General features: G+C 38.7%; 6 protein-coding genes, 1 long non-coding RNA gene and 3 pseudogenes across 23 annotated transcripts; 6 read left to right on the top strand and 4 right to left on the bottom strand.

The window, feature by feature from the left end:
* Window positions 1–150108: 150108 nt before the first annotated feature.
* NAB1 (NGFI-A binding protein 1) lies at window positions 150109–192576 on the bottom strand. Of its 2 annotated transcripts, none has more exons than XM_019740737.3 (8): window positions 192241–192576; window positions 182963–183800; window positions 172801–172934; window positions 170153–170204; window positions 158783–158872; window positions 156959–157118; window positions 154187–154303; window positions 150109–152642 (listed from the first exon to the last, which is right to left on the bottom strand). In XM_019740737.3, exons 2-8 carry the CDS (start codon window positions 183779–183781, stop codon window positions 152554–152556), a joined length of 1461 nt encoding a protein of 486 aa, XP_019596296.2. In that variant the 5' UTR covers window positions 183782–183800; window positions 192241–192576; the 3' UTR covers window positions 150109–152553. The 2 variants fall into 2 exon arrangements, with proteins under 2 accessions (XP_019596296.2, XP_019596294.2); XM_019740735.3 differs by having other exon boundaries at window positions 156959–157121; window positions 192241–192575.
* On the top strand, window positions 191786–404033 carry NEMP2 (nuclear envelope integral membrane protein 2). Of its 10 annotated transcripts, none has more exons than XM_088793799.1 (13): window positions 191786–192232; window positions 206392–206488; window positions 233659–233749; window positions 261509–261656; window positions 273056–273193; window positions 294658–294773; window positions 298923–299145; window positions 299268–299340; window positions 300422–300515; window positions 301308–301422; window positions 303555–303780; window positions 306892–307068; window positions 308066–310375. In XM_088793799.1, exons 6-13 carry the CDS (start codon window positions 294684–294686, stop codon window positions 308232–308234), a joined length of 1167 nt encoding a protein of 388 aa, XP_088649925.1. In that variant the 5' UTR covers window positions 191786–192232; window positions 206392–206488; window positions 233659–233749; window positions 261509–261656; window positions 273056–273193; window positions 294658–294683; the 3' UTR covers window positions 308235–310375. The 10 variants fall into 10 exon arrangements, 6 of the variants coding, with proteins under 6 accessions (XP_088649925.1, XP_074195465.2, XP_074195471.2 ...); XM_074339364.2 differs by having other exon boundaries at window positions 261487–261656; XM_074339370.2 differs by lacking the exon at window positions 273056–273193 and having other exon boundaries at window positions 261487–261656.
* On the top strand, window positions 228056–229138 carry LOC109452042 (elongation factor 1-alpha 1 pseudogene; annotated as a pseudogene).
* On the bottom strand, window positions 315400–377017 carry MFSD6 (major facilitator superfamily domain containing 6). 2 transcript variants are annotated; one of them, XM_019740720.3, is made up of 8 exons: window positions 376525–377017; window positions 356684–358290; window positions 334127–334224; window positions 321924–322085; window positions 320908–321006; window positions 319407–319687; window positions 317591–317615; window positions 315400–317429 (listed from the first exon to the last, which is right to left on the bottom strand). In XM_019740720.3, exons 2-8 carry the CDS (start codon window positions 358237–358239, stop codon window positions 317419–317421), a joined length of 2232 nt encoding a protein of 743 aa, XP_019596279.3. In that variant the 5' UTR covers window positions 358240–358290; window positions 376525–377017; the 3' UTR covers window positions 315400–317418. The 2 variants fall into 2 exon arrangements, with proteins under 2 accessions (XP_019596279.3, XP_019596276.3); XM_019740717.3 differs by lacking the exon at window positions 317591–317615 and having other exon boundaries at window positions 376525–377015.
* On the bottom strand, window positions 399498–409130 carry INPP1 (inositol polyphosphate-1-phosphatase). Its single transcript, XM_088793801.1, has 5 exons — window positions 408927–409130; window positions 406527–406587; window positions 403966–404166; window positions 401839–402013; window positions 399498–400276 (listed from the first exon to the last, which is right to left on the bottom strand). The coding sequence occupies exons 1-5, from the start codon at window positions 409128–409130 to the stop codon at window positions 399709–399711; spliced, it is 1209 nt and encodes a 402-aa protein (XP_088649927.1). The 3' UTR covers window positions 399498–399708.
* A 13-nt stretch (window positions 409131–409143) lies between these two features.
* Window positions 409144–434862, top strand: LOC109452055 (uncharacterized). Its single transcript, XR_016019576.1, has 3 exons — window positions 409144–409313; window positions 411642–411786; window positions 433865–434862. It is a non-coding gene; the product is annotated as an uncharacterized LOC109452055 (long non-coding RNA).
* Window positions 434863–434885: 23 nt separating this feature from the next.
* LOC109452041 (josephin-1 pseudogene) lies at window positions 434886–454395 on the top strand (annotated as a pseudogene). The gene is made up of 2 exons (XR_016019575.1): window positions 434886–445708; window positions 454353–454395. The product of XR_016019575.1 is annotated as a josephin-1 pseudogene (transcript).
* HIBCH (3-hydroxyisobutyryl-CoA hydrolase) lies at window positions 447747–523453 on the top strand. 3 transcript variants are annotated; one of them, XM_019740711.3, is made up of 14 exons: window positions 447749–447940; window positions 454353–454395; window positions 463770–463910; window positions 465600–465684; window positions 469042–469122; window positions 472303–472355; window positions 489489–489567; window positions 496594–496739; window positions 498733–498819; window positions 502952–503010; window positions 503709–503790; window positions 515723–515842; window positions 519931–519964; window positions 522827–523453. In XM_019740711.3, exons 1-14 carry the CDS (start codon window positions 447915–447917, stop codon window positions 522940–522942), a joined length of 1152 nt encoding a protein of 383 aa, XP_019596270.1. In that variant the 5' UTR covers window positions 447749–447914; the 3' UTR covers window positions 522943–523453. The 3 variants fall into 3 exon arrangements, with proteins under 3 accessions (XP_074195499.2, XP_019596270.1, XP_088649928.1); XM_074339398.2 differs by lacking the exons at window positions 519931–519964; window positions 522827–523453 and adding an exon at window positions 516722–517358 and having other exon boundaries at window positions 447747–447940; XM_088793802.1 differs by lacking the exon at window positions 454353–454395.
* An 872-nt stretch (window positions 523454–524325) lies between these two features.
* On the bottom strand, window positions 524326–549177 carry AKAP19 (A-kinase anchoring protein 19). Of its 2 annotated transcripts, none has more exons than XM_074339415.2 (2): window positions 548313–549177; window positions 524326–528410 (listed from the first exon to the last, which is right to left on the bottom strand). In XM_074339415.2, exon 2 carries the CDS (start codon window positions 528237–528239, stop codon window positions 527958–527960), a length of 282 nt encoding a protein of 93 aa, XP_074195516.1. In that variant the 5' UTR covers window positions 528240–528410; window positions 548313–549177; the 3' UTR covers window positions 524326–527957. The 2 variants fall into 2 exon arrangements, with proteins under 2 accessions (XP_074195516.1, XP_019596274.1); XM_019740715.3 differs by lacking the exon at window positions 548313–549177 and adding an exon at window positions 548030–548169.
* Window positions 547787–558188, top strand: LOC148754881 (proteasome subunit alpha type-1 pseudogene; annotated as a pseudogene). The gene is made up of 3 exons (XR_016019574.1): window positions 547787–548054; window positions 550110–550503; window positions 550816–558188. The product of XR_016019574.1 is annotated as a proteasome subunit alpha type-1 pseudogene (transcript).
* Window positions 558189–576716: the final 18528 nt, after the last annotated feature.

Raw genomic sequence — 576716 nt, 5'->3', positions numbered from 1 at the left:
TTGAGCCAACGTCCAGGAGGAAAAGAGAAAGAAAATGCCTCCATCAAACACCATGTCTTTGTATCCTGGCCTCTTCCTACTTTCTAACTCCTTTTTTTTTTTTTCACACTGTCCATTGCATTTAATCATACACAGATGATTCTGGAGCAACACTAATCTTTATGCAGAAGGCTTTGAGAAGGAGAAAGTGCAGGGGCCGCTAAGTACGAACAGAAGAGATCAATGACAGGTACTGCCTCCAGGCGCTATCTCTCCTGAGCTTTCTGCAGAAATGTCCCTGTTACCCGTAGCTTTGTGCCAGCTTCTAGTCTGTGTCACATGTGTCTCTGAATCATTTACCAATTGGCTACGTCAACTGCTTTACTTTCCTGAGTTGTGCTTTTGCATAGGTCTGTGAAAGGAAGTACTAATATCCTTTTCTGTTTGGATTCTAGATTTGGTCCCATTTGTTTTTTACTTATAACAGGACATATTTTGTAGCCCGCCATCTCTTCCAACAACTTAGGAACCTTTTAGTAGGAAACCCTGTCTTCCCTCCCTTCTTTCCATGAATATTTATGAATGTCCTTAAGTGTCATGCATTTATGCCATCCCTTCTTCATTCTCTGGCCTTGGTAGTTGGCCTAGATAGACAGTCTCTCTCCTGCATTTTTGGGTCCACTTTGAGTCTTCCTTCCTACCTGGCTTTGATTTTTCTTTAAGGTTCCTCTTCCAGCCTGGTCTCACATCCTCCTTTAGACTATTCCTGTTTAGAAACACCCCCTATGGAAGGCAGCTAGCTCATAGGGAAATTCTTGGAGAGATTTCCATGTCTGTGTTTAAATGTATACTTAACACTTAACAGCCAGAGTCCCTCTGAAGTATAAGAACACAGTGGCATCTGCTTTGTCAGGGGCCTTTGTACTTTAAGTTTCCTCAGAATTTCTATCATTCTATTAGTTGAGGTCGCTGCATAGTCAGGTATTTTTCTCCAGGATTCTGTTCTGTGTCTCATCCACTGAAGAAGATAAACAGAATAGGGACAGTCATGGTGTCAGTGATCTAGTTTTATACTCCAGTTTGTTTGCATTCTCCCCTATTCCGCACTGCAACTTTCTGTGGCAATTTTCCCCCTCCACATTAAAAACAGATTTCTGGAAACTTTAATAGAAATCCTCTATGTATGATAGTAATGAATTTGAGAAATCATCTTTCAGGCGTATAGCTTTAAGTTGTATCATTACAGAGTTGGAGGCTTTGGCCACCTATCCCCTGTAAAGAAATTTTATACTGAAGTATCCTTGTCTCCTAAATGCACACCACTGAAAATCTGTTTGCTCCACCCATAAGTGAGCCCTGCCCTGTCCTGACGTTCCAAACCCTTCCCTTCAGTTTCTAATGCTGGTCTTACTTCTCAGGGCATGTTGCTCCTCTGTTGCTTTTTCCAGAAACTATCCACTTTAGTCCTAATCTTGTGAAACAAAGCCAACTGTGCCCATAAGGTGAGAATGGGAACAGACCATGTAGACTCTAAAGTGTGGTTTTATTTAATTAGCAAAGCATAACTCCAAAAAGTGCCAAAGTTTCTATGCATACATTGTCTATATTTTAGCATAAGCCTTCGTCTTGCAGGATCGTCAGTGTGGGGACAGAGTCCCAGAGAGCAGTTTCCAGGCTCTTGGCCTCATGTGGAAAGGTGATGGTTTGGTTATTAGATGGCCATCAGCTATAATCAGACAGCCATCCGCTGTGGCTGGGTGGCCATCAGCTGTTACTGGTTAGCCATTAGCCACAAATATAACTGCGATGGCTGCACTAGGGGGTTGGTTGTTTGGTTGGTTGGCAGAGAAGCAGATGGCAGATTGCGGATTGTTTGGCTCCTGCTTCCTGTGTCTCCAACCCAGCCGCCAACGAGAAATAGTGGTATGACTCTCCTACCTATGGCTCCGTGGGTGTTCCTTTTTGGCCTCACCATGTCCTGCATTCTTATGTGGGGAGCAGGAGCTGAGACCCCGCATGACAGTCCCTGCATGACACATCGTGCAGTGAGCAGGGTTCTAGCCAGGTAGGAATGATGTCTGACTCTGGGCAGGAGGACACGTGGCCCCCACACAGGGTGTGGTGCCCGGTGGCCACTGTTCTCATGAGTTGGACCCCCTTGGAGGGGTGGGAAGATGTGGATGGTTCTCCAACCAGCATAGGCCAGAGAAAGCGAAGGTTGTTGTGGCCCTGTGGGCTGGGAAGTGCTTGCTGAGGCCCTCACCCCCAGGTTGGGGAGGACTTGGAGCCCTCGCCCTGCAAAGGGGGCACACACTGTGAGGCCAACGCACAGCCCTGGCGAATGATTGTGGACTATGGGGAATTGCCGTCCATCCATGATTTGATGGACCATTTGACTGTTGGCTTGGGAATGTACCACCATGCAGTGGAACCGGTGGATGTTTGCTTCCTGTGCCTTGCCTGGCCACCAGCGAGACTGTGGTGCAGGAAGACCCCTTGTTGGGGTGCAGGCAAATGTTTGCTTCCTGTGTCTCGACTAGCCATCATCGAGAATATGTAAGCACCTTGGCTGTGCACCACTATTGTTCCAGCACAGTGCCCTGAGAACCCTGGCTGTGACCAGAAAGACTGGCAGTACTCTGAGAACCCTGGCTGTGTCCAGAGAGTAGGTGGACACCCCTTTGGACATTACTTGAACTGGACTGAAACTTTTTCTCCTGAGCTGGGTTCCTGACACAGGGCCCCTTGTGGAAGACACTTGTTGCATAGATTGTGAGGCGAGACCCTGGAGGGGTGGAGTGTGGGGACAGAGCCCCAGAGAGCAGTTTCCAGGCTCTTGGCCTCACGTGGAAAGGTGCTGGTTCAGTTGTTAGGTGGCCATCAGCTGTTACCAGTTAGCCATTAGCCACTAATATAGCTGCCGTGGCTACACTGGGAGGTTGGTTGGTGGATTGGTTGGCAGAGAAGCAGACTGCAGATTGCAGATCGTGTGTCTCCTGTCTCCTGTGTCTCCAACCCAGCCACCAGCGAAAATATAGTGGTATGACTCCCCTATCTATGGCTCCATGGGTGTTCCTTTTTGGCCTCACCATATCCTGCATTCTGGTGCGGGGAGCGGGAGCTGAGACCCTGCATGACAGTCAGTTAGGGAGAAAATGATGCCGAGAAATCGCTCCATACTGAGCCTAAGTTCCACGGATTCAGATGTATTATATATAATCCAAAAAAGTGCAGAATCCTAGAATCCCAGAGGAAGGGACTTGGGAAATCTGGCCACTCCCCATTTGTTTCTTAATCTTCTCTAGATTCCTCAGAACTGACCATCTGGCCACAGTTTAAAGAAGATAATTTTTAAAAGAATATTGAGACTAATTCTAAAATCTTCATCATTATTTCTCGAAGAACGCTCTGCATACAGCCTGCATCAGCATTGGATGGATGCGGCTGAAGGGGTGTGGGGCTCTCCCCAGGAAGGACAGAATCATAGGGCCTGGGGGTGCATCCCAGGAATGCTGCCTCCCAGGTGTTTCTTATGCATACTAACGTCTAAGACCCTGTATTCTATCAGGGATCGCCCAAGGTAGATTACCAAGGCTGGAGAAGGCTGTTTTGGGCCTTGAGTGGTGCAATCTGTGCCTGCAGGCATTTTCGTAGGAATGTGGTAAAACAGCTGCTATGAACCTACCCCTAACATTTTTTTCCACATCACACTGAGTGGCCAAGAGAGTTATGAAGCTGACAGAGACATAAGTTTCTACTTCCCTATGAAGATGAGGAAAGGAGCCATTCCCTGGACCAGGGAGAGGGAGACCTAGCAGAATGTAGTGATACTGCACTTGGTACTGATAAAATCGTGTTTCAGGCCCTCCGGTAGTACACTTATGCAACCACACAAAGGGAAAAAGGTTGAACATTAATGACAATCTGGAGAAACTGATTTATTAGGAAGCATAAGTAGATGATTCTAAGCTATGTGGAACATACCATAATCAGTTTATTCAAAGATAAAAATATAAATAAAGGTGGAAAGTGGACCAGAACACAGGAAATTGAAAAGGAAAACAGTGAATGGAATTTAGACACAATTCAAGCTATAATAAAATGAGCCTTAATAATAATTTAACCATTTAAACCAAAATAAACAGCATATTTTTAGAATGAGGAGGACTGTGGCGTCTCTCCCTTTGGAGGAGGCTCACGTTGAGCTTTCCAGAAAACCACAGAACCTCTGAGCTCAGTATACAAGAGTGGGCTGTGTTGAAAATGCAGGAGCCAGAAATGACACATACCAAGCAGATGACTGAAAACTGACCAAAAAACTGAGGGAGAACAGAGAAATCCATTCTTCTTTCTCCTAAAGAGGAAAAAGTATCAAACCCTCTCTCTTAACCTCCTCTTCTCTCCCTCCCCCAAGAAACAGCATTAGACCAGGAATCAGAACATCTAAATTCTAATGCTGGCTCTGTTACTACCTGTATTATTTTAACCAGCAAACTTAATATTCCTGACTCTCAATTTCTTTACCTTTGTATAATGGGGTGTCTTGGCTGAGGCTGAACTTTAAGATTTGTGAACGTTTTTTGGTGTTTTTGGTCTTCACGTGTAAATACTCATTTATCTTTAAACTGTCTCTCTGTTTAAAAAAAAAAAAAAAGAAGCCCAGAATGGGTTCTTTCAGTTACACAAATATAAGGCAAGTACAGAGTATTAAGCATTCTGGTTTAGTAAGGGCAATGGCTGACTGTGTAGCTTTGGGCTAGATTTCCAAGTCCCCTGTGTTGAGTGCATGTGTATGTATGTTTACTTATATTTCAGTAGTAGGGAAAGAAAACATTTTTCTTGGATGTATTATATATAAGCAGAAGAGGGACACCACAGAGAACTGCTGCTGTTCTTGTTGAGACAAGTTTTTGCTTACAGGTAATAAAGAGGGGAATAAATTCTATTGTGAGAGACATGGGTGCTAACAGTGGGGTCTCTGAGGCCAATTGACTGCAGAGAGGGGCTTTTCCCACCTTCTGAGGCTCTGCTGGATAAAGGCAGAATCATGGACTGGTTAACAGTCCTTAGCAGTGGTGGGGGCAGGTTCCTTAAGGAAGCTTTAGCTGCATTGGATATTGGCAAGAGGGAACCCACGTAGGAGAGGAAGAACTTGTTTTTTTTCCTACATGTGAGGAACCGCTTCGGTGACTCTCAGAAATCACAGAGAGATTTTCAGGTCTGTGGGAGTGGTGTACAAGGTAGAACTGTTATACAGGAATTGTATTGGGGATGTTTGAGGTAAGCTAAGCATTGTATAGTTTCAGCAGCTCTACTCAACATACGCTGGCTAGCCCACTGTGCAGAGCTGCCTGAAGAGAACTAGCTCCTGGGGACAGGATTGTTTGACACCCAGGTGTAATGGTTTGCTCACCTTATGTAATTTGCTTGCCTCTGGGAATCCAGAGAGCCAACATATAAATCCTGTCCTTCTCCTTTCATCATATGATTAGCAACATCTCTAAATTCTGGTAATTACTCCTTCCTCTTTAAATGTTACTAGTTGCTGCCTTGTTTCTTCTTCTATTATAGCCCATTTAATAGTGAATAGAATGACTTGTACAAGTAGGCAGAGAGTCATAGAAGTCTCTAACCCTATCTCCTAGCACAGTGCCTCACTCACACCCCTCAGTAAAAAGACCCAGGTCTTAGAGACCTGGATTTGTATCTTGGTGTCATGTTATCCTGAACAAACTACTAACCTCTCTAAGATCCAGCTTCTTTATCTGAAAATGTTGACAATAATGCCTATGCCATGAGGTTGATTTAATAATTAACTGAAATAATGGTCATCATGTGCCTGGCACACAATAAATGCATAATGATGAAAGTTATTATTAGTAATAAGAGTTTGTTAAATTGAGTGGTTCAGTGGGAGAATCACCCAGGGCTGTGGCCATCACAGTAGAAGAAAGGAATGAATGTTTTTGAACTCATCCCCTGCTTCGAGGGCTTTCTGCAGGCTAGATACTGTGTCACTAGAGCGACATCATCATGGCCCCTGGCTCCCTGAAACTCACAGTAGAATGACTTTATTTTCCTAAATTGTCATCTGACCAACCAACCCATGGACCATTAGGGAAGAAGAAGAATTGCCTTTTATATCAACGTAACCAACAATTTAACCACCTATATCCCACCAAATCAGCATCATGGTGTACCAAATGTTCAATATTTAAAATCGAAGTCCATCTTAACCCTTACTCTGGGAATAAAAATTAATATTGCAAGAACATGTTCGTATTCTCAAAAGCCATGTCCCTACCTTCCATCCTCTAAAAGCTACCAATAGATACATTTTACTTTTAAATAAATTGTTTTAACATTTATTTTCCATATAATTTTCTTGTTAATCATGTTCTTTGAGCATTATTTAATAAAACAGCACTGTTGCCATTCATGAGCCTTCCACACATATATCTTATCTAAAAGGAAACAAAAGGACTTTACTCCCCCAATGAAACTCTTTATGGACCCTGAAACTTTGATTTACCATAAACCGGCAATGCATATGGCTATGATGCTATGTCAGTCTTATCCTTACCCATATCTTTAAACAATTTAAAGGTAGGATTGTGAAAAATTAAAGAAATTAATAGAAATTGACTATTTAAAAGCATGTCAAGCAAGCGATTTTTAAAAAATTAATATTTTGGTATGTTACTGTGGCATTTGAGGCATGGTGCTTCCATTCTCATTTTTCTTTACTTACTGAGTTTTTAAAAATCATCTTTGGAATGAGACCAAATGTGTCTCCAACTGTAGTTAGATGAAATTCTGAATTTATGTTATCCCCGAAAAGGAATAGTTTTTTTCCTGGGATGATGCTGCAATGTTAGAAAGATCAGTGTCAAACCACCAAATTATTTCTCACTAAGCCACCATCCAAAGAAAGGCTTTACTTTCAGAAAAGTTTCACATCCTTTTTGTCTGAATTTCTGACTCATGGTAAGATAGTTAACTGGAATTAGATTGAGGGTGTTGAGGGGAAAAGTTCATGTCTGACTTTTCCCACTTATACACTGTGTTCTTGAATGGAGATATGGTCACGAGGTCTAATGCCACTCAACCTCTTTTATGGGGTGGCTGGTGGGGTGTGTTGTGCCTCCCATAGAGAAGGTTCTAATTGGCTGTAAAAGGGTTGGCTAATAGTCATCACCTGAGTTATTCCATACATTTAGAAATATGTAGGAAGAATGTTGGTTGTCACAGTGACTGGACAGGTGGGACAATGGGGGAGATGCTGTTGGAAGTTAGTGGGTTGAGACCAGGGATGCTAAAATTCCTGCCATGTATAATACCATTCTATATAACGAAGAATTATGTTGCCCAAAATGCCACTTAAACTCCTTTCGTGAGAAATGTATTTCCCCGCAATAGAAATTATGGGAAACTGGGCTTGGCTTGGCTGATTGAAACAGACGAGCCTAAAAGGTGTGGATGAAACTGCCAGTTCCTCATGGATTTTTGCAAGCATGCTGTTAGGAACTCTTCCAGGCAGTGCAAGACTTAGCCTATTTCTTTCCTCCCCAACTCTCAGGACAAGGAAACAACATTGACAGCCCCTCAAATGATTTGTTTGAGGGACACCACAAGTCATCATACATGTGGGAATCCCCACTATTAGAGTCATTCCTATGCATTAAGACACTGTCTCTAAAAAGACAGTAACACGTACATATGTTGCTCAAAGGGATAAAACTGATACTAAGGTATGATTAGCTAGCTGTTGGCAACTAGTCCCTAAGGAAATAGATTATAAGCAAGTAATTTTGATATGGACATAGTAAAAGAAGGAATTTGAAGGGGGAGAATTTCTATAGGTGAGCTATGAAGGACTCTTTGACAGACCAAGAGAGGCTAATGGGTGCTTCAAAGAGAGATCAAAACAGGAGAAGGTAACTACACAACTTTGTCCATATTCTACCTATATTGCTGCTGCTATAAGCTTTCTGAAAAGAAATATTTCAGTTCCAAAATAGCTTTATCCTTTTGAAGGCAGAAATAGTCTTTTCTCTGCTTAATTCCACAATGAACTTTTCACAATGAACACTTAATGAATTTTGACACTTAAGGAATCAAAAATACTATGTCTTAGCTAGGTATGCCAAAAAGTCGTAAAATGTTAGGTTCAATAAAATACATGTACACACAATGTTTTGTTTTGTGTTTCAGGTTCACAGTACAATTTTTATGAACATGAGCACACCAGCTGTTTTCTTTTAGCATGTGGAATGCTTGCAGGTGTTTTAGAGGAAATTGAAACCAGATAAAAATGAAGTGGACTTTAAACTCCACATCAGTGTTCTGTTTTGAAAAGATTAGGCCACTTTCTCTTATTTTATGTAGCACCACAAATTTTAATATTTGAAGCTATAAATGAAAATAATCTTGTTCAAATAATAAATGACCGCATTTTACACTGGAACTTGGTGTTTTTCTCAAGTAATACAACAATAATAATAATAAGATGATTCTTAAAATGTTATACCATAATACAAAGGTAAACAAGTCATTAGTATTTCGTTTCATTTAACATATTACATCTCATATGTTCCAAAATTTACTCTTAAAATAGACGATGAACATAAGCTCTATGTTAAAAAAAATCTATTGCTTTAGGTTATTTTAAGCTCAAGATGTACCGGAGATGCCAAAAAAATGTATACACATGACTTATGCTCATCTTTTGTTATTGGTATATATTGAGTATTACAATTTTAATGCAGTTTTTTTTTCCTTTCTTAAAATGTGTGTACTTTTTTTGGCACCCTCTGTATACCATGTTTCCCCGAAAATAAGACCTAGCCAGATAATCAACTCTAATGCGTCTTTTGGAGCAAAAATTAATATAAGACCCGGTCTTATATTATATAAAACCCGGTCTTATAGTAAAATAAGACCGGGTCTTATATTAATTTTTGCTCCAAAAGATGCATTAGAGCTGATTGTCCGGGTAGGTCTTATTTTCGGGGAAACACAGTATCTGAAAGTCTTGAAACCATACTCTTCAATTCTGTAAATGTGAGAAAATTGTTAAGAAGATCCTTGATTGAATGCAGAATATCAGCACCACCAGCTGTCATTCTCCCTAACATTTTCAGTTTTTTAAGACACACCTTTGGATAAAGGGTACAGATAGTCTATGCAGTATCTTTCTGTGAATTAGAAAAAGTACCCGTTTTTAGGGGTAAAATCCCTCCTCTCCACTCCTCCAGAGCATAAGATTTGACAAGGGAAATTGGATCTGGTTTTCACTTCCTCTGACTGCTCCATCAAGCATCTGTATGACAGTCAGACTAAAAATCTGTCTGTGGCAGCCCTATTCATATTTCGTTGTCTGAGACTTATCTCCTGTAATGTCCATCTGCATTTTCTGTTAATCTTTATATTTACCTACATTCTTTGTTGATCCCTTAGCATTCTTTTTCTGCCCCCTTTTTATTCCTTCCTATACTCACCCTCACCCCATCCTGTTTCTTTAGGGAGAGACTCCCTTACAACCAGAGGAGACTGATGGCAATTGATGGCAAGAAACATGGTATTTCACCCATGGATTCCCAGCACCTGGCATGAAGGGAAACTCTGCTCATGTTTGATGAATTAATGAATACATTTTAGAATTGTATGAGATTATATCACTAGTTAAGCAATCCATGTTCACATCATTTGATTAGTGGCAAATCCCTCAGCTTTTGTTTATCTAAGAATGTCTTATTTCTCCTTCACTTTTGAAAGACATTTTTACCAGCTATAGGATTCTTGGTTGACAAGTGACCTCCAAAGTTTCTGATGAGAAATCTTCTGGTAATCTGATTGAGGATCCTTTATAGGTAATAAGTCACTTCTCTCTTGCTACTTTTATGATTCTCTCTGTTTTGGCTTTTTACAGTTTGATTATCATGTGTCTCAGTGTGTGTCTCTTTGAGTTCATCCTACTTGGGTTTCGTTGAGCTTCTTGGATGTTTATGTTCATGTCTTTCATCAAATTTTGGAATTATTTTTTCAAATGTTTTCTTTGCTCCTTTCTCTCTTTTCTGCTTCTGGGACTCCCACTACCTATATGTTGGTGTGCTTGATAGAATCCCACAGGTCCCTTACTCTCTGTTCTCTTTTCTTGAATCTTTTTTCTTACGTTCCTTAGGCTTGATAATTTGCATTGTCCTATCTCCAAGTTTGGTGATTCTGTCTTCTGCCTATTCAAATCTGCCTTTGAAACTCTCTAGTGAATTTTTATTTTTGTGATTTCACTTTTAAGCTCCAGAATTTCTTTTTGGTTTCTTTTTAGATTTCCTATCTCTTAACTGATATTTTTTTCATACATCATTTTCTTGACTTTCTCCACATCTTCCTTTAGTTCTTTGAGAATCTTTAAGACAGCTGTTTTAAAGTCTTTGTCTAGTAGATTCACTATCTGGACAGTTTCTGTTGGTTTATTTATTTATTCTTTTGAATGGGCCATACTTTTCTGTTTCTTAGTATGCCTTGTGATTTTTTTGTTGGAAACTGGACATTTAAATCTAATAATTTGGTTTGCTATTTTTGTTATTGGTTTGGTTTTTTGATTATTGTAAACTGTCTCTGTGCTGAGAATCAGGCTGAGGTTTAAACTTAAGGTTTCAGGTCTTTTCTGAGACTGTGCCTTTGCCTGAGTATGTGTGGTGACTTTCTAATTTTCCCTGAATGTCCTAGTCTTTAATATATGTCTAGTCTTTAATATATGTTTCCCAAAGGGGGAAAACAGAAAAATGAAGGGGGAAAAACAGGAAAATGAAGGGGGAAAACAAGGTGCAAGCCATTTAAATTCCTGGAAGTCCCTTCAGCCTGAGGGGGAGGGGCTTGTAACAATTGGGGAAGGTGTAACAACAGTGGTGCTGCCTCTTCTGTGATCATGAAATAGCAATCAGAGAACAGGTCCTCCGTATTTGAAGGACAGGGTTCTCTTTTTCCCCACCCTGGCTCTGGAAAGCTGCATGCAAACTGCTCCAGGAACATGTACATAGCTATCTGCCACTTATTGGGAAGGTTTGGGGATGGGTAGTTGCTATGTGCTAAGAGCTGAACTTGTCCAAAAATAACCACAATTTACTCTCCATGCCTTTAATAGACTCCAGAGTTCCAAATAGTTAAATCAGGCAGATTTGAGTGCAATTGTTATCTACATGGGGAGACAGATTCCTGGTGTTTCCTAATTTGTCATCTTTTCCAACGACTCACTATTGCCTAAAAGTCTTCTTCACTATACAGATCTTGTTCATCTGCATCCTAATTACTAAACCTTTAGGATAAGAAAAAATAGCCATCTTAGAAAAATAGCCTCTGAGGCTATTGTAATACATTGTATTATACCGCGTTCTATATGTCATTGTATGTATTTGATTTTTTACAATAACATGGGAGAAATAGTAAAGGCAAACAGTGTTATCCCCATCATATAGTCAACAAAATTGAGCCTCAGGATATAAATAGTAATGGATATACAATGAGTGATAGAATAATAACTCAAACCAAGCTTTTCTCACTCAAAGCTAGATCTCTACCTACCACTCCAAACTACCTCTGTGGAGCAACAGTAATTTCTCTATGAAACCAGAAAGTTTGACCCTAAACAATGAGGACAGTCTAGGAGTCTGGAAAGAGATATCACTGCCAAAGACATCCTTGACCTTGGAGTCCATCACTTGCTCTCTCTGCCTGTTCTGATTGTGCGTGAACTCACCGAAGAGTGCAGAGAAGGCAAATAGGAAGAGGATGCTGTATTTCTTATTCCCTCCAGCAGTTTCTTTCACATGCTGGAGAGAGAATGAAACAGGTAAGAAGTTGGGAGACGGCATCTATTCGAGCTCCTTCTGGAAGCTGTATAGTTCTTGCTTTTACCTGCAACTAAGAGAAAGACCAGATGCCAAAGTGGTTTAAAGTAATAAAATGTATAGCCTTTCTAGGAGGGTCTTGATTCTTTCAGACTGTGTATTTAGAGTGAATATCCAAATTTCTATTTCAGTCAGAGATTAAGAACAAAGTTAGAATAAGCTAATTTAAAGTAGTTAAGGGGGCTGGCCTGGTGGCTCAGGTGGTTAGAGCTCCATGCTCCTAACTCCGAAGGCTGCCTGTTCGATTGCCAAATGGGCCAGTGGGCTCTCAACCACAAGGTTGCCAGTTCGATTCCTCAACTCCCGAAAGGGATGGTGGGCAGCACCCTCTGCAACTAAGATTGAACACGGCACCTTGAGCTGAGCTGCCGCTGAGCTCCCAGATGGCTCAGTTGGTTGGAGTGCATCCTCTCAACCACAAGGTTGCCGGTTCAACTCCCGCAAGGGATGGTGGGCTGTGCCCCCTGCAACTAGCAACGGCAACTGGACCTGGAGCTGAGCTGCGCCCTCCACAACTAAGACTGAAAGAACAACAACTTGAAACTGAACAGCACCCTCCACAACTAAGATTGAAAGGACAACTTGACTTGGAAAAAAGGCTTGGAAGTACACACTGTTCCCCAATAAAGTCCTGTAAAAAAAAAAACAAGTTTAAAGTAGATAAGTAGTGAAAAATACATCCAATTATACCTAAAATTTGGTCATTTATAAACATGTTGATTTCCGTATTAATGTTGTTATTGTATTCCTGATGTGCATTTTCTAATAACAAAATTAAAATTTTACTTAAAGAAGTCTAGAAGGTTAATGCATATAATCTTTGTTATAATCATACTTCCTACCTTAGCCTGAGTGTTTGGATGAGGAGTTCAGAAACTCAAACATCAGAGACCAGGTGGTAACCTGTAGCAGGTTGGGTGTAAGCACGTGTGCATATATTACATGAATGATGGAGTGCTGCAGACAGCCCAGCTCTCCAAGTGGGGCAGTCGGATTCAGCTATACCAATTGATGATCTTGAGGAAACAGAGCCAATAATTGCTAGAGCTTCTGATTTTTTTAAGAAAAACTGAAAATCTATATTTTTATATGAACACTTCTGATTACTAAATGTTAACTTAAATTTAAAATGAACAAGCTAACAAACCATTTGAACCAAACAAAATATGGCTGCTGGCCACCAATTTATTATCTCTGGTTCTGACTAAGTGATAAAATATTTATTGCTCCCTGGTGGGAGCTTTCCTCAATTCTAGCTTTAATTTTAGAGGGGTGAGGTGACTGCAAATTTCAGTGTTTGGCTCATTTGTGTGAGGAGCATGGTCCTGCTGGGTGGACACATTGCCCACTTCCAATATCCGTGCCAGTGCTTCCTTATATTGGCACAAATGGCTAAAGTGAAAATCAGCTGAAATGAGGGTTGGTGATTCAAATGCTGAAAAGAAATATTCATTAACACAGATATTTGTATGATAATCAGTATACTATGGAATTATTTCTTAAGCATATATTATCAAATATTCAGGGTTTGTGCTGGGCACAGCTAATGAAACGAGTGCCAAAAACATTGGGTAATTGTCTTGAGCCCTCGTGGCTGCAGGATTGAGCATCTGGACTGTGACTCACTCAGGCAGTTGGCCAATTTCCCAGCTGGTGCTAAAAATGGCTGAAGTACAGTTTTCTCATCTGTAAAATATGGGGATAATAATACTATCCGTCTCATAGGGCTGTAAAAAAACTCAATGTCTTCAACATACTTTTTTGGGAGGGTGGGGTGGAAAATCTTATATATGAAGGCAGTGAGCCCAACCTACTGCCACTCTTGGTCTGCAAGGTAGGCAGGTAAGACAGGCTCAACTTCTGTGTACACCCTCTGTCTAGACTGGGTGTGGCTCTGTTGGGACTTCCTCATTCTTTCCTCCAAGGTTGATTTCTTTTTACCTAATGCTGCCATATAAAAACGTTTGGAGCAGAAATTGGGAGAGTAAATGTGATTTGGGCTGGTTTCCACTTCCACCTCAAGGTCAACCATGTATTTAGAGCACATGGAAGATGTGTCTGCTTGAAAGAAGCTTGAATACTAATTTGTCATGGAAAATTACAGGAGCCCATCAGAAAAGAATTATTATCAAGTGCCACCTTTCACAGGGGAGCTGAAAATACCTTCCTCTAGACTTTGCTTGCTTTTTTTTTTTTGAATTGGGTGACTGAAGCAATAGAATAGTCCTTAAGGTTGCAAACAAATAAATTAAAATGAATTACTGGGCCCAGGAGTTTTTTAAGAAACAAATATAATCCAAAAATATTACTGTAATTAAAAAAAAATATTATATTCACTTTTATGTCTTTTATATTTAAATGTGAGAGTGTATTGAAGAAAAACAAGGCACTGCTAAAAATTAAAATCTACCCACTTCTGTTATGAGAGCTATTAATATGAATACATTAAAACAAGAAAGTGTTTTACTCCAAATACAACATACAGTATAGAATATTAGTACCAAGTACGAAATGAGTATACACAGTGTGAATGATTTTGTAAATAAATATTAATATTACAGCACATATATTAAAAGGATTCAGCAGAAAAAATGCTAAGATTTGTGGAGTTCCTCTTCTCGAGCTATCTTTAAATACTGTTCACTTTGAAAATTGCTCGCATTGGTTTTTAGTCTTGCTTTCTATTGAAATCATTTAAGTGATGGTTAGACTTTGTGTCTTCATTACATAAAAATGAAATTTTGAAGGTGACTTTTTAGTGCAGGGAATAGGATTAAACAGGAAGTTATGCAAGGATTGAAAAACGTTTATCAGGGAGACAGAGAAATCAGATGGAATCTGAGATGATCTAAAACCAATCAATCATTTAAAAAGATACATACAATTAAAGATACATAAATATTTATATAGCTATAGAGCTGTCATGAAATCTTTTCTTGTGACAAAATGCTTTTTCTACCCTAAAATAATACCGTAAGCAATAGAGCAGGGCAATGGTTTTTCAAATAAATGTGGTATTTTGATAATATAAAGTGGGAAATGAGAAAAGTATTTGATCTTATGCAGAAACTCCAAAGTCATGATTAAGAAATATGGAACAGAGTAGAGCAAGTTAAACTATTAGAGAGAACAGATGGAAGCTTCCCCCCTGAGATAATCCTGAGCAGAATCCTCAGTACCTTCCTGGAAATTTTTTAATCCATTTATCATCTCATTTTTTTTTTGAAGAAGGAAGTACTTATGAAATGAGTTTGTATGAGACTGGCTGCAATTCAACTTTTGCAGAAACAAGCTGCTTATCTAATTCCTGTCTTAAGGGCATTTATTTTTATTAGTCGAAACCATACCAGATAGCCAATGCCTCATCTTCTTAATGGGGGAAAAAACTGATCATCTCCTGAAGACTTTTAATTATGTATCAAGTGAATACATATTGTATTACAAAATGTATACACACAAATGCAATAGAGAGAAAATACATGGAGAAAGATATACATACACAACCTTATAGAAACAAAAAGGAAAATTTATCAGCACATTCATAATTAAGATCTAAGTAGTTCTCTGAGAAGAAGAATAAATTTTGCCTTCAAAATCTTCTCTTAATGACAATTATATATGAAAATGTTGACTGAAGGTAAATTCCTGCTATAGACTGCCGTCTGAATTTTGGTTTTGAAATTCAATCACCCTATCCTTCAGTGAAAAGAAGAATGACCTTTTTAGTTCAAACATATTGGAAGACTCGAATAGCAGAACTATAAATAGGTTTGTACCTTCCAGAAGCCCATTCTTTCAGAGGGTCATGACTGACACCCTGGAGACCTTTACCCTTTGAATGGTGTTGGATTATTTGTCCTGTAAGCATTTTCTAGCTTATCCTTGAACAGTCATCTGCCACTTCTCTTCCCACTCATCCATCTTCCTGCAGTTTATACTGCACTTGGCATTTTCCTAATTGGAAGTTTCGTGTCATATGCCACTTTGGATATTTCATACACATGCTCACCTCTGAATCATTTACCAAATGGTTTCATAAGAATGCCTTAGAGCCAATCCCTGGTGTATCATGTTTAGATCTCTTCATCTAGGTGGAATGGACTGTTAAAGAGGAAGTTTCAGCTGAGATCCTATGGTATCAGATACCTAAAGGAATTGTGAATTTATGAATTTTAGAGTTACAATCCTCTTAGAACACTTACCCACATCATCTCAAGTCAAGAGTGAATTTTAAAGTGAACCAGCAAAGTGAACTCTTCGTATTTATTGGCAAGAAGAAAAGCCAAGTTTCTACAGAGAAACAGGAAGGACCAGACCCACTGAATAAATATAAGTGGGCAATGGAAGATCTGAGTGCATTCCACAAGTTTGTGCTTGTTCAGTACTGATTATACATACAAGTGCCCATTAACCCTCATCCTCTTGTTTAGTGCTTTTAGAGCAGTTCTTTATCCACAAAATATTTTCCATGATGATTTTTTCTTTTTTAGTGTTTTCAGAATAGAATCTTATCAAAGGCTTGTAAAAACCGTACATTTATTGATGTGCTCTCATTAAGATATTTAATTTTGCTCTCAAAGAAGTCTAATACATTATTTATATAAGATTTCCCCCTTATTGAAATTAAACATATTTTTCTATCAATAAGTCAAGTTTGTTCAATGATCTTACACACCATGGTAAATTTTGTCATTAAATCTTAGATAGAGGTGAGACTGGGTTATTCCCCCCACCTTTTTTAAATCAATAAAAGACAGAATGATAAGCTAAGAAAGAGAAGTCAGAGAGGTAGAGGTCTCCGAGAAGCCAGTGGCAGAGAAATTTTAAAGAAACAAGGTCAATAGAATCAAATGATGCTGAGACACCAAGAAGGATAAAAACAGAAATTATTGTGATTCAGGGAGTCAGGAATGACCTTTTCTGAATGTCTTTGAATGGAATGATGAGATGAGATACAAAAAGCAAGAAGGCTGAGGAGCAAATGAAGAGTGAAGAAGTGAGAATAAAGATGTATAGTGCTTTTTCAAGAAGTTTGGCACTGAAGGACAGAGTGAAGAGAAAATTTTGTGTTTGTTCAGTCAGGAGACTTAAGCCTACGTGGAGGCTGAGGAAAACAAGCCATAGAAAGAATAGGTGTAAAGGTGTGAGTGTGTAAAGGGGTTGACTGGACCCTGGAAGGGGAGAGGAAGAAGCATCTCTGAAAAGAGAATGTTTCCCAAACAGGAGAGAACTTTCAAACATAGAGTTAAATCTGAAGTGGAGAAGACGGAAGTTGAAAAAGTTCACAACTCTTGGTCTCAGTTTTCTTTGTGATATAGGTGGTTTGTCTGCTAAGCGGGTGTGTGAGTAGAAGAAGGCTGTGTCTGTTACAAGGGAGAGTAGAAGCTGGAATTCCCAAGAGGATGCCTTTTTCTAATTCTTCCAAAGGCGCTATAAGGACTAGCTACATACAGCCTTTGGTAAGAGCTTTAATAACAGTGGTGAAATTTTGGAAAAATACCTGTTTCTAAGGCATTATCCTCCAAATGATTGGTGAATTAGTTGTAGAAAATCTAAGCATTATCACAATTTGATCTAATCATTCTAACTTGATTCTTGGGAAGAAAATTTGTGCTTAGAAATCCTCTGATAATCCCTAAAGAAAGACATCAATTAAATTTGTGCTTAGTATACTTTAACTGGACTCTATCATTTAGCGATTTTAAAGAGTCTCTTAATATTGGTCACTCAAGATACTTGAGTGTTTTTCTTTAGTTGATACATTTAAAACCCATGCTTCTATAGTATCTGTGTAAGGCAAACTTTCCACTTTTTGAAGGTTGCCTTTTCTATACTAGCCTCTTTTGTACTGCCAGTTGGGCACTCAGGCTTTTTTTTTTTTTTTTTTTTTTTTATTCCTAAAGAACCTGATATTTTTATCCTTGATTTAACTTTTTATTGTAGTCTAGGGTTCTTTCAATGACCCATTGTTTTATTTTTTTGTTTGTTTTAACTTTTTTTTTTATATAAACAATGCCCATATTTTGTTGGTTTTTCTTGAAGTCAATAACTCTGTATGGAAAAATTGGTATTTTCCTTTATTCACCAGGATGTTGAATCAGCCGAGATTTGTCTGGTAGCTTGAGATAGCCAGTAGGGGTGTAATAGGGTAGGGCACTTTTCTCTGTGCTCACTTCTGATCTACCCTCATCTCACAAAAGGCAAAGCGAAAACAGGCTAAAAGTATAAATGGAAAGGGGACTTTGGGCTTGATAGCCTAGTGTAAGGTCCTTAATTCTAAATTTCGGATTACTCTGACAACTGCTCTCATCTTCCTTGCTTTAATGATGAATGTTTATTAACTCATTTTTTTTTTTTTTAAGGTGAGTCTGTTTGTGTTGAGGGCCTATGGAGAAGAGAGGTGGGGTGAAGAAAGAGTTGCTGATAATCTGAACTGCTGATCCAGTTCAGAGTATGTGTATGTTCTTATATACATGTATGTAATATATAAAAGGATTGTAGAAGGTATGTTATTCTAGGTCTTTTGAGAAGTAGACAAGATGAGATTAGATGGGAAAAAAAAACTTGTTAAGGGAAAGTCCTAGAAAGGAAACACAGAGATTGGAAAGGCCGATAAAGCCACCAGACCATGATGCACATCTGACTACTGATAAATGAGAAAGGGAAGGAAGAGAAGTGGGTAGAAACACCTTAGACTGCAATGCAGTTCTCAGAAAGTTAGGCAAGGCTGTCAGGAGCCCTTGAGCAAAAGTTATCTTCAGGGGAGTTCTGCGTCCTTCTGGGGATGGACCTGCCTCACTCAGTCATTGCCTGGGAGCAGCACGTGAGAAGTGTGGCATTAGCACAAATGCAGTGACTTTAGAGCACAAGTAGCTAGGGCTGTCAGTCAATCATGCTTCCCAAGGTTAGAAATATAAGAAGCAAATATTTATGGATGTTGCCGTCCGCTCCACTCACCACACAGATCCACTTTTCCACATACATTTAGGGAGCAACAACTCCATGATTACCATGGACCTATCTTCCTAGGGAGAAGCAAAGGAGAGGGAGGTTAGTGAGATGAACTACAGACCCTACAGCTGCAGTAGATTCCCAGAATGGCAACTGGAACTCACCCTCTTGTTTCTCTGGATAGTGGTATTGCCTGAGGCGCTGTGAGCAGGAAAGGCAGAGAAATCTAGAATAGCTGTCCTAACCCATGAGGATGAACCATTGGCCCTTTCAGGCTAAAAGAGGCCCAATGTAGTCAACATTAACTATCAAGTGGCCAGCTGGCTTCTGAGAAGTAAATAGTGCCTTATTGGTGGCTCAGCATTGGTCTCTGTTGCTGACAGGCTGGACATTCAGAGACAACTGTAGTAAATTCAGCCTCTATATGTAATAGGCCATGCTGTGGGGCCCATATATATCTTTCATATGTGCCACCATGGCTACTTCATTCATGTACTCATTGTGAAGTTGTGGAATGACGACAAAGATTGCCTAGCATCAACTAGCTAATCATTTTATCTACTTAGTTGTTGAGTACTTCTTTCATGGTGGATGCTATTTGATGGGCCTCAATGTACAATACAAAAAACCTTCCCACTTCATGTCCCCTCCCACATGTTCACCCACATTCCTCTATCCCATATTCTCTTATTTCTAATCTTTGAATGCTTTTATTCTCTGATCTCTGATCAGATGGCTAGATCATTGGCCACTACCTATGAACTTGTATGTAGTCTCACCTTGGGTAACTTCTCATTCTACATAAAGTAGATTCCAGGTGAACTGCTCATGTCTCTGCCCCCTGGAAAGATTTTTCCTCTCCACTGTCTTTCAGAGCCACCCCTAATATGGCTGAAATACAGTCTGTTTTTGGCTTGCTTTCATGTATCAAGCCAACCCAATCTTAAGCAAGGTCAGACTTTTTCCTTTCAGCTGGTCAGACAGAATGCTCCATAATGCTATGGTGCTGGGGAAGGGGCATGGTGCCTTTGTGCTGGGTAACAAAGGGTCTAGACTACCTAATCGTGGCCTTCTTTCTTATCCCAGGGTCCCACACTGTGAAACTCCCTTTGGAGCCTGTCATAAACACCATCCTGCATCTTTTCCCACCACTGTCACCTCTAGTATTATAGGGTTTGCCAGGTCATATGGCCCAAGCAGCACGCTGCTTCCAGCACAGCCTAGACTTGAATCATGTCACCAGAGCAATGTTCTCAGGTGTTGAATACGTTGCCTACAGAACACAAAGAGGCCTATAAGGCACTGTGCTTTCCTTTTTGTCGTAAGATATGAAAAAGTCAGCATTTTTTCTTTGACTTTAGAAGGAATCTCCCAGCATGTCCCTGACCACTGGACCCCTAAAAAATTCACTGAACTGGCAGGTCCTGACTCTTCATAGAGTTTATCTTTCACCCTCTGGAGCACATGTTTTACCAAGTCCTCCAATATACTAGCCACCTCTTCCTCTTGTGTCTACTCATTATGATGTCACTGATATAGTGAATCAGTGTGATGTTCTGTAGGTTGTGCAGGATTCAGATCTTTTTGAGCAAAATTATGGCAGAGGTTTGGCTCAAATAAGCCCTTATACAAATTCTTTACAAGTTTAGATGTTTTTTTGCCTTGACATGAGTAACCTTGAGAATCTGAAAAAGCAAGGAAACATATCCTACCTAGGGATTACAGAAAAGAATGCAGTTGTGCTTTCAAATCTTTATTTTAGCCTATTGAAACAGTGTCAGACTTTTGACCTACAAAACTAAGATAATAAAGTTTTGTTATTTTAAAAAACAGTATGGCAGAGGCTAATAGTGCTAACATAGCCCTGAGACAAAATTGAAAATCAATGTGATTGTCTGTCTCCCATGAATACAAATCCTTTCAGATCTTTTCTAAGTGGAATGAAAAAGAATACATTGTCCAAATCAATGGCTGCATACCAGGTACCTGAAAGCTTGCTAATCTGCTTAGCACAATATCATATCTGACATAGTAACTAAGATCAGTTTATTATTATTATTATTATTATTATTATTATTATTATTATTACTATGTAACAGGACTTTATTGGGGAACAGTGTGTACTTCTAGGACTTTTTCCCAAGTTAAATTGTTGTCCTTTCAATCTTAGTTGTAGAGGGCGCAGCTCAGCTCCAGGTCCAGTTGCCGTTACTAGTTGCAGGGGGCACAGCCCACCATCCCTTGTGGGAGTCGAGGAATTGAACTGGCAACCTTTGTGGTTGAGAGGATGCGATCCAACCAACTGTGCCATCCAGGAGGCAGCTCAGCTCAAGGTGCCGTGTTCAATCTTAGTTACAGGGGGCGGAGCCCACCATGCCTTGTGGGACTCGAGGAATTGAACTGGCAACCTTGTGGTTGAGAGCCCACTGGCCCATGTGGGAATCGAACCGGCAGCCTTCGGAGTTAGGAGCACGGAGCTCCAACTGCCTGAGCCACCGGGCCAGCCCAGATCAGTTTATTATTTGATTAAGTTTATAATAGTCCATAGTAATTCTTTAGGATCCATCTGGTTTCTGCAGGGGCCACATTGGTGAGTTAAACAGAAATGGAGGAATCACCACTACTGCATCAATTAGGTCTTTAATGGCAGCAACAATTTCCACTTATTTTTATGGGATATGACATCATTTTTTATTTACTATCTAGGTTGGGGACTGGGGGCAGTTTCAGAGGTTTCCACTTAAACTTTTCCACTATGATAGCTTTTACTCCCAGCCCAAGTACCCAATGTGGGGGTTAGTCCACCTGTCAAGCCAGTCCAATGATACTCTCAGGAACTGGTTGAATGACCACTGGGTGGATCCCTGGATCCAGTGGGCCAGCTAGAGCCAAATGTTGGCCGACTCATTTATTACCTGGCCGTTAGGCCCCTACACTAACGGGGCCTTGATGATGCTTTGGGTCTCTGGATAGAAATGTCAACTATGTTTTTGTCTAAGAGTCCTAAAATTGTTGGTTATTTGTAGGCATCATTGTTTCCCTTTCTCACCCGATAAATTTCACATGTCTGCACCATTGTACTTGCCGCAGCATTCCCTTCACCAGGATATTTTTCCAGGACACCAAGAATGAAATCTTTAGTAATTTTGAACCACTGTACCACTTCATGTCAGGGACTATTCATATCTCACCTGCTAACCAGGAAGATAGTCTCTTCATTCCCCAAGTGGCGAGTGAACCAATCCCAAACTCTCATTTTATCGCCCTTTTTTCTCAGCCTATCCTAAGTATCACTTGTGTTAATCTGGGTCCTCCATGATTCAGATGCCAAGATGAGATTAGAGGAACAAGAGCTTTATTAGGGGCATTGCTTGTGAAGGGGGGGGGGAAAGGCAGGAGAAGGGTAGGGAATGAAGGGAAGGAGAGCCATCAGACTGCAATGCAGATCTGATCCTGGGTCTATGGGAGAAAAGAAGAAAGTTGGGGAAAGCATGTTAGACTTCACTTTAGTTCTAAGAAAGTCTGGCAAGGTCACTGGGAAATCCTGGAGTCAAAGATCTCTATCAGAAGATACCTATTAGGAACAGGCGTGCCTGAGCGTCCCTGGCTTGTTGTCTTTGCCTGGAAGCAGTCCATAGGAAGCATGACTTTAGCTCAGATGCAATGATGGATTTCAGCATACATTAGCCAGGGGTGCCCCCAGTCAGGGGTATGAGAGGCATATTTTCATGGCTACCACAGAGTAGAACAATTAGAGGATAGTGAGGAAGAGGAAAAATTCTCTGTGCAGGAAAAAGCAAAGAGATAATGGATACAGAAGAAAAGATGATGATCTCTAGTGAAACAAATTATGTTCTCTTCTCCTTTGGTTTACCTATGAGAAGTTCATTAACGTGGAGGTATTAGTAAAGCTAGTAAAGCAGCAAGAGTCTATCACATGTATGGAAACCCAGCAAATGTAGATATTTGCACAAATCCCTGACAGAAAAGAAGATGGAGGCAGAGAGAGCAGCTCTGCTGATTCAACTCAGAGGGGATTTCCCACCCATCACCAGGGTTTGGTTTGTGTTCTAGAATCTAGACAGTGAGTGAACAACGTATCCCAGAAAGTCGGTGCTCTGCTGAAATTGAGTCCCAAGATATTTCTGGAAATTTTGGTGTCCACGAAGAGGGAAAACTGCCAACTTGAAATGAGAAGAGTGTTTCTGTGTTCCTAAATGTGGAATTTATGATTTAGTTTAGAGCAAATCCTTTCTGCCTAAATTGCTCTCCACTCCTGACCACCTCTCTGAATGTTCGCCCAGGATGACACAAAAGCATCACTCAAGAATAGTTACCAGAAATAATGAAATCTAAATAACATCTTCCTAAAAGATACAATCTGTAGAAATGCATCGCCATCCTCAATGAAGACAAATTTTCATTATTTTGATAGTGTAACTCCTCAATGTTTCAAATGTCTAATTTCCAAATTGGTTGCTTAATCTTGCATAAAATGTTTAATACAGTGAAATAGTGATTTCAGACGTACAACAGAGTCACCCAGCGGGATAAAATGAAACATGGAAATTTGTATATAATTATTAAAAAACGTATGGGAAATACAGTGAGCAAGTATTTTTGATCAGGCCCTTGCCCAAATCTTGGGAAAAAATATATATTCCAAGAGGCTTTCGTCTCAAAAATACAGAACTGTTTAACAGTGAGGAGCTGGGATAGTCTTTCCTTATTTTCTCCCTCCCTCTCTTATGTTTGCTTCCTTTATTTTTTCTTTTGCTCTTAACACAGAGGAAAGAATTTCCAGACACCATTAAAAACAACCAGTATTACATTCTTGAAGAGTAGGTTCAAAAGAACAGCTGTTAATAATTTATGGTTGCCTTATTGAATTCTCCTTCAGTATAGTTGTGAGACGATACATTTCTGTGTCATTAAAGTATTAACATCTATCTTTAGATTCACTGAGAATGGGCAGGGAGAGAGTCTCAGGAAGAGACATAAAAAAAAGTTGTCAACCATTGTCATCCATTTCTCAAAAAGCATACTGGGGAGATATGACTTGATTCTAAATTCCTGTCACATTCTTTTTTTTTTTTTTTTTTTTTTTTTTTTTTTTTTTTTTAATACAAGATGATTAGCTGCTTTGACAAATATACTCCTCCCCAATTAAAAACAGCTGCTGTAAAAATCATTAGAATCAGACAAAAACCTGAAGTACTGTGTATCCTGTTTATTTTAATAAAATATGAAATATGAAGCTATTTCTTAAGGATCTCAAGCTCCTGAAGGATGAAACTTCCATTTTAAATGGAAGGCTTAGCGTAGGTTAGCTTTGCAAATGGTTTCCATTTACTCCACCTTTTGAGTAAGCCACTGAAAATCTCTAGCAGAATGCATGTGTGGGAAGAATAATACATTAGAAACCAAAGTCACAGTCAGTCATTAATGATTTAGCTCAGACTGGCCAGGCAGTTTTGCCAGAAAGAATGGAGGTGGTGCCATGGACACCAGGAAGAGTTAAGAGAGAATAAGCCCGGAGAATGGAATGCTGGAATGCCCTGGGCTGTCACAGATGGGGAGTAGGGCTTGGCAAACAAGAGAAATTAAGAGGCAGTAAGGAAATTAGAGAAAATGGGAGATAATGGAAGGCGCTGTAAAAAGAGGATAGAGATAAATGTTAAATTTTGTCTACTTCATTTCCCTCAGGCTGGTGCTAGATATGAGAGCCAAAATTACCTCCCAGGGCATAGGGATGAAGTGATTCTGCTTACCGCGGAGGGGGAAGAGACCTCATGACAGCAGTTTGAGCATCCTTCTTTAGCACACATCTCTAGGCTAATCTTCATGCCTGATCTTTGTAGTGCTTTCCTAGCAGCAGTGCTGTGCCCCTTTGTACTCTATTCTTGACCATTGATTTAAAACTTCCAGGACCTTCTAAGCATCACTTTCTAGTCAGATTGTCACAAAATGGCACTGATATGTATAATCCGAAATTGTGGTTCATCCACTCTTTCCTCTGATGATTACATTCTCCCTTCCCTATTCTTCCTTCTTCCTCCTGTCAGTCAAATGGCATCCTTTGTACCTCCTGACTTGTCTTCTTTCTCATCAATACTAATTAAGCTTTCAGGTGGAGACTTCTCAGAGCCAAATCTCATTGCAGTAACTTTTCCCTTTCCCTTTACTGTTGTAGTCAATACTTTTAGTCATCTGTAGCAAACGGATCCCCTCAGGGGGAGAGATGGGGAACATAAAAAATTTAAAGCTAAAAAAATACTATTCTAGGTATACAAATACTGGTGTCAGTCACCAAAGACTCCATTCTCATCCCCAAGATGTGATATGATTAAAAGAACTCTTAATAGAAATAAGAACCCCCAGTAATTAATTCATTGATTTATTTACTCACCAAATATTTGTTGAGCTATTTCTATAGGAAATACTCTCTTAGGTGCTTGTAATACAAAGATAAGGCATGCTCCTTGCCCTGGTGGAGGTTATCATCTAGTAAGGGAACCAGATATGTAAACACAAAATTGCATATACAATGATAAGTGAATATTGGAAGTATGTACAAAGCGTTTTTTGTTGTTTTTTTTTTTTGGTTCAATAGAAGTAGTCAGACTTTTCTACACTGGGCAAGAAAAGGCTTTCCTGAGGAGGAGAGTTTGAGCTGAGTGGTGAGAAATAATGGAATTCAAAATAAAGAGGGAGGGAGGCAGGAGAAATGACTCTAGTAAAATTTGCCTTGAGTGTGGAATTCAAGGGGAGGATTAGTAGAACATTTTAGCAGTAGTGGCAGCAGAGCTAAAAATGAGAATGGATAAATATCAGACATGTCGCGGAGGAAGAATGACAGGTAGAGTTCAGTAATGTGGAAGGGGGCGAAGATGCCCCCCAGGTCTCTAAGTGTGGGAAGAGCCTTAGGTATTATGTAATCCCACCGTTGACCTAATGCAGGAGTCTTGACCACAGCATTCCCAAATGGTGGCCCACTAGCTTCTGTTGGGACCTTTCCACGGGCGGGAGCTCTCTGCCTCACTAGGCAGCAGCCCGATCCTTCAGGACAGCTTGGATTTTAGAGAGAGCGTCTTTACATTGACCTGAAATCTGTCTGCCCTTATGTTCCACCCATTGGTCTTAATTCTGCAAAGACTAGCTCTGTTTTTCTAGGTCTAGGTCTGAGTCCTTTAGATTCTTAGAAACATCAATTTTGTGTCTCTTAGGCTTCTCCACTCTCCTTGCCTCAAAACATTCCAAGGCTTCAGGAAAATCCAGACAAAATCTCTATCCGTCATACTACTGATGTGTAATAGGCAGCTTTTCACATTTCTCCAGAGATTGGACTTGGTGTCACAAATGTTTAGTGCCATGACATTGAAATATGAAACTCTCTAACTGAAACTCTTAGCATATCAACCTCATGAGCAACACAATGAAAGAACAGGAAGACAAAAAAAAAAAAAAAAATGTTGGAGGATGAATAGTTTATCTCCTTAAAATATCATTCACCAAAGGATTGTACCCTCATCCTGTCATTTGAAGTAACTGTCTTGTTTTATTACTACAGAAGAAAACAAGATATGACTTGATTCAAATAAAGTCAACATTTATACTAAGACAATAAAATAATATTAGAGTGGAAAGTAATGTTTAAGATGAACTAAGTCCTTTATTTTATAGACTAGACAACATAAGACTAATTTGATTATGACAAGTAGTAAAATTACTATTTGCTAAAGGCCTTAAAAGAATAGTTGATGGGTAATTAGACTTCCTATAGTGCCAGATTAATACCACACAGATTATTTTCTAATCACAAAGGAAAATTTCATCGTACAATGGATGTATCCAGTAGTCATCACATTAAAAGAATAGTTATGTTTCTCATCTCTAATGATGGTTCATACAGATAATATCTTCTGATGGGTTTCAACATGGAATACCTAACATCGCCTACGATGTAATCTGGGTGAAATGTCTAATTAGAATACACGAAGTTCAACAAATGGTGCTGGGACACCCGGATATTCACATACAAAAGAATGGATTTGGATCCTTTCCTCAAACATCTATAAAATTAATTCAAAGTGGGCCAAAGACCTAATAAAGGCACTAAAATGGTAAAACTCTTAGAAGGCAGCATAGGTGTACAACTTTGTGACTTCGGGTTAGTCAATGGTTTCTTAAATATGACACTAGAAGCACAAGCAACAAAAGAAAAGAAAATAACTTGAGCTTCATTGAAATTAAAACCTTTTTTGTATCAATGATCAAGAAACTAAAAAAGAACCTACAGAATGAGAGAAAATGTTTTTTTGGGTTTCTTTTGGCATTCTGATTTTTATTCGCTTATTAAAATATAGTTTCACAGGTTTTTTCCTTCCTGTATATATTTTTTTCTTTTTCACCTTTTTTTTTTAGTATTATTAGTTTCATGTGTACAAAGCAATATAATAGTTAGACATTTACACCCCTCACAAAGTGATAACCACTCCCCCCCATCTACTACCCCTCTGACTTTGTATATAGCTGTTACAATACCATTGACTATCTTCCCTATGCTGTACTCCACCTCCCGTGGATATATGTATATATATACATATATCCCAAAAAATGTATGCACATTTTAAGAAAGGAAAAAAACTGTATTTAAAATTGTTTTTTTAATTAATTTTTGTATTAACATCTCTGTTACAATTCCATTGACTCTGTTCCCTATGCTGTACTCCATATCCCATGACTATATATTTATATACTAAATTATAGTTGTCATACAATATTATTCAGCTTCAGCTTCAGGTGTACAGTGCAGTGGTCAGCCACTTCTGATTACGGTGAACTAATGCTTGAGCAACGTTGACCAAAGTGTCCACTTGTATACATTTTTTTGGCACCCCCAGTATATTGCAATTTTGTTGGATACAGGAGAGAATGAGCTCTACAGAGCTTATACCAGTGTGGGACAGATTGGAGGGTCTGAGACTTACCTTCACTGGATAATATCAATATTATGAATCTTTTTCATTTTTGCCAGTCTGAAAAGCTTTAAAATATCATTCTTCATTCTTGTTTTAATTAGAATTTTTTTTAAAAATTTAGTGAACATTTCACTTTTGTTAATTCTTCTATAATTTGTCTGTTCATATATTTTATCTATTTAAATTGAGGTGTTCAATTCTTAATTGATTTCCAAGAGCTATTTATACATTAACTACTAACAGATATATGCCAATATTTAATATATAAATATCTCCCCATAATTTTCTTGCTAAGGGTAGGGTCTCTCTAAGAAACATTTACTCCCCCTGAACAGACCTCATTTAGACCATCCTCACCAATTGAATAGTGCCCATATATGCCTAAATTTCTGCTGGGATCTCTGCTGGATAACTATATAATAGGATATGTCAATTAAATGGAAAGTAGTGTTAGAAATTACAGCTGTGGTCTAATGGAAAGATACAACATTCAAAATACGCAGACTGTGAGATGTAAGGTAAGAGCATAATCAGTTTAGAAGTCTGGCACACGTATATCGAAATGAATAGGCTGGAATTTTGTAGGAGAATCCTTGGGTGAGGTTTTCAAAACGAAAAAACCATGTACAGTCTGCCTGTCTCCCTGCCCCTCCAACCTTTCTTTGATCTCAGCTTAGCTCTTTCCCCATAGTGGTTCTTAAATTGGCTTGCTTTGGAATCACCTGGGAAACTTTAAAATTTTATCATTCCTGAGTCCTACTCTGGAGGTTCTGAAGCAATTCGTTTGTGATCAGGACTTTTCTAAAGCTCCCCATATGACTCTCATGTGCAGCCAGGGACTCAACACCATCACTGCTGTAGGAGTAAATTAAGCTTAGACTGGAGAACTACAATGACTAATAGTTAAGAGCACACTAACTGCTTCTTACCTTACTCTTCAATTAAAAAAACTGGGTTCCTTCCTTATTCCCAACACAAAGTACCCCACCTTTATTTTTAACAGAATTCTGCCTCCTTGTGCCTACTGCTCCTACATAATAGCGGTTTCCTGTCTGGATTTTCACAAATTACCTATCCTTAAATTGTCTTTGCTGTGCTCCACGCATATATGTTTTGGGACTACTCTGATGCTGAACCCTACTTTGGGTTGCTTCCTCTATTTTTAATGAAATGTATTGGGGTGACATTGGTTAGTCAATTTAATATGTTTCAAGTGTACAACTCTATGATACATCATCTATATATTGCATTGGGAGTTCACCACCCAAAGTCAATTCTGCCTCCGTCATATATTTGATCCCTCTTTACCCTCTTCTACTACCTCCTTCACCTTACCCTTTAGTAACCTGCACGTTTGTCTAACTGTTGTCTATGTCTACGAGTTTTTGTTTGTCTTGTTCGTTTGTTGCTTTCAGTTTTATTTGCACTGTACTCTGCAGATCGTATTCTACCTGCCCAGAGAGTATTCATTTGTTTGCAGCTGCATTCTTTCCTGTGGCACCTGACCCATCCCTGGGGACATGCCCCACTCCAGACCTTAGCCAGGCCCCAAATGTGCAGGTTACTTTTCTCTGCTTGATGATGTTATTTTTATAAGATTTGTAGTTAATGTTGTCAGAGGAGTATAGGAGAAACTGCTGAGGCCAATGAAGGTTATGAAAGGTGCCTCTTTAAAAGCAAATTAAGGAGTGGAACTTCCAGAATGGTCAAATAAGGAGCTTGGCAAACCTCCCCAGCAAAACAACTATATAACTGGTGAAAATTATTATTTTTTAATTATCTAGTATCTTTGGAAATTGTCCTAAGGGCATATAGAAAATGGAGAAACATTTATTTAAGAAAACCTGTTAAAATCTTGGTATGAACAGTGAGAGTCTGTGGCATTTGATTCATGACCTGCTCCCTCCTCTGCCCCAGCTCCATATTATGGAAACTTTATTCTGAGTGATGTTCACCTGAATGGTGGGGACAAAAGTATGGCAGCTCCTTCTCCCCACAGCTCTCAGTCTAGGGCTGTTGTTTCACCCCAGCAGAGGCAAGCCACTAGCTTTACTCATACCCTGTGCCCTATGTTGTGGAAGCTCTATTTTGAACAGGAGCAGCTGAAAGGACTGAGGCTTGCTTCCTTCACCCAGTCCCTACCATCTTTCCCGAAAATAAGACCTAGCTGGACAGTCAGCTCTAATGTGTCTTTTGGAGCAAAAATTAATATAAGATCTGGTCTTATTTTACTATAATATAAGACCGGGTCTTATATAAAATTATATCATATAAGACCGGGTATAATATAATATAGTATATTATTTTCAGGAAAACACAGTAGTAACAGCAGAAGCTTTGCCCCAGGCTTGGCAAGGATCCTTGATTACCTGTGTTGAGCTCACTCATAGAGCAGAAGTCCACCATTGGGATGGGCAAGCCGAGAAGACCAGGTGTTACCATCCTCCCCTCCCAGCATCCATACATATTGTGGAATAAGCAGGATACTGTCCCTCCTGTGCAGGGGTTCAGAGATTCTGTTCAGGCGGAGGGAGAGGCAGGCCATAAGGACAAAGAACTCCATGCCTCTGCCTGAGGGGGCTGACTTTATTTGGAACAGTGTGTGGAAATTCCTTGTTTAAGGGTGTTGTCCACAACAATGAAGATTTTGATGGAGAACAATTGAGAGGGTGCTGTTAGCTCCATGACACAGGTATCAACAAGCAAAATGCCAGAGCAGCTAGATATTATATTTAACAGAGAGAACCAAAAAAAGAGATAGCCGAAAAGAGCTGTTTTGGGATTATAGTCAATCTCTGAGATCAAAAAGGCTGTGCAAATGTTCTAAACTGCACCCATTCAGGAGAAATCGGAGCAGGATGCAGAACAGAAATAAAAGCATTCCCTAACCACACAGAGATCCACCAACAAAGGGCAGAAGCATCACTGGTACAAAGGACCTAAACACAACCTCTGTACAAACACTGGAAAATAAACTGCTGTGACTCCGGGGCAACTCTTATGAAGCTGGAATTGAAAATAAAATCATATCCCTGGCAGTCTGGAAGACTGTGCCTACCCAAGGTGATACCCTTTCAAGAGTGACATGAAAGGGAACTTCTAAGGTACTAGTCCCTGGCTAAATTTAGGTGAAATATGTAAACTCCCTAAACTATAATAGCCTTCAAGCCACACAAACATCCAATAAATATAAGAGGTGAAAATCTAACTGGCTAAAAGTGTGTAAGCACAACATTTAAACAATAAATGATTTGTGCTGATTCAGGAATGACTTCTAGATATCCAGGGTAAAAAGCAAGGATAAAAATATGGAGATAAATCTGATCAGGGATATCAGAGATTGCACACTGCAGGGAAAATAGACTTCACAGAGGTAGTTAAATCAAGTCATCGAACAAGTAAACTAATGACCAAGCGAAAAACTAAAACAACATCAATCCCTAGGGTCAAGGGGAGATCAATATCCAGAGTTGTTATAATATATTATCTAAAATGTCCGGATTTTAACCAAACACACAAAAAGATGAGGCATGCAAAGAAATAGGAATGTGATCAATACACAGGAACAAAAGTTTGCAAAAGAAACTGCCTATGAAGGGGCCCAGATTTTGGACTTAGCGAAGACTTCAAAGCAGCTATTATAAATATATTCAAGAACTAAAGGAAACCATGCTTAATTTACTAAAGGAAGCTATGATGACAATGTCTCATCAAATAGATAATATAAAAGATGAAAATTATGAAAAAGAACCAAATAGAAATTCTGGAGTTGAAAAGTACAGTAACTGAAAAGTCATTACCAGTAAATGGTCATTTGAATCCACAGGATCAAAAAGGTTGATATACTCCAACAGACCCTATAAATGTTAAATTTATACTTGCTCTCATTTATTCTCTTAGTTTCTTTAAAAGACATAAGATTATATAAATTAATAATTGTGATAATGTATTATTGGGTTTATAACATATATAGACATAATAACTAGAGCACAGATAGCACAAAAAAGGGGTAGGGCATGAAGCTATATAGGAGTAATGATAATAAGTATTTTCATACTTCACTAGAATATGGTTAGTACAAATCTGAAGTAGATTTTGTTAAAAGATATGTTGTATGCTCTGGAATAACCATTAAGAAAGTAATGCAAAAATATAGTTTTTAAAAACCATTAAAGGAATTAAAGTGCTGCATTATAAAAATATCTACTTACTACAAAAGAAGACAGTAAGGAGGAATAGAGGAACAGAAAGACATGAGAAATAGAGAAAATAAAAAGCAAAATGGAAGATTTAAATGTAAACATATCTAACATAAAATATAAGCATATAGATGTGAATGTGAAGAGATTAACTGTGAATGGATTAAACAATCCAATTAAAAGACAGAGATTGTTAGACCGAATAAAGAAACAAGATTGAACTATATTCTGTCTATAGAAGTCGTATATTTATATCTATAAGTAGGTTGAAAGATAGAAAAAGATACACTATACAAACTACAACCATAAGAGAGCTGGGGTGGCTATTCTAATATCAGAAAAAACTAGGCTTTACTTTAGTTCAGGCCTACAAGTTCACAAAGTTAACCCCTCACTCTCACAAGACTGCCCCCACTTTAGACACCAGCCCCAAAAGGCATCTCCAGGCTACCCACACTTCTGTCCATCTGACTACAAATTTGGGGGTTGCTGTAACTCCCACTCAGATTCAGCAATTTGTTAGAACAACTAACAGGAATCAGAACACTGCTATAGTTACAATTACACTTTTATTATAAAGGATATAACTCAGGAACAGACATATGGAAAAGGTGTCTTGGACGAAGTATGGGGGTGGGGACGCAGAGCTTCAGGCCTTTTCCAGGAGCAGCGCCTGCCCAGCACATGAACGTGTTCACCAATCCAGAAACTCTCCAAACCTCACTACTCAAGTATTTTCATTAAGGCTTTATTATGTAGGCATGATTGATGAAATCATCGGCCATATGATTGAACTCAATCTCTAGGTCCCCACCCCTCTTCAGTGCTTGTGGGGTGGGGCTGAAAATTCCTCTAATTATGGGTGTGGCCAGCTCCTTCCTTGAAACTATCTGAGGGTCCACTATGGGTCACCTTGTTATCATAAACTCAGGTATGTTTATGAATAACAAAAGACACTCCTATCACTCAGGAAATTCCTAGAGTTTTTTAGCTCTGTATCAGGAACCAGGGGCAAAGACCGAATATATATAGTTTTATATACTACAGGTGAGGAATCCATTAAAAGACTGTTAGAATTAATAGACAAGTTTAGTAGAGTTGCAGCATACAAGATTAATATTCAAAAATCAATTGATTTTTCTATATAGTAGCAATAAGCAATCTGAAAATGAAATTAAGAAAACAACTTCATTTACAAAAACAACAGAAACAATAAAATGTTTATAAATTTAACAAAATTAAGTGCAAGGCATTTGTACACTGAAAACCGCAAAACTGAAAAAACGTAAAGATCAGAATAAATGTAGACATTGCATTTGGATTGTAAACTTTATTATTGTTAAAATGATACTACTCTTTAAATTATTTACAGATTCAATGCAGTTCCTATTAAAATCCCAGCTACATTTTGTGCAGAAATTTACAGGCCGATTCTAAAGTTTATATAGAAATTCAAGAGACCCAGAATAGCCAGAGCAATTTTGAGAAAGAAGATCAAAGTTAGAGGCTATGCTGCAAAGCTGCAGTAATCAAGAAAGTGTGGCATAAAGATAGAAATATAGATCGTTGGAATAGAAGTGAGAGTACAGAAATTGACCCATATGTAATGGTCAATTCATTTTTGACAAGTGTGCCAAGACAATTCATTGGGGGAAAGAATAGTCTTTTCAACAAATGGTGCTGAGACAACTGGATATCCACAAGTATAAGAAAGAAACTGGAATCCTACATCATACCATATAAAAAAATTAACTCAAAGTGGACCAGAGTCCTAAGATTAAGTGCTAAACTACAGATGGATATAACAAAAAAAGGGGACAATAAGTGCTGGTGAGAACGCAGAACAATTGGATCCCTCCTACATTGCTGATGGGAATGTGAAATTCAGTCTTTAGAAATAGTTTGGCAGTTGTTAAACATATAGTTGCCGTATGACTTGGCAGTCCCACTCTTGGGTACATACCTAAGCGAATTGAAAACAAGTGTTTAAAAAAATACTTGTACTTCATAGCAGTATTATTCAAAATAACCAAAAGGTAGAAATAACCTACATATTCATCAAATAATGGGTAGACAAAATGTGCTATATCCATATAATGGAATGTTATTCAGCAGTAGAAATGAAATATTGATACACGCTACAATATAGATAAACCTTGACAACATTATGCTAAGTGAAAGAAGCCAGTTTCAAAAAGCCATATATTGTATGATTCCACTTATATGACATGCCCAGAATAGGCAAATCTATAGAAACAGGAAGTAGATTAGCGATCTCCTAGGACATAGAATGGGTGGTAGAGTTGGAATAGGTTGGGGAGGAATAGGATGTGACTTAATGGATATGGAGCTTCCTTTTGAGATGTTGAAAATGTTGTAAACTTACATATTGTGATTATTACACAACTTTGTGGATACACTAAAAACCACTGACTTGTATACTTTGCATGGTTGAATTTTATGATATGTGAATTATATTTCAACAAAGATATTTTTTAAAAAGACACCCTGATCCTGAGCTACTGACCCGAGCCCTCCCCCAAATCCTGATCTACAGAAACTAAAAGAGAGTATAAAATGATGTTGATTTAAAAGAAGAAAAGAAAGCTAATTAGAAAACTCCCAAGATACACTAGTTATGGAAGGTCAGAATTATGTAGCTAAATGTGTGGCAGTGTCAGTCTGTTAAAACAGAACATTATTGTCTTGCTTTGGTGTTTTGAGAAATGCTGTGTGTTAGCAAAACAAACCATTTGTGCTTTAAGCAGGTTTTGTGGAAAGCAATTCTTTAGTTCTGGAGCCCCTCAGAAATGCATTATCCAGTCTGAGGCACTGTGAGCCCGTCCTTTGGCTTCTGTGGACCTCCTTGTCCTGTGTATGAAGAGGAGTCATCCTAGATAACTCCCAAGGCCTCCTCTCATCAAAATATCTGTGACTAACATCTTGTGTCCTATCGATCACTCTGAGAAATGAGGCAGCCGCAGGAGAGCTGGGGGCATTAGAATCACCTGGGGGAACATATTAGAAATGGAGATGCTAGGTCCCACCCTCAGAAATCCTATTTGCATGGGCGAGCCCTAGGAATCGATATTTTACGGCATGCCAAGCAATTGAGAAATTAGCCGCCCCAAGAAATCAGGGGCTCTCTTTCCCTCCTGTGACTGATGAGCTAAGATAGTCACCTCAGTTGCCATATTTTATCTCTTTCTCCAAATCTTGGACTAAATCTCTTTCTTTATATATTCCTTTTAAAGTTAGTTAATACCACCATTAAATTGCTTCTCTTTATTTGCCAAATACATAGAATGCAAGGTTGGGGTATTAAAAGATGCTGCTAATTCCACTTAAGCCAGTGGGCACTACTAATCAAGAAATAGCTGCAATTTTATGTTTCACCTTTGAATGGGAGTAACGGGAGATCAGGCAGGTGATATGCCACATAGGTCTGTTATATGACACTGCAGTTCTGCTCCTTCTGTACAGAAATTTGATCCTGGGGGAACGCAGCACTTTGAACAGAGATATCACAGAAAGAGTTAAAGGGAAGTAGGGAGAAATACCAGCTATACCTTCTAGTGGTCGAAATAGCTTTCAGGCCTTTGTTCAGATGTCAGAAAAAGGCATAAACCTTACCAAGAGCCACTTATGTACCTTCAAATGAGATTCAGTTTCAGCTGAATCGTTCCTCACATTCCAAGAGAAGGGATTCACGTTCTTAGTGTTTACCTTTATACCCTTAACAATAACTCATGGTGTTTACTGTGTTCCAGCCAGTGTTCCAAGAGCTTTAGGTACATTAACTTGATTAATCATTAGTACATGTGATAGGCAATTATTATCTCTAGTTTAAGGAAATTGAGGAAACTGAGTAGGAAGGCTAAGTTACAAAGATTAGAAAACTGGAAGATTGGAGAGCAGGATGTGAATCCAGACAGCAAGGCTCCAGAGTCCTTGAGGCATAAGCACTACATTTCAGTCTTGTTCACTAGAGCTAACTATGGAACAGAATACAGTGTGTTCCCCGTTCCTGGATTAGCAAAATCTTTAACCACAGTGGACACTACTGTGCAAATTTGTCTTTAAGAAAAGAGCATAAGGTTTAACTGGTAAAATGCAATGCTTAGTTTGAGCTATTAACTGAAACATTGTTATCTGCAAAATAAAGGGATAACTAAAGTTCTATTAGAAGTGAGCAACTTTAAAGAACTGCTTATAGTTAAACATTATTTTCATCATTGTGTGTCAGTAAACTACTCTTGGTTACGTATTGATTTTTAGCAGAATGCGTGTAACACCAACCTGAACACTTCCAGACAAGACTTGGTATTATTTGTGTTTTTAACTTAGGCATTCTGATATATGTATGTACTGGTGTCTTGTTTTGGTTTTAATTTGCATTTCCCTAATGACTAGTGGTGTTAAGCATCTTTTTTATGTATTTACTTTCCATTTGAATATATTTTTTTTGTGTGTGAAATCTGTTCATTTCTTTAGTCCATTTTTAATTGGGTTGCTTGCCTTATTAAGCTATGAATTCTTTGCATATCCTGAATAAAAATCCTGTATCAGGTATATATTTTGCAAATATTTTTTCCCAGTAGAGATGCAATTCTTTGGTAGGAAATATATAAGTTCGGGGGAGACAAACTGTCCTAAATCCAGGCAGTTGAGTGACTCAGGTCAACATGCCAGCAATGATAGTACTGAATAATGAACCTCAGTCAGAGGCGGAAGTTCTGGCCCCGCCACGGTTCTTTTAGATACTTCTGCTTAGGGAAGAACCACTTGCAGTGCATATACAGCCCACTGTGCATAGGCTGGGTGACTCTGTCTAAAAGGAAATAAATTATATGGAAAGGAAGGCAGTGTCCATTCCGGCCACCAGCAGCGAATAGAATATCCATTGGCTACAGGGCATCTGGGGAGCAAGGAGGGAGAAAGTAAGTCAAGAGAAAGGGGATTAGGAAGAAACTAACAGGAGCTTGGGGCAAATGGGAATGATGGCTGCAGTATCCATGAAGCAGGTTAACATTCAGAGAGCAAGTTCTAAAAAGAGGAAAGCAAATTCAGACCCATTCCAGGTAAACATTGGTAGTCCAAAGAAACGTTAAGTTCAATGTTGATGGGATAGTAAGACGGGGGTACATATTCAGAAGTCTAAAGCAGAGAGGGTAGAAGATTTATGCAATACAGGATTATTTCTAGGAAATCTGTGGGGAAATGGGGCAGAAAGGAAGACCCAGCCCCGTGGCGCTAAAATACTGCTAGAAATAAGAAATGGAAGAAGCATCAGTCAGGTGACTCAGAAAAGAAAAGGGCCCTTTCTTGGGTATCTGTGACCTTGAGAAAGTCTGAGAAAAGAGAGGACCCCGGCAGAAGATGCCAACGAGGTGGCTTAACCTTTCCATGGTGGTATTAGGGTGGGTGAGGAAGGCTACTTCTGAATAAAGTCACTGCCTAGCACGACTATTTTCAAACCCCACTGGTTTTTGGAATTAAAGAGCATTATTAATATGCAAATTTACTGGGGTTTTTTTGTTTGTTTGTTTTAACTCCAGGAGAGGGAGTGCTGCAGACAAATTGATTGTCTATTAGAAACATTGGGAATGAGGCCACAGTTTGGGGCAGGAACTGAGAGGCAGGTTGGGACAAAGGAGTAAACCCATTAGGGCTTGCTGGGCAAACCAGTCTTCTGTTATGACACTGGGGAAGGATGAGCCCTTAGGGGTCGTGACTGTGACTAGCATTCATATGTTACCTGTTGCCTGGATTCCTTTTTCAGAAATGTTTTAATAGGAAACTTAGTTTACGTAAACAGTGCCTTAGTCAGTATCCTTCTCTGCAGTGTCTTAGCGCTGACTTTGTACTTATGGAAGTCAGCCAGTTCTCGTGGGTGGATCATTAAGCTAGAATTCTTTTCTTGGCACACCAGTAACTGTCAAGAGGAATGACCCCAGGGGTAAGGCTGTGCTGTCGCCACTTAAAGGACTGGCTTTCAATAACGAAACAAATAATCCCGTCTGGTTTCTACCTGCTTAAAGGGAATGTTATGAGGACTCTACCAATAATATCTATGGAGGACTTTGAGCTCCTCCAATAAAAATGTGGTGTAACAATAACCGAAGGAATTCTGGTGGACCAGCATTGTCATATCTGTATATCAGAATTTATGTCTACATTCAGCTGTTTTTTTCAATTTGGCTTGTGTCCAGAGGCAAGTGTAAACATAGAGAGCAAATGCTCAGTACCGCATATTTAATTTAATCTCACCTTTTAAAACAGGAGCATGGAGTAGATTTTTATCAAAGATCAGGGACCTGAACTATAGGCGTCCTTCACAACGAGAAATAAAGCTAAAGGTGAGTCCTGTGTGACAAATATTCTAATGAGAATATACATAATTTGAATTATTGATATGATGCATCTTCAGTGAAGTGATTGTCAGTCAGCATTATTTAAGCGTGATTTCCATGCTACTACCAGTTCTACAGGTTTTACATAATTATAAAGGGCACAGCATTTTCATGAAACATTGTGAGGTGTGATTTTGGTTCTGACAGTTTATTCTTGACACTAGTATTTAATTCAGAGAATGAGACCAAGGCACTAACATGGGGATGCTTGTGAATTTTGAATGAGAAAGATCATTTAGATTTTAGGTCTATGTGTGTGTATTTTCTCTAAATTTTAAACATGTGGTGGTTATGTAAAAGGGACTTCTAACAGAGGAAAGAATGAAAGTGGGCTGAACATTTCAAACAAAGTTTAGTGTGAAACCAGCAGTATATTCAGGGAACAAAGTTGTGGAGGGGAAAGGTGAACAAGAAAACCAGGAAGCAGTAAAAATAATGATGGGGGTCAGGTGGTAACAGTGAAAATCAAGAAACTTGAATCTAATGGAAAAAACCTCGCTAGCTATAAAAGGGGCATTTGAAATAGGAAATGATGTGAGAGAAGATAATTTTAGTATAAAGGAGGTAGCAGCTATAAGTGTGAAGGGAAAGGATTAAATGTGTCCCAGAACTAAGAGAGAAATACTTTTTTGGGGGGTAGGTGAAGAATGATGAGAAAAACCTAGTTGAGTATTAGATGGTTATATCAAAAAAGAATCTACCTAGAGTATTATGTCCATTTTGGATACCGTACCTTCATGTAAGTATTGATGAACTAGATGACATTCAAGACGCTGGGGTGGTGAGAAATGGCAGCTCTCAGACATCTGTAGGTCTGCCATAAGGAAGAAGGATCACACTTGGCTCTACATTGTTCAAAAGAAAGTGATAGACCCAAGGAAAGTTAGAGGGAGGCAGATTTTGCTTAATATAATGTTCTAACAATTAGACATGCCCCTATTGTATTATTTTCCCATCTTTGCAAATATATCCAAGCAGAGAATATTCAATCACTCAACTAACTAATGAAATGGTTTATTTTACCTTTTGAGATCCTTTCTGACTGGAGGAACATGTGACTCATAGACAGTGCCCTCAAGTCCCCACAGCCATGGTGCTGCACCCTGATTTTTTACCTGGGGGCTGCTCTCCCAGCACCCTCACTTGCCGGGAGGAAAGGAAGCCAGCCATGCTTATTATGACCATCCTTTTGCCACAGTCCATTGGTGGGTGCATTCAGTGTCAGCTACTGCTTTTTACTTCTCCTTCCATGTTATTAATTCTGGGTCACCAAACAAAGTTTCCGAAGGCCTTTTCTCCTTTTGTTAATCATAACATGCCGTCAGTCAGGATCCAAGCAGAAAACAGACAAGCAGTCAAACTGAGTAATTTGAAAAGAGTTTAATAAAGGAACTGTTTACAAAGGTATGCCCAGTGTTTACAGAAACCAGTAAGGGATAATGCAGTCTCCCAGGACTTGCATTAGGGGTAGCCATCACCACCCCAGGCCTGAAGACAGAGGGGATAGAGCTGTTTTCAGACCCTGGAGAAGGTTGTTAAATGGAGATCACTGCCTGAAAGGAGAGCTGGCAACCCACGTACAGCATGAGAGCCAGGGGAAGAAATAACGCAACTTCGCAGTTCTGCGGGTGCCTCTCACTGCCAGACCCAGCTGTGAGCTGGGCCATGAAGGGAGCCAGCTGACATCTATATGTGCCAGCCTCCTGGGGCACAGGGCAGATAGGAGCTGAGGAGAGAGTGAGTCTGGAGGGGCTGGTGGAAGAAAACAAAGACGGTAAATTCCTCCCTAAGGTACAGCTGGTGCTTAGGGCAATGTCTTTTGGGGGAGCTCAGGGCCTCAACCCTCTGCTAACCACACTGAGCTCATACCTGCCAGGATCACAGCTCTCTGCCCGGGTTTTCCCGAGGGTCAGTGTTTAGTCCCCTCTTCCTTCAAGGAAAAGACACAGTAATTTTATAGAAAGGAGGGCATGACAAAGTTCTTCATTTTTGTGTCAGGTATTAGAGTTTCCCCACCTTGGAGCCGATGAGAAACATCCACACAGAAAGGCAGTTTTACTGTGATGTAATCGAAGCCTAAACTTGTGGGGGCCCTTACTTGCTTGGGTCTCTGTGAGCATTGGGAGTTGCTGGGGGCTACAGAACATTCTAAGTGGGGAGAGAAGTCCCACTGCATGTCTATGTAAGCATTTCTGGTAAATTGCCTCAAGATGTGTCAGAAGAAATGGGATTTGGACTTGCAAGGCTCCAGTAATTTGTCATGAATCCTTTTTTTAAATCCCTAATAAATATTCTTTTTTTTTTTACCTAAATTTGTATTTGTAATTTATGTTCTTTTCCCTAAAAAGGATCAACCAAATAATATAAACTTTAGCCCCCACAAAACCTGGATCCACCCTACCTATGTGGAATTTTAATTATGCTCAAACTAGGTGAGTAGTCGGTTTATGATGTAGGAGTGTGGATGCTTTGGTATGGAGAGTCAAATGGACTTTGGATGGCAGCACATGGAAAGTTCATGCATGAGAGAGAATAAACACATGAGCAGATGTTACCTGTAGGTAAAAAAATGGCTTGTATCTATTAACAAACAAGCACGGAGGAATCGGTTTTCCCTTTGTCACCTCTGGCTGCTGCTCCATCTCTCTTCTTCACATCAGGGTTCCTTGAACACATAGTTTATGTGAGACTGATCTACCTCTTAACCACATTTCGGACTTTGACTCTCTCTGATCAGTGTTGCTGCCTTTCCCCTGAACCCCTCCCGTCCTTAGAAGCTGCCACCCTCAACTTGGACATCAATAGCAACTTCATGGACAATTCAAAGGGCAATTTCCAATGTTGTCATTGTGACCTCTGACCTGATGCTTCACCGATCCACCAGTTCTCCCTCCTGCTGTGACTAGCACGACTTCCTCAAAAGCTTGGCTGTTGCGACCTGCACAACACAAGCCGTGGGAAGGCGAGGGAGGTGGCGAGGGTTAAACTATAATAAAGAGACAGAGACTCAAATACAGTTAAATCACAGAGGACCAAGGGACTTGCAGCCTCAAGGGACTGGAGCCCCGAGTCGGGTCGTCATGGGTATTTATTGATTTCTTACAATAAGCATCGCATGATTAGAGGCAGGGTCCGCGAAACTCTCACACCACACCATAATAAAAATTCTTCCAATTCCCAGATATTTGTCCCAAAGCAACCGATGCACATTGTCCCCAGGCGACTAAGGTGGGTGTGTACAACCCCCTGGGGGAGCAAATCTCACAAGGTAAAACCATCCCATGAGCTCAGCAGGAAGAGCGATATCTTATCGCTCTAATAGGTCCTTTGCATAGCAGAGTGCAGGACAATTGGGGCATGCATCAGCAGCTTCCCATAATGGTGAGGAGGAGGGGTATGGCTACCTCCTGACTTTTATTGTGTTTACTCATGGGGGTCCCAATGGGGTCCCGTCTGGCTTAAGTCGTTCCTCCCATGAGGAAACTTACTCGTCTTTGACTGCAGACCCTGCTTACAAGGACCAAATAGGGAGACGTAGGAAATATGAACTCAACCCCAAAGAGGGACAGTCCCGCAGAGTCTTCTTTCCCTAAGGAAAGATTGGAGGGGACAGACGGCTAGGCCGCTGTGTGACCACACTTGGCCACGAAACTCGGGCTTCTATGGGGTCATTTGCTTTGGGATTCTGTTTTACCACTTTCCCAGGCCTATAGGAGTTCCTTAGTTGTTTCTCTTCTGGGTCTAATCTAGGAATCAGTGCCCTTCCATTAGATTAGGTCCTGCTCTTACTTGATAACACACATTTCTCTTCGGTCTTTTCTCCTCAGCAGCTTTCATTTTGCTGACCTCTTTTACTGCTGCTTTCTGCTTTCTCCCTCTAACCCATCTCTCTGCTCAGTCTATGCCACGGAATCTTCTTCTATCGGAAGTATTGGAACAAGCTGTTGGTCAGGCTGTCCTCTCTAGATCTAACTTTCTTTACTCACTGCTCAGAGTGACTGTAAACATGGGCATCTAAAACCACTCACCTGCCATGCCACTCTGCTCCTTCAGACTCTGGCGGCCTTTTCCAGCTCCATGAAGCACAGCCAAACTGTTTTCCGGGAGTCACAACCCTTCCTCATGTAAGATTCACTTGCTCAAAAATGCTTTTGTCCAATTCCGTCCCTGCTTTTTCGAAAGCTGTATGATGCATCTATAGCTGCTCCTTTGTGTCCCTTACTAGGTGCCATACATACTCCATGCTCTGCATTTAATTTGACCTTGATTAACATATAGTAACCATATGAAGTGGTTCCTCATCCCCATTTCATGGATGAGGAAATCGAGCCTTAGAGAAGGCGAATAAATTGTCCAAGGTTCTGGACTTGATCGAGGTATCAGTAGTGTTTTAACCCAGGTGTCTCTGATCTCAGAGTCCATGCTCTCAAGCACTGTGCCAGTGTTTCTCAGAGTAGGGGCATCTGGGTCATGTCGGGTGCCTGTTTAGAGTGCAGGTTCCTGGGTCCCGCCCATATCTACTTAAATGAAGAAAAGGAATCAGATATATGAAGATCTAGAAAAGAAATACTCTTGGCAGAGAGAACAGCAACTGCTAAGATGGGAATAAGCGAGGATCAGAATGAAGGCCAGTATGGCTGGAGCACAGTGAGACCGGACAGGGTGAGGGAGCCAGATGAGCAGAATCCAGAGGCTTTGGATGTTTCACTTAGATAGACGGAAGCTCTAGGACAGTTGTAAGCACATGGATGATAAGCCCTACCTTACATGTTAACAGACGGCTGCTGCCCACTAAAGTGTTGTAGAGCTGTGGAGTTGTTGCAGGGAAGCAGATGTCCAGCCAGGACCTCTCTGCATTGAGACATGCCATGGAGGAATTCTTGCCATTGGAATGTGACCCGGAGTGATTTGTGCATCACTCTTGGGCAAACATATCAAAATAATAGATGTGCCTGCTTCATTCTCTCTTCCCCCGTCTCCCAGATAGATGGATGTTGACTTCATGTATTGAAGATAACTGAGCTTTGCCCTGTCCCAGCCTGACACTGACTAAATAAACCCTATAAGGGTTTTTTCAGTTCCTGTAAGGGACTATTAGGTGAGCAAGAAATCAAATTCAGATTACTCAGCTTTGGGGATGTCCTTGTTACAGTAGCTACTGTTGCCTTAAATGATGTAAGTCACATGACTTATGCTTTGCCAAGATCACTTTGCTGCTGTGTGGAGAACAGCCTGGAGGGGGTACGGGGTAGCAGCAGCGATGGGAACGGGGAGACCAGTCAGATAATTCTAATAGGACTGATGGTGGCTTAGATTAGTTTGTTGGGACAGCAGTGATATGAAGTGGGGATACTAGATACACTTTGGTGTTTTTGCTTCTGTTTTTGTTTTTTCCAAATCCTGTACTAGAGGATGGGGCGGAGGGATATAGAGATGAATAAGACACATTTGTTCCCCTTGAGGCACTCACAATGGGAGGAAGGAGGAGGAGGGGGTTACTTGATATGTAAGAGGGTAACTGCAGTTCAGTGAGGCAGATCCCATGATTGAGGTCAACATACGGTACCCTGGAAGCACAGTGACACTGAACTGCAAACTTGGTCTGCATTCTGAAGGATGAGGAGGCATTATCTAGGTGAAAAAGGGTGAATAGTCACCTTGGAGATGGCAGTTTATGCAAGGCACAGAAACTTGAAAACAGCGTATCTGGCTGAAAAATTGCAAGCAGTGCAATAGAGAGGCAGGTAGCCTAATGATTGTGCTTTGGTATCAGATTCTGCCTCCTCTGCTTGTTAGCTGCATGCACGGAACTGAATTGTTTGGTTCCTCATCCATAAGCCCCACCGTATGGGACTGTTAGGCTGTCACAGGCTCAGTGCAGTAGCGAGCACATAGCCATACCCAGCTGGTTTGGTGATGAGGATGAAGGTAAGGATGGTGGTGGCTGGGACGAGGTGCACGTAACGCAGGGAGGTAAGAGGCTGGGGAGGTAGCCAGGGCCAAAGGGTGAACCTGCGTTCCATGCTGAAAATCTTGCATTTTTATCTCAAAAGCCGAAGGAAGAATTTCAAGAAGGCGAGTGACCTCATTAAATATATGTTTTAGAAAGTTCCCCCTGAAGGTTTATACCCCATGAAAGATATACTGTGGAAGAATTTTCCCTGAAACCAGCAAGATGGACGGATTAGATGTTGGGTGTGATAGGAGAGAGAAACCAAGGGACTGCAAGGTTTACAGCTTCAACTCGCTAGAAAAAACAGCAAGACCATTGCTGAGACGGAGACCAGAACTCTCAAAATCCACTCTTCCTTGAGTTCTCCCTATCTGCTCAATGTGCCCTGAATGATCTCCTAGCTGTGGCCCTTAGATCGCATTAATCATCCCCTGTGGCCTTATCCATATGCTACAGACTCCAAGTGTACTTCCCAGGTTGACGCTCAAAGAAGAACTTGGCCTACCCTGTCTCAGCCTGAGCAACTGACCACTTAGTAAAATGAAACTTGTAACATGAAAAATGGCAATTTTAACCTCAAATGGATTTAAGTTGCTGTTCTCATTTTTAAAAGTACAGATAGAGAAGGATTGGTCTCTCATGACTGCAATTAGGAAATACAGGTAATGGTGTTAATTACCGAGTTTATATCTGTTCTGGGCTGACCTTGATTTAGGGTTTGGTTATGACATAGTTTACGACCATATTGCTTCCTTTCCTCTCTGAGTCCTCTGATGTGGGTCCACTCAGTGTCACTGTGCCTCCAGGGCAGGTTCTGTCTGTTTACTTAGTTCTGCACTGGACTTCACTTACCATAGTACCTCTGACAGAGCTAATAATTAGGACCTTTGAAAGATAGTTCCCTGAGAAAGAGGAACAAGGTACAGAAAGAGGTCATATGGATAAAAGAGAGATATGAGAGTAGATGTGAAAGAAGGGGGGAAAAAGATAAGATAATTGAGTATTTATTTTTCAGGTGACCAAAGAATCAGAATATATATCAAGGTCTTAGTTTAAGACTCTTACTTTATTCTTCTAGGCGCTCAGGAGGGAAGTGTTAGATAAGGTTGGTCCTTATCCTGAAAGGATTTTTCAGTCCAATCAGGGAGACCCAGTACAAATGGAACAATGATTCAAAATGCTCTCCAACAGGACTAGACAGCACTGTGACTGTTGTAGGGGTTCAAGATGAAGCTGCTCTCTCAGGCTGGAGTGGTCCGTCGATAATGGTTCTCACCACTGGTCTCAGCAGTGGTGGCTGTTTCTTTTACAACATGATCATGGGAGGAGCCCTCGTGTCTACCTGGGGTCAGTAAAAGAGAATCCTCAAAAAGGGCAGGGACCTGGATCTGGACTCAAAGACGGGCTTTGCATATGAATGTGCATTACAGTTTGGGGAAGTCCTACACTTTGTTTGGCCTTCACTTTCACCTGAGCTGTCTGTATTAGCACTTGGTCCTCTGTGGCCATCACTGTCATCCTTAAGCATGCACAAGTGGAACTAAGCCAAGTCCTCAGCTGTGAGACAGTTTTTTCCTTCAGTTTTTTATCTCTTCAATCTTAGGGGAGAAGGGGACTGAGGGTGAAGGGAGAAGGTACAGAAAAGGAAGCTTGTTACATATCCTTTGGAGAGCTATTTATTCCTGCTGATCTGTTACCTCCTACTCTCCCACCCATGCCTTGTCTCCTTCCTTCACACATACGCGTACTCTATAATTCTCCAGCTATTTCCAGCCTGCGAGTTGGATATGAATGGCTTCTAAAACCAACTGAGTGAGAGAAGTGAGCTGTAGTGATGACTCTGTAAAGACTTCTGTTTATTCATTCATTCATGGTGTCTAACCCAAAGATGAAGAGGATTCGGCCCTTGTCCTCAAGCATCTTAGTTTAAGATGCTCACTAACTTAAGTGTGAGAACAAAGTACTACGTATGCAGCAAGGAGGGACCAATTAGTCTTGTGTGTGTGTGTGTGTGTGTGTGTGTGTGTGTGTGTGTATGTGTGTTGTATACAAGCAGACTGTGACAAAAGGCATTTTTCACAGAGGACATGATATCAGAGGACTCTAGAAAAATGAATAAGATTTCATCATGCAGAGAAGAGCAAGGCAGAGAAGAAAGCCAGGAAACAACATGTGAAAGGCATTATATTCTGTTTAAATCTAGGAATTCTGTCCTTAGGATATTCTTGACTAAATAAATCAGTATATGTCATCATACTGTAATATAATGCTATTTACCAATAGCAGTAATGGCCCATATTTTAACCATGAATTCTCTCATTGGTGTCATTAGTTACATGAGCTGGAAAGTTTAACATATCCTGTCATAAAATTATTTGTAATGTAAGGCAGGGTTTATACTTTGTTTTATCTCTTTTAGTAGTTTTTCTTTTTTTTTTTTTTTGACCTGTAGTTTGACATGTGCTGCTTACTAGGTATAATGTAGTTGATTTGCTACAAGTGAAAAGTTGGAACATAATTGGTAAATTGATGGTAAATAATGTGCACAAAACTCGGATAAAACCATTTAGCCTCTCACTAGATGGCATAGGAAGAACCTAGACTAGCATAATTCTCATGCTAGGCTTAATAAAAATAACTTTCTATTTCTATGGTTGCAGGCAAGATTCTGAGCATTTTCTCTTAAAAAGCAAGCACTCTAAAAATAATATCTCTGTAATTATACGTCTTCTTTAACAATGATTTATTTTAGCAGACAACAAAATTCATAGTGGTTTAAAATTCACAGTAAAAAGGAGAATATGGAGAAAATTTGTCAAACTCTTTTAAAAATAGATTGAGACCATTCCTTTTTCATCATACTATTTGTTTCACGCATTCTTAATTTTCTAGGCTAACATTTTTCCAAATGGGTTCTTGGGGAACCCAAGTCAGGGGTTTATCTGGGTTACAGGAATCTCACAGATTCCTGACTTGGGAAAGAAAAGAAACGTTAATAATTCTGTATTATTATGACCCTGGAAGACAAGGCACTGTCATGTACCACCTACAGATTTTACAGAACAATCAAAAGTGAAGCAAATTGTTTTTACTGATTAGGAATAAGAGGGTACTATTATGTGACCTGTGTAAGCAAATTCATTTCACTTTAAGAACACTGGTCATTATGGCTCAAGGTACAAAGATATCCTACTAACACTATTCTCTAACACTTAGCCATTAATGACAGAACCTGTCTAATCTCTATACAATTATTCAAAACATCAAGTCCTAATTAATTTCCTCTTCATGTAAACCTTGCCAAAGCCCTAGCCTAACTCTATTATGAGAATGTTGATGGAATGTGATTTTTGACAAGCTGCCATAAGTGAATGGTGTGGAGCCAGAACTGTATTCTGAAAATGCAGCTAGTCTTTTCTGGCACAGCAGGACTCAAACTTCCCAAAACTCTAGCCTTGAGTTACCTGGAGAAGAGCGACATTGGAGCGACACCCAATGCTTGGAATGACAGCTTGATCATAAATACAAAACCAAGTAAATATGGCTTTCAGTTAAACCCCAATCTTTGGTGTAACTGGTAGTATAACATCACAAGGATTTTGTTCCACACGTGTTTATTGAATGCCTTCTTTGTGCCACACTCTGTGCTGGACCTTGAGTTAGCTTAAACAATCTGACTCTATAATGTTGGGACAGCAGGTAAGGAGACAGGAATAGTATCACCTTTAATAATGGTCTTTTACTGCATCAAGGGCTTCATAAGTCACTGTAGTTTGCAACACTAGGATCGAAAGGACACTTATATTGAACCACAGTGCCCCCTGGTAATCATAACTGATATTCTACTTAACCCATGAGAGTTCTCAGTGAATGTGGAAGTAACTCTTAATTCTATTCCAATAATCACAGCAAGCTGAAGCAGAAAAACCAATTCCTGCTGAATCTTGGGTCAATGTTCCCACTGCAGGATTTTGTCCAGGTTGTGTAACCCTTGGATGCCTCCATCAGAATCTCCTGAAGTACTTGTTTTAATGTCCCCCAAGATGTAGGTTCCACAGTAAGTCCAACATCATGCTGAGTCCTACTGTAGCTCACTGAATCACATCTTTGAGTTGCTTAACCAGGAGGCCACAGCATAAAACATGAGTGGACCTATTCCCAAGCACATGAGACCTCCGTGGGCATTCCACAAATCACGAGGGAGATTGGGGGCCTGAAGATGTGAGCACCTAAGCATATCTGGGGTCCAAAGACATTACAGTTTGGGCCTTGATGTTAATGCAGTCTCATTTTCTGTTGCTTATCTTAGGTAAGGACCAGCTTACAAATGTCCCCTTCTAGTTCGAACAGCAAGGAATTAATTGACTAAGGCACTGAGTACAATTCTACCTAAATAATTTATTTATAAGAAGTTATTTAGCTGGAATGCTTCATTCTATCATTAAGTTTTAATACCAGCCAAAAATGATGTGACTCTTCCAGTGCCTGGTCTTCCCTAATTCATTAAAGCATATGTTAAAGAAAAAAACCTTTGTGACCAAAAGCTTTTCTGAAAGAAAAGGTTCATGCTAGCCAGAAAAGGGTCCTGGGACATGCAGTATAAACCACCAGCAGCAGGGCTAGATGGGAAATACAAACATGTCCGCTGTCCTGGAGCTGATGGGGCTCTTTTAAAGATGTAAGTTGTTGTGAAAGAATTTACTTTGTCTACAGATACGAGGTAAGGGGAGGGGGGCTTGGAAAAGGTGAAGTGGGGGCAATTATAGGAAGGGTACATAGTCCGTAAGGGAGACATTTTTACTACTTTTTGATTGGTTTTGGGCAACAGTCCGGGAAGTTCCTGCGTGAGCAGGATGTGGTGGTGTCTGGCTATTTCTTTGTAGATAGCGGCCTGGAAGTTGATGCAAAGTTCCAACGCACATTCAGGAATGTGAGCAGTTTGTTGTTAGTTTCAGCCCTTAGCTCTATTAACTGATTAACCTTTTACCTCATCTCCCACCCTCCAGACTACTGTACTTTAATTTAGGACATATCAGAATTTTTCTGTTGTCACATAGAACTATCAGAACTCAAAATGCAGAGAAGCACCCACGTGAAGTCCCCACATGTCCTGGTAAATATTGTTTCAAAGCAGAGTTAAATTTGGGGGAACTTGTGTAGAAAGAAGGTCAGAATGTGATTTTTTTTTTCTTTCCATTTTGTGGGTCTATGTAGACACGTAAGTGTGTATCTGTGTGTGTATAAAAGACATAGGTTCTACAATAGGTCCAATATTGTGCTGGAAATTTAAACGTTTTTCTCCCTAATTTTCACAACAGTTCTGCTGGGTAGGAATTATTGTATTACTCCGTCATACAGAGTAAGAACATGAAGCTTAAGTAACTTGCCCCAGGTCACATAGCAAGGAAAGTCAAAAGGCAAAGGAATATTTTGAACCTCCAAAGTTTGTATTTCCATTATACCATACTTCTAAAGAAACACGGAAGGAAATTACTACGTAGAAGAAAGATATTAAGTACTAAAACTTCCATGACAATTTTTTCCTTTGCAATATCAGAATCATCCAGCAGGCTGTACCCCTGAATCAGTTTTCTAGTTGAAACCCCAAGTCATTAAACAATGATTTTCTTGGTGCCTCAGTTGGTTTTTTGACATGTTATTTAAATGAAATATATGACAATAATTTACAACTTGCAATATGTATAACTGAAAGTCAAAAGAAAGTCTTTTTTTATACCTTGTTTTCCATCCTTAACTGATTTTTTTAGATTAAAACAGAACCCTATTAAAATGAACTGTTTGTGAAAATTACTGATGCTTCCACAGCTACGCTCTTTTATTACAGGCTGCCCCACAGATGTAACCCGATATGCAGAAGTGTGATTAGTTTATCAGCACATCTCCAAATGTGCCAAGGCACAGTTATTATATTTTAGAATGACCTGAGACAGTGGTTCTCAAAGTGTGGCCCCCAAGCAGCTGTATCAACATTGCCTGGGATCTTGTTAGATACATTCTCAGGCCCCAGTCTACACCTACTGAATCAAAAACTGCGGGAATAGAGTCTAGAACACTGTTTTCACAAGCCCTCAGGGTGATTTTGATACACAATAAAGTCTGAGTACCACTGACCTAGGATAATTATTAAAAAATTAGATTTCTTATCCTCCCCAGAATAAATAAGAATCTCTGGGGTCTTGGAATTTACACATTTTATAAATATCCCAGTGATTTTTAGACACAGAAAAGTTTGGGAACCATACTGGTTCATGTAGTATAAATTGAGGGGACAAGGAAGGATTCTTCCCTTAACATTACTCTCCACTTCTAGATCAAAAGTCAGTTCATTTTGTAAATTAAGCAAAGATTCTTCATCAATTGTTAAGTTCATTAAGTCATCAATATTTTAGAATCAATTTATTTTATTAAGTAGGTAGTTCACCTTCATGGGAGAACTTGGAAAGTGGAGAATTAAAAGGGAAGAGTATTACAAGGAGAGACGATAAAAGTCTAATTTTGAATGCTTTGCCTTATGGTCACCTGAGATCTGATTTGCAGATACCCAGATACCTCACACCATTCGTTAGTTTCAGTTATGTTTAAAAAAAAAAAAGGCACAGAGAGAGAAGGCAAAGCAGGAATTTGCCTATCACAGGATATCGCAGGATAGTTAACAAGATTATGTGCTCTCTTGAGGGTGGTTACGCCTTGAAGGGGTATTACTTCTGACATTTCAAAGGTTTGCTAACTTAGGTGCACAGGATCAATGAACAGGGCTTGCTTAGAAACCTTTCACTAGAGAAGTTATAGGTCTAGGGCATGACTACCCACCATAACCTATCCAATGAGAAATTTACGATCAGATCACCCTTTAATTTACTTTCCATAGAACCCCTTTTTCATCCACAGTAATAATCCAGCAATACTCATATTCTATAAGTAGTCTTGTACGGTGTTGTTTATTTGATATGTATGTGTGTGTTCGTGTAAGTAGAACCTATATATTCAAGGTTATAAAAATAAAATCTGAGACATATATGAAAATTAATCTTATGTCTTTATAGTACCACTTAAAATTTTTTCAAAGAGTATATATCCAGCCAATTGACCAGACTAGGTTCCATATGACTTCCTTTTGCTTCAAAATAGCTACAGATAGAAAATGGATGATCCTCGAAAACAGTATAAGTGAAAGAAGCTAGATACAAAAAGACACATATTGTATGGTTCCGTTTATGTGAAATATTCAGAATTGGCAAATCCATAAAGATAGAAAGTAGATTAGTTGTTATCAAGGGCTGGGGGAGAGGGTAATGTGCAGTGACTACTTAATGAGCAGGGGGATTACTTTTTAGGGGGGAAAATGTTCTGGAAATAGATTGTGGTGATGGTTACACAACATTGTGAATGTGCTAAACACCACTGAATTGTCCACTTTAAAATGGCAAATTTCCTCTTATGTGCATTTTACCACAACAAAAACAAATATACATAAAATAAAATAGAATAAAATAAAATCTCCCTCAAAGGATGAAGATTGATAGTACCATGCTATAGAAAAGAATGTACCACTGGGTTTGAAGGGAATTCTAAAAGGTACACCCCAAAATGTAATGACAGTACATTTGGGGGGCGGGGATTGTCAGGTTACAATATTGAAAGCCAGCTCTCACTTAGATGGATGCTTTGGCTTGCCCAAAAATAAAAAATAAAAAAATAAAAATAAAAAGGTAAACAAAGCCAAAGATCACTTATAGTCTCCCAACAAGCAGCTCCAGTGCTGTGTACATAATTGTGATTGACACATTCATAATCAAGCCAATCAGAGTCCCAAGAGGTCAGCTCAGAGGTCAGGGCTTCCTCAGTAGCAGTCCCCTGCTGGTTTCTCACATATTGCCACAAAAAGAAATGGAGTGGGATTCATGGCCTACCTCTACCCTGACCCCCTACCACCAAACCCCTAGGACAAATATGGGTCTCTCCTATGAAGTAACATAAGAATGGAGATTTCTCTTATACAGGCATTAATTTAATGAGTATCAGTGTCTATGTGACTATATGTAAAGGCTGTTCTCTTTAATTTATTCTTTAGGAGAACTCAGAAATATTTACAGCTCAATAGAAAAGGGCACATTTTGTGCCCCTCAATTCTATTTCCCCTCAATTTGTGACCTTTTCTATTTCCCCTCCCACTGTCTAGAAATCAAATTGCCCTCCTAAAAGTTCATTGTATCCTAGTAGATTTACATTAAAAAAACACAACATCTTTGTGTCTGAAAGCTTCAACTGGAAAACTGTAGAACGTTGTGAACTGCTTTGAAATGAGACAAAATGGTGTCTTCTGTGCCTTCTGAAAAAGGGCTGCTCTTTGTGTAGGTGCTTTTGTGAAATTCTGTGTCACCCACGCTGCCCATTACAATGCTCACAACATTCACGTATCTGATCCAGAGAAAATGTAGCTGGCGCTGTATTTATTCCTGTTACTTCCTATCTTGAAGGGAAATGCCAGTGCTTCCTGTAATTCGGAGTGGTAAACATCAGCTGAGAGATGCCTTTATTTAGGGAATTTATCACCAAATGAATTTCTAAAGACCAATATTAAGAAAGTGAAAGCATTGTTTACAAAGTATAGCATTGGTGCAAATAGACATGTCCAATAATTAATTTCTTATGTATCCATGAACAATATCATCTCTATTGTGGTTTCCTATATTTTTATATGATACATAGATTATTCCACTTTGTATGTCTACAAGTTGTGTGCATTCATAAATCAGATCTTTGTGCTGTTAAGGAAACATAACATAGGCTGAGGATTGATACATTGCTGACGTTACTGAACTAAACGGGGTTCACTTGCCTGCGCAAATCAAAGCCAAACGAGATGCAAACAGGGGTTTGCAGCAAAGAAAGTAAAGGTTTATTATTTAAGGAAATGGTGCCAAACCTGGTGACACAGGCAAGCTAGTGCTCAAAAACCTGGCTCCATGATGGCTTCTAGGGGACAGGTTTTATAGGCGAAAAGTCATTAGTCATGGTAGCTAAGGAAGTTGGGGTCATGGGCTCTACTGATTGGTCAGCGAGGGGAGGAGGCAGCTGCTCATTGCCTCAGGTCCTGATTTCAGCCTTGGAGCCATTCTCTCTGGTTTCCAGGGGATGTGGCCAGTGGGGTCGGTCTGCCGTCCTGGATCTGGAGCTGAAACACAACTGAAGTCAACAGACCTGAGGCTTTGTTTCTAAGAGTGATGTTGACCAAAATCTGATGTCCTAAGGGCTTCACGATTAAGGGTGTGGTGGTACAAAGGTAGAAGGCTAAGGAAAGGAAAGAAGCAAGTGAGTCATGTGCTGTTAGACTACACAAGGCCAGTTTGAGTCAAGGAGAAAGAAAAGAGAAAGTCATTTTAAAGACGTGAAGTTTTTACATATTTATATTAATAAAATCAATTAAAAAGTAAAAAAACCGCCCAAGGGTTAAGATGTTTGCCCTATATTAGTGACTATCATTTTGATGTGAAACCTACTTTAATGAATACCTGACAAAGAAACCTTTTAAAGAAATGATTATCTTTGACATGAATATATTCAGTTACTGTTTATACAATGAAATCTTAACTAGTTGATAAAAAATGGCACAATATTTCGATGAGTATAGAAAACATTACATAAGGAAACTGTAAAGGCCGCCTGAAGAGTTAATCACTAATTCTGTTATCTGAGTTGGTGCTTCACTGATGATTTTCTCTGAGAAAAGTGCATTTTATGGCATTATGGGTACAATCTGTATATTTTAATTAAACTCAAAGTCTTATTAATAGTGTATGTAAATTACAGAAATTACCAAAAGAAGAAAGCTTTATGTTTGCATTCTGCTCTCAGACACAAGACAAGATAATTATAATTTATGACCCAATGACTATATTTTATGTCTTAAGATTGAAAAATAAGGGACAAAATGGAAAGTACTTCAGTGTGAGTGTAATGGTACTTAAAAATATGACCTCACTGCATTTTTCATCTTTAGATGGCATGTTAAAGCAAAGGTAAATAACTATTTTATTATACAGTGGTCTAATTGTGTTCAGAGATGGGGAATGGAAAATATAAATGGTTGTAAAATATAGGCCATAATGACAGGTTATTTATTATTTGCCTGAAGAAAAGAAGCCTAAGTTGAAAATTTGTGAGTCTTCACAATTAAACAAAAGTAAACAATCTATTAATTGTTCTCCATTTCTACTAAAGACACTAGCTTAAATTAAATTGGTTAAATAAAGAACATTCTTAACAGTGTGGCTAAGAATAACAAAAGGAAATATGAAATACTTCTCTTTGGAGACTTTGAACAAAGACATGCATCTATAGGTAAAGATTTCTCTGGTGGCTGAGATATAAATTATATGCTTCTTGATCATGTGATTCTGTGAAAACCTATTCTCTAAACTAATGCAAAACTAATGCAATACTGTGATGTCTTTTGTGTTTAATGTAAATTAAATGCTTTTTAAACTTGAACTTCACTGATTTAGGCAGATGCCACTGGTCATTAGTGAAACCCAAATGAGGACTGTACATTCTCAGTGTCTTGTAGTTAATTGTAGAGTGGGGTGTGAGGGAGAAGTTGGGAAATGTGAACAAAAGGATTGAAAAATGGATAAGATCGTTGAATGAAATTATGACTGCAATTAGAATCATTCGGGAGAACTTTAAGAAAAATACCAATGCCTGAGCCCCACTGGGCTGGAGTGGAGCCTTTGCATAGGTTTGAGAACCACTAGTTTAGGACTTTTAATTGTGGACAAAAAAGGACAGAAATTAACCTCACAGAATAATCTGATCATAAATTCTTAACTGGGCAGGTCGCAGTGGGTAGTCAAGTCCCAGGCATATAACTTCTTTAGTAAAAAGTTTATCTTTGCGGAAGGGAAGCTCTGTCCTTGTTTCTGTGCATCTAGGATAATACACCTTTGAAATGCCTCTTTTCAGACCCCTCCTTTCAAAGCCTGACAACAGTTTCAGACCCCTCTTTCTAATGCGTGGCCACCCTCAAGACAACACATAATCTTAACTATACTGCAATTTGATCCCTGCCTTGCTTTCTCCCAGTCTCAGGTAATCTTCCTGACATTTCCTGAATTCCAAATGCGTAAAAGAAGCTACAAACTGTCATTTTTTTGGAAGCAGTTTTCCCTGTTGAGATCTTGCTTCTAGGCATATCCTCTGTTTGGCTCAAATAAATGCTTACAAAAATTTTCTACAGGTTTGGACATTCTTATGTCAGCAAGAGTATGATAGTTAAAAAAAAAAGAAATCTCTAGGGTGGCCGGTTAGCTCAGTTGGTTAGAGCATGGTGCTAATAACAGCAAGGTTGCTGGTTTGATCCCCCGCAAGGGTCACTGTGAGTTGTGCCCTCCTTAAAAAAATGAATAAATAAGTAAAAAATCTCTATACCAACTATTGTTTCAGGGTATTTTTTGAACATAAGATGCAAATAAATTTTATTACCTTCCCATCTACCCATGGACCCGTGAATGATGTGTATATGAATCAGAACAGGAGCAACCTAGCCTTGGCCCCGCCATTGGTGAGGTGTGGGATCCCGGGCAAGTTACGTTATCACTCTGGGCTTCAATTTCCTCTTCATAAAGAGAGAGAACTACATGGCTTTCACGTCCCTGCTGGTTTCCTGATTCTTTGGCAATATGTGATGAGTGTTCAGCCTTTTACGGGAATCTATGCTGAAAACATATTTTCCAAATTGAAAGTTACAGTAATAGCCTTACAATGAAGACCAAGGCATCTGACTATTAATAATTCTATGTCAGTGTCTTTCTCATAGCTAGTTTTAAATGAGACTATTGACTTAGTTCAACTCCATCAGGTTGAACACAATATTGTGAAAGACATTATGCAAGTATAATTCAGCAAATAGTTTTTGAACAGCTAACATGTTCCCGGCACTGTGCTAGACACTAATAGCGAAAAGATAAACATGCAATCATCAATACGCTAATGATTTTGTAGAAAAGACAACATGAATTTTCAGAATGGAATCCAAGTTCCCTTAGACTGTAAAAGACACTTGCTTTTCTATTAATACGACCGAAAACAATGGCAATAGCCCTCAAGAAGAATTGGGAAATCTGTTATTTTGCTAGATTTGCTTCCTGAATAATTTCTATAAATTTCCAAGCAGCACTTCCATGTTCCACAGTCTGTCCAAATGGTCACTGATAATTCATTGACAGCCGTCCTGATCTAGATGGTGTCGTTTCATATCCCATAATTCATTTCTTGATGTCCTTTAAATGTTGTTCCATGCTGCTGCTGCTGCTCTAATTTTTGCTTCATATTAGAGGTGTGCACATAGCACTCCCTTCATTCCCTATGCAGAGCCAAGACCACTCTAACACTTCACATTAACTGAAGGCTTAGGGATAATCCAAGCACAATGCAGAAAGGAGCTCATAACTAAGCTGCCACTAAAAGTGACTTGCTACTCTTAGTATCTTCCATGAATATTAAATATAAATAGATTGATATTAGGTGTCAGAGACCGTTCTATGTCACAGGCATCTTCCCACTGTGGACTTTTTACACTTACCTGTCCTTTGTCTGTAACTCGGAAGAAGTCTATCCACTCCCAGTTCATTCCCAGGCTGTCCTCATCTCTCTCCCTAGGATGATTGACAGAGAAAACATTCAATTCCTTCACCCTTACCCATCAGGTACTCTTTAGCCTCAGAGGAACAGACAAGGCAATGGCAACAGTTTAAAAGACATACTTCAATCGCTTCTCGACCTTTTGGCTAAGATCAAGTGTAAAAGACATACTTCAAAGTTTGGATAATTCAATTAAAAAACACAAACACAAAACATGGATAGGTTGTCAACAGTTCAGCCAGAGTAAAGCTGTTCCATGGCCAATCCAGGTCTTTACTCCAGCACAATGTTAAGGGAAGGCCAGACCTGGCTCCTGATATGGACTGTTCTAAATCAGTTCATGAGAAAATTCTTGTATAAAAGATATACATATTTGGGCGGGGGGGGCATGGGAGGAATTTTAAGGGGTAAGACTAAAACCACATTTAGGAAAAAAAATAATATGATCTGCCTGTCTCTGCAAGGGCATATTAATGCTGAAGATAGCTAAATGTACATTAATCAGTGGCACATTTAACATTTCTGTCTGAACTACTAGCTTTCAGAATATGATGACTTAACATTTTTCTCCTAGAACAATAGGTGATTATTATGTTTATAAGAGTATTCTGGTGATTTTCTTAAAGAAAAAGAATCTGTTCCAAAGGTGAATTAATGTTTCCACAACCAACACATTTTAAATGATATCTTTCTAGTTAAGAAAAAAACAAACTTCAGTTCATTTGATACCCTACTATAGGGGTGAGAAAGTCTCCCATCCAGACTGGGGGCTGGTGGGAGTGAGGACAGAGAATCCATCTAGGATGGGAAATGGCGGAGGAGAGTGCTGAATGTTGGGTAGGAGCCAAATGAACTGGGGCAGGGAGGTTAGAAGAAAATGATCCAGACAGACAGAGCAGCACTTGTGAAATGTTAGAGACCAGAGAGACGGAGGGTACCTTCAAGAGGAGGTGACATGCCTTATACATTAGGTGTCAGAGGGATAGTGGATGGGGGAGGGGGGATCACACAGTGTGAGGGATATAAATGATAAACGTCTAAGTTTGTGTTGTGCACCTGAAACTAATAAAAAAAATGTTTGGAGATCATCCACTTAAAACATGTAAAAAAAAAAAGAGGAGGTGACATTTTGGTTGGGCAGTTTCAACATTTGTACCTATTTCATGACTCAAAAACAACAACAACAATAAACAAACAAACCATTAAACTTTGATTTTTAAAAATCACTAGGTAATTTGTAAACCAGACTCTCACTTCCTCTCTTTTTTTTTTTTAAAAAAAAAGATGGAGGAAGCAGCAGGGAGGGGATGGTTAGGTTGAAAGTACAATGAATTGTTATAGATTATATCAAAGACTACATAGTTTGTAGACTATCTCAAAATGGGCATAAAGCATCCTATTGCCTAAAGATTTCTCATGAAAGCTTCTCTGTACCTAATATTGTTCCTGTAGATATTCTATATCTAAATGAATAAATGAATGATTATGGGGAGGTTATGAAAGATTTTAATGCAATTCCTCAAATAAGTGTCTCATTTCTAATGCTCCTATACCCAAGTGAGAGATTGAACTACATAGGATCTCATTTAGTCATCTTAACAACCTCCTGAAGTATATCATATAATTTTCATTTTGTAGATGTAAAAACCCAAGTTCATGGTGAATGATCCAAGGTCACAGATTAGAAATGAAAAAAAAAAAAGGGTTTTGAATCCAGATCTATTACTGCTACTTCAATTCCTTTGTTTCTTTATTCAATAAATATCCACTGAAGTACATCTGCAATTTCCCCTATTGAAATCTCAGTCTAAATGTGCCATTGTTGAAACACTGAGCCACATGCGGACAGTTACTTATAAATAGGCCCTATTGTTGACGAGAGACATTTTATGAACGAAATTAAATGTTTCCAATATTTGTCAGAAATTAAGAATTGTTTGGGGATTCTGGTTGATTGATTGTATACTACGTCAAATTGTTCTATCCTGAGATATAAGGAAAAGTTGATTGCCTTTAGTGGCCTCAACCATTGAAAAGGTTATGATGCCTCCCCATCCCCAACCTCTGATATGTATTTCAAAAAACTTTTTTAAATCTGATTTATAAAATCAGTGCCATATAGTTCACTGATGTCTACTTTTCCCTCTAATGATTGCTTATATGCTGTTTTTGTCTTTTTGTGTTTTGTGGTACATACTTAAGTTTGCTCTTTGTTCTTTGCTTAATCAACCTGGGGTATCAGATGTCCACTTGTATATTTTCTTTGGCATTCTGCCCTATTGTTCATTTGTTGATTAATTTGGACACCAGGGATCAGTTGATGAAGGTTATAAATCTTTTCTCAAGTAGAGAGAGATTATGGTTTCCTGGGCTTTAAAGGGCGTAAAATAAACTATAGAAGGTTTCTTACTTTTACTCCAGGTGAGTGGAATGGTTGATATGATGTGGTTTGTAACTCATTGTGCCACTAGTGTGCCATAGAAATCCTGTTCAAAAATTGTAGTCTGTGGTATTTTGACATATAGGAAACTTTGACACTTTTGAAGATAAAAATATTTAAAGAGGTTCTTGCTGTCCCCAATGAGCTAGAAATTAACATTTTTGAAATAATGTTCTTGCCATTTTGAAACTTAATCCTTCATTAATTATTTTAAATCAGTGGTGAGAACTATGTAATCTTATAATTGTAACCTACCAATAAAGCTCTCTACTCTTTTTAAAGAAGTATATTACAATTTGAAATGTATAATTAATTAGCAATTACCTAGAAATACTCTTGTATAGATAAAGACACATAAATCTTGAGTTACAAATTAAGTCTTGTGTTTAAGTTTCTTTTCTTTCTTGGGAGTAAGGGGAAATCAGAACACAGAAATATTTTTAAACATTAGAGTCATATATTTCAGAGGCAAGAAATACAGATATTTTCCTGATACTAAGTAGTGCAACATTTGATTTGGAATACTCTGAACTCTGTGGATATACTCTTTGAAGGTAGCATCCAATTTTTTTTAACATCTTTTGATTTTCTTTATCAAAAATTCCAATGATAAGGAAGTCATTTAACTTTTGCCTATCTCAGTTTCTTCAGCTATAAAATAGAATTCAGAGAGAGAGAGACAGAGAGAGAGAGAGAGAGAGAGAGAGAGAGAGAGAGAGAGACAGAGACAGAGACAGAGACAGAGACAGAGATATTTCATGGTTAAATCTTGAGCTCTGGAGTCAGACAGGTGTGGGCTAGTGTCCTGGCTCTGCTGTTTTCTAACTAGATGACCATGGGTAAGTCACTTCACTAAACTTCAGTTTATTTATAGGATAATAAGGATAATAATAGTACCTACTTCTAGGGCTCCTTTAACGGTAAAACGAGAAACGTAGTTAGTTGAGTATAGCATAGTGCTACGTAGTACCATGGACTTTATGTATTTATATATTCAATAAATTAAATAATTTTATTATCATTTTATTAAAAGCATTTTATTGGGCTAGTTATTCTAATTAAAACCATTGATCAAAAGTGAGATTCAAGTGAGATCTGTACCTTCCTCCACAGTATCAGAGGTAATAGCCTCCCTTCTCAGATTCCCCAGCACTTTACTCATAGACTAGCATCTGACTTCTATAGTCAGAAATGACTATAGCTAGCTGGAAATGTCTGAACCTGTCTTTCAGTTGGATTACAAAATCTGGACTGTAGGGATCATATATTCTGAATTGAATTTTAATCACATCCCCAGCTGTGATTACACTGTCTGCATATAGTTAATTATCAGCAAAGATAAAATGTCAGTCAACAGTTCATTCCTCCAACTTAGATGTGCCACTGAGTTGTACAATAGAACAACTGGGAGGGAACTTCTACCTGACCTGTTTCCAGTCAGGCGCTCAACCATCCTAAATGAATGCTAGTGAGGGTCCTCTATGGAGCTGCAGGTACTTCAGAGTGAGAGCCTTTGAGGGGCAGGAAGAGAACTTGGGCTTTGCTGGTCCAAGCAAGGAGAAGGGTAGCTGAGAGTCCTGGTGTTAACATGGTTGCTGCAGACCCATGTCTCTTCAGAATTGGTCATCAGACCACACTTCGCCCTGGTCACTGTCTGCTCTTTACAAAGGGTACCTGTGATGGGATTATGAAGCCTGAGATTCTACTGCTGCTAATAAATCTGCCTCTTTCGTAAACACACGTGCACACGCACACACAACCACATATATCCACATGCACAGTCCCCATTCGGTGTGAATCCTGAGCTGAATTATAATTGGGTTCTTTGTAACTCCGTGTGAAACTCCATGGACATAAAATTAGAAAAGCCCATCATGCAGTGTGTTTGTTGTAGTGCTTAGGTATATTCACTTTGGAAGTGGGTGGTATTTTACATGGCTTTTTTGTATTACTTGAGGATAACGATTACTTCAGATCTTTTTGATGATTTCTCTATAGTGTTCTGGAGAGAAATTTTAGTCATAAGTTATTTAAAGATCTGATCACAATTCTGTCAATTCATTTCAATTCACCAAATCTCTTTTGACTGTCTATTACATATAAAGCACTGAACTAGGCAATATTAGAGATTCACAGATGAATAATGGGGCACGGTCCCAGGTCTCCATGGAGGGCATAATTGAACATCACTACCATTGTCAAGTGTATGTTTTAATGATTCCATCATACACAGTATGTTCTATGGGGTATAAAACTGGTAAAACAAATAGCAAAATCTCCTCAAATTCTCTTTTGAAAAGAGAAAGTACGTGCATAAATAGTAATATGCTGGTTCCCAAGACTTACTCTTGACAAGCAATAAAAACATCAATAAACATGAAATACCTTCAATTAAGAATTATAGTGAAGCCTAATCTATCCAGTATTATCAAAGAATGAAAACGTTTATGTATTTTAATTTTTCTCATAATGGAAACTTATATTCTTTTTAAAACTCCAAAGCATTTTAAAAATTAACCAATTTGAAGTATGTCTTTCTAAATATATGATCTATTTCCCCTGCCTTCTAAAATTATGTATCCCAAACCAAATTTAATATTTTCTTAATAAGACTGGAATATGATTGTGAGCATCAAATAGTATGCTGTATTGTAAATAGGGAACTTTTCAGTAATACTGAGGTGTGCAGTTTTTTCCATACTGTAACTGGACCCAGACTGTATTTTACGTTCATCTATTTATTATAAGTATTTTCTTTTAATCTGTTCTCTTAGTGGTTTAACGGTCTGAGTCAGTTACTATTGCTGTATAATAAGTCACCCCGAATTTAGTGTCATAAAAAAAAATCATTTTATTATGCTCTCAGATTCTGTGGATCAGGAATTCAGAAAGGGCATATGGGAAGAGCTCATCCCTGCCTCTGTGATGTCTGGCCCCTCAGCTGGGAAGAGTCAGGTGATTGGGAGTGACGTTAATAGCTGGAGTTTGGAGTAGCTGGAACTGGAGGGTTTAGTTCCATGATGATGTCTCATTCAGCTCTCTGGCACCTGGGCTGGAACAGCTAAAGACTGGGCTCAGCTGGGACTATTGACCAGAACACCTACACATGGCCTCTTTACAGCATGGTGACTGGCTTCTGAGAGGAAAAGCCCCAAAGAGGAGCTTCCAAAGGGTAAGTGTTCCAAGAGAAACAGGTAGAAGCTTCATGGCCTTTTCTTGTGGCCTCAGAAATCATACAGTACTCTTCGATTAGTAACAAGCAAATCGTAAGGTCAGCCCCAGATTCAAGGATACGAGACTCCACTTCTTGATGGGGCAGTGGGAAGGCTACAATGCAGGAGAGCACAAGGGATGCAAGAGATTGTTGCAACCATCTTTGGAAAATACAACCTGTCAGCTCTTACTTCCTACTGCTATCGACGTCTTTCCCCCGTTGACTTTTCACACACTAAAGGTACAAATTCAGTGCTAAAATAGCAAAACAAATAAACTAGCTTTCAAATTGAATGTGCAGCCAGAATATACAGTCATTTGGGGGAGGGATAAGGGTTCTCTTACGAATGAGGTGACTGAGTTTTAATACACTGTTCTGATAGTAGCCACTCTCGCTTCCCTGAGGCTTTTTCTCACTGTTTTCCAAATACTACAGGTAGCTGGATGTTGTGGGCTGAATTGTGTCCTCCCAAAATTCCTGTGTTGGAGCCTTAACTCCCAATGTGACTGTGTTTGAAGATGGGCCTTGAAGGACGTAATTAAAGTTAAATGCGACTAGAGGGTAAGGGGGGAGGGAAGTGGTAGATGAGGGTGAAGGGGATTAAATATATGGTGATGGAAGGAGAACTGACTCTGGGTGGTGAATACACAATGGGATATATATATATGATGTAATACAGGACTGTACACCTGAAATCTATGTAACTTTACTAACAATTGTTACCCCAATAAACTTTAATTAAAAAAAAAAAAGAAAAAAAGTTAAATGCAAACATAAGGGCGGGATCCTAATCTAATCAGACTGATGACCTTATAAGAAAAGGAAGAGACACCAACACCAGGGTCACACGCACAGAGGAAAGGCCACGAGAGGACAGGACACATTGAGAAGATGGCCGTCTGCAAGCCAGGGAAAAATGCCTTGGGAGAAACCAAACCTACCGACACTTTGATGTTGGACTTCCAGCCTCCAAAACTGTGAGAAAATAAGTTTTCTTGTTTATGCCACCCAGTCTGTGGTATTTTGTATGGCCACTCTAGAAGACTAATACACTGGATACCCGACTTCTCAGACGATATGGTCTTAGTCCTACTGCTCCAACTATTATTCTCATCTATGTTCTCTTTACCCAGACATTAAACATGTTCCTATGCCATTGCTTATGCTGTGCCTTCTATCCAAAGGGTTCTTTCCTTTTTGTCTGCACCTATTAACTCATCCCTCAAGACTCAGCTCAGATGTCATCTTCTCTGTTTTACTGAAACAAGCACCCAGGCAGAATTAATCACTCCATCCCTGTGCACATTCCTTGATTTTATCATTTTTAATATCAAATGATAACTAGCCATCTCTGAGTCCCTATTATTCTACTTGCTATTGAATAAAGTGTTTGAGGGGAGGGACTATATCCTGGTTCCCCCAGTTTCTGGTAAAGTGCATCACACTAGCAGGTATTCAATACATGCTTGTTGATTTAGTATATTACACTAGAAACCCATAAAATTTAAGACATAGAAGACATCTTGATACTGATCTAATACAGACTATCATTTTACAAGTAAAGAAAATGCAGTCTGAAAAGGTTGTTTCAGATATATATTCCAAAGGAAATCACCACCTCACTTCTAGTTAATACAAAAAAGCATTCATAATTTTAGGGGATGATTGAACACTTGAAGGCATGAGTTCATAGAGCTGAGAAGGTGAATGTGTTCCAGATAGGGTGGGGCATTTGAGAAAGTTTAGAGACAGAGGTGTGTGGGGAGGAAGAAACTTTTCCTCTACCCTTCTAGGATCTTCCAGCTGGTCTATAATTAAAATAGACATAAGACAGATTAACAAAAGAAAATGACCAAATTTAATTACATACATATGTATGTACATGAGAGAGTCAGAGATCCTACATACATTAGAGGTTCAGGGACAGAAAGGGAAGATAAGTTAGGTATATGACTATATGAGATCCTGAGCCAAAGATGAGGTACCTTGGGGCTTCAGAGGAGAAGAAGGTGATTCACAGGATGAAAAGAACAGATGTTCAGTAATTAGAAGTTTGCCCTGCCCTATAGCTAGGTCATAAAAAGTTATTTCTGGTGATATCTCATGTGGCAAGGCCCACAATTTAACTTCTTTAAGGGAGAGGTGAAAGTTTGTTTTGAGCCTAGAAGGTCTTAATTGCCTTCAGTTCCCAATAATTCACATGCCAAAGTGACACATGTTGGGGAGGCCTGTTCTGAACCCCTTCAGGTGGGTGACTGAATAAAGTGAGTAGCAAGCTGATGTGTGCACCTTAAAAATGTGTTACTGTGATTTGGAAGTTCTGTTCAAAAATCTTTGAAGAAACTATACGTTGCATTTTATTATTTTTATTATCTATATTTCCCAATTTTCCCTGCCTAGTTTTTGATGCATGTGTTGTTAGAAACAAAAGTCAGAGCTTTATTTAAATTTAGATTCCTTCATTTTCTGAATTAAGCACTGAAAACTGTACTGCATGTATAATTTGGTAACTATAGATAAGTTAAAATAATAAAAGTACATTTCCCCTTATCTTAGTATTCTCACCCAAACATTGAGTAAGAGCAAAGATATAAGCACCACCTTACAGTTCATTTTCCCTGACAAACTTCCAAAGATAGGTGGGGCTTTCACCCCTCATCCATCTTCCTCAGAAATACTTTCCATTCAGTCCATAGGAGAAAAATGCCAAGGGTTGTAAGAGTATGATAACTCTCTTGTCTCCTAAAACATATTGACAGTTTGGTCTCCGGAACATAATATGTGAAAGGACCCATTTGCCTCCTTATTTTTGAATGGTCTTTGTGTCTAAAGAGACAAAAAATAAAATAAAATAACAAAACAGCAGAAAAGGCAAAAAAGTAGTCTAAAATTCCATGTTTTTATTATAAAGATAATGCCCATAACATTATTAATACATAAATGACAACACCAGAGATTGTTGTGAGACTTTAGTCAGATGATATAGTAAAGAGCTTAGTTTAATGCCTGGCTCTTCCTATGTGAGTGCTCACAAAGTTGTAAAATGTTAGCTTAAACTTTGTAAGAAGGTCTATGTAGCAACATCAATTTCCAGATGTGTAAACTTGGGACATTTACTTACCTTTATGACCCTTGGCTTTCTTATTTGTCATATGGGAATAATGATGCCTTTTTATGGTGTTGTGAAGATATGGTGAAATGATAAACTGGAAGGGCACTTCACAAAGATAGGTTTCCTTTTGTCTAGTGGAAATACTTAGGTTCTACTCCTTTATTTTTAAAAATATTTTTTATTAAATATATAGTTAGCATACAATATTATATTAGTTTCAGGTGTACACAATAGTTGTTCAACATTTATATACCTAAAGAAGTGACCACCGTGGTAACTCCAGCAACCATCTGACACCATGCCACACTATCACAGTGTTATTGACAGTGTTTTAAAGTCTATTTTGTCTGGTATAAGTATTGCTACTCCAGTTTTTTGTTTTCTTTTTCCATTTCCATTTTCATGAAATACCTTTTTCCATCCCTTTACTTTCAGTCTCTGTATGTGTTTTAATCTGAAGTGAGTCTTTTGTAGGCAGCATATGTAAGGGTTTTGTTTTCTTATCCATTCAGCCACCTTATGTTTTTGATTGGAACATTTAATCCACTTACATTGAAAGCAATTGTTGATAGATATATATAGTTATTACCATTTTATGATTCTTATTTTTTATCTTTTTTTTCCCCATCTTAAAGAAGTCCCTACAACATTCCTTATAATACTGGTTTGTTGGTAATGAACTCCTTTAGATTTTCTTGTCTGGGAAGCTCTTTATCTGTCCTTCAATTTTAAATGATAGCCTTACTGGGTAGAGTAATCTTGGCTTTAGGACCTTGCTTTTCACCACTTTGAATATTTTGGGCCAACGCTTTCTGGCCTGCAAAGTTTCTGTTGAGAAATCAGCTGACAATTTTATGGGAGCTCCCTTGTAAATAACTAACTGCTTTACTCTTGCTGCTTTTAGGATTCTCTTTGTCTTTAACCTTTGCCATTTTAATTATAATGTGCCTTGGTTTGGGTCTGTTTGGGTTCATATTTTTGGGGGCTCTCTGCACTTCCTGGGCTTGTGTGTTTATTTCCTTCACCAGGTTAGGAAAGTTTTTAGTCACTGTTTCTTCAAATGGATTCTCAATCCTTTGCTTTCCCTTCTCCTTCTTGTACCCCTATGATATGAATGTTGTTATGCTTGATGTTGTCCCAGGGGTCTCTTAAACTATCCTCATGTTTTTTAATTCTTTTTTTTTAATTAAAGTTTATTGGGATGACAATGGTTAGTAAAGTTACATAGGTTTCAGGTGTACAATTCTGTAATACATCATCTATATATCACATTGTGTCTTCAGCTCCCAGAGTCAGTTCTCCTTCCATCACCATATATTTGATCCCATTTACCCTCATCTACCACCCCCCTTACTTACCCTCTGGTAACCACTAAACTATTGTCTGTGTCTATGAGTTTTTGTTTCTTTACTTGTTTATCTTGTTCCTTTGTTGTTTTCATATCCCACATATCAGTGAAATCATATGGATTATTTTTTCTTTTTTCTGTTCCAATTGGGTGGTTTCTACTACCTTGTTTTCCAAATCACTGATTAGATCCTCTGCTTCATCTAGTCTGCTGATGTTTCCTTCTAGTGCATTCTACATTTCAGTTATTGTATTCTTCATTTGTGACTGGTTCTTTTTTATGGTTGCTATGTCCTTGCTTATGCTTGCTATCTCTTTGTTGAAGTTCTCACTAAGTTCCTTAGCATTCTTATAACCATTGTTTTGAACTCTGTATCTGGTAGGCTGCTTGGCTCCATTTTATTTAGTTCTTTTTCTGGAATTTTCTCCTCTTCTTTCATTTGGGATGTATTTCTTTGTTTCCTTATTTTGGCTGCCTCTCTGTGTTTGTTTCTATGTATAAGGTAGGGCTGCAATGTCTCCAGTCTTGCCTGGTCACCTTATGCATTATTGGTCCTGGGCCCAGTGGCACAGTCTCCCTGGTGACCTGCTCCGAGTGCTCCAGGAGTGTCCCTTGTGTGGGTTGTGTATGCCCTCCTGTTATCATTGAGCCTTGATTACTGTTGGCACGTCAGTGGGTGATATTAACCCTCAGGCTGACTGGCAATGGGGTTTGGCCACAACCACAGCTTATGTGCTATTGTGTGGGAAGCTCACTGCATGGAGCAGGATTTGCCCCTGCAGGCTCTGGTGCATGTTGAAACTGCCCTTTTTGTGTGCTACTTGTGGGGCTAATTGAGTGGTGCTCTGCTGTGGTTTGAAGCCCACCTCCAAGTATGTTGGTTTGGGGACCTCTTGGGAAGGGCTCCAGTGTAGGCCCAGGTCAGCCACTGCCTGTGACTGTCTGAGGAGTACCTGGTAGGAGCTACAAAGTGATCCATGGTTGGTCGCTGCCTGTCCTGTACCTGGAGGCATGTGGGAGAGGCCTCACTGTGAACCAAGGACGTCTGCCACCAGTACAGGGTCTGGGGTAGATTTGCAAAATGCCTGGACACTCCAAGGCCTGCTGCCACCTGCTGGTCCCTGTAAGGTTCAGCCGCTATGCAAGTTGGGTGAGGCAGGGTCTCAGTGAGTCAGCAGGGTGGAGCAGTGGAACTCACCAGACCAATCAGATTCAGATTTGGCCTGTGGGGTCAGGCTCAACACAGGAAAGATGGCGCCCAACTGCTGGCTGCAAGGGAGGATGGCCCAACACAGAAAAAATGGGGACTGTCCCTCCAGTTCTCACCCCGCATTACACAGCTCAGTCTCTCTTCATATGTCTCCAGCACCCCCTGATTCACCATCCTTCTGCTGGAGCCCAAGGTGAGTGCCTGCGCGGGCCCTTTAAGAGGATGTCTGGGTTTCTTGCAACCTTCTGTCCTACCCAGATGGTCAGAATCCCCACTATTTATCACAGCCAGAAGTTGTGGGGGCTCCTCTTCTTGGCACCAGTACTCGGGGCTAGAAAGCCTGGTGTGTGGGGCTGGGGTCCCTCTCTCCTTCATGGGGAACCTCTGTGGCTGAGATATCTCTCCCGATTTTCAAATGCCAAATGTGGGTGTGGGACCAGCCCGTTTTGCATCTCTGCTTCTCCTACCAGTCTCGATGTGACTTCTTTATATCCTTAGCTATAAAATTTCTATTCAAGTAGACATAAGATGGTTCTCTAGGTTGATTGTTCTATAATTTAGTTGTAATTTTGTTATGTTCATGGGATGAGGCAAGCACAGCATTTATCTACTCTGCCATCTTGGATTTCCTCTCTACTCTTTTTTTTTTTTTTTTTTTTTTTTACTAATTTTCTAATGACTTTGGGCAAGTCACACTGGCCTTTGAAGCTCATATAAAGCCTTTTTCTCATATAAAGTGAGGAGTTGGAACAAGTGTATCTCTTTTAACTATAAACTTCTTAATAAAAGGAGACCCCAATGGGTCCATCGGTGATCATTTGAACTTGGCTTTCTCTTTTCTCCCTTTGTTTGTTGGGGTCACTGAGAGACCTGTATTAGGGAACCTTGTGAGATAATGAATAGTGATTTCTTCTGTACATGTCCAGAAATTTATCTTCATACATGGATACCTTTTCAAAATTTTGAGGTTACTTTAAGTAAATAATGCAGAAATTAAATGTTTAATTGTGTCTTCATGGCCTGGGCTGGGATTAGGATAATGTTTCTATTAGTTGGTCAGAGCTGTGATACCTTCAGGTATCAAATCCTAGCGCTCCCAGCCTCCCACATTTTGTAGGAGCCATTTGGTCAGCATTTATGCCTAAGAAAAAATGGAGACTTGAAAGTTAACAATTGAAAGAACTTAACTTTAGCATTAAAAAAAAAAAAAAAATCAGTGAGAGTAGAATGTTGAAAGTAGGTATGTCAAACTGTAGGTTGACTATTTAAATTGCCCAGGCCTGGGATTTTCTTTGTCCCTGCCAAGGTAAAAACTTTCAAAAATGACTTTATTTTTTGTACATTAAAGTGATAAATTTCCAGTTTCTCCAATCCTTCTTTACCCTAAAGTACACAAGAATTAATGAACAGCTGATGAACACAGATTCTATGGTGTGTTAAGCATGAGCTGTCTTCAGTGATGGGAAGAAAATTCCCTGAGAGTTGCAGTTTTCTAGACTATAAAGGGGACATAATATAGAATGAAGAAAAAAGCTGTAGAAAAGCAAGAATGTTCCTCTAAAAAGAGTGCTGAAGTGAAAAAGGAAACGACAGTGGGAAAGGATGTGGGCGGAAGATGATTCAGACAGCGGGGGCTGGGGTGCGTACTGTGGGCTGGCCTGCCTAAGTGTGAAGTAGGTGGGCAGTTATGACTAGCATTGAATGGGAGATAATTAAGAGCAAGTTGGTACCAGTAACTGCCAGGGAAGGGAAGAGAATATGTCCAGAAAAAGCAGTTCTTTATTTCAATGCTGAATTAGAACACCTAGGAGAATTTCATTTTGAAATAAAAAATATATATATTTGCTGTAAACAATGCAGATGATTGTGAAATTTTACATGCTTTCTTCTAATGTGGTGGTGACAAGCAGTTTCAAAATGGTGTAATTGTGCTGCACACTCTTTCTTGGAAAGAAACGTATTTTAAAATATCAGTTGTTCCATAAGGAAAAAGTGTTGCTGTTCAAAGTCATGCATGACAGAAGTTATTAAGTTTCAATATGGGATCAGCTACAAATATAAATTTCTGAATGTTTTCAAGAGAAAAGACTGAAAATGCACAGCTTCTCTTGTCCTTTAAATAGCTTTCTGGATTGAAAAGCATTATAATTAAACTGCACCAAGCGTCACTGTAGAGAAGCTTCTAAATTATGGGTCTGAGTGGGGGCAAGAAATGCTATTTGATTGCTTGACAATCAAAACCAGAAGATGTTCAGATATGCACAAACCAGACTTATTGTAATTACATCAGAAGGAGAAGTGGGAGGAATAGGTGTAGCCTTGAATTCAATAATCACTTGTTTATCTCTCTTTCAAAAACATTTTTTTTAAGAAAAATTATTCATAAATCCTCGGAAATGCTTATTCACAGAGTAGTTTTGTATAAAAAAAGATGTATTAGCAAGTAATCAGTGTCTCCAAGAAATAGGTTGTGAAAAATGGCCATGGATGTCCTCAAAATACTCTCAAAATTTAGAAACTGGTACATCTAACTTTCCCACAAGTACTTTACTTCAAACATAATGTCAGAAGGAATATTCATAAGGGTTTGGCAATCTACTCATCACACTAGTTTGCACTCCGTTTTATCCAGCTCTTTGGTCTCCTGAAGTTCTTTCTTTCTCTTAGAGAGGAAGGAGTAAGTAGGAGATGCTATCAGGAGACTGTTCAGACAATTCGGAACCTTTCTTGCCTTTTTTATTATTTAAGTTAGTTGGTATACAACATGCCCAAAAGATACCTCTTAGAAAGAAGGTGAGAATTTAATACCACACCAGCACTCTTAACAAAGCATTTGATTTGCCTGAGGTAGTATATACTAGAACAAATGTGAAATACTTGACTGGGAAATGGAAATGCCTGAAAATTGTCAAGCTGAATTTAAGACAGAACACATTTTTCATGATCCTTTCTCAAATGAAAAACTAAGACTATAAATTATACCAATAATACATGTATTATATCTATAAACAAAATCACCCGGTGTTGTGCAGTCTTCTGCATTGACCCTTTCTATAACATTAAACTAAAAATGGTTCTAGTTTCCATCTTACATAATGAGGATGGTCCAGCATCATCTTCCAACCCCCAGATTTATTCTCCTGGGCATTTTTTCATTCCAGATTCTCATTACTGGCCTTGTAACTAACAATTTTTATTTTGGCAGAAATAAGTGAGTGAAATTTGGGATATATTTAAGAAAAATTAAACAGTTTAAGAATTGGGTTAAATGCTTCTTTCCAAAGAGGAAGATTTCTGAGATATCACCTCACCCCAGTTAGAATGGCTATCATCAACAAGACAAATAGTAACAAGTGTTGGAGAGGCTGTGGAGAAAAAGGTGTATGTTCCCACCAACGTTCACTGTTGGTGGGAATGCAGATTGGTGCAGCTGCTATGGAAGGCAGTGTGGAGGTTACTCAAAAAATTACGAATAGAATTACCATATGACCGAGCAATCCCTCTCCTGGGTATCTACCCAAAAAACCTGAAAACATTTATCCATAAAGACATGTGTGCTCCAATGTTCATTGCAGCTTTATTTACGGTGGCCAAGACATGGAAACAACCAAAGTGTCCTTCGATAGATGACTGGATAAAGAAGTTATGGTACCACAGGGGCAAAGCAGGTGCTGGAGTTTCAAGAACTCTTATAGCAAATAAATGTTATGCTGGCACTGCAAGACAGAGTAGCACACACTGAACTGGTACGAGTGGAAGGATGTGGGTCAAGGTCTCAGGAGTATCTGTTATGCTAGCTAAAAACTTACAAAGCTCTTATAGAAATGAAACTGCAATTTGATGACCTAGGACTAAATCAATCCAGATATGTATTTATTAGTTGTTCAGTGTTTGTTTTTTAAATTGAACTTGAATGACCATAGGTACTGCCATACTCTCTCTAGTTTGCTTCAGGCCCCATGACTGTCTACTAGCAAGTTTCACGCATGTACATGACTCATTATTCTTTGGTAATTGCCACTCCTGGAGGAAATTTAAATCTGAGATGATGGGAAAGTCTGGATAATCTTGACGGTTACTCCCAACCGGAAAACTATGATGCTATGGCCAGATGATTCCTAAGACCCCTGTTAGCAATAAAATCCTATGATTTAATTATATGCTGTCTTTTTAATTATCTTTGCAAGTTCCTTGAGAGCAGTAGTATAGCCCTGTAAATGCTCTTGATTGATTACAATGCAATTATGCATTTCTAAATGCTAATAAATAGAACAATATTCATGTATAAATTCACAGTAGTACTATTCTTGTTTGTACTGTGCAAGTGTAGCTTGAGCCAATATATCAGAATAGATGATAGAGAGAAACTGGTATTCAGTAGGTTTGATTCAGGGTCTACAGCCATACTCCAGAGAATTTATTAAGACAAGCATGAACACTGTGCTCACCCACTTAGCCTTAGATCACAAGGAAAAATGACCTTGGCAGACAATGTTAAAGCTTTTAAAAATTGGCCTTGCATCAAGGTAAGTGCAAGAAGCCAGATACACAAGGCTGTATACTGTATGATTCCATTTATATGACATTCTGGGAAAGGCAAAACTATAGGGACAGAAATTAAGTCAATAGTTGTGTGTGGGGGGGGCGGGGCAGGGGGAAGTCAGCTACAAAGGGGCAGGAGAGACCTTTGTGGGGTGATGAAAATGTCCTGTGTCTTCCTTGTGGTGTAGTTACACTACTGTACCCATTTGTCAAATCTCATGAAACTGTATACTGAAAGAGGGTGAATTTTACTGTATTATTTATTAAACCTTTAAGGTATTGTTTATTAAAGCTGACATTTTTAAGAATTAGAAAAAAAGAAAAAATACAAAACTCTAAGCTTTGGGCAAGCTCATTACCAGCTGCCATGAAGGAAGCTTCCCCAACATCCTGGGAAAACCAGGTGGGTTGGATAGGATGTCCTTTGAGATAAAAAGAATGTGTAGTTCCTGCTGTCCCTAAGCTACCTCTTGCTTTTTTAGCATTCCAAACATTCTTGCTCCTCAAATGTGATAAAACAGCTCAATGAACGAAATAAGGTTTGTTTTGTTGTTGCCCTCAACTTCCTGCAACACAGTATCTGCCTTAGTCTTTTCAACTGCAGTGTTTTTCTCTGAGGCCGACTTCAAAATTCACATTTTATTATTTTGTCATATTTGTTTCTTTACTTATCTAAAAGGGATTTACAGGGGCTTTCTAATTTCCAGGCGAAATCCGAAGCTATAAGAATCCTAAGTCAAGAGGAGAGCTGACATGGTTTGACAGCGCCTGAAGGCCTCAATATTCTACTTCAAAGGCTGAAGGGCTTGTCTCCTCTGTCAGATCTGTTTCTTTTTTTGAATTCCCCGTGCACAGCACATTCCTGAAGGATTTTGACCTAGATTCTCCAATGGGTGAGCCAGTCTCTGGATGTGGTTACATCTGGGGCAGCTGCCAAAGGCACTAATGGGGAAGCAGGCAGAAGGACAGAATGGCCGGTGCCATTTGCATTTCCGTAGGTGACAAGGCAGAGCGCTCATGCTGCTCCAATGGGGGTGGGAGATGTGGGGTGAGTATAAGAACCTGGGGCTGGCACCAGATACTTCATGTCTCTGTCTCCCTGTAGCAGCTGGCACATTCCCGGGCCTCATAGTAGGTGCTTTGGTGGTTGACTGATTGATCACTACTCTCTGTGTCAGGCCTCCCCCCTCTACTGCTCCTGAGTGACTGGTACTCACTCCTCATAATTCTGTCGCACATCCGAAACCTCGGGATTCAGCCCTTCCCTCCGGCCAGCCCTAAAGTCTGCATTAGGTGTCCCTTCTTTGAGCTTCCCTAAGACCTTCTGCTTTTATCTATCACAACCTAACCACTCTGTATTTTAATTGTATCCTGATTTCCCTGCCTTTCTCCCCTCGCATTCCCCACGGCCCCTCTTCCAACACTAGGCTATGAGCCTATTGAGGGCAAAGGCATTTTTATTTCTGGGTTTTTGATTTTTTTTTTTTTCTATCTGGAACATTATAGATTCCTTATAAATGTTTGCCAATGAATAAATAAGAATTTGCTCATGCTACTTTTGGAAGTCTGATTTATCAGTTAGAAATGATTTCAACTGCAAGTAAAAAAAAAGCTGGCTAACTTATATTGCCTTGTATAAATAGACGTTTCTTTTTCTGATGTAAAAAAGTGTTTGGAGAAAAGCAACTGCTTGACCTATGTTTAGAGGTTGTGGGGGCAGAGCCCCAGAAAGTAGTTTACAGGCTCTCGGCCTCACGTGGAGGGGTGCTGGCTCGGGTAGTAGATGGCCATCAGCTGTGGCTGATTGGCCGTCAGCTGTAGCCATTGAGCCATTGGCCATTAATATAACTGCTGCGGCTACGAAGGAGAGCCGAGGAGAGTGGAGGAGAGTGGAGGAGAGTGGAGGAGAGTCGTCGAGAGTCGTCGGTCGGTTGCAGACAAAACGGACAGCAGGTCGCACGTCCAGTGAACCCAGCCTCCAGTGAGACCGTAGTGGTATGACTCCCCTACCTATGGCTCCGTGGGTGTTCCTTTTTGGCCTCACCATATCCTGCATTCTTGTGTGGGGAGCAGGACCAGAGACCCCGCAGGCCTCCCCGCCCAACAGAGGTGCACAAGGTCAGAGCCAGGTGTTCTGGGATTTGGTCGACCTTTCCTTTGTGATCACAAGATGGTTTTTTAAAGTGCCCAGCTTTTGAAATTAGGTGGAAAGGTTGTATTTATTTTCTATGGCTGTGTAACAAATTGTCACAAATACTGCAACTTAAAACAACACAAATTTATTATCTCACAGTTTCTATGGGTCAAAAGTCTGGTCACTAGTTAACTGAATTCTCTGCTTAAGGCATCACTAGGCTGCAATCAACATATTGGCTGGGGCTGCATGTCATCTGAGGCTCAGGGTTCCTCTTTCAAGCTCGCTGACTGTTGGCAGAATTCAGTTGCTAAGGCTGAGGCCCTCAGCTCCTACAGGCTGCTCCACGGCAGTTCACTACATAGCCGCTTGCTAAGAGGCCAACAGGAAATTGGCTCGCTTTTGAAAGGCTCACCTGATTATGCCAGGCCCACCCACAATAATCTCCCTTTTGACTGACTCAAACTCAATTGATTAGCAACCCAATCTCGGGGGTGATATGTTATGGTTCCACCCATACTCAAAAAGAGGGGGTTATACGGGGCATGTACACACCAGGAGGCCAGCTGAAAAGTCTGCCTATCATAGCAGTGATGCCAGCTGATCCTGTCTCTTTCATCTGAAAAGCAAATGGCTTTCCAGAATTCCCCTTAATAGAGATCTACTTACATCTCGTTGGCCAGAACTAGATCACACAGCCACTGCTCGCTGCAAGGAAGCCTGGTAAAAGGATATCTAGCTTTTCCATCTTCTATAGAGAAGGAAAGGAAGGAAGCAGGGAATGGGTGTTGGATTAGTCTATCAACAAACTATGCCACCCTGTCATATCCCCTAGAAACCTTAACTATAGAATGTTAGACCTGGAAGCGTACTGAAGATCAGGTAGTACAGCTTTTCTATTTTCTAGATAATGAAGCTGTGGTCTGGAGAACTTGTGACTTTCTTGAAGTCACGTATTATTTCCGTTAAAGCACGGAACAAAATTTAGTAACCATAGCATATTCAGCTTTTTCAGGAGTTTAGTTTATCAAACCTCTAGAAAAAGAAGTGTTATATACATTAGCTAATGGTGGAATAATCTGTTTTGAAGTTGATCGCTGATCTACTTTTGTAGCATCTACCGTAAAACTGGTTTCTACATTCTAACAATGTGGGGAGCAAGTAGCTTGGACAGGAGAGATGGCTGGTAAAGCATAAGAACAGTGGGCACGTCTGCATGAGTTCAGAGAAAGAAGACATACTTCTGGCTCAGGGAGTCTGGGAACACCTCAGAAAGGGCTGCGATGTAAGACAGGCCTTCTAGAGCAGATAGGAGGAGGTTACAGCACGGGGAGGTCAGAGGGGGATATTCCACATAGAGGGAAACTTAGAAATAGGAATAGATAGGTTAAACGACAAAGTGCACAAGAACAGAGACCAACTCAGTTTGACCAGACTAGTTTCAGAGAAATATCGTAAGGGGCTGATTTATGAGTCTAGAAAAGAGATAGCACTGACTGGAACTCAGAAGGTGACAATGGGAGTGAACAGGATGACAGTAGGGATGGAAGGGAAGTTGTGTGTGTGGGTTGGACAAGACGTTTCACTGAGTCCATGAGTACGAGTGTAGGAAGTGGGTCTTACTCATCTCTTATCCCTGGTCCCATGGCCAGCGACTGCACATACTCAGTAAGCACTTTGAGTTGAATTTATGAATGATTTGGAACAGAAGATAAGGGAAAGCATGATATCAAGGACCATTCAAGGCTGGGTTGTGGTTTGGGAGGAGGTACAGAATGGAAAAGAGAGTGTGGAATTCAGTTTCAGTTATGTTGAGCTCTAGGTGCCTCAATGTAGGGTGATGTTTAGCAGGTCACACAGGACAGGCACCCACATACCAGATGGGCCCAGAGATGTGTATTTGCAACTTGCATCTGTGAGGACAGACAAAGAAGGAGTGGAGAACTTTGGAGGAATACCTCCATTTAAGAGGGAGGAAGACAAACCCAAACAAGAAAATGAATAGCTGTAGAATTGACTGGAGAAAAAAGATTGTGGATCCAAAAAGACAGGGGATAAGAGTACCTAAAAGATGGTAGTGAGCAGTTTCTGAGCAAGCAACTTTCAGATAGAATGGGGGAGAAATAGATTGCAAGAGTGAGGCTGGTGGAGAGCTGACAGCTAATATTAATATAATGCACGTGGAGAAGTTTAATAATAAAGGGAATATCAGAGGTGACAGAATCAAGGGAAGGTGGTTTGTTTTATTTGCTTTTTAGAATGAGGGTAATAGGCATAGCTTCTGTCTGGGGGAATGAGTCAGAGGAAAAGGGGAGAGTGAATGTAAAAGATCCTGCTGAGAGGGGAGGCCATAGCATGCAGGTGTGCTGGAGGATGGATTCAGACAGGAGGAGGTGCCTGTTGTCTTCTGAAGAAAGAGAAAGAAAAGAGAGCAAGAAGGAAAGAAAGGCTTTCTCCATTGCCCTTTTTGTCATGAACTGGCTTTGGGGAGCCTTGGGCTACCAAGGTACCTCCCTGAATCTTTGTTTCCTTATCTATAAAGTCGAGTCATTGGCATAGGTGGGCACTAGAGGATAGTAAACTCTGTAATCTTTTTGCTCCAAACATTTTACTTGGGACTCCCTCCCATACCTTGCTGTACTCAACCCATCAATTGCCAATAATGGTGATAATAGCAATAACAGACACCATTTATTGCATGCCTCAAAGGTCATAGCCCATAAGATGAACCCCGAAAAGCTAATGATGGAGAAATCATTTGAATGTATATACTGTATATGCCATCCTTCAGGGTACATTCAAATTATTTTTCTACCACGTAACTTTTCCACCATCATGAAGCTTTGAGATATATATATATATATATATATATATATATATATATATATATATATGATGTCTTAGTATGTATTATCTAAAATCTTATAGGTACTGCAGCATAATAGGTATTCTATTTTTTCTATTTCCTTCCTGAGTTCAGTCAACTCCCATTTTATTTCTTCCTGTTTTTTTTTTTGTCTGTTTCTGTACTTGGTTTTGAATTTGTGATTCAAGGTGTTTTTCATATTCCCAAATGCTTGTTTGAGGATATGTAATTCAGTTTGGAGAGTTGTGTTACAGTTTTCTTCCACTTTGCCATTATTTGGGGGAGGAATTTTTATCAGTTGAATTGGCATTTTTATTTTTACGTTAGTAAGTTTGCTTAAATGGAGACTGATCCGCATTTCTGTGGAGGTTTGGGGTAGTTGCAAGATTCCTAGTTCAAGAGCGCCCTCTCCTGTCAGTGTAGCAAAGTATAATTTCTTTCTTTTTTTTAATTAAATTTTATTTATTTATTATTTTTTTATGGAAGAGGAATGATAGGAGAGGGGATTGGGTTTCCTTCCATCTTAGAAGGAGAAGGAGTGTGGCAGGTTCCTAAATATGCCCCTCAAGTTCTTTCCACCCTGCCCTTCATGATTTCTGGCGGAATCCTCTGCATTCCTATTGACCCTTTTCACCCGGAAGCTTTATCTTTCCAAAACAGCCTCCTTGCACCCTGCACACCTGGTTAAGTTCCTTCCCTGCAGTACATGCTACAATCTACCAGTGTGCTTTTGCAGTATCTTCAAACTTAGGGTGGACTTCTTCTTTCTGATGTGGTTTTAGATCAATCTTAAGTTCACTGCTAGGCACCTTTTCTATACTCTGCACAGTTTTTCCCAAACGTACTGTTTTCCTGAGAGGCTTGCCTCAGGAGTGTGGGAGGCTGCTTGCTGGGGTTTAGTTTTTCTATGTACAGTTAATTTGAAATTTGGACATTCTCTGTTTTCCAGTTATGCTGAAGACATGGGTTTTATGTAGTTTTATTTGATCTGTTGTTGTTTTTTGGGGGAGGATGTGTTGGGAGATTCAGGTTTATGCCATCACCATTATCTAGACTGCCTAGAATCCCTCCATGATGTTTACTCTATATCTAAGTTGTCAGAAGATACAAAGGAGTCCATTGACTCAAATTATCGCATCTCGCTCTTGAAGCTCCTGTATCAGTTAAGAATTAAATTGAGATACTGGTTAAGGAGACCCCCCAAACCAGTGGCTTATAAACAAATTAGGGGGTTTTCATATGTAACAAGAAGTAGGTGGTAGTGGTCAATGGTTCAGCTGCACAGTGACATCCGTGTTGATGTCTCTGTGACATCTTAACCTTTCCCTCATGGTTACCATAGTTACACAAGGGCTGCTTCACCTCCAGCATTGTATCTAGAATCTGGCAAGGAAGAAGGGCAGAGTGCAAAGGGCAAAAGGCATTTTGTCAGCTGTCAACTCCATCTTAAAGATTTTTCCCGAAAGCCCCATCCAAAGCTTTTGCTCACTCTCAGTTGTCCAGAGCTGGGTTAATGACAACCTCTAGCTACAAGGGCAAATGAGAAATGTGGTTTTTGTTCATTTGTATTCTTGTTTTGTTTTTCCTAAGCACATTATCACCCACAGTGAAATTGAGGAGTTAAGGAAAGGGGAGAAATGGATATTGAGTAGGCAACTAGCAATTCTGCCCTACAGCTCCCAAATTCCAGAGTCAGAGCTGCTGATCTAGCTCTATTGACTCAGAGACAATTCCCAGAGCTGTGACTACTGACTATCTTGGGGAGAAACCTGTATCAGGAGAGAATGACAGAGGGACTGACCAGCTATGGAAAAGAACCAAAATAAAGCAATACTAAACATTGTCCTGGGCTGATTGACAATTGTCTCTCCCCCTACCTCAGGAGGAAGCCAAAAAGTCAATAAGCATTAAAAAAAAAAAAAAAGAAAAAACAACAGCCCACAATAAGGAACACCCCAATTTGTAAACAAGGAGACACCGTTCTCTTCTCTTCACTCCATTCTTCATATAAATGGAAGTAATTCTATTATGAAATACGTTCTCTAGGTGGTGAAGTCTAGTGGAGGGTCATCTGCTCTTAGCATGGAAAGATCTAATGGGTTAAATTCATTTCCAAAATGACACTCAGCCATCTCATGTAACACACACACACACACAAATACTCTCACACACTCATAACAGACTTTTATATATAATGCCCTCAGGGATACATATCTCTAGATAATCGTTAACTCGACTATGTGTCCATTTCAATTAGCTCATTTGCTGAAATATGTGCACTATTCTTTGGTCTTAAGTCTAAGCTATTTTGTAGCAATTCCTTATCACTCATTTCAGAGAATAGGGAACCAGACACCCAAAAATCTTATACCCAAAGACAAGCATCCAACTTTATAAACACATCCATTTATTTACTCCAGCAGACAGAATCTTGGCATACAATGTTTACATTTTGATCCACAGAAAACTCTCAGGAGATGTGAACTTATGGTTCTACCACTAGCTAACTGTGCTATTTGGAGCAATTCACTTAGCCCCTCTGAACACCATTCCTCATCTTTAGAAGAATGGGATTGTTATGAGTGTTTCCTCTAAGTTCTAAGATCCTATGATTTTGGAGATTCCTATGTTCAGTTAGCATTTGTTCAATGTCTGCTGTGTGCTAGGAACTATTCTATGCTCTGTGGACACATTATTATAATGGGGAAATAATTACATTGGGGAAATATATATAATGGGGAGTAAATATAATGGGGAAATAAATAATAATTATAATGGGGAAAGATTTCAAGTCACATAAAAGGAGAGACTAAATAAAATCCCTATAAATAAATTTAACCAAAAAGGTAAAAGATACAGACACAAAACTACAAACATTGCTTAAAGAAATTAAAGACCTGACTGGATAGAAACACATCGTGTGTTCATAGGTAGCAAGACAGCATCGTTGTTATGGCAATAGTACCCAAAGCAATCTATAGGTTCAACACAATCTCTATCAAAACTCTAACAGGACTTTTTGCAGAAATAGAAAAGCCAATCTCCAAATTCATATGGCATTACAAGGGGTCCTGAATAGCCAAAGGGATCTTAAAAAGAAGAACAAGCGTCAGAGGAGTTGCATTTCCTGATTTCAAAACTTACTACAAAGTGACAGTAATCAAAACAGTGTGGTACTGGAATAAAGCTAGACATGTGGACAAATGGGATAGAATTGAAAGTTCAGAAATAAATGCATACATCTATGGTCAATTGTTTTTGACAAGGGTGCCAAGTCCATTTAATGGGAAAAGAGCAGTCTCTTTAACAAATAGTGCTGGGCCAACTGGATTTCCACATGCAAAAGAAGGACATTGAACTCCTACATCACACAGTAGACAAAAACTAACTCAAAATGGGTCCGAGCTAAAACTATAAAATTCTTAGAAGAAAAATATAGGGATAAATCTTCATAACCATGGATTTAGCAATGGATTCTTAGATATGACAAATTTTACTCTTTTCTTTTACCTGTTACTTTCTGACCTCTGGTTATTAGAGAACAAGCTGTACATTCATTACCTTTATAATTGCACTGGCCTCTCCCACTGCTCCAACACTAGTCTAGGGTACTTCTCAGGTGAAATTGATGAACTTCTTTGTCTTCTTTCTGCCCAATACAGCGAACCCTCCTCACACATTGTCTGAGTTCAGGGTGGAAAAGTGCCATGCCCACTGGCAGCCAGCTGGGGACGATGGTTGAAGAGGGAAGCCCCAGACTGACTAAGGTCTTTGTACTGAAGATCAAGATGTGGAAGTGAGTCAGGAGAAGTGATCAGCATGTAGAGCCTGCGTGCAGAGGGACAGCCAGTGACAAGGAGGCAATATCTCCAAGAGGAGCAGTGATGTTGAGGCAGGAGCACAAGGCTTCCCCCAGACCACACCTTCTATGTTGGTCCTGGTGTCTTTATGTGGCAAAACCTGTACCCTAGCCAGACAGTTACTTATGACAGTACTTAGCTAGAGCCGATCTGGGGAATCCTAAAGGAGGCAAGAGGGTTCTGCCACTAGTCTCTTTTCTGGGCCTTTCACATCAGCACTGGCACTTTATTTCCTTACCCCTCAGAAACTAATTTCCTCCTACCCTCTATTAAAATCCTGAACTGACTATGAGAGTTAATATCGTATCCTTTTCTCTTAGTAAGAGAATTCTCAAGTTACTGCTAATCAGTAAAATCAGAGTGAGTTACATATGATTATCGGTTACATATTTGCTCTTTTTCAACCTGCTTTGGAAAACCAAAAAGCAGCCTAGGCTAGTATAGGGTGTTATAATTTAGCAAAAAAAGTTATATCTTGGGGTGTTTTGTTTTTTTCTGAGTTTTAGAATAGTTTTCTGACGACAATATACTTATTGACTAAAAGTTGGTCTTTTGATAAACAAGATTTTGATATTTGATTGTAGGTAATATCTTTTTAAAAGTACACTACTTTGAATTAAGTGAGTATTATGGCTATAATTTTAACAGGTATTAATAAAATTTGGAATGTGTGTTTGTGTGTGTAAGTGATAGAGATGCATGATTTTGCTGAGTGAAGTCTACAGTTCATAAAATCACTATTAATACTGAAAGCAATTAAAAATGTTTTCATCATTCAGCTGTTATAAATCCATATTACAAGTTATTTGAACTATAAAGGATATTGATTCTTAGATAAAATTATCATCTTCTGGCTCTTCACTTACTTGGAATTCAGTTGTTCCGGAAAAATTACCTATCTTTGAAAATAATTTAACTTTTGTAAGCTTGGATGCATGGATAACTCCAAAATGAATAGTGAACTGAAAAAGCTGAAACCTCTTCTGATACCATGTTTCCCCAAAAATAAGACCTAGCCAGACAATCAGCTTTAATGCGTCTTTTGGAGCAAAAATTAATATAAGACCAGGTATAATATAATATCCGGTATAATATAATATAACATAATATAATATAATACTGGGTCTTATATTAATTTTTGCTCCAAAAGATGCATTAGAGCTGATTGTCTGGCTAAGTCTTATTTTCAGGGAAACAGTATAATATAAGACCAGGTCTTATTTTACTATAAGACCTGGTTTTATATAATATAATATAATATAATATAATATAATATAATATAATATAATATAATATAATATCGGGTCATATATTAATTTTTGCTCCATAAGATGCATTAGAGCTAATTGTCTGGCTAGGTCTTATTTTTGGGGAAACACAGCAGTAGCTTGACTTAACTTTGGAGGAAATTAACTAAGAGAAATATCAGAAATATGTGCCCCCTTTTAGGTATAATACAAGCTAGAGAAAATATTCTTGACTTGGACCATCAGAGAAAGGATTCTGAGTGTCTTTGCATGTGATTTGCTTATAATTCACATGCCTACACAAAATATCACAAGCCAGCTGCCTCTGCAGGTTTCCTACTCAAAGAAAAGAAAGCAGACCATTGTCAGAGTGAGGGAGGTGAGGAATGAAGAGCAGCAGCTATGATGAACTCCCCGATTTGCTTAAGCCTGGCACTGAGACAAGGTTCTACCAAGAACTTGGCTCCCTCACCCCTTCCCCACTCACCGCCCCTCACCCTGGTGGCTGGGACTCCTCCAGGTGCTCAGGCAAGGGGGCTATCTGGAAGATAAAGCTAGTGTGGGTAATCAGCTGGTATTTTGTTTTGTTGTCTTTTTCTTTTTTTTCTTTTTTTTAAGATGCCTATGGATTAAAACTCTGTTTTTGTTTTAAATATTAGGGGCTTTCATTTTTTGCTTTAAAATAAAAAAAATAAATTTCTTTTTTAGAAAAATATCACTTTTTTATAAAGAAAAATTAGAAAACATACATAAGCAAAATTTATGCGTGTATATTCTATATATATATATAATATCAGTTTACAAACCTTCTATGTCTAGAATATTCCCATTTTGATTTTGATTTTATATATAGATATATACACATATATATGTATATATATATGTATATATACATAATCAGCTTTTGAAAAATCAAAAGGGAATATTCTAGGCATAGAGATTTGTAAATTGATGTATTTTAAGGAATATTGTTTGATATTACTAAATAGACATCTATGGCATCATTCATGGCCACATGGTATTTTATTAGAAGTAGCATTCTTAATTTACCTTCAGTTGCTGTACATTTATGGTATGAAAGTGTTTCATCATTATTAGCAATACTATGATAAATATACTTGTACATGCATGTGTTTATTTTACCTGTTTGTTCTCCAGGATAAAATTCTAGAAGTAGAATTGTTGACTGTACTTTTTTAAAGGTTTTTTATTCATATAGAGAAATTTCCCTTCAGTAAGATTATATCCATTGACATTACAACCAGCTAAGGCCATTATGTTTATTTTTGTATATTCTCAAAAAAGTGGTGTATTAACATTCTTAAAAACTGGTTTTGAAAGAAAATAAAATTAAGAACTTACAGAGAAGCAACATATAAGTATATATGAAGGAAATAAGAACATGGCAATAGAAAAAACGTTATTTTCCCCAGACACATTTAACTCTGATCAGATTCCTTAGTTTTTCTTCTGTTTTATTTACTTATTTTGGTCATGGGAGGGACATTGTGGGAGAGACAGTCACCAAACCTATTTCTTTTCCTCCTGTGCACACAGCCAGACTACATTTCCAGGGCAACCTGAAGTTAAGTGTGATCATTAGTTCTAGCCAATAGAACGTAGGCAGAAATGATACATGCCCTTTCCAAGCCTGGCCCCCATTTTGTCTTCCTTTGTCTGTCTGCCTGATGTGGAACATGGCAGAGTCTCAGAAAGGAGGGGATCAGGTCCCTGCGTCACCTCATGGAAGGTCACTTGTCAGACACACTCACGCTGAACTGTCACACATGCAATTAAATTCTGTCTTAATCCTCTGTGATTATACAAAAACTATAAAATTTAGATAAACAAAAGAAAAAATTAGCCAGAATTCTAAAGACCAGAAATAACTGTTGCAGAAATTAGTCCACCCTGACAAATCCAGGCATGTTGCTGCTTTTAGTCAACCCAAATTGGAATTAGTGGTGAAAAATGAGGGATGGGTATTATTTTCTCTTTCATAATCATCTTCCTCCTTCTTGAATACATTTTGTGGAAAATAATAAGCTATTATATAAACAGTAATTATCTTATGTACAAAAAAACTGTGATTATGTGTAAGTTATATTCTTCTCTACATACATCTCATACTCAAATATCCATGCCAAAGGAGTAGAAAATTGACATAAGTAAATAACATCACTTACTTGATTTTGAATGATGTCAGCCTGTGGTCAGAATTGCACACTTAGGTTTAAAGGAGAGATAGTTCTAACCAATCGTTCCATTTGTTGCTCGAATTCCACAGCTCCTTTGAAGTTAGGAAGATCATATGATTAGCTGTGGCCAATGAAACGTGAGCTTCTGCACTGGTGTTCCTTTTTTTTTTTTAATTAAAATTTATTGGGGTGACAGTTGTTAGTAAAATTACATAGGTTTCAAGTGTACAATTCTGTAATACATCATCTATATATCACATTGTGTGCTCACCACCCAGAGTCAGTTCTCCTTCCATCACCATATATTTGATCCCCTTTACCCTCATCTACCACTCCCCTCCCCGCTTACCCTCTGGTAACCACTAAACTATTGTCTGTGTCTATGAGTTTTTGTTTCTTCATTTGTTTGTCTTGTTTCTTTGTGTTCCTTTTCGGCAGAGGTAGTGAAAAGCCCATCTGAGATTCTCCTGTCTCCCCTTCCCTGCTACAGGGACCAAGGAGCTGGTGCAGCCACAAGATGGCAGAGACTCCATCATCCTGGTCCTTGAGTGAGCCTGCCTCCCTATCTGTCTGTAATGGACATGCAGCATGAGCAAGAATGAAACCTCTCTTGTGTTAAGTCTCTGGGATTTCAGAATAATTGGATAACTGCAGCATAAGCCTGTCTTTTCCTGACTCATACAAAGCTCACACATTCTCTGTATCTTGTTTACCTTCCACATCAACAACTTCAAACCTCACAAGGCTGAAAGCCATTTTTAATCATCCTGACTGGTTTTATGGAATTTGACTTCCCAGCTATTAAGGAAATGTGAGGTAAAGAATCAGGGCTTTAAAGTAGGGAGCGGTAAGAGCTCCTTTCTTGTGAGTGCAAGAGTGATCTTACACACACACACACACGCAAAAGGCAAATGTAGTTAAAAAAAAATTTCCCAGGCCCAAAGTAGCTTATGTGAAATAAATTCATATTATGCTTACAATATGTGAGAACCCATAATGGCATATAGACATAAAAGGTAGTAATGACGAGGAGTGAGTGCCAAAGAATGAGTCGGGTCTCTTGCCCTGCTAGGCAAGTACATTGTGTCGCTTATTCTCTACCAGTTAATAATGAAAAGTGATGTATGACAAAGAGTGGAGAATTAGTTTGCTAAAGAGGCAGTATAAAATGAAGCACAGATCCTTTGCTCCTTTAGTGTCTAGTGGCTTTAAACGAATTCCTAAATCAACAATGATACTTTTCTGTTGTATCTGAATTTTTAAATAATGAGCATGTATTATTTTTATAATTAGAAAAAGATATTTCTATTTTGAGAAAAAAATCACTATTGGCAAATGAAAAATTAATAACTGTTTCCTCCTTCGACACATATGTACTAGCACCTGGCACAAACAGTGCTTATCAGTTTCCTAAACTGTTAAATTTAAGGGCTGACTTCCTTGAGGGCAGATGCTGGCTGTAATTCTAGAAGCAAGCACAGCAGGGAGGCACATCAGAGAGCCTCAAATATGTGACCCGCTTATTGAATGACTCAATCTACCCTGTGCATACTGATCCATCATGTTTTTCATTCAAGGAATATTTGCTTTATTTAGTTTCAAGTGCTATTCCTAGTACCTTTGCTGGCTCTAGACGTGCCCAGGGAGAAGGGATGCACTCACGGGCTTGCCAATACCAGTGAGAATCTGAATTTCCTGTTAAATGGAGTTTCTATGCACAGTTTTCACCTCACCAGCATCATTACTCCCCCAGATAAAACCAGACAAGCAATTATATCACCAATTTCCTATCTTTTTATATCTTTGTATTGTCCAATTACTGCATGTAGGTAACTATATCAGAAATCATCTTGTTTTAACTGTAGATAAAATTCTTCTTATCCTATTACCCATTTTAGTTCCTCTTTCCTTGGCAAGTTACTTGCTATTATTTCTTGATCTGAGAACAGCTGAAGGTCATTTTCTAGATAAGAAATGTAGCCAGTTTATCTCAATTTTCGCATTTGAAAAAAACTTTTGACAATCAGGAATGTAGGATAGAGTTTAATTTGTCATAATTACCAAATTTCAAGTAAGTAGTAAATGAAAATTGCCTGGTATTGTGTAAAGAAGGGGTAATTTAAATTCTTTGTGGGAAGCAATTGGTATTTTAAATAAGCCTGTCTGTAGACATTGTTTAGCTAAAACTATTTTAAAGGGTGCCCTGAAGCTCTGTGCCTTTAAATTTATTTTACTATTATAGTCATTTTACTAGCGATGGAACTGCAGCCATCTAGCTCTGGCTGTCTCTTTCTGACACCCACAGATGTATCCACCCACACACTCACCCACGCAAACCTACACTCTGACTCACATTCAGAACATTGTCAAAAATTCCCCACTCCCTATCTAACTAAAGTGTTCCTTTCAAACACATGCTACTTGTTTGATCTATTTCCATGTATCTGTGAGTCAGCTGAGTCTTGTCTGATCTACCCAGTAGACTAGAGCCTACATGTATGTTTTTTAATATGGATTTGGCAACTTGATACATATTCAAGCATATTGCAGTCATAAAAGCCTGGCACGCTATTTTTCACTCACAATGCTTCTGACACTCGATGTGTGGGTTTTTTCCTTACATCAACCAATTTTCCAACATTCCAGACACCAACTGAGTGTCATACAATTCCATTCTGACACCAACTACCATAGTTAGCATAGACCCCATAGGTTAAGGGTTCATTCCCACAAGACTACCTCCACTTCAGATGAAAATTGCAAGTCCCAAGCCACCCTTACTTCTGACTGACAGACTCTAAATTGGGGGTTCCTATGACCCTCCTTCTCAGGTTCCATAATTTGTTAGAACGGCTCACAGAACTCAGAAAGAGTTTACTTGCTATTACCACTTCATTACAAAGGACGTGACTCAAGAACAGCCAAATGGAACAGATGCGTTGGACAAAGTATAGGGTGCGGGGCATAGAACTTCTGTGCCCTCTCCAGGTATGCCATTCTTCCAACCTCTATGTGTTCACCAACCTGGAAGCTCTCTGACCCTCATCGGTTAGTGGTTTTAAGAAGATTCTATAATACATGGGCATGATTGATTAAATTATTGACCATGGTGATTAACTCGATCTCCAGCCCCTCTTCCTTCCCTGGAGGTCATAGGGGAGAGGGTGAAAATTCTAACCCTCTAATCACAATGTGGGTTCCTCCGGCAACCATTTCTCATCCTGAAGCTATCTAGGGGTCCACCAAGAGTCACCTCAATAACATATACAACTAAGGTAGGGTTGAAAGGTGCTACTTATGAATAACAAGAAATTTGAAGGGTTTTAGAAGTTCTGTGTCAGGAACCAGGGGCAAAGATCAAATATATGTTTATCACACTTGGGAACATTTACTATAAATGAATCCCTGGTTATCCAAATGTTGGCAATTATTTCTAATTTAAAATAGTATTCTAAAACGGGCAAGATGTCCAGAGCTAGCATTTCAATTATCCTGAAGAATGCGAATAACTTCAGTATCACATACATCTACCTGGACCACCACTGAGCAATTTTATGAGGGCATTTTTATATAACTCTTGTATCCAGTGATAGAAGATACCCTAGTATCTGAAACATAGCTGGGATCCAGATAGAGAGGATAAGACTGAAACCTCCAAATAAATATGCTAAAGCTTTTCCTTTTTGTTTGTTGGTACATTGCTCAAAGGAGTGACCCTTGCACAGTCACTCTTTGCTCATTTAATTTTATTTTACATTGCCCAGTAACAAGTTTGTTTATGTGACCAATCAGCTGATTAGGAGCATCAAGTTAAAATAACAAATTCAAAAGAAACGCTGCTAAAGAGGCAGAATTCTGACCATCTCATACCGAAGCAGACAGCAGAAAATTTGTCAGAAGTAAATTAAAAGTCTGAGGACATTTAGTGTAGGAATAAACTATCCAATATACTCCAGGACTACTTGAAGATATCATTGCTTTGTGGACAGGGAATAATTGAGTTTTATAATGATGATAATGAATCATTAACAGAAAGCTCAATTTGGCTCTGTTTGAGAGGTCAGATGTGCGTAACCCATTTATTTATGTAGAAATAGTTTCAGGTAAATTGTTAAAAATAATAAAAATAATGCATGTCAGTTATTTAAAAATTCATTCTTTATAGAATAGCATAAAAGAAGAAGTAAAAGCTTCCACTTACCTGATCCTCCCCCTTCCATCATGCTTCACAGAGATCCTTTCATTTTCTAGGGTTATTTTTTGTAGTTTTTGTTTTTAACATTTTGGTACTTAATAAGGGAAGCCCCCCAAATCCAGGAAATTCATTTATCTAGAGAACCCATTTTCTCATGATCTTGGCTAAAGGAAGCAGGGCTCTATCTATAACCACAGCCCCCATGCACTCATCTGGTCAGAATGTTTTTGCTACAGAAACAGATAACAGCAGCCCCAAATGTGGAGATCAAAGATGACATTATCTCTCCGTGATACTAGCTTTTGTATTCACATTTCTTTATAGCCATGTCCTAAGTACTTCCCATTGGTTTTTGGATACCAGACAAAATTCTGAAAGAATGTTGCTGCTTAGTTCGATAATGAATTCAATCACGGATGCGAGAATGATTCGATGTCCTTTTTAAAATATGCCAACAAACCAAAGAACAGGAAAATAGGGCGCACAGAAAAAAGAGCAGGCAGCGTGGCTGAGCAGGAGGGCTGGACCTTGACTTGATCACCTTCTGATCCCCTGATTCCTTTTCAAATTGGGAGAAAATGGAAAAACATCAACCATCCACCACTAACAGCACCTTATTTTTAGCGGCAGCTTCTAACAGGAACTGGCTTCCCATAGGCCCTAAATCAGTCTGAGTCTGGCTCTAGGTTCTCAAAGGAGGGCCTGATACACTTAAGCAGGAACCCGATGTATGCCAAAAATATCTGTCAGAATAAAAACAACCATTTTTATTTGCTTGAAGGGTAAAGAAGGGTGTTTAAAACAATAGTAACATGAAGGTACAGAATTTAAATATATGCTTAACCTTTTGAGGTACAAGTTTGCTCAGTAAGAAACAAAGTTCCATTTTTAACCACTCTTTTCTTGTGACACCTATTTGTGTAGATTGCAATTGAGCAATCTATAGGAAACTAAGTTTCCACAAGTAGCACATGAATTTTTTGATGCATTCAAAATACAGATTGGGCTGAGGTTATCACAACAGAGTCATATTTCAAAATATGAAGTACTGTGAGTCAGGATAGTTCTACCAATTATAGCAACCCCATTTCTGAAAGACCGGCCTCCATGGTAGCAAAGCAATGTTTTATCAAAATGGTATTATTGGGAATGGGAGGAGATATTTTAACCCCTCCTCCCAAGAGTTCCACATGCTTTTTAAAAATGTTTATAAATATTTGCTTTGGTACCATTTTAGGCGGGAGTTTTCATACAAACATTTGGCTTCCAATGAGTCATCCCCAGTTCTGGTTCAAACCCAAAACCTTCCTGCTTGGCTATCAGTGAATGTTGGGTTCAGTAACTGCCTTATTTTTATAACAGGCTTGAATGAAGACGGAAAAGGTGGTGGAGGGAGAAAGACATATTCAGATAAATGTAAGAAACCCTTGTTTTCTTACAGGAGTTTGACAAATATGTACCAGTACCCTAGCTACCATTTAAGCTTAGCTTAATGCCAGATTGTGATGGATTTGTGTTTGGCCTTTTAAAAAACAACACCTGGATAGTTGTACCAGATGATATTACTTTTTTTTTTTAAGTCATCAGGTGTGATACTACTTAAGAACATCCCAGAATTCAGATTACTAATATGAAATTTTACTTTTACTGTTGTGATTACAACTTTTGGATACTAAAACCATCAACAAAAGCAACTGGAACAGTTTCCCCCATATAAAATTGAAGAGAATGAGGGCCCTTATCTAAGATTTTGATTAAGACTTTCCTGAGCTAGAATCACAAAATTTCTTTATGAAAATAAGGAAACAACAGTTATAAAGCATATGAACTAGCAATGAATCCCTCTGTATTTCCATTACCAAAGGGCAAAATTTGGAGTGGAAGTGGGATAGTATGTATCTTGGGGGGACGATGTCAATACGGAAAAAAGAAACCAAAATTGCTGTGCATAATAATGTGGATTACAGATTTTTAAAAAGAGAAATAAGTACCTTGCAAATTATGCAGTAGATAAAATGTACTATTTATTCCTTTTTATTGGATTCGAGGGAGGCTTGCAAACTTAGGGTCCTTATATCTGGAATTGAACTCTATGTACTCAGTCATACTTTGCATATTAATATTAAGTGCTTAGAAATGATCTTTGTTCTCTCTTACCTCCCAAAAACACTCTCCAGTTTTATTGAAATATATGCTTCTCTCTGTTTACATTTCATTCTTCCAAATTTTTATATGGACTGAGACATAAAAACTATATCATTCTCTTCTTAACTTTAAGAAAAATGGTCCTATTCATACATTGATGAATGGCAACTGTCACTTAGCCTTAGTGTGAAAGAGACAATAAGGAGTGATAAGGACAGTGATAAAATAAAAAAGCATATGCCCCATCTGAATTGTGTATCTGCTTCTAAACAGCAGTAAAAAATGGCAACAGCCATATCTTTCATTCTATTCAAGAGAAAACTTGAAAGTATTTAAATATTTCATGACTAATTTAATACTTTAATAACAAACAATTCCATTTTAGGAGGCCCAAAACACCAATAATTACCACTGGAAAATGTGGAAGATTAAATATGTGTACTTCAACCCACATTGCAGGGGAGAGAGAGATAGGAAATGCTGAGAACCTTAGAGAGGTGGTTCTCGTGGTCTGCCTTCTACCTCGCAGCCCACCATGAACACATATCCTGTTCCATGGGACATTTGAGGTACCAATGGTCATTTCAGGTGCCCTTGTAGAAACCTTTCCCTAATTTGCTCCGGAGTATTCATACTTGAATTCATATTTGCTAGGAGAGATGGAAATTCTTAGGGGCACTTATAACAATAACATATAACTAAGTAACAAACTTATATTGAGAGTCCAGCTTTATTTATTCTTTCACTGAATATTTCCTGAATGCCTGCTGTGTGCCAGAACTATAAAATTTCTGTAATGTGTTAGGCACTGTATAATCATTAGAAAGAAATCAGTTTTTAAAAAAAGACAATCTGGCAAATTGGACAGAGGAAGAGAGAGCTTGTCAAGGAAGGCCAACTTGAAAGCTATTGCAGCAACTCAGGAGTTATATAGTGAGGGTGGCAGCTGGGAAGAGCAACTACAAATAGAGAAAAAGGAGCTCTCAGAGAGGTGGGGGAGGAAGCCAAATTGCAGGAGATGAAGAAGGGGATGAACTGGTTGCCTCTGTGTGGTAGGTTGTACCAACAACCACAACTATGGATGGATAGCTATGTGATCAGGCAAATATAGTAAAATATTAGTTGAAGAAAGTAAGTGGTGGGTATGGCAGTGTTCACAGTACAATGATTTAAAATTTTTGGTATTTACACAGTAAAGTGGCAAGAAGAAATGGCCAAAAACTATACCCCTTCTTCTGTTTGTGCCTTTGCAATATGATTTTACACATTCTCCCATCAAAAAGTGGACTCTTTTCCACCCTGTGAGTCCGGGTTAGCCATGCAACTTGATTTGGCGAATGGGACTTGAGCATATGTGACATATGCAGATACTTGAAAAGTACTTGGGCATTGGGACTTACCATTTTGCTGATCTTGGGAACCCTGCAACTACCGTCATATAAATGATCTTGGGATAGCCTGTTGGATGATAATAGAAACATGGCCCAGTTACCCCATCACTCCAGCCAACCTCCAAACCACCACCAGACATGTTCGTGGGACCATTGACTGATCACGGATTCATGACTAAACCTTGCTGAGAGCAGAACTGCCCAGCTGAGCCCATCTCAAAATGGCCACCCACAGAATTGTGAGCAAATAGTTGACTGCTGGTTTAAGCCACTGAGTTTTGAGGAAATTTGTTATACGGCAAAAGCCGACAGACACATTCTACTTAGTATCCCTTTGACTCCATTCCGAGGGAGCTCTATGCTGAGCACCTCCTGTCTCTCTCTGGCTAGCTCTGCACACTTTTAGAGAGAGGTCAGTGGTATCTAAGGGGTAAGGAGAGGATGCTATGGGATGGGGACAGTGTGACATGAGGAGAGGATGACATGGCAGAGCCAGTGTGACATGAAGGCCAGAGTGTGACATGGGGGAGGGCTCAGTGTGCTAAATGAGGGGGTCTGTAGTTCATAGAGGAGGGAGTTTATTTTTAAGTTGGGGGCTGGTAAATGTCACACAGAGAGGTGGAGTTCAGCCACATTAAGTGAGGACGGGTGAGTAAGCCTAAGGGAACCAGGGGGCCAAATTATTACTGGAGACAGTGGATTAAGGCAGACAGGATTGGCCAGTTGAAATTTCTCTTTGCTAATAAAGAAGAGCATAGCTCTTGGCTTATAGTGCGTCCGTCTGGGGATCAGGCATCTCACGATGGGGACGTTTCCCAGGCTACAGCGGGAGGTCAGGCACTCTAGAGTGATAGGGTCTGGCTGGCTGTCCTCCCTCTGATGCCATCCTCCCTTAGTTGTGAGCACCTTGCTCCCTAGAATCTTCCCCCATCCCTTGTAGTTTCTCCGTTTGCAAAGCTTCCAGTTGATCGGTCTGGTTAGTAGTTCACTCCCTTCCCAGGTCTTCTCACTGGAAGACGGTATGGAAACAGCAGATATGAACCACTTCTTTCTAGTCTTCACCTTTCTGACAGTGAATGGTGAGTGCACGTTCCTATCTTGGCTTAACATTATGAAAAGGTCATATTGGAGGAAAGTGTAGGAAATGTGTCTAGATAAGAGGGGTGGAGAGATCATCAGTTAGAGAGAAAAGAACCCCAATGATTGGCAGTTTCCTAGAACACTGAGATATCTAGAGCCCACTGATTTTCCTCTGCCTCTCTGGGTGCAAGAGAAGATTTGGACTAAGATAATGAGACTTGACACCGTGGGTGATGGGTGTTGGCAAAAGAATCTGATTTTGCTGTATAGCTAGGAAGGAAGCTTGAAGACAAAAGAATCAAAAGGAAGGAGGGGAATGAGTAGGAAGAAGAACACAAATACAGAGAGGACTCTGAGGGGAAATTAACAGAAGGATCCTGAAATGGTTCAATAATACCTTAAATATCAATAGCACATTAACCATTTCAAAGCACTTCCACATAAAATGTCTTAGATGTCCTTCTGCTGGAACGTCTGTCCCTGTCTCTAAGATTCTGCCCTCTTTCCTCCTATCTGGCAGCAGTAACAACAACAATCAGAATACCAACACCAGCACACGCAAAATTAGTCCAGCAAGTCAATCAAAAGACCATCGGAATGTCACCAACCTTTTTGATTTTCCTTAACTCAGAATATGAGCCTTGTTTGGGGACCCTGATCCACAAACAGTGGGCTCTCACTGCAGCCCACTGCTTCTTACCGTGAGTGATGGGGGTCTTGGAAGGAGAGGTTTTCCCCTTTAATCACTGGGATTGCTCAGGGGTGACTGAGGATCAGCCCTGAAGAGACTTCAGGGGACTCTCAAACCTGAGAAGTGGTTGGATGGAAGCAGGAAATATATCTTGGTGGTTATGAGTTAGATTCCTGAGTGGGACGTGTAGCCAGAGGGAATGGGGAAGTTGAGGAACAGGGGATAAACCAGTAGGGAATAAAGGCCTACGTACAATGTGGTACAAATCAAAGAATTATGGAACTGCGATGGAAGTTGTTCATTTTCCAGACAAGGAGACAGAGGTCTTGATGTTATGGAACTTGTGTAAAATCACAAAACAAGTTTAAGGAGAGAAAAGATACAAGACGAACAATAAATTAATATCTCCTTCCTCTACTAATCTTTCATGGCCTATTCCAGATTTCTTGAGATAGACATGGCTGCTTCAAAAGAGGAGATTTTCCAAAACAAGATGGGGAACTTAAGGCCCATGTTTACTATCCAACACCCAAATTTCACCCGGGATTCTGCTGAGCATGATCTCATGCTCATCAAGCTGAAGCATCCCCTGAAGCTCAATAATCAGGTGAAGCTGGTGGCTCTGCCCAATACTATGGATGACAGAAGAGGGGACATGTGCACTGTCTCTGGCTGGGGCTGGGCATGGAAGAATTCCAGTGAGTGACCCTCAACACAGACCTTTAGTGCTTCCTGAGCACCCAGTCCATCAGGAGTATCACATAACTTTTATTATAGATTCTGAGATCTGGAAGGGGCCTGAGAACTTATGTATCTTAACCTCTAATTTTATTCATGTGGAAATTGAGGCTCAAATTGTTGACGTGCCTTACCTGGGGGTAACATAGCTACATATGGCTGGAGGCCTCTGGAATCCAGGGTTCTTGCCTCATTCATTACCCAAATGAGGGTGAAAGAGGGTTTGGGTGAGGAAGTGGTTGGAGGGCAATCTCACTGGTGGCTCATTCATTAGAAACTTCCAGACAACATTCACAAATAAAAGCATGTAGGAGCAAGCCCAAGGTATTCAGTTTATAATACTGGAACCGGATCTTGTTATTCTCATTTCGTGATCTTTTTTCTTCTTCTCTGGTTTCTTTTTATTTGGGCTTTTTCTTTCATTGAATGACGAAGAGGTTACTAACAGAAAAGAGGGAGGGAAGGAGAGATGAAAGGGAGATGGATATGTGAAGGATCAAAGCAAAACAACATCTCTCTCGGTCTGTGTGTGTGTTCTCTCTGTCTGTGCGTGCACGCGCATGCTCAGACACAGGTCCTGATACCCAGATAAACCAGACTGTATTTTGGTTCCCTAATGAATACTGCCAAGAGTCTCCTGCAAGGCAAATTCCTGTTAAAATCACAGAGAACATGTTCTGTGCAGGATCATCTCTGGAGAGCGCACACACGTGTAAGGTATCTCTTTTCCCTCTGCCCCTCTTAAGTTTTGCCTGGGACACTGTTTTGGGGTCCACATATCTCCCTTCACCCAATCCAGTTTCCTATCTCTACGTCCAAGAACAAATCAAGGTTAATGAGGTCCGGGGAAGTAATAAGTGTTCTCCTTCCAATCATGAGTGAACTTAGATGTCAGGGTGGAAACATCTCAGGATGTTCTCATTTCTTTATAGCTTCCTCTGATGTGGCCTCGGTGAGTGGTGGCCAAGATGGCTGCCACACATCTCTCCCAGCCCTTATCACCTACATCTTTCTATTCTGGGCCCCTCAGGTAGGGACTTGATATTAAATCATCTTTGTTTTGGCTACTCTGTCTGACTCATCTCTCCTTTTCTAACAGGAAATGGCTGCTGCCCCACTCTTGTGCCAAAATCAGCTCCAAGGGATCCTATCCTGGTCAGAGGGGTGTATTCTGAGAGGTGATATTGGCTACTACACCAAGGTTTCCCACTATACAGACTGGATTCTCCAAGTCATCCACACCAACTGAGCTATCTTTATTCCCTGTTCCAGCAGCCTCAGAACTTGGTCTACCTTGTTCTAACTTGACCCTTCCTTTCCTTGTAACCTCAGAACAAGATGGGAATAGAGTCTTGGCTATAAGAAGTTTTCTGTTCCTTCTGTTCTCTTGACTTCTCTTATCCTCTGTCTGCCCCAGCTTGAATGATCATCAAAGGATTTGAGCTGGGGAATGTTCTCATAAATGGAATAACTTCTCACCACTCCCTTCCTCTCTTCCAGCTTCCTACTTGCCTGTGTGGTTTCCTCAGACTTTTCTAGAGCTGTTCTCTTCCCATCACTCTCCAGAGGATACATGGCCTCAGGAATGTGACAATGAAATTGTGAGCACTTCTGTGATGATTCCTTTTGTCTGATATCCCTTAGTGCTTAGTCAGGCTCCAGCCTGTGCCCTCTCACCCCATCACATCTAATAAGGCTGCAGTAAATTCTGGGGTGTTAAATAGGCTCCTAGCAATATCATTGTTAGAAGTGGAGGCTACAAATTTATGACAGCAGGAACCATAAGGGTTTCAAAAAGGGTTAGGAGATGAAGCAGAAGGGGGAATGAAGAGAGGAGTTAAATGGGTCAGACCACTGACAGGAAAAGAGGGATGATCTTCTGAGAACTCCTTAATGCTAAGCACAGAAAAATCTAAGATAGATGGCTGGAAAGAGAACACTAGAAAGACAACAAGGAAATACTGAAACCTAGGCAAGTATAATTGTGGTTCTGTGTGTGTGTGTGTCAATGTGCATATGCACATATGTGTGCATAGAAGGGAGGGGGTTTTGCACAGAGTGATCTCACTGAACCAACCAAAATTACTCCCATACCAATCGCCAGTTCAGCTGATTTTCTTCAAATCCTGCTTTCACCTGCTCTTATCCGACCTTTATAATTTTTTTTAAAAAACAGAATGTGTCCTATATTTTATTATAACATTTTGTTTAAAATTATTTAAGGCAAGAAGTTACCAAAAAATATTAGAGAGTTTCTGTATACCCAATATTGCCCCAATGATAATGTCTTCTACAACCATAGTGAAATGTCAAAACCAGGAAATTCACAGTGGTGCAATGCTGTTCACTCAGATACAGCACTTATGTAGATTTCACCAGTCTTTCTTTACATACACTCTTTTTAGAGGGTGAAATTTGAAATCTTATCACATGTGTGGATTCCTGTAACTGTCACTACATTCAAAATCCAGAACTGTTCCATCACCAGAAAGAAACTCCTTTGTGTTACATTTTAGTAATCACTCTCTCCAAACCCTAACTCCCTTGCAACCACTGATCTATTATTCATCACTATAATTTTGTCACTTCAGGAATGTTATATAATAGACAACCCATATAATTCCACTGCTCTTTTTTTCATTCATGATGTTTCAAATGCCTTTTCATTATCATTTTCTTTTTGTCTGAAGAAGTTCAGTTAGTCATTCTTTTAGAGCAGATCTTAGTGTTTCTTCACCTTCTTTCCTAAAGGATGATTTTTACTGGATCAAGAATTCTGGATTGACAATGCTTTTCTTTCAGAACTTGGAAAATATTTTCCTCTTCAAGTTTCTGAGGAGAAATCTGCTGTCATTTGAATAATTGTTTTCCAGTTGATAATTCATTGTTTCTCTCTAGCTGTGGCTGTTTTCAAAAGTTTTTCTTTGTCTTTCATTTTCATACGTTTGATTATGTGTCTGGGTGTGAAATCTGTTCTGTTTGGAGTATACTCAGCTTCTCAAATTTACAGGTTTATGTCTTTCACCAAATTTGAAGAGCTTAACCCATTGTTTCTTCAAATAGTTTTCAGCTCAGTGTTCTTTTTATTCTTCTGATACTTTGATAACATGAATGTTAGATCTTCCGCTACTATTCCACACGTCCCTGGGGATCCATTAATTTTTTAAAAATCTGTTTTCTTTCTGTTATTCATATTGATAATTTCTATTGCTCTGTCTTTAAGTTCACTGGCTCTTCTGGCATCCCCCTTTTGCTACTGAGCCCATCGTTTTATGTTTTTTATTTTCTGTATTTCTTTCATATCTTGGGGGCTTTGCTGGCCAGGGGGAGACTTCCACTCCCATAGCTAACTAGTTCCTAGAGATAGTAAATGACTCCCCAACCATGTGCTTTTCATGTGCAAACCAATCAATCTAGAGCCAACACCCCCAACCAGCTCCTTTATCTAACTTTCACACACTAAGCCAATATTTCCCTTCCCCTAAATCACCCCAGAACCAGGTATGGGACAACTAGAGACCAACACTATAGCCCAGCGCCTGGTGAAACTATTCAAACTATGCACCCCTAAGCTTGCTCAAACTTGCCTCCCTGCCTTGCCCATTCCTTCTTTCAGAAACCACAATACAGGTTTGTGTCCGTGCTGTCTCCTCACTCCACCTGCCTCTTGACTGACCCTGGTACTTCCTCATGGAGTGCCCACGGCGTGGCTGCCCCTTCACACACTCTGTTCAATGGCATTGACCTCTCAGTGTCCTCTCTCAGTCACCTCTATAAATTAAACCCCGAGTCCAGTCAAAACACAGCTAATGAGTTTTTAATTTCAGTTCCTATGTTTTTTACTTCTAAAATTTCCATTTGGCTCTTGTTTATCTTCTATAAATCTTTGGTAAGATGTTCCATTTTTTTTATTCGATTGGAGAGTATTTGTAATTGCTTATTGGAGCATTTTTATAATAGCTCCTTTAAAATCCCTGTCTCATAATTCCAACATCTGCGTTGTCTTGGTGTTGGCATCTGTTGATTGTTTTTTCTCACTTGAGTTGAAATTTTCATGATACGGTGAGTAATTTTGGATTATATCCTGGACATTTGGATATTATAAAACTCTCCTTCCTATTTAGATCTCCTAAATCAGCATGTAGTTAACCTGTTTGTGTTCAGAATGTATATCCTAGCCCACTTTTGTCAGCAGTGGTTCAAATGTCAATTTAGTTTATAAAACCACTATAGTGCTGTTCTGTAGGGGGTTGTGGTAGACAGAATAATGGCCCCCACCCCAGGTGTCTATATCCTACTCCTCAGAACCTATGAATATATTACCTTACATGGTAAAAGACACTTTGTAAATGTGATTAAGGATCTTGATATGGGAAGAGTATCCTGAATTATCCAGGTGGCCCAATGTAATCACAAGTGTCTTTATAAGAGGAAGGCAAAAGGCTCAAAAAAGAGAGGAGATGTGATCACAGAAATAGAAGTTAGAATGATGTGCTTTAAAGATGAAGGAAGGGACATGAGCCAAGGCATGCAGGCAGCCTTTAGAAGCTAGAAAAGGCAAGGAAACGGGTTCTTCCCAGAGCCTTCAGAAAGAATACAGCTTTGTGGACATCTTGATTTTAGTCCCACAAAACCCACGTTGGCCTTCTGATCTCCAGAACTATAAAGTAATAAATCTGTGTTGTTTTAAGCCACTAAGTTTATGGCCATTTGTTACAACAGCAGCAGGTAACTAATGTAGGGGTGGAAGTCAGAGTTCCGCCCAGCAGCTCCACTACTGCAGCACCACTGGGGTGAGGGAGCGCATGGCTTTTTCACAGTGTTTGTCTTGAGAGCAAATGACCAATAAGTTAGTGGCTTAAACAGCCCAAATTTATATCTCTAGTTTACCTGAGCCAAGAGTCCCCATAGCTCAGGGCCTGATAAGGCTAAAATCAAGATGTGGGCTGGCTACTTCCCCACCTGGTGGTTCAACTAGGGAAAGATCCACTTCCAACTCCTTAATATTGTTGGCAGAATTCATTTCCTTGCAGTTTTAAGACTGAGATTCTTGTGCCTCGCTAGCTGTCATCTGGCAACCACACTTAGTTCCTAGAGGTCATTCTCAGGTCCTTGCCGTGAGGACCCCTCCATCTCAGCAACAGAAAATCTCCCTTATGTCGAACCCTCTCATGCTTTGAATCTCTCTGACTTTCCCTTGTACTACCAGCTGGAGAAAAAATTTCACTTTTAAAGGGCTCGTGTGATTAGGCCAGGACCACTTGGATAAATAATTTCCTTATCTTCAGGTCAACCATGCCATATAATATAGCCTGATCATAGCGGTAATGCCTGTCAAATTCACAGTTCCAGGTAAGGGCATGTACATCAGTGGCAGGAAATTTTGGGAGATATCTTAGAATCTCGCTACTGCATACAATTAAAAGGTTTCTGCTTTGCTGGACTGCCCCTTCCCCAGCCGTTTGGCTAGAGAAAGCAGGATTTTCTTGGGGCTTTTTAAAATGTCTCTGCCCACAGTGTTTCCAGGTTGCAAACTTTTCTAGCACATAGGCCTGGATCTACAGTATCCCCCCTCCCCACTCCCATCCATAGTTTCACTTTCTGTAGTTTCAGTTACCTGCAGTCAACCACAGTCCAAAATATTAAATGGAAAATTTCAGAAATAAACAATTCCTAAGTTTTAAATTGCGTATCATTCTGAGTACCATGACAAAATCTCATGCATTCTCGCCTTATCCTACCAGAGTCATGAATCACCCCGTGTCTAGCGTATCCAAGCTGCATATGCGACCCGCCCCGTAGTCACTTAGTAACTGTCTAGGTTATCAGATTGACGTGATGGTGTCACAGTGTTCAAGTAACCCTTATTTTATTGTTATAATTCTATTTTCTTATCAGTTGTCAATCTCTTACTGTGCCTAATTTATAAATTAAACTTGATCATAGGTATGTATGTGTAGGAAAAAGCATGGTATTCTCATATATGAACTGATGTGCTGTGTATACAAGGTCTGACAATTACATTCACGAACTTGTTGCAATGATATTGCTAACCTTTTTTTAATATCAGAGGGATGATTCATTATGAATTTGTACCAACTGGACAAACAGTTAACCGAGTTTACTATTTGGAAGTGCTGAAAAGGCTGCATGAAAAAGTTAGACACTGAACTTTTCACCAACAATTCATGGCTCTTGCATCACAACAATGCACCAGCTCACACAGCACTGTCTGTGAGGGAGTTTTTAGCCAGTAAACAAATAACTGTATTGGAACACCCTCCCTACTCACCCGATCTAGCCCCCAATGACTTTCTTCTTTACCCGAAGATAAAGGAAATATTGAAAGGAAGACATTTTGATGACATTTAGGACATCAAGGGTAATACGATGACAGCTCTGATGGCCATTTCAGAAAGAGTTCCAAAATTGCTTTGAAGGGTGGACTATGTGCTGTCATTGGAGTATAGCTTCCTGAGCGGAGTACATCAAAGGTGGCTGTAGTGATATTCAGCAATGATATATGTAGCACTTTTTCTAGGACGAGTTCACAAACTTAATTGTCAAGCCTCATATATGTTAGTACATACATATATAACCAAGTAAATATACATATGGGGGTTCCAAAAAAATGTATACACGTGCCTTGTATTAACCTTTTCTTATCAGTATATATTGAGTATTACAATTTTAACACAGTTTTTTCCTTTCTTAAAATGTGTATTCCTGTATTTGGCACCCTCTGTATATTGGTGGTGCACACTCAAAAATGTTTTATAGGATTGGTGACAATACCGTATGTCTAAAATTAGACTGTCCCAGGCTTTCTGGGATATCTAATTGCCATTGATTTAGGACAACTCCCTTCAACATGGAACAGACTTAAGTATATTCATCAATTAAGATTCTTTTATCTATTTTTAGTTGAAAATATAATTCTTAGTTCAAATAATTCTTCCTACATTCCTTAGAACTTTCATATGGAGAAATGATTGAATGTGAGTGACTCATTCCTAGAAAAGCAACCATTTAAGAGTAAAATTCAATAAATAAAGTCCAAGTTCATGATTCTGACATAATAAAATTGGGTGAGCTGAGTTAAAAGAGATAGGTGCTTTCTAGAATGCATGTGTTGAGTCAGTCTGCTAAGCACCAAGTCCCATTATTCTAACTTCCATATTTCACTTTAACATAGGGCGGCGCATTTACGTATAACACTCTGAAACTGTGCTCCACAGTCCTTTCCACATAGTCTTTCCTTGCTTTTTTCACTGGCAGTTACACTATAAGAAAACTGGTGCCCACTACTTCAGTTTCTCTGACCTCCACATGGCTGCATGTGACAGGTCACTAATTGGTCTCCTAGCTCCATCCTCCTCCTCATTTTTTTTTTTTTTTTTTGGTAATGGCCCCCCTGAGTTTGAGCTGGCACCTGACAGCCTTGCTAGAGGCTATCTTCCTCAACATTCCCTGCAGGTTGTTGTAGCCACAGGACTAAGTTTTGCCTGAAGGGGTGGGCATGACATCTGTATCACATTCTTGTACAAAGGAAGCTGTTTACCCTTTATGTCTTTTTCCTGCTTCCTGTGGGCTGGAATGCAGTTGTGATGGTGGTCATGCACACGAGGAAAGCAAGGGAAATGTGGAAAAATAGGACAGAAGGAAGCTGCATGATCTATAGGAACAGGGCTGCCTTCCTACCAAAAACTGCCCACAAGCTCCAAACTGCTTTGTGAGAGAGAAATGAACATGTATTTTGTTTGAGCCATTATATACCGGGGATGCCAAAAAAAAATCTATATAACATCTCTTAAAATGTGTATACATTTTTTGGCACCATTTATACTGAGGTCTTTTTGTGATAGCAGCTTATCCTATAACCTAACTAATATACCCACATCTGTTTATTCAGCACGCATTAAATTTCTATATGCATTAAGTTCTGTCCAAGGTTCTAGAGTTTAAAAAAAAAAATGAATCCGATATACTTTATATTCTAAAGAGCTCCCAACCTAGAAAGGAAAATTTGACTCAAAGGGAAATGGGAAGATAATCGATTTATTAACCACCTGTTTTTTCACATGCATTGGTTTACTAATCCTCACCGAAAAAATTGAGTTGCAAGTGATATAATTGTTATTGTAAAGCCAAGGAAATTGATGCAGTGGCATATCTGCCTTATAAGTGGTGGATTCACTATGCATTTTTATCATCATCTTTGATCTAAGACTACTTGTTAATTGGTCCTGACAGAGCCAGTAAAACTATAACTCCAAGGCCACGATTGAGATTCCCCCTATAATAGGCATATGTGGTTTGTATTCCAGAATTCCATTCATCCCATCTTCCAGCAACAGCTCCCAATTTTCACATTGAGTTTTTACTCTTTCCTCATTCTCCTCCCACTTCAGTCCAAGTCCTTGAACAAGATTACACCTCTGTCATCCCTCAAAGGTGAAACATGCTCCTTAGGCCTAAGGTAGTCATTGCATCACATTTCCTTAGCTCGGGTGATTGGCTCAGGGATGAGCGTGAGACTCGTCAGTAACACTGAGTTCCTGGGGAAGCCAACTTGCTCTTGCTTGTTGGTCTTGAACCTGAAAGGATGGAAGGACTGAAACACTGTAGTGGGGAACCTGATACTGAAGCCACGTAGAAAACAAGAGATAACGGATGGAGAGCAACTAAGCTCTAGTGAATTGTTTAGCCTGAATCCAGCTATGCTTGAGGCCTGGAACCTACACTTGGGCTTTTCAGTTATGGGAGAAAATACATTTCCTTTTAAGCCAGATTGGGTCAGGTTTTCTACCACTTGTAATAGAAAGAATCCCACTTATTCCCTAGAGTCTTAGCCTGGGCTAAAGGCAAGCTATTTCTACGCATTAGTGGAAAGAGAGTGCGTCTTTCTATCCTGTTGTTCATAATTTTATTGCTTGCCAGAACCTCCAAGATGCTTGATAAACAAAAATCTGTTATGTAAAATACAAAATGTGTTGTCAGCAACAGTAGTTTTCAGTCAGTCAGTGGCCACTGCTTTCAGAGAGACTTCATAACATCTATTTTACTTGGTAATTTTGGATTTGCCACAGTTTCTGGCTTATGTATTTTTAGCAGTAGCATTGATGTTTTTTCATATTTGTGTACTTCAAAAATCTGATACTTGATCTAACTGAATCCTCAATCTAAATATAGTGCACAATCAGGACTTCAGGCTCCAAGGCAAAACGCTAATAAATTTAAGTCTTCCTGTACCATCAGAAAAAAATTGAATTATTTTTTTAGGACTTCAAGAACTAATTTAATAGTGCTGTTTTAAACCCTTTTCTCAGGAAATCATCAATTTACTGTATTTGTTCAGATATACTGTTTTCAAAAATGGATTGGATTAAACTCTGAATCACATCTTCCCTTTATAGTCTCATGAACTTGGTCTGGACAAGCTGGCTCTATTTTCATTGATTCCATTGAAAGTTATTTTTCTTCTGAAATAAATTAATACTGTTTATTTCATTGAAAGCTTTTCCCACAGACTTTGTGTAGAACACCCATTTCTATGCCCTGCATCTGTGCTCCCTGTACACCCTGACTTACATTTCTCCTTCACATTATCTCCCGTAGTGATGAAAGAGGGGGAACAAATGTGTCAGAACTCTGTGAGAGGGGCAGGTGAGTGATGTGAACATGGGGCAGGTGTGTTAGACTGCGTCTGTTGGTGTGTGGGAGCAAGGGATCAAAGAGCAAGGATGTGTGTTAGAATTCATGGCTGCTCAAAACTGTGCATAACAGCATTCTTTTTTATGTCAGTTTTCAATTAAAACTCTGATTTTCAGTTTTTGAGTCTGTGTGTGTGCACTATTACAGATCTCAAATTAACATAAAGGAGATCTCTAATGGAACCCGTGAAATTTTAGGAAAGGGCTACATAGACCTTGATGAAAAGAGTCACTTGTCTCCTTTAAAATTTAATCTGACATTTCACAACTCTGTATTACCTACCACTCTCTAATATGTTTATATTCAAATTACTTATATCTCTTTTTTTCATATATTGCTACTAGAAAATGTTTTTAACACTGTGACACAGAAACACACCAACATACTCCTATTCTTCTAACGGTTTGTTTTTTTAGAAAAAATTTTTATTTTATAACTGAAAGTTTGTACTTTTTAATTCTCTTCCCCTTTTCTGCCCACCCGCCTGACACCCCCCCTCTGGCAACCATCAGTTTCTTCTCTGTATCTATGAGTTTGTTTCTGTTTCATTTTGTTTTGTTTTTTCAGATTTCACATGTAAGAAAAATCACAGTATCTGTCTTTCTCTGTCCAACTTATTTGACTTAACAATGTCCTGTAGGTCCATCCATGTTGTTACAAATGACAAGATTTCATTCTTTTTTATGGTTGAGTAATAGTCCATTGTTTATATGTACCACTTGTTCTTTATTCATTCATCTATCAATGGATTCCTAGGTTGCTGCAATGAACATAGTGGTACATATGTCTTTTTGAATTATTGTTTTCATTTTCTTTGGGAGAACATCCAAAAGTGAAATTGTTGGGTCACACAGTAGTCATATTTTTAATTTTTTGAGGAATCTCTATACTGTTTCATATGGCTGCACCAATTTACAAATCCACCAACAGTGCAAAAAGGTTCCCTTTTCTCCACATCCTCACCGAGACTTATTTGTCTTTTTTGATAACAGCCATACTGATAGGTGGGAGGTGATATCTCATTGTGGTTTTGATTTGCATTTCTCTGATGATTAATGATGTTGAGCATCTTTTCGTGTGTCTATTGCCATCTGTATGTCTTCTTTGGAGAAATATGTATTCAGGTCCTCTGCCCATTTTTAAATTGGATTGTTTGGGGTTTTTCGATGTTGAGTTGTATAAGTTCTTTATGTACAATACTTTGGATATTAACCCCTTATCAGAGGTATCATCTGCAAATATCTTCTCCCCTTCAGTAGGTTGCCTTTACATCTTGTTGATGGTTTCCTTTGCTGTGCAAAATCTTTACAGTTTGATGTTGTCACATTTGTTTGTTTTTGCTTGTGTTGGCCCTGCCCAAGGAGACATATCCAAAACGATATTGCTGAGACCAATGTCAAAGAGTTTGCTGCCTATATTTTCTTCAACAAGTTTTATGGTTTCAGGTTTTACATCAAAGTAATCTATTTTGAGCTTATGTTTGTATATGGTATAAGAAAGTGGGCTAGTTTCTTTTCTTTTTTTTTTTTTTTTGCATGTATATATCCAGTTTTTCCCACCACCACTTATTGAAGAAACTGTCATTTCCCCATTGTATATTCATGCCTCCTCTGTTGTAGATTATTTGATCATGTTAATGTGGGTTTAGTTCTGGGCTCTCTGTTCAGTTCCATTGATCTATATGCCTGTTTTTGTTCCAGTACCGTACTGTTTTGGTTATGGTAACTTTGTAGTAAAGTTTGAAATCAGGGAGCATAATATCTCTAGCTTTGTTCTTCTTACTCAAGATTTCTTTGGCTATTCAGGGTCTTCTATGGTTCCATATAAATTTTAGGATTATTTGTTGTAGTTTTGTGAAAACTGCCATTAGTATTTTGATAGGGATTGCACTGAATCAGTAGATTGCTTTGGGTGATATGCACATTTTAATGATATTAATTCTTCTAATACATGAGCACAGTATATCCTTCCATTTATTTGTGTCTTCTTCAGTTTCTTTCATCAACGTCTTACAGTTTTCAGAGTACATGTCTTTTTTCTCCTTGGTTAAGTTTACTCCTCAGTGTTTTACTTTTTTTGATGCAGTTATAAATGGGATTGTTTTCTTAATTTCTCTTTTGACAATTTGTTATATGTGTATAGAAATGCAACAGATTTCTGAATATTAATTTTGTATCATGCAACATTATTGAATTAATTTATTAAACATTATTATTGAATTTATTAAAGTACATGATACCACACAATCAAAGAGTTAATAAAGAAATTAAGGAGGAAATTGAAAAATATCTTGACATGTGAACATGGAAACGATGATCCAAAATCTTTGGAAAATAGCAAAAACAGTTCTAAGAGGGATATTCATAGCAATATAGGCCTATCTCAAGAAACAAGTAAAATCTCAAGTAAACAGTCTAAACTTTACACCTAAAGGAACTAGAAACAGAAGAACAAATAAAGCCCAAAGTGAGTGGAAGGAAGGAAATAATAAAGATCAGAGCAGAAATAAATGAATCAGAGACTCAAAAACAATAGAAAAGAAATGAAAAGATCAATGAACTAAGAGCTGGTTCTTTGAAAAGATAAATGAAATAGTTAAACCTTTATCCATGCTCGTCAGAAAAAGAGAGAGGGCCCAAATAAATGAAAACAGAAATGAAAGAACTGACAACCAACACCACACATATACAAAGGATTATAAGAGAATATTATGAACAATTGTATACCAACAAATTGGACAACCTAGAAGAAATGGATAAATTCCTAGAAACATACAATCTTTCAAGACTGAATCAGGAAGAAGCAGCAAATCTGAACAGACTGATTACTAGAAAGAAAATTGAATCAGTAATGATTAAACTCACAACAAATAAAAATCCAACACCAGACAGCCTGACAGGTGAATTCTACCAAGCATTCAAAGAAGAATTAATACCTATCCTGCTCAAACTTTCCCAAAAATTTGAAGAGGAGGGAAAGCTTCCAAACTCCTTCTATGAGGCCAGGATTACCCTGATACCAAAACCAAAGATACTACCAAAAAATAAATAAATAAAAATTACAGGTCAATTCCAGGAATGCAAGGATCATTCATATCTGTCTACCACATAGACAAAATGAAGGATAAAAATTATATGATATTCTCAATAGATGCAAAAAAAGCATTCCAACATTTATTTATGATAAAAAAAAAAACTCTCAGCAAAGTGAGTATAAAAGGAACATACTTCAACATAATAAAGGCCGTGTATGACAAACCCACAGCTAAAATCATACTCAATGGTAAAAAGCTGAAAGCTTACAAACTGAAAGCTGAAAGATTACAAACAAGACAAGGATGCCCCCTCCACTCTGATTCAACAGAGTATTGCAAGTTCTAACCACAGCTATCATACAAGAAAAAGAAAGAAAAAGCATCCAAACTGGAAAGGAAGAAGTAAAATTGTCATTATTTGCAGATGACATGATAATATATAGAAAACCCTAAAAATCCCACGAAAAAACTATCTGAACTAATTAATGAATTCAGTAACAGGCTTTTAAACCTGAATTTTGATGCTATAATTTTTGGAAAGACACTGATCTCATAAATAATACTAAAGTGTATTTTTACTGTGTTTTTTTTGCTTTGTTTTGTTTTGTATGTGTGTATATGTGTGTGTGTGTGTGTGTGTGTGTGTGTGTGTGTTTTCACAAAAAATGCAATGCCTCAAGGGGACTTGTCTAAGAATCAATATTCTTGGATTCTACTTCTAGCCCTGACACTAACTTGGCACATAATCTTGAGCAAATAATTTCGTGATCCAAGACTCAGACTTTTTATCTAAACTGAGGTGGTTTCATTAGATAATCTCTGAGGTCCTTGACTTTAAAAGAGATGTGATTTATAAATCACAAATATTACCTTTGTAATTAATGGGAAAGAATATGAAGTACTTTTGAAGCCTTGCCCAATTATTTAATATTAGTTGTGGATAACAGATTCATTCATAAAAATGCTTGCAGTTATCCATAAATCTTACCCTTCTTGTCTCAATTGCAGATAGCCTTAGAGTACAAAGGATACTAAATAATTAGGATGCAATAGGCTTTGCAAAGGAAAAGTACTTTGTTTTGGTCACTGCTAAATCCCCAGTTCCCAGAACAATGCCTGACATATGGAGGGACTTAAAATTTGCTAAATGAATAACCAAGAAAGTGCCAAGATGGAGGGACTTATAAAATCCAATGGGAAAACAGAGTGAAGACTTTGCTGGAAGGATAAAAATTGAGCTAAGCCTATAGGGGTGAGTTCGAGTTTGCCAAGCAGAGGAGGAAAAAACATTCCAGGCAGAGCCAAGTGTGTTATGGCAGAAACTGAGTTGTCTTCAATATTTATCCTTCCCCCTTCCCCAGGAACAACTTTCCTAGGCCCACGACCACTGAAATAAAGATTGTATTTCCCACCTTCCTTGTGGCTTAGTCAACTGACTAGATTTTAGCCTAGTGGGTTAGATATTCCCTTGATGCAGTGTCCTTAAATGGAGGAGGGCGAGCTCTTCTTCATTTCCTTCCTCTTTCCCAACTGCTGGACTTCAGAGATGACGGATTATGGTGATGGATGACGGATTAAATAGTTTAGCCAGTCTGAACTACTTTCCCCAGAATTCCCTTTTCTGTATGTTTACATTTAGAGCTGGCCACTAGAGATTCGTGTGGGAGATCTAGGGAGCTTCAGCCACTTTGTAGCCCTCACACCTTGTCACTCATCTGAGGATTCACCTCGGTGATGGAGGCAGCCGCTGCTCCATGTTCCCCTGGGCTCTCCTTCAGCATCTGACTCCTGGGCCAGTTGTGGGTGTTATTCTCTGTGATGATAAAGCATGGCTTCCGCAGGATACTCGCACCATCAAGGGTAGAGGCAATAAGAATTGGCATGGATTTCAGTTTGTTCTCATGGGGCTCAAACCTCATGCCTGTGAGTTTGGGCTTATTCTTGATCTCCAGAATCCCTTCCAGACTCTGCCTCCGAGTGGACTTCAAGCTCCACGTTTGGATGTGAAGACAATAACCTTACAGAGACTGCTCCCACAATCACCAGCTCCCATAATTCAGGAAGATCAAATACTGTGTATATGCATGCATACATATTCCATCCCAGTGGTTCTTATTCTCTGATAAAACCCTGTGCTGAGAGTGGAGTGCTGCCACAACAAATACCTAAAAATGTGGGAGTGACTTTGGAACCAAGCAGTGGGTGGAAGCTAGAAAGATTTTGAGAAGCTTGTTAGAGAAAACCTCAATTTTTTCTAACAGACTGTTAGTAGAAATCTGAACTTTGAGGATGGTGTTGGTAAAGACTCAAAAGAAAGTAAGGAACACTGAAGGAGGAAGATTCTTGTTATGTAGTGGCAGAATTCTTAGCAACTGTTGTCTTCAGTTATGTGGCGAGCACAGAATATGCCTAATGAACTTGATGATCTAGCTGAGAAGCTTTCCACGCAGTATTGAAGGTGCAGCCTGCTTATAGCAAGATGTGAAAGGAAAGAGATAAATTAAGAAGACTGATAAACTGATGATTTTGAAAATTCTCTGTTTCTTCAGACAGCAAAAGTTGATAAAATTAAATGGTTGTGGGTAGAGTTCAAATCCAGGGCACTGCCAAGAGAAAAAGTCTAAAGACCAAGAGTGTGACTGTAAAACCTCTTGTTAAGATTTTCAAAGATCAAAAGTGGTTCCTCAAAGTTCTATTCAATCATATAGTGATAACCCTTTAAGAAGATTGAGAATGTCTCACTGACCCTCTTAATCAAACACTAGGGCCCTGAGAGGCTTAAGAACAGGTCCCTCAGCAGTCTCTGCAGGGGCACAGGTAAAGGAAGGATTTTGCAGATGTGGCTTTTATCTAATGGAAGGAACTGCAGTGAGATTCACTAGAGACTTACAAAGTTTTTGAGAGAGTTTTGTCTGCTAAAACAGTGCCGGCGTAGACTGAAAGGGACAAAACAATACAAAATTGTGTTATTTTGATAGTACAATATCGGATGGTATGTTCCCCAAAATATCCAGAACTAATGATTATTTAAAAAAATAACCATAAAAGTAACTATAAAGATCAAAACCTACAAAACCCAAATCTACTTGATTAATTTTAACTTAATTTTTTCAAAGGGAATTAACAGTAGTTGCTATAACAACTAAGTTGTCCAATAGAAAACAGCTGTACAATATAAAACCTTTTATATGCAAATAATAGTCACTCAAGTCCCAAATCTTTCTACAACCCTTACCCCCACCTCCTGAGTTTCCTAAAATGGTTCAGGGAAGCCTTGAATTGGGAGTTAGAAGAGGGTTCCAGGCCTGGAGACATCAACCCTGTGACTTTGGGCAAAGCTCTGTACTTTTCTTATCCTCAGTTTGCCCATTTGTAAAATGACAGTGATTCTTGATTAGCATTCCCAGTCCAGAAGCTGTTGCAGTCACAATGTCCAGGGCTTCATGCATCAAACATTTAATAGTCAATAGATCAGCGTTTGGGATAAGGAAAAAGTTTATTTATCGAAAAATGGTGCCATAATGATAAGATGGGAGATTTCTAGTTTTCTCAAATCCATCTTAAGAGAGCCCAGAATTCAGGCTTCTTTTGTATCAAGGGAAGGGAGAAGAAGAGCTGGAAATCTCCAGATCTGTATGCCCAGTGCCCCACCAGAAGTTACTGTCTCACGCAGAACTCCTCCAGTTAATTAGCATCTATATAGAAATGCAGGCTGGAATTAAGGTGGAGTCAGGGAAAGAAGCTTTTCACCTGGTTACAGTACCACCTACCTTTGCAGTATAGCTTGAAATATAATTTCAAGATGAAAAATTATAAAGCTGCCTGTAGTGAGCTGCTTCATAAATATGCCCATATATCAACATTTTAGTGGCTATAAAAACAGCGTCACTCCATTATTGACGTTTGTTAATTCAATGAATTGGGTAATGTAAGTTCTAAGATTTTCCATTTTTTCATGAGACCTAAAAAAACTATTTTCCATTTGGAAAGGGGAAAACTGAAAGCTATAAACACTTTGTATTCCTTGAATTGGCAAATAAATATTGCTTACCTCTGGATGGACTCTCTCTCTCAGTGATGCATTTGAGTTCTAACGTTGTGTGGCTCTATCCCAACTTTGGCCTTGAACTTGGGTTATGTTTCCTCATAGTGTCATGCTTCAGGAACTATTCTTGCCCCACTTAAACAGTCACCTTACACTTAAATAACTTTCGGTGTCTCCTGTATTTACCGTAGGAGTCAAAATGTACCTGGACATCCTGACCACCTAGTGGCTGGTTCGGGTTATTACAGTTGAACTAAATTGGCAAACTCATGAATCCAAGCTGACAGTTAAGGAGTTCAAGGATGGATAGGGCCATCAGTAGTGAGCCAACCCCTCTTCCCTCCTCTATCTTTCACTACCCAGCTCACATAAGCACACATACTACATAAAATGCAAAAAATATACCCTTAATTCATAGATCCATCATGCAAATTACCATTGGCCTTTGGGAATTTTTAACCTTTTTAAAGAAGGCTTTGGTCAGGTAGTCATATAATAGTAACTGCTGGCTTTCTGAAGTAGTGTCAGATAGATTAAGACAGATATAAATACAAAGAGGGTGTACAGTATGCACATTTAATTTATGGAAATTTAGCTGAGAGAGAGAGAGAGAGAGAGAGAGAGAGAGAGAGAGAGAAACACTTTACACTGTGAGATGGATTCTGCTCTCCATTCTATTCCGTATGCTTAGGAACTGAGTGAATGACACAAGAAGTGGCTTTCATGCCATCCTTACAGTGAGATCCTTGTCTTCATGTTCGTCAGATGGTTTCCAGAGCTCTAGCCGTCAAGTCTGCACACTTTTCAGCCAGGAGCAAGGGAAACGGCAAAGAGAAAAAATGCACGTACCAACTTTGCCCTTCTCCCCACAAAGGTACTCTCCTAAATGTCCCTCCCAACCACTCTGCTGGCTTCTCATTGCCTAGAACTGGATCATATCACTCTACTTACATGGGAAGTCAAAGGGTTTTACCTGGTTTTGTTGTTGTTGTTGTTTTATGCTGGGAACATTGCTACCACAATAAAATCAAGTTTCTGGGAGCAAGAAAGAATAGAGGAAGGAATAGTGAATAAAAAGCAATCTCTATCATGCACCACTTTTGTTTATTCTCAGAGCTAACTACAGCTTAGTCATTCCTATATTTGCTTTTGACCCATGAGCAATAAGGAAAAAAAGAACTGTATTCTTTTTCTCACTTTCGTAATATACAAAAATGAATAGAATGTAATAAACAATAGGAGCAGTTAAATAAATCATAGTCCATCCATACAATGGAATATTATGTAGCCATAAAAATCTGGTGAAATACATTTAATGACATATAAAATATTCACTTTATATTAAGTGAAAAAAATAAGCTTTCAAATATAATCTTATTTTAAAAACATGTATTACAAAGTGTTTTATTCACACACACACATACATACAAAAAAAAATTACTGGAAATCTTGACAGCTGTTATCTTTAGGAGGTAGGATAATAGGAGATTTTACTTTTCTTTTTTGGACTCTTCTGTATTTTCCAGTGTTTTAATAATAAACTTATTGCTTTTGTTTTGAGTAAACAAGTGCCTTAAACTGTATTTTTAAATTATTAGTTCTCGTTAAATAAGAGAATATTATAAAATAAAACCTGGCTATCTTTTTTTGCAGCAAACCAATATGAACTTTCAAGGTATTTTTTTAAGAATGTATTTGTTTGCTTATTTGTCACCAAATCTATTGCAAGGCATTTATATTTATGAATTATCAAACACAGCCCTTAATCTATGAATGAAAAAGAGGAATCATGTTATGAGAGTTACTGCTGGTTTCCTTCCTAACTTTCAAAATTGGCATCGTTTAAATGATCTCATTATTTATGCAATTAGTAAGCTCCTGGTATACTGTGAAAGGCTATCAAATGCTTTATTAATTTCAGTCTACCCATTGAAGAAAACTGATTGTATTAATTATCTGTCACTGAGAAACAGAGTAGCCCCCAATTTAGCAACTTAAAGAAACAAACATCATGTCACAATTTGTCTAATCAGGAATCTGGGTCCTCTAGTTCAGGCTTTCTTACAAAACCACAATGAAGTTGTCAGAGAGGGCGGCATTCATGTCTAGTTTCAACTGGGGAAGATCCACTTCCAAACTCACTCACATTATTGTTGGCAGGATCTGGTTCCTCCAGGCTGTTAGGCTAAGGGCCTCAGTTCTAATCTGGCTGTTGACTGGAGACCTCTCTCAGTTTCTTGCCATGAAGGCTCCCCCAAGGGCCATTCATAGTATAGCAACTGGCTTCAGTTAGAGTGAGCAAGTCAGAGACCAAGAAATGGAAGAAAGAGACAAGCCAGTGTGTCTTGGCAGTTGCCTAATCTTGGCAGTGACGTACCATCACTGTTTGCCATAGTCTGTTCACCAGAAGCAGATCACTAGGCCCAATCCACACACACGGGCATGAATGCCAGGAGGAAGGATGGTTGGGAGCCATCTTAAAGCTCAATCACACTAACCAAAGGATAGTCTTCCAGCATTCTTATTGCAAAGCTGCGATGCAAAGTTCTGCTACAAAGATGTAGAAATCTGTTCAGAGTTTTTATCAAAGTATGCTCTCTACATCAGAGATAAGTGTAGGCTTTTACAAAACAATGAAAGGTGTTCTAAGCAGAACTAGACTCAAATAAACTTTTGAAACCTACAGCAGGCAAACCCATGAGCTTCTTCCTGGTCTTGAGGGTAGGGCTGCCCAACTTGCGTGCTGCACGTAGAAGTTATTGTATTCTAGATACTGACGCCTTAGTGGAGTGTGAGGTGCCAGTGTACCTTGAGATTCCTGCAGATGGCAAGCAGAATAAAGTTCTTTACCCCCATCCTGCCAGGATGCAAGGATCACAGCCAGAGAGTGCTCTACCCCCTCGCACCTCCTTCGGCAGGCCATTTTGAGCACGCCAACACAGACACTACATGAACGAGGAGGCTATGGTCCTGCTGGGGAGGTAAGGGAGAGGGGAGGGGGCATGTGCTCTGGGTGTGCCAGGAGCAAAGAGAGTATGATTGGGGAGCTTGGCTGGGGGCTTCTGACCAGTGTAGCTCCCAATCCAGTGTTAGCCCTAAATCTCTATTTTCACATTTATTCCACGCTCCCATCTATTTGCAACTGATATGTCCAAGCTAGCTGGAGAGTAACCACACTGATGATGCAGGTATGGTAGGAACACAAAATGGATTTGAAAATTTTTGATAGAATTAAAAAAACCATTCATATTATCACAAGAAATGTCAACATTATATTTGTCAATGAAGCAAAGGAAGAGCTGTTAGTCTTTATGTTTTCAACAGCAATGAATATATTATATTATGTTAGATAACACTGTGTCTTATAGTAAAATAAGACCGGGTCTTATATTAATTTTTGCTCCAAAAGACTTATTAGAGCTGATTGTCTGGCTAGGTCTTATTTTCGGGGAAACACGGTACCTGCACAACTTGAGGTACACTTGCTTGTGTGCACCCAAGCTTCGCCGTGTGAGCACACCACAACCCAGCAGTCTCAGACTGCACCCTTAAGGTGTGCAGCTGCTTTGTAATGCACTGGAGTGATGGTTAAAAAGTGTGGCAGGCTTTTCTCCACTTCCTATCTGTCTTACCTCCCCTGGAGTCATGTGAGAATGGAATGGGATACAAGGCAAAAGCTTATGCTTTGAGAACCCTGGGTAGACATAGAACATACCAGCATGGCTGAGGAGAAGAACGCAATTCATTATGTATCCTTTCTGCCCCATTTATTTTGATCTTCATTGAAATGAAATTTCCCCAGGGAAATGTGCATTTTGCTTTAAACCCCAAACTGTCCATTCCTAGTAGTGGGCTGGTGATTGGATTTGAAACATTATACTCAGAGCCAGAGTGTGAACTACAACCTATCTTTGCTGCTGTTGTGTGTGGGGTGTGTGGGATGCGTGTGAAATGGCAATTAATGGTGTGCAGCTTGCCTTTTGGAGTCATTGTGGTATCTGTATGTTTTCATGACTTTCAGTGTAGTGATTTCCAGTAAGCTCGTTTGCAGAAGTGGAGTCCGTTTATAAACACAAAGGTCTCAAATAATGTTCATTTTAATGCAACCACATTAAAGTTATGTGGGAGAAGTGTTCCAGAACACCAGCCCCCAAATTTATAGTACAAGAGCAATTTTCTGTCTTTCTGGGCTCTCAAGTTCAAAGATCTTATTTAATCCAAAGTTGTATAAATGTTCTTTTGAAATATGCTTTCTTTCTGTGCCTCGCCCTGTGCCACGTTGTCGCGTTAAGGTTTGATGCTAATATATATTTGACCATATTTCCTGGAAACCTCTTCTATATTTATTTTTATGCCACCCCTTTACATATTTCTTGTACTCCTATTATTTTCTGTTTGGATTGCTGAATAGTCTGTTGTGACAGCAGAAGTGAGCTCAGAGCTACATATATTTAAAGTCACTGCCACTTAATTTCTGCATTATCAAGCTGGATCTGTCATTACCAGGGGAATAACATTTTGCCTCAACCTGCTTCTAGCCCAGTACAGACTCTGAAAAGTCTTCCTAATCATAGAGCCTATCAGAAGTTGTGGTTTGAACAGAAACAACAACACTGACAACAACAGAGGTCTTCAGGGCCTGTCTGAATATGCTGCCCTCTTTAATAAAAATAAGACTGATTCCCTTTGGGCCATCTCTGGCTGCAGACGGCAGCTAAACCACCAGGAGCTTGCACTGTTCATGAAATTCACCTTTCCCTTGAGAAAGATGATCTTTTTGCTCTCTGACCACACACAAAGAAGTTCATGTTTCCTACCGTTGTTCACACCACACTTTGACTCAAGGGAGGGTGGTCACAGAGGGGAAACTAAGCACACAGTCCTGGAAGTGGGAAACAGGGGTCTCTAGAAAGAAGCACACACACCTCAGTGTAAGGGGGCTCCCTGGGGCATGACATGAAAATAGCAGAATGTACTACATCATTTTTCATCTCATCCTTTGAGCTTAATATGTATGTATATGTTCTATGATGTACAGAAAAGGTCAGTATCATGTACATGTATATAATATATAAATGAACACACATAAAGTTGAAGATAGACGTTCACATTTGTTGGAGGGTACATAGTCTGGAACATTTGGAGACCACTGGTCCAGAGCACAGTTTATAAACTATGGATGGTTCTTTAACCCATAAATAATAAAAACTCTTGCTCAAGAATTTCCTCTTGGTCTTGTTTAGCCAAATGTATGGATCCAGCTTAAAGGAGAAAGGAGGGGAGTCTTATTATTATCTTCAGAGATACATATCAAAGGGAGATCAGAGACACAGTAATCTAGTTTTGCTGTAGGAGGGCAGAGGATAAGACTTTAAGTCTTGAGAAGGCAGATTGGGAAGGTTTTTTGAAGAATGAAGTTTGGCATTAAAAATGGTGATAGACTCTTGATAAGAGAAGATGGGTAAAGGACCTTGTAGGGAGGAATGAATAGCATAAACAAAGGAAAAGGGCGGCAAAAATAAGGCTTATTCAGTGAGCAGTGTGAGGTTCCATGTGGCTGAAAGGTGTAGTACAGTGAGCAGGAGAGAATAATGCCGGCATCATGGTTTAGGCCAGGTCATGGGTGCCTTGGATGCCTTAGTAGGAAGTTTAACATTATTCTGAAATCAGTGAGAAAAACTGAAGTCGTTTTGGCTTGGTTGATTTGGTTTTAAAGCTATACACTCACTTCCTGCAAGATTTACATGAGGAAGATTAACTTGGCAGCATTGACTTGTGACTGGGAAGAGAACAATTAGGGAACTGATGCCATTGTGCAGATCTAAAGTACGGTGGCCTAAATTACAGCCATGATGGTGGTGAGAATATAGAGGACACATTTAGGAGACACTATAGAGATATATTTGGAAGGACTATCAGACAGTTGGATGGGAGAGTTTTGATTTTGAGATTATAAAATTAGGGGACTAAAAGAAAGGTGGTACAATGAACTGAAATAGAGCTGCATGCGAGGAAGAGTGGGTCTCTGGTCAGCATGGGGGCGGGGTGGTGCGGCATGACTTAGGTCAGATTTTCTGAGATGATGGAGATTTGCATGCAAGACGTTTGGTGATTAGGAGAAATAACGGGACTCAGCCTATAGTTGTATTCACAGATATAATTTATTACAGCAATAGAATATTTTAAAAATCAGCAAAGGGGAAAATGTGCATAGGATGAAATCCAGAGGAAATCAGATACACACATCTGTGAGTCTTGTCCCAGTGGAGTCACACAGGACTTGTGTGGTGACGTGTGTGAAATGTTGTCAACCACAGAATCTCCTTAGACACTCAGTGTCCAGGGTTTTTATTAGAGGCTGGCCACATAAGTATCCTGGGCCTTCCATGTACCCAAATTCCGGACTCCCAGAAGGAAAGAAGGTATTTAGCATAAACCACATTATTTTTACAGTTTAGGCACCATGAGCTGCTCTTACTGGTTTTAGGAATGGTATAAACCCCCACTGAAACCCACATTCCCAGACACCAGTCAAAGGCCAAACTTGTCATTGTAAAACGTATTTCAAAGGATAGCAGTCTCGGGCTCTGATGTTCTTTTCTGCAAAGATTGAACGTCACCTATGTAGAAGGAAGGGAAACAGGACCAGGCAGAAGGTAAAGTTGAACCATGAAGCTGTTGCAACAAAGACCTCAGTCAATAGCACAGAGAGCTCCGGAGCTGGATACCCTGCAAAGATGTCCTAAATGGAGCCCGGGGTGCTAGACCTCCCTACCCCCCAATGACTGGCATTCTGAGATCCCTTCTGCTGAGAGTAATTACTAAGGAAGGAAGGGAGGCATCGAGCCCTCCATAGGCAGCCGCCCAGAAAGCTGAGTTGTTGAGTGCTTCAGTCTTGTGATTGGCACGCCCCAGCCTCCACCTCAGGGGACATGATGAATGTTGGTTGTATAAATGGCACCATTACTTCTCTGCTAATGGGATGCAACCACTTTGAAGATGTTGGAATTCTAATAACAGAAATTCAAGTTCCAGGGCATCTAAATTTAAGCAATAAGCATGTATAGGTATATAAGACATGCTACAAGAGTACATAGGATATATAGGACAGAACATTTCTAGAGCATCTTGGCACCCAAGGGCCCTCAGCACAGCCCTGACTTTTGCCCAGAAGACCTTTACTGTTATGGGGAACTTTACTGCTCAACCAGTGACCCTGTCTAAATCTCACTATTACCAACCCCACCAGGCACGTAGAGGAGTTCTGCACTGGAATGTTTTGCCCAGGACCAAGGAATCTGCCCCAGTAGCAGAAAAATTTTTTAATGTTAATCTTATCCATTAAATGAGAAAGTGGCCAGTTTCCAAATAATTACACTCAATGATTTTCAGAAATTATTTTGCTTGACATCTTTCAGATTTCTTTACAAATATTAGGTCTTGTGAGCTCATATAAACTTCAGCAGGCCATGTTACAATTCTTATAATTGAGGAAACTGAGGCTTCAAGGTTACAGGATGAGCCCAGAGTTCTGCTACCAGCAAGGAACAGATGCAGACCTGAGATCTGATGAGTTTGATCTCTGGCATTCTTTCCACTACCCCACACATGTTGCCTCTGCCTCATCGCCAAATTCCTTTCCTGGAAGATGGAACCAGAGCTCTGGATGTGCTTCAGGGAGACTGGAAAATTATTTTTAGTGTTAAAAGATTAACATTAAAAAAAGTATATTTTGTTTTATTTGGGGCTGAAGTGCCTGAATCACTAGTACATGAGAGACTAACAGATACAAACTTAGTGAACAAGGAGATCGTGGAGGTTTGCAAAGATCAATTCCTGCTTTGGGAATTCAAATATTCTGCTGTATGAGAGAGATTCTGTTGGTTTTGGAAATACCATGAATCATTTCCTGAGAGAGCAAAATAATGGAAGCTTTTCATCCCAAGTTTCTAAGAAGTGTTGTCTAAAGGCAGAAGACACTCAGGAACAGCAGGCCATGTGTAGAGGCCTTTGCTGAGCCCCGGTCAGGCTTGGATCCTTCCCCTTAAACACTGGGCAACCATTTGAGAAGTGCCTCCTCACTGGCAGGGGCTTCTTTCTCTCAAGTGGTCATGCGGTTAAGGGAGAAGATTCGTGGCTCTTCGTTCTCGTGGGTTACATTGGTCAGGAATGCATTCCTTTGATGGTCAATGAGAGTCATCAGAGCCTGGAGATACAACTTTCAAAATGTTAGCGAGGGTCTTTTTGCTAGGGAATTTCCAGTGAAGGCAACATGCTTGTCGTCTCTCTCATCCTTAACCCCGCCAGAAACTCAGAAGTGCAAGATTCGCCTTGCATCTGTGAGATGTAAGTGCAATAGATGCTTGTCAGCACCAGTAGTCAGAAAGCAGTCAGCATTTCCATTCTAAACCTCTCATGTTCCCCCTCAGTCTTCAGCCCTTTGTAAATCAACCATAAAAACTCACCACAAGTTGAAACTTGAGACCATTTTTTTTTTAAAGGCTGGGAACGTTTTTCTCAAATGATAGAGTTGAGATCAATGTGACCTTTTCCAGTGAGCGGCAGGGAAGGAGTGTGGCTGTAAGACACACAGCACAATAAAGGGTTCTGTCTCCAAGACTAAAATAGGGTAGGGATTGTGTCCCTTAGGGACCTGCTTTTTGAGTTTCACCCGGAAGATATAGAAAATTACGGGGATTCTGTAGTGCCCAGAACAATCTTTACCCCAGAAGCCCTGGAGCTGTGTAGAAGCAAGTAGTAGTTGACAAAGACAGTCTTCAATTTAGTTGTTAAAGAATCTCCAATTTCTGTCACATTGCTTTAGCTGATGGTCAAAATCAGCCTTCTCAGTTTGACTCAAATGATCTATTTGTATTTATACGCTATCTTCTTTTGGGGGAGAAGGCGAAGTCCAAGCTATAATGATTACATTTGGCAGTGAACCCTTTTAAACAAGTTTCTTAGACATTGTTGGGATCTTTGTTGCTTTTGTGAACAAAAGAACAGCACAGTGTAATAGGGACTTGTGTGGCAAGAAGTCATGACCTCCACAAGCTCAGTTGTTCTAAGGTAAAACCGTACGAAAGTGCTCACATGTGCTCTGTTTACATAACCGAATTCAGATGTGTCTTTTTATATTGGTAGTTGTTACCTGTGCCTCACACACTAGGAAGGTGTCCAAGGGGAGGATGTATGGGATTGCTGGAAGTTTCTCAAGATTTCTACAAACATCAAAGATGCCTCTAGTGGCTGATAGGGCTTTCAGAGCCTTCTAGCCAAGCTGCTTGCCTATATCCTTAAAGTCAGGTAGACCGTCTGTTTCTTACAAGGACACATAATATATGAGCTTGATTAGTTTCATGCAAACCAATGAACTGGACCTGTATGTTTTCATTGCACCTGGTTATGGAGTGTTAGAGTCACAAATATACACTCTGTCCACACATCACAAAACCAAAATGTTCAATTGGGTACTATTACAAAAATCACAGGCTTTCATCATAACACCCTGACAGTATATTTGTGAAAGCTGAGTGAAATAGCAACTTTTAATTAGGCAATCAGCTTTTGTGTAATGATATTAAGCAATTTACAAACGCATTCATTTCAAGAAAGCCAGGTCATGAATAGACTTAGAAATGATTAGAATGGTAAGGAATCTACTTAGCCTCAAGTGTTGAACTCTAATGACCTTCACCACCTGTTCATCTCGGCCAGTACTCCCAGGGTGACCCATGCATCTTCTCATCATCTGGAAGTACTCACCCTCAGAAATCTTAGATTCCAAAATCTGCTCTTGGAAAACAACCTTCAAACATTTCCACTGTTTCTACAGCTCTTCCCCGCCCCCCCACTTGGCTCATGGTCTCCCATGATACCTGCAGCCTCATTGGCGCTCCTTGCCTTGCTCTTTGTACCCCATGCTGACATGCTCAGCGTCTCCTCACTCCCATCCCCCAAAGCTACGTGTGCCTTGACTGGGTGACTTTGCCCACGCTGTCATTCAACTACTGAACAAATATTTATTGAATTACTCCTCTGTGAGAATCCCTTTGCTGGCCCCTCTGCCTGGAATGTCAGTCTCCTCTCAGCGCCCCCTCCTTCTTGTAAGTCCTACACATCATTTCAAATATAGTCGGAGACACATCATCTAAGAAGCGTCTCCTGACCATCCCCTCTGTTCCACTCTTCTCCTTCCGTCATGCTAAGTCGCGTGCCCCATAACGGTTTGTGCATATGTGCATCAATGAATCATTCTATAATTCTTTAAACCTCCCCCACTAGATCCGTGTGCTCCTTCTAGTGTATTCACCTTTGGAGCGAGTACAAGGTAGTGGTTGGATTTAGACAACCTATTGTCACACCCTATCTCTACTTATTAGTTGTTAAGACCTTAGTTAGACAACTTAGGTACCTTCTAAGCCTCAGTTTGCTCATCAGTAAAACTGGTTATTAATATAGGTTGTATGTAAAACACTTTAACACCATGCTTTATATGCAGTAAATGCAAAACAAATACATCCTGAATAAATCAATGTCATAGGAACCCCCTTAAAGACTCACTAAATATTTATCCTTTAAACACTTCTATGACAAGGAGCTCATTCCATTGTTGAATAACTCTGATTATTGTGTAACTCAAACTATATGGCTTGACTCACACTGGTTTTATTGATGAAAATTCGCCCACCCCCGTAGGATCCCCTCCTATGCTTGAGAATCTTGAGAATCTCTCCGGGTTCCCTGTTGTGTGTATCAGAAACCAGTCCTTCAAGTACCCCTATTTTGGCCACAAACTCTGTAATTGGCTGTTGTGAGATGGTCACTCCTGGGCAAAGTTCTTCTCACTAGCGCTCAAGGCTGGCTGCTGCCACCACTGCTCAGGCCTCAGGGCAGGAATCAAAACTCTCCTGTATACCCTTTGCCCCAGCTGTGGTTGAAGACCTTTGCCCATAATTCCGCTCAGGACATCAGAAGTCAAAATATGCAAGACACTGATCAAATCTTAGTGAAGATTCAGGGACAATGAATGAGAAAGAGAATGCAGAGAATGAACGAATGCCCGAACACAGGCTCCCTCAGTACCCCATTCCTGGCAGCCCCGTGCCCCCAGGGAGTGCCTCAGAGCCTCAGGGGGCACCCTTCCTGGGAGATCTGTAAGTCTAACTGCTGATTTCCCGCCCCACCACTGACCTCTTCTGAGGACAGCTGGCAGTAAGTGGTTCCAGTTCCTTCAGGGGAAACCCCACCCGCATAATCACACAGTGATTCATCACCAGTGCATTTCCCCAAAGCTGTATCATTCAGTCTTGCCTGTTGCCACTTTGTTGTTAATGAAAATAGTAGCTACCACATCTGGCTTATCAAACAATCCTAGTTCATAGGAGGGTCAAACATGAAATGATTTTATTTTTTTACAGTTACTGCTGACAATTTAATGTTCACAATCTCCCCATTGTGTTCCCTGACAACACCTTGGGCAGATCTCTAGAGTTCCTGTCACTTTTGGGATAAAAAGCGTAATCCAGTTTAGTCCAATTCAAAACTTCAATCTCACTTCAATACAATGACCATGTCCCCTCTCCCAGCTCCTGACAGTACCCCCACTGGAGGGATTTAGAGTGCCTAGGCGCTTACCTGCTCCCAGGGCACCCTCCTCTCCTGCCTGCTCTCTTCCTCTCTGTGTGGAGACAGGGAAGATGGACAGGAGAGACATGTTCCTGGGGTGTCAAAGGCCCCTCTGGCCAGTGCTGCCTGGCTGTTGGCACCCATCTGTGGCAGACATCCAAATCTGGCTCCCTCATTGGTGCTTATGTGAATTTCCAGAGGCCACACAAGGGGCCTTCCACATCGCCATTTCTACCATCTGCTCCTACCCTTGGTGATTCACCCCAGTGTTTATTGTTACCAGGGTTCACTTTCCTGGCAGCAAGTTCTCTTGGGTGAGGATACTGGTGAGAAAGCCTCAAGCCTGGCTATCTTCCACAGTGTCCCTTTTATCCATGGTAATATCACATATGCATTACCAAAAGCTAAATGTTGGGCATGGAAACTACTGCACTCTACCCCTTCTTTCTGCTCTGCCTTTTCCTTCCAATTCTCTCTCAAATTGGACAATGACAGACCAGCCCACCTATGATATAAGAAAACACCCAACTGGTGAATGAGGAGGGAGCAGGGAAAGCATCTCATCACAATGCTGCACCTCAAGGATGCAGATGACTTCCCGAAATTCTTTCCTCTTGGTTCCTATGTTCTTATAAAGACCAGAAGCAGGTGGCAGAGATGAAGTTTGGGGAAGTAGAGCCAGATCGAGCCACTTCTTGATAAGCCCTGAAAGAAATGTCGGCTCCCTATTCATTTATTATTTATTGTTTGGTCCTTGACCCTTTGCCCTCAGCTTTGGATTCCAGGAAAACTTCCCATGAACATTGCGTTGTCACTACCGAATACTAGACATTGTATTAGGGCCTTTTACATATGTTATCTCATGTGAGCATCAAAATCCTATGTTATTATCTATATTTCATTGGTGAGGAAATAGTTACTCAGGGAGTTTAAGTGCATTTTCAAAATGGCACATTTAATAGCGGTAAGACTTAGACCAGTACATCAGACTCTAAAGCCCTTCCACCCTTGTAAACTGTCCCTTATAGAAAGTTCTTTTTGTGGTTGAGTTGAAATCTTAATCCTTAGAACTTTAAATTCCCCAGTCCAAATTCTTCCTCTGAAACCACATTAAAGACGTGTAATTCCTTGTACATGCCAAGAGTTTTGGATGCTGTTTGCTCTAGAATTTGGCATGTGGCTGGCTTTATTAGGAGGTCAGGCTATTGTAGCTTTTCATTCAAACATTTGAAGACCATTATCATAGGCCCTATGACTTTTTTCTCCAAGCTAAGTATCTCCAGCTCCTTCACCTGATTCTGTCACGCAGCAGACCCTGAGTAGTATTTTACAAACATATTTAAAGGCTGGGAGCACTCTTGCCTTCCTTCCTATTTCTTCATGTTTCCTTTTCCCTTCTCCGTCTTCTACCTCCAGCTCCTACTTTCTGCCCACCCTCTCCATTCATGGACTTAGTAGAAAAGATATTGAATAAAGTCCTCCCTTTAAGCCTCAAACCTTTCAGATGTAGCCCAAGATAGAAGTCAGTGGGCTACTAGTTGGAGGTGAGGGTGGAGAACTTAATTTTTTTTCACCAGGATCCATTTCTGGTTCTTCTCTTCCAGAATAGGCTTTCTGATTCGCCTCACTGTCTGATGGTGGGACAAAGGTGTAATGGGCACCATAACAAGAAGGCATCTTAAGACTGACAAAAGAAGCAGGCAACTCTATACATTATAACAGAATTTATTATAGTTTAATCCTACTTATGAGAAGATTGGGTCGGAGTGCAAAAAATAACCCAGCTGTCTGCACAGATTATTCTCTGCTAACAGAGCCCTGTTACAATACTTCTTTTAATAGTATAACTTGGGTACTAATAATTATTGGTAAGATGAAGGGACAAGGAATAGAGTAGTGACAGGGGCTATACCTTCTAGTAGGATTGTGATAGATGATTGTTTATAATTGAGACTATTACCAGCTTGATATTTATCTTGGTTGTCATGCAATTTCAGCTATTACTAACAAAAATTTTTATGGATACATTTTATTTTAATTTTTAATTTTAAGATTTTAGGCATGTGTGATGTGGTATATTATGTGTCTCAGGCAGGGAATCAAACTCAGAGAGCGTCGTAATGGCTACATTTTAAAAAACACAGGTGATCATCTCAACTAGAAAGCTTTGATATGCTTGCTAAGAAGAACAGTAACATTGGTCAAAGTCACAGCATGAAACTTAAAAAATGAAATGAAATCCAGGACACAGATATAAGTTTGTTCACTTCTACACCTATATACTCACTAACTGGGAGTACCACTATACTGGTTCTTATATTAGGCCAGTGGCCCACAATCTCCTGGGAAGTTTTAAACTAAAATACCTGGGTTTACCCCAAGAAGATAATGATTTAATTTGTCTGGGGTAGTTCCCAGGCAGAGATAGGATTGTAAAACTCCCCAAGGGAAACTAAGATTCAATTAACATTAACAACTACTGCTTTACCACAGCAATCAGACAAGAAAAAGAAATAAAAGGCATCCAAATTGGAAGGAAAGAAGTAACACTATCACTGTCATGCAGGGTGTCAGGCGGGGTCTCTGGTCCCGCTCCCCACAGAAGAATGCAGGATATGGTGAGGCCAAAAAGGAACACCCATGGAGCCATAAATAGGGGAGTCATACCACTATACTATTGCTGGCGGCTGGGTTGGAGACACAGGAAGCAGGAGCCACACTGTCCACAACCCGCCGTCCTAACTGCAATCTGCTCTTACTAACTCAGCCTCCATCTTCTTGCTAGCCCCCATTTTGCTGCTAGTGTAGCCATAGCAGTTATATTAGTGGCCAATGGCTCACTGGTTATAGCTGACGGCCAGCTAGCCACAGCTGATGGCCATCCAATCACAGTAAATGATGGCCATTTACTACCTGAGCCAGCACCTTTCCATGTGAGGCCGAGAGCCTGGAAACTGCTCTCTGGGGCTCTGTCCCCACATTCACTATTTTCAGATGATATAATACTATGTAGAGAAAGCCCTAAAGATTCCACAAAAACTATTATAACTAATAAATGAATTCAATAAAATTGCAGGATATAAAATTAATATACAGAAATCTATTGCATTTTGGTACACTAATAAACTACCAGAAGGGGAAATTAAGAAAACATTTGCAATTGTGTCAAAAAGAATAAAACACCTAGGAATAAATTTAACCAAGGAGGCAAAAGACTGGTACTCTGAAAACTATTATGATATTGATGAAAGAAACTAAAGACGACATAAATAAATGGAAAGGTATGCCATGCTCATGGATTAATGTCATTAAAATGTCCATACTACACAAAGGTATCTATAGATTCAATGCAATCCTTATCAAAATACCAATGGCATTTTTCTCAGAACTAGAACAAATAATCCTAAAATTTATATACAACCACAAAAGATCCCGAATTGCCAAAGCAGTTTTGAGAAAGAACAGAGTTGGAAGTATTACACTCTCCAATTTCAAACTGGATTACAAAGCTACAGTATGGTACTGAAACAAAAACAGACACATAGATCAATGGAACAGAATAGAGAGCCCAGAAATAAATCCATGCTTATATGGTCAATTAATCTATTGAAAAAAAAATACATATATATATACATATATATATATATATATATTATATATAGAATAGAATACATACACACACACACACACACAAATGTATATAAGTGGACACTTTGGTCAGCGTTGCTCAAGCAGTAGTTCTCCATAATCAGAAGTGTCTAGATGCTGATGGTAACCACTTTGAGCACCTCTTGTAATTACAGAAATCAAATGTGATTTGTATTCATCTTTTCTTATCAGTATATATTGAGTATTACAATGTTAATAATTTTTTCCTTTCTTAAAATGTGTATACGTTTTTTTGGCACCCTCTGTATATATATATACACGTACACACACACACACACACACATGCACAGTGGAATATTACTCAGCAATAAAAAATATTGAAATCCTGCCATTTATGAGAGCACAGATGGACCTAGAGGGTGTTATGCTAAATGAAATAAGTCAGACAGAGGAATACAAATACCATATGATTTCACTTATAGGTGGAAGCTGAAAAAACAAAACAGATGAACAAATAAAATAGAAACAGACTCATAGATGTGGCGAACAAACTGATGGTTGCTAAATGGAAGGGAAGTGGGGGGATGGGTGAAAAAGATGAAGGGGAATAAGAGGTACAAACTTCCAGTTATAAAATAAATAATCCATGGGGATGTAGTGTGCAGCACAGGGAATATAGTCAATAATAATTTAATAACTTTCTATGGTGACAGGTAGATACTAGACTTATCGCACTGATCACATCGTAAGGTATATAAATGTCTAATCACTATGTTGTGCATCTGAAATTAATATGATACTGTATGTCAACTATATTTTAATCAAAATTTTTAATTTAAAAAAACAACTACCATTTTAGATGAAGCATAGCTTTCTAGCTTTGTCCACCCACAGATGTGTTGTACTGATGATGGTTATTTTATTCTGCAAGCTTGTCTGCTCTTACAAATCACCACAGTGGACCGTAAGCATTTTTCTTTCAGCCTTCTCTTGAAATGTTCAACTATTTCCAGTTGGAGAGAGAGCCTAGTTCTCCATTAACTATCAGGGCATTAGTGATTGGCTTACTCTGAGTTCATGGAATAATCAATCTTCCTGAACTTCACCAGCTTTGTTTACTCTCTCAGATTCTTTGGTGATCCTTTCAGGCAACTTTGACCCCCTGCTTCTTCCTCTCTAGAGGGGTCTCTCTGAATGTCCTCATTAGTGATAAAACTAACATGTCTAAAAAGCAGGGCCAATTTGCAGTATTTAGACTCCATACGTCTTACCCACAATCATTCTAGATAGTACTAATCAATCAGGCACCAGATTCTCCTGAGCTAAGACAAGGCCTCCGCATTCTCCTCAGTGCGGGCTCCAGGTGGCCACTACCAACCAATTAGAATTGGCCCTGAAAATAAAGCTGTCGGTCTTAAATAAACTCACAGTAAAAATGGTTGTAATAAATAGCCATCAAGGGAAAAGGAGAGACATCATCCTTACTAGCTCAGATCCTAGTTTTTACACCAACTCACGTGATAACTTGAGTTGAAATGTGATATAACTAGTGACTGTTTCCCACCACCCAGGTCATTCACTAGCCTTGCAATAACACTGGGCCTCATTTTACTTGATTGAACCTCCTAGACTTCATTTATAGCAAAATGGGGTTTTGCTCTGTGTTCAACTATGGTTTGCCTGTTGTCTAGGGCTGAATGTGTCCCCCCCTCCCCATACCCCCCCACCCAGTTCTTGTGTTGAATCCCTAATTCCCAAGTGATGGTATTTGGAGATGGGGCCTTTAGGGGGTAATCGGGTTTAGATGAGGTCATGAGGGTTAGGCCCCATGAGGAGACAGTGCCCTTATAAGAAGAAGAAGACAGAGAGCTCTCTCTGCATGAGCACACACCAAGGAAGGCCATGTGAGCACACTGTGAGGGGGAGCAGTCTGCAAATCCGGAGGGGGGCTCTCACCACACATAGGATCTGCTGGCCTCTTGCTTTGGACTTTTAGCCTCCAGAACTGTGAGAAATAAATATTTGTGGCTTAAGCCACCCAGCCTACGGTATTTTGTTATAGCTGCCTGAGCTAAGATATTTATGCCCACTTACACGATATTTGAGAATGGGATAAGGCCTTCAGAAAGAAATTAGAATTTAACCAATTTAGGGCTGAAAGAGCTTTTGTCCATCCTTTTTCATTCTTTTCCGTTCTATGTATCTCTTTCTAGTCTTATTTTCTTTAACAGAAGAGTCAAGATTAAATTCCCAATTCTTATATATTAAGGTTAAGAGATGAAAAGGAGATATTCTTTATTTATAATACATTCAGCTTTTAAACAATATGCGTAAGAAAAAACTATGAAATTTAAAAATCACACCAACATGCAAGCAGTTGCCTTCTTAGGCTGATGGGATTAGAATTGATTTCCTTCAACTCTAGTTTCTACATTTTAAAAATACAATGTGGGTACATTATTTTATAATGAAAATTTGATAATTCATGTTTTGAAATGTCAGATGATTAAATTAATAAAATTAATATTATCTTTTAAAAGAAGGCAGATTAAGTTATTTTTTGTAGGTGTTCTATCTTTGTAGGATTTTATGTGAAATACTTTCTGTGTGAAATTGAGATAGCAGGAATATTGAATTTCAATTTATAAGGAATTATTAGATTAGTTCACCTGGTTTTCATTTTGAGGATTCTGAAGACTCTGCTGAAGAGCTTAAGAAAATAAGTAAATAAAAATATTTTCTCTTAAAAATAAGATGAATATAAATATTGAAGAAACAACTATTTCTCCCATAATTTTTTCTTGACTTTGCAAATAGATCAGATCTGGTTTGAATCCTTGCTTGGCCACTAACTGCTATATTTCACTCAGGCAGTTTATTCCCACTCTGGATTTCTCTGGCTTCATCTCTAGAATAATCTCTAACTTGCAATCCTGTTGCACTTGGTGACAAGAAATATATACAAAAGCGCCAACTGTCTTATATAAAAAAATGTGTGAATATACAGTTGAGATTCTGAGGTCAAAATCTAATATTCTTCTCATTTTCTAGCACAGTTCATAAAGCCCTTTTAGCATGTACCATGTAGACTCGTATGTTGTACTTTCTCATCAAATATTTAAGCCATCAGAATTGTATCAATACATTTCTCAATTGTTTGGGTTGCAAAAACACATAATCGAAGGAAATGGCATTTATACATAAAGTTGGTGAAAATATTTCTTCGGAGAATCCTAACTTCAGTATAATGAAATCTTCAGTGCAGGAAAGATGGCTTCTTTCTAGCACCTGATGAAACAAGCGAGGAGGCTCGTCCCCATTTGACTCCACCTCTGAAGTGCCCGGGAGGATCTCCTTGTCCAAATCCTGCCCAATATTAGCAATTCCTGCCCAAGCTCTCAGTGGCCCCAGCATTCCTTTTGCTTATGGTTTCTCATATTTCACACATTGGTTTCTCTCTGGTTGCTACTATTATTCCAAAGGTACATTAGAGGATAATTGGAACCAGATGATTTCTGAGTTCGTTTTCATCTCTGAAACTTGATATTTCTAAAACATGATTTTTAAAAAAAGTTAACTTCTTGAGAAAAGTGTGCTTGATTGAATAGCTGGAGCAGGTCTCCTCTAAAGTAGATTATAAAGTCCTTGAGGGTATGTCTTTCTAAATATACTTCTTGTCATTTTCTCTATTTTTGAAATGAATAGTATTAAATTTAAAGCAAAGAAATATAAATGAAAATATATATTTTGCCATAGTGCAAAAATTATACTCTTATGGAAAGCGCATGTTTTCCAAAAATTTGTTATAAACATAATTGTTCCCATGAGAAATACGGTTAGGATCTAGAGAGTCTCGTACACAATTCTTCTCACCTTCATTGTTATTAGAAACAAAACACAAAATTGATATGAGATAAATAAAAGAGAGCAGAGTTAAATGAGCAGCCAGCCACACTAAGCAGCAATGTATTCCTAGCCTGTGTGAGCCATAGTATTTTCATTTTCCTTATTTTGGTGCTGGTTCTTGATTATAATTGTTATAATCAAGAGAAATCTGTGTTATGCAAACCATGTTCCCTAATTAATCAATTGTCTTTCAAGCCATCCCTGTTAAGAAAAATTGCTCTGCGGAAGAAGTGTCTGAACTTAATATTCATGAGTGGAGGTGTGCTCCACCTCACTCCACATCTTTTTAAGGGAATCAGCCCATACCCCCAAGCTCTTCTGAATCCGATTTTTACTCTTTGCCCTGTTTTGGTTCCATACCTCCACTGAACTTCGGCCTCCCCCCTAGATTAGCATCCCAATTTTCGATTTAGGTTCTCAGAAACCACTTCAGGACAGATTTCTCAGGTACTACCTTCCCTGGTCTCAAGCATCCCACCCACAGATGAGAAGAGATGCTCTGTGGCTCTGAGCACTGGCCACAGCGTGTGGAATCTGCCCATCTTTGCCACTTGTCAGCGCTGAGGGGAGGGACATGGTTAGGTGTGACCAGTAAGTAACACCCACCAGCACTCACCATTTGTTTTCAGCCTCATCTGTGGACACTCGTGGACATGGATGATCAAAGCAGGACAGAGCCTTGTCCCTCTGGGAGGTTGGATCCAATCTAGTTTGGAAAAAAAGGTTTGCTCTAGACTTGGATTTCTTTCCATGTGATTCCATACCTTATTCTTAGTAGTGCTTGCATCCACGGAACAAAGTTACTTGGGGCAAGAGTTTGTAGTTTACAGTTCAATTCCTTCAGTGTGAACAAGCACTACTATTTATAGTTACGTAATTTTATTGCTTTAATTTATGTATCTGAAAGAATCTGCTCTAATTGTGAGTGATTATCAGGAGGGAAATATGCTCTCATGCACCTCAGGGGATTTGTTTGTAGGCCTATGGTTTTAAATAGCCCATTTGTTCCCTAGTGGGTAGAAAAGCAATTTTATGGCTCTTCAAACACATATAATAACCCTCATGAATACGTTAAATATTAAAGTGATAGTAGCACATTTTACATTTGCTTTAATGGTTTTTCTTTTCTATCTATAAACAGTTACCTATGTTTCTACTATATGCTTCCAAGGGTATTTCTGGTGTAACTTAGTAGAAAGAGGGACTTTGACACTTTGTGGATTACAAGGAGTAATCAAGAGTGGTTAATAGCACTGGTGGGGAGACACAGGCCTCAAGCAACATAGCAGACCCTCTAAGACCTAAGAAATGGTAGAGCTGAATTTCTGCTAGCTGCAGAAGGACTTAAAAAAAGCATGATGTGTCCAAGCAAAGTTCACAAGTCCTCTCAAGTATTCAATACGTATCTTTCTAATCCAGGCTTCTCGTTGACATGGAGTTATATTTCTTAACCAAAAGTTAGAGGAAAATATTCTTATTCTCAAAACCTAGAGATGCATTTTTGTTTCTTATAGAATAAAGTTAGATGTCCCTGGCTGGACTCTTTACAATCCCATCACACTGTTCCCTCAACATGCCACATTCTCTACCACTCTAGGCTGTTATATGTTATTTCATCTGACCCTAATGCCATTATCCACCTATCACAACCCTGCTCACATTGAAAGATATTAAATGACAACACTTCCAAGAAAACTTTTCTGATCAAAATCAACCTTCCCCAGTTAAAATCAACACCTCTCCATTCTCATGTGCGACCTATTTATTTCGTTTTGTACATCATGTCTCGTTGCTGACATACTTATATCAGCCATTAGCTGCTCTACAGTCTTGGAATTCAGATTGTCTCATTTATCTGTGTATATCTTATAAAGTCCACGTGAATCTCTGACGCATAAGTTGTGATGGAGAAGTTCTGTAATTGCCATTTGAGCACAATACTGAGAGGTGGGATAAACTAGAATATCCTCTTCATTGCCCCAGTTCTGTCAAGGGGATACTTGGAATCTAAAGAATCTAATCGAAGCCTGAGCCACCATTCTGGGACAGCTGGTATGGTGGTTCAGGACTTCATGCCAATCCAGTAAAGAAACAAGTGTTTCTTGGCATGAAAAACAGCAGGTGCTTTTTCTTATATATATATAAAGGATAAGAGAAAAGCCCTACTAATAGGAGAAATAGCCTTTCTTTGATGTGAATTTAGACTGTGTTGTCTTGGACAAAAAGTAATGCTTGCTCTGGTGAGATGTGATTACTTGCTAGGTAACCAGCAGGCAAATCTATTGCATTTCTTATGGTCAGGAGACCAAACTGGGATTAGAACAGCCACTTTCACCCTCATTTAGGGGTCTGGAGCCTGTCCCTCCCCTCCAGAGCTGACTGAATCAGCATTGGTGCCCCAAAGACCACCTTGTCAAAGCCTAAGGATCTCAAGTTTTCAAGATCCGAAACTGTTTCTCTGAATAGAATTTGTTCCTCTTTCTTCTGTGGCAGGAATCTCCCCAGAGAGAGGGTGGGCCCTTTAAAGGTGGGGAGGGGAAGATGGAGGGGAAAAAAGACAGAAGGAGGTTCTACAGAAGACATCTTCCCTTCGAAGCCCATGCTGGGAAGGGCCTTTCCTTGGCTAGGACAAGGGAATGGCTTAGAGCCACCACCAGTGTTTCTTTCACACTGCCCTACTATTCTGAGATCTGACACTCCCACGGGGGGAAAACAACAACAACACCACACTTCACATTCTTTTGACTGAGGATCTATTTGTTTAGTCGGGTAGAGACTGGTGGGCCAAGGGTTCTGGCAGAGCTAGAGCTGGAGGGGACTTTCCCCCCAGGTGCATTCCATGGCGTGGTCATACCTGGTTAATGGCACTGACGAAGAGGCCTGCTATCTACAGAAACAGAGAACAGAGAATATGGTGAGGCACAGAGATGATCACACTGGATTCCCAGATGATTGTATCCATATGTTAGTGAAAAACATCCTAAACCCAAACAAGTGTGTCCTCATCATTCTCTGGTGATGAGTAATAGGGATTTTGATACGGAAAATTTTTCTTTAGACTCCCATAGTTGGGGGCTTAGGGTGGGTGAGTAGAGATTTAGGGTACCATAGGTGGACTCTTTGCTGAAATGAATCATTTGCATAGGGAGAGAAGGCAAAAAAGTATTGATGTGGAGATCATATTGAAGGGAGCATTAAGGGCTATCTGGTCTCCCATTCCCAGCTGGCGAATGCCAGGGTGTTGCTCCCAAGCTGAGTCAAATTTGTCAGAGGACGTCATTGGCTGTACTGTATGGAGCTGGCGCCCAGAAGCACCTTTTGGGAAGAAGCTCAATCCAAAGCCAAGCAGGTGTCCAAACTCACTATCAGTCTGAAGGGGCAACAAGAAATCTAGTGAAGGTTTGAAGTGCTGAGAGGAGGGTCCTCTGAGCCAAAGCATGTTCTTTGCTTTTCTAGTGAGCAAGGGGAGCTGGTACCTGAACAGAGAGAAGACTCTTCGCGGTACTGACTTGAGCTAAAAAATCCTTGCCCAGGGAATTTGGATTTTATTCTATTAGCAATGGAGAGCCATCGAAAGAGTTCATCGCGTTGTATTTGGCTTTTCTTCAGCAGGTCAGTAAATGAGAACAGTGCTGTTGAGGGGAATCACTCTGGAAACAACTTACAGAATGGATTGGAGGATAGAAAAATAAAGGTTGAAATTGCATGAGCTAAGGGACTAAACTAAAGGGTGAGTAGAAAGAAATGGATGGATGTGTGAGGAGATAAAAACAAAGATCAACAGTACTTCACATCTGACTGAATATGAAGAATAGAGAACGATAACTTTCAAAGATGACTCAGGTTTCAAACCTAAGTAAAGTGAAAAATGTTAGCACCTATCAGGAGTAAGAGTGGTTGGCCTTTCGATGGTCTACCCTTCAAGTGTTCCCTGAGCATATACTGATAAGGTAAAAATACTTGCATCAGGTAATTTCAGCAGGTAAGAGAAAGCAGGAAACTTTTCCCTAATTACAAAATTCTTCCAACTAGATACGAAGATAATATAAGCAGAGTCCAACAAATATAATCATAAATTCAAGCTAAAATTCTTTAGTGTTCCACATATGTTGGGGATAAACTGGTTTTTATATTAACGAAAGTTGTGTATCTCTTTATGTTCAAAAGAATTGACTTATTACATGACCTGTATGTAGCATAACATTTTCATATTTCACAGTTTTTCCATCATTCCTGTCAATAGTATCAGTCAAATTTTATTTTGCTGAATGTATTAGAATTTGCTTCATTTGGAAAAAAACACTGTTCCAATTTCAATCAGCTTTCAGTTTTAGAATGTTAAAAGTAATTGTGTAACTCAGTAGATATCCAACATTGTTCTGTTTGATTTTTTCCATATCAAAATCAGAAAATGAAATGTATTCTGCACAAGAAACCTTTACAGGAACAAGAGAAAGATACAGTCTATTAAGGATTTACTCCTGTAGCCCCAAGTCAAGACTGAAAAAATTTGACCAAAAGATCCCACTTTTCTATAATATTTTTTGTCCCCCTCCCCTTCAGATTTCTTTTGCAGCTTTTTTTTTTAAAGTAGGAAACTTCTTGGGAGTCCTATTAAGGGGCCAAAATTTAGACAACAAAACAATCGCTTGTTCCCAGTACACAGACTCATGCCTTGCCATATTTGGTGTCATAATTTTAGCTGGTTGAGACTTCAGGAGACTATCAGCTAATCTCATGGGTGGTATTGAATTTAGAACTGCAATGTGCAACATGCATTTGTATGTTGCAAGATACTCACCAGAGATTGTTCTTCGATATTTCTACTCAAGAATACCAAAGGAACAGGACAACTTATGTTTGTTATACAAGGAGTTACTTAATTAACCAGCATATTTCCAATTTGTTCCCATGTGTACACATGAATTCCTATAGAGTCCTAAAACAGTCAACAAGCTAGTTACTTTTTTAACCAGCTCTGAGTTTAAAATAATTCCTTTTGTGGGAAATCCTGTAGGATTCAATGATTAAACAGTTAATTGTTTTATTTCAGAGAGCGTTGTTATGAAATCACTTGAAAATGTGGCTATTTCACTACTGTGAGGCCCTCAGTCACTGGCTGGGCTGAATGTGTAGTTTTCTATTCTGTTCTGTAGCTGTGTGCTTAGCTTTACCTGGCTCATATCTACGTCTTCTCCCTGTTCCTAAGAAACCATAATCCAAAGAATCTTTTAGTCTGTAATATTAGGAAATGCATAAGATACAGAGATCAAGAAATTCCCTTTGAAAAACAATGTCCTGGCATATTGGTTTTCCAGGGCTGCTGTAACAAAATACCACAGACTCAGTCACAGACTCAGTCACAGATTTATATTATATTATATTATATTATATTATATTATATTATATTATATTATATATTATATTATATTATATTATATTATATTATATTATATTATATTATATTATATTATATTATATTATATTATATTATATTATATTATATTATAGACCCGGTCTTATATTATAGTAAAATAAGTCTGGGTCTTATATTAATTTTTGCTCCAAAAGACGCATTAAAGCTGATTAGCCGGCGAGGTCTTATTTTAGGGGAAACATGGTATACTCAAAGTCTCACAAATCCTTCAGGACTAACTTTCTCAGCTCCAGCCTCTAACCCCTCACCATGGAAAGAACCCTAAACCAGTTCAAAGGATTTCGAGGAGAGACTTCATTCTGCCCTGTCTAGCAATCTCTTCCCTCTACCTCGGCCCATCCATCCTATAAAATGTTCTCATAGTTTCAGAACATTGGCTTTAACCCTGAAGAATGGAAACAAGCAACCTCTGGCATATAAACATATGTGCGGTAGTGAGTATGGGTGGTGACATGCTGTGCAGGTAGGAAGAGATATGTGGTGTGTTTGTATGTATAGAAGGCATTGGTTATTTTAGCGCAGAATTAGATTTTTCAGGACCAGCTCTCTAAATGATCAGTCTGTAGCCATCTATAAGTATGGTGAGATAAAGAGAATCACAGAATCTTAAATACTTATAAGAAACCTTAGAGATACTTTTACCAATATCTCTATAATTTAAGTGAAAAAACTCGGGCACAGAAATATTAAGTGTCCAAGGTTATATAATATTAGGTTGGTGCAAAAGTAATTGTGGTTTTTGCAATTATTTTTAACCTTTTAAACTGCAATCACTTTTGCACCAACCTAATAGTTTTTTAAAAGATTAAATGTCTGAGACTGAAAGCTATGTCATGATCTGATTCTGTGAATTATAACTGAGTAAAGAGTTTCATATGAAAGCTCTTTCGAGTGTCTGCCCAGTTCACGACACCCCCCACCCCACGTGAAGAGGATGAACTGTACCCTTCCATAGTTGGTTGAACTGGAGTGGACCCCTGACCCAGGTTAAGCTAATCAGATCCCTGCCCTGGGAATTTGGAATTGGAATTGGAGAGCAGCAATCTATATAGCTAGACCCTGTGACAAGGTGAGGTTCCCCATGGACCAGTTGTATCCAAGTACAGGGGCAACAGCATCCTCTCCTCACTACCACTACCCAACTCTGGGGTCCGGGCCCACCCTCTGTGGTAGAAGGATTAAGAATGTCCTGCTCTGTGGAAAAAGCCTATTCTCTACTTGGGGCAGATCAGACAGAGATCCTTAAATTCCTGAGTCCAGGAGGCCCTCTTGTTTTCTGCCGAACGGGCCAAGACGATGGGATGTCCATGCTGTTCTCAGTGGAAGGGCATCTACAGGTAGCAAAGCAACAAAGCACAGCTAATTGTGGCTCCTTGGCACAAAGGACCAGGGCATGTGTGGGCTCACTCCAGTGGTGAGCCATGGTGTGCAGGCCTGGCTGGGCTCCCTCATGTGTCTCCCAGCCCTGGCAAATAAGGTACTCACAGCCTCTCTAGGCCAACTCTGCCTCCATGGCGTGGGCCCCTCAAGGTCCCGGTCCCTTATCCCAGGCTCCACTGACCTCACCTCCTGTCTCCCTGGGGAGGGGGTAGTTACAGTCAGGGTCTTCTTCCAGCCTCTTCAGTGTATTATTGTTAGGATATGAATTCTCTGCCCTGCTTCCTTGAAGCCCTTTCTCTTCAATTTTCACAATCTTTTTTTTTTTTTTTTTTTTTTCTCTCAACAAATCCTACCTCATTCAAATCAAAAGCTTTGGCTCTGTGCATGTGTGGCAGCAGGGAATACATAGGAAATCTCTGCACCTTCCCCCTCAGTTTTGCTCTGAACCTTAAACTTCCCTAAAAAAAGTAAAGTCCTACTGAAACAGAAACAACAAAACAACAATAAAAGCTGTGGCTCCCAAAACTATTGTTTCTGATAGGCTCTCACAAAAGAGCCATTTTGTAAATCCAAAACAAGAAAGCAAGCACTGACTGTTTCCTTATCTTTGCGCACCAGCTGAAGCTTCCTACTTCTCTTTTAGTCCATGTGGATGGCTCTGGGGGAGCAGAGGGAAGTACAAAAGAAACACACACACACACACAAATTCATATTTCAAGAAAACCCTTCGCTAAGTGGGTAATGTGACTGTTGTTGGCAGTCATTCTCCACCATGAATTAGGGAGCAGGTAAAAACCAGTTGGCAGGGAAAATAATGAAGTGGACTCACAAAGCAAGGCAGAGAAGACAACGGACAGAGGACGGTCTGGGTTCCTGAGACTTTTTAGATCCCCAGTTTCTGCCCAACTGGAGCTGCCCTTTGGGCCTCATCTCCTTATACATCACTGTATTCTTAAAATAAATTTTTAATTTTCTTAAGCTAGCTCAAGTGAGCTTATCATATTTAGCAACCCAAACAGTGCTCATGAATACAGTTTTGTAGTTTCAAAGCTAATCTACATTTCCCAACTGTCTTTAAGAAAACACTACAGAGATTAACATTAATAGGTAATTAAATGGTCCTGTAACTTTTATTATGAAAAATCCGTATTTGTTTCAACTGTGTAGTTCACATTTTCCTGATGAAGATTTCAGAATGTTGTTGCAACATAAAATCTTAAGTGTTGGTATCCATGTGGAAAGAGACAATAGACTAGCTCCCCATGCTCACTGGTAGTTGCTGGGCTACGAACATCTTCTCCAGATGGGAGCATGGAGGGGTAGCAGAGAGACGCTGGACCTCAGTCGGCCACCAGACACTCCTGATGTTGTTTCTCTCACCTTGATTTGAGGTCTGTCACATGCTAAGGATGAACGTCATTTTCTTTTCCTATTCTTTTCTGCCCTGATACTCTCTTTAGGGAATCTCTGCAAGTACTCGTCTCAGGAATTTTGCTCCTCTGGCTCCTAAGCAGGCAATAATGTGACCCAACTTCTCACAGCTCATCAGAACGCCTTCCGGCCTTTGGCTGCAGCAGTCACATTCTCCCTGCAGGGAATCTGGAATTGGGCCTTAGAGTTGAGACTCCAGTCAGTCTTGGTTGAATCTGGACAGAAAGTCATTGTCAGGCTGTGCAAGGCAGCGGTGAGCATCCTGAGATGCTGGCCTGAGAGTAGAGTAGACAAGCAGAGGGAAGAGGGGGGAGGGAAACTTCAGCCTCTCTCAGGGCGGGAAATAGACTTTGCTTCTGAATTACCAGCTTCTTGGGCTTCAGTTCTTTCTGAGGCTGTGCTGATTATTGCCCAGGGTTCCTTGAGCTGTCATTGTTACTTCCACAAAACTTCCCTGTGTGCTTCAACTGATTTGAATGGCTCTCTTCCAGTTAACCAAGAGCTCACGTAGGAGTCAGTCATTATATCGTTGATAGAGTATGTAGCCTGTTACCCACTCACCTGATTCTCAGAACAGGTAATATCAAAGAAAAAGAACATAATCCAAGTTTATTTCTTTCTTTTCCATGTATTTTTTCAAGCAGAGAGGGGTATTTCAGTTTCTTGAATTGGCTTTTTAATATGAACAGAGATTTAAGAACTTGTTTTACAAAGTGCCGTTACATTTTAGTTGTAGGCCTAGATGTGAGAGCCAAAAATTATCTATGCCTAAGATATGGAAGACAGATTCAGGAGTTCTCATTTTAAATAATATTGAGGCCGTCAGATTGTTTTCCTCACAAATTTCAACTATTTGTGGGGGGACCTTGTGCCGGAAAGCTCCCACCCTCTGTAGGATTTGGGTTGAACTCTAATGAATAAAAAAGCTCACTGAAAATGGAGTTCCGTCTTTGTCCAAAATAGATATTGACAGCTTGGTTGTAGGTTTCCTAGATGACTAAAGCCAGAAGAGATCAACGAGGTCAGGGCTTCTTACCCTGGACTCCATTAGATATTGGGTGAGACTGTGAGTCCTCTGAAGTTTATGCAAAAATCGAGGCCTGTGTGTATTATGGGAGAGGATCAACACATTCCATCAGATTATCATAAGGGTACATGACACGGAAGTTAAAACTAGTGAAAGACCAACCTTTTTTTACATATGAGGAAATTAAGGCACAGCAAAGACGTGACCCAGTAAGTCACGTATTAATACAGTGGCAGAGCCAAGGACGGGAATCCGGGTGTCCGGAACCTTATCCAATGTTCTTTCGCTGCATGACAGCACTTCCTGAATGCTCAAATAAAAGCCCCTTTATTTTTTAAGTAGGATTATAACAAATAAGTGAAGCAGGTTCTTTAATAGAAAGAAAGGTTGCAGACTCTAAGAATTGTTTTCTTAGTAACTATTAGCCATAAATAAAACATTATAAGAACAGCCTCATAGTTTCTTGGGGATACTCGTGGAATCGGGAAAGGCAGTATCTGTACCTCACAAAAGGCTATTTTAGAGCAATTTATGTCTTTTATATTCTATAGCCCCATAACAGTCCCGGGATTTGGAGAGCATCTCTTGTGATTCACATCTTACAAATGAAAAAAACTGAAGGTCAAAAAGCTTTAATGACTTGCTTAAAAGTCTTGTCACCTAAAGATGAAACCGTTACAAAATGGAGGCTTTTTGACCCCTAGTCCTTTGACCTGTAGCACATAACTTTGAACTACCAAAGTGTACTCTGGATAAGGGAAATGCAGCTATAGAAATGGAGCTATAAAGTGACTTGTTGGTGGAAATAAAATAAATGGTAGATGAGCCAGGACTCAAATTCATGTTTCCTGAATTTCTTCTAACCACTAATAGTAAAACGTTTTTTGTTTGTTTGGGGAAGTAATAAAAATCTCACCCAGTGGTGAGGCAGGGAAGGAGCAGTGGCCTAGGAAGAAAGAGACCTGGGGTCTCACCCAGGCTCTGTCACTTGTTGTCTTTGAGACCTTTAGCAGTTGGGCCCGGGTTCATTTTTGGAATTAAGCAGGTGATCTCAATATTCAACACTCTCTCAGTAGGAAAGTTTCCTTAGATTCTTCCATCTGTATGCGTGTATCACTGCCCATGTGCTAACATTTACCTCATTAGAATTCTGGTAGTCCACCTGCAGTCAAACAAACATAAAATGGACATCTTGTGAGAGATTTTGAGAGAATGAAGTGAATTTTAAAAGCTACTTTTATTAAGTTAAAAATATCAAATTCCAAAGAATGAGGCTAATTCACCTAATTTCCTTAACTCAGATGTTTTTATAAAAGTTAATTATCTTGTACTTTAGCTAAAGAATTGTAGGCTGCTAAAATTTTAATTTTTATAACGTTTTACTCCCAATCCCGATGTCCTATCTTCCCAAACTGCCAGGATGTGGTTGGGCACATATTCCTTTTAGGCTATATATTCACTCCCTTTGGTGGCAGAAGCAAAGAGTAGATGTGTCAAGTTTACTTTCACGGAATTAAAGTCTTCAAAATTCATAATTTCTGTGAGATCAGGGAAAATACGTTGAGGTAGAACTATAGCTATTAGAGTGTTCTAATCATAACTCGTAGCCTGAGGAAAACAGCATGAGGAAAACAAGTACATTTTAGAGGTTAAAACATGTTTCAAATATTTTAGAAACACATTAATTGGTGAATTGTTATTGTTTTCTTCTAAACATTCTCTTCATTCTTGATTTTTACTACCTATGTGTGAAGCCATTAAAAACTGCAAATAAGCAGTGATCAAATAAACGGAGTGTTTTAAAACAAAACAAAACAAAAAACAAGGTTATTATAAATAGCTAGATGTTTGTGATGGTAGCCTGGCATCATGGGTCAAGAATCATTAGTATTGTACAGTTAAAGGTCATTTCAATGAAATGTATAGAATAACAAAACAAAACAACACAAATGTTTTCTTTGACAAGATCTGCTCTGCTGTAAAGCTTGGGTGTCCCCAATTGGTTGTTATGACATTGCATGTCAGCCTTTCGAGAAGCCAACTGTGACAGGTGCTATAGTGAGGAGCCCAAGGGAGCTAGGTGCACTGAATTCTGGCTACTGTAGTTAGCTTGGGTGTTTCAAATAGCTCTAAGTAGATCTGTCTAATCTTCTATGATGAAAAAAGGATGTGGTATTTTATCAAGGAATAGGCAACCCTTAGATTTGAATAAGAGATGACTTAGATCCATTACTAATTTTCATACTCTTTTTGTTTATTTTTATCAGTATGTTGTGTTTCACTTTAGCAAATTGCATTAAACAATCCCATCAATTATTCTTCCTAATCACCCTGTTTGGTAGCACTCTCTTAAAGGTTAACAATGACTTCTTTAATAATCATAATCCAACAGCCTGTTCTTATCCTACTGGATTCTTACCTAATTTGACATTACTGTAGACCTCTACTTCCAGGAGGAAATAGAGGCCGTTTCTTTCTCTCTCTCTCTCACACTCTCTTTCTTTCTTTCTCTCCTCCTATCTCTCTAACTGCCCTTTCTTAGTGGCTCTTGTCATTCCACTTGCTCCTATGAGTTACTATTTCCCAGGGAGTCTATCTTTAACTATCTTCTATTTTTAACCATTCTCATTCACTCCCATGGCTTCAACTGTGATTTATAAGAGGGCAGTAACTCCCAAATCTATGACCCCAGACTTGACCTGAGCTCCAGGCTTTCCTGATCTCCAGACTTTTGTTCCCGACAAATCCTAAATAGCTCTACTAAGAAAAACTGAACGCCTTTCAAACTCAACATGTCAAACAGGGTTCATTGTCCCCTCCCTGTGGAAGGCAGCCTCCAAGGTGGCCAGCTCTGACACCCATTTCCTGCTATTCACGCCCTGGAGTGAGGGCAGAAAATAGGTCTGCGTGGTGGGCACAGTCTGTAATTCTTTCTCTTATTTTTTGCATTTGTTCAGAATAATGCTGTCTGTATTATATTATAAATGCTTCAAATTCAGGAATCATACCTTAATTTGTTCTTAAGGTCACCTTGTCCTTAAGTGAGTCTAAAAAATGTTAATGATAATTTTTGTTGTATTTAGAAAACAGTTGAGCTTTTAAAAAAAAAAGGTTTTTAGCAAAACAACACGTGATTTCTCTATCTTAATAAACAGACCCTCAATTGAAGAAACAGATAAAGAACAATATTTAACTTGATTTTGAATTTATCTCAAGCCATCAGTGCTTGTGCTGCTTCTTCCTCAACCCTTCCATAATTGTGTTTTTGTAGCTCTCACCCTGGCCCACATAAGGGAGCTGGAGGCAACCTACATCTTTTAACTGCAGTCTGGTGTTCCTTCTTCTTTATGGACAGAAACCAAAGCAGAAGCAGTTATCTGCAAACCAACTCCTTCTCTAGGTAACAATGAGTTCCTAATTCTCTCAGTGCAGTTTTTCTCTTTCATAAAATGAGAAAAATAATGCCAAAGTTGCTGGCTTGTGAAAAGGATTAAGTAGGTCATAACTGTAACAATAAAAATAGTTGTGCAAGCTTTAAGTACATGAGTTATTTCTAGAATTTTCCCACTCAGTTCAGGAAAGGAGAATAGATTTCACAATTGTAAAATCAGTTTTCACCTTGTAATTAATAATTTGTGGGTGAAATTTGGAGGTGCAAATGAAGTTAAATGAGCCATAGTTTGAAATCTAGCTCATTTGTTTCCTTCATTGAATCCTTCCTTCCTCTCCTCCCTCTGAACACACACAAAACATAACTCCACATTTAATCAGAGGGTTAAGGTTTAATCGTGGATTATCAATTTATAACTACTTTGTCCTTGGTAGACTCTCTTCTAGAAAAATGACTTCAAATTCTCAAAAATCCTCAATTCCAGCTTAGACCTTCTACATTATCCTGGGTTTAATATTTCTTGCAGGGTAGCCCTACTCACATAGACCAACAACCCCCAAACTGAACCTCTCTGAAACAAGTATTATTGAACACTTTCCTTTCTAAGTTCTCTTTTGGAAAGTAGTGCTAGTATTCCCCTTTTCAGGGCTCACAAGCATGGCTAGTTTTCATCTAATTGGTCAATATGTTCTTTTCTCTTGAGGCAGACATTTACTCTATTATCAAGTCCTGCTACTTCATCGACAATAATCGGTGTCTTCCTCTACTAGACAGTAAGTATCCCTCAGGGACCGGGATATCATATGATCTTTGTATCTCCAGTTCCAGACACTGTGCCTGGATATTTTTAAGCAGGTGGCTTAAGAAATGCTTGTTTAATGAATTATTAAATGATTGGCTAGGCTTCATTCTTGTTCTGCTAGGTCCTTATTCTCACTGCTCAAGGTCAGTGTGACCATCTGAAGGCTGGACACTGCAACAGCGTCCTGCTCACTCTTTCCACATGGCAGGGCCAGAAACGAGCTCTTTGAGAGCTCCTTGGAACACCTTGTATTAAGGATCCAATTTGTATTACTTTGTCCTTGTGTTCTGAACATTTTTGGACTTTTTCACCCCATCCTCAAGAGCTTCTAATTGCTTTCCAAATTAAATGAGAACTTTGTATGTGTTTCAAAAGATTTTGCTTAGTGGGCATTCTCTTTTGTAGATGTTTCTTTTCAGCTCTAATTAAATTTTTATTTGAATTTTCTGCTCTAGTGCACTCAATTTCCCAGTGGTACCTGAACGTAACTTTTCTGTTGCATCACCTGAGCCGTTCATATGTGGTAGGCCCAAAGCAGTGCAAAATTCTTTCACTTCTCTGCTTAAATACCTGCCTTTACAATGGCTTGCTATTTAATTCCTTTCGGAAGCTTCTCCTGGAATCTAGACACTTCTAACAACCAACCAGCTGATCAATACTTACATGTAGACTAGTTGTTTCTATACATTGAGTATAGTCAAGCTTTATCGGCATGTTAAAGTGTTTACTGTGTTAAGAGGGCAAAATGTTTACACAGCACAGGCTTCTCGGTTCAAAGAAAATTTGACAGGATAGGGTTCCCGTGGACTTTGGCTTCAAACAAGTGGACTGACCCAAGTTACTACTCACAAGACGCATGATAACTTACTACCTAATTTCGAGATCTCCATTTTTCTCATCTGCAAAATGAGGGTGACAATAATTACATCCTGGAGGCTTGAATGTACAGCTAGGAAATGGTACATTTGATATACAACACTACTACAATTAACGCTAGATTAAGAGTATCCATAAGCCTCAGTTTGAGATCATTTGCTTTATAAAGAACTAGTTCTTGTCTTTTAATAAGGGAATCGAAAAATAAAGTGACTTGTTTCTCCTGTCAACTGTCATATACATGCTTCAAGTCTTGGAAAATGACATCCTTTTCTCACTTTTTATTTTTTTAGATTTCATTGGGGAAGGGGAACAGGACTTTATTGGGGAACAGTGTGTACCTCCAGGACTTTTATTCCCAAGTCAAGTTGTTGTCCTTTCAGTTTTAGTTGTGGAGGGCGCAGCTCAGCTCCAGGTCCAGTTGCTGTTGCTAGTTGCAGGGGGCGCAGCCCACCATCCCTTGCTGGAGTCGAACCGGCAACCTTGTGGTTGAGAGCCCACTGGCCCATGTGGGAATCGAACCAGCAGCCTTCAGAGTTAGGAACATGGAGCTCCAACCACCTGAGCCACCGGGCCGGCCCCTTTTTCTCACTTTTAAATATTACATTTTTCTTCTCTTTGAATAAATTAGGTAACTTCGCATTTATTTTACCTTGAAATGCTAATTTTTTCAGGTAAAAATTGCCTTTTAATACCCAAAGAATTGGAGTTAGGTACCCAGCTGTATCTGTTTTATCTATTTCTTAGTCTTCTCGTCAATAACAATCAGAAAGAGGTGGTCTAATTTGTGAGTTAGCTGATGCACGCAAAAGGAATTCACTCAATATGTGCATGTTCTTTCTGATGATGGAGTAACTGGCTGAATTTAGAAAGGAAAAGGATGACCTAGTCCGTTTTAATTGTTGATAGACAACATCCCTATGTCGTCAGGGACCTGAGGATGGAAAGTGTGCAGTTCACCCTTGAACCACACGGGGTGTTAGGGGTGCCAAACCCCAACGCAGTCGAAAATTCGCATGTAACTTTTAACTCCTCAAAAACGTAACTGCTAATAGCTTACCGTTGACCAGAAGCCTGATAACATAAAGACGATTAACGCGTATTTCGTGTTACATGTATTTTATACCGTATTCTTACAATATAGAAAAAATGTTAAGAAAATCGTAAAATACATTTACAGTATTTATCAAAAATAATCCACGTACAAGTGGACCCATGTAGTTCAAATCCATGTTGTTCAAGGGTCAACTGTACTTGTTTTGGAAACAATTAAAATGATGAGCTCTGGAAGGCCTACAGTATGAGAATATGGTACCAAAGAAGTCACTTTGTCTTCTGGGAAGTATAATAAACAGGGTATGGGGCTAGCCCACAGATGTTTGGTTTAACAGTTCACAGTTGGGGATGGTAGGTAGTCTCATAAAATTATGAAATGCCCCTGCTGAGCCAGTTACCGGTAAGATTCCACCTACGTATGCACTACTAAAATATCTTCTTACATACTTGAGCCTAAGTGACCTGTCAGCAGAGGGTGTCTGTGACAGTTATAAGAGAATGGCCTTACTTGCTTAGGATTGTGTGTGGGTGTTGAACATGGCACTTCAACATAAATTTATGAGGTGCGAACTTTTAATGCAAAGATGACTCATAAGGTTTCAGAATGTGTAAATATGAAGCACAAACTTATACTGTCACTGGTGCTCACCCAGAGCAAAACTAGCCTGGGTTGATTACCAAATTGTTTACACTACCAGGAAATTCACAAAATTTGTCACTCTTAATAAGTCGATGAGAAAAATTCTTGGGTTGATTTTAATACTTGTGTGGCATTACCAACTTGAAGCAGTGTTACATGTACCTAATCTACATTTTGCGACATTGTTTGATGGCAGCATTTAATTAACTATTTCTCTGAGACTGTGAAGCAGTCAATCCTTTTGAGAAGTAACACTGAAAAACTTAGCAATTGTATAATAAAGTAAAAAAAAAATTAAATAGAGGCACTTTCTCACTGAAGTGTCTTGAATCAGGCAATAAAACAAAAAAGGATCATAACTAAACATTTCATACAGATGTTGAAATAAAACAAAGATTAATATTTTGTGATTTCCAATGTTGCTCGTTTGAGAGTTTTATTGAATTACTACAAAAATGTCATAAAAATTTCCTTCAATTGAAGAGAACTAGCCAAAGACTAGACCTTTAATATTACCGAAGTGACACCTCAGGAGGAGATTATTTAGCTGTCAGAAGAATAACCTTGGAAATTGTGACCAAATAGACACAACCAGGAGACCCCAAATTTAATAGAATATTGTTTTAATACTTTAAAATTTTGTGGTCTTTAAAAAACAGGAAGAATATGAAAGAATAAAGAAATAAAGGAGTTCAATGAACCAATTTTGTAAATGGAACCAATTATTATTCCTAGGTCCCTTAAAAGTGGTTAAAATTTGCTAAACTCATAGACAGAAAAATATTTGTAAGTTGAACTTAAATGTCCGACTAGCTTTTTCTGAACAAATAAAAACACCTTGAGGTGATTTGTTAAAAATTTTCATAGGTCAGTAGAAACAGAAGCCAGAGAGAAGATTTTAAAGCTTTAACTGTTGCATACTCAAAAAGTCAAAACAAAACAAAAATAAAACAAACCCTAGCCCTACCATTTAACTTCTGATCATTTCTATGCAAAATAAGATCCTACAGGGTCCTCTAGTTAACAGTAAGGTCCTTGAGATTAAACATATTTACAATGAAAATAAATTTCTGGACATTGGATCATTCTTTTAACTTTGTGAAGGCCCACTTGAGAATTTCACTTATGAGGACACCCACAGATAATAATGAATAAATAAACTTGGATTCCCTGAAACACCCACCACCCATGCACACAGCTGGACCATAAGGTGGTTTTCAGTTCAATAGCAGCTACCATATTTGGTCATATGCTTCAAACTGTTACAAACACAGAACGTTTGCTCAATTCAAACTTCAGCTATTTACTAACTGAATTAATTTCCTATAAGAGATAGACCTAGTTTCATTAGGTTAATACTTCGGTTCATTTTCCTCCGAAGACTCAGTGCGGTATTAAATGAAGTCATAAGCAAAATGGGTATTGTGGCAATAATACTTAAAACACTTGAGTAGCCAACTGAGCAGACCATATATTAGGAAATTCCATGCATGCTTATTTAGGGTTTAAGTCTTAAATATCATCATCTATAAATGTAAAGTTACACTAGATGCTAGTGTACTCATAATTACCAAATCCTAAAGCTTTTACCCAAGTGGTTTTACTTATTAAGGACAGGAAAAACGTATTTTTTTCCCCTATCTTATGAGTTTCAGTGGGATTGGCAAAGAAATTATTATCCTGGTAAGCAGATCTAACCGGCATTCAGTTTCAAAATTTTTAAAAGTGGCTTCAAAGTGTAATGGACTACCATTACGGCTTAATAGCACGTGACTGCTTTTTGCTAACTATTACAGTCTGGATAATCTCTTCTGAGTCTCACTCATTAAATGTGCTTTCTTTCACCTGTAAAGTGACTACCACCATAATTCCTACCAAACATAAAATACACTTAAATGTCAGCTCCTTATTCATCCCAAGTCTGTAAAACACAAAAATTTGTATTTTATCTGTGTGGTGTTAGCTTCAATTCAACTAGGTATTGGGTTACCAGAGGGCAAGGATCATGTCTTGTAATTCTTCTGTGGCCTCCACTCTCACCAGCAGCTGGCACAGTGCTGGCTCACTGAAGTTCTTCATCAATCTACCAAGCCATCAACTCAAGCTTCGCTGCAAAACGGTTCCTAGTTTTCTACCACAGGTTAGCTCAATGTCATATAATTAGCCTCTAATACTGAAACCAAATCCCATTAACACCTGAAATATCAGTATATTATATATACTAAAGTTCCTTTTATTTATTAACTACTTGGTTAGATATGGTGGATACTTGTTTAAATGTCTTTGTAAACTTCTCATAAGTGGGAAAAATACAGAGGGTGCCAAAAAAATGTATACACATTTTAAGAAAGGAAAAAAACTGTATTAACTTTGTAGTACTCAATATATACCAGTAACAAAAGATGAATACAAGTCATGGGTATACATTTTTTGGCACCCCCGGTATAAACCAAACTCTCTCTCTCTCTCTGACAGACCAGGGTCAACTGAGTACCTGTTTGCCAATAACTTTCTATAGATGAAGGTAGCTGACAATAATACTTAGTCTTGACTTAAGACATAAGCCCTTGGCTCCTAACTCCCAAGCCCAGAGCAAATAATCAGAGAGGGGAGGCAGAGTAGCTACTATTACCTACTGTGGAAAGTGCTATGCAGAAAGTTCTATAAACATGAATGTGTGAGGCACAGAAAATCTTTATTGCCACAGGAAGCAAGTGCACTCGCCCCACCTTACCAACAGCTTTGAGTCACAGAAACACAGACTTCACATAATAAAGTACAACACAGACTGAGGGAGAAATGGTCCTTGGACTATATTGGCTGTAATACTGAGGTAACCAATTGACCTTGTTCAGTGAAAATACCTCTAACACAATGAAAAAAATCAACTACTTATCAACATCCAATTCATATATACAATTCAAATAAAAATATATATTATTTGTTTCAATGTATAGCAAGTTTAATACATTAGTGTTTACAAAATAAAAACTGTATTCTACTGAAATTTTTCTTGTGCTTTCCCCTTATCACTAAGTTTGAAAGACCAGTAAAGGATGATACTTAAGGAAACTTATTTTTGGATTTAAAGATGCAGTTTGTGGGGCCATGAAAGATGGATAAATATTAGTTGGAAGATTACCACATCTTTAAAAATTGTTGCTTATTAAAATCTACAAACTTGAACTGTAAGACACAATTTCTAAAAAACCCACAAAATTTCTCAAAATAGATTAGAATACAGGAAACGTTTCATGAAACTACTGAGATACTAACCAGTTCTATGGCTAATATTAAAAACTGAACAATCTATTTAAATCATACTCATACTATTTCTACACACAATGAACAGTACAACCACAATAATCAACCTCACGCTAGCAACAGAATTGCAAGGTCCATTAAAAGCTTCTTCAATGGGCAAAACACTATGGTACAATTAAAACATTTAGGAAGGGAAAAAAGCCTTTTAATAGTATAAAAGTTGTTTACTGGTGTTTCTACTGTAAAGCTAGTCTATAAATCAAAATGAAAAAGCAATTATATACGTGACAGTGATCAGAGACTACAGTACAGACATTTCATCTAACATTTGGCTGATGAATTTTAGTATAACGGATCATGACTTAATATTTTTTACACAGTTATGACCTAGAGCAGAACTGAAAACAAAATAAAACACATATCCAAGTCAATACATCTTCTCGGCAATATCTGGGTTTAGGTGAATCTGGAGGAAGTAGGTAAAGCTGTCAAATACCTTCTCTCTTAAACCAACAGAAAAAATATAAATTGGTAGAAGTAGTATTTGTTTTACTATAGATTCCAATGTGAAATTTTCATAAGTACACAAGTACGTTATTAACATTTAAACACACCCCCATAAATATATGCACACAGCCCATTAATTAAATAGGGGGAATTAAAACATACTTTCAAGTGAAAATGAATTTAAGAAAAAACTGCATTCACAAATCTAAAAGGTATACAAAAATGAAATTATAAAATAAATAATGAATATAGGTGTCAACTAAACCTCCATAAAAACCTGCCTGCAAATGTGGATACAGTGATTGTCCACACTTGTGAAGGTTTGGATGAGTCGACATTCCCCAGGGAGAGCCATTTAGTTTCTCTGACTCCAGTACATAGAGAAGAATTTTTGGACATAAAATAGTATTTACTCTATTATATATTACAGTCTTTGTTAACAGTCACCATCCTTATCACATTTAGGGTTAACTTACTGTGTCTTAATCTATGTAATACATTCTGAAATAGCAATGTTTAAGTCAAGGCTTTTACCTATCAGTCCACTTGTTTCAAGTTCTCTATCAAAGTAATAGCTTCCTATTTTTGTTATATCCTAAATAGCTATCATATCATGCAATCTGGGTCAACTAGGTAAGAAAGATTTTTTACTGTTTCTCATCTTTTTAACTTTACTCCAGTATTTATTAATTGTGTACATGGGCCTGATTAAGCCAGTGAAAATGATATTTTACTACCAGAAACAACACATTTCTTATTAAACAAAATCAGTTTCATCAAATACTAAATCCACAATATTTTCCTTGGCTTAAATTGAGTGTATTTGCTTTCCATTTTTCCAAAGTCATTGCAACCTTGCCATAACTACATCACTTAAACTTTCTTTTTTTTATAACTGCAAAAAATCTAAACTGTGACATATAATATTTACGCTAAATACACTTAAAGTAGACAATGAAATTTCAAGTAAAATAAATTGTATCCACATATGTTGGACCAAACAGGTCTCAACATCTAGATTTTACTTCTATAAATTACACAAATACATTGTATATTCTTAAATAATGAATGCTCACAATATTAATTTGTAAGCCTTTCCACATAAAATGACTTACACAGGAATGTGAATGGATCAATATTTCTGTTACAACGTTCTCTCAATTTTTTTCTTTTGTGTCTGTTGTTTTGTCTAGGAAGGTTTCCAGAGACTACTGTATTATTAGTCGTTATGCTTTGGCTATGAAATCTCTTTGAGCTGAATGAGGCAACACTGGTTATTAAGGCTTATTTCTATGATGGAGCATTATCCTTAAAACTGATGCCATTTCCAGAAAACAGTGAGAATCACAGCTATCTTGAATCTTCGGGCTCTGTTTTGATGACTTTCTTTTCTAAAGTAAAAGCTGAGTGAGGGTAGTCTTTTAAAATTCCAAGGCTCTCTGTGTAAAAATGGAAACACAAGTGTAGAGACACTAAATCAATGGATCACAAAAAGTCAAACTCAAACAAAACTTATAAAACAAACCCCCAAACTCCACAGTAAATAGTATCAACTATTCATGATTCTGCAATTTCATAGAAAAACTTTGTGTTTATAGAGTTGTGGTTAAGGATTCTGAATTTAAATCCCACCTCTGCTGATTACTAGCTGTATACATGTCTGGGCAAGTTACACATCTCTGTTTAACTATAAAATGGGGATAGTATCTACATAAGGTGGCGTGAGAATTAAATCCTGAAATGCACATAAAATACTTAGCATATAGAACATACCGATTTTTATTTAATGCTTGGGCCAAGTGATAGATAAAATATATAAAATCAAACTGGTCACACATATACAACAAAGTTATAGTTAAAGTATTTGCTATTGAATGAAGAAAATGAGACAGAAAAGCATGTTCCATATTTAAACATGGAACCACTTTTAAAAATTTCTCTAGTCATGAAACATTAAAATGAGAGAGACACAGGAATAAAAGAACGAAAACCCTACTTTCATAAGGAATCACTCCTTGGAGTTAAGTGTGTATAGTTATTTCAATCTCATACAAACACTATAGAATGACAATAAACTGTACTATTTATGTGAAGTACTGATACACACACACTTTGAAAATGATTCTAGAAAGGTAACGAATACTAATAGCTTATCTGAAATTAGGCAGTTCAATTCATGAACTCACACTCCCTATACAGAGGTGGATTTTGAATTCAGTAAAAAAGAATAATAAAAATATTAGCTAATATTTATTGAATTCCTATCAGCCAGGCAATTCATATACACTATTTTGTCTAATCCTCATAACTACTCTGTGAGGTTGAAATTATTTCTATTTTACAGATAAAGCAACTGACTTCAAGTGACTCCTAATGTTACTCTAACTTAAGAATGAATGATACCAGATTCTTTCAAATGGAGTTGGTCTTTAACACTTTAGCTATAACTTACTTTACTTGGGTAAAAATACGTAACCATTTAACAATAATAAGGAATAGCTTACCCTTTTATGGAGTATCCTTTTATTTCTGAAATATCAATGTCATCTCCAAATATATCTACATGAAAAGTTTAGATTCTGGTACACTAAGTTTTCTCAGCATGAGAGAAAACACATAATCCATCAATTTCATATTATGAAAGGCCAGAAAAAGGCAATGACTTAACTCAAACCAGCCATTTATTATTTGGTTTAAAATTTTGTATAAAAGTCACCATTCATGTAATAGTGAATCAAAATAATCTCAACTTTCCTGAGTTCTTCCCTGTCAACTCTCTGGAATACGATGTTCTCAAAAATACCGGCTATTGAGGTGGCAATTTATTATTTCTGAGGAGAGAAAAACTGACTAGTAACATTATTAGTAATGACCTTCTTTTTTTTGGGGGGGCCTGTGTGGTGGTCAGTAAGAGGTACAAGAATAGAATTTAAAGATGCTTTATTCAAGTGCTTCTCTCTCTAACCATATCTCATGTTCTCACCTGATGAGTGGGACTTTGATTCACTAGAGTAAAGTCTACTCAGCTCCCCATCCACCACAAAATGATGGGGTTGTCTGTTCTGTAAATTAGGTATTCGGAGATTCAAAGGTCTTTCTCCTAATGAAAAGAAAAAAAAAAGGCAGTGTGAAAAATATTAAAAACACACCATGGCTTTTCTTAAAGATAAGTTTCCACAAATAGCCTCAACACTCAATAGGAAAGGTGTAAAGAAAGTCAACAGGCACTGAAGAATTTAAGTAATAGCTGGAGAAATATTTTATGTAATAATTCAGGAGGAAAATGGGAATTTGTGCTAGCCCCAAGGTTTATATTTCTGCCAGGACATTTTTAAGCACTCCAACTTTGGCATATAACATATCCCTTTTGTGAGGCATTTTCTTACTAGTGCAACCATTTTGCCCAGGCATGTCATTAACCACATAATAACAAATAACAGAGACACAGGGAGGGCTGCAAGCAAATTGTCTATTATTAAAAACAATAACAACAACAAAACCTAAGGCAAATCCATGAAAAAAACAGAATTAGCACAGATACAGTAAAAATTCTTCATACAGCAAAGCATATTCTCTGTCATAAACCTAAATCCATCATACTTACCAAATTGCCACCCCACACTGAATTACCCTGGTGTCACAAATTAGTCATCAAATCTTTTATATTTAATGCCTTTGCTTCCTAACTCTTAAGTCTTAACTGTCAAGGAAGACTGAAGAAGTTAAACGAGACCGCAACTAGAAACTTTCTTAACATTTAAAAAAGGAAGAATGTTCTCTATAGAAAACAATACTATACACTCTGATCTGCTGACGTGTATAGTATTTTATTCTATAGTTGGAGAAGGCTTAATATGGTATTCTTACTTAGAAAGAAATCTTACTTTTTTGACAAGAGAAACCACTCTCCAGAAAAGTATAACAATAATATATAAAAAAGAAGGTCCTACAAAATTGTTTTCCTTCACTGATCGCTATTTGAAAGTAGAAGATATATTTCTATAATTAGATCCTGTCCCTCTCCCTCCATGAGCTGTCAGCTCCAAGTGAGCAGGGACTTCACCTTAGTCACTGCTCCATATTCAGTGCCTAGAAGCCTGCCTGGCACGTAGTAGACACTAAACAAATATTTGTTGAATGAGTGAATGACAATGACTTGAGATTTTCTTCATGTGTGAATAATAAAAAAATGAAATAATTTTTAAAATGGTAAAAATACTCATGAATCACAGCTTTTTAAACCTAAGAGTTTAAGAGAACAACTTCCAAAGAGCACAATACACCACACAAAATATTTTCATAGTGATGTAGGCCAATGTGAAGCCTGAAAGCAGACAAAATTTCGAGTCTCTCCATTCTGATACTGTCTCTTCAAATCTCTGTACTGTCATAATACTTTACAAGCAGTTACCATATTCTCTTAGGATCCAAATATTATAAATTGCACAGAAAATCTGTTTTTGAAGTCTAAAATATATGAAGTTTTGATCTTTTAAAAAGTGATAAGCATCTCCCATGGAATCCATTTCTTTGAGAAAAATGATCTGTACAGTCAGCCTTCCTTATCCGTGGATTCAGCCAATAACAGTTCAAAAATATTAGGAAAAATGTTACATTGTTGCTGATGTTACCATGTAGTTAGGCCGATGATGGGTGCATCTGTACTGAACATGTACAGACCTTATTTTCTTGCCATTATTCCCTAAACAATAGAACATAACAACTATTTATACACTATGTAACAGTATTTACAATATATTAGGTATTTTAAGTAATCTAGAGATGATTTAAAGTATGAGGTGTGATAAAAAATGCAGTGAAGGTTTAAATTAAAAAAAAATTTATTACAGTAAAAGACACATTGCAATGAATCCCCCTCAAAATACTTCCTCTCACTTCAAACACACTTATTTTATCTTGCCACTTTCTGAAGCAGTTCTGGAAGTCCTCTTTCGTGAGGGTCTTCAGTTGTGCTGTTGCGGCTGCCTCAATGTCCTGAATTGATTCAAAACATTTACCTTTCATGGTCATTTTGACTTTGGGGAAGAGCCAGAAATTGCATGGTGCCAGATCTGGTGAATAAGGTGGATGAGGACACACTGTAATGTTTTTATTTGACAGAAATTGCCATATACCAGAAGTGATGTGTGACATGGAGCATTGTCATGATGGAGGATGAAGTAAAGACACTCACGAAAGAGGACTTCCAGAACAGCTTCAGAAAGTGACAAGAAAAGTGGGATAAGTGGAGTATTTTGAGGGGAATTAATGGCAATATGTCTTTTACTGTAATAATTTTTTAAAATTTAAACATTCACTGTATTTTTCATTCACACCTTGTATACAGGAGGATGTGTGCAGGTTATATGCAAATGCTATGCCATTTTACACAAGGGACTCAAGCATCCAGATTTTGGTATCCACAGTGGGAGGAGGGTTCTGGGAACCAATCCCCTGCAGATACCAAGGAACAAATGTACTGTTTACAACTCCCATTCCCACCCTCCCTTTACAAAATACATGTCAACTATATGTGCCAGCTGTTGTGTAAGGATATTAAGTTTAAAAAAAATAAACTTTCATTAAATTTGCAGGACACATTCTTTCCTTTATTGAAGAAGGGACAATTTGAAAATTAAGTTTGATAGAGAACCTATAAAATAATCTCTAAAAAATACCAAATTTTTGTTGCTCTTTGAAGTGCACACTTTGAAGTGCTAGCTCTAAAGATTGTAGGTCTTTCTGAGAGATGTACCTTGTCCATCAGAGTTATCAGAAGTCAAGCCATTAGGGCTGTGCTCTTCTGAGCTTTGCCTGTAAAGTCCTGCAGACAGTCTCCTTTCGGCATGCTGCAGCCTTTCATAGCCGGCCTGGGTGCAAAGGAACTCCATCTGCTTTGCCATCACCTTTTCAGGCTGCTAGTAAGTAAAGCAAAAATTAAACCAGTAACTAAAACATTCTAGATTTTTTAATGGTGTAAAGATGCCAATTTCAGACTGCAGTAAATGTACTTAGTATTCATTAAAATTAGTTCACACTTCATGTGGTATACACGTTCCATAAATATGCGTAGATGTCTATATCATCTTGTTAAAACATAAAATGTTGGATTTTGTGCAAAAGAAAAAAATCTATCTGCTCAAGCCTATGCAGAGAATTCCATTTCATCTCAAAAGCAAAATAATCTTAGCTTTGTTTTCCAAAGTACTGAGTCCTTTGAAACATTTTTTAAAAAAGGAACCTCAGAGCAACAGTAACATCTGCTATAAACTGCATCTAACACATAGGGTGAAATCTTGGCATTTTTATTTTAGGATTTGGCAGTATACAGTCTCTGATATGATAACAGTATGTTTGGGGGAGAAAAGGTGTAAAATGGCTGTCTAGAAGAAAAAGACAAACACACCTCCCACTAAAATTAAACAATCAAATTATGCAGAAAAACACCAGTGCCAACGGGGATCTTTACCTTCATCATGGAATGAAACAGCACTATTTCCTAACCAATCATGAAAAGACATGTTTTAAAATACACAATTATTTGGTTACAATATAAATTTATCTCTGCGTGTGTTTTATAAATTCCTTTTCTATGTACTGCTCTAAATTGCTTATGTATGATATTCAAAGCAGTATATTGGTGACATTTTAACAAAGAGTAATAGTCAAAATGTAGATAAAAATCACTACCATGCTATAAAAAACAGTAATGCAAGAAAGCTGCCATATGAAATTAGTTACAAATAATCCTAATTCACAATAGGAAAAATCGATAGGTGAAATATATTAATTATGTTCATGGAATAGGATAAAAGCTTATACTTACACGATTTTTCTGAATGCAATAAACGAGATCAAAAGAAACCATAACTTCAATTCATGGAAACTTGTTACTAATTAATTGATAAAATTTTAGTAAGACATCTGAGGGAGAAATGTATTTTTCATCTGCTTAACATGAAAAAATAAAACTTGGCACTACTAAATTTGACCAAAAGCAGTCACTAGGGAGAAGATCAATAGGAATAAAACTTATAGTGCTTTCTTAAAAGGTGATTGTTTGCAGAAATGACTTTTTAAAATGTTAATTTCAGTATACCCAATTAAATAACTTAATAGCAAAAATACCTGAAGTTACATATTAATTTAGCAATTTTTCATTATACATGAATTGAAATGCTTCAACAGAAGCTACAATACTATTAATATTTTATTGAAAACTAGTACTATTTTGTCTTAGAGCTGTGTTACACACAGCCATAGTCAACATGGCTGTTTTCCTGGCATCAAATTGCTTCTTTTGAGTTTTCTTTATGAGAATCTGTCTTATTTCCTATAAAACTATAAAGAATAAGTAAGTTTCATTGTATTGGATTCTGCACAAAAAGATTCTGCTCATTAACCAAATCAAACCAAGTTGTTATTATTTTGTTGATACAGCTGTGGATCAGATGACATTTAAAAACAATCAGAAATAAATTCAGTCCTTGAATGCTTAAAACTGAAGCTAGTTGAAGCAGCCATTTATTTTTCAACCTACAAATATTATTATGAAATAATAACTGGTGGTTTACATTACCTGAGAACTGAGAGCAGCAATTTCTTCACTCTTAGCTTTAGCCTGCTGGAAGAGTGTTTGCACGGAGTCCTGGAAATCTGGAAACCCATCCTGTGGATCAAAGAATAAGTCCTTTTTACTTAGAATTTGTAAATAAACATATGATCAAAAACTCAGATATTAAAGCAGAAAAACACACCTTAATCCAACTACCAGAGTAATCGTGATTAAGATTTTAATGTACAATATTTTACGTTAGTCATTTATGGAACAATTACCTTATTCTACAGTTGTAACCTTGGTTAAAAACATGAATGAGAAAGATTTATATATCCACATTGTTTTACACTGGACTGCAGACTTCATGATCACTGACAATAATGGCTCTGTAACTTTTCATCTAGTGGTTGACCATTTATTTAATCACTATCCTCACATCGGCATAGACATTGTTTTCCTTGTTTTTGGTTTGAAAAACACCAAAAATACTTCCATGGATATAGCATTTCACATAGTTTAGATTATCCAATACAATAGATTCCAAAAAGTAGAATTACTACAGAGATGAACATTTTTATGTCTTTCACATTCTTTTCCCAAGGGCCTTTACTGGTTTGTCATACCATAAGCAATATATGACAGTTTTCCTGGCCAGCATTGAGTGTTGCTATTTTCTTAATTTTTGCCAATTTATATTTTTGTTTTGATATTCAAAATAAAAAAAATTTTATATACTGTAGTTGTATATAATTATATTTTATTTTGTGATTTCTTCTATTGCTATGAAGTTTAGAAAGGCATTCTGCTTTAGAGATTTGATAAATATTCAAATCTACCCTCTAGTTATTCTAAGCCTTTATTTTGTTGTTTGTTTTATTTTTTTAAATTTAACTCTCTAACCCATCTGGAATTTATTTTGTTATAATGTAATGTGGGAAAGATCTAAAGTAAATTTTCTTTAAGGTGCTACCCAATAACCTCAACCTGAATTTCTGTAGAATCCTTCCAAGTCGACTTGTGATTTCTCCTTTGCCATTTCATATGACAGGCAACGGGGCTTTGGAATTAGAAAGACCTAGACGTAAGTTCCAATTCCATACTTACTGGCTGCATGACACAGGATGAGTAACTTACTCTTCCAGAACTTTAGTTTCCTCATGAAAAATAAGGATGATAGAACCCATCTGTTAGGGTTCCTGTGAGGACCAACTGACATAAACTAAATGAGATATTGCCTTCAGCATGTAAAAACTGCTCATTAAGTATATAAATACAAACTAAATTCTTATATTAAGTAGAGCCCATTTGGGGCACTCTGTTCCTGAACAACAAACACTTCAACTTGAATTGTTTCCGGTTTATACTTTATATACATTGTAGTGCCAATCCACCTACTATTTTCTTCAAGTTTTTTTTTTTTTAACATTTATTGCTGCACATGAAATTTATAACTACAAAACATCGTGATAGCATGGTTTTAGTAACTTTACTGAAAACTACTAAAGGATTCCTCACAGAAATTGTCGTTAACCTCCAAAACATTTCTCCCTTGTTTGATAAGCTATATATTTGTAGCAAAGGGTGAATCATTAAAAACCAAAATTTCTACAATAAAAACAGAAAAAGATGTAATAACAACAAAATATTTTATCTTCTTTGCTATATGAGATACTGGTTCAAAATTTTTTCCCCATCAGGGTCTTTTCAAAAATTATTTCCCCACGACAGATCTCATGTTTTCAAATATTTTACCTACCAAATTTCCTAAGAAATAATTACTTTCCTATTTTTAAAATTCAAAGTCATGAAATGAAACAGAGACAAGAGCAAATAAATGTGACATCCTGAGACAGTCCTATGTAGCTTTATAGTGGGTTAATATATAATCAGTATTTTTAAGTATTGAAAATAGCCACCTTCCTAGGCTGCTGCATGTGATCAAGGACACTTAGCTTAGAGGAGTGTATGAATAGCATCATTAACTGAGCTCGAATTAACGTCATAAAGTGTATACAGTCTAAATCTAAATGAAAAGTGCACTTTTTCTTAGTCATTCAATTTTTCTAAGAACTTATTTAGACCTAAAAATCCAACTCTCTCTTTTGCAAACTCTCCTTTAAGTTCTACAGTTCAATGAGGTAAGTTAGTAGAAGGCTTAGAAAACAACAATAAAAGCAGCTATCATTTTTTCAAGTGCCTGCAATCTACCAGTTCCTGAATATGTTCTATACATTATATATATTATCTCATTTAGTCCCCACCGCAAAACCACTGGGTTTCCCTCATTTTATAGCTACAGACACGGGCTCCAAAGCCTGTTCCAACCATACATTCCTAGAGTTACCACCCTTTATGACACTCACAACAGTAAATAGAGGCATTTCTCTTACAGCTCTGTTTTTCATAAGCTTAATTGGTTTAACTCTGATTTGCACTGAGTTAAAAATCCAATTCTACTACTTGTTTGCTGTGATACTGGACAGATTATTTCGTCTGTGTCTGTTTCCCCATCTATAAAATGGGGATAACAACAGTGCTCAGCTAACTTTAGAACTATTTTAAGGAAACCAAAAATTCATGAAAAACATTTAGCACAATGCTTTGGCATGTAGAATACTGATTTTTATTAACTTCCCTCCCAAAACCACCAAATTTATTCAGAGTAAAATAGATAGCATGCTATAAGTGACTTACTATATCTCTATGATACTGGGGGAATAAATTTTAGGGATATTTACTTACAGACATCTTAAAGAATGAGCTGGAACTAGGCATTTAACACTAAAACCAGCGAGAGAATACGGACTATATTGATGAGGAACAATAGAAAACTGGACACATGTTAATTCATTCAACAAAAATACCTTGTTTACCCAACAGATTCTACACTCTGTACTCAAGGCTGGAGATACAGTGACTCCTGCCCTGTTGACAGACACAGTCTAGAGAAGAAAACAGACAGAGACCCAGAGCACAGCAGAGGACACTGCAGGGAAGACGAGAGGCTGTGATGTCTAGGCTGAGACTTGAAAGAAGAGAGTTCTCTAGGGTAAGAGAGCAGCTTACATAGGGGGCTGGAGGCAAAAAGAACAGGAGACACTCGAGAAGCTGGCAAATAATTAATACAGGTAACACAGGGAATCCACTGAGAAAGACGGAGCGCTGACAAGAAACTGGAGGTGCAGGGCCAAGTTTGAGGCCTTGTAAGCCACGTTAAAAATTTTAGATTCTATCTTAAATGCAAAGTGAAGACTTTAAAGGTCTCAAGGAAGAGACTAATCAGATCTGCATTTTACAAAGTTCAATCTGAATGCGACGGGGACAACGGATTGGAGGAGGGGTGGTCTCAAGGACAGAGGTGGGGTCAGAGGGCTATGACAAAGACAGAGAATAGTGGCATAGCCTGCGACAGCGACAGATGCGACAGAGAAATACATGAATTCCTGACATACGGCTTTTGTAACCAGGAGTTCGGTGGTACCATTCACTAGAATAAGGAACGCAGGACCGGGAAGAAAGCTTGGGGAGGGAGCATAAAGTTGATGCCCTCAGTTGGGGCCATGTTGAGCCTGATCTCCTGGTGAGACCTCCATGTACATAAGCTCCGTAGGCAGACGCAGAATTGTGTGCTTGGGGCAAGGTTAGGGATGGAAAGCCCACAGGAGAGTTTCAGCACCTCAACAAGCCCTGAGTGGGGTGCGCCCAGGCCAGAACCTCAGCTGTCGCAGTACCGCCTTCACAGAACTCACAGGAGGAGAAAGCAGTGACCTAGTCTTCTTGTGTTATGAACGAGACGTGGGAGCTCAGGCAAGAACGTTAACCTCATTATTTCCAGGGTTCCCAATTTTTCAATGGAGACTAAACCATCTGCTTTATCTGCCCAGTGGAGATCTGTGGGGAGTAAATGAAGTAATGCAAATGGTAAACCTTGGAAAAGTACACATTGCTATAAAATACGTGGTAACACCACTGTTAGGATTCTTCAACCATGAGAATATGGGAAAGCTGGAAGTGGGAATTTCAAATTCTACATGTGCAAGTTTTTTGGAAAATGGATACTGTTCGCTTATTAATAAAGAAAAATATAGGCACACAATAAGCAATAAATAACAGTATCCAAGTAATCAGTGGTCTCTGCCACTGAACACATCAGTCGTCCTGCTTTTCTCCCAGTCTTTGACAGCTCATTGTGGATGGGAAAACTACAGGGTTGACTAGCTATCACTTCATGACACATAAAGTAGATTTTAGGTACTCAAAATATATGACTTAGAAATAAAAGTGAGAACATTCCCAAGAAACTGGTCTCTTTCACATTATGTTTGGTGCAGGACTTTCGTTAAGTCGCTCAATCTTTTCCCCCAGGAACCAGCTGTATGGTGCTATGAGCAACTTATCTTTATGTCACATTCTTGGCTGCTGCCATCAATCACAGCCTTCCCTTACTGGTGAAACTGAGCGCTGAGAAAATAAAAGATACAGGGTGGGATGCTGTTCGGGACCTAATTACTCTCACCCCATTGGTCTTCATCCCCATCCCTCCTCAACGATCCCACCAAATACTAGCACGGTGCTTTAAAGCCACCGCTGAGCTGTCTGTAAAATGACTTGTTCCAGCAGATGTTCTCAGCCTCACATGTGCATTTTCCTTTTTTCTACTCACACTTTCTATATGAATAGCAGATTGTAATGCTTCTGTTTTTCTGATCCAGAGGGGAAGAGTCTACATCAAATTAGCCCAGCTTTCTTTTCAACAAGCTTAGTAACAGCGTAGGTGGATAGTCTGACCTTCTTCCCTCCCCCTTCCTCACTCTCCCACCCCTGCCTCCACCCCACTGGAACTGTCAGCAGATGTTTCCTCTTTCTTCTTCAAGCCCCAATTCTCTGACTTTCTGGTCTCTATTAACAAACTTCATTTCTTTCATCCAGTTATCTCTGATTGCTCTGCACTCCCAGCCCACACAGGATCAAGAATGCTGTCACCTCCCATCTCTCTGCCTCGTCCCCAGCAATTTCAGTGAACGAAGAAAACTTACAGATAAAAGGTGAAGAGTAACAGCCCATTTAGTCAGCTACCATCACCAGTCCTGAGACTGGTTGTTTTACATATATTTCCTCTCCTTCTAAGATATTACTTGTAACACTGGAGGTAATGACAGGGTTTGTTCATGAAACATGGTATGTTCTTAATGAAAAAGGCTATCAACAGAATCCAGTTTTAACTAATGTTTCAAAAAAATGAGGGCAAGACAACAGTACCAGAGCCTTTGGCTGTTGATTTGTCTAGATCTCCTTTAACTAGTTGTCATCTTAAATACTTCCTGTCATAGGTACAATATAAATAAATCAAACTAATTTTTCTTGATTTACTGTTTATCTTTCCAATACACTGTTTTTCCTCATTCAAAACAATTAGTACCGTGTGTCCCCGAAAATAAGACCTAGCTGAACAATCAGCTCTAATGTGTCTTTTGGAGCAAAAAAGACATATAATATAATACCCGGTCTTATTTTACTGTAAGACTGGGTATAATATAATATAATGTAATGCAAAATAATGTAATATAATATAATACAATATCAGGTCTTATATTAATTTTTGCTCCAAAAGACACATTAGAGCTGATTGTCCGTCTACGTCTTATTTTCAGGGAAACACAGTATGTTAAATGGTAATGTCTTAAACACCATTTGTAATTTATAGTGTTAAGTCTTCTACTCAAAACTTGTCATTGTTCAAGGATAAGCTTCCTTGAATTAGAAAATGGTAACTGCCATTCTTGCCCCCTTCTTCAAAGACTACCAGTCCTGTGAGCACTTCGTGCTTCATACCATACTAGTAGGAGGAAAAGTATAATCCCAGAAGTGTGTTTCACACCTCAGGCGCTTTGTGAATGTCCATTAGCACCCAGGAAGGTAGTATGGTTTTGAAGTTTAGTAGTCAGACCTGGCTTTGAAGCCCTGGCTCTGTCACTAGATAGCAATGTGGCAATTTAGGGAAGTTCTAAGCCTTTCTGCGCCTCTCCTTGGCTATAGAATGAAAATCAAAAAGTCTCCATACAGAGTACACAAGGTTTGTGATAGTATCAAATGCCTAGCAGAAACAGGCACACAACAGATTCCCTGAAAAGTAATTATTTCTGCAATGGCCCTAGAGCTAGATTTGGGGTCTCTGACGAAAAGGAAAAGAATAAACATAATCCATGTTCACTTTAGCTGAAAGTGTATTCACACACAGGGCTGTAATCCCAAGTGGACAAGCTGTTTATCTAGCCCAGGCAAAAGAAGTACTCCCAAACCTCGATTACTAATATAGAGGGTTGAAGAGGTCCTTTCCCTAGAGGTTTCCATTCCTTAGGGTTATCCTAAGGTCTCCTCAAGCTAGCCGGCTTTTTTCTCTGTGTCTATCTCATATATTTTAGCAATTGTAGAAATGAAGTTCAAAAATCTCTGTTTTTAAATGTCTAACATGCCCTGTACAAAGGAGCAGTATTTTAGGACAATAGATGACCCTGGGTACTTATATAACATGTATACTGATATTAAACAACACCAACAAAAACAATCAAATAAATAGCTAACTATCCTTAAGGGGGAACAACCTACTACATAATAAGAAAAATCAGACAAGAATTTTTAAACTTCATTCCACGCAACCCTTCATAAAGAGATCAGGAAAACACAGCATTTAGCAACAAGAAAACATCTTATTGAGCTTGAACAAAGCACTAGTTTTATTGGTGTACTGCAATGTAGTGGTAACGGCATGCAGGAAAATGGTTTTCTTTACCTTACATGTGTATTCTGATGTCAGTTCTATTTTTTCTACTGGACATTACATTTTTTTTCGTTCACTGTAAAAACTATCTTTTTAAGATGAAGAAAGTCATCAACTTGGTATGTGTGTTCATTTGTCATTGGCAAAGATTTTGGAAAAAATAAAGATAAAAAGGAAAATAAAAAATTATCTTATTAATTTGGGCCTAGTAATTAGGAATCTGTTATACTTCACAACAGGCTTATCTTTTTCAATACAGAATTAGTAAGCTAAGAATCACAATAGAAATATTCAAGTGAAATAAGAGAAACAAGCACGCTCAAAGAATTCTAAACTCTTTCTTATGAAGTCCTTTGTGTCAGTCACATATTCTGGACAAACTGGTCTCATTGTTCTCTAAACATGCAGAGCATTTTCCTACGTCCATGTGTATGCCCCTGCTAGTCTATCTTTGTAATGCCCCTCCACCCTCCACCCCTACATGCCCCTACCTTCTGAAATCCTATCTTTTAAAACCCAGGGCAGATGATATCTCAATAGAGCCTCCTTAATCTCTTCCCATGCCAGAAATTGTCCCCCTCCCCAGTAGCCACATAGAAGGTACATAGAAACCAGCACTAATACATGGTGACAGTCTTACAGGAGCAGTAGGAACCCTACACGGCCACTACTACCTACCTCAGCATCAGCTTCCAGAACCAAATAAACAGATAGCTCTAGCATCTCGAATGTGACTCAGAGTACCCCACAAGAGAACTGGGACAGGTAGTCATGCCAACACTGTATATTTTGCAAAGAATTACACTACGTGTGTGTGTATGTATACCCACACACACACACATACACACATTTTGAAGAGATATTAATGCCTGGCAACACATGAGTGCTTCAAAAAAACTAAGTAAAACAAAATTAAAAACAAACCAACAACAAAAGAAAAGTAAAGCTACTGTCCTAAATTCAAAGCTAAAGTTCCTATTTATTTCTGGGAAACAAAATCAAGAGTTTACTGCCTATAAGAGCATTTAAAGGCGCTTAGGGTTAATTAGTCACTTGTTTTATTTATGAAGGATTAGAAATGTTATTCACAGAAAAAGGAAACACCTTTTCTTAATTCTAAATTCAGAACAGTTCAAATGGCTTTGTGAACGCTAGTAATAAACAAAAAACTAACCATATAGAACTACAATTCAATTATCTCTAGTGAACTATATTTAAAAGAATAGAAGAGTCACATCTAATGCTGTAACTCAACACTCAGAGCTACTAAAAAGAAACTCAAAACACTGTAACTAGATATAAGAAACAATTTGCTTACATTTCATATCAGGGCCATTGAGAGCTCCAGAAAGACAGCAATACAGCTTAATAAGAAAAACTATAGCTTATACAGTCCATAAGATTCATAATGTCAAACGTCAATTTTCGTCAATGTTCGTTAGTGATCTCTGAAGCTAGACGAAAAGGAAAGTAAGGCTTAAATGTGAGAGCAGCCTGAATTATACATGGAGAGCCTAGTGGGGGAGGGAGGGGGGAGAGGGGGAGAAGGGGAGAGGGGAGAGGGGGAGAGGGAGAGAGGGAGAGAGGGAGGGGGAGGAGGGAGGGAGACCGAGAGGGAGAGGGGAGGAGAGGGGGAGAGAGAGGGGGAGAGAGAGAGGGAGAGAGGGTGAGGGTGAGGGTGAGGATGAGGGAGGAAGGGAGAAGGGGAGAGGGGGAGTGTGTGTGTGTGTGTGTGTGTGTGTGTGTGGGGGAGAGAGAGAGAGAGAGAGAGAGAGAGAGAGACACACACACACACACACACACACACACACACACACACACACACACGTAATTCCTAGCCTGGCAGCCGACTACTTTTCCTGGCCACTGGGTAGGTTTTGTGCCTTCTTCCCTATAACTCCTCTGATGGCACACGCCTTCTTAGCAGTTTCTGTACCCGCCTTCCCTTTCAGTAGCAGAGTCACTAACAGCTAAATCCACAAGGTCCCTCTCTTGTTATCTTGGGGTGCAACAGTATAAGACGACTTCACTATTTAGATCATCTTTCTTTCAGTGGCCTTTTAGATAATTTCAACAACATTTTTCAGTGGTGTGAGGCTAACATTACTGCAGAGCTAACAGTGAGGTAGATTGCAAAATATAAGCACACATTTTTTTAAGTGTGCCCTTTTTTGGACAACATTCTTTTCTTTCAGAACCACTGCTTTAGGCTAAAGATTTTATAAGTCGAAGATACTTATCCACAGCTATTCATTATTTCATCTAACAGATTTTATTAAGTGCCTATTAAGTACAAAGTACTATTATAAAGTCAGTATAAAGTAGTAGATACGCAGATAAGAGCTCTATTCTAATTTAATGGGGCAGACTAATAATAAATTAAAAACAAATATACAATCGTTTCAGATACTGGTAAGTGCTAGGAAAACAAACCAAATAAACCAGGAGAACGAGCCTACGTGTGACTGTGGACTTTAGAAAGGGGACAGGAAGTCAGCGGAATCTCTAAAGCCATGTGAAGATCTAGAGAACTAGGTAGGGGGAACAGTGAGGCTAAGGCACAAATGAGTTTGGCATGTTCCAGGAACAGAAAATTGATCCGTGTAGCCGGGACATAGTGAGAATGGGGAAGTGTGTAGCACACGAGGTCAGAGATGCAAGCCAGAGTCAGACCTCGTAGGGTCTCAGATGCCTCAGGAAAAAGCATAGGTTTTATTCTAGGTATAGTAGAAGGCCACTGGAAAATTTTAGCAAGAAAGGGATTTATGTTTTTAAAAGATAACTATGGCTTTGGTATAAATGAAAGACTATTCCGTACAAACAAATGTTTAGTAAAACTAATTTCATGATGGAAATTTAGAGTAGTCAAACATAGCTCATTTGCTTTAACTTGAAATTAAATAACAGATGGCTAAGAGAGTACTGACCCCTTTACCCAAGAAAAAAAGGAAGATGCCACCTAACTTCAGATTTATACTATGCTGCAGACTGGCCTCTAAAAAAGTACAGTAGTCCCCATTTTCACGGAGAATACGGTCCAAGATCACCAGTGGATGCCTGAAATTGCAGATAGTACCGAACCCTATTTATGTTTTTTTCCTATATATACATACCTATGATAAAGTTTAATTTATAAATTAGGCATAGTACGAGATTAATAATAACTAATAATAAAATAGAACATTTGCGCAATATATTGTAATAAACGTTAGGTGAATGTGGTCTCTTTCCCTCCAGTAATTTTTATATTTTTCTGCTCAAACCATTCCTGAATCTGTGTAACCATTCCTTACTTGCAGTAAACGGCTTAGTGTCACTCGTTTCAGGAGTTCCCTTGCTGAAGTCTTCGTATAGATAGGCTCAATGCTTTCTGGTCCAAACACACTGCTGTCAACTGAACACGTTTTCTGTTCATGTCTTCCACCCACAAATTTAGTGTCTTTTCCATCTTAAGCACTTATCACGCACCATGGCCACATAACTTGCAATTTAAGGTATGACAGCAAATTTAGCACAAATTTATTTTTCCTTCCTCACAATTTCAAGGATAGAAGAATAGTTCTTACTTTCCATGTCTGCTTCAGCATATGATTTTTTTCTTTATTAAGTCGAGAACTTTTGCATTTTCATTTAAAGGAAGCACTTTACAGCTTCTCTTTGTCATACCGGAATGGAATTGCCAGCATCACCACCCTGGGGCTTTGGGTCCATTACTAAGTAAAGAAGGGCTACTTGAACACAAGCACTGTGGTACTGTGACAATCTGATAACTAAGACGGCTGCTACAGGTCTAATGGGCAGGCAGTGTACACAGCACGGATACACTGGACAAAGGCAGGTTTCACATACCCGGCGGGACAAAGCGGATGGTACAAGGTTTCATAATGCTACTCAGAACGGCGTGCAATTTAAAACTTATGAATTGTGTATTTCTGGATTTTTCCATTTAATATTTTCCAACTGTAGTTGACTATGGGAAACTGAGACCGCAGGTAACTGAAACTGTGGAAAGCGAAACTGCAGGTAAGGGGGGAACTTACTATATTCAATCCAAATTAAGGAACAGTACCGTAGTTTTGAAACCACTCTATAGTTCTGAGAGCCCTATAAAAAGCACATTTTGCTCTCTAACTCTCACCTTTCCACTGGTGGGTCTAAAATCAGAAGGGCAGACTTAATCATGGACCTCTAAAAGAGGCTTTAATTATAGTAAAATCTCTGTAATTTGCATCTACGAAGTTGTATTTCTCTCAGTTAATATAAAGAAATTAAACCTTAGCTCCTCTAAATGTATTTGATAAGATGAATAATGATGTAAATAAGATTATAAAAGGAACAGTTTAACCAGTAGTTTTAAATCTGTAAAAAACATATTTATAAAGCAACCTTTGAGAAATTGACTGGATAGCAACTTCATCGTTTCCTTCTAAGAACTTCCTTAGTGTCCTAGTTCAAATTACTGTATACTACAAAGCAACAAACTTCTGTATTATTTTTAAGATTCTACAATTGACATTTTTCACTAGTTTATGGGACCATCACCCCCCCTTTTTTTAGTTTCAACTATTACAGCAACCGTCATCAGCATAAGCAAATATAATACATAATCATACCTCCACTTTAATTCTCTTTGGAGATAATTCATCTCTTTCTCCACATTTTGACCTAAGGGAAATGGGAAATAGAGAAAAACTTCAGAAGGTAACACATTTTATTCTAAAGTCATCTCAATCTATAAACTTCCACCAAAACATATAATCCTGACCCTGACACCAGAAATAAGGCATTCATTAACAAAACTGAAATAATGAAAAAGGGACTTTTCATCATTTCTAAATTAACATTAGAAAAACATGCAAACACAATTACATTATACATTTTAAAAGACCACTACCTAAAATTTCCCACATAGAAAGTACTCAGTAAGTATGGAATGATCGTCACATAATAAAAATGGAAAAAAAAACAAAATCAAGGATTGTATTCCATGATATCCCTTTATGGTGTAATAGAAACAATTTAGGACAAAAATGCCACTTAAGATGAATGCTTGAAGGTACATGAGACTTAGATGCATTTTATCGATCTACTGAAACTACAGATGCATTTTCTCTTGACCTAGAGATCCCTCGGCTGGGAATCTATCCCACAGAGGTACCTACACATACATGAATTACTACTGCCAGTTAAACTACGACAAGCCATCAATTGTAAGTTACACCTTCATATAAAAATGTTAAAACACAAAAAAAGTATATCTCAGAATCAACAAAATAAGAGATGTATGATGTTATTTATTGTGGTATTATTTAAAATGACAAAAGACTAGAAACATCTCAAGTATCCATTAATAGGGGACTGGTTAAAAGAATCATGGTCTATCAATGCAATACTATGCTGCTGTAAAAAATAATGAGGAAGATGTATACGTAAATATAGTGAGATCTCCAAGACAGTTAAAAGCAAAATATACAATAATAATGCCACATGTTATTTTTTTAACGGTAAAGTGATAAACTATATTTATATTTCTTTGCAAGTGCGTAATAAACAAACACTGCAGGATGAAAAAAGAAACTAATAAAGCTACCTACACTAGGAGAGAAATGGTAAAACAAGACAGGAATGGGAGTAAAACATTTCTGTATTACCTATTTACAGTTTTATCTCCTGAATTATGTGCAAGTGTTACATATTTTAAAATATATTTAACTTAGAAAGAAATATAAATCTAAATACTACAAGAAACAGCTAAAAATTGTTGAAAGTAGTTGCCTCTAGGGTATGGTATTAAAAAGGGGAAGGGGTGGAGCGGGGGAACTGCTGAGTTTCATTATAAGCCTTGTGTACTGTTTGACTTCTTAAATCATGTACATGTATTACTTTGATTAAAGAAAATTAGTTAAAGAAAGCACTCAGAAGGAAAATCGTGTATAATACAGTGAAGAAGATGAAAAATCACTAAATCAGCTCTTGATTACCCAACTCTAAAAAAGTCTCGTAAATGATCCTGTAATATTGCTGTATAATCTGACCTGTTCATTTAGTCTGCAAAGTTTCACGTGTCAGTTTGTAAATACCTACCGTGTTTCCCCAAAAATAAGACCTAGCCGGACAATCAGCTCTAATACGTCTTTTGGAGCAAAAATTAATATAAGACCTGGTCTTATTTTACTATAATATGAGACTGGGTCTTACATAATATAATATAAGATAGTAAGATAAGACCGGGTCTTATATTAATTTTTGTTCCAAAAGATGCATTAGAGCTGATTTGATTGTCCGGCTAGGTCTTATTTTCGGGGAAACACGGTATACGGGCTCTTCAGGTAGAAGAAAATGAAGCTTCTATGAGTTAGGAAAAATAGTGATGACAGCAAATGCCTGTAAGGGTTGTTTTCAAACTTGAATATGCACAAGAACCATCTGAGATGCCTGTGAAAGTTTGAATTCCAAGGTTCCATCTCCAGAGACTGTGATTTATTAGAGCTGGGGAGGGTGCTCAGGATGTGACTTTTCAACACATGCTCAGTTATTCTAATGCGAGTGGTCATGTGCATCTACTCAGAGAAGGAGGCATGCATAAGTGATGGTGCACTGGAAATCAGGGTCCATGTGCAACCAAGTGAACAAAATCAGAATGGTCCTATACTTATAGACAAGGCTTAAAGTTCAAGGGAGGAGATGATGAAGAATAATATCGTTGTGTTTACATTAATTTTAAAACCATCGTGTTTTTCAACATTAAGGTTTTTTTTATTTCAAACACATGTTCCATATTCCACTTGCTAATAATAAAAGGATCTTCCAAATTTCCCTTAAATACTGGTCAATGGAATCTTTTTATCTATTCAGCTAATCTCATTAGATTGCAGACACCTTGCAAAAGGAAATAATTTGCTTCCTCAGAGTTCAAGTTCATGCAGTTAGTGGTACACAAATAATCTATATATGCTGACTAACTAAATCCTATCATCACACTCAAAACCAAAGCATCTGCGTAAGAGAATGTCTAAAACCACTACCAAACACTGCTATAGTGCTAGGGAACTATCTTTCAAAAAAAAGACAAAAGAGAATTAAACAAAACAACAAAAACTACTTTAGCAATAATGTTTTGAAAAGTCACTTCACTGTTTAATTATATAGAACTATAATAACACTACTTTTCCAGAAATGCTTATATATTATCAATGGATGGTATTTCAAGTCTACTTCTATCAAACAATGCAAAAATACTGCCAATTAGTTAAACACTTACTTGGTGGTTCTGTAAGTATATTTATAGGTGACTTCTCGAGAAATCTGCCTAGCCAGGGCAAAAAGTTCATCTCTTCTTGTCAGCAGGGCATTATCCTTCACACAGAGCTGAGCAGCCGCTTCATTAACAGTAAGCTGCATACCCAAAATAAAGTTTTAAAAATTATAAACACTTTAATTTCATCAGAATATAAAATGTTTCACTTAAGAATAGAGAAATGTCACATCATTATATAATGAAATCATAATTTATAAAAATCAGGATGGTTTTTATTCCTAATTAGTCCTAATGCCTAATTTTAAAAGAAAATAGTCACCTACCGTCTCTCAGAACTCAAATTAATCAAAATAGTCATCTTAATATTATTTATTCAGATGCTTTATTTATTTTTGTTTAGGTATGAGATTATGGAAAATAATCAAAATTAAAGTAAAAAGTAAAAAATGTTCTATATCTCATTTTTCTTATGAAAAACCAAGGGATTTGACTATATCATATGTTGATAATATTTCCCTAACTAAAAGTGAGTATACATGGTCTAACAGGTTTTTTTTATTTTTTTTTATTTTTTATGTGAACTAACATGAAATGACTGCAGGAATAAAAATTAAATGACTTTAGTTAAATATTTATCAAATCACTTAGTAAAAACAGAGTTATCACAAATAATTCTAGAAAATCTGGGCTATAATAAAAAACCAAGGTCTTGAATCTCTAAAAGTCACCTAATTCTACTCTTTAGAGTGTTACTGTCAATATAGAGTTCCTCGTTGACCAAACGCCCTGTACTAAAATTTAAAATAGCAAATGTTATCCTAAACTTAAAACCTTTAATTGTTCAATAAACTAGAAAATCTTTTTTTTCCCCACATAATTTTGTCAATTTAAATACACGTACATGTAGGAAATTGCCAAGAAGTATATCAGACTTTTATAAAATGCAAGAAACACACTCATTCCAAGGCATGATTGATGGCAAAAAGAGAATGGGATCTGATGGCAGACAGATCTGAATGAGTCTTGCTCCATCATTTACCAGCTATATGACTTTGGCTTGTAAAAACTCAAAGCATCAGTTTTCTCAGGGCCAAAATGGGATAATATCACTACCTCAAAGGACTCTATAAGAAGTAAATGAGGAGAGGAGACACACATGGCACGAAATGGTTAGTGTTAGTTCTTGTTTTCCTTTTATAAGAAATCAGGCATTTACTCTTTCTCCCTACTTTGGCATCCCACTTTATTCACCATAACTTTTTTTTAACTAAATTTTTTTTTATACAGAGAAGCAAAAGAAGACAATAAATAAAGCATGCAATCTTTGCATCTAGAATGACTATTAATATTTTTATATTATTCCAATATCTCTGTGTATATATAAACATAATATACATGTGAATACAGATTTGTATCTCCTTTTTTTCACTTATGTATGCTGTATCCTTTACTTTTATCACGTATTAAGGCAGAGAACTGGCTTGTTTACATCAGCATCTAACATGGATTGCTCTATAAATATCTAAGAAAACCTAGGGGTAGTTTAATGTCCAGAGTGAGATTGATTTAAATACTAATTGACAACATTTCAGAAGTACCAGCTTATGCACAACCACAAAAAATAACTTTTCAACATAAACTGAAAACAATGTTCTAGTATTCCTTCCATCATCCTACCAGAAACCAAGAAAAACAATATAACACATTCTTTGTTATTGAATTCAGGCTCCAACAGACCAAAAAAGTAGACTCAACTTTCCATGACCTCAGGGAGCCTGCTGATAGAAAAATTGAGACTGGAGAAATAACTATAGCTCATCCCAAGATGTAGAAGCCAACTGATCAAGGTTCCCAATCAAAAATGTATTGTCTGTCAGTGTTTCTAGATTTCATGCTCCCAGTCACTAACAATTAAATCAATAACTATTATGATATCTTTATAAAAGAAAACTGATACAAATACTTCAAAACAGTAGTCACTCATTGCATCATTGTTCTAGCTTTTTAAAAATTCTAAGTTTCTAATTTTGTTGAAAGTATAAAATGAGATATTCTTAATTGGTTAACTTACTTGATTAACTTACTTCCTCCACTTCCCCTTTTCGTGGCTACAAATATCGAAATTCCATTCATAGCTTCATGTAAAAGATTTCTTAAAGTTAGCTTTCCACCATCATAACTAGACTTAAAAACTTTCTTTACTGGGAGTTAACATTATAATCTTTAACAATCAAATGATTATGACTTTCAGTTAAGTGTCAGCCTAAAAATACTATGTGAATATTATGATAGGGAAGCTCAAAAGGTGATTAAGACATTTATTTCCAGCACAGGGAGAGCAATGTAACATGACTGGCCCCTCTCACTGGTAAGAACTAAAAATTTTGAAAATAGACGGAAAAAACATTAACTTAAATACATCAATGAGCCAGCAAAACAGTAAGAACTATTCAGGCCAAAATGAATGAAGACAGTATCTCAAAGGAATAAGTTGAGGACATTTGCTAAACCAGATGAACTTGAGCTTCAGTCTTCACAGCCTCATGGGGCTGTTGAGTGTGGAGGGCAAGTGGTAAGAGCAAACACCCAGGATCCAGCAAAGGTGAGGAGTCTAAGACCTCTCCTCTGTAAAACTGAAATCCCAAAGCCCTACATGACCAATGTAAGGCTGACTTAGAATACACCTGTACCCCCAAGGGAATGCATGGGAAATTACCTGTCACGAACCTTGTTACTGAGTGGGAAAGAACAGAAGTTACTCTCTTGAGGTTTCATAACCCCAAATCAGCTGTCACATAGATTTTCAGCCCTTATTCAAACTAAGTGGGCTGAGATTTTATTTTTATAGGGTCCCAGAACTGTAGTGTGCAGAGTACAGCTGCCTGGTAGAAGCAAAAACAAATCTCTAGGACAATCCATTTTCTTTCTAGGCCTCAAAACATTCCCCCAGTTCCAAAAAATATGAGTTCACAGACAGAAATCATAAAACATCCAAAGAAACAAAGCATCAAAAGTAAAAACCAGCAGAAACAACAGATAGCAGAATCAGACCCACAGAGACTTCATTTAAAAAAATAAAAGGAGTTAAAAATATGACTAAAGAGTAGTACAGTAAAAAAGACCAGGAAAAAGTGAGAAATTGGAAGGAGAGAAGAAATTGAGGCAGGCACAAACAGCAGATTTCAAAAGCAGACAACAGTCACATAAACCAGTCTTCTAAACACAACAATGAAAGCCAAAAGCCAAGGAAATAATATCTTCAATTACTATGGGAAAATAATGGACAATATAGAATTTTATGCCCAAAATAAACAGCAATTAAGAATCAGGGCAAAATAAATATTTCCCAGTGGTGTAGGGAAGGACAGTTTGCCGTCAGTAGACCTTCACTGAGAAAATGCTACATCATGCACTTCAGGCTAAAGTAAACTAATTCCAGATGGTCAATTGGAGATATAAAGAATTGGGAAGGGGAAGAAATACAAAATAAAATGGAAATAAATTCAAAATATTAGTCCTTATAATAAATGTAAATAAACCAAATGTTCTACTTAAAAGACAAAAAATGTAAGACTGGATTTTAAAAAAATCTATTTATATTTATAAGAGATGTATTTAAAACATGGATTAGGAAAGACTGAAAGTAAAAGGATGGAAAAAAGATCTAACAAGCATTTACTAACAAAAAGAAAGCACATATATCTACAGTAATATCAAAGAAAATAGGTTTTTAAAGCAAAATGCATTATTAAAGACTATACACACAATACAAAAGGAAACAGACGACTCCACACTCACAGTAGGTGACTTTAACACACAATTCTCAGTTAGTGAAAGAGCAAGCAAAGAAGAAAAAGCAAGACCAGAAAGTTTGAATAACAGAGTTAAGAAGCATGTTAAAACAGACATATACAGAACACTCTACCACAACTGCAGAAACACACGAAAAACACTGACCATATACTGGGCCACCTAAAATCTCAACCAATTCTAAAGGATTAGCAGCCTGCAAACCATGTTCTCTGACCACAGTGCAATTCAGTTAGAAATCATAGGAAAAACAATTAAGGAAAAAAAACCTCAATTGAAAAGTGAAAAGACACTTCCAAATAACTCATGGGTTAGAGAATAAATTATAAATAAAAAGACAAAATAATCAGAATTGAAAAATAATAAGATAATCTCCTATCAAAACTTGGAGAATGCTAATTAAATAATAGTGAGAATTTATGGCTTTAATTGCTTACATTAGAAAAAGAACAGCTGCACATTAAGGAACTAAGCACCCAACTTAAATTAGAAAAGAACAATAAAATAAATTGTAAAAAAGCGGAACACACACACACACACACACACACACACACACACACAAACTAAGAGTATCAACTAAGCCAAAAGTTGCTTCTTCAAAACGATTAGCAGTTGGAAAGCTTTTTTTGTAAAAGGCCAGATAGTAAATATTTTGGTTTTATAGACCAAATAGTCTGTTACAACTACTGAACTCTGACATCATAGCTCAAAAGCAGCCAGACATAAACAGATATGGCTGTGTTCCAAAAAAAGTTTATCTGCAAAATCAGGAGGCAGGGCAGATTTGGCCCATGACTCTAGTTCACAGATTCCTGAAAATATCAATAAAATTGATAAATGGCAAGATCGATCAGGGGAAAAAAGATTTAAATGTACAACAGAAAACTAGAAACAACTTTATGCCAGTAAATTTGAAAACTTAAATGAAATGGACATATTCTTAGGAAAATATGACTTACCAAAAGTGATTCAAGAAGAAATAGACAACTCTCACAGTCCTACAATCCATTTTTTAAAATGATCAAAAGGAAATGGCCAAGATTTGTTTTCAAGTATTAGGCTTTGAAATCTATCCATTCTAAGCTGAGAGTTCAGAATAAAGCATCGTAACTTACCAATAAATAGGGTCAATGGGGTGCTAGGGTCTATGGGGTTCCCAGATTCAGCATTCTTCCGCTCAAAAGTAAGATTGTTACACTTCTTTCAAACACTCAGCCTTGACTTCTCAACACTACAGTGGAAATTTGTCATCATCATCCTTATCTTGATAATGTGTTTATTAGCACTCCAATTCCCGTAGAACTTCCACTAGGTCTACAACTTCCCCACTGACTCTACATCTCCCACTTTCCCTTCCACAGCTCTTTTGGTTGGATGTTGCTATCTGCTGACAAATATTCTATAATGCTAAGTTGTCTACCTGCTTCTATTTCTGAATACTAAAAGCTCCTACATTCTCTACTGCCCTGCTCTTTTCAACTTCTATTTTCTCTCTTCTCATGCATTTATTGATTTAAGATCTGACACACACTGCTTGCTTAGTTTACCACATACTCAGCTAACGCACATTTGGATAGATGGAACATTCTGCCTGCCTGGACTTCTAGTACTGAATCTGGGTTTATCCCTTAGTAGCACCCCATACCAACAACTAGTTTGGTTCTAGGCCTCAGATGCTCACACTGTCTTCATGGTCGGATTCCTATAAACCAGGCCATACCTTAGGCGAGGTCTAAGACCGTCACCGATTCTTTAGCTTATAAAAATGTATAACAATGATTCATTCCATAACTCTTTACTGTACAATGTACATATTTGAGAACAAGTATAAAAATCATGTAAGAAAATTTTATGTACTTGTGAGAGCTGAAAATTTTTTTCAGGTGTAGATAACTTCCTTATTTTCATCCACTAGTGACCTAAATACAGCTCTGTCTTAAAAGATTAAAAGAACAGTGTCCACAGGGTTTATATGAAGAAAACTCTCAGAAATACTAACAACAGTGAATTAATAATTAGTCACATATTTTCTTATTTGGAAATTAAGGACAAACTAATAGCATTCTTTAATGTTAGGAATTCAGAAAAACTCAAAACTTGTTCTGTCATTTTAAATAGTCAAATGAAAAAATGTGAAATTATCATAACACCTAAAAGGTATACTTAATAGTATCTTTCTTTTAATTCTCTCAGGATTTCTTCTACCAAACATTTGGAATGGTTACAAGTTTGAAGAAAACATCCTGATTTATAAATTTCTATCCTGAGCTATATTATTGGACCAGATTCACATACTTGAGTACTTGAGTTACAAATAACAAGTGGTCTAAATTAAGTTTCAAAAACACAAGCCACATTTTCCAAAGCCCCCACTCCCACATCTCAGCCTACTAGCATTCACTTTGAGTGTTCCCTTATTTTGGGAAAACCACAATGGTTTCATTACTTAAATATCATCTGTACCTACTTACCCAAGGAAGCAAAGAGCCCCTTAGCAAAACCCAAGTGTGAAATAATTCATTTTGGATGTTTTTAAAGTAGGTTAGGATTTTTTTTTTTAAAGTGAGGTTGATTGGGTTTATTAAAAATCTCTTCAAAATACTTTCGCTTTGATAAAAATACGGGTCTTTTCACCTATCTTTGTATTTAATCTGCTTTGTTTTAAAAGTTATATGAAAACTGGATTAAAACTAAAATTTGGTCTAACTGAATTTGAATTAAAATTGGCAAGATGTTTTTTGGGTTTTGCTTTTATCTTTTTAAAACTACTTTTTATTTTTCAATTACAGTTGACATACACTATTATATTAGTTTCAGGAGTACAATTAGACATTTATATAATTTACAAAGTGATCACCCTGACAAATCTCATACCCATCTGACACCATACAGTTATTACAGTATTGACTATCTTCCTAATGTTATACTTTACACCCCCAGGACTGTTTTGTAACTACCAATTTGTACCTCTTAATCCCTTCCCCTTTTTCATCCACCCCCCACGATCCCCCTAGCTATCAACCATCAAAATGGTCTTTATATAGAATGCTTGTTTCTCTCTTGTTTATTTTGTTTTTCAGATTTTCATGTAAGTGAGATCATATGGTATTTGTCTTGCTCAGTCTGACTTATTTCTCTTAGCATAATACCCTCTAGGTCCATCCATGTTGTTACAAATAGTAAAAATTTCATTATTTTATTTTTATGGCAGAGGAGTATTCCATTGTGTGTATGTGTATGTGTGTGTACACACATACACATACACAGACCACAATTTTTTTATCCAATCGTCTATTGATGGGCATTTCGGATGTTTCCATATCTTGGCTATTGTGAATAGCGCTGCAGTAAACATAAGGGTGCATATATCTTTTTGAATTAGTATTTTGGATTTCTTTGGATAACTACCCACTAGTGGAATTGCTGGGTCATAAGGTAGTACTATTTTTAATTTTTGTAGGAACCTCCATACTGTTTTCCACAGTGTCTGCATCAATTTGCAATCCCACCAACAGTGCACAAGGGTTCCCTTTTCTCCACATCCTCACCAACACGTGTTTGTTGATTTATTGATGATAGCCATTCTGACAGGGGTGAGGTGATATCTCATTACTGACAACCATAATAGCCTTTTAGTAGATTCCTCTATTGGTTCATAGGTAGTGATAGTGTCAAAGTACATCTGAATTATAACACTAAGTGTATTTTCTAGCTTACTCACAAGTTCTTGTGAGTCAAGTTACTGTCTGGCAACAATACATAGGATGTGCCCAAAATAGATAAAAAACCATAGATTCACTTTGGTTAAGTAATTTTGCTAACCAATTCTCTGATCGTAAGCTCCAGTATACAGTCACATCTAAAATTATTTTAAAAGCTCAAATAGTAAAATTGATGAAAACAAGATTTATATGCAAAAATCAGCCAGTGATAGCAATTTTTTTAAAAGTGGGGAAAAATTTCATTTATAATTATATCCCTTTTAAATTTTATATATTCTATACAAACAAAATAAAGTGACATATATATGAGACATTTAATATATATATAAATGCACTATAATACACAGTATATAACCTAACAAGAAGTGTGCAAAACCTATGAGTATGTAAATAAAAAAACTAACAAAATTACCAAGGAATATATAAGATCTAAATAAGTAAATATATACACTATATTTCTGTATGGGGGCTTTCATTGTTGTAAATATGTCAATTTTTTCCAAATTAATCTATACCTTTTAGGCATATGTAATAAAAATACTCACAGAAGATTTTGGAAAATGTGACATATATTAAAAAATTTCATTTGGAAGGAGAAATGTATAATATTACCTAACAAAACAGAAGCAGCAATACAAGATTATTGAAGGGACACTTACCTTCCCAGATATCAAATTATATTATTTAGCTAAGGTAATTAAAATAATTATACTCCTGAAGGATTAGAGAATTAGACTAATCAACTCATACAGGACAAGATCAATAGATATTACTATATAAACTTCCACATGGCAAACAGTCCAGAAGGTCAAAGCACAATTATAATGTGGGAAAATGTTTACAACATAAGACAAAAGGTTAAAATATAAAAATGTCCTTAAAATATAAAAAGTTCTTACAAATCAATTTTTTAAAGGTACGACAAACAATCTCACATTAAAACAAAGTGTATGAACATAAAAGTGGATGTCTGCTAAGCATATGAAAAGATACTTATTGTCACTAAGGAACTTAAATTTAAGCAATGAAAATTTTTTCTCTACTAGACTGGCAAAGATTAAAAAGAATGATAAACACAAGATTAGCAAAAGTGTGAATAAATGGACACTTGCATATAATGACAGTGGAAGTGTAAACTGTTGCAGCTTTTTTAGAAGGCAATTTAGCAGTATCTACCAAAATATTAAATCTACATATCCTTTGGTCCCGTAATTTTACAAGTTAGAATCTATTCTATAGAAAAACATGCAGAAATCTGTAAAGGGGTATGTGTATAATGTTTACACACACCATATATAATATAAAAACAAATGGACACCTAAATGACATCAAAAAGTGAATGGTTAACATAAATAACGGAATACAATGCAACCCATAACTAAGGTAGCTCTATGTGTACTGACTTAAAAGATAACTCATAGTATACTGTATGGTGAGTGTACTCTTAGGTTTTTTTTAGAAAAGGAATTTGGAGAACACTGTGCAAAATATGTGTATATATAAAGAAAAGTATCTGAAAGTTTACCGCTTCAATCACTTTATACCCTTTTGTAATAAGTGAATACTTCTGCAATAAGTATATATTCTTTTGGTGTTAAAGTACAAATCTGGGGGAAAGATGGCATGATTCTAACATGAAATACTACACCTATCTGAATACTGTTTCAAAGAGGATTTCTTTCTTTCTTCTAAAGGATAAATGGCTATGAAAAATCTACCTATGAAATATCCTTTAATTTTGAAAATGCATTTATTTTCCAAGCATTTATTGGGCATGCTAGGCTCTGAGGATATAAAAATGAATGAGACATTACCTCTGCCTTAAAGAAACACAAGTATATCAAGAGGGACAGACCAGTAAATACAATAAAATATTGAAGTTGAAGTTACTGTGACAATACTGTATATAGTGATAAAAATGGAAAAGAATGGAAAGGTCATTCTACTTGAGGGAAAACATCAGAAAAGATTTAAGCTTATGCTTGAGCTAAATCTTAAAGATGATGTGTTGGCCAAGTGGACAAGAAGAAAAGGGGAGTAAATGCAAATGAGCTATATATGCATTCTTATAGTTAAGCAGACTATTTCTGGATAGAGTGCTATGAAGATAAAACAATGAGAAATTTTAATACCAAATGTCAAACCAAAACAACATAAACTCAAAGAATGAAACCAAAGCTATAACAGTTCTTCTGACATTCATCTAATGTAATTTTGCTTTCTATGCTAGCTGAAAATTTCTTTAAGTTCTGGTTATTCCTACAAAATGTTTTTTTCCTAAAAAAAAAGTCTCCAAAAATGTTTTTGAAATGAATAGTTATATTTAAAATACTATTCAATTTTTTAATTACAAAACAAACTGCTTTGTAAATGCAAAGACGTTATGCTTTCAGTTTGAATTCTGACACTTTTCTAAGTCATCTTCCAGGATAGTTCCAAGCTCAACATGTTTGAGTTCGACACAATACCCTAACACAATAAATACAGTCTCTTTTCATAAGAGTTATATTTTACCCTCAATGTTTTAAATTCTGCTTTCAGGGAGTGTATCTCCTCTGCTGCAAACTATTACCAAACTTATCTCTTAGGACCACAACATGCCACATACAGAGAGAAAAACGTGGGCTTCTTACCTCATGAAGCGTGAGATGTTTCCCATCCTTTCTCTTTGAGTCAAACCTGCCATATATTGCACTATACTTTCGAATTTCTTCCTCTTTGTGTGGGTCCTCATCACTCATCTCAAAGATGTGACCGATCATTTTGGCCAACTTCTTGTTGGTTTTCAGCAGCTCTTTCACTTCGTTCAAGTCACTTTTTGGCAGCGTGGGGGCCATTCGCTCTACACACTCTGCTACAGAGAGGGTGGCGGCAGCATCCAGTGCCTCGCTGCTTTCCTTTGGGGAAGCTGGGGAGCCAAGGTCTGCTGGGGAGAGGCTCTGCTCGCTCTCGGTGCCATGGTGGCCTTGCCAGAGTCTGGACTCACCAATCCCCTGCAGCGCTAAGCTCCCCACCACATCCGATTTCCCCTGTCCCAAGCTCTGCACACAGGTGATGGCCGCACACTTGGGGACTTTGACATGAGGTTCTCGGGCGTTGCTACTCCTTTCATAACTACTGCAGGAGATTCCCAGCCATGTTGGTGATCCCTCTGGCAATTTATAGATGGGTATGCTACTAACAGGGAGGGAAGTCAAGGGCTGATTGAAAAGGCCAGGGTTTGTAACCCAGTCTCTCAAAGCCTTCTGTAGCCTTCTAACATGAAGGGGCTTGCTAGCCATGCCCACCAGGGCCATGATTTCCAAGAATTCCTCTTCTCCAGCTTCACAGAGTTGCTGGACATCATCACCACCTTGCTGAATAAAGGCATCAAAATAAGAAAGCAGGTTGGCTTTTTGTAGTATTCGGTACAGCTGCAACTCCCCCAGGGTCCTGGGTAAGGCCGCAGCCATTACTGTAGATAGGCTTAACCTGCAAAAAGAAGAGAGGAAACACTCATCACACTTGCTCCAAACTTCTTAAACCTAGTATTTGTTAGACACTACAGGACTTAAAATGCAGTATATGGGAAGAACAAAAACAAGAAACATTTGCATAGCAACTGCCTGTTAAGGAAGTATTCTCTCTATACAGAAGTTTTCTCATTTTATTCGCCTAACAATCCCAATGGCCATATAATTGTTTCCATTTAAAAAATATAAAGGCTCAAAGATAATTTTCCTGAGATCTCACAACTAGTTAAGCGTAAGTCTAGGGACTCAAACCAAGGCTCACAGGCCTCTATAGTCCACATGTTTGACTATTCAATTTGCTGCTTCCATGGTGGGGACAGAGGTGAAGTGAGGGATAATCAAATTCAGAATGAGGTGTCAAGTACATTATGCTCCCAGCTACTGAACACTTGTTTTTTCCAGACAATATGATAAACACTTTACATGATAGGTAATCCTTACCACAGCCCTGTGAGATAGTTACAGTTATTCCCATTATATAAAGAAAAAAGTACCAAGATTAGTATGGCAGGTAGAGGAAGACCGCTTTCAATATAAACTGGAGATGAGAAGATAGAAGGTGGTATATTAGGAACTGAGAAAAAAAGAGGCAGGAATAATTCAAACAAATAAATGACAAGACCTGGTTATCGTTTAGGTGTAAGTGATGAGGGAGATGAGACGGTCACCATTTTTTGACACTTTCTGTGGTTCCGGGCTGGGAAGAGTAACAGACGACTACAGGATCACATATGTGCGAGTCTAGAACTGCGACGGGGATTAGGGATACAGAAACATCAGGATGATGGGACTCCCTTTCAGACACATGGCACTTAAACATGGCACCAGACTCAAGTTGAAGTGTGTACAAAGATTAGAGATACAGGATAAAACCAGGGAGGGTGAGAGACCCCTCCAAAGAATCAGCAGAGAGAGTAAGAAGAGAGCCATAGGAGAAACATCATAACTTTTGGGGCCCAAGCAAAACAGAGAAGCCTGCCTTTAAAGAGACAGAACAAGACCCAACAAAGTACTTCTTGACCTCTTAGCAGCCTTTAAAAGTTATTCACAGTTGCCAGGAGACCTCCCACATACAAAGAGGAGTTGGCCAACTATTTCCATTTGAGAGAAACAAACTTGTAATCAGTGCACCCTTAGGATTAAAAGGACCCTATAACCCTTCGTGGAGAAATTTTCAGAAGGCCAAAAGTATATATACATTAGAGGAAAATGGAAGCTCCACTCTCAAGGAGCAATCATTAACTGGTAGATAAAGCAAGCAGAGGAATATTAGGAACACCCCTGAAGGCCAGCCAGGAGGACACCAAATCTGGGAGTTTAGCTTTATGCCATCAACCAGAATGCTACAAAAATTCTAGTCTCGGTCATCCCATCCCAGAGCACTGTATCTCCCTACCATTCTAAGGACTGATTCCTGGGAAGCTCCATCTCCTGGAACCTCTGGGTCATCCATAATCTGCTTCCATCACCTAGTGACCTGCTTAAATTTTATGGCTTTTATTTTATAAGGGCATTGCCAGGTGAACTGATGACTTTCCAAGAGACATAAAAATATTGAATTTGGGCCCAGAAGCTTGTATAAACACCCAGGAAATCAATTGGGGTGCTTTTGAAAAAATCAATTTTCCAGGTCCCTGAACTACATCTCAGGAGACTCCCATAATTTGGCTAATTTGGCAAGATACACTAGATCCCTACACCACAAACTCCTGTACCAGGTCTGACAAGTTCACGAGCTTGTTGCACAATGTTGCTAACCTTTTTTGATTATCAGAGGGATTCTTCATTAAGAATTTGTACCAACTGGACAGTTAACCAAGTTTACTATTTGGAAGCTGAAGAGGCAGCATGAAAAAATTAGACAACCTGAACTTTTCGCCAACAATTCATGGCTCTTGCATCATGACAATGCACCAGCTCACACGGCACTGTCTGTGAGGGAGTTTTTAGCCAGTAAACAAATAACTGTATTGGAACACCCTCCCTACTCACCTGATCTGCCCCCCAACAACTTCTTTATCTGAAGATAAAGGAAATATTGAAAGGAAGACAGTTTGATGACATTCAGGACATCAAGGGTAATACGATGACAGCTCTGATGGCCATTCCAGAAAAAGTTCCAAAATTGCTTTGAAGGGTGGACTAGGCGCTGGCGTCAGTGCATAGCTTCCCAAGGGGAGTACTTCGAAGGTGACCATAGTGATATTCAGCATTGAGATATGTAACCCTTTTTCTAGGATGAGTTCGTGAACTTAATTGCCAGACCTCGTATGTTAGACAGATTTAAATAAAAAAAAACTTAAGAAAAAGAGAACTAAAGACCCAAATTTAGGTTTTATTCTTCTCAGATAAGGCAATTATTTTAGAAAACATTAATTTTCAACTGTTATCCTTTCTCATCTTTACCCAGAAAGGAAACCTCCTAGTTCCTAAGAGAAAGCCCTTATGTACTTGTAAGAAAGTAGTTGTCATTATAATAGCTCCATAAGGACTGAGAGACCTAGTGTACATTCCAAAGTCAAGATACCAGATGAAAGATAAATAGGTGAACTATTAAGAGTCCCAGGAGGCTTTCTAAAGGCCCACACTTACTGCTGGGGAAGGAGTTTTCTCCCTAAGCTTTTGCTTTAGCAGAATGTTTCAGTTTCCTACAAAAAGCCTGTTGTGATAATTTAAACACCCACCACTTCATATATTAACTTGATCTATTTAAAAGAATATTTTTATAAGATTTTATGTTTTGCCAAACTCTGTATCTATTCATGCTTTGACGTGAAGGTCAAGTAAATCAGGAGACAGCTTCTATTTGCCTCTCTCCAATCTGAAGTAAATATAAAAGAATCTTAACACAACACTATATATAGGTAGCTAGTAGTAGAGTAAATCTGCTCAGCAGACAACTACTGTTACCTGGCCTTTTCAAGATATGCTGGAACCACCATGCTGAGTCTGACCTTTTTATGAATTCCACCGCTAACAGAAACCAGTTCCTTTTTTACTATATTCAAAAGCTAAAGCAAAGGCTGGCTGCCTATGTCCAGCAAAGCTCCACTTGCACCAGCTTCAAGTTCCTCAGCCTGGTCAGTTCAAGAGGAAGAGGAATTAAATAACAATGGATTCATTTAAGGATATTTGTTGTTGTTTGTTATTTATTGTTCTATTTTAAATGTAATGATTTGTTCCAGAACCTTAAAAAAAACATCACTGGATCCTTACAGGGTAGAATCAGTCATCTGCCAGATTCCAACAATGATAAGTGAAATAAATAAATGAGCTAGTTTGGTCTAGAAAACTTGACTGGTCGACTCCTGCTTACTCGAACCACAAGGAAGCGCTTAATATGGTTATGGGAAACAAAACTTGCCTGACATTCACCAAGCTGGGATGTGGGGTTAGGGTAGGACACAGGCCTTTAACGCTCACTGGGGAAAAGAACTATTCCTTCAATCCTGCTCAGTCCTTCCAAGCTTCACCCGCAGTATGGCCCCATACTATCACAACTCTCCAGTAACTACTAAGTTCTTTCTCTCTCCCTCTCATTTTATTTTTCACTTATTCAAACTGGGCCAGTACTAGGGGATACAGAAGAAAGATGGTCCTTCATGAAGAATCAGTTAAGAGGGAGGAGACAGACAAGTAAGCAGACAGACACACTGTGATAAACTATGCCAAATGCTATACGCGACGAGTCACATAACAGAGGAGTCTTACCTGGCTCTGCAGAACAGGTTATCCTTGGGTTAGCAGCTCCCTGAGGATAGGAACTAGGAGTCATTCACCTTTCATCCCCCTCTACTCCTAGCAGTGTCCAATGTAGAATAACATCTCTGTAAAGGCTGCTGTTATATGTAACTCAACATTTGAGTCAGAATCTGATCAGCAGCCTCCTTTCATACCGTGTTTCCCCGAAAATAAGACCTAGCCAGACAATCAGCTCTAATGCATCTTTTGGAGCAAATTAATGTAAGACCCGGTATTATACCCGGTCTTTTATTATGTAAGACCAGGTCTTATATTAATTTTTGCTCCAAAAGACGCATTAAAGCTGATTGTCCCGCTAGGTCTTATTTTCGGGGAGACACGGTATTTCAAAAGGGACATCATTTCTATAAACTGCTGTCCCAGTGAATTACCAATCTAATAACAGCACACCCCGCTACTTTACCTACAATCCTTTTCATTCTCATCCTCAATACTCCTTCTTTCTTATAAGGCTATAGGGTGGATTCCCATAACATGGATATTTTCCCAAGAGATCAAAGGATGCTCTCCAAATACAGAACTACACATGATTAGTGTTATAATGTACATCGTGTGTTAGTCCGGCCCCAACCAGTATTTTAAGAAGTCAAATTTAGTCATGTGATCGTAGGTCTTTTTCTTCTTGGTTGCTATAAGTTAAAATGCACTATAACTTATTTCCAAATAACGAATATCAATTATCATTATATTCAAAAGGATTCACTGCTTTTCAATCCTCCTCGTGACGTAGGAAATATGTAGAGAGCTCTATGTGAAATACACACACACGCACACACACAGCGTGTGTATACACACACTTTTATGAAGTCTATGGCATTTCAAAGAGACTTTCAGGAGTATGGAGAAACCAAGGGCAAAATCCCAGTAAGATCTGACTTATTTATGCAGAGGACTATAAATTCCTTCCTTTCAACACAGAGTGAAATTTTTACTTTAAAATTATCTAAGTTAACACCAATCCCTTAGACTTATAAAAAAATGTGCAAAACACTTGGGAAGAGTTAGCTCATGAGTCATTTACAGATTAAGGTGAATTAGTTCCACCAGATTGTTTCCCTCTTCACATCTAGATGAGATCCGGTGCACACCAAGCGGATGAAAGACAGGGATGGGAAATGGCAAAGAAGAAAACAGGAAATCTGAAGGCAAAGACTTCATTTAAAGACTGGTACCACCAAGTTTGGAAGAGTATAGCTTGAAGGCCTGGGGAAAAGGGTGCAATGTGTACACACACAGGTTGAAACTGAAAAGGTTTATGAAAAGACAGAATTTGGCTTCGGGAAGGATGAGCCTTAAGCCTAGGAAATGAATTCTTCTCACTTTTGTCCCAGTCCTGGCGCTCAAGCTAAAATAATTACATGTAGTTCAGTTACATCGTGGGTTACTTAAGATTGGGGTTGACCTAGGTATTAAACTCCTGTGTGTGTTTCAAGTACCAAACCATTTACCGAGGCACACTTATTAGTAAGCATCCAGTGACCTATCTTAAGTCAATATATTTTTGGATCTTATTACTGTCATAGCTATGAATTAAACATTAGCTTCTAATGAATTAATGGTAATTTGGGAAATTTAAAATTGTCTCATTGATTCTTTTCTGAATTCTGATGCTGGAAAAAAAATTTCTTACAGATCCCTCAAAATTTTAATGAAAGTGTTTATCAAAATTAGAAAAAAGTAAAACAGATTATTTTGCAATTACACAATAACTGTACATTAACTATAATACCAACAGGTAAATACTAGTATGTCATATAATATGGGTGAGACTTTTCCAATCAACCGATAGTCAAGTCAAGAATCATTAAGTGTCTTCTGATCATGTAGTATGCATGCAGTACATATAATTTTATCTTTTTTAGAAATTTCTCTTTAAAAGTTATTAAATCAACATATTGTGTAAATTAATGTGCAGCCCCCTAAATACAATGCATTGAGAAATGACAAACTATTTGAGAGCTTAATGGTATGTTTTAGCTGTGAGAATTCCACAAGATGAGAATTATTATTTTTTCCCAACATCAACTTCTCTAATTTCCTACTTGTTCCATTATTAACTTTAAGAGAGTATATTCTACTATTGTACTAGTTACTGACCATGTCAGATCATAAAGGAAATTTGCATTTAATAACTGTACTATTCTTCATTCTACTAAAAAGAATGAAAGAAGCAGGTGAGACAAAACTAAATCCAAAGCAAAGGGGCTAGCAACTTTATATTATGCTTGAGTGGGTATTATTTATTCCTTAATACATTTAATAAACTCTACAATTAAATACGCACACACAAGCTGACTATACATTAGCAAGATCTTAAACTGTTCAAAACATTATAAAATGGTCATTTCCATGAAAATAATAAAATATATCATGGTTCTGTGGTATCCAGAATACAGCTTCACATTTAAAGGTAAATTTTACAGAGCTTTCATTTCCAATAATGCACATGAGCAAACAAACAAAAACAATTAGACTTATTGTAATAGATGAGGGTTAAATCTTAGGACATATTCTAGGTCAACAGATGCAAAAACTTGACATACATCTGTTTCCATACAATCGTCTTTTGCTTTAAATATTTAAAGTTCATGCAGTGCATTCTTCAGAGGTCTCCCCCACTCTGTAATACATATAATTTCTTCTTTTAAAGCATCCACAGTGCAAATCCCGAAATCCTTAATAATAAACCAATACAATCTTAAAGTGGGATTAAAAGAAAATATCTAACGCTTTAACTGATTTTCTAATACAAGGGAGAATGAAAATCTATTAACTTTCCTATAGGGCAATGGATGTTGTTTACTAGTCACAAAAAGGAACATTTTAAATTAATTTAGCTGAGATTATTCAAATTATTACATATAAGCTTACTAAATTTCCTTATATCATCTATAGTATTCCTGAATTTTTGATATTTTAATCACCAAGCGGAATGAGATAAAATAAAAATCTACAATGCCTCAATGTTTTTATTATTTTTATTATTGTTGATACATTCACATATAACAGGAAATCACAAGAGCCAAGAAAAATAAAATTTTTCTAATACCGAGACGGCATATTAACTTTTGTGCAAGATGCTAATAATAAAATTAAAACAAGAAACCTTTCAGCAGTTCCTTGAAATTATTTCCTTTCAAGACCTAATTTTCCAATATCTACGCAATACCCAAACGGTAATAAAGAAGGCTGACATCTGTCAGACATCTATAAATTCTCAAGAGATGCATGTTAATACCTGTAAGGACAACATAATTTTTAAAACTTAATCAAAGAACTTAAATGTCTTAAATAATATCGAAAAATGGAGGAAAAAAAGGATACCCTTGATTCTAAGAGTCACTTTTACTGGCACTTAGATTAGAAGCAGCTCTTTTACATCTTCGGGAAGACATCAGCCTCCACCCAAAATAGAGAAAGTAAATCCCATGCGTTCTCTCTTCCAATATTTCTTCTTAAAACCCACACGTAATTTGATATGTTTTATAGGGAGAAATTCTCAAAAAAGTAAAATCTAAGAGGGTAATTCACTGAATGCACACTTTTCTAATAAAACAGCCTAGCATTTCCTACGTGACTAATCTATTTTAAATTCCATTCCTCTCTTCCTATGCAATCTACTATTACCTATTAAAACTGCCAAAATATTTTTAAACAAGATCTGAGAATTTCCTTCTCAGCTTCTGATCTTTGCACTCCTTAGGTTTGCAGACACGTCACTGGCAAACCAACTGGTAGTGACGGGTTAAGTCTTTCGGATGAAATTTCAAATTGACAGCTACCTTAAAATTTTCTCTGTTTTCCAGATCTCACGGAGTGAGGGATAAGTACATGCAAATCAAGAACTCCTACCGATCACCTGCTGCAAAACTTGGTCTGCGGCACCTATAAATGCATATTCCTACTCAATTATCCTTTTCCCCAAGACCTTACAACATTTAGGCTTACTAGAAGTGTCTTTTCTTATCTTAAGCTTTGTGAACCCTGAGGTTGCAATGTTTCTCCGTGAATAAGGTCACACACCTCTATATCCAAGGCCTGTATGTTCCACGTGTGTTTGCAAATTCCACACTCGGCCTTAACAATGAGTCTCTCGCTTCCCTGCACCTCGGTGCCAAGTTTCTGTAACCCACTTCCAAGCAAAACTCTCCTTCCGCTTTAAAAAAGAAAACTACATTCGGAGAGAGAGGATACCCAGAACGAACATTAAAACTGTAAGTGCAACACTTTCATAAAGTAAACAAACCAACAAAAAGATTTTGCCTCGGGAAGGTAGGCGCGCGCACCTACCACGCACACCACCACGTAACCCAACCATATCCCCGCGCGCCGCGCAACGACCCCGGCCGGGTTAGAAGGGACGTAGCACCCCCGGCTTTCTGGGAGGGGAACCGCACAAGTCAGGCCCGTTGCCTTGCTCGCCCTCTTCTCGGTGCCCCAGCGCACCGAATTTCTCCGGGAATCGCCCACACGATCCCGATGCCGCCCTCTCCTTCCGGCGGCGGCCGCGCGGGGCTCGCTCCCCTGGACGCCCGCCCGCTAAATGCCTGCGCGGCGCCTCCGCCACCCTAAGTTCGTCCGCGGATGCACGAGCACGAACGCGTCCCGCACTTGGCGGACAGCGAGTTGGTACGTACTCGGCCAGCGGCTGCAGCAATCTTGGCGCGCTCTCCCCCGAGGACTGCTCAGCCCCAACTCTGAAGTGACGGCCCGGTGCGGATCTCCCTCCTCAGGCGGCTGCGGCGGCCGGGACGCCCCCGCTCCCATCGAGGGGGGAAGGGAAAGTGGTGGGCGCGATCTCCCTGCTCCCCCTACAGCTCCGACCCGCCGCTTCCCGCCCGCCAGCCCCGACGGCGCTCGCTCAGCCGCGGTGGCGGCGGCGGCTCCTCCGGGCTCCGGCGCGCGGGCGGCGGCGGCGGCGTCTCCCCCGCCGCGTACTCCCTCCTCCTCCTCCCTCTTCTTCCCTCCCCGGGTCCGCTGCACCCTCCCCCTCCCCCGCCCGCCTCCGCCGCCTCCACCCCCTGCGCTCTGTCACATTGGGAGATTCCGCTCTTGCTACATTCGCCGCTCTGGCTCCCGCCCACGCGCGGCCGAGTGACGCAGAACCCGGCGTGGGCCGCCGGGGGCCGGGGGCGGGGGTGGCGGCCGCCGGAGCTCGGGCTCGGCCTCTTCCCGCCGCCCCCTCCGCGAAATCCGGAGGGCGGCCCATTCACACGGCAGCTGGGAGGAACCAAGTGGGCGCCCGGGAGGGGGCGGCTCCCGTGAGTCCGGCTCTCGGCGAGAAGAGGGAGCGGGAGGGAGGGAAACGGAGGCGGCGGGAAGGAGGGGACGCTGCCTCAGGCCTGCTCTCCAGCTGCTGAGCGAACCGGGAAGGTTTGCAATTAAAAAAAAAAAAAAAAATTACTGTGTGAGGTTCCCGACATAGTATTTCAAAGAGCGCACCCCGCCAAATCCAACATTCCCCGGGAGGCCGACTTTAACAAAACAGGGAACGTGCTCGGTCCACTAATCTGGGCGTCAGGTTTGCCCCTGTGTTCGCCCCCGCAGGCTGGAGGCTGGTGGGCCAGGTGCGCTCCTAGCCAAGTAGGCCGAGGCGTCCCGCGGGAAGTTGGCTGCCACTGCACGGATGGGGGGCGGCAGGTGCGCGGTGCTGGATGAAAAACTGGTGGTTCAAAGAGAAATCTGCTACGCCCATCTTGCCCCCTTCCCACCACCGCTCTCGGGAGGGGGTCAGAAGGGTGGAATGGGAACCGACAAGCCCGAAGTGCAGCTTTGACAACTGCCTTGCTTGCTGGGTAACTTAATTCCAACCTTCTCAACCCTTCTGAAAACCTGCCTGTTACTTTACTGGGTAATATTTTCTGTTTCCGTGGTGTAGAAATCCGACGGCGCTGGAACAGTTCTGGGGTATGTTAAAATAGAGTTCCCAAGGCACTCTAGAATTTTTGAGTTTGGCTTGCATAAACTTTTCTAACTAAAGAAAGTATTAAAAAACCTCCAAAAATACACTTAAACGATTGCCAAAAAATTGGAAATTTGTTTTAAAATCTTTTTTCCTTTCTTTGCAAAAAATGAGGAAATGAAAGAATGCCCCGTATTTTAGTATTGTGTTTTTGAAGGGTAGAGAGCGTTTAGTAAATATAAAACTAGTGCAAATACAGGTAGAATCCCGTTTTAACATACATATAAAATACAGTTTTATAGGAGGCCATTCCCACATCCTGGCTGGCCTCCCAGAGTGTGCCTACTTTCCTGATGGGATTACAAGGCATTCTTTGAGAAGGGAAATTCTTCATACCACATCTTTATGTTGGACCAATGGATGAGATAATAACATTGAAAGAAAAAGACCTTTAAATTAAAGTACTGAACCTTTTTCTTTTAATTTTGCAAAAATATATTGTAGAAATGAGTAATGCCACAATAGAATACATAAAATTAAACCTTTCTCCAGTGTTAGTGAAAGGTTCTGTCTGGAGTAGTTGTGTTGATATTTCAAATGAATAAGCATGCTTCCGCAAAATTCTTCAATTGAAGAAATCACTGCTGGAAGTTTGTCTTGACCTAATTGTGACAGTTTTGCAGTTGTGGAGCCTGTAATGTTAAAGAGAAAGTTAACTTAGGTTGTTACAAAATAAAGACAATTTCTTGAAAAGGTAAGTTAACAAATTTTCAGGTACTGAAATCTGCAAAATTCTTTTCCAGTTCCTCTCTGGGATCCTGATGTTTTGCAAACATTGTTGGTTCTGAACAGCTAGAGAAAAATAGCTTACTTCCCTAAAGATGTATAATCAGTGATTCACAAGTCATGCAATGAGTTAGTTTTACTTGGACTAATGGAGCCTCCCAGTAGAATTGTTTCCAGAGTTGGAAGAAATGCCATTAAATCTTCTTACTGAGCTTGTATATGTCTGTCCAGTACTGAACATGAGGCTGAAAAGGAAATGTGTCAGGGCAGATATTTTTTCTTCTGCCTTGTAGTTGGTTATTTCTACATTCATACACGGAAATTTCCCCATGTTTTCAAGGCACATTTATTAGATAGTATATTTTTCCCACACTAAGAATGGCATTTTTGGCCCACTTTGTATTGCCTGAAACACCCTTTGGTGCTGGGGGCAGTGGTGGGAGGAAGGAAAATGAAGGAAAGAAAATTTGAAGCTTTTAGGCATACAATTGCGTAGGTCTGTATGACAACACTGTAGTCAATATCGCCGCTCAAAAAGAGAACTGAGACTCACCATATCTAAGACAACTCAGATAAAGAAACATTGATTCTTATTTACCTCTTTACCACTTTTTGTCACTCATCCCACCCCTAAATACTACCCTCCCCACTAAACACTATCTCCCCTCTTTCTAACACACACAGTCTTCTCCCACTCCCAGGCCCTGGTGGTTTGTGAAGGGAAAGTATTCCATCCTGTGAGAGTAATTATGGTTTCTAATTATTCCATATACCATTCCATCCTGTAATTATATCTTACAGTTCTCTTGAATTGAGTATATGTAACAGGATTTTTAAAAATTATTAAAAATACTTCAATTATTAATATATTTACAAAAATAACGAATTCTTTGGATAAAATAAAAAAACACAAAACATTTCCACATTATGGAACTAAAGTTTTTAGTAAAAAAAAAAAAAAAATGTAGAATGTTGGTAGTGGTTCAGACATCTGAGTGAAAATTTTACTGAAAGAGCATTAATTTATTACTTTAAAAAAGATTTCTTACTTTAAAATGCTTCAGTGATTCAAAACAACAGAGCACATAATAGATTTAAAATGTTCTTGGAAGAGGAAAAGAATAACATTATGGTTTATGACCTACAAGATCTAAGGTACAATATAATTCTACTGTTCCATTATTGCCTTAGAACAATTCTATACTTAATGAATTTTCCAGTCTATGTGGTGGTGACTCTACAATTAACTGAGTCATGTGCAATAGTCATATTATCAGAAATATAATTAAAATTTCCCTTATTTTGCAATATAAAAATTAAGGCTTTTGATGTGTGATGTCGATCACATATAATTTTAAATGTATGGAGATTTGAATATTTTAAAATATATAGAGATTATGAACAAGTTTCTTAAAGGTAATCTAATAGGAATATATACAATAACTGATCATTTTAAGAGCTATGACTTTTAAAATACCTGCTCTTCTAAGAAATAAGCGAATCTTCATACATTGCATTTTATTACAAGATACTATAGAATTTTAAGATGTAAAGGATTATGAAGTTCACCTAGTTCAACCTCCTCTGTATATTCAAAGTATAATTCAAATACCTTGCAGAAATTCAACACACAACCAGTTAGTTTCCAATGGTTCATTTATAGATTGGTTATTTGGAATTTATAAGGCAATCCCTGTTGGAAAAAGAAATGAGATAGATTCCCAGGATTGCCTACAAGTGCTTATAAAATGTAAGTGAAAACAGAGTTAGAGACTTTAGGGAGACTAGCTAGGACCTTAGAAGTCATCTAATCCAATTGACTTCTATAGATATGGAAATTTATACACTACATTGCTAATATAAAGAACAAAAAAATACTAATGTGTTAGGTAGCAAATATGATACAACCAAACATTCAATTGAGCAAAGAGTCATTTTGGTTTTATTTTAAAAGTTTCTATTTAAGATGGGAGAGAATGTAAACGGAAACTTTTCAAAAGACTTTTTTCTAAAGAGAATTTTCAGACATGTTTTTAAGGATTAGAACCTTGTTTTTCTTCCTCCTCTACCTTTTATCTCAGGCAGCAGTGGTTACAACTCAGCTATTTTTCTCTTCCTACCTTTTCCCTTTTCTCTGGCATCCACTGTGCAGGATTTGTATAATTAACTAACTGTTCCATAACTATTTCATGTCTCAACAACATTGACTACTGTCCACTCATTCCTAGCTGTTTGGGACTGAATGTTTGTGTCTCCCCCCAAAATTCGTATGTTGAAATCCATATGTCTTTGGGAGGTGATATGGTCATGAGGGTGAAACCCTCATGAATGGGATTAAAGCCTTTATGAACGAGACCTGAGAGCTCACTTGTGCCTTCTAATATGTGAGGACACAGTGAAAAGATGACCATCAATGAACTAGGAAGCAGCCCCCTCATCAGACACCGAATCATCTGCTGGTGCTTTGACCTTGGACTTCCCAGGCTCCAGACTGTGAGAAACAAATATTTGTTTAAGCCACCCAGTCTGTGGTATTTTGTTACTGTAGCCTGAATGGACTAAGACATTGGCTATTAATCATTCTCAGCTACCTACCCAGGCAGGTTGGAGAGTAGGTAAAAAATACTCTGCTCACAATCTTTGGAAATTATCCAAACCATTTTCCATTTGCACACTTCATTCTTGGCTTTCTTGTTCCTTGTGATCCCATGTTTAGCTTTTGCTGTTCTCCACCCAATTTGCTGAGATAGATGGCAAATCGGTGCTCACTCTCCCAGCTTGTCTCTGAGCTTGTCTCATTCTCCCGATCTACATTCTGCAGACAAAGAACCCACCAGCTAGAGTACCCCTTGTAAACATTCCACATGAGGGAGGATAAAAGATTTTGTTTGTTTCCTTGACAAAGGTGTGTGACTTGTCAGCCAAGATGTGGGGGTTTTTCTAGCTCAAAAAGGAGCAAGGAACTAGGAAGGGAGAATGTAAAGAAGAGAGCCTTTCTTGAAATAAATGGATAAGAGTTGGAAGTGGGGAGAGGGCAAAGGATGAAAAGAAGAAAACTGGGTACTTGGGAGAAGCTGACTGAAGTGGACATAACTATTCTGGGAGAAGTGAAAAACCAAAGAAAAAGTACCGAAATAGATGACTCTCCTGAAAAGGAAAAAAGGAGAGACAGAGAAGAGGTCATCTTAACATAAATTTCTCTGGCTAGCCACAAAAGTGTGCTCTTGACCTGGGACAGATGGCAATGATGGGATGGAGTAGCTGAGACAAGGCTACAGGAATAAAGGACAGAAACAGCAATCAACCTGCTTTTCACTAGAAAAGAGCCTGTATAGATCCTTCAGTTAGAAGAGACGTGATGCATGTTTCAGGTACAGGTATGTATCAGGAGAAGAAAGACACCACCACACCAAGTGCTTTCAACATACTGCCTCAGATGTAAAGAAACTGAGTTGGGCCAATTGTCACAACTAATTACTCAACATTGACTGCCTTCTAGGAGTGGACACTGAAAGGACAATGCTTGTATTGTACAATAAGATGTAAAACTATTGAAATAAAGATAAAACATGGTTCTGGTCACATATAATTGCCAAGTAATATCTTTACAGTTTAAATTATATTGTGCTTACCCAGATTTAGACATCGTAACTCATCAGCTGACTCAGGATTGGCCATAATATATAGTAAAAATTTTTAAGGACTGTGGCTTCTTCATTTTCTATTACTGTATTTTTAAAAATTTTCTACTATAAGAACAACCTAATAGTGACAGAGTAAGAGTTTATCCAACTATAAAATATATTCCTTGAGTAAAATTTCCCAAATCATTCTGTTGTTCATAAGGTCAGAGACTTTTATGTAAATTACTGGTAAAAAGGTAACAAAACCTTTAGAAGGACAATTTGGCAAATTGAAACGAGTTTCAAAGTGTTTATATGATTTGATCCAACATATTCACTTCTAGGATGTTATTCTAAGTTTATAAACATTTAAGAAATTTATCACTTTTACAAAATTGAAAAACCAAAACATCCAAAAGTAATGATTTAAGTTGTATCACATCTACATGATGGAATATATTCAATTAATATCTAATAATATTGGGAAATGCTCATGATATATTATTGGTCAAAATAGATCAGAACAATTTATAATCTCTCTACCTAAATAAATATGGTAGGAAATTTACCAAATGTTAGGAGTAGTTATATCACAGTGATCATTTTTATGTTCTTTATGCTTTTTTAATTTTCAAAAATTTCAACAACAAACATGCATTGCTTTGAAAATTGGGAAAATTTTAAATGTTATTTTTAACAAAAATCCTGCTTCAAACGCAGTTTAAAATGAAATAAAAATTAAAACAAATTTGTACTATATTTATACTGTGTTTCCCCCAAAATAAGACCTAGCCAGACAATCAGCTCTAATGCGTCTTTTGGAGCCAAAATTAATATAAGACCTGGTCTTATTTTACTACAATATAAGACTGGGTTTTTAATATAATAATACAATATATAATAATATAATGTAATATATAATACTGGGTCTTGTATTAATTTTCGCTCCAAAAGATGCATTAAAGCTGATTGTCCAGCTAGGTCTTATTTTTGGGGAAACACGGTACTATCTACTTGTACAAAATTGTAGATAGTACAGTTGTACAAAACTGTACTATCTACTTGTTTGAAGAGGACAACAAAATCAGAAACTTGCGCAGCAAATATGTATTGAGCCCTTCGTATATAACCAATCGTGTATACGTGTCTTGAGAGTCTATCGTGTCAGATAGATACAGGTAAAGCTTGCTTGAACTACTTTAATTAACAAATATAGTCGGGGTTTTATTTCCCCATTTTTCTGATTAATCATTCAAGCATGTATCCACTTGTATCTTCTTGAGGATGCCCATACTCCAGGGACTTTATGAAGTCCCAAGGCGTTTGTAATTTAGAGTGACCTTGGTTCCTTGGGCTTCCACATCCAAACAGTGACAGAAGTGGTGTCTGGGCAGCCTCTGATGTCAGTGTTTCTCATGGCCCGTTTCGCTGCTGAAAACTGGGCCCAGCAGATGCAATGCTGGTCCAGTGTCACTGGAGACCCTTTTGCAGGCCACTGTGATCCTTTAGGGGAGGACGGAGGAGCCTACTGTCTCCAAGCCTGCAGCTTGTAGGGCTCTGCTCTTCCTTCATTTCACAAGCACAACTATCTTCCAAGAGTGCCTGCTCCATGCTGGCCTCGATCGCCTCCAGACTCATAGCTGCTCCTACCCCCATCCCAGGGATCAAACCACCGGCAGTGGCTCTCTTTAAGAATACTTTTTGATAGATTTTAATTTTGTTTTACAGTATCTTTTGGGGATTATATGTATTTTGAGTCATTCTTGTCATTCCTGCCTTCCAGCATTTTAGTTTGCCTAACAGTCGAGGTTCATTTGCCTAAGGACTATTTACATTGCTGCGAAGGTTCTCGTGGCAGGCTGCCCAGATGCTTACGATCCAGATCCTCAGCACCAGGGCAGTTACACAAGGCCCTCTGTGTGTCTCGTTGCCGCCCTCCACTCCTACTCACACATACTATGGATGGGTAGGAGTCTTGAAGAACTGAACACTCCACCTTCCTTGTATGCAAAGGTCAAGGAATAGGCAGGTTACTTACAAGGCATTTCTCCAGCAAGAATTGACAGTCAGAAGCAGATGGACAGTCCGGGGATAATTAGAGGCAGGAAAAGATGTAAAGAAGTTAGAAGAGTCTAGGCCTTCCATGAAGCACAGTGGTCTGACAACTGGGGGCCCTAGCTGAGAAAGAAGGGAGGGCTCAGGCGAGGCAGGTCCCCCAGTGCTGCCCCTAGCACAGCAGTCCCTTTACTCCTTCTTTTGCAGGGCCCCCTAAGATCTGGGCAACATCACTCTGGCTCCCCACCTCCCCCTTTGTGTTTCATCCCACTTCCTTCACTTGCTTTCACCTCCCTCTCAGGCACCCAGTGTTCTCCTAATGTCTGAGATTGTTTCCTGACAAGGAAGAACATGATCTGGTCCAAATATACCTGGCAGTGTTAGTGCTGCAGTGTGCTACTTTCCAAAGACTTACGTACCTGGAGATTGTTGGTTCAACAAGTAAGCACCTGCTGAGGGACACATACTAAGGCTGTATACTCAAAAGAATTCAAAAGAAGAAAACTGCCCTGATTCCTGGTCTAGAAAGAGGAATAGACAGGTAAAAGAATTGTTGTTCCACATTATAAGATGTTCTTGGTCACACAACAGAAAGAGTGATGGCTCTGGAGTGAAAGTCATGAGGCTTATAAGAAAGTGACAGTTGGACAAGACTTGAAAAATGAGTTTAATAGACTCAGGAAGTACGGGCACTCCCCAGCACATCTGAGGCAGTGAAACAGCATGAAGCCTGAGCAATGAATTAGGGCAATAATTGTAAAATGAAACATAACTGCTTCCGAATGACGAGAATGAAATGTGAAGAAGGCAGAGGCAGAAGGTGAGGTTGCAAAGAACAAATTATGTAGTATCCTTATTTGACACGCTAAGCAGTGTGAGTTTTATCCTGTCACCGGTTCTCATCTTCAATGAGTGCCAGAATCAAGCTGGTAGTGTTAGACATCGGAATAGTAGTTACGATGAGGAAGAGGGAGATAACTGGAAAGGGCGTCAGAAGTGCTGACAAAGCTCTCTTTCCTGTTCTAGGCCGTAGGTATATGGATATTCCCTTTGTAATAATTTGTACTGCATTTTTTAAATTTTCGGTACTTTTCTTAATGTATGTTATACTTCTCAATTGTAAAACCGTGGTTTGCTTTGTTTGTTTGGTTTTAAATCAAACTGAGTAATTTGTTGAAAACACAGATTCCAGGGAGGGCCTCAGCCTCAGACATTCTGATTGAGCAGGCCTGAGCTAGGGCTAAGGAATTGGTATTTTTTAAGTAATTACCTTAGAGGATCTGAAGCCACAAGGGACCCTTACACCACATTTTGAGAACACTGTTAGGGCTGTTGGGGAGTTACCCAAAAGGTTTAAAAGGAATTAAGAACAAAAGATTTGCCTGTCTGAATGTGCGGGATTAGGGAGAGCAAATTGAAGATGTTCTCCATCTTATACCTGATAACATTTACATGTCCTATGTCTCATTTCCTTTGTGCTTTTGAAAGACATGTGACAAATAAGGTGCAAATAATTTATAAGTACTAAATGTATTTTTTTTGAAATGTATTTTCTTTTGGAGATTTCTTAAATATGAAAAAGTTTAACCCTAGTACGTGAATTTCTACCAGTTGAATTTAAGGCATGGAACAAGCCCCCCAGGATAGATATTCTGGGGCGAGGAGCCACTTTCTAGAATTTTTAAAATGAGTTCATTCTCAGCCTATGAGTAATAGTTGTTCAGCTACTGACCCACCATCATTATGGCATATGCTCAGTGATGAGTGATTTGCATGGACGCAGCTAAATTCTTTTTCTCGTTCCCCTTTATAATGAGAGGGATATCTTTGTGACATAAAGCAACTATCGTGGTATTTTTCCAAACCTTAATCCCTATGGGGGAAAGAATGACAAATTTTGTTGTAAAGTACTTTTTACTTTGGTTTTCACAGAGTTGGAAAGAGAAAGGGGAAATTTTACTTGGCCTTACACGGAGAATGGGAAAGTCCAAAAATCTGACACAAAACGAGCACAGATTTTTTCCCTCGTAATTGAGTACTGAGGAAATGCCATAAGGTTTTTTTAATTGCCACAATTACTAACTTCTTTGTAACCAGAATGCATCCATTCATCAGATGAGCAAAAATTTTAAAGTCTGACAACACAAAGTGTTGGCTAGGATTAAGAATATAGGGACTCATTTACTTCTGGTAAGAGCATAAATTGGTGCAATCACTTTGGAGAGCAATTTGGCAATATGTAGTCAGGTTAAAGGTGTGCGTACCCTTTGACTCTGAAATTGTACTAGGTATATCCTCAGAGCAACTTTCTTACATGTTCCCAAGGAGGTAGGTACAAGAATATTCACAGCAGCATTGATTGCAACAGTAAAAAATTGAAAACAACCTCCATTAGATCAACAGATTTCATAAATAAATTGTAATGTATTCATATAGTGAACATAGCCATGCAAATAAATTAAATAGATCTACATATTTTCCATGAAAGAATCTCACTAGTATGATGTTAAATAAGAAAGCATGTGGCAGATGAATATGTATGATACAATGCCATTGATATTCAAGTTAAAACCTTGTAAATCCTATTGTGTGGGAAATTACCTTGCTGCAACAGAAGCCTGTAAGTATAATAACTGGCAAGCTATCCAAGAGCTCACACAACAGAAGGGCTTACAGACCAAAACAACATGCTTAAATCACATGGTTTATTAAATCAATTGAAAACACACAGCGTGAAGCAAGGTGAAATAGATAGGATAGGTTAACACATTTAAGATGTGGTGTAGGCAGGGTGGAAAGATGACGCAGCCTGAATGTTCAGTCTTATCTCTCTCTTCCTTGATAAGGGTGTGCTGGCAAGCGCCAGAGTTGAGATTTGAGTAAAGTGGCCCAACCTGTAGAAGGTGCCTAGAGTCACAACACACTCTGTAGGCTTGGGAGCAAGTGCATCTGGCTGGTGGCCGTAGCTTACCAATTAGCCTGATGAGCAGCTGTGGATTGTATTTTGCATTCCTTGTGCAGAGAATGTGAGGAGCCAATGGTTGGCCGAATTAAGACCTCATAATTAGTGAATGCCTCATATGCTTTATGTATCTTTGATGTGTGATGAATATTTGATGATTCACGGCCTCACATATTTATTTAGTGTATCATGACTACCAGGTTTTCTTGCTCTTTCCATCCCTTTCTAATTATGTCCACTGTACAAATACTCCATTACTTTATCTATGTCTAACATATCTCAGAGTTTACTAACTTATTTAACATATTTTACAGATTTCACCTGTCTCTAGACTATTTGCTTTGATTCTTAGTTTCATTTTTTCCCTATATATTCATTTCTCTTATTTCCTTATTTTAAGAATTGAATATTCTTAAATAATTCAGCAAACACACAGTATAAATACATGTGTAATATAGTTAAAATATAAAATAAATGTTTGGAAAGAGTCATCCCCAAGTTCAGAGTTGGGCTCGCAGTGGTGGAGAGGGAAACAGATGTGTTCAGGATGGGATTCACAGGGCTTTGACTATATTGGTAATGTTTTCTTTCTTAATATGGATGGGAGGGTGTATGGGTATTTATTCTTCTTTATAATTTTTCACATCTGAACTTTTTCCAATTAAATTTAAGACAAGTTTGAAATAGTAAATACCTGGCATGTTACATGTAATGGGCACTTGATACTATCATTTTGATTTTAATAAAGTTAAAGAATTTGACTGGGCTAAGTAAATTGACATATTTTCTATTGCTGGTGAATTCATATATTTTACAAAAATATTTGCTGAGTACATATCATTTGTACCAGTTGACATGGAGAATGAAAAGCTTGAATAAACAAAATTCTTACTTTCACGTAAGAATTACTCTGAAGCCTGCAATTTAGTTAGGGAGTTGAGACTACTGCAAAAATATGAACAAAACAATGGCATAATAGTATAAGTGTCTTTAGAGAGGTACAGGTTGTGATCAGCGTGAGTGGAGCTTCCGCCAGAGGATGAGTACAGAACTTCACCTGTAAGAGAGAAGTGCATTCAGTATGGGCCTTGAAAGAGGTAGATTTCAACAGACAAATACAGAGAGGAAAGCATTCCAGAAAAAGGAAATACAATGGACAGAGAAAGTATGGCATGTCTGGAGAGCAGCAGCTTGTCCAAACTGTTATGTCAAGGGCAGCTATAGGGGAGCCATGCAAGAGGGTTTGGGGAGGTAAGTTAGGGCAAGAGTCTTTCTATAAAACATTAGCCGTGGCTATCTATGGTTGAGATTATGGGTAATTTCAATTTTTTTCTTAGTAATATTCTGTATAGTGAACATAGTTACAGTGGCCGCATATTTCCACATATCACAGTAACCATAAAATTGATCCTTGATGAAATCGTTGGATTATTTGCGTATGGAGCTCTGGCCATCTGGAAAGGCAAGGACAAATACTCTACCCGTTTTTTTTATTAATGCATATAAAGCATTTATTATATTAGCTTCGCCTCTATTATTATTATTATTATTTTATTATTTTACTTTCAGGTGTACAAAACAATGTAATAGTTAGACATTTACACCCCTCACAAAGTGATAACCCCCTACCCTGCTCTTTTTGAGATTTATCAGAGTAGCTTAGCTAAAGCCCATTATCAGAGTAGAGTAATGAGGCCCTAAAATAAAATTATCTTTAGGAATGGACAAACTTAAGTTGGTGTCCTGACATAAACATGAGGGCTTAGACATTCTTGGAGAAAGCACAGCACTGTTTCGAAGCTAGAAACTCCTTGGGACCCAGCCGCCCTGAGCCAATACTGTGCATTAGGGGAAAACGGTGACTATTGCCACGTATGTGAGGGACTCCAAGAGAGCTGTAAGTGCAGACTCCTAGATCAGGCTCCTTGTCTCCCCGCTGGCCCGGAAAGAGGCCCAAACCAGCAAGGGCATTACCACAGCTTGGATTGTGCCTGTCTCTAGACTATTTGCTTTGATTCTTAGTTTCATTTTTCTCCCTGTAGTGAAAGGGTGTAGACCTTCCCCTCTGGACCAATTCCCTCCAGACCCGGCATTAGAAACAACTCACCCTGTCCTCCTTTGGACTAAGCCCCTGGGGACTTTAGACAATTGGGGGAGTCGATATGAGACTTTCTGCTGATAGGGCACGTAAAGATCTAAGAGGTTAATTATAAAAATAAAAGTTATGACTATAGAAATAAAATGATATTATGGATTAGGTCATACAATATTGATCTATATTATCCAAATATTCTGCAATAAATATGCGTTAATTTACATTCAGATAGAAGTTACTTTCGTAAATCCTATTCCAAATACCAAGTTAACTTAAACACACAACGTAGGATCTTTGATGCATAAGGAATATAAAAGTAGTAAAAATATTAGTGTAAAGATTCCTATGCATTAATCTTATAAAAATCACTAGATATTAAAACTGACCTCTGTCTCAATAAGGTTTATTTCCTTGACAAAAAGAACTTTGCTGTACCCTCAACACAGGCAGCCTGGTTAAAAGTTCAACACGGTCGTATCAAAGTTGGTGGTGTATTGTACGACCCATCCCACAAAACCAGTAGAAGGAAGTGAAATTGTGTGTGAATCATCTGGTTGGCTGTGTAAGCTCCTTGGAGGACGCTGTTTCTTCCTCATCTAGAACTCTGCAACATTCATTGAACATCTTCGAAAGAACCTAAGTCAGTCATACCTTCAAAATTCTTGACACTTTGTAGTTGATGATCATGCTTGGCCTCTTGAAATATTAAACAAATAAAGTGTGCACAGTAATATTGCCATTTCTGAATCAACACTGAGGTTTTCACTGAGAATGGTGTTAAAGAAGACTGAATTCTCTCACCAGTGTACATCGGGAAAATCTAGTACACTCTGCTTATCTAATTTCCCCACTGGATTGAAAACTCCTAAGAGGTGGGGGATGTGTTCTTGGCTTTCACACCCTAAGCATTTGACCTGGTACAGAACATATAGCAACTGCCCCGTAGATATTTGGTGAATTGCTGGGTGTTTTTGAGGAGGGGATAGTGAGCAGGGCAGGCAAGGCTAGGAATGATGCTCTGCATCATTCTGGACCAAAACCATACCTTGGCTATTTACATATGTCACGTGATTACTTCTGGGTTCTTCATTATAATTCAGATTCTTGAGAGTTTGGATAATTGAACTTGATAAAAGGATTATGATTATGCTTTGCTATCAGAAAACTTATGAAGTCACTGTTTTAGGAAAGACGTCACTGCATATAAGAAAAATGAACTTCAGGCCAAGGGCGGAGGCAGCTGGGTCTCCTGGGGACTAGAACCAAGATCCAGGAAGCCTGTAGGAAGCCAGGAAGCACGCTGTCTTTCTCCTCTCTGTTTTTCTCGCTGTAGATTGATTTTGCTTTCCCTCTCTCTTTCTGCAGATGTTTTCACCGCCTCAGGGTGCACGACCTCAAACACTGCTGATCTCCAGCTCCCCAGGGCACATCTTTTCTGTTGGAGAAGCCAGGACAGACTGAGGTGAGCACTTCTGTCTCAATTCCAAACGTGTGAGAGACTCTGATCTGCCCAGCTCAGGCCACAGGGATACTCTTCACTCAATATTTTGTGTGATAACAGAGATGGCATTACAGAACTGATTTTCCATTTTTCAAAGAAAAATGTAAATACACATATAACATATATATAATATATACAAAATATATGAGTATACGTGTGTGTGTGTGTGTGTGTGTATACTGCTACTGAAAAGCATGTTATACTGTTATACTGTGGGCTCTGTATTCTCAGAAGTCTCAGTGGTTTCCCTGCTTAAAAAGTGACAAGTAGTAACAGACAGGCCTCCCCCAGCAGGCCCATCTCTCTTAGCACCTAGAACAATTCTTTTGCCTTCTGCTTTGTGAGGAGACTGAACAAGCTGGGATATCACAGCTGAGTCTGCTGGTCCCAGTGTCTTCTCCAAGGCCTTCTGGTTGGTGAAGTATAAAGAGTCTAAGATAGAGTAAATAATCTGCAAAAGTTCAGTGGTGTCAAAGGATCCAGTCCAAAGTCACGCAGAGAAATTATGATTTTAATGACACCCAGGAACACGAGACAGCACGACCGCCCCAGAGGCGAGTGTGCAGCTCCCAGGGGAGCAGCTGGCTGGGCTCCCAGCAGGTCGGCAGGAGGCAGGGTTAGAAGAGTTCGAGGGTGGGTGGCGGTGGCCTCCTTGCCACAATCTGTTTCACTCTGCTTATTCAGTTGGCACATGGATTGAAAAATATACATCTAAATCTATTTCTGGCATTTATATGTGTACAGGAAACACATAGCTTTATTATTTTATTTTTGTCAAGTTAAAGACAGAGACAGATGCCCCTAAAGCCTGTGCATCCTTTAAGGAGTTCCTATTCTTTGGTTGTGCATCTTTGGAAGCAAAAGTCAAGGATAAATAGCTCATCTCCTCTAGTTTTCCGTAAGAATATTGGCAATAAAAAGAATGGAGTCAGCACTGGTAACTAATGGGGATGAGGGAAACCAAACCAGGGAAGATGTTCAAATGTTTGGAAAAAGTAACTTTTAAAGGAAAGACAATGAAGTAAGTGTTGATGTAACATGAATATGTTAATTGATAAGTGCCCAAAGTACTGCAGATGTAAATAACTTTTAAAAATACAAACATGTGAACACTTGTAGAAATTCCCTCTCCAGACGTTTTTGGAAATCTTCAAAGCTTAATATCCTTTTATGAATGGTCAGTCATAGTACATTAGGAATGAAAGAAATCTGGAAAAATAAAAGCACATTACCAATGCAACAGATATATTCCTGGGAAGAGTTGTTACGATAATTTTAACTTCAACTGTAGTGCCTCAAAGAAAAATAAAGAAAATCTATACAACAAAATACTGAAGATATTTATTTTTTAAAGATTTTTATTAAAATATAGCTCACATAGAATATTATATTAGTTTCAGGTGTACACCATAGTTAGTCAACATTTATGTACCTAAAGAAGGGATAGCCATGATAAGTCCAACAACTACCTGACACTGTACCACGCTAGCACAATATTATTGGCTATATTCCCTATGCTGTACATTACATCAGGTGTACAGCATAGTAGTTAGACATTTATATAATTTAAGACGTGATCCACCTGACTAGTCTAGAACCCACCTGGCACTATACACAGTTATTACCATATCATTGACTATATTCCCCATGATATGCCCTGTATCCCCAAGACTGCTGTGTAACAACCAATTTGTACTTCTTAATCTCTTCTCCTTTTATACCCACCCTCAATCCCCCTCCTATCTGGCAACAATCAAAATGTTCTCTGTATCTATGACTTTGTTTCACTTTGTTTGTTTATTTTGTGTTTTAGATTCCACTTATAAGTAAAATCATATGACATTTCTCTTTTGCTGTCTGACTTACTGCACTCAGCAGAATACCTTCTAGGTCCATCCATGTTGTCCCAAATGACAAGATTTAATTCTTTCTAATAACTGAGTAATATTCCATTGTATATATGTACCACCTTTTCTTTATTCATTCATCCATTCAGGGACACCCAAATTGCCTTCATATCTTGGCTATTGTAAATAATGCTGCAATGAATGTATGGATGAACACATACCCTCGAAGTAGCATTTTGGGTTTTTTCAGATAAATACCCAGAAGTGGGATTATTGGATCCTTCTTTGTCTCTTGTTATAGCCTTCCTCTTAGAATCTATTTCGTCTGGTATAAGTATTGCTATCCCAGATTTTTTTTTTTTTTTCATTTTCATGAAGTAACTATTTACATCCCTTTACTTTCAGTCTCTGTGTGTCTTTTGATCTGAAGTGAGTCTCTTGTAGGCAGCATATGTATGGATCTTGTTTTCTTATCGATTCAGCCACCCTATGTCTTTTGATTGGAACATTTAATCCACTTATTTTAAAGTAATTGTTGATAGCTATGTAGTTATTGCCATTTCATCATTCATTGTTTTTATTTTTTCTTCTTCTTCTTCCTTTTTTTTTTGGTCTGAAAGAAGCCTCTCTAAGATTATAATACTGGTTTGGAGGTGATGAACTCCTTTAGCTTTTTCTTGTCTGGGAAGCTCTTTATCTGTCCATGGATTCTAAATGATAGCTTTGCTGAGTAGAGTAATCTTGGTTGTAGCTACTTACTTTTCATCACATTGAATATTTCTTGCCAATCCTTTCTGGCCTAAAAGTTTCTGTTGAGAAATCAGCTGACAGTCTTATGGGAACTCCCTTGTAAGAGAACTAACTGCTTTTCTCTTACTGCTTTTAACATTCTTTCTTTGTCATTTAAATAATGATATGTCTTGGTGTGGGCCTCTTTGGGTTCATCTTGTTTGGGACTCTCTGTGTTTCCTGGGCTTGAATATCCATTTCCTTCACCAGGTTAGGGAAGTTTCCCCTCATTATTTCTTCAAATAGGTTTTCAATTCCTTGCTCTCTCTCTTCTCCTTCTGGTACCGTTATGGTGCAAATGTTGGTATGCTTGACATTGTCCCAGAGGACACTTAAACTGTCCTTGTTTTTTTGGATTCTTTTTGCTGTACTGTGATGTTTTCTGCTACCTTGTCTTCTTAATTGCTGATTCGATTCTCTGTTTCATCTAATTTGTTGATTCCCTCTAATGTATTCTTTATTTCAGTTATTATATCCTTTATTTCTGACTGGTTCTTTTTTATGTTTTCTACCTCCATTTTTATGTTTCTTATCTCTTGTTGAAGTTCTTCCTGAGATCATTGAGCATCCTTATAACCAGTGTTTTGAATCTATGTCTGGTAGATTTCTTGTCTCCATTTTGTTTAGTTCTTTTTCTGGAGCTTTGTTCTATTCTTTCATTTGGGACATGTTTCTTTGTCTCCCCATTTTAGCTGCCTCCCTATGTTTGTTTCTATATATTAGGTAAGGCTGCTATGTTTCCTGGTCTTAGTAGAGTGGCCTTATGTAGTAGGTGTCCTGTGGGGCCCAGTGATACAGTCTCCCTGGTCACTGAAGCCAGAGTCTCGAGGTATGTCCCTTGTGTGGGTTGTGTGTGTCCTCCTGTTGTAGTTGAGCCTTGATTGTTGTTTGATGTCATTGGGAGGTATTGACCCTCGGGCCCATTGGTTGTGAGGACTGGCTGTGACTATAGTGAAGGACCTGTTGTGGAGAGACTTACCCTACAGAGCAGGATTCGCTTTAGTGGGGCTCTGGTGCCTTCCCAGTCTGCCCTTTGGGTGTGTCATCCTTGGAGGCCTTCAGGTGATACTCCAGTTTGGCTTGAAACTGGCCACTGGTCGTGGCAGCCCCAGCGCCACCTGGGAGAAGACCTGCTGCAGGCCAAGTTCAGCCGCAGTCTATGTCCTGTGTGGGGCCACCTGGCATAAGCCACAAAGCAATCTGCATATGGCAGCCGCCTGTTCTGTGCCTGGAGGTGCCTTGAGAGGCTAAGCTATGAACCAAGGCTGGCTGCTGCTAGTGCCAAGTTTAGGGCTGCTCAGTCAGCGGTACCAGACATGCCGAAGCCAGATGCTGCTTCTTTGGGTTTTGTGAACCTTTCAGAGACTTTAGGAAGGTCTGCAGCATGAGCCAAGGCAGGCAGTTTGTATTAAAAAGCCACTGAAAGTGGCTTGGGTGTGTCCAAAAGTTCGGTGGGGTGTGGTCTCAGAAATCACTAGGGCATTAGCCACATTGATGGAGACTCATATATGGCATCTACACTCCAGAAAGAGGGAGCGCTCAACAAAAATACAATGGCTTCTGCCAGCAAATCTATCTGGGAGAAAGCTGCCCCTCCAGCCCTCATCCTGAAGCCAGACAACTCAGTTCCTCCCTGTATGTCCCTTTTGCCTTTCTAGCTGCTGCCCCAGCGCTGGAGCTCAGAGTGAGTGAGTTGGTCAGCAAGTAAGTCTGTTTGCAGGCCCTCCAAAAGGAGCACATTGGAGCATAGCTGGCCTCTGTCCCACTCAGCTACAACCTCCACTAGTTTTCACAATCAGAAATTATGGGGACTTTTTTCTCCTGCACTGGAATCCTGGCCTGGGGAGCCTGGTGCGGCACTGGGACTCCTTTCTCCTCTGGGCAGCACCTCCGCAGCTGGGATATCTCTTCTGATTTTTAATGGTAACATGCAGGCATGGGACCAGCCCATTCCACGTCTCTGCCCCACCTACAAGTCTCGAGGTGGCTTCCTCTGTGTGTCCTTATTTGTAGGGCTTTGCTTCAACTAGACTTCAGGTGATTCTCAGTGTTGGCTGTTTTGTAGTTCAGTTGTAATTTTGATGTGGTTGTGAGAGAAGGTACGCACAGCGTTTACCTACTCTGCCATCTTGACTGGACATCCTATAGACATTTATTTTTCAAAAAATATTTTTGAGCATATACTATGTGTCAGGCACTGTGCTAAGCATGAGGAGTATATTGATAAATAAGATGAATTCTGTCCCCACATGCATGTCCCTGCCTAAACTTTGAGTTGAGCAGGATAAAGATCATAATCACCAAATCAAAAAGCTGCATAGAACCTAAGATATTAGTTAGTCCAAACTTGTCTTTTACGTCTTTTACAAATGAGTAAACTGAGACCCAACATATTGTATAAGTGAATCTGGCTGTTTTTCCTCTTGGACTCTATTTTTGCTATCTAAAAGAAATATTTCTTGTCTTATAAGTCCCTCTAAATTTTTCAAATTGTGTGCCATATAACAAATGTAGCTACCAATCCATTTCAAAAATACTCTTTATAGACTTTCAATATTCCTAGGCATTTCTGGAAATAAAAGAAAATCAAGTGTAAAAAAAACGAGGTCCAATTTTCAATAGCTAATCTAATTTTGTTTCAGGAAGTGTTAGCTATATGATTCCTATTACCATCAAAAACAGTCACATTGTGTGATACTGACCATCTGTTTAGGATATGGCAGACACAATTGGAGAATCCAGAATAATGGGAACTCAAAACCATCATTGATTAGAGAGGTTATTGGTCCAATATTACGCCACTTTGGTCAGATGTAGATGAGGCATTATTAGGCAGACCATCTGGATTTCACGCCTACCTATGCTCTAGACTTCATGTGATAACTGTGTGTTCCTTGGTTGTCTGACTTGGGGTTGTACTGTACTTTTAGCATAATGCTTGTCACCAACAAGGATGTTGTGACAATTGTTAAAGTAAATGCTGTGAGCAATTCAAAAGAAGGGAGCTACATAACTACCCAAACTCATTATATACCCATAGGTACAGCTCTTTTTAAAAAGTATACTCTTAATATAGTAACATAAAAGGGCATTCCTCAGGGTACATTTGAATGTTTATGTGTTTCATTTCATTTGTTATTCATTCTAACTTTTAAATTGATTATTATTTTCAGGATATTAACTTAGCACTAAAAGGGACCTATAATCAATTTAATAATTTTATGTCACCATGTTTGAAAAGAGAAATATTTGGGTCTCAAGAGCCTCCCTGTTCATTAATCTATGACTAAAATGAATTTGGTCGTGATTTCTAATCCAGATCATTTGGTCATGAACTCAGATATGTTGGAAACACATGTTTGAGAATCTATTTAGCTGCATGACTTAGATAGAAGCCTCAAAATTAAAAAAATGAAACAAACAAAAAAAAAAAAGAAAAGAAAGAAAGAAAGTAAAAACCACAGCTAAACACAAACTAATAAATGCAAATACCTGACAGCACTGAGGCTGTCAGGGAGGACGTGACTTAAACTAGCACACGTTAGTTTCTGTATCACTCTTTCTTCTTTCTTCCTTTCTTTCTTTTTTAATAACAGGTTTATTGAGATGTAATTCAAATACCAAAACAGTTACCTTTTCAAAGTGTGCAGTTCAGTGCTTTTAGCATAGTCACAAAGTTGTACAACCATCAGCAAAAATTCCGTAACATTTTCATCACACCGGAAAGAAACCCCATACCCATTAACAGTTATTCCCCATTCTCCCTCCCTGGAGGCCCTGGCAACTACTGATTTCCTTCCTGTCTCTATGGATTTGCCTATTCTGGAACTTTCTGTAAATGTAATCATACAATATGTGACCTTTAGTGTCTGGCCTCTTTCACTCATCATAATACTTCCAAGGTTCATCCACCTCCACTCATTTTTATGGCCAAACAATATTCTATTACATAGATACACCACATTTTGTTTATTCATTCATCAGTTGATGGATATTTGGGTTCTTCCTATTTTTTAGTTATTATGAATAATGTTGTTATGAATATCAGTGTACACATTTTTGTGTGGAAATATGTTTTAAATTTTCTTGGATACTTTTTAAAATGACGAGAATTGCTAGGTCATATGGTACTCTATGTTTAACTTTTTGAGGAACTAAAACTGTCTTTCAAAGCGACTGCATCATTTTACATTCCCACCAACAAAGAATAAAGGTTCAAATTTCTTTACATTCTTGTCTACTTATTATTGTCCAAATTTTTTATGATAGCCATCCTAGTGGGTATGAGGTGGTATCATGGTTTTGGTTTGTAATTTCCTAATGACTAATGATGTTGAGTATCTTTTCATGTGATTGTTGGTCACTTATGTATCTTCTCTGAAGAAATATCTATCCAAGCCCTCTGCTAAATTTTTTTTTTAAGACTTTTTGTGGTTAGATGATATTTTATTTTATTATTTTTCATTTATTTTTTTAAATTTATTGGGTGACAATTGTTAGTAAAATTACATAGATTTCAGCTGTACAGTTCTGTATTACATCATCTATAAATCCCATTGTGTGTTCACCACCCAGAGTCAGTTCTCCTTCCATCACCATCATTTTTGATCCCCTTTACCCTCATCTCCCACCCCCCATCCCCTTATCCTCTGGTAACCACTAAACTATTGTCTGTGTCTATGAGTTTTGTTTCTCATTTGTTTGTCTTGTTCTTTTGTTGTTTTTGGTTTATATACCACTTATCAGTGAAATCATATGATTCTCTGCTTTTTCTGTCTGACTTATTTCGCTTACCCTCTGCTCATTTTTAATTGGGTTATTTTTATTATTGAATTTCAGGCATTCTTCATGTATTCTGGTACAAGTCCCTTATTCAATATGTCATTTACAACTATTTTGTCCCATTCTATGGGTTATTTTTTCACTTTCTTGAAGTGAAGCACAAAAGTTTTTAATTTTGATGATGTCTAACTTATCTTCTTTTGTTATTGCTTGTGCTTTTTGGTGATGTATTTAAGAAGCCATCGCCTAATCTAAGGTCACAAAGATTTATTCCTATGTTTTCTTCTAAGAGTTTTGTAATTTTAACTCCTCCATTTATGTCTTTGATCCATTTTGAGGTAATTACTCTATACAGTGCAAGGTCAGGCTCCAACTTCATTATTCTGCATGTAGATATCTAGTTGTCCCCTTAAATTGTATTGGCTGGCTCCCTTGTGGAAAATCAATTGACCATAAATGTGAGGGTTTATTTCTGGAATTGTAATTCTATTCCATTGATCTATATGTGTATCCTATGCCACTACCACACTGTCTTGATTACTGTAGCTTTGTAGTAAATTTTGAAATAGGGACTAGAGATAATTTCTGGGGGAAAAAAAAGCTGGAATTTTGTTATGTATTACATCGAATCTGTAGATGAATTTGGGGAGTATCGCCACTTTAACAATATTAAGTATTCCAATCCATGAACCTGGGTGTCTTTCTATTTATTTAGATCTTCTTTAATTTCTTTCAATGATGTCTGAGAGTTTTCAGTGTACAAATCTTTTACTTATTTTGTTATATTTATTCTTATTTTATTATTTTTGGTGCTGCTGTAAATGAAATGGTATCCTTAGCTTCAATTTTACATTGTTTATTGCTAGTGTATAGAAATATATTGATATTTGTATATTGATTTTATATTCTGCAACCTTTGGCATTGTTTATTCTAATATTTTTTAGTAGATTCCTTAGGATTTTCTATATACAAGATCATGTCATCTACAGAGATAGCTTTACTTTTTTCTTTCCAGTCTGGATGACTTCTATTTCTTTTTCTTGCGTAATTGCCCTGTCTAGATCCTCCAGTACAGTGCTGAACAGAAGGGGCAAGAGTGGATATCCTTGTCTGTTTCCTAATCTTAAGGGGAAAGCGTCTAGTATTTCACCATCACCTATGATGCTGTGGGTTGTTTTGTAGATGACTTTCATCAGATTGAGGAAGTTCCCTGGGAAGCTCTCTTTAGAGGATAGGCAGGGCTGAATTGTTAAAACTTATGAGATCTGAAAGTTCTTGTAGGACTTCATGTCCTTTTCAGCATTGTAGTAATACGTGGAAACAATGCCCACTAGAGACAGGTTATCTATTTTTTCTGGAAAAGGCTGCATGTTGCAGAAGGAACTTTTTTTAATATCTCTTTTCCTATCTTCAAGCATTTTTCTTTATCTTCCACCACTCGAGTATAAACAACTGATTGTGGTAGGTAAATATAATAGCTTCTTTCCATATTATCCTTATGGTTGTAGGATGCAGTAGATTGGTACACACATTTCAATAGCACACATGCCATAAATGTTATATAAAATAAGTTGCAGGAAGTCAGTAAGGGTGTCAACTCCAAAAAACCATCTCAATGAACTCCTAAGAAGAAAAGACATCAAATCCAACTGAGAGTTTAGTTCTCAGTGGATCTCGGAAATTAGGACTTGGTCCACATTCTGGGGGAAAAAAATTGCTGATTTGATGGTGATCGTGATGATGATGCAGCATTATCAGTTTACAGTATAAGAGCTACCAGGTACTATGTGGTATTTTGAAGAAGCTGAGGCTAAGAGCCAATGTGGGACTTGCCAGCCAGGTAAACCTGTCCCAGCCAGGGAAGACACAGTATGGCAGAACTAATGAAATGGCTTTGGTGACTACTGTCCAACTTCCTGTTACCTGTTACTTACTGTTTTTCCCAGTGGCCAGTATTCACCTCCCACTCTCAATTTTTAGCACTTTGCCTTTAGCTCTGTGTAATGCCTAGGGACCAATAAGTACTGACTGTTGCTGCCACGTGAACCTCTCCCATAGATGGCAGAATAGAAATACCACATGTCTCCTGTTTTCTGGAACTGACCCTGCACATACATCAGGTTTGACTCTGCTCAGCCTTGCATTATTTATGCATGACAAATTACAATCTGAAAAGCAAACCATAACGTTAAAAAAAAAATCTTTGAAGTCCACCTTATGTGCTTTCAGAGCCAAGTAACACATGGGTTGCTGTGAGTTTTAACAGCAAGACCAATTCTGCTCTTGGAATTGAGAACCAGCTTAGCTACCTCTGATAGAAGAGATTATTCTTTGCTTATTTTCATTCTACCACCTCGTAACATTTTAGGCAAGACTTGTCGGAATAAAAAGAAATTTAACGAAGAATCTTCCTCTGCTTTTAGATGAAACTATAACTCAATCAGAGAGTAAGTTAGAAGTTAGGTAACTGGGAATTAATCCCCTTTGTCTAAAAATGATATCATTTATCCCTGTCTAATAACTTCTGCTTGGTGAAAGGGAGGGAAGAAGAGATGATGGAAGAAAAAGGGATTGGGATACATGAAAACTCAACAACAGTACTATGCCTTTTTCGGGTTTCATTGGGGAGTTTGGGTGTATATAATGAGAGATATATTTGTAGTGCTCCATGCTGGCCTGGAGAGTCCAGGAACTGCTAGATACTGATGGTAAGAACTAAGGAACTGCCTGGATCACCTGTCAACAAGGTGAAGAATTGGTAGACAAAAGCAGATGACACTTCATATGTAATTTGGGCCACACTAAGCAAACAATCAGACAAAGCAGTAGAAAGGTGGATGCTTTTGCTAAAGCCTTGATGAGTTATCACACTGATAAGTTGTGAGCGAATTGGAAAGTTTGCTTAGGTCTTGGGCTTCTCACCTAACTCTATGACCCCAGGCTTCTGACCTAGCTCTATGACTCCAGGCTTCTGGCCTAGCTCTTTGATGAAATAGCATATCCTTTGAGGCTTCTCATGTGGCCTTTCCAAGAATCCCAGGAGAGGGATTTCCATTTAGCTACTTGAAATAAAACTTCAGTCCTGATGTTCAGACATTTTAAGGAAGGACAGTAGCTAATGTCATAGTAAAAGCCTGAAAAATGGAAACAATTAAGGAGATGATCATGAAGCTCTGAAAACCATTTCCAAGACTGAATCACAGAAATGTAGGCTCAAAACTTAATAGCAATAATCATGGTGATGAGAATAAAGAAGACTGTACTGCAAACAAAGAAATCGTTCTATTCTCACATGGCTCTTCTAAGAGAAATCAAGCTCTAGCCTAAAGGAAATATTAAAACTTGGTTTTGGAAAATGTATAATTTTGTTATTTTCCAAGAATTTGTATTTGGGGGTTTATTCCGAGTAACTTGCCCACAAGAAACATTATGTTCTCTTAGTCTGAGGATGTACTGAGCACTAATAGGATCAGAGAAAGAAATGGAAATGACAACCAGAAACTAAATAGGGGTCAAATGGAAACTGTGCGGGTGAAGTGTTCTTCAATCAGTGTATATTCCTAGTCTCTCTGATAAGGGTAATTCAGTTTGTGGCTGGGATAGAGTGGGATGCTGTAGAGCGGAATGGGGTAAATTCTGGTATCCTTAAAACCACAGGGCTAGTAAGGGAACGGAAGAATATAAAATCCACCTTTTGTTCTTACATCTGGATTGCCCTAAACAATTTCAAAATAGAGAATACTTTCTCAGAAAAAGAAAAGATTACTGAGCCACCAAATATAGCCTGACTTCAGATGACATAAAAGCCTTGGGTAGTGGCCTTTAATTAAAATTGAAGTGGAGTGGGTTACTTAAAGGCTCAGATGTTTATAACTGTTCATACATCCAATTATTTGAATACTCTAAAATGATGTTTACCAAAAACATCACAAAATATAGTTACAGGACACAGATAAGATTATTAAGGCGAAATTTTTGTGAGGAGTCTCAGAGCTTAGGATTAGGAACTCCGCACATGGCTTCTGTATCTGTGAAAGCGAAGGGGGCCATGGAAGGGATCCAAAAATACAGTTTCTTTCAATCCAAAAAAGGATGCACTGCAGTGAATATTCCCCGTGATGTTTTGGGGTTGTGAGCAGATCTGCGAGCTATATAATCCACAATTTATGAAGCCCTGTATTCATATAAGTTAACTGTTCTAATCAAGTACAACTTGGGATAGGATTTAATTTTAATACAGTTAAGTTTTAACATGTTTTAGTATATACTGAATTACTGTACTGCATGATAATTGGACATAAATATTACCTTTGTATTTTTTTCTTCTCATTTTGCCATTTCTTCAACATCTAAAACTAAGATCAATGTTACTTATGTCTCTAATGCCAAGTGCTGCTTAACCATCATTCTTTTTCCTTAACTTTACCCTCTTGTACATGCTTATCTGATTCAGCATCGGCTCCTCTGTGGTTGAGCCTATGCTCGCGGCCTGGGGTTCTCTGTGCCTAAGCACTTTGTCCCAACATCCCTCCGCTATTCCCTCATCCTGTCTGCCCATTCTGCAGGAGTTGTATACCTGCTTTCTGCTCCCATTCCTGCTCCTGTGTCTTGGGCGATGAAAGCCTTGAGGTGGCAGGAACTCTGGTCCATGACATTAAACCGCAGTCTTCAACAGAAGGGAACAGTACTGTTACTGATTTGTAGGTGAGGAAGATAGAGACTGGGAATGCCAAACGGAGGGTGAAGAATGGCACGGAGCAGGTGGCCTAGAGAGAATAGGCTGGGGATTCCTGGAGACCTTAGATTCCTTTCTAACTTATAACAAAATGCAAATAGCACCCCAGCAGCAGGAGAACAAAGCTAGCAAGAGGAAGCCTCTTTCAGACTGTAGTGGATCATGTGATATGTCACCCAGATCCCCTTCCAGGAATGAAGGCCTTATTCTCCCAGATGTCAGGAGTGGTACTGGTGGCGCACTGCCCTTAGCTGTCAGCCTTCTTTAGAATTTCCTGGGCTAAAGAGAGCTCCGTTACCCTCAGTTACAGCCCCTTCTTGTAGCACCCTATATCCAATGACTGCTCCAGTATAAAGGCCATTCCTTTAATCCTAACAAAGAACATCTCTGAAGATCCACCTCAGCTCCAGAGTTCACTGTGTGGATCATTGAGGCTTTCCTTGAGATTTTGTCACACCTCAACTTCTCCCTCTGCCGATGCTTCTTTCCCTTCCCTTTCACAGGGTGTGGTGCTGAAAGCACTGCCTAATACGCTCTATACCCTAGTCTCCATCTCAGTCTGTTTCCTGGGGAGCCCAACCTGCAGGATTGAGTATGCATATTTATAAAATGCAGGGGTTTTAACACCAAAAGCACAGGTAACAAAAGAAAAAAATGGATGAATTGGACTTCATCAAAATTAAAAACTTTTGTGAATCAATGGACACTATCAACAGAGTGAAAAGGCAACCCATGGAATGGGAGAAAATAGTTGCAAATCAAATATCTGATAAAGGATTAATATCCAGGATATATAAAGAACTCCTATAACTCAATAACAACAAAAAAAGCAAAATTAAAAATGAGCAAATTACTTAGTCATTTCTCTAAAGGAGATATACAGATGGCCAATAAGCACATAATAAGATGCTCAACATCACTGATCATTAGTGAAATGCAAATCAAAACCACAGTGAGATACCAATTCACACATATTGGGGTGACTATTGTTAAACAAACAAACAAACAAGCCAAACAAAATAACAGGTATCGGTGAAGATGTGGAGGAATTGGAACCCTAGTGCACTGCTGTTGGGGATGTAAAATGGTTCAGCCACTGTGGAAAACAATATGGAAGTTCCTCAGAAAATTAAAATAGAACTACCACATGATCCAGCAATTCCACTTCTGGGTATATACCCAGAAGAATTGAAAACAGGGACTCAAACAGATATTTGTATACTCGTGTTTATTGCAGAATTATTTGCAATAGCCAAAAGGTGGAAACAACCTAAAAGCTCAATAATGGATGAATGCATCAAAATGTGGTAACATGCAATGGAATATAATTCAACTTTAAAAGGAAGGACATTCTGGTTACAACATAGATAAACCTAGAGAACACTATGCTAAGTGAAATAAGCCAGTCACAGAAGGACAATTATGTACTGTATGGTGCCACTTACCTGAGTAAGTATCAAAGTCATAGAGACAGAGAATGGTGGTTGCCAGAGGCTGCAGGGAGGGAGGAATGGGAACTTAGTGATTAATAGGTAGTTTCATTTTGGGATAATGAAAAAGTTCTGGAGATGGATAGTGACGATGGTTGCATAACAATGTAAGTGTACTTAATGTCACTGAGTTGTTCACTTGAAAATAGTTAAAATTATCAATTTTATGTTATGCATATTTTACCACAATAAGAAATTAATTAATAATTAAGAAAATACAGGAGTAAGATCAGATGTGCTTTCAGTTTCCGCTATGATTACATTAAGTTACTGTGGGGACAGAATCCCAGAGAGCGGTTTCCAGGATCTTGCCCTCACGTGGAAAGGTGCTGGCTCGGGTAATAGATGGCCATCAGCTGTAATCAGACAGCCATCCGCTGTGGCTGGGTGGCCATCAGCTGTACCGGTTAGCCATTAGCCACTAATATAACTGTGGTGGCTACGCTAGGAGGTTGGTTGGTTGGCAGAAAAGCTGACGGTGGATTGCAGATCGTGTGGCTCCTGCTTCCTGTATCTCCAACCCAGGCGCCAGGGAGAGTGTAGAGGTATGAACCCCCTATCCATGGTTCCATGGGTGTTCCTTTTTGTCCTCACCATATCCTGTGTTCTTGCGCGGGAAGCGGGACCAGAGACCCTGCATGACAGTTACCTTCACAGCCAAATTAGGGTTGGTGTGATTTCAGGGGCTAGATTATAACAGTTCTCAATATCAGCTGCATATTGGAATCACTTTGAGAGCTTTAAAAATAAAAGACGCTTCAGTTGCACCCATAGTGATTTGTATGTAATTGTCTAGGGACTGAGGCTTCCGCATTTTTAAAAGCTCCCAATGATTCAAATATGCAAACACCGTTGAGATTTACTAGGCTAGAAGAACGCAGCCCACACTTTCCCCACCTGCTTGTATTGCCCTAGAGCATTTGGCCACCTGCTTATCTTTCAGCCTCATCTTTCTGATTCACCTTCTCCTAATACACCCAAGCTACAGCTGAACCAAATGACTTGTCATTTATCTTCTCCTGTCAAACCCTGCCTGACTTCTGTCTCTTTGTTCCTGTTTCCACTGACAAGATTGCACTCCTCTGACTGATTCCAGCCCTAGTGGACCCCTTCTTTGGGAAATGTTCCCTCAGCACCTGTCACTAGGCTATGGCAGGTGCCTTCTTCTGAACTCTGTAAGCCCCTATACCGCTGACCTTATAACAGAGGTGGGAAATCCCACTCCCGGGTGCGGGAATCGTCTTTCTTCCTGTGTTCCCAGGTGTGAAGCAAGGCACTAAGGAAGTTATCAATAGATATTAATTGAACAAATAGGTTTCTTTAATAAGAGATCATTCATTCCACAATTAAATAGCAATTTTTTAAGTAAATGCATTGGGAAGAATTAAGATATCATTGTAAACAAGGCAGTTTTAACACTAATTGAGCCATTATTATGGGTCTGGGATTGTGCTAATACTTTACTTAGAGTTTCTTATTGAATCTCCATGGCAACCCTAGAAAGCAGGTATTATCATCTCCATGTTATAAATGAGGAAACAATTTCAGACAGGTTAAAAACTTGCCAGGATCCCAGCTAGTGTGTAGCAGAGCTGAGAGTTTCGATTGGGATACAAGTGATGATTCTAGATCCTTCCTGATTTGGGAAAAGGGACAGACCAAAAATATAGGAGGTCACTGAGAGTCTAAAATTTGGAGGGGCTGTTACTGGCAGGAAAAAGGAACTAACTACAAGAAGAGGTCACAGACAGAAAAGACAAACTCTGAAATCTTGCCTGTTTTGCTCAGACTTCAGCTTACTTGTGATGAGGTATTTAAAGCACAAGCACAAGGCTGGAAGGTGACCACTATGAGCTCCTTGTTCCTCAGAAACAGTTCAGTTAAATTCAGCTCAACAGCATTTATTGAGGGTCTATCATGTGCAAGATTTCTGAGTTCTAAGCACAGAAGACACTAGATCTTTGCCCGTAGAAGTCTCACTCTAGTAGGAGTGAGAGGTGTGCACTAGCAACAGACACGCCCAGCACAGTGGTGTGTGTTATAATCAAGGCATGTGCAAGTGCAGAGGGACCAAGTTTTCCGGAGCAGTCAGGGAGGGTTTTACAGCGGATCTGACATTTGAACTGGTTTTGTGTGACTAGGGGATGACCACATGCAAAAAGAAAATGAAAGTTCATCAAATGCAAAAGCATAGACTCAAAGGACCTAGTGGGTTGGGAACAGGACAGGGAGTCAAGGTTGTGGCAGAGGATAGAGGGATGGGACTGGGCACAGATTATCTCTGCCATCCTAAGGAATTCTGACCTCATCCTGTGAATTTATAAGCAAGAGAATGACATAATTAAATGTGTATTTTACCTATTTTTATTTTTATTAGTTTCTAATCATTGTACAAAACAACACAATGATTAGACATTTACACCCCTCACAAAGCGATAACCCCAAAAAGTCTACCACCCATCTGACACTGTACATAGCTATTACAATACCATTGACTATATTCCCTATGCTGTACTTTACATCCTGTGACTATATATATATATATATATATATATATATATATATATATATAATAGTTGACATGTAATATTATTTTATATTAGCTTCAGGTGTACAGCACAGTGGTTAGGCCTTTATACAATTTATGCAGTGATTCCCCCCCCCGCCGTGAGTCTAATACCCATCTGACACCCTACCTAGTCTTTACAACATTATTCAATATATTCTCTATGCTGTATTTCACTTCCCTGTGACTATTTTGTGACGACCACCTTTCTCACCCATCTCCCCAACCTCACTCCCATCTAGCAACCATCAGCTTGTTCATCTTTGTGAGTCTGTTTCTGTTCTGTTTGTTCATTTATTCTGTTCTTTAGATTCCACATATAAGTGAGACCATATGGTGTTTGTCTCTCAGTCTGACTTATTTCACTTAGCATAATACCCTCTAGGTCCATCCATGTTGTCACAAATGGTAAAGTTTCATTCTTTTTTATGGCAGAGTAATACTCCATTGTGTATGTGTGTGTATGTATATATATATATATATATATATATATATATATATATATATATATGTATACCACAATTTCTTTATTCAGTTGTCCATTGATGGGCATTTTGGTTGTTTCCATATCTTTGCATCATTATTGCTATTGTGAATAGTGCTGTAGTGAACACAGGGGTGCATATATCTTTTCGCATTAGTGTTTTGGATTTTTTTGGGTAAATATCCAGGAGTGTGATTGCTGGGTCATAAGGTAGTTCTATTTTTAATTTTTTGAGAAACTTCCATACTGTTTTCTATAGTGGCTACACCAATTTGCAATCCCACCAACAGTGCACAAGGGCTCCCTTTTCTCTGCATCCTCGTCAGCACTTGTTGTTTGTTGACTTATTTATGACACCCATTCTGACCGTAGTGGGGTGGTATCTCATTGTCATTTTTATTTGCATTTCTCTGATGATGTTGAGCATCTTTTCATAGTCTATTGGCCATCTGTATGTCCTCTTTGAAAAAATGTCTATTCAGATCCTCTGCTCACTTTTTAATTGAATTGTTTGGTTTTTTGGTGTTCAGTTGTATGAATTTTTTATAAATTTTGGGTATTAACCCCTTATCATACTGTGTTTCCCCAAAAATAAGACCTAGCCGGACAATCAGCTCTAATGTGTCTTTTGGAGCAAAAATTAATATAAGACCCGGTCTTATTTTACTGTGAGACCAGGTCTTATAATATAACATAATATAATACAATATTGGGTTAATATAATATGATATAATATATAATACTGGGTATAATATAATATAATACCCAGTCTTATGTAATATAATATAATATAATATAATATAATATAATATAATATAATATAATATAATATAATACCGGGTCTTATATTAATTTTTGCTCCAAAAGACACATTACAGCTGATTGTCCGGCTAGGTCTTATTTTCGGGGAAACACGGTATGTGTCATTAGCAAATATCTTCTCCCATTCAATAAGATGTCTTTTCAATTTTTTTTTTTTTTGATGGTTTCCTTTGCTGTGAAAAAAACTTTTTAGTTTGACATAGTCCCATTTGTTTATTTTTTCTTTTGTTTCCCTTGCTCGAGGAGATATATCAATAAAAATATTAACTAAGCATAATGTCTGAGAGTTTACTTCCCATATTTTCTTCTAGGAGTTTAATGGTTTTAGATCTTACATTTAAGTCTTTAATCTATTTTGAGTTTATTCTTGTATGTGGCATAAGAAGGTGGTTTAGTTTCATTTTTTTCTTTTTTGCATGTATCTGTCCAGTTTTCCCAGTACCATTTATTGAATAGACTGTATTTACCCCAACGTAAATTCTTGCTTTCTTTGTCATAGATTAAATGGCCATATAGGCATGGATTTATTCTGTTCCATTGACCTATGTGTCTGTTTTTATGCCACTACTGTGCTGTTTTGATTACTGCAGACATGTAGTATAATTTGATGTCAGGTAGCGTGATACCTCCAGATTTGTTCTTCTTCCTTAGGATTTCTGTGGCTATTCAGGTTTTGTTTTGTTTTTCATGTGTATTTTAGAAAAAAAAAATATTTTGATGGTAACATGGAAATTTGAATGAGTGAACAGTAAGAAATAAAAATGAGAGTTTAGGACATGGTAACTAATTAGAAAAAGTAACATGAGAAAAAGAGAAAAATCAAGAGTCCCAGTTTTCTAGTGTAAGCAACTGACCTGATTGAGTTCAAGACTGGGAATATAGGAGCAGTTTTGCATTCAGTTTTGATCATGTGGATTGTGAAGTACCCAAGGTACATTCAGGTGGAGGCAGAAATAATATGGGAGGCAAGAGAATGTGATCTAAAACGTCAAGTGAGGGAGGCAGCAGAATAAAAATATTATTCATTAAAAGAAAATGAATGTCAGATGCCCGACAACATTAAAACACCCCTGGGAGGCAGGATAGTATAGTTGACATGGGCTTTGGAGTTGAAAAAACCCAACATTCCTGACTTGGCTATTTAGTGCTGTGTGACCTTGAGGATGTTACCTAGCCTCTCTGAATCACACATGTAAGATGGAAACAATAGGAACCTGTTGCAGGATCGTATTCAGATTAGCAACATGTTTGTGAACTCCTAATAGTGCTGGACTAATTGAGTTGCTACATGGTCATTCTTGTTAAAGGTCATGGATGGAAATGTTGGGGTTAAAGTTGGGGGAGGGGACTGCCTTGTGTTCAAAGGAAATTAAAAGAGGCCAGGGAAGATACTGTTTGCCTAAAGTGCCTAGGGTAAGGGAAGGTGGAGTTACCATCCATAGAGAAATGGATTGTCAAGATCTATAGCCCTGTTCAGGTCCCAGAAGTAAGTGGTGGGACAGGACTAAGACCATGACCACCTTTCCCATTTGATCTCCTGTAGTTATCATCAAAGGATTCAAATCATTTACTGTGAGGGTTGTCTCCAGGGTGACCCTATCTGTGCCCCTTTCTCATCCTCTCCCCAAGAAGGAAAGAAGAAATGTAGGGAGAGAAGGAAGGAGACACCTATAGATGGACAGAAGGGTCGTCCGCGTCTGCTCACTTATACCTGGATTTCCTTTCAGAGTGTAACCCATTCTTTCATTTACAATAGAGAAAAAAGTCAAACGAAATTCACTAATTCCCAGTTATAATCAGTTGATTAATTTACAAGTAAAAATGATTAAAATGAGTTTTTTTCCTATTTTGTAAGAGGAAGGAATGAAAAGGGTAGGAGAGATTTGAACATGGAAAAAAGAAGGATGATTGGGAAGGTTGTTAAAAAAGGCAAGTTAAAAGAAAAAAGGTAAAAAGAGAGAATGTAGAAAACACAATTCAGAATTTGTGTAAAGGTGTTTTCCAATATTTGACAGACATTAGCTGCAAGATTTTTGTTGCACGCAGCTGCCAACAAAGGCAGCTGTGCATCTAGACATTTGTAAAGCTGTTGTTATAATGCGTTTCACTTTGTTCTAAAGGAGTTTTGTTCTCTGAGAAGTCACAGAACTGTCATAGCTCTCTCTACCTTCCTATATGCCTGACTCCCCAGATACCAGCGTCTAGTGCCATACACATGATGCATTGTTTGCTACATGTCAGAGACCACCCTGGGGAGTGAGATGAATAAGAAGTAGTCTCTGTCCTCAGGGAGCTTCCTGTGAGAAGAGAAGTGGGGGGAGCAGCCATGGGGTGGGAGCAGAGACGAGGGGGGGAGAGGCAGGTGAACAATGGTCACACAAACCAATACATTATTAGCTCCCCGACATAACTGGGCCTTGACCCATTTGTAACCGTTATATAATCCCTGAAACAAGTCCAGCTACATTATTCAAAATTCTGCAAATGCCAATTCCATTTAATTTTAAATAACAAGCATCCCTGAGATGGATGATTTTCAGAACAATGATTAAGGGAAAATATTTTTCCAGCAGGGTTTCTGCACAGGAAAAAATTCATCACTTCCATCCCCACATCCCACACCCCACATTCCACACCCCTTAGTGTAAAAATATTTGTATTTAAATAATCTTAAATGTCATGCATTTATAATTAAAAGCAATTCTGTGCTCAGAGGAAAATGAATTACTGACTTTAAATCAACGAGAAAAACTAAATTTTCCTCAAAGGAAAATTTCATGACATTAAAACGTAGTTTAAATCAAGCTCAGGTGATAGAAGCACATGGTCTCTGGTGACCAGTGACGTAACTGCCCGCCTCCAGCGGCAGGAACATATAGGACATTCTAGCAAGAACTGTTCATTTCTCCCAAAGGGTTTCTCCTTTCTCCTTCCCACCTTTTAGTACCCAAGGACTGGATTTGCACAAAATGTTTTCTTTTCCTTCCAAACTACCTCCCTTCCCCCTGAGCCCTGAGTGCTGGGACCCTTGTAATGAACAGCTCCTGACGTTGCCTGCTCAGCGTTCCTCTGTAGCACACCAGCCCCATTCTCGGCCCCAGATAAGGCACTGCATTCCCTCGGCCACAGTGCTTGGCTTACCAGGGCCTGGACTGGAAGATGGGTCAAGCCTCACTGAGAAGGATGGGGAGGGGTGGATTCCTGGTGACTTTAGGGCACTCCTGGATCCCAGTCTGCCTGCGGTGCTTCACTTTGTATGTCAGCTTGCCTAGGCTGGGATGTCCAGTGGTTTGGTGAAACACCAGGCTAGATGTTTATGTGAAGGAAGTATTTTGTGTGTTTTTTTGTTTTTTTTTGATGTGACTCTGTTTCCCTGGAGAACCCTGACTAATACAGAAACCCTCAAATTATTCAGGGCTTTATTTGTTTGTTTAAGCCAGCTTGACTTGTGTTTCCATCACTGATAACCAAGAGTCTTGAATGTTCCTAGGTGTGGACAGAATCCTCTCTAGGTTAATAAATGAAAAGTGCTTCTAGAATTCGGCCTTATTAGTTACTATACAACAAACTACTTAAGGGCCAGGATTGTGTCTGATGCTTTATTCTACTGCCATGGCTTAGAAGTCTTGTCACATAGTCAGGTTAATAAATGTTGTTGTACTGAATTATAAAAGCAGGTGATCTGGAGTGCTCAGTTTCTGGAATTGTTTAGAAAGTATTGCAATGTACCTTTTTTTGCAATGGGTTTGCTGCCAGAACACAGGTGTAGTGAAAACCACCGCTAAATCTAAGCCAAAGTCGGAAAAGACTCATATCAACGTCAGTGTCATGGGACACGTAGATTCCGGCAAGGCTGCCACTGCTGGTCATCTGAGCTACTGATGTGGTGGGAGCGACAAAACCATCGGAACATGGGAGAAGGAGGCTGCTGAGATGGGAGAGGGCTCCTTCCAGTCTGCCTGGGTCTTGGATAAGCTGAAAGCTGAACGTGAGCATGGGCCCACCACTGAGCTCCATGTGGAAATTCTAGACCAGCAAGAGTTATGTGACCATCACTGATGGCCCAGGACACTGAGAATTTATCAAAAACATGGTGACAGGTGCACCTCAGGCTGATTTGCTGTCCTAATTGTTGCTGCTGGCGTTGGTGAGTTGGAAGCAGGTCTCTCCAGGAACATGCAGACCCATGAGCATGCCCTTCTGGCTTACACACTGGTGTGAAACAACTAATTGTTGGTGTCAACAGAATGGATTCCACTGAGCCACCCTATAGCCAGAAGAGATACGAGGAAATGGTTAAGGAAGTCAGCACCTGCATTAAGGAAATTGGCTACAACCCTGACACAGTAGCATTTGTGCCGATTTCTGGTTGGAATGGTGACAACATGCTGGAGCCAACTGCTAATATGCCTTGGTTCAAGGGCTGGAAAATCACCTGGAAAAATGGCAATGCCAGTGGAGCCACGCCGCTTGAAGCTCTAGATTGCATCCCTCCACCAATTCGTCCAAATGACAAGCCTTTGCTGCTGCCCCTGTATGGGGTAGTGGTCCTATCCTTGGGGGCTGAGTGGACACTGGTGTTCGCCAGCCTGGCATGGTGGTCACCTTTGCCCCCATCAGTGTTACAACTGAAGTACAGTCTGTTGAAATGCACCAGAAGCTTTGAGTGGAGTTCATCCTGGGGACAGTGTGGGCTTCAGTGTCAAGAATGTGTCTGTCAAAGATGCTCGTTGTGGCAGTGTTTGGTGACAGCAAAAATGACCCACCAATGGAAGCAGCTGGCTTCACGGCTCAGATGCTTATTCTGAACCATCCAGATCAAATCAGTGCTGGATAAGCACCTGTGCTAGACTGTCACACAGCTCACATTGCTTGCAGATTTGCTGAGCTGAAGAAGATTGATTGTGGTTCTGGGAAAAAGCTGGAAGATGGCCCCAAGTTTTAGAAATCTGGTGATGCTGCGATCGTCGATATGGTTCCTGGCAAAATTTTTCTAAGGACACCAGTCATATTGGATTACAGGCTCATCCTACTGCAGTACGACCTCATCTGAACTAAGTACATGTACAACGACCCTATTTCCAAATAAGGTCATAGTCTGAGATACTGTGTGGTTAGGACTGCAACAGATGGATTTTGCGGGGACACAATTCAACCTGTAACAATTGTCTGTGCTTCCTCAGCTCCTTCCTGAGCAGCCTTCACAGGAAGGCACTAGAGCTGTGAGTGACAGGGGCAGGACTGCTGGCTGCCAGCGCTGGGGAACGCGTTGCTAAGATTCTGGCCACTGTTGGCTCCATGATTTGCTGCTGCACATTCCTACGCTAAACAAATAATTTCTGTTCTGGCAGCATCAGCTTCGTTCCAAGGCTAATACTGATAATCCTTCCCATATCCTCTCCTCTAGTGAGCCTTCTTTCCTTTCCTAATGCCTTCTGGTTGGTTTTTTAACCTATTTCTTAGCTTAACCTATTTCTTAACTCCTTGAAAAGAATAATCCAGAAACAAGACTTAGAAACCGCATAAAAGAAAAGAATGAGAAGAAGAGCAAGAGAGAATATTTTTTAAATAACTGTTTGTTAGAAATGGCAAATGTATTTTCTGTAAACTATAGAGCTGAGCTTAGAAACCTTCAACAAGTAATTTTATAAGGTTCTAGATGCTATGTACCACTTGGGCCAACTAGAGGTGTAGCAGTGACACATGTGGCAGCAGCAGGGATGGCTCTGCAGTGGAAGAGTGTGACACCGTCGTGCTCCAGCATATTCTCCATATTGGGGCAGGAATGGGCCATAGAGCTGGCTTGCATCAAGTACGGCTCTTGCAGGTGATTGGGGAGAGGGAATGTGACTGGGCTTGGGGGGCAGAGAGCTTCCAGGATGTGGGTGAGTTTCTGGAGACAGCTTGCCTGAGGGATGCTGAAAATAGGCCCACGTGCCATCTTTGTCATGCTTGCTATAGGTCATAGACACCTACTCTTGGAAAGCTTCCAGCGTAGTCCCTGAGGCATAAAGAGCTGCGAACACCTGGCTTATATCAGTTGGATAATTTTACATAACTCCTACACAGCCAAGTAAATCAACACCGGATTAGAGGCCCAGCACCTAACAAAAGAGACAGAATTTAAAAACAAGTAAGCATTGAAGTTAAAATTTAAAAAAAATTAAATGCATCAGCAATATTTATGCTATTCCTTCTTACTGATATTTAACCTATTACTAATCAATCAGTATCAAATATGGAAAAATATGGCAAATAATTTATAGGCCAGAAAGTACATATTTTTTCCAGAATTCACCTGAAATTACAGACATTTCAAGAGTTTTACCTGACATTCTTCTGGGCCTGCCATCTATCCAGGTGAAAATAAAAGTTTAGCTCAAGAGCTTCTGGGTTTGTTGTTGTTGTTTATTTTTTGTCTACTTGATGCCAAGTAGTAAAGCAATAGGAAACGAAATTCTCACCACATTTTAATCTTATGATACTGTATATCTGGCTTTATAAAAAACCTAGCCTACCTTTTGTAGACTTTTTCTCTTATTCCTTGAATTCTATCCTCCATTCACAGATAGAGAAACCAATACCTTTTGTGTTCGTTCATCTTCACTAATATCAAAATAATGGAGAAAAGATCCATTACAGCATGGTTTTAAAAGAAATACATCTCATTTTACTGTGAAAATAAAATCTGCTTAAAACTGGCAGAAATCCTCCCCGACGGTCAATGTTTAATAAATGGTGGTTGAAAGGAATTGTAGAAGGAGGGGACCGGGAGTGCTACTACTAAAAATCAAACAAACCTCACCATTCGTAGTGTTTTTCTATTCTTTGGGAGCAAAATACAAGTCAAAGTAAAATGTAAACACTGAATGAGGTATGTCCCTAAGCTTCAGGTTAAGGTATATTAATTCCTAGTCACTGAATGTATGAGGTTCGGTCATGAGGTTATTCAGTAAGGTCACTGTTGTATGCAAACTACAGTTCTGCTGGTAGCAAAATATGTTAAGCCTGTGTGCCAGCATGGTGAATGGGTCGAGGTAACTGTGCTTCAGTTAGATTAAAAATGGTTGTTCTAACTAGTAGACCAAATAGGTTCTTTGAGAATCACGGTGAAAAAAACTTATCCTGCTAACATGGATTTTCTGCTGTGTATCAAAGTAGTTTGCAAAGCTTGGGGGAAGGAAAAACAAAAAAAAAAACACTGCTACTATTCCAAGTGGAAGGCCAGCGGTGCCACAAGTTATGAAAACAATGAATGAATCAATAACATTCTTCAAGACAAATCTTCAATCCATTAAGACAGTCTGTAGAAAAGCAGTTACAAATTACAGTTTTAAATATTATTTGTAAGATTGGCCTGCTTAAAATAAAGGCGGTTTCCTAAAAATGCTTGTAAGCATCTTTGAATAACTTCCATAAATGGAATAACTTTGAGAACAAATACCTGAGAATCCTGGAGGAAGCCCATTATTCTCCTCTGAGTCTTCTCTTTCCCCTCACTAGAGGCCCTCATCTCAGCCTACAGCAGTGATTTTTCAACCAAGAAAGATTTTGTCCCCCAGGAGACATTTGGTAACGTTTAGAAACATTTTTGGTTGTCACAAGGGAGGGACAGAGGAGGGTGGAGGGATACAGAGAGAAAGGAAGTGCTACTGACATCTGGTGGGTAGAGAACAGGGATGCTGGTAAATCTTTTACAATGCATAGGACAGCCCCACAATAAGAGTTATCTGGCCCCAAATACCAATAGTTCAGAGATTGAGAAACACTGGCCTGGAGATATAAATGCGGCAGGTGTGTGTGTATGTGTGCAGTATTGGTACACAAGTAGGATAGATCCATACTTGAACTCTAAAAGGCCTTTGAATCCTACATAAACGGGTAGCCTTACCCGGCAGTTCCAGGAAAGAAATTCAACATTCAAACGAAATGTGAGGAAAGCTCAGAATGGATTTTTTTATTCTTTGCTCCACCCCACTCCTCAAGTAAAAGTTCTAAAGGAAGCATTGTGTTAAACAATCAGAGGGATTGTTTGTTTTATTCTAAAGTTTTAGAATTGTGGTTGTGCCTTAGCCTAGGATTCTCAACTACTGTGTGGGGCACCTCCATGAGTTTTCCCTTCCATCCTGAAAGTTTTAGCTGTATATTTTTACAATGACTCTGTGTGCGCATTCTTTATTTCATCCCTTTTGGTTAGAGGTGTTTTTTTCTTCTTACCCTCCAATCCCTTGTTCATGACAACAGGAAATTTTCGGGTGGGTAACGTTTTTCCACAGAGCTGTTTTGTGAATAGCAAAGGAGTCTTAATTTAGCATCACGAGATTTAGGGGACTTCAGCATAATTTTATTTTCACATACCACCAATCACATATGGCAAGTACCTTTTCTCTTTTGAAAACCATATGGCACACTTGCTTCTGTCTCCCCACCCAGTCCCCTATCTCTCTGGCCACAACTTGAAATGACTATGACTGTTCTTTACCACAGTCTTCTTGGGGCAGGTAACTGCCTCCCTTTATGAACTGCAGCCACCCACGGTAAACCCACTTGAGTGTTTTGGCTCAACTAAAACTTCAACCAGCATCTGAGGCTTTCAAAGTATAATTGATAGATACTAGAAATGCCAGTCATGTTGGCAGATACCACATAAGAAATTTTAACCCGATCGTAAGGTACCATTTAGCAAAACTACCTACCAATATCCTTCAAACAAACAAACAAACAAAAAGGCAAGAGAAAAAAATAGCAACAGCTCATATAATTAATCTGTAGAAAATAACACAATATACATTTTTAACAGTAATAATCATAGAAAGCTAGAGCTGGATGGGACATTGTGTACTGCTGAGATGGGCTACGTGGCCAACTGGTGCTGGCTTCTTTCTTTTTTTTCTCTCTTGCTTAATTTTGGTGATGAATAATGAAGGTTCAGGGAGGGGAAGTGACTCGGCCAAACTGATACTGGGGGGGCTGAACAAAGTCAAAACTGGAAACACAATGTACATCTCCTGTATATATAAAAGGTTAAAAACAGAAAAGACTATGATATTTGTATGCATACTTTTTCATTTTTTTGCAGTGCTTTCTTTTCCTTCCCCTTATTGTCTAACCCAACTTTCCCAACTTGTTACACAGACTTTTTTAGAAATTAGAAAACATATTTTAAATGCAAATAATGCCTTTTTTAAAAAAGTTGTAAACACCCACATTTTTATGCTAGTAACTTGATACCAGCTATATATATTCATGGGTAGATGGGTATATTTGGATCCATAAATGTCATTTGTATATTCATGTAATTCGTATTCCAGATTTCCAGATCAAGTTGATTTCCCTCACCTCCCAGAAGGACAGCACCCCTGACATTTTGATAGCATAGCGATAACAATACAGTCCAATCATGGGGGTTTGCGTTACATACAAGTTTATGGCAAAGGTGAAAATACATGGCTTGATAGTTTTCTTCCAGTGATATTCACTATCTTTTGTTAGAAAAGATGAAAAGCAATCAATGCTTGTCTATGGAAAGGAAGGAGAGTTGGACCTAAATAAAAATAAGTAGCATCTCAGACTTGATGAACTTTTCTAGAGAATTCTTTTTTCTTTGCTTTGCAGAGATTTCCAGCATGGGGCATGGGTCCTGCTGCTGATAGATGTGGCCATGTAAACCTTGTTCTGTGTTTTCTACAAGTACCACCTGAAATGTGTAAGTAAAGCACAGAATCTAATTTATCTTAATGTTTGTCTTCAACTCCATGATAAGCATTATTTCTTGGCAAGTATACTTGGCAAGTTTTCTGTTGAAACTGCATATATGGTATGATACCATCATTCCTATTTTAACAGTAAAGAAACAAGGTTTAACGGATGTTAAATTCCTTCCCCAATCACATAACTAAGTGGTTGTTCATGGTGGAGCTGAAATTCAAACCCAACACTGTGTGATTCCAAAGTTCACCTTTCTGTCCACCCCTCTGGAGAGGTCTAAGCATCACAGTGCACAGGATGCAGGGTTGGATAGAACCCCCCACCCCCAGACACAGCAGTGGACCCTGAAACCCCTCTCCACTCTCAGTTTTCTTTTCTGATCCCAGGCAGGATTAGTCATTCCCTTCTCTGTATTTCCATTTCTCATCTTATATGCATGTGTCCACATGTAGACTAATTATTAGTTTACAGGCCTTTTCATGGTGCCTCCACTAAACTGACAGATTTTCATGGGCACACATTGTGGCATTTGTGTATTCTCAGTGTGTAGTACTATACCTGCAGATAGTAGGCACTCAGTAAGTGTTCATTGAATCGTCCCAAATCCCCTAACAGCAGTGATATGTCATAGTCCAGTTGCCCACGACCCATTCCAGGTCTATCTTTGAACTATCTTTAGCCTCCAGGCCCCCAAGCTAATGAGGTGTCTGTGAGCAGCTGCTGTCACATGTGTATGAAGACATGTGAAGCGCTGTGTGTCAGAACTGTCACACACTGACTAATACAAAGACCTTTTGAGGTTTTGCTTTATGGTAACCTCAGGAACCCTCCTTAGTAAATGATAATAAACAGCTCTTTCACTCTGCCTGTGTTTGAGTCATTAAAAGGTTCTGAAAGACAGCGTGTATGCAAGTATGTAAGGCAGCGCACACGCACCACACACATACACACACACACACACACACACACACACACACACCCCATGTGAGCTAGTGTTATGCCTACTGTATCAGGAACCTCCTGAACTGTAGTCTCCCCACATGGAGGCTGAATCACAATAGTAAGTATAATAGAGGCTTTCACAACATCTAGAAACACAGTCCTAGCTATCAGCAATAATATTAGATTCAGTTAGGCAGCCCTGATTTGAGATTCATACAGTCTTTATTGGCATTAGATTCTTTGTTGTACACATTGTGTCACCACCGAGGACAGGCCATTAAGGGACTGATAGGTCATCTTAGGGACGGACAGGCCATTAAGGGACTGTCTGATAGGTCATCACAGCCTGGCCCCTGTAAGTATGATGGCCCTGGCAAAGACAACACACAGTTTCTTCCCCTGCATGGTAATGCAAAGGGAACAAATAGTGCCTGAAGCCTACTCATTTCCATTTTGTATCGAAATGTTCTTACTATAATCTCGCTGAGTCCATAAGAGCAGGTAGCAGAGCTGCGACTGTCAGTTTGACACGCTGGGCAGAAAGGTGAAAAGCCAGCCTCACTTGTGCTGCGCTCTGTGCTGGGACAGCTGTTGTTCAGTGTGGGGCAAGTGCCAAGAACTACGAAAAGCCTGATGTTGTACGTGACTTGCAAGCTGACAAATGAACCTGCCGTTGTTTCGTGTATTTTGGGAGAAGAAATAAGAAAATTAGAAGAAATCAATGATACAAGACCGTGTATTACTCATAGCAATAGTAGGTGACCCAAGCAGGCTGGTCTGGGGTTGCCTTTAGGCAAAAAATAAAAGCATCGTGCCTGGGAATGGACAGAGTAGAGTCATAAATTTTCTAATTAGGACTCTAACTTCCTACCCCTTGCATCCTAATAATTACCCAGGAAGCAGCTGAGAGATAATGATCCCCTTTTGGGGATCAAATTGCATTCACTGACCAAACTGTCTTACTCAGGTGCATGGACCAGGAGGAGGGGAGAGAGAGAGAGAGAGTCGGAGACATTACTGAGTCAGTTATCAAGCAGGAGATTCCAATGCTAAACAAATGAGACGCTGCCTGTGGATGGCACGGAGCGTGGAAGGGCCACCAAACACTTTGACAGTCAGCCTATTGTTGAGTGGCTTGTGATAAAAGGCACACCGTTGTGAGACTGCAAATGGTCCAGACAGCCAAAAACTTGAGATGGATTAGTTTCAAGGGCCCCAATGTTGCAGCCAGAGTTGGCTGATCAGACAGGAACAGAAACACCATAACCTGAAAAACTGTAATGGCTGTTAGGCCCCATGGAGAGCCCTGAGAGGGAATTAAAGGTCAAATGTAGTCAATATGCCTGGAGTGGGTACTGTCAGTGCCCCATGTGATGCGTCCTTCCTCATTGTAAGACAAGGGGTCACATTTGGCAGGAGTTCCAAGTCCGGCAGGCAGCAGGAGCTGGTGTATCAGAAACATAGAGGCCTTTTCTTTGTGCCCAGTCTGTGATGGTGGATGTGTTCCCCTGTCCAGTATGGTGACAGATTCAGGCAGGATGGTAGAAATCCGGGCAGTACAGGCTTACTCAGTAGCTTGAGACCAGTTAGTCTCATCAGAGAATGGACTGTTCGCATGGGCTTTTCCAGGCAGTTCTATCAGCAACCACAACGTATGCCCACAATTTGCAGCCCCAAAGAGGGGTGTCTTCGATCTCCCAGTCTTGAGTGTCTAAGTGGCAGGCCAAATAACTAGGCCATTGGCAACAGTCCACAAGTCAGTACAAATTATAACAAGTTTCCTCAAGGACAGAGCTATGAGAATAGCTTTGAGTTCTGCCCACTGAGTGCACCACCTTCATTCGTTTTTGGTTTTGCTTTACTGGCACTAAAGTTGAACAGCCATGGCAGCCCAGTGAATAAGCCGGCTTCAGCTTAACAGAATCATCAGGCCCAGGCATTTAGGGACACTGATGGGAATTGAGGGCTCTGTAGGGCCAGGGCTGTGGCTTCAATTGGCATAGTGGGGGACAGAGTTTCTTCCAAAGGAATAGATATCATTTTTACCTGTACAGCCTAGAGACTGCTGGCCAAGCTCATCGTGTTCCGTAATATATAGTTTTCATTTTCCTGTGAAGCTTTTTGGGACCGTCCCTTTTGTTAGTCACTGAATCTGAGTTGACGTACTCCGGAACAGAAACATCCCAGCAGAGTCACAAGGCTTCCATTCAGTTTTGGTAAGAGCACAGTAGCAAGCTAATAGCTACTTTTCCAAAGGAGTGTTCCTGGTAGCTGCGTCAGGGACGTGATGAGTCCAAAACTCCAAGGGGCGTCTCTCTGGGTGGAGGCTGCCTCCAGTCAATAACATCGTCAGTCATGGAGACTTGTAGCTCAGAGCAGTCGTTAGAGTTATGGGTCCCCAAATCAGAGAGTATATTACAACTTTCCAGATAGCTTGCATTGCAGCCCGTTGGTTTGGGCCCACTCAAGGGATTCTGATTTGCATGTTAGCTCGTATAAAGAACCAGATAGGATCCTAAGTGAGGCTCATTCTGTCTCCAATACTCAGTGCCCTCTATGCTGTTCCTGTTTGATAGCAGGGGGTCAAAGAAACAGCAGCTTTTCCTTGACGGCCAGAGAAATCGGGTGTTGTGAATCTACCTACATAGTCACTTGGTCATGAGGCCCCTGAATTTTGTCAGGATTATTAGCCACCTCTGATAATAGAGGTATGGTAATACTGCAGCCAGAATAGTTTAACTGAGGCTTCCAACTTGTCAGTTGACAGGACATTATCTACCGTGTTTTCCTAAAAATAAGACCTAGCCGGACCATCAGCTCTAATGCATCTTTTGGAGCAAAAATTAATATAAGACCAGGTGTTATATTATATATATTATATTATATTATATTATATTATACCTGGTCTTATAGTATATAAGGCCCAGTCTTATATTAAAATCAGACCGGGTCTTATATTAATTTTTGCTCCAAAAGATGCATTAAAGCTGATGGTCTGGCTAGGTCTTAGTTTGGGGGAAACACAGTATATAATAAAAGCTTTGGACATCAGAGGGTAGAGGCACTCACTAAATGCTAACACATAAAGTTAGCTGTTGCTCGCATGAACAGCAACTATACGACACATGTGACTGCAGCTGAATCCATCTTACAGACTGAGGGTGTGCCACACCACACGGCTGGTACTTGAACATCAAGATGAGTCTCATTGGTATGGCAAGGCCTCCAGTATGTTTAGTGCTCCAACAAGCGTACCTAGATTCCCTAGGCATCATTGAAAATGTTTATGTCCTATTAGCATTCTCTACATGGAGCTCTTCTCAGTTGCATGGAACCCTCTCTGGCACTTATGGGACATCAAGATGTAGAATCATTAGCAACAGTACATTAAATTGGCTCAAAGGTCCTGTCATGCAGAGTGTCATGTGGGGTCTCTGGTCCTGCTCCCCACATAGGAACGCAGGACATGGTGAGGCCAAAACGGAACACCCACAGAGCCATAGGTAGGGGAGTCATACCACTATATTCTCACTGGCGGCTGGGTTAGAGACACAGGAAGCAGGAGCCACACGATCCGCAACCTGCCGTCTGCTTCTCTGCCAACCACCCAACCCCTTGCTAACTGCAATCCGCGCTTGCCAGCCACCATCTTCTTGGTAGGCCCCAATTGCTGCTAGCGTAGTGATGCAAATATATTAGTGGCCAGTGGCTCACTGGTTACAGCTGACGGCCAACTAGCCACAGCTGATGGCCATCCAATCACAGTTGATGGCCATTTACTACCCGAGTGAGCACCTTTCCACGTGAGGGCGAGAGCCTGGAAACTGCACTCCTGGCTCTGTCCCCACAGGGTCCAATCCCAGAAGTCAGGCCGGCTTCCTTTTCCCACTGTGAGCCCTGCCCAAACCCCATTAGCTGAGTCTGTATGCCTTTTCCTTCCTCACATCCAGGTAGCGTAGTGACTTGGGCTCCTGTATCCAACAGAACCAGAAAAGTTTTGATCACTCCAAATGGGTGATTCTTACTGAGATGGATGTGTATGGATCCTCCTTGGGGATAAGGAAATCTCAGCCTCCACCTCTAATTGTTTCTCCTCAATGCGGCTGATGTTGGAGGGGGTAGAGAGCGATCATTTTCTCATTCATCAACATTTTAAACCCAATCCAAAGTAGTAAGAGCCTGGATCCTAGTCAATGCCTCATATGTGATTTCCCACAGGAGTTTTTTATAATCTCAGAAAAATCTCCCTAAGAAGGCCCATGTTCCCTATATAGCAGCCAGGATGCAGTACAAAAAAAAAAAAAAGAAGAAAAAAAAATTCTGAGACCATTTACTGTCATCTCCAAATGCATCTAATGTTAGCATTGCAGATTGCAGGAGGGTTTGAGCTGTAAGAAAGGCCAACTGTTGCCATTCTTCCTTAATAAGCACTGCACACCCCACCCCCTCATCTCCCAAGTGACCAGCTGAAAGCTCTAATGACTAGGCTGGTTATTGCCCATAGGGGTAGCAAATTTCCTTTCTTTCAAGCTCATTGTAGACTGTCTCTGTAACTTGCCTGAATGAGGATGGAACCTTCTGCCCACGCAGGGTGAATCTTAGTACCTGTTGTTCCAGTGGTCAGATTTGAGGTTGACCCCTCAGTTGGTGAGTAAATTCCCCACCCAGAGAGTTAGCCAAAAACAGTGCACTGGTCAGGGAGTTCTCTCTGAAGCTACTTCCTGATACTCAGCCTGCAACCACCTTCCTAATCCTTCTCATGAGCAGGCAATATAGTAAAAAAGCAAATACACACACAAAAAAACCATTTATTTCCTAGTTGGTGATAAAATTTAGTCAATTCACTGCTGATTCCCATGGACTTCCCTCAAATCCTGTTAATTGGTCTGTGAGGCACTGATCCTTCTCTTCCAGAAAGCCATATCTTTGTCAGCATTTCACCCTAAACTGTCAAGAGCTGTGAAGGGTCTAGCATTTACCCTACTTACTAAGCAGTAAGTTAGCAGCCATAGTTTCATGGATGCTAGTAGAAAACCTAAGATTCCTACGGTGTTTCCCCGAAAATAAGACCTAGCCAGACAGTCAGCTCTAATGAGTCTTTTGGAGCAAAAATTAATATAAGACCTGGTCTTATATAAGACCCAGTATTATATTATATTTATCTTATATAATATGTTTATATTATATTATATTATACCTGGTCTTATAGTAAAATAAGACCCGGTCTTACATAATTTTTGCTCCAAAAGATGCATTAGAGCTGACTGTCCGACTAGGTCTTATTTTCGGGGAATCACTGTAGGTTAGGATTGAAGAAGTTTATCACTCACAGCACTAGCAACAGCCAGAGCATTGGCATTTTTACATCGTTTCTGAAGTCCCACTTCCCACAGGGTGATGAGAATAGGATCAGGTGACAGTCACCCATGCAGGGGAAGAACTCTGAGCTCAGAAAGCCAGAATCTTTTTATAATGGTGAATAAATATGCCTGCTCTTTGCTCCAGAGAGAGAGAGAGAGACAGACACTACCTGTCACTTTCAAGTCTCTTCACTATACAAACATCCTTTTAAAGGAACAAAGGGCTGTGTAGAAATACAAGAGATCCGTGGAGAATTGTTTCTGTAAGCGTAGAGAAATATCCAGCAAGAAGCATTATGGGACTGGTACTCAGACACCCCGTGACTATGAGGGATTGAGTCTGCAGCTCATGTCATTCTGCTGATAATATACATACAGGTGTTGGGAGCTTATGATTACATAAATAAAATTTCAACCTTCCATAAGAGGTTAAAATAAAAATCCCCAGAGAGGAGGAAGAACCTGAGAATTTCAGTCATAGAAAAGACAATAGAAGTCAAGACATAGTAAAACTAACAAACAAAAAGCTAGATTAAATTCAAGAGCTGTTGAAAACTTTTGAAGCAGGATGGTGGGTATCTAGGAGTTCCTTTTACCATTGACTATTTTTATGTGTTTAACATAATTTTAAAATTTTTAATTAAATAATTTGAATACAGATTTCTCCATTGAAGAGAAAGTGCTTAGGATAAAAAACCTCTATTATTTAAAGTTGGTATAGAACGTTTCTCCCTCAGAACAGTTCTATAGTAGAAGGAAAAAAAAAAAGTAAGCATTTTATCTATAGATAAAATTGAAATTGAAATTTTAGTTTTAGAAATACTTGATATATTTTAAATATGGGCACAAAGCCCTGGGATGAGAGAAAGCTGAACAATTAATTTTCACTGGATGACTAAGTGCTGTGTGCAACGTACTAGAAGCGCTAACACATAACTTACACGTCACTCCAGTTCCAATGTGCATTGAGCAGAGCGAGGAGAATGAGGCCTTGCACATGTTTACAACAGAGGCTGCTTCTATGGAACAACAAATGAAACCAAAACAGAACTGACTTTAAGGGGAATGTAGCCATTCCTTCTTTTATTGAGTATCACCCACATGTCCAACATTGTGCTAGGTGAGTGTATCTAAAAAGAGAACAGGCTTAAAAATTTTTTTGGAAATAAAGAGGGGAAATAAACTCACGATCTTCAGTATTTTTAAAAAGGTTATATTGTTTAAGGTTATATTCTCCTTGTAGTATGTCTAGTTTTTGTATTATTTAGGATTAGTACATATTTTTTGGAAAGGAAATAGAGAGTGAAAGCTGAAAGGTGACAGGTACAGGTGGTACAGTTCTGAGCTGATGAAGGTAAAATGAAGAAAGACTTCATCAAGCTTGGGAAATGATTAGAAAAGTATCCAATGACTCTCTGCCTAGGCAACAAGCAGACAGTGAGTCTAGGGCAAATAAAACTAAACTATGATTATAACATGATCATCCCTAAATTACCTATTTGAAACCCTGGGAGTGGAATTCATCATTGACTTGTTCCTCTGGCTTATGTTTTGTAGCTGCCCCAAACCCAGCAGCCTTCACAGTGTCACTGGCTCTGGAAGGTCCTAAGGGAGAGGGCAGAAAGTGCCAGGCCTGCTGTTTAGCTTGAGCCCCACATCTCAACAAAGGCAGAGAAAGGTCAATAGGCTCTAATTAGGAATAAACAGAAAGACTTAAGATTCCTTGGGAAGATAATACCAGAGAGAAGATATTACCGAAATGAGGAAGATCATTGAAGGAGCTAGGTCTGTGGTGAGGCCCAAAATGGCCGTATGACGTTGAACCAGTCGTACCCTGCAGGGTACCTGGCCAAGGACGTCATGGGACAAGGGGGCAGGGAGGGCAGCCACAGTGGGTCTGGAATCTAGCTGTGCCCTGTGCTGTGAGCCACGCACCTGGCACAAGGCTGCATCTGCCCGAAAGAGGGAGCACCCATTCCTAAATTCATCACTCAGAGGGGTGCTTTTCTCTCATCTGCTTAAAACCCTGCCTGTGCAAGCTGCAGCCCTAGAGAGAATATCCTCAAATCCTAGAATGCTAAAACTCAAGAGCACCCATTGAAATTCTATGAAAGTAGTTTAAAGATAAATAAAAGATGGCATTACTTTATACAGTGGGTAGTAAACATATGGAACTCATTATCCTCAAGATGTTGCATAGTCCACAAATATAAATAGGATAAAGAAAGATTTAGATAAATTCATGCTTGTTAGATTCGTATGAGCTGCTAGAGCATTGTTAGAAACACACAGGGAACGTCTCCAAATGCTTTCAGGGAAAATATCATATTTGTCTTCAGAACGTCCTACAGTGCCTGTGCTGTCAACTGAATAGGCAAATCTCTGGCTATCTAGGTTTCTCAAGGAAATCAACCTCCACAGTACTCAAGTTTTCTAAATAACAGGGCTAAGCTACTGTATCATCAGTATTTTCCTTAGATTAACAAGCTGTATAAAAATCTTTCTCAATGGTGGTATGAACTTTTACATAATCTTAAACTAAGTTTGCCAAACTTAACCTGTTTTGAGAACTTGGAGTTGTCGTGACGAGCACACAGCATTGTACTGGCTATAACAGAGTGATACCTTACGACCGCAGGTGTCAGCTGAGATGTATGGCACCATTTGACTATAACCTTGTCCCAGGGAGGTGTGGTGGTTTGTTCTTTTCAATTCTTTCAGTATTTGTGCTTACTCCAAATAAAACTTTTGATCTTCTCCCCTGTTCTTCAGGCTTCTGTTTTCACTGTTGTGAGTGCGCTTGCCGAAAAAATCCCTTTCACTCCTAATATGCTGCTCTCACCTCTGACTTTAGAGGAAAGCACCCTACTCTCTTCTGTGTCTTGTCATCTCAGCTGTGAAACAGACCTTCCCTTGATTCACTTGCAGCCTCCTGAGACCAGGCTGCACTTTTTAACAAGCTTAACAGAAAGTTGAGGTAAAACGGAAAAGAATATTGTAGTAATGCTGCTGGATTTGGCGACAAGATGAGTTTATCCCTGAACACAGGGAGGCTTGGACTCATTCTGAGTCCTCCACAAGAATATGCCTGTTTAGTTCCCATCTCTGTCCAGCTCAGTGCATCCACAAAAGGAGACCAGAAGTATCCAGGCCCATGGCGAGGCTCCAGAGATGGGAAGGAGACGTTTCCTCCCTCCAGTTCAAAACCCACTTCTCCAATCATCACTTATTGGTACCAGCATCTTATTACTTTTCCTGAGATGACAGACCAGCAGAATCATGAATTGGTCCCATGGTTCCCAGTAGTATAATGCATCAAAACGTAACAGTCCAACATCAACACATTCTAGATTATTCTGCCGTACAGAGCCCACCAACATTGACAGTCTGTGCCTAGTTGAGTCCTACCAGGTCTAGTCCTGCTCATGAGGTCTTTCTGCTGGCGTGAGATGCAAATCTTGCCTGCTCATTTTTCATACAACCTCCCTATTTTGCTTCTGATCAGGAATGCACACAAGTATCCAAATGAAGGAGACTTTTCAGGCACAATGAAATCTAAACTCACGTCTAGAAGAAAATAAATATTTAAGGGAAATACAACATGCAGAGATGCAGTTCTGCAGATTACACAATGGGCATTTGTTGTTGAGTTATGAGAGGTCATCACAACTGATAATCACCAAGTCAGAACGAGGCTTTTGTTTATGTTTAAACACCTAAATGACTCATTCCGATGATTTTCCCCAAAGAAAAGAACAGTATGCCCAGAAAGTGAATTCTAGCCACCCTCTGTTGGGAGGAAAAAACTACCTATAGCTTTTAAATCACTGGGCTTTTCTCCCTCCTTTTGCCCATCAAGTTTTCAAAAATCTTTAAGGCTGCATTTCAGCCCAAAGTCCCCCTTAGGAGAGCATGCTATTTAGTAGATTCCAAAACACACTTATTTTATTTATTTTTTAGATTTCAACATCTCTGAAATCAGGACACATCTTATAATCTATGGCTTTTCGCAATCACCCTCAACCAAGCAGCATTCATGACATAGTTGCGTACATCTCTAAGAAATTAGTTCACTAAAAAAACGAGCTTGCTAAGAATATATTGGTTCTCGTCAGGGCCTGACGAGGCAACTGCACAACTCCAGACAATAAATCATTAGAGGATATTTGCGGTAGGAGCATAAACCTGTTGTTATCTGAAAACCTTACACGAACACCTTCCGTTAGGATCCATAAAACTCCATAATTGAAACGTGCGTAACAGGTATCAGTAGTTTGGCAGAAAGCCTCAGAGACAATAATGGAATACTCTGACCCACACTTTTGGTGGCACAGTGTCTGATACTCTGAGAAAACCACAGGTGCCAGTGACTTTGAATCCAAAAGTGATTCAGAAGAACCAGGCTCTAAATGTGTAGAAGTTTTAGAGAATATGCTAACCAACTTGTTTTAATTAATTGACCCTCTTTTGTACACAAAAGAGTGGTAAAAGATTTTTAAAAAATCTATGTCCAAATAACTCATTCTCTGTTAAAAGAAAGTCTTAAGTCACAACTTAATTGATAGTGGGCTTCTATTTTCCCTTATATAAAATAATGGTGTATGTGAGTGGAGCAGTGGTGTTTGCCCAATCTGTCCCCATACTTCCTGGTGCTATTCTAAGTAGGTTGTGCCCTGTGACCAGTTCTGGCCTGCGTGATGTGGGTGGAAAGTGACTTGTATCATTTCTAGATCAAATCATGGAAAAACTAGGTCTTGACCTCCGGTACTTTTCTCTCACCATAGTAAACCCTGAAGCCTCTTACAGAGATGATGGAGCCTTCACCAGCATATGGCTCTTGGGTAACTAAGAGCAGAAGCTCCAAGCGACCTTCACTATAGCACGAAATAAACTTTTGCTGTGTAAGCTATGGGTATTTGGAGTTGTTTGTACTACGACACAAGGCTAGCATGCCTTACTACAATACTGCAATCTATCCAACAATTAATGCCGTCTTACATTTGATGAAATACAGTATAGCACACTCAATGGCACACTAGTAAATGCTTAACAACCAGCTTTCATGGGGGTGGGAGGAGTCCCTGAGTTGTAGCATTTGTCTGTTTTTATGATGTAAATACTCCCACCATGGGCAATTTCATGTCACCAATGTGACGTCCACCAGCTTGCTAAATTCCTGAAAAGTTAACTGATGGCTCTTGTGAACAAATACCAGCGGGCTCAAGCATACCATTAGACGTATGCCACAAACATTTCCCCAGTTATCATTTTTTCATAGAACATCTCTTGATTTTTGATACCCAACTTCATAGAACATATACATCTCTCCATATATCATCTTTTGGTTAATGTTTTTATAGGAAAAATGTATATAGACTCAAAACTCAACAGAATGTTTTTTACAAAGCAGTATGTGGGAAAAGCAATATAATTGATAGAAAGTCAGAATCATGTTCACATACGTTAAAAAGTGTACATTGTCAACAAAGGTAAGTGTCTCTGTGGCTGGTACTAAGAGACACACAGCATACAAAGCAGCTGTTAAGAACCATGTCAGTTCTTTGATGATCGACAAGCATTGTTTAGTCATTTTACATCATCGCATGTAGTTTGCTACTTGCATGCACGCATTTTACTGTTTCCTGTTAAGAAATGTGTTGATGGTGTTGGGCTGAGGTATAACACATTATAATTTTCCCCATTTAAAATAATGGGGAATAGACTTCCAGTCAGCTTCTCTTTGTGTAGAACATCTGACTGTCAGTAATGCCTTACTGACGTTAAATGGGCGATGTTGATTATATTAGGTTGGGGCAAAAGTCATTGCGGTTTAACAGGTTAAAAGTAATTGCAAAAACCACAATTACTTTTGCACCAACCTAATATACTCAATATCTCCCACTTTAGTAATATTACTAAAGCCTTTAGTCCTTGTGAACTTTAGCATGTGAATTTAATGACATTTATTTGCCTACTCAGGGAATTTTTTGCATAATTCTTTGTTTGTAGTTGTGTTTCAGATGGGCAAACTAGCTGGAGAGCTAAGTTGTGGATTGTTGGGACAAATAATTCTTACATTTCTATTATAGTTTAAAATGTACGGTACGGTACGACATTAGTTACTATCTGTTCTGAAGTGAGAAACAGGGTGGAATCTAATTATTTCTGATTCATTGCTGCAAAATAAATAAGTGACCATTCAGAGAACGGTTAACAACCTTAGCTAATTTACGTCCTCAAATGTCTTTTCTTTGAACCAAGTGATCCTATGAGCTTCTCAATCAATGAGTTAGAATGAGACTGAGACCCTTCTTAGGACTCTTTCCCACACTGCCACTTCTCACTCCTTTTATCGTGGCTAAGATCAGTCTGTAGATGAAGCAAAAGTCTGTTTAAGCAAGGCTTCCTATTAAAATAATCTTATTCCTGTGTTAGGATCTGCCATTTTGCTGATAGAGCTTTGTCCTTTAGTGACTTGAAAATCTGGAGTCTTAAAGAATTCCCTGGGAAAGGTCACATCTTCAATTCTTTACTATCTGATTCCTTAGACACATTAGGACAATTAGTTGAGGTCAAAGTCCTGATAGAAAAGATGAAGTTCTCTCTTAGGGAAAGGCTTGTTCTAAGAAGGGCGAGACAAGCAGGTGAGAGAAGACTAAGACAAACTTCATCTACTGGACAGTGTAGCTGCAATTCCAAGAAGTCCTTGGCATTTATTATCACCACCCTAAGGAGACCCCAATCCAGCCTATACACATTTCACATTCCCTCACATAAACCAGTGAAAAGAGCCAAATTATGTTGTTTAGATCTCATAGCTCCTCTTCTTTTATACTATTAATTATGTAATTCCATGGATGGGATAGTATTGAATCTTATCCGCTGATGCAGTGTGAGCCCTTGCCCAGTACCTAGAATTCCCTAACTGCTGTCCTCTACAGCCTTGTTTCTTTTAGTGGCCTATGGGCAAGCATCATTAGCATTTCTTAGAAATATTGAATCTCAGACCTCGCCCCAGGCCTGCTGAATCAGAATCTGCATTTTAGTAGGTCCCCAAGTGACTAGAATGCACATTAATGTTTGAAAAGACTTATTAACAGTTCTTGGAAAGCTAAGGAAGCTCTGAGGACTTCTGTACCATCTCTCAAACAAGCACCTAGTATATATCTGAACTTGGTGGTCAACAAACATTTGAAAGCTTTTATCACTGAAGAGTGAACTTCTAGCATTCCTTCAGTACTAAACAAAGTTGAATTGGATCACTCATAGAAACACAGGCTATTCAGGAATGACTGATGAGAGTTCTAGCCTGTTTTTATTGAATACTTCTCCCTGGTGCACAGCACAGCCTTCTTCCCTATATTTAGTTTGTTTCGTGGTTACAATGGAAGACTGAGCCTCCAGCTCTCTCTGCATTTATATGCTATACATCCAAGCTGCCCAATAACAGTGCTAATTACACAGACACATTCTTTGTTAGTTGATCGTTTAATACTTTATTTCATATCTAAGGGACTTTAATATTTGAAATAATTCTGTATTGCTTAAAGCACTGTGTAGTCCTAGAATCATAACAGCTCAGAGTTTTGCATATCTCTTCCAGGTATGTTTTAAGTACACCTCTTATTTGCTGCTGGAATTTCCCCCCAAACACCCAACAACCGGTCATCTTTCTTCTGTCTGAATACTTCTAAAGACATGACACATACCTCCTCTCGCATCAATCTCTTCTATGTTTGAACAATTCTAATTAGTAGAAGTTCTTTCTCATACTGGATTAAAATGTGTCAACCATTGGTTTTTATAATTATTTATTTATTGCAGTTATTAATTCTGCACCATATTTTCTTTAACTGATTAATGTATTCTTTCTTGTTATTAGGAAAATTGGGAACTAAGACACAGAAATATTACAGTAGAGTTCCAAAAGCCATCAAAAAGCACATGAAGAAACCAAGACTAGAAAAGTATTCCTTTCTATGTAATTTATAGTTCTGTTCACTAGACTGTCTGCCAAGAAATGCTGTTCTGTGACCAACACTATGATAATACAAAAGCGAAAACATTAGTCCCTGGGAAAGATCATGGATCAGGGTGTGGTAAAAATCCAGAAACTGTCCCTCCCTTCTTGGGTCAAACATCTGGCAAACATCCTGGGGTAGGATCTATTGCCAGAATCCACGATGGGGAGCTGAAATGTTCCCACAAAGGAGATTTGACTCTCTGGCAGCCAGCAATTTTCCTTTGTGAAATGGGTGTTCCTGGCACTCCATAAAATTCCTCCCTCCCTCTGCACTCTTTTTTTCTCTCCACTCCCGTACTCCACACCCTACTGCACACACCCTCCCACTCCTACATCAATAAAACTCCTCCCTAATGTACATTCTGCACACACACATGCCCCCACAACTTCCTCTGCAAACACACCCACATATCTCTCAGACGCACACCCAGCAGACAGCACAAAGCTTTCTGTCTCATCCCTTATCCTCTCCTCCACTCAGCCTTCTCATAGCACCTTAAGCCCATAGCCACCACCCCTATTTCCTCCTCTTCTCATTATCTCCTCTATTTGATTTTATGATTTTCCTTTCCTTCATCCCAGCCCATCCCACGTTGCTCCCCGGGCCTGGGAATGCTGGCACTGTAACCCTGCCCTGCATACTTGTAATCAGGAGCTGTCACAAGCAGGAAAGTAGTCAGCCTGCGTGTGCCTGCCTGCTTTCCCACAGCTAGGCTGAGCCGGGGGATGATGGAAAGAAGGTGGCAGTCAGTCCTATTTCTGGGAACTACAAAAACTCTTGTTTTCCCTCTTTAAATTCCTGGAGGAACCGGTGTAGGCCCTACAGTAGTTACCAGCATTCCTCCTTCCTTCTAACTCTGTTGCACGTTTTCCCATCCTTTCTTCAGATACCCAGACAGTATGGAGCCTGTGATGGCATGGCTCACATCCTGTCCATTACGACAATTCACTCAGGGCTAGGAGACCTCGCAGAGGATATAAAGGACAATGAAAGAGGGAAATAAGATTGATTATATTTAACTAGAACATTAGGTAATGTAAATATATGCTAATCCCCTGGAATCTACCTACGGATGTAATGCTGAAAAAAAATACTGAACCTATGAAATACAGAAGCTCATCAGTTTATAGTATTGTCATTCACTGTAGCACCTGATAGCTTCACTAGGATTTAAAAGTGGCCTTCCTGGGCAAGTGATTTGCCACAGTTGCCTGGGTTTCTTATTTTTCCTTGGTGAGGCAGATGGTAGTTTAAATAAATATTAGGAACAATGGGGGTCCTTTTCTCTTTCCATACTAAGAACACATGAATTTTTAATAACAGCTGCTGTTTACATGAACTGACTATTAAGCATAGCCTACCACATTGCATTGCACATTAAACAAGCAACATAGATACTGTTTTTCTTCACTGAAAATTTACCATCTAAAAAATGATCATATCAATGGGACAAAAAAAAAAGTAATAAATAGCCAGTAACAGCTTTGATCACTTTCTTTTCACCTTAAATAGAAAAAAAATAACCAGTGAGTCCCTGCTTTCCTAAGAATACAGTCCTAACATACAAATTCGGCAATCAGGAGCCTGCCAGGAGTCCTGTACTCCTTTTCACCTCTGGCTTCCATTTTCCCACCAACAGAGTAGCCCATACACTGGGCTCACTGATTCCCAAACAGTCTGTGCTTTCCCACACAAGGTCGAGGCCAGGGGTCCTGGCATTGCTATGTGGGTCCTATCCCTCCCAGTTCCCAGCCCAGTGAGTTATGCATAATTTTGTAGTTGCTGAATAAACATTTGCTGAAGGTAAGCTTCATGAGAACAGGGCAGTTATAAATAGGGCAGAATTAAAATTTGCACAGCTCATTAAAGAAAGAGAAGGTATGTCATATCCTCTTTGCCTGTAAAGTGCCTGCCTTTTCCTAAGCCATCGCCCTTTAAGCATTCTTGTTCACCAACACTGTTTTTCCGTTGTCATAACTGCCCAACAATGTTAATAATATATTTCATGGCTCTAGGATGTGCTTATTCAACTTCACATGTCCAGGCTTCACATATCTTTGGACTGGATTTTACCAGAGACTAACAAGTTGCTATCCCCACACGTATCCAAAACACACAGAAAACAAGTCAGCACAGCACAGGTAGAGACTAGAACCAGACCCCCATAAACTAGTTAATTCACCCTCAATTTAGTATGTTGTAGAAATACCACCTTCAGGGGTGTATAAACATTCACATGTTTCGTTAATTTTTTCTTCCTAGGGAACAATTCATCTCTCCCATCCTCTTAATGTTTAGCTGCATTTTTTTGCTTCCTGTTTTATTTAATATCAGGAAAATTTATTAACATCAGGACTACCTTCCATCAACAAACCTTGGAAGTTTGCGCTAGTTCTAGAAATCATTATTTCCAACCCTATGGTTCAGATAATGTAAGGGTTTCATGGTAACAAATGCAACCTGGTTAAACAAGTTGTCAATAATTTTTCATGGCAATTAGCATTATAAAAAATAAATCAGAAACTCTCCACTGTAATTGTGAATATACATCACTAAAATTCACAGATGATCCTTTAATACTCTTTTTAACCTAACCATTCATTTCAATTTCTGTGTTTCTCCTAACCAACATTTTTTAAAAATCAAATTCATATAAAAGAGCAATTTTAATTTAATCTCACCTATTTGACCACTTTATATAATGAGTTAGAGGTACTAACAAGCTGTGAAATGGCTTATAAGAGAACAATGAAACAGAAGATTTTTGAATGCTTCATAAACTGGATAATCAGATCATGTACAAATGAGAGCTCAAAAAAATTAAACTTTTAAAAAAATCTTTAGTATTACACTGTAAGGTAATTCTAAGTTTAGTAGAGTAAGTAAAAACATTTTTTAGAAAAAAACAAATTATTTTATTACACCAGATATTTCAGAATTTGGGCTTTGAATTAAAAATTTTTGCACAAAAGCTTTGCAGAGTTGGGGCTAGAGTGGGAGGGAGGAAGAACCATTTGTTGGGCTTGATGGGAAACTGACATTCTGGGAGCTATTGTGAAAACAGAGTCCAGAAAGTAAATTAGTAGTTGCCTAGGGCTGGAGGTGGGATGAGGGTGGGGTGGGGAGGTTGGGGGAATGGCTAAAGGATGTGGAATTTCTTTATGAGATAATTAAAATTTTCTAAAATTGATTGGGTGATGGATACACAACTCTTTGAATATACTAAAAGCCATTGAATTGTAGCTTTAAATGGTTCAATTATATGGTATCTGAATTATATTGTAATAAAGCTGTTAAAAGAACGACAGACTCAGTAAATGTTGGGTTTGAGAATTTACATAATCTCATCTAACGCTTTCTAATCTGACTCATTCCACTCCAGTTTTGAAACCACTTTTTTTTCCCCTTTCATAAGCATATAAATCTTAACTGCTCAGGTATATTCAAGCCAAGAAAAATGTAAAAGGTACTTGAGTTCATGAGATTTCCTCTGGGGAACAAGCAGGGGCTTGAGTAGCAAGCCACTGTAACTTTGACCCAATTTCTGTTTATCTTGCAACAAGTTTAAGAAAAATAGAAGTTTTGTTGCAGGAATAACTGTGAAGTCCATAAAGAAATTCACACAATGATGTAAATAATTAAAAAATAATGCCATAAACTTTCAAAGACAGCAAAAAAATAAAGATGGGAAGAAATGCCCCAGGTTTGAATCCAGCTCTGCAATTTCCCAGCTCGATCATGTTAGGCAAAACACTAACAATTCTGAGCTTTGTTTTTCTCTTTTATAAAATGGAGGCTTTCATAATACTCAAGGTTGTTCTGAAGATTTAGAGGTAATGTATACAAATGCCTGGCATATAGAGGGCAGTGAATGAATCATAGTCATTATTATTGCAAAGGACATATATTGAAGCTCTAACATTGGACCAATATCTTAAGCATATTATTTTATTAATCCTGAGAATACCTGTAGCAGTCAGGATAGGCAAGGTTATGTTGCAGTAACAGACAATCCCAGAATCTCAGTGGCTTAAAAAAAACAACAACCCCAAAATGTATTTCTTACTCAGTGTACATATCTATCACAGGTTGGCTTGGGACTCCACGCTGTGCCATTGTTATTTTAGGACTCATTTAAAGAGCTGGTATGATCTGGAATGCTTCTGATCACATGGCAAAGGGAAAAAAGAATGTAACAGATCACATACAGATTCGTAAAATGTATGCCTGGAGATGACACATGTTACTTTTGCTTCAATTTCACTGGCTAAAGCAAGTCATGTGTCCATATTTATCTTCAAGGGATTAGGGAATTACATTTTTAACGTGTACATGGAAAATAATAAAACAGACTATTTGTGAACAGCCTTAGTGATTACCATGCAATCTTGTGATGGAAATATACTTGCCTCCTATACAGCTAGGAAGTGGCAAACTAAGAGATTCAAACCCAAGTCTTGTGTTGTCTCCTGATCATTCCATCAAAACCCTGAAAACTGAAAATATTCTACCCACAAAGATGTGTGAACATGTCTCCCTCCCCACAGTCACAGAAAAAATGTGCTCATTTTCTTTGGGAACAAATTGGTACTGCCTTCTCAGAAACCAATTTGGAACAAAAACATTATAATCATAAACTGTTCACACAGCCTTTGACCCAGGAATCCTAGTTCTGGGAATTTATCCTAAGGGAATCATCCCAAGAAGATGAAAAAATTATACTCATGAAAAGATCTATAGTGACATTGTTTATAATAGGGAAGAACTGGAAAGAATCTACATTTTTGACAATAGGAAGAGTTAAAGAATGTATTGACTATATACTTTATTACTTTATAATTATGAAGCCTACATAGTAACATGAAAAAAAGCTTTTGATACGTTCGCAAAATAAAGTTTTTACTACATTGCAACTACGTGATAGATTTGTGTGGCAAAGACTGCTAACACCCTCCATATTTGTTCTCCCCTTTTTCCTTTTAGTAGAACCCATATCCAGTGTAAGCCACACAGGGACACCCAGCTACAGACCACATTTCCCATCCTCCTTTGGGTCCACGTGCTGCCATATGTCTAGGTTCTCGCCAATAGAATATGATCAGAAGGAATGTGTGCAACTCCCCGGTGTTGCCAGAAAAGTGGTGAGACCTATGTTCTCCATGCCTTATTTCCCCCTCCCTCTAGAAAGGAAATGGCAGTAACAGAATCAGCTACCTTAGGTCCAAAGGTGAAAGCCATGTGTTAATGGGAATATGATTTTTTAATTTTTCCTAAGACTTCCTTAGTATAATTTTTATTATTTAAAGAGGTGAGAAAGTATTTTAGCTCTCATTTTAGTGCAATGAACCACCAAAATTTCACTTAAATATTGCTTTCCTAAAGAAAACTGGATCCTCTCATATTGTGGAGACGTTTGAGGAAAACCTCACACACACACACACACACACAAAACAAACAAACAAACAAATAAAAAACCGGAAAATAATAGAGAACCACATGTAAATGACACTTTTGCCCCAATCTGGGAAATATAATTTTGAACATCCAGAAGTGATCAGGGCGCATGACTGGGAAGACTGCGGACGGGCAAGGCATCCTGCAGTGCTGGGAGTTGAAATACCAGGAGTCTGTACAGCCCTGGGGCAACGGGAGACTGTCAGACTGGGGGAGAGGGGTGATGTCATCGGTACAGTCTATTAAAAGGAAGAAGTGGGAGAAAGGAAGGGAAAAGAGACAAACCAGTTATTGTTCAATTTTACCAGTGCCTAATTCCTTTTCCTTTCTTAATGCTACTATGGAACATAATAACATGTATTAGCTCAAGTAAAGCCCTATGGTGATCTGGGGATCAGCATGATTCTAAGTATCTACAAATGCAACACCAGGAAAATATTGCATTCCTGGAAATTCTTAATAGAGACTCAGATTTTCATGGCTGCCTGTGATTTTAAAGGAAAAGAGTTTTACTTTAAGTGAAAGATATATGAATAAGTAACGCTTGTTGAGCACTTACTATATGCCAGACACTATTCTAAGTATACATTACATGCATTAACTCAACCCTCCAAAATCCTATTAGATACATACTATTATTTTTATCCCCACCTTACAAAAAAGAAAATTGAGCTACAAAGTACTTAAACCATTTTCTTAAGGTCACACAGCGAATACATGGAAGCCAGGTAGTCTGCTTCAGAATTTGAGTTTTTACCCACTAGCTACACTGCCCTAATCATGAATTATTAAATACAACATAAAATCAAGACTTCAAATAATGAATTTGCTAATTGGTCTTCTTTAATGCTTAAGTCAGCCTTTCTAGCAGTATGTATAAAATAACTAAGTGACGTACTGATTTTGTTTGAAATGAATTACATGGCTGTTACTTAAACCTGTTGTAAAGACTGCTGTTCACCCACCAAATATTCATTGTGCTCTCTCAGATTAACACAACTCTCATTTTAAGCTGTTCACCTAGCTAAAAGGCCACCATTTGCAGCCATGCTTACAGCTCTGTGGTCATGTGACTAAGTTCCTTACAATGAGACTTAAATGGAGATATGATGGTGACTTCTGGGGAAGTCTCCCTAAAAGGGAAAGGGCATGACTTTCTTCTCCCCCTCCTCCATCCTGCCCCTTGGGGTGTGCATGTGCTGGTTCGCACTCCCTGATCTGGACTCTTGCGTTAGCAAGGTCAGAGCAAAAGCAGAAAGCAGCCAGATCTTTGATGATGGTGAAGCCACCGCTAGCTTAGGCTTGCTTTTTTTTTTTTTTTTAAAGAGTGTAACAATCTAGCTGTTTAAACTACTATCTTGGGCTCTCTGTTAAGTTACTTGTAGCGGAACTTAATCCAAATTCATATATAAACCTAATGTTACTCAATTTCCATTCAGATTTGGGGGACAATATCATTTAAAGACAGACATGCAAATTTAACCACTTGTAAATTTAATAAGGAAGCAACTGAAAAAGACTTTCCCTAAATGGCTATCAGTCCTTATAATGGATTTTTATGGTACCTGTTTAAAAGGCTGTGCTTCCCAACCTTTTTCTTGACATGGCACTCGCAGAAAAATCATAACAATGGTATAGTACTGTGCAAAATAATTAGATGGCTCTTGGCCAGAGGCTACTGATCCAAGGGGTTTGCTTGCCCCAAGAAATGTGGGGATCAATTCCTCAGCTTCCCACTTCCCACCCATTCACCACAGACTAGCTTTAATGGCATTACACAATGGGTAGATTGGTTTTCATTACTATTAGATACTTGTAAAATTTGAATCTGGAACCCATTCAAAAATCATTAAGGCTTAAGAAAAGTCAAGTGAGTAAACTATGTGTTGTGCTTTATTATTGAAAAAAAAATAGACTCATTACGAGTCTAGTCGGATTACACAAAGTGCATTTCTTATTTCACATAGAATATTTTTTAAATGACTTTATTATTCACATGTACATTGAATATTCCTTTTATATCCCAAGAATATTGGAAGGGTACTTGTAAGTCCAGGGAAAGAAAAAGGATTCAAAGAATATCATGCTGCTGAAAACTAGTGCCCTGCTTTTATCTGTAAGAGGAGAGAAGAGAACTTTTATTGATCATTTTCAATCTACCAGGAACTTCCATGTGTTTTTTTCATGAACTCGTTGTAAGGAAGATGTTAAAAAATTTAAAGATAAAGAAGCTGCAAGCTGCACAGCCAAAATTCCAAGACCTTTCTAAGTGTCTACAGGCCTCGATTCATTCCTGCTAGTTAATTATTTTTATTTTTATTTAAAAATTTTCTCAAGTGTAATGTCCTCACAAGTCTACAAAATTAAATGGTTTCATAGTGCTTACAGTGGCTATCAACTCTAGTCCTGCTCCCCCAAAGGAAACCACTCTTAAGCTTTTCCCTTTAGGTTTTAGGGTGGTTGTCTCTATATCTCAAAAATAATATGTGGATATTATCATTTTTCTTTCTAAAATTGTTTACATTTTCACCTAAGTTATAAATGTATAGAGTTTAAAAGCCAAACATAACTCTTTGAAGTCTCTAAGAGCAGCCCCTTTCCCTGCACAACATGCAAGCTCTAGTTCTAGTTCCATTCCCCAAAACAACCACGCTCAGCTCTTTCAGCTGTCTCTTCTGGTATTTATCTGTACATTTCTAACTGCTATTTCTTGATTTTTTCAAAGTTCTAGATACTATCTACGGCTCCCTTGTATGGAAGATATGGATTTAGTCTCTTATACCTGCCTTTTATTTTCCCAATAAGTTACATCACAACGTTTTTCTCAGATCACTGTTCAGTTTTTACATAGTTATGATGATGTAAGTATTATTTCAGGCTGAGGCATGTACAAATTAATTTTCCCTGGAATTGATGACTATCTCATTGTATCTGTATGCTTGCTTTTCTATGTACCTGTCAAAAATTAATTCCCTATTCTCTTCCAGAAATGTAAATCTTTCAATGCATTCAAATTCATGAAGCATTATACTGGTATAAATTTCTTTATTTTCTTGGAGACATCCTTCCTGAAGCCCTGCGTCCTCCTGCGTCAATCTGAACTTGTTGCTCTGTAGGCTTTTTGCAGAACTGCTGTGCTGAAATTACCTTCACAATGATCACGTGGAGTCCTTTTTCATCTCCAATGTGATGGATGCCCTATTTCTTGGATCTCATGTCTTCCTCTTTCCTTTCTTTCCCCTTATTTTTCCATATCGTATGCTACAGTAGCTTCCTACAAAGATACATGAGAGGTAAATTTTCTGTATTCTTTTATGTCTGAAAATATCTTCATTTTGCCTTCACACTTTATTGACAGTTTGGCTGGGTGTTACAGTCTAGGTTTAAAAAAAGTTATCTGTCATAATTTGTAAGGCATTGCTCCATTGCTTTCTCGAGTTCAATATTGTTGTAGCTGAGAAGTCTGATGCATTCTGGTTTCTACTTTTCAGTATAAAACTCATTTGTTTTTCTTTTTCTGGAAGATTTTGAGATTCCTTCATTATTTCCAGTGATCTGACTTTTTTATTTATTGTACTGAGTACTTGTTAGGCACTTTATTTATTGTACTGAGTACTTGTTAGGTACTTTCAATTTTGAGATTTATGCCTTCCAGTTCAGGGAACTTTTCTTGTATAATTTGTCCTCCATTTCTTACTGGAGCTCCTTCCAGTCAGATATTGTACCTGCTGGATTGAATCTTTAAATTTCTTTTCTTTTATATTTTGGTTCTATTTTTAGCAGATTTTCTTTAATTTATCTTCCAATTCTTCTACTAAAGTTTCTTTTATTATTATATTTTTAATTTCCAAGAGCCCTGTCCTGTTTTTATCTCCCTCCCTCCCTCCCTCCTTCCCTTCTTCCTTTCCTTCCTTCCTCTCCTCCTCCTGCACCTCTTCCTCCTCCTCCTACTCTCCTCCTTCTCTCTCTCTCTCTCTCTCTCTCTCTCTCTCTCTCTCTCTCTCTCTCTCTCTCTCTGTCTCTCTCTCCTTCTTTTTGTCTAACAGCATATATTTTCCCCCCAGTTTTATTGAGAAATAATTGACATACATAACTGTATAAGTGTCATATAACATAATGGTTTGATTTTCTGTATTTCCTTAAGTGTTCTTTTATCATAGCATTCTGCTTTTATTTTATATATAAAATTTCATATTTTTTGAGGCTATAAATTGACATAGAAATAGTATTTTTTCTATTCTCTATATTTTCCTCTTGTATTCTATTTTCTGTTTTTCATGTTGAATCCTCTCTTTTAGGTTAGAGGTTGCCTTACTTACTTTTAACCATTTTTGACAATAAGAATTGATTTTCCATCATGTCACAGTCCACACACACATACAGACAAGTTTGCGAACTCATCCTAGAAAATGTGCTATTATACATACTTCATTGCTGAATATCACTATGGTCACCTTCCAAGTACTTCCTTGGGAAGCTATACACCAAATGCCAGTGCCTAGTCCACCCTTCAAAGCAATGTTGGAACTCTTTTTCTGGAATGGCCATCAGAGCTGTCGTCGTATTACCCTTGATGTCCTGAATGTCATCAGAATGTCTTCCTTTCAATATTTCCTTTATCTTCGGATAAAGAAGTCATTGGGGGCCAGATCAGGTGAGTAGGGAGGGTGTTCCAATACAGTTAGTTGTTTACTGGCTAAAAACTCCCTCACAGACAGTGCTGTGTGAGCTGGTGCATTGTCATGATGCAAGAGCCATGAATTGTTGGCGAAAAGTTTGTCTAACTTTTTCATGCAGCCTTTTCAGCACTTCCAAATAGTAAAGTCGGTTAACTGTTTGTCCGGTTGGTACAAATTCATAATAATCCTTCTGATATCAAAAAATGTTTGCAACAGACCTGTGATGCACCAGTCAGATCCCCTGCAATGAAGAAATGGTTGCCCCAGTCACTGAGAGTGTAGCTCGTGGGCAATCTTTACTGTCAGCCCCTTCAGGGGCGCCTCAGGGCAGAGAGCTGCCAGGCTGAAAGTCACATTTCCCAGGATATCCACATCTAGTAAGGGGGAATGTATTAATTTGCTAGGGCTGCCATAACAAAATACTACAAACTAGGTGACTTAAAAAACAGAAATTTATTTTCTCACAATTCTGGGGGCTAAAGTCCGAGATCAAGGTGTCAGCAGTTTGTTTTCTACTGGGCCCTCTCTCCTTGGTTTGCAGATGGCCATCTTCTTCTCCTGTCCTAACATGGCCTTTTCTCTGTGTGTGTCACACCGGTGTTTCCTCTTATAAGGACACCAATCACATTGGATTAGGGCTCCACCCCGAGAACCTCATTTTAACTTAATTACCTCTTAAAGACCTATCTCCAAATAAAGAATAAAGAGGATAAAACCCTGGCCATCTTGCCCTGACTTGGGACGATTCTGAAGAGCCATTCTAGCTTCAGTATTTCCCATGGGTTTGGCTAAAGAGGTCATTGGGCCTTGAATCACAGATTCATTTCTTCCTTTGCTAATGCCAAGGGCATGACTAAATAAACATTCTAAACGCTCAGCTCTGTCTCAGAGTCTGCTTTCTGGGAAACCCAACCCATAACAATGTTCTTATGACCCATTAAACTGATTCTAAAATCCACTAATCATAACTGATTTCATAACTCACCATTTGAAAAACACTGGCCTAGGGGTTAGTTGCCTGATTAACAGTGGTTTTTGTGGCAGGGGGCAAAGTACAGATAATCCAGCCATTATCACTGCAGACTTCCAATTCATTTTGCTATTTATATCCCCATGCCTACCCATGTCTTCTCTCAGGCCTGATTTCTCTGTTACTCAGGTCTTTCCTATTGAGTGTCTCCAGGAAATAATCCTTCAATCTCCTATTCTCTTGGGGCAGGAGAGAGGGAGCTGCTGATTTTCTGTGCCTCGGTGTATAAGAGTAGTTGACTATTCCATATATAAGCCTTCAGCTTATCTCGTGCTATATACTCCGTACCTCATCCCCACTCTGCCAAATCTGGTGACTCCAAGTCCTGAGCCTTTTTCAGATTCTTCAAGGTGAAATAGCTTGCTTATTTTTCAGTATCCCCCACTATGCTATTCTTTTTCTATAAATATTTGTTGAAATCTCTCTTCCACGCTCATAACCCCTCTCCTGGTCTTTACCGAGAGGAGCTATATGCCTGTGTTCGTTCTACCATCTTTAGCTAGAAGCCAGCAACTAGAAATTTCGTAGCAATCATATCACCACTGTAGCTGTGGAATGGCCTCGGAGGTATTTGTTTCTTGCATTTTGCGCTTTGCTTGCATCTTTTTGTGCAAGGAGCTTTTTATGTAAAGAGCTTTGCTTTATATGAAGATATAAAGTTAAATAATATAGAAATCTAACTTAAAAGTTCTTATGAGCCATGAAGAGCTCTAAGATTAAATACGATACATGAGAAAAAGTGATAAATACGTAAGGGAGCAGATCCAACATTGTGGGAACTTAAAGGATAGAGTAGTTGTATTCAAAATGAAGAGTAAAATACTGCTGGATAACAAGTAGACTAAAAAGGGCCCTAAGGCTTAGTGCTGACAAAAGAAATTACCAGGGATAGGAATCAATTTTCCGGTCGTGGACTGAATGGCACTATATGTGAGGCATGGTGCTATACATCGGAGAGATAAATGAGAAGAAATGGTGCCAGCTTTCCTTTGAGGAGTTCCCATCAATTATAATACTGAGAAAGCCGCACAACAACAACAAAAAATATAAACACAAATTCAATTGTGTACTCCTTAAAACCCACTATTATGCTCATATTTCCCATTATGCTCATATTTCCTAAGAGTGGATTTGTAATATTGCAGAATAGATTCTGTTCACATTATGTGGCATGTAATCTGAGCTCTTTGAAGAGATAAAAATAGTTGTCATGAATGGGAAGAAACTCCAATGATATCTTTCTAATTCTTCATACTTTAAACACTGAGAAAGTTTGGGAATGATTCTATAATGCTGAAATTTTAGGTATACCAATATCAGGGTGAGGGTGATTTGGGGAAGGCCTTTCTGGTGGCCTTAAAAACACCCACAAGTAGCAGAGGCTGGCCTCCCCTGCTTCCCTGGAGCCAGCCCCACAAAATGGGAAGGACTTGGCAGGGCTTTGTTGAGTGGGTGACCCTTGTTTCTGATGTTGGCTCTGGAATTTCTTTGGCATAATTCACAGCCAATTAATCTTGTCAGGCAGACTGTTGATTCCAGCTATAGCTCAGATGCTGTCATTACAAACATCCATCCGAGTGAGCCATTGTCTTGTTGGGGCACCCATTCACTTCAAAATGTGAATAAAACATTTCAATTTGGAGAAAATATAAGGGCATCTGTTTTCACTGCAAAAAGTTACAACACTCAAAAGTACACATACATTTTGGTAGCATTTTCAAAAATAGAAAATCCAATTGTGTATGAGGGAATTTTGAAAAAACTAATAATAAAAGAACTGTTTATCAGCTACTCATTTGTGGCTAGAGCTTACTAATTTTAAAAAAATCATAATGGTCTTTGGAAAAATTGTTCTTTTTTTCCCCCTAAGCCATTATTGTGCTTTGGCTGCTGAGCAGTGGGGAGTGAGAGTACATCTGTCTATCTGTGTGAAGGAGAGAAGATGAGTGGGTGGATTTGTGGGAGAACAAAGGCGAGAGTGGATAGTGGGTGGCAGGTCACTGAGTGTGTGTGAGCAGGCTGGGCCGTGAGTCAGCGGGAGGAGGCGGCCAGGTGCACAAGGGTGACAAGTGGGCCAGAAGAGAAAACTGTGTAAAGCCATTTTGTGAAGGTTTTTAGAAAATATCCATGGAACCGTATAAAAGAGAATTAGAAAACAATTCATTAGCGACTCTGATTCTAAAAATCAAAAGTTGCTGATGATGCCGTCTGAGAGTCATTTTGAATTTTTAAATTATGTTTTTCAGAATTATTTTTGTTGTTATTTAGCCTGATATCTCATGATGAACCTGCTGATGTTGAATTGATGAAGAATGTTTCAACTTCTGTGCAGTCTTAAGAGTGATCTCAGAATTGCCTCCGTAAACAAAGTGGCCCAAGGCGGTGCAGGGAGATGAGCTGAAGACTTGTGGTTGAGGTGAGCTTCAATTTTCCATCTAAAATAAACCTTACAGTCTCAGGTAGAAAGGGGTACTTTTTTTTCCGTTAGCCAATGGAATTGATATTAAGTTTCTTGTGTAGCTATAAGTAGGATTTAAAAAATCTGCATTAACATGTGAAACTGACTCATAACATTAGGGCTCTTTGAAGAGGGATCATAGAGATCATCTTGCTGAACAACCACATCTACAGAATGAATTAAACTGAAACTCAGAGACAGAAAAGAACTTGGCCAAGGAGTGTGGTGGTGAGTCCATAGAGTTTGGCGAATGAATGAGTCAGGCAGTCAGCGAACATGGATGAGATACAAGGGCACTGGTCCCCACCCACAGCAGCCTCCGGGAATGAATGTGAAGGGGAAACTAGGAGGCAGAAGCCAGGGAGTGTTCGTAACTCCACTTGGACTGGCACAGCTGGATTCAGACTAGAAAGAGCCCCACTCTGGTTGCTGCGGTGCATATTTATGGGTCGGTAACTGGGAGGGGACTGGGGACATCTCGTCAGCTATGTCACAACTGAACTTCCTGGCTGGCAAGTGGCCTTATCAGACTGGAGCTTAGCTAACAAGTTCATGTCCCATTTCTACTGGGTGTACCCTGTGTTTTCCCTTTGAGCTGATTCACATCTGCCAGGCTTGCTTCGTGCTAAACTCCCAACGAGGGAGAGGGTTGTCTACTTTCAGTCAGCCCAGTGAATCCCAAACCAAGGATTTCTTGTCTTTCTCTCCTCTTTTATGGAAGTCCTTTATTACCCTTTTAAAACTTGCTTTCCAAGCAAATGTTTTTTATGCATTGAGGACATACAATCAAGGACAAGATGAAACAGTGGGCAGTAGTAACTACACAGTAAAATAAAAAACTAAGGTTTCATTATTTTAAAAAAACAAAATTGGTAGCCTCTGAGACTCTTCTAGGGGCCACTAAAGTAGAAAATCTATCTATCCACAATATAATTAAGTAACTGAACTCATTATATTATGAGAGTAGCTGTGATGTTATTTGTAATACTGGTGTTTGGGCATTTGTTTTGCAGAATACATAAATGCCTGTATTTGATTTTTAAGAAATAGACACATATGGTGCTATGGGCTGAATTGTGTCTCCCCCCCACACACACACACACACACAAAAGTTAATATGTTGAAGCTTTAACCCCAGTACCTCAAAATGTGATTATATTTGGAGATAGCGTCTTTAAACAAGTAACCAAGCTAAAATGAGGTCTTATGACTGGGACTGAATTCAACCCAATTGGTATCCTTATAAGAAAAGATTAAGACACAGACAACACAAAAGGAAGACCATGTGAAGACACAGGAAGTCAGCCATCGACAAGCCAAGGGCAGAGGCCTCAGAAGAAACCCTGTTGATATCTTGATCTTAGACTTCTAGTCTCCACCACCTTGAGGAAATAAACGTCTATTGTTTAAACCACCCAGTCCATGGTACTTTGTTATGGCAGCCCTAGCAATCCAATACATACAGTTTTCATTATGTCCCACACTTTGCCCTCAGGAGTTCTCTATCTGAGAGAGGGTTAAGGTTCAAGACAGATTACCCTCTCTTACTTCTTGAATCTTCTCAGGTAGGATGATTGGAGAAGGTCCTGTTTGAAATAAATTATCCTACGTGAGAAGGGGCGGGCTGCAAGAGAATGAGCAGTACTGAGGAGAGCAGAGAGAATCTGGCCCCCAAGCAAAGGGTGTGCGGGGTCCTGGAAAAATGGCGGTAATGGGGTCTGGGAACCTTCCTCCCTCCTTCTGTCCAATAACATTAAAATGCTTCTTAATGAGTACAGCTCTTTTCCATCTGAAATATTAGTTCACTGTGTAAATTCTCTGGATACCTTTCACATAAATGATTTAGATTTCTGATTTCTAAAAACATTAAACTAATGGTATTGTACCAACACAAATACAGTTTTTCAGTACTTAAAAATAGCCTGGAATATGAAAACTAATATTTGGATTCCTAATGATACCCAGAACTCAGCCCATTAAACTTACAATTGACAGGTTTAAATCAAAGTGGTTATACCTCCTACATACTTGGAGGATGAGCTGTGTGAATGAACTGAATTCACAGTAAATTCAAGGCACTATTAAACAATAGCCAAATTTAACATTCTTTTTGTTAATAGATGTAGACTTCTTGCCCAAAGTAAGCTCTCAGTAAATATTTCTTGAATTAAAGAGAAGATATCACCTAAAATCAAGGTATCACCAACAAATGGCATATTTGTCCAGAAGTTCAAAGATTTATGCAGGTGTCCATCTTGTTTTTGAAAGAAGGTGATCTCTAATGGTTAGAGCAAATGTCATATTTTCTTTAATTTTTGGTTATATAGGCTGTTAGAGTATAACTTTTAAAAAGATAGAATTGACTAACATGCAAAATAGTAAATGAATACAAAGGATGATTTTGTTACATTAAAAATAAGAGCAAGTACAGCACAAGGAATATCTAGTAACTTCGTACAGTAGCAGATGGTTATTAGATTTACCATGGTGATCACATTGTAAGGTATATACATGTAAAAGTACACTATATTGTACAGGTGAAGTTGATACAATATTGTATGTCAACAGTAGTTTAATCTTTTTAAAAAATGAGAGAGCAGTAAGGTGTTAAAACCAGTTCAGTGAGTATTTAAGGACTTAGGAGTACGAGTATATCAGCAGTTGACTAAAGGAGGGGAGAAGTGTTATCTGGAGATGGCAGCTAGCCTGCAGCCACTCTATTTATTATTTGCCCCTGTCCACTGCTCCCAACCCTCTGAACCATTCCTGTCCTGGCAACGGGAACTGCTTGACTCCTGCCTGCAAGCTCACACCTTAATTCAGTATTCCTTCCAGGCTGGAGAAATGGAAGCAGTTCTTGCCTAAACACTGTAGGACTCAGCAGTTAAGTCACCTGACTTCTCATTTTGCCCTGAGCTTAGGCATCCGTGCTTTCCCGTGGCCTTCTGCCCTAGGTCTTGAGTCTGGCCCACATAATATACACCCGAGTTGGTAGCTGCCTTAATCCCTTTGTCTCAGTTGCAGTCTTAGAGACCTGGCTAGAACTGCCACTCCCTTAGGATTGAGCTCCTGTCTCATTCTCACCATCCTCCTTTCTGGAAACTGGTGACTTGTCCCTGAATCCCAGAACAAAGGCAATTCTGCAACTCCCTGACAGCTTTCCCTGTGCCAACTACCTCCCTGGAGCAGCCAAACCTCATCTACTCCTGGACCCTCTGCCAGGGATCAGGGTACCCCTCCCCACCCACCTCCCTGGACATACGTGTCATTTTTTATGACCCTTCGCCAATAACCCCTTGCCTAAATCACCCCCCTCCTTTTGTTGTAATTTGTCAAGATACAGTGTCCTCTTAATTGCTAAATCTTAGTAGACTTCCCTCTGGCATTGGACACTGCTGATTACTTTCTCCTTGAAAGTCCTCTTCCCTTGGCTTATGTGACACTCTGCTCTCCTGGTTTGCTTCTCAGTTTCTGTTGTTTTTTTCTGCCCTCCTCTTAAGTGAAGGTGCTCTTCATGGTTCTGCCCTTGGCCCTCTTCTCCTCTAACTCTCCCCACTCACCTTGGCAATCATAGCCCCATCCCTTGGCTTCAATTAGGACCTATTTCCTTAAGAGCCCCAAATCTTCCTCTCCTGCCCACATCTCCCTCCTGAGCGCCAACTCTCCTATGATTGTACGCATAACATGTCTTGCACGTGCTTCAAAATTGCTTCCATACAAAATTCATTATTTTTCTTTCTAAACTTGTGTTTTTTGTTGTTGTTGTTTTCCTACTCTCAGTAAATAGAATGGACATTCGCTCAAGCCAGAAACCCCAAATCACGTTTGTGGGCAATCAGTGACCAATTCCTATGGATTCTAGCTCCATCCCCATTGCCACTGCCTTGCTTTTTATACCCTAATTACTCTGACCTGTCTGCGTTTAAATGGTCTTGCTGCCTCCCTTCCACTATTCTTCCTCCATACTGCCACCAAAAGAATTTTTTAAAAATTGTTCGGTGCAATACTTTAGGGAATGTGCCATCAACTTAGTGGATTGCATTAACTTTTTCTGGATGAAATAGACCAGAACAATAATGATAAGTATATGAATAAGTAAAGGTTCATCAAATTTTCTTTATATATGGAGAGAGACAGAGAGACAGAGAGACATAGACAGAAAATGACAATGATTTGAAGTGACTTCTGATGGAAGTGAAAGAAGAAAGTGCCAAAGCAGGGCTGCATTTGAACATCAAGAAGACAAACATCACATCTACAGGAGAAATACATAACTTTAACATAGACAATGAAGACATTGAAATTGTTTAAAAAAATCAATTTGCTTACCTTGGTCATCAATTCAAATGGAGACTGCAGCCAAGAAATCAAGAGAAGGCTGAGACAAGAAGGGCAGGGATTGAAGAAATAGGAAAGGTCACCAAAAGGTAAGATGTGTCATTAGATACCAAGGCTAATATCGTCCACACCCTTGTATTCGCAATTACTATGTGCGGATGTGAAGTTGGACGGGAAAGGAGACTGATAGGAAAGCCATTGATTCATTTGAAATACGGTGTCAGAGGAGAGCCCTATGGATACCCTGGACCCCCAGTAAGATGAACAAGTGGGTCCTGGAGCAAATTAAGCCTGAAATACCTCTGGAGGCAAAAATGACAAAACTGAAGCTGTCTTACTTTGGGCACATCAGGAGAAGGCAGGGTTCATTGGAAAAGACAATAGTTCTGGGAAAATAGAAGGCAGCTGGAAAGGGGGAAGACCAAGTATGAGATGGACTGACTCCATGAGAGAAGCCAGAGGTGTGAGCCTACGGGAGCTGAGCAGGGCTGCTGTGGACAGGACACTGGACATCACTCATCCATAGAGTCGCCAGGAGTCAGAGCTGACTCATTGGCTCATCACACACACACACACACACACACACACACACACACACACGCTTGCAAGTATATATTACATATAAAATCTGTGCATGATTGCCATGTAAAATGTATTTCTTATTATAGATGATGATCCAAGAATTTCAAGCCATTCCACTAAAACACAAAACTGATCAGGTCACTTTCCTTCTTGAAATGCTTCATTGGCTCCTCAGTGTTTACAGACTGAAGTCCAGATATTTAGCAAAACCTCAAACTCCCATGATGGAGCCACAGCTTACTTCTTCCCATTTCCTCTCCCACTTTCAAACCGGGGAGCACTTTAGGAGTACATGGTAATATGCCAGAAGGTACTAAAAGCCACTGGAGAAATAGTCTGGGTCTCCCTATAAAACAAATTTACTTGCTGGCAAGTATGGAAAATACTCCTTTTGTATTCAAATAGTACAGATATATTGCAAAGTAGAATTTAAAAGTTGCCTGTGTGGTGAACACACAATGTGATGTATAGATGATGTATTACAGAATTGTACAATTGAAACCTATGTAACTTTACTAACCATTGTCACCCCAATAAACTTTAATTTAAAAAAGAATTTAAAAGTTGCATGAATTTTAAAGTAAAATATTAGAATGTACTGAAAGAGTCCCTGGAGATATGGGACAGGATTCTCCTCTCTGCTGTTCAGAATTGGCATTGGAGTGGCACTGCGACAAGCACCAGAAATGCTTTGCTACTGTCCTTTCACATCTACCGTGAATCCAAGCTACTCATGTCCAGAAACATGAAGGTATAGCGAAGCCACGTGGAGTTACCCTGTAATGTGGGTCACACACAGCTCACTGCTCAAGCTGACGTAGCTCACAAGAAAAGGCAAACCACAGGGTCTAGAGTCTGAAAACCAAGGTTCAAATGTCGCTGTGTCACTTACAGTCTGTAAGGAGTGAGGCAAGGCTCTTAACCAAACTGTGAGAGAGATCTGTCTGCCTGCTTCAGCTGTCACCCCATGGGTCTTCAGGAAACATGAGACTGATAGAGCTGGCTAGGCAGGTTCCACTTCCTCCCACGCGCTGTGCAAGATGCTCTCCAAAACTGACCCTCACGGAAAGAGCAAGCAGTAAGTCCCCCCTGCTAAAATCTTATATCAAGTCATTTAAGACCTCCAAGCTCAATTTCTTCTCCAGAAGAATGGACTCATAATATGGACTCACATATATTATCTCATTTCATCATTTTGAGGATGAAATGAGATAATATATGTGAAAACACCATGTAAACAACACCTCCTCTATTACAATGAGGTTATTCTTTGTATAATAGTCAGTTTATAATCTGCTTTGTAACAAAGTTTTATATAAACTTGGATTCCATTAATACTTAGAACACCTAATTTCTTTAACTGGTTTGAGGACACAGAAATTTTCTCTTTTTAATTGTATCAGGAGTAGAGTAAAAATACGCTGCTCTAAAGTTCTCAGAGGGTTTTATAACTTATAAGGAGAATACGTTCCTGAAACCTTGTTGAACTTAAAACAAAATTATCAAAGCTTAGGAAGTTATTAGCAGTTTACCCTTTCCAATATTTGTGAAACTGTGGATTCTACTTACAGAAGAGAATATTTTAAATCTATGGTGTGGTTTCTGGGAAGATGACTACAGCAGCAGTGTAATTTTGAATTCAAATCTCAATATAAGAACACAGAGTAACAGCGTAGCAAAATAAAAAACCCATGGACAACAGTTACAAGGCATCCACACAAACTTCAAAATACATGTGAGTGAGGGCAAACCATCAATAGCCAGAAGACCTGAATCCTATGAGCAGCTGAGCAGGAAAGGGAGAGAGAAGCAGCGAAGCTTGACAGACTTTAACAGACTTGAGAAGGGGAGAGGCCCCGAATAGCAATGACTATTTACTGGAAAGCAGATGGGTAGGTTTTGCCCATCCAGTCAATGGTGAGTGCAAGGGTCTGTGACAAAAACTGAGGGTGCCTAAGCAGTATAGGCCTCTAGACTGAACTCTCTCTAGAGACTGAGCTGCCAGAGCTCTCTTCCAGGACAGAGGGTCACACTGAAGAGAAATTAAGAGATTGGTATGAAAACTGAGCTGGACAGAGAGAATACAACAACAGATAGAGAAGGCCCCGATAAAAGTCAGGGAAGGGAACAGAACCAGGAAATCTCACAAACCAAGCTGACTCCTCTTAACAGTACATGAAAACAACAGAAGAGGGAGCTTATGAAGTTAGAAAAGCTACTCAAAACCACATCGCCTACTAAAAGTTTTGGAAAACCATTTTCACATAAAAATGAGAAACATAAAAGTATTGAAGCCAAATACCTTGCAAAGTTGTTTCTAAGAAAAATAACAAACAGAATAATATCCTTATAACAAAAACAAAAACAAAAAAAAAATGTTCACAGAAAGAATCAAAACTGTAATCTTCTATCTCCAAAGAAGTTAAAAAACATTGTAAAAAAGATACAGGACATGAAATGAAAACATTAATCAAAACTTTTAAAACTCAGAAAATTTAAAACTCTACCACTGAGGTAGTGGAATTCAGGAGACAATTGAACATTAAAAAAAGAAAAGTCAGGGCCGGCCCGGTGGCTCAGGCTGTTAGAGCTCCGTGCTCCTAACTCCAAAGGCTGCCGATTCGATTCCCACATGGGCCAGTGGGCTCTCAACCACAAGGTTGTCAGTTCAATTCCTCGAGTCCCGCAAGGGATGGTGGGCAGTGCCCCCTGCAACTAAGATTGAACATGGCACTTTGAGCTGAGCTGCTGCTGAGCTCCTGAATAGCTCAGTTGGTTGGAGCGCATCCTCTCAACCACAAGGATGCCGGTTTGACTCCCGCAAGGGATGGTGGGCTGTGCCCCCTGCAACTAGAAAACGGCAACTGGACCTGGAGCTGAGCTGCGCCCTCCACAACTAAGATTGAAAGGACAACAAATGGACTTGGAAAAAAGTCCTGGAAGTACACACTGTTCCCCAATAAAGTCCTGTTCCCCTTCCTCAATAAAATCTTTAAAAAACAAAAAAAAGTCGTTTTCAAAAGTGACACTAAACTAGAAAGAATACAGAGCAAACATAACAAACAGATTCTGCCTGAAGAGAAAAGATAAAAAGAAGGAAATTTTTTAAATAAAAAGGAAAAAGTAGAAAACATTTGAGAGAAAGTGAAAAATATTGAAGATTGACAAAGACAATTCAACTGCAAATTACCAAAATCCTTAAAGAAGAAATGCTAAACAAAGCAACAAAACAAATACTGAAAACTATAATTAAAGGGAACTGCCCTTAAATAAAACAATATAAAACTATATATTGAAAAACCACACTATATAGTTGAGAATATTGACCCAGAATAATCAACACCAAGACATATTTCTAGTAAAATGAATAAACTTTAAAGAAAAAGAAAATATTCCATGGAATATCCTGTCAAAATCAGCAAGTGACTTATAGGTAAGAAAAGTTTTTTTTTGACAGCTATACTTTACAGAATAACATATTTAAGAGACACAAGGAGTAAAATGTGAACCAAGGATTTTATATCCTGAAAAACTGACTTTCAATTGTAAAAGTCACAGAACAACATTTGTCAATAGGCAAGAACTCAGAGAATATTGTTTTCATTAGCCATTCCTGAAGAAACTTGAAAATATGAATTTTAGACAATCAAAATGATTAAAGAGACATCAATATAAAGACTGGTGATATACATTAAAGCATAGTTATCTGAAGAACTAATATTTAATGAGTTAAAAGAGAATATGGTATATAAAGGCTATATTCTCAGGTAATGTCAATATAGTACAACTATAAAAAACATGGTGGGAGTGGAAAGAGCATATGAAAAATATTTTAAGCTGTTCTCTGTAATTATATTGCTGGTGGTAATAATATATATTCTTATTCTGAGCTCGTTTGTACCATATGGAATAATGTAAATGACTAATTGTGAAATGTTCTAATTTTGTCACCTAATATATCCCTGAGAACCAGAAATTTTGTTATGAAGGAAAAGAGATACAGTTGTAGTAAAAGTACAAAAAAGACTAAATAAAAACCCCCATAGTCCTGAATTTTCATTGGAAATACCAGTATAATCATCAGGTATTTTATCTGTAATATTATACCTACATGTATACTTATCAATAGATAGGTAGATTTCCTAGCTATGACACTGAAAAGGCCCCAAAACAATCATCAAACCAGTGGCAATAAGCATTAGTACCCAGATTGTGGTCTTGAAATTGTAAAAGAAATCAGGATTTTTGGAAACATGACTGATTTCATGTCTGTGGCAGGACATGTACAAAATGAACTTGGACATTTGATATTAAATACCAAGGAAGGTATCAGAAATTTCTAGTGTATTTCAAAGGGGCTCAGAAGCCAACCTGAAAAGAATCCTACTGGCCAAACATATGACAATTTGAGCTTAAAAAAAAAAAGTTGCTATTGATTGAAAACTTATCAAATATGTTGAAATCATGAGTTCATGATAATATTTTTTAAAACAAAAGATTGGTTATCTTTAGGGGAGAATAAGGAACCAATTTATTCTCTTGAAAACTGGTAAATAGAGGGAAAGAACCAAGCACTTATCCTGCTTTTTCTGTATGAACTGTACTGCTGGGTAACCACATAGTAGATGAGGAGCTGTGTCTCCTTATAAAAGGATTCCAACTAATAAGTGAAAAAGACGTAGTGGAGTTTGAATATCACCACTTGGTAACCCCCAGTTAATTAATGGATCTCGACTTCAACTGTTAGTAATACCACAAAAAGAGAAATTACATTCCTTTGAAAGAACACAACACAACCCATAGTCCTGCCCAAAGGGATAAAACCCAAGGCCAGTGAAGCCTCTGAATTCAGCTGCCAGTCTGCAGGAAATACTGAGGATAGAGGAACATGCCACAATGCCCCATGAGTATGAAAACAGCAAACTCCAGGTTGTGGGAAACGCTATACAGGTCAAACAGGTTAGGTTCTTCAATAGATAAATAATAAGAAAGAGAGAGTGGAAGAGTGAACCTGTAGAATGAGAGAGATTTAAAAGACATATCCAAAAAACAGTGTCTGTGGAAGAGCACTGGGGTCGTATAACTATAAAGAAACACATGGAAATGATGACTGGAAATCAGGATCACGGGTACTTTGTGGGGAGGAAGGGAGTTTCAAATTAAGACGAGACACATGGAGAGCTTCTGGAATAGGTGGAAGATTCTGTTTCTTGATTTGGGTGTTGGCTATGAGAATGTTTGCCTGATAATAACTCATTAGGGTATACATTTGTATTGTATTGTTTTCTAAATCTTTAATTTTATAATGAATATGATTAAAAGTAACAGGAACCTATTGAACATAAAGGACAGCTATCACAACAAAGAGAATTTCAACAAGATTCTCTCATGTGTATTATTCAAGACTGATAAAATATTAAAAAGAACCTATTATATTTCCAGTGATTATTATACCTGACAAAGAGTAGAAAGAAGGAAAACTAGAAAAGGCAATAAAGAACCTGATGAAATGGAAGGTAGGAAGAAAAACCTCTTAATCCTAAAATAAATCCAAAAAATATTAGTGGGTTTAGGTGGAGCTTTTTTCTATAAAGTGGGCTTAGACTTTACATAGAGGAATAAATCTTTATAAAGCCCGAATCATGGAGAAGGTCTGGCCCTTTGAAACTTAGAGCCTAAAAATTTTCTTGATTTATTCTAACCTTGTGTTAATTATTGCTGAGAGAAATTAAGATCCTTAAATATTTAATGGATTATTTTAAACATCATTGTTAAGCAAATTATCTTTAAGTGAGGAAAAAAAAAAGGAGTGCCACCTTCTAATGAACGTGCATTTCCAGGGACACACCTGCAGAGTGGTTAGGACAGACGGATTCTAACCTTCAGAATGCATGCTTGAAAAGGACTTGACTTCCTCCCCCTTTCCTTTTATTTGCTCTAGTGTGTTAATGGCTTCTCCTGCCCATCATTCCAAGTGGCAAGTGACCTACTTAACTGAACTCTCACATTAGACCATCCAGATTAGTCGCTCATTCTCCTCCACCCCTCCTTTTTTCCCTGCAATTCCTATCCTCTCCTTACTTTCCACATTATAACTCATACTCCTTTGTCTGTTTCTTCTCTTTCATTATTAAAATAAAAAAAATTTGCTATTTAGGAAATTGAATACTTTAGAATAAAGATGTTATGTAACTCTATTAAACAAGATCAATAGAAGAAAATACATACTTGGTATAGAAGCAATTCCCATTCTGAGTCAATGTGTAAATTTCAAAAAAGAAAACACATTTATCAAAGTTTAGAATAAGGAATAGAACTCATTTATCAAAGTCAGCATAAAATTTCAGATTACCATTTTCAGACACCTCTGAAGGCTTTAGGAACAGTCAAAAATATCACCATAGTGATTTTTTCCCCCCTGTTTATTGCTATTCCAGTTTTTGTCTTCTGTGAAACCACCTCCAACCGTGGAGGCTGAAAATGCCAGACACCTACTCCACCGCACTTAGCAAGGACCTGGGCTAGTCACCTGCTTATGGGATCTGCAAGGGAGTCAGTCTGCTGACAGGATGAAGGTGAGAGCTCCTAAGAATGGCTTTACTTCTCTATTCAAGGGATGGAAGGGGAGTTAGTGCCCCCTCCCTACCTTTGGACACAGTTGTATGAGGACACAGTATCAGCAGCTATGAAGCCTTTTTCATTCAGGAGAACAGCTTAAAGACCAGCAAGCTCTGGTGGTGGAGCTGAAAGCTGCAAACCGTCCACAGCTTTCATAGGATGCTTTAGCTGCTGAATCAGCCTGCTCTGGGACTTACTTCCCTGGGACATAATAAATGTCTTCATTGATTAAGACACCTTTGGTTGGAAATTCTGTTAGTTGTAGTTGGAAATATCCTAATACACACTCTGATGACACAGGTAGACTTCTTGACCCTGTCGATAAGGACATGGCCTGTAAATCACAGCAAACAAAAATGTAATTGGTGGGGTGGGGGGAATTACTGAAATGTATTAATAGCCAATAATGATTATTCTTTTTCATCTAGTTTTACAGACTTTGCTTAATGCAAGCAAAATATATCTCATTTCAGGCAGATAGACTTTAGAGGCAAAACATGATTAATAACATTAGCAAAAATCAGAAGTATGTTAGTAGAATTACTATACTTCCCACTTTCCATAATCTCCATTGAAACATGACTAATCTAGAAATTATGATTTTATTATTGAAACAGTTCAGAACAGATAGACTTTCTTGTGTCAATTTTCTTCATAAAATAAAATATTTTTATTATAAATAAAACATTATAAATTACTTCCCAACAGTTGCTTACACTTTCTTTCCACTCCTATGATCAACAATAACATCCTGGAAAATAAAGGAGTCAAAAATCTGTATAACAACTCTAAAATACACTTGGGTTTATCCAGATACAGAATACAAATAGACCGCAATATTGGAAATAGAAACTATTGAGATGAGAGAGAGAGAGAGAGAGAGAGAGAGAGAGAGAGAGAGAGAACAAGCAGAAGAACAAAATATGAGACTGTTACATTTATCTCCATCTCGCAGCCCCCACATGCCTTTTTAATTGAAGAATTTTTCTGGATAACTGTGACCAATGGGGACATTCTGAAGTATGTGATCAGGAACTGAAAGAAAGAGGAGAAAAATCCCTGTTTTAACTGAATTGAAGGGCTCCTGAATCATACAAAAATCTTTGTCATTGTCAATAAGTGACTAATAAAAGCAATTAAAGAACTTAAACAAAAAGAATATCTGCAATTTAGAGCTTTCTCTGAAAGAAAAAAGAGTTTCAAATATAATTATCTCACTATAAATTGTTTTAATAGAAATTACTTTGGTGGAGGGAAGAAAACCCCTAGATTATAGAGAAAAACAAGTTAAGAAAAATGAGTCCTAAGGGTGTATTTGCAGCAAAGGAAACTTTGGCAGGGGTTCTTTAGGAATCAAGTGAAGTGGAGTAGAATTGGATGGGGTTCAGGTAAGAGAGAAACGATGCTGGGAAAACGTATTTACAGTGTAACCCTAAGATGACTCATTGCAATTTAAACCTATTTCCTTTTTACTCTTTTCTTTGAAAATGTAACAATTAACTGGTGACTGATTTTCTGTATCCTAGTTCCATAAATTAACTCTTACAAAGAAAGCTGTAACTCTTTAACCTTCTTTGCTTCAGATTAACCAAGCACATCAGTCTTTTCCCATATATACTATTTTCCAGCCATCATCAACTAATCATCAATCACTTTTGAATATTTTTTCCCACGACTAATACTATGGTCAAAAGACTATTTGCCTCAGAATCATAAATGTATATTCCCAGGCTATCCACTGAACCTACTGAAGAAGAATGTTTGGAGATGGTGCTTTATCCACCAAAATTTGAGAACCACTATTTTAAAGAATTCCACTCTCAGTTGGAACTGAAAGATTTGAATTGAGTTTGACCAATTATTTTTTTAACAAGGGCTTTAGCAACTTAGGTTAGAGAACATGTTATCTATTTCTTATAAATTAAATTTGTTTGCATCCCTTCCAATATAATTTATTCGTACTGAAAAGTTATCTTTTAGTTTTGACATGAATTGTTATTAAAACTATTGAGTTAATATATGGCAAGTCAATTTCAAAGTATTTCCCACATGAAATATGCTAAGAAAAACATGAGCCAACAAGTCAACTTCTATTTTTATTCTTTTTCTTTATGGAGAGGTCTCGAACGGCCTGTTTTTGTTTGCTTGTTTGCTTGTTTCCTTCTCTTGATATGTAATATTCTAAAAGTGGAAATTCTTTTTAAGGAAGAAATGATGACATATGAGGTCTGACAATTAAGTTCATGAACGCATCCTAGAAAAAGTGCTATATTCCTCATTGCTGATTATCACTATTGTCACATGCGAAGTACTCCCTTTGGGAAGCTATGAACTGATGCTAGCGCCTAGTCCACCCTTCAAAGCAATTTTGGAACTCTTTTTCTGGAATGGCCATCAGAGCTGTCATCGTATTACGCTTGATGTCCTGAATGTCATCAAAATGTCTTCCTTTCAATATTTCCTTTAACTTCAGGTAAAGAAAGAAGTCATTGGGGGCCAGATCAGGTGATTAGGGAGGGTGTTCCAATACAGTTATTTGTTTACTGGCTAAAAACTCCCTCAAAGACAGCGCTATGTGAGCTGGTGCATTGTCGTGATGCAAGAGCCATGAATTGTTGGCAAGAAGTTCAAGTCGTCTAACTTCTTCATGCACTTTTTAGAAGCCTTTTCAGCACTTCCAAATAATAAACTTGGTTAACTGTTTGTCCAGTTGGTACAAATTCATAATGAATAATCCCTCTAATATCAAAAAATGTTAGCAACATCATTGCAACAAGTTCACAAACTTAATTGTCAGACCTCATCTACATATAGCTACTGTAATCTTTATGGCATTGGCAGGTATCATTGCAGTAATCAACTAAATCATTCATTATGAAAGAACCCAAAGTAATAGAACTTCACCTGTTTTCTTCTAATTCATTTAATTAAATGTTCTACCTACCAGAAACCAAGTGAAAGCTCCTAAGTAATTTCTGACATGTGCTAAATTTTATTTCTGATTCATAATGATTGGTTATAACCCTATGACAATTTCAGAAAATCAATTATTTATGAAGAACAAGAACTCTAGAAATAAACATGCAGAGGCTGAAAACTGAATTTTAATATTTTTCACACCATCTAGAAATGGTCAAATGGAAGTAAGGAACTCACGTCACTAAGATAACATGAAGGAAGCTCTTTATTATACATTGGTTTTATTTTCAATAAATGTATGTCATATTATAGCAATATGAGTTACATGAAATATACACACAATATGTTAGCTGTGACTACAAACTTGCCCAAAATGCTTACTGTCAAGTATGAAACTTGTAAAACTCAAAAGTTTAGTCCTAATGCTTCTGAACCACATGGGAGTGCATATTAAGAAGGCACATTTTGGGCTCTACCTCAGAGGGACTGAGTCAATCTCTGGAGGGTATGTCCTGGGAATCTGCCTTTACAATGCTAAACATTTATTTACCCTCATGGCTAGCATGCTGGCAAGAATGCTAACTTCACTAGCTATGAGAACCAGATCCCATAGCTTCAGTGCTTCATTCTGTGTTAGAGGTGGACACAGAGTGTTTATCAAAAGTCCACAGCTAACACCTGTAGGCACAGTTGGGCAGCTGCTTCAATGCAGCAATGAATTTTGTCCTTTTCAATCATCTCTTTTGGTGTAGAAGTTTATGGGCTGGTATTAATATCCAGTTACATTGTCTAACATTATCTGAACAAATTTAATGGTGAGCCCACCTACAAAGGTCTCACCTCATTGACCCTCTGATGGGCAAACTTCCCTGTTTTCCAGTGGAGAAATAGAAAGCACATCTTCATAATATCTTAGGAGGCTTTCAACAAGAATCTGCAGGTGTCCTCTTTATATGGGGTTTTGTTTTGTTTGTTTGTTTTTAAATTAATGTAGTTCATGTCCTACAAAGAGGTACACAAATGCTGGTGTAATTTAAGAACAGTAGACTGCAGTAATCACAGTTTGTTAATCCCATTTGTTAATCATAAGAAGGAAGCAATGTTTCATGACGATGTCAAAGGACCTACGAGTGTTTCTAAATCTGACCGCACTCCTAATTCTGTCTTCCTCTTTTTCCCCTTTTTCTTGGTATATTTGTCACCACAAAGAAGCTTAGGTGTGGGCTCCCCTGTTAGCATCTTTCACACTCTGGCCTAAGTACTCTAAAGCTCTTTATACAGCTGAAGTTTGACTTTGAAATAAGACTTTACCAAAGACTAAGTGTAGTGTTTCCTAAACTGTGTACGCATGGGATGTTAATAGATTTTATTTGGGAAAAATAATTATCAGGCTTAAATTTGGGTGGAGTATATGTACCCAGAATTCCTCAATACCAATAGCATCAGTAGAGTAAAAACTAACCAATCTGGGGGTGGCTCATTAGCTCAGTTGTTTAGAGTGCGTTGCTACTACTACCAAGGTTGCCAGTTTGATCCCATCATGGGCCACCTTAACTTCGCCCTCCTTAAAAAAACAAAAACAAAAAATAGCTAGCCAATTCTTGGATCTAAACACTGGGTAGGGAAAGATAAACTAATTTTATATTAGCTATCTATTGCTGAATAACAAATTACTCTTAACCTTAGCAAGTGGAAATAATATTAATATACATTTACTATCTTACAGTTTTTGAGGAATATAGGAGCAGCTTAACTAGGTGGTTCTGGCTTAGAGTCACTCCAAAGCTGTAATCAAGGTGTCACTGCTGTAATCATCTCAAAGTTCTGTTGGGGAAGATCTGCTCGTTCACATGGGTCTTTACACAGAGCTGCCTCACAACATGGTAACTGACTTCCCCCTGGTATGAATAATCCCAGAGAGTGAGAGAGAGCACCCAAGATGGAAGCCACAGTCTTTTTATAACCTAATATTGGAAGTGACATTTCATCACTTTTGCCATATACTAATCATTAGAAGCAAGTCCATATTTCCAGACCACACTCAAGAGGAGGGGATTACACAAGGGCATGAATACCAGGAAATGGGATCATTGGAAGCCATCCTAAAGGTTGCCTACTTCCAATTTCTTTACTGCAGGAATTTTTAAATGTATTTAATATGCTATTTGTCATTGCTAACATCAAAGGGGGATAATACAGTAAGCTGTATTTTCCAAATAATTTGATCTTGGGCTCCATCTGCCTTCATTCTGCCTATTTATCTATGGGCCTCGTGTTCTAAGGACTTGTTGCTCAAGGTGTAGTCTTTAGACCACCAGGGAGTTTGTTAGAAATACAGAATCTCAGGCCCTACCGTAGATCCACTGAATTAATGGTAATATTCCTAGTTGGAGAGTCTACTTTGTCTGATATTAATATAGCCACTCAACTTGCTTTTAATTGGTGTTTGTATGGAATACATTTTTCTATCCTTTTTAACCTATTTATGTATATCTTTATATTTAAGACATATTTCTAGTAAATATTATATAAATACGCTTTTGCTTATTTATCCATTATGACAATGTTTGCCTTTTAATTAGGTTTTTGAGACCTTTTATATTTAATGTAATTATTGATATGATTGGATTTGAATCTACCATCTTTTAAGTTGTTTTCTATTTGTCAATTTTTTCTTATTTTCTTGCCTTCCTTTGGATTTTTATTGTTTCATTTTACCTCCACTATTGATTTATTAGTTATATCTCTTTTAAAAAGATTTTAGTGGTTGCGCTAAGGTTTACAATATACATCTTTAATTCATCACAGTCTAACTTCAAGTACTACTATGTTACTCACATATAGTGAAAGAACTTGATGATGGTATACTTCCATTTCTTTCATATTGTTGCCGTTCATTTAATTATACATAAAATTCTCATGGTGCATTGCAACTATTTTGCTTTTATATTTACTCTTGTTTTTATTATTTCTAGAGCCATTTTTCTTTGTGTAGATTCAAATTTCCATCTGCTATCATACTCTTACTGCCTGAAGAACTTCTTTTAACATTTCCTGTAGTGAGCATCTGCTAGAAATGAAAAAGAAAAATTAGTTATTGCAGCTGGGTATAGAATTCTGGATCAACAGTATTGTTTTTCTTTTACTACTTCAAAGATGTCACTACATTATCTTCTGGCTTACATGGTTTCTGACAAGAAGCTTGCTATAAGTTTTATCCCTCTGTTTGCATTGTGTCATTTTCTCTGCCTTCAAGATTTTCATTTTATATTCTGTTTCTATTAATTTTGTAAAATTCTCAGCTTTATATCTTAATATATTTCCTCTCCCTCATCTTTTCTCTCCCCTCCTTCTGAGACTTCAATTATATTTGTGAATCCACTTGATGTTGTCTCACAGTTCTTGCATGCTCTGATTTTTCAAAAAATTATTTTCTTGCTTTGTGTTTCAGTTTGTCTAATCTTTATTTACCTCTTTTCAAGTTCACTGCTCCTTTCCTCAGCTATGCCCAGTGTTTTGATAAGCACATTGAAGCAATTCTTCACATCTCATAATGTATTTTTAGTTTCTAGCATTCTCATTTCACATTTTTAATAACTTCCGTTTCTCTGCTGAAATTCCCTATATGGTCACACATGTTGTCCACCTTTCCCACTAGATCCTTTAACATATTAATCAAGTTCAACATCTGGGTCATTTCTGAATCTGGGTCTGTTGATTGCTTTAGTTCTTGATAATGGATTTTTCGCCCCTGCTTTTTTTGGTATCTTATAATTGTGATTGTATAACGGATATCATGCGTAGAAAAACAGTAAAGACTAAAGTAAATAATATTTATACCCAGAAATGGGCATGCCTGTTCTGTCAGATGAATAATGTGGGTGATTGAGTCAATCTAGGCAGGAGTTAAGCTGACATCAGGTTTTATTGTTGTTATCATTACCTTTGGTGTACCACAAGATTCAAATTTTCCTGCTGTTACCTTGTACCGTGTTGGACCTGGAGTACTGGAGAGTTTTTCCTCAGTGTCCCTCAGCTTTCACCAGTTTTTTTTATACAGTGTTATAGAGGGGGATCTCTTCCCACACTCTTTCTCCTCCTCAGAAAAAAAAACTAGGGTTGCTTGTTACTGATGCTTGGCTTGTAGTAGGGCAAAGGGGCGTACTGCTGGTCCAGCCTTGGCCTTTGGTAGGTCCTCTGTACCTGAGCGTTAGAGGTGAGGCTTTCTCAGCATTTCTGACCCTCTGACCCATTGCTGCCAAATCCCACTTTGTGTCTGGTGTGTGCAGTGAGAAAGGGTTTCCTAGCAATACCCAACCTTTACTTTATATCAGTTCAGGGCACTGAGCCCCAGTGTTTCCTGCTGCTTCCCCAGAAATAGAGGGTTTGTGCTTCTCTCTCTCTCCCAGAAGCAGTGGATATTTGTCATGGCCCTGTTGGGGTAGTGTTTTCTGCCTCTCTCCTGGTGGCTTGAAGTTTTCATATGAGAGAACAGTTTAGACACATTAGGAGAGGTTTCTTGATTGTCCCCTAAAGACAGAACTGTCACCTTCTAATATTCTTGTTATATCTGGAAAAAATGTTTATTGCAATCCCATAGAGAGTAATGGTGTTTCAATTTAGTTTCTTTACTGTTATTTATTAAGGATGTACTACATGAATAGCACTTTAAATGTTAACTTAGTACATTGTTGCCTGTTCTTCATTTCTCAAGATGTACGTTGGTACATCTTCAGGAAACCACATTTGTCATTGAAGAACTGTTTGTATTGGCCACTTTCCATAGTACCATGCAAAATTAAACTAAATCAAAATGAATGTGGTTGGGGGTGTGGGGGACATTGTGCAAGAGGCAAGTGTACACCTCACACTTCGATCCAGAGTTCTGCTGTTTCTCTGGAGACAGTCTGCAGGGCCAGACAAGGTGGGAGTTCAAGTAATAATAGTGTACTTGTAAAACATCATCCCCCAGAAGACTCCCTAACAAGGAGATTTCTGAACTTTCTAAAATCCATATATGGGTGTACACATGGTGCCAGGTGTTTGAAAGCAGTTGGTTAAAGCTTACTTTGAAGCCAGGGTAAGTCTAGTGAGTCCTACTCAGACTTTTAGGGAAAATGAGGCTGAGCTATATTTAGATGATTGCTGTCATAATTGGGTTGTCTGAGGTATGTCAGCAGACCAGAATTAGCAAAGGGAAATGACCTTTTATTCTATGTTTAGTGTGAAATATTGAATCATATTAATGGATTTCCAGGGCCTGAGGAGGGTCTGTACTTAAAAAAAAAAACAAAAAAAAGTACAGTATAACATTATTTAAGCCTCCAAGTTTTATACTAATCAATAGTAAGGCCATTCAAGATATTTTCCAGTTCTACTAAAATATAATTGACATATAATATTGTATTAGTTTAAGGTGTACAACATAATGATTTATGTATATATTGCAAAATGATCACCAAAATCAGTTTAGTCAAACATCCATCCTCTCACAGTTACAAATTTTTGTGTGTGATAATTTTTAAGATATATTCTTAGCAACTTTCAAATATACCATGCAGTATTTTTAACTTTAGCCACCACGCTGTACATTACATCCCCACAACATATTTATCTTGTAACCAGATGTTTGCACCTTTTGATCACCTTTACCCATTCCACCCAACTACTCCCGCCCCCCGCAACTACTAATCTGTTCCTTATTATCTTTTTTTTCTAACTGCAAGGTAATTTTAAGGGATGTTTTATATTAGTGAGGGGACATTTTCCAGCTTCTTTATACTGAAATGTGGTGTTTATGAGCTTAGACGTACAAATCAATGTTATTTAAGCAACCAAATCTTCGACTTCTTATTGCTTGTTACAAACAGAAGTAAAATGAAAAAAAAAAAGGAAAAATAAAGAAGCTGATTTACACACTAGTGAGAGCTCTGAAAATTGAGCGCTAAAACCCCTCAAGTCATAGGAATGACAAGTTTTAAGCAAAATTCAGAGGAGTGGCCCCTCCTAACCCACAACCGCCCTGGCGCAGAAATTGGTGGAATGTGTCCCAAGCGTCTGGAAGAGAGAACGATGCCCGAAGGCTCGGAGGCCAGGAGGGGCCGGGAAAGAGCTACCGAAGCCTTAGAGACCTTGGCCAGCGGGGCCCAGCTGGCGCGGGCGGAGGCGGAGCATCAGACCGACTCCTCCTTCTCTGCTCGGGGGAGGCGGGGCCTCACCCGTTTCGCCCCGCCCCGTCGCCCCCTCTAGTCCACGCGCCATTTCTTTTACTCCAGACCCAACCGGCCCCCAAGGGCTCTTGCCGCGCTGGGTGGCGCGGAGCTGACCCCGGGGCGGAATGAGACCACCCCCAGGGCTGTGCTGGCTGCTGCTTTGGCTGCAGCCCGTGGCCACACTGCACGCAGGCGCGGTGAGCGGGGAGGAGGCGGGCGCGGCGGCGTTGTCAGGTAACCGCGGGTACCGGCGGCGCGCGCGCGCTCGCTTTCCCGGGCTTCTATGCTCCTGGGTTTCTTGGGCACCGCGAGGTGGCTCCCTTTGCTCCGGGTCGCGAGCTCCAGGGAGCCGGGTGGGCGCTTTCTAGTCTCGCGGAAGGCTCACCCGCGGGCGCGGCCTGTACTCGGGGCAGGCGCAACCTCCGTTTCCGCCTGGGCTTCCCTGATCTCTGCTGACACAGGACATTTTACAATTTTAGGATTAGAAGCAATCGCAAAATTCAAAGTCTGGCCTAGTTCCCCAGTTTTACAGACGCAGCATCCTAAATTCAGAAATATTTCGATTTGTCCAAAGTCACTGGCACAGCTTTTGTATAGTTACATCCATTTATGTTGAAAACTTTATTACGTCTCTATTCCTTTGGTCTCAAGACTAGAGAAGGTGAGAGCTTAAGCTTTAGAATCTGATTGAAATTCCCCTGCCCCTGACTAGCTCTGTGAGCTTGAGCAAGTCATGTTACTGGTCACATAAAACAGATAATTATACCTCACAGGACTATTGTGTTGTTTAACGTGTACAATACCTGGTACATAGGAAACAAGAAATTGTAGCTGCTCCTAGTGTTGTTTTGGTTTATCTGTGCAGTGCTCTCAAGGTCCTGGCACAGAAGGCTAAGTCGGGAGTTCTAACTCCAGAACTGCTACTAGTTTGCATGAATTTTAATATTTCTATTTCATTTTCCCCCCCATAAAATCATTTAAAATATTTCCTGGAATCACAGCCCACCAATTTCTCTTCAACTCATTGGCTACCTCTGACTGCAAGGGAGGCAACCAAGTGTGATCTTTTAGCTGTGTAGCTCCCCCCCAGTAAAATCAGGTTTCTTTGTTTAAGGATGAACACAATTATTAGATTTTGCCACAGTTGCCAACTCAGGAATCTTGGGGAATTATTCCACACCAGTTTTAATTGAACATTTGTTGAGTGTGTACTATATATTAGGCAGTGCTAACAGTACTTTAACTTCATTTTTATTTAATACCCATAGTAGCCCTGTGGGAGGTTAGGTAGCATTTATAAATCCATTTTTACAGATGAGGAAATGAAGGCTTAGTAGTAAGAAATGTGATCAGTATATACTGATGAAAAAGTAACCCACAGATCTGTCTAAGAAGGAAGGTTTCTGAGCATGGCAAAAACCAGAAAATTGTTAGTAATCCTGGACGAACCTCAGTCATTACATTCAACCACCCACTTGTAGCGTTACCATGATCCAGGCAATAATCTTTATGTATCATACAGGTGTAATCAAACAATACAGTGAATGTTTAAATAAAAAAAACTTATTACAGTAAAAGACACATTGCCATTAATCCCCATAAAAATACTCCCCCTCGCTTTGAACACCTTATTCCCATCATTCTTGCCACTTACTGAAGCAGTTCTGGAAGTCCTCTTTTGTGAGTGTCTTTAGTTACGCTGTCATGGCTGCCTCGATGTCCTGAATCAAGTCAAAATGTTTACCTTTCATGGTCATTTTGACTTGGGGAGGAGCCAGAAGTCACATGGTGCCAGATCCAGTGAATAAGGTGGGTGATGACACACCATAATGTTTTTATTTGACAGAAGTGATGTGTGACATGGAGCCTTTCCATTGTGATCACAAAATATGGTGAATGCTCCTGCTGAGTGCCATCCAGTAGAAAGGCAGAGATCTTCAGTACGGGAAGTGGCATGTAGAATCTTAGTAGCAGTGTGTGACAAGTTTCACGTTGTTTAGTTAAATCAGTCGGGTGTGAGCTATGATTGAAAGTGTGTTTTAAAGTGTGCTTTAAATCATCCTCCAGCTCCGTGTCACACATCGCTTCTGGTATATGGCAATTTCTGTCAAATAAAAACATTACGGTGTGTCCTCATCCACCTTATTCACTGGATCTGGCACCCTGCAACTTCTGGCTCTTCCCCAAAGTCAAAATGATTCAGAACATTGAGGCAGCCACGACAGCACAACTGAAGACATTCACAAAAGACAACTTCCAGAACTGCTTCAGAAAGTGGCAAGAACGATGGGATAAGTGTGTTCGAAGCAAGGGTGGGGGGGTCTTTTGAGGGGGATTAATGACAATGCGTCTTTTACTATAATAATTTTTTTTCAATTTAAACATTCATCGTAGTTTTATATCATACCTCTTAGTTTTCTCATCAATAAAATGAGGATATTCTATTGCTGAATAGTTTCTAATATTTTCCTCACCTTTTTATTTGCCTCAATGAACCCAGTGTTTTTCAAGTTTTTGTGGTACCAGATTTAGTGTTAACAGTTCACTGCTCTATTTTGTTAATCAAAGGCAAACATTAATGCCTATATTCTGCCTGAGACATGCATGATGCCCCTGATATGATAAAATTCTAGCCTACAGCTGAAAAAAAGAAAAAAAAACAGGGCAATTTCCGAGCCTTATAGCAATATTTGCCATTCTAGATAAGCTTTACAACATGGACTATGAAGCATCCTGGATCCTGTTGTGTGCCAATGACACTGCTGAAACCTCTAGAATACACAAAATATAAGAATCATTGCTGCTCTTAAAAGTCTCACTTTTAACAAGAAACCCTGAAATCCGACAGCTGGTACTTTTTCTCATAAAATAGGGTCCATCTACAATATGAGAGGCCTTGATTAGATGACACTTCCTGTTCTAAATTTCCATCTTGAACACACACACTTCCTGCCATGGAATGGAGAACATCCAGTCCAAGACCAGCTTTCTGTCACCCTGTGTCACCCTATCTGGAGAAAAGTCAGAGGCAGTTGACACATAGGAGGGGCAGGTAGTTGTCTGGCTGACAGGAAGAGAAACTTCAAGGCAAGAATCACCATGGTTTGCAACCAGTGGGTGAGGTTCCTAGAAACCATGTGTTGTCCTGTGAGGAAATTAAGGCCACTGCATTGAATTCCCAGGCTTGAACTATAGCAATAGGGCATTTGAAACCACAGCTTTCAGATTAATCTATGGAAAAGAAAAATCAATACTTGAAGTTGAAATCCTACCTGAATATGCATTAGCATGGGCTAATTTCAGTTTCATTCTCTATGCATGTTCTTAGAGAAATGAAAATCAAGATTTATATACAAGTCATGTTAAAAAAAAAAAAAAAAAAAAGAGAAAACTAGGGTTAGTAGAATAGAGAAGTTACTTTTGTAACTGGTGCTACTTGCTAACTCCTTTGACAATGAATTTACAAAATAATACCCAGAAAAACCCTTTTTCCTTTTGAATTTTCAGGAGTTCAGGTATGTTTGTGTTTTGCTTTTTGTTTTTCCTATTCTTCCCATTCCCTTTCCTTGTCCTAAAAGAAAAGCAGTTATAGGAAAACATGGCAGTCTAATTTCATAAGTCTAATTTCATATTATTCTGTTATAGTTTCACCTATAGATATATTTTTTCCCATATGAGGGCCATGTAAGGTTAAATTATCAGAGGGAACATTGCTGAATTATTTTTATGTTAGAGTTTAAGATCTGCTAATATTCGAGCAGTGTTGGTGCTTTTTAGTTTTAAGATATTCTATACGTAGGTTTAAGTACTATCTGCCCTTTTCTGAAGTATTGACTGAATATTTTTACCTTATGTTTAAACTCTTGAACTTAAATATATTCTTATGCATTTAGGAAAACTAATAAATGACAAAAGAACTACAAAGGAATAGTTTTGAATTTACTAGTTAAAGCAGATGATATGCAGCTGTACCTTTTTAAATACGATGTATAGTCTTAAATTAGATTAATTCAATATTTATAAATTGAGTGGTATTTAAAATGAACTAAGAGATCACTTTGGTTAAGGTAACCCTGACTTGAATCGTTTGGTAATGTAAATAATTGTGCTTTGTCTTAGCAGTTGGGGCACAACTGTCCAGAAATAGACTGTTCTCCAGAAGACAAGTTTATTGAAATGATCAAGAGAGCCTGCCAAGGACAGCAGGGAGTTAAGGAAGGGATGCTTAGAGACGCAGCCTTGATGAGGTAGCCATAGTAAGGATAGCATTCAGGATTGGTCCCAGATACTCCTAAGTGCATGGGAGGTGAGCCAGAGCTGGGATAGCCCACACTTCCAGATCTTTCTACTGATTGGAATCAAATACCTAGGTTATGGGGCACCCTCCAGGTGGAGACATATTTCAGCCCTACGTAGTAGAAGCCGTAGCTCTCCCTAGGCAGCTATTCTCTTTCGAACAAATGAATGATGATTATTGCATTTTTATGACTCCCTAGAAATCCCCCTTTGTTTTCTGGATTGCATTGTAAGGAGATTTTTGATACTGTGATGTATTTGTGTTTACTTACATCTACCACCAGGAAGTTCTGTCCTAGAGGAATGAACCAGCCAAGACTGAGGCCACATGAATAAAATGACACCTGCAAACAGGCATTCAGGTTCACAGCTTCCACTGTCAGGGCGTGAACAGGTGACAGGGTGCAGATAGGCAGTTAAGCTGGCTACATTTTCTACGTCCCACCCTCAGGTGGCGATAGAGGAAGTAGAAACTGAATAATGAAATGTCTCTAGAAGAAGATTGCTGAAGGGAGAGAGGCCTAGGAAACACATAACCTTTATAAATGATCTAAGATAAAAAGGTCTGGTTCTCTCTAGGAAGGCAGTAGGCCAGCTGTGATAACAATCTTGGTTGTCACAAGTCACTGTCTTACGCCTCCTCCAACTAGCCTATGGCTTAAGGTTCACATGAATTCACTTGGAGCTAGGCTTGTGGCTTCTTGTGGCTGTGAGTTTCTAGTTTCTTAGATATTTAGGAATTCTTGCGTGGGTTGATTGACATGCATTCATCTCAGGAAAGAGGTGATAACAATGAGGGCAGCCAGAGGACACGATGAAATGTCGACACCTTGTCTATAATGGCTCATATATTCTATAAATTCTATATCAACTTCATCTCAAAGCCAGTGGCCACTCTGGAGAATTCCAGGGGAGACACTGTTTACAACATGCTTTTACTAGTGTTTCTACAGGTATCAGTCAGGGCAGCCTATCTCTATTCATACTTTCCTTAATCTGGTTGTAGACGAGGTGAAATTCAGAGCCAGTTCTTTTCTTCTAACTGGGAGGTCCCTTACACAGTGTGGGGGCAGAGCCCCAGAAAGTAGTTTCCAGGCTCTCAGCCTCACATAGACAGGTGCTGGCTCAGGTAGTAAATGGCCATCAACTGTGATTGCATGGCCATCAGCTGTGGCTAGTTGGCCGTCAGCTGTAACCAGTGAGCCATTGGCCACTGATATAACTGCTGTGGCTACGCTAGCAGAAGAGAGAGAAGAATGGGGGCTAGCAAGAAGATGGTGGCTGGGCTGGCAAGCGTGGATGGTGGTTTGCGGACAGTGTGGATCCAGCCTCCAGTGAGAGTATAGTGCCGCCAGAGAGAATACAGTGGTATGACTCCCCTACCTATGGCTCCGTGGGTGTTCCTTTTTGGCCTCACCATATCCTGCGTTCTTGTGTGGGGAGCGGGAGCAGAGACCCCGCCGGACGCCCTGCACAACAAATGGCGCAGCGAGCAGGGTCTCCCGCATGACACATAGCATACACTGATGTACCATATATGGGTAAAACAAAAACAAGCTGAATGCCACCTCTTGCTTCTCCCTGCTGTCCTCTATCAGCTGAGGAGAAAAAAGGGTCCCTCTCCCAGGGGGATAGTAAGGGTTACAGCTCTCAACCCAGTTAAGGTAAAGGGGAGGTGTAGCCTGTGAGATCTGTGGGTGGGGTGGCACTGTCACAGGCTGGACGGGGTGGGGTGCCCTGTCCTGTTGGGTTGCTTCAAGGGGAGTGCCAGAGCGCAGCTCCTTTTACAGTGCTGACTGGCACTGGACAGGCTTTTGTAAAGATTGGTCAGGCTTTCATGGGCTTGGTTACACAAGACAAATAAATTTAAGTGCTGGGGATCCTGAGTGTCCCTAACCGTGGAAAGACAAGAGTTAAATTACTAAATACAAATGTAATATGAAGAAAACATAAAACAGAGTGTGGGGGCGGAGCCCCAGAGAGTAGTTTCCAGGCTCTCGGCCTCACATAGAAAGGTGCTGGCTCAGGTAGTAAATGGCCAACTGTGATTGCATGGCCATCAGCTGTGGCTAGTTGGCCGTCAGCTGTAACCAGTGAGCCATTGGCCACAATATAACTGCTGTGGCTATGAAAAAGAGGGAGAGAGAGAAGAATGGGGGCTAGCAAGAAGATGGCGGCTGGGCTGGCAAGTGTGGATGGCGGTTTGCGGACAGTGTGGATCCAGCCTCCAGTGAGAGTATAGTGCCGCCAGAGAGAATACAGTGGTATGACTCCCCTACCTATGGCTCCGTGGGTGTTCCTTTTTGGCCTCACCATGTCCTGCGTTCTTGTATGGGGAGCGGGAGCAGAGACCCTGCAGGCCGCCCTGTGCGACAAATGGTGCAGCGAGCAGGGTCCCCCCCACGACAAATGGCGCAGCGAGCAGGGTATGGTGCCGGCCAAAGCTCTCCGAAGGACGGTGGAGCAGTTTGTGCGTGTGAACACCCAGTCTCAGGAAGACCAGGAGGAGCAGCTGCCGGAGAGCTGGACCCCCGTGGAGGGGTGGGAGGACGTGGATGGTTCTCCCACCAGCACAGGAAAAGCCATGCAGCTGCTGGAGAGATGGAGCCCCGTGGAGAGGTGGAAAGATGTGGACGGTTCCCCAACCAGCACAGGCTGGAGAAAGCGAAGGTCGTTGCAGCCCTGTGGGCCGGGAGGTTCCTGCTTGGGCAGCCCGGATGCAGGACTTGTAGTCCCAGGAGGTAACGCTTGCTGAGTCCTCCGTGGGACATGAGGGTGAGGTCAAGGTCGTCCCTCATCCCCAGGACAGCCCTGGTGAATGACTATGGACTATGGGGAATTGCCTTCCATCCCTAATTTAATGGACCGCTTGACTGTTTGTTTGGGAACTGTTGTTAGTGGAACTGGGGGATATTTGCTTTTGTCTCTTGACTGGCCGCCATTGAGAATATGTAAGCACCTTGATTGTGAGTCACTGTTGTTCCAGCAGGGTACCCCGAGAGGCACAGAGAGAGTGGCAGTGTCTTGAGAGCCCTGGCTGAGTCCAGGAAGTCTGGCTGTGCCCTGAAGATACCCTGGCTGTGCCCAGGAAGTCGGGCTGTTCCCAGAGAGAGTGGCAGTGCCCTGAGAGCCCTGGCTGTGTCCAGGAAGTCTGGCTGTGCCCACAGAGGGTGGCAGTGCCCTGAGAGCCCTGGCTGTGTCCAGGAAGTCTGGCTGTGCCCACAGAGAGTGGTAGTGCCCTGAGAAATCCTAGCTGTGCCCGGGGAAACTAGTGGTACCCTAAGAAGTCCAGGAAGTCTGGCCATGCCCAGGAGTACTGGTGGTGCCCTGAGAAACCCTGGCTGTGTCCGGGAAGACAGGTGGTACCCTAAGAAGTCCAGGAAGTCTGGCTGTGCCCAGGAGTACTGGTGGTGCCCTGAGAAACCCTGGCTGTGTCCGGGAAGACAGGTGGTACCCTAAGAAGTCCAGGAAGTCTGGCCGTGCCCAGAAGCACTGGTGGTGCCCTGAGAAACCCTGGCTGTGCCCAGAGAGCCTGGCTGTGTCCAGGATATTGCATTCACCCCCGGGCTCCTCGCACAGGTCCCCTCGCGGAAGACGCTTGTCGCGTAGATTGTGAGGCGAGAGCCTGTAGGGGTGGAGTGTGGGGGCGGAGCCCCAGAGAGTAGTTTCCAGGCTCTCGGCCTCACATAGAAAGGTGCTGGCTCAGGTAGTAAATGGCCAACTGTGATTGCATGGCCATCAGCTGTGGCTAGTTGGCCGTCAGCTGTAACCAGTGAGCCATTGGCCACAATATAACTGCTGTGGCTATGAAAAAGAGGGAGAGAGAGAAGAATGGGGGCTAGCAAGAAGATGGCGGCTGGGCTGGCAAGTGTGGATGGCGGTTTGCGGACAGTGTGGATCCAGCCTCCAGTGAGAGTATAGTGCCGCCAGAGAGAATATAGTGGTATGACTCCCCTACCTATGGCTCCGTGGGTGTTCCTTTTTGGCCTCACCATGTCCTGCGTTCTTGTATGGGGAGCGGGAGCAGAGACCCTGCAGGCCTCCCCGCACAACAAATGGCGCAGTGAGCAGGGTCCCCCCCACGACACAGAGTAAGAAGAAAGCAGGTGAAAAGGGAGTGTGCCATTTTAGACAGTGGGGTCAGAGAAGGCCTTCCTGAGAAGGTGACTTTTGAGCAAACAAATTATCGGAAGGAACGAGCTCTGCTAAGATCTGGGGAAAGCAGGTTGCAGGTTGAGGAAACAGCAAGTAGGAAAATTTGAGGCAGGGGTGGCGCAGCATCTTGAGGAAAGGAGGGTTGGTGTGGCTGGAGCAGCCAAACAGGGTGTGGGGACAGAGTCCCAGAGAGCAGTTTCCAGGCTCTTGGCCTCATGTGGAAAGGTGCTGGCTTGGGTAGTAGATGGCCATCAGCTGTGACTAGTTGGCCATCAGCTGTTACCAGTTAGCCATTAGCCACTCATATAACTGCCGTGGCTACGCTAGGGTGTTGTTGGTTGGCTGGTTGGCAGAAAAGCGGACGGCAGATTGCGGATCGTGTGGCTCCTACTTCCTGTGTCTCCAGCTCAGCCTCCAGCGAGAATATAGTGGTATGACTCCCCTATTTATGGCTCCGTGGGTGTTCCTTTTTGGCCTCACCATATCCTGCGTTCTTGTGCGGGGAGCGGGACCAGAAACCCTGCAAGACACAGGAAAAGTGGAGGAGAGAATGTTAGAGCTACCTGGGTCCTTGGAAGGGAGGGTGGGTTTTATTATGGGTGCGGTAAGAAGTGACTGGAGGGTTTTGAGGAGGGCAGTGATGCGCTCTGATCGATATTTTTAAAAGATGTACATGCTGACTAGAGAATAGGTTGTGGGGAGAGTTGTGTGCGCAATTCTGGAAGCAGGGAGACCAGCCCGAAGGCCATGATGGTAATCCAATGTGCAAAAGACTGTGGCTTGGACAACAAAGAATCCTTTACTCCTAAATTCAACCTACTGAAGGAAACTGTACTGAAATTGCATCATCTTGCTCTTAAGAGTCACAAATATCAAATGATTTTGGAGACAGTCTTAGGACCAAATGGAAAAAAAAAAACAGTTTGAAGGTAGCATTTGTTTGCAAAGCTCAGGCCCCAAAGAGGATATTCCCTTAGGTCGCTAACAAGTGAGAGGGTAGTTCACCTTTCTTGTGGGAATTGATTCAACCCTTGAAGTAGTGAGCCCAGTAGGAGAGGGGAATGCAGGGGCCCTGGAGGCACCCACAGGAGGGCCCCTAGCCCTGAGCACAGTGTGGTATTAAGAGTAACCCTGATGAGAGAACTGGCTGGAAGTTAAGGGGCTGCTGGGGCCTGTGGACCGGAGACCTCATGCCATTCACCTGCCCCACTGGAATGCACCGCTTTCCAACAATAGGTAGGAATTCCTCTCTTATGAGGGACCCCAGCATGAAGTTCTCAATTCTAGCTGCCTAGTTTAGCCCTGTTCCTGCTCACCTCCCCACAGGAAGCTGGGCGGAGGCAGAACATGGGATGTGGAAGGCGAGTCTGGAGCTGAGGGCTTTTAATGTGCCTGAGTGTGTTCTCATCACAGTTGCTCAGGCTGCTCCAGGGTCTACACTGCCTTCTTGGACATTCCGTTTTGCACAGCCAGCCGCAGCCCCTTGATGTCCGGGTGGTGCCCTCTCCCTGGTGCAGCCCTTGGCCAGGAGTCATTTGCATCTCACATACACCCAGGAATGCACCTCAACATCCGTGGCCTTGTGTGTGGGTTGCACCAGTTCTGCATTCTCCTTTTGGCTCTTGCGTATAAAGAGACCATGCAGGAATGCATTTTTAATTGTTAGTATCCTGTATTTAACAGAAAGCCTCTGAAGCTTCCTTCTCGTGCCTTTTGAAACCTGCCTCTTAACCTGGATTCTTGTATTTGCATCTCACACTCTCAAACTCTGCAAATTTGTTGGTATATTTAAAAACATACGTTTCCTCAAAATGTTAAGAGGAAAGATGAAATGATTTGACAATATCACAGTGGAAGATACTGGCTCCTCGTGTAAATTTCCTGCTTTGGTGACTGTGATCTCCATGCAGTCATTTCAGGAGGCAGTGGACACTCACATTGTCCTTTCTCCAAGTCTGCCTTCACTTTCTTGAGCTCAGTGCTAAGGACGTTTCTAGCCAGGACGGACTTACCTGAGCTTCGTCAGCATTATTCCGAGTGGGTGTAATTGTTGGCAAGTTAATGCTGATTATCCACTCTTCCCCACCTGTGGGGAACAGGTTGTCTGGCTTTGTTTCAGGTTTTTCTGGAGAAACAGCTGACCCCTCTTTAAAGGAATGTGGGGGGGGGGGGAAGGCCTATTTCTCTGTGTGCCCATTAGCAGTCCGTGTTCCTGGTTCCTATTGACAGATGCGGTGATATCCTATCCTGGATCTAGAAGGATTTATGACTTTCATCTCACTTCATTTAAAATTCAAATGCAGCAGCAGAAGAACCCCATTACTTTATCATTTTCTTGTGGCATTTACTACATTTACCATCTATAATAGAGCACCTGTCTCTTTCTGTATATTATGTTGTGTTGTATTGTATTATATGTTAATTATTTATATATGACATATAACACATATTTATACACACATGTATGTATTTTCATCTGCCTCCAGTCAAATTTCCCCTGTACTGCGGACCTCTCCGTCTTCACTTAGCCTCACCAACCTAAACTCAGTCTGTCCAAAAATTGAACTCATCGCCCTCCCCATTTCCTGCCCACCCTTGCTTCTCCAGTATTCCTCATCTGGGTGGAGGGCCTCCCTCCCCATCTCTCACTCACTGGAACCTTCACGTCATCTTGCTGTCCCTCATGTAATGAATCTCTCTGTCTGTTGCTTCCACTTCGTAAGTGCTCTTTAACCTGTTCTTTCTCCCTCCTACTTAGGTGGTTCATTTTTTGCCGAGATTGCTTCAGTAGCCTCCTAGGTGGTTCTTCTGCTGTCAGTCTTCTTCCCGTCAATGTTTCCGATAGCTTCCAGAATGCTCTTTCTAAAAGATGGCTGTGTTCCTGTCATTTCCTTCCTGAACTGGTTATTCTCTCTGTTCCCGCAGATCCATTCTCGGCCCTTCGCTCCCCTGGGCTTGTATCTATGGATTGTATCACCTGGGCTTCTTTGTCCTCTGGCTTCCCATTGGGTTTGCTGCTGTCAGGAGGGCAGGAGAGAGAGGCTAAGGTACCCATAGTCTCACCCCACCATCCCACTGTAGTTCTGGCAGGGATTGCATTCCATTAGGCTACTGTCACCCATCCCCCAGTAGCTCTAGTAACATTCTGTCCCCCCTTTGCCATTGCGGGTCTAGGGGTGTTGAAGGCTTCCTGCTCACATTGGTGCTTTATTGTTAGTGCCTTAACCCCCCTCACAGCTTCATTGAACTCTTTTCAGTTAAACCCTTTTGAGTGGCAACAGTTTCCTGCTGAGGCTTTGATACCTAAAATCCTTCAATGCTCTTCTTTCAGCATGAAGTCCACACTCCTTAGTGTAATAGTAACCACTGCTTAGCTCTCTAGCTGCAGGTGTTGAAATGTCCTCATGTATTCCCTGCACTCCATCCTCAGTGATTGGCTGAACCACTTCCCTAATTTCTCTCATATCCGTAGTTTTGTACATATTTGCCACCCCCACCACATAACTTCTGTGTTGTTGCCTCCAACTTGATTCTTTGGTGCTTCGCTCACATTTCCTCTTTCCTGGGAAGCTGCCCTCAATTCTTATTCTCTACTTCAGGATGGAATATGTGCCTGTTCCTTGTGTTCTTTGTGCATTGACATTGGACTATCATTTGTGGTCTGTCTCCTGCTCAGCTGGGAAGACTGGAGGACTGCTAACTGCCATGCAGAAGAATGTATTGGTCATAGAATATAAAAAATAGTTACCATTATTCCTGTGAATAAAAACAAACAAACAAAAAGATAAGATGCTGGGCAATTAATATTTAGGAAATATATTCTCTTTTCCATTTCTCAGTTTCAAGGTGTAAAGCTTTGAAAGAAATGGATTTAATTAAAACTTCTAAGTCAGACTGTTACTGCTACAATCAAAATTCCCAAATGGAATGGAAATACATATGGTCAACTGTGCAGGTAAGAGCATACTTTCAAATCATGTCTTAGGAACAAGGAATTAAAATGTACTATTTCTAGAATACAAAGTAGCTTTTGTGTGAGTTAGAGCTGTGTATCAGTGTGAAAGCTGACTTGGGATCATACATAGGGGCTCAAAGGGAGGGGTGTTTGGGAGGGGACATTAACTCTGCATGCTCTTCATCAGCCTTTACCAAACCACTCAAATAAATGTACTAAGGGCGTACAGTGTGCTTGCTGTTTAGACACAACTCAAGACAACACCTTCTCACTTAGTTTCCAAAATAATTACTATCCCAAGTCCCTCTATATAGAAATTCTGAAGTAACCTCTGATCCCAGGTATGGCCAAGATAGTAGTTACTCTTGATAGCCTAGTACTTGCCCTCATTCAACATTTAACAAATATTTCTTGAGCACTTACTAAGTGCCAGGAATTATTCTAGGCTCTTAGGATACATTAGTGAACAAAACAGATCCCTGTTCCTGTAATGTTTACACTCTCAGGGGTGAGGGTAGGGTGGGTAAGACATAAATGTGAAAGAAGAAAATTATAAAACTAGTAAGTGCTATGAAAAAAGGAAATGTAGAGTCAGATAACGTGGAATGAGGGAGATGAGGGGCCAATTGCAGTATTGAAAAGAATGGTCAGGGTAGAAGGTGACATTTGAGTAAGATTTCAGTGAAGTGAGTGAGTTACCCAAGAAGGTATCTGGTGAAAGAGTATTCTAGGCTGCGGGAATAGCTAGGACATCATATCAGTAGACACACGATGTTGATTTATACCATTACTGATAATTTATACCCCCTTGGATCACTTCGTAGTTGGTATCTGTCAATTTACAGTTTTATCACTGTAAAATGACTATTTTCACCTCTGTAAGGAATGAATATTTCCAGCAGATAATTTGAGACTGTAGAAATCCTAATCTTCATCAAACTTTTATCCTCTTGTTTTATCATCCATTGATGATGCTCGCGTAAATCAATTATCATCATGATCTTTGTCAAAGTGTGATTTTCCAATTCCATTATTTCTTCTACATTAATTGGCATTCTCCTATAAAGAAGAGTTTTTCCTCCAGTTGATTTATATCCACATGGCCTCATGGATTGCCAGCTCATTCAGTGGACTACAATCCATTATTTTTATTATTTATTTTGATATTCACATTGTCCGGGATTTGGCCAGTAGGAGCCTCTTCAAACTAGCTCCGATGGCCTTTGAACTTGTGCCCATCATTTGGGCACTTCTTTACGTGCTGGCAAACAACATGTTCCAGGCTTAGCTCGTAATTTCTTAGAGCCAGCTCTGGAATCATACATTTTGCCAAGGAGCATTCAGTATTAGTTGTGTTTAGTACTACTGAGATATCATTGTCATATGTGTGTACACACACACACACACACACATACACAACTGCACACATCTCTATTTGTATTTTTTTGAAAACCATGTGTTCTAATCTCCAGTACTACTAGGTTTATTCTAATCTCTTTCCATATTTGTAACTTCCTTCTCTGAAAGTGAGAAACCTGGTTCCCATTATCCTCAATATATTTATTTGCCTAATCCTAGACTATACTGCAAATAATTTCAGAACTGCTAAGCCATACCATAATGAAAAACAAACCTACTAACAGGTTTACAGTATGTTTTATCTTTAGTTCAAGGGTATATAGTCTAAATATTGTGCTCAAATGTTGCTTGGGTTAATTCATTGTCACACATCCCCTTTCAATATGGTTATATTATTTATTTGAAATATATTTGTTTTTATTTGTTTCCATTTCAGGGTTCCCCCACCTATCCTGGTTGATTTTATTATTATTTTTCAGTATGTACAATATTATTATGGCTGGAAAACTGTACAAAAGTATTCTCAGAGACATGTCGCTGCCCCTTATATTCCTCTATCCATTCCTATCAGACCTTTGTAGGTAGTCTTATTAGTTCCTGGTATATCTTTCCGATGTTTCTTTTTGCAAGGTAAGCAGTGATGCATATTTATAAGTAGTACTTAAAGCCAAGTCTAAGGAATGAGTTTAGGTGGAGAAGAGAAGAGAACCAATACTGAGCCTGGGTCAGTCTTATAGGAAGAGGTCAGGAAGAGGAAGGGGCCGCAGAGGAGAGAGAAGGAGCAACAAGTGAAGAAGCTGTCCAGGACGCCCGGGAAAGAAGTGTAACAAGGAGAAGGGAATGATCGGGAATACCGAGTAGTGCTGGTGGATCAGATAAGGTGACTGAGACGGAATTGACCATTCGCTTTAGCAACATGGAGGCCCCTGGTGACGTCAAGCACAGCATGTTGGGAATGAAAGCCTGATTGATGGGGGTTAAAGAGAGAATGGGCGGAGAGGAACCGCAGACGGCGGGTATTGGCTACTTTGAAAAAGAATTTTATTACAATGGGAAGCGAGGGAATGGGGTGATAGCTGGAGGCTGGAGGAGAAAGTGGAGTCAATAGGAGGCTTTTTTTTTTTAATGGGAAAAATATCAGCATATGTGTATACTGACAGAAATGGTCTAGTAGAGTGGGAAGAAGTGCTGGGGGGACGTCTCTGAGTAGGCAAAGGTGGATCGGATCCAGTGCACAAGTCAGGGGCTTGCCTTCAGAATGGAGCATGGAAATCTCAGGCAGAAATTTCCTCCCACAGACCAGAAGCCTGATGGAGGCTTCCTACAGATGCTGATGGGGGGTTAGGGGGATAGGAGCCGGTCAGCATTCTCTTCTGGTTTTTTCCATTTTCAGTGAAGTAGGAAGGATCATGAGCCAAGAGTGAGGAGGGAGAGAAGGTGTTGGGGTATTAACAAAGGAGAAGTTGTGAAATCATTGCAGAAGAGAGTGGAAGAATGACTAGATAGGAATGTGTGATGTGATTGCCTGCAGCTTTCCAATCCCACTTCAGGTTCACAGTTCCGGGTTTGAAGTGAGACCACTGTGTGTTTCTCCAGCACAGTCAGTGACACAAGTGCAATAATGGAGTCGGTGGAGGGTTGGATTTTTTTTCAGGTGAGTGTGACAAAGGAAGAGGGGTGCAAAGGAGTCAAGGGTACATGTAAGAGAATGATTTCTAATGAAGTATCATGGAATTTAGCTGGATAAGAAAGGGCTGAGGACATCAAGAGGGTGAGGAGCAGGGTAAAGATGCTTGATCTGTGGTGGGGTCAAAGGCTTGCTAGGGTTGGGGTGCTAAAGGGGGCACGCTGGCAACATAGGAGGTGGTGGTCAGTCAGTGAGATGCATGAAACGCAAATTGGGAACTTCAGTTTGGGATGGACAAGGTCAAGAGTGTGGCCGTGAGATCGCTTAGCTGAGGTGGGTGGAGGGCAAGAGCTAAGAGGGGAGGATCACAGAAGCGAGAGGCGAGTATCGGAAGGAGTTCGGTGTGTATACTGTGTATGTTGAATCCCCAGGATGTATGACAAGAAGTAGGATTGGAGAGAAAGTAACAGTGAGCCAGGGCCTAACGTCCAAGAGAAATGAAGCGGTAGGTAGACAGACAGTGGGTCATCTCACCTGGTGCCAGAGAGTCAAAGCTAGTGCCCTCACTACCCTTTTCCAAGCTTGCCTTAGTCTTGGACAAAGAAGAGAAATAGAGAGGGTCAGACAAAGGTAGCAGCAGAGTGGTCACTTAATGATAACTGTGCTGTCACAGTCTGCTTGGCACTGTAGCCAGGGCTTTGTTGTGAGACTTGAGTAGGACGTGCGGTTGGGTTCTGGTCCTTCTTCAGGAGGCATGGTGAGGGGAGCCGGAATCACATCTGGTCAGCTGATCCAGAAGAAGGGCGCACTTTTTCTCAGTCACAGTAAAAAATGGTAGAGCTATAAACCCTATTCTCATTACATTTATAACCAGATAGTTGCCACCGATTACTTTCTATCTCATCTGTTTTCACATGGCCCTTGGCCACAGTAACCTGCCAGAAGAGGGAGTTATGTCAACCATAACTCATGGGAACTAACATCCACTTTCAAAAATGTCTGTGCTCCAGGTCTGTCTCTGGCATCAGAACAATACCACGTACATTGGAGTGTGCTTTACTCGACCAGTCTTGGGGTCTCTGTACTCCTCTGCTTATGCTTTTAAGAAGCTTTTAAGAAGTTGTAAACTTGTGTTTATGGAGTTGTTCATTGTTATTTTATAGGTGACAGTGACCAGTTCCAGCCTGCTCAGCGTTGTATATATCACAGAAAGATACAATTGCCAGTATCCAGAAACCGTTCTATCTTTTATCAAATGTGTGATTCATAAATTTTGGACACCAAAGGAGTCTAATGAAATAACCATAATCATCAATCCCTATGGGGAGACGGCGTGCTTCTCTGTGAAGCCGGTCAAGAATTATACAATACGCGTGAATCGGAACAGTAAGTCTGCTTTTGTTATACTTGACTTTCTGGGTTCCGTTTTTCTGGAGTGACGTTTCAGTATGTTGACTTTCCTCTTTATTCACTAACTCTACATTGACACAAATCTTTGTTTTTTCCAGTTGTAGATTTCAAACTCTTCCTTGTGTTTGTGGCAGGCATTTTCCTCTTCTTTTATGCAAAAACCTTGAGTCAGTAAGTATTCATTTTTACTTTCTTAACTTTGTGAATCAGAGCACAGGACATTTTTGATGCTATGCTAAATATTCCCACACTAGTTTGTAGTTCTTGCTTTAGGTTTTGCAAACAATAGGTCTGAAGATCATGCTTTAAAAGCTCTTAAAGCCAGTAAATTATTTGTGTAGTGTATGTAAATATTACAGAGTGCTTTCACATGCGTTATTGTGTATTACATATTAATATACATGATTTTATTTGATTCTCTTACAACCATGTGAGCTCTGTATTACTGTTCTCATTTTATAGATGAGAAAACAACATCTATCATCACATGGCTAGTTCTGGCCCTGGCTGAGATTTATGCTCAGGTTTTCTGATGCCAGATGCCTTCCTCTCTGTATTACATTCAGGCTGCCTCCTAGATTTGTGGCCCTGATACAGCAGGTTGAATTTAACAAATATCTGAAAAACATATTATCCTGATATTTTGTTTCTTATAATTTTGCATGTGAAAAACAAATCTTTCCAATAATATTTTACTTCTACTTCTTAGCTTACTCTTCTTAACATCGTTCATTTTTGAGCTTTTTCTTATGTTTAATGTCATCCATGGTCCTTATAAACTGGATGTTGCTTATATAGCTTGAAGAGTAAAGCTTGGACTCAAAGAAGCTGGGTTGAAAGCCTGAATACTCCAGTTAGCAGATACTAACTTGGGGAAGGTCTTTAACTTCTTGGTGCCTTAGTTGCCTCCCTTGTAAAATTTAGACACAGATAACTGTTTCATAGGGCTGTTGTGAACGCATGTAAAGCTCACAGACAAGTGGCTGCTACATGATAGGTACTCAATAATTATTGATGGATCAGATTCTGAACGGAAGATAACGGAGACATTCTGTTTTGAGTTAGTGGCAAGCTATTTACTATAAATTTCAAAGAGATACTTCATTTTTAAGAGTATAGGATGTAATGGAAGCTGCCATCTGAGTTTTTCTTCTTAGTATTCTTTATGGCTACTGTCGTCAAGTTAAACATGATTTTAATACTGAAAGTGCAACTTGGCTTTTAAATGGCTTTTATCTGCTTGTCTTGACAGAAGCCCTGCTTTTTATTACTCTTCGGGGACTGTGCTAGGTATTCTAATGACATTAGTCTTTTTCCTGCTGCTGGTGAAAAGGTTAATTCCTAAGGTAGGTATACTATGCAAATGAATAAAAAATGGAAATGAGGAATTTTATAAAATTGATCAAATTAATTCACCTTGATTATTACATTTCCTAATTCAAACTATATTTCTACATTGCATAAACTCGCTTTAAAATGTACCGTTTTCTAGAGATTCCATTTTTATTTGTTACTATATGTAGGCTTAAGTATTTAGTCTTGGTGATACTTTGTATTTGAGAGACTTTTATTTTCCAGGTAATGTGTTTTTCTTACGAGTGAAGAGGGGCTGGTTGTATGCTAAGTGAATATTTCTTTTATCTCGGCATAGCTGAGGAATCTCATGATGCTGAACCATCAGAGCTTTGAATAAACAGCATTGCTGCATCGGGGGATTTCTTCGTTATTAATAGTTCCCTGGAACAGAATGCCCTGCTCTTAGTTCATGATAATAATGTTGCAGTTACCCTGGTTAAAGCTTGCTATGCCAGCATTATTTTGAGATAAATTTATTCTTTAGAACAGTGCTTCTCTCCAGCTTTAATGTACATACAGGTCACCTGAGGATCCTGCTGAAATGCAGATTCTGATTCAGGAGTCTCTGGTGAGGCCCGAGACTCTATTCCAGCAAGCTCCCAAGTGATGTCAAAGCTGCTGGCTCATAGACCAGTCTCGCCTTAAGTGAGACTCTAGAGAATATTGAATGGACTTCAGTGCAGTTTGATGTAGAAGTGTCTCGTAAAAAGGCTGTGTTTACTTCTGTTTTTATGACAGTCGATGAACCAAAAACTGTGTCATTTATTTTCTTCCACACGCAGTATAGCACCTTTTGGGCTTTAATGGTTGGTTGTTGGTTTGCTTCAGTTTATGTGGTGTGCCAACTGATGGAAGATCTGAAATGGCTGTGGTATGAAAACAGAATATATATATTAGGTAGGTAAATTTTAAAAAAATACATTCTATTATTGGTAAAGCTGGAAAGTACAACTGGAGGTCTTCTTTTGACATGTTTCTCTCCAGCATCTAAATCATTTTGAACTAAGAAGTGCTGTTAAAAATATTTTATTCCCTCAGCTGGTGATTTTAGTTCACTTGATCTCATTTTGGACTATTTCCCTATGACATCCTTTTTAGTTTTGTATACCAAAGATCGAAAAACTATTTGCCCCTGCTGGCTGCATATGCTTTTGAATTGTGCGTAAGCTCTGACTACATCTAACTTGTAATGAAAAAAATTCTATAAAATGTAGCTCTTTATGTCTTTTTCATGATATATGAGGTCAGACAATTAAGTTCGAGAACTTATCCTAGAAAAAGGGCTACATACCTCATTGCTGAATATCACTCCAGTCACCTTTGAAGTGCTCCCTTTGGGAAGCTATGCACCAACGCCAGCACCTAGTCCACCCTTCAAAGCAATTTTGGAACTCTTTCTGGAATGGCCATCAGAGCTGTCGTAATATTACCCTTAATGTCCTGAATGTCTTCAAAATGTCTTCCTTTCAATATTTCCTTTATCTTTGGGTAAAGAAAGTAGTCATTGGTGGCCAGGTCAGGTGAGTAGGGAGGGTGTTCCAATACAGTTGTTTGTTTACTGGCTAAAAACTCCCTCACAGACAGTGCCGTGTGAGCTGGTGCATTCTCGTGATGCAAGAGCCATGGATTGTTGGCGAAAACTTCAGGTCGCCTAACTTTTTTCACACAGCCTTTTCAGCACTTCGAAATAATAAAATTGGTTAACTGTCCAGTTGGTACAAATTCATAATGAATAATCCCTCTGATATAAAAAAATGTTTAGCAACATCATTGCAACAAGTTCGCGAACTTAGTTGTCAGACCTCGTTTTCAGTATGAAAGATGAGAAATCCTAAATATAAATGGTATTTCATTTTTAAGAGTATAGGAAAACTTGACTTTCAGAAGCAGAGAGGCTACTAAGAAATCACTTGTTCTTCTAATTTCATGTAACCAAAAAACTCCCAACTTTTTCGAATCGTTTTAATTGGAAAATAATGGAGAATGGGAGAACTGATTTTCTTCTAACTTCTAACCCCAAATTTCTCACATAAATTCTTCCACCCAAAACAATAGCAATAAATTTTTTGTTTCACTTTAAGATTTTGTTTTTAGCTCATTTTTCTTTTGATGCTAAAGTATTTTTAAAGAAAATTACCAATATCATGGTAAGTTCCCCTAAGTATTTCAATAAGCATTTCTAAAAAACAAGAGCATTTTCTTGTTTTTAATAGTTATATAACTATTAAAAATTAATAACGTAAAATCATCCGTTACCCGGGCCATGTTTAAATTTCCTAAACGTTCTTGATGGTTGGTTTGTATAAGCTAGGATATAGTGCAGAACCACATTTTGTATCTCTTATGTCCTGTAAGTCTCCTTTAATCTGTAACAGTTCTTTTTCATCACAGTGATATGCTAAAGAGACCAGCTAGTCCCATAGAATGTCCCACTTTTTGGATTACTCTGATTATTCCTTTGTAGTGTAATTTAACTTTTTCTCTCCTCATTTCCTGTAAACTAGAAACTAGATCTTGAGGCTTGCTTAGAGACAAATGAAACGCTTTTGATGGACTACTTAATAGGCGACGTGCACTGCACATTGGATCACAATAGGAGACGCAGAATATCTTATCCTCCCTCCATTAGTAGTCCTGAAACTGAGCACTGGATTATGAGGGTGATAGCCTGATCCCGCCACTGTAAAATGACATTTTCCTTTTGTTACTAGAAAGTAAAAATAAAAGATAGGGTTTGTAGCAGACTGTGACATGCTGAGGCGTATTCCTGACCAAAGCAACTGTGATAATATTTGCTCTCCTAGGACTCTGGACTAAAAAAATAGACATGTGTTATAATAATTTATTATAAAAGTCTGCCTCGTATCTCACATTGAAGGAATAACTAGACTTAAGTGACCTTTTCAGTTTTACTTCATTGGATAAAGAAAACAGAAATGAAAGTTTTCTGCTATGTATGTTCTTAGCTCTAAGTCGAGGCTCTGGCAGGTTTTTCACATAAATTGGTTTCCATTCTTCTGATTTTACAGGCTATGTCTTGATAGTTGGATTTCTCAGCTTTGCTGTTTGTTACAAACATGGGCCTCTTGTTGATGAGAGTAGCGTGAATCTCCTGAGGTGGACACTGCAGCTCCTTTCCCTGCTTTTGATCTATTATGGGGTCGCCATGCCTCAGTTCGCGTATGCAGTTATGGTCCTCATCCTGTTGTCCAGGAGTCTGTACTACCCCATGAAAGCGTTCGGTTATATGAGGCGGTACGTATCTTTTCTTTTTCCTCATAAATTTGACATTTTGAGCTCTGGCTTTATCGTTTTAGGGAATTTTTTTGGACATATCATCTTTAATCTCATAACTAACTGCATTTCATCTGGAGATTTCCTTCTGAGAGGGAGAGGATAGAGACCTTAAGCATCTGTGTAATCTCCATTGCAGTCTTTCAGAGTATACCACCCGTTACTAGGTAATTATAGCTCACCCAGAAGTCACTAAAATCGGTGGCAAAATTACTTGGGTGCTGGGTTGCCTAAAATTTCTACTTTCATTCTACATTTCCTTTCATTAGGGCCAAACACTACTTTAGAAGTATTTGTTAGCTTATGAGATAAGAGTTAGGGAACAGAAATGAATCATAAATGATCGAAAGATATTTATATTTAGGACGGTATTTTCTTTTAGATTTTAAAGTTTAAGCCTTTTGAAAGTGCAGAAAGATGAGGTAACTTCTGTCATCACAGCTTTCTCTTGTCTCTCCTCATTCACTGAGTCTTAACACCTGCTTTCATGTTAGGTACACAGATAAAGGAGATGGTCCCTACCCTTGCGGTGTACTTGTTGAGACACACATACATAATCATGTCTTTAAAATGTTAAAATAGGCCAGCTTAGGGACTATGGCATATAAAGAAAGTTCAGGAAGGTTTCTAATGAATCTTAGTGAATCAAAACAGCCAGATGAATAAATATATAGGAAGGACTTTCCTGACAGAAAGCCCCGTTTTTACCATCGTGAAGCAAGTGAGATGGGCATGAGATGGGTCATAGAGGCATCACTAGGCCGTGCTAAGGAATCTGATCTGATCTAGTATGCGGTGAAGGAGGTAACCATTATGCATTTTAGTCAGTGCCCTCTGACGGCTTCCCAGGCAGGAGTTGTGTGCCCAAATGCTTGGGGCCCTGGCAGGTACTGAGTGATGCCCAGCGGGGAAAGGCAGTGGGGTGATCAAGACTACTATGGGAAATTTCATAATGTAGCTTCATCGAAAAGGGGGCAATTACCACTCAGCTTGAGCTGATTGTTGCCATGTGGAAGTATGGGCCCTGCCTTGCCAGATCTTCTGGTTTTCTAAAAAAGCTGGGAATGTGCATTAGAATGTTAGTTCATATGATTTTTAAATGTTAGCAGCTATTCCGAAACTAAAAATACATTCACTAAGCAAAAATCAAAGCTGAGACCTCATCAGGCAGCGGGATTTGGCCCATCTGTGTTGTGGCAGAGGGTGGATGTAATGCGGAGGCTCTGGGGTAGACCAGTCATCAGACATCACAGTGGTCCAGGCAAGAGAGGATGAGGGCTTGGAGTAAGGCAATGAGACCGAGGCTGGAAGAGGGCGTTGATAAATATTTCTCCTGTAAGCTTGGCTGTGAGGAAGGAGACTGTGGTAACTGGTAGTTATGGATCTGTGACTCCATGTGTGGCCACATCAGGTTAAAAATACACCAGTGACATGACAGAGCCCCTAGGCAGAGCGTGTTGGTTTGGTGAGGCCAAAACACAGCGGGGCCAGGTTGGAGGGGCTGATGCTGGCTGCTTCTCTGCCCTGGCTCAGAGGCAGACAATGACTGGGATTCCCAGAGGTCCCTCTGCCAGGAGGACGCTGACCACTTACCATCCTCTAGGCCTCTGGTCATTTACCAGGCTTGCATCCTGAGGAACCCAGGACACAATTGCTTCCTCTCTCCCCTTAAATATCCGACTGCCCTGCCAAGAGCAAAGTATGTTCTGTCACTTGCACGGTGGTTCATTCATGCACTTGCTGTGCATCCCATTAATATGAACATAACAATCAAAATGTATTATAACTTCAACTTTTTATTTTGCTAGTGAATAAGTCTATGAAGAACCAGGAGATAAAGCAGGAACTGTAGGTTAAATAATATACCAGAGAAATAATACCTTAATTTGTAGAGTACTTTCTAGTTTGCAAAGAGCTGTTTGAGTATATTTTAATAATATATGATAGCTATTTTTTTTATCATACTTATTGAACACTTACTGTGGGCCATTCACTGTATTAAGCATTTACACAAAATATGTCATTTAATCCATATAGTGATCTCACGAGGTAGATATTACTGCTTTTATTTTTTTATATGAGCAAATTGAGGCTCAGAACCATTAAGAAATTGCCCCAGTTTACACAGTGGGTGAACCTCAAAGCTAGGACTGTGCCCCGATCTTCTGCTCAGAGGCCAGGGCTTTTCCTACAGGGCGACCAGGCCAGGTGTTCAGAAAAGAAGGCTATAATGTCAGTGCTTCAGTAATCCAGCGTATCAACCACTAGGCGAGCTTTAAAAGTTAAAAGATTTCTCAGGTCCTAACCTTGAAGAAAATATATGTTTAAGACATCTGCTGGTAATTATGATGCTCATTCAGATTTGGGAATCTTGATTAAATTAAAATTAAACTACCCAACAAAATTTTAAAAATCTTAATAATATAACAAATATATTAAAACTTTATCATCATTACCATTTTCATGAGATTCTTCCCTTTAAGACTTTCCTGGTTGGAAAAAAATTCCAGTCATGAACCCTTCAGCATGTAGCAAAGGAAGAATTATTATAAATTATTGAATATACCTGACCCTTGTACAGTGTTTACTCCCTCTCTCTAGGAGTAGTCAGAATCACCGCCACTAGGTGGAGGCGATAGCCCACCAGTCCTTTTCTGTCTAGAACAAGGGGTGAGTGTCCTGCTGGGTCTCCATAAAAGGACATCTCAAAGGCTTGCTTCTGTTAGTGCCCAGGAAAATCAGCAGGCCAAGCATAAAGAAGCCAGACTTTTAATTTTCTGATTGTGTGATTAGAAATTACCGAGGAAGAAAAATACAACATACCTATTGGAAATTGATCCTCAAATGCCTTAGGACATTATTTAGGATGGTCCAGAAAAGCAGAAATCTTGGGTCCAAATTATGTTCCAAGTACCTCGGTTACAGTAACAACAATAAAAAAAAAGTATAGTGTGATATAAAGGAAATTAATAAGTATTACTATTACTGTCAAAGAAATGTCAAAATCTGAAGGGTTGAATTGAATGATCAGACATGGCCAGGAATCTAGCAACCCAATACCACATGTCTTAGGAAAATGAAGAAATGGTTTACATCAGAAAAGCTGGCCGTTTCGTATCTTACTGAAGATGAATACCGGGAACAAGCTGATGCTGAAACAACCAGTGCTCTGGAGGAACTGCGCCAAGCCTGCCGCAGACCCGACTTCCCGTCGTGGCTGGCCATCTCCAGACTGCAGACTCCAAAAAAGTAAGCCCTGGGCAGCTACTTGGACCACAACTCGGGTTAGAATTATTGGGAAAATACTATAGTGGTTTAGTACAGATATTTCAGATTAAAAACAGACTGCTTCCCTGGATAACAGATGATGTGGAGGCTGTCAGAGGTTCTTCTTCCGTGCTCTGACTTGCACAGTAGAACTGCTAATGTCAGAATAAATACTGATCTGATGTAGGATTTCCAGGTGGGAATTCCCGCCTGTTCTCAGGAATTTTTTTCACTTTCCCATTCCCGAATCCCAAGAAAAGTTGGTCAGGAAATCAGGAAAATCTGCTCCTTGAACCCAGGTGGTTGGTTGGTAGTATCAGCCGTCCCTTTGTGGAAACGATTCATCGTGGAGAACAGAAAACAGTTTATATCTCTGGATTCGGGAACAGGAAAGCGAAAAAAATTCCTGAGAACGGGTGGGAATTCCCACCTGGAAACTCTTAATCTGATGTGTTTTACAGGGAAGGCCATAAAGATAGCTTTCATACGAGAAGGAGAAAGGTGGCACGGGATGTGTCATCTGCTTCTCATTCTACTGATGTGGGAAATAATTTCTAAAGTTCACCAAGAAAGGCATCACTGCCCCAACATCTTTTCCCTTACTGCTTTCTCGTCTTCATAGCTTTATTCAAATAACAATGCACTCAAATTAAAGATTGAAGGGGGGGGGGGAAGTACGACACTAAAATAATGAGTAAAGAATAAATCTAAGAAGAGAGGAATTAGGAACCAGCATTGGGTATGTTTAGCAGCACTCAGTGCATATAAGTCTGGTGCCCACTTCTCTACCCTTTCCATGACTATCTGGAAAAGGATCACATAAGCCGTTCCCGTTTTTACACCCACTGTGTAAGTGCCATTCTCTATTGCCACAAAGTCCAATTTAATGAAAGAGGATGCGTGGTAAGGGAACATGTTCCAAATAAACCTTTCTGTGGTAACATTAACTTGATTTAAAACAAACACAAAAACTTAATAGGTTTGCAGAATTTGTTCTTGGAGGAAGCCACTTGTCTCCTGAAGAAATGAGTCTTCATGAAGAACAGTACGGCCTTGGGGGTGCCTTCTTGGAAGAACAGCTCTTTAACCTGAGTACTTCCTGCCAGTCTACCGCACATGGACTTCCTTCTGGACACGGAAGTGGGTAAAGGGCAAGGAGCCTGTTAAAGGTGTTCTAGGGCCCAGTGGCAAAGGCATTTGCTATGGAGAAAAATCAGATTGCACTGGAAAGGAAAACTAAACTCTACTGAAGATAACATCATTCTTGGCCTGATCATTCTTGGCCCGTTCTGCTATTTATTGTACTGTAGGTGGCCACCAAGATTCTATGGCACTATTCCAACTTTGCCTGAATGAAGACTTTCATTAGGAACAAGGGAATTCTGTTGATCTTCAAGGGGCCAGTAAGTATGAACAGGTGCTTCGTCAACACAAGGGCCTTAAATCCTTTTAATCCCCCGAGCCTGTGTCAAAAGACTGCATTGCTCTTCTTGTATGTTATTCATAAAGGTGCTGGCGGGGCAGTATTTTCCAAAGTACAGTCCACAGATGCTTATAGGCATTAGTCATAAAGGGATTCTGGTCAACTAAGATTGATGCAAAGTTAAAAAAATGTACCGCAGGACTTCTCAGAACCTTTAATAACACTGACGCACACTGAATCTCCTATAGAAGAGAAATTGTGTGTATCAGTTTCCGACTCAATTTGACCACAGAACTATTTTTCATGAGATTAATATTCTTTGGAACACATGTTTGGAAAATGCTCATGATGGAGAAATTGAGGTTCAGGGAGGTTGAATAACTTATCCAAGACCACAGAGCTATTTAAAGGCAGCCCTGGGACTAGACCTTCAGCCCTAGCATTGCCTACGACTCAGGTAGAAGGGACCTTTAGAGGTGAGCCAAGAGATCATCTCCCTACAGCCTTGGGTCTCACAATGTTGGTTACTTTATTTTTTAATAATGGCCAGTGAGCTATTTGATAACTGTGACAAAGAAACATTTCCTAAGATTATATTTTAAAGTTTTGAGAAGACTTTTGTAAACATATATAAGGATTAGAAATTAGAATTACTTTCTATATTTTTTTGTATGTTGAAATTGAAGCCATTGAACCTCTTGTGGCATTTTGAGTTGACTGGTCCAACTCAAAAAAAAAGTTGCTTAGTTTTTAAAAGTTGCTTAGTTTTATATGTTTGTAACAATTTCCTACAAAACAGATTTATGATCTTTATTTCCCTATTGAACTCTATTTAAGGGTGTATGGATTTGTGATCTTTCTTACAGAGAACAAATCTTTTCTTGATTCATGATGATAAACTCCAGAGTAAAGTGAGGGACCAGCTGAGCTTTGACCCTGAAGAAAGGAGGCCTAAATATAGGTCTAAGAAAAGATCTGAACATGGCAAAGCAGTCTAAGCATTAAGATGTTGCTAAACTGATTCTCAGTAAGAATCAAACTCAGGCTTTTTTTTTTTTTTTTTTCTGCAATCGAATCATAATAGTGGCATAAAGAAGGAGGAATCTCAAGAGAGGTTAAGGTGGTCGAATGTGTAGAGAGTTTAGGCACTGCTTTTCCTGGGCCAGATTTAGTACAGTTGTTTTAAATTGTTGAATAAGAGCATGGCTACCCATTTAAAATTTTCTAGATTGATTTTTAAATATTTCTTCTTTAAGCAGTGTGTGTTTTACAGGTCTCTGTTTTTGCCAGATACCTTTTCCTGTTAGGAGCTTTGCTATTTTTGTGAAATGCACCAAATTCAATCTGTGTTTTCACATAGACTCTGATTTTAAAAATCGAAGAAAGTATCTTTTATTCAGATTTATGATGATGATGTTTTATAAGTGTAAACAGTTCTAACATCATTTTTGTTGTAGCTCAATCTGATCTTTTTCATGTTTATTGGTGATATATTATAAATGTATCAGATGCGTCAGTGGTTGTGCTCACCATGTTCATCTCCCAAGAGGCAGGTTGTGTCCCTCAAAATGTGTGTGTGTGAATCACAGGAAACAGTCTGCTGGAGTTCCCAGGGCACATCCCAGCCAAGACAGCTACTGGGTCTCACCTGTGTCAGGGTGAAGAGGTGCTGACAATAGAAGGAAGCAGTTTCTAGTGGGCCAAGCTGGGTATAATCATTACAATAGCCAAAGAACGAAGAAAAGAGCAACAATCTTCCAGGATGTTGTTTTGGGTGTTCAGTTTTAGAAGAAATCATGGATTTCTCATTGTCTGTTATACGAGTACTGTAAAAAGCGAGCAATTAAAAGCATTACTTGAAATACATTTGGCATTATTTCTGTTGTGTTCATTTGATTTGGGATTTATTATAGCACTAATCACAATTCTAATCCCCATCAGCAATAATACATACCGTGTTTCCCCGAAAATAAGACCTAGGCTGACCATCAACTCTAATGCATCTTTTGAAGCAAAAATTAATGTAAGACCAGGTCTTACATAAGACCTGGTATTGTACTGTATTGTATAAGACCGAGTCTTATATTAATTTTCGCTCCAAAAGATGCACAAGAGCTGAATGTCCAGCTAGGTCTTATTTTCGGGGAAACATGGTAGATAACTCCCATAATAGATCTTTTTCCCCTCCTTTCCTTTCTCCTTTTCTCCCTCTCCCTTCCTCTTTCCTTTCTTTATTCAAAGGCCGTTAAACAGTTTAAATGACCTTTCTATAAAACAGCTCTGCTCTTCACAGGTGGTTGAAAGTTGGCTTTGTGCTTCACACCACCAGAGGTGGGCAATTAAGGAACCTAACAGAACCCTTTGTTGTTTTGTTTTTTGTTTTTTCAGGATGTTTTTTATTAGTTTCAGGTGCACAAAACAATGTATTAGTTAGACATTTATCTTTTATATCCCCTCACACTGTGTTAACACCCCTCCCCCCATCCACTATCCCTCTGACATGGCACAGAGCCCATTACATTTCCACTGTCTCTATTCCTAATGCTGTACTCCGCTTCTTGTAACTATATATATATACTATATATATATATATATATATATATATATATATATATGCACATATACATATATATACACACACAGACACACAGATACATATATACACTTGTAGTTGACAGTAACTAGGTGAATGATGGTATATTTACTGATTAATAGAAGACCAGTGAAAGAAAAGAGTGTGCGGGGAGAATCAAGAGCTGTCCTTTGTTGTGTTTTATTGCTTATGCTGGGTTCCTCACAGAAGCTTACTGTTGTTAGCTAGTTGGACTATTGGACGCCCAAATGTGTGGGTGAGATGTAGTGTAGGTAGCCATGCTTAAACAATTGTATCATTCAAATGGTATTTTTAAAAGATTTTAAAACACGTTTTACATATCACAAAAAATTCTTTGTGAATTAGTTGTATGGTTCGCCAGTAATACTTAGGGCTGAAATTACAAGAGAGTATCCATCTGACATTTAGGACAATATTTAAGATGTTTTAGATAGTATGAAATTTGGAATAGATGATGGATTACATCACTGTATCTAAACATGTGGATGAATTAAGACCCCTGAAATGATGTCAAGAAAAAGGATCTTATATTATTCTGTATGTGATTGTTCCCCAGAGTTAGAGGAGTATAATTTTTTTAAACCAGCTTTTTTTGTCCAACTGATAGAATGATTCTGGGCGTAGATAACACAGTGGATGTGGAATTTTGAAGAAGCCTGCAGTGAGCGGTATTTTTAGGTGATTCCAGGAGCAAGCTGCCTTCTGAGAGACCCCACAGAGTGGCATGACATTGACGAATTAACCATATGGATGTGACTCTTGGCCTTACTGATTGAGAACTTTGATTTTTGTTACTGCACCATAAGACCTGTGTTACATTAGCCAATTCATATAGTCTGTCCATTTAGTGATTCACAGCCAACAATGTAACTGGCATAAAAGCAGTTGAATTGATAATGACCAGCACATTTTCTCTCAGAAAACAGATCCAAGAGGGGTCAAATTGTAGTAAGAATGTTGCATGGTGAACAGAAAGAAGAAAAAGGGAGTTTGCTATATAATTCACATGTTTAATGTCATCAGACCAAAAAATCTAATGCAAACACCCCACAATGGGACTAGCCTTGCTAAAGTGATGGGATAGTCAGTCTGTTGGCCAAGACTACCCCTGCCCACTTTTTCCTCTCTCTGACTATTTTTCTGATCTTTTGTTATTGATCAATCCGTATCCTGTTCTAGTGGGCATGTTCTTCATTCAGATAGGTTAAAATCTTGTCTTTCTCTGGTCTGGGAGTTATCTAGTTGCATATTTTTGCTATGATCCCTGAATGTGCTATCTTAATAGGTCACCAGAGACTTAGGATGAGTATATTATTTACCAGGATAAATCTTAGAGGTGCATTTAGTGGGATAACTGCTCGTGTTGTTTTAATAATTTGGGGAGGGGGGATCTGTTTGTTTCTAGATTTGGTCCATTTTACAAAAAAAGTGATCAAAAGGAGAAAGGGGAAGAATATTAGTATTTATTAGAGATTTATCAGCTACTACACTAGCTAGTTTCTGTGTCTCTTCATTTGAACCTCATAACCACTCTGTAATGTATTTTAGTATTTTTCCATTTTACAGTTGAAGAAAGACTCAGAGAAAGTAAGACAGGTTGCTGAAGAACAAATATACCTAGAGATAGAATCAGAATTTGAGCCCCAGTGGGTCAGTGCCCATAGACTCTCTACTTCCTTTATTGCCATCTTTTAAAAAAAAAAAGTTTGTCATGGAAGTGGCCCCATGGCTAATACATTCAAGAGATGCCACATCTGTTGATGTGCTGCACGTCAGTCATGTGTCTTGCAGTTCTGTGTGCAGGAGGTCTGGGCCACAGCAGTGCTTCTCAGCCAGCGGCAGTGGGCCAGTCCCCCCGCCTCACCCAGTCCATCACACACAATACTTTTGTAAAAGATACTAAAAATCAATTAGAAAAATGAAATAATTTTTAAAAATACATACCAAATGTAAGCCCAGTGCCAATGTGATGGGGTGTCATGGCAATGTCAGATTGCCTTGCATGTTTCAAAATGCTTCATTTCTATTTCGTCACACTCCAGAAACAGTTTATGGAGAGCACCAGCCCACGACTACATTGGTCTAGATGTTATTTTTCGAGACCCCGTTGATCTTTTTAGGGGAAAAAAATTCCTAAACTTTCTGAAGTACAAGTTTACAGTTGAAAAGAATAGTACCCTCAGCTATTGGGGAAAGAACATGATATATAATTTGTTAAATGATTATAAAGTTCTTGTTTACACTTGTTGACACCTTTTAGAAGAAAAAGAAACATTGAAATTGTAGAACAAATGTCATAACCTCTCTGCATTCTTGGCACGCTATGGAATTGTCAGTTAGTTGACATTTTTTTTCCATTCTCTTCCACTTACGTTTTGCTTAATTTTGTCTCTTAGCTCATATCTCCAACCACTTAATGGTTGGAACTGAATGTTTTATTGCACAGCTTACTAGATATAGGTAAACATATTTAACATAGCACTGTAGTTTGGGAGAATGTCACATCATAGGTTTAAATGTTAACCAAATACTAAGAGAGCTAGGCCCTGGTTGGGGAAATGAGATAGCAGTCCTCTTGCCACAGACTATGCCACACAACAATGGTGGTATTTATGGAGTGTACATTATGTGTCAGGTATGTCGTTTAAACATCAAAACAACCTGTAAGCAGACATTTATCACCTTAATTTTACAGAGGAGGGTCCTGTGGCCCAGAAAGGTTATGTATGTATGTAACTTGTCACTGGCAGAGGTGAGGCTCAAAGCCAGACAGTGGGACTGCAGAGCCAGCACTCCTACCCCCAGCACTGTAAGGTTCCTGGGTTGCCATCTAAAAACTGGGACCTCCTTGGAGCCACAGTCGGGCAGGTGCTGCCTTAGCCACCTGAAGCTGTGGGAGCTGAGTGAGAGGTCGGACCCATCTGGACTGGCTCATTTCTTCCCCATTCTAACTTTCCAGTTACTCTCTTAAGCCACACTTTGTCCTGGCATAAGGTAAATTACTTGCTGATTTGAGAAACCACCCCCCCTTACTCTCACCCATTTATTTTGTGCCTATGCAAGTACCAACGTCTCCCATCTCCCCAATGGTTTGGAATTCTTGAGCCAGGTATTCTTAGAGTTTTGCTGAAATGACAGTAGTGGTTTAGGGCTTTACAAGTAGCTTTGTCTTGTCCTCATGTACTAAAGGACAGAAGAATTCCTGAATGGAAAGTCACCTTTGACTTCCCTACTGTCAACTCTTACAGCATGCCCTCATCTTCACAGAATGTTAACTTAAGGGTCTATCTTTTCACACTGAAGATGAGGAAACAGGCCCAGAGATCTCCCAAAGGCGATTTCATCCTCTGTACCGTCACGGTTCAATATGGTAGCCACGAACCACATATGGCTGTTTAAATGAGAAAGCTGATTCCTCAGGTGCACTAGCTACACGGCAGTGCTGACAGCCACCTGCAGCTAATGGGTACTATTCCGGACGGTGCTGCTCTACAAAGTTAGCTTTGGTCCCATCACTAAGCTGTGTTCCCTCCAGAATTCTATTGAAAGTGGGGATAGTAATAAGGACAAAATGATAATCTCAGCACATAACAAGCACCCAGTAACTATGGGTGTGGTTCACTGCTGAGCGCCAGATTGGCTGTAAGAAATACTGCTGAAGTGATGTCCCAGCACCAGCAGCAGCTCCAACCCCAGCAGTACTGTGGGAACTGCAAATCAGAGGGAAGCGCTTAGCTGACTGCTTCATGTGGCCAGTAAAGCAGCACTTTTCTTCCTATGACTTGTTCAGGCTTTACATGAGGTTTACTGGCAAATGGAGATATATGTATTATAATGTATTATTCTACTTACGGCTTTGAGTGATAGTTTAATAACTACCAACTAACTTCTTTGGATCCACACAAGCTTAGCACTTTGGGCAGTTCACTTTTTCTACAATCATAGGGGAAAGAGTATGAAATAAGTCATTAAGGCAGTGATTACCAGCCTGGGCTTTGTGACACCCTGGGGTATTTCCATGGAATCTCAAGGGGGGTTATAAAATTCTCAAATCAAAATTTAATTTGAATTCACTTTAATATGTTTTAAAATGCCACTTTGAAGAAAGGAAGAGAAAGTCACAAAGTCCACAAACCCATGAATGTGTCTAAAAGGCTGGAAATTACTGCATTATTGAATCAGCTTTCACAGTAAACGTTTCATAACAAAGCCCTTGTTGAATCTGGTCTTATCCATTACAGAGTCAAGTACTTCGATTTGTCTGGTCACATCTTCATCATTTAAGAAATGTTTAAAAATGGTATTTATTTTTATTTCAACATATCAACTGTGCATTTCCAAAACAGCAGGCTTTTCAAAGGAATAAATCAGAACTGTAAACACAAGATACAGTATAAGTTTTTGACTTCCTACAGTCAGTTTCACAAATCCACATACTGTACATTCGTAGGTGAGGTTCAGCCTATCACCCATTTCTTTATTTCTATAATTACATAAGCATAATAAATACATCTGATTTTTAAAGGTCACTTAAAATGAGTCATGATAATTTATAGTACAGTACATTTCAGTTCAAGTGCAAAAATAACTATTTGCTTAATTCAATTTCTTTCCATTATTTTATTTTTAAGCTGTGTTTTGTGGTGAAGCTAGATATCCAAGTGCAGAATTTCTTCTCCCAGATGCAGTTTGGGGCAGAAGCATGGTGTCATGGAGAAGCCCTCACTTTACAACTGATCCTGTTTAATCAGGGTCAGAGGGTAAAGTGAGTTGCTCCTTTTTAGCTCTGTTCTTTCCTCTCTCCTGTGCTCATCCACAGCTATTTTACACACTATAATTGACCTTCATTTACTAAAGCAGTGTTCCCTTTCCATAGCCCTCCCCCAAGGCTTCCTATTAACCTCAGCTTTCATTTTTAGCAGCAAGTATAATGCGTGATGCACCCAAGCCATTGTTCTGGCAGTAGCTGTCATGTTTACAGTAGCATACCCACATCTGAACTGGCCAGTGTCTGACTGTGTCCTCAAGGGAAAGAATACACTGAAATGTGTTTCTTTAGTCATTGGAAAGTACAGTTACTTCTTATTCCTGTCCTTTCCATTCCTGGTTTCCTATTCAACAACTTTTACCCCTCACCAAAAACAAAACAAAAACTGACCCATTATGTAATTTTTAAAAATTGCATCCCTTTCCCAGGCACTTAAATCTTATACTGTTATTTGTAAATAGTACTGCTAAATTAAAGAAACTCTTAGGAATTCAGTGATTTTTAAAAATTCCATCAACTAAGTAGAGCCTGAATCACTATAAAATTATAAATAGTGATATCGGCTATTTACAGTATCAATATATTTAGTAAACCCTCGTCTACCAGGCCACAGGATACGGAGTTGGTTAGTTTATTTGGAATATTCCTTCCTCTGGTCTTAAAGCCCATTTAAAACAAAAGGCATTTTAAAGCTCAGCTTAGCTTGCAGTTGTCAATAACAGCTTTTGCTCAAAGAATTGACTATTTTCATTATATACCATACTCATATAAAAATATATTTGCTAGAGATATGCCAAGTTTCTGATTAAACGTTTTCCCTTTTTTAAACAAAAGCATATACTCTACTTTCATCTGCTTACTGTATTTAAATCTTCTTTTTAAATGGTTCTTGGTAAGAGGAACAAAATTATAAGTGTATTCTGTTTCTTCCCAGTTTGCATTAAAAACCAAATAATTAGAATAATCAGAAGAGGGATGTTATATCAGCACTTACCTCGAAACACTTTCTTTCCCTCCACTTAGTGTAACTGCTGGTTGCAACTCTCCCTGCCCTGGCAGAGAAGTCCTGTAATCCTTAACCTAACCAACCAAGTCCTCACTGAACTCCATTTCCCTTCAGTGATTCCAGTGGGAGTATGGAAGGTAAGCTGTTTCTGCCAATATGTACTGTAGCTCTTATGTGTGTGTTTCCATGTTAATGAGTTCAGGTATTTAGAAGCGTGTGTGGTGCTATGCTCCTCAAGGTGAAGCATGTCCGGGGTTTGGGGCACGTCTGCCTCTTGTCCTGGCAGAGGAGCCCAGTTCCATGCAGGGTGTGAAATGAGCAGGACCCCTCAGTGTCCCCCAGAAGCAGGCTGAGCCTGCTGGTCCTCATTTTCCTTTGCAGTCTGGTCCACACTGGGGAGAACAGGGCTGCTCTGCATCTGAGATGCTGCTGCTTGAGGGGATGGCTGGTTTCTGGATGGGTCAGAGGAAATGTCACGTGGGACAGGCTGGGCTCCACCAGCTGGAGAATCTCTCCGATTCTCACTGGTCTCCTGGAAGGAAAAAAATAAGAGATGCCTCACGGTCAGTGCTAGCAAATAAATGCAACACTTTTTATATGCTTCCCAAAAAGATATAGGAAACATGGGGAGATCATCATCAAGTGACCACTCCAGGGAACAAGTAATAGAAGAATAAGAATAGAATGTCTTACCTTTCATCTCTTTTCCTACGTGCAACTGCCAAAGCCGCATGAAAAATACAAACACTATAAGCACACGTATCTTGTGGGTAAAGGAACATTACTACCAAAGTGCCTACTAGGCAAACAATTTACATTAACAAATATTTACTGAGTCCCCACCAGCCACTGTGGCAAGTCACTGGGCAAGCAGCATGGCATGAAACTCAGGCCACTTGCTGAGACCACAGAATTCAACAGTTGCTAGGCACCTTGTCTAACAGGAAGTAATGCATTCTCCATCTCCGAGACAGGGCCACAAAAGAATATCCTGAAATTAAGAGCCCTGTGTATATTTGAGATTTTAAAGTATACACTGAAAGTTAAAGACAGAACATCCACATAAAAAAGGGAATGTAAACAAGCACTTATGTAAGCAATTGTAAAGAACTGTGAGTACACACTCCAGCAATCACCCCATGGCATCTCTGTAAAAGGCCACACTGCTATATTCCATGCCACAGTCATTTTTACAAATCAGGAAACATTTTTAAAATGCATTTTTCCTCTGAATTAGTACCTATCATTTCCAGAAGCTGAACACCAAAAAACAAATGTTATTTCTGTGATTGATTCCAAAATGTAAAAAATAAATAAACAAATTTTACTATAACAGCTTCTTAATAAAAATAACTAAGCCATACCGGCCAGTGTTTATTAAAATTAACATACCAGAAAAAAATTTAATGATACCTAAGCCCGATAGGCTTCTGTGAAAACAAGGATGAGTACCCAAAGTAGCGAAAACACTGCTATTCAAGCAAGAGACACCATCCTTTCTGTTGCTTCACCTCCCTGCTTCACACCCTTTATGTGCCCCTCTCACCTTGATATTCTCCTTCATGACTAAGCAGAGGATTTGTGTGAGTTATTATCTGGGTAAATAAATAGGATCACGCATAGACCAGAATGCATTATGGTTATCAATGAAGAATGAGATTTGGTTTAAATTACAGAAATATTATGTTAGTTTACAAAGTCATGATAAAGGTAGTTCAAATTTTCAAAAACAGAAGTTACCCAAATTACTTAAGTCTTTCCCTTTATTCCCCTCCCCCATAAGCTACTCTAGGTATAGAGCTGACAGGATGCATCAAGTAAAAGGAAATGATTAACATAAACACAAGGAAGTGGACTCATTACTTTGGCCAAACTGTTCATAGAAGTCACACTTAATCATTTTCCAAAGGCAGAATATAGCTTTAGTTACAATCACCCACACTTTTTTATCAACATGATTTACTTTACTCAGGAGAGATCACACCTGTTAGGACAAGAAAAATTAATACTTTTTATTTTTCATGGAGGGCCTCCAGCAAAACCCCACTTCCCCTGCGTTAGGTGTCATCATCAGACCCATACAGTGGCTCAGGGTACTCATTAATTCATCAAGTATTTGTTAAGATCCTATTATATATAATGTCCCCATTAGAATTTTAGAATCACAGCGATTAGTGCCCCCAAAGCAAGAATCATATATTTTTGCTTTGCAACTGCAACTGATATCTGACAACACTGAAATTTTAAAGAAATATACAAAATTAGAATAGAATATTCAACACTTTCAAGAAGCGTTGTCTTCTCTTTGAAACCTTCCTTAACTCCATAAGGCAGAATTATCCCTCTGTGGAATCCTGAACACACTCCATAATGCACTTGTCACAGAGTACTGAAATTCCTTGTCTGCATGTTTGTTTCCCCCACCAGACCTTCCATAATCTCACTGAGTGAATAACTGAATAATGGAAACACTGGGCACACTTAAGGTAGGCCAGCAGAGGAACTTTACCTGTAAGGGCTGTATCTCAGAAGCATTGTTGTCTCTTGTGAGCTGCATCATCTCTTTAATTTGGTAGAGTGCGTAGACAAAGGTCACCCAGGGAGAGGAACTGACCCCCCAGGCTGGCTTGTTCACATCCTCTTGTTCTTCCTGGTGCTTGGTTTTCTTGGGTGGAAGTCTGGGCTCAATGCGTGGCATGATGTCTTCTGTCTGTTGCTGTACCAAGTCGATGGTTGCTATGGGAACAGGACTTGATGGAACAGGAATCCTTTCTGCCAACATTGTCTTGTCTAGAGAGAGAAACATGTTTGAATCATTTTTCAGTTTTCTACACATTTAAACAAACATAAAAATAAACAACTAAATAAGCATACAATCCCACAAGCCCATTCTAGTGTGCTTGGCAACGTTAGTAAATTGCTGTATACCAAAGGCTTCTTTACTTGGTCCAAGTACTGAGCAAGTGAACATGAGGTTACTCTTCCAGGGTCTCTTTACAGGATTTAATACACATTAACTAATACTTATTTATAAAATGTATTGTTCATTTAACTTCGATATAACATCTGCGGGGCAAAGGTTACAGTGAATGTTGCCTTAGGCCCACTTACAGTATGAGATTTTAAAGATAAACATCAAAACAGGAAAAGCCATGCGATAGCTGTTTTTATTGGCCTTTTACTGAAGGCAAGGAGACCGAGGCTATATAAGAGATATGATCCAATTAAGATGATAAAAGAACAAGAATGAGAAAAACCAGTATTGGTCTTTCTTTCTGAATAACTTGTTGGGATTAAAATTTATCTCTAGGGTTTCTGTAACAGGCTAGTTTTCCTAACAAAAGCATTTCAGGTACTTGAGGCAAACGCCAGTCAAACGACAGGACAAAAAAGACAATGAGCTCCGTTCTGGAACCTAAGACCTCAGCAGGAATATTTCTATTCTACTGGTTGCCCTTCTTCATAAAACAAAACAAAACAAAAAGTTCATTTAAAAAAAGACCTGAAAATTTGTTCTCATTTAAACATAGTATTTGATATAACCTTCTTTCTCTATAACAACTTTAATGAAGGCTATGCCTAATTGATGGAAAACTTCAAATTTAAAATTTAGACATTTTTTCCAAAGGAAGGTATAATAAAAGCATGCAGATTAATACCACTGCCTATCTCTAGTAGTGAAATTACTGTATACTCTTATACCTATTTAATTTAAATTTTAAATCCCTTTAGAATACCAGAGAAATTTAAAACCAATACTTCCCCAGTACCTTGTACCATAAACCAAAACAAGAATATCCCAAGCTATTTAAGACAACAATATTCTTTTCAACACAGTAGGTCGCTCCTCTCGAGCAACAGTACACATGAGTCCGCTGATAGACCAGAGAACATCGAGCCACGCAGCTCTGTTGTACACTCTGTCGCCACCTCTGGTTTCTGAAGGGTATGCATGGAATTCCCCACGGCTTCAAGCTTTCGAACCACTAAGAAAGAAGAGATATGTTTACCTTCTTCTTCATCTGGCACTGCCAGCCACTGGATCAGGGCAAAGAGGAGCAGGATGACCAGGCAGGCCATGCCGATTCCTCGGAAGGTTGCAGCAGCCCCTGGAAAACAAACAGCACTCTATAGAGTGATTCCAGGAAATGCAGGTAGCGTTCATCAAAAACGGGCACTGTGCTAAAGTTCAGTACGAAGGCAGCAGAGCTTGGGGTGACGCAGAGAATGGCAAATGGCCATTAGCTTCATCGAGTGAAACACACACACGGCGGAGTAGGTGTCAGGAGACCCAGGTGCTACTACTGGATGTGTCACTGGTCACATTTTAAAACTGCATTTATAAAGGACTATATATCTGGGTGCTTTTCACCATAGAATTCAGTGGTACTCTCTTTTTCATAAAAACCATTTACCTATTAAACAGCCCTACTAATGTGTAATTGGAGCAGTGGAGCTCAAACAGTGCTATAAATTTAGACATTCCTGGGCCCACCTTCCACAGACTGAGCAGTTAAGAGCCTAGAGCAGAATAACCTCATCTTCACCTCAGCCCCTGTAATTCCAATAAGGGAGATCTGACAGGGCTGACAGACTGTTGTCATAGATGTAGTGACATTACCGAAGCCAGCATATTGCTGGATTTTTCTGGTTCAGGATCTCATGATGGAATACCAATGATGAGTTTTCTTTCCTCTAAAATTATTACCAGCAGGTTTAGGGTAGTTTATGTCAAAGCAAAAGCCCATGTGCTTACTTCATTTGTCTGGCTCCGTTGAGGTATCTGTAGCATCTCACTAAGCTGTTGGTCAGGGAAGTGTGCACAGTTACAGGCTGGCTGGAATCACCTTAACTGAAGCACACTGCTTTACAGTTATGACTACCATGGAAGTGAGAAAGAGAATATGACTACTGGAGTTGAGCTTCTGGCAATCTTCAGTAATAATCTGAGTGCTCATTGAGGTGTTGCTGAAAAATCGTTAAGTTTTGTCACAGGAGAAAGGGAAAAAGAGAAAGCCATTCTTACCAAAATAATTGACTAACACGCCCCCGATCATGGCACCACAGCCTCTCCCCAAACCCAGGTGAAGGCCCTGCAGGATGCCCTGAGCAGACGTCCTCAGCTCGGGGGGAACAGCTGCACTGAGGTAAGAAATGCAGGCTGCCCAGATGGCCGCATGTGTCACTCCTGCAGAGGAAGAAGAACAGGAAGGATTGTCTGGTCAGCACTCCTTAGGTTATTCTTTTTTCAAACATGAGCTCTTCATTTAAAATACATGTATATATACACATATATCTATAAAATAAAAAGATATTTATTTATGGTAAAATATATGTAACATAATATTTAGCATTTTAACCACTTTTAAATGTATATTAATAGTTTAGTGGCATTAAGTACATTCACAATATTCTTCAACTGTCACCATCACCCATCTCCAGAACTTCATCATCCCAAACTGAAACTATCCAATAAACAATAACTTCCCCCATGCTTTGGGAACTATCATTCTACTTTCTATTTCTGTGAATTTGAGTACTCTACCATGTTTCCTCAAAAATAAGACCCAGTCTTACATTAATTTTTGTTCCATTAGGGCTTATTTTCAGGGTATGTCTTATTTTTTCATGTACAACAATCTACATTTATTCAAATTCAGTCATGTCATCTTCTTCTGGAACATTGTCATAACGTACTAAATGCATCCGTCTGGCTGACAATCTTAACTGGGGCTTATTTTCAGGGTAGGTCTTATTTTCGGAGAAACACGGAAGGTGCCACATATAAGTGGAATCATATAGTATTTGTCCTTTGGTGTCTGGCTTATTTCACTTAGCTGAATGTCTTTCAAAGTTCATCCATGTTTCAGTGTGTCCAAATTCTTCCTTCTTAAGGATAATATTCCATTATATGTAGATAACACATTTCGTCTATCCATTCATCTATTGATGGACATTGGGTTGTTTCCATCTGTTGGCTAGTATTGTATTGTGAATGCTGCTGCTGTGAAAATTGGTGTGCAAGTATCTGTTTGAGTCCCTGCTGTCAATTCTTTTGGGTATATACCTAGAAGTGGAATTAATAGGTCATATGGGTAATAATATATCTAACACTTTGAGGAATGTCTAACTGTTTTCCAGAGTAGCGGCACCATTTTACATTCCCACCAGAAATGCACAGGAGTTCCAATTTCTCCACATCCTCACCAGTAGGTATTTTCCATGTTTTTCATAATAGCAATCCTAATGGGTATGTAGGGTATCTCACTGTAGTTTTGAATTGTATTCTTTAATGACTAGTGTGAGGCTGAGCATCTTTTTTTATTTTTGTATTTATTGGTAATTTGTGTATCTTTTCTGGATAAATGCCTATTCAAATCCTTTGCCCATTTTTAAATTGAGTTGTTAGGTTTTTGTTTTTGTGTTTTTTGGCTGTTGAGTTGTAGGAGCTCTTTATATATTTTGTGTATTAACCTCTTATTGGGCACCTATATTGACATTAAGATTATTTCCATTTTTTTCCATTATAATTAGCACCATGATTAACAATGTTGGAGATACAGCTTTTTACATATCTTAGATTATTTACATTGGCTATAATTCTACAGGTGGGGTTAATGATCCAAAGGATATAGCAGTTTTTATGCCTTTTAATATATAGTTCCAATTTGTTTTCCAAAAGAGTGTAGAGACCACTTACAATTATTCATTACCAGTTTCATTATTTCTTCACCATTTATTAGGAGGGAGGGAAGGATAAAGAGAGCAGGTTATTTTAATGTATAACAACTGTGCATTGTCTGAATTTAAATCTTTATTAAAGCACTGCTTTAACTGTATTAAAAAGATAATGACACAAGATATACAAGAAATATAGAGAAAGCAAGCCAAACACAACACTGCAGAAAGTCATCAGCATACAAGAGAAGAGAGCAAGAGAATAAAGGAGAGAAAAACTATAACAACAATCAGAAAACAATAAAATGTCAGTAACTATATACCTATCAATAATCACTTTAAATGGATTAAATGCTCCAATCAATGGATGAATGAATAAAGAAGATGTGGTACATGTATACAATGAAATATTAGTCATAAAAAAATAATGAAATCTTACCATTTGCAACAGCATGGATGGACCTAGAAGATATTATGCTAAGTGAAATAAGTCAGACAAAGATAAATACCATACGATTTCACTTTTATGTGGAATCTAAAAAACAAAATAAAACAGACTCACAGGTACAGAGAACAAACTGATGGTTGCCAGATGGGAATGGGGTGAGGGGATGGGTGAAAAAGGTGAAGGGATTAAGAAGTACAAATTGGCAGTTACAAAATATTCATGGATTTGTAAAGTACAGCATAGGGAATATAGTTAATTGTAATAACTATATATGGTGTCAGGTGGGTGCAAGACTTACCAAGGGGAATACCTGGTAAATTCTATAAATGTCTAACCACTATGTTGTACACCTGAAACTAATATACTGAATGTCAACTGTGACGTCAAAAAAAAAAAAAAAAGGAAACATCTTGAGTAAGATACTTAACCCTTCTGGATTTCAATTTCAATAAATTATAAAACAAACAAAAGATAATGACACAACAGGTTTTATAAATGGAAGGGATTAAGAAATCATCTGGTTCTGCCTAGATTAGTCATGGACTTGCTCCCTGAAAAATAATCTCATTTGGAGATAATAAATATTAAGCAAAAACAATTTTTATTTATCTTTAGCATTAGTTGTTAACATTCCAAACTAATCTTTAATGAAAAAAGAAAATTTTACTGCTTGATCTTATGCAGACTATGCTAGTTTTGTTTTTTTCTTTTTCTTTTTTTTAGTTTCAGGTATACAAAACAATGTAATAGTTAGATATTTATCACTTATATCCCTCACAAAATGATAACCCCCCTCCCCCAATCTACTACCCCTCTGACATCGCACACAGCCATTGCATTTCCACTGTCTCTATTCCTAATGTTGTACTCTGCTTCTTTTAAATATATATATATATATATATTCATTCATTATTGTTCAGCTTCAGCTTCAGGTGTACAGTGCAGTGATCAGGCATCTACATCATCCATAAGGTGGTCTCCCTAATATGACAAGTGTCCATCAGATACCCTACAAAATCTTTACAACATTATTGATTACATTCCCCAAATTGACTTTTGTATCCCTGTGGCAATCTTGTGGTTACTGATTGTGCTTTCTAAACCCCTCACCTTCCCCCTTATCCCCACCCCCCTTCCCATCTAGCAACCCTCAGTTTTTCCTCTGTGTCTCTGAGACTGTTTCTGATTAGTTCATTCATTTATTCTTTTCTTTAGATTCCACATATAAGCGAGATCATATGGTATTTGTCTTTCTCTGTTTGACTTATTCCACTTAGCATAATATTCTCTATGTCCACCCATATAGTTGCAAATGGTAAGATTTCATTCTTCTTTATGGCTGCGTAATACTCCATTGTATAAATGTACCACCTTTTAATCCAGATGTACCAGAGTTTCTTAATCCAGTCGTCTACCAATGGACATTTTGGTTGTTTACATGTTTTGGCTATTGTGTATAGTGCTGCAATAAACATAGGGGTGCATAAATTTTTTCGAATTAGAGTTTTGGATTTCTCCAGATAGATACCAGGAGGGGAATTGCTGGGTCATAAGATAGTTCCGTTTTCAGTTTTTTGAGATACCTCCATACTGTTTTCCATAGTGGCTGCACCAATCTGCAATCCCACCAACAGTGCACAAGGCAAGGGTTCCCTTTTCTCCACATCCTCGCCAGCACTTGCTGTTTGTTGATTTATTCATGATAGCCATTTTGACTGGGGTGAGGTGGTATCTCACTGTGGTTTTTATTTGCATTTCTCTAATGATTAGTGAGGTTGAACATTTTTTCATATGTCTGTTTGCCATCTGTATGTCCTCTTTATAAAAATGTCTCTTCATGTCCTCTGCCCATTTTTTAATTGGGTTTTTTGTTTTTCTGGAGTTGAATTGAGTGAGTTTTTTATAAATTTGGGATATTAACCTCTTATCAGATATATCATTGGCAAATATCCTCTCCCATTCAGTAGGAACCCTTTTTGTTTTATTGATGATTTCCTTTGCTGTGAAAAAAACTTTTTAGTTTGATGTAATCCCACATGTTTATTTTTTCTCTTGCTTCCCTTGCCCTAGTGGATATATGCATAAAAATCTTACTCCGGGTAATGTCTGTAAACTTTCTTCCTATATTTTCTTCTAGGAGTTTTATGGTTCCAGATCTTACATTTAAGTCTTTAATCCATTTTGAATTTATTCTTGTATATGGTGTAAGGAGGTAGTCCAGCTTCATTTTTTTCGCATGTGTCTGTCCAAGTTTCCCAGCACCATTTATTGAATAGACTGTCTTTACCCCACCGTAAATTCTTGCTTCCATTGTCGTAGACTAAATGACCATATAGGCATGGATTTATTTCTGGGCTCTCTATTCTGTTCCATTGATCTATGTGTCTGGTTTTACGCCACTACCATGCTGTTTTGATTACTGTAGCCTTGTAGTATAATAATCGTTGTACCTCCCACTTTGTTTTTATTCTCAAAATTGCCAAGGCCATCTGGGGTCTTTTATGGTTCCATATAAATTTTTAGGATTATATGTTCTATTTCTGTGAAAAATGTCCTTGGTAGTTTGATAGGAATTGCGTTGAATCTGTATATTGCCTTAGGCAGTATGGACATTTTAACGATATTAATTCTTCCTACCCATGAGCATGGTTTGTGTTTCCATCCATTTGTATCTTCTTTAATTTCTCTCTTCAGTATCTTATAATTTTCTGAGTACTGATCTTTTACTTCTTTGGTTAAATTTATTCCTAGGTATTTTATAGTCTTTGAAGCAATTGTAAATGGGATTGTTTTCTTAATTTTTCCTTCTGATATTTTATTATTGGTATATACAAATGCAACTGATTTCTGAATATCAATTTTGTATTCTGCTACTTGACTAAATTCACTTATCAGTTCTAATAGTTTTTTCGTGGAGTCTTTAGCGTTCTCTCTATATATATCATGTCATCTGCATATAAGGACAATTTTATTTCCTCTTTACCAATTTGGATGTCTTTTATTTCTTTTTCTTGTCTGATAGCTGTGGCTAGAACTTCCAGAACTATGTTGAATAGAAGTGGAGAAAGTGGGCAACCTTGGCTTGTTCCTGATCTTAAGGAGAATGGTTTTAGCTTTTCCCCATTGAGTATGATGTTAGCTGATGGTTTTTCATATATGGCCTTTATTATGTTGAGATATGGTCCCTCTATTCCCACTTTCTTAAGAGTTTTTATCATAAATGGTGCTGGATTTTGTCAAATGCTTTTTCTGCATTTATTGATAGGATCATATGATTTCTATTTTTCATTTTGTTAATGTGGTGTATCACATTAATTGATTTGCAGATGTTGAACCACCCTTGCATACCAGGGATGAATCCCACTTGATCATGGTGTATGATCTTTTTAATGTATTGCTGAATTCTGTTTGCTAATATTTTGTTGAGGATTTTTGCATCTATGTTCATTAGGGATATCGGCCTGTAGTTTTCTTTTTTTGTAACATCTTTGTCTGATTTTGGTATCAGGGTAATAGTGGCCTCCTAAAAAGTGTTGGGAGCCTTCCCTCCTTCTGGATTTTTTGGAATAGTTTGAGGAGAATAGGTGATAATTCTTTTTTGAATGTTTTGTAAAATTCACCTGTAAAACCATCTGGTCTAGGGCTTTTGTTTGTTGGGAGCTTGTCGATTACTGATTCAATTTCCCTGGTGGTAATCAGTCTATTCAGGTTTTCCTTTTCTTCTTGAGTTAGCCTTGGAAGGTTGTATGCTTCTAGAAAATTGTCCATTTCTTCCAGATTGTCTAATTTGTTGGCATATAGTTGCTCATAGTAATTTCTTAAAAGTTTTGGTATTTCTGTGGTGTCTGTTGTCACTTCTCCTCTTTCATTTCTGATTTTATTAATTTGGGTCCTCTCTTTTTTTTGATTAGTCTGGCTAAAGGTTTGTCGATTTAGTTTATCTTCTTTAAAAACCAGCTCTTGGATTCACTGATCTTTTGTATTGTTTTTCTGGTCTCCATTTATTCATCAGAAACTCTTAATCTATGTTTTGGAAAATTAAACTAAAAGATTAATATAAATTTAAGATTTAATCTGACTTTAGTCTGCTTTTAGCCAAAATGGAATTAACAGGGACTGGATTTTCCTTCCTGAAACAACCAAAACCTGGACAAAATATATGAAACAATAGTTCCCAAGACATGAGACATCAGCAACAAGGACAGTAATATCTGAGAGACAGAAGACAAATGAGGAGCCCCAGTTTACTACCTGGTTAGAGTTTGAAAGCTACAAGGCATAGAGAGGGATCCACTGAGTTGAGGAGGTGGAGCTGTCAGTCTGGGGTGACCCAGGCAGCTAGAGTTTCAGGTGAGAGTACCAGAGAGGAGAGAGCTTCACAGAGACGGACTGCAGAAATCTGCAGATGATTTCCCTCAATATTCAGCAGAGTACTGATCAGCAAAAGCATGTGTAGAAACTCTGTAAAGCCAGGGAAAGAACTATCCGAAGGCATTACAGAAACAGTACTCAGAACCCATAGAGGGCCGGGAATAGTACTGGTTTCATCGGCCAAACTGGAAAACTCATGATTCCTGGGATTGGCAGAGTACTTAAAAGGGTCCTGTGATAGTATTATGAAAGAATTAGCCCTCGTCTAAACATTTCTCTGGTCCCACCTATGTAATCTTTAAAAGCAAGACCTTAAAGGATCATACTGTTTCTAAGTAATTTAGCTGTGTGCCAGACAAAGCTCAAGAATATTTATAGGCATACAAAGATATCCAGCACCCAACAAGGTCTGACAAAATTCACTATGTCTGACATACAATCAAATTACCAGGGATGAGCTTACTTAAGTAGATTTCAATAATGGAATAAACATAATTTTTACTGGTCACATTAGATTATATGCCCTATACTTAACTAAGAAACAAAATCATTTTTCTTAGGCTTATACATGTTTCAGTAATCATTTCAACCAGGTTATTTTTTAACTAGAAATATGGACTAGATGATTAGAGGTACTATGCACACTTACTTAATTTTCAGAGAAGTAAAAAAAAAAAAAACAATTTTCTTTCTCTGGCTAAATAATTTCAGTACCTTAGATAATGCTGAGTTTCTCAGAACTGCCCAAAGACACAGCTTTTAGGTTGGAGAGCTGGAATACAACATAGTCTAACTCAAGCTTAAGTACTTTATGGTTTCCAGATTATTGCATATTTTGGTTTAAGTTGTCTCAAATAACTTATAGAATGAAGTGGGAGCATAAATAAGTGATTAAAATACACTGATATTTTTACAGTTATGCAATGGATGACAGGATCGTATCTTAGGAAAAATGCTATCTTATTAAAGGTTCAACGTTCAAATTTAGTTTTCAAAATTTTTTCACAGATTTATCAGTTTTTGAGATAGAACTTCCTGTGTTACTCAAGAGCTTTAAAAATTAGAAAAGAGAAATTATAGTATATTTTGCAGGGGACTGTAAAATTAAACAATAAGCATTTATAGTATATCATTCTATGTGCATGTCTCTTGGAGAATTCAAAAAGTATAAGGTACAGTCTTTACATTTAAGTGTTAAAATTAAGTCAGGAAGTAAAATTAGTATTTGTAAAATAATTGGGCAGCAATTAAGTGCTAAACAGTGTAATACAGTCCATAAGTTTGAGAACAATTCAGAAAAGGAAGAGCTAAGTGTGAGATGCAATTGCCAGAAAAGGATCCTTGGAGCAGATGACATTTAAAATGACTTCTAAATGGAAAAAATAACGTCTATTTTGAAGAAACGTTATATAAATACTTTTAGTATTTTTAGCATGGGAGTGACAAAGGATAAAATTGCTCTATTACAATTTATAAGTCTATTCCAATTAAAAATTAATTTTAACAGTAACACAAATTACTTTCATATGCGAATTTATCAACTGAAATGTTAAACTTAGAGCATTTGTCTATCTTACATGTTCATGTGGCAAGCTACTTGTGTTTCAAGGGTTAAGCCAGACAGAAAATTTCGAATGTGGATGATAGACTAGAATCATGTTCTGAATTTCCAGTCAGATAAGGACATCATAGTAATCCTTTCATAATTTTTCCATGTTCTTCCAGAACATAAAAAGAAGGAAAACATGGTTCTTACTCAGCTGAGTAGGCATATTAAGAGAGAAAAGCTTCATAAATGTCAGTTCAAGCCTTCCTACTGGAGATATTATAAAACCATCTTTCATCAAAATATTAATCCGGCTCCCATTGATCAAGCATCCTACAGAGAAAGACCTGACACAGCCCTCATTTTCACCCTTAAGTACTTGAGCCATTAATTTAAGCACTTCAAAAGGACCTCTTCAGTTACAGCAGCCCTGGGCTGGCCTTACTTTCTCCTTAAATACATTTGAATAGCAAGATCTCAAAGTCTTGCAAGGGTTCACAACCAATACCCACACAGGAAAGAGCATAACAAATCTGGGCTTGATTTTTATCGAAAGTATACTCCTGAACACAATCAGGAATGTTTAAATGTTTCTTGTACAAAAGTAAAGGAGAAAATTCCCATGGTGTTTTTCAAATGTGATCTTAAGAAATAAATATCAACTATCCCCCCCTGCCCACCTGCCCATATCACCTTGTCTCGTCCCCTTCAGTGGCCCACTAGGTGATACACGTTCTCATGCTGTCTGGGGATGAGGCAAGAGGTGACAGGATGAACAGACAGAAATCACTTCTATTTTTTAAGGAAACCCTCTTGTGTGGCACTGGTTGGGAATCAAAGAATGGAAGTGCTGACTGTTCTGTATCAGGTTTGTCAAGATGAGAGCCAACATCTCACTCCCCAACCCTCCCCCTCCTAAGCCTAGGTCTTTGGTAATGAGCAGGTAACAATTCCAGTCAAGGGATTTAGTGGCATCTATCATGACAGTGGGCTTGCCCTGTAATTAAATCATTCAGTGTTTCATCATCATCATTTCTCGTCTTTACTGTGTCTTGAGTAGAGCTGCCTTAAGCACAGGGGCTTTAACGTCATTCGGACAAGCCTTGTAAAGGACGAATCCAGACTGTTAAAAACAAATCTTTTCAGTCAGAAATATGTTCCTGTGATGCAGGATTTATTCCACATGGATGATTAACTATTTTCTGTGGGGTGGGCATGGGTCAAATAAAGGCAAGGGATCAGGGTTTTGATGTACAGCCAAAATACTCAGCACTGACTTGCACCAGAGAATGAAATCACCTCCTCCAGTTTTAGACACACAGAGCTCTGTGGAACTGGTCACAGAGTGCTCTGTCAGACAAGGAGACCCTGTATTTATAGATCCCCCTTTCCACTTGCTTCAGATCAGTAACTAGGTTTCTATCAGCACACGGGAGAATTAAATGAAGCACACAGTATAAACTGGGGACTGCCACAGGAAACAGAATTCCTGCTTCGATTCAGAACATGGCCAGCTCCCTCAATCCTGGGATAATTGCCCTGAGATACACATATGTATTATAAAACGATGTCCTGGGTTGGAAGCTTGGAATGATAACTCCACTGAGCCCCAGCCGCAGCACACCACTTAGATGCCCTGTCGGTGCCATTCTGCTTTCCACTTCTGAGCTTTGGCACATGGCTCTTCTCTACGCCAGAATGCCTGCTCTCTTTAGGCCGCCCTGTGGATTCCTACTCCCCAAATCCAGCTCATAGGTGATTTCCTTGGGGAATATTTCAATAGTATCTTCATCCTCCCACTCCTTGATTCACAAAGTTAATCATTCCTTCCACAGACCTCCTTCTCTGCTACCTGGCACATTTTTCTGATTCCACCTAACACACTGTATAGTAATTATGTGTTTACACATCTGGGTTCTGGAACAGATAGTGAGACCTTGAGGCCTAAGTTAATATATGGGGTTGTTTTTTTTTAAATTACATTCCCAGCACCCAGCATGCTGCCTGATTCTTAGTAGCTATTTAATATAGCTTTGATAAATTAACAGGAAAAAAGTTTTTCGATTCAGAACAGCATTTGCTTTTTCCTTATAAAATTCTTTTGTTCCTTTAACCATTTCATGAAAAGGCTTTTCTCTTTTGCTCTCTTTTCCTGAATCACTTAAGCAAACTGTCCTTTTCCAGCTTCATATTAAATTAAAAGGAGAAAAAATATATGCATATATTATTACAACATACTTTCTTCTTTGCAGACATACCAGTTTGTTATTTTTAAAGATTCTATACATTGTGGCATAGCAATAAAGCAGTTAAGTCAGGCGAGGATCCTACTTCATAGAACAGAACAGGCACTAGAGGTGGGAAATCCTAAATACTGTGTTGCATATATGAGGTGTAATCAAACAATATGGTGAATGTTTAAATAAAATTTATTACAGTAAAAAACGCATTGCAATTAATCTCCCTCAAAATACTCCACCTCACTTCAAACCACTTATCTCATCGTTCTTGGCATTTTCTGAAGCAGTTCTGGAAATCCTCTTTCATGAGTGTCTTTATTTCATCCTCCATCATGACAACGCTCCATGTCACATATCGCTTCTGGTATATGGCAATTTCTGTCAAATAAAAACATGACGGTGTGTCCTCATCCACCTTATTCACCGGATCTGGCACCATGCAACTTCTGGCTCTTCCCCAGTCAAAATGATTCAAGACATCGAGGCAGCCACGACAGTGCAACTCACGAAAGAGGACTTCCAGAACTGCTTCAGAAAGTGGCAAGAATGATGGCATAAGTGTGTTCGAAGCAAGGTGGTTTATTTTGAGGGAGATTAATGGCAGTGTGTCCTTTACTGTAATAGTTTTTTTTTATTTAAACATTTACTGTATTGTTTGATCACACCTCCTACTGTTACTGCACAATTCTTTCCTACAGTTCATATTTAGTACTTTGTTATTAAATGACGTAATGCTGAGATGTATGCCCCACCTCAGCGTTCTTCCAGAGGTCTAATTATTATAAACAATAATTTATTGTAAGACCAAATTTCCATTTTCTATAAATTTATCAACAAAAATCATGTTTCACCAATTACACCATTGCATCAGACCTGAGAAAAGCACCTTTAAAGTGTGTATATATTTGAATTTTATAATTATGATGTGAATTTAAATTATATATCCTTTCAATTAGGATAGGTTTTTCTTCCCCCATTGCTATGGTGGGATGTGATGAAGGAGCTTGCATTTTGTTTAGATATATAATTGTGAATCTTTCATCTTAGATATTGTGACAAGAAATTAATTATGTTGACTATGTTGCATTTGCATCCTCAGGGTTGGCGGAAATAATAATGGCAATTTATAAAGCTAATGAAATTGTATATAATCACAGACTGTATTTAGTACAATTAATGACTTAGAAGCCTGGGCTGTCCCGGAAGACCTCAACTCCTGTGACCTTGTCCTGAACCTTTGTTGTCATCATAATGCCAACCACCAAATGGTTTCGCCAAGGTGCTAACAGGTTTTCACGATATAGTTTGGATTATATGAGCTGCCATGGCAATGAGCTTAGAACAGATATCCGTGTTTTCAGTGCTCTTAAGCCACATTGCAAAAGCCTCCTAGGAATTTTTTCAAAGTTATATGTTGATGGAAAATAGTACCTTGTAGCAAAGAGAACTCAGGTCAGTATATGTGAGCAAAGATTTAATGGGAAAACAGGAGCCTGACTATAGTTATAAATCACTAAATGTGATAAAAAATAACTGATGGTATAAAATAATTATGACAACCTTTTGCATTAAGTGTAGTTTTATACCTATAAAAACAAAACACCAAAGTCATTAAAAGATAAATATTATATTTAAAACCACCTTTGGATATGTATGTCTCATAATTGTTCATAAGAGGTTATTCTAGAGGCCTCTCTGTTTAATTACAAGGGTGTGGGTCAAATCCAGCTTTGTTTGGCTCAGCAAACACAGAACAGCATTCAGAATAACTGAAGAACCCCTCCTCCTGATGTCACCTCTTCCTTAACAACCACTTTAAAATCAGATAAAACAGTAGGTCCACCCTTCCTTTGTAGAGTCACATGCTGAATGAAGGTCACAGAACTTTTACATAGTCATAGCTCAGTTAGGGAGAAAAATAATTCTAATTCCAGATGTTGACTTACCTTGAAGAACTTCCATGGGGAGAACAGTCCAGGCATTTTCCAGATAGGAAATATAAATATAGCGAGCTGTATTACAGGCCAGGCCAATATACAGAACCCTGAAGAAAGCAAAGAAAAAGAAGTCAAGATCCCAGTATCTGATACAAAACATGCAAATCTTACCCATATTTTCCCTGCCCAAACCATCCATCATCCAGCAGTGTTCCATACTTAGGAGTGGGGAAGCTAAAGGATAAGTAAAAAACCATGAACTAGGAATAAGATTTCTTCTAATTCCTTATCTGCCTTCAGCCTTTCAAAATGCTTGTTAATATAAAAGCGAACATCACCCTTCGTGAAACTTAATTAGCAGCGAGACAATGTTTTTTTAAGATAGTCTGGGCACACTGCCATCTGTAATGACATTGCTGGCTTCCTCCCAGGTGGCTGTAGGGTAAATATGCCTGGGAGTGTAGCCACTTCACTATGACAGGGGAAGGACAGGATAAAAATGAGAACATGTGAATATGAATATGGCCTCACTTGCAGTACCCAAGACACCAAGTAGTTCCAAGGAGACTCTCAAGGTCATCAAAAACTATCATCCCGTGATGAATAATAAACTATTTGGAAATCAAAAACTTTTTCCTATTAGTTCAATTGATATAGTGCATTTAATTTATTTTTGTTTTTCAGAAAAAGCATGAAATCATATGCTTACTTTCCCAACAATCACTACTACCAAAATTATGAGTGAAACCAAAACAAATGAAGGCCCAAAGTAGTGCATCCAAGCGTAAGTTTATGATCTTTTTCATTCTGAACTGGATGGGCTGGTTTGGAAACAAATGGTAGCTGCTTCTCTGTACAAAAAAAACAACCAAATGGTAGGAATTTCTCTTCCTTGATTGTTTTCCATTTTCTGTTAATTTTCCTAACCTTAATGCTTTTCTTGTTTTCTAAATTCAAGTGGATGAAAACTAGACGGTAAAAGAAATAAACCAATATGAGAATCAGTGGTATTTTCCTAATCTTGCTCAACTATATTTTTATATTAAAATCATTCCTATCAATATTCTTTTTCCAACATTGGACCAAGGAAAGGAAGTGCTTTGAGGCTTCGTGCTGGTATTAACTACAAACATGGAACAGAAGGATGGGGGAAAGACAAAAAAAGGGTTGAGGAATGGGATAGGAAATGGGTATTAGAAGGGATTTAGGAGATCCTCAGTATTGAAAAGGTCTGGGTTATATTCTGTGGACATTATGTTCTTCGTACTTGTATGTTTAGAGGGAAAAAAGTATATGTTTCAGTCCTCTTTGATTAAAAAAAATTGTTGAACAAACTTGCTACAGATCTATCAACCAGGGTCTTTCTGCTAGGAAACAACAAAAGCCCACAGGAAATTAAAATGCAACATACACTACACAAACACACAAGTTATGCAAACCTATGTCTTCCTTTTAAGTTCTAAACCAGCTGTTGATGAGCTCAACTTAGCCTAACTCAGGGATCAGCAAACATTTTCTATAAAGGGCCACACAGTAAATAGTTTAAGCTTTGTAGGTGTCTTGCAACTATTCAACTCTGCTGTTGCAGCATGAAAGCAACCATAGGCAATATGTAAATGAAGGAGCATGGGTGGCTGTATTCCAATAAAATATGAATTATGAACACTGAAATTTAAATTTCATATAATTTTCATGTATCACAAAATATTATTCTTCTTGTGATTTTTTTCAACCACTTAAGAGTATAGAAACCATTCTTAGTTCATGGGCCATAAAAAAACAGGCAGTAGGCCAGATTTGGTCCGTGGGACGTAGCTTGCCAACCCATGGCCTAGCTCACTAGTTCTATTTAATTTTGGCTGTATGTCAGATTTACTCAGGTAACTGTTAATAACTGCAGATGTCAAGGCCCACACCACTCTCAATGAATATCTCTAGTGCTGGCACCCAGGCATTGTGCTTTTGAAAGCTCCCCAATTATTCAGGTACTCAGCTAGGGTAGATAGCCAATGGTCTAGCTCATTCCAAGCAGCTCCCAGTGATACTTTCCCACAATCCCATCCTAAAAAAATTTAGTAATCCATCTTCCTTGTGTTCATATCGCCTATCCCTACCCTTTCTTTTAAGCCCACCTCTGAATCAGGGTTACTATGACAACTGTTATTCAATCCAGCCCATAGTCCAAAGGTCCTGGCCTAAAGTAACCCAGAGTCAATCAGCCCAGTGTAAGAGGTATACTGTATTATGCCTTCCAACTTCCACTCATGTGGAATTCAATCACTGGACGCCATAACTTCTGGGACCCTTTAGTTTCAAATTGCCACCAACAAGTCAAGTATCTATGAGCTTGACATGTACTTCACTTCTTCCCCCCACATTCTAATCTCACAATTGATAGTCCTTCTGGACCCCACAGATACCTTAGAGGAGAAAAAGCAAAATAAGAAGCATCTAGGGCAGGCTACTTTCTCTGAGCCTCACTTTCCTCTTTTATCAAGTACGGAGAGTAACATCTACTCTGCAGGCTTGTTGTGATAATTACAACCCAGTGAGTCACCCCAAATAAGTACTCAATAAATGGTAGCCTAATTTTATTATTATTATTATTATTATTTTAAAGAAGAGAAACCAAGTAACCTTCTGTTTTCTGACAAAACCTTTATTCCCGAATTCCGAAAGAGAGAGGGGCGCTACATTCCTTCTTCACCAACTATTATTCTGGGGAAGCCAGTGACTTCAAGATATCAGCAAAGGTAAGATGATGTGCAGAAAGAAAGGCAGCATTTTGATTTATAAAAAGGGAAAGAAGTAGACACGTATTCATTGAATAGTCACTGAAAAATATCTCAGCAACCTAAGGATCTTTTTAATAACCGAGTGGAATATTTAAACTGCCATGTTATTCACTGTTCTAGGCTGAATTGTGTGTCTTCCTTCCCCCACCCCAAATTCATATGGTAAAGTCCTAAACCCTAGCACCTCAGAGTGTATTTGGAGAGAGGGCCTTTGAAGAGGTAGTGATAGTAAAATGGTGTCACATGGGTGGGGCCCTAATCCAATGTGACTGGTGTCCCTAATAAGAAGAGGAGATTAGGACACAGACACAGGTGGAAACACTAAGACAAGCCAAGAAGAGAGGTCCTCAGAACACATAAATCCTGCTGATACCGTCCCCTTGGACTTTTAGCTTCCAGAACTGTGAGAAAATACATTTCTGCATCATGTTTTTTTAAGCCGTCAAGTCTGTGGTGCTTTGTCATTGCAGCCTTGGCAAACAATACATTCACTCCCATGAAATTAATGATTTGCTAATAAAATGGAATTTATAATATGTTTTACTAAATCATCTTCCGGACAATCCAATTCTTTATGTTGAATATACAGCGCATGTTCAGGGACCTAGAATTTTCCTGGCCACTCTGAGGTCTAGAAACATAGAAGAATAGCCTGAAAAATGCCTCTCTGTCAGATATAGATATGTACTGAACACCTGTAATGAAAAAGCTCAGAGACAACACCATCACGTTCCTATTTCACAACGTAAGTCAGTAAGTAGAAAAGTAGGCGCAAAGGAACTCATCTATAAAGAGGGATACAACTGGAAGGAAGCAAATGATTCAGCAGAAAACATTGCACTGTGGAAAACCCAAATCACTTGTCAAACACCTAGATTATGTATTTGAGCAAAATATAACAGTAAGAGAAAAAATGTTTATGAGATTCTAATTTATACAACCACAATTCACAGGATACAATAGATAGGACAAATTCGTGGTAGTCTTATAATAAAACCAGTATTTTGTTTCTTCCAGACAGATGGTATTCAAATACAGATACAATTAACTGTGAATCATTCTGCAATTCCTAACAGAGTGTAGGTTAGGTATGATCCCTACTTTTCTAATTTTAACCGTCTATAATATGGCTGCATGCTGCTCCAAGAACCCCTCTCAACCACAATGAACATGAATTTTGCTCAACAAACACTGAAATACCACTATATACCATAGACTATGCTGGACTCAAAGGGAATAAAAATCCTCTTTGCCTTCAAGGAACTTACAGCCTCATGGGGAGACAGACACATAAGCAAGTAAGTTAAAATATAATACTCTAAGAGGTGGGCACAAAGTGCAGAGGCCCTTAGCTCTCCCCATGGGGATTCAGGGACACCTGGGTTAGAAGTAACTGAACCAAAAAGGTGGGAGAGCGTAACAGGCAGAGGGAACAATGGGAACAAAGGTTAACCATGAAACCCCAAATGTTTGCAGACAGAGAAGGTATTGAAAGATATAAAAAGGATCAAAGTCTAAGGATTTATGAAAAGATGAGTGAACTATTCCAGTCCAGATCCAATCTGGAAATTATTCTTTATTCCAGAGCCAACACAGGGTATGAGAGCAAAGAAAGACCTAAGCAGGATTATTCTACAGTGTTCAGATCTGAGAGACAAAAGAGCAGCACCACACAGAGAGAACCCAATCTCAGCCCAACGAGGAACTGGCAGCAGGCATTCTGCAAAGCCTCTCTACTGGAGAAACATAAAAGTTCCTCAAAAACACACACACACAAAAAAAACAAAAACCAAAAAACCCAAAACAAAAAACACCACTGGATAAAAACAAAATACCCTGGATGAAGACTGTTTTTATCATTCGGAAGTGGAGTGTTTGCAGATAGACTAAAAATTCTCTGTAATTTGCATCACAAGCCCTCACACAAAGATGCACAGGTTCGAGTGCACACAAGTGTTGCTCAAAGGTATGGTGGGAGATGAGGATCGACTGGCAATAAACCAAGATTCAGAAAGCATCACTCCAAATAGGTTACAGACGACTCAGACAATTTCATTAGCTACACAATTCCTTAGCTAGAGTTTTCATCAGTTCCTAATGAGAAAGATTGGTCCCATGGGGCAGCCAGTTGACTCAGTGCTCATAACACCAGGGTCGCTGGTTCGATTCCCATGTGGGCTAGTGAGCTGCGCAGCCCCCCACAATTAGATTGAAAACAATGACTTGACATGGAACTGATGGGTCCTGGAAAAACACACTGTTCCCCAATATTCCCCAATTAAAAAAAAAAAAAAAAAAAAAAAAGGCTGGTCCTTCATACCAGACACTTGGAAGACAGTCTACAGTCGGCCTCATGTAGGAAGCAGGTGAGGTTTTCTGAACAGTAAACAGTATGTCTCACTCTTAGGTTAGGTTCCGTATCATGCCCAGGTCGTCCTTTTTTGGTCTATATAAAGTTGTCATTTAAAAAAGTTCCTTCATGTATTGTTACAGATGTCCTTCCAGACCAGACAGACATCAGCTGCTAATTACAGTCAAGATTCTGGTGTCTGATGTAAGCATTCGATGTAACCAGTGCCACCCTCCCCAAATGCAGCTTGATTTCTAGCATAATCATTCATCGTACTGATGACCTTAGTAAGATGATGTTCCCTATGGTCAGTTGAAGAAGGCAGGAAATTCTTCAGAAAATAATTAAAATATAAGGTTAGACCTTGAAAGAGTTAAATTTTAGTCTAGAAAATTCCTCGTCTCATATCCACTCCCCCTTCTCTCTACCAGCCTCCATGATGTAATGTTACTGTGAATGTCCTGCCAGGATTTCTCTGCTCCTCTAGCCGAACAGGGTTTTATTGTAATGGTCTAGAATCTATTGTCCTCTCTCTCCTTTTTCGTCCTTTCGTGGTGGCATTTCCCACCATCCTGTGCCTCATGCCCAGGGCTGGCTGTTTTGAAAGGATCATAGCTGGCATTCCTTGGAATTCCTACCCCAAGCCAAGTGGCCCAAGCTACCATCATGGTACTGTGTTTACCCGAAAATAAGACCTAGCCGGACCATCAGCTTTAATGCGTCTTTTGGAGCAAACATTAATATAAGACTTGGTCTTATTTTAATATAAGACCGGGTATAATATAATATAATATAATATAATATAATATAATATAATATAATATAATATAAAATTTAATATAATATAATACCGGTCTTAATTTTTGCTCCAAAAGATGCATTAGAGCTGATGGTCCAGCTAGGTCTTATTTTCAGGGAAACACGGTACACTTTTCTCACGCCACAATGGTAGTAAAAGCAGCCAGACAGAGGGGAGAAGACGTGGCCACAGAGTCAGGGACTGACCAAGTGACGTGCTTAGCCATAAGTGACAGAGCTAATGACACATTTCTCCCTTTTTCCAAGACATGACTTCTGGCACTAGTACCTCTAATTGTGAGAGTCCTATCCTTGAAAGGGATCACCCCTTCCAAGAAACCTTCCCAGATGTCTCCAAGTACAATTGATCTACCTCCCCATTCCACTGTTATACTCCAGAAAGCTTGTCACAGTCTACAGTTGTTGCACACAGAAGACTTTGAGTTCCTGGGAGATAAGGACAGTGTCTTTTTGTATCTTTGTAGTCAAAAGAAGTCTGCCTTACTCAAGTACTCAGTGAATCTATAGTAACATAATTTAATGTAAACTGATAAAATATGAAGGCAAAAAGAAGCACTGTTCTCTTAAAAATGGTGTTTCTCAATTGGCCAACATCACTGTGGATGGTGTAATTCTTTATCACATGGGGCCCGCCCACTCACTGCGGGATGTTTAGGATCCCTGGCCCTTACGTATTAAATGCCAGTCTATGAAACAACTGAACATGCCTCCCACACATTTCTAAATACCTCCTGTTGAGAACCACTAGATGAGTCTCTTAAAACAATGGCTTCCTGGTCATTATCATGAAATGTCGTGTGTGTGTGTGTGTGGGGGGGGGGTGTATCCATATTCACGTTATATTAGTATATAAACAAATCTAGAAGGAGACAGGAACCAAAGCATGATCGATGGTTATTTTAGAAATTTGCCTTTCACTGTTTAAAGAGTATATTTCTGTAGATTTTGAGTTTGTATAGTGAATTATGTGCTTTTTGATAATTATATTAACAATAAAGATTTAAAAGGTGAAAACGAAACCTTTTAAATGGGAAAAACAACCATAAAAAATAGGGGTTAAAATAATAAAACACTGAAATAATTGTGTTCTCAGATTGTTTGAAAGTATCTTTAAGTTCGTGTTCCACACTAAAGAAACCAAAACTGATGGAAATCATAGATTATAGGTATGGTTTAACCCCAATCAGCAGAATTGTTTTCAAAGGAGAGACGTGGCTCTACATCAAAAGATTAGCAGATGTTTTTATACTTTTGTGTTCTATAATGTATAAGTTGTAAATATGTTATGATTTATCATTAATCCACCAACCACTAATTACATCTAAAGAAACTAAAAGTTACTGCAGATTAGTATGTATAGCATTCTAATATTTATGTCAGAGAGAGAGAATTATATATACATGTATGCACTTACATGTGCACAGAGTATCTCTGGAAGGATATCACTGATGGTCTCTAGGGAGCGGAACTAGGGGCTGTCCCACAGAGTCGGGGAGAGATTTTACTGGATATATCTAATACTCTTTGAATTTTTTCCCCATATGTATATCTATTTTCTCAAAGAATGAGGAGAGATCAGTCACTGTGTTTCATGAAGTTATATAGGCAAAGTAAATCATATATGATGTTTGACCTATGGCCCCCCAACCTGAAGGTATCAGTATCTAGGTTTCTATATTGCCTTAAAAACAGTACAGCATGCTAGCTAAGTTAGTATTCAATATTATTCCTAGCTTGTGAATCTGTTGTTGGCTGTGAGATTGGCTATGAGTAAGTCATCCAGTCATACAAATAGGAAAGGCACATGAAATAATCAGCATTACCATCATCATATTCTTTCTGGACAAAGGAAATGGCAGTCCGTGGAGACAGACTTAAGAAAAAGCACTTGTTTGCTTCATGAGCTGCCTCGATCATCAGAAAAAATATGTAATACAATGGGAATCCTTGACTTAAAACTGATTACAGAAAACAAGATTCTATTATAAAACATCTTTCCTTGTAGCCTATCTGGAACAACGCTTTGCCTAGCTCTCTGTCCTCCAGCCACATGCATGACAAATGGACCCACTGGGCCACTGTCCCCATCCATCCCTAACTGTGACCTGATGTCCAGATCTCACTCAGCTCCTTTATATGTGACCACAGCAGCTTATGCCTCTTCTCACAACCCTTATCTCAGTTGTAACCACACGACAACCTGACGGTATGCTCCACACAGGGTGAGGTCTATTTCATACAGTGTTGGCTCAGTTTTCTCTCCAGTGCTTGATCATAGTGGGCACTCAATAGATATTCACAAAGAGAAAATATGAATACTTTAAATAGAACATCACTCAACAAATATTTACTGCATACTCTGTGCCAACTGCCAGGGATATGGTGGTAAACAAGGTGTAAACATAAATTATGCACATATTATCCTTATAATTATATACATATACATATATATATACACACACACCTGATTATGGTATAGGAATAAGTGATCAGCATGTGAAAGAATGAACTGACTTATAAAAGAGGCCTAGAACTAGGATGATAAAAAAATGGATGTCCATATTTGGCAACATTTTTGATTAATGTTAATAGGCTATGCTTGAATATAAATATTAAGTCATTTATGTGGACAAAAATAACTCAATGAATTGCTGACTACAGTTTGCTTATTTGGGGAATCCTGAAGCACCCATGCAGTACATCCTCAACACATGTGCACAAGCAGATAACCTGGCTCGTGACTCCCCACAGGCCTATCTCACCAGAAGAGTGAGTTAGCGTACAAGCCACAAAGCTCAAAGAATCAGTGGCATAGCCAAAGGGATCACCAGTAGAGATCCTGGAAGCCACCAAGCTCCTGTCACCAAGCAGAGCATAACAACCACACTGTATGTCAGAAGAGTGAATGGCAGAAAAGATTCAATTATAGCTGTGTATGTTTTGTGCAGCTACTGATACTTCCTTTACTCATTTGGCAAGAAAAAGAAAAGGTAAAAGTGAAGTCTGAGTCTCTGCAGGTCTTCAGTCATTCTTTATTTTGCTGCTTTCAACTCTTTCCTCTCCATGTGACTGATAAGCTAAGAGTATAATTATGGTAACCATCAGCCAGGTTCCTGTGCTGGTTCCTGGCCATATTTACATCTCTCCATTGTTCTTTTAGTTTATCTGTATATTTTTCTTAGATTGTGTATATCTCCAGGTAGAAAAATAAGGATGTTTAAAACAAAACAGAAGCTTGATTAATGGAACCCAACCATTCGGAAGACACAATATGCTGTTTTGTTGTTATAGTTTCCATTTGGGAAAAAGTCAAATGAATACACACACACACACACACACACACACACACTATGACTTTGTTAAAAAAATTTCTATGAGATAGCCTGAGGTATATGTAAAATACAAATTCTATAATTTGCAGATAAGAATCATTGACATGCGGCATAGCACTTAACTTGAAAAAGACCTCAAGGGTTTTAGTTGAACCTAAGCTAAATTTGAGGGAAATAAACAAGTTCACCAAAATTCAGGCTGAAAGAATATCATGACTAAACCAAAAGGAGATAATAATCCCATTGTTTTGACTTTGGCCAGACCATAAGAGGAAGTGGGAAGAATTGAGAGATGGGGGGAGGGGGGAGAGAAGGCAGAATAAGAAGGGGGAACAAAGAGGGCGAGTCTGGGATAAGAAGTTCTGGGGGAAATCCCTGAGGGAATTAGAGACCTGTAGGAGGGACTGAACTATATGAAGGGCTTTTCTGCTGAAGAGGGAGAAGGCTGTGTTAGCCTAAAATCAGACCTGTGGGCAGTCAATACAATAGATAATGTTGTTTTAGCTGCTAGGCAGAAACAAGGGAATGCAGCATTCTTTTCAGTTGGACTTGATCCTGGGAATATGAGAGCCTGGACCTGCCTGGGACCTCCAGCATAGGCCTGGGAATGAAGCCTACCCAGTAGGAGACAGAGGAGATGGAGAGACTCAGGTTCTGACTGCAGCATTTGAGACCTGGTTATAGCTACACCTAAGGCCACTTGCTAGACTTTTCAGTTAGACTTAAGCCACTCTGGGTAAGGTTGTCTGCCACCTCAAGTGAAAGAGTCCTAAGTGACATAAGATCTTAATCTACCTTGTAAGGAAGCAAGTTCCACGTCACCAGAAGTGGCCAAGCCAAGGCAAAATAACCATCTTCCAAGGATTAGGAGGAAGAGACTTAAACTGGATGAAGCTAGGCCTATGTGACGGTATTAGTTTGCTAGGACTACTGTAAAAAAATACCACAGACTGGGTGGCTTAAACAACAGAATTAATTTTCTTACAATTCTGGAGGCTAAAAGTCTGAGATCAAGGTGTGAGCAGGATTCAGTTTCTTCTGAGAACCCACTCCTTGGCTTGTAGATAGCCATCTTTTCCCTATGTCTTCATGTGGTCTTCCCTCTGTGTGTGTCTGTGTCCCAATCTCTTCTCACAAGGACAAAGGTCATAGTAGATTAGGGCCCACCCTAATGACCTCGTTTTAACTTAGCTACCTCTTTAAAGACCCTGTCTCCAAATGCAGTCACATTCTAAGGTGCTGGGGGCTTAGGACTTCAATGTATGAATTTTCAGGGGACACAGTTCAGCCACAAAAATGACCGCCAAGATTACTTACAACTCCGAAGTTGAGTAAAGAATGCCGGTGTATTACTCAAGAGCCATTGCTCCGTGGACCACAAATAAAACATGGACTACCAGTGGCCGCTTCTCTGGGTCTCTAAAGTCAGCTGTACCCTTAGAGGAGGACTGCTAGCCTAGCATTTGTATGATCTAATCCAACTATATTTACTCATTTATGTTATCTAGGAGATTGCTATTTACTTTTCCAGTGGTTGATATAAAATGAAAGGTTCTGACAAACAGTGCTAATTAATTTGTTTTCACATGGGCAGCACAGTGAAGAGGTGGAATCCATGACACAGGCCTCCTGGGAGTGTGGACTTGTCCCAGGAATGGTCACAACTGCCTTGGTTATACTATAGGGGTTTTGAAAAGATCAAATAGACATGTAAAGGAAAACTACAAAACATTGTGCAAATCTGTAAGCTACCATTAAATAAAATGCAAATATTTCAGCTAGAACAGCCAAGTCTTATACAAATTCTGTCTGAGCTAGTGCATGGAGAAATGTCTCCAGTTCAGGGTTCTAACTTTCATTCAAGTCAACTGGCTTTGAAGAAAGAAAATTCTTTATTCAGATCCCAGCAACTACTATCATAAATCACATTCCCCATCACTGGCTAGATAGTCTGTTGTCACGGCATGGCCTGGATGAGTTTACATGAATGGCTTTGTGTACATTTCTGACTTGTTAGGAAACACCATTCAAGTCTGAGTCCTTGGGGTGGTGGGCAGGTCTGATGTATGGTTTTTCACATATTAAAACCAACCAAATTCGAAAATTAGGTCATTAGAGTCAGAACTAAAAGAAGCCACAACATCAAGTCCAACCCTCTTATTATAGAGAGATAAGGAAATAGAGGTCCAGAGAGGTAGAAAGGGGTCACAGAGTTGGTTGGCCAGTAGAAGGTCAAAGTCATTGCCCCCTTGCCCTACAGGACCCGTGGAGACTGGGACTGACTGTGTTAGTATAGTTATGTTTCTGATAATAGCTGTGTACTTGGATTAAGAATGGTGGATGTATGTTTGAGTTGGCTTTAGAGGATGGTTAACATTTTAAACTTTGATGAATCATTAGGAGCATGGGGGTAAGAGGAAAGTAGAAAAGCAAATGCCACTCAACAGCAGCCCAATATCCTAGATCGCAACAGAAGAGTTTACCAAGAAGCAAAATTTTGTGTTAGGAGATAAAATGGGCCATATAACAATTTCTGATGAGGCAGCCCCAGAAAGCTCAGGTGCTGTGCTGAGGGAGAAGGCAGCGTAAGCCAGGACTTCTGCCCTGCGTGCAGGCTGCATGTGGGCTGCATTGAGGAGGCAAACTGTGAAAAATGTAAAAGTGCTCTTTTTCACATACGCAAAAAAATTGATGATCACTCTACCTTAAAAATCTTGTTACACAAAGATTTGCTAGAGTACTCTACCTGTATTTGAAACCTGTTTCTAACAAAATATCATTAACAGAATTAAGAATAATTTAATAGTAATAACTTAATTAATAATAGAGTAATAGTAATTAATGGTAACTTGATTAAGGGTAAGGAATTAGTAATGATGCTAGTTTTCATCTACTCTGATGAATACCAACATTACTATCTGATATATTGGAAAAAGCATGGGATTTATAAGCCTGAGACCCCGGACTGAGTCCCTACTCCACCACTCGGAAGGGTGGATCTTGGCTAAATCATAGCAAATCTGTTTCTTCCTATGCTTTCATGGTGGATCTATCCAACTAATCAATGTACATGCTACCAGGAATGCATACCATGCAGAAAAATCAGTTTTCCACTGCTGGACTCACTCCTAGTGTCATCCCAATGTTAGGCCACAGGTCCTTGTCTAGTGTCCTCTGAGTCTTAGAATCTTTAGGAATCCCAGCCCTCTATAACCTCCTCAGGCTCTCCATGCTCTATCTGTTTAGACATGTGCCTTAGTCTGCTCAGGCTGTCACAGCAAATACCACAGCCTGGGAGGCTTAAACAACAGAAATTTATTTTCTCACAGTTCTGGAGGCTGGAAGTCCAAGGTCAGGGTACCAGCACGGTTGGGTTCTGATGAAGACCTTCTTTCTGGTTTGCAGTCAAACCAGACTGCTCACTGTGCCCTCACATGGCTGAGAGAAAGAGCTAGAGCAAGCTCTGCAGTGTCTTCTTATAAGGACACCCATCCCATCATGAGGGCCCATCCCCATGATCTCATCTAACCTGACTTACTTCCCAAAGGCCTCAGCTCCAAATACCATCACGCTGGGCGTTATGGATTTTGGGGGGGGACACAATTAAGTCCATAGCAACATGCTTCTCTATTCTTCATACCCCCACTCTCTAACTCAGTTAGGAACCTACCCTGGAGCTCCGTGAACCTTGGCTGCAGGTTCTCAGGTGCTCCACCCCAGGCCCCCAGGAAGTAAACATGGCCTTTCCACCAATGGAGGAAATCTGGCTCTCATCAAGCCACTGTAAAATGAATATAATAAAACTTAAGTGTTTTGCAGGGGGGTTGTAACAATAAAAATATTTATGAAAACTATAAATTATAAAGCCTACAATAATAATATTTCCATTTATTTTTATTGGTGATTAAGAAATTAGAAATGGAAACAATGATTTTGTGATTTAGCCTATTAGGAAACTGAGCATAAAATTGTTCCCTGTAAAAGATGCAAGAATTTTCTCTGTGGAATAAAATATATCCTAGCTATTAGTAGTATTCCTGAGGCAAGGCAATAAAAAACAATTCTACGTTCAGGCATTTGTTATTAAAAAAATAATAATTGATTTGTTTGCCAGTTTAGTTTTGGTTTGTTTTCTTTCTCAGTTTACACTGCACTTACCAGATAAGCCCTAGGCACAGAAAAATCACACCTAAGCCCTTAGGCTATTTTGGGCATCGTATTCCCTCCAGAGTGGGGTTTTTCCAGTCCCACAGAAATGCAGGGGTTCCCGTTCCTAAGGGGGAATGGAGGCTCACTCTAGGATGAAGGCCTTGTATTATGAGGGAACAACATCAAGAGGACATTAGAGATATATTCATCGAGACTTCATGTTCTGGCTTAGTACATGCTTAATAAATACTTATTGAAGAAGGGAATACCAACAGTAATAATACTACCTACTGTTTATAGTTGAGCACTATGTGTTATGCATTAGCTTATTAATATTAATAAAATAATGATGCTATGAAGTTAGGTACAATTGTTACCCCAATTTTACAAATGAGGAACCTTAGGCTTAACGAAGTTAAACTGCTGACATATCCAAGGTCAGACATGGTAAATGTGGGTTTTCAATCTAGGTCAAGTGCACACATGCTCTCTTTATAGGTAAACTGGCAAAAAGAAGAATAAAAGGAAACAGGATAGCTACCAGACTACCCAGCACTCCGTCCAGGGCTTAGGAAGATGACTGGCTTCAAGGCTAGACCAATGTGCTCCCTTCTCTTTCTCATTCTCTTAAATGGAATGAAAAGCCCGGCCAACATCCCACAATCATAACCAAGGATTACCGCCAACACTCCATCACTTAGGATCCCTCACTGTACTCAGCAGTAGCATGGTTCAAAGATAAAGAACCTAGACAAATGTAACCTAACACTGATTCTTTCTGATAATGTCTGGGCTTTAATTCTACATGTTATCTTTTTAAAGGAAAGAAAAAGTTAAGTTACTTCTTGTCTGCTTATGGATTACTATTCAAAGATGTTTGCAGCAGAGAAAAGGCAAAGAAAAGATGCTGAATACTGCAGAAACAAGAATGGAATGGTATTCTTGCTTCCAGTCGGAAAGGCTTTGGAGAGGTAGGCCATGAAGTAAGCTTCTAAGAACATTTCTTATCCACAATTCAAAGTATCCTACAAAATTATATAATTGCAATCTACCAAATATTTCCATGGATAAGTAGAAATATAATAAGCCAGATTACTTAGGTTTTTGACTTATACAAAAAAAAAGCAGTCAGTTGACACTGTATGACTCAAGATATTAAACAGCTGGTGCAAACACACATACTTGGACTCACTGCCAGTATGCAACTTTATAATCTTTGGGACACCACTTGGCTGTTTCGGTACCTTGGTTTCTTTTTATATATATAGAAAAATATAATTACTACCCAAATCAGGGTTGTTTGGTATAGTTTGAATACAATTCCTAATGAGATACTGTAAATTTGCACCTGATCTCATTTTAAAGAGAGGGGAATAAGACCTGAAGACATGATAATGATATAAAGTAGACATTTAATCATTTATGTTTATGCTACTTAAGGAAAAATGTGTGGGTGATGTACATATTAGGGGTGCAAAATTTCAATGTTTACTTGATATATTTGGATCCAATATGTCTTTTTAAACATATACAGCTATATATACACACACACGCATACGTATTTGGTTCTTCTATAGGATAATTGATCCACGATAAGTAGACTTAAGCTTCAAGCTATTTTCCAATAGAAAATACTAAAAGAAGAGTTGAGAATAATGTATCTAGCACAAAGAATTGAAAATTGTGAATAGTTTGCCATGTTTCCTTAAAGAAATTAAATATTACAGATAAAGTGTAGGTTCTCCTTGTCCTCTTCGTTCCCTGTCCCAGTTCCCTTCTTTTTATGTCCTGTCCAGAAAACTAGGGCTAATAATGAATTTGGAATGTATTTTCTCTCTCCAAATTTAAATGGCTTTCTATACATGTAGGTATGTCCATAAAAATATGTTTAACTTTTGAAATGTGTTGTTAAAATTTGCATAAATGTACCAAACTGCATCATTCTAAAACTTGCTTCGACATATTTTTGAGAGCTTCCCATGCTGACATATTGATCTAGTCCCTTCCTTCTTACTTCTGCATAATATTCCATCCTGTGACTATACCATATTGAGCATATCCATTCCCCAGTTGATGGATATTTAGATTGCTTCTCTTTTTCACGATCAGAAAGGTGCAGTAAGCAAGTAAGCATTCTTGTACACATCCTTCTACACATGTATAAGAGTATGTCCCAGTGTATACCTTAAAATGCAATTTTCAGGCCATAGGAAATGTCCAATTTGAGTATTACCATAGGCCGCTGAATTGGTCTTCACAGTTGCTGTCCAGGTAATGAATTTGTGGAGGCTGTCTTTACTCTTGGGTGGTGCGTACATCAAAGACTATCACCTCGACCTGTGAGACCCTGAGGGGGGCCGTCCGCAACCACAAAAGCTACAGCTCATATGGAGTTATTCCTGCTCTTTAATTCAGTGAGTGCCTCAGTCAACGCAGCCACCAAAGGTGGAAGAGAAAACAAACCAAATATGACACCAATAACTAAACTCCCTGGCTTCACTTAAACTGCTTTGCAACAATGGCCTTTTGTTCTGAACTATGAATAGCTCAATTATCAGTAATGCTGTTATTAAAGAGTCAGCCTAATAGCTATGACATAATATGGTAATATCTTTCTTTGCAAAGATGTTCTTTTTAAGGGACTACAAAAACCAAATTATACTCTTTCAGTTCTTGATCATAAATTCTTCTACTTTTGAGACTCTACAGCTTATAGTTTAATAATGAGAATCTTTATTTGAAGTAGCTAAGAGGCTCTTCCTATAAAAATGAGTATCTAAGTCTTTGAAGGTAAAGAGGAAAGGAATAGAAAAACAGAAATCTACCCACGTACAAATAATAATAATAGCTACAATTACAGTCATTCTGTATGCCAGCTATGACAGCGATGGTAGCTTATAGTCACCAAGTCCTAAAAAAACGACATGAAGAAGAACATAAACAATTTACAGTCATCATAAATTAGGGGGAGAAAATTTCAATTTGACCAAAGTGGTTTGAGGGGAATGTTATTTTGAGAGCCACAAACATCTTAACTTTGCAGCCTTAATGATCTATACACTTCTGACATTATAATAATAAGTCACTGTATTTTTAATCAGATTCAATAGGTCTTGTAGTTATGAGCAACATAATATATCAGAAGACTGACATAGTGAAAAAAAAAATTAACTGAACTCTTACTATATACCAGTCACTATTCTAAACAATTGCTGTTTTATGTCATTTAGTCATAAAATAACTAAGAAGTAGGTACTACCCTGTTTCCCTGAAAATAAGACCTAGCCGGACAATCAGCTCTAATGTGTCTTTTGGAGCAAAAATTAATATAAGATCCGGTATTATATTATATTCATTATATTTATTATATTATATTAATTATATTATAACCCAGCATTATATTATATTATATTATATTATATTATATTATATTATATTATATTATATTATATTATATTAATATTCTATTATACCCAGTCTTATATTAAAAAAAGACCAGGTCTTATATTAATTTTTGCTCCAAAAGAGACATTACAGTTGATTGTCCAGCTAGGTCTTATTTTCGGGGAGACATGGTAACACTATCCGCATTTACAGATCACAAACAGAGATATGTAACTTGTCCATGGCCACACAGTTCCAAGTGGGAGAGCCAGCCTCTGACCCAGGCTATCTGACTCCAGCCTGTGTGTGTAACCACTGTGTGCCACTGCCTTTCATTAATAAGGACTGGAAGAAGCGTTCCCCTAAGGAGAGTGGCTATTTCCATTCTCTACTTTTCTTTCTTTCCATCTTTATGCCTTCTATTCCCTTTATGTTTTTCTTTCCCCTAATTATGTCTCTGGTCCGCTTACACACACTCACAGAGATGTGCCTGGTTCAGACGATGGCATTGGAGCGCTGAGAAAGTCAATTGCTCTTGAAGCACAATGTGGACACAGGTTACAGTAAATGCCATACATCACAATCCTCATAACACAGAATATTCTTCAGTATGAGGATACTTACTTTAAGCAATAAAACACAGACCAAAATTTCAGCAAGATCAGAAACTTGGAGTAAAATTTTGGACACAGTCGTTCGTAACTGGTCTTCCTCAGCCCATTTCTCTTCTTCCACTACAATCCGTGCTTGTTGATCTTAGGCACCTTCCTGGCTTTAACAGTCCCAGATCCTGTATCCCCAGTGCTAACCTCTCCACTGTGCTGCAGGCTTATAATATCACCTGTGCTACACATTCCCATCTGGACAGTCCAACTTCAAACTAAACATACAACACTGAGTCCAACGGCTCACCCAATTCTGTATCTCTGTCCTGAATTTTCTATTGGATTTAGTGGACCCGCCATGTCCACGCTGGAAACGTGGAGGTCTCTACCTCACTTCCTACACACAAACCATTCCGCCAATTTTACCTCCCAAATCCATCCTATCCCCAAACTGCTACTGTTGCAGTTCAGGCCTGTATCACCTCTCATTTGGACTATTTTAAGAACCTTTTCAGTAGGCTCCCTGCTTCAGTTACCTACTGCATTGCAAATAAGTGAAAAATCTATGGCCCTCCTCTGCTCTAAACCCTGCAGTTGTTCCCTCCTGCCCCCAGGACAGAGTACATGTTCCTCATTCCAGCACCCATCTGGCTTTCAATCTCCCCTCTCATTTCCAATCCCCATCCTTTTATGCTCATCCCTAAATCCTATTAATCTGGGATTCTCTAGGTCTAAATAACTGTTCAACTAAATTGAACAAATATACAGGCTTTTGATTTTTAATAACACAGCGTAATACTTGCTCCTTTAGAGCATCATAACTTATAATTTCAAATTTACTATAAAAATTAAGTCTTTAAGATATTTTTATTGTGGTAAAAGTCATTTTTAAAAAAGAAATAATATTTCCTTAAGAAATGAGAAGGAAAAAAAAAAAAAACGTTGGTTAAGGTCCACCATCTTTTTGGCTTTTAATCAGGAACTGAGTTATTCTTTTTCCATTCTGTTCCTTCATTGTGGTGACAGAAGTCCTCCTAAGCAGTTAAGGATTGTGTATGAGTCAGGATTTAATCAGAGAAACAGGTACCAACCAATCTGTCTTAATTCGGAGGCTTTGTTAGATAGGTAATAGAATTGCTGAGAAGCCCGAGTATGCTGAGAGAACCACAGGCAGCCTCTACAAGGTCTAGGTTAGAAGGATGAAGGGAAGGGTTACGTTATCTGAGCTCAGGGTCACCCACAATGGACGGAGCCATAGTGAGATGCAGCAGCTACCGTATCAGAGATTCCGCCTGACAGGGCACAGAGGACTCCTGACTTGAGAAGACACAACGAGACTCTGGGAGCAGGGCAGAGTACCAGAGAAGAGACAGCTCCATAGACAGAGCTGCAGAGGGTTCCATGAGTCTTCAGCTGAGTACTGATCCACACATGCCTGTGAGGAAACTACCGGAGGCCGGGGAAAGAACCAACTGAAACGATTAGAGGGAACAACCTCCAAAGCTCACACAAGACACTGCATGAGCTAGGGTTTCCTCTCCACTCTAAACCTTCAGCTGTGCCTCCCCCAGCCCAGTGGTTGTCAATTATGCCTGCACACTAGAAACAACTGGGGACCCTTCTAAAGTATGAATGCCTAGACACACTCCTAGAGTGTCTAATGTAATTGGTCTGGGTGCAGTGTGTGCACTGGGAGTTGTAAAAGCTCTCCTGGTGAGTCTAATGGTTGAGTACCACCACATGAGCTGAACCCAGGCAGAAGCCAGGAGACCAGGTCCTGGGAAAAGCAGCCTGTAGAAATCAGCACTCTGCCACACATAGTGTGGAGAGGATCTTAGAGCCAGAGGATCCAGGATCAGCAAATATGGCACAAAGAAGTGGGTAGAAACAAGGCAGAGGATGAAGACAAACAAAGAAAGAAGGAATGAAAACATGACCATGATCCTCTCTAGATCCTTCAGTGGCTAACTCCAATTCAGCTTTCTCTGTGCGGCCTTCCCTAATCACACAGTGTCCTCCCTCTTACAATGCTAATTGCTCTTCCTCCAGTGACAAAACATTTATCCCTTACAACCTCCCATTGTCCTCAGCTGGCAGCCCAGCATCTTTATCTGTTCTGGGTCTTCCTGCAGTGCCCCACCAGCAAAGCCTGTGTTCTCCTTCGCTCACTGTTTAGATTATGTCTTTCCTTCTTTCCCAAACTTGACTGCCTAGCTCATTCGGATACTTAGCTACAATTAAGTAGTAATTAGTGGCTAATAACGGTTAATATAGTACCCCTTCCAGATAACATTTGCATGGCAAAACTGACCTTGAGTGTAAGAATTTCTTGGCAAAGTCAGAGTTGATTGGGATTTTAGTGTGTCCCTTAAAATGTAAATAAATTCAAATCAAATAACATAGGTGATGGCCTAATATCAGATAGTAATGATTTTCAAATTTACAAATGATTAATTGCAATGCGTTTTGATCACAACCCTACCCATGGCTGTTGAAAGACTCAGCAAGGTGAATATACCTTTAAGATTCATTTACAGTTCTAGTTAAAGAAGTCTAGTTTTTATCTTTACAAAAATTAGCCTAAAACTATACTTGCTGTAAATTCCAAAGTCTTGTGATTTCAATTCAAAAGAAATTTACCTGTTTTTAGTGGAAATATTAAGCATTATCCTGTTTGCCTGAGAAAGCCACTGCTCAGAGAAGGACAAAATCCAAGGTTAAAATCAGAAATCATTTACTCTGTGTGTGTGTGTGTGTGTGTGTGTGTACTTAGATTGATAGATAGGTTATTCCCTGAAAAACTGGGACCAAACTGTAGGAGCTGTTAAAAATATTAAGTGGATCAAGATTAGACATGATATTTAAAATATATTTTCTGGTATGAATTTTTATAAAGAATTTGTGGAAAATCCACTTTTGACAACCTTAGGGTATTTACACTTTTTGTGGCAATGCTGACTCCTAAAAACACACTCCCACTGTGACAGCCACAGCATACTGCAAAACCATACATGCATATGTAAGAGCCACAGAGAGAGCCCTCCTTGTGATCCTACAAGGACAACAAAGACTACGAATTCATAGAAAGATAATTCCTCTTCATCAACTATTTAGTATATATTTTTTCAATGAAAAGATTAAATTGTCACCACCATACTTTCTAACCCCCAAATCTCAACCACCACCATATGACTCGGTTCCCAAAATTCTCACCAAAAACACCCTGTATTCATTTTACCTGATTATGTGGGTATAATCTCATTGCAGCTATCAGAATCCTTCAAAGGTAGATAAGAGCATATATTTTAGTGGACAGAATTAAAATCCAAAAGAGGTAAATGATCACAAATTGATGGAATCCTTGTAGGCTCTTGGGAGCAACACTGTGACCACAAGAGCCTTCTTCTTCCATCACACTATTAAATAACAGAAGGAAGATGCTTTTGGCACAGAAAACCAGAAAATTAAGGTTAAGTAAGCTGTAGGTTTTCAGTAATGAATAACTAATAATGCTTAGGAAAGAAAATCACAAGTGTAAACTCATGTAATTTCCAAAATTAGTTGTAAACCACTAGGATTTTATCATGAAAATATATACCTCAGACAAAAGGCAAAGACAGAAAAGAAACTTTTTTAGCATGTGAAAAGAACTTAACAATTTCTTTGAAAATAGAACCTATCTGCATACTCTCTACGGAGTCAACATTCAATTAATGCTATTGACTGATTAAGTAAGGAACTCTCCTCATGGGTTAGACCTAACTTTGGTTAGGTCATTGGTTCCTTTCTGGAAGTAAATGTGATTTTAATAGCTGAGGTGAGATCCTGCTCATATGCCAAAGCTGAAGAGAAGTGTCTCATTCATCGTGGTCAATCCACAGGCTCAGAGAATGTCAACATGACCTGGACAAGGTTAAAGGGCATTCCAAGTCCTTAATGTTACAAAACTCTTTGCAGATTGTTCCCACTAAATGTGCTGTGGGGACGCTGTGGGTCTGGGAACCGTCCACACAGCGCCTGACTTTGTTTAGTGACAACAAAGGGGTCAAAGACTTGAGAAAGAGAAGGAACAGGGTACAGCTCCCAAAGCTAAACCAAACGAAAGGAGGAAAAAATTCACAGTTGTTTGGGGAAAAGAATGATTCTAAGTTGAAACTTTAAATTAGAAAATATTTCCTTCAGTTAGTCCAAGAGAAATTAAAAGAAACAGATCAATGTTTCTCAGATCTTGTCAGTGTCTATTTCTCCCTTCTAATTTCTCATCAAAATAGCAGTTTTAAAGATTACCACATACACACAAACACATGCATTGTTTTAGTTACGTTATGTTTAGTTATGGCAACTTCCAATTTAGGAACAGACGTGCCATCTTTTTCTATGATGTAAGAATGCTTATGTGTAGCTGGCTCTATTGTAGGGCCAACAGCAAAGCAGAAAGAGTTATAAAGAGCAAGGCTGTTGGATCAACTTCATACAAACATTAATGGTGAGAAACATTACAGAAGAAGAAACACTAGGCATTTAGATCTTTTGAGTGAAAGGATTACATGGAACATTTTAAGTAGAAGATTTTTAAATGTCCCATTTCTTTATGGCAGATAAAAATGCAGAAACTCATCTAATAATCAGAAAAAAATTATAGAAGAAACTTCCTCCATGTAACGTCATGGATTAGGGACTGTGGTGGGTCACATCACAGTCTTATTAATATAACAGATGTCTTCATACACCATATATTCAAGGTCTGTGTCAGCAAGTGGCTGAGAAAAACATAATCTTTGTCCACTTAAGCCCTCCTTCATAAATGCCTGAGAGAGGTGGACCCTTCAAGGTCTATGGATAATACAGTTCCCTAAATTGGTGCTCCTATACCTCAGAATATTTACTGTAAGAGTCTCTCAAAATACAGAGAGGAAGCAGCATATTTTGTTTGTTTTCGATAATCCAACTAGGTTTATTACTTCCTTCCTTGTTTCTATTTTAAAGAGAAAGCACAACAGAAAGCCCCATTCCTACCCAATCCTACCCTCAATACAAATTATTACTATCCTATAACTGTGACCAAAGGAGCTATAAACTAGGAAATGATAAGGTTCAATTGCTAGGGGGCAGATAAGTAAGCATGTTCTTACCTGATGTGGCCGATCAATTCAATAAGCTTGTGACTAAAAAAATAAGCTGTCAGCTCAGACACATGACTCAGGACTGAACACACCCCGAAGAGGGTTGTGGTTCCATTCAGATCTTCCAAATGCCAGTAGAGAAATGTGAACACAAAGCCGTATCCAAAACCCATAAACCAAGCGACGAACAACACTGAGCCATACTGCACGCTGCAAAGCAGTCTGATTAAGTCCCAAAAGCTGAAGGCCTGTGAGTGGCTCGTTGTGGTTGGTGTCTCCTCAGAGGACTCTGTGGAGCTGTTCCTCTCCACCTGAGGGATCTCCACCTCTTTCCCTTCATTTTCATTATTTTTGAAGTGGTTGTAGCGGAACCGGAACTGAGTAGCAACGATCAAGGCCATAGTCATGAGAACTCCAAAGACAATGAAGACAATCTGGTAGTTCCGGTACTCAGGGGGCTTACACCCCTTCCCGTCAATGAGCACGTCTATGTGGGTGTAATCGATCCCGATGCCCACGGACAGCATCGCCAGGCCCCAGCCCAGGGAGCCCCACATGCGCTGCAATCCATAGCGGTCTCTGTGTTTTCCCAGATACTGGAGTGTTACCGTGTCCACAATGGTGACAGAAGAGGCACTGAAAAATTCTCCTATTATGACAACTACCAAGATTACCAAGAATATAGCTTCTACTTCTTGTTGATCATAAAGAAGAGTGACTTGGTCAGAAGGTAAAGATTTGGTGGTAGTGACAATAGCAGTGGTTGTCTCCCTGGTTACATTTCCTGGTGGGCCAAGGGTTGCTGTGCTTGGGCTCAAGGTCAAGTCCATAATCTGGTCTGTAATTTCATCAGTCTGAGGTTGCAGAGTGGGTGCACTGGTCTTGCTTGGAGCTGTTGAAAAGATGACAGCTGTGCTATTGGACCCCGTTTCTAACATCACTGGCCCATTGGAAAGAAGCAGGTTTCTTTTCTCACGCGTTCTTGGTGATGTGATCATGGAAGAGATAATGGAAGAATTCGTTGGCAGGATCGTCAGCAGGTGAGTTGAATTGGTGGGGTGAGCAGTTGGGGGTATCTTTGGTACACATCTCAATGTAGCAGGTTTGACAAATCCAATGCCCAGGTTGAATAAAACCCAACACAAGAGAGAAAAGAGGAGGACAATTTTGCCTTTTTTAAAGCGATCTGCAACTACACCCCAAAAGGGGGCACTACAGAATTCAATGAAGTATCGAATACCTACTAGCAATCCACTCTGGCTTGGTGACATTCCCAGTTGTTTATAATACACAGGCAAAAGTGGGTAAAGAGAGCCATATGCAGCGTAAAAGAAAAAATAAAAGACCTTGGAAATTAGAAGATCATTGTTTATTTTCACACAATGTTTCTCTATCCAGTCTATATCCTCCTCAGGAATAGCTGCTGTTTCTGTGGAGGAGGGTGTTTCATTTGAAGGTGGCTCTTGTTCCCTGGAAATACCATTAAAGGGATCAGCAAGCACATATTTTCTCTTCTGTTCCTCTTCATCATCAGTTAAGATGGCAACTTTATCATCTGTCGCCATGGCTTGTCACGACCATCAGAAAGTTTGAACTTCAAAATTTTAATTGTTGATCTGTAAAGTAAAATTTAAAAGATGGCTTAGTAATGAAATTGATAACATTTAAACATAGAGTTTCGTCTTACAGGAAACTAAGGAGTTTCAAACTATAGCTGCAAACAATAATTGTGAGAGAGAAGCCTCACCATTTATCATTTTCAGCCACACAATACTGATTTTAAAAAATAGCTTTAAAAAAATCAAATATTCTTTGTGACCGCCGACTGACTACTTACCAATAGCAAGTTTATAGCTCAGGTTCATTCTCAATCTTTTCATTGATTCCTACACAAAATGTACAAATGATAGGGAGAATGTCTAAACCAAATATAGGGAATTAAAAATAGTATTTATAGTTTCTTGGTTTTACTGTTCAAACAAATCCACTGCACCATGAAGTCTAGAATTTTCAGAAAATAAAGGTAGCTAAAACCGTTCAATTTCTAGGAAAAAATAGGAAGAAACTCTTAACCACAACCCCAAATTCAATGAGAAACAGGGAGCCAATTGCACCCTTGCAACAGGACTTGGTCACTACAGGCATGACAATGACATCCTGGAAAGGAAACAGCCTTCATGTTGCTTATATTACATACATTTCTCCAAATATGCTCTTATGGATTGCAGTTTAAGAAAATATCAGAAAAAAAAATAGATCGCATTTGTTGAGCACTTACTCTGTGCCAGGTAACATTTAAAGATCTTTATTTGCATTAGTTCATATTCATTAAAATATCTCTATTATCTTCTCCATTTTGCAGATGAGGAAAATGAGACACAGTGAGTTTAAATAATTCATAATTGGTAGTTAAATTCTACAGGAAAAAATTTGTGGCCCCACTCCTACCCACACCAGTACCACCAATAAAGGTCAAGTGGGGAGCCTAGACTTCCACCCTCACCAGGCTAGAATGGGCCACCCCAATCCTTTGGCTGAGGTGGTGTCAGAGGAAGCCAAGTAAGGAGCTAGGACTTTCATCACTGCTAGGTGGTAATGAGACCATATCCCCACAAAAGTGTCAGTAGAGGCCACTTGGGAAGCCTGGACTTCCACCGCACCTGTCAATAACAAGGCACCCCTCCTTTCCCCACTGGGGTGGTTTTAGGGGAGGCCTAGTGGATAGTCAGGACTTTCACCACCGCCAAGCAGTAACAAGGCCACTCCCACTGTGGTGTCAGTGGAGGCCATGTGAGGGCAATACTGAGGCACTGCTACCCAGAGGCACTCCTACCCTACCAGCCAGAGGTATCAGTGGGGGCCTAATATCAAGCCAGAACACCTATCTCCACTTCATAATAAGGAACCATTCACCTTCAGGTGTCAACATAGGCTGAGTGGGGAACCTGGAATTCTACCTCCACCTGGCAGTAATGAGGCAGCATCTCCCATTCCCTTGCTAGAGCAGTGTCAGAAAAATCCAGCTAAAACAGAAGGCGTGAAACAGATCAGAATCTCACAGTACCCAAAATGTCCAGGTTTCAATAAAAATTAATGTATCATACCAAGAACCAGGAAATGAAGGAGGACAATCAATAGATATCAACACTGAGATGACAGAAATGTTAGAATAAACTAACAATGACTTTAAAACAGACATCTTTAAAAAAAATGCTTCAACAAACAATTATAAACATGCTTAAATCAAATGAAAAGATAGAAAGTTGAAGTACAGAAAATAGAAAGTCTCAGCAATGAAATATAATAATAAAGAAAAACAAAACGGAAATTTTAGAACTGGAAAATGTAATAACCAAAATATAACAAACTCAATGGATGGACTCAAGAGAAGAATGGAGGAGACAGAGGGAGAATCATGAACTGAAAGGCATAATAGAAATTACACAATCTGAACAACAGTGAGAAAATGACTGAAAAATATTAACAGTCTCAAGGACCTATGGGATTATAACAGAAGATTGAACATTCATGTCATCAGAGTCCTGGAAGGAGTCCTTGAAGAAATAGACTGAAAACTTCTCAAATTGACAAAAGAGATAAACCTAAAGATTCCAGAAGCTAAATGAACTCCAAGCAAAAGAAACCCATGCCAATACACAGCATAGGTAAACTTTGAAAACCGAAGACGAAGAAGAAATCTTGAAAGCAGTGAAAAAGGAATCATAACTTACCTATGGGGGAAAAACAATTTCAACAATCACAGATTTCTTATTAGAAGGAAGGAGAACAATATTTAAGTGCTGAAAGAAAAGAATTGTCAACCCAGGATCCTATATTCAGAAAAAAGACAGTCCAAAAACCAGAAAACTACAAAACAATTTCCCTGATAAATACAGACTCAAATATTTCTTAGCAAAATATTAGAAAAGAAAATTTAGGAACATATAAAAAGAATTGTACATTATGACCAAGTGGGATCTATTCCAAGGATGCAATGCTGGTACAATATTTGAAAATTAATCAATGTAATCCACCATATCAAGACACTAAAGAAAAAAAAAAATCATGATCCTAATCAACTGATACAGAAAAAGCATATGACAAAACTAAATATTCATTCATGAAAAGTCTTAGAAAAATAGGAATAAAGGGGAAATTCCTTAATTTGATAAAGATCACCTATAAAAATCTGCAGATAATAGTATACTTACTGGTGAAAGACTGAATGCTTTTTTCCTAGGATAGGGAACTAGGCAAGACTACGTATCTGGTCTTACCACTCTTATGTAACATAGTGCTGGAAGTTCTAACCAGTGCTATATAAGGAAAGAAAAGGAAAAAAAAAAAAATGCATGCAGATCAAAAAGGAAGATATAAACTGTCTATTTGAAATGGTTGTCTATGTAGGAAATCCCAAGAAATCTCCAGAATCTTCTAGAACAAATAAGTGAATTCAACAAGTTCACAGGATACAAGATAAACATACAGAAAAATCAACTCTGTTCCTATGTACTAGCAATGAATTCGTGGACACCAAAATTTAAAATACAATACCACTTATGATTGCTAAAAACATATAAAATATTTAGGTATAAATTAACAAAACATGTACGGGACTTTATGCTGAAAACTACAAAATGCTGATGAAAAATTAAAAAAATTAAATAAACAGAGAGACATACTATGCTCATGGATTGGAGCACTCAACACAGTAAAGATTTCAGTTCTCTTCAAATCTGTATATAGGTTTAGTACAATCCCTATTAATATCTCAGCAAGTTTTTTTGCAGATATAGACAAGATTATTCCAAAACTCTTATGAAAAGGAAAAAGGAATTAGGATAGTAAAGCAATTTTGAAAAAGATTTATTATACAGCTACACATTGATCAAGATTGTGTGGTATTGGCAGAAGGATAGACACATAGATCAATGAAACAGAACAGAGAACCCAGGAATAAATCCACAAATATCCCCAATTGATTTTTGACAAAAACGCAAAAACAATTTAACGGAGGAAAGGTAACCTTTTCAACAAACGGTGCTGGAGCAATGAAATATCAATAGGTAAAAAAATTAACGTCAATCTAAATCTCATGCTTTATAGGAATATTAACTAAAAACAGATCACAGATTTAAATGTAAAACTATAAAACTTTTAGGAAACTTTTAGGAAACTTAGAAGAAAATCTTCAGATTGTAGTGCCAGGCAGAGAGCTCCTAGACTTAACACCAAAAGCATGATTTATAAAAGGAAAAATTAATTAGATTTCATCAAAATTTAAAAGTGTTACTCTGCAAAAGACCCTACTAAGAGAATGAAACTACAGACCAGGAGAAAATATCTGTAAGCCACACATTCAACAAAGGACTATTATATACAATATGTAAAGAATTCTCAAAAATCGACATTAAAAAAACCAAACAATCCAATAAAAAATATACAAAATACAGGTAGAGACATTTCAACAAAGAGGGTATATAGGATATACAGATGCAAAAACACACATGAAAAGATGTTCGTCATCATCAACCATTAAGAAAATGTAAATAACGTGGTCTATCACTACAACCTGTAAGGAAGGCTAAAATAAAAAGTGACAATACCAAATTCTGAAAAGAATACAGAGAAACTAGATCACTCATACATTTGCTGGTGGGAATGTAAAATGGTACAACTTCTCTGGAGAGCAGTTTGGCAGTTTCTTATAAATCTAAACATGACTACCACATGACTCAGCAATTGTACTTCTAGACATTTATTCCAGAGAAATGAAAACTCATTTCATACAAAAAAAACTGTACACAAATGTTTATAGCAGCTCTATTCATTAATAGTCCAACACTGGAAATAACACAGATGTCCTTCAATGGATGAATGGTTCAACAAACTGTGGTACCGCTATACCACGAAATATTATGCAGCAATAAAAAAAGAACAAACTATTGCCCACTTAATAACCTGAATGGATCTGCAAGAATTATAAAAAGTGAAAAAAGCCAATCTCAAAGGATTACGTACTATATGGTTCCATTCATATTATCATACTTGGGATGACAAAATTGTTGAAATGGAGAACAGAGAAGTGATTGCCAGGGGTTCAGTAGGGAGTGGAGGCAGGAGGGAGGTGGAGGCGGCTACAAAAGGGCAACAGGTGGGATCCTAGTGGTGGCAGAAATACTCTGCATCTTAACTATATCAATGTCTGTCAGTATCCCCATATGCTATTGTACTGAAGTTTTGCAAGACGTTACCTTTGACGGGGAGTGAGCACAGGATACATGGGTTATCTCTGTACTATTTCTTATAGCAGCATGTGGATCTACAATCATCTCAAAAGAAAAAGGTTAGTTTTAAAAAGCCCGAATAGGGGTTAGCCCTAGAAGTAGTAGTGACTAGGAAGGGTTCTAGGGGTGCTGATGTTTTTGTATCTGGGTCTTTATTATATGATGTCTTAACTATATAAAAAGTCACTGAACTATATTACTCTTCAACAAAAAATGAACTTAAGACCTTAGAATATGAAGAAAAAAGAATAGATGAAAGTAGGAGAGAAAAGACAAAAATACAGACTCACTCAGAAAGTCAATATCTAAAAATACAGTAAAGTCCAAAAAGAGAAAATAGAAAAATATTAAGAAAAGGAAATTTTTTTTAATTCAAGAAAAATTCTCAGAACTAAAAGATATGAGCTGTCTGCCTGAAATGAGCTACTGGATACAACACAATGGATAAAACACACCCAAGCCAAAGCACGTCATCAAAATTTCAGAACACTGGGACAAACAGATAACCCCACAAACTTTCAGAGAATACAGTGTGTCACATACTAAGGATCAGGAGCCAAAATGGCTTCAGATTTCTCAACGATAACATTGGAAGCTGTAACCAGCCAAATAATCAAGTATATGGGTAAAATAAAGACATTCTACCTAGTCAATTTCTCAAAAAAATTTACCTTTCAAATACCCTTTCGCACGTTTTGCTCCACCAAAATAAGAAAATAAATCACTGGAAAGTAAGACATGGAATGTAGGAAATAAATCTAAGACCTAACATGGGAGAGAGGCAAACGGAATACAGGCAAGACGGTGACTGGAGATCCCAGGATGACAGCTGTGCACCAGGGCCAGCCAGCTTCTGAGGTAGGTCTGCAGGTTCCGGGAGACTCTTTGTCAGCAACCTGACACTGACAAAATACCAATACAGCTGAATTTAGACAACTGGTGAAGAGTTTGGGGATGACTTAGTGGTTAGTACAGAAAAAGTTCAGTAAATAAAACACTAAAAGAAACAAAAAGTTACATAGGAAAAGAAAAATAATCATAGTTTACTATACATCTCAGCTGCCATTACTCATACTAATGTAAATAATGAATACTGAACTAACCAAAATTGCTACATAATTACACTGGGAAGATAGAGAAATTAGAAGGTTCAACAGACAGAGAGAGTTGGGGCAGGAAAGCAAGTTAATTTCAATTTATGTTCCATAGTGAGAAGACAACAGATAATGCCTACATTTAAAAATCAAGAATTAAGAATACAAGCATTTTATTTAAAAACAAACAGGTGAATATCAAAATAATCGCCTACATGACAGAGAAAATAGTTGCCTCTCGGAGGGGAAATGAGGAGGAAAGGCACAGAATCTGTTTTTGTTTTTATCAAGCCTTATAAACTTTTCCAGTTTTAAAAATCTTTGTACATGCATAACTCTGATTTAAAAAATAAAAATCAAAACTAAAAAATAAATATGCGATCATAGGAGCTTTGGCTTTGTAAAAGGCCATAATTAAAAGCAGCTACTAGTACCCTCCGTCATAGACTAAAAATAGTTTTCAGAATTGTGCAGAATAAATTCTGACTGCATGAATTCTAATCAGATGGTCTGTAATGAATTATCCTCCATAAGTCAACTGAGACTTTATCAAGTAGGTCAGAGTAGGATACAAAGTCCCTTAAAAGGGCATAAGTCCCTGAATTATCTAAGTGAGGATGAAGAACCAATGCTGAAATGCTGATTCAAAGCTGTACAACAGCTTACATGAGGTTGCTGATTTAAACCTCAGTAGGTAACTTTTTCCCAAACCAGTCTTTCCTCTCCATCTTATTCAAATGATTTTTGATTATCATAAGGTTATGGGAGGTGTCTCTTGTTATGCGAGTCGAGATATTAAGTGGTTCTCAAAGTATCAACAAATGCGAAGTAGTTAAGGAAATGTCCCTGTAATATAACATTCAGTACCTTTTAGATGACTGTCACATTCAGTAGGTTTTATATGAATTTCAAACCTAAAAACACAAACAAATCTTTTAGCTTCAATTCGGGACATTAATGTTTAGACTCAATATTTTCAGGTCTTATTTAGGTTTTGATGAAAAGGAACCGAAATAATTACATTATAAAATAGTAACAAAATAAAGTGTAATTATAGTCATTTGTGTAATCACAGGATCAAGGACAAAAAGAAATAACTGAACCCTCCCCCCCAAAACCTGTATTTTAATAAAATTAAAAATGTCCCAAAGTAGGGCATGCTTTGGCTGACTTAGATTACATTTAATGTGCCATAAGAATCGATAGAACAAATAAAGAGCAGTAAAAAATATTTATATGCTGATGAAGTATTTAATCTATTTACAAATCAAGGAGAGATTTTTGTTTAAGTACTCCACCAACATGAACCCATTAAGCTAATACTTCATTTTAAACTTGAATCTTAAAGTTTTGTGCGTTTTTTTAAGTTTAAAAAGAGAAAACATTTCAAATTATACACAGAATTAAACTTACAAACTTCTTTGGGAAATCTCTTTTGTAAGTTTGCAGTTAATCTTAATTGGATAAAAAGGACTTTTGCTTATTTTTTAGAAAAGCAGAAAAGTTTTCTCACCTTGTCCTCTCTAATGATAGTAATCAACACCATTACTCTGAAACCATAACACACCCTTTGAAAACCTGGAGACACATTCTGCCAGTACCTACACTGAGTCATTCAAATAGCAGGTATTTCTGAATTGTTAATGAGACGTGATGAAATTAGTCTTGTTAAAACTGATAGCTTTATTAAGTAGTATTTACATTAAAACTGTTCATATCTATGTGGAGTTATCCACAACTATATGAGTATGGAAAGGGATTCAACTTTTGAAGAAAAAAGACCCTTAACTCTGAATACATTATATTCTTAGCAGGTACGGCCTCTCTACACATTATGCAACTAGCTACTAGACAGGGATGCCCAAAAGTTGGTCTTGGGCCTTAAAGACCTGCTTTATAGTTGACAAAATGAGTCCAAAACACAAGTAACATTTAAATGATGAGTCAGGAGTATAACAGAAGCGACCCAGCACTGCATGATTAATTAACAAAAATGCTACAGGCAATGGGGTGCTTCCAGAGTTCAGAGAGCCCGAACTTCAGATAGGCATTGTCAAAAGTATGAGGGACTTAATCTGAACCTTCAAAAATATGTAAGATTTGCTTTAGGCAAAGACAATGGGAAAACTATTCCAGGAGAGGGGAAAGAAAACACAGGAGATCCTTAAAAGGTTAATACTAGGGCCTATGAGGCTTGCAGTAGATTACAGAGGGCCTTAAACATCAAGCTGAGGGATGATAGAAAAGAAGACAAAATACTGTGTTAGAGAGTTACATTGAAAATACAGACGTTCATTTTTTTAATCTAACAAATATAAATTTAGCACCAACCATTAGGTGGGATGAGTGCTTGGTGATCAAGGATTCAAATGGCGAAGAAGATGCAGTCCCTTGTTATCAAGTCCAGTTGTGTGTGTGTGTGTGTGTGTATGTATGTGTGTGTGTGTGTGTGAGAGAGAGAGAGAGAGAGAGAGAGAGAGAGAGAGAGAGAGAAACACAACCACAACACACGGTGCTAAACGTTAAAGCAGGAGCAAGCCCAGGTCAGTGACTGACGCAGGAGTCTCCAGGGTGGGGCCTTCAGGGAGTCTTAAAGGATGATTAAGAGTCCCCCAGAGGAGGAGGAGCAGGTGAGGGCCTGATCAAAGGCCTTCTACCCACTACTCAGGGGTCACTGAGTAGCGGATGAGAGACAGGCAGACACTGGAATCCCAGCTCTGTCACTGAGCAGCTCTGTGGCCTGGGAAAGCCACAAACTTCTCTAAATCTTAGTGTCCTCATCTACAAAATGAGGAACATGATATTACCTTTTGGTTGGGGTAGCTTTGAGGATGAATAAGCATAATTAATGCGTGTTGACTCTTAGCACACTGCCTGATACATAATAAGAACTTGTAGGTATGAATATTATTTATTTTGAGCCCAAAGGGGAGCCACTGGAGAGAATGAAACAGGAAAGTAGACTGTTCACATTTGGATTTTACAAAGATCATTATGGCTTCAGTGTGGAAAATTCACTGGCAAGGTTTCACTACTGCAACCCCTCCTAAGGATTTCCTAACATTTGAACTTTTATTTTAGTGTACTAGTTTTAACACTAACTGTAAGTACTAATATTCTGTTATAACATTTTTAGATGATACTGTATGAATGCTAGCTAATGTCATCTTTTTTAACATCTGGAAGTAGAATAAACTTGCAATATTTTACTGACTCCTTCCTCTACTACTGGCGATTGCTCTCACACCTGAGCTGTTATAGGATTTATGGGTAATTTTATTGCTCTTTTTATAGCTACTTCCTGTCTGGCCAAATAGATTATAAACTCCTTCAGGGAGGAATACAGTACTTAGGATATTGCCTTTTACTCTTGTAAGCTCTCAATAAATATTGGTTATTTTTGACAAGCAACTGATGACAATATAAAGTTTTACTAAAGCTTAATGTGATCAGAGATTAATTTTAAGAGGTACAGAGAGAAGTTCCAGTTGCTCTCCTGGCTTTGACAAATCAGTGCCTCTTTGAGCCTCCTTTCTGGAAAATTGGGGGAAAAAAACACAAATCCAAGTCGACTAACTCACAGAGGGATTCTAGGGCTTAAAAGAAATATAGTATAAAAAAGCATTTTGCTAACTCAAAAGTGTGCTAACGTGAACATTTGGTAGTGGTGGTTGAGGTCTTATAAGATTTCTTTAAAACCCTGGACATTATTTTGCAAGTATTCCAAAAGCATTCTTTCCAAGTAAGTGTTCTAGAATTCTCTGGTACCACCCCTGAACTAGGGTAGCATTTTGTCCATCAATGTGCATGAATTTATATTCATATCCATCTCTATATCCACAGGCTAATGAGGGGGGTCACGTGTTCACTAGAGAACATATTGTTGGATTTTGGATTGGAATGACAATTACCTCTAGGCAAGAAATAACTATGCATTTAAAATATAGTGCCCTGTAGGAACATTTTAATATTACTTGTAACATAATAAGTATGAATGAAAGGCACTGAAATCCTCTCTAACATATTTCTCTTTAGCCTGCTAATAGGGTAAAAGGAGCAAATTATTTTCATCTCTTTCAGGGAGAATGGGGAACAACCTTTAACCCTAAACGTGGTTTTAGTTAATAAAAACCAAGCAGATTTTCACTTTCACTTTGTAGAAGACAATTAAATATCAATACAAAAAAATTGTAATTTGTGTCTTTAGAGATTATCAGCCATCATGGAAGCAGATTTCTATTTATTTGTTTTGAGCTTTTGATTAAATATTGTGCCAATAGCCTATAGTATAAATTTGAAGCAGGCCCCAGAACCTCATTTCCTTCTACTTCTCAGATCAATTTCCTGTCTTAAACAAGCTCAGTGTGAGGAACAAATAACAGTTCATACATTGCAGCATGAAAAAAAATGTTTTTTAAAAGGTAATTATATCTTGTGAGTTTCTCCAACAAAAACAATCCAATAGATGTTCAAAATAGGAAGTGAAATTAATTGTATACAATGCTGCTAATACTCTGCATCAGTTTGTCAAGAAGGAAAACAATATAGGAATTTAAGGGGGTCACGGATGCTTTGTAAAAGTGGAAGCAATGCATAGTCATTTCTCTAAACAAAGATCAATAGCCAGACAGGGCAATGAAATTGTTTAGAACAACCAAACTAATGAGCAGGCTGAGTATCCAATATTCATTGTATTTCCATTGCTGAAGCTTAGAAACGTGTCCCCATCGAAAGAATAATAGAAATAGTGGTAGTGCCCAGATTACTGAACCAAGAGTACTGAAAGAACCTACGGGTTACAGAGTGCATAACTTTTAAAGGGAAATTATTTGTCCTTTTCAGTCTGGGGTGCCAGTAACACATCCTCCAAGACAGGCATACACAGAGCTTCCTACTCGCTCTCTTTCAGCCGTGCCATCAGGAGAGAAGCAGCCGCTTGCTTCCTCCAGGGCAAAGGCTGCAACCTGTGGGAGCCATGGAGTTACTGCCAGTGGTCTCCGAGAGCACTAAATATAGCGTCACACATACACATTCCACTCATTTTCAAATATATATTGATGCTACCACCATACTTTTATTTCTCTAAAAAGTGTTAATGCAATTCTTATTAACTTTCTATCTTTATGCATTTTCTCAGATAGGGGACTCTAATGAGCAAATGTTTTCATGAGGGAGCCTGGGAAATCTAGCAACACTGAAACGGTTATCTTCAACCCCCTTGTAGGTAACAGAATAGGTACAGGGTTAGCAGAGGAGAGAAAGGGAAGGGTGATACCTGGTCCACAACAGCACAGGCTACGTTATTATTTGAAAACTGACTCTACTACCACAGTACGTTATTATTTGAAAACTGACTCTACTACCAAATTATTTACTAATTTAATGAATATAAATGCAATCTTATTTGTTTGTCAGGAAGCTAACATGGAAAATGTAAAACTTCTTATCTTCAAAGCATAAAACAAAGGATTTTTAAAAGGATATTGAAAGCAGTTATTTGCTTAAGGTTTTTACAGGAAGATTTTCCTCAATAAATCATTGCTTGCTATACACTTCAGAAGCAATTTATATTGAATAATATATATTCTATATTAGTATAATGAATAACATATTACATATGAGTATAACATGTAATATAGTATAATATATATTAGTAAAAAGAAAAGACACTCCAATTCTATTAAAATGTTGTTTTGGTTTATTTTAACCCTAGTTATGTGAATCCCTGTTTTATACACACAATTTTTTTCAAATCTTTTCAGAATAGGACTGACTCGGGTAAATATAATTAGTATAGGACTATGGGTCCAAGATCTAAAAGTACTACGAACACAGAAAAAGCAGACCGTGAACAATAAGAATTATAATTAGAAATAAAAACACAACTCCAGGTATTAGTAATATAACATTAGGTTATAGCACTAATACATTATTACACATGTAAAATAATATTATAAGTGCTTGATAATGCTTATTCGACAAAAGGCTGGTGCTATTACTTGGCATTTCTGACACTTAGGCACTGAGGATGTTAAGAGGGTTAAAGAAAGTACAGTGTATCCATTAAGACAAATCATTTTTAACAAAAATTTATAGGTGTTTCTTTCTCGTCTTTTATGAGTTTACAATTTAGATCAAAATACAGACCTTAAGGTTCAAAATACATTTTTCTACAGACATGTAGTTACCACCAATGATTTTTACTTATATCCCTTAAATATAGTTTAAAACAATAATTTACATCCTAAACACAATCTAGTAAATATAATCTAAAATTGTTGTCGCATAGGCTGTTAGGACTGATAAATTGAGAGTTACCATGTGCTATCAATTTCTTTCAGAAAAATAGTTATCACCTAGCCTATTAAAAAGGTTTACTGTAAATGCCATACCAAAACTTTTGAAAATGAAAATATTCAATGCTGGTGAGGATGAAGACTGACAGGTACTCTCATCAACTGAGAATCAAGTATAACCTTTCCAGAAGGCAAAGATTTAAGTGTAAGGAGGTTTATTTCAGTACTGTTCATAATAATCAAAACAAAGTAAGGAATCAGTAATAAGAGCAGTTATTAAATTATGTTGTATCCATATGGGAGAAAAATAGAACCTTATATCCATGGAATAGAAAAACAGAACTGAAGAGAACTTAATTAAAAATAATTAATAGAATATGGGGAAATGCTCAGGCTCTATGGATCACCTTAAGTGAAAAAAAGGACACAAACTTCTATGTATTTTAAGTTTATATTTGTAAATCTATGTGCTTCATACTAAATATATTTTAGAAAATGACGTGAAAAAAATAATATCAAAATGTTATTAGGGGTTATCTCTGAGAAGCAAAATTAGGAGTTACTTTAATTTTCTTTTACACTTTACTGGATTTTTCTTCAATGAGCATTTATCACTTTTAAAATACATACAGGCATAACCTCATTTTATTGTGCTTCACTTTGTTGCACTGCACAAACGTTGCATTTTTTACAAGTTGAAGGCAAGACCCTCCACCAGCAAAAAGATTGAAACTTGCTTTATTGTAATACTCACTTTACTGCAGTGGTCTAAAACCAAACCTACAGTATCTTCAAGGCATGAACTGTATTGTTTTAAATACAAGTCATTTGAGTGACAGTCGTTCTTGATCCTGGAGTTCCTGAATGGTTATAGGGAGTTGCTAAATTGTAGTTTGCTTATCAGTACAAACAACTGAAAGAACCTGTTACAAAGGCTTTGAGACATTCTTAAAAGAGATTACACCTTCAAAATACAGGAGACCTCATTATATAGAAAAGAAAGTTAAAAATGTGTCATTTTCACTCTTTTGAAGGTTTAACGATAAACTCTTTTATTCAAACTCCCTCATAAAGGTGAGTTTGGGTTTCATTTGTACATTAGAGACCAATTCCACAGAAATCATTTTGAAATAGAATTAAGAAGACAATAGCTACAGAAGCTTGCCTATGCAGGATCAGATCGGTGCATTTCTTAGAAGTCACAGATAGCGTGCATGTCAATTTGTATCATTGGACTTTTATGTGCTTAGTGTAGGGGCTTCCGGCTTCGCTCTGTTGATAGAGGCCTTGTTTACCTCGGATCCAAGTGTGTTCTACCTTCACCTTGTCCCTAAAAGTTCCCAGAGGAGTTATGAGAGATGAATTCTCCACAAAGTTCACAGGGACCCACTCCTCCATTGTCCTGTGCGCTCTGGCCCTGTCTCTGCTCTTCATCGCACCCAGCTGTGCGGTGAGGTCTCTACGTAACCTCACAGGGAGCTGACTACAGCGCAGGCTCCTCATTTACTTTCCCTTGGCACACTTATCCCACAAATCAGGCTTGCTGAGAAAACATCAGTTCCTCTTTCTAGTTCTCCTTTTAACTTCTGTAAAGCCACCCAAAGCTCCCCCAGGCCACTGCTGACTCATGATGCCCCTGTCTCCCCTTCTCCCCCTCATCCTGCTCTTGGTCTCAGATCAAAATGTTCCTCACAGTCATTCAAAGTTGGACTTTCCTGTTTTCTACTTGCAGAATAGCCCTGAATTTGTCTCCCCTTCTCAGATGCTCCCCAGAACAAATGTGAAAAAAAGCTGCCGCAGTCCTCCTTGACTCAATCCTGTTTCACAGGTCTGGAATATGGTTTTTCTAAGAGCCTAGATTTCTTCCCAGCTGTACCATTGTCTCTAATTCCACCCCACATCCTACAACGCAGCAGCATACCAGGCCAGAAGGTGATACGGAGCTCTTACTGGCATTGCCACATCTTACCATCCCTGCATCACAATCGTCATGTCCACAGCTCAGCCACATTTACATTATTCTGGACCGAGGCAGAGGGAGGCTACTTTTAATACACACAACACTTGCGGGTAGTTTTTGTTGGTGCTGAGGTAGGGGTGTGTGTGTCCTTGTGTGCTATTTAGAGCCACAAACTAGCAACCAAAGTTGCAATATCTATAGCAAACATATATTAAAATACAGGCTCAAGGTTTAGGTGTATCATATTTGTTTTTTTATTTGTTTTGTTTTGCTTTTCTGTTTTGGACTCGGCACCAATAAATCACTATCTTAGTAAATGACTGATAGTTTAAAAAAGCTGTCCAACCAACTACCTTAAGTTGGACGATAGCATTTTACAAAACAGTAAATAAAGATCTAAATATGGACAGCGGAAAAACAGCTACAAAGCAAATGTTACTGAAATCCAACAAGAGGGCTAAGTACTAGATAATGTGTCATTCAGGATTTAGGACAACAAATCAGGCTGACACAGGCCCTTCTTACCCTCCATAATGTTAGTATAGTAAGTGGCCATGGACAGCTAATGTTAATTAACCACGGAGGAATTATATCTAAATGGGATGTTCTTGATGGAGATACTAAGGTGTTTTCATTGCCCCACACATAATTCACATCAGATGTATGTGTTTGCTTGTCCCAGGAATCCAAAACGCTGTGCTCTGGAAATTCCACATTAGTTTTTCTCTGAGGAAAAAAAGTTTTACCTAACCTGGCTTTGTACTAGGGAAGGATTTTGCCCTTGATTTCTGGGTTTAGAGAGAACCTATTGGGCAACAGAGCTTCCTGAATTCATAGATAGATTTTCCCCTGCCCAAAACATAATTAGAACCCTGAATGAAATGTTGGAGGACACCTAAAATTGTAAGAATATCTCTTCTGCAAAATAATTTTACAATTACCATTTCCTCAGGATTGCCTATCATATTTAGAATAAACTAACGTTATTCAGATTTCCTTCATGTACAAAACACAAGAAGCATGTTTTCTTGATTCTGAAAGGTTTTAATGTATTTGGTTCTGGATTTCTAAGTCTGAGCAGAGAAATGTATTAATTTTTAAGGATTCTAAGCAATGATTTTTGTTACTATTACATAAAACTGAGAATGGTGGGATTATATATCATAAATATATATGTGCATCAGACTAGATTAACTTTATGGTAACTTGATGCTCCTGAAATTATATTACTAAAAATACCTACACCTGAACTCATCCAAAATGCCATAACTTCATGAAATGACACAGGAGGTAAATGTACTTCTCCTATTCCTATCTTCTATGTAAAGAACACTCATGCTTCCCAAGAGTCACCAGTAACTAACAAGACCAGGAATTCTTACCTCCCTAGCCTAGCAGATAAATTGGTGCATGCATCAAAGCTTTCTTATTGAAGAGGAAAACTGGGGGTGCTGAAAAACAAGCTATAGATACTGTGAGACAAGGCAAAAATCAGTCACCTAAGACTCTTCAGCTTTTGCTCCCACACTTGCAATTCCCAGAATACCACCTTGCTTTTTGATCTCCTGAGTTTCATTTCACTTTTCTAACATTACAAAGTTTAGGCACATTCAATTTTTTTTTCTTATTTTAGATTTGTGGGAAGTGACTCAATTCTACTCTTTTTGTTTCCCTTTTTAGTTTACATAATAAAATAACACATGCTTTTTGCAAATTTTTTTTTAAGCCTGAACATAATTTAATAAGGTGAAAAGTAAAAGCACCCTCTTCTCGTCATCCCATCTCACTTCCTTCAGGTAGCCACTGTCAACAGTTTGGGGACAATGAGGTATATGTATGCCTGTATGCAGGTTTAAGTATGTGCATATTATAACTCTCTTCCACGTTTTCCTTTTTCCACTTACTATATACATCTTGATTTTTCCCTAGTCAATGTGCCAAAGCAGCTAACAAACACATTTATATTATTGCATGTCTCCTTTTCCCTACAATGAGATTACTAAATCAAGATTTACTGAATATCAAAAAAAAAACAAAAAACCTGTCAGCTTAATACTAAATATATCTTTGGTTATGTTAGTTTTCACACTTGCCTTCGACTTTAAAAACAGTAAGAACATATGGGTAAACACATATGCGTTAATATATATGCACCCTAAATATATATATTCTCTTACATAGGTAAATGTCCCATATGTAATATATGTACATTGAAATGAAGTTAATTTTCAAAGGCAAGAAGCAAAGGAAGGCACCTGTGTAGGTCGTGAGTCTTAATGGGTCCTGAATAGGTTAAGGAGACCATGTGGAAATTTCCTGAGCTTTGGAGGCAGAGATACGGGGTTGAAAAGATTGTGTGGTTTGTGTAAGTCCCTTAACCTTTTTGAGCTTCCTTTTTCATCGTCCACAAAAGTGGGGAAAAGACTTATCTTATAGAGATTTAGAAACAAAGTGTTTAAGATGGTGTTTTGAACATAGTAAATACATAAAAAGTGCCTTATTACTCTTAATAATCCAGAAACTATACATAATAGATGGTGATCTAATACCTCATACCTGTAAACAACGCTCTTTTGTTTACTTGTTTGCCTACATGTTTTTATATTTACCTTATTTGTATAGACACAGAAATACATTACTGTAAACATGCTTAGTAGCTTTAATGAATTATTGAAATATGATCCTCTCTCCTACTCCCTCAGAGTGTCTTGCATTGGGCTCATTAGCAATGTCCCAGCCTCTTGCTGTGCAGTTCTAAGTTTTACTTACAACTTGTGACAAACACAAGCCATCTGACTTCCACTAAATAACTGAAAACATCTTCCATGTCTGCTGATGGCCAGCAGCTTAGAGTCAGAAGCTGACCTTCCCGATGATGAGGCTTCCTAGCCTCTTTGTACTTCACAAGGCCATGGCTGACGCCTACCCCTTCAGCTGGCTAGTGGCCATGTCTTGGGAAAGGGATGCTCTGCAAACACCAGGGATCTCCCAAATCCACATCGGCTTTTATCAGATGTTGTTGGCCAACTGTATGTCCACCCGCCCTTTACATTCATCTACATTGAAGATTTAAAGTGGGATGTCCACAAAATCTTAAACTTCTAGTACAATTAGGGGAAACGTTGGGCCACTATATTATCCGACTGTCTCCTTTTATGTGACAAAACTGAGGCTCAGGCACATGACAGGCCCAAGGACATGCAGCTATTTAGACAGCAGTTGGGATTAGACCCTCTACTCTTTGTGGATTCTTTCCTACAACTAATAGGCAAGGTTTTATCTGTTGTGCAGTAGCTCTGTAAGGTGTTGATTAAATATTTTTGGACCAAAGGAAATGTTTGTGGTTGTGAATGTGTGTGGGAGAGGCAAAATACACCATGTGCTGGCCTTAAGGGTAATTAATCCACCTGTCTGTCCACGTGGGTGTGGGACAAATGAGGGGGAAAGTTGCATTAGGAATTTTTCACCATCCTACTTAAATTTACAGGGGGCTGTATAGGGAATAAATAGTTTCCAGAAGGACTAGTAACTCCCATTACTATCTCAAAAGGGCACTAAGGACATGTTAGACCAAGTTTAAGAAGCCCCGAGGTGGGAATTTCTTCTAGGACGGTAGCAGGCAAGGTAAGAGGTGGTTTTTTCTTTTGTATTTATTCACCTGGGGAAGCAGACGCTGTCAGTTTCCTCCTCTTACCACACAAGTGGCCACGTCCTTATCACTGGGGCTGTCTGGTGGTTCTCGCCTCCTCCTTTCACTCGAGGATGTTTATCGCAAGGGCGCGAGTGGGCCTGGGCCAAGAAGGGCCTGGGCCCCCACCCCCTCCCCGGCTGCAGCGGGCGCCCGGCGAGGGCTCCCTGGGGCAGCGCCTTTGTTTTCCCGACTCCAGTTACGTTTGCGGAAGTGCTGCCTGCGCCCAGCGCGCCGGGGGTGCCGGTTGTAGCCTTTCCCAGCACCCCATGAAGATGACAACCGACACAGAAGCGGAGGGGAGGGAGGGAGCCGCGGGCCAGTGGGGCTGGAAACGGAGACACGCACACATACCCTGCTCGGGGCTTCTCCTCTGAAGCCCCCTCCCCGGACAGCAGGTGTGCGCGCCGGCGTGGGACTCTCGGTCGGGCGGCGGGGCTGGTCCCCTGCCGGGGAGGCCAGGGTGTGGCTGCCGGGCCGCCCCCGCCGAGCGCGTTCCCTTCCCACAAGCCAGGCCTGACTCACCTGCTGCGGGCGACGGGGAAGCTCAGCTGCGCGGCGTGCAGAGAGCCATCTCCCCCGCGCGCGGGGCGGCAGCTCGGGGCGCCCGGGCGGCGGCTGTCGGGGCGGCGCGCACCATCTCGGGAGGGTAGCTGACTCCTCGGGGGCTGCGGCGGGCGGGCGGGGCGGGACGGAGGGATGCGGTGCGGGTGGGGCGATCGGGAGCGGCGAGCCGAGCGCACCCACCGGCGCTACCTTCTCCTCCTCCTTATTCTCCGATTCCTGGGGCCGGGCCTCCGTGGCTCGCACCGGCTGGACCCGTTTCAGGGCAGAGCGCCGAGGACCCGCCGCCAGGTGCAGCGCTCCGCCTCCTGCGGCGGATGCGTCGGCGGCTGCTCCTCCCGGCGTCCCGCCCGCCCTGGCGGCCCCCGGGGACCTTGGGACCCAGCCCTGCTGGGGACGCGCGCTGAGAAGGGGAAAGCGGACCGCGAGGTGCTATCCCCCCACCCGGCTCCCGGCTGAGATCCCCCCTCCTCCTGGGGAAATGATGCAGGCCTAGCTCCGGGGGGAGGGGCGGGGAGTAGATGGCCGCCTGGCTGGGAATTGTAATAATAATACTAGCCGACGTTTACAGAGCGCTTATTAAGCGCCAAGCACAATGCTAACGCTATTGATGCGTTATCTCCGTGTGTCTAGTCCCAACCTTGGCAGAGTGTCCTCAGTTGACCCGGCAGAGAGGAAGTGGGCCGGAACGCGAGGCAAACACGGGGTTTTCAGGACTCACCAGGAAAGGGATACACGAGACTAAAGCAGCCTTTCAAACTGGGAAGGTGCTACTGACGCCTTACTGAAGAGGTAACCGTGTGTCGCACCAAGAACGTAAAGTTGTATTTCAGATTAGACACGCAGAGAGAGTGGGAAGAGTGGAGTTGGATGTAAAACGTAGCCTTCCTTCAGCAGGTATTTTTATGTGGCTTTGATGGGCTCCTGGTATGCCAGATCCTGTTCTCGGAGCTATTGTCGTGTTCTGGCAATAACAACAATAATGGCAGCTAACATGTATGAACATTTCTTACATATGAAGCACTGTGTAAGTACCAGTTATGCCTTACCATAATCCTAAAAGAACAGCTAATGGTATTATTACCATTTTACTGAGAAAACAGAGGCTGAAATTTAGTGTGACCTATCCAAGATTACTAATAGTAAAAGGGAGAGACGTCTTCTTTTATCTCCAGGTTTAAGCTCTTAACCACAAAATCATAGTGATGACAATTTTATAGGCCCTGAAGTGTTAGGATTTGAGGTCCCTGTTTAGGAAGAATGAAACAAAATTACAAATACAATGTCGCTCTGGCCCCTCCTGGAGCCTCGGAAGGGTCCCCGAAACTTAAGCTACATTAGCCTCATGATGAATCCACTTGCAATACTGATAAAAGCAAAACAATTAAAGGCAGTGAGCGCTAAAGTTTCAAATGAAAGAGATTAAAGTTGTTGAACTCAGAATGACAGATTTTGGTCTGGTGTGGTCTGGAGATAACTTCACACTGCATTATTTGACACTGAACAGCTCATAAAGACCCAACCCATTTGGTAGCTGTCATAAAATAATTATCATTCTTATCCAGACATTAAAGAAGCAACCTTTTTAAAAAAAGAAAGAAAAAGCAAAGGGTCTAACATGGTTCAGGTCTGTCCTCCATATGAAGAAGGGGAAGCAAACCAGGAAGAATTTGTGAAGAAGGTACTTCTTGACCTCCAGCTGCTCAAAGGCAGCTTCATGTTGAAAAGTGAAGCCAGATTTCCCTAAATTAAAGCTGGCTATTATGTTTCAAAGAGGACAGGATAGCCTCAAGGGTCAGCATAACAGAAAATGTTTTAATTGTCCTTGTTAGGGCATGAAGTTTTTCCTGGCAGCCTCTTTCCTTTTCAGTGTAACTAAGGAGAAGATTTAACGTGAATAAAGAAAAAGTGATCTGCCACTCCTCACGCATCTCCCCACCCGCTCACTGTGAGGTAACCAGGGGGTGTGGTGTAGAAATTAGCTTCCAAGTATATTGCCAGGCAGGCTATCCCAGAGGTCATTGCACAGAAAGGCTCAAAGACAAAATTAAGATGTTGAAATCACATGGCTTATTGCATCAATTTAAAATGCAGAGTAAGAAGCTGGAGGAAAGAGAGAGGGTAGATTAACACACTTAGGTAGGTATAGCAGGTGGTATGTTTTATGAAATCTGCATAGAGCCTCCCCTCATATACATAGAATCAATCTCTCTCTCTCTCTCTCTCTCTCTCTCTCTCTCTCTCTCTCTCTCTCTCTCTCTCTCTCACACACACACACACACACACATCAGCCTTCCCTGTGCTGATGGTGTGTGTACAAGGACCAGCACTGAGGTTGAATGAGGGGGACTTGCAGACAGTGTATGCCTGGTGCCAGAGCCAATGTACGCTTTGTCTGTTGAGAGACACAGGAGCAAAAATGCCTGACCATAGTTGTAGCTCACCAGTTAGCCTAATGAGTAGCTATGGATTTCGTCTGCATTTCTCAGGCAGAGGACAAATGGAGGCTGTACAGGTGTGTTACCAATGAGTGGTCATTTTAAGCCTTCCTGAATATGAGTACCGAATATCCTTCATGAATATTTACTGTATCAAGAATATTTGGTACCTACTTAGACCTCCTTCTTTATGTTCAGCTCATATATGCACTACTTACTTTATCTCACAAACTACTTCTACTTTCATTTCATTTCTCCTAAAGATGTTTCTTATATCCTTTGGCAGAATGGATTATTCTTAAACAACAAAGCAAACACATTACAGTAGGAGATAATAAGAATGATAACAGCTAACACTTGTGTAGGTCTTGCCCCGTGCCAGACACTGTTCAAAGCACTTCGTATATACTTACTCATTTTCTCCTCATAACAACCACATGCAGGTAGATACTGTTTTTATCCCATTTTACAAATGAGGAAATGGATGCATATAAAACAGGAAGTAACTTCACTAAGGTAGCACTGCTAGTAAATGATGGAATCTGTATTCAAACCTAGGTGGTCTGGCTTCAGGGCCCTGGCTCTTCACTAGCCTTCCTGCTTGCTCATTGAAATGCTTACAAATATGTATATTCACATATGGAGGAGTGGGCATTTTATTTTTATCCAATGAGGTCACCCACTTTCCTCTCCACCTGCCAGCAACATTGGACACCATTAACCATCCCCTCAAAACTCCCTCTCACTTCTATGACCCACAACCCATCTGGCTTGTATGTTCCACTTGGGTTTTGTTCTAAGCCTTTCTTTCTTCTAATTCTGTTTTCCGTGATTGCTCTCACTCACTCCTTGGCTTCAATCACAAAATATTTGAGGATGCCCCCAAATTCTTCTCTCTGAGGCAACTTCTCTCCTGAGTGCAGATCCATGTGACCAGTTGTCCAGTGGGTTGTTTCACAGGCACTCCAGCCTCACTAGGTCCTGCATGAATGCTTCACGGTGTTCTGCCCCTCCCCCACTCACTCTGACTCCTGGGTTCCCGAACCATCATCCACCCAGTTGTATAAGGAAGGCCCTTATTCTTAATGCTCCTTCACCCTCACCGCAAACTTAGTGAATTAAAACAACACAAATGTATTATCTTACAAGTCTAGAAATCTCAAGTCCAAAATGGGTTTCACTGGGCTAAAATCAAGGTGTCTGTGGGGCTGCATTCCATCTGCAAGGTTTAGAGGTGAATCCATTTCCTTGACTTTTCCAGCTTCTAGAGATCTGCTCGCATTGCTTGGCTCATGGCCCCTTCATCCTCACAGCACATCTCTCTAACCTCTGCTTCAGGCATCACATTGCCCTTTCCAACTTTGGCCTTCCTGCCTCCCTCTTATAAGCCCCTGTGATTACATGGGGCTCACCCTGATGTCCCAAGATAATCTCCCCTCCATTTAAGAGCCTTAATTTAATCGAATCTGGTCTTGTTTGCCATGTAAGGTAACATAGTCACAGGTTCCTGGGATTAGAACATGGGCATCTCTAGGAGGCAGTGACTTTGCCCACCATACCCATCCAACGCCAAGCCCTCTGGAGTCCCCATCTTTCAAAATACCTCTGGACTCTGTCCCCTTCTCTCTACCCCTGTGCTGTGCTGATCCATGAGGTTCTCTCTCCTCTGCAACCATTTCTGACAACCATTATGACAGCTATTTCTCTGGCCTCTCTGCCTCAATATGTTCTCTCATCCAATCAATTTTCTCTATTGCAGCTGAAGTAATCTTTAAAAACATCTGACCATGTAATTTCTATGCAGCCCCACAGGGTTGCACAACACCACTGGGTACCATTTACATTGTGTTGTGCCTCCTGGATATGCTGCCAGCAGACCTTACACCTCTACTTAAAACCCATCCAAGTCCCTCTTTACTGTAGCAAAGAGATTCAAAAGTCCAGCAGTTCAATAGGGTTACATTTTTTTTTCCTCGTCTAAGAGTCTCAAGTGGCCCCACCATCAACACAACAGTTGGATTCCATGTCTGGTCCAGGGTGACCGCTACAGGTCTCACTATTCCCAGCATATGGGATGGGGAGAGTGTAAGCTCCGTCACTTAAAGGGAATCCCCTAGATTTGCACACATTATCCATTCATATTACCTTGGCTGAAACAGTCACATATCCACATCTGGGTGCAAAGGAGAGAAACAGTTTTTAGCTGAGAGACCATATGGCCAGCTAAATTCTATTACTACCAAAAAAAGGGAGAATGGATTGGGGAGTCAATTAGCAGTCTTCCACAGGGAGGAAAACTAAGTGCTATGCAAGAGAAAAACGGAGAAATGTAATTTAGATCAGAGAATAGGGAAGGCCTCTTTGAGGAAGTAACAGTAGACTGAGATGGCCAGGAAAAAAGCTTTGGAAAGAACTTTTCCCACGGTAGGAGCTGCCTTTAGGCAGCAAAGAGTTAAGCATTGGTGACTGGAGCAGAATGAGTGGTGGGCTAAGGGGAAATGTCAGGAGATGAGGTTGGGGACGTAGGCAGGAGCCAGGCCAGGCAGAAACCTGTGTACCACATTAAGCATTTTGAATTTTAACTTAACATTCAGTACAATCCATCGAAGGATGTTTAGGAGATCTGATTTGTGCTTTTAATATATTGCTGTGGCTGTGTGTGGAGAATGGCATGGAGAGGGCAAAAGTGTTAATAGAAGTGAGACTCATGTAGAAAGTAACTGTTGGTGAGGAGAGAGATGAGTTCCAGTGTCTTGGACCAGAGGGACAGCAGTGGGGATAGAAAGAAATGGATGGGTTTCGGAGCGTTTTGGAAACTTAACAGCACACGTAGTGATATATTGGGTGTGGGAGGCAAGGGAAAAGAGGTGTTAAGAATGACTCACAAGTTTCTGGCTGGAGCAACTGGGTGGATTGTTGATAACCTTTACCGAGAGGGAGAAGGCCGTGGGAGGCGCAGGTTAGAGGGAAGAAAGGAAGAGCTCACATTTTGGCATAATAAGTGACATGTCTGTGAAACTCGCAGGTGGAGCTGTGATGTAGGCAACGAGGTGTGAGTCCAGAGCTCAGAAGAGGGCTGGACTTGGCAATCGTCAGCAGTGAGGTGCTATTTGCCATGTGGGAATGCAGGGTTTCACCTCAAGAGAGAATATAGTGAAGGAGCTCTGAGAAAGGCCAACATTTACCAGCTGTATAGAAAGAGGAACTAAGAAAGACCAGCCATAGAAGTAGGAGGAAACTCAGGAGGGTGTTGTCACTGAAGCCTGAATCGCTGACCCCTCCTTCAGATCGCAGATAAAACATTATGTCCTCCACAGACTAGACATGTTGCTTCTTAATGGCTTCACGTACCATGTGCCTTCACTATCATGACACTTAATCAAATACTGTGGTAAGGACTTGTTTTCCAGGCTGGACTGTAAGCTCCTTAAAGACAAGGAACAACTTTGTCTTGTTCAAGATTTGTATTATTTTGTCTTATTTGTATTAGTTAGCATGTAGCAGTGGTTTAAACAATGTAAAAGTATGTTTCTCCCTCATATAAAAGTTTATGTAAATCGGTGACTCAGTGGTGTTATCGACCTGGGGGATTTATGCTCTTTTGATCTTATCATTCTGTCATTTTCAACGTAAAGCTCCCGTCTCAAAATCCAACGTGGCGGCTCTAGCTCTTCCCATTGTGTTCACACTCCAGTCATTGGCAAAGAGAAAAGAAGGAGAAGCCATGTTCCTTCCTCTTAAGAACATAACCAGACATTGTACATATTACTTATTTTTCAGTTCCAGCGGCAGAACTCAGTTGTATGGGCCACATCTAGCTGCAAGGAAGGCTGAGAAATGTAATTTTTAACTAGTAGCCATGCACACATATAAAAATCCTATTACTACGAAAAGGGGAAAGGACAGAGCCTGGGTGCCACTAGCAGCCCTGATATGCCACCGTGATTGTATCACTGAACCTGACTGTTGAGATATGGGACACACATCAAGCTCGTAACATTGATTACCTCCCGTGGGAGGAAGCGGAGGGAGAGTTGATAAATATTTATTGAATAAATGGATGAGAATAAATGGTTAAATTCAATGATGACAATAGTAATGAAGTTGGCTCTGTTTAGCTCCCCTGCCGTCCTCCCTTCTTTCCTTGGCGTTGGCTTCATGGAGAAAGTGAGACTTAACACTGGGCTTAACAGGTGACTTAAAATTTAAGTAGACAGAAAGAAGGCTATCTTTTATTCTGATATCTTTTTAGTTTTCTTGAGTTTTCAAGATGGATGATCATATCAACCTATAAATAATCATACTGTGGTCTCCTTTCCTGTATCAGTTTTTAAAACTATTATTACGTTTACAAAACAATTATACATTTTCATGATGATCAATAGCTGTCCACTTGTTTTATCATTTTCTTTACTCTGAGTGCTTCTTTTGCTTTACCACTGAGTGTGAGAGGCAGGCTAGTACTTTGAGATTACTAAAGTATCCTTCTGTATATGTTTAATAAGAGTTTTTAAAATTAGTAATAGGTGTTTTAATTTCCTTCATGTATTTTCTAAGATGTTTTGTTGTCGAGTCCCAGTCCAGTTACACATCTTACATTGTTTGTGGTCTTCTATTATGGTCACCTAAAATGACAAGAAATCTGTAGTGGAGCAGAGAGTTGAACCCTGGAGATAGAAGGAGTATAAAATCAAGTCTCTTCCTTCAAGAGGCTTGTGATTTATTAGCGAAAACATGACTATAAATATGTCGATTATAATAGAAAGTAGCATATGCTGTGAGTGGTACAGAGATTAGCTTTTCAGAAATATCACTTTCATCATGTTCCACCCCTTCTAAGAAAAGTTCATTAGATCCTTATGGCCGGATGCGTAAAGTTCCAAATCTTTAACCACCTTCAATCCAACACTAAGTCTTGCCAATTTTATCTCATTGGTATCCCGACTATTTCATCCTTACACACATACTCTGACTAAGGTCCTAAGGCAACAATCTGCATGATGGCTTCCTGCTTTCCTGCCTTGCATGTCTATCCAATACAAACCAAGACAGTTAAAATGGATCTCAGTTATGACATTTAAAAAATATACTTATTTTTTAATTTACACAACTTTTATTAGAGTATAAATACAGTCAAAAAAGTGTATAAGTCATAAGGGTAACATTCAATGAGTTATAATAAAAACTTTGTGTAATCACCTCCAATACCAAAAAATCGAACATTACAGCATCCAAAAAATTCCCTTGGGACCGTGAGAAATTACTGCCCCTCCCTTCTCCCCAAAGTTAGCTATCATTCTAGTTTCTAACCCCACAGATCAGTTTTGTGTGTTTTTCAACTTTATATAAACAGAGTCAAACAGTATGTAATCATTTGTATTTGATTTATTTTGCTCGAAATTACATTGCTCTATGTAGTTATTTCATTTCCAATATACGAAGATGCCACTTTTTTTTCCATTTCTTCTGTTGATGGATATTTGGATTATTTATATTCTTCGGCAATTACAAATAATGCAGCTATGAACATTGTTACTTTTCTTCTGAATTTCTGTCATACATACCTAGGAGTGTAATTTCTAAATCACAGGATATACAGGTTTTCACCTTTTTAAGTTAATACCAACCAGTTTCCCAAGGTGGTGCAAGAATTTATACTTCTACTGTCAGTTCTCTTGTTTCGTATCCGTGTCCTCAGTTGGTATTGTCAGTCTTCTTTTTTTAACCTTTTATTTTGAAATAATTTTATACCTACAGAGAAGTTGCAAAGATGGAACAGAGAGCTCCCCCTGCCCCAGCTTCCTCCAATGTTAACGCTCTACGCAGCCACACTACCATGATCCAACGCCATTGCTGCCAATACCCCAGCTAAACCCTAATACAGACCTTATTTTGATCTTAGCAGTTTTTCCTTCAAACACTTTGTGTTCCAGGATCTAACCCAGAATTCCATACAACATTTACGTCTCCTTAGTTTCCTGCAATCTGTGACAGCTCCTTGTCTTTCATCACCTTAATCCTTTAAAGGATACTAGTCAGGTAGGTGGTAGGATAACCCTTAATTTAGTTTTACTGATAACTTTCTCATGGTTAGATTGAGGCCGTATATTTTGGGGAAGGATGTCACAGAGGTGACGTGTGCTTTTCAGGTCATATCAGGGAACACACACGTCATATATCCCGTTACCTGCGATGTTAATTTGATCCCTTGAATAAGGCGGTGTCTGCTAGGTTTCTCTGCTGTAAAGTCACGGCTTTTTTCCTTCATAGTCAGCAATACTTGTGAAGAGACACTTTGATGCTATGCAAATATGCTGTTTCTTTTTAAACTTTTATTCATTAATTTTAGCATGCATTGGTTATTCTTGTCATCAGCTGTTGTTACTGTGATGCTTTACATGGAGATTTTTTTTTTCTTATTCCTTCTACATTTATTAATTGGAACTTTCTTGTACAGAAATGTTTTCCCTTCTTCCATACTTAATTACTTACTCAATCATTTATGTATATCAGTATTGACTCATGGATATGTACTTTATTCTTTGACTTAAAATTCAATACATCATTATTTTCTTTCTCAAATTATTCTGCCTTTTGCTATTGCATGTTCTTTCAGGTTGACTTACATTTCAGGGTGGAAGTTAAGTAAAATTTATTAATTTCAGCAGAGTTTTAAACATATAAACAGGACAATTTTGCCATGAACTTTGCCAAAAAATATTCTAAAATCAATCTTCATATTAGTTGCTTCATAAACTTGTTTTTTTAATTGTAAAAAATATATAACTAAATTTACCATTTTAACTATTTTTAAGTGTACAGTTCAGTAGCATTAAGCACATTCACATTGTTGTGCAACCATCACCACCATCCTCAGAACTTATTTTTTCATTTTTAAAACTTTTTATTAGAGTATAGAAAAGTGCCTTTATGAAAATTTTACCTTTTCATAAAGGTAAAATTCAATGAGTTATAATAAATATAATAAAAACTGCGTAATCACCACCAATAGCAATAAAGTGAATATTACTAGCGCCCCAAATATTTTCTTAAATAGAATATAAAAATACAAACTGTAAAAGAAAATAATCAATAATCAATAAATTGGACTTCATCAAAATTAAGAACATTTGCTCTACAAGACATAATGTTATAAAAATGAAAAGGCAAGATATAGAATGGGAGAAATTATTTTTAATCATTGATCCAACAAATGACGTTAATCTAGGATATATAAGAACACTTAAAACTCAACAAAACAACCCAATTTTAAAGCTGGACAAAAGGTTTCAAAAAACACTTTATCAAAGAATCTATATGCAGATGCCAAATAAACACATGAAAAAAAGCTTGGTATCATTAGTCATTAGAGCAGTGTTTTCAACTGATTGCAGTTTTACCCCTAGTATACCGCAGAAACATTTGGCAACGTCTGGAGATATTTTTGATTGTCACGACCAGGGTGGAGGATACTACTGGCATGTAGTGACAGAGGCTAGGGATGCTGCTAAGCTTCCTACAATGCGTAGGACAGTTCCCCACCCCCAAAAATTATTTGGCCTGAAATGTCAATAATAAGATTGAGAAACGCTGCATTGTAGAATTGCAAATCAAAAGCACAATGAGATACCAATACATGAGAACAAACAAACAAATAGCTAAATAAAAGCCTGAACATTCCAAATACTGAAGAGAATGTGCAGGAACTGGAACTTCATACGAAGCTGGTGGGAATATAAAATAGTTATACCACTTTAGAAAATAATTTGGCAGTTTCTTAAAAAGTTAATCATAAATCTACCCCGGGTATTCCACTCCTCGGTATTTCCCCAAGAGAAATGAAGGCATATGTTCACACAAAGACTTACATACGAATGTACATAGCAGCTTTATTTGTAATAGCCAAGAACTGGAAACAACCCAAATGCCCACCAACATGTGAATAGATAGACAAATTGTGGTTTATTCATACAATGGCATACTAGTCAGCAATAAAAAGGAACCAACTGCCATATGCATTAATGAATCTACAAACAAACATGGATGAATATCAGAATAATTATCTTAAGTGAAAGAAGCCCAACACCTGCCTCCAAAAAAAAAAAAAAGAGTCCAGTATAAGTCTATTTATAAAACTCTAAAATATGCAAACTAATCTATAGGGACAGAATTAGATCAATGGTTGCCTAGTAATAAAAGTGGGGTGGGGCAGGGAGGGGAGACAGAGAAGAATTACTGAGACATGAGAACATTTTGGAGGATGATGGATATGTTCATTAGCGATGGTTTCAGGGGTGGTTTATAAAAAAATGTAATCAAATGGTAACTCTAACTACATGCAGCTATTATATGTCAATTATAACTCAGCCATGCTGGGGAGGCAGGGACGCTGTGGCTCATGTTCCCTGTTAGTGTGTCTTCTCTCCTGGTCACTGCTAACTGGACCACATCTTATTTTTATAAGCCAAATGCAACTCTGCACTACTGGACTGAAAGGAAGTCAGTGCTTCAGAGTAGTCTTGACTTAGAAGTCTGTCCAGTAGCACTGCCCCATATTGGGTGCTACCAGAAGACCTAAGATATTGCACAATGGATTCGGAAATTTCTCTTCCTTGCTATATAAAGTTAATGTTTATTTTCACAATACGATCTCATTACTAAGAATAATCTGTACATGTTAAGGAGCTAGAAAAGTACACCTACTTAGCACTCATCCTCCACACTCTTGCCGAAGCATCCTTCCGGGACTTCTAGCCAACGCATAAGCAAATAAAAGATGGATTACACATGTTAGAAAGGAAGGAACAAAATCATATTATTTGTACCATTTGATTGCTTACCTAGAAATCTCAGGCGAATCAGACCAAAGAATTATTAGAATAATAAGTTTATGTACTATGACAAGGTACAAAATTAATATACAGAACTCAGTGTTTCCCAAATATTAAAAAATAAAAACACTGTAAGGTGGAAAAAATGATACCATTCAGAATAAGAAAATCTTTACTATACTGGTCACTTCCTCTGAACATTTTCTAGTTCTGTATCCTTCTCAAAGTGTTATTTTGGGAATCAACTAAAATGCATTTAGATCATTATGCCTTTCTGGAGAAGCTGTCACTATGGTATCCAAAGTGTCACTTTTCCTCTTGATTCAGTGTAATGCCTTGGTTTCTACTTCATGCAGGTCGGTTGAAAACATGCCATAAGCTATAGCCTGATCCCATCTTACCACTTGGTTGTCTAGGACTTTACTAATGAGTTAATTTAAGTCAAATGGTGTTTATTATTAAAAACATTCCCGTTGTTCACTGTGGGACCCTGTGTCCTAGGAGCACTGAGTTCCCTCACTGTGTGCAGATTATGGAACCTTTCTAGGTATGAGAGTCTTTTATATGAAATGAATGAACCAGGAGTTGGTTATCTTTCAGGTCTCTTTAGCTAAACATTTTTTTTTCACTTAGCAACACAGTGTACCAACACCGTGTACCATGAGTATGTTTTCATAACAATGCATCTAGACCTAACCTCCCTTTTCATTGGTTGCGTCAATACCATTATATATAGACTACAGTTTATTTTAATCATTATTCTATTGATGATCATTGAGGTTATTTCTAGTTTTTCATTATGATTAGTATTTTGTTTAAGAAATCTTTGCTTAGTCCAAGGTATTTTCAAATTCATGTTGTGGGGCGTTCAGAGAGACAGAGAGAGCTCCAGCTTGCAGCTGTCTCACTCGACTGGGGAGAAAGAAATTAGAGTTTAGAGACTTTGGGCAGCAGCCGATTTCTGAGGACTTAAGGTCCCAGAGAAAAGAGGGCTCTCGAGCAGTGAGCCTGGAGCTCTTCATGCAGTTCCCCTCCAGGCTTTTCCAGTTCCTAAGTTGTATATGCTCACGGTAAAAGGCTGGGATACCCAGCAAAAAGCAGCTACCATGTTTCCCCGAAAATAAAATCTAGCCAGACAATCAGCTCTAATGCGTCTTTTGGAGCAAAAATTAATATTATAATGTAAGACCCGGTCTTATATTATATATTATATTATATTATATTATCATATAGACTTGGTCATATAGTAAAATAAGACCATGTCTTGTATTAATTTTTGCTCCAAAAGACACATTAGAGCTGATTGTCCGGCTAGGTCTTATTTTCGGGGAAACACAGTAGGTGCTAAGAGTCTCAAAATCTAAGGAGAGATTTTTAGTCTCACCTGCTTTTCTTTCTTCATTTCCTTTGGGAGGTGGGGAGGCAGGAAGAAGGCCTTGAATGCCGGGTTAAAGCCCAGGAAGCAGTAGAAAGCCAGCAGAGGGTTTTGAGGGAAATAAGGGCCTGACTAGGAAGCAGTTATACAGTCTTGGCCTTGACTGTCCTGCTAATGAAGAGACTGCAGCAGAGGGAGTTGTGCCCCACTCATAGTCACATGTCACCCACAGCAGCAGAGCTAAGACTAAGACCTCTAGTCTAGCTTTCTTAATCTCCTGTAGGTGCCTCAAAGTCATGATGGCCATGTGTGTGCAAGGGTGAGAGGTAAGGAGAAATCTGCCCAAAAGTGGTGAGTTGGAAATTTGAGGGATGAAAGGGTATTGGACGCCAGGAAATGGGAAGAGAGAAGGGAGGGAGAGCACAGGATGAGAACAGGACCCCAGAGTTTTCTTTCAGGGAAAGATATGGAAGAGGAGACCTAGAATCAGAAAAGTAAAATGCTAGTGGAGTGAGCGAGAGGAGGAGGGCAGGATGGGAAAGATGATTACTTTGGGAGTGGCTGAGTTTTGTGGATTGGCAAGACGCCGAGATAGAAATGGCCAGCAGCCAATTAGAAACACGGGTCTGGAGTGTAAAAGAGATGAGGGCTTTTCCCTGTTCCAATCCATGGCTTCCTTCATTCCCCGCTCTTTTCCATTTGAGAATCAAATATGCGTATATAGTAGAAGTTGCAGAAATGGATGAGATCTTTAAGTAAAAAAGTGCATAAAGAATTTTTTTTAAGCATGATATATTCGATTTGACTATTTTAAAAAATACAGATAATCTGATTCATCACGAAAATTAGATGTGATGGCTCGAATCCCAGAAAAAGGGTCATCTGGATATTAGTTGAACCTGTCTACTGCCTGTAGGATTAACGGTAATTAAATGCAGTTCATTCCATGGCTGGGCATCTCAAATCCTTCGAAAGCTTATTGTATTGAGTTCAATCTTGCTCCATTATAATATTTGCTCATTGGTTCTGTAATGTAAATATTTAAACTTTTATCTATTTTCCACAATAAAATGGTACAATTCAAGGAATACAGTAGGCCTCAGAAATTACAATTGGCCAACTAACCATCAGCATATAATTAGTTCTAAAGAAGAGCAATAGAATATTAAAACAACCTGTTCTACTTTTTTCACTTATTAGGTCTGAAAGATTGACGCTGTCTAGTGTTGGTAAGGATGTGGGAACTGAACATTCTCACCCTCTGTGGATGAGCTAGCAGTTGGTACACTGTTCTGGAGGACCCTTTATCAGTGGTCACCCAAATTTAAAATGGCCATTTTTGATCCAGCAATTCCACTTGTAGGACTTTATCTTAATGGAATAATCAGAGACATGTTCAAACATACACATTCATCAAGTACATTCATTGGCTTGCTTTTAATTGTGTGTTTTAATTGAAATATACAAATAGTAAACATAAAAAACTTAAGTGTATAGCTCAGTGAATTTTTACAAAGAAAACATGCTTATGTATCTGTCATTATGGTACAGAACATGACTGGCACCCCGTAAAGCTCTCTTCTGCCCTTTTCCAGTCATTACTTCCCCAAAGGTAGCTATTGCTCTCACTTCAAAGAGTAGGTTTCCAGGGAAGCAGACTCTGAGATTACCATGCAACTGGGACCTGTACTTGTGGGAGGGAAAACGAGGAGGGAAGGGGAGGGGAGGGGAGAAGAGGGGAGCAAAGAAACATGATTGGGCAGAGGTAGAAGCTGGACTGAATTGAAATCTCAACGAAGTCTTTGCCTACCATGTTTCCCTGAAAATAAGACCTAACCGGAAAATAAGCCCTAGCCTGATTTTTCAGGATGACATTCCCTGAACATAAGCCCTAATGAGTCTTTTGGAGCAAAAATTAATATAAGACCCAGTCTTATTTTTGGGGAAACACGGTAACTCTACAGGGAGCTCTGATGCTGGGATGGCCCTTCAGAGTTATCCCAGGTTAGGGTGAGGCTTTTATACCCAGACCCAGGATTAGGGAAATAATCTTAGGCCAGCTCGTCAGCTCTTCAGCTGAGGCACTTCCTAAAATGAACATTTCTGAAGGGGAACCTTGATGGCACATTCCGTTAGTTCTGCTTGGTTTTGAATCACGTAAATGATGTCATACATTATATACTTTTGGGGTATTGCTTCTTTCAACATTATATAAAATTAATCCATATTGTTTCATTCCATTTCAGTATACCATAACATAATTATTCATTCTGTTGTAGTTGAGCATTTGCTTAGTTTTCAAGTTTTGCCTATTTTGAATAGAGTTGCTGTGGATATCCTTGTATATGTCTTTTGATGTATACTTACATACATTTCTGTTAGGTATATACCAAGAAAAGAGTCATGGAATAAGCATATATTCAACTTTATTAAATAATGCTAAATATTTTTCTAAAGTAGTTGTACAGATTTACACTTCCATTAGCAATGTAAAATATTTTTAGTATCAAATTCTCACCGATCCTTGATATTGGTTCAGTTTTAGGTATTCTGGTGTGAGTGGTGACGTCTCTATGTGGTTTTCGTGCATTTTCCTGATGACTAGTGATGTTGAACGCCTTTTCGTTTAAATGCTGTCTTTTGGAAAGGGTCTTGTGGCCATTTTTCAATTGGGCTGTCTGTCCTTGTTGATTCATAAGAGTCCTTTGTATTTTCAGGATACAGGTCCTTTGCCAGATATATATTATAAATATCTTTTCCCACTCTGTGGCTGGAATTTTCATTCCTTTATGCTTCGAAGGAAAATAACTCTGGGGAAATTGACTAAAAACGTCAACAGTAGTTGGTTGTGTCTGGATATTGGATTTTCCTCCTTCTTTTACTGCTCCATATTTTCCAGTTAAGCAGAATGTAATGAAAAGCAAATTTAACACACAATCCGAGGAATGAGTTATGTAAGGAAAGTGGTGTATTTAAAACATGATGATGTAGCTAACAAACAACCCCATTGGAAGATGTCAGCTAAGACGAGAACTTTGTCCCCGTTTGGATTTGAGGTTACCTCCGCGCCTGTGCAGATCTGCTAGAGACACCTGGTGGAGAGTGTTGCAAGTTTACAGGAAACGTTGGAATATACTATAATGTGTTTGAGATGAGAAATGTATGTGAAACACACTCTGGTTCACTTTTCATGTTAGTTTTCAAATACGTAGCTAAAAAGATCTTTTAATTCTCAGTTGGGATAGGCTTAGCTCACCAATGGACTGGGTTTGAACCTGACCAACAAATAGGACAAAAATTCAGATATAACAAAAGACAGTGAGGTTTGAAGTAGAAATGGGTCCGATTTAGGTTAGGCTATATAATTTGCTGTATCCAGGCAAAATGAAAATGTGGGGTCCCTTGTTCAGAAAGCAGGAGAAAAGGTAAATTAAAGATACTAAAAAGATTTTTCTTTTTATGATCTCTCTCTCTCTCTCTCTCTCTCTCTCTCTAGCTCATGTTTATTTGCTACTCAATGTCATTTTAGGTAAAGAAAATTTGAAAATTTAAATGATTAGCATGAATTTTACCATTCATCTTTATATTGCCCATTTTAAGTGTGTATATAAGAACATTTAACTCACATATGGAATCACCAAAATTACACAATTCATTTTTTATACTTCATACATGGATATATTTTATTCTTACCAGAACAGTGGAAACAGAGTACAAAACTAACTCAGCCGTTTTTATTTTGCTTCTTGACATGCACGCATTCTGTCAACCTTCTCTACCTTCAGCTTACCAGGGAGGAAGCACTGGAAAGAGAGGGAACTGCGTGTGGCCCTATTCTTCCATGCCATCATTTTCAGCCTATGTGTTTTGCCACACAGAAGAATGACACATGTAAGAAGGGGTATGATAGGTTTCTTTGGTCGTTTATGTTTCTTAGAAGCCACTGCTTTCTTTTTGTATTCAAACCGAGTTCCGGTTCTCGGGGGCTGTCGGTGCCTCCACTTAATCATAAATGTCGTACACTGACCGTATCCCAGCTTTGAGTCTCACTGAACTCCCACGCATCAGGGGTCCCAGGAATTCCCTGCTCACACTGTGAACATTACGTGAATGCAATGGGGCTACAGGGAAAGGGACGGGACACTTACTGTGCATCGTGCCTCCATTCACTCCGTGCTCCAGTCTCTTCATCTTAACTTACACATTAAACAATAAAAGTTTTCATAATTTCCATACTAGCAAAACCAAGCATGGTGAGTGAGGCGCCTTCTGCAGCTGCAGAAGCCACAAGCCCCTGAAGCCAGCCTAGACGCGGTTCTCATCTTTTTCTATTGTTTAAATGGTTAAAAGGACAAAGCTCTTAATCCCACATGATCATGGCTCCTTTAGGATCAGCAGCATTGAAAATACAGCCTAGAAAAGAAAAATCACATTGAGAATTACAGGCCTTTTGTTACAGAGCCAGAATTGTGGCTAGCCTGATTATCAGATAAAAATAATAAGCAAATAAAACCTTTTAAGAAAGACGTCAATGCTTAAAGCAGCTACTTCCCCTGGACCAGTTTCAAAGATCCATTTGTGCCCACACAGGCTTTAATTGAGTTCCCTGCCATTCTATAGGGACATTTGCAGTTACTCAGGCTTGCGGTATAAACATGTGTCTCAACCTAAGCACCTAGCCTGGTACAATTAGAGAAGATCGCCACGGTCAAGAATCCCAGAGACTTCTCTCAGGTCTCAGGAGAGGAATAACTGTGCTTATGTTTGTCTTATATTTTCATCTGTGCTTTTACTTATAGGAAGTTCCCTTTCATTATCATCTTGATGAATGTATGTATTTATGGCACTTTTGAATTCTTTGGGGGATGAAGTAGGTAAGGGTTGGAGTAATCTGGGTATAAAAGTCATGAGACCTTAGTGGTAAGAACAAGGGATCTGTGATCAGAGATCAGACCAAGGCCAAAGCCTGGACAGCTCAGTTGGACTACGTGACAGAGATCGCTGCTTGTCCTCCAATACCTGTTTCCCCTCTTCCAGGGGGATAAAATGCCTAATTTTTTGGCTAGGTACATGGCTGTCCAAAATAGAGACTGTGTTTTCCAGCTTCCCTTGTAAGTGTAGTCACATGACTAGGCTCTGGTCAATGAGTTGAAAAATCGCTTACCCTTTCCTGCTGTGCATTTTCCTCTATCTTGCTGCCTAACATACAGCTCCTGTTGCCTTAGACCTTGAGAAGAAGGGCCGTGGGGGGCCATGGGGAGCGGTGAGATGGAAGGAGCCTGAGTCCCTAAGGACTTTAGGGCAGGGCTGCCTTTCAGCTCTGGATGGCTTATCCCACCACTTTTATCTTATTTGGGGCCTTGTGATTTTTGGCATTTTGCCCCACATAATTAAACTGCATGCTTAGGGACATAAAGTATTACCGCAGAGTTCCCCTGGCTGGACTTCTTCTGGACAGAGGGACTGTCTTATGGACTTGACGCATAGGTGCAAGGTCTGTTTGTTTATATGCCTCTCATAAAATAGGAGAAAGCCCTTTATAGAACACTTATCCCTGGGCACTTCAGGTCTCATATGGGGAGCTTATGGCTGAGGGGTCAGCAGTCAGGGCAGAAGACTGGCAACATGCACAGTGCATTAAAAGGCAACGATCCTTAGGACCCTACTCAAGGTGGGGAACAGCTGGACTGAGTTAGAGGTGATGGTAAGCGGAAGCAAGTAGAGTAACAGATTAAAGTTTCAGGTGTAGAACATGTTTTAAAAAGCAGATCTTGAAAAATTGTTTTGTTAGTTAATTAATTTTCATTTTTAAAATACAAGCAAAACATCTAGTCAGGAGGAAAAGACAACTGAGGATACACAAATTTTACTCATTATTTTAAATAAAATAATGCAAGTAAATGTCTAACACAGCACTTGAAGTATAGGGCTCAATACATGTTTGCTGTTAATATTATTTTATGTTATTATAGTACCGTAAAAGAATTAAGCCTATTAACAAATTATTTCAATTACTGACTGAATAAATTAAGGTCTCAACTTAGTTTGTCATGTTTTTGTTTTCTGATCATTTTTAGGTGGACTGCATCATACATGAATAATAAAAGTCTTAGTAGCTATGTTTCATTGAGCAGTCACTATGTTAGAGATATTTTACATACATTATTTCATTTGTTTCTTACAGTATTCCTAAGAGATGGCATAAATCCTTTTATGAGGTGAAGAAACTGGGATTCAAAGATCACATTGTAGGTGGCAGTGACCCAAGGCCTGTTTATTCCAAAACCCACACTCTTTCCCTTAAACCAATTCATACTCTTTCCTCGGTAGCAAGATATATATATATATAATTCATTTGTGGTTCACTTTGCTCTGTTGAAACAAAATGGTGGACAAGAATTTTCCTGTAGTCATGTTAAAGAAGGAGTAAGTTAGTAGTTACAACATGGGAAATGTGAGAAACAAAACAAAACAACAAAATGTAAATGAATAACATACAGGTAGAACCTAGAAAATAAAACTATTACTAAATACTTACTAATTGCTTTTATTAGTGAACTTTGAACATTAGTGAACTATTGTTTTGTTATAACATTCATCAAGTTACAAGTTAAGGTATTTCTTTTTCAAAATTTAAAAACTATTATCCCATTGCAAAAACTGAGTTATAGAGATGTCGATCATATAATGAATAATGAATATTTTATTTTTCATGAAATCCAGTATTTCCACTTATGGCACATCTCAATTCAGGGTAATGACATTTCAAGTGCTCAGTAGCCACCCGAGGCTAGCGGGTACCATTTGGGCAGTGCAAGTCTAGATTACCTACCGATTGAATCTTCATTCTCAGAATAACCTGGATGATTAGATCATAATCCTTAGAATTTATTTTAATTTTTTAATTTTTATTTATTTATTTATTTTAGAATTTATTTTTAAAAAACTACCAAAGAACCAACCTGCCACATGAATATATTAGCATGATAAATTATGATATATTAGTATAATAAATTGATTAAAAAAATCTGTCCTGGGGAAAGGTAATATCAAAGCTACAAATTTCCCACTGTAATGGCACTTCCTCCTATATCCTAAAGATACACATACATTAACTCTCTCTGGCTTTTCATTATTTTGCCTCCTCCTTTCCTCTAAGCCTTGATGTATCAATTGAAGACTATGATGAGTCTGTCCCAACAGCAAGCTGTCCTAACACACCATGGGCATAGTTGGGCTTGTTTGAAAGGGTGAGCTTGGGAAGCCATCCGGGCATAGAGCTCCATGCTTTTAGAAATAATTGACCTAAAGTAGATTCATTTGCACAGAATTGTATCTCAAGCTTCTGATTCCCAAACCCAGTTGAAAGGGCTTCGGTTTTGCTGTAGAGAGAGGTGGCCAGTTTCATATCCCAGCTCTTCCAAGCCCTCTCGTCCTTGTCCTGCCATCAGTAGGACATTAGAGAGGAGGAACGGTGACTTAACCATTATTTTCTCCCTTAACTCCCAATAGGGCTAATATGCAGGACTTGAACGTTAACTTGGGAAATGTTTCAATGTATATTCTCTAAAATCAGGAGTCCATTGGTTGCCTCAAGCATTAAAGTGATTTTTTGAGAATATAACCAACCAACTATAGGGTAATTCTCAGCATTATAGCAATTTTCTGAAATATTTGGGAAATAACGGCTAGAAGTAAAGTTGTAGTTGATAATGCATATGAATTCTTGTCCAGTTCCTGTATCCATTTCATTCATTAAATCAATTGACACTTATTTAACACTATGTGCCCAGGCACTTTTCTAAGCAATGGAGATACATGAGATATGGAAATCCCTTCTCTTTCGGAGCTAACATTCTGGAGTGGGGAGACAGACAAAATAAATTCTATCTTGTATTAGAAGGTCATAGGTGCTGTGGAGGGGGAAATCAGGGAAGGGGATAGGAGGTGTGGGATGGGTGCGTGGACGTGGGTTGCACGAGTGATAAGTAAAGATCCTACCGACATCAGGATATTTGAGCAAAGTTTTGATAGAGATGAAGGAGGGAACCATACCGGTATCTGGAGAAGAGCTTTTCCAGTTAGAACAGCAAGTTTAAAGGTCCTGAGGTGGGGGGAGCGTGCGTGGCAAGTTCAGGGCACAGTAAGAAAGGCAGTGTGGCTGCAACAAAGTGAGTAAGGAGAGGGTAAGAACAGATGACTTCCTACTCCATGCTGGAGGGTTGTTTTGTTGCTGTTGTTGCTGTATTTTTTTTTCCATTGGAGGGTTTTGTACAGCACAAGAGACATGATCTGATAGATGTTTGGAAAGGATCACTCTGGCTTCTGTGTTGCAAATAGACGGTATGGAGGCCAGTTAAGAGTTTATTGCAATAATTCAGGAGAGGCAAGAAGAGGGCCTGACACAGGGTGAGGGGAGCAGAGTGATGAGGGCTAGCTGAAATTTGGCTATAATTTGAAGGTGAAGATAAGAGGGTTACCGGAGTGATTAGATGTGGGTTGTGAGAGCAAGAGAGGAACCAACGTGGACTTGGCTTCCCAGGGACTGCTCTTCTTGATGTGCAGTGGGTGCTCTTTTTGTCACCCTCCATCTAAGTGACCCGGCAGATTCAGCTCTCTGACAGTCTCCTAGAAAACACGCTGGCTGAAGCCCAAGACACCCGGAGTTCGTGTCCCTGGACCCCTCCATCACTACCCCTAACTCCCACTCCCGTCAACTGAGCTGATGTTTACCAGTTGACTTCTTTCCAGAACTGAATATTCTGATTGTACGTTTAATGGTAGATTAATTAAATATAATAAAAAGTAATGGAACATGAGTTTGAAAACAAAGAATTGAAGGCTTTGGAAAGGGTTGGTAAAGGTGAGTCTTAAAAAAATTACTGAGTACGAGGCAATTGTAAAAATAGAGGGAAGAGATTTTAAATCTGGAATGATTATGCCCTCAGATTACTTTGCAAATATTTTAAGTCCTTTCTCTACAAAAGTGAAAAGTAGAGATTATACTCACATAGGTGTGGTTTATGCAAGAAAAACAATGCAGACGTATCAGCAGACACATGCTCAAAGGGTGGGCATTGGCTTTCCTGAAAAGATTGACAGTGAGTGTGTATAATAGATGTTCATGGGATATATTTGATTCCCTGTTCTACCCAGCTTTGTTTCCCCACTAAACTGACAAACTCCCTGTTCAGATGACATTGAAGATGACTGTTTTAACTGCATTTTATTGATAATTTACAGACTCTAAAATGTTCATATGGACAACGAAAGCTTTTTCTTGAATCATATTCTATTTTTCTATTCTGGTACATATCAGGGAACAGGACGACTTTCTGGGTTTTCATTTTTTATGTGTTTTGTAAAGAATGAACTCGTTGACTTAAAAATTAACCTTTAAAATTAGACATTACATGGAAAATATATACAGCTTGAGAGCCCACATCACAAAGCACAATGCTTTAAAATCTATAACCCTATCACTAAATAAATTGTTGAATCTGCTGTATGCAACAAAGTACTATTGGAAAGAGTTTGACTGTTACTTTCATTCTAATTGAATATACATATGTATGTGTGTATATGTATATATATAATGTAATGACGCTGCAGAAATATACTTTGGCCCCCAGAGGGCGCAGTGTAGAAAGCAGTCAGAGCTGTTTGATGCCCCAGGGCTGATAAAGAGAATAGGAAAGTGCTCTACAGCATTCAATATGGGATGCGCGTAGACACAACAACTGTATATATTTAACTCTACCCCTGGTTTCTGAAGTGTAGTACATATGCAAAAATTGCAAAAACCTCTAATTCTATTTATTCCCTTCTGCCTTACCTACTGAAATGGTGTGTATGGAGAGTATTAGTGAGAGGTAGAGGGAGAGTGTGGGTATGTGAAAGAGGGTGTGAGAGTGCGTGTGTGAGAGAGAGGGAGGGAGGGAGAGAGACTGAGAGAGTATGTGAGAGAGTAGGAGGCTCCAGGCTTTAATTCTTGTAAGAAACACAAGCATACTGTTGAAAGTACATGAACTTGCCTAAATTATGCCTCCGATTCACAGTTCTAAATGTTCTGCCAAAGGCGAAAGCTGCAGATTTTCTCTTCAAGACAGGAAACAAAACATAAGCACAACCACCTCTTCTGCGCTCCCTAATATTTCAGTAACATTTTACTTATCACTCAGATGTTTAGAGGAGTTTTACTAATTGAGCAGGTCTTCCTCCTCATCAGTATTGAAGTGTTTCAAGCAACACTGATAGCACAATATTCACTGTAAGAATGTTACACATCTGTTTAATTGCTGCATGAATGTCATTTATTTATTGAAATTAACATTATGCCATTTATTTATTGAGATTAACATTATTATGACACATAATGAAAAAATGTTCCTCCCATGAGGAAGGTGAATGTTGACTATCAATAGGAAAAAGCTATCTTCAAACGATAGAGATGGAGGTGATAGTTTCACAGTTAGGTCTGTAAGGACACCGAGGGGAAGGTTCATCTGTGTGTGTCCGCAGGTGGAAGGTTCTGGATGAGGAGGCTCAGGAACGTCTCCAGCTGCTTGCTTGATCTGTATGCAATCAGTCCTCCCTTGTTGGCCCACCGATCCACTCCACTGGCGCCTACATTTTCCACGTGGTACACCAGCTGTGGCAAATCAAGCCCCGTTTCGGGATTTCTAGCCAAGCATTCTTTTAAGTCTACCATTCCCCCACCCATGGCCCTGAGTATGGCATGAGCAGCACAAGAGTCCCACTTGAATGTGGTATCTTCTGAAAAGATGTAAACATCAACAAGACCTTGGACAACACACAGGCTCTTGTAACCAGCCCCAGCGGCCCGGAATATGCGATCTCCACACACCCGTGACAATGCAGCTTTGATAGTCTCCTTTTCACTCGTACTAATGACAGCTGAGAACTGGTGAGAGGATTCCGCCTCAGAGCGGGTGTTTCCCGTCAGTTGGCCCTGGGAATCACTGCCTTTTCTTTTCGAGATGAGGGGAGGAAGGGAATAGATGTTGGTCCCCCTGTAAGACAGGCCCCAGTAGTAGTGTCCTTTCCACCTGTGGAAGAGAACTTTCCGTTTATGGAGGTAGGTTATCATATTGGTTTTTTTTATTATGCATGTCGCTTTCCAACTTAATGATATGAAAAAAATACAATTCTATTGAGTCTCAATGCCCTTAAATCTAGGAAGAGCTACCAAGTAGCTAATTAATGTTTAAAAGTTACTCCTATGCATGCAGCTGTCTGTGTTGTTGCAGATTAGGAATGCTTTCACTTATTTTTGCATCATCATATCAATCTAGGACAAGGCTAAAGTATTTGTGGGATTTCCAGGCCTCTAGAAACACACAAAATTTCATTGCCACTTCTGGCATTTAAAGATTAATAGGGAAAAAGATGAACAGATTATTTTTACAATCTGCAAATCTTTTACAATCCTTATAAATTTGTCTTCATTTGGTAAACTACTTGTCTCTCTTACTCACTAGCACCACTTTAGCTTTAACACCAAGAAAGATGGACTCCTTTATGGCAACAAAAATAATAATAGCGCCAATCACTTCTCAATGTTTGACTTACCGTATATGTTGGGTAACTCACGCTACTTACAGGAGAGGAAACTGAGGCTTAAGGAATGTAAGTGTAAGACTGTCAGTGGTAAAATCTGCATTCAAACCCAAGAAACCTCACTCCAGAACCTATGCCACTACTTTGTCAGCCATTTCTAGGCCGTGATGACGTCTGCATCCAGTCCCAGTTCTTTTAACTTTCTTAATGACCCTTTAAAGATAACAGAAACACATTTTCGGTTTGGAAGAAGGCAGGAGCAGGGGGAAAATGTCAAAATCCCAGAGGTGTAGTTTATGACTATTGAAGAGCAAACAACTCTTAGTTACCTGATGCAACTCAGATTTCAGTAAAAATATGTCGTCCTATACAAATAGAACGATATGACCTACTTGAATAAAAAACTGAAACCACAGGAGAAAAGCTGCTTGCTTCCATTTGGACTCTGCCATGTCCTGGAGTCGACCCCAAGGCACAGGCCACTGACCAGAGGCACTGGGATGCCCTGTGTGCAGGAGTCCGTGGATGGGTGAAGAGGGAGGGGGAGAAAAGGAGGTAATACTGACACATTTAGAGGAAGAGCGCCCCACGGTCAGGTTCTAATTCTGGCCGTAACTACTCTTCGTTTCTTTGGATAATTTTCACATTTTGTTTCGAATTTCTTCTAAAATTGTGTAAAAATTCAACAGGCTATATAGTGATAGCATCTATCTTGTTCCAACTGTATTAGAAGACAGTGTTCCCACCGTTCTGTCAATCTGGTTTTGAATGGATTCTGGAAATAGGGAACAGGATTTCTATATTCCACATACAAAACTATGATTTCTCCAAGACACTATTTCTTTAAAAGTGTCTACCAGTATGCCCCCTAGCTCCAAAGAAAATTATGCCAAACGCTAGAAAGAACATGAATTTGAACTTGCAGACTTTTAATAGGAACACCCCAATATAGCGAGTCATAGGCACGTCACCTGCAGTGATCATCTTGACCATAAGCAAAGCTAAGGTCACAAAGACTAAAAGGCATATACGGAAAGTGTTCGTCTTTTACCTGAGGGTGTTTAGGTCTTGTGATACGAAAGGTTGGTTGATGACCCCCATCAGAGGCACTCCTGTCTGTATGTCATAGACCCCGATTAATATGGTGACGCACTGAAGTCCACTGGGGAAAATGCCTTGGTTGGGTTTAACGTCAGCAGAACCTTTTATATACTGATAAGTTGAATCTGAAAAATGAAGCAAATTTGTTTGGATTCAGGTCGTGATTACTTAGAAAATAATGATGAATACATCTATAAGCTCTGCACTATATCATTTATTCCGCTAATTTAATAACTGCTATGGTCTGAATGTTTGTATCCCCCAGAATTCTAACTCCCAAAAGGGATGGTATTAGTAGGTGGGGCCTTTGAGACGTCCTTAAGTCATGAGGGTGGAGCCCTCATGAATGGGGTTAGTGGCCTATAAAAGAGGCTCCAGGGAGTTGCCTAGTCCCTCCCCTATGTGAGGACACAGTGAGGTGCTGGTTATAAACCGGGAGGACGGCCCTCCCCTAACCATGTTGGCACCTTGATCTTGAATTTCCAGCCTCCAGAACTGTGAGAAATACATTCCTGTTGTTTATAAGCTACACAGTCCATTGTATTTTGTTACAGCAGCCCGAATTGACAAAGACAGTAACCAATCAGGTTTTGCCTTTGGGTGTCACTTCTATTGAATTTGAACTCTTGTACTTCACTTTTAAGCTGCTTGTGTTTCATTTTCCTGACTGTATCGGAACTCTTGAAGGGAGAGGACATGTCTATAGTTCTTGTGGCATCTAGCATAGCACCTTGTATATAATGAACTCAAATATTCCTCACATGTCAAAAGCACACAGAAGTTAAGAACTCAAGATAACTGGTCGGATTCCCTAGAGCTCTTACTAATCAGTGACAGGTCCAAGCTGAATGGGAAAAGCCTCCTTCTGGGAACCTGTAAGGGGTTGAATTACCTTTTTGTTGTGGTTGTTGCTCAATTAGAAGGAAAGTAATGGTAGCACAAAAGGGAAAAAAACAAATGAGGCTCCTGTGCAAAAGGAGCTGAGGAGCTTGGTTTCTCCCTAAGAGACATACATGCCGGTAGCTGACTAACAACATTGAGTGAGTTAATAACACCCAGTTAAGGATGTGCCTGGCAAAAGAATCCAGAGAGCTAGCTAATAGCATCAGTTCAGGATAGAACCAAGAAACATGAGATCCCTGTCCGTCAGAAATCTTCACTGATTCTGATGTACCCTTACCAGTGATAAAAAATTAGAAGAGTCTTAGTTTGCGTATATAATCCACTGGCTGAATGTTCTATAATTCCTTGGTGATTGAAGGCATTTCTGTAATGTTATGTTAATGTGCTTGCCGGATGGGGAGGGTGGGGGAGTTTTCTGCCCAGCGTAATGAATGGTGCCAGTTGTGTTGGATGGAATATGCCAGGCAGGTGGGATAGAAAAAAAAAGGGGGACTTCTGAAAATGAATACGTAGGGCATTGTATTAATACCACCATTTTTAAAACAATGAGCTATACATGATGGTTCTATCACCATCATGACCAAAACAATAACGGGTGAGGTTTACACAGGGCTCACAAACCAACTGCGCATGAGTCATGTTCAGCTGTGTTTTGCGTGATCTGTACAGTGGTTTTGATTGTTCACTTGTTTAATTGAATTAGCAGCCAGCAGTTAAAAATGAGAGATCTCACTAAAACCTGGACTTCAGTTTCTTTTTAAAACTCTGAAGATCTGGCCTGTACTCCCCATAGGGCAGCCATCCGCTAGAGCTGAGTGCTCTTTAATTGACTGTGTGCTCAATTAGTTATGGCTGCTGTCACTTCTTATTTAGCAGAGTGGCCCTGTAGTCTTCCAGAGGTGAGTTAATTCAGGGGTATGTGTGTGTGTACGTGTACATGCACACACACAGATACAAACACAAACATCTGTTATATGTAATATACATGTATTTACAACACAACACATCATAACACACACCTCAACTCTTCATTTATCATTTTAAAACTTTAAAAATTTTAAAACGTCCATGAGAGTCAAACTATATTCAATTTTTATTTTTCTAAGCCCCCTGCCCCAAAGATTACTAAAAAGAACAAATGAACAAGAGCAAACACACAATATCCTCTCCTTACCGATGGGATCCACCCAGATTCCCAGAATGTCGTGTGGAATGGTGATCTCGAGTGAATCCAGAGTTCGGTCAGTGAAGGCGACATCCTGATGAACAACCCTGGCTAAGGCCTCAGATGCCAGCGTGTTACCATTAAGGACTTTGCTAAGAAGCTCTACTGTTTCTTTCTCCGTTGGACACAGTCGCAAGGTAATCTTTTCTCCTAGAGTCAAGGCAAACTAAAAGTCATTACATTCCAAGAGTTTCAGGGGAGAAAGAACAACAGAGAGGTGGGGAAGAGCAAGAGCTATGCACTTCGATTAGGTGAGGGCAGTACATCCCCACCAGTGGTCCCTAGCCTGGCCGGCTGCCAGAATCACAGGGGCTGGGCAGAGGGGGTCATAATGTCACAGATGCCCAGTGGTCACTCATGCATTTATTGTGAATAGTGAGGGATGGGTTCCAGAAACCAAAGCTTCTCCCCAGAAAAATGCCCACATAGGCACATGGACATAATTTTGTATCCAGTTTAAGAGGACTCATGGGCCAGTTTAAAACCCCTGAATCCTGAGTCCTTGATAACCAATCTTTTATTCATGTTTTTTTGCCTTTGGACTTTTCATATACATAGGCCACCCTGTTGTGTTTGAATATGTTATTGAAAAGAATGGAGGTTTTCATTAGTACTCCAAAGTGCTTCTACCTTTTTTATGGTGCTGCTCTTAACTAAAAAGTGTTCATGCTCAGTACAGTAATATAACGTGAAGTATACTAACCTATAATGGAGTAAAACTGTGTGACTCTAACTAACATACATAGAATAGTTCTCCTCTGTGAAACTCACTGGAAAGCAGGATGTAAGCAAATGAAACTACAATTTACCAAGTCTGGGTGCTTTACCATCCCTTTAAGCATGCTCTACTTAGATTCTTGTTTAATCTGGTTTCCAGCTCCCAACAAAAGTCAGGAAGAGGCTGGCAAAAGTAGACAAATTAATAGCAACAAAAAGTTACAGCAAGGGAGAATATAAACTTATAAAAATGAATAAAACAGCACTTTGGGGATTTTTAGGTATATAGACAAATACTCCTCGCTACGCGAGCCATTCCAAGGACCAGCAGTGTCTGCACCACCTGGGAGCTTGTTAGAAATTCAGAACTTCAGGCCCCATCCCAGACCTACTAAGTTTTGGCAAAATCCCCAGGTGATTCCTATGGTCATTCAAGTTTGGGGAGTGCAGTATGACTATTACAGCTATGGCTCTGAATCAGCAAGAAACATTCACTTAAATTTAGTCAAGTTAAATTCAAATTAAATTAGACTTGAAGTTGAGGAATAACACTGCTAACCGTTGCCACTTACTAAGGATCTTCTCTGGGCTCAGTAAGAGTCATTCAGAGTAGCAGGTCATATCACATCACGTCCTTTGCTTCAAGTTCTCCAGTGAATTCCCATCACACTTAGAGGGAAACCCAAACTCCTTCCTACAACCTTCCATGATCTGTTCCTGCCTCATCCACCAGTCCTCCCCCCTTCTCTACATTTCGGTCCCTCCAACATGCAAAGCCCATGTCTCCTTCAGTTCCCAGGAAAATATACGGGGAGTGCCTTTTTGCCCCTATACTAGAGAAATGAAATATTAAAAGAACTGTTTATTAAGTAATCAAATAGGATTTTACATGTAGGATTTCTTAGTCACAGGTGTGTTTTTTTTTAACCTTAAGTTTAAATGAGATTTCTTACTGTGTGTCACAGAATTAATTGCATTTTAACACACAGCCCATGAAAGAGAAAAAAATTTTCCAGAGTTAATCCAGAAATTAGTTTTTTCCTTTGTAAATGTGCCTCTAGATGTTTAACTTGTTGTCACGGGATCACTGTTTAAAGTTCACTATTTTAATCTTCTACCATTAAGCAAACAAAAAGCTCAATCTGAAAATAAAAAAGTTTATCTGAAAAGAATCAGATGGAGATTTTGATGTTCTCTGCAGGGAACATGGAGGTCCATCATCAAAGGAGAATCTGGCACAGAGAAAATTAATTAAATGAGACTTAAAACTTGATACTGAAAGGAACCTTTTTAGTTAGTCCAAGTCCCCTTACAGAGGTTCTGAGACCAGAGAAGTGAGGAGGTGATTTGCTCAAGATCACACAGTAGCCAGGGACAGGGCCTCCCCACATTTTCAGCCAAGGTCCATGAACTCCCAGGAGGCTCACAGATGGGTTGAAACGTTGGACTTGAAATTGTCTGAACAGTTGTGTAGATGTACATTTTTCTGCGGCATCTATAGCTTCCATTAGATTCCAAAAGGACCATGCAGCTTTCCGAAAGTATACATTAATTAAATGCTACAGATTTATATCTAAAATAATAGATGTGGACTTACTAAATAACTCTAAGATACCATATTTTTCTAACTTAAATGGAACAATATTCCGAGGTATTGAATGGAGTTTAACATTCAAATATATTGTCATTGACCCGAAAGCCTTCCAAACATCCATTTATTTTATAATGAAATTGAAAATTAGAATATTATATGATCATTAAGTTATAAAAATACTTAAGGTTCGTATACTTACCCAACTCATTAGTAAACTCATTGGATTCTTCTCCAAAAATTGTTTTTTCCAAGCCTGGAAACTGAATGATTCAGACAGAGTATGACAAAAAGCCAAAACAATAACAATAAAAAAATAAAACCCACATGTTCAATTGTGAATAGGTTTCCATTTTATATTGCAAATTAAATAGCACAATTAGATCTGAAATTTAGAAATTTACAATTCTAGAAATCAACCTAAGTATAAAAAAGTATCAGCTTAGTTCAATCCTTAGTCTTCTAATATTTTCTTGCTTTATCGCCCCTTTAAAAAGTCCAAATCATGATAAAAGTCGGGTTTCCTTATGTCCTGTTGAGTTTGCGGAAGAATTTCTAGAAACTTCATCCTTCTGCTTAAGGGTCATAGAACTAGAATATTTGCAAAGGAAATATATTAACTGTTGCTCTTAATTAGCACCCTAGTAGCTTATACAAGTTAATATTATGGATCAAGTGCCTAAAATTATTACTTGAGACTGGATATGAGGGGTTAGAGGATAACATTACATTTTGTTTTCATTTTCCGGTGTGTTTTCTTCACCTGTTGGAGGTATCGTTCCCCTTCAGGATAAGAAGGTGATACAGCAAAAAAGGAAGGGAACTATTTTATTGACCAATAATTTATGCATCAATATAGAATAAAAAATAAATGGAGCTAAGAATCTTCTCTTATCTTTGTATGACCAGGAAGCTTTCATATACGTGTTGCTTCTGATCCTCCCTACCATAAAGATAATTTTTCTCAAAATCTGTGAATTATGATATGCGTTATGGTCTCAGGAAACAAAAGCAAGGAAATGCTTCAAATATTTGAACTCAGTCATTTGCAGATGGCCAATAGCTTTAATAGTGCCCACAATGGCTTGTTATTTTTCAGTTTCGAAGAACAGTGCAAGTCAGCAAGGCTGGCGATGAGCCTGTTCAGGAAGGGCTGCAGCTCAGTTCCCACGCCAGCTCACAGACCTGTTTCTGAGACTACAGGATGTGAGAGTCATGAAACCAAGATATTTCATGGAGCCAAAAGTGAACATCATGTATTTGTTCCTAAGTCCTGGCATATATGCCTCATCAATGCGCAGTTGCCTGAACTTGTTATAATGCTTTGGGGCAAATATTAGCTCATAAAAGTTAATGTTGATACGTTTCTAATCCAGTTGCTCAACCATTCCATGCACCCAACTATTTTGATCAGTAGCAAATACAAACTTGCTTCATTTAGTTTATTAGACCAGATAGTATAGCGCATGAAAAAGTATAGTTTGTAGAGATTTCAAGGAGTCATTTATTCTCTCTTCCTGCCTGTGGTCAAGAATTCACTTAAATGATTCCAAATGATTCCCAATATTTTGAGAATTTCATAGAAAACTATTCCAATATTTTATAGTGCTTTCCGTCATAAAGTTCTAGCCTCCCAGATCTAAAAAGATATATGTCATTTTTAGATCATGTAAAAGGCAATATAATATTGCAAAGAGCAGAGACTCCTGCCAGGTGGCCTGTGTTCAAAATCTGGCCCTGCCATTTGCTTGCTGTGTAACCTTGGATAAGTTACTTAACCTCTCTGTGCTAGCCTTATCCATTACATAGGAATAATAGTTCTTCATAAAATTGTTATAAGAATTAAAAAGTTAAATGTGCCTTTAGAATAGTGCCTGACACGCAGTATTCATTTATAAGTGTCTGTTAGTGTTATTTTTTATTATTATGATTTATGAATACAGTTTTCCCCTCAATCAGCTGAAGATAGCTAGAATTACAATTGTTGTTAGTTATAAACAATGTTTTCCTACCAGAATAAAGGGGTACTTTAAATCTCCAGGACTCTACAAGCCTGTAACAAAGGCAACCATTATATAAACGATTACATCAAAAAGGTGGACTTAATATACTTGTATCAAGTAAAAAGAAGTTATAAAACAGTATGTTCTCATTTCTGTTGAAATAGATTATATGTGCCATGCACACACACCCATAGAAGGAAAACATGCTAACAATATTTAGCAAAACATAGCTGTGGTTTTCTCCATTGGTGGGATTAAAAGGATTATTATTTTTACTTATTTTCCAAAGAATGTGTACTATTTATTAAAAAGGAACTCATTAATAAGTGACAAGTTCTATACTAAAATGTATCTCTTTAGCTGTTAGAATTGTGACTTTTATTTCCTTATTTGCTTCTCTGTGTTTTTAAACTTTTCTGCAGTGAACATTTTGATAATATTGTAAAAAACAAAGGTTAAAAAAAACTAACTTGTTTGTTTATTTGAACCCAAGGTGCTTGTATTATGGGGGGTGGGGGTGAGGGGCATGCTATTCTATCAGGGGACAAAAGCCACAAGGGCAAATATTTTGCAATGACCTCGGCTGTTACCTTTCTTACCTTGTTCTCCATATTCTGTTTTATAACTTCCTGTACCAGTACATCAGCCAGGGTCTTGAAATCAACTGCAAACTTCTTGTTCTTTTCTCCTTCTTTCTTTTCTTCTATGAGTAGCTGGAAAAGAGCTTCCTGCTGCCTGCATGCCCGGGCAATGTTGGCAGCTTTCTCAGAGACACGCAGCAGCTCTCGGAGGATATCTGACATTTCAGAACCTTGCTTCTCCGTTGCAGCTGTGGATGGAATCTGCACCCACCCTCTTCTCAGCTGTCAGCTGGAAAAGTACAAGAATGTGAAAGAGAAAGCTGTTCAGAGAATGATGTCAGAGTGCTTGCAATACTACTAACAGTCCATCTGGCCGTCAACCTGGTCAGCAGGGTTGAACAACAAGTATGTGTCATAGTCCCATCCTCAGTGTGGAAGACTAGATATCTAAAATTTGAAACTCATTTTTGAAAATCTTTAGAAAATATTTATAGTCTCAAAAATCCATTAGGCAAAGAATTGAATTCTTGGTGAAAGAATGTTTTTCAAGGACAATCTACATTTATAAATCTCTAGACAAAGAGACAGATGGACACACAAGCGTGATGTTAAAAAGAAAGCCAAAGTCTTGTAATGACCTTAGAATGATCACGCAGGCCTAGTGGCAGTGCTGAAGTAGTGTTGTTTCTTTCACCCCCTGGTGGAAGACGGGAGAAGTGAGAGAGCTGTTACCTTACTAGTTTTGGGGCAACTTCCTAAAATACCAAGCACCACATCAGAAAGGACTGTTGTGTCCTGCTAGACTGAGGCAACTCTTGGGCTAGCAGCCCAAGCGATTTCCTGGCCACCATTTTTTTTTTTTTTTTTTTTTGCCCGTAAAAAAAAGTCCCATTATCGGTGCTGTTCTTCTAGCGAGAAAAAGTTTAAATACTAAAATGAAGTAAAACATGCAACTTGTTGGGACTTGAAAAGTTCTGGCTTCTAAGAGATGTGCTGTCACACTTTGATGTACCTATTGAGTAATTAGGAGAGAAATGTTTCTCCTTTTTCAGTAATAGCTACGTTTTAGTGAAAGCCTTAATAATTGCTGTCTTGTGAGAACTATGGTGAGGATTATCAGTCTGTCTTAAAGTCAAGGGAACTGGAGCTAAGAGAGGTTAAGTAACTCTTCAGGGTTACACAAGATTAAACGGCACGGCTCAGCAGCAGTCTTACACAGAAGCCCATGCTCTTCATTATCATAATAAGCACTTGTTTTTTAAAAAGTCTCCTTAATGGACTAGGAGACTGAGAATTAGTACCCCAATGAATTGTCTATACAATGAAGTTAATTGTGGATTGTCATTGCTGGTTTGAATTAAACACATTTGCTAAACAAACAAACAAACAAACAAACTCTTAAGATTATGGGTCAACCACCATGAGAAAATATGTCCAACCTTAACAGTAATACAAGGAAAGTGAATAAAACAATGAGGTGTCCTTCTTTACTATTAGATAGACGAAGCTGCCTTTCAAGTTAACGTTCATTCTTGGGAAAGGTGTGGTGAAAGTGGTGCTGCTACCTCACTGATGGGCACACAGTGGGTTTCCTAAGGGCGATTAGAGAAAAGTGGCAAGTCACTACCTAGAGATGTCACTACCTTATTAGCCAGTAACTCCAGTCCTGCCTTAATTTGTGTTAAGAAAGTTAAACTATTTCTGTGCAAGAAGGATTAATATTATTTACAATAGCAACAATTTAAAATAATCTTAAACCTTGGTACAATGTAAGACTACTTATGTGGTCCTTAAAATCATGTTTTTGAAGAATATTTAATATGGAAATATGTTAATGCCATAATGTTAGGTGGAAAAACAATCTATGACTACATATATGTATATATATATAACTAATTTGAGCTTATATATATACACATACACATGTATGTGTAATACATCCATACATATATAGAGAGAAAGAAAAAGAGACACTGAAAGTCTAGTAGATGATGTTTTAATGATAGTTGCATAGATATTTAATGTTAGTTATCACTGAGTACTGGAATTGTGGGTGACTTTTTTCTATTATGCTTTTCTATAATTTTCAAATATCCTACAATAAATATATGCTGCTTTTATAATAAGAAATTACATTTTAAAATATTTTGGGACATTTAGGCATGAAACACAAGAAGTCCTCAATTCCTGGAGATAGTTGTCCAAACAAAGTAGTACTATGCTAATAATGTAAAAAAACTGTCAGGTGGTAGAGAGGATGGAGTTAAAAATTAAACAGAAGCACCTGCCTGCAAAATGACTTTTCTTTCAGGAATGAGTGATATGTTCAAAGATTCATGTTGATTTACTTGAACCTAAACACTAAGAGAAACATTACATTAATATGGCTGAGGCACTTTGAATTAGAAATAATTTATGACATCTGTATGCTATAAATTGTTATATATAATATATACATAGTCAGATACTTATGTCTTAGTAGAATATACTAATCCCAAGAGTATAAATTCAGTAACTTTGATTATTTTGATTTCTTAGTGAATGTTCCGAGATTTTTATAAGTAAAGGGAAACGAATCAAGGAGCCAACCGTTATCTAAATAGCTTTTTATCTTAAAAGTACGTAGAATGAAGATTTTAAGGAGTCCAGTTTGAAAGTTTTCTAGGTAAACAATATCAGTTTTGTCTATTTTACTCAACATTTTAAAACCAATTTTTTTTTTCCCCCTAACAGAAACACCAAGAAATTCTTCTGGCGCCCTCAGCACACTCAGGTGAGCCACTTACAGATGCTGCCAGCTCCAGGACCAGCCCACCCCTTCTCTCATAAGAAAGCTCATCTAGTCAGCCAATTTAGGCATGAAACACATTCAGCCCTGGTAAGTTTCTGTACAGCTGCCCCAGGGAGCTGGAGTTTCTCCTCTTTGGACCTGACCTTTATTTCCTTAATAATGACCATTCTCATCCCACTGGAACATAGCAACTTGACCACTGAGAAAGAAATACCAGCTTTAGATTGCAGTCCTCTGATTTATAAGTACACAGATTTTAGGAATTTTTTTTTGTAACAATAATCAGGATTTTCAGTTCCAAAGTTATCCCCAAGTTCAACCTTAATCACTCTTTATTCTGACCCTAGACAACTCTCTCACATTTTGTCAAGCTCCAGCATGAATGCCCAGTGTCAGCTTGGGACTAAGCTTTCTCCAGCTATCCTAAAGAATTTCATCTTATAAGAACCTAGCATTTCTTCACCTATTTACCTTTCTCCAGGGTTCAAGCTCCTTAAAAAAATCTCTCATAGCTGTCAACATCTACATGCAAGACTTTAATTAATTTGCATAGCTAGCCTGCTACTTTCCAGCTGAATGGCCCATTTCCTTCAAATGAATTGAACCACCATTCTCTGTGCTTCTCTGTAAGTTGTTGCTTTTTACTGTATATCTCTCTATCTGTCCTCAATTTAGTTCACTCAGGGAGGCCACAACTCTGAGGGGAGTATTAGTACCAGATAATTCATTCTCACTTGAATGACTTCACTTGAGGTTAATTGTCTACAGAGAAATTGAGGACTACATACAATACAGAAGTTCTTCAGGTTTATTAATAGCTCTTATTGATACTTGTGGATATTATCTTTTAGATGATTTTTATTAAGATTTTTATTAAAATATAGCTAACATACAATATTGTATTAATTTTAGGTGGACACTGTAGTTATTCCACATTTATACCCAAAGAAGTGATCGCCATGATAAGCCCAGCAGCCATCTGACACCTTACCACACTATCACAATATTATTGACTATATTCCCCATGCTGTACATTACACCTCCATGACTTACTTATTTTATACCTGGAAATTTGGACCTCTTATTCCCTGTCACCTTCCCCCGCTCCTTTTTAACTTTTCAATTACAGTTCACATTCAATATTATTTTATATCAATTTCAGGTGTACAGCACAGTGGATAGACATTTAATAATTTAAGCAGTGATCCCTTTGACTAGTACCCACCTGGCACTGTACATAGTTATTACCATATTATTGACTATATTCCTCTTATGCCCTACATCACCATGACTACTTTGTAACAACCAATAGGTACTTCTTAATTCCTTCCCCTTTTTCACCCACTTCCCCAACCCCCTTCCCATCTGGCAACCACCAAAATGTTTTCTTTATCTATGAGTTTGTTTTGTTCTTTAGATTCCACATATAAGTGAAATCACATTGCATCTGTCTTTCTCTGTCTGACCTACTCCACTCAACACAATACCCTCCAGGTCCATCCATGCTGTTGATATGGCAAGAACCTATTTCCTTCCCTGGCTGAGCAATATTCCATGTATACATGTATGACGTCCTCGTTATCCTTTCATACATTGACGGACACCCAGGCTACCTCCACATCTTGGCCATTGTAAACAATGCTCCAGTGAACATATGGAAGCCCCTTGAAGTAGTGTTTTGGGTTTCTTTCGATAAATACCCAGAAGAGGGATTTCTGGGTCCTTCTTTGTCTCTTGTTATAGCCTTTGTTTTAAATTCTAGTATAAGGATTGCTACCCCAGCTTTTTTCGTTTCCATTTTCATGAAATATATTTTTCCCATCCCTATAATTTCCATCTGTGTGTGTCTTTTGATCTGAAGTGAGTCTCTATAGGAAGTATATGGAATGGTCTTGTTTTCTTATCCATTTAGCCACCCTATGTTTTGATTAGAGCACTAATCCATTTACATTTAAAGTGTTGATGGCTATGTAATTATTGCCATTTTATTCATATTTTTTATTTTTTTTTATCTTAAATCCCCCTAAAATTTCTTGTAATACTGGTTTAGCGCTGATGAACTCCTTTAGCTTTTTCTTATCTGGAAAAGCTCTTTATCTGTCCTTCAATTCTAAATGATAGCTTTGCTGGGTAGAGTAATGTTGGTTGTAGGTCCTTATTTTTCATCACTAAATATTTTGTGCCAATCCCTTCTGGCCTGCCAAGTTTCTGTTGAGAAATCAACTGACTCCCTTGTAGATAACTGCCTTTCTTTTGTCTCTTTTAAGATGCTTTCTTTTTTTTAACTTTGACATTTTAATTACGATGTGTCTTTGTATGGGCCTTTTTGGCTTCATCTTGTTTGGGATGCTCTGTGCTTCCTGGGCTTGAATATCCATTTCCTTCGCCAGGTTAGGGAAGTTTTCCCTCATTATTTCTTCAAATAGGTTTTCAATTCCTTGCTCTCTCTTCTTCTGGTAATTCTATGATGCAAATGTTGGTATGCTTGATCTTGTCCCAGAGGCCCCTTAAACTATCCTCATTTTTTTTTTCTTTTTTCTTTTTGCTGTTCTGATTGGGTGTTTTGTGCTACCTTATCTGCTACATCACTGATTCAGTCCTCTGCTTCATCTAATCTACTGTTGATTCCCTCTAATGTATTCTCATTACAGTTATTGTATTCTTTATTTCTGACTGGTTCTTTTTTATGTTGTCTATCTCCATTTTTATGTTTCCTTTCTCTTTGTCAAAGTTCTCCCTGAGATCACTGAGCATCCTTATAAACAGTATTTGGATTTCTGTGTCTGGTAGATTACTTGTCCCCATTTGGTTTAGTTCTTTTTCTAGAGCTTTGTTCTGTTCTTTCATTTGGGACGTGTTTCTTTGTCTTCCCATTTTGGCTGCTTCCCTATGTTTGTTTCTATGTATCAGGTAGGGCTGCTATGTTTCCCAGTCTTGGTAGAGTGGCCTTATGTACTAGGTGTCCTGTACCAGGGGTCCAGTAGTGTGGTCCCCCTGGTCACCTGAGCCAGGTGTTCCAGTTACTTGTATGTCCTTTGTGTGGGTTGTGTGTGCCCTCCTGTTGTAGCTGAGCCTTGGTTGTTGTTTGTACATCAGTGGGAGGGCTGATTGTGAAGACTGGCTGTGACTATCATGGAGGAGTTGTTGTGAGGGGGTTGACTCTACGGAGCAGTATTCACTTTAGCAGGGCTCTGGTGCCTGGCCAGTCTGCCCTTTGGGTGTGTTGTCCTTGGAGGTGGCTGAGTGATGCTCAGGCATGGTCCAAAGCTGGCCACCAGGTATGCCAGCCCCAGGGCCCTCTTGGGAGGGGCCCTGTCACAGGCCAAGTTCATCCACAGCCTGTGCCATGCCTGGGGCCACCTGGAATGAGCCACAAAGCAATCCGCAGATGGCCACCACCCACGCTGGGCTTAAAGGTACTTCAACAGGCCAAACTGTGAACCAAGGCTGGCTGCTGCTAGTGCCAGGCTTGGGGCTGCTCAGACAGAGGTATGGGACACATCAAAGCCAGTTGCTGCTTGTTATGTTTTGTTAACTTTTGAGAGATTTTTAGGAAAATCCTCAGCATGAGCCAAGACAGGCTTTTTGTAGATAAATGCTTGGGTGTGCCTGAAAGTTAGATGGGGCTGGGTCTCAGGAAATCACCAGGCCAGGGCTAGGTTGATCGAGACTCAGATACAGTGGCTGCCTACATCTACACACTGGGAGAGGAGAGGACTCAACAAAGAAAGAATGGATTCTGCCAGCACTTCTGTCTGGGAGAAAGCTGCCCCTCCGGCCTTTGCCCTAAAGCCAGAGAACTCAGTTCCTCCCCATATGTTCCTGGCACCTTTTGAGCTGCTGCCCCAGCACGGATGCTCAAAGCAAGTGAGACTGTCAGTGAGTAAGTCCATGCCGGGGCCCTTTAAGAGGAAAGCCTAGTACTCTCGCCGCCCTCTGTCTCACTCAGCCACAATCTCCACTGGTTTCCATAGCCAGAAGTTAAGGGGATTCCTTCCCAGCACTGGAACTCTGGGCTAGAGACCCTGGTCTGGCTCTGGGATCCCTCCCTCCTCTGGGGGGGGGACCTGTGCAGCTGATATATCTCTCTCAATTTTTAACAGTCACACATGGGTATAGAATCAGCCAGTTCCATGTTTCTGCCCCTCCTTCCAGTCTCAAGGTGCCTTCTTCTGAATGTTCTTAGTTTTAGGGCTTTGGTTCAACTAAACTTCAAGCCATTCTCCATGATGTTTGTTCTATAGTTTAGTTGTAATTTTGATGTGGTCATGAGAGGACACAAGCACAGTGTTTACCTACTCTACTATCTTGACTAGAAATCTCGTTTAGATGATTTTTCAAAACAAATTTATAGGGCCGGCCCGGTGGCTCAGGCGGTTAGGGCTCCATGCTCCTAACTCCGAAGGCTGCCGGTTCGATTCCCACATGGGCCAGTGGGCTCTCAACCACAAGGTTGCTGGTTCAACTCCTTGAGTCCCGTACACGGCACCTTGAGCTGAGCTGCCTCCCAGATGGCTCAGTTGGTTGGAGTGCGTCCTCTCAACCACAAGGTTGCTGGTTCAACTCCCACAAGGGATGGTGGACTGTGCCCCCTGGAACTAGCAACAGCAACTGGACCTGGAGCTGAGCTGCTCCCTCCACAACTAAGACTGAAAGGACAACAACTTGAAGCTGAACAGCACCCTCCACAGCTAAGATTGAAAGGACAACAACTTGACTTGGAAAAAAAAGTCCTGGAAGTATACACTGTTCCCCAATAAAGTCCTGTTTCCCTTGCCCAATTTAAAAAAAAAAAAATTAGGTTGTCTTCTAAAAAAAGCAAAACAAAACAAAACAAAAAAAACAACAAATTTATACACTCATTAGTTAGTTTTATTTAAACATTTCAAATACTTTGAGTGAACATTATTATGAACTCATGATTAGCAAGTTATGACATTTACCATAATTTAATAGCTTTAAAATTCCTTTAGTATTTTTTAATGGGTGTTCTGAGAACTATCTGTTTCAGAATTACCGTCAAGGTATCTACTAAAAAGACAGATTCCTGGGCTCCATCCCAACATAATGAATCAGAATCTCTGAACACAGAGCCCAGAAATCTGTATTTTTGTGAGCCTCCTAGATTATGCTAAACACTGAGATTTAATAGCTACTGTTCTTCAGGTGCCTTATTTTAATTTAACACTATGCGGGAGCTGGTGTCATATATCTTGGTGGAGCCATGTAGGTCTAACGGTTCTGCTATCACTTATCTATATGCAGTAAAGCACCAAGTTAAAATAATAATAGATAACATTTATTAGGTGCTTACTATATCCTTCTAAGCACTTTACATATATTAATTCATTTAATTCTCATACAACTCTATGAAGAAGGTATTATTCTCTCCATTTTACAGATAAAGAAACCGAAGCATATGTTAATTTGCCCTAAAATCACACATCTAGGAAGTGGCTGGGACAGGATTCAAGCCCAGAAAATCTAGCAGAAGCCCACACTGTTAGCCAGTACTCTAGTCAATAAAATTCTTTCACAGATTATTAGCAGTTATCTAAGGAAGGAAATGAGTAGTTATTGGATAAATAATCATAAGCATGTTATTATATGGTATATTATATAGCAAAGAATAGAGAAACCCACACCCAGTAGCTGATGCTAGTTTGACTATTATAAATCATTATTTAATTGACACCTGACTTCCCTTGTACTTGCAGAAAAATCTTTTCCCCAGCTGATCCTCAGTCTCACTGAAAACCATTTTTGCTGGATAGTAAAAACTCATCCATCCTGTTCAATTGATGTCTCTCTTCCTGGCTGTCATGGCATCAGTGGGTGGGGAGACACAGCCCATGGAGAATATCTAATTCCTTTTATATTAGTTCCTAGGGCTGTCAATAACAAAATACCACCAACATTTAAACAACAGAAACAGCTTCACCAACAGAAATTTATGTCTCACAGTTCTGGAGGCCAGAAGTCCAGGACCAAGATGTTGGCAGGTTTGGTTTCTCCTGAAGCCTACCTCTCTGCTTGGCTTGCAGAGGACCACCTTCTGGCTGTGTTGTTATACGGCCTTTCCTCTGTGCATGCACATCCCTGGGGTCTCCCTCTTCAGGTTGATTAAGGATTACCCATATGACCTCATTTAACCTTAATTACCTCCTTCAAGGCCCTGTCTCCAAATACAGTCACACTCTGAAGTATTGGGGGTTAGGGTTTCACCATACAAATTTTAGTGGAATACAGTTCAGCCCACCTCTCCTGAAAGAGAGACCTTGATAATCTTAGCAAATGCCAAAACAGTCTATCCTTCTGTCTTTTGTTTTCTGGCCAAACAGTAAAAATGGGGTAGGGTTCTCTTTCCCATGTATGTGGTCAATAAATTTAATTCTGTGAGGCAGTCTTTCCAACATGGAACTACTCACTTTCACAGAGAAATCTTTAATGATGCAATGAACATTGAAATAACCTCTCATATGCCTTACTATGTGACAACCTATTTCAAATCACATTTGAGCAGACCAGGTTTAAAGAAGTTGTATTCCTCACTATCTCAGACCAAATGTATATCTGTCTATTAAATAGTCCCTTTAGCTCTTGTGAAATTTTCATGTCCAGTTGGAGAAATATTGACTAAATTGAAGTACGTCAGTTAAAAAAAAAAAAAAGCTCTTAAGCCTTTTCCTGGAAACCCAAATCTCTCTATCAAGACAAAACTCGATTTTAATTTCTGACCATTTTGTCATCTCATCAGAGCAGCAGAGGTTTAAAAATCATATCAGAATAATTTATACATATTTCAGATGTGATAAACAGTATAGTGGGAAAGACATAAGCTTTGGAATCAGATAAACCTGGGTTGAAAACCTGGCTCTGCCATTAACTATCTGTAGCATCAGGTAATTTACTTCCCCTCTCTGAGCCTCTCTCCTCATCTGTAATACGAAGATAATGTTTACCTTGCAGGGTCCTTTTGAAGATCAAATGAGATATTTCTGGAAAAGAATCCAGCAAAGAGCCTTGCATATAGTAGATAACAAATGGCAGCTATGACTATTAAATACATCTTCACAGAAACCATAGTCACATGTCCTTACTTGAGAAAACAAGAGGTCAGCAACTTTATATGGGTCACTGAAATCTTTTCTGAATATTTATTAGTCCATTAAATCCAAATGGCTGGGAACTACTTGTGATTCTGAATGGCCCAAAATAAAGTTCCTTTATGTAGGCCCGATCTGATTAGTGCAATTTCTGGGCATCTGGGTGGAAACTTTGGCTCCTGGAGGCTGCAAGTCGACCCCGGCTTCATGGTGGACCATCTATAGATGGCTCCAGAACGTCATTATTCTGTGAAGGGGCTATTCTGTCAGGATATTTTGTGCAGATTCTAGGGCCAGGGGTATCCATTCTTGTGTGAAGAGCCTGGTTGTAGCAGGAGCTGGCCTGCCCTTTTGTTCTTCACAGTGACAGAAGTGTGACGACATAGATAAGCGCCCTCAGAAAACACAGAGCTGCTCCCTGATGAATACGCAAGTGGGTCAAAGCATTTCCGTTGGCATTCCCTTCTTCCTGAAGATAACCCACGACTTCTGCAGAGCCCACATGTTTTCCTGTTACGGAGTCACCCCACCCCATGTCTACCATTCACATCCTGAATCTAGTCTTTTACTCATCCTCTAGGAGCGGCAATTTGCCTGACAGCTATTGCTGTTGGGGGAAAAGGCCAACACCGTGAAATACCTCGGTGTTTTACAAGATGGTGTTTGCGGTGACGTCTCAAGGGGGTGTCGCTGTTCAGGAGTCTCCTTTGGTGGGCACATGCTGAGGGGCTGGCCCAAGGCTCTATTTAGCTCACGTTGCTATTGTAGGGGAAATATAGACTTAGTTCCTCTTCCCTTTTGCACCATACTTAGAGCTGCTTTAGGGAGCAGTTTAAAAACTAGAGGCTACTGCCCTGGCAGAAGGGGAGGGGGAACATAAGAGCACATACCAAGTTCAACTGGCTCAGCTGCTGGAGCACTGAGGGATGGGTAAAGGGCAACTTGCTAACAGTAGCTGCCCCTGATAGCCACATGAGATGCTCATCTGCCCACCTGGTTACCTAGACCAGAGGGAAATTGTGCCATAAGAATTACTAGGGATTTACAAATACTACCTTTTAGCTCATTGGAAACAAAATTGTCCTTCCAATGTGTAAGCCTTGTTCAACTTTTAAGTATTTGTTAAACATTTTTCAGAATCCACTAAGTAGTACAGAATGGGACTGCCTGTACTTTTTTGGTGTCGTTTTACTTTGGTCTGTGTGATATTGTTGTCATCGCTTCGTAGGCTCTGCTAAAGGTTAGCATTTTAGTAGCCGATTTCCCACTATCTGTCCACTTGCTCCCATGCTCTATCCAAACCATTAATTTGCACATGTTGTTCTGTCTGGTTGACATGCCTTCCTTCTGCCTTCTATACCTAACGTCCACTCACCCTCTCAGAATCAGTCCAAGGGCAAGAAACTCGAACAATACTTTACAAAAGAGGACCAATAAACATATGGAAAGATAGTCTACCTCATTAGTAGTCAAAATAAATGCAACTTAAAATCATAACAGCATATCCAGTGAAATAGCTAAAATTAAAGACTGAAAATTTCAAGTTTTAGTGAGGCTATGGAGCAATGAGAACTCCTATACAATGCTGGTGTGAGTTAAATTGGTACAATCATTTTGGAAAATTATTTGTAATTTGTTGAATATAAGCATAACCTCCGATCCAGCAATTTCCCTTGTAGACAATGTATACCAGACAGAAACGGATACGCATATACATTGAAGACAAGAACAAGAATATTTATGAGCAGCATAATTTGCAATAACCTAACACTAGAAATAACCATCAATAATAAAAGAGAATGAACTGTGGCATATTCACATAATACTCTACAGCAGTGAAAATGAAAGAATTACTGCTATAGGAAACAATGTGGATGCATCCCACGAAAGGAAAACATACTGTTGAATGAAAAAAGTCAGACCCAAAAGATATGTACTGTGCAATTTAATTTATCTGACGTTCAAAACCAAGCAAAACTAATTTACGATGTTAGAAGTCACAATGGTGGTTACCCTTGGAGAATAAGGAGGGGTTATTGATGGGGAATGTGAAGGAGGTTTTCAGACACTAATAATGTTCTGGACCTGAGTGATAGTTATATGGGTGGGTTGACTGTAAGTTCATCAAGCTATATACTTAGGACTTGCATATTTTTCTGTATGTATTCTAATTTGATAGGAAGTTTTTTAAAAGGAGTGTGTGTGTGTGTGTGTGTGTGTGTGTGTGTGTGGTGTGAGTACACACATGTGTGCATCCACATACTCGCATGTATAGAGAGGAGAGTCATTTCAACAGTTGGCACGTCCAGGAGCCATTCCTGATGCTCCGTCATCTTGGGCACCTGGGCCCCGGGAGAACCGAGGCAGACCAAATCTCTATCCCAACTCTCCAACCCAGTGTACATCCATTTGCTTATCCATGCTGTGTCTGGCAGGAGATTTAAATGTGAGTGGTTTCTTATGACTCTCAGCACATACCTCAGAGGTGTTCAATAAATCTTGGCTGATGAATGTCCTCTTAGCTTTGTAAATACAGAATTCATCCTTGTCATATTGTTTATTGTACTTGGATTTCATCAGCATTACTCAGGTGGCATTAGGTATGTGTGCCCGTATTTATTTATATAAAAGTCTACATATATTCTGTAGACTAGCAACCGAACCACATTTCTTAAGCACCAAGTCAGAATCTGAAATTATGCTTGTCATGTAGAGGTGACCTACTTGACAAGATTTAGTTGATTAAAATAGTAAGTGTGATTTGGTTTTGTTAGAAAAGATATTAAATGTGGAATATGTAAATACATCTATTTAACCTTAACATTTCTCCCTCTTTCCTTTCTAACCTTCAAATAGTGTTGACATACAGCCATTTCTAAGCTGATCAGTCCACCTCACCCTACCCAGCTCTTTTAAGGCTACTAATGGACCGCATTAGCCCACATCTTGCTCACTCATCGTGCTCAAAGCAATAGACCACAAAGATATTCTCTGTCTCAAATGCTGTTCTGGGAGCTTGTAAATGGGAGCTTGTGCTAAAGCAGTGTTTTCCAAATTAGCAATAGCAAGAATTAATTGAGACACTTGTTAAAAATATAGATGTTTGGGCTTTTCCCTTGGAGATATTGATTTAGTAGATCTGGGTTGAAAAACAGGGAATGGAACTCAGCTGACTTTTATCTGACATTTTAAGGAAACACCAGGTGCAACAGTCACCTCTCTCTCACTGGTTACTTATATAGGAGCAGAACAGGGAACCTTATAGCCACTGCAACTACCGTGTTTCCCCCAAAATAAGACCTAGCCGGACAATCAGCTCTAATGCGTCTTTTAGAGCAAAAATTAATATAAAACCCAGTCTTACATAACATAAGACCGGGTCTTATTTTACTGTAAGATTAGGTCAGAATAGAATAGAATAGAAGACCGGGTCTTATTTTACTATAAGATTGGGTCTTATATAACATAGCATAGCATAATATAATATAATATAATATAATATAATATAATTAATATAATATAATATAATATAATATAATATAATATAATATAATATAATATAATATAATATAATAATATATAATACCAGGTCTTATTTTACCATAAGACTGGGTAGAATAGAATAGAATAGAATAGAACATAATACTGGGTCTTATATTAATTTTTGCTCCAAAAGACGCATTAGAGCTGATTGTCTGGCTAGGTCTTATTTTCAGGGAAACAGGATAAGAATGATGGCCTTGGTCAGCTAGGGGTCAACTTGTATTGTCATTTTTGTAGCAAAAATTAAATGCTAGCGTAAGGAAAGTTGATCTATATAATAAGTATTCCACATTAGCATACACATAATACTTGTATAAAGCATGCATTTCAAAGGCTTCCCAGAACTCATCTGAAAACTATGAAAACGTAATCCATTTAGAAATAGTTTTAAATTTGATAGTGACCCTTCTTTATCCTCTCCTCCATTGTTAGTAACATTTTCACTAAATAGAAACTATTCATTTATTAAATTTTCTGTCTGCTGTGTTCCAACTGTATGCTTAAACTTTTGCATGTGCAGAGATGGTTTTAGAACAACTGTGGTGTCACAAATGAAACCTGAAATCACATAGTCACACTGAATCTGCTTTTTAAAATTCCATCTTAACTGTAGGAAAGAAAAACTATTTTTAAAAATACAAATTTAAAGCATAATTCAAGGCAAAAAGAAAGGGCTTGTAGAAAGAATCCTTTCTAGTAGAATATTATTTATCGTTTTGATCACTGTTAGTTGGGGTCCCATTAATTCTTAAGTCCATTTTGAGTATTTTTTGAATGGAACATTTTTCAGCCATTAGGGGAGATTCTCATATCAATGTATCTTTCCTTCTGAATTTCCTTCTGAACACCAACTCATATAACACTCGCCTTCCCTTGTCTATATTGGCCGCGTGGGTGTGTGGTAGAAAGAGCTCCTGTTCAGGCCATAGGGGAGCTGGTTCTTAGGGTCTGTTTTGCCTTTAACCAACCAGGTGTGAATGCTTGGCCACTGGAATTGTAGCTCTCAGGGACTTGTTTTCCTCATGTTTGTAAACATAAAAAAGGGAAAAAAAAGGAAGGGGCACAGAGGTTGGGTGGTTTTTCTATGGTCTGTTCCAGTTCAAAACTTTCCTTCTTTTGGTATCTACTTTCCATATATAAGAGGTTAAGAGGTTAGGGAGTATCATTCAACTTTAAAAAGGAATGAAATTCCGACATATGCTACAACATAGATGAACCTTTGAAACTTTATGCTAAATGAATAAATTGGACTCAAATGAACAAATATTGTATGATTCCACTTATATGAGGTACCCAGAATAGTCAAATTCATAGAGACAGAAAGTAGAATGGTGGTTACTGGAGCTGGGGGGAGAGGGTAATGGGGAGTTAGGGTTTAATGTGTACAGAGTTTCAGTTTTGGATGAAGAAAATGTCAGGAAATAGATAGTTGTGATGGTTGCATAATAATGGGAATGTACTTAATGCCAGTGAATTGTACCCATGAAAATGGTTTAAATGGTAAATTTTATGTTATATAAATTTTAGTACAATTTTTAAAAGAGTAAACAAACAAAATTATAGGTACAAAAATGCACTTTTAAAAAGCTTTTGATATTTATCATCTACCTAATAAGGGCATAATAAATATTTTTTGACTGAATGAAAAAAAGGGTCTGGGGTAGGGGCATGAAAATTAGGTTGAAAGAAGGCACTAGGATATTTATCTTAAAGTTGATTTTACACAGCAATCACACTAGGTTTTAATATTTAAGATTGTTAGGGTATGGCTGGAGGGGTTCACGAACATTACAAAGAAGGCCTAAAGCCCCCATTCAACACACCGCTTAGGGTACCATGGCTCTAATAGGCTATAAGTTCCTTGAGAGAAGGATATACATTTTTTCCATCTCCTCATGACGCACAGTGGGAGTTTTGTAAATTGGTTGATTTTCATTCCATTAGACATGAACATGTTTAAAAGGATTTTCTTGTACCAAAATTTGATCTGTAAGGGATTATTTATTATGCAATTTTAGGATTATAACTGTTAGAAAACGTGATTCGAAGAAGTTCTTTACAGAACCTTTTAGAAGATGGTTATTATTATTTATTTATGCAGTGATAAACTATATAATCTAAATGTATTTGCCAAATATAGTAAAAAAGCAGATCATAGATCATATCATGTATCTTTTTGGCAGACTGGGTTTAGCAGCATATCTCTTATTCTATTTCCACTTTGTAGAGGTAAATGTTTGTTTTTAACAGATATTTATAAATGTTGAGTAGAACAATACAGACTACTGAATGCAACATTTGCCTTTCAAGGAGCACAAACTGATAAAATAATATTTATAGCACCTTTTACTTGAAAAGGTCAAAGTACTGAAAAGATATAAATGGCTCTTTAAAGCCACACCAATATATAAATATACTAAATACTCTTGCATTCTTGCTAATCTTGCAATCATAGATAAATGTCTAAGCTGGTTAATTTTTATCTTCTTGCTCTGATTTTTGTTTCTGTTTTCCTCATTCTTTGCTATTCATGAACCTTACAGTCAGCCATATTTGTAAAACACACCTTTCATTATTCTCTGATCAAACTGGGAGTATATGTGATTCTTGCAAATTCCCAGAAATTAACTAGAAGGTTTTTCTAGAACTTGGAAGATCAGATCCTAGTTAAAAACCAATGATAATGAAAAATTATGGCATCACTTTAACTAAATTAGGCTTTCCTTGAGCAATATTAAAAGAACAGTTTCCTTGGTCATTTGAATTTAACTCCTTTATATTAATTATAACTCTCATTAGCATTGGGGGAAACCTACCAGCATCACTCTCTAAAGAAAAGGACAAGTTTAAGTACCTATTGATAAAGTTAGCAACTATTTACATTAATTTAAACTTGGGTAAAGGACATTTTAAATATTTAGTTGATTAAAAATCAAAACAAGCAAGCAAACACTTCTTCTCCTCCCCCTCAAAAAAAAAAAAAAAGAAAGAAAGAAAAGAAAAAGAGAAAGAAAGAAAGAAAGAAAGAAAGAAAGAAAGAAAGAAAGAAAGAAAGAAAGAAAGAAAGAAAGAAGGAAGGAAAGAAAGAAAGAAAGAAAGAAAGAAAAGAGAAGGAAAGGAAACTGACACTGTGGTCTCTAACTTGAGCAAAGTGCTGTCAACTCTGCTTTTATTTCTAAACTCTATACTAAAAAAAACTCAATGGAAAGAGTTTTATTAGCTTCATTACAAGATTCAAAATATTTTAACAAGGACATTTATAAGACACATATCCAGAAAAAGTTCTCATATACACCATTCTCACCTTTAATAAATGAAGAAGATACTTGTTTTTATTCGTCACTTTATATAACATAATTATCTTTTAGGCAGTTTATCTACAAGATGAAATAGAATAAGACATTTTCTAGTTGTTATCAGAGACAGATATAAAATGTTAATACATATATAATAAATACGTTTATAACTTTTTCAACAGGACTTGTATGTCAAATAAGACATATTTTCTGTGTTTTTTTCAAGACTACCCCAAGTAGAGCTCTAATTTAAATCGTTAATAAGATATTTCACATTCAATATCATGAGCCCAGCTGCAATTTCCAAGTAAGTAGTAGTTTAGTCCAAAAGCTTGAAAAGAAATGGTAGCTTATTCTATGCAAAATGTGAAGTATAACTTTATGCATCTTACATAATCCTCTTTATGACTACGAACTTTAAGAATAGTATAAAAATCGGCAAAGTTTAAAAATAAAGAAGGTTCTAAATAAAAATGCAAACAAATACGTACAATGAAAAGAAATGAACTCTTCCATTGCCTTTGTTTTTTTCCCTTATAGTTAAAAAGGTAAAAATGAGGTCACATAGCTAATTCATCAGTCAACAGTAGTTCAGTGGATTGTTTTCATCGTTGGACTATTTTCACACTGAGCAGGACTGATCCTTATCAATTTCTTTGGTTTCAAAGCTAGGCATCACAGGAAAAGGGCCAAAAAATGTTTTATTCAACACGTGGGATGCACGTCAGTGGAATGTCCATACAGTCTTAACTCACTGTTCTCTTGAAGTGAACTCCATTCACACTGGGCAAACGTCTGGTTATTCAAGGCCTTAAAATTAGCTTTAAAACTGGGAATCTCCAAAATATACACCTTGATTGTTCATATTTATTCTTCATGGATGTACTAAATAACGTAGGGATTTTCATGCTCTTTGTGTCTAACAGTCTACATGATTCAACCAAACCCATGTTACATATTTTCTCCCACCTACTAATTACTCTGGCCTCAGCAACTACGTACTGCTCACAAAACCACCTTTCAAAATGCAGAGAATTAAAAGCAAGGAGGTAAAGACTTTTCTAAATATAGTCCCATCATGTTTATTTTACACTCATTTAGCCGGTCGCTAGTGGCAGCCAGCAGCTTTGGACACTTAGAAGCATCTCTCAAAGCAAAACCCAGGGGCGCTAGACAGCTACACCATCTACCTGTTGAACCTGGGCCGTAGCTCTCAACTGTCAGATCAGCTTCTTTGACCTAAAAATGCTAATGATCGTTTTATTTTTTGTTTTAAGTTGCTTGCTAATATTCCTTCTCACCCTCCCCTTCTTTCGGTGGTTGCCGCAGAGCGCAGGGAGCCGCAGGACCCGCGAGCTCCTCTGCCCGGCTCGTTGCAGCTGCGGTGTGGGGTGGGGCGGCCAGGCGGCGCCTCGCTGCAGCGGACGGAGGTCATCACAGGCCGGGCAGAAAGGCAAGGAGCCGGTTGGGCCCAGATTTACTCACCTGCAATCCGGAGAGGCGATCGGGACGTGCTGTTCGCCCACACTGGGACCAGATCCGAGGAGGAGGGAGTAGTGGCGCCCGGGCGAGGGGTGCGTAAGGAGGAAATCGTATTACCTAAGCCGGGGATGCGGAGCCCAGAAGGAGGCTGTAGCCTTTCCCTCCAGAAACGGAAGAGGCGGGGGAGGAGGAGGAGGAGAAAGTGGAGAAGGAGGAGGTGGCCGGGCACGGGAGGCTAGCAGAGGGGCGCCAGGCGGCTGGCCGCAGGCTCAGAGGGCGAGAGGCGGGGAGCACGGCGGAGGTCATCCAAGGGGAAGGCGAAGCCCGGCTGCGCGCTGCCTCACTCGCCCGGGCTCGCCCCTCTGCATCGGCCAGGCCACCGCCCCTTCGTTTCCCTCAAGACCGCGGCGTGGAACCGCACGGTGACGCCTCATGGCTCCCGGGGCAGGCCAGGGCATCCCACGCCTGCAGGAACCAGGCGTCTGAGACGTCACAAGCGGAGCACGATGATGCAGAGAGGAGTGCAAGGGAACAAAAAGGATCCAGGGTCACCTAATCCAGTTTTTGTTCTTGTAGCTGCTCACAGATTCGCTTGTAAAATCCTCCTCCATTGTTCAGTACTCTTCTGTGGGTGGGGTTATGGGTTTGACAGAAGGGTTGGCAGCTGTGAAGATGGACTTCCTGCCGGTGGCAATCGGGCCCCATTGTTCTAATAGAAATGTGAAATGTGCTGGTCGTTCTTCAAACCACAGCGGTGGCTCCTGTGTGCTTGCCACCATGACAGGAAGCCTGTCAGGGCCGGGAACTCCTTTCTTTTGAACCCTTTAAACTGTGCTACTCAGTATACCTTACAGATGGGTTTGAACGGTGGGTGGGGATGAGAATGGGTGATGATGGAAGGAGGGGTAGACATGTTTTAAAAGGCATCATAAAGTTTTGAGTAGAAGGGCCCTGGCAGCTGGCCCGGCGGGGTGAGCGTTGTTTGTGAGTGCACTGGGCCTTCTAAAGCACAGCCTCCTACACCTACTTCACGGCACACCCAGGAAATGGTTATGTCTGCGAGACCCAAATGGGGGTAAACAGAAGAGGCTGCTCCTACAAGAGTGACTGTGCCCTTTGACCTGCAGGGCTGAGGAGACCCATAGCTACATATCTGTATGCATTCCATGGCATGAAATTGGGAAGCTTTGTATTAAAGTTCTAGCTGGCAGATTTTCTTATGTACATTTTCCCAGACCACCCAAGAATGCCTCCTGAGATATCAATACTTGGTCCTTAGAGCAGTGAAAAACTACCTACGGATAGAAGTCTGGGGCAATACTCAACTTGGTCATACTCCACAATGGTGCTTAAAACCTTATATCTCCCAAACTGAACTCATCTTTCTGCTCCTGGCCTGCTTCTCTGGTCTCCAACTTGGGACAGCTCCCCTCTTCTCGTCCCTGCCCACTCATTTTCTGGCTTGTACTCATTAGCAAGTAAGGCTGACTGTCTCTTCTCTCAGATTCATCTTTTAGGTCCATTCCCTTTTAAGGCTCCTTAGGTCCATCCCTATTGGTATTGTTTATTAATTAGTCTCATAATCTTATCTATGATGGCAAAATAGAAATAGTTTGAAAGTTAAAAAAGAAATGGTTTAAACATGATGTTTAGAAGTAAAGAGGCAAATATCGTAATAGTTAGAAGGTGAAATAATTTGCCTCCAGAGAGCAGGAATTTGGGGAGGGGAGGGTAGAGCAGGAGACTGCTGTGTCTGAGACAGCAATATGATTTATGATATGAATCTAGTCCATTTTCCACTTTGCTGCCACAGAGATCAATCTACATCCCATATCTCTGGGTCTCTTGCTGACTTAAAAACCTTCATTGGTTCGCAGTCTCTGGTGATACGAAGAGCAAGATCCTCAGCATGGCTTTCAAGGCCCACCTCCCCCTCCCATCTGTCAACCCTGCCCCTCACACATGACACCCCATTTTACATCTAGTTTCCCAAATGCACAAAGTTGTTTTATACCTTTGTACCTTTATAAATATTATTTCTTTTGCCTGAAGTATTTTCTCGCGTCTATCATAATAGCCAATGGCATGATGCTAAGTGCTTTATGTATTTTATAGCTGTTCATTTTTATATCAGCCCAATGGTAAGTATTACTATTATCTTTAATTGAATAAGAATAAAACTGTGACTTAGGTTTAGTAATTTTACTCAAATATGTAGTATGTGGTGAGGCCAAATTTGAACCCAGCAATATGACTCCAGGACTCCGAAGTGAATTGCTTTTAGTCTCAGAGTAAGCATGGAATAAGGACAAAATTACAAAGGAGAAGTGACAGATTTAACTATAGAATTTTTAACTTCTTTCATCAAAAAGACCCATAGAATAAAATTGAAAGAAAAGTAGAAATTATGAAAAAATTTGCAATGTATAACGAAAGATAAGAGCGTAACATCCTTATTTAATAAAGAGCGCTTGCAAAGAAATATAAACATCCTGTTTTTTTCAAAATGGGCAGAAATGTAAATTAGTTAAGTCATGAAAGAAAAATTAAATAGCCAAACATATTTTTAAGGGAAGTGAAAACTTAAGCCGAAAACGCCCCATCAAGTTGACTGAGACTAAAAGAGTACTCAGAACTAACAATTTGGGACAATGACCTTTGAGGCAGGATGCATGGCAAATGACCAAGCTCAGTACTGAGCAGGACATAAATTGCTTCAATGTTTGTGGAGGGCGTTTGGCAGAATGCATTAAAAGGCTCAAAAATGTTCACACCCTTTGACTCAAAAATAGCATTTCTTGGAATTCATAATACAGGGATTGACAAATGTTTTCTATAAAAGCCCAGATAGTAAATACTTTAGGCTTTGCAGGCCACATATGTTTCTGTTGCTTTTCTTCTTTGTGTGTGTCCTTTTTTTTTTTTTAACTCTTAAAAAATATGAAAGCTATTAGCATGAGGGCTGTAGCAAAACAGGCTGTGACCTGAAATTGGCTTGAGGGCGGTAATGTGTGCAAAGAATCGACTACACGAAAACTCATGACACAGTACATTTGGTAACGGCCAAAGAGAAAGCAAACTAAATGTCTGAGGATAGAAATTAGTTACCAGAGAGGGGGAAACAAGTTTTTTAAAAGTTTTAAGTGTTTTTAAAAGTTACAGAATAATATTTATTGCATGAGAAAGTATTTGTGATTTATTAAGTGGAAAAATACAGTTTACAAAAAATACGTGTTATCATCCCAAATGCAACATAATCATATGTGTATGTATATGCATAGAGAAAGATCTATAAGATATCAACACACTAAGATGTTGATAATGTTCTTGGGGTGGGGGTGAGATTATAGCTATTTGTTTTTTTGTTGTATGTTTCTTAGAGTAAATATATATTGTTTTTGTGTTAGGAAAAAATACAAGAAACTTTGCTTGGGTGACAACAAAGCACCTAAGGTTTCAATATGAGAAAATAGTTTTCAATATGAGAATCTACTGCCCCAGATGGAGCTGGTCACTCTGTGTTCTGTGCTCCCAGAACACATAATGGTCTTTTGAGTACCATTATTTACTAATTGGCCAATGGTCAATACCAACATTTAGGTAAGCGTTCCTCTATTGTTCGGCATTTGTGTTCCCAATATTCCACTATTATAGCTATGCTGGCTGTGTTCTACTTGCTCTCTGCCAGATCCATGTTCCATCCTCTCTGCTCGACTGTGCCTCCAAAGGCAGAACCTTCATAGACTGTTTTCTCTGGGCTCTCTTGCCAGCTGGCTTTCAGGTAGGATTGACCAATGAGTAACACCAACAATAGGTTGGAGGGCTGAAGAGGAGAAAAGTTGGGATATTTCTTCCCATCTCTTTCCCTGCTTTGGGGCTCTAAGGCTCCTGCAAGGCAGCTCCCCCTCCACTGCTCTAATTTGATCTCCCCTCCTTATCCCTTCAGTCCTAGCTTCTTACTGTTGTTGCAAGAGCCTGAGTACCTCCACGTCTCGTCATCTCCACGTGGTCGAGTCTCCCTTCACCCAACCCTAATCCTAAACCTAGTGGAAATTTCTGTAAATAGTCCCTTCAATGAAATCTCTTCTGTTGAAATACAGTGGAAGTTGGTTCCTGTTAGGACAGACTGATGTATTAAAGGACATTGTTGAATATCAGAGAACACACATCTTTTGTTTCTTATGCAACAGAGCCTGGATATTTCAGATTTTACATCTGAACTTTTGACTATTTGCAAGGTAATTATAGAATGATTTACAAGTTTCCCGAAGCAGGAATTTGAATTACTGTGAAGCTAGTATTTGGCAATGTAACACTCTATTGTTCTCCACTTTTCCCGTAGTTTTTAAGTAGTAACATCTCATTGCATTTTATTGATGAAATCATATGCTGCTGTACAGTGGTGTTCAAATTTTGATGTTTTCAGTGGAATCTTTAACAAAATATTCATATATCGAGTCTATAAATGAGATAAAAGTCACAGGTAGGGTTAGGAGAACCTTCTTCCTCACCTTTGAGGTAGACTTTGGGACACCCCTGCAAAACCACAATGCTCCTTGGAACACAATTTGAAAACATTTGGAGAGTCCAAGAGTTTGGAAAATATATCCTTCATAAATGTCAAGTGTCTATTATATTTCTTAAGATTGGATTCTAGAATTACATGGTCAGCAATATGATTTTGCCAATTGCCCTTCAAAATGCTCCTCACTCTGAATGATGTTGCTTATATCTCTTTACTGCATTTCTTATCAAATACACACAAACAAAAACCTCTCCTAATTTCTTATCATAGTTGTATTTGCATTTTTATTATTAGTAAAACAATTTTTATCATGTCTATTTGACATTTGTATTTTCTTTTCTCCTCCTTCTCCCATTTTTAGTTGCCTTTTCTTGTTTGACCATTTCTCTATTCATTCAGTACATATTAATTCCTTGTGTTGTAACGGGGCATGATGCTAATGGATATAAATGGTAAACAATATAGTTATGCCTCTGCCCTCACAGAGCTCACAAACGAGCATATTGTAGTCTTGTTATTTATCTTGTTTAATTCAATTAACAATATAGTAAGTATGGTAACCCTTTGTCACATTTGTTATGATTTTCTTACTTTGCTTTTTAATTTTACTGAAGGATTTTTATTTACAAAATTAATTTTTTGATCTAGTCAAATCTATGGATCTTTGTTTCTATGCCTATGTCTTTTTAAAACCAACTATCACATCAATATTTACTTATATTTCTCCTAATATTTTTACTATTTGATTTTTAAGATTTAAGTCTTTAATAATCTGGAAGTTATTTTGAGAAGCTCTAAATTGATTCTCTCACCCAAATATTGAGCCAATTTTTTTGACATCATTATTGATCATCCTTGTCCCACTAATTCTTGATGACCAATGTATCATATATTAAGTTCATTTATTCACTAGGCCATTATTCTGGGTCCTCTGTTTTCTTCCTTTCGTCCTTCTTCACATTGCTGTTAGGTTTCTAATAGCAATGGGATCTCTTTCCCCAAATTCACTTTTTTTCTGAATATTCTTAATATTTATGCTTTCAGATGAATTTTATTAATTATTTTTAATTGATTTTTTTCTAGTTATAAAAGAAATGCATTACAAAGAAAAGTCTGTGGAGATTTTGAAAAAAATGTGAAAAAACATAAAGAAGGAAACAAAACCCACCCCAAATACTATAACTGTTAACATTTTGGAGTATAAATTTCTATCTCTATCTTCCCTGTGTGCATATCTGTATTGTTTTTACAAATATTACTAAATATATTGTTTTGTAAACTTTTTAAAATCACCATATATGAACATTTCACCATGTTATTAAATATTCCTTTGAAATAATGATTTTTAATGGCTATTAGCCAAGGCCTCTACAACGGACAGTAGCAGTGTCAGCAGGCTCTCACAGGCTTTCTAGACTCAGTCATATCCGTTACTGTTATATCAAACTAGCATTGAAGTTACCAGTTGTTGTCACATAGATCAACATTGCATGGCAGCCACTGACATCAGCCGCTGGAAACTTGCAATTGGATTTTATTGTAGCTCACTGGATTAAAATGAGTTTTGTAACATTTGCCACCACCGTCTCTTTTGTTCGGCATACGCGTATGTAAAAATGACTTGACCATAAGATATTAGGTAATTAACGAATAGAGGGAAATATAGGTCACCCATACAAGGACTCAGTTTGAATTGATTTAGTTGTAGGGATTCCTACCACCATATTACACAATCTTATTTTTGTGTTTCTTTTAAATCATTAACTAATATAAATCATTTATACTTACCTTAGAAAAAATTAAATAACTCTCATGAAAACAAAGCATATCTATGATTTTTAAAAAAGATTTAGGGAAGGAATCCTTAACATTTTTGAGAAAATATTTAAAACTGAGTTTTTTAAAGTTATAGTGCAAGTTTTCTAAACTGTATAAACCAGGAGGAGCTGAATGTGGTACGGAGGACTACCAGTAGCTGAGCTATCTAAAGCAAAGGATAAATTTCTAGGACAAGTCATGCAGATACAGTCTCTTTACAACGCACAGACATATAGGCTTCTCTCTAGCAGGTTTTCACTGAGGCTGAGTAATTTTCTTTATTCTATCACACTCTACACACACACACACACACACACACACACACACACAAACTGCATACATGTTAAACTTCATACAATGTGAATTATCTCTTTGTTCCACTTGTCTTTCCACAGACGTGTTGCTTACTGAATTCCCAGATGTAAGATAATAAAAGCCTGGAAGCATTTGGATCCTTAGGATCTGAGTTTCCCTCTATTGCAAGGGAGTTAAAGGCGGAACTTGAGAGCAAAGAGTTCATGGAAGGGTCACTGCATTGCCTTCCGCTGAGCTTTTCCTGAACATTTGTAAGTAAACTGCCCAGCCCACTGCCTGCTGATTAGGTGTACACTTCTGTGGTGTTTCGTGCAAAGGTTATCCCTCTGGAGAAGGCATATTATCAATGAGTCATCACCTTCAATTCTTAAACTTCCTGAATATTTTCTTGTTTACTTTAGCTATCTATGGGAGACCCTAAAGTCAACTTATTGTTGGGCCTTCCTTGATACTCTTTAGTTTGTAAAATCACTTTATTGCAAACTTTATTATCTCGAATGATACATCCTGATTGCTTATCCCTTTTGTGTATTTTGCCTTGGAATAAGTTTGCCTAGCTTTATTTATAGAGCTGTTCATAATTTCATAATCTATCTTTTGGATAACACATGTCAAATATGAAACTGAAATTAATTTCATAGGGAATCGTGTATTAGAAGTCTTTTAATTTCTTAAGCATTCAAAAATAGAACTTTAAGAGGCTTCTTTAAAATGTCTAATACACAAAATCAAATTCTTTTCCAAAACCAAATCCATTGTGTCTCCTCCACACCTCATGTTACTAAATCATTCTGGTAAAAAGCCAACAAGAGAATGGAAAGACAAGAGGAGACAAGAAGTAGATCTCTCATATGCTGATTATACTGTGTTTTTAATGTGTTAACTTCCTTCTGTGATATATAAAGTGCCTCACTATTTAGGTAATATTTGGAGACATATTAAATATATTTGGGCAATGGGACTGTACTATTACGCCTACTTCCTTACAACTTAAAAAAATAATTTTAGCTTTCAAAATGCCTTCACACATTTTATCTTTCATCCTAAATGCTTTTCACAAATATATATATATATATATATATATATATATATATATATATATATATATACAATGTTTTGACACTGAAATGTTTGCTTATTGTGATTAATCTCATGATCCCACAAATGAAATAACGAAATGTTATAAATGGAAAGAAAACATTGGAAAATTAGAACATACACTTGTCTCCTGGTTTTTCTGTTTGTTTGTGTTTTGGTACTACTTCACATAATTTCTCTCTTTATACACAGTTTTCCCCCTCTTTTTCCGCAAGAAAAGTTAAATATATTACCTGACCTATACAGTTAAATTTTATCTTGGAAATAGCAACAAATACATGTCAGCAGATGCTTCTGTGGGGACCAATGAGTTAAATGAAAGTTGCAGACCATTGCTTGACACCAGGACGAGGACAAGGAAGCTAATTCCCAGTCACCGGTCACTTCTTCACTGCCGTTTCCGGTCTCCAGCTCTCCATCCCTTAAGTTAGTCATAATTATCTTCCGGGTAAGTATGAAGGTTTGTCCTCAATATACTCCTTAGTCTAGGAGACCAGCCTACAACAGTAGCAATCTATAAATTGTTGTTGTTGTTGCTGAAGTAAAAATTTAAAAGTTAAAAACAGAAATATTTTATATCACCATTCACCATCAATCTTTAATCAGCTGCAAATTATTTCCTACCTCATCCACATTGAATCTTAAAAACGTATGGCAAACATTGATGTCTTCCACTATCTTTTTGCTCTAACTCATTTGTTCCTGAATATAGGGAGAAGTTATATAAATTTCAATTGAGTTTACCAGTAATATCAGGGGATGAGTCATTTTTCTTTTTCAATTTAGGATTTGGAGGCAAAAATCTCAAAGTAGGATTTCTGATCATAGTAGCCGCACAATACCGATATTAACAATTTTCTCTTTCCTTTTCCTTACAGAAAGGAAAAGGCTTTCTCTTTTCCTTTCTTTTCTTATCTTCCATAGGGAAAGCAAGTATAGCATTAAGAATAGTAGAAAGCCTCACCAACCAGAACAATATAAAAGTGACTCTCAAAAGGACTCGAAGTTTTCCTACATGAGTGGAAAAACATATTATTTTGACATATTCATTTGATTTTATTTCTTCCCAAAAGAAATATCAAATATTAAGGAACCTAATGTTCATTGGGGGAATATATGCATACTTTAAAACAACTTTTAATCTAATTACATGTTATTATTACAAATAATTCTAGGAAACCCAGAATTGTTGAAAGGCCATAATTGTTACAAAAGATCTACATGGTTACACAGTTTTCTGTGGGACTTGATAACATCACAAAATTTGTAACCCAACTTACCAAAATTCGTAGGGCAGGTCAATTTACTTATTTACTCAATTGATGTTTTAGTGGTAATTTTAAATATTTATTGCTAAACTGAGATCCTCAAGATGCTATGTATATAATATGCATATTTTAAATAATGAAGATAACCTTATATTGTATATTAGAAATGTGAAAATTACTAGAAATATACAAATAGACATTTTAGGATTACTATATACCAAGGCTTATATTATTTTAAAATACAGTGCAAAGTCTTTATAATGTCAGTGTTATATTTTATGATGTGTATGTAAGTGTTATGTATGTATTTTATTTTAATTATTAGGGACATAATTTGGCATATAATGTATCAAAATCATAAAATGTATTAAAGCTTTTTTCTAAGAAATCTGATTTGACGGGAGCACCTTATAGAAAAACATAAGCCTTTCAATCTTCTTTGATGTGGTAGATTCACAACCTGGTAGCAACTCACTACAAACCCAATGCATGTAGTAAAGAAAAAACTCATCCAAAGGGTATTTTAGGAATTACTTATAAAGAAAAATATAGTAGGTTTTGTGTAATTTTTTTTATTTCCTTAAAACTACTTTTATTTTTGTGATAAAGCAATTATTCTGAACAATAGAAAATATAAATAATTATAGAGAACTACTGAGTTACCCATATTTCCACCATCACCAAGGATAACCACTGTTAATATTTTGGGTATATAGTCTTCTAGAATGTTTCTGTACATAGATACAAATATTTTTTTTCTAAAAGAAACCATATTTGCATTTAAAATTTCCTATTAATGCTCCTATCTCTATCAGCTGCTATTTGAATCAATACCCGGGCCGTGGATGCCTGGTTGATGATCTGAAAAATAAGCCATCATTGCCTACCAAGCCCATGTAATCTCGGAACCTAGTAACATCCCCAGTATCCAAACAGATGATGAAACTAGAGAAAAGCAGACGTTCCATAGCCTGTGTGAGATTCCATGTGGCCAAAGAAAGAGGGAGATTGAGAAGAAAGGCACCCAAACATAGCTCAACTTCTAAGGTTTTTAATAGTGAGTGATGCCTTACTTCTTGGCCTCCAGTCATATGACCCAGTTTCTGTTGTTTAGGAAGATACCTGGGACTTGGTGCAGTTGGTCTACGTTCTGTGCATCTTGTGGTTGGTCCTGGCCAAATGGGTACCCTGAGATCACCACACTCACAGCCTTGGGGTGGTTAGTCGTAGGTTAGGATGAGGTAGTTATAGGTTAGGCTCTTGCCTTGCAGTTTTGGCAAAGAAGAACATTGGTGTCAAAATGCTCCTCCCACAGAATCCCACTTGGCAAAATTTTGGGCAACTCAAATATAAAAAGAAGGTGAAATGAGTGGGTTTCAGCACCCATCCAAGAGGTGTGAAAGGAAAAGGTGGAGAGTTGAGCCTTAAAACTTCCTACCCAACCAAAGGGCAAAGAAGCAGGGCAGTGCTAACCAGGTAGCACAGACCACAGTGGTCCTTCCAGAAGTGAGCTATCAGGACAGGTAGAGTAAGCATCTCCTCCTGGCAATGGCACAGATCCTTGATTGGTGGGGAAGCTTGGGCAAGTGGATATGTTGGGGGTGGGTGCACTGAGGGGGCACAACCCAACAGTAGTCACCTTTTTGCCTGCTTCTTCAGAGCCTTTCATTGATTACCGATCGTTGATTTCCAACAAGGGAAAGTACGAGGGAGTCACTTCCCTGCCTTTCAGTCTTGGTATTGGCTTCTGGATAATTCACATGTTGTGGCTACTTAATTCACGGAGCATCTGTACTTTTCACAAATAAATTTTACAACCGTATTTTTTCATACCAATGACAGTTTTATATTGATTAAAATACACACAGTTATTTGTACACAAAATTTATTAATTAACTAGTATATCAAATTTGTATGCTTGTTTATCAGTCCCCTGCCCTTGGTTTTTGGAAGATTTAGACCACATACAAGCATCAAATCCTATCCTCAAGGAATGTACAATTTGTTTGAGAGAGAAAATTAGCATTCAACAAATAAGCAATAAGTGAGCTATGAGCTATGTATATTGAAGAAGTGTAAACTGAATTCAGGAAAAGAGCTCAGTATAGGTTAGAGTAAGAGACACCACAGGAAGATAAGACTTAGGATAGGCCTTTGGGATGGAAAAATTTTAAAAGAGGATAAAACAAGAATGCCTTTTTTGGTGTGAGGACCTGCGTGAGCCAAGACACAGAGGCACAAAACAAACATGTGCTCAGGGACATCCAGGAGAGATGTGTATGACAGGAATGAGAGCAGGGACCTGGGAAATAAGATTGGGTATCTAGTGGAGCCCTGTTTCTGTTGCCTCAAAAGTCAGTCAGTTTGAATTCAATGTTATAGCTCGCTGCTGTTCAATAATAGTGTCACCTATGTAATTTAAAATTTTCTACTAGCCACATTAAAAAATAGAAACAGGTGAAGTTGATTTTAACAATATATTTTCCCTAGTGCAATATATCCAAAATATCATTTTAACATGTAATCAATAGAAAATTAATCAATAGAAAACATTTTTTGCTGCTTCCGTTGTTAAATTTAAAAAAAAATCAGTTCTTCAGTTACACAAGCTGCATTTCAAGTGCTCAATAGTCACATGTGTCTAGTGTTAGACAATATAGCTAAGGCAATGATGAGATTATACAGCAGCCGAATAATACGTCAAAAGTGGTATCTTAGGAATATTTGTTGTCAATAAGACAGTGAATTGAAGGATGTAATGGTTGAAAGAGAAGAGAGAAATTAAATCTGGAATGAATTACATGTGAGTACCAGAATGGTATTGTGGGGTGTTAAGAGGATAGAGAGCATTTGAGAGATGTTTTAAAGAAATAATTAGTATGCCTTGATGACTGATTGGCAATGTGAACAGAAGAAAAAATAAAAGCATTCAGGAGTGGCCGCCAGCCTCCGAACAGCCCTCGATGATCCTTGCCTCTTACTACTAACACCCTCATGTGGTCCCCTCCCACACTGTACCAGGGTGATCTGTGTGACCAATAGAAAAGGCATTGTGATGGCATGCGCTTTCCCAAATTAGGTTATTATAAAAGATACTATGGCTTCTGTCTTGGTGGTTTCTATCTCTTGGATCACTTGATCTGGAGGAAGCCAGCTGCCACATTGTGAGCAGCTCTGTGGAGAGGCCCGTGTGGCAAGGAACTGCCGCCCGACAAGCCCAAGAGTGAGTCTGGAAGTGGGTGCTTCTGCCCTGGCTGAGCAGTCACATGACTGCAGTCCTTGCTTCCAACCTCAGGAAAGACTCAGCCAAAACCACCCAGCTGAGCTCTCCTTGATTCCTGAGCCACAGAAGCTGAGAGAGATAATAAATGTTTGTTGTTTTAAGATGCTAAGTTTTAGGGTAATTTGTAACAGCAATTGATAATGATGACATCAAGCAATAATGAAATGATAACCCAATTTAAATACGGGCAAGAGAATTGATCCGCCACTTTACAAAAGATGATAATAAGCACAAGAAAAAGTACTGCCTATCATTAGACACCAGGGAAATGCAAACTAAAATACACACCAGCAGGCTAAAGTGAAAAAGACTGACAACACAACATATCGATGGGGATGTGGAGCTAACAGAATATACAGTTAGAATATACACTTAGAATATACAGTTAGAATATACACTTAGAATATACTGTTAGAATATTCACTTAGAATATACAGTTAAATGGCTTTTAGTATAGTGCAACCATCGTCACAATACATTTTAGGATATTTTTATTACTCCAAAAAGAAGCCCTATACCCCTTAGTGCCACCTCTAGTTGTCCCATCACTCCACCCAAATGCTAGGTCACCACTAGTCTACTTCCTGACTCTACACATTTGCTTATTCTAGCACTGATATTAATGGAGTAATGTAATATATGGTCTTTCATGACTGGCTTCTTTACCTTAGCATAGAATTTTCAAGGTTCATCCATTTCTAGCATAAGTCAGTATTTAATTTCTTTTTATTGCCAAATACATTTCATTGTATGAATATATCACTTTAGAAAATCCATCATTTGATAGCTATTTGGGTTATTTCCACTTTTTGGCTGTTATGAATAATGCTGCTATAAACATTTGTGTGGATTATGTTTTCATTTCCTCCTGGGTATATATCCAGGAGTGGGTCCAAAGGTAACTTCATTTTTAACCATTTGAGGGACTGCCAGACTTATTTTCCCAAATGGCCACAGCGTTTTATGCTCCCACCACAGTGTATGAGGATTCCAATTTCTCCACATTTTCACCGACATTTATTATCAGTCTTTTTGATTGCAGCCATCCTGTTGGGTGTGAAGTCATACCTCATATGGTTTTGATTTGCTCTTCCCTGACGGCTAATCATGTTAAGCGTCTTTTTCATATGGTTATTGATCATTGGTACATCTTTTTTGGAGAATGGTCTATTCAGATCTGTTGTACATTTTTTAACTGGGCAATTTGTCTTTTTCATTATTGAGTTGTAATAGTTATTTACATATTTTAGATACAAGCTCCTTATCAAATATATCATTTGCAAAAATATTTTCCATTCTGTGGGTCTGCAACTAGAAATCTTATCTCAAAGTAATACAAACACTTTTGGAAAAGGTCTTGGGTTACATTGCTTGTTCAAGGTCACTAAACTATTAACTAGTGTTCAAATGGCAGGTCAGGACTGATTACATAATTTGCAGGGGCTAGTATAAGATGAAAATGCGGGGCCCCTTGTTCAAAAATTATTAAGAGTAGATCATTAAATCAAATTCAGGGCCCTTCTAAGCATGGGGACTTGTGTGACACAGTTTGCACACACACTAACAGGGACAGGGAAGCTTTGAATCTTGGGCTAAGCTTTTCCAGTAAAACGTGCTGGGTCAGATGACTCATTCGTTTATTGTGCACACTGAATGAGACATGCTGGCAATGTCAGGTTGTGATCTCAAATAGTGATGTCCTATAGCCATTTAAAAACTGAATTGCAAATAAAAACAACTACTTGTCCTTCAAAGCCCAGTTAGTGATACTTTCCCCAAGTATTTTAGCTAGAATCTCCACAATATTCTATGAAATTCCTCTTCCTAAAAGCATCCTCATAACATTTTTTAAATTTCCCCATCTTTGAAATGAGTCAAAGGTTTAAAGACTTATCAAACTTGTTAATATATGTATATATTTTTCAAAATTGCATTTTGGTCCATCTCACAACTCATGTGATAGTTGATATTTATCATATCTTGGCACCTCAGTTAAAACCTTGAATTTAACATTCTGTCACAGTGTATTATATAGCAAAGAGAATAATTTATCATTATGCATTCCTGTCTTTTCCACCAGACCATAGGCTGGGACTGTCCCAATCATCACATTCACTTTATTCAGGTTATCACTCATTTTGCTGTCCCAGAAGCGCTTTCCAGACCATCCCTTTTCTGCCTACCCCCACGACCCCCCCACTCCGGTTCAAGCCATTGTTTCTCAGTCTAGTTGTGTAGGACACAACTCCTTGGTATTATGAACCTGGCGCACAGCTCACTGGCCCATGTGGGAATCGAACTGGCGACCTTGGTGTTAGGAGCACAGCGCTCCAACCACCTGAGCCACTGGACCAGCCCTTCTACCCATTTTCAATATGAGATAGAGACAAAGATAGTATCTTATTGTGGAATATAAAGTTCACAAAGGCAGGGTGATCTTTTACTTTTTGTTCCTTCTGCTATTTCTAACCCCTCAGAGTTCCTAGCATAAGTTATAAAAAACGAACAAATAAAACTGAGTTGCAGGTCAGAAGTTCCTTCTGTGATGCCTGTTGCTTGTCCTCTGTTCAGGGTGTATTTGGGAATTATATCTGACCCAGGTTAGAAAAGTGATTTTTGATCAAAGACTTGACAGCATCTTCTGAAATGTCAGGGAGCTAAGACTAACTCTTTTAGCTTCCCTCTCTCTGGAATTCTTCACCGAATTCCTTCTTTCTGTGTCAATACTTTAGTGATGATAAAATGTTTGCTGCTGGGCATCTGGGTGTGTTTGGATGCAGAGGAACATTTTTCTGAATCAATTTAATAGTGGGTCCTAGTGGATGAGTTAAATCTTGTTTTCATTTCAAAGTAAGCTGCTTTCTGAATAATTATACTTTCATTGATAACAGTAACTTTTAGTTTAGTTGGTGAAGACATATACTGTATCACGTTTTAATGAGACAATTCTTGTCTGTCATTGAGGAAGAGTTGGGTATCTACAACTTCTCCCCCAAACTGGAAATATCCCCATCCTCATGTGAAAGGGTTAGGAATAGACTATATGTTGGATTAGAAATAAACGATAGCAATGTCCTCCTGTTATCAAGTGCATTTCAGCTGTTTGAGTAATCAAAGGAAAGAATACTAAATTTACATTTTTAATTTTAAAAAGGTTAAAATTCCATAGGTGCCCATCTGTTAGCTCACTGCGCGTGGCCCAGGGGATGGGCCACAACCCCAGGTGGCAGAAAAGGTGAGTTCAGCTTTCCGAAGGAGCCGGCCCTCTTGGCCTATCCCCTGAGGGGACAGAACTGCACCCAGGCTGACGGAGAGCCTCGCCCCACGCCCAGCAAAGCCTGGGATCCTGCTGGCGTTGGCGGGCCCTGGCGAGCTGCATTCTATCCCCCACCTAAGCCTTGTCTCCTGAATCAGTGGTGTTGTGGTTGTAAAGAAATGGAAGAGGAGTAATGTGATCGATTCCGTTCTGTCCTCCTGCATTGACGCCTGGTTGGCTTTAGCAGAGAGGAAAATACAGCAAGAAAATCATGGTTTTTTTTTGGGCGGGTGGGGGTGGGAGTGGGAAGGCAGGGCTGGAGAAGAGAACAAGTTCTTAGATTTTATATGACTTTTTAAAATTCGGTACTTTGACAGTGGCAGTGAAATACACTAATCCAAAAATTATTTTTCTATTGGGAAGAGAGAGGAAAAAGAGGAGGATTGTTTTTCCTTTTGATTCCAACATTTTCTCTTCATGACAAACCGTAAGTCTGGACACTAAAAAAATAAGATATACCTCAGGAATCCTGAAAAGACTGAGAAGCTTACATTTTTCTTCAGGAGGGAAGGGTGGGGTGTTTTTAGCCCCTCTGGAACCTAAAATGAAACACACAAGTTGTGAGCCATGGAAAGGAGACAAGGTCAACTCTGAATCACCCCCACAAATCTGCCATGAGAAACAGAGCTGGGCGCTTTGTGCCCTGTGTGCCCTCAATAACATCTCCCAGGACAACATTGCATTCACCTGGGAAACGGTGTAGGAGATTTTCCAGAGGTTGTCTCCAAACAACATGATGACCCCCCACCCCAAGAAGAGAACGCTGGGAAATGGGAAGTACGATGTGAACATCATTATGGCAGCACTTCAAACCAAAGGCTATGGAACTGTTTGGTGGGCCGAGCGCAGGGATGTCAGTGCCATTGCTCTCACTAAAGTCATGGCTTCGTCATGAATCTACCCTCCAGCCTGTGCTGAGGGCCACTGAAGTTGCCTCGCAAAAGGCAGCACAAGGATCTGTGTTCAAGAGACAGGTAGTGCCTACTCCACCCTTGATCCAAATGGAAGATGCCTGCCCAAGTGGATTGGAGGCGAGAGCGAGCTCAGGAAATTCCTGAAACATCATTTGTGAGAAAGAACTGTGAGCAACCCCCTACATTCTTCATGATGTGCTGTGGCCGATACAGTATGTCTGTCCTTGCCACTTCCCCAAACATCTCATCGGGTTTCCCCCCTCAGATTTGACAGTGCAATAGGCCAGATGTGTGGACTGTTACAAGAACCAACCAGCGTTGCTTGTTCCTGGGAAAGGAAGGTAGGAGCTCTGTGCTTAGAGCAAGGGATGGAAGACCTTTGTTTTATTTAAGAGAGGAGAGAAGAAGATGGGTCCTAGTGTATGCCCCCCTTTCCCATGAGGACATGACAGAGGCTCTGCTGGAGTTCACTGCTGCTCTGACTCACCTGGGGATGCTGCCTGCATTTCCTCTTTCTGGCAACTAGTGGGTCTGAAGACACAGTGCATGCAAAGCCCAGGTGACTGACTCAAAGGGCGCAGAGCAAAAGGGCCTCTTAGGAAACCATCTCCAAAAACGCCAGCAGCAGTACAGCATGCCTTCTCCAACCCTTAATGCCACCCCTACACCATTTTTAAGGTTGGTTTATGGCCATTCTTGGAGTTTTATAATGAAAAGTTCTCCGATATTCCACGGTAGTTGAATCCTGCAACGTTCCATCTAGCGTAACAGGGTGAGCTCGATACCTACATGGCCAAAGCCAGGCTGGGGAAGGTCTGGTGACCTGTGTGCCTCATTCCAGCATTGTCCTTATCACTTCATTACATTGATTTAGGAGGCTCTGGTGCACAAGTTACGCAAAAGGGCAGTTTTCCCAGTTGACCCACTCTGGCAAAATCAGCAAAAAATGTCTGCCTTCAACATCAAATTCCATTAGTTTAAGACAGAGTTGGGTGAGGAAAGTGTTGTGAAGATAAGGTTCTCAGAGATTAAGAACAGCTACAATCAGAAGTCACAGGCTCGGGATCACTATAGTGACAGGAAGCAGAGCCCTCAAGTTGGATGGTTTATGTGCGTTGTTATAGGATCTGGGTTTGTGACCTTTCTGTAGTTTCTTTTACAAATCAACTGAGAATTTACCCGTCCCCTACCTCTTTAAATAGTTGTAGGACACTTTTCTCCTGTAATTTTAGTAAACTAGAGAAGGAGGGGGAATAACACGTGGAGTCATCAAAGTGGTTGTGGTGGCCTCAAGACAGGTGGGCAGGCAGGGATGGCCTGTCTAGCCCTTACAGATCAATGGTCTTGGCAGATCTGAGAGCTGCCCACTGGCCAGACTTCTCTCCAGCAGCAAAGCCAGCCTGGGGCTTGCATATCAAACCTGAGGAAGCTTAACAGGACAAAGCTGAGGCTTTCTCCTCCCCAGTGATTGGACTGCATGTTTACACCAGTGCTTTTTCTGCCCATGTATCTTCAATCCGACAAGGCTGTTTTTTGTTTTGTTTTTTTTAGGTGGAGGCCAACAAGCGGCTACTGCATTACACCTGAGCAACTGGCTGCAGTCCCTTCTACACCATTTTCTACACCAGACTTGCTTGGAGCACAGGGAGCTCTTTACCCCTGCACATTGACATTCCAACCACCACCAGCCAGAAGTTGCAGCCAACCTTGCTATGGGGACAGAGTCCCAGAGAGCAGTTTCCAGGCTCTCGGCCTCACGTGGAAAGGTGCTGGCCCGGGTAGTAGATGGCCATCAGCTGTTACCGATTAGCCATTAGCCACTGATATAACTGCTGTGGCTCAGCTAGCAAGCACAGATTGCAGTTAGCAAGGGGTTGGTTGGCTGGCAGAGACACAGATGGCAGATTATGGCTAGCAAGTGCAGTTAGCACGGGGGATTGCAGTTAGCAAGTGAGGTTGGCACGCAAAGAAGCAGACGGCAGATTGCGGATCATGTGGCTCCTGCTTCCTGTGTCTCTAACCCAGCCGCCGGCGAGAATATAGTGGTATGACTCCCCTATCTATGGCTCCATGGGTGTTCCTTTTCAGCCTCACCATATCCTGCATTCTTATGTAGGGAGCAGGACCAGAGACTCCGCGTGAAACACTGCATGACACTTGCTGATTGTCACAAGCAGGAACTTGGGTCCATTGGTACTGTCAGTGATGGTGAGCCATTTCTGTGAAGAGGAGAAAACTCCTCTCTGCCAATCTGTTTGGGCCTGTGCAAATGGCACTTCAATGGGACTCCATGCACTTAGGAGTCCATGAGCCAATGGGATATGCAAAGACACTTAAACATTTCAGGGGTAGTGTGGGGACAAAGCCAGGAGTGCAGTTTCCAGGCTCTCGGCCTCACATAGAAAGGTGCTGGCTCAGGTAGTAAATGGCCATCAACTGTGATTGGATGGCCTTCAGCTGTGGCTAGTGAGCCGTCAGCTGTAACCAGTGAGCCATTGGCCACTAATATAACTGCTGTGGCTACGCTAGCAAAAAAATGGGGGCTAGCAAGAAGATGGTGGCTGAGCTAACAAGAGCGGATTGCAGAGAGGCGGATGCTGCCAGCAAGAATATAGTGGTATGACTCCCCTACTTATGGCTCCATGGGTGTTCCTTTTTGGCCTCACCATATCCTGCGTTCTTGTGTGGGGAGCGGGAGCAGAGACCCTGCCGGACGCCCTGCACGACAGGTAGCTTCTCCCTTCATATCCAATTCGGGTGCTTAAGAACAGGAACCCATGCTGATGCCCAAGGGCAAAAAGCCCCATTTCCTTTAAGGAAGGGGGCAGGCCGGATGTAGGCTTTTTTTTTTTTTTTTTTTTTTGCTTTTATTCCACCTCCCCTTTTTTTGTTGGTTTTGTGCTGGGTTTGTTTACAAAAGATATATTCTGTTTAGCCAAACATTAAAAATGGAGAACTTCGTTGTGGGGACAGAGCCCCAGAAAGCAGTTTCCAGGCTCTCGGCCTCACATAAAAAGGTGCTGGCTCAGGTAGTAAATGGCTATCAACTGTGGCTACTTGGCCGTTAGCTGTAACCAGTGAGCCATTGGCCACTAATATAACTGCTGCGGCTACGGAGGAGAGTCGGAGGAGAGTCGGAGGAGAGTCGGAGGAGAGTCGGAGGAGAGTCGGAGGAGAGTCGGAGGAGAGTCGGAGGAGAGTCGGAGGAGAGTCGGAGGAGAGTCGGAGGAGAGTCGGAGGAGAGTCGGAGGAGAGTCGGAGGAGAGTCGGAGGAGAGTCGGAGGTAGGTTGGCAGAAAAGCGGACAGCAGGTCACATGTCCGGTGAACCCAGGCTCCAGTGAGACCATAGTGGTATGACTTCCCTACCTATGGCTCCGTGGGTGTTCCTTTTGGGCCTGGCCACAATCTACGTTCTTATGTGGGGAGCGGGAGCAGAGATCCCACTTGACTCCCTGCACGACATTCGTACATAAAAAATAATAATTTAAAAAGGTTAAAGTTCCAGAAGAATTTTTCATTACAATTCCTGCTAATCAAATTAAGCAGGCCAAGCTTAGCCCACCTAGGCTTTTCCCCACAGGGCCTCTAGAAAACAATGTGCTTCCTCCCAACCAGCCCATGTCTGCTCTGTGCCGACAGCCTCAGCCCACCTCTGGCCCCGCCTCCGCCGGCCCCGCCTCCGCCGGCCCCGCCTCCGCCGGCCCCGCCTCCGCCGGCCCCGCCTCCGCCGGCCCCGCCTCCGCCGGCCCCGCCTCCGCCGGCCCCGCCTCCGCCGGCCCCGCCTCCGCCGGCCCCGCCTCCGCCGGCCCCGCCTCCGCCGGCCCCGCCTCCGCCGGCCCCGCCTCCGCCGGCCCCGCCTCCGCCGGCCCCGCCTCCGCCGGCCCCGCCTCCGCCGGCCCCGCCTCCGCCGGCCCCGCCTCCGCCGGCCCCGCCTCCGCCGGCCCCGCCTCCGCCGGCCCCGCCTCCGCCGGCCCCGCCTCCGCCGGCCCCGCCTCCGCCGGCCCCGCCTCCGCCGGCCCCGCCCCGGCCCATTCCCCTTCTCCCGTCCTGAACCCTTTCTGTCAAGCAGTTCTCGCCCCGCCCCTCTGCGACGCATTGCGTCAAGTCCTGTCGTGGGCCGCTCTGGCCGCCTGGAGGACTTGTCATCTGTGTCCGGTAGCACACCGAGGCAGTGGGCGGGTCTGACGCGAGGAGTGAAGAGCCATCTGGGAGTACCGCCTGTGCTGCTTTGGCTTGCAAGTGTTTTCGCGATGAGGTTGTGGGAACTCATGGCGAGGTGAGTGAGTGAACGAGCGGGCGGCCTAGCGCAGGCTCATCTGCTGTGCTTGCTCGCAGAGGTGAAAAAGGATCAGGAGTGGGGACTTCCTGGCCTGGAAGTTTCGAATCGTCTTGCAGGAGGTGCAGACCTCAGATTTGACACCCTACCTGGCTGGAGCACCCCCAGCCCTCCTGTGTGACTCACCCTTACTCCTTCTAGCACCTTCTTTGAAGCATCACCTTCTGCCACTCTGGGTCTTGGTCAGCCTTGACCCTGCACGCCTTTCCTTTTGACCCCAGTTTCTTTCCTAACAGTTGAGTATAGTTTGGGGGACACACAGGGTTTCAACTTGGAGGAATTTCGTGGCGTATTTCGTGCTCATGCTTTGCCAGTGGTTGCACCTGTGCTCGTGGTGTGACTTTAGTGCTCAGCTCTGTTGGATGGGATGGTCACAGTCTTAATACAGCTGTTTGGAAATTCCAGGCTAGTGTTGCGGACACATAACGTAGCTTGGTGGAGTATGTCTGCAATATTGTGTTTAACTTTTGAAAGTGCTACTGAATGCATCTTGGGCTCAGCTGAGGAAATCGGAGAGCAATCATTTTAGGAAGTTAGGCTACATCAGTCTTGAAGCCTACTGCCTGTCCCCACACATTACCAGGTAGCAGCTGTGACCACATGAAGAGAGAACCATCTTATTTCCTCCACGACTTAAATTCCTGGGTTCTTCAGTCTTTGAGTTTGCCTGGTGGGGCAGGAAGGAGAGTGGTTCTTTGATTTAAGAATAGTTACTGCTTTCGGCGAGTGTGTCTAGTTGCTTAACATTGTATTCACAGACCTGGTTCTCAATAAATATTTGAACAGAAATGGAAGAATTGCTTTCCTTTAAAAAAAAAAAAAATACCTTGAAATTAGTGTGTCCCTTTCCCTGTAACCAGCTCACAGAGACCTGGTAAATACTAAGAAAATCAGTACATGTAATCATTGCTGCTGATTTTTTGAAATTATGAGCAAATTCCAAATTATTTGGGAAATAAATTGGGAGACACTTTTATTAACAAAGTTAACTAACTAGGAAACGAATGTCATTCCCAGTGGTTGACTTTTTTCCACCCCCACGTTTCAAGGTGCAGACTAGGTCAATCCTGGAGTAGTTTGGGGGCTTTGATCCGAGATGCCTTTTCCAGGGCCAGCCCTGGAGTGGGTATTACCCTAGGAAAACACAGCCCTGAGCCCAAGGTTATCCAGCCTACAACGTCCTAACCCACAGATGTATTAATAAATAGTATGCCACAGAGAGTGTTTCTGAAAGGAAATAAAACCTCTACTGTGGTTAACATTGTTGGGCAATCCCTCTTGAACTCCAGCTTCCTTGGCTTCCCTGGCATTTTCTTGATTTCCTTTTACCGCCCTCAACTACGCATCTTGCCCTAGTGCCATTTCAGCCCTTGGAAATTTCCTTTGTTCCCAAATAAAGCGCCGCTCCAAAGATAACTCTCAAATTTGTATTTCTAACCTTGATGTATCCTGAGCTAGTGGTGGGTGGTCAGAACCATCTGACTGTCTCATTTGCTTCTCAACTATAAATTTGCACATAAGTGCAACCTTCACTCAGTATCTGCGCTTGCAACTTCATGACCCTGTCATTCTTCTAGATTCCTAAAGTTATCTGAGTTCTCCCACACTCCCAGTCGTTCTCTTCCTGTTGATTCAAATATGAGCAATCTCCTCAAATTTATCATTTTGTTCATATCACTTGTTCATTTTGCAGAAAGTTGATTGGTGGACTTAACTCTACCCATTTTGAATCTGCACATGACTGCCGGATTAATCCTGCTAAAGTTTCCTTCATTACCTGCCATTCCTCTGTTCAGAAGCTCTCAGAGATGTTTCTGAAATTAAGTAAAATAAAAGTTCCCATCCTGGGTTTCAAAGATTTGGCCCCAATTCATGAATTCAACAATACATTATGTTTTGTTCTTGTTTCTGGGATATTACCCTGTAGCCAACCTGGACTACTTGATGTTCTTAATTGTCTGAAAGGAAAACAGGTAATGAAACAAATATTAAAACAAAAGTAATACCTAGTTACCAACTCTGATAAGTGTCTTAAAGGAAAAGTAGTTATGAGAGAGCCAGGTTTGGAAAGGAAGCTGGGACCTTCTTTAAAGGGGTTGATCTTTAAGTTGTTAATAGTACTCGTTCCCTTCTCTCTCTACTCTGTACTCTGTTTCACTACATTGTTTTGGTTCTTCTTAAGCTGCCTCTTTTCTCTCTATTTTACTTCTACGTAGTTGTTTCTGAAGGCTCAGTATTTAATTCTCTGTTATGTTTGTTTTTCCTATACTAGGAGTCACAAACCAAAATGCAGAGAGAGGCTAAGACAGAAGCATTGAGTGATGCTGGTGGGATGGCAGCAGTGCTCTGTCTAAAGGAGGTGGCCTCTCAATTGTAGGCATTGTTGCTATTATAAAATGTAGATCCAGGGTTTCCCATCGCTACCAAATTTTCTGGCAAAGCTGGAAAACTGCACTTTAGGTGAAATCTCTTGATTTTTAAATGTTAGTAGTTTTAAAATGTTGCTGACCAAACCGAACACATTTGTAGACGCAGGCTGACTTCAGGCCACTAGTTTTTCACCGCAGGTTATTTCTCAGCTATTCTTCATAGAGAGCTCAGTAATTGTGCAAGTGCCTTCCTAGCATGTCTTTAATCCTAACTTTTCTTTCAAGTTTGTCTTTTTTCTCCAGTTGATGTTGAATATTTCTATGTAATGTCAGTATAATCTCAAGAAATTAAAAATGAAATTCATATTTTTCCTATAAACCAGCTAGTTTCCTTCTCAACCTTTTCAGTACCTATATTCTCATAGCTATCCTGGCTTGAAATCTGGGAGGTTTGTTTTTGGCATAATTGTTTTCTTTATCCGTTGAGTTTTTACTTCATAGTAACTTTTTATAAAATCGTTCCATTCTTTTTCCACAGCTGCTATTCTTCATTAATTCATCACTGAGTTACGTGGCCTTGTACTTGATTTTCTGCTCCATTCACATCCTACCTTGCCTATTTCTGCTGCAGTAAGCTTCATTAAGGACTGTTTTCATTATATCATCATCTTAAACAGTTCCATGAAAAGTTGTTTAATTATGTGAGCCCATGTGTGTTCTGTTGGATAATTTTTAAAATCCCCTATGATAATGTTCTTATCCTTTTAAGACAGTTGTTTTTAATAATAGCATGTATCAGAATCACCTAGAGGGTTTGTTAAACACAGATTTCTGGGCCTCCCCCCCATAGTTTCTGATTCAGTAAGTCTCGGATGGGGTCAAGAATTTGCATTTCTAGCTACTGCTCCCAGGGGATGCTGATGTGCTGGTCAAGGAACCAGACTGAGAACTGCCCCAAGCAGCCAATTTGACCACAACCTGAAGGAAATAAGCCTGATAAAGTGAGTTAGTAAACTAGCAGTAGCTGAGTTGTGCATGCCCTCTTCCCCTGCACCAGATGACAGTTTTGGAGCCGATAGGAGGGAAACAAAAGACCATAAATCCAGAATTACTTGGGGATTCTGAATATTCAAATACATTTTTGAGATTCAAAAGTTAATATCAGATTTTGAATAACAGCTGAGTATGAATCAGAACAAATAGAAGCAATATGATTCTATAGAATCTGGCAAGGAACTTAGTTGTTCTTAGGTGTGTATTCTGTTTTGTTTTGTAGTAGTTGGTCTAGAGATTTTTGTGACTTATGAATGCTATGCTCAGTGCTTTGCACCTGCCTTTAGTAGGTTTTTGTTAACTTTCTTTGAGTGAAATAAAATCCTGTTTCACAAATAAAACTGGGACTTGAACCTAGGCCTGTGTTGCTTGGTGTACTCGCTATGTTGCAGGCGGTACTTAAACTGTTACATAAAACTTGCCTGCCAGTCTGGCAGCATTGGCTTTAACCTTGAACTGGCACTTGGGTACTGGCCTCATTAAGGAATTCAGGTTATTCTTATCTAAAGAAATTAGTGCTTACATTTTTTTGATACTTAGAAAAACTTCTATAGAGATAAAATTGAAAAATTTAGAAATGGTACTGCAGGGTACTGTAGTTCAGATTTTAAAAGTCTATATGACAACTCTGTTTAGAAAACATCCCTAAATAAGCTAGGATCTGTCACTTCAGTCTAATTTTTATAAAATATTGATTGTAAGGATAACTTGTCTGCACACTGGAATCATTTGAGGGAGGGTCACACAGAATACCTATGCTTGTGTCCCACCTCCAGAGTTTGATTTAATTAGTCTTGGATGTGACCTGGTCCTTGGAATGTTTACAAGAGTCTCCAGGTGATTGTAATGTGCAGACAAGTTGCGGAATCGCTGGACTAGGATGAGAATATTTTACTTGTGGCAAGGCACATTCAAAATACTCTACTCCAGGAATGTGAAGTGTGACTGATGTAAACAGATAGTGCTTTTCCCGCCCCCTTTTTTGTAGTGTTGATCCATATGTAAAAGGGGAGTGAGGTAAATTCTGAAAAGTAAATTGGATTACAAATATTTTTATAAATTCGGTCATCTAAGATGTGGTTAAAAGTGGTAACAATGGTCATACTGCTTTTTTTTTTTTAATGCCTCAGCTAAACTAATGCCCCTCAGACAATCTCAAAGTATCCTTGAAAACTTAATCAGCATATTTGCAGTTCTGTCAGGTAGTATATGTAGCTACACGTGTACTGTCCTTATCAAGCTGCTGCCGCTACTGATTTGTCCTGTCTCCATACACCTTACATTTCACCTCTTGTTTAGCATGCATCCCAGTGCCTTCTAACTACAGTATTTTTATATGCAGCTCTCTCACTGTACTGAGTTCATCAGAGGCAAGAGTGATGTGTTTTGGGGAACTTCTTAAAAAGGCCCAAAGCATACAGATACACAATTTAATGAGTTTTCACAGTCTGAACATACCCATTTCACTGGCCCATGGATCAAAAAACAAGAGTACCAGCATCCCAGAAGCCCTCCTCATGCCCTAGGTTACTTTTACTTTCTTACTTAATTTTTAAGTTCTTAAATGTTCTATTCTGAAGTCTGTCGCTCAGTGAGCTCTTACATACTTGTACAGTCCAGTAACCATCATCTGGGTAGAGACAATATCCAACACTCACGGTTGCCTCATGCCCCCACCCTCCACCATTCTGACTTCTGTAATTACTGATCTCTTTTGTCAAACTGTGTCATAAGCTTTGTATTCTTAGCCTAACAAACACTTTTAAAACAAAATTAGAAGTATTGTACTTACTGTTTTGTAGTCTGCTTTCTTTTTGTAACTTCTGTCATGACTGTTTTCCGTATGATATGTATTATTTAAATGTTTCTAAATATTTTTATTGACTGTGTGATGTTTCTGTATAGATGGCAGTTTTAAATACATTCCTATATTGTTAAATATTTACTTTGTTTCCAGTTTTTCCCTTATATAAATAATTATTGTGAACATCTTTCTAAACAAACCTTGACCATTTCTCTGAGATTTCCTTAATATAAATGCTTGTGGAATTCCTAAGTCTAAGGGTATGATCCTTTTAAAGGTTGTGGATATGTATTTCCAGATTGCCTCCTGGAAGGGCAATACCAATTTATATATCTTACAACATCTGTGAATGCCTATTGCATCCTTACCAAATTTAAAAAAAATTTAATAGAGTTTATTTTTTAGAGCGGTTTTAGGTTTACAGAAAAATTGAGCAGAAAGTTTTGACAAATGTGTAATGATGTGTCTCTGCCATTACAATTACACAGACTAGTTTCATTACCCTAAACATCCCATGTGTTCCATCTATTTTTCCTTTTCTCTGACAACCACTGGTTTTTTCACAGTCTCTATAGTGTTTTACCTTTTTCAGAATGTCCCATAGTTGAATCATACAGTATATAGCCTTTTCAGATTGGCTTCTTTGCTTAGCAGTGTTCATTTAAATTTCCTCTGTCTTTTTGTGAAATGATAGCGGATTTCTTTTTATTGCCGAGTAGTACTCCATTATATAGATATAACACAGTTTGTTTATCCATTCATCTATTGAAGGACAACCTCTTGGTTATATCTGTGCCTTGGCTATATGAATAAAGCTCCCATAAACATGCATGTGCAGGTTTTATTGTGGATGTTAGTTTTCAACTCATTTGGGTAAGTATCAAGGAGTGTAATTGCTGAATCACGTTGTGAAGTGTGTTTAGTTTTGTAAGACACTGCCAGACTGTCTTACAAAGTGGCCGTACCATTTGTTTCTACCAGCAATGAATGAGAGTGAAACTTTTTTAACAACTTTTTTGTTTCAATACGTTGTAGAGGAGGCTAAAGCAAAAGGGAGTATAGTATTTATACATTGAAACATGACTACTGACATTACTGTGTTCATTGAATTCTACATTTGTTTCAGGTTTAATTCATTCAAAAGGACTAATGTCATACTACAACATTTGGTAAGTTTGGACTTTGATTTTTCTGGCATTATTAAAGATGTATAACTTAAAATGTCATTGTTAGGGAAATAGAGTAATACTGGCAAATGTTGACCTTGGTATACCATGGTTCCTAATTTTATAGTGTCAAGACTTGACAAATATAACTTGTAGGAGGTGACATAAGGTTATGAATAAGAGTTTGGATCTTCATATTGGAATGCCTGGGTTTAAATAACGGGTCTACTACTTGGCAAATTACTTGGTTCTGTCAGCCTCCTTTTTGACATACAAGTATATAAAATGTGGAGATGGTGTCCACCTTAGAGTGCTTATGAGTAATAGGTAATCTAGCGTAACTTTTGGCATGTAATAATAATTTTATACACGTTAGCTACTATTGTACTAATAGTTCCCGGTCAGAGCTTAGATGTCCTAGTTTATCACATAGCAGGGAAGAAATAATTTTTATTCATTTTTTATCTCTCTGCTATAGACTGAATGTTTGTGTCACCCCAAATTTCATGTTGAAATCTATCCCCGAAGTGATGGTAGTTGGAGGTGGGGACTTTGGGAGGTGATTAGGTCAGGAGGGTGGGGCTCTCATGAGTGGTATCAGTGCCCTTATGAAACAGAGTCTAGAGCGCGTCCTCACCTCCTCCGCCTGGTGAAGGAGGACACAGTGTGAGGACAGCCATCTACGAACCGGGAAATGGGACCTCACCAGACACCGAATCTACAGGAGCCTTTATTTTAGATTTTCCAACCTCTAGAACTCTGAGAAGTAAATGTTTTGTTGTGTAAACCACCCAGTCTGTGGTATTTTTGTTACAGCAGCCCTTATATTTCCTCATACAGCCCGACAAGTATCTTGCAGATAAAAATGACAAGTCACTCTGATATTGTACTTAACTGTATTGCAGGTGCTATTCTAAGGACTTGATATGTATTAGCTAAGTTGATTCTCTTTATAGTCCTGTGGAGGAGATTCTACAAATCTGTTATCTGCAGTTCTGAAACTTCAAAACCAAAATTTTGTAGTTAGTTTTTAGTAAATGCTTTTGGGGGCAAAATATGACTTGAATGTACTTGAAGCTTTTCTTGTCTTTATCCTAACTAGTGCAAATATTCATGGTTTGGTGGGGACGTGTTAAAGCATTTGACTGACCCAGACTCCACAAATGAAGATTGGCCTATCCCTCCTTCCCCTTATTAATGTCAGTCAGCTGATATACATGGGAGTGGAGGAGTTTCCTGGGAAAAGAACTCCGAACAATGTCAGTGATTCATATTTCAACATGCACACAGGTGGAATGGACATGACAGATTCTGCCCCCCAGGGGCTATCGTGTCCTGGGGCATAGGCCGCAGTGAGAGAAGAAGGTAACCAGACTTCGCAGGGTCTGTAGGCTGAATGGTTCTAGGCCACGAGGTTGGCTTTTCCACGTGCATCAGAGACAGAGAGGCTGCACCCCACGCAGTCCTGTGACCCTCCTAAGAGCCCATAGAGAGAGGGAGAAGCCTTTTTATTTCATGCCAGATGGGAAAATGCCACTGACGGCAGCGCTGTAGGCAATTATGAGAAGTGAACAGGGCAGGGAGACAGATTTGTTGGGTAGATTTATTGGAAAAAAAATTTTTTTTTTAACAAGTTGAGTTAGGGGTGCCATGTGGTTAACTCCTGTGATAAGAAAATCCTGTGTAGCAGGCATTTACTTGGAATAAGTCCTGGGCCTCTGGAGCATACAGAGTGAGATGAGACGGAGGCTTTTGTTTTGTAGGCCTCCACTGCCTGCCTCCACTGCAGCGTGGGACTCACCCAGAGCCCTGCGCTGCCAGCTTGAAACCCTTCCTTCCTTCCCTGCAGATTTAGCCTTTCGTTCTGTATGGAAAATGAGGGAAAAGGATTTAGCTGTGTCTGCAGTTTCCCTCTCCCAGCCAGCACCACGCAGGGAGCTTTTGCCGCTGTTCCTTGGGAGAGCCTGATTAGATTTCGGGAGGAAAAGGCAGCCAGGGTGGGAACTTTCCATGACTGGGACTCCCAGGAGCTTCATACTATCACATTTGCCCACATTGCTCTCTAGCGAGTCATTAAAAACTCTAGTTAATCTTCCTGAAGGCTTCCGCCTGGGTATGTAAATACTCTGGTCCTTTGTCTCTCTGAAGGCACATGTCTCTCTGCAGATTTTATGAGCGCTGTTTGCCGTGTGACAGTTTTCTGATTGAGTTCACCAAAAGTCATTACCGTCTTTTCAGCATTTTTTTCTTTTTCTTTCTTTTTCTTTCTTTCTCTTCCTTCCTTCCTTCCTTCCTTTCTTTTTTTGTATAAAGTCAGGAGGAGCGTCTTCTCAGCTTTCAACATCTCTGAGCTGAGACTAAATAATAGAGTTTTAAATAGAGCCTTTAGTATTAGGTGATAATTTATGTAAAGTTGTTCAGTGAAAACAGTCATGAAACTTTTTTGTTTTTGGCTGACAAATCTGACTTGGTTCAAGTAAAAAAGAAATGTGTGGAGAGAGATCAAAGTTTATTAACACAGACATACCTCGTTTTTTTGAGCTTCGCTTTACTGTGCTTCACAGATATTACAAGATATTACATTTTTTTTACAAATTTAAGGTTTATAGCAATTCTGCATTGAGCAAGTCCATCAGCGCCATTTTTTTCCAGCAGCATTTGTTCACTTCGTGTCTCTGTGTCACATTTGGGTAATTCTCGCACTATTTCCAACTTTTTGTTATTATATTTGTTAATGGTGATCTGTGATCCATGATCTTTGATGTTACCATTGTAATTGTTTGGGGGCACCATGAAGTGCACCCATATAAGGTGGAGAACTTGATAAATGTTGTGTGTTCTGACTGCTCCACCAACTGGCCGTTCCTACTCTCTTTCCCTTTTCTTCCGCCTCCCTATTCCCTGAGGCACAACAATATTGAAATTAGGCAGGTTAATAACCCTACAGTGGCCTCTAAATGTTCAAATGGAAGGAAGAGTCGCACATCTCTCACTTTGAATTAAAAGCTAAAAATGATTAAGCTCAGTGAGGAAGGCCTGGTGAAAGCCGAGACAGGCCAAAAGCTAGGCCTCTTGTGCCAAACAGCCCAAGGGGTGAATGTGAAGGAAAAGTTCTTGAAGGCGATTAAAAGTGCTACTCCAGTGAACACTTAGTGATAAGAAACTGACACAGCCTTATCACTGATATGGAAAAAGTTTTAATGGTTTAGATAGAAGATCAAACCAGCCACAATATCCCCTTAACCCAAAGTCTAACCAATGCAAGGCTCTAATTGTCTTCAGTTCTGTGAAGGCCTAGAAAGGTGAAGAAGCTGCAGAAGAAAAGTTTGAAGCTAGCAGAAGTTGGTTCATGAGGTTTAAGGAAAGAAGCCGTCTCCATAACATAAAAGTGCAAGGTGAAGCAGCAAGTTATCTGGAAGATCTAGCTAAGATAATTAATGAAGTTGGTTACACTAAACAAGAGATTTTCAATGTAGATGAAATAGCCTTATACTGTATTGGAAGATGTTATCTAAGAGTTTCATAGCTAGAGGGGAGAAGTCACTGTCTGGCTTCAAAGCCTCAGAAGACAGGCTGACTCTCTTGTTAGGGACTAATGTAGTTGGTGACTTTATGTTGAAGCCAGTACTATTTACCATTCCAAAAATCCTAGGGCCCTAAGAATTATGCTAAATCTACTCTGCCTGTGTTCTATAAATGGAACAACAAAGCCTGGATGACAGCACATCTGTTTACAACACGATTTACTGAATATTTTAAGCCCACTGTTGAGACCTACTTCTCAGAAGAAAGGATTCCTTTTAAAATATTACTGCTCATTGACAATGCACCTGGTCACCCAAGAGCTCTGATGGAGGTGTGCAATGAGATTAATGTTGTTTTCCTGCCTGCTAACACAATATCCATTCTGCATTTCATAGATCAAGGAGTAATTTCAATTTTGAAGTCTTATTGTTTAAGAAATACATTTCATAAAGCTATAGTTGCCATAGATAGTGATTCATCGGATGGATCTGGGCAAAGTATATTGAAAACCTTTTGGAAAAGATTCACCGTTCTAGTTGCCATTAACATTTGTGATTCATGGGAAGAGGTCAAAATATCAACATTAGCAGGAGTTTGGATGAAGTTGATTCCAACCCACATGACTTTGAGCGGTTCAAGACTTCAGTAGAGGAAGTAATTGCAGATGTGGTGGAAACAGCAAGAGAACTAGAAGTGGAGCCTGAAGATGTGACTGAATTGCTGTAACCTCATAAAACTTGAATGGATGAGGGTTGTTTCTTATGGATGAGCAAAGAAAGTGGCTTCTTGAGATGGAATCTACTTCGGTGGGGATGCTGCGAAGATTCTTGAAATGACAACAAAGGATTTCGAGTATTACATAAACTTAATTGATAAAGCGGCAGCAGGGTTTGAGAGGATTGACTCCAATTTTGAAAGAAGTCCTGTAGATAAAATGCTGTCAAACAGCATCATATGCTACAGAGTGATCGTTCATGAAAGGAAGAGTCATTCGATGTGGCAAACTTCATTGTCCTATTTTAAGAAATTGCCACAGCCACCCTAACCTTCAGCAGCCACCACCCTGATCAGTGGCCATCAACACTGAGGCACGAGCCCCCACTAGCAAAAGGATAACTACTTGTTGAAGGCTGAGTTGATGGGTAGCATTTTTTAGCAATAAAGTCTTCAAATTAAGTATAAACTTTTTTTAGACATAATGCTATTGCACACTTAATGGGCTACAATACAGTGTAAATATATGTAACTTTTATGTGCACCGGGAAATCAAACAATCTGTCTGACTCGCTGTACTGTGATATTCCCTTTATTGTGGTGGTCTGGAAGCGAACCTGCAGTATCTCCAAGGTGTGTGCGTGTACTTGTCTGTAACATGTTTGTATAACACGAAAACTTTTTTCTGTATCATTTAAAAATTTTAAGTGATGTAGGTATCTGAAACATTTAGCTTTTTTAGTCTATCATCTGTCCTCCTATATGAGTTAGGGTTTAATCAGGGAAGTAGAACCACTATGAGTATTGAAGGGGAGCAGAATATGCCACCCAAAATGTGCCATGTGTATTATTTTGAGCTGAAGGCAATCAAGACCTATTTGATTCAGGAAAATCTTTTTACCTCCCCCTAACTACCTAAAAGAAATTAGAAAGGGGGTCTATACCAGGAAGAGAGCTATTACCACAGGTAGGTTTTCCCATTTGAGAGACTTATCTGTGTGACAGGGCTTGCATTTGTTTACCAAACATTGCTCTTCTCATCTTCCGGTGAATTTCTTTCCTCCCCTTTGGAGTCCTAGAGCCCTATCCCTTTCTTTAGCTCAGGATGGTATGTAAGCTTCAATTGCCTGACTGCCTTTGGGTCTCATATCTTTGTGTGGCCCCTATACATACAAAATTAAATTTGTTTTTCTCCTGTTAATCTGATTAATCTTTTTATTACAAGGGATCTCACCCAAGAACCTAGAAGGATAGAGGGAAAATTATTTTTCTTTAACAGTATTGTGGAATAAAGGATATATTGTGAGAATAAGATCTCCACAGTACTGACGAAAGCTGGATCTAGAGGAGTTGGAGGATCAGGAAAGTTACTCATCGTCCATCCTACTCACCTACGGGCACTATTGGAAGCAACTCTGGGAAGCCCAGCACTTGTAGCTGCTGGAGTAGGACTGTGAAGAACCAGGGATGGTGAAGTCTGCAGAAGGCTGTGTCTGCTGGTGGGCTGGCAAGAAGAAGAACTGATCCCGGGGCAGGAGAGCGGAACAACAAGCTGGAACTCGTCAGCACTTTCAGAGTAATGGCTGCTGTTCTACTTCTCTTTCCAAAGTTCACAATTTCTCTTTTGACCAACTAACTCATAACCATTCAGAGAAGGGAGTTCCAGGAAATACAGTTGCAGCGTTCCCAGGTGTTTACAGTACGAAATGACCACAGCTCACACTCTGGCCCTGGCTGGCTCTTTGCTGTACTTTTTTCTTGGCGCACTACTTACTTGTAGGCTTCATTTTGGCTGTAATTTATGGCACTACCTAGGCTGGCACTGCACCTATGGGACATGGGGCGCTTCAGATTTGGTCCTATAGACTTGGAATGGATTTGAGTGATACTGAGATAGATAATACCATTTCTGCGTCTTTCAAATGTTTCCTGTATTTATGTAACTGAAAAAGTCATAACTGATACTACCCATGTGTAGAGATGTCCATTGATTGAGCTAGAATTTATCTGTTAAGTTCTATGAAATGAGAAATTTTCATAATATTTTAGCTGTCCATTTTAACAGGGACCAGAAACATTATCCAGAACTAATGAGTGGGTGTTCACTTTTAACCTCATTTTCTTAGCAATGTTAATCCTTTCCCCAAGTCATTTAAAGGTTATATTTTGCTACACTTACTTTAAACCTAATCAATATTCCAAAACTATATTTCTGAAAAATTGTATAATGACCAAGGTTGGTGGATTGTGTAATTTTAAAAACAACATTAAAATTATTTTAAAATTCTGTGAAAGATCACTGTAAAGAATTTAGAAATTACACATAGTACAATGGAGAAAATTAAAATAACCAATAATCCTACCCAAGTCTAATCACTTAACATTTTGCTATATTTCTCCCTGATTTTCATCTTGTATATATTAGCTGTTTTTGACCCTTATGTTTCAATTAGCATCATAGTATGAAACTTTATGTATACCATTAAATATTCAAATATGTTTGCCAATAACTGTACATATAAGTATCATAAATTAAATCATGAGCATCGTAAATCAAGTGTTGTGTGTTTTTGATATTATAAATAATTGTGGAAAACATCCTTTTTCCTTTTCTTTGAGACACTCTTAAGTAAACCAAATATTCATTATACTTAAGGTAGAAAATTTGAAAAGTATATATAAAAAGTATATGTAAAAAGGTGATCCCAAATCATTGTTTATAATTAGATGTACATATAGCTATTTTTTCCTGTGTGTATATTTTAACATACAGTATACTGTAATATAAATATTTCACTAGATTTCCGCTTATTTCTTCAGTATAAATTTCTAAAGTAGAATTATTTCTTCAATGTAAGAATATTTAAAAGACTCTTCATACACATTGCCAAGTTGCTTTCTATTTACACTTTCTTCTGTAAATGCTTTCATTTTTAAAAGTTGTTCATTATGTGGCTGCAGTTGTATTTGTTGATATAAATTTTAGTTCCCTGTATCCTGGATTATATCTGTATTTAGAGCTATTCTCCTTTAGCTGGTCAGTAAACTTGGTTCATGTGTATATTCAACATTACAGAAAATGAAACAACAATTGGAAGCCTGGGTTCTTTTGTGATTTTTGTGTATAGTTTTCTTTTGCCACACATTTTTCTTTAGTATCAATAAATTAAGGAAATGAAAAATATACTTTTCTGTCATATAGCTCAGTATCTTTTAAACCTAATATAGCACCTTAAAACAATTCTTTAAAATATTGTTTTGAATAGGTAGTAAAAACATATGGTACAAAATTCAAAAAGTTGAAAAAGCCACACAGTAAAAAGTCTTCCCTTTCTTGTCTCTCAAATGCTCAGTTCTCTTTCCCGGAAGCAACCATTTTAGTAATGTCTTGTGTATCCATCTAGAGATACACTCTTTATATAAATTTGTATACATCTACACGGTGGGTGGGTAGCATAGTAAACACACTCTCTGCACTTGAGATTGTTCCGTAACAGTGTATTGTTCTTTTAAAAAGGTGTCATAGCACGCATTTGTATGAGTGGCTATAATTTAACTAGTCTTCCACTGATTATGTCCAGTCTCGCCATTACAGTGACTGTCTTCTGTGCGTTTCATTTTGACTGTATGTGAGTACATATGTAGGGTAAGTTTTGGGAACAAGAATTACTGTGTCAGCGTGTGTTGTCAGATTTTTCCTAGGCTCTGTGGTAGCTTATGTTCCCACAGTATGTCTGTTTCCTCACATTTTAGACATGACAGGATATCAAACTTTTTGATATTTGTCAATTTGGTTAAAAAACTGTATCTTAGTTATAGTGTTAAGTTTTAATTTGAATTGAAAAGATGCAACGTTTTCTGTTGTTTAATAGTCCTCTTCCTGTAACCTCTTTAAGTGAATATAAATTAAAATTTTTATCTGATAATGAATTTTAATAAAAATTAACTCCAACATTAAATATGCAACATGATTTTATAAAGGAGGATTTAAACATTTTGTAAAGATGTTTAATGCTGTCAAAATAGGGACTTCTGGGTTTTATTAGCTTTTAATTAATGCGCATTCTCCAGGTAAAATTTTCTAGTTTAAGCTGACTTTCAATTTTGTATTGCACGTTGTTCCCAGGTGTGGTGTAAGCATTGTCCTTAAAGGAATGTACTAAGCATGGTGGTGCCATGTGCCTTGTTAGCTGTATATAGCAGAGACCTGAGAAATTGCTATGTAGTTTAAAACATGTTCCCTCCAGGTGTTACGTTAGTACTGTGTATTACATGAGCAGTGAGATCTGATGATTAAATTATGGCATGGAGGCCATAAGAATATAGGCAAGTTCTTCACAACTGTATGGCACGTAAGTCTGTTTTTTTGTTTTTGTTTTAACTTCTTTTTTTTTTTAAATTAAAGTTTATTGGGGTGATAATCATTAGTAAAGTTACATAGATTTCAGGTGTACAGTTCTGTAACACATTATCTATATCTCACATTGTGTGTTCACCACCCAGAGTCAGTTCTCTTTCCATCACCATATAATAGGTCTGTCATTTTATAAGCTAGCCTCAGACTACTTATTCTTCCTACTTTCCCATCCCTCTTTCTTCAGCCAGTTTTTATTCTGCTCATGTTTAATATCTTAATATTTTCAAATATTCCTTGTTCTGTTCTAGCATGTACTATATAGGATCCTCACCCCTCTTTTTATTGTCATACCATGAAGGCACAGCTCAAATACCACCTTTTTTTTTTTTTTTTTCAAGTTGTCAGTAGCTTCTATAGTGAATTATTTGCCCTCTCTATTCATCTTTGCTTTCTAAGCACCTTACATATTGCTTGGTATACAGTAATGCATAAAAAGATTTAAGAGTGTTTTATAATCCAAGTAATTCTAGGGCTGCATTCTATTTTAAATCAGTTGACTTAGTTCACTTACAAATAAAAATTAAAAGACTTTAAAGGTATGTATAGTTTGTTTTGGAATTGTTCATCTATGCAATCTAAATAGCTTTGTCAGATGTACTTAGTTACTGTTTAGTCACCGTTAAAATTGCGTGACAGGTTTGTATTTGATGTATATGTTTTAATGTTGGCTTGTGACAAAAACTTAATGAAGTTTATCCTAAAGTTTTATTTGTTTATACAGAGAATGTCCAACCACACGGATGCAGCAGGAGAAGTACTATTGGAAAGGAAAGGTTGTGCAGGAGTGATAACACTAAACAGACCAAAGTTCCTAAATGCACTGAATCTTAGTATGGTTCGGCAGATTTATCCACAGCTAAAGGTTTGTAATTTTCTTAAAGCAATTATGTGGATTCTTTTAAAACTGTATCCAGTAGTTCATTTCTGGCATTCTCTCCCATTGTCCTTGGGATCTCTTAGATCAGCGCTTGAGCCCCATTGATTCTTGAGTCTTCAGTGGTTTCCTTGTGTGGTTATCCTGAAGCACCACTAGTGACACAGTTCATTGCCTCACGAGACAGCCCCTTCCATTTTTATGTTGCTGAGTTCACCTTGTGCTCTGCTGTTCTCTCTCTGACCTTTTAACCAGTATTACTGGTTCTGCCTCTTGGGGTATGAGCGTACAAATCTAATCTGCTTCCACATGACAGCTTTTTGGTTTGAAGACAACTATTTTTTAACTGCTTGGCCAGCCTTTTCATAAGCTCTTCTATTCTAAGTAAAGTGCAGTGGAAAAGCGTAACTTAAAGTCAGACCACTTGTGTTTGAAACTTGGATTTCTATTTATTAACTGTGTAGATTGGGAATGTTAATCTCTTGGTGTCTCACTTTCCTCAGCTGTGAAATGGGGATAATATTTCATAGGATTGTTGTGAAGATAAAACAGTGTACCTAATATGGTCAGCCACATAGGTGTTAATCAAATATTAGTTTTTCCCTGGTCAACTGTTCCTCAATTCTTCATTGGATGAGTTTGTTTTCTGTTGTACTTTGTTTGGAGCACCTTATAATATGTCCTTAAATGTGATACAGAAAAATAAGCCAAGTGTTCCAGATTAGAGTTGGACCACAGTGAAAGAAAGTAGAAACTTCCCCGTAAGAATGCCATATTTCTATTAATGTAGCCCAGTATTGCATTTAACCCTTTGGAGAACCATGTCTGTCCAGCTTCCGTGTTTCCCCGAAAATAAGACCTAGCCTAACCGTCAGATGTAATGCGTCTTTTGGAGCAAAAATTAATATAAGACCCGGTCTTATTTTACTATAAGATCAGGTATAATGTAATGTAATATAATATAATTTAATATAATATAACATAAGACCAGGTCTTATATTTAGTTTTGCTCCAAAAGACGCATTAGAGCTGATGGTCCGGCTAGGTCTTATTTTCAGGGAAACACGGTACATCTCTTCCTTTGTTCTCAAGTATAGAATTTATAGAGCCTCTCTTAATTTTTCTGTCTCTCATTTTTCATTTGATCCATTGTTCTAGTATTTTGAATTTACATTCTTTCTTGATTCTTTCACCCTACTTATTAGCTGTCCTTATCAACCCCAAATCAACTCCAGATTTGATCTATGTAAGTGTTTTTACTCTGTTACTTACAAATTTGTCAGTAAGACAGTATGTCACTACAGTAAAAAGGTTATTGCTCTGTTTGTCAACAGTCTTTGGATTGATTTGTTCACCAAGTTTATAAGCTTATGTAACATGTAGTATTATTAAGCCCATATTTTTTGACCTTGGTCTAAAAGTTGTCATGGCAGAGATTTCAGATGCCAGGATGAAATTTGAATTACAAAATATATTCTTCTAGCAACTTTGTTGAAATAGCTTTTAATTTATGTCAGAAAAAATGAAGTTGGGATCCATTCTTCTGGATATAATTTATAAAGCTTATGCTTATACTAAATCTATCTATACACGTACTCGTATATGTATGTACATATGTGCATTTGGATATATCTCTAATGAGTTTGTATTGATAATATACTTATACCATCTTTTTAGAAGTGGGAACAAGATCCTGAAACTTTCCTGATCATTATAAAGGGAGTTGGTGGAAAGGCTTTTTGTGCTGGGGGTGATATCAGAGGTAAAAACTTATTTCGCTCTCACCTAAATGCTTTTTTTCTATTACTGATAAAGTATTAGCAAATTTTCGTAGTACTTCATAATTTGCTATATTTTTTAGATTTCTGTTTGTTTTAAAGTTAATACATTCTTATGTAGTTAACTTAGGAAAAGGAAAAATTTAAAGACTTTTGCAGTTAATGTTGCAAAAATGAGGAGAATAGTGATTTTTTTTTTCACACATATGCCCTTCAGATATCTTGTCTTTCTCCCTGAATCATTCCAAACAAAATGTCTAGTTTGGTATGTGAGTCCACTTTCTATTTTAGAAGAGCTGATATTAAGCAGTTCTGTTTGTCACATAATCTGACAATCTGGCCATGTTGAGTGATTTGCCATTCTCCAAATATGACATGTTCTCCCATATTTCTATGAATTTGCCTATGCTTTTCCATTGTTCATGATCCCAAAGTTGGGTGTACTTAATAGCATTTATCCTGTTATATTGTCAATATGTTTTCATGTGTGTTTATAAATAATAAGATTAATTCTCATCTTTCTAATTGTTTAGGTCAATCTGTCTTACACATTTAACTATTACAGACAAAAGAGAAGAAATGTTTGTTTTCAAGATCAAAGTCATGTACTTACTGTTATCACTGTTGGTTGTCAGTATTTTATATATACTGAGAACTTCTTATGTTTTGTATTTTGTTTCTTAAGGAATTGGTAGGGTCCAGGGATGGGTTTTCCTTCTTTTCATTTTGTATATATTTTATTGTATATATTTTTTCATATGTATATTTTTATTGTTTTAAGACAATGTTTGCGTTGATCTATTTATTAAATTTACAAGATTATGTATACTGTTATATTTAGAAAAGGAAGAAACAAGCTTGATTCAGGACATAATTTCAAATACCTATTTAATTTAAAGTAACTAAGTCTTAAAATTGCAGTTTACATTTTTCAATAGCTTAGACTGATTGGTTAACTAAATTGTGTTTGAATTTATTATTTTGCCGACACTGTGAATATTTTAAAACTTGTTTTTCAACCTGGAATTAATTTTTCCTATGAGTTGGGCCTATGACCTTGTCAATTTACAGATGGACAAAGCCTTATGTATTGATTTTAGCTTCTGACTGTGAGCTATTTTTGCATAGATGCCTAACTTTATATTGATGTTTGGAAATACAGTTACAAATTCTAGAATTATTCCAGTTTACATGTATAAAGCAATAGTTTTCAATTTCAGAAAATTTAGTTTCTTTAAAGATCATAGTCCAAGATGATAAGTTGGCACTCCAAAATTTGTTTTTAAATGATATTATGAATGTCATTTAATTTTACTTTATATGGAACTAATTGATTAGAATAAGACCACAAGGAAATTTAAGAAGATTTTTGACATGAAAGAGCTTTATTTAACAGGCAATACAATGTATAGTCCTTTCCTTTTAGAATTGGTAAGCAGTGATAAGGACTTAATAAAAGACAGTAGATGAGGGTTTGGGGGGACATGGAGCAGTTAAAGCCACAGAATGACAAAACTAGATATTAAATCTTTCTTTTAAAAACCAGGAAAAGAAGTCAACATTTGGAACATTTTAAAGGAAGACATATCAGAGTGCTAGAGTTAGTCTAAATATCTATGAATAGTCAACAATTTTTATGTAACTCCCATAAAAGAAGAAACATTATATAATATACATTTAATTTGTATATTTTAGTAGATGATTCTCCTAAGACAGGAAAAGGCATAGGAGCTTGCAATATGTGGAAGAGAAAGGTCTGATAGTAGTCTTGACATTGACTGGAGTAAGAATATAGTAGATGTGAACTTTGGATAATAGGAAATTGCAATAGAAATGAAACTGTTTGATAGTATTTATCATTCAGATATTTACTGAGCACCTGTTTATTAAGCCAGGCAGTAGTATGCTGTACCCACATCCTTGAGAAGTTATATTTCCATTTATACCCTCTCTAGCTTCACCTTTTACCCTTTTCCTTCAGTCTTTTAAAACTACTTATTTTTTTATTTTATTCTTTCTTGCCTATGTGCCTCTGTAGTTACTCCTTTATCTACTCAAAACTTTCCTCCTTTCACTTTTTAGGAAATCCCTATCTATTGTTCAAACTTGGCTCAGACTTATGTCTTCTTAGAGGCCTTCTTTCAGTTACTGCTCCCATTCCCACAGCACCCCAGTCTTACAGTGAGCAGAGTATAAGGACTCTATTTTAGTAGCCTTTTTCATTAGTCTGAACTTCAGGGCAGCCATCATATATTTGTTCTCTTGTTAGCTACAGCACCTAAAACAGTACATGATACCTACATAGTAAATGCTCAAGTAATATTCCTTAGTGAAATGAATGTGGCAGAAATATTAACTCGATGGAATATATATATTTCTGTATGTGTATGTATAATATGAGGTCGGACAATTAAGTTCACGAACTCATACTAGAAAGAGTGCTATATACCTCATTGCTGAATATCACTTTAGTCACCTACAAAGTACTCCCCTTGGGAAGCTATGCACCGATGCCAGCATCTAATGCACCCTTCAAAGCAATTTTGGAACTCTTTTTCTGGAATGGCCATCAAAGTTGTCATCGTATTACCCTGGATGTTCTGAATATCATCAGAAGTCTTCCTTTCAGTATTTCCTTTATCTTCAGGTAAAGAAAGAAGTCATTGGGGGCCAGATTAGGTGGGTAGGGAGGGTGTTCCAATACAATTATTTGTTTGCTGGCTAAAAACTCCCTCACAGACAGTGCCGTGTGAGCTGGTGCCTTGTCGTGATGCAAGAGCCATGAATTGTTGGCTTCAAGTTCAGGTCGTCTTAAGTTTTTCACGCAGCCTCTTCAGCACTTCCAAATAGTGAACTTGGTTAACTGTTTGTCCAATTGGTACAAATTCATAATGAATAATCCCTCTGATATCAAAAAAGGTTAGCAACATCATTGCAACGAGTTTGCGAACTTAATTGACCGACCTTGTACACTTTGTGTTAAGATATATTGCTAAAGGAAGTGCTTATCCAGCAAATGTTTATTCAGGTGCTACCGAAAACAGTCAACAGAAAATGCATTTTGTAGCAATGTATAACTTCTAATTTAAGTGTAACACTTTGTAAGAAGTTCTTAAGAATTTTTGCGGGGAAGTTTTGACATTGGACTGTGAATCTGTGGCTAACTGTGATGCCTGTGGCATGGGCAGCTTCAACTAACAACCCATTCTAGAGTTTTCCCCTCTTACTATCACAACATTTTTAATTTATTTTATTTGACTATATTGACTGGAAAACACTTTTTCTTTTTTTTTTTAAATAATTTGTAATCCTTCTTTTTTCTTTTTTTTTTTTTTTTGTAGCTGTTTCAGAAGCTGCAAAGGCAAACCAGAAGTTGGCTCAAGAGTTCTTCAGAGAAGAATATATACTAAATAATGCCATTGGTATGTGTGCTCTGCTGAGAGTTTTGAAAATGGAATCAAGAAAAGCAGCACAGTACAAATTTATTAAAAAATGGAATCAATAGAGTCTCAGTTAATTTTTGGATATACTGTGTGCCAGGCATAAATAAATTTGATTAAACTGTTCTAACTGTTCATTCCCAAACAGTTCACACTTTTTATATTAGTAGGCTGTACTTAACTATGATTTGTCATGCAATCAGTGTGAAAACGTGGATTCCGATTGTATGGATGGCTTTTTTGGAAAACAAGAAACTTGGGTCCCAGTTTTCTCTGTAAAAAGTTTCATTTTGTAATTCTTGAGGAGTTACAATTGAAGCAGTACTTTTATCAAGCATGTGTTTCAAATGTTAAATTACAGGGAATACTGTAATAAATACTTGAGTACTCACCAGCCCAGAATGAACAGACATCAGAATTTTACTTTTGTGTGATGTTTTAAAATTTATATAAGAGAAATGTACTACAAGTTTTAAAATAACAGTTCAGCCTATTTTGTTGCTTTATCAGTGTCATTTCTCTCTCCAGAAGCAACCATTGTCATTAATTTGTCGTGTATCCCGCTAGACCATACTCTATATTTTTACTACGTATTTATGAGCAAAAATAGTATTATTTTGTGCTTTTGAAATTTGCATAAATATTTTACTGTACATATATTCCTTAAGTTGTTTTTCATAACATGGACTGTAACTGGTCTATAGTATTCAATATTATGAATATATCTCACATTATTCCACATTAATAGATATTTTAGGTCATTTCAAATTTTTACTAATACAGATTGTTGCACTTTTACACAGAGGGTGCCAAAAACATGTATACACATTTTAAGAAAGGAAAAAACTGTATTATATACCAATAACAAAAGATGACGACAAGTCACATTCGACTAATGCAATTACAAGTGGTGCTCAAAGTGGTTACCATCAGCAACCAGACACTTCTGATTATGGCAAACTACTGCTTCAGCCATGTTGACCAAAGTGTTAACATCTCTTAAAATGTGTGTATTTTTTTTGGCACCCCTGGTAAATGTCCCCTTAATGCCCATGTGCAAGTTTCTCTAGAAATTTAGTGGTCATGGTTGTTATCCAATGCTTGAGCATCTGCTTTCTCTGACTTTCCTCTCCTGGGCAGGAACTTAATTGAGTTCTTGGATCAGTAAGTAGAGTTTTTCTAGTCATGTTTTACAAATTGAATAGCTCTTCCTAGCATGAGGCTTTGAGCACATATCTCATTGCAGAAGGTATGTGGCCCAGAATTTATTCCCAACTGAAAACAGATACACATTCATAATCTTTGACTGTAGCTTCCACTCACTTATTGACTTTTGAGTTTCTTATTTGTTTCTGGCACCTGGGGATTTCCCATGTTTGGCTTTGAACTTGGATTGCATTTAAATTTTATTTTTTTCTAGAATTTCTATGTCTTTAAAGTAGGAGTGGGGGAAAGAGGCTGTTTTCCTCTCCAGCTCCGTGAGCCAAATTGAACAGACATCTCTCACCTCTTTAAGTCTAAAATTCTACATACCAAATTTACTTAGAATGTTTTTTTCTAAAAATTTATACCCGCACTGCCCATTAGGACTTTCTACAATGATGAAAATATTCTTTATCTGTGCTGTCCCCGTATGATAGCCACAACCACATGTGGCTAATGAGTACTTGAGATGAGGCTAGTGTGATCAAGAAATTGAATTTTAAATTTTATTTAATTGTAATTAATTTTAATCTAAATAGCTACGTTTGGATAGAGGGTACTATATTAGACAGTGTAGTTCTTTACTAAATGAAAGGATAAGGAAAACACCTCTCAGTAGTTTGAAAAGAGAGTTTGGTAAAATGGTAATCTACAGAGAGAAAGCCTTCAAGGAATAACTTCTACACATTGTAATGATGTATTTTGGTCGATAAGGAATTTGACAGATTCTGGTTTTATGTCCTGCATCAATTAGTTTCTAATATTTTATATCTGAGATATATGTATCTATAGCTGAAATGGTGTGTGTCTATGTGTATGTGTGTCTGTCTCCATTTCAATCAATAGAGAAATTTCTTTTCATAGTTTCTAGGGAATTATAGTTCAAAATTGAGGGCTATGGAGGTCTTCATGAATGTGAAATTAGATTTGGGCTTTGGTGGCTCATTTGGCAAATTGGGAATATTTACCGAGTTGTTAGCTGGATTAAAACTATAGTTTGATATTGGCCTTTGGTAAGGAGATCATATTGGCAACAAGCTGTAACATAAACTCAGTGATTTACATTTTTATTTTGCAGGCAACTCCCCCGCTCAGAGGAAAAACAAAAAAGGGAAAGTAACAGAGTAAAAGTATACAGAATTTTTGAGTGGGAAGGGAATTCTGAGGCCATATATTAAGTCTTGTCATGTAATAGATGAGCAAACTTAATCTGAGTGTCATATATATGATACACACATATGTGACATGCATATAATGTGTGTGTATATATATGTAAATATGTATATTTATGCCCAATGCTAGTATATATATTGAATTGCCAGTGTGTGTGTGTGTATAGCAGGTGCCAAAAAAATGTATACACATTTTAAGAAATGAAAATGTATTAAAATTGTAATACTCAATATATAACAATAACAAAAGATGAATATAAGTCATATGTATATATTTTTTTGGCACCCCCGGTATGTGTGGGTTTGGGTGTGTGTATAAAATGCCTGTATATATATTGAATATAGTTGAATTGCCAGCTAATGACAAAGCTGAGATTACAATCTGGGTCTTTTAATTTCCAGTCCATGCTTTTTCCTTTATGCTGCACTGCTCTTTGTTTCCAGATATTACTTTAGATGTATAAAAAGCATTATGTTCTTTAAAACACAAGTATATACATAAATGTCAGTTGCTTGTAAGGCAGTTAATTGTATTCCTCAATAGGTGACTTATATAAGGCTTTCATTTGTTTCAAATTGAAGAGTTGTTAAATGATAATGAACAGGCGATCAGGATTGTTTATGGATTAACATTTTTAAAAGAACATGTTTACAAGCCATACATTTAGTCTACCATGATATTTCTTGTAAGCATTTCCTTGGGAAAATAGAGTTAATGTAACATGTTTTTGGAAAAAAATAAATGTACTTTAAATATTGCACCTAATTACAGTTCTATTTCTTTTAGATTCTTGCCAGAAACCATATGTTGCACTTATTCATGGAATTACAATGGGTGGGGTAAGTAGACTGTTTTACTCTCATCATAAATATGTGATTTGTATTAAAAATAAGTTCATTATTAAGCAGAAGTGAGGTGATGAGTATAATACAGTAGAACTCATTGAAACAAAATCATATTTGGATTTTGGAGCCTTGCAGGCTTGGGATATAATACTTATAGCACTTTCAGACTATCTCCACCCAAAAGAATATGTTTTTAATTATGTTATATGCTATTTCAGCTTCTTGAATTAGCAAGCTTTTCTAACCAATAGAATTCATTGAATCTTTTTCCTGTAATGTAGAACCCTTATTCTACTTAGAAGTAAACTGATTGTTTCCAACAGCTTCAGAAGAGAATCTGAAATGGAGAGTTTTTTTGTAGACTCTGAATAGTGGGGATGTATTTGCCAAAATCATATCTGTTGCACAAAATCTCACCTTAGTGATGAAAGTGAGTATTTTGTAAAGTTCTCTGGTACTGCCTTTCTATCAGTTGACAAATATTTGAGTCTGTACTATTACAAAAAAGTCTTAAATGTCACTGGCCTTGAACAAGTTGGTATGGAGATGGAGAAAACGTGAAATAATTACTGACAAGTGGTAAATTTGTATGGCACTGATTATAACAAAGACAAACCTTTAAAGAAATGAGAGGTCAGAGTCTTCATGGCAAGAAAAGGTAGGATTTAGGTAGATAGTAGGAGGTCAAAGGGTAGAATTTTAAAAATTTCACTTGTCCCAGTGTTTCAGAGATTTAATCAGTGGGAATACAAGAAGTCCTCCTCTTTTTCTCATGGAATCACACTAGATGAAGCCTGTTGGTCACTGGGAATTGCTTAGATCTTGCACAGCATTTTGGGAAGGGATGTCACTAGCAGCGATGGTTAGACGGCAGGATCAAGGGCAGACTGTACCTCCTTGCTTGTTGACAGGTACTGAGCATGAGATGATTGTGTTTTCTTTATCAAGGAAGTATTAACATGGGGAAAAGAAGAGCTCCCTGAAAAAATATGGCAGAACAAGGGGAAGGAAAATAATTTGAAGCTTTGAAGGAAGAGCTGCTCTGTGAATGTGAAAGGTACCAGGAAATAAAACAAAAACCATGGGGCATACTTAATAATATGTAAAAAAAGATGTGGCCCCAATAAAATAGGAAAAGCAGCCCATAAGGTAACGAGCTCAAATGAAAGGCTAACAGGTTGAAAAGGAAACCCAGGTAACATAAGGAAGGATGACTGGAAACTAAAATGCGACAACAGAACTGACTTTCCTCTTTGGAATCAATAGATTAGAAGGAGTTAAATTTAATGTTACAAATAATGAAGTTGTATCTGTGAAGACAAACTTGACAAGCTCTCACCAAAAAAGACACAGATAAAAATGATGACAGTAAACATTTTGTGGTAATGAAATGTGAAAGATACTGAGAACCTAACAAAGGAATGATAAATACTCCATGGAAAAGAAATCAAACACTTGGAACAGAAATGCTGGTCAGTTATAATTACAGATGACTTCTTTTATTAAAAACAAAAAACTCTCAAGCCTGAGGTATGTATAATTAAAGGACATACAGCATTCCAGATAAAATCAGTGAAAAGAGATCAACACCTAGATAAAAGCTCAGTTAACTATTTTTTTTTAAATTATAAGCTTTAAATTAAAAAAACAAAAACAAAAAAAACCCAAGCAAACAAAAACTAATTGCAAGTATTCAGACCTAGGCGTGGCGGTGAAAGGATGGTTAGTGAATACAGGTATGTACAAAGGAACAGAAATCATTCTGGTTTCAGACTTTGTTATATTAAGTGCCAGAAGTCAGTGGATTGAGAAAGTTATGAAATAAAGTAATTCAGACCCAAGAGTTTTCTACCTAATCAAGCTGCCATTTAGGGTAAGTGTAAAAGAAAAATATTCTCAGAAATCAAAAGGCTTGGAAAATATATTGCTGACATAACATTGTTGAAAATATTTCATTAAACATTCGGTCAAGTTGACCAAATGTAATAACACAGACTAGTTATGATATGACAGTATTGGTGAACTGCCCTGTGGTACTGTCAGGGGGCAGAACTGTCTTTTTATAGGAGCCTGAGAAGAATTAATGCTCTAGCATACCACATCTGAATGAGTTGGCTATGCATTTTGGCCTCCGTGACATGTATAGGTTGGGGCAGTGTTTGTATACATTCCTATATATGTTACAGCTAAGAATACTCCATTCGTTTCTAAAGAGAAGACTGCAGTAAAACAGATAAGATAATGTTATCTTGAATAGAGGGAGTAAGAGTGATGCTGCCTCTTCCTATTGTTCTCTGTTTTCTGCATTTGCTTTAAGGAGTATGAATGACTTTCCAAATGAAAATGAAAATATATTTTATATCAGCCTTTGTTAACCAGAATACCACCAGAGAATTAAACCTTGGTACCCTAAGGCAATGTTTTCAAGGTGTCATCCTTGCAGCAGTATCAGCTGCACTTGGGAATTGGTTAGAAATACACATTCTTGGGCCCTACCGCAGAGTCAGACTGTAGTGGTGGAGCCCAGGGGTCTCTTAACAAGCCTTCCTAGTGATTTTGAGTCATGTTAGTGTGAGAACCTGTGACCCACGGCATCCATTGTATGTAAAGAATTAACTTGTGTCCTATTTCTGTCCTGTGCTTCGAGAGTGGTACCAAGTATGTACTACCATCCTTGGGAAAATGGAGAAAATAGTCAATTCATTTGCATTGATACATGGTTCAGATGAGGAACTCTTCACTGAGAAAGGTTTTTTACGTATTGTCAGCCCCCCCAATAAAACCTAAGAGGTGTGATCAAACAATACAGTGAATGTTTAAATATAAAAAAATATATTACACTAAAAGACACATTGCTGTTAATCCCCTTCAGAATACTTACCCTTGGTTCAAACACACTTATCCCATCATTTTTGCCACTTTCTAAAGCAGTTCTGGAAGTCCTCTTTTGTGTCTTTAGTTGTGCTGTCGTGGCTGCCTCAATGTCCAGAATCATTTTGACTTTGGGGAAGAGCCAGAAGTCACAGGGTGCCAGAGCCAGTGAATAAGGTGGATGAGGACACACTGTAATGTTTTTATTTGACAGAAATTGCCATATACCAGAAGCAATGTGTGACACAGAGCATTGTCATGATGGAGGATGATTTATGGCACACTTTAAAACACACCTCTCTCAACCATAGCTCACATCTCACTGACTGCACCGAACAAGTTGAAAATTGTCACACACTGTTACTAAGGTTCAAGGCACAACTTCCTGTATTGAAAATCCCTGCCTTTCCCTTGGATGGCACTCAGCAGCAGCATTCACCGTATTTTGTGATCAACGGAAAGGCTCCGTGTTACACATTGCTTCTGCTACGGCAACTTCTGTCAAATAAAAACATTACGGTGTGTCCTCATCCACCTTATTAACCGGATCTGGCACTGTGCCACTTCTGGCTCTTCCCCGAAGTCAAAATGACCATGAAAGGTAAATGTTTCAAATCGAGTCAGACAATTGAGGCAGCCACAACAGCGCAACTAAAGATACTCAAAAAAGAGGATTTTCTGACCTGCTTCAGAGAGTGGCAAGAATGGTGGGATAAGTGTGTTTGAAGCGAAGGGAAGTATTTTGAGGGGGATTAATGGCAATGTGCCTTTTACTGTAATGCATTTTTTTGTTTAAACATTCACCGTATTGTTTGATAACACCTCGTATGTGTCTTTTCTCCCATCAGATCTGCGCACTACATGCTCCATGTGCACTCTATATCTAATTCATCCTTAAAGACTGGCGATCTACCCTATTTTTGACAGTCTTAAATACTACTATGATTAAATGTGATTTATGTTTCTACTGACTCAATGCATTCAATCTGTACTTCAAATTTGGCATTTATACGTCATTCTTAGTTACTATGAAATAGGCCCAAGTATATTCTATGGTCTGTAAAGGCAAGTACTATCATGCCTTTTTGTTTTTTAACCTTCCCATAACAACTAGCAATGCACAGTACATATTTAATAAATTATTAAAACAGTTTTACTCTAAACAATAATAAACATTTAGTGTAGCCTTGAAAGAGAAATAGACTGGAAGAGAACTGGCTCTTTATTTTTATAATGAGATTTTGTAAACTTTGCTTAATCTGAGACTCTTAGTGAGGTCCAGCTTTAATAGATCAGAGGCTCTCAACCTTGGCTGTATTTTAGAATCACTTGCGAGTCTTTTAAAAATTCTAGTGCCCAGGCTTTATTCATCTCCACAAACCATTAAATCAGATATTGGAGTGGGAACCAGGCATTTTTAAAGTTCCCTGGTGATCCCGATGTGAAGTTAAGGTTATGAACTGTTGCTGATCCACTGGTGATTCTTAACCATGTGTGTGATTCAGTGTTACCTGTGGATCTTTTTCCGAATTCTCCTAAGACAATGGTTCTCACAGGTTAGCTTCTGCAAGAACCATTTGGCGGGCTTGTTCAAACAGATACCTCCTCCTCCTCCAATTTCCAGCTTAGTCAGTTTGAAGTGTGGCCTGAGAAGTTGCATTTCTAACACATTCCCAGATGCTGCTGATGGTACTGGTGGCACCTCACTTTAGAAACCACTACCATAAGGTGTTGAACATGGAGTTCGTTATCCTAAAAGCCTTTATTTTCAGAATTTTTTGTAGAATGTTAGTATTATACATAATTATGTAATTATTTTAAATATTTTCATATTTAATATTTTAATATGTAATATATGTTAATATTTTAATGTATTTTAATAATTGTTTTTTAATCCTAATATGAGAATAAGATAGGGCAAAGGCAGCTTAAGAAAAGGTAAACAAATAGTAATTGTTTCTGTCTTCATCATGATTCTGATCAGTAAATTGTTTCTTATAAAAATTTAGAGTTTTGTTAAGAAAACTTGAACAGTCCTAAAGATGGCACCATAGAGCTTGAATTTTTTTCTTTTCTTTTTACTGTAGAAAATGTTTTTTTCCAGCAAGAACAATGACAGTTTTACTGTCTCTTGTCATCCACCCTGAAGAGCAGCATAACACTTTGTAAAGGGGATGGCTAATTCTGTTTCAGATTTCAGAAATTAGAACATTTCCTCAATGTTTAGGTATGCAGTAAAATAAAAATGAATGTTTCTGAGTGCTTCTCCAATAGGTTAATTAAAACTTTGTAAGATTTGTGCTCGCTACGGCAGCACATATACTAAAATTTTGTAAGATTATATCATTCCAATGTTTCTTAAAGAGACAAACTTTTTTTTTTATAAATAGCAATTTGAAAGAGTAGTTCATTCTGTTTCCTAGGAAGACAAATTTTAAATTTCCTTTACCCTTTACTTTAGATATCGGAAGTCCTATTTTCTCAAGTTAATAGCTAATAGGCAAATTTGCTTTAAAAATTAAAATTAATTTTAGGTATGTATTGAACAGAAAATCCTTACATTTTTATTCTGTACATGTAGTACCACCCACATTTCCCTCTCAACTGAATTGGATTTAAAGAACTTTCAAGTTTTTCTTTAAAGAATTCCCTTCTTCCTTTCTCCCTCCCTCACTTACTCTCTCCCTCCCTTTCTTTTCTCTCCCTCCAGTGCATTTTACAGTAGAAACAAAGTTAACTCCCCACAACCCAACTCAAAATATGCATGCAGGATGGTATCAATTTTGTGTTTTTCAAAGTGTCCTTAAGATTCTGCTAATGAAAGGGTTTTGTGATTAATATAATGGAAAATTAAAAGTTTTAAGGGATATTTTAAAGGGGTATGTTCTAAGGATTAGAGAAGTGGGATTTGGAATGGAAACAGTGAGCGTATGCAATACCCGTATGACTTTGTTGAGACACAAACCAGCCACATGGAAAATTGATTAGTGCTCAGTTAAATGGGAAGTGCTGAAGCAGATTAAGATTAGTTGCTGATTAATTGAGACATGTACTTTTCTTATGAAAATAATTAAAGTTCTCAAAGATTGAATTATGTTAATGTATTGCAAAGATCTATAAGACATGAAGTACATCATTGCTCAGTTTTTAAAGGTATGTTTGCTGTTGTTAGTGGCAATTGAATAGATGACATTTTAAAAGAACATTGTTTATTATGATAAAATGCTGGGATTTTCATAACATTTAGTTACTTATTAGAACCTGAGAGCTTATGAAAGAACAGATAAAATAATTTTACTAATTAAGATTTTTATAGAACCTTTTGAGTTCAGCTCACTTTGCTATGGATGATATGGTAGTTCTATTTTAATTTCTTGCAAAACCTCCATATTGTTTTCCAGTTTACAGTACCAGTTTGCAGTCCTCCCAACCGTGTGCAAGGGTTTCCTTTTCTCCCCATCCTTGCTAACATTTGTTATCTCTTATCTTCTTGATAATAGACAGACATCCTAACAGGTGTGAGATGATATCTCATTGTGGTATTGATTTGCGTTTCCCTGATAATTACTGATGTTGAATGCCTTTTCGTGTATCTCTTGACCATTTTATATGTCCCCTTTGGCAAAATGTCTGTTCAGGTCCTTTGTCCACTTTTTAATCAGATTGTTTGTTTGTTTGTTTTGTTATTGAGTTGTATGAGTACCTTGTATATTTTGGAAATTAATCCCTTACCAGATATATGGTTTGCAAATATTTTCTCCCATTCCAGATGTTGCCTTTTCATTTTGTTGATGGTTTCCTTTGCTGTGTAGAGGCTTTTAGTTGAATGTAATTCACTTGTTTGTTTTTGCTTTCCTTGGCTTTGTGTTTGCTGTCACATCCAGGAAATCACTGCCAACACCAACACACTTACCCCCTGTTTTTTCTAGTAGGGTTTTTACGGTTTCAGGGCGTACATTCAAGTTTTTAATCCATTTTGAGTTGATTTTTGTGTATGGAAAATAGGGATTTGGTTTTATTATTTTTCCATGTGGTTATCCAGTTTTCCCAACACCATTTATTGAAGAGACTGTGTTTTCCCATTGCATATTCTTGGCTTCTTTGTTGAAAATTAATAGATCATATATGTGTGGCTTTATTTCTGGGCTCTGCATTCTGTTCCATTGATCTATGTGTCTCTTTTCATGCCAGTGCTGTAGTGTTTTAATACTATAGCTTTGTAATACAGTTTGAAATCAGAAAGTCTGATGCCTCCAGCTTTGTTCATTTTCAAGATTGCTTTGGCTGTTTGGGGACTTCTGTAGTTCCATACAAATTTTAAGGTTGTTTGTTCTATTTCTGTGAAAAGTGCCATTGGAATTTTGATAGGTATTGCATTGGCTCTGTACATTGCTTTGGGTAATATGAACATTTTAACAATAATCTTCCAATCCATGAGCACGGGATATCTTCTATGTGAGTCTTCATCAGTTCTTTCATTAATGTCTTGTGTTTTTTTTCAGTGTATAGCTCTTTCAACTCCTTCATTAAATTTATTCCTAAGTATTTTATTCTTTTTGATGCAGTTGTAAAGAAAAATGTTTTCTTAATTTCTCTCACTGAAAGTTCATATTAGTGTATGGAAGTGCAGCTGATTTTTTTGTACTGATTTTGTATCCTGCAACTTTACTGAATTTGTTTATTTGTTCTAACAGTCTTTGAGGTTTTCTATATATAATATCATGTCATCTTTAAACAGAGACAGTTTACTTCTTCCCTTCAGATTTGGTTACTTTTTTTTCTTTTTTCTTGCCTAATTGCCCTGGCTAGGTCTTCTAGTACTATGTTAAATAAAAGTGGCAAGAGTCAGCATTCTTGTCTTGTTCCTGATCTTAAAGGAAAAGCTTTCAGCCTTTCCCTGATCAGTATGGTGTTAGCTGTAGGCTTGTCATACGAGCCTTTATATGTTGAAGTACATTCCATCTATAGTCATATGCCACTTAACAACAGGGATACTTTCTGAGAAATACATTGTTAGGCAATTTCGTCATTGAGCAAACATCATAGTACAAACATCATTGCACTTCCACAAACCTAGATGGTACAGCCTATTAAATCAGTCACAAGAGAAAATGATGGCAATAAAGAGATGCAGTAAACACATGATGTATAAGTCTCCTGGTGGAACACAACATACTATTTTACATCAAACTAGTTTTTTTATAAGTAGGAAGAGAACATTCTAAAATCATGATAAGTGTAGTTTAGTAATATATAAACCAGTAACTTAGTCATTTATTATCTTTTTTCAGGTGTTATGTACTGTGCATAATTGTATGTGCTATACTTTTATACAATTGGCAATGAAGTAGGTTTATTTACACCATCCCCACAAACATATGAGTAGTGTGTAGTGCTATGACATAGGTGACAGGAGTTTTTCGGCTCCATTGTAATCTTATGGGACCACTGTGGTATATGCATTGAGTGAAACGTTGTTATGTGACACATGACTATACCTAATTTGTTTAGAGTTTTTATTATGAAAGGATATTGAATTTTATCAAATGCTTTTTTGCATCTCTTAGATCATCATATGATTTTTATCCTTCATTTTGTTAATTTTGTTTGGTGTATCACATTGATTTGCGTATGATGAACCATTCTTGCATCGGGAATAAATTCTACTTGTTCATGGTGTATGATTCTTTTAATGTATTGGTGAATTCGATTTGCTAATATTTTGAGGATTTTTGCATCTGTGTTCAGGAATATTGGCCTGTAATTTCCTTTTCTTGTAGTGTTCTTGTCTATTGATAGACATTCTTGTTGCTATCCACAAGATTTAAGATACATGAATATAAGTCATGTATGAGTTAAGCTCTGTGATTCTTATTTGTCCTTTGTGGGTTTAAAGTGGAAGCAGCCAGTTGCAAGTGTGATGAAACTAGACTTGAAGTAGATGTGCAAAGATAAATGGTGACCAGTCAAGAAACTAAAGGAAGGTCCTGCAGTGCGATTGCCCTGGGAAGTGAAAATAAAACAACTATATTGACAGGTAAACTTGTCTGACAGAGAAAGCAGCAAATATACTGAGAGTGTCGACGTAAAAATAAAAAGGCCTTCCAAAGGGAGAGGCAGCAAACATTTATTTGAGATTAAAAAAAAAAAGAATAGCTATTTGGGAAGAATTGATTCAGGTAGAATATTTCTACCTCAGTTATTTGTTTCTGTTTAATATAGTTTTCATCCAAAAATAACATGAATTATATGCATCCAAAGCAGGATAAAAAATATCTGTTGCCTATCTCTGCATATTATACTTACATAAGGAATATTTTATTACCATTCATATGCAGTATTTGCCTGTTAATATGATAAGCATAATAAAAAGCCTTTGTTTTCACTGTGGAGCCTGCTGATCAGACTGCTGAGATCCCAGAGATACATTATGAAACTTATTTTATAGTTATGATGTTAACTTCTATAACAGTGTGAAATAATGTATGGTGAAAAATCTATTTGAATTTTTAGCAAAAATATATACCTATTTCAAAGCACCATTTATAATCCTAAACGATGGTGAGGAAAGACTCTCACATACTGTCTGACACTGTGATGCAGTGTTCGTTCTAGGCAGTTCACTCATTCTCTCGGATTAGAATTTAAATCCCCGACTCTTGGTGTAAGCATTAGTCACATCACCCCGTTGTATGCCTTTCTGAGTTTGTTGTTTTCTTAACTGTGGTTGTTGGTTTGTTTTCTTAACTGTGGTTGTTGGCTCCATTTCCTTTGGAACATTTAATTTTAATTTTTTAAAAACTTTTTATTGTGAAACAATTTCAAACTTACAGAAAAGATGCAAGAGAAGTACAAAGCACTCCTATATATTCTCATCCATATCCCCTGTTACCATTTTCCACATTTGTTTTTTTCTCTCTTCATCTCCCCCACATATATCTATGAATAATTTTTTCTAAACCATTTGAGAGGAAGTTGAAGACATAATAAGCCTTTATTGCTAAATTTTTAAGTGTATATTGCCTAAGAATAAGGACACCAAAATCAGGAAATTTCATTCTGATGCACTACTATTATCTGTCATTTCTTTTTCAAGCACCAAATTAAATTGTTCCACACATGTCCTTGTTTGTGGTTTGGAGGATTTAATGTTGCCATTAATATAAATTATATGGAGTGGTTGACTGTATCTTACGTTACCTTTCGATATCCTTATAATTATCAATTTGAAAAAGTTAATGTTGCTTTTTGTCTAGAATAGTAATATTATCTGAAAATATAAAAGTGAATGCTTATTTCTAGCTACTGATTAACATATTTCCATTTTGAAGGATTTATTGTGCTTTTTAAGTAATTAGATCTTTAAAAGCCTTAAATAAAGCTATGCCAGCTTTCCCCCTCTATTGAACAACCTGAAAACTCATCTACCTATGTCTTTTAATTTCTAAAAACAGTAAAAACAGTCTTAGATTGCCCAAGTTTTGCCTTTAGGAGGTGCCAAAATTTAAGTAAGTACATTGTCATGCTTGTTACGGCATCTGAGTTTGACTACATTTATATATTTGTTCTATTTTTCTTCAGTAATTGTGTATGCTTGTCCATGTTAGCCTTTTATAGTAGATTATGAATATGGATCAGATTCATTTTACTGCCTCTGCATAGTGTCAGCCTTGTACTGCAATGATGATTGGTTAATAATAATAACAGTAAAAAGCGAAGAATGTCAGAGTGCTCGGGACACCATAAATATAAGTCACAGAAGGGTTAAATGTAAAAGAATAGAAAAGATACTATATCAACACTAAAAGAAAGCTGGTACAGCTATTTAAATATTAAATAAGGTACATTTATGGCAAAACTTTTTTCTTGAAATAGGACATTCTCTAATTATAAAATGGGTAACTACGACAAGTCTAAATTTGTATGTCCTATGAATCTGTTTCCATTGTGTATATTGTTTCTCTTTGGTTTTAGTCATGTGGTCTTTTATGTGTCTGATTATTTCTGAGTGCTGTTTATTTATAATTGAGTTATTTCTCCTTGAATATTATTTGAGCTCCAGGATGACATTATCTTCCTCTGAGGAAGATGTACTTTTGTTTCCATAGGTGTCTAGACTAAGGGCACTGTTAATCCCAGATAATCTCAGTCAAATTTTGGGAAGATTTGAAGCTGAGCTTCATTCCAAGTGAGGACTGGTCTGAATCCAGGTCACCCTCAGTCCTAGGGCACCCTAGGGCATTTGGGGCCCAATGTGGCTAGCTCAAAACTCTTAAGGAGCAGGTAGGGTTTGGCTTAATCTGTTGAAAACTCTGTTTAGCACGTCACTGTTTTAACATCACCAAGGTGAGATTATAGTCCAAAAAGTTATCAACTGTAGAAAGATATTTTATAAATACTTGTCTAAAACTCTAATCTGAAGCCGAACTGAAATTACTTAATGAGTTTCATAGCACACAATATGACACTAGCACTAAAACTGAGCAAGTCTGGGAACAAATCTCTGTCTGTTTGAAATAATTCTACGGATGTGATATTTTCAAACATTTAAAAATGTTTGATCTTGCAAAAAAGTGGAAAGTTCTAAAATGGGAAATAGACAAAACCATCATTTTAGGAGAAAATTTGAACACACTTTTTTCAATAACAAATGAAACAGACATACTCAGTATGTACATGTCTACACATACATTTTACATGTGTGGACATGATGTGGACATTGTCTAATAAACTTGATCCAATTAACATGTACTCAGTAGCAGCAGATTTCATGTTCATTCACTCATGGAATGGTTACCAAAATTGGCCATAGAATTAGTCTTAACATATTTCAAAGGATTAATCTTACTATGTCCTCTGCCCCAATGGAATTTCAGCTGGCAATCAATAATAGAGAGATAAGTAGAACATCCTGAATGTTTGGAACACATGCTTATGTTATGCCTTGAGGGTAGGAAGGATTATTTAGATAGTACACTAAATGTACTATAGACAAAAATAAATTAGACTGCATTAAAATTAAGAACTTCTGTCCAAGAAGACATCATTAAGACATCATTAAGAGAATGGAAAGGCAAGCAACAGACTAACTAAAGGTATTTGAAATACATATATCTAACAAATGAATCATATTCAGAATATATAAAGAATTTCTACGATAAGAACCACTAATGGAAAAAGGAGCAATAGATTAGATATTTCACAAAGAGGATATCCAAATAACCAATAAACATGAAAAAGCACTCAACTGTATTAATCATCAAGGAAATGCAAATTGAAACCACAATAAAATACTAATATATTAGAATGGCTAAAATATGAAAGACAATTTCAAGTATTGGTGAGGATGTGGAATACCAAACTTATATATTACTGGTGGAGTAGAAATTGGTACTGCTGCTTTGGAAAATTGTTTGATATTATCTTTTAAAAGTGATTGAATTAATACCCTTTGACCCAGCAGTTTTACTCCCTGGTATATTACCCAACCAAAATGTATGTACTTATGTGCCAAAAAATATACATAAGAATGGTCTTTGAATGAATGGTCATTGAATTAGTATCTATAATAGCCCCAAACTGGAAAAACTTAACTAGTCATTTACAGTAGAAAGGATTAATAAATTGTTGTTTATTCATACAAAGGAATGCTATACAATGAAAAAAGTTACTGCTATTCACAATGTGAATGAATCTCATAAACATAATGGTGACTGAAAGAAGTCAGATAAATAATATATACTCTATGATTCTGTTTATATCTAGATCAAAACCAGAAAAACTTATTTTGTTAGCAGTCAGATAGTAGTTAATGGAAGGGTGGACGGAGTAGTGTGACTGACAAAGTGTATAAAGGTATTTCTTAATAATTTTCACCTGGGTTTTGGTTACATGGGTATGTTCATTTTGGTATAATTCACTGACTTGTGTACTTATTGTTACTATTTGTGTACTTTTGAATGTATATTATATGCCAATTAAGAACATTTTAAATACAAAAAAAGCCAGTGTGACTGACCGGAGTGAAAGTGAGTTAATTGGGAAATGGTAGACCGTAAGATCAAGGAGATAGAAAGGGACCAACCAGATCATGTATCAGCTATAATGAGGAGTTTTGGTAATATCTTAGTGTGATGAGAAGTCACTGGAGAATTTTGGGCAGGAGCAGGACATGAACTGTTTACGTTAATAAGCTTACACAGCTGCTGTGTAGAGGATGGATTGTGGCAAGAACAGAACCCAAAGAGAGTAACCCAGGCAAGAGATGATAGTGGCTTTAACTAGGGTTGTAATGGTGGAAATGGTGAAAAGAGGCCCTATCCAGGATATAATTTGAAGTTAGAGCTGTCAAGACAGATTCATAGATTAGATTGTGAGATCAGAAAGAAAGAGATGCTGCTGAGATTTTTGGCCTGAGCAGCTGGGTGAATGGTGGTGCTATTTACTGAAATGGAAAAGACTGAGGGAGTGGCATGCTTAAGGAGAAATCAAGAGATTTCCTTGTGATGTGTGAAGTTTGAGATATATATTAGACATTCAAGTGGAGATGTTGAATTATAGACAGCTAGGTATAAAGTCGGGAGAAATCAGAGATGGGGCAATAACTTGAATTATAGTGTTGTGGATAATCCTGAAACTCTTGGGGCTCTTGGAAGAGATCACCTAGGGAATGAATGTAGAAAGAACAGAGTGCAGATGAAGTGGGCAGGTATTGGGGCAGATCAACATTTTGATTTCAGGGAGAAAAGAAAAAGCAATGAATGAGATAGAAGGAAAACCAAGAGAGTATGGTATCTCAAAGCCAAGTGGAGTGTTTCCTGAAGTGGGAGTGAGCAACCCCGTCAAATGCTATAGACATATCCAATTAAATGAAAAATGAGATTTGACTATTGGTTTTCATGGGATGCAGAGAAAGTATTTAGGAGAGTTAGGAATTGGAACACTGTCTTCCATTTGGGGAATGAATCTCTATAACCATTAGTTAGTACAATAAAACTTGAAGACTTTGAAGCCTTTGTAGTGTAGCAAAGGAGTACCAGCTAAGCTTACTGGTTAAATAGAATGTAACAGTAGATTTCAGAAGTTTCAAGGGGAACTTCTGAGTAACCATAAAGGGTTCTTTTATATTAGATACAAAAATTAGATATAAATCTGCCCTTTCAACATGGACCAGCTTTTATATTCTTGGTCAGGTGGCTTGAATTTTCCCAGCCTTCATCTTAATTGAAAGGCTTTTTAAATTGGCTCTTAATGGTACTTGTGTCAGTGATCTCGTATTCTGAAAGCTTTTCATTAGTAACTTCTTACTAATAACATCTTGTCTTTGATTTCATTCATTTTATCAGCCATGATTGAAACAAAATGTATAGAATTGTAACAGCTATATATGATGTCAGTGGGATAGTAGACTGGGGCAAGGGGCTTATCACTTTGTGAGGGGTGTAAATGTCTAACTAGTACATTGTTTTGTACACCTGAAACTGATAAAAGTAAATAAATGAAATAAAAATAGACACTCCTAAAACAAAGAAGAAACAGAATGTAATACAAAATAAAAGTGCAACACAAAAGTAAATATAAAATAACTGAATCCATGAATACAGGATCTATGTTTTCTACATGAAAGAATGTGGGGCTTATAAATTTCTTTCTCCATTGAGTTCATGAGGTAGAGAGGGTCCTCTGTAGAGAAGATGAGCTGTTTGGTGGCTCGTTTGCAAAGGAGTGAGGGTACCAGAAGGTAACATGGGAATGGCTAGTCAGGGAGAGCAGTGTTAGAAATGAAAACACAGAGCGGTACTGAGATGAACATATGCTACAGGTCAAAGGACTAAAGTGGCTTCTGTTGCATGATACTGCAACATGACAGAACATAGGTCTGGCTGTAATTAAAAACATGAAGAGATTTTTTAATTGAAAAGAGCAGAGACTCACTCAAACAGATGCAGAAAAGAGAATGGGGCAGTTATTAAACAAATGCAGGGGTCAAATGGAAATCCAGAGATGAAAACCTCAGCATAGCCTGTCTTAAAATTGGACTGCAAGTGTGGACTTAAGGCAAATTTAAGCAGTCTGTTTCTTTTTGTCTCCAGCCGTCTCTGCTGCTCTTTGTGTGTTTGCTGTGTTCTCTGTTATACAGGCTGTATGTAGCCTTCTCTCTTTTTTGGTTGTTACCTCATATAATTGCAGCTATCACTTAGCTGTCATATCTTCTTCAGCTCAAATTTCAAATGACCTTGAAGTTTCTTTGGCTATCATCACCTCACAGCTGCCCACTGTGTCATCGTTTTCTGCCTGAGAGTGAGAATATTGTTTCATGTACTTTTCTTCCCCCTTTGCTCCCTGGTCCTGAGAATTCTGGTGAGCCTCGAGTGCCACTGTGTCTCTGGGGAGAGAGAGGAACTAGGCTTGGGGGCTGTAATATATAAATATTACTAGTGGATATAGTCATGTGCTGCTTTCGGAATTCAGAGTTAATTAAAAGAGGTCGGGGGCAATAACCAAAGGAGTGTGGCTGAGGCAGGTCAGTCAGAGAGGCGTGGAGATCTTACCTGCTGTGCAGCCCACACAGAGGCAGCTCTTCTGAGCCCTAGAACTCAAAAAAACATAGTCTGAAAACTGCAAATGCAGTCCAACTCTCTCTTGAAGTTCTTAGCAAGACATTCCTGAACACCAGTAGCTTTCCGTGACAATCTGATCAATAAAAGTGGAGAGTAGAGTGTGAGGCAAGGTCTCTTAAAATAATACAAAAAGACTATTAATAAAACTAGTAATGTTTTATTTTTATTAAAATTTGTAAGATTTCATATAATCTTGAAGTATATGTAATCTAATTTGGGTTAATAGAACCTGTAACATGATGATATTTGCCTTTACAGAGAGTATCAAACATTGTGGATTTAACTTGTAAATGTTGACAGCAAAGAATATAGGTAGTGACTAAATGAATATTATTCATTTCCTTGGTCTTTTAAAATTTAAGCTTGGCATACAGTACATAAAATTTTAAGAAATTGCATGTACTTTTGAGTATTTTCTTAAAAGGTTTAAAAATGTCAAGAACTTTTAAATGGCTGAACTGAATGTGAAAACACGAAAGGCTTGAGGAAATTTAATGAAAAATTAGAATAATCAGATAGAAATGAGGCTCTTTCCATTTAGCTCACACTAATAGAACTTTGAATAAATGTCTGACATTGTTTCAGATGTTTTACATGTCTTAACTCATTTAACTTTGTGATGTCAAAAGTAGAGTACACTGATGAGAACGGATTAAGAAAGAGAACTAAAACAATCTGATAGAAGCTCTGAATAATGTGAAAAGAACATAACATAGGAACTGTGTGTTCAGTGTGAGCCCTGACGTAACTTGGATACTTTGTCATCACATGTATACCTTGTATTTATTTTCTGCAAATATGTCTGTTTATTCAGGTATGTTTATTCCAAGATGACTGCCCTTTTCTGAACAAGTCAGAAATCCTTTCAGCCTATCTTTTTATTTTCTAAAATTTGTGTTTAGTAACCAATTTTTAAGAGTTATACGATTAGCCTTATTAATGTTGTATCTAAGAAAAATGACGTTGCTAATTTTATTTGATGAAATATATGAATAAGTAAAATGTGTTAATGTTCTGTTTAAAGCTATTAAAATTTGCTAGAATACCATGTTCCCTGAAAATTAAGACCTATCCAGACAATCAGTTCTAATATGTCTTTTGGAGCAAAAAGTAATATGAGACCCGGTCTTATATTATAGTCTAATGCATCTTATAGGTCTAATGCATCTTATATTATATAAGACCGGGTCTTATATTATAGTAAAATAAGACCAGGTCTTATATTACTTTTTGTTCCAAAAGATGCATTAGAGCTGATTGTTCGGCTAGGTCTTACTTTCAGGGAAACACGGTAGCTTCTTGGTTGTGCTTTTTAATGACTGGTTCTGGGAAGAGTCAGTATTCTATAATGCTGCATCTATTTTGAAATGAGAGGAACTGGGGAAGAGGATATGAAGCATAGCATAAAATACTAGATGAAAAACATCTTAGCTAAAACAAATCTATTCCAGATATCAGGATTACCCATATATCTTTTGCCCATCTGAAATTGTGTGGTTTAGGTTTTCTCTCCAATCTATCTCCTGAAAGAAATTTTTGTGGAATATAATTTACTTGGTTTATAATGTTTGTGAGTGTATAATTTGTTCTTATTTATTACAGTATGTTAAAACATTTTTTTGCCTCATTTCCCTAGGGAGTTGGTCTCTCAGTTCATGGGCAATTTCGAGTGGCCACAGAGAAGTCTCTTTTTGCAATGCCGGAAACTGCAATAGGTAAAAAAAAATCAAAATTTTTCATAATTACTTTTAGAAGCATCTTCTTTTGATACATGTCAGATTACACTATTGTTGAAGGAACTGATGGAATCTTGTGTGAGATATAGAAATGAAAGAATTAAAAAAAATTAGAATATGAAGATACCTAAAAATTTATATTAGCTCAGTAAGTATATCTGAAAACATAACAGCAAGAATATTTAACTGGAAACACTAATACACTGCAGTTAATTTTAGATAAAAGATTATTAGGGGGAAATAGCCTTACATTCAGATGTATGATCCATTTGGAATTATTTTTTGCTTATGCTGTGAGGTATGGATCAGAGGTACAAATCTAGGTTTATTATATTGCATATGGGGATATAATTGTTCCCACGCCATTTTTTGAAAAAGCTATTGTTTCTCCACTGATTGGTTACCTTTGCACCTTCATCTGAATATATTTGTCTTGGTGCCAACACCACACTGTCTTAAGTGTTGTTGCTTAATAGTAAGTCTTGAAATCAGGTAGTGATAATCCTCCAGTTTTGTTTGGTATAGCCAAAAAAACTTGGGGAAAAAAGGTGCTTTGTATTTCTACACGAATTTTAGAGTGTTTGTCAATTGAAACAAAAAAGCCTGCTAGGATTTTGATTTGGATTGTCTAGAATCTATCAATTTAGGGAGAATTGACATCTTACAATAGAGTTTTCAGACCTGTGAGCCGACTGTATCTCTCCATTTATTTAGGTCTTGTTAATTTCTTTAAGCTAAGTTTTATAGTTTTCAGTGTATTGGTCTTACACATCCTTTTTCAGATTTATCCTTAAGTATTTCATATTGTTTGATGCTATTGTAAATGATATTTTTAAAAAATTCAATTCTGATAGTTATCAATATGGATTTCCTAAATTGTCATTTGCAAATAACGTCAGTTTTACTTTTTCCTTTCCACTCTGTATTTTCTTTTTCTGGTCTTATTACATTGGGTAGAATCTCTAATACAAAGTGGAATAGAAGTGTTGAGAGTGGACATTCTTACCTTATTCTTGATCCTAGGGGAAAATTTTCAGTTCTTCACCAATTAAGTATGATGTTAGATGTAGGCTTTCATAGGTGCCCTTTATCAGGATGGGGAAATTTCCTTCTGTTTCTAGATTGCTGAGGGTTTTATTTGGAATGGATTTTGAGTTTTGTTATTTTTTTTTCCTTCATCTAATGAGATGGCCACTGGTTTTTCTTTTATAGCTTGTTAATGGTGAATTACTTGATCGGTTTTCCAACATTAAATTAATCCCGCATTGCTAGGATAAATCTCACTCTGGTATGATGTGTTATACTTTTTATATGTTGTTGGGCTTGATATGCTAAAGTTTTATTTGGAATTTTTGCATCTGTTTTCATGAAGGATAATCATCTGCGGTTTTCTTACAATGTCCTTGCTTCGTTTTGGTATCAGGGTAATGCTGGCTTCATTTTCTGGAAGAGTTTGTGTAAAATTGGTATCATTTTCATCTGTGTTTGGTAGAATTCACCAGTGAAGCCATTTAGGCTTGGAGTTGTCTTTGTGGGAAGGTTTTTAAGTGCAAATTCAAAGTCTTTAACAGATGTAGGTCTAGTCAAGTTGTGTATTTCTTCTTGCACGAGCTTTGGTAGTTTGGGTCTTTCAAGGAATTTGTCCAATTTATTAGCATGAAGTTGTTCATAATATTCCCTTATCTTTTTTGTATCTGTAATGATATCTGGCCCTTTCATTTTTTATATTAATACAAATTAAAAATTGTCTTCTCTCTTTTTTCTGCTCAGTCTAATTAGAAGCTTACTAATTTTATTGATTTTAAAAACATCAGCTTTTTTTGGTTTCATTTGTTTTCTATTTTATTTCTGCTCCAGTCTTTATTACTTCCTTTCTTTTGCTTATTTATGTTTTATCACTTCTTTTTCTAGTTTCCTAAGGTGAAAGCTGAGGTGAGTGATTTCAGACCTGGGTATAGAATTCTATTTTAATTTTTAAATTTCAGGATTTTAAAGATGTTTCTACACGGTCTTCTTGTTTATGTTGTTTCCTATGAGAAATCTGCTCTCATCCTTATCTTTGTTCCTCTCTAAGTGTCTTTTTATTTTCTCTGGCTGCTCTTAAGATTTTCTATGGGCTATGTGATTGTGGTGTGCCTTAGTGTAGTTTTCATGTTTCTAATGCTTGTGTTTATTAAGCTACTTAGGTTTATAGTTTTTGTTAACTTTGGAAAATTTGACCTTGTTTCTTCAAATATTTTTCTATCCTTTTTTTCCAGAAGCTCTATTTAAACTTAGGCTCACTCATGCATTTTTCATTAAATTTTTTTTTTCTTTTAGTTTCTATTCTTTAAGTTTACTAATCTTTTCTTTTGCAAAGTCTGATCTGTCCTTAATTTCATTCAGATATTTTTCAGTTTATACATTTATCTTAGTTTTCATGTATTCAAGTATCATTTAGGTCTTTTTTTAAAAAAAATGTATGCATCTTCTGTGTTTCTATTTAACTTTCTGAACATACAGGACATGTTTAATATAAGTGTTAAGTCTTTGTTTGCTAATTCTTATGTTTGCGTCAGTTCTGGGTCACTTTTGATTGTTTTATCAACTCATGGCTAGTTTTTTCCTACTTTTTTAGAATGCCTGGTAATTTTTTATTGGATTGTAGACATTGTAAACTTTACCTTGTTGGGTACTGGATATTTTTGTATTTTTATAAATATTCTTGAGCTTGCTTCTGGGTTGAATTTAAGTCACTTTGAAACAGTTTGATCCTTTCAAGTCTTTTAAGACTTTTTTAAAATGCAGAATTAGAGGAGTGCTCAGGCTAGTGCTAATTATTTCCCACTATTGAAGCAAAGACCCCTCTTTGTATTCCACTCAGTATCTGTGAATCATGAGGTTTTTGGTCTGACTGGTGGGAACAGGCACTATTCCCAGCTTTGTGGATTCCCAGTACTGTTCTTTGTAATCCTTTCTTATGGTTCTTGTCCTAGACTCAGATCGTTTCCTCATGCATATGTATTGCTCAGTACCAAGCCGAATACTTAACAGGAGACCCTCTGCAGATCTCCAGAGTTTTCTTTCTGTGCAGCTGTCTCATCTCTAGTGTTCTGTTCTGGAAGTTATAGCTGCCTCAGTCTCCTTAAACGCTTAACATCATCTCCTCAAATCAAGGACTGTGCTGGGCCTGGAAATTATCTCAGGGCATTAAGCTAGAGTTCTTGTAGGGTTCACCTCACTTGTTTTCAGATATTCAGAGATCACTTTCCTTTATTGTCTGATGGTCCAGTGTATTAAAAACCATTATTTCATATACTGCATTTGGTTTTATATTTGTTTCAGGTAGAAGGGTAAATTTGGTCCCTGTTATTCCATCTTGTCCAAAGAGTTAGTCTTGAATGGGTTCTTTAGATTAGATAATTAAAGGGATTCTCCAAAGAAATGCCCTTTACAATGAGATTTGAATGCACCAGGAGGAGCCAGCAGAATGCTGTGGCAGTAAGAAAAGTTAGTATAGACTCTAAAGTAAGAACGAACTTCATCTATGCAAGGAACCAAGTAGAGGCAACTGTCTGAATCAAGGGCAGGAGCGATACACGGTGTTCAAAGAGGTACACAGGGACCTCTTGTGATGAGTTTGGATTTAAACCTAAACATCATGGGAAACTGGGGGAGTTTAAAGCAGGGAGTGGCATGATCTGGTTTACATTTTAATACCATTATTCTGGCTGCTGTGAGGATAATAGTAAGGGTGCGAAGTAGTAGGAGGGAGACTGGTCAAGAGGTTATTACAGTCATGTGTTGCTTAACAACAGGGATACAGTCTAAGAAATGCGTCGTTAGGTGATTTCATCATTGTGTGAACATCACAGACTGTACTTAAACTACATGTTACAGCCCACTACACACATAGGCTGTGTGGTATAGCCTAGTGCTTTCAGGCTACAAGCCAGTACATCATGTTACTGGACTGAATACTGTAGGCAGTTGTAATACAGTGGTACTTGTGTATCTAAACATATTTAAACATAGAAATGGTACAGTAAAAATATGGTATAAAAGATAAAGTTTCTGTGTGCCTGCACACATGTGCATTTGGGGAGGGGGTGGGAGAGGGCCATAGAGGGAGGTGGTGTCAGGAGGGGGGAAGGGAGAAAGGGAAGGAAGAAAAGGGAGAGAAAGGGAGAGCTGAGATTGAAAGAGATCCAGATAGATTAAAGCTTGAGAGGAGAAATAATAAATGGGAGGGAGGGGGAGGACACTAAGAGGAAAAAGAGATAAAGAGAAACAAAGGGAAAGGGAGGGAGTGAGAGTGTGTGTGTGTGTGTGTAGGGGTGGGAAGGGGCGAGCGGGTAGGTTGAGGGGCCCCCTGGGTTCCCTTCCTCCTCAGCTCCCCTGGCTCCCTCTTGGCCCCAGACAAGGGCAGGGGCAGGGCAGATGGACAGTACGCTGAGCCTCCTTGTGTTTAAACTTCGCAGAGCTAGCAGTTAATGCAGCATCTTATGTAGCTGGGTCCAGCCTTTTCTTTGAACGTCGCAGACTTCTTGCTTATAGTCCATTCTAATCTGATGGGACCGTCGTCATATATGTGGCTGTTCATGGAAACTCATGCGGCGCATGACTGTGCGCTAATCTAGAGCTGTGCTGTCTAGTACAGTAGCCACTAACCACATAACAGCTATTTAAAATAAATTCAAATAAATGTAGTTCCTTAGCTGACCAGCCATATTTCAAGTGTTTAATAGCCACTTATGGCGAGCAGACAGCATAGATTATAGAAGATTTTCATCATCACAGAAAATTATTTTGGATAGCACAGGCCTAGAGAGGGAGGATTTTGGCTTGGAGCAGTGGGGAGGTGTAGAGTTGGAATAGAGTAGATAGGTTTGAAAAATATTTTGGAGTTGACTGGCTTGCTGATGTGACGAATCAGGAATAACTCCAAGGTGTTTATCTGTTGCTGCTGAATGGATGAGGCCAATTAGGGAAGGAGTGGTGTAGCTGGAGGGATGGGAATCAAGAGCTGTGTTTTTGCCATGTTGTATCTGAGATCCTTATTGTCCATGTGGTTATATCTACAAAGCAGATCTAAGAGTTTGGTATTGAAGGGAAATGGCATAACCACATATACAGATTTGGGAGTGTTTGGTCTGCTAGGGCTGCCACAACAAAATACCACAGACTGGGTGGCTTACACAGCATTTATGTCTCACAGCTCTGGAGGCTGGAAGTGCAAGATCAAGGTGCTGGCAGGTTTGGTTTCACCTGAGGCCTCTCTCCTTCGCTTAGAGACAGGTGCTTTCTTGCTGTGTCCTTGCATGCCCTTTCTTCTGTGTGTGTGCCCCTGGTGTCTCTTCTTTTTATAACGACACTGTCATACTGGATTAGGCCCCCACCCTTATAACCTCATTAACTTATTTACCACTTTAAAGGCTCTGGCTCCAAATTGTCACATTGGGGGTTAGGGCTTCCACTTAAGAATTAGGGGTGGGGACACAGGTCAGTCCGTAACAGGGACGAATCTGCATATAGATGTTATCTAAAGTCATAAGAGCAAAGACAATGCGTGTGTAAGGAGGAGGGGATTGTCTGAGATCTAGCCTAGGCACTGAGTAGCATGTATAGTCAAGCAAAGGAACGTGAGCCAGCAACGGGGACTGGAAGAAGACACTTGGGGCCAAAAGAATGTGGTGCCCTGGAACAGATGAAAATGTTCCAGGATTGAGGGCGTTTTCATCGGGCCAAGTGCTGCTGAGGCTCTGGGGCAGGTAGGAATGTAGAAGGTGGGGGACTGAAGGGAGAAGACCAGAGTGGCAGGGGTTCAGCGAGTGAATAGTAAGAGATATAATTGAGAAAGTGGTGCGGGGCCTTGAAGTCTTTGATAAAAGTGTTGGTTTTAATCTAAGAGAAATAGAGAGTTATGGACGAGTTTTCAGCAATAGAATGCAAGACTGATCAAGATATGTGTTGCTAGAAAGATCACCCTGGCTATTGTGTGGAGAACCGTTTGGAGAAGAAATCAACTGTCGGACATAGTCTCTGATGGGGGATTAAGAGAGTTGTACAGAGAAGAAGGTGTGGAGGCTGAATGGTTGTATCCTTTATTGGGGTACGTGATACTGGAAGGAGATGATGGGAGTTGGGAAAGGTCATGAATTCAACTTTAGACCTATTTTGTTTGAGGTGCTAAGAGATGCTTCTGTTTACATTAGCACAGTGCTGATTCTTTCAAGTCTAGGAACTTTTTGTCAAGTAGAACTGGAAAGAATTTAAATGCTTGTGTTTTTATCTCAACGTCATTAAATGAAGCCATCTTAGAATAGATATATGGATTATCAAACTAGAGGGTCACAATTGTTTAAGGAGCTCTTAAACACCAAAAAGTAGTGTACTGGCAGGTATTTGCATATATGCTATTTTCAGTTGTTACGACTGGAGAGAATAAAGGAATTCAAAAAATACTAATGCTTAAGAAAAAAATAAAATGCAAGTGGTTTTATTAAGTATAAACTTGTTCATTTGATAGGACTAATGGTTATTGCATCACTTTAAATATCTTAACTATTAGGTAATTGACTATTTGGAAAATAAATGGTAATAATGAAATGTCACATTAATGTAATAGCCTTAGATTATGCATATTTTTTCCTATGATTATCATATGGAAATAATATTTTTTCAATTTTTTACCAGTTTTGGAGATTCTTTGAAAGTAATTTGTGGTGAGAAAATTTAGGTAGTATATATTGAGTACTTCTTATATACACAACATTGTGCCATCAAATACTTTATTGACTTCTGTAGAAATGAGACATGAAAATTTTGAAAAATACCCAAATTCAGTGAGCACACTTTATAGCAAGTCTTTTATGATATTGATTGCATTGCATAATACTTAGTGTAATACCTTTTCATATGGATTCAAATTCCAGAGAGAAATGACAATCTAATCTAAAGTAAAGAAAGTTATAGTCATCTCTTTGATGTGAATCATTCTTACGTTTTTTTGTTATTTAATTACAGGACTATTCCCTGATGTGGGTGGAGGTTATTTCTTGCCAAGACTTCAAGGGAAACTTGGTTACTTCCTTGCATTAACAGGATTCAGGCTGAAAGGAAGAGATGTGTACACAGCAGGAATTGCTACACACTTTGTAGATTCCGAAAAGGTAATTACTTGGATGATTTCATTTTGTGTTGTTGGAGTACCTCACATTATACGGGAGGCAGTATGAGTGGTTAAGATCACAGGCTTTGGTAGATATGGGTCTGACTCCTGGATCTATTGCTTAAAGCTCTGTAACCTTAGGGAAAGTTCTTAAGCTCTCCAATCTTCAGTTTCCTCGTAAACAAAATGAGGATAATCATATCAATTCAAGGCTGTTTTGCCTGGCACCTTCAGTGAATGTTTTTTAATGAATAATTACATTCTGTTAAAAAAAAAAAATGCTTTAAGAAAGTCCAATATATAAAATTCTAAAGTTATATATGAAAAGATAGGCTTTTATTTTATGAAAACATTTTGAAAGTTTTTCTTGGTTTTGTTTCCCTGGTGCATTTAAAAGTTACATTTGTAAAATATGGTTTTAAAAATTTTCCTAAAGGATATCTGTTTCAAGTGACAATGTTTCTTTGTCTTTTTTAAAACCAGGGTTGCAGTGTTCTTAGCACAGGATAGGAACGTGGCAAAGAGTATGCGAATAGCCAGCCTGGCTTTAAATCCCAGTGTGTGTTGGGTCTTTTTCATCTCCAAAATGGGGACGGCAGTTTTACTACAGTAGTTGAAACTACCTGTGTTAAATGTAACAGAAAACCCAGTTAAAGGTGATTCTGCCTCAGAATTCCCTGCAAGAGATTTTGGGATTTATTCTGCTTCAGCTGGCTTAGCTCACTCTGATTGGACTGGTTTATAGCACCCCTGAACCATGTGGGTGGATGGGTGGGTAGAATATACCCACTAGCTTAGCCTAGCTAATGCGTTCCATCCCTGAACTGTGGGGTTAAGTCAGCTTCCCAGGAAACACATGGGTCTCCAAATGAATACCTGATCTTGAGGGACAGTTGTTTTGGGACAGGGGAAGGAATGTTATAAAAATGTATGCAGTATACAAAGTTGAAGGTTGTCCCCTGTACACTGTTTGAGCGTTTTCCATCACATTGTTTGAAGTTTTAGATCTTTCCCATGTTATGGCATACTCAGTCACATTGAGTTAGGTGGCTGTCTCATCCTTCCCTTGAGCTGTCACAGGAAACAAACATGGGCACTCCATTATATACTCTGGCTGGGGGACACTCTTGATTATAGTAGTATTTAGCTAAGGATGCTCAGAGAGGAAGCTGATCCACACCCTCCTCCCTTCTTTGCTAGCTTGCCAGTCATAATATCTGCAGTGCGTAGATCACCATTCACAGGGCCTATCGCGGGTGACAGGAGTGAGTAGTACACATTGGGGATGGGGCTAGACAGAGGTGAATACAAAGATAAATAGTCAGTTCATCTGACAGAGTAAAGTATGATAAGTGTAGAAACAGAATACAGAGCAAGTACTCAGTGGATTGAAAGGAAGAAGAGCTTACTTATAAGAAAGTTTTCTCACAAAATTGCAGTTTAGCTGGGTTTTAAGACGAGTATTGTCAGGAAAAGGCATTCTGGAGAGAGGAGACATTTAATAAGAAAGCCCATGGGCAGAAAAGCATTAGCTATGTTTTGCAAACAGTAACAAGTACTATTTGGCTGAGCATAGGATGGATACATGAGGAGTATAAACGGAGAGTTAGTGTCTCTGTTACAGAGCTCTGCATTATAGTAGCCATTAGTCACATGTAGCAATTTTGGTTAAAATTATTTAAAATAAAATTTGTTATTCAGATCTTTGGTTGTAGTACCATATTTCAAGTGTTCAATAGCCAGACGGAAACAGAGATGGATGTCTCTAATTCTCTTTAGTTTCTCTCACCTTTATCCAAGCCTTGCAAGGCAACATTTGCTATGTGGGGATGTGTGTGCACAACTTCAGTGAAAATTTCCTTCACTGATTCAACTGAAGAGAGAGCATCATAATTTTAAGACAAGGATTTAAAAGAGAATAGAAGATTTCTAAAAAATCGTTGTGTTTCTGTGTGGTCTCAAATCTGTTTTCCTTTTTTTTTTTTAACCTTTAGTTGAGCATGCTAGAAACAGATTTGCTAGCACTGAAGTCTCCTTCAAAAGAAAATATTGCAGCTGTCTTAGACACTTACCACACGAAGGTAACCTTTTTAATATTCTAACCTCAGATTTTAATTCATGGGGAAAGGGGAGTGACAGAAAAATTAGCAGTTGGTGAACATTAGAGTTGGTAGGGTAAATAAATGTATTGGATTTTATTTACTTCAGAGCTCCATGGGAGAAGCTGTGCTTCACAATTGTTAGGATGGTCATTTGAGAAGATGACGTCTTTACTGTGCAACTGCACTGCTTGTCTTCTCCTTGCTGCTGAATTTCGGTGCATAACCTGTGATTGGCCCTTGAAGGGGATTTTTACAAGGCATTGTGACGTTTCTATAATGGAAGTTCACTGTTGACACTGTTTGTGAAGATGTTAAAGTGAAACTCTGATACGTAACTAAATATAATGAAGTACATTGCAGCATTTACTTTTAACTCCTTAGTTATGTTGTCTAACTTAAATTTCTCATAAGAGCAAGAATCCATAAAAATGCTATATGACTTCCAGTTAAACATGACGGATTGAATACATGCTCCCTCCTAAGACACCACTAAAACTGCAGCAAGGAATAAAAATGGCACGAATCCACAAAGACAGAACAGAAGGGGAGACAGCACAGGCATGAGATGTCAGTATTTGGGACCTTGAAAGCAGAAGGATGGAAGGCAGCTACTGTAGACCTGAGGACACTGAAACCTTCCCCTTTGGGGAAGCCAATAAGCAGCAGTTGTTACTGTAGACCCCATTGTAAGGTACCAGGTCCCTCTAAAGATGGGCGTGTGGACTAGGGCAGGAAAACAGGAAGATCTCTGCAAATTTTTATAAGGAGCAGTTAGGCCTCCAAAAGTCCGATAGGAGCAGCTACCCGCTCATACCCTGGCAGGAGAAGAGACTTACTTCTTAAAAAGACCAAGTCATACAGGCCTAGCTGATGAGGGCAGGGGTAGGCAAAACGTACTAAATGGGAAGAGGCAGAATGTACTAAATGGGAAGGCCTCTAGCCTCTTTCCCTAGTTGGCTTCCAGAACCGTTACATACTGTCTTAGTCACTTTGGGCAGCTATAACAAAAACACCATACACTGGGTGACTTAAACAGCAGAAACTTATTTCTCACAGTTCTAGAGGCTGGGAAGTTCAAGATCAAGGTGCCAACCAATTAGGCTCCCAGTAAGGACCGTCTTCGTGGTTTGCAGAGGGAAGCCCCCTTGCTGTATCCTCACACAGCAGAGAGGGAGAAAGTGAGCTTTCTTGGATCTCTTCTTAGAAGGGCCCTGTCCCATCATGAGGGTCTACCTCCTGACCTACTTACCTCCTGAAGTCCCCACCTCCAAATACCATCACTCTGGGGATTAGGGCTTCAGCGTGAATTTGGGGGGATCACAAACATTCCGTCCATACCATCATCCCACTCCCACGCAATACATTGGGAGAAACAGAACCTGTAGACACTGACATTAGAGGACCCTCTAATGAAACATGCAGAGCCTTGCCTGGTCATCTTCTGCTGCATCAGACAATTGACAGTTCTATAACTGCAATTGACATTACATACAAAGCTTCCTAATTTTATTGCTTCCCACAGAAGAACAGGGATTGCCAGGCATTAAAAAAAAAAAAAAGACTGATTGGTCAAAGCGAACAAAAAAGGTACTTGAAGGAAGCAGACAATTCAGGGAGAAGAAGGAAACTTCAAAAAGAAACAAACCTATAATTATTATCTTCAGATAAGAGGAAAATATTTCATTTATGAAATAACAAATGTTATGAAGATAAGTAGTCAAAGAATAAAAAGAGATTTAAAATATGATAACAACCCAAACAGATTAGATTAAAATTGATGGTTGAGGAAAACTCTTAAGAGGACAAAAAGGATACTAAGATGATAAACGGAGAGAAAAGAAAATGAGAGGCATTATTCCAGGAGGTCGAATATATAATTATTAGGAATTTATAATAGAGAATATAGAGGGGATGAAATTCTTAGCGAAATGGTGTAAAAAATTACCCAGAACTGAAGGACAGATTGGTGGGGCCCCTGAATACTCAATGAGACAAATATGAATATAGAGCATGTGAGAATTTCGTCAGACTTGGTCAAAGTATTTGGCAGTCTATCGTGTTGTCAAGTTGAGTAAATGTGGGATGCATTATAGTGTGTGTGGGGGGGTGGGGGTGGGGGTGTTGAAGGGCCTTATACCAAAGAGTTCTGTTAAGTGTATATAGGTATTAGTCTGTAGGTAAAGTCGTCTTAGCCTTGTCTTACTCGGTATTTTTCTCAGTGATTGGATGAGAATGATGACAGCATTTTGATCAAATTGATTTCAAACTAAGAAAATAAATGAGGTAAAAGACTATGGATGAAAAAAAATACCCTTTGAGTTTAGAGTGATCTGTTTAATAGCAACAGTGTGAAATTTAATAGATGGAGAAAACACACTCTGTGTTTTTCTTTACTCTCATAGTAGTGCCACATTCACAACATTTCTGATACCAGCTGTGTGGGCGGTTCTACCCATCAAGGAATGCTCTGTGACACCAGCACCCATCCTCTAATTCATTTCCGTGCTAACACTATTTACCTGGAGTTGGCGTCAGACCCCACAACTTGAGGGCCCAGTCCCACACGACTGACCACACACTTCAGCTGTACTTCTGACTGACTAGCTATAAATCTGGGTTTCCACGACCCCCTCCTTGGTTTCAGTAATTTACAAGAATGGCTCACAAAACTCAGGGAAGCACATAACATTTATGGGTTTATTGTAACAGGTATAATAAAGGATATAAATGAAGAATGAGGTTCAGAAGGGTCTCAAGTGCAGGAGCTTCTGTCCACATGAAGTTGGGGTGCACCATGCTCCCCGAATGTGGATGTGTTCACCAACATGAAAGCTCTCCAAGCCCATCCTTTTTGGGGTTTTTATGGAGGCTTCATTACATAGGCATGATTGATTAAGTCACTGGCCATTGGTGATTGAACTCTCATCATCAGCCCCCTCACTAGGTGAAGAGAGGGAGGTAGGGAGTTGTGTGGTGACCGCGGGGGAGGGGACTGAAAGTTCCAACTCTAATCACTTGGTTGTTCCCCTGGCAGCCTGTCCCCATCCTGTGGGGCTTTCCAAAAGTTACCTCATTAACATAAACAACCTGTGTGGTTGAAATGGACTTGTTATGAATAAAACAAGATGCCCACTTCACCTTTGTTTCAGGAACTGAGCACAAAAGACCAAATATAACAAAAGGTACTCTGCTTGGGCTATTCCAAGGGTTTTGGCAGCTGTGTGTCAGGAACGGAAGACCGAAAGTACATTTCCTATTTTTAAATCATAGTATCACAATACAGATAAGTAAAAATCTTGGGTTTCCGTCCAAAATACCAAATTCATAAATACAGAAGGGGAGAAATGTAGCTAGAATGGCACCAGGTAAAGTTTTAACTGCTTGGTGTAAATCAGCAGCCTAATAGGACTAACTAACCCAGAGGTAGTCTTATTAGTAAAAGCATTGTGTCCAAAACAAACAAGGCTGTGTGGGGTCCTGTGGTACTTTGTATGATTCAGCCACACCTGCAGCTAAGGTACTTACGTGTTCTGCACTTTGAGAATGACCTTGATAAACTGGAACAGTGCATGAGAAAGACCTGGATTGTGAGGGGCACAAAACCACACTGTGGGAGAGAAGATTAAGGTGGAAGAGGGATTGACTAGAGCTAGAAACACGAGAGGGCTTACTTTTGGTTCAGAATTAAAAGAAAAAATTCTAATTATAGTTGTTCAAGCACTCGTGAGTTTCTTCCTGAGGAACTGTTTTTCACCCTGGAGGTCAATGCTGCAGGAATATTGAGGGTGTGGTAGGAATTTCTGTATCACATGGGAATGTGGGCAGGATGACTTCTCAAGTCCCTTGCAGTTTTTAAAGTTACTGACACACTTTAAGGATAATGTATCGTAAGGACATTTTTGCCTTTGGCACCGTTAAGAGCTAGTCTGGAATAATACATGCTGTCTGAATTTTGAACACACTGTGGTAGTTATTTATGAGACTTGGATGTAATTGGACTGAAAGTAATAATCTGTCACAAAGTGTATCATTAAGTATGATAAAATTGTTAAAGATTTTTAAAAGGTTTGACTTTCTTCATGTTAATTTAAGTATTTTTCTTTTCAAACAGTCCAAGATTGATCAAAACAAGCCTTTTATACTTGAGGAACACTTGGACAAAATAAACAGGTATTTAAAGAGAGGTCTCAATTAAATCTGTTCCTTTGGAAAGACTGTATTAAATTGAATTTGCTCATGTTGTAATTACGTTGTGTTTGATAATGCACTGAATTCTGAGATCAGTTAGCATAGTGCTTTTATGTTCATTTACCTTTGAAAATAGCTTCTTGCCCATTCTTTAAGGGGGAAATAAGTCTATTATATTTAAGTAATCTGTCATTTTACTGCAAAACATTTTTTTGTGTTTTAAATGGGGAAGAGAGGCTAGAAAAGAACAATTGAATTAATTTATCTTTGTAAAGTCATCTCTGATGGTCTGATCAAGCCAATCAGCAAATGGTTCTATGCAGTGATTTGAGAGATTGACAACCTAGCTTAAGGGAGACAAGAAGAAAACTATTGGAAAATAAGATAACTATCCCTGCATTTTTAGAAGCATCAGTTTTTCACAGTTAAGATACCATTTATTTATATATAATAGATGCAACAAAGCAAAAGAGAAAACTTAGGCTTTATTTTTCATGAGTGAGAGTGGACTGCAGACACTGTTCCAGAGAAGCAATGTTTTATTTCATCGTCCTGTAAAACAGGTTGGAAACTTTTTCATTAGTGAGATGGGGTTTGGAGGAAGCCTGTGTTTAGGTTCATTGCTGTCTCAGAAAGAAGAAATCACACATTGGTGAAATCATGGGTTTCCTTTCTTACAGCTGGTTCTCGGCCAACTCTGTGGAACAGATTATTGAAATTTTACAGCAGGATGGTTCCTCGTTTGCCCTGGAGCAATTGAAGGTAATACGTGGATCACTTCTGCCCTGAGCATGGTGAATTCTTACGACAGGGAAGCCTCTCTTCAGGGTGCTAGATCTCTGTGAGGGGGGCATAGCCCACGGATTTTTCGTTTGTTTGTTTTTCTGAACCCAGTTGAGCTTCAGAATGCAGTTCCGCAAAATCATTACCTAAACTCAAGTGCCGCATCTACCTGCTGGGTGTTGAAGGAAATACTAAGCTGTTTTAGGTCCTTTGACTGTGACAGAGAAGGACTTCAGTAAGCATGCTTCATCTCCAGTCGTCCTCAGTGTCCTGTGGTAGAAGCGTTTAGGTACATTTTTATTCAAAGGGTTGAGTCACTGGAGAATAGTCACATTGTAATATATTGCAATTGTACCATTAATCTGTAAGTTCTGTTTAATATACAACAGATCAATACATGGTCTTTCTAAGCAGTAGGTTAATAAAAAAGGGATCCTTTTTAAACTAACAAGAGGTTCCAGCTACAGCCATAGCTGAGTTGTAAGCCATGTTTCTTAGTGTTAGGTACGCTTTGATCTTTCTACAATATGACTCAACTGGTAACAGCAAGAGAAAAGTAATTTTTGTATAAATGAGTGAACATTGGGTACGGATATTCTTAGAACTGTCATATGATTATAAAACTGAGTTTTCAGATTTCTAGACAAAGGAAAGAAAATAAAGTTTCCTTGTACTTAAAATATGTTTTAGCTTGTCTTTATCTGTGTGGGTATAATTATAGCATTTCAATTGTCATGAAACTTGACAAGTTAGGTCTTATCTGTGAAGATGAAAACATTTCCCCACTCTTACTGTATACGGGGAAATCCCACGGTAATTTGTCTCTTGGGATCTTGGTATTGGACTTGTATTAACTTTCAAGGATAGGCATAAATTATAGTAGGTAGAACAGCTATATATTTCTCTAATTCACAAAAGTAAATTATTACTATTAACAACTTTTAGGAATGTTTGCATAAATGCAAATAATTATTTTATATTTCAAGGATTCTGACTTTAAGTTGGTTCTCTTATTTCCAGAACAATATAGAAACTAGTATTCCTGTTTTTTATTTTTATTTTTTTCCAGTAGTACGGCCCAATTAAGTATGCATTTAGCAATTTCATTTGAAAATAGTTATGCAACACATTACCGCATAGCCTATATGATGTCACTTTAAAGCAGTACAGATTACAACTAACCATATTATTTTAAAACCACTGGCCTACTCCAAAACAGAACAGGACTCAGATGGTCTTTCTGTTTTCCTTCCATTCCTCTGGCAACATGAGTGTTCTGCATTCAGAAAAGGGTAGTCGGTAAGGCACTGATCCCAGCGAGGATCACTATAAACACTCATTGAAAGGACAGATTTTCATTTTTACTCAGTTGACCTATAACTCTGGTGAATGAATGTGGCTCCAAAATATTAGTATCTGCTGGGAGTAATATGATGTGGGAATCAAAAAATTCTCACGGAGGCTTTCCTGACAGAGCTTAGATATAGGGCTTCTTTTAATGATGTCATTCAGAAACAAACACCAAAAACCATGAAGGAGAATATAGTTTTCAGTACTCTGGTGAAAGGTTTGCAGATCAAATGTCTGAAAAAATTTTAAAGAAGATTCTAATACTTGTTTCAGTAATTCTCTAGGATTGCGCCTAACAGCTGGGGACTCTTCAAGGATTCCTGTCTTCTTTCTGCAGGTCCCAAGGATTTAGTCTTTATGTTCCAAGTTGCAACCATCTATCTACTCTATGTCTTAGGGGTTTCTCTCTCTCCAAGATTGTCTGTGGGGAAGGACATAATCTTTTCAACATATTTGTTAATCAGTAAATAAAAACATAGGGTTCTTTATCCTTTCTTTAGATTTTCAAAGTTTTACTGTTAATCACTATAGGATATCATGGGGTTAAAAAATAAATGAGGAAATCGTAAATTCTTTATAATCAATGGCATTTTCATAGTATTTTAGTTTATGGCTTCTCATGTTTTTCTTAGATTTTCTTCCACAGTTCCAATATGCCTTTTTTATTTTAATGCTTAAGGTTGGAATTCATCTAATCTCCTTGTAATCCCTCTTTTGGTGTAGGCTGTTCATGGTGCCAAACAAACCCATGTAAGCTAACAACCCAGGTATTTAAATGCCCTGGTGGTAGCTTAACCTTAGGGAAACCTTACCCAAAGACACCAGGTGTGGTGTCTCTCATGTTTTTGTGTGTGTTTTTAATTGTGGTAAAATACCTATCACATGAAATTTATCACCTTAACCATTTTTAAGCGTACAGTTCAGAATTAAGTATATTCACACTGTTGTGCAGCCAATCTCCAGAACATTTTCATCTTGCAAAATTGAAATTTTATACCCATTAAACAACAACTCTCCATTTCCCCCTCTCCCGTGGCTGGCAACCACCATTCTGTTGCTATGAATTGGACGACTCTGGATATCTTGCATAAGTGGAATCCAGCATTTGTCCTGTTATGACTGGTTTATTTCACTTAGCATACTGTTTCGAGGTTCATTCATGCTGTAGCGTGTACCAGAATTTCATTCTTTTTTAAGGCTAATATTCCATTGTATGGGTAGACCAATTTTGTTTGTCCATTCATAGACGGGCATTTTGGTTGCCTCTACCTTTTGGCTCTTGTGAATAATGCTGCTATGAACATGGGTGTACAGATACCTTGTCAAGACCCTGCTTTTAATTCTTTTGTATATATACCCAGAAGTAGAATTGCTGCATCATATGTTAATACTATTTTTTAATTTTTTGAGTAACTTCCATACTGTTTTTTGTAGCAGCCACACCATTTTCACATTCTCACCAACAACAGCACAAAGGTTCCAATTTTTCCACTTCCTCACCAATACTTGTTATTTTCTGTGTTTTTCCTGGTCACCATCCTAATGGCTGTGAGGTGATAACTCCCTGTGTCTTTCGTTTGCATTTTCTAATGATTAGTGATATTGAACATCTTTTCATATACTTGTTGGCCACTTGTATCTTCTTTGGAGAAATGTCTATTCAAGTCCTTGGCTCATTTTTTAAATTGGGTTTTGTTTTTTTGTTATTGAGTTGTAAGAAGTCCTTTCCTGTTTTAATCTCCCTTTTCTGGTAATGAGACTAGCACGTTTGCCAAAGTAAAGAAGGTTCTTCAGGGCCAGTGAGAGAAGTATTTCTTTTGCAGAATTACAATGATATCAATAATCAAAGGAATATGAATAGAGGAGATTGAGACTACTCCCTGCCCTCCATTGACTAGAGTAAATAAAGGCTGCTCTAAATTGATGCCCAAAGTAATTCAATGGAGAAAGTTAGTCTTTTCAGCAAATGGTTCTGGAACAATTCGATATGCATCAATATGCAAGAAAAAGTACTTGAAACTAATCTTGCATCTGCAGGGTAGGAAAAAATTCTCCTCTACCTTTTTTAGGGTCTCTGGCTGGGCCTGAGAATTAAACTGACATAAGGCAGATTAACAGGAGAAAAGCATACAATTTTATTAAAATTTTACATGTACTTGGGAGCCTGCATAAGAGAATGGAGACCTGCAGAAATGATCACAGCAGGAAGCTTTTATACCTTTTCGACAAACAATAAATTTGTGAACAATTGACAAGACAGAAGGGTTTGGGCCAGGGGTAGTAAATGGTGAAGAAATAACTGGGAAGATAAGGGTTAATTTAACAGGGTATTTTTGTGCAGATTTCTTGGCCCCAAATTTCCTGTCTCCGGTGATAAGAATGTCTTCCTTTCTCCTGCTATAGAGAGGGTACTTTTCAGATGGCAGTTTTATCTCCTGCTTTCAGGAAGAAAGGGTCAGAGTGGCCTTTTTTTTTTATTTTTTTATTTTTTCCAGTGACGTAGTCCAAAAACTTGGGAGCGATTTTCACTCTTTTCACATTCACATGAAATCCATCAGAAAACTCAGCCGAATCTACCTTCATGATACAGTCACAATATTTAAAAATTATGATTACCATGAATGGTAGATCAGTTTAAAAAACCAGAACATTATAAAGAGAAAATGAAAAGCCAAATAGTTACCCACCTAAATATTTAATTTATACAATACCAAATATACAAACTCCATATTAAGCTCATTTGTTATTAAACATCCAAATTCATAAGTGGTTAACTTTTTTCTTTTTTTTTAAATGTATGTGTGGTGTTTTTTTTCTCCCCCCCTTTTCTGCTATTGATCTATGGAACAACATGGATGAATCTCGGAAGCGTAATGAATCTGAGAAGCAAGGGAAAGAAGGCAAGGCACACACAAAGGACTACTTACTGTATGATTTTATTTTTGAAAAGCCAAAACTATAGGAACAGAAAACAGATCAGTTGCCCAGGGGTATTGTTGAGGGAAGGAGAATTCTGCTCTGTATCTTGATTGTGGGGGTAGTTGCACAACTGTATACAGTTATCAAAACTTGTAGAACTATGCACTTAAAAAGTGAATTTTATCATATGTAAATTACACCTTAGTAAAGCTAATCATTAAAAAATAAATGGCATATCAAATTATTTGATAAAACAGTCTGAACTCATAGAAGTGTGCATAATATTGGCTGCAGGGGCCGTGATTTGATGACAGTGTTGATGGATACATTGTGCCTTTGTGGAAAGAGTACAATAAACCTCAAGGGAAAGTGCATCAGTTTATGGAGACAGGAAGCGACACCGGTTTTCCAGTCCACTGATGGATGCTAGTGAACCTTAAGCATTATAATGAGCATTTAGGATATCGTGAAATAGCCCTACTTGCAGCTTTAGATATTATCTTTGCATTTTATTTAAATTGTTAATGCTTTTAAGAAATTACCGGAAAAGTCTTAAGATTGCAAAAAGCAATCTTAGATTGGCTCTAAGCCTTTTACTGTAGATAAGAAAAAAAAAAAATACTAGGGCCCATTTCTTTAAAGTGCTATGTGTTCTTTATATTATATATAATATGACCTTTCAGAATGGTGAAAATATTTTTAAAAATATTTCTGTGAAACTGCAGTTTTCAGTGAAATAGACTGACTTGTTCTAGTTTACATATTTTGTACTTCTGTTGGTTTATTGTCAATCTGAATGCTTCTGGAAAAGATTTGCAGGTATAAGTCCATGCTATATAAGGTGATTATGTAGAAAAATATCCACAATTTATGGCAAAACAGAACTCTTAACTAAGATTGATTTAAACTAGTTAAAAAATCAGACCTATTTAACAGACAGGATAATAAAAGTGGCTTATACTTCTTGGTTTTAAAATAACAGATGCGATTGATTATTGTTTATTAAATTATACCTTCTACTTAATTTCATTTAACTCCAATGACAAATGCTGAGAGATATTTCCCATTTAAGCTTTAAAACAACACAAAACAGCTCTAGATCTTTAGTGGCACTGGTGTAAAACACCATCAAAATGGCGGGGTTATTTCGTAATGATCTGTGCACCCCGTTCGTTTGTCCCTATCTCATCGCGTGTCTTTTTCTCTCTATGGCTTCTGTCTTTTTGCCTTATTGAGTGCTGTCTTTGGCAGACCCAGACTCTCCTGAGAATCTTGCTCACTCCTATATTTCCATACACCTATCACAGAGCATTACACATGGTAGGTGTGATAAAGGAATGAACAGGTAAGGTGCTTTGCCTCCACTGAGGTAAAAAATGAGAATCTAGAACCTGTTCTCAGCGGTCACAATCCAGTGGAATAAGCACATTAACATTTATAATAGTATGGTAAATGATGGTAAAATAGAGACTTGTACAAATTATTGTGGGTGATGGGGAAATCTGAAAGTGATTCCAGAAAGTGATGGAGGGAATCGGAAAGGTTTCACTGAGGAGACGTCTGAGCAGAGATTAAAAGGTGGAAATGAGTTGCTACGTGCCAAAGGGTATTCAAGAAGGAACAAAATAAATACTCACACAACAAATGTTTGTAGAATGCAGAGCCAGGAACAAGGAGGAAAGTATCAGAAATGTGGCCAAAAAGATGAGTGGAGCCATGTCGTGAGAGGCGCTAAAGAGCTTGAATTTATTGAGTTTGTTTCTGATTGTGTATTTGCAGTACAGGAAAACAAATCACAAATGTGTAGCTCAAAAATTTTCACAACGTAAATATAACCAACACCCAGAATAAATTATCAAGCACTCCAGATGTCCCGCTCAGGACCCCTCCCAGTCACTACCTCTCCCCAACGGTAACCATTACTCTGACTTATAACACCACAGATTTTGTTTGTTTTTGAGTTTTATATAAATGAAATCTATAGTTTTATGTCTGTCTGTCTTCTTTTGCTCAACATTACATTTGCAAGGTTCACCAGTGTTGTATATAGTCGTAGTTTGTTCATTTTCTTTGCTATATATATTCCATTGAGTGGTGTATCACATTCATTCATTTCTTCTGTTGATACACTGAGTTTATTTGCAGGTGTTTACTGTTACAGACGGTGCTGCTATAAACATTTTTGTCATTGTCTTTTGGATATGCATTCCTGTATACACCCAGGAGTAGTACTGCAAAGGCATCACATATGTTGTTAAAAGATAAGCCGAGGCATATTAAAAATTTTAATAGTTTATTTATGCAAAAATTGATTCAAATCAGGCAGCACTAAACTGGAAGGGATTAGAAAAGCTCCACCATGAGAAGCTGGAGAAAGGCTTTCATAGAGAAGGGTTGGAAGCAAAGCAAGAAGTTATTTGATCGGTTATAGCTTAAACAGTTGGATAATTTGGCGAAGTCTAGTTGGCTGTTCATGATGGATTGTCCTTAGGTTTTGACTTCTTAACCATGAAGCATTACAGGCTTAGGTTTTGGTTTGCTTGTAGGCTACTATAAAGCGTTAAGGTCACCACAGTCTAATGGCCTTCTTGTTTAATTTAACGATATGTATATTCATCTTAGTAGTTATTGTCCAATATGTAGTTATTTCCAATATGTTTGTACCAGTTTACATTCTCATACTAAGTTGCTCCGTGTTCAAACCAACACTTGTTATTGTTTGCGGTTTTTGTTTTACTCATTCTGGTGTATATAAAATAGCATTGTATTGTGATTTTAACCTGTATTTCCATGATGGCTATGACGGTAAGCACCAGTTCATATATTTGTCGGCCATGTGGGTATTCTTTCTTATGAAGTACCTGTTAAATGTTTTTTACTATTACTGTTAATTTGTAGGAATTATTTATATATTCTGGATATAAGTCCTTTATATGTAGTACATCATATATAGTACAACATATGTATTACATATAATCTTCCTCCTATCTGTTACTTGCCTTTTCTCTCTCTTAATGGTGTCATTTAATGAATGGAAATTTTAATTTTAATGTAATTCAGCTTATTCCTTTTTCTTTTATAATTAGTTCTTTCATGTCTAGTTTAAGAAATTTTTGGCTACCCCTGCCAAGCTCTCAAAGAATAAAGCATATCACATACTAAGACTTCAGGTTTCTCAACAGCAATGGAAGCTAAAAGGCAATGGGTCATTGCCTTCTGTGTCAAGGGTTCCCAAGACCATGTGGGTTTGGTGATCCAGTAGAAGGATTTACAGGACTCAGCGTATAGTCCTCATGGCTAGGATTTAATACAGTCGAAGAACACAGAGCAAAAACAGCAAAGGGAAAAAGCAAATGGGGTGAAGTCTAGAGGAAACCAGGAGCAAGTTCTGAAGCATTTTTTTGCCAGTGGAGTCTCAGAGGACTTGCTTAATCCCTCCAGCAGCTAGTTGAGACTACACATGCGAAGTCTTCATTGTTGATTGGTCGCATAGGCGCTCGGCCTCACACACAACAAAATTCCAGACTCCCAAAAAGAAAGCAGTACTGAATCTTCTGTTCCATAAATGTAGGATGCTGCTCTATTTAGATCTTCATTCATTTCTCTCAATAATGTTTTCTAATCTTCATAGGAGACTTGCATTTTCACATCTTTCATTGGATTTATTCCTAGATATTTGATGTGTTTTGATGCAATTATAAATGTAATTTTAAAGTTTTATTTTCTATTTGTTGAGCTATGTAAGTATAATTGAAATTAAATTTCGTATATTGCCCTTGTTTGCTAAACTCACTTATTCTAATAGTTGTAGATTACTTTGGATTTTCTATATATGTAATGATGTAATCTTTCCTTCTTTCTTCATTTCTTACCTTCCTTTTCCTTTCTTCTTTTTTTCTGTCCCTTCCCCCTCCCTTCTTCATGCCTTGTTTCCTCCCCCAACCGCACCCCACACCCAGCTTCCTATACTAGCTAGCACCTCCAAGCAAAATGTTTAACAGAAGTGATGATTGCAGCCCTCTTTGTCTTATTCCCAGTCTCAGGGGGAAAGCTTTTAAGAACATTAAAAATGTTGATTGTTGTAGGTTTTCTGTGGATATTCTTTATTAACTATAAGGAAGTTTCTTCTGTTCCTAATCAGCTGGGAGGTTTTATGTAATTATTTTGAATGAGTGTTGGATTTTATCATGAGCCATTTTGCTGCATCTATTGAGATGATCGTATGATTTTTCTTTTACCTTTATGGGTACATTAATTTTTGATAAGCAAAAGTTTTTAATTTATAGAAGTCTAAGTTAACTTATTTTTCTATTTCTATTTCTATTAATTTTTTCACATATCGTTATCTAATAATTCCAACACAATTTGTTAAAAAGACTTTCTTCTTTCACGTTGGATTGCATTGGTGCCTTTTGTCAAAATGAAATGATCATATAGACTGGGAACTATTCTAGGGACAATGACTAACTTTTGAGTATTGAACTAATTTTGCATTCCTGAAATAAGCCTCATTTGGTCATGATGTATTATCCTTTTTACATATTGCTCGATTTCACTTACTAATACTTGCTTAGGATTTTTACATCATGTTTAGGAGATAAATTGGTCTGTAATTTTTCTTGTAATTTCCATGTCAGGTTTTGGTAATTAGGTTATACTAAATTCATAAAATTGGGAAGTGTGCCCCTTTTTTCTATTTTTTGGAAGAGTTTATATAAATTTTTTTTATCAGTGAAGCCATCTGGACCTGAATTTCTTTGTTAGAAGACTTTTAATTATTGATTAAATTTCCATATAGGACTATTCAGATGTATTTTCTTCTTGGGTCAGTTTTGGCAGTATATATTTTTCAAACCATATGTTACTTTCATTTAAATTGTTGAATTTATTGGGAAATTGATCATGATATCTTTTAATGTCTGAAGTACCAATAGTGATTGCTTTTTAATTAGTGCTACTACTTCCTCTTTTTCTTTCCCCAACCCACCATCCCATATACATTAGTTTTTCTTCTTTATATTTTCAGGTTCTTGACTGGTCAGAATACTTGTTGTGAAAAACAGAGTCCACACCAGGAACTCTGAGCAGAAGGGAGTTGTTAAGGGGAATCATAGATACCTAATAATATTAAGGGGAATAATAGATAGTTCACAAAACCTTTGGGATACCTAAACAGAAAATGTTTAATTTTACCCATCAGAAAGGTGGAACTTACATCGAAGGGAACTGTTAAAATGTGAAGAAAGTGTTCTAAAAATTGGGGACAGCCATAAATGAAAGACTTAATTAGAAACTCTTTACATTAACCAATTGTAATATAGAACATGAGTTTGTTATTTTGGGTTTTTGATATCTGTTGATTTAACTAGTATAAACGAAAAAACTCAGAAGATCGTTTTCTAAGATTGCATAGTGAATCGGAGAAAGAGTTGGAGCTTAACTGTCTGTATAATCCTTCAGTCAGCCCTGTGGCCTCTTGGTAGAGTTCTTCTATTTGTATCAATAAGCGTGTTGAATATTGTTTTTCTCTTGGTAATGTAGGTAATATTACTGAGTGCTCCAGTAGATTCCTGAGGGTAGAGGCAGAGGCAGTATCCTGAGTTTTCCTTTCGTTTGAAATGCTTTTTGAGTGCAAGGATCCTGTCCTGTTTGTTATTGTCTCCCTGGAAGTGTCTAACGCATGCTCAGTAATAGATGTTCAGTAATATTGTTGAATTGAGAAGAGAATGTGAATCATTGGATAAAAATAAAGGAAAAACAAGTTAGCTTTTTGAGATACAGGAGACAACTAATCTTTAAAGCATCAGATAAATTGGTTAGAAAACTGACCAGTGTTCTACCAAGAAGCAGAAATGCATTCACTAGGTTGTGTGAGTGTAGGAATATACCCACACACATTTCTTGCATAGCTAAAGTTCTAGGTCCTAATCATTTATCAATGTGTTCCCTTATTAATGAACAAAGCTATATTATGCGATCTCCTTAACACTCTTCTGGCATTCCCTCTTTGATTCCTCTAACACATGTCTCACTTCCTTGCCAAGGGAAATACCCCCTCTATATCTCGTTCTAAGCTTTCCTGCCTCCTCTAGGAACGAATTGCATCAGCCATCTCCCTCTTTCATTATCTTCAGTTCTACCTTCTTGGGTTAGTGACACATTTTTTTCTGCCATTATTTTCAAAGCTTTCCTGCCCTTACAAAAAGACTTCCCTTAACTCTTTTTTTTCCTGCCGTCCTTTTGTCGTCCCTTTTGCCATCAAAATTACTACACAAACAAGTTTTTATTCATTTCTTCTCTTCATCACCTTGATGCAGTGTCCGCTTTTCCATCTTTGTTCTTTTTCACATTTCTTCAGCCTCTGACATCCTTGACTACTTTTATAGCCTCATGTAATAGAAGGAAGTGGGTTTTGGAGTTAACAGGCTTGGATTTGGATTCCTGCTCTGTGTGATCTTGGACAAATTCATATCAGAGTCAGGTTTCCTTATTTGTAAAATGCACATGTGAATGTACTTACCTGTTTTGCTTGGTTTCTGACACATTGCACTATCCTGTATTGATCGTACCATTTGGGAAGGGACAGTAGTATTATCGCCATTTAACAAATGAGGGCGTTAAGGGTAATCATGTAGGAGGTTGTGGAGCTGGGGTTCCCCCCAGCACTGTCTGACTCTAGAGTCCGAACCCTCAGGCTGTATGCTCAATGCCAGCAAACTTAGAGTTGTTCGAAATTACAATGTCCTTGGGGTGTTGGTACGCCAGTTTCTTCTTATGTCTGTCTTATGAAAATATTTTTAATTCATATACCTGACCCTTGAACAACATGGGTTTGAACTACACAGGTCCACTGATACGCAGAGTTTTTTCAATAAACACTGTAAATGTATTTTCTCTTATGATTTTCTTAACATTCTCTTTTCTCTAGCTTACTTTATTGTACATGTAGTGGGAGCTCTCGCAGCAGCTGTTGTAGTCTCAGGCATACACATTTATTGGTCTAGGAATAGCACCTTTAAATTCACAAGGAAGTGACATAGCATTGTAGCCAAGCAGTTAGGCTTAGAAGTCTTATTTTATTAAACATTTAAATATGATAGAAGAGTATGTCACAGTACCTTGAATAGGTTTCTCTCCTTACTTCCAAAGTAAGTGCATTTATTTATAGGTGAAGACTGTAGTTAAGACACTTGTATAGAGTCACAGAGTGGGAAGGACATGCTCATGCTACGGTATTTCTACTGTATCTTCTTTATGTTACAAACGGAAATGCCCTCTGATATATTAGTGGTTTCTAAGCTGTGTATTAAGTTGATTTAAGCATAATCACTATTTGAGCACTTGGTTGAGATCATAATTCATATCAGGCAAGCTACAAAATGTAGATTTATTATTTAAGTTATAGGTATAGATTTTATTCCACTGGTGAAATGATCTGTTTTCTAATTGTGAGGGGCTAGAAAACCTGTATTTGGTGCTTTGGCAGGATTAGGCTAAGGCGTAATCTCACTTTTATGAGACTGTCATATCAAATTCTGTGAAGAAGCAAATTTTAATACGATTTATATCAAAACTCACCTAGTTTCTTACAGACAATAAAGGAACTATTGATCTAAAATTAGTAAAAATTTTTCTCTAATAGGCAATTAATAAAATGTCTCCAACATCCCTAAAGATCACACTAAGGCAACTCATGGAGGGGTCTTCAAAAACCTTGCAAGAAGTATTAACTATGGAATATCGGCTGAGTCAAGCTTGTATGGTAAGAATTTTTTTTTAAGTTTATCATTGTCTAGTTAGGAACATAACATAAGCTCACTGCAGAACTGAAATACAGGGAAGGATAAGAACATTAAAAGTACCTGTAAATTTACTCTCTGAAAACACAGCAGGCCGGTTAGCTTAAGGTATGTGGAAGTATCGCTCCCAGATTGTTACTAATCCTTTATGAAATAGCAGTTACATTTGCAGGTAAGTGGAAGGCCGCTCACCTCATGTGGAATTCAAAATAGAAATTAACCATTTTTCAAGCATGGTCTCTGACCTTGGGCAAGAAGTATAAGCTCTCTATATCTGAATTCCATCATTGGTAAAACGAGGGGTGGGAGGGGGGGAGAGAGGGGAGATGAGAAAAACTGAGACTAAAATGTATAAAATGCACAAAGGGAAGTTATTAGTCTGTTACATGTTTTAACTAATAGATTAGCATTGAAAGTACCATTGTAAAAACACTTAACATAGACAGTAATCACAGAGAATATTATTGGTTTCATGAAACATAGCCGAGTTACAGTGATTTCTTCTTTGAGATAAACTCTTTAAAAGCAGAATCGTCCCTTTTATGTTATATGTAGAGGGCCTTCAGATTAATAAATTTATGGCCTAAAGGAAATATTTTAGTAACTAGAAAAAAATCCCTAATGGACTTTCATGTCTTGAAATAGTTACTAAGATATTCAGAGTAGTTCCTTTTACCATAAAGTTCTATTAGTCATATCTTAAAGTCACTTCTGGAAGGATAGAAATGGCCGCCGAGGTCTATTGTAGTAGGTACTATGATAGACACTTTATGTGCATTCTCTGCATTAAATCTTCTACCATCTCTAGAAGGGTAGGTACTGTTACTGTCTCCATTTTACAGATGCGGAAATGCATAGAGGAGTAACCTGCCCAAGGTGGTACAGAGACATGGCGTGTGAAACCAGGTGGTTTTACTCCAAGGCCTGCATCTCCACCACTACTGGTCTACCTCACACAGCCCATGTCTTTCACTGTGCACGCAGGGCACTGGTTTGATTGAGTCCCTTCTTCCTTCCTTCTCCCAGCAAATATGTTAGCTGTGCGCCAGGCACTGTGCTAAGAGATTCACTGTTGAAAGAATGACACTGTCCTTGTTCTTATGGGATTTATAGTCTACTGAGACTATAAAGAACAAGTAAACAAAATAAATAAAAGAATTACAAATTGTGGTAAGTGCTCTAAAAGAAATGTACGGGGTTGGTGATAGACAATGCTGCAGAGACAGGAGGGAGTCGGGAGACAAAGGGAAACCTTTAAAAAAGTAGGGCAGCTACAGGTGAGACTAATATAATATTGTATGTTAGCTATATTTTAATAAAAATCTTTGGCATAAAAACAAAATCTGAAAAAAACCAGTAGGGAAGGGAAGACATCTTTGAGGTGTCACTCATCTGTGACCTGAAGGGTGAGAAATGAGTATGCTGGGAAGCCTCTTGGGTTTCAGCAGGGAGTGATTTGGTTTAAGGTAACGAATGCTGCTGAGTGGAGATGGGGTTCGGGGGGTGGAGGGGTGGGGGAGGAGGGGTCAAGAGCGGATGTAGAAACCAGGTGTGAGTGTATTGCAGTCATCCAGGTGCAGCATAGAGTGGCTTAGTGGCTCAGACTAGGGTGGAGCAAGGGAGAGAAGTAAATGGACTTGAGACACACGGAGGAGATAGAAATGATAGGCCTTGGTGATGGACGTGAGGGAAAGAATGCATTTGGGAGTTGGAGCTTAGAGATGTGCGTTAGAGATTTAAATCTGAAAGACTTTAGCACCAATTATAAAAAAGTCTTAGAGATTATTTGCTTTAACAAATAAGAGTGCTCGCCATGTGCCAGCACCAGGAATACATAGGTGAACAAAACAGACGAAATCTTTGCCCTCTTGGAACTTACTTTCTCCTGAGGGACATAAATTAAAAACAGGTAATAAATGTGTAAAATGTGCTGTTTATAAGTACTAAGAAGAAAAAGTAAAGTGGAAGGGAGGATATAGAGTACATACAGAAGAGAGGGGAGCGTTGGACTTGTAGATGGGTGATCAGAAGGCCTCACTGAGAAGATGCCTTTTGAGTAAAATCCTGAAAGAAGTGAGGGGGCGAACTGTGCAGGTATCTGGAGGAAGAACATCCAGGAAGATGACACCCCAAGTAAAGCCTCAGATGTGGGCGCCTGCCTGCCTGTTCTGGAAACGTCAGGGAGGCCTTGTGGATGGAGTGGCTTGGGGGGGTCAGTGAGAGAGAGAGAGAGATGAAGTCAGAGCTCACAGGGTAGGGAAATGTGGCCTCGAAGGTCTTTAGGAGACTTTGGCTTTTGTTCTGAGTTAAGTGGGAAGCACTTTTTGGAGTAGAGCAGTCACATGATCTTAATTTGTAACAGAATCGATCACTCAGCTGCTAATGTGTTGAGTATTGAATGAATAGATAAGATCATATAGAAGGAAAATGAGAGACCCCTGATCTGAGACCCAAGGAGCTCCAACATTTCGAAGTGAGATGGAGGAGAAAAAGAAGTGGAAGAGAGAAAGGACAGACGTAGGGGGACCAGGGAGTGCGGTGTCATGAAAGCAAGGGGACTGTTTCAAGGAGGAGGGAGCCTGCCGAAGCCTCCAGTAGCTGAGGATAAAGGCCTCCTTTGCCTTTGGCAGCACTGACGTTCCGGGTGATTTGGGCAGGCCATTTCAGAGGATTGTCGGAGCAGAAGTTAGTGTGGCCAGCTGGAGAAGAAAGGAGTAAATGGGATATAAAGAAGTGGAGACTCTATACGAGTCTTTCTTCTTCGAACAGAAATAAAGTATAATAGAAGCTGGGACTGTAGAATCAAGTGCGGTTTCTTTTTTATTTTGTAAGGTGGGGAGATACTAGAACAGGTTTGTACATGATTGAGAATGATCCAGTAGGGAGAAAAAGATTACGTTGATGATATTAATAATAGTTAACATTTACTGAGCACTTCCTATATGTCAGCACCGCTGGGATATGGATCAAGATAATCCTGTGATGAATGTGTTGATACTGCCATTTCAGGAAACTGGGAGTTGGAGAAATGACTATACCAAGGTCACACAGTTGCTGTGTAGTAGAGCCAGGAGGTGAACCCAGATCTTTGAACTGCATGCACTCAGCCACTAAGTTACATTGCCTACCTTGATGATGCCAGGAAAGGAAAGGGATGGATAACCTTCTCAGGCAGAGTCCCTGAGAAGGCCAGAGGGCATGTGTGTGGGAATGCAGGGGAGGGCTGGCCTTTTTTGTTTTCTTAATTTTAGTTTCAGGGGTACAAAACAATGTCATAGCCTTTGAAAGGCGGGTGGTCCCTTCCTCCAGAGTCAGGACAGAAGAGTCATGGTGCAGGCGGCTGTAGCTGGGCTGCAGGTGTTTTACTGGTGGGAAGAAGAGAGCGCTCATGGCTTAGGGCTTCTCTCTCCTTTTTTTTTTTTTTTTTTTTTTTTAAATGAAGTAGAAGGTAAAGTCATTGCCGAGAATATAGTAAGAGTAGAGTTTTCTAGGGGTAGAGGTTGAGACAGAAGACAGTGTAAACCATTATCTTGGGGAGTTGGGAAGAGAACATGGTTGTTGGGCAATTTTCCAAACGTTTGAGATCCGTGATCATGAATTGGAAGTGAAACAAGTCACACTTGTATGATTTTTCTGCAGCAAAGATTTAACTGCTCAAATGCAGGCAGAGGTAACTGGTAGGGCTCCACTGGGGCTGCGATTTTGCAAAGACCGAATAAAGGGAGGAAAGGTTTTGAGGGAGATGAGGACATTTTTAGGGAAAAGTGACCATATTAATGGACTGGGGAAACTGGGCTGCATGAAGATCAAAGTGAAGCCAGAACAAATGGTGAGAAAGCCATAGGATCAGTGGAGCTCAGTAAAATGCTGGGCTTGCCGCAGTGGAGATACTTGAGCAAATAAAGATAGGAGAGTGGGTTTTCAGAGTGGGTCCAGTGTCTGGTGTCATGGCGGAGCTTGTGGCCATGGGAGTGGGAGGCAAAAGTGCACCCACTTTAGAGAGAGGTCCTCAGGAATAAGGATGCCCCATTTCATCTCAATTTTCTTTCAGGGAGGACACGACTTTCACGAAGGCGTTAGGGCAGGTAAGTGATACTTGTTTTCTTGCTGGCTATTATGGAAATAGGTTTTGTGAGCATACACTGTTAAATATGATAGTTGTTTAATTAGTGAAAATTAGACTTCTATAAAATTGGCAAGATTTAAAAAAACGAAATACTACTAATTGCCATATAAGGGAAGATAAGTCTTTGAAACCAATATTGTTTAAAAAAATCAAATAACCTGGTCACTGCTCCCTAAGTTATACGTAAGAGTCATAATCCTGCTCCTACTTTCATGTGGATTGCCTCTGCTACGTGTAGCATGAGCTTGTAACTCGCTCTGCTGCTGACGCCCTTGAAAGGTACATTTATTTCCTTGCAAGAAGCCCTCACGTCCCCTACCCTTCCTGTCTCCTTCGTTCTGGCCTGGCGTAATCCCAGCAGCGTCAGACCCTCATCCACCCCCTCGCCTGTACCTGAGCAGGTAAACACTGACCTTGAGAAAAACCATGACCTTATTAGTAATGTCTGCTAATGTTTTTATTAATTTTTATTTTTGCTTGTCTTCAAAGGTAGTATACTTAGAAAAGGCAAGTGAAGTGTTTTTTTTAAATATTCCTAGCAAATTTGCAGTAATTTCTTTTATGTATATGCCCATATCCCTATAAATAAGAGCTGTTATTTCTGTTGTATGAGTTCTTTCCCTCTGCATGTATTTTGCATATCTAATTTTCTTATATTTTTTTATTGATCAGACTCTAGGTATACTTAATCTGAATAAAGGTTATGTTCTCTGAGCTTTAAACTTTGATAAACACTGGTCACTGCTGTAGAATTCTCTTAATTTATGGCATGACATAATATCAGAAATCAGCAGTGGGTTCAAATCCTTTCAGAGGACACATGGAGTTGAGTCAGAGGAGAGAACAATGTTTTACAGAAACCAAGTAAAATATGCATTTTCCCCATTAATTCCCAGCATGTGGATCAGAGGCCAGACTTACGGTTTTAGAAGGACCTGTGTGGTACTTCGGTTATGTTGCTCAAGAATTCATTATATGTTTACAGCAGCCCTTCTTAAACTTAAAAAAAAAAAAAATAGTATTGTTTTTAGATAAACTGTCAGTTATTTTAAGGAAAGAATTGAAACCAAGCGGCATGAAGTTCTGATTTATAACGCAGGTGCTTATCAAGCTACTTTTTAATGAAGAGAAAGTGTGTTGCCTCATCTTTCCGCACAACCTTTTTATTCAGAAAGCGTTCTATTCTGGGGAAAACTGGTGTTCTTGCGTAACCAAAATGTTGCTACAATTTCCTAATTATAAACCATATTAGTAAATTAGGTAAAATAAACAAAGCAAATTAGGGAAATGGTTGCCAGAAATTCTTACTATTAACATCTAGAACAGACTTCTTTCTAGTTATAGAAGAAAATAAAAATGGATTATTTTAGCAGCCCTACAGAGCTACCAAATGGAACTTCAGTGGGTGCCTCATGAGACCTGAAAAACCTGAGCTGTCTGCATGGCAAGAAGTTGCCATTATCTCTGCTAGGTAAAAGTTTGTGTTAGTTTGAAATAAAATAGCACCAGAGTTTATTACTATTCTCTTCCCTTTCGCCCTTCAGTGGACGGTCAAGGAGGTAGATATGGTAGCACTGGCCAGAGGGCTTAAAAGGGAAGAGATTCTTGTAGAAATCTCCAGAGTTGTTTTTATTTTGTCCAGGGAATGTAAAACTTTCAAAGTTGGCAGGGATTACAGCCTCAGTGTTCAGTATATTACAACATGATCTGATGATACCAGAATCCCAAAGTTAGGCAGCCAGACTTAAAAACCTCCAGTATCCACATTTAATTATTCATAAAGCCCCCTGCCCGCTCCCCCACCTCCTGAGGCTGCCTGCTTCCTTGTTCCCCAGATCACTTCTTTAATTATTTAGCCTTTTAATGCTAAATGCGGTCTTTTAGGTTCACTGTAGCGTTTGTATGTTTAAATATTTTCATGCTTCACCAGAATTACACACATTTTAAGCATGCTTGAAATTCCCTACCATACTAAATACAGCCCCCTTCCCTTTAAACAAAAAATTGTTTGAGATAATTGTAGATTCCTGTGCAGTTGTCAGAAATAATACAGATAGGTCCTGTGTACCCTCCCCCAGTTTCCCACATGGCAGCGTTTGTATAAATAGTATATTGTCACAGCCAGGAAATGGCCATGACCCTCACGTGTTAAAGGAGAGCTTGCAGATTGCCTCATACTCACAGTCCTGTGGGGATACCACACTAAATGATGACTACACTGAAATAAGAGAAAATGGGTTTCTCATGATAACCTGAAGGCGGTCTGGTATTTTAATTCAGAGCTGTGTTATCTACAGGGCTCAGCAAAATGGCAGTATCCACATTTAATTATGTATAAAGTTCCTTTTCCTCTACCCTAAGTGATTTTCCTCTCATATCACTGTGGAGACGCTTAGAAGGCAGATCTGGGCCCTCCACCTTCTCCTGCCTTCCCTTTAAACCACACCAACTTTAGTTTTAGCTGTTTTATAGCAGGGAGATTTCATTTACAGTTTTGTTTGAAGAAGGAAAGAGTCCTAACTGAGCCTTAAGCCACTGCATTAGTTCAGTGGGCGGGATTCAAGCAAGCGACATTAGGCTTTGCAGGTTAGAAAGTAACCACATGGCCGTCATCAGGGCATTGCTATCCGTCCCAACGCTGTGCGGGCTGAATTTATAAGAAAAATGAAACACATACAAAACTTCAAACTTTGTAGAAAAAGAATAAATGTGCTATAGAAAAATACGCCTAGTAAAAGATAGTTTCTGTCAATTCAGTTAATTAAAATCTTGTAATACCAGAAAGAAGTGAACTAACATTTCTTATGTCTTCACTTGACAGTTTTAATAGATAAAGACCAGAGTCCAAAGTGGAAACCAGCTGATCTAAAAGAAGTTACTGATGAAGATTTGAATAATTACTTTAAATCTCTGGGAAGCAATGATTTGAAATTTTGAAGTGACTGGATGTTGAAGGTATTATTTTGGAGCAGGGGTCGGCAAACTACGTACGGCACATGGCCCACATCTGGTCTGCTGCCTGTTTTTCATATATCCCACCAGCAGAGAATGCTTTCTGCGTTTTTAAATGGTTGGAGAAAGAAATCAAAGACTAGTATTTCATGACATGTGAAAAATTACATGAAATTCAAGTATCAGTGTCTATAAATGAAGCTTTATTGGGACACAGCTGTACTCATCTATTTCTGTATTACTTATGGCTGTTTTGAGTAGTTGCAACAGAGATTGTAAGGCCTGCAAAGCCTGAAATATTTACTATGTGGTCCTTCCAGAAAAAGTTTGCCAACCCCTGTTTTAGAAGATGGGAAATTTGAAGGCCTTGAGAGATTCTTGAGTTAGTATATCTAATTAAAATGGGAACTTCATGTTTTGGCTTTGGGTAGTGGTTTATATGTTGATTAAATACAATTATGTATAGATTATAAAAAAATAAAAACCCTGAAAATTTTTTGGATATTGTGTTCATGCTTCATAGAATATTCTCCGTATATAAATCTATTTTGAAATAATTATGAGTTACTATAACAGAAGTGTTTGTTTCATAACATTAATTTCAGGCAAAGAGAAGAGGTTTTTATGAAAAGGCCTTGGCCTTTCTTAAAGTTAACCCCAGTCCCTTCCTGTGGTGAAAGTAAAAGCACTATTTCTTATTGTTTGCAATATTTGCTAATCTGGCAGAATGAAGAATTAGGAAATTCCAATCTCTAACAGACACTCTGCTTTCTGCAATTTACATCAAACTTTTGTGTGATAACAGTTATTTGTCCTTACACAGTTCATATCAGGAGGACAAAAGGACTTTTCGTTTAAAGTCGAAATACCTTCAATAATTGGTACTGTTGACTGATAACTTAAGGTGTTTTTTTTCACATTATAGTCATCTGTTTATTTTAATTGAATGGTTTGTGTCTTTAAAATAAGGTTTTTTTGAGGTAGGCAAGAAACTGCAAGGTGTTCTAGACTTGGGACGTCAAAGTCAAGGTAAGAATAATTTTTAAGTTAAAGGTCAGTTTCTCATTTATTTTTTAACTTGTAGAGTTTCTCCTTCCCTCAGAAACTAAGAGAACATAAGGTTTATAAGACAAAAAGTGGCAGCACTGGAAACAACATCAAAGATTATATCCTGTACCTTTTCATGGATGAGGAATTGTAGTCCAGAAGGCATTGCTTTAGGTTTTGTTCTTAATATATTAAACATGAAGGACTTTTCTTCCCAAAAATTTAGAAACAGATTGGGAATAAAGATGCCATGATAATGGACATGTTTACATTTATATTCTTAAAGTTCCTATATTGGAACTGAATGATTGAAGAAATTACTCGCATAAATGAATTTTTATTCACTTTATATTTGTTAGAAATGCAGAAAATGTTAAGTCCTTCATGTTAAAAGATTTGAAAGTACACACTGTTGAAAAGCATTTGCTTACTTCAATTAAATAAGAACTCATAGCTAGTTGCAACTAGACTTTTACTGTACAGTTATAAAAAAAGTATTTTCACAAAAATATTTGGGAAAAATATACCCTTTCATAGCTAAGTCTTACAGGGAAGAGAATCTGTTAACAAAACTTGAACTTTGCAAAGTAAGATACAGGGAGAGCGTCTGAGCTTGTGCCCAATGCTCCAAACCAGGTATGTCCTATGTGGCCACACAAATACAAGGTGAGGGCATTATGATTAAGCAAACATTGTATTTGTTAGAAGTGTTTTTAAATTACTGTTCCTTGACATTATTTATAATGTGTCTCTAACTTTTGATTTCTAAAACCATATAATACAAAAGTATAGTTCCCTCCATTTCATAAAGTGTCAATGATTCTGAGGATACGAGTACCACGTTTTGTTCATTCAGTGTGTCTATTTTTAATACTAATAAGGCAGTTTGACACAAATTATGCATTTGGGATTAACATCATTTTTATCCCCTTCAAAATTGTGCTTTAAGTGCTAATAACAACCATAGGTAGTTTGCAGAGAACTAACTGGTAAGGCAACTGAAAGTGGAGAGAGAGCTCCTAGCACAGGCCTACAACTGAAAGGTATTGTGCACAAGCGACCCTGAGCGGGGAGAGCACACGGTGAGGTGATCTGAGGCTTCGTTAAGTGAGGAATTGGCCCTTGGCCCGTTTCCTCTAATAAACTGCTTCTACCGTTGTCACCTGCAGGTTCTCTGTCCTGCTGGTGGCTCCTCGGCCCCTCTCCTGGTTGATGTTGAGGGGACAGACGCAGTGGTTGGGTGTGTGTCAGCGTGGTACAGAAAGGAACTTGCTCCTGCGTCCTTTCCCTAAGTTGGAAACTTGTTTTTGCAGTGCGTCTTCTGATCGGGTTTGCACTCGTGCTGTTTCTTGTGCTATTTTCCTCACGGTCCTTTCCCTCACGATTTGGTCATATATGCATATTTCATTTGTGTTTGTGATGTATGTTGGAACAAATGTTTCCCTTTCCAGTAGCTAATAATTCTTTGTCTTCTGTTTTATGTCTCCTCTCTCAAGTAGTCCTTCTACTCTTTTATTATTCATACAGGACCTTTAAAATGAAGTCAATTCAATATTTAAGTATGAAGGTATGAAAGAAGCTGAATTATCCTGCCAAAAATGTCCTTCTCTACCTTGTCATCAAGGCCAAACTACATCTGGGTAACTACCACATGGAGTACAGATTCTTTATCCAGCTCTTTCTCCTGCCTGCCCCCAACTTGGTTTATCCACTGACACTGTGCCAGCCTTGCAGCTCCTGCCCATTTCCAGACAGGTGTCTGTATGTCACAGGATACATACTCTGTTAAAATGATTCAGGAGCGAGGGGGTGGTGTTCAGCGACCCAGCTGGACTGCCTTAGTGTCAGGGTGGCAACAGAATTTAGACGTGTAGCTACATATGGTTCTGGCGGGCATCCCTGTTACACCCCTGGGAACGGGCCCAGGGCACAGGAGGAACCTGAGGTTAAAACATTCAGCTATAACCAAAACCCAGGAGTCTATGTCCATATGTGTGCTGAAAATTTTCATATCATGTGCTGCTTTTATATGGCTTTGCCTTATCTTATATACCTAATTTTATCTTTCAGCAAATGACTTTGTAGCAAATGTCCTGATGTGAGATATAAAATGAATGAAAAATGGCAACATCTAAGCTTTTGTCTGAGTCACTATAAATACTCAAAAACCTAAATTTTTCTTCATGAGCTGGAAATATGTTTTGCAGTTTTAGGAAACTTTCTGTTCTCAGCCTTAGGACTTATAACATATATTTCCTTGTATAAATGGGTGTGGGTTTTCTATTTTATGAGTTAAGATGGCAAGTACAATAGGACAGTACAAATCCTGGGACTAGGCAAAATGCAAGTTGAATGACCAGGTATCCAAAGACAACAGAAAGATGGCACATCACTCACTTCAAAGATGTTTCTTGGACCTTGTAAGTTGGAGAATTCACTATTTGTGGATTTCAAAGTATGATTGTTAAAATTAGATATAGCATTTCTGCCGGCTTAAAAGGCCAAATACGTATTTATCTCAGTAAAGTGGTCACAAGCCTTTCTCTGCCTTCCTTTAGATTTTAATGACAAGGGTCTGTGTATCTTAAAAGGATCTAACGCACATGGGCTTAAATAATTCCCTTTCCAGTTAAACTCAATGTGTAGCAAATCTTCATGAAAAGATAATTCGAGAGACTCAGTCCCAATTTTCCTACAAGTTATGTCTTAGTATCTTCTTCCCTCTCTCCCCATTTTTTTGTCACCATTGATCTCAAATAGTACTAATTCTTTAAAACCAAGCTTCCAAAAAAGGCAGCCTAATTTATAAAAAATAGTATAGTATATGGCTGTAAATGCCCTCTGGGCATTGTTACCATAAAAAAAAAATACGTAAGTACTGTTTTTGGAGTAAATGTGAGGTGACTATAGCTTTATCTTATCAATAGAAAAAAAAGATAATTACTCCATAGAAACGGCAATTTACAAAAGTGTTTGATCTTTTGTAATACAACACTGAATTTTCATTCATAATCTGGTCCCACAGTGATTTGGTGACTGCCCCACTAGTCAATAAAAAAATGGGAAAGAGTCCCATATACCAACCCTCTGCATCTGTGAGACAGTAAAGCTTAATGTGCTTTCAGCGCTGTGACCAGGTTCTGCTTCCTACCTTGCCAACTGGGGCTTCTGTTTATAAAAGGTACCCAAACTTGTTTTCTTGTATAGTGATATCACTGGGCTTAATTCAGTGCAATAAACATTAATGCCATAATTCTGTAAATTATCTTGTGAAATTTACACAAAATCTGAGTCATCCAATAATAGCTGTGGTCAGTTAGGGCCCTGAGGTTCAAGGTGATACTTACGTTTGAGGATGAAAAGCATAACTATTTTACTAAGGACGGTTCAAGGTGGACCTCTTCTACTTGGGTTGCTTTCTAATGCTTGATCATTTGTGTTAAATAGGGATTCTTGACATACATGGTTTTGACAAACAAGACCCACTCACTGTTAATCTGGCTTGAGTGCCATTCATTGCCAAGGCATTTCAAGAAAAAATCCTTTTTATATCTTGGGGGTGGGGAGGTTGGTATAAATTAAATAGTTATATTAAAGGAAGGTCTTTAAACCATTTGGAAACTTAGGGCACTTTTTCATTTTTATTTCTTTGGTGATGCTATACTGTCTCAAGAAAGTGGTGTGACATACAGCTGATTAGGATGGTGCCACAGGACCTGTGTTTAATCCTTTAAAGGACTAAAATCCAAGACCAAGCAGATAGAAATTGCTGTTACCATAGAACTGCTTAAAACACATTTCATTTTAGGTATTCCTACACTCTTGATATTATCATAGACTTATTTTTACATTCAGATGGAGTCATTTGTATTTAATCGCACCACTTTTTGCTTTTGCTTCCTGTATTTAAATTAGCACCAACTAGAGCCACAGTTCAAGAAAGTGCCATCATTCTACCCCTCACTCTCAATGAATGGGATGTCACAGTACTTGATGTTGTTTTCTGCCCACTGCTGCAAGGCGTCACTCAAGATTTCCTGGGACAGGCGGTGTGCAAATTCGCAGACGACAGTTTCAGACCCTGAGGATTCCTTCGCCTCCTCTTTGCTAACTGGAGAAGGCGTCCTCGGAGGCACTCTCTCTCCTGACATGAAGCTTTCTGCACTTGCATGCCGGTTGTCACTCTCAATTGTAGTAGGAAATGGGAACGTTTGCTTTGACTTCATGCAGCCCATGTTAGGAAGAGCTTCGACCGAGCGCAGCACAGCAGTGAGTGGCAAAGACTACTTCAGCATCTTTGGAAAACACCAAACATCTGTCCCCGTGGTAACTGACCCGTGCTTTTCCACTCCGGGCCGCTTCAGAACTCAATGCCCCCGTCACCACTCTTCACATGAAGTGTTTATCTGTCAAGACAAGAAAAGTTTCATTTTGAAGGTATAGAACACAAAATGCTGTATGATTAGGTGGCATGCAGAAACAGTCCTTTTTACCACGTTGATCACGTGGACTATAGCTTTATCTTATCAATAGAAAAAAAGATAATTACTCCATAGAAACGGCAATTTATAAAATAGAAAAACATTTTTTTAAGGCCTTGAAAATTTTATAAAACTGAAAACACGGTTAAACTTTTGCAAGCTTAGATTTATTTATGTTCACCAGGGGTCAGCAAATTCTATAGTCTTTGGGCCAAATTCTAGCTGCCTGTTTTATAAATAGTTTGTTAGAAGATAGCCTTGCTCATTTGTTTACCTAGCATCTATGGCTGCTTTCAGGCTTCAACTGGCAGAACTGAGCAGTTGTGACAGACCATGGCTTGAAAGCCTCAAATATTTACCATCTGGCCCTTTACAGAAAACTTTTGCCAACCTCTGACCTGTACTGTTAAGGGAAATAAGCGTATCCGAATTTGCTCCTGCTTCAAACCTCAGGAACCTATATATCTTGGGCTGTTATTACAGTCAGGGTGTGTCCCCTGGTCAGATGCTTACAACTCAGAGTGGGACAGAGTGATGGCCTAAAACTAGTGCCCACAGCTCTAGGCAACGCACGTTAGATGTGGCAGAGCCACCTCTTTTTCTTCTGAATTAGAGATTCCCTGTGAATAGTTCAGGTTAATTTAAAATGAGGTTAAGGCTTCTCAGCCTAAATATCTCATTCTTTTGGTTGATATGTGGATGAAAAGAGGTGCTGTAATAAATCATGAGTTCCTAACTGGCCTGCTAAGGACGGTGGTCACGCCCAGGCGTAGATCTTCTTTACTGACAGGTGTTTAAGCCAGCCTTGCCCATTGTTCTTGTGCATCTGGGTTAGCACACCTTTGAAATACCCTTCAAAGGTGTGACCACCCTTAAGAGAGCACATAATCTTGTAATCCAGTCACCGCCTTGCTTCTTTCCACCTTTGTGTAATCTTCCGTACATTCCCTCCTTAATTTCAAATGCACAAAAGAAACTGCAAACTATTATCCTCTGGAATATTTTAGATCTTGCTCCCCGGTAATTGTCAATTTTAGGTCAGATAAACTCTTAACAAAAGTTCTTACAGGTTTGGACGTTTTTTATGTCAACATTTACCTGGCATCATACAGCAGGATTCCGGAGCCCACCCAGTCCACCCTGCAGACCTGGACCAGGTGCTAGGTACCAGCAGGGGCCCTCTGTGCCTCATCAGCTCCCCGCTTTGCATCGGGTGAATGGGTGAGTTTCTCTTGGAATTCCGGGTCTCCTTGCTTTAAGTAGCAAGCCATGACTTTATTTGAGCTGTTCTTAGAAAATCCTCACAGAGGATTAAGGATTGAGATAATCCAGGGAAAGGAAAATAGGTTTCTAATTTCAGTTTTTTAATTGGATTGCTTATTGAGAGTCTGAACAAAACCTTTGTTGGTTAAAGGATAGACTGAACTCTCCTTAGCTCTGAAAGAGGAAGGACACTCGCTTCCCAACCCAAATAGCCAGTTTGCTGGGTGATGATAGTTGTGGTAGATCCGCAAATCCACATGGGCACCATGAGGCATCCAGTGTGGCAACGCAGCCGATTCCTGAGAAGCCTGCGGGAGCCCTGGGGAGACAGGCAGGGCACCTGACATTGGGTTCACCTGGAGAGGGGGGCCCTGGGAAGCGTCACTGTTCTGATGAGACCTGGTAAGCGCTCTCTGGCCCTTGCTTGAGTATTCTTAGGTGACTTAAGAATTTTGGGGGGGGTTGCGTGAGGAGCATTTCCTCTAAGGCGTGAAGCAGAAATGTATATAGGGGTATACACTTCACTGGGCTTGTGTGGAGACGTGCACACGTACATATAAAGTTGGTTTCCCTAGCAGTCTGTTCAGACTCTGAAGATTTCATAATTAACGGGAAATTGTGCCTCTGAGGCCACTGACAAGCCCCAGGGTAGTCAGCCTCCCATTAATACTAAGGGGGCTGAGATGAGGCTCCTTTGATATTTCTAAATTAATATTTCTGCGCACAGTTAGAAAAAGCCAGCTATAAAATTAGGCAGTATGAATGGAAAAAGAAAAAAAACTATTAGAGACTGTCTCAGAACTTAAAAAGGCCTTCTCCCCTAAGTTAAAGTGAAACCATGTAAAAGAATTACCAAAGAAAGCTATTTAGATAAATGGATCCACCTATGATATCATTTAGGTTTCAACCCAGTTCTTTGAGGTATTAAAAGTGGCTCTCCTTATTTTGAAAGGGGGAGGGAGGTCATTTGGAGCTTGATGTGTCAAGGACATAAATTGTAAAAGGCCTTCAAAACAAAATTTGGCTCCAACTGTTGTCTGTGTCTGTCTGTCTACGTATGTTATAAATGTGAGATAGTTTTCTACCTCTGGATGGTATTGTTACAATGAATTTAAAGGCAAGCATTTGTAAGGATTGGGTGTTCTAAAGTTCTCAGAGGTACAGAAACTAATTCAAATACTTTTTAAGTTCACGTGATCTAAGATTAATCCTTAGTAAATAAAAGCTAACTTAAGTTTGTTGCTTTATTTTGCCTGGGTTTTACAAAATCAGTCCATACTCATAATTGGCTTTGATGTCTATGAAATGTATCTATTGGTTATAAAATGTCTTCATAAATCTGCCAAGCTAAAGAATGCTGATTGCTTACTTCTTAGTTTTCATTAGAAATTGAGGTTTTAAGGATTAATACCTCTATTTGTACGAGTAACTGCAGTGCTTCAGAAGTGCCCCTGGAACACTGTGCCTATTATCCTCTAGAGCATTTTAGATCTTGCTTCCTGGCAACTGTCAGCTTTGGCTCAAACAAAATCATAAAAATTATCCACAGTATGGACATTTCTCTCTCAAGATAAGTAGGCTGCAGTGTTTGTGATGTGCCTTCTAAGCTACCCAACTAGGTGTTAAGATAGAACTTAAGGGTAAACTAACTAGAACAATACAAAGCACCTTAACTGGAGGGGCCTTCGGCTGTAAGAAAGCTTGGCAACGTCTCTATGAATGAAGTTAGGGTCACCGGTTATGTATCTTAGTTTTGGAGCCAAAGACACAGCTCTAAAAATTCATAAGATAAAACTCAGTTGATTTATTTCTGAAACCTTAGGAAGGTAAAAACTAGCATGCATTTAATTCATTTTTTACTAGTTTGTAGGTAAATAAGTCCAGGAAAGGTGACCTTTGCCCAAGTCTTATTGCTATGATACATTTTTTAGATTTCTGTAAATTCTACCCAATTTCTCCTATAACACTGCATTTGTTCGCCACCTCTACCACTAATAAGGATGATATGGGGATTTGAATTACCTCGTTCTGTATGCCCTACTTCACGCTCCAGAAATTATGGGAAAAGGGATGAGTGTGATGTTTGTCTGGTTTACTAGACTGAACTCCTTGAAGACGAGAACGCTCCTGGTTGTGCATCTCCAACGTGTAACAACTTACGTACTATCTGTTTTGTACTATGAGGGATGACCGTGGGAATTGAACACAGCCAACCTGAAAACGATTATGTAGAAAACTGAGTGAGTGTCAGATAGATAAAAGGCCATGAATGGAATCTTTTCTAGGATCTTTGATTTTGCAAAAGGTTTATCATAACAAAGTAGTGCCAGATTTGCTCTCACTGAACAACTTTAAGCCTGGACAAAACAAACGTGGGCAGTGTTGTTGTAAGAAACGTCCAAACCTGTGGAGAATTTTTATAAGCATTGATTTGAGCCAAACTGAACCTATGCCAGGGAGCAAGATCTAAAATGCTCTGGAGCATAACAGTTTTGCAGTTTCTTTTATGCATTTGAAATTAAGGATGGAAAATAAGATTATATGAGGGTGGGAGAAAGCAAGGTGGGGATTGGATGACGTCTTGCATGCTTTAGAAGGCAGGGGCATTTCAAAGGTACGTTAACCTAGATGCACAGAAACAGTGGACAGGGCTTGCTTAAGGCAAAGATGAACCTTTTACTAAAGAAGTTAAGTGCCTGGGGCATGACTGCCCAATAGGAATTTATGACCAGCTTACCCTGTGAGGTTACTTTCCATAGAACTCTTTTTTTCATTCACAGCAGGTATTTCCAGGCATCGCACAACAGACAGCCCAGGCCTGATCCCCAAGAGAAGGGAGCCACAGGATGCTAAATGCCACAAATGACCATCCTGAGTTTCTGCCTGGGGGGCATGTGCCAGTGTTATCATGGGGAAGGTGAGCCCAAGCAGAGTGGCAGTTCTGAGCTGAAGAGGCAGAGGTAGGGTTGCTGACGCAGAAGGAATTTATGAAACAGAGTTCGTGAGAAAAGGGAGCTGTGGGGAGGGAGGCAGTCCCATGGAGCATACTTGTCTGGGGGCTGGAGTGTGCACGTGCAGGAAAAAGATGCGAGCAAGACTCCTGCGCTGCACTTAGAAGCGAACGGTGACACCAGCCATTAGGGCTGGGGAGTCTTTGCAGTTCCAAACATCCCAAGTGGAGAGGCCTCACTGAACACTTCAGGCATTTGGCTACTGCTCCAGAAACATGACACCTTAGGTGTCAGGAGTCCACTGGCAGGGGGTGGCCAACTTTTCTTAAAGGGCCACATGGTATATAATTTAGGTTTGTGAGCTGTATGATCTGTGTCACTCAGCTCCACAGAAGCAGCAAGAGACAATATGTAAACAAATGATCAGTCGCTATGTTCTAATAAAACTTCATTTACAAAAACATGCAGCCAGCCCATGGGCCATACCAGACTAAGTTCAAACAAATAGTCCCATTCTACCAAAGAATAAAATTCAGTACCCTTTGTATTCTTCACAATGTCCATCATACAATAAAAATTTACTAACCATGCAAAGAAGCAGGAAAATGTCTTGTATGATCAAGGAAAAAATAAACGACTATCAGTTACTAGAAACAAACCCCAAAATGATCTAGCATTTGGTAATTCACAGAACTTTAAAGCAGGTATTTAAATATATTCAAAGACATAAAGGATTATAATGTGTGAACAATCTCTTAGAGAAATAGAAATTGTAAAAACAAATCTCAGTATAAACTCATACTAAAACGAAAAACTCATTGTATGGGCTATTAGACATTACAGAAGAAAGGATTAGTGAATCTGAACAGAAACCCATTGATATATGTACTCTGAAAAACGGGGTGAAAAAGATTTTTAAAAACAACAGACAAACCACTAAAAAGGTAAGTATATCATAAAAACGAGGAATTAGACACATTTAACCCAGAAGAAGGCAGAAAAGGAGGAATATGGGGGAGGGGGAAGAAAATGGGACAATTAGAAAGCAAACAGCAAAGTGGCCTTAAGACTTAAGCCCATATCAAAAATTATTTGAAAGGAAATGGACTGAAAATTTCAATTAAAAGGAAGACTAGTTAAAACTATATAAACTCCAACTCACACAAATAGCCAACTGATCTTTGACAAAGGAGCAAAGATAATCTTTTCAACATGTGCTACAGCAATGGGCCCACCACCTGTAAAATATTCAGTATTATAGATCATTAGGGAATTGCATCTAAAACAACAGTGAGATACCGTGTTTCCCCGAAAATAAGACCTATCCAGACAATTAGCTCTAATGTGTCTTTTGGAGCAAAAATTAATATAACAGCCGGTCTTATTTTACGGGTCTTATATAAGACCAGGTCTTATTTTATATAGTAAGTATATATTATATACTTCTATAGTAAAATAAGACTCGGTCTTATATAAGACTGGGTCTTATAATAATTTTTGCTCCAAAAGACCCATTAGATCTGATTGTCCGGCTAGGTCTTATTTTCGGGGAAACGCGGTAACTCTACAAATTATTAGAATGATGAAAATACAAAACACAACACTAATGAGGATGTGGAATAACAGAACTCATTCATTGCTATTGAGAATGCAAAGTGGTACAAGTCTACTTTGGCAGTTTCTTACATAAGTTACCATGCGATCAGCAATCAATCACGCTGCTTGGTGTCATCCCAAAATGACTTGAAAAATTATATCCACACGAAAACCTACACATGAGTGTTTATAGCCGTTTTATTACATAAATTGCTAAAACTTGGAAGCAACCAAAATGTCCTTCAGTGGGTGAATAGGGAAACAGTGGTACATCTAGACAATGGAATATTATTCAGTGCTAAAAAGAAATGCGCTATCAAGCCATGAAAAGAAAAGGAGGGACCTTAAGTGAATATAAGTAAGTTTAAAAAGCCAAATATATGACATTCTGGAAAAGGTAAATTTTGGAGACAGTAAAAAGCCCAGTGGTTGTCAGGGATTAGAGAGGAGGACAGTTGAAGGTGGCACACAGAGGATTTTCAGGGCAGTAAACTACCCTGCATGATATTATAATGGTGGATACATGTCATTATACATCTGTCCAAACCCACAGAATATACAACACCAAGAGTGAACCCTAATGTAAACTATGGACTTTGATCATATGTCAGGGTAGGTTCATTGACCGGAACAACATAATACTCTGGAGCAGGATGTTGGCGGGTGAGGCTGTCGGGTAAAGGTAGGTGGGCAGCTGATAAATGTACTTCCTGCTTAACTTTGCTGTGAACCTAAAACTGTTCTCAAAAATAAAGTCTAGTTAAAAAAAAAAATCCAACTTTATGCTACCTATAAGAAATGTACTTTAAATACAGATATACAGTTTGCAAGGAAGAGGGCTGGAACGTGCAAACAGGAAGCATTACAAGGTTGCTGTGCTTATATGACTATCAGACAAGGCAGACTTCAAGACTAGGAATATTCCCAGAAATAAAGAGGGGCATTTTATGTGTCAGTGAGGAAGACGTGACAGTCATAAATGAGTGTGTAACTACTGACAGTTGCAAAATACATGAAGGAAAAACTGACAGAACTAAAAGGAGAATTACAAACATTATTCTCTCAGTAACTGATACAACATCCAAAGGAAAATATAAGGAATTCAAGTTTTGAATGACTGTGCTTCAACTTGAGGTAATTCACTATAGAAGCCCATCCCCAGCCACTGCAGGATACGTATGCGTGTCAGGCGCATACAGAACATTCACCAAGGGAGACTACATGATGCTCTCAACAGATTTCAAAGGCTTGAAATCTTGAGTGTGTTTTCCAACCACCACAGAATTAAATTAGAAATAAATGATAAAATATCCAGAAACGTCCCTAATATTTGGAAACTAAATATCACATTTCTAAATAACCCATGGGGCAAAGAAGAAATCACAAGGAAATGTTTTCAACTAAATAACAGAAACCACCTTAAAAATTTAGAAATAACATTATTCACTTTAGAGGGGTATTTATAGATTTAAATGCTTGTGGCAAAAAAGAAGAAAGGTTTAATTCAGTGATCTCAGCTTTCACTGATCTAAGCTTTCACTTTAAGAAGCTACAAAAAGTAAATTAGACCCAAAGTAAGAAGGAAAGAAAGAATACAGGTCAGAGTAGAAATCAATGATGCAAAGAGAAGGGGAAACAAAGAAAACCAATGGAACAAATGCTGGGTCTTTAAATGGATCTAATAAAATAGTTAAGTCTCCATCTAATATGATCTGATTCAGAAAAATGAGAGGACACATTACCAAGATGTGTTAAAAAAGGAACATTACTGTAGATCCTATGTACGTTAAAAGACTAACAAAGGAATATTATGAACAACTGTATACTAATACCATGTTACCAAAACTGGCACAAGATATAGCCCTATGTACGTAAATTAAAAATTAAAAACGGGGGCGGACGGGTGGTTAGAGCGCGCACTGTGAGCAACAGGGCTGCCGGTTCGATTCCCACATGGGCCAGCGAGCTGCGCCCTCCACAACTAGAATGAAGTCAATGAGCTGCCGCTGAGCTCCCGCATGGCTCAGTTGGTTGGAGCGCATCCTCTCAACCACAAAGTTGTTGGTTTGACTCCCGCAAGGGATGGTGGGCTGCGCCCCCTGCAACTAATAATGGCAACTGGACCTGGAGCTGAGCTGCGCCCTCCACAACTAAGACTGAAAGGACAACTTGACTTGGATGGAGCTGATGAGTCCTGGGAAAAACACTACTGTTCTCCACTTCCCAGCAATAAAAATTCCTGGAAATACACACTGTTCCCCAATAAAGTCCTGTTCCCCTTCCCCAATAAAATCTTTTTAAAAAATTTAAAATGTATTATATTTCCAAAATTACAATGCAATACTATTCATTATACACGCACTAGGATTGCTAAAATTGAAAAGCCCAACCGTGCCTCCCGTTGGTGAGGATGTGTATTGCACATACTGCTGGTGGCAGTAGAAAAATGATGCAACCACTTTAAAAAATTTTTTGGCAGTTTCTTACAAAGTTAACAATGCACTTACCCTATGAACCAGCCATTTTATTTCTAAGTACTTAAGACAAATGGAAACATGTCTGCAAAAAACTTACATACCAATATCCATAGAAGCTTTATTCACAAAAGCTGGAAATAGCCAGAATGTCCATCAGTAGGCAAACTGATAAGCAAATTGGGGATATCCAGAAAATGGCATACTACGTGACAATAGGAATAAACTGTTGGCATGTGCAACAACATGGGTGAATCCCAGAAACATGTTGAGCCAGATACAAAAGACTGATCATATTTGTATGAATTTCAAGAATGGTCAATACTGACCCACAAATGGAAATCCTAACAGTGGTTGTCTTTTGGATGGGAAGTGCTAAGGACTGCCCATGAAAGAAATTTCGGCGCGATGTTTTACTTCAATAAAATACACAGTTTTTGAGAACATTCTGGGTGACGTAAGTCCAGAGAATGATATATTTAAACCTAAAAAAAAAGGCTGCCTGCTTGAATTTGTCACACCAAATTTTGAAATCAGTCTAAAATTCCAGCTTGTAAAGTGACAGGGCAGCATCCAAGCACAGAACAGCCATGTGCTGTAAGCCTCCTGCTACAGGTATCGGCCCAGACTCGCTGGTCATATTCTTCTGGACCTAGAGAAGAGCCAGAAGCCTCCCATTCCCATTCTCGCCAGCTCAAGGACTTCAACTATTTCTCATTTCCTTTGGGAACCTATATATAGAGTGCTTTTATTTGAAATGACAATAGAAGATAAATTAATTTGGAAATTAGATGTGAGAGTCCTATGCCCTTAGCAGTATCGTTCCTTAACAGTATTGTACTAAGGAGGGTGGGGTGGGGAGAGGGATCTCTAGCCTTACCCCACGCACTAGAGTAGCAATACTCCGTCCCCCACGCAGTGTTTAGTTTGAGCACATCTCTCGATTTGTCGGTAGGCCTTCAAGGTACCTAGACAGTAAAATACTTGTGCTGTCAACATTGAGCTAGTTTAGCCATGGTCCTCGTATCAAGGACAAGAGACTACTGTTCTAGCACTTCAGTTTACTAATTCATATTACATTTACCACCTCCTTCCTTTCAACAAACAGATGAAATAGGCAGACAGGCCTGTTTCCACTTGCAGAGGCAACCGACCCAGAGACGTCTCATGGCAAGTAAGCAATGCAACGCCTACTCCTAATTCCAGGCTCCTCTTGGAACAACGGTTGCTCCAATAATACTTTATCCAATCACAGCTTATATTCCTAAGTGCCAAACATCCTCTCCCTCTTGAATTGATAAACTACCCCCCACTCCTACTTGTGAGGTTATTCTTACCAATAAAGACCATGCAGCGCCCCCCCCCCCCCTTCCTGTCCTTGGGGAGGTGTCACCCACAGGGAGGGATGTTAATGCCCAGCGCTTCCCGGGCTCCCAAACATCACTACCCTGGGACTAGCTGTCAGCTCGGTCTCAGGCCCGACCGTGGGTAAAGTGACACTGGTACAGTCATGTCGTTAGGTAATCAACTGAGCCGGGACTATGGAATTGCTCACCATGTGCTCAGAAAAGATGCAGTTGCCTCGACAGAGCGGGACTAGGAAACGGCCTTACATTTCTGTTAGTCAGATTTTAGTACTATGGTTTCTACCCCACAAAAGCCTCTTGAGATTTATCACGAACAAGGCAGTGTGATCCTTAAAGGGAAATGTATGCTACTACTCTTTGTAGAACACCTATTCAAATAGTTGATAGACATATTAAAAGGTAGTAACAATCCCACGCTGAACACAACTGAAGAATAAGCTTTGTATAATTTCAGTCTCCCCTAATAAGATAGTTGATTCATAATGAAGAAGTAAAGTTGCAACAGTGTTAGCCAAATGTAAGTCCATCCTTCAGCAGATCAGGACAGCACAATTAGCTGGATGGATTGGTTCTTCCACTGTTACTCATCTGTCAGGTTGGGAAGCCGCTATGGCTATCACTGGAAGGAATAATCCGTTAAAGCTGGACATTAATCAAGAAAAATATCTTGGCTCACTTGCCATTTTAACTGGCTGAATACAGAAATATAAAATATTTAAAAATAGTTTTCTAAAAATACTGAAAATTAATTTCTTTTATACTTTATAATCTTAAGATACATAAAGAGCTGTCAGTGAGAACATTCCTTAACCATCCAGCCAGTTTTTATCGAGTCTCTACTACGTGTCCAGGACCAATATTCATCAACAGAAGTGCTTTCAAATCTTACTGAACAAAATAAAATCAAAGGGAGATAGAGTGGGACCGAGATGACAACGAATTCAGGCCGTGAGTAGCACAGATGCCCCGAGAGGGTCCTTAGTTTGGTTTCTCCTTGCCCTCGTAGGTGAAGTGGCCATTTGTTCATGCCACTGCCAGCCAAAAATAATAAAGTACAAGGACACTTTTCCTCCCACTCCTTCCCTCAAATCCCAACACACACACACATACATACACAGAACAGTCATACGTAAAGAGAAAGTCCCTTCTTGTTGTCTCCCTCAGTGTTACTATGAAACACTAAGTATATAAAGTGTGTCAGGCCGTAGCCCCAGCCCTTCCCTCTGAAGTGGGCCTAGACCTACAGGTCTCCTTCCTAGGCCTTCAGCAGCACATGCGATTTGCTGCTGCTCCTCTGTCCAGTGCATTTGGGAGCTGTGGTCCTCCATCCGGGATGCAGGGCCCTCAGACAGCCTGATGAGCAGCCAGGAAAGGCAGCACCAAGAAAGCCATACCTTAAAAAATATGAGTTGGCCGAAACACACAAAGCTTTAGCAAAAAAAAAAAAGGGGGGGGGGGACTAAAATTTGCTCTGTAAATAAGTCTACCTTAAATACTAGATTAACAGAAATGGTTATTAATGTCCTAGTTTGTATCATATTCTAAGCCTTTAAATAGACTTCTGTTGTTTTATATCTCAAGTTCTAGCTTAAAATGGACCCCAGCCCTGAATTAATGCAATCTCTATATAATACAAACCATGTTGCAGTCTTTAAAAAGTCTTATGCACACACACACACACACACACACACACACACACACTTTAAAATTTCATTGTAGATATAGTTAATCAACATGCCAATTCATTAGAAAATATAACAGAGTTCATTTAAAAAAACAGAGTTCTTACTAGCAAGTTTGTCATTATTTGATCTGTAATAATGGATACTAAGTGTTTTCTTTCTTCCGGGGGTTCCATGAAAATTGGACATTAAACAGAGGTCTCTGTACTGGCAATACTGAGAATCAGTGAGACTAAATTCCTAACAGGATCAAGTGACACCTGTTAAACTGGCAAATAGAAATGAACTCAATTTAAATGTAATACTCTCACCAAAAAGTAAAAGCTAGAAAACAGTAAATATGCTTTTGGTTAGTGGAAGGTCACGTAAAGGCATGACTGTACAGTCTCTGGAAACTGAGTGCAGAGTTTCATGCTCAGCACACGCCGTGCGCAGCTGCTCCCCAACAGGGCAGTCTCGGGGTGGCTCTCCGTGAGATCACACGTGGGGCCCAATTTTCTCAATGGAGAGGCAGAGAAAATAACATTGGTAAGTGAAAGGACAATGTCTGAGATTCTGACAAACCTGAGTAGAGCTGTGCGGTATGATTTCATCTGTAAACGGAATTTACCTCAGACGTTCATCATAAAAATTAAGTGAGCTTCCATACGTAAAGCATCTAAAATTGCTTTGCAACACTCAAGATGTCTGCAAGTGTTCTTTCTTTTCCTTCTCTTGATTGCCCCCTAAACCTACTAACATCACATTATTATTTCAAGTGCATTCGTTATACTATTATAATTAAGGAAAGAGAATTATGGTCTAAGAAGTCTGATGGCCACTTAGGATTCTGAAGTTAGAATTGGGTTAGACCGTGTTTCCCTGAAAATAAGACCTAGCCAGACAATCAGCTCTAATGCATCTTTTGGAGCAAAAAGTAATATAAGACCTGGTATTATATATTATATTTTATATTATATTTTATATATTATAATTATGTAAGACGGGGTCTTATATTAATTTTTGCTCCAAAAGACGCATTAGAGCTGATGGTCCGGCTAGGTCTTATTTTCGGGGAAACACAGTAGGTCTGTGTTGGGTGTCAGTGGTTCATCTCCTTCACCAGATCCTCCAGGTGAAGGGAAACAAGCATGCATTTCCCTCAGCCCTTCTGGGCTTTACTCTGCGTACGTGCCTGCCTTGACTTGACCACTCCTATTATGACTACTGAACGTCGGGCTGCAGTAACTCCTCCAGCAACGTATTACATGTATATGGTATAAATCCTTGCAGGAAAATAAGGAGTAGCTTCTGACCAACTAAACTGGGGGGAAAAAACAAAAAAGACAAAAAAAAACACTAGTTGAAGAAAACTTGCTCTAGATCACCACTAAGACTGTAAAACATTTCAACTTTATATTCTATACTCATTTCTTACTCATGTCATGTCCTAGCTAAATGATACAACTGGTCCCTGACATATGAATTAAGCTCTGTACGATTCTGAAGCCAGTTCCTTAAGCAACTGTTGTTAAATGGGGGGCGTGGGGGGGGGGGCGAGAGGGGCAGAGAACTGGGTAACAGTGTCAGAATATTGTCTTTAGTTTGTGACAACTGGACTATTCTTTAGATCCTGCAGCTGAAACTAGGAATCTGAGCTGGAATCAGAACATGAAGCCAAAACTAAAGCAAAAATGAATGCTCAGTCCTCGACTCATCGCAACCTGAAAATCATGACCCAGTCACTCTGTGCTAAGCCGATGATTTATTCCATAGACTCCTACCTCATCAAACGCTTTCTCTTCTAAAAGCCTTTCTTATCATTTCCCCCTTTCTCTCTAGCATTACTTCACACAGATTTCTTCTCTTTAAAAATTTACCCATTCTTAAGTGTCCATCTCACGTACACTTCCTGTGTGAAGGCCTTCTCACTATCTGATATTACTCTATCACTCCCTAGGGTTTCCAGAACATATTTATGTCCACCGCTGCACTTTCCCTGTCTGCCTTGAACACAAGTCTGCTCCCCTAACAGACAGACTTGAAGGCAGGAATATGGCCAAACCACTTCAATTCTTTCTGAAAGAAGATGGGTAATAAGTAATTGTTACTCATCTTTGTATCTCACTTCTGTATGCCTAGCGTAGGAAGGGCCTCAGTAAATGCTAATTGATTTAAATAATTTGTTTAACTATTTGAAGGGAAATTCCTCTCCTCTTACAAAGAGAGCAAGAGTGTGGCTAGCCATAAGTTACAAATGTAAATCAAGTGTCTGGGGCTTTCAGAGTAAGTTATCTATCTCTGTTTCTATCGAGCGTATCTCATTTCCATTTATTCCTTTCTTCTTTCCCTATTGTGTTATAATTATTTCATACAATGGACGGGAATTATTTTTTCTCACATTAAAACATACACTGATGTATAACTGTATACCTAAGCAGGTTAAATATCCTGCCTGGGGAAGCTTGTGGCCTTGATGACATTGTATGAGAGGTCAACTGCATTGCCTATTCTGGAACCCACATCTTTTACTTCTGGTTTCAGGGAAACTGCTGCTGTATCACACTGCCTCCCTTTCAGATTTCATGACATATGCTAATTCAAATAAACTGCCTAATTATGCAATAATTTATTTTACAAACCTGTTCTTCAAAAGAATTGTCTTAAAGGGGGTAGAGTGCAATTACCACTCTCAAACATAGTGTAATTTGGTTCAACAGTAGCACAATATATATTAAAAGCCCTTACCCAAATAATTCCACTTTCAGAAATCTGTCCTAAAGATATGGTCAGAGTTGCAGACAAAAATTTATATAGAGAAATTTTCGTGAACACCTTATAATAAAAATTTTAAAAATTGAAAATAACCTAAATGTCCAACAGTAAGATTTATCACAGGTCTACATGCTGGAATATTCTGGAACTGTTAAATAACGCTGGTAGATAGACTAGGATATGGCCTCGGATAATCCCTGCCTCGTGGAAATCCCATCGCGTGTTTAATCCCCTCTCTCCTTAAGTGAAGGACTAATGTCTCACTTCTAACAATAGACAGCAAAAGTGATGGGATGTCACTTTGAAGATTAGGTTTCAAAGGGACTATGACTTCTGTCTCTGCCTCCTCTCGCTCTGACAGAAGCCACTTGCTGTGCTGCCCACAGCACCATGGAGGAGCCATGAGGCACGGACTGAGGAAAATCTCTACCACACTGTGCAAGGAACCGGCTGTCCCCAGTTAAGGCTTCAGATAAAATCACAGCCCCAGCTGACAACCTGATTATGCACTCAGCTCAGCTGTACCGAGATTCCTGAGCCACAAAATCTGGGAAATTAATATATGTTTGTTATTTTAATCCACTAAATTTTAGGGTAGTTCATAACACAAAAATGAATAACTTCTAAAAAGAATATTTAGTAACATGATTCCAATTTTTAAAATATATATGCTATAAAAAGAATACAGGAAAACATCCACAGAGATTCTCTTTGGATGGTGGGATTAGAGATAATTTAAATCTCTATGCTATTCTCTGTTTCCTAAATTTTTTCAAATGCACATATTGTTTTTCTCATCAGAAATATGTCACTATTAAAAAGCCAAACTGATAATATAATGCAATCATAGCTGCCTTAAACCTAGGTTTAATGCTAATATGAGACTCAACCATTTTGTGAAGAGAACAGGCCTGGACCCATATCAAAATTTAGGCGATAGCATTCAATTAGCAAGTAAAACTAATCAATGATAGTACATCTCATTTAAAAAAAAAAAGCAGCACGCTGAGTCAGACAAGAAGGTTAAACTAATGCGGGGTTCTGTCAGAACCAGGAACCAATTTGTAAGGGGATATGCTAAATGCCCTCCAAGGCACTGGCTCCAAAATGTCAAGGTTTACAAATAAATTAGAATATTAATGAGCAACTCCTATATCTCTCATGTACTCAATATTTATCATCTATGATTTACCTAAATATTCTTGCATCTTACATTTTAGTCTATATCCACTTTGGGGGCAGTGCTGTGTGGTGTGTTTTTTATTAATCCTAAAGCTTTATGTACAAGAAGAAGGGAAAAGATGTTTTCGATTTTAGGACTTGGTAAACAAGATTATTTTTTTTGTCAAGCCGTTTCTCATTTTTCTGAGTGCAGACTGGTAGTTCATCCAAGATCCTGACCAAGGTTCTTACAAGAAATGACACCTTGATATTATAAAACACCAAGCTTAAAAGACTCCACTAAACAAAATGACTTTACATTCAAAATCAGTGCACAAAATCTTTTTCTCACAGGGTTTTCTTTGAACTTCACTGGGCCTATGGAGAGAAATATTATCATGAACAGCAAACTTGTGGCATTCAGAGCTCAGAAAACCCGGAAAAACCAACAGATTCTACATGAAGAATTCTCGGAATGGCTTTTGACTAGATAAGGGCAGAGGCATTTAATTAGCAATGTGACCAGAGGCCTTATTCAAGCCTAGACTTTCATCAGTAGTTTCTAATTCAAGGTTGGTCCAAACTACCGAAATCTTAGTCATTTTAATTGATCAAATGATCTTAATTGACATCTTTCTGAGTCACTAAACTTTATTTACCTTCAGTGTCATTAAATTTGAAGGGGACCAGAGTTTGCCACCCCAAAATATGCCATGCTGGCATAAGCGTTGTTTTGAGCTGAAGGCAATTAGCCCTCTGCCCTCCCCGTTTCTGTCCAAAATCAGGGCACAAATTTCCCTTTGTACAGGTGTCTCCCTCTCCTGTACCAGGACGGGAACTACTCCAGAGACAACTAACCACCCGAGACAAACCTTACTAAACAACCGTATTAGTCACACATGTCCTAGTCACCTTTCCATGGGTACCCTGACCCCAGGAGCCCCAAACCCCTTTTCCTAGCCTCTTCCACACTTGATCACTGTTTGTTAGGATGGCATATACTTCCCCAATTCTAACTATCTCCTTGAATAACATTTGTTTGTGAACTCCCATGCACAGATAGGTAATTAAATGTTTTTTTCCTCCTGTTAATTAAGCATCGGTTTGATTTGCAGGCCCAGCCAACGAATCTGAAAGGGTAGAGGAAGAGTTTTTTTCCTTCCCTATAAACTCAAGATTAGTCTTTACGTTACGTAGTGAAACCACTCCAAATAATTTAGAACAAGTAGGAGGCATAAATAATAAATTAAGAGTGTTAAGTGCTATACACTGAATTAAATTCCAGGCAATAGTAGATGTAATTTTGATTCCTTAAAAGAACTGATGTCCAGTCTATTTCATTTATAAATGCTGTCTCCCCAAAGGAGATTCAATATTCCTCAGTGGCAGTAGTCATTTCTCCTTTCGTTATTCTGCACAGAAGGGTTCTCTACATCGAGGCACTTAATGAATGCTAATTAAGTTGGGCTACTTATCAGATACCCATGTTCTTCACAGTGTGCTAGATGCTGGGAATAAAACAGTGAACTACACACAGTTCTACCCCTTTCAGGGCCCTTACAAGCAAAGACCACAAACTCACAGTAGTTTGGGCCAGTGCCTCGTTGGCCCATGCAAGCTTTCAATTGTTCTGTATTAGACTAGCTCCAAGCTGGGCGTTCACTGCCAGTTCACAGGACTCTGTCCCTCCCTGGCCTCTGGCACCCATCCGGCGTCACAAATTTATGTTACCTTCAGCCCCTTGTGAAACATACTTAATTTTACACTGTTAATTTATAAGGAATAAATTAATTCTTAAAGTACAGGCTCTTCCCATATCAGATACTGACTGGGGTTATTTATTACTCCTCAAACTTCCAACATTATAATGCCGTGATTGGTTGTATTTCTCCACCAGTGGCTTGCTGTTCATAGTACACCTTACTGTGGAAAACAGATGCCAGTTAAAGATTCCCAAATGCAAGGGCAGATGGTGTATTAATTAGAGAACGGAAACAGAACTGCTCAGCAACTATTTTGCTTTCTTAAAAGCAAATGATCTTTAAACTGAAAAGACAAAAGAAGCCTCATTAAGAGAGAACCAAGGTACAAGCAGAAGAGGTCGCTTGATATTCCAGGAAGAACCCACAGATGTGAACACAGAAATATTCTGACAACCTTTGGAAAAACGAGGAGAAGGAGGGTAGTCTTGAGAGACTAGAGACTCAAACACCGGTTTTCCCCCCTCCATTCTTTTTACCTTTCAACACTGAAGGACAGAATTCCTAGGCCTTACAGACCAGTTGGTTTAATACCAATGTCTTGTGAAATTCAAGATTTAATCAGTAAAAATGGAACATTTGGGGGAGAAAGATTGGGGATTTCTAGGAACTAGCAGTGTACTAAGAATCAGTCATTTTTAAAGTAACACTATTTACTTTTGTGATAGGTCAGAGAATACTCAAGACCTTTTAGCAAGGCATTGGATACAAATTTTTTTCATGATGTCCTTATGAAGAAGACTGATCTATACGCTAAAATTGTTTGATAAGGACAGTGCTGAGCTCAGCTGATTCATTAATTTGTCTCAGATACAATATCGACTGAGGGCTAACTCGATTCCCAGCCAGTCCTGCACTTGCACTTTCAGTACACTTACAGTACAAGCCCCTGAAAGGCAGATGCTACTAACCTCATTTTATTAACATGGAAAAGGAGTTTCTCAAGGTCACAAAGCTAATAGGTGTCAGGCCCAGGCTCCAAAACCAGGCTCCAAAAGTCCAGGACCATTACTGTGCCACAGGCTTCCAGATATGCCACCAAAGCAAAAGGACCTGTGCCATATACAATCAATGATTTGAATGTCTGGTCAACAAATTCACCAAATGTGCAGGTGACTCAAAACCAGAAGGTAGAATTAACATGATAAATGCCATAATCAAGATGAAAACATACCTAACAAACTGGAAATTGAAGAGAGGCTTAAAGTAATATAAGACAAGAGAAAAAAATATTCGTACTCAAGAAATTTTTAATTGCATAAATAAGGATGACGATTTCATTTGAAGGTAGGAACTCGTTGCATTCTGCACTATTCAGATGAGACTAAATTACTGAATTCAATTTGGGGCTAAGGCTCTTCAGTACAGAGGAGATCTTACGTAAGGAAGGAAACCTAGAAGTGAAGACAACTAACATTTACTGACATCTAGGTAACATTTACTGAGTGCTTTATGAAGATAATCTTATTTCATCCTCACAATAACCCTATGGGTAGACAAAGCGTATTATTCCCATTTTACAGATGAGGAGGCTCAGGGATCTGAAAGGCTATCAAATAAAGGCAACAAAGTCTTGCTTTGTACCTCTTTAGACTTTTCAATGCTTAACTCTTTTTAGGTCATGGACTCTTTTCAGATGGATGAAATCTCTGCTGAAAAAATCTGCATATAATTTCACAGGTTGGGGGGCTACTGGCAAAAGGAGGACTAATGAGAAACAGGGTCAAGGAAGCAGTTGTCAGTTCAGTGTAAACAAGGTTTCACTAACAGTAACAGACGGGAGGGATACCTCGCAAGGTGGTGAGCTTCCTGTCGCTGAAGTTTCCATCAAAAAGGAGTGCTATAGAGGAGATATTAAAATGGACTGGCGGTTGCTCTCTGATTTAAAAGTACCCTTTTGCTTTAAGATTGTGGATCTAAATAAGTGATTTTTGTTTGACGGCAAAACAAGGAAGTTAAAAACTGAAGTGACTTTTTTCCAGACCGTTCTGCTGAATATGTCAAGCGGAATACCTGAATGTTATTTCCCATGTATATATGATAGCTCTATCAGGTGCTTGAAACAACCACACCCAAAGAACAAAAGTTACACTCAAGTGTTTATCTTGACGTGGTTTGTACTTTGTCATAATAGAGGTCGATTCCTTATTCCTCTGAATCCTTAACTAAACATTTCCCTACGATAAATACCCTATACACAAGATCCTAAAAACATGGAGTCTCTCATGAGACCATTTACTAGTTTGTAATTTTACGTTAACTCACTTCCATGAAGGATGGGGAGGGGGCAGACCAGACGCATTAGAGAAACAACTCCAATGGTTCTGCTTTTCGTCTCAGATCCCTGCGCTAATGGCTGAAGGATTTTACCCATATACTCCGATTTATTTCCATTTGCATCATAATTCCCTTCAAGATGCAGCCTCCCACAGCCTCTTAAGAGCACAAGAATGAACACTTTGCTCATCATATGCCATTCAGCGCATACTCCTGACAGCTTGGCATGCACATTAAATGCTCACAAGCAAATCTTTACCTGATGATCTTCATTCACTCCTCAGGTAGGAAGGAGGAAGGAGGGGGGAACTGCCACGCATAATGCCTTTCCCGGGGGGCTCAGAGCCAGGTGGAAGGGGCTGGGGCTGACTCTCCTTAGTGAGGGGACGGAGACGGGAGGCTCCAGCTGAGGCAGCTGCCGACAAGGGTGCAGTGAAGCCGCTTCTAACTCACAGGTGTCTGCCATTGCAAAGCCACCGGGTAAAGCCGCCCAACAGAGGCCGACACACACAGCGGTCGCGCCCTCCCAGATGTTCACTTACCCGACACATCGCCGGTACAGCCGCGGGCCAGGAGGCGTCCGGCGCTGGGCGGGCTCCTTGCCCGGGGCGGTCCCCGGAGCTGCCGGCGCCGGCGCTGCTCCCGGGGGCTGGGTGGCGACAGGGCGAGGGGGAGCCGAGGCCGGGTCAGGAGTGAAGTGCAGCCCAGAGCAAGGGCAGCGGCGCCGCCTCCTCGCCAGCGAATGGCTCAGTCAAGTGGCAGCAGCTGGAGGACCGGGCGTCCTTGGGCCGCGCTCCGGGCCCCTCCCTCCTCCGTCGCCGCCGATGCCGCTGCCGCCGCGCCCGCGGCGCGTATCTCGCGGGTTCGCGCCCCACACCCGACCCGCTGGGTCCCGCAGGTGGCAGCCAAGGGGCGCTCCATTCCCGGCGCGGGCGGGTACGGGGGGTGGGGGGGGCACGCAGTCTGGTCCGCGGGCGCCGGGTGGGAGGGGGGCGCGGAGCTGGGCGGTGGGACTGAGCTGGAGACCACCGCCCTCACGCCCACCCCCAGACACTCTCCAGGGTGCTGCCGCCTCCCAACAGGAATGACACGCCGCCCCAAAGTTCCAAGAAGGCAAAAGGGAGCTGGTCACTTCCCTGCCCCGGCCCCCGGCCCCTCATCTGAGTCACCTGGGCTGCTCTCTCTCCTGGGTTCTGCCCAGGTTAAGAGGACGGCGGTGTCCCAGGCCGCGGCCCGGCCAGCCTACCGGCTCAGAGCAGGTGCTCGCCGCCTCCCGCGCGGCGCCCGCCCACGGGCGGGGGAACTCGCAGCAGCCTCGCTGCGGCCTCCCGGGCTAAGGGTTCTATCAAGAGCTCCGGTCCAGGATTAGCAGCCGAACCTGCTTTGACCTCAAACCGCACATTCAGCAGGGCTGGGCCAGGGACGCTGTCCTAAGTAGTTTGCACCGTGAGCAAGCACAGCAAAAGTGATAGAACTTAAACATTTAAAAGGACACATCCATTTTGTATTTCTCTATCCCAAAATCCTCAAGAACATTTTTCAGGCTTGTTTCGCCTTAAAACAAAACACCTCTAAAGGCCCTTTTTACCTCATTGAGGTCACTACCCCAAAACATGGGCATTATTCAGTCGTGCTTGCCTGCATTTCCCATGTGACTCCTGCATCTGCCCAGCACGATTCCTAGCAATAGTGAAAGCTCCAAAATAACTGCAGAAGAATCATTATTTCAGTTATGTTCGACGATGGGTTAGTCGTGCAGAATTCATGCTCGAGAAACCTTAGTAGTAGCTAACTTCACCTGACTCCTTCACATCTGATGAGGACAGTGAGGCCCAGCGTTCAGCCCCAAAACTAAATGTGAAGAAAAACTGGAGCCTACAAAGCGCGCCATCTGTAGACCAACATGAGACTTAGCTCAATAAAGAAAATACCGAAATTGCAGAGAAGTTGAGAAGCATTAAGTTATATCACATCTAGCTCAGAATCTTTTAGATTTTAAATGAATTAAGGATTCTTATTTTTCACTATGATTTACTAAGGTAACTTTTATATACAAATACAGTGGCCCAGAAATGCAATTTTTCTTCATGATAATATGATTCATGAAATTGGAATGCATACATTCTGACAATCACAGAATGTGAATACACTTACATTAATTGATTTGTCTGATAAGTACCAATTTTTAATGTATATTCATTGGTTATATTAAGTTTTAAATTATTTAGTTCTACATATTTCAGGCATATCATGCTAAATAATTGTAATCAAATGCATGGTTCCACCTTTTGGCCTAATTCTTCACTTATGTAATTTGCTCCTCCCTCTCCTTTCCCCAGCTTTAAGGTTTAACCAACTGTCATGCAGGGTCTCAGCTCCCACTCCCCACGCAAGAATGCAGGATATGGTGAGACCAAAAAAGGAACACCCACGGAGCCACGGATAGAGGGTTCATACCACTATATTCTCACTGGCGGCTGGGTTGGAGACACAGGAAGCAGGAGCCACACGATCCACAATCTGCCGTCCACTTCTCTGTCAACTGACCCCACTTGCTAACTGCAATCTGCTGTGCTAACTGCAATCCTCCATCCACTTCTCTGCTACCCAACCAACTAACCCCCTAGCGTAGCCACGGCAGTTATATCAGTTGCTAATGGCTAACTGGTAACAGCGGATGGCTGTCTGATTACAGCTGATGACCATCTACTACCCGAGCCAGCACCTTTCCAGGTGAGGCTGAGAGTCTGGAAACTGCTCTCTGGGTCTCTGTCCCTACACTTGCATTCACATACATTCTTGTATTTTACTCAAAGATACACTGGATCACCTCTATAAAGTGTTAGTTCCCCTCCACTCCTTCAGTTTAAAGAATTTAGAAGTTGATGGGGGAGCGAGGCCCAAACATAAAGCCAAGCAGCTTTGCTGGGCCCCTTTTCTCTGGCCTCTGCTCCCACTAGACCCTGGCAAGGCCCTCCCCACCATCATTCTGGGTCTGGTTAAGATGGAGAAAAACCCTGGCATAGCTCTGTCCTCTCTCTACAGGGCCTCCTGGGGCCTGGCTCACCCTCCGAATCCCGAGTCTGAACCTTTCCTCGCAGGCCAGCTGGCCAGGGAAAGGCCAGGCTTCCCTACGGCTCCTAGGCCGCTGATGCTACTTGACCCACTCGGCCCTTCATCTGCTTTGGCCACAGGAGAAGCTGATCCTTTAAGCACCTTTGAGAAGAGACTTGCCTCCCGCCTTCAGAAGTCGTGAGGTGACCAGGGCCTTGGCCCCTCTTCAGGACTGCTGGCCATGCTTCTGGTCAAGACGGTGCCATCATAAGACCAGAGGGAAGATGCCTTAAGGAAACTTGGCAGCCTCTGCCGCTAGGGCTCAGAAAGCATGGCTTTCCTCACAGCTGCCCTAGGGCCCAGCATTTCTGCTCTCCTATCATCCTTTCACTCTGGCTTGAACAAGATGGAAGGAAGTGGGAACCCACAGGTCTTCACACTGGTGGTGGCAGAGACCTACTGTTGGATTTTGAAAGCATGCTGAATATAGTTTTTTAACTTGAATATGGTTGGGTGAGGGTGTCTGGGCAATAACAAGTGTTTGGTGGGTTTTCGTCTTGCCAGGAGGGCATGGAAAATAAAAGAAAAGTAATAACGATAAAGTACTAGAATTTGAACACAAGCAATCTGACTCCAGAGCCTATGCTGTTGACAGGAAAGAGGTGTAGAGCTGGATTGAGGAATGCATGCCAAATAGTAAACTTGCAATTACTAGAATTAAATTAAGGGACCCCATATTCTTTTTCCCTGTAAAGAAATCCCATTTTCAGCCCCAGCCCCCTAAAACTTCCACTTCCACTCCATACAGGTCAGAGAGGTAGATAGCAGTCCCCCTCCACTGGTTTCTTTACTTAAACACTGAGCACCTCTAACTTCTATTTCTGCTCAGGCTCACCAGTCAGAACTTACACCGCTGGGAAAAGCAGAGAGGGCATACCAGTGAGGCAGAAGGAACCTTCTCTCTAGGAGGGATCTGGGCAATGGGACTCACCTGCACTGCGGCTCTTACGAACATGCCAAAGAGTCTAATGTCTTCACTTGTTTTTTGATAATGAATTGATGAATTGATGGAACAGTTTGTGAGTGTTCATATGGAGCCTAGAGCATGCATGTATGTTAGAGTTATGAAAGTCACAGAAAAAGATTTATAAAGAATAGACTGAGGAGACAAAAAAAATCATTATGATATACCATTATGGGGTATGAACACTGATAGAACAGCACACAGGTATGACGTATGAGAAAGCTCGTTTTGACATTTTGACTTCCATAATGATAAAGCTGTTAAGATAAATAATAATTTTACGTATATAAAAATTGAATTCTATAATACCTCCTCATATGCCATGATAGTCCACTAGTCTAGGGGAGAAAAAAAAGCTTTTAGTGGTTACTGGAAAACAGCTATTTTCCACATATATTTTTCACTGATCCAGGTTTTATGTGCTATTTTTTTTTATATGTTTAGGCTAAAATGGTCCCTCCAAAACTGTGAACTTATCTTGTATGTGTTAAGATTTTATTTAGATTTGGCTGAGAAACCCAGATATCTCCTCTGAGTTGGTGACAGACACATTTTCATGTCAGATTCTAGACGAGGGTTTTACGATGCAAAGCCTTAACAATTCAGGAGCAGAAATGGTGTATTGATTTTTTTTAATACTTTCTGTAGCCCAAAAACATGTAAATATGTTTCCTGATGAAGAAGAAGTTGTAGGTGTGAAAATGGTGTCATCCTATGCTCATGAAATGTTTCCTGCACCCTTTGTACTACTCCCAGCTGTTCCTATGCCATAGCAGGTTTCAAAATCTTGTTGCAATCCTTAATCACACTGCTGTGAAAGAGCTCTGTGTGTTTAACATTTCCCCAGAATCAAAAAGTGAATCATGAGATTACCTTCCTGGCCAAACAGGTGACAATGTAAACCTATCAGGAGAGTTTCCCATTTTGATATTTTAATATATATCATTATATCTTCAAAAGTTCTTATTCCCAAAATAAATTTTCAAACCTGTACTTTAGGTTATTCTGATTTTACTTATTATAATATGCCACTGAAATGAGACGTGATTAACATCATCTTCCTCATATGGAAATTAAATCACCCCTCAAACCTTCTTTTTCCTGAGGAAAAAATGTGCTTTTTAAATTTTTCTTAGAATTTCGTTGACTCATATTTGTCAGGCTTCTCTACATACATTCTGGTTCTCCAAATGTAATTAAATGCCTGGCAACACAAACGAGGGAAAAGCTCCAAATAAGAGTTTAACACTCCCCTTTGTGTCAGCTTCTGTAGGAGTACCTTCTACTCCAGTTTTCAGTTTCTTCTTTTTTGGGGGGTACCTGGGAATCTGTTTATTTCTTATGAGGCCACTATATATTTAAATTTGTTATTTGAATTTAGCATGTCTAGGTGTTTAGAGAGTGATGAGTAGTGTATTAATTCAGTTCTCATTTTGCTAGAAATGTTAAGTCCCCATTTGTTCTTACGCATACTCGTACTTGAGTCTGGCTTCTACCCTCACTATTCTAAGGTACTTACTTGCTCTTGTCAAAGTCACCAGTGCTTCCTGTACTGTCAAATTCAAATTCATCTTAGTCCATATCTTAATTTTGAGTGCTTTCATAAATGCTGACCAGTTCCTCCTTCCTGGAACACTTTTAGCTTACATGATGCTCGTTTTCTTTTTATGTCTCTAGCTGCTCCTACTCTTCTGTTTAATTCCCAGACATTATTGTCCCCAAGGGCCTGCTGTAGGTTCTCATTTATTCTTTCTCTACGGTATTTCTTCAGGTAAGCTTATCCATTTACATTCCTTTAATATCATCTTTATGCCTGTAACTCCCAAATTTACATGTTGTCCTGCCTTTTGGATGTCTAACAGGCACCTCAAACTTAACATGTCAGAAACACAACTCTTGATGCCCATTCTCCAAATATGGAGAATTCCTTTGGTCTTCTCCAATTCAATAAATGGTAACTAGTAACTAAAGTCTGAAACTTAAGTGTCATTTTCAGTTCTCCAATGTTTATTTCCCATCCTCTCATTATATGTAGTTCACTAGCTGTTACCTGGACTACCTCTTCAATTTCATGTTAGACAATGAGCTCCCTCTCTCACTAGGTCCTAGCCACACTTGCCTCTCCACCTCAGAGCCTTCATGTTTCTTCTATTTTTCTAGTTTTCATTTGGCTGGCTTCTTCACATCTTTCATGTCTCTCAGTTCAAATGTCACCGCTTTGGAGAAGACTTTCTTGACTATCTTAAAGTAGACTTTTCTCTTAACCAGCTACTCTATTAGACACAACACTGTTTATTTCCTTCACAGCCTTTATCACTACTTGAAATTATCTTATTTGTTTTTATTTTACCTGGCTTCTCTAGAATGTGAACTCCATGAAACGAGTAGCCTTAAATAGTGTTTACACATTATCTACCACTTCCTAGAATAACAGTACTTTGTACGCAGTAGGCACTAAAAATACTTCTTGAACAAATAAATAACAAGATACTTCCAGTTATAGCAGACTACTTTGTATTACACCAACTCTCCCAATGAGAACTCTAGACTTTGGATAGGAAATAAAAAAATAAATCAGACAGAAACTATCGAAGAACTATCAAGGCAGCCAAGACTCAAGGAACCAAGATCCTGATTAGAATGGACATGATGAGAAGTGAGCCTGACATTTTGTGCGGAATATCCACTTGGGGCCTTTGACCATTTGTAAGCAATAGCCAAGAGGCACAGAAGATAACTGCTTTCAGTTATCTTATAGAGTTTGGGAGAAAAAAAATTAGGATCCATCCAAGTAGAAGGGCCCAAACAAACACTCCTGGCTTTCCATTGGAAGTACATTCTAGGAATAACCAGAATAAAACAGGAATAAACTAGAAATAAATCAATTCTCACAAAGACTAAGCTCAGTCTTAGATTAGCTCAATCCACTATGTGTTTGCAGCCTAACAGGCTGCAAAAGCATCATCCAGTCTCAAATTTATTCCTATAATTTTCAATTCACAATGTCTGTCATTCAGTTAAAAATTACCATACACACTTTGAAGACAAAAGACCAAAGACTAAGAGAAAAATCGAAAAAATAAATCTACAGGAATTTCAGCACAAACTATAAAACAACTATGATTATTTAACATATCCAAAAATAAAAGCCCACATAGAATCTATTTTTTTAATCAAATGGAAATTTGAGAACTAAAAAAAATACAGTAAGTAATATTAAGAACTCAGAGATATTGAATGCAGACTAGACACAACTATTGGGAGGAATAGTGAAGATGAAAATTGAACAATATAAAGTATTCAGACTGTATCACAAAACTTTAAAAATATGAAAAATAATGAAAAAATATAAGAGATTTATGGGACAAGATGAAAATGTTTATCATAGATGAGATTAGAGTTCCAGAAGGAGAGGAGACAGAGACTAGGGCATACATTATATTTGAATAGATACTGGAGAAGTTTCCAAAACTGATGAAAAACATCAAGCTACAGATTCCAGATCTTCCATGAACACCAAGCAGGATAACTTCCAATAAAACAACATCTAAGCACATCATAGTAAAACTGCTGAAAACAAGAAACAAATAGAAAATCTTAGAGCAACAGAGGAAAAAGAGACGTATCATCTTCCAAGAACAATGGTATTGACAGCTGTCGTTTGACAGAACTGATGAAAGCTAAAAGACAATAGAATGACAGCATCAAAGTACCGAAATAAAACCTCCCAACATATTAGTATTGTTTCATGACCCTGCGTAGGCAAATATTTCTTAAACACAACTCAAAAAGCATATCCATAAAGAAAAGATTGATAAGTAATATTAAAAGAACTTTTGTTTCATTAAATGGTACCATTAAGAATGAAAATGCAAGGTGGTGGCAGCCAGGCCCCCACTAGAACCATGTTTCACAGATGGTATGACAATGATGTCACTGTTTGGAGTCCTCAGGGCAAGATTCATCAAAACCCCATGCAGTGTTGGTCACACTGAGGAGAGCACAGTCAGGGCGTGCAGCTCATCAGAAAAAAAATTCTCCATGCTGACAACCATATTGGTATTTCAATTGTGGGACTTACTGCTGATGCTAGACTGTTAGGTAATTCTACGTACCAGGAGGGTTTGGATTCCAGATTTGTATTTGACAGACCTCTGCCTGTGTCTCGTCTTGTATCTCTAATTGGAAGCAAGACCCACTTATCAATGCAAAGAGATGGCTGGAGACCATATGGTGTTGTCCTACTTATTGCTGGGTATGATGATATGGGCCCTTGGATTTTCCAAGCCTTTCATCTGATAACTATTTGGAATGCAAAGCTATGTCCTTTGGGGCCTGTGCTCAATCAACTTGTACTTACTTGGAAAGACATATGTCTGAGTTTATGAAGTGCAAGTTGAATGAACTGGTTAAGCATGGTCTGAGTGCTTTACAAGAGACACTTCTTGCAGAAGAGGACCTAACTACAAAAAATATTTCCACTGGATTGTTGGTAAAGACTTGAAGTTTACGATTTATGATGATGATGATGATGATGTGTCTCCATTCCTGGAATGTCTTGAAGAAAGGCGACAGAAAAAGGTTGCTTAATCTGCTCAACCTGCTGATGAACCTGCAGAAAAGGCTGATGAACCAATGGAGCATTAAGTGCTAAACCAGTGTATATGTGTATTATCAACTATGCAGGAATGCAGGAACATGTATTGATGATAAAAATCTATTCTTGGAACCAAAAGATCCGATGATGGAATGGTATGTTTTAGGAATCAATGCAGATGTGAGTTTTTTCCAAGCAACTTCAATGAAACCATATAATGGGATGCATTTTTCTTTTAGAGGGTCTATATAATTATTTTCTAGAAAGTATACTTACCTGTACTAGTGTTTTTATACGAAGAACATAGTGTCTTTGTGGTTTTAAAGACAATAGGTAAATAAAATTTTTTCACCTACTGATAAAAAAAGAATGAAAATGCATACCTTATTACAGGAAAGATACTTGCAATAAATATATCTTATACAGGATTCATATATAAAATAAAAAGAACTGTAAGAAAAGGACAGATAACCCAATTTTAAAAAGTGGGCTAAAAACTTCAATGAGTACTTTACAAAAGAGGATACCTAAACAGTTAATAAATATATGAGGGGCTGGCCCGGTGGCTCAGGCAGTTGGAGCTCCGTGCTCCTAACTCCGAAGGCTGCCGGTTCGATTCCCACATGGGCCAGTGGGCTCTCAACCACAAGGTTGTCAGTTCAATTCCTCGAGTCCCGCAAGGGATGGTGGGCAGCGCCCCCTGCAACTAAGACTGAACATGGCACCTTGAGCTGAGCTGCCGCTGAGCTCCTGAATGGCTCAGTTGGTTGGAGCACATCCTCTCAACCACAAGGTTGCCGGTTCGACTCCCGCAAGGGATGGTGGGCTGTGCCCCTGCAACTAGAAAACGGCAACTGGACCTGGAGCTGAGCTGCGCCCTCCACAACTAAGACTGAAAGGACAACAACTTGAAGCTGAACAGAACCCTCCACAACTAAGATTGAAAGGACAACAACTTGACTTGGAAAAAAGTCCTGGAAGTACACACTGTTTCCCAATAAAGTCCTGTACCCTTTCCCCAATAAAATCTTAAAAATAAATAAAGAAGTAAATAAATAAATAAATAAATAAATGAAAAGGTGCTCAATTTTATTAGTCACTACAGAAGTGCAAATTAAGACCACAATAAGATACTCCTACTAAATACCCATCAGAATCACTAAAACACCAAGTGTTGGCTAGGATAATGAACAGCTGGAACTCTCATATACTGCAAATGGGAGGAAAAATTGGAAAACGCTTGGCATTATCACCTAAAGCTAAATATATGCACCAAGAGACAAGAATATTCATAGCATCATTATTTATGCTAGCTCCAAAACTGGAAATACTCATCAGAACCAGAACCACATCTAGCAATTATAGTGCACTCAGTGAATGTAAATAAGCTTTATTATTATTCTTTTTTAGCCTGTGAAAGTCTTTCCATATTTGGTAGATTCCAAAAGTCTGCCCAACTGAGAACCAATAACATCAACTCAGAAATATCTAATCAAATATAATAACTGAAAATGTCCAAATAAAAAAATTCTTACCTCAAGGATTGTTAAAAAACTTATGATAAATTTAATCACTGACCTTTTTTTTAACATTAGGCATAAATTAGATTCAACTCTATTTTTAAGAGGTATACTCTATTACACTGGAATAAAGTCTCCTCTTCCTATTGAATTGAAGAACTACATTTTTAAAAGAAATATCTTGCAAGGAGACAAAGCAAGTTTTTAATTTATTATTGCAGTATGAATCACCAATTAACCTATTCTGTCTCACAGAGGAATGTTGAAAAGTAATGTTACAAAAAAATTATGCATACACAATGCAAACTGGAATTTATGTAATATTATTGGTTAAAATTCTTATTCTTTCTGAAAATGGGAAAACAAGAATCCATTCAGTTAGTGGCAAAGGACCTATAGTCATAATCTAACTCCTTTATTTAGGAAATCTTTCTCCTATCCTCCCATTACATTTTATATATGTGTCCATAACAATCAATACTTAATTGTAATGAATGCTTTGTATTTATATAGCCTCACTCAAATAATAGAAATGATGCCTTTTCATTTAAGTATCCCCAATTTCTAGTTGAGCGCCTGGCACTTAGTAGGAACTCAAGATATGTCAAATAGATGAAAACTGAAGGAAGTTGTAAATACTACGTTAGGGAGAACTGTGAATTCCAGGCCAAGATCTCAGATTTGTAAATCATAGGGCAGGACTCAATTTTGCAAGACTTGATATATCCTGGGTGATCTAATAAAAATCATATTTATAAAAATGTAAAGTCAAAAACACACCAGTTGGATGATGTTTACCTTAAGATGAACAAGTAATCTGTTTCAACCCTGAAACAGGCTTACTCATATGTTTATTATAATGCATTCTTCTGCTTACTTTTTAATAATATTTGCCGGTATAGGAACTTTTCTTTCTAGTGGAATAAAAAAATAAATTTATTCTCAAACATATAGACAAATATATAACTACTCAAAATTATAAATTTATCATCATTAGTTTCCAGGCAAGAAATATCTTCATTAAAATGTCTCCTGAAAAATTGCTCCTATGTGTTTAACATCTCAAGTGAGAAACCTCTACAGGAATCCTCTGATAGGTCTACCAGAACTCAAGTTTTTATTATCAATGAACTTCAAACAAGGCTCTTAAATAATCAGCTTAGTCCTTTTCCTGACATTTTGTTAAGTAAACATGGGGATATTATCATTCAAATTTTACTAATGGAGAAAACAAAAGGTATACGAATATCCCAGGGGTGCCAAAACAATGTGTACTAGGGGACACTTTGGTCAATGTTGCTCAAGCAGTAGTTTGCCGCAATCAGAAGTGTTTGGACGCTGATGGTAACGACTTTGAGCACCTCTTGTAATTGCATAAGTCAAACGTGACTTGTATTCATCTTTTTTTTTTATTAGTTTCAGGTTTACAAAACAATGTAATAGTTAGACATTTATACCCTCACAAAGTGATAACCCCTTCCCCCAATCTACAACTCCTCTGACATTGTATATATACAATTCCACTGACTTTATTCCCTATGCTGTACTCCACATCCTGTGACTATATATTAAATTTATTCATCTTTGTTATGGGTATATATTGAGTATTACAATTTTAATACAGTTTTCCTTTCTTAAAATGCATATATATATATATATTTGGCACCCTCTGTATAAAGCCTTACTGCCTTACCTCAGTAGTCATAAATGTCCAGCAGAGATTACAGTAGAACCGTATAATCTTTTACAGTAGAACGTTTTCTCAGATGTTGCCTTTGTGGCTTTATTAGCAATTCTGTTTTCTTTTCCAAAACTTCTTTTCATAGAGTTTTAATCACAAGTTTCTCTTCTGTATATGTTCCATTTAGGGCTTATTTTCCTTCAAAGAATTTTCACCTCTTTTTTTCCCCCAACTACTTTATTGCCTAGGGTGGCTGAGAAGAATATTCTGCTTAAATAGAAAGTTATAAAACTAATATATGCATAACCAATTAAAAATTTTATTGTATTAGAATAAAAAATTTACTCATGTTACTACTCAGATTTTCAAAGAAAATAACTTCTCTATTTCCTACAACCTATCCTAATTAATCTCCACTCCACTAGGTATCAGGAATAGAGAGGGCGAGGGTGGGATTTGGGGATGTAAACATGTGTGCTCAGTTAGCCATCTTACTCCAGAGGATTCTCTGGATTTAAATCTCATGTCCTCTGCATCAGGAGGGAGCATCCTAGTTAGCAATGACTTTGAGGAAACTTGATTCATAGAGCTGTCAATACAAACCAGGTGAGATGTCTACCAAACAAAGACTTTGGTGTTAGAATAATTGATCTGAAACCATGTTCTTTTTTTCTGGCAGTGATTAGAATAAAACCAATCATCTTCTAAAGTTACTCCTGGTTCCTGATAACAAACTTATATTATCTGATTATAGGCCTTCTGTTTTTGGTGGCTGAGAGAAAAATGGAAAATGTAACCTGTTTATCCAAAAGTAAGTCCAGAATATATCCCTACTTTAGTCTACTATAAATATTTTCTAATGCAACAAGAGAATACATCCACTGCCCAGTCTCTGCTTCTGCATAAGCATTTGTAATGGGGTTGGGGGCATCTATATTGAGCTGTTGCATTTTTATCTCATAACTGATTCCTGCCCCATGATTCAAAAGCCAATGAAAGGTCAACAAAAATAAAAACGAATAATCTGTTTTTTTAGTGAAACTAACAGATCTCTCCACAAGATGACGTGACAGTAAAAAAAAAGAAAAAAAGGAATGGTTATGCCTAGAATCACTTGCTACTTGTTTAGAATGTAGGCCTGAGAAACTCAGATGTGTTGTTTATGGAAAATAAGTCTAGTATCATTTTAGATATAATGTCTATTAAATAATAGGTATGCCACATAGATAAACTAAAGAAATACCTCTTAAAGACTGGTATACACTACGTTCTGTGTTCAACCATATTGGACCGTTCCCATGGGGCTGATAAGGGTAAAAAATGACTAGTTAATATGTCACCATAGGAAGTGTTACTGATCATTTCTGGAGGCAAGGATTGCTTGGTGTAAGGTCTTCAAGCACCAGCTAAAATTAGTGGAAGCCTCTTCTCCAGAGCAGCTAACATTTTGTTTCTCCTCCACAGCTGGCTCCCTGCTGCTACAGCAGCTGACAATGTTGGCAGACAACTTTGGATATCTGGCTATTCCCTTAACAACTTTAGCTTAAACGTAAAAACAGGGCATGAATCCTAATTTAAAATTATCCTTAACCATGTGGAGCAGCATCAGAAAATTACCTTTCCTATAAACAAAAGATGGTTTGAGAACGCTTTCTGAGTTGACCATTGACGACTGATTAAATTGTTTTTCCTTCTCATATTTGCCTTCACTTTTCCACCATGATTTTTTTTAAGAAAAAAAATTAATTATAAATCTAATAATCAGGAGAACTGAATTAAAGCCCTGGTTTTGTCCCTAAATAATTAGGAGGCTTTAAAAACTTTTAAGTCACTTAGAGACTACTTACTCATCTACATAAGTGAAGGATTTTCTAGTGAATCATCTAAGGCCAACTGAAAGTTACATTTTTGCATTCTTCATTTGTCAGTATTTTATTAACTTTGTTTGATTTAAGACTATAAGTGATTGACCAGAAGCTAAATTACTTCTAGTATGTTCTTATAAGATTAAGCAGCATAAAAAAAAATAGTATGTCTTTCAAAAGTAATATCTTTTAATAGTTTGATATATTTCCTTTCCATCTTTCATATGTCTTATAGTAAATGTCTATACTGATATTTTACATAGTGGTTCTCATACATGTACAGTTCCATAACATAATTCTTATTTTATATAACATTGAATAGGATTGAATTTTTGTATAATTATTGACTATAAATTTACAGGATTTAACTGAATGAAACCATTTAGGGAAACTATGGAATATGATATATTTCTTTCTGATTTAAAGCCAGTCTGACTAGACTCTAATGAAGATGGACAAGTAGCATCATTAATAAAATTTTACTGTTATAGTAAGAATTAAGTTACTTATCCATGAGATTAATATACTTTACCTATCTTGAAATATCTCAAACATTTATCATGCCTCATGCTGAAATTCTTATGTCATTAGTACTTAATATTTATCTTTAATTTTCAAAGTCTATTCCTCTTTTTAAAAATACCAACCGAAGAAAGATAGCTAATTATATGAAATATTTTGCCTTAATGTCACTTTTCTTAGTCAGTGTAGGTCAAACCCAAAAGTCTAGTTATATTTTCATTAAATGAGAAGTAAATATATCCTAAAATTCCAATTTGTTTCCCATACTGTAAGTCAAACATGGGTTCATATTTTGTAAACATCATCGGAGAAAACAAATTTCAAAGTATACCCTTTCAGCACAGGATATGGTAAGCTATTCAATTTTATATATCAATGAACTATAAATAAAAAGCCAAGAAACTAATAATTTGGGCTTGGCATTTTGAGGTTGGGGATCTCCAAAGAGAAACATGGACTGATATGCCTATTGCCATGGCTTAAAAACAAAACAAACAAACAAAAACCTTCTTCTAGGACTTGTGCGATCAAGAGAAAAACTGGATAGGAGTAGAACGTGGGGATAACAGACCACTGTCCGAAGGCAGTTCAGAAATGACCATATCATCAACACACTTTGAGGCCTTTGTATATGTAGTTGTTTGCAAAGCACCTTAAGAAAAAGAATTCAAAAAGATCAAAGTAACCTGAGATTGTAAGTCATATCAAAATTAGATCCATGATGGGCAGCTAGTTAGCTCAGTTGGTTAGAGCATGAGCTCTTAACAACAAGGTTGTGGGTTCGATCCCCACATGGGCCACTGTGAGCTGCGCCCTCCACAACTAGATTGAAAAAACTACTTGGAGCTGATAGGTCCTGGAAAAACACACTTAAAATGAATAAAATAAAATAAAAAATTAGATCCATGAAAAGATCCTCTGGTTCCTGATTGTCCTTCTTAAAAATATCATAATTATATCTTTGAAAATGAACCTCCACTGTCAATGTAACTGCTTGGATCTAAAGAAATCTGTAATCTAAACCAAAAATTTAAAAGAAAGTATTCAAGAAAGTTTTATTTGCAATGAAATTCTAAACTCTTACATTACTTCCCGTTTGTCATTGGCAAATTCTAGTTCATAATATCTTAATGTTTTCAGATAAAGACAGCCATTTGAAAAGTCGAAAAACAGAAATTTAGAAAGGGCCAACGTGGCTGTTAAAGAATGGATTACTGCACCTTGAACCTTTTTGCGTTTTTTTTCTTCACTGGCTCCTTGATGTTTTCCTCTCCCACGTAAGCCAAAGAGTGGTTTTGTGAGTCACTGAATTCAGCCTCTTTTCTTAAAGTGAGCTCTCAGTCTGAGATATTGAGTATTACTGGCAAGCTCTATTACTTTACCTCATGTTGGGTAGAAGAATGTGGTTACAAAGCAGCCATCAGCCAAAGACCTTACAGATCAGAGAACTTGCAACGCCAAGCTTCACAAAACAAAGAAATGGGTCCCATTCCCAGCCAAACATGACAGAACTGCAACACTCTAGCAGCCCTACTTCACAAATCAAAATAGGGCATTGTCCTGAATTCAATGAAAAAAAAAAAAAAAAAAAGACAAAACCCAAAGCTCTTCAGAAATTGAGTCCAAACAGGTTAGCTCATGCCCAAAGAGTGAATATTTTATACTCACAGAAAACCATTGTGAATAGCTATTTACATAGAAAGTAAGAACACAGGAGCTCAGCACAATAGTTCTCATCAACCTAGAACACCCAGGAACCTCCTAGGAGGTCTTGCCCTTCCGCTCCACCACTGTTACCCGGTGTCTCGGGTATACACAAGTACCTGAGATAGGTCAGACTGTCTGGGACCCTTGTGCAGTTAGAGCACCAATAGAAATTGTACCAAGTTGAGTGGAGGCCATCACTGCTAGTCATAACTCTCACACACAGGGAGAAAGGCAAGTGCTCAGTTCTTCTCTAGTTCCCTTACGCCCATCCTTCTCTGTTTTCTCAGCCCTGGTGAATCCCACTACTATCCTTCATCTCAGCCCCGTTCACTACAGCCTTTGGAATCCTAATACCATTCTAATCAACCTCCTACCGTGTTTCCCCAAAAATAAGACCTAGCTGGACAATCAGCTTTAATGCGTCTTTTGGAGCAAAAGTTAATATAAGACCCGGACCGGGTCTTATCTAACATAATATAATATAAGCCTGGGTCTCATATTAATTTTTGCTCCAAAAGATGCATTAGAGCTGATTGTCCAACTAGGTCTTATTTTCGGGGAAACACGGTACATCCTTATCTTGCCGTACAAGTCTCTCCACCTTCAGGCCTTAAGGGAAACCTGGCCCACCCCTGAGGACAGCCCTTTTCCTGCAGCCCTCCCTTCAAAATGGATATAAGATTCTCCTGCCCACTCCTGTCCTCAAACAGGATGAGCATTTCTCCTGCTTCTTGAGGCTTCTTTCTGCCATGTGATAAGTCTCTGTTGTAGCAGTGTAAGCATAGTTAAGAGCATCAAGGTTAAACACTGTAAGATAATACTAAAATTGTGTGTCGGGATTGAAGGAAGTCTTAAAGAAGTGATTGCAAACTAATTTAATTGTTGCTTATACATGTTGCAAACATCTACTCCACTTCAAAAAAGTACCATTATTCTAGTCTCACAGAGAAATCTTTAGGGACTATGTAATTCTCATGGTATGTAACCAGTCCTACATCTTAGAAAAATGAAAACTTCCAGATTATTGTATAAATTAAAACTTTGATACTAAAACCTGATTATGAAAAAGATGATCAATTTTACTTACGACTATCAACTCAAAAGGACAATAAAATACTAACAAACAGCATGTGTCATAATCAAGTGTTCCTCCACTCATGCAAGAATGCAAGAATAGTACAATAATACAAAATTCATTAATATATTTTAGTATATTAATAAAGCCATGGAAAAATTGTTTTTACATACAAAGTCATTGAAAAGGAATTTGATAAAAACCAAATCTCTTGAGTTTTAAAAAAAGCACTCAAAATAAGAATTGATGAAAACTTCCTTTATATGATTATACAAATTTTATCTCAGTCCTAAGGCTAGTATATTTCCTAAGAGAGAAACACTGGGGACATGCCTCCTAAAGTCAGGAACTAGACCAAAATGCCCACAATCTCTACTACTAGTTTACATTGTCTAATGGATTGCCTGATAGCCCCAAAACCATAGAAAAATTAAAGGTATAAATATTGGACAAAAAAATTATCTCTATATTTGCAAAGGGTATGACTGAACATCTGGAAAACCAAAAAGACAGAAAATGAAACTGACTATTAATAAAATAATTCAACAAGGTAGCAAGATATAAAATTATTAATATGGAAAAATAAATTGAGTAATATCATAATTAATATATATACAAACAACAGAAACAATGGGAGAAGTAGACTGCATTTTAATAACAACAAGACAAAATATTCAAGACTTAATACAAAATATCCAGAACCTAAAAGGAGAATCTTTGTAATACTCACAAAGGTTATAAAAATTAACTTGGGCGGAAATGGAGAAAAGGGGTCCTTGTGTACTGTTACTGGGAATGTAAACTGATGCAGCCACTATGAAAAACAGTATGAAGATTTCTCAAAAAATTAAAAATAGAACTACCTTATGACCCAGCAGTTCCACTCCTGGGTATTTATTGAAGGAAATAAAAACACTAACTGGAAAAGACATCTGTACCCCGATGTTCACTGCAGCATTATTTACAATTTTGCTTTTGATATATATCCCTTATAATGGGAACATTATAAGATGGCTTAACTTCACATTGTTTAGGTCAGTATTTTACTTTTTGAAAAAGGATTTTTATTAAAAATATAGCTAATATACAATCTTATAATAGTCTCAAGGGTACACCATGGTTATTCAACATTTATAGACCTAAAGAAGTGATCACATAAGTCCAGCAACCATCTGACATCATACCACGCTATCACAATATTATTAACTATATTCCCTATGCTGTACATTACAACCCCTATGACTTGTTTTATACCTGGAAATTTGGACCTATTATTTCCCTTCATCCTTTTTCCCCCTTTTTAAAATTTTTCAGTATTATTTTATATTCATTTCAGGTGTACAACACAGTGGTGAGCCATTTATACAATTCAAGAAGGGATCCCCCTGACTAGTCTAGTACCCACCTGGTACTATACATAGTTATTACCATCGTATTGACTATATTTCCTATGCTTTACTTTACATCCCCATAACTATTCTGTATTTACTACCAATTTGTACTTCTTAATCTCTTCCCCTTTTTCACCCATATCCCCAATCTCCCTCCCATCTGGCAACCATCAAAATGATCTCTGCATCTATGAATTTGTTTCTGTTTCTGGTTGTTGTTTATTTTGTTCTTTAGATTCCATATATAAGAGAAAATACATTGCATCTGTCTTTTTCTGTCTGACATATTCCACTCAGCATAATACCCTCCAGGTCCATCCATGACACCACAGATGGCAAGAACCCATTCCCTTTCATGGCTCAGCAATAGTCCATTGTGTCCCACCACCTCATTATCCATTCATCCATCAATGGACACCCAGGCTGCCTCCATATCTTGGCCATTGTAAACAGTGCTGTAACGAACACATGGATGTATCCATCCCTTTGAAGTAGTGTTTTGGGTTTCTTCAAATACCCAGAAATAGGATTATATGTCCTTTGTTTCTTGTTATAGCCTTTGTTTTAAAGTCTATTTTTTCTGGTGTAAGTATTGCTACCCCAGCTTTTTTTGTTGTTTCTTTCCATTTTCATGAAATATCTTTTCCCCATTCCCATACTTTCCATCTGTGTGGGCTTTTTTATCTGAAGTGAGTCTCTTTTAGGCAGCATATATAAGGATCTTGTTTTTTTTATCCATTTAGACCCCCTATGTCTTTTGACTGGTGCATTTAATCCATTTACATTGAAAATAATTGTTGATAAATATGTAGTTATCGCCATTTTATTATTCATATTTTTAATCTTTTTTTTTTTCATCTTAAAGAAGTCCCTCTAACATTCCTTATAATACTGGTTTGGTGGTGATGAACTCCTTTAGCTTTTTCTTATCTGTGAAGCTCTTTATCTGTCCTTTGATTTTAAATGATAGCCTTGCTGAGTACAGTAATCTTGGTTGTAGGTTGTTGCTTTTCATCTTTGAATATTTTTGTCCAATCCTTCTGGCCTGCAAAGTTTCTGTTGAGAAATCACCTGACAATCTTATGGGAGCTCCCTTAAAAGTAACTAGTTGCCTTTCTTTTACCACTTTTAGAATTCTCTCTCTGTCTTTAATCTTTGCCATTTTAATTATAATGTGTCTTTATATCCTGAGTTATAAAACTTCTGTTCAGCTAGACTTCAGATGGTGCTCCAGGTTGATTGTTCTATAATTTAGTTGTAATTTTAATGTGTTCACGGGAGGAAGCAAGCACACTTATCTACTCTGCCATCATGGATCTGGTATTTCACTTATAATCTTTCTAACTATGACTCAAAATCTATAAAGGCTAACAGTTAAAAGTAAATACAAACAAAAAAATTATTCTGCATGTAAGAAATATGTGTTAGCAAAATCAAAACAAATAGGAAAGATATTTGCAACGCATAGCAAAGACTGAGGGCTTACAGTCTCAATATATATAAAAACTTCTAAAACTGGAGAAGAAAGAGACCAACCTTATAGAAAAGTAAGCAAAAGATATGACTGAATAGGCCACAGGAAAAAGAAAAAGAAAAACACAACAAATAGCCACTAAACATATGAGACAATGCTAACTTCACTAGTAAAAATGCAATATTACACTGAGACACAATTCCTCAACTCTTAGATAGGCACAATTCAAAAGTTCTATGACACATTGTTGGAGAGGCTGTGAGAACATAGACACTTCAAATATTGCTGGTAGGAGAAAATGAAATAACCTCAGGAAGGGGATTCTGGCAATATCTACCAAAAGTTTAGATGCATTTACTCTTGATGTAATAATCTCATATATACAGTGTATATAGACAGATATAGATATCTATATCTTCTTATCTATCTCTATCTGTATCTATATCTGTCTATCTATCTATCTATATGTATGTGCACATGTCTATATCTGTGCTAATATAAAATGACAATTATGCAAGATTAACCTTGGCAGGATTGTTTTTAAAAGCAACACATTGGAACATAGTATCTAGCAGTAGGGGACAGATTAAGTCAATCATGGTATATCTATACAGTAGAAAGCTATGCATCTGCAAGAAAGAATAAGTAAATTTCTACTAACTACTGATGTGGAAACACCTCCAGGATAAATTTTCATGTTCAAGAAAAGCAAAGAATAAAAGAGTATGTCTTTTAGTCTATCTTTTACATAAGAAAGGAAGGAAAATAATACATTCGTATTTGCAGAAACACTGGGAGTACAAAAAATAATAAAAATGGTAACTATAACTATAGCAGCTAGAGTCAAAAGGGTGGGAAGGCATGGGCAGGAATGAGACTGCTGTGTGTTCTTTTTATAAAAATGTATTTTTATATTTGAATCAAAAAATTAAAATTGATAAAAGTAGAATGTTTCTTAGAATTTAGTGCCAGCTTTTAGAGCACAGATATCTGTATAAACTTTAGCAAAATGATGTGGCGTTAGATGATTACATGAGGAAATTGCCATTCTTTTACTTCCAATTTGCCAATCTTTTATTAGGGTACTTTATTTTTTAGTGGAACATGAGAATTCAAAAAACTTGATGAAATCAAGCTTTGATGAAATCCTTTATGGTTAGGTGCTGAGGATACAATAAGAATAAAAGCTCTTCCTGTCAAAGAGTTCAGACAAACAGGGGAGACCAAAAGTAAGCATGTGATTACACAGCGTAAGAACACCAAGAGCTATACACAATAGGTACGTGATTAACTAGCTAATCCTAGAGCTTTCCTAGAAGAGATGAAAGCCAAGCTAGATTCTAAAGCCTGATTAGGAGCTAGTAGGTGATCCCGAGAGGAAGGGACATTTCAAGCACAAGGAATAGCAAGTGCCATAGGTGTTTAGGAAGCTAAAAATATTCAGTGTTGCTTTCCTTTTCCTACAGGATAAATTTCGTGTCCCTTAGCTTCAAAGCAACCCTTCACAACTTGCCTCTTGCCTATCTTTCCACTTACCTCTTTCCACTTATTTCAACTGTTATTTCCTCCCACTCTGGAAGCCTAGATATAGACAAATGTGGTAGGAACTAGAAGGACAGAAACTGTGGTCAGAATAATTTATTGGCATATAAGATTCTACATGTAGGGTGGCCCCTGGTCTAGAGAAGCTTCAAAGAGTGTCCATTGGAGTTGTTGATGTCGGAGCTCTGAAATAGGAGTACTGACTGAGCTGATCAAAGGGAGATGGCAAGAGTTTGGGGTACAGAGAAAAACTGTGACCCAGGTGCACTATTCTCAGTAAATACTGGAGAGCAAGGCTCATGTGAATATAACTTCATTTACCAAATAAGCACTGTCTTCCAAGCACTGTCCTCAGAAAAAAATCTTTTAAATACATAAATCATGTTACACCCTTGCTTAAAATCATTGCTTCTCATTGCATTTAAGATGAAATTAAAACTCCTTCATCTGAGCTTCATATTCAGGTCCTATAAATTCTGTCCCCAGTCTACCTCTTTAATCACACTCTATGACATATACTCTCTCACACAATGGCCTCTTTCATCTCTGGAATGTGTCAGGGTGCCCCTCTGTCTGCAATGCCCTCTCCATCCCTTGCTCTATTGCCTAAATCCTACTTATCTTGCTGTTCTCACTTTAAATATCACCTCCTCAGGCCTTTCCTCCTGACCAGCTTTTCACCATGTAAATTACACCTCCAATTAAACCTTTGTTCCAGCACTCTCTATTTTCTTTCATACTAGATTTTGCAATTCTGTATTATATATATATATATATATATATATATATATATATATATATATATATATATATATATATATATATGTTTCATCCTTGATCATGACAACGCTCCATTTCACATATTGCTTCTGGTGTACAGCAATTTCTGTCAAATAAAAACATTACGGTGTGTCTTCATCCACCTTATCCAGTGGATCTGCACCGTGCGACTTCTGGCTCTTCCCCAAAGTCAAAATGACCATGAAAGTAAATTGTTTTGAATCGATTCAAGAAATCAAGGCAGCCATGACAGCACAACTAAAGACACTCACAAGAGGACTTCCAGAACTGCTTCAGAAAGTGGCAAGAACAATGGGATAAGTGTGTTCAAAGTGAGGAAGTATTTGGAGGGGGATTAATGGCAATGTGTCTTTTACTACAATAAAGATTTTAAATTTAAATATTCACTGTATTTTTTATCACACCTCGTGTGTGTGTGCATGTGCATGCGCATATATATATATATAATATATTATACATTTACTTGTTTAGAGACCTTCTTGCCTCATGATACCTGGCATATAGTAATTGGTAAAGATTTGTGAAAAGAATAAATTTAATCTTCATAACCTAGGAAAATGATACATATTTTTTTGCTTTATTTATTTATTTATTTATTTATTTATTTATTTATTTATGTTTTGTTTTTGTTTTGCAGAATGATATTCTTATCCCCTTTTTCCAGATACGGAAATTGAGGAAAGGTTAAGTGACCTATCCAACTTTCCAAATTAGGGTTCCAAATCTAAGTCCCATGATCTTAAACACTATCTTGTCTCCCAAATGAAAAGAGGCTTCTTGTGAAAATGAAAAAAGATCTGGAAGTGGCATAGGCAGCTAAAGAGCATGACAGCCCGTCTCCTGGCTCTGGTTATGGCTACAGACAAAGAGCAGACTCTGTTCGAGGGGGCTGAAAATGAAGCACGGTCCTTGGGGCTTCAGCTAAAATAAAAGATGTGATGAAATATTCTATAAGCAGGTTGTGAAAAGTGGGTTTGCCAAGGAACAGGGCTTTCAGAGGATCCTACCTCAGTGGAATTAAGAGACTGGACAGCAGTAGAAAATGAGCAAAGAAAGGGGGTGAGATTTCCAAGCAGCCATGGGGAGAAAAGGATGAATGGATGGCTGATGAAAGCAAACAAACACTTTGGGAAGTATTCGGGGACTCTGGGGACAAGCAGCTTGGACAGAATTAGAGGCGTTGAATTACTCAGGAGTATCAGGAAGTTCTCAAGCAGTATGAGGCTGTGCTATTTACTACATTCCTCTAAGTTTTCTGAGCGCTCTTCTCCCTGGAGAGACTTCGACTCCACAAATATGGCTTGTTTGCTCCTCATCGAGTTGTGGTATAACCCCTACTTCCTCTGGAACCTCCGACTCCCACGCTATTCACTGAGCCATGTCCTGCTGCAAGGGCCACGGCAAGAAAATAAACCACGATCGGTAGTGGAATTTAAGCAGTGACTACCCAGAAGGGCCAGGAGTGGATTTTTCAGGCGGAGAGTTTCAAGTTTTGGAGATATGTTTAGTATCACATCTCATCCTCCCAGAAGTGGGTGTAAACCTGGGTGTACTCCCAGACTACTTCAGAACGTGGCAAGCCTAAAGGAGTGGATTTTAAAAATAACAAAGCTCCTGACTTCAGACATATTCTATTATAGTTAAAAATCTGTATACTTATATTCAGAGATGGATAGAAAGCAATAATATTAGGCTTATTGTGTCAATTACGAAAAAGCAAAGTATTTAGTATTAAGAGTTGCTAAAAAAAAAAAAATCTATACCTTAAAACTGGAATCCAAATAGTCCCAAAACAGATGTCCTATGACGTGCAGAGATAGGCTGATGGCTTCTGAAAGGCAACACAGCCATCTAGCTCCCTGCCACCCTTTGCCTAGAAACAGTTGCTAGGCAGTACTAGATGTGCTCACAAATGCACTTTTCACCCAATGATCAGTCTTATGATAACACACAGGCCACCTCCCAATCAAGTTTTCTGCTCCTGTTTCATTAAAGGCAAGAGACTCTGGTAAACATGACTGGTGGGGGCTGACAGTCTCATGGACAATGAGTTGTGCTGGGCTATTTCCTGGACAAAAAAGCTGAAGATCTTTGCCTCCTCGGTGTAGGAGGATTTAGCAAAGTCTGAAAGCTACATCTTTCATCTAGTCTTCATTTCTTTGAAGCAAGTGTGAATGTTGTCCAGGGACCGGAATAATGGATCTCAGACTCACTGTCTTTCGAGTTCTTTTTGTTGATTCACAGAAATCCAATACTACAATTCATTTAATTGAAACTCACTTTTAAAATATTTAGTAGACAGATTCTGAGCATTTGAAATATATAAAGAAAACAGATATCACTTTAGACTTTTAAGGTTTTACTTTTGTTTTGACGCTAATAATGTGCACAGTAACAAAAATAAAAGGTAAAGTGAGTATGGTTGGCCCTGTTCCAAATGGAGCTCTTTACTGCATCTGCCAAATTGTTTATTGGATGTATTGCCATCATCTGCATTCAGCACCCTCCAAAACAAACATATCTTTTCTTCAAAGCAGCGATGCTCCCAGTATTCCCATATTTGCTAAAAGCACCAGCACATTCCTGGTCCTTCAGACCTATAATCTGGAGCTGTAATTGCCTCCTCCCCTACATGCTCCTGTTCCCACGTCTAATAACCAACTCTTGCTTCTTATTCCTTTTGCTCTGGCTTCTTCTGAGCCATCCTGTTTACATTAATGTTTTCATTATTGTATCTTCATTACTGTATTACTTTATTCTATTTGCCAGAAGCTAACTTTTTCCCCCCTTCAGTCTGGAAGTAAGAGGATCGAGTTTTAGCCCCTCTTAGCTCCTCAGCTGCCTAAAAAAACCTTCTGCTCTATTTACCCCAGGCCTTCCTCAAAAACTTTGTCACCTAGTAGATATTCCTTGCTTTTCTCTGTCCCTCTCTAAATATTTATTCCTGCCTATAAGTCTGTTTTGCCTGGAATGCCCCTAATGCTTTTCTCTCCAATCATTTGCAAATTTAGTTATGCCATAAAAATATTCTAAATTCCCACTTCCTCCGTGGAGCTTTCCTCAATATGCAAACTCACACTGATAGAATGCCCTCACGCATATCTTTCAAAAGTCATTCAATTGGCATCTCCATATGTTCTAGAATGCTAATCAATCCAGACTCTTAACTCATAATAAAAGTTGATATTTGTACAGTGCTTATACTGTACCAAACACTACATACTTTTACATCATTAAATTCAATTATTCACAGCTTCATGAAGTGGATACTATTATAATCCCCATTTCCAAACGAGGAAGTTGGGGCACAGAGAAGCTATGTAATCAGCCCAAGGTGCACAGTAAGCGGCAGAGCAGGAATCTAATTCAGACACACTGGTTCCGGAATCCATGCTCCAAATCACTAATCCTCATTATAGATTCCTGCTATTAACAGTTTTTAAAATTCCTACACATTTTCTAGATCAACCTCGTCACTGGACTGAAGAGAAATCAAGGAGAAGAGAGAGGAGCAGCCTGCCCACAGTTACACAAAGGAGTGTTTCTCAATAAGCCATATGCTGTGACTCACCTAGGGGTCTTTTAAAATGCAGACTATCGTTTAGTAGGTATAGGATGAAGACTACAATTCTACTTTTAAACGAGTTCCCACATGAGACTGATTTTACCAGTCCACGTACCACACGGAGTAGCAAGAACAAAGAAAAATGCTGGCTGAGACTGGGGCTCAGTGCTGACTTACTCCCTTCAGTGTTACACCAAACATTATAATAGGTAAGGGGGGAGAGCAGGTGATTGAGAGAATTTGCTTAGAAAAATGTTACCTCTTTTTTGAATCACCTTCCTGCAGATCATGAGTAGCAAACAAAGTTTACAGTACTTTTTTCCACATGTATTTATGTTTTGTTGTAGTATAAAAGCTACATTTACATAGTGCTAAGATTTACCACTCCTTTTAAATCTGCACAAATATTGAGCTTTTCTAAGATTTATCATCCATAAATTCATTATTCACTTCTCTACATCCCATCAATTTATTGCTCTGGGTCGTAATTTGGGGATATGGGGTTAAAGGAAGAAAGAGTATGTGTGTGGGGGGGGAGGGGGAAACAGGCTTTCCAAATGCTCAGAAAGCTGGAGTCAGGACACCACTCGTGGATATCTGAACATTCATTCTGCTTTTCTGTCTGAATGAGCTCGCTGCTGAATTAGGCTAAAGAGCCAGAGTCTCAAATGTCTTCATTTTTGTTTTCCCCCATAAAGGGCGTATATTACTCAAGTTCTTTCTGAATAGTAATGTATGCCCCTGATATGAAAAAAAGTTTACGCCACGATTAAGCTTCCCCGATCTGGAAAGGCTTACCTTGTGCAGCTAGTGTTAACAGTTGTTTATCTCTCTTTTGGGGGTTCTGGGGGCCAAGGGAAGCTGCACTGGGATAGGCCAAAATATGTGGCTCACTGGCTTCCACTAAGTCTGCATGTGCTTGGCTAATACACAAATACATCAGAAACTTCAGGATAATGAGTGTGTATATTATCTTTGTAGCCATCTATTGTCTATGTCAACCTAGAGAGTGAAAAAAAGAAAGAGCATGACAGTTCTTTTGATGTCATTTATTTATGTCTATCATTTAAGTAAAAAAAAAAAAGAAAAGAAAAACCACCTACTTTCTCCCCTTTTTCCTACCACTCTTGCCCTCCCAAATCTGTGATTTTTGTGGGCCTAAATCCGTTTGCTTTTTCTTCCCTTACCTAAAGTCCTAATTCTGTAACTCACTCTAATGTGCCCTTAAACAGGAGATTTTATCATGGATTTTAAACCAAATAAAGTTGTTCTTGTTTTTGTTATTTTCTGTTAGAGAAGGACATAAAATAGAATGTATTCCTTACATTTCTTTTAAATATATTTAGAATGCCAGATAAAATAGCTCTTTGAGATACCAAAAACAACCTTGTAGTTTTCTTTCAAATATGAGAATTAAGGCATTATTTAAGGATAACTTTTCTTTTTTTAGGGACACTGTAAAGACGCTTTCAGATCACCATCATATTTTTAATACATATTTATACATGATTTTCTTTTAATAAAATTTGAGCTATATAATGATACTTTCCAGTATACAATGTACCCTCATTTTCAACACATTACTTCCAGAGTACTTAATAAATCTGAATTATTAAAGACACTATTGTTTTAAAAAATATTTTGAGGGTCTTCAAAAATATCTCGTCATATATTTTTCATAGCTTTATATAAGTAATCTACTGAAAATCTATAGCTGAGACCTGCCATACTATTTCATTAATTTGCTTCCTCCTTCCAAAACATAATTAAGGGGAGATTTCTTTCTTTCCCTCAGTATTACACTCATTCATTTATAGAACAGCATTTTGCCCCAGGAACTTTTATTTTAGTAGAAATTGCCTTTAAAGTGCCCTGTCAGCCACTGTGCTCTTTCTGTGACAGGTTTCCCAACATAAAACCCAAATGAGTGATAGGAGAAGAGAAAGCTTTCTCAGATAATTCACTATTCCAGCCAGCATTGATTTCTGCATTGATTACAGAGTGGCTGATTTCTTGGTCTACCCCATTTCAATCAAGTCCAAATTTGTATTTTGTAGAAAGCTGTTTTAAAGAACACAAGAAAATCGACAACAGTTTCATTCAGGTGACACTGGAGATAGAAAACCCTCTGCATTAATGTAGAGGCCATCATTTCAACGACAGAGATGAGCTTCCTGCAGTGTCTTAGAGCCATGAGCTACGGTATCTGCATCTGGCTACGGACCCACATACTCCAAAATTTAGGAGCGCATAGATTTAAAAGAATTAAGACATTTTCTGAAAATGTACTTGAATTAAATGCAGACGACCTGAGGTGGAGAAAGAATTTAAAAGTAATGGTATTACCTTTTGATAACCCTAACGAAAGCACAAGACTGACTGTACTGTGTGTAGGACAACCAGACTTCACACTCAAATACCAAGCTTTGCCAGAGAAAAAAGATTTAGGAGGAGCAAATAAAGAAGAAGAAAAAAAGCCACAGGTCAAGTTTTATAGGTAGGAAAAAACTGCATAAAAGGAAAGTTAATATAGCTACTTAAAAATGAGAGTGCTAGGGAATAAGGATGATTTGACAATAAAATCAAGAAACAATGATTAAACTAATTTTTAAATATGTGCTCCAGGAGAATTGATGGCAAATGAGGAAAATTGAGATAAGATACAAGTAGATTTTAAAAATGATATTAAAATGTACAATAATTAAAAGATTCAAATTCTTATACATAGATATTCCTTGGATATTCTATGTTTTGTGTAAGATAACAAGAACAAAGCCTGAATATTAGTATGTCAGTAAAGTTTTCCATATTAATAAAACATAATATGAAATAGTAGTCAACACAATTAGTAATAAGCAGTTCTAAGAAACAAAAGCTACATCAAACTTTAAATTGCTGAACACTATTGTGGAGTCAAAGAATAATGAGAATGGTATTTAGAATCATGTTACATGAAAAATTCACTCTTTTCTAAATTGACTTTGCTATATTCCTTTATTAGACTTTTTTGTGTGGATTCCATAGAGTTTTTTTTTTTTTAATGTACACAATCATGTCATATATAAATAACAACTTTACTTCTTTTCTAAGTTTTATGCCTATTTTCCTTTCCTTGGCTTATTATACTT

The sequence above is a fragment of the Rhinolophus sinicus genome, chromosome 17, assembly GCF_057876585.1.
Source record: "Rhinolophus sinicus isolate RSI-liver-muscle chromosome 17, RSI-T2T, whole genome shotgun sequence".
In the NCBI taxonomy this organism is placed as follows: Eukaryota; Metazoa; Chordata; class Mammalia; order Chiroptera; family Rhinolophidae; genus Rhinolophus; species Rhinolophus sinicus.
Note: the sequence above shows the minus strand (reverse complement) of the source record. Positions and strands in the feature narration are given on the sequence as shown.

Coding starts and splice junctions, on each gene's coding strand:
- NEMP2 (XM_019740738.3), top strand. CDS start 282,493: ATGAGACCACCCCCAGGGCTGTGCTGGCTGCTGCTTTGGCTGCAGCCC. Junction 299,146..299,267: donor AATACGCGTGAATCGGAACA/GTAAGTCTGCTT, acceptor TGTTTTTTCCAG/TTGTAGATTTCAAACTCTTC. Junction 299,341..300,421: donor TATGCAAAAACCTTGAGTCA/GTAAGTATTCAT, acceptor TTGTCTTGACAG/AAGCCCTGCTTTTTATTACT.
- INPP1 (XM_088793801.1), bottom strand. CDS start 409,130: ATGTCAGATATCCTCCGAGAGCTGCTGCGTGTCTCTGAGAAAGCTGCC. Junction 404,167..406,526: donor TGAGTTTACTAATGAGTTGG/GTAAGTATACGA, acceptor CCTTGACTCTAG/GAGAAAAGATTACCTTGCGA. Junction 402,014..403,965: donor AATCTGGGTGGATCCCATCG/GTAAGGAGAGGA, acceptor TTCATTTTTCAG/ATTCAACTTATCAGTATATA.
- NAB1 (XM_019740735.3), bottom strand. CDS start 183,781: ATGGCTGCGGCCTTACCCAGGACCCTGGGGGAGTTGCAGCTGTACCGA. Junction 172,935..182,962: donor AACATCTCACGCTTCATGAG/GTAAGAAGCCCA, acceptor TTGGGTATGCAG/CTTACTGTTAATGAAGCGGC. Junction 154,304..156,958: donor TGATAACTCTGATGGACAAG/GTACATCTCTCA, acceptor TCTTTTCATTAG/GAGAAAGACCTTTGAATCTC.
- AKAP19 (XM_074339415.2), bottom strand. CDS start 528,239: ATGGGCTGCATGAAGTCAAAGCAAACGTTCCCATTTCCTACTACAATT.
- HIBCH (XM_019740711.3), top strand. CDS start 447,915: ATGAGGTTGTGGGAACTCATGGCGAG. Junction 454,396..463,769: donor ATGTCATACTACAACATTTG/GTAAGTTTGGAC, acceptor TTGTTTATACAG/AGAATGTCCAACCACACGGA. Junction 489,568..496,593: donor AATGCCGGAAACTGCAATAG/GTAAAAAAAAAT, acceptor ATTTAATTACAG/GACTATTCCCTGATGTGGGT.
- MFSD6 (XM_019740717.3), bottom strand. CDS start 358,239: ATGGCGACAGATGATAAAGTTGCCATCTTAACTGATGATGAAGAGGAA. Junction 319,688..320,907: donor AGTGCCAGATGAAGAAGAAG/GTAAACATATCT, acceptor TTCTCTCTCTAG/ACAAGACAATGTTGGCAGAA. Junction 317,430..319,406: donor CTGAGATACAGCCCTTACAG/GTAAAGTTCCTC, acceptor TTTTCCTTCCAG/GAGACCAGTGAGAATCGGAG.